General features: G+C 42.9%; 4 protein-coding genes and 3 long non-coding RNA genes across 13 annotated transcripts in view; 3 read left to right on the forward strand and 4 right to left on the reverse strand.

Moving 5' to 3' along the window:
• Positions 1 to 13,854, reverse strand: part of PRDM11 (PR/SET domain 11) — a 48,593-nt gene extending 34,739 nt beyond the window's left edge. The window contains exon 1 of one of the 2 annotated variants that reach the window (XM_081834300.1): positions 13,733 to 13,854. The gene's annotated coding sequence lies outside the window, so the exon portion shown is untranslated. The remainder of the gene's footprint in view (positions 1 to 13,732) is intronic. The other variant, XM_081834301.1, reaches the window with a different exon arrangement.
• A 64,653-nt stretch (positions 13,855 to 78,507) lies between these two features.
• LOC309327479 lies at positions 78,508 to 97,892 on the forward strand. The gene is made up of 3 exons (XR_014150550.1): positions 78,508 to 78,568; positions 93,867 to 93,966; positions 96,243 to 97,892. It is a non-coding gene; the product is annotated as an uncharacterized lncRNA (long non-coding RNA).
• Positions 97,893 to 137,915: 40,023 nt separating this feature from the next.
• LOC309327689 lies at positions 137,916 to 154,850 on the forward strand. The gene is made up of 3 exons (XR_014150626.1): positions 137,916 to 137,963; positions 150,647 to 150,754; positions 154,780 to 154,850. It is a non-coding gene; the product is annotated as an uncharacterized lncRNA (long non-coding RNA).
• On the reverse strand, positions 142,195 to 152,728 carry LOC309327658. Its single transcript, XR_014150615.1, has 3 exons — positions 152,617 to 152,728; positions 146,835 to 146,937; positions 142,195 to 142,346 (listed from the first exon to the last, which is right to left on the reverse strand). It is a non-coding gene; the product is annotated as an uncharacterized lncRNA (long non-coding RNA).
• A 4,125-nt stretch (positions 154,851 to 158,975) lies between the features above and the next one.
• Positions 158,976 to 212,839, forward strand: TP53I11 (tumor protein p53 inducible protein 11). Of its 2 annotated transcripts, none has more exons than XM_081836411.1 (7): positions 158,976 to 159,230; positions 196,279 to 196,442; positions 201,958 to 202,016; positions 204,652 to 204,700; positions 205,342 to 205,438; positions 207,688 to 207,789; positions 210,073 to 212,839. In XM_081836411.1, exons 2-7 carry the CDS (start codon positions 196,314 to 196,316, stop codon positions 210,204 to 210,206), a joined length of 570 nt encoding a protein of 189 aa, XP_081692537.1. In that variant the 5' UTR covers positions 158,976 to 159,230; positions 196,279 to 196,313; the 3' UTR covers positions 210,207 to 212,839. The 2 variants fall into 2 exon arrangements, with proteins under 2 accessions (XP_081692537.1, XP_081692538.1); XM_081836412.1 differs by lacking the exon at positions 158,976 to 159,230 and adding an exon at positions 159,332 to 159,434.
• A 3,058-nt stretch (positions 212,840 to 215,897) lies between these two features.
• Positions 215,898 to 385,777, reverse strand: TSPAN18 (tetraspanin 18). 4 transcript variants are annotated; one of them, XM_081836308.1, is made up of 11 exons: positions 384,841 to 385,162; positions 352,535 to 352,609; positions 286,215 to 286,298; positions 247,682 to 247,759; positions 241,132 to 241,224; positions 239,806 to 240,000; positions 236,053 to 236,127; positions 224,562 to 224,660; positions 222,939 to 223,118; positions 220,920 to 221,003; positions 215,898 to 219,713 (listed from the first exon to the last, which is right to left on the reverse strand). In XM_081836308.1, exons 5-11 carry the CDS (start codon positions 241,192 to 241,194, stop codon positions 219,666 to 219,668), a joined length of 744 nt encoding a protein of 247 aa, XP_081692434.1. In that variant the 5' UTR covers positions 241,195 to 241,224; positions 247,682 to 247,759; positions 286,215 to 286,298; positions 352,535 to 352,609; positions 384,841 to 385,162; the 3' UTR covers positions 215,898 to 219,665. The 4 variants fall into 4 exon arrangements, with proteins under 4 accessions (XP_081692434.1, XP_081692435.1, XP_081692436.1 ...); XM_081836309.1 differs by lacking the exon at positions 352,535 to 352,609; XM_081836310.1 differs by lacking the exons at positions 352,535 to 352,609; positions 384,841 to 385,162 and adding an exon at positions 352,376 to 352,434.
• Positions 385,778 to 497,090: 111,313 nt separating this feature from the next.
• On the reverse strand, positions 497,091 to 560,770 carry CD82 (CD82 molecule). 2 transcript variants are annotated; one of them, XM_081836234.1, is made up of 9 exons: positions 560,613 to 560,770; positions 527,938 to 528,019; positions 515,211 to 515,283; positions 513,169 to 513,293; positions 511,692 to 511,766; positions 504,374 to 504,481; positions 501,490 to 501,678; positions 500,560 to 500,643; positions 497,091 to 499,214 (listed from the first exon to the last, which is right to left on the reverse strand). In XM_081836234.1, the coding sequence occupies exons 2-9, from the start codon at positions 527,998 to 528,000 to the stop codon at positions 499,137 to 499,139; spliced, it is 795 nt and encodes a 264-aa protein (XP_081692360.1). In that variant the 5' UTR covers positions 528,001 to 528,019; positions 560,613 to 560,770; the 3' UTR covers positions 497,091 to 499,136. The 2 variants fall into 2 exon arrangements, with proteins under 2 accessions (XP_081692360.1, XP_081692361.1); XM_081836235.1 differs by lacking the exon at positions 560,613 to 560,770 and adding an exon at positions 548,640 to 548,697.
• Positions 560,771 to 576,716: the final 15,946 nt, after the last annotated feature.

Consider the following 576,716-nt stretch of genomic DNA (forward strand, 5'->3'; position numbering starts at 1 on the left):
CTTTGAAAACAGCCTATAAATGTATTAAAAAACCCTGTCCCTCATGTGCTCTTATATATCAGCGACTCGGCAGGGAGGTACAAAGAAACACAACTTTTGGTAACTCACGATGTTTTATTTTGAAAATACAAACACATGCAAGCATCACTTGAAGAGTTGAACACATATGCTTGCTTCACTTCTGAAAAGGCAACTTTGCAGAGAGACAGGGACTTACTACAATATGCACATTAAATACGCCATGCTGAAAACAGCTATGAACTCTGCCTTGTTGGTCTGCCCTTAAAAGATATAAAATATCTGCCAATTCAGCTTGTTCTTACATATCAGTCTACTTCCAATTTGAAGTTTTACCCTCAATACAATGACATCAGGATGGGAATGGAGTAAGCACAATGCAATAACACATTGGCATCAGTTTCATCTTTTGTTCAGGTACTTTTGAGATTACCTTGAGCAGCATGGGTGACACAGGAGTATGGCCCTTTCCCGTGCCGCTAGGTAATACTGGAAGGCCACAGTCATTGAAAGTTACGGTTGTAGCTCCATCCTGTTTCTATGAATGCAAACACCAGCATGAAATGGTGCAGCAATGTGGATTTGTCCCCTGCAACTGCAGCCTTCAGGTTCTAACACTACCGAGTTGCCTTCTCAAAGGAGCCACAGTGCGGCAGCTCTTGCCTGCTAATGTCAAAAAAGGGCCTCACATGCTTAATAATACTGGATTTCTAACACCATTGCAGTATAGAAACATCTCCTATTTTTAAAATGAAGGAAGCCAAGAACTCTTTTCTATAAAACACCAAAGGTAAAATATTTGCCTCCCTTCCCTCCATTGTGCTTTTTTGGTTAAGTCATTAGTAGATAAAGATCTCATAGTATAACTGATGTTTTTTTAGAGCTGGTAAATCTACATGGTTGGAGCTTCTTTTGGACAGCTTCCTTTGGACAGCTTGCACCAGCACAGGGTCATTTTGACCCACATTCCCCAGTCTAAATTCCTTCTAGCATCAAATTGGCCAAAAATAAAATTAAGTCAGTCAGATTCCCATGCTGAATTCTTGAGTGCTATTTTTCTTCTTGCTTGTTCCTTTCCATACGGCAAGAATTTAACTGAAGTGCACACATATGAAGACAAAGCAGCTCTGAAAATTATACCTATCATTCCTCTGTTTTTACAAAAAAGCAGAAAAAGGTACTGTTTAACAAAACTCTCAGCAACTCCTTCATGTCACAGGCACTTGGGAAACCCAAGTTCAAAATCCCACTAAGACATGTAGCTTACTGGGTGACCTTGAAGAAGGTCCACAGGTCAATAGTAAGAACCCAGTTTTGTGTGCAAAAGATTCAAGGTTCAAACTCTGCCATCTTACAGCATTCAGGAACACAGAGACCAAATTTGATTTTGAAATCGCATGGTACATTCTTATTCAGTATACCAGAAAGGACAATTGCCACCAGCTACCCATGGCTCACTCTGGGACACCCTGTTAAGATGGAGAGTAGGAGACCTTCACTGCTATAAGCAACTCTAACCCGCTGGATAACCTTCCTTAATGTCTGGCTGTATCCTTTACTTTGTATATGCAATGGGTGTTTCTTAGGGGGTGGGGTTATATGCAGATGTGTGCTATAAGTAGTTTTTCAAACTGAAAAAATAAAGAAACTAAAATAAGGTAGGGCTGGAAAAGACTTCTCTTGGAAATCTTGGGACAGCTGCTGCCATTCTGGACCAGATTCGGTATAAGGCAGCTCCTACATTCCTCTCTGTATCTCATAAAAGAGATACACAGCAACCCTTTGATGTAGGAAAGCAGGGAGGACAACCATGCACAATGCCCAGAGCACCTTGGAGCAAGAGTGGGAAGAAAATGCAGCAAATAGTAAATGTACAAGTGAGGAGCTTGTACAGATTCTCCAAGAAAAGGGCAGATCCTGGGAAAGTCAGCCATATATATCTACACACACACACACACACACACACACACACCTACCTTTTTGTAAAGCATCTGGGTCCCCCTCCTATGACACTCAGCAACTTGAATCAATCTTGGAATGATTTCCAGTAGCAGCCAGGAATACATCAATTGTTTGCAGAAACACATGCTAGCCATGTCACCTTTCCAGCCCAGTAGAGGCCTTCTGGCCTCTAGGACTCTCACACAGACTGAAAAGATGATAAATACTGCTCTGTAGGGAGGTCATAAGAGGCTTTTCTCTTTTCACCCTACCACCAAAAGCACGTCTGTCTTCATGTTATGGTTAATTACTTCAGACAACAATATTTGCCTGTCTGGAGTGTCCAGCACCCATTATTCACAGGGCTCAGGATTTGTTGCAGATGAGTATGACATCCAACCCACAAGAACTACCCCTAAGTCCTGTGGACAGCAGTTTATTTGAATGCTCCAAGGCAACCCAATATCAAGACATGCAAATATGTATTCACTTGCCACCTGAAATAATAAAATTCACCATTGGCAGCTCAGTTGGTTAGAGTGTGGCACTGATAATGCCAAGATTGAAGGTTTGAACAGCAGCATATTCCTGCATTGCAGCAGGTTGGACTAGATGATCCTCAGGGTCCCTTCCAAATCCAGAATGCTATGATTCTATGAAACATTTTTAAAAAGAAAAATAACTAAGGAATTCATGCTAGATGCATGAAATGCAATGCGGCAGCAGTGGAAGGAAATAGCGATATAAAGAAAAAGAAGCATTCTGTGCATGCAATAGCTTCTGGAGGGAGGGGTCTCCTCTGGCATCTTCCATTCCAAAGAGCAACGCTTCTTGCGGATACAAGCTTTGGCACAAACAATTCAAGGTAGAAAAGGCTCTTGAAACTCTTCCAAAGGACATTTCGAAACTAGTGAGAACACTGAATACAGCCACACACAAGGTTTCCATTTTAAAAAGCCAAGCCCTCTTCCTCCACCTTGCTCCCCAATGCCTCCGCCACTGCCAATTCTGGTCTTATCAGAAAACCCTGAATCTGGTGCCAGATTTTAGAGGAGAGATTGCATGAAATGTATTCAAAATAACCCTTCATTGAACTGAAGCAAAGGTAAACTATATTCCAAAAATAGCTATGCAAAGAAAAAACACCTTTTAAAAAGGTAAGCCATACATTTAGTTTACCGAGAACTTAACAGAATAGTTTATGTAACACTGAAGGTATGGTCTAATACAGGAACAAAGTCTTTTTTTAAAAAAATGATATTTATTAAGGTTTTGAATAAACACATATAAACACAAAAAACAATAAAGACATAAACAAATAAACAAACAAATCAAAAACAAGTATAAGTTCAAGCCATATTTTCTAAACCTAATTTCGCCGACCTCCTCACACCTCCCCCTTCTGTATTCTAATCTCATTTATCTTGTCAGCAAATCCATTCCCACATTTCCCATAGTTTTTATTAATTCTATTCTTTTTCCTTAATCAATGCCCCTGCAAACCACTAATTTTTAAACCCATATATTTTTAGCCTTCATTAATTTTGTAATGTTTATTAAGATAGTCTTTAAACTTCTTCCAATCTTCTTCCACTGTCTCTTTGTCCTGATCTCGGATTCTGCCAGTCATCTCTGCCAATCCCATGTATTCTGTCATCTTCATCTGCCATTCTTCCAGAGTGGGTAGATCTGGTGTCTTCCAATACTTTGCGATGAGAATCCTTGCTGCTGTAGTAGCATACATAAAAAAAGTTCTGTCCTTCTTTAGCACCACGTGGCTTACCATACCCAGTAGAAAGGCCTCTGGTTTCTTCAGGAAGGTATATTTAAATACCTTTTTCATTTCATTATATATCATTTCCCAGAAAGCCTTAATCCTTGGGCATGTCCACCAGAGGTGAAAGAATGTACCTTCATTTTCTTTACATTTCCAGCACTTATTGTCAGGCAGGTGATAAATTTTTGCAAGCTTGACTGGGGTCATGTACCACCTATAGATCATTTTCATAATATTCTCTCTCAAGGCATTACATGCCGTGAATTTCATACCGGTGGTCCACAACCTTTCCCAGTCAGCGAACATAATGTTATGACCAATATCTTGAGCCCACTTAATCATAGCTGATTTAACTGTTTCATCCTGTGTATTCCACTTCAACAGCAAGTTATACATTTTTGACAAATTCTTAGTATTGGATTCTAGCAACTCTGTTTCCAGTTTTGATTTTTCCACCTGAAAGCCAATTTTCCTGTCCAACTTATAGACCTCCAATATTTGATAATAATGAAGCCAATCTCGCACTTTCTCTTTTAGATTCTCAAAACTCTGCAATTTCCACTTATCACCCTCCTGTTCTAAAATTTCACAATATTTTGGCCATTTAGCCTCCATATTAAGTTTTTTCAAAGCTTTTGCCTCCATTGGTGACAGCCACCTTGGAGTTTTATTCTCCAGCAAGTCTTTGTATTTAATCCAGACATTATATAATGCTTTTCTGACAATATGGTTTTTAAAACCTTTATGCGCCTTAACCTTGTCATACCACAAATATGCATGCCACCCAAAGAAATTGTTAAATCCTTCCAAATCCAAAATGTCTGTATTCTCGAGAAGCAGCCAGTCCTTTAACCAGCAGAAAGCTGCTGATTCATAATAAAGTTTCAAATCCGGCAGGGCAAATCCCCCTCTTTCCTTTGCATCAGTTAAAATCTTAAATTTTATCCTGGGTTTTTTGCCCTGCCAGATAAATTTAGAAATGTCTTGCTGCCAACCCTTGAAACAGTCCATCTTGTCCACAATTTGCAAAGTTTGAAACAGAAACAACATTCTAGGCAATACATTCATCTTTATAACTGCTATTCGACCAGACAAGGAAAGCTTCAAGTTTGACCAAATTTCTAAGTCTTTTTTCACTTGTTTCCAACATTTCTCATAGTTATCTTTAAATAAGTTCATATTTTTTTTAGCTGTCATGTTGATCCCCAAATATTTTACACTCTTAACCACAGTTAAACCTGTCTCATTCTGAAACTTCTCTTTCTCAATATCTGTTAAGTTTTTCTCTAATACCTTAGTTTTTAACTTATTCAATTTAAACCCTGCCATTTGACCCAATACAGGAACAAAGTCTTTCCCGTTACAGTATCTATAAATGTATATTTTCTGGAAAGGCCTGCCAAACAGTTATGTCCTCCTCTCTCAAGCTCATTTAAAACACTGATGTCTACATTCCTGCAACTTGTCGAATTTTTGTTAATTATTCTTTTTGGTATCATATTCCTGTTTGGGCTGTCATAAATAAATTTATTACAGTACATACCTCAAGACCTAAATATTACTCAACAAAAAAGAGTAAATTGCTGCTGGAACCTAAAGGGTGTTGAATCATTTTTGCTCACCACCATTTTTCCTTACCACCACTAGGCCTTGGAGGTGTCAGAGAGAGGTAAACCAGGTGAGGTTAGCCGATGAGTCTCAAACCCTTGGTGTAGTTTTCAACCAGTGTGTCATGGCACCTTGGGGTGCCTTGAATGATGGTCAGGGGTGCCGTGGGCAACACTGGCCTCCATCCCTCTTTCCTTCCTTCCTTCCTTCCTTCCTTCCTTCCTTCCTTCCTTCCTTCCCTCCCTCCCTTCCTCTGATGCCCTCTCATGTCTCTGCCTCCCAAAGGCTTGCACAGCTGTTTGTTGCAGCAGCCCTGGCTACAAGCTCCCCAGGTGAATGGTGCCTCTGGGGCTGGCCAGGGCGTGCTGATTTGCCAGGAGCTAAGGCAGCCTCGGAGTAAGCAAGCAAGAGGGCAAAAGAGCCCAGCCCCACAGCCCTTGCTGTTGGGAATGGATGGGAAAACAGGAGGTTGGGCAGGCAGGCAGTACACTGGTCTTTCTTGTGCTTGCTGTATGCAAGGCCTGCCTGGGAGCTGAGTGCCCAGCGCCAAAGAGGAGCCTTTCAGTAATGCAGGCCCGGCGGCACTCACTGCTGCCAATGCTGCCTCCTAAGGTGAGGAAGGTGCTGGCCTCACAAGGATGGGGCATCCTCTTCCCAAGCCCCTGGGGGGGCGGTGTGAGGAGGCACCTCTCTTTGGGGAGTGAGGTGCTCCCCAGCATAAGAACTCCCAATTTCATCAACTCTTCCAGCTACTATAAAAAAGGTTTAAAGGTTAGTCAGTCTCCAATGAGGAACCAACCAGCAATGACGGTGGGGGAGCCTGATGGAAATAGATAGCTTGGTGCCCAACACATTTCTGTTCTAGATTTCCATGTGCAGCTCTATATGACCCTTAAAGTGAGTGAACAAATGTTGTTTTCTTTTCTGCTTTTCTCTTAAGCCTTTGCCAGTGCCAAGAACATGAAAGTGATGTGCACCAATCCCAAAAGTATTAATACCAGGCTTGTAAAAATAACATTGGTCGACATGAGCAAGTGCGTCAATAAAAAGGTGGGGTAACTTTGCAGACTAAGTTACGCAAGTTAATTAATTCCAGCTCATGGGTCATATTTCTGTTATCACAGACCACAGCAATCAACTGATGAACCAAACCTCACAGTTGCTTATATTTGTTTGTATGTTGCTGGTAGCTAGCAAGGACACCATGTGAGCAAACTGTGATGGGCTGTAACAAAGAGACACAGAGCATGGCTGATTTCTCTGCTTTTAAAGCCAAGCCTGCCATGTGCATCTATAGGAAGAGCAAGGGAGAGCCTCTGGAATGGGGGGAATGCTAGGCTTCAGGTTGTATATATGTGTAAATAAATCACATGTCATAAAGACATCATAGTCTCTGCTGTGCCTCATTTTTCTAGAAGGAAACAGAGACCTTGGTAAGTGCGCCTGGTACCCCTGGAATCTTCTGGGGTGGCATGTAGCACTAATAGAACATTGGTGTCTTCAGAAAGCTTTGTCAGTCTTCTTGCAGCATTCTTCTGCCTGGCTCATCTGACTGAGATGGGCAGCTTTTGCAGCTACAGGTGTTAATCCAGTTGCAAGTGCTTTGTCTAAGCTTCTTGCTTGCTTAACTGGGCACTCTACCTAAAGTCTTGCCATGCACTCAACAGGGAATCAGTGCTGATCATAAATTTCTAAGTTTAACTGAAGCTGCTGGTTTTAAACTTACAGAAGTCCTGTCTTACTCAGGTCCTGGGTTTCTGAGAATCCAAGCTATTCATAGCTGTTCAATAAGCTGAAGTGCTATGGAGACAGCAGGATAAAGAAGACTAGGTTAATTCTGCAACCATGATTACATGGGCCTTGAGGCTTGGTGCAAAACTTCCAGTCAAAATAATATTGATGCCTTTTTGCAGTATTTGGTTTAGATCTTATATGGATATACTGTTTTTCAGAATATCCCTCAACTTGTTGCCTTAGCATCATTCATGCAAAACAAAATACAGCATTTTTCCGTGTATAAGAGCCTGGAACAGCCTGGAACAGGGTGGAGAAACAAGGATCTAAGTCTCCTGCTATACTCCCCCAATTACTTTTGAAGCATTCTACATCTTGCTGTGTTCTCATTTATATCCCACACTTATTTCATGGAACTCAAATGGTCGTGAACACAGAGTTCCCACGTTAGCAATCTACCATGCAGATTGCTGGGACTGGTCAGTCCCAAACCATCAAGAAACCCCAGGGCTGCCTTTGATGCAAAATACAAGTGATTAAATCAATCAGATAAATGACAGTACTAAAAAGTACAGTGGTACCTCGGGTTACAGACGCTTCAGGTTACAGATGCTTCAGGTTACAGACTCCGCTAACCCAGAAATAGTACCTCGGGTTAAGAACTCTGCTTCAGGATGAGAACAGAAATTGTGCTCCGGCAGCGTGGCAGCAGCGGGAGGCCCCATTAGCTAAAGTGGTGCTTCAGGTTAAGAACAGTTTCAGGTTAAGAACGGACCTCCGGAATGAATTAAGTACTTAACCCAAGGTACCACTGTATGGGTGACTTTACAAAAACATATTCCAAATAGAGAATATGTTTATGGCTATTCATGCATGCATTTGCAGGCAACTTTGATCCTGACAGTTGGCTTCCACACAGGGGCCACCATCAAGCCCCTTCAGACCATGCCCTGAGGCCTTCCCATACTGAGCACTTTCAGAGGCCCTTCTTACACATCATGTTTTTTATTGCTTGGGAAAAACATTAACAATGCTTTTTTCCTGTGGAATTGAAAAACCTTGCCCCCGGATTTTTCTCATTGCACTTCCTATTTCAACGTAAGTTTTCCACAAGTTCTGAGGTCCCAAATGCATTTGAAATGCCACTGGATTAAAAAAAAAAATGGATTACATGTGAGAATTCAAAAGTTTAAATTAGTTCTAACAACTACACACACCACTTGGAGCTCCTTGGAGGAACAGTGGGATACAGCTGTAATAGCAATCACTGGATGTATTGTAGTAGCACGTTTTCCACACTTTTCATTACAATACAGGACTCTGCACCAGAAACTGCATGCTATCTCTGGTATACAGAGTTGTGTGTATATTAACCTACTACTAGCAAAACGATTTATGCTTAACACCAGCAAGTTGTTATAACTCTGTTCAAAGAAAGGTGTCACATCTGAAGCTAAAGGAGATGGTCAAATTTACTGTTTTGTCTGTCAATTTCATAAAAATGCTTCAAAACAGCCAATGCAGTAATTTATAATTATCAGATCTTGCCACCATTCTCTTCTCTTGTAATGGGGGGGGGGGTCTCTTAAGCATATGTTTAAAATGCCAAGAAAAGCAGTCAGACTGGTTTAAAACTGGCCAGATGGCAGCTCTCTTGTATATTTATTTTATAGGTAAGTACTGCATGTTGAGTGTAATACATTAAAGCTATCACTATGCTAGTGTTTTCCAGTTCAGACCTGCTCTACATCTTTTCAGAAATTGCCTGCATTGCCTTCTTACCTCATACCTATCTCAGACCTGCAGTTTAGCAAACAAGTACACCTGCCTTGCTCAGTCAGTTTCTTTTTCTGTTCTAAAGTGGTCTAGAATGGTTAATAGGCCTGGGCATCCAAAACAGTTTTGAAGTCCATATTGTTATATTGATTTGACCTGACAATATATCACAAACCAAGATGTGTGTTAGGGCTGGGTAATATATTGTCCTAAACTGGTTTGAAGTCCATATCATGATATCAGTTTCATAATTTTTGACCTGGCAATATATTGTGAATCATGCAAAAATCACAATGTGGGGGAAACTGTGAAACTACCCAATGCCTCTAACACACGGTAGCTCCATTTTTATTTCAGACATCATGATATATCGGTATATAGTGGTGTTTAGCTGGTAGTATATCATGATGAAAAACAGATATCACCCAGCCCTAAGTTAAAGACACATCTGGAGACACTATGTAATTGTTACTGAATTAAGTGGAAAAAGTAAAGTAAGCAATAGCAAAAGTGTATTTATGTCTAGGATTTAAATAGTCAACACTTCCTCTTCTCTGCTACTTTGAAACACACAGGTAAAGATATAGGACCCCTGGACAGTCAAGTCCAGTCAAAGGCGACTATGGGGTTGTGGCGCTCATCTCGCTTCAGGCTGAGGGAGCTGACGTTTGTCCACAAACAGTTTTCTGGGTCATGCGGCCAGCACAACTAAACCGCTTCTGGAGCAATGGAACACAGTGACGGAAACCAGAGCGCATGGAAACACCGTTTACCTTCCCACCACAGTGGGAAGGTATCCACTTGCACTGGTAAGCTCTTGAACTGCTAGGTTGGCAGAAGCTGGAACAGAGCAATGGGAGCTCACCCTGTCGCAGGGATTTAAACTGCCGACCTTCTGGTCAGCAAGCCCAAGAGGCTCAGTAGTCTATTGACACAGCCTCAGCAGAGACACCAGACTCTGCACAATCTGTCCCACTTGGCTTGGTGAAACTGCAGGACACATTCATGACTTGCCAGAAGCAGATCAATGGCAACTTCCCACATTTTAAGACTGCATTCTGCAACAGACACTAAGGAATATATCCAACCTAGTGCTATATGAATGTTGTCAGTGCACAGATTCCTGCTTGCACAATACAATCAGCTCGTCTCCTCCCCTACCTGCCCCCTAAATCTGTTCATGGTTCCCCCAATCCTCTGGAGATTTGGAGAGGGTACGGGGCTTGAATGAGAGAAAGAGAACTCTAGATGCAAAAGTATAAATCCTTGCTATGACAGGACACAGTAGTTGACTACTGTCACATCAGCTGTTAAGAAATGCTCATTACAAGTTTTACACCGTACACCAAGGGCTTTATCATCCACAAACTGTAACAATGTCCATTTACTAACATACCATGATCAACACTATCAAAGACCATAGAAAGATTAACAAGATTGATTGGGTACAGCTCCATTTATTAATCTCTAATCTGATTGAGATTATGGCAGTCTCAATGTCAGGCAAATGAGGCTGACCATGATGGCTATGTTCTACCTACAATTTCAGAGGAAGTGTGCCTCTGAATAGCAACTGCTAGGAGTCGCAAGTGGGAAGAGCGCTGTTGCACTCAGGTCTCTTAGGTCAGCCACTGTGAGAACAGAATATTGGTGATCCAGCAGGGCTCTCAGTATCATGCTTAGTTTAGAAGACAGATCCTCAGTGCAGGGAACTGGTGTCCAGGTGTGGATTAAGCTGCCAAGAGAGACCACTCACTCAACCACCTTCCCACCCAGAGATTATATATAGATGGAGAAGTGAGTGGGGTGGAAAATACACAACTAGGATAGAACTGCCCACCCATCCACCCCAGCTAGGAGCCAAAAAGCTCCCACTACTCAAACGCTTTATCTGGGATTTGTTCTGGGAGGGTAAACTGCACAGGATCACAACCTTATTAAAAAATGAATAAAAATCAATCACCCAAGTATTTATCACTGCAACATGAAACATGCAGATCCTGTTTCTTCTGCAACAGCCTTAACACAACATCCCTCAAAATCATCTAATAAAAAAGCATTCCATGCCAAATAGCAATTCACTTCTTCATATGCCATTGCATGTATTTTCATACTACACTACAGATGGCAAATGGTAGCATGCTTAACTATTATTTTTACTTCAAATATGAACAAACAAGCTATCAACTTAATTCTAGAATTCAACCGGAAAGTGTCAAAAACATAGCAAATATTTGTTTAGTGTTAGGATGATTTGCTTTTACTGCACAAATGTAATCTAAAAAATGATGGAGAGTATGTTTGAGCACAGAACAAAAAAATTCAATTCTGCTTGCCACGTTTTCTCTGCAAATCTGGATAAATCAAATTCCTTGACCACCAATACAGAATTAATTCTAACTTAAGCATGTATATTCCCTTTCCATATAGCTGGTAATGGCAATTCATTCACACACATATCATAGTCAGACAAGTTCATCCAACTACTTAGGGCTACATGTGTACCTGATTTTTGGATCTGTCCTTTATACAGTATTTCAACTCCTTCAGGGGCTACAGTTCTATGCACGCCCTTTTCCAGTGTGGCTTATACTCAAGTAGTCAGTCTGATGAAGATTTGTTTAAACTACAGTATAGGTCCATAAAGGAAGAATCACTCCAGCAGCATAAAGTTGACCTGGACCAATATGGATATTCTTATTATAGCCAATGAAAAGGAATCAAGCAAAGAGCCCTGCTGGATCAAACCAAATGCTTATCTGGTCCAGCGTTCTGTTCTCAGGAGAGCAAACCAGATGCATTTGAGAGGCCCAAAGCAGGACACAAGCACAATTGCCCTCTCCTGCTGTTTCTCCTTAGCAACTGGTATTCAGGGGCATGCTGTGTCTGATACTGGAGGTAGCAGTCATCTTGACTAGTAGCCATTGAGACTTATCCTTCATGATTTCACCTAATCCCATTTCAGAGCCATCACAGCCGGTAACAGACTCCACAGTTTGAGGCCCCATCTGCAGTATACATTTAAAGCACTTTAAACAGTCATGTTTCTCTCCACACACCCACAGATCCCAGGAACTGTAGTTTGTTAAGAGTCCTTTGGGAAACACCCTTTTCCTCTCATGAAGCTACAATTCCTAGAAGGCTTTAAGAACCAATCACTCTTCCCAGGGAACTCAGGAAATTGTAGCTCTGAGGGGAAACAGGTCTCCCAACAACACGGAGCACTCTCAACAAACTACAGTTCCCAGGATTCTTTGAGAGAAGACTAAACTGCTTAAAGTCCTATGCAAGTGCTTTAGATTTACAATGCAGGTGAAGCCTAATTTACATGTTGTGTGAAGAAATTCTTTCCTTTGTATGCCCTGAATCTGCAATCACTCAACTTCCCTGGATGACCCTAGGTTTTGAGAGGCTTCTCCCTACTCATTTTCACCACACAAGACATCATTTTTTTCTAACTTAGTTTTATTCATTTTCATCTTTAAACATGGTTGCATTGAGATGTATCTTTGTTTACATTACAGCATATGATATGCAACAATTATATAGTTAAAAACAAAAGCAAAACAGCAATGAACACACAGATAAACGTTTCTGAATAGATTAACAAAGTTGTGTCAAAGCATACATGCCAAAATTATTAAATCATTACAGATATGAAATGATGTCTAGTAATCATTATTCCTTAGATTGGGGACCACAAGTAATTAAGCAAAAGGTCTTTTCTAACAACAATGATCAGAATTTATAGGAATTCATATGAACCAGACATCATTTTACCCACCTCTTTTATGTTCCCCTCACCCACTTGCTTTTTTCACTAAGCTAAAAAAACCTCTGGACTTGCCCCCGTTTCTGATCATTTGTGGGGGTGGGGGAGAGAGAGATCAGTTTCTGATCATTTGTGTTGGGGAGATATATGTATAGCTGAAGAATAGGTCTGCAACATCCACCGCACCCTTCTCTAGGGGAGCAGGAAAGCACGCCAAAACGAGGACCCACGCAGTGCCGCCTGTTGGTTACTTCCTGCCCGGAAAGGCATCGTGGATGCGTCCTGCAAACCAAACGTCCATATAGCTCCCTGTCGTCCACGTACCCGCACCAAGCGCTCATAGGCACAAGTCGCGCAGCCACCTTCCCTCGGAGCCCCTTCCAGTCCCACGCGTCCGCCCGGCCCCATCCCAAAGACAGGCCTCCCAGTGCAACGCCCTCGTGACCGCGGCGCCGCTTTCTTTCCCCCCGTGCATGTTGCTGCACGGCAAGCTTAAGCTGCAGCCGGTTGCGGACCGCGCGGCCTCTCCCTCCGTTCCCTTGCACAGGGCGAAAAGAGCGGAAGGCGAGAAGACACAGACGCGACCCTCCCGCCCGCCTGCCTGGCCCCCCTCCTCCTTCCCCGCGACGGCGCTTCCAAAGTCACTCCGTTCTTTGGCGGCCCGCCCCTACGTTCCATCCCCGAACGCTCGCCGTCCTCTGCGACCGCCCATTGGGCCGCGGCCGCGTCACTCACCGGATTTAATGAAACGGGGAGGGGTGGAGGGAAAGAAAAAAGAGCGAGCGAGCGGGCAGGCAGGGAAGAGAAGGAGGCGCTGGAAGGGGAGGAAGGGAGAGGAAGGGGCCGAGCTCAGCGCTCGCCCCAACAGAGAAGGAGGAGGGGGGAGAGGGAAGCGAGGCGGCTACTTACTTACCTGCCCGCCCAGCCGCGCCCTCGGGCGAGCGTTGTGCAAAGAGGCGCCCCCCCTCCATAGTCGCCCCCTTCCTCGGCGAGCGCTCCGTCCGCGGCTCCCCCGGCCGGCGCCCGCCCGCCCGCCCGCTGCCCTCCCCTCGCTCGCTCCGCAGCCATTTTCCGTGGCCACCTTGGCTACCGAAGGGCTGACTCACCTCGTCGCTGCGGGGCCCTGGCTCGTCGTCTGGGGGCAGCCCGGCTCTGCCCGCGGCGGCCCTCCGCGGCGCCCGCTGCCTCGTCGCCGTCCCCCTCCTTCGGCGCCGGCCCGGCCAGCCCAGCCTGGCGCGCTAGTCCCAGGCGAGGACGGGTCCCCCGGGCGGGCCGGGCTTGGCGGCGGAGAAGGAGGCGGCGGCGGCGGCGGCTCCCTCCCTCCCGGCCGTGACCACCATCTTATTAGCACAGGAAATGACATGGCGAACGGAAGAGAGGGGCGTTCGGGGGCCGAGCCCGGGGACCCCCCGAACCGGGAGGAGGAGGAGGAGGAGGAGGGAAGCGACACGGGCTGGCTGGCGTCGAGGCCCGGCCTCCTCGCCGCTGCTGGGGGAGCCCTGCACACAGGCACGCCCGCCCCGAAATGCCGCCTTGCTCGCCCGCCCGCCCCCCTCGCTTCTCCTCTCCTTCGCTCGCCAGCCCGCCTGGCAGCCAAACACCCCCGCCATGCTCCTCCGATGCCTGTAGCAGCCGCAGCCGGGCGAGTCCTCCCCCGAAGCAGAGCTGCCTCCGCGGCAAATGCAACGCGAGCAGAGCAGCAACCTGCGCTCGCATTTTGTGCGGGCTTTCCCCTCTCTTCTGCTGCTGCAGCATTGCGCGCTCGCTCTTTGCAGCCCCCCTCCCCCAAAGCAGAGAAAAGTTGACGGCCGCCTGACCAGAGTTGCCTCTTTTTTGACATTGCAACAGCCCGATCCTTTGCGTGTTTCTTCGGAAGTCGCGCTACTGGGGTTCGGAAGGGACTTACTCTCCTGTAAATGCGGATAGCGTCCCATGCAAGTTTACTGGGAAGTATCTTCCCGCACCCAAATCTCGACCCACTACCCAAAAAGGATTTCCTCTACTGTAAAGGATCGCGGCCCGATCCAACGCATGTTTTCCCGGGAGTAGGAGTAAGTGAGATTAATGGGACTCGCTCTCCTGAAATACAAGGTCGCAGTTTATTCTGTTCCCATTACTGGTGGCGGTTTTTTCTCCTTTTAACCTGTCGACCTTACAATCGCAACTGTTTTGTTTGGCCTATCCCGTTTTGATTTTGATCCTATGATGACCTTTCTGAAAAGGAAAGCAAAGGAGCCTGTGGAAGCTCCCGTTATATTAGTAACGCTATGCGTAACGTGCGGCGATTTAAACACTGACGTCTCTATTCTAATAAAGCAGGTCCCGTCAAACTGGCTTTGACGTGCATGTAAGCCTGCTATCCTATACGTGCGGGAAATCCCAGTGAACCTAATAGGACTTCCAAATAAAATCCTGGAGAGCTGCTGCTAGTTAGTACTGTATATTGTAGCCAATACTAAACTACATGGACCAGCGTTATAACGTTGCCTGCTATGTGCAGGATCTTTGCTTGTTTTTAAACCAGCCTGCGGAGCTTGAACCCTGCAGTGAACTATCTGCAAAGAACTCGCCATTCTTAGCGTTTTAAGCATTTGCAGGGAGACTCCTGTTTAGTAATAAGGTTTATTTAATAGCATTTATCATATGAAAGCAAAAACATATCACTTGTGGGACTTGCAGGTGTGCCATGCCTCTTGTGCTGAAATGATCAATAGTAATTAGTTGAGAGAGCATATTGATGCCACATAGTACTGATTTATCTGAATTATCTGTTCAGTGGATTAGAAGTCATACAGGGGAAAGGGGCTGGGGGAAAACAACAACTTGAGTCTAAAGAAGACTTTTCTGGGGAAGATTTACTGAGAGCATATGAGTTGCACAGCTGAACCAGGCCAGTGGCGTAGCGTGGGGGGTGCAGGGGGGCCGGCCGCACCGGGCGCAACATCTGGGGGTTAGGGTTAGGGGGCACAAATCCATGGGTTAGGGGGCGCAAATTACTTGCCTTGCCCCGGGTGCTGACAACCCACGCTACGCCACTGAACCAGGCCACAATTCATTTGATTCTTTTGGCACAGCCTGCCATTGACCTCTGGATGCTCAGAAGCATCAGGTGAACACAGTGGACATGATCTGTTTGGCAACAATGTATCCAGTACTCAGAGGTGTATATATAACCTATTAACATATTGGACATAGAGGTTTGTTTTGGGTACTAACGGCTAATAGCTATTGAAGGTTCTACTCATGGATTTGTCATTAGAAACCCATCTAGACAAATGGCCTGTGGCAGTGAATTACACAATTTGTAACTATGCACCAGTGAATTTCCTTTTGTGTTTTGTCAATTTGCATCCCAGGGACATAGGGAGCTGCCTTCTACCAAGTCAGACAATTGGTCCATCTAGCTCAGTGTTGTCTATACTGACTGCCAGCAGCTCTCTGGAGTTTCACATAGGGGACATACCTAGCCCAAGTTGAAGATGCCAGGATTAAACCTGGCACCTTCTGTATGGAAAGCAGATGCTTGACCACTGAGCTACAACCCTTCATGATCCTATGCATTCCACATGTTGTGCAGATAGAAATACAGTAGTAGAAACTTGGACTGTGCCACTTCAGAATGCATCCCAGGTGGGTAGGCATTGTAAATTTGAATGCTACCCCCATGGGAAAAGAAAAGTAGCATATTGGGGAGAAGGCTATGGTAAATTTATCTCTTATAAACTAATTTGCACTGAGAGAGAATGATGTTTCAGTGTGTTTATTTTAAAAAAGGATTGCATTTTCTTTAAAGGACCTTTTGATGTGGCTGCAATACTAACTCCACATATTAGTCCCATTTAATTCAATAGGTCTTATTTCTGATCATTAGACATGGTTGGGATTATGCTGTCAGACTGCCACCGCAATGTATAGAGTAGATTTTAGTTTGCCGAGCTCAGTAGCACATTCCATGCTTTCCAAAGTTATAAAATCTGGTATTCTTGTTACATTGACTTTTCCAAAGCTGGAACATTTTGTTGACACAAGTTCACTGTCTCTGCTTCTGTAATGGCTCGCTGTGGCCTATGAAATGATGCCAAGGTAAAGATGTCCCTTCCCCATGGGGAAGAAAAGACTCGTTGAATAATGTGATGAGTTGTATTTATATACCAATAGATAGGATGAATTCTATAAAAGAAGATTGCCTGCTGTGTATGTGATTGATGCAACTTTGCTTGGGGAATGCTTCAGTGTGTGACTGGCACTTTCCTTTTGTAACCACCATAATTTGTGTTCATACATTGACAGGATTATTGTAATAACCTGCAGTTTCATAAGAGTATATATTTAAAGAAGATTAATAAATGAGCAAATTAGGTTAATTTGGATATGCAGAAGATATTAGAATTAAATTTAAGGAACCGCAGAAAGAGGAGGAAGGAAGTCAAGTTTTGAAATGTCAAAATGGTTGTAAAATTAATAAAATGTATAAAATTAGTGAAATGTATAAACTTGAAAAGCAGAAATAAAAATTAAATACTAATAATTTGTGTTCGTAGTGTGCCATTCCTAAAAATGCCACAGTGCCTGGTGGCACTGTTGGGTTGTTGTTTTTTTCTGTGGTGGTCAGGCAACTCTCGCCAACCATAGGCTGTCAATTACCAATTAGCTTTTACTGGTGAAATATATTACTGACTTATGGCAATTATATGACTTTATATATGGCAATTATATGACTTATGGCCCTAAAATAAGACTTGGTTGTGTTTTTTCTCCTTCAGCTTCTCTCACTCTCTCTCTGTGCACTTTCTGAAGATTTGGTCCATTTAAAGTCCATTTTGTCAATAATTAGATGCTTTAAAATGTTCAGTATTTGACCCAGCTTAAAAGTCCCAGTAGGTCTCTTAGAGACAGGCATAGAGATTAGATCACTCCCATCAACTCCAGCTAGCATAGTCCGGGGTCAGGGCAAACAAGTCCCCCATCCCTGTACTAGGAAGCTCTCCTGCTTAAGTTCCAGTGATATGAATGGTGTCTTTGCAAGGGCAAAGTGTCCATAGTTTTTAATCTTGATTTCATAACTTTGGGTGACATCCAATTAATACTTGCATTAGACCCTTTGGGCGTGATTCACCTACCAAGCAGATCACAGGTACATCCAACAATACTTGCAATGGGACTCCCCCCCCCTCTCTGTGGGCTCCCTCCAAACACAAATGCGTACCCCATGCGTCCCCCCAGAGAAAAGCACTGCTGAATTGCATCCTGTGTCTACCACTTTCCTGACATACTTTTTTAAAAGCTAGACCCTCTAATACTTTTTTCCTTACTATGACCCCAGTTTGTTTTATAAATAATTTCTGATCATCTTTAGTTCTTGATCCCATCCCCAAGCGGTTACATAAGTCTGGGTCTTGTTTTAATAATCTCAGCAAGCAATAAATAAATGATTAAAAACAACATCAAATAAATTAGCCATGCCTTGTTGAGGATCCAGTTTTTAAATATATACTTTAATTGATGCAGTGTGCACTGAATTTCGCCAGCAGTTTCCCCCGTGTGACTGTGTGCCCTCACTTGAGCCGTTTGTGATTTTGCTGCAGCACAAACAAAACAAATTATTCAAAGTCATTCTTCATTTGCTGTACGCTCCCCTTGGAACACAGATCTAAACTAGGAAAGAGAAGCCCATTAGCAAAACAAGACAGACTTGGTAAGGAGAAAACAATGTTAAAAAATGCTTTCCATAGTAATAAGCGTCAACACAATTAGATGCTTATAGCACATTCCTCTTTAGAGGAACTTGGCATGGTGTTTTCTTTAATGACACACTCTTCTGGCTAATAAAGTAGACTGGTAAATTGTATTGCTGCAAGCTACCCATGCATTGTTCGCACTTGAGACAGGTGTGAAGCCTCATGTGTGAATATAGGGTGTGGTTAGTTATTGAAGGCTGCAATCTTATACATGGGAGTAAGTGCAAAGGAACTGAATGAGGCTTTCTTCTGAGCAAAGATGATGGGATTTTAGTGCAAATTAATTTGGAACCAAGTTACCTGGAATACTGCTTTCTTCCATACGTACCTACCCAACTTTTAAGAGCCTCTTTGCAGGCTCTGCTCTAGGTGTTCCTGCCAAATGAAGTGACTTGGGTAAGCACCAGGGACAGGGCCTTTTGGGCACTGGCACCTGATTATCAAACAGGCTTTCCAGGGAAGCACCACCTTCGTGCTCTTTTCGGCACCAATTGAAGAACTTTCTCATCACCCAAACCTTTCAAGTAACCTATCTAGCCTGAGCTTCTCAGTTCCTAAATCTTTATTTTAACTTTGGGAGTGCAGCGAATGTATTTTTGGAGCTTTGGATTTTATGGTATTATGTCTTTGTAATTCAATTGTTTTCTACTTATTTATCTTAAGCTGCCCAGAAAACATTTATGTAATAAGTGGCAAGCAAATGCCATAAAATGTAAAATAAAATAAAATACACTAGCAGAGAATGAGAGCTGTTGAGAATAGCTTTTATGAAGATTTGTTGTTTTTGTAAATTTACTCTGCTTCATAGCAGATGTGGAATAAATTCTTGGTGTATCAGCCATGCATGCATCCTCTGTATGTTTTTCGAAAGAAAGTCCCATTGAGTTAAGTAAAATGCCCAAGTTAGTGTGTAAGAGATTGCAACCTTAGATACACTGCTGTGCACATTATGGCAGTTTGTGACATAGGCAGAATCCCTAAGCTTTATAAAACAGCCAAGCATACAGGAGATATTACCCACATGCCTAGCTTTGCACACCAAAATGTGTTCATTTGGTTTTCAACCTGATTTCTATCTCTCTCTCTTGTTTTAAAAAAGCTGTATTTACTAGAGTGTGTCATGGATTATTTTCACGAACCATACTTTCACATGTGTGTGTGCTAAGAATCACAGTCTCAAACAAGAGGATGAAACTATGTTCATCAGATTATACCCTGAACTGCTGGCTGCCAAGCTTGACACACACAAATCCAGTCATTGACACCCAGCAGCCCACACTGCTCCCAGCCCTCAGCCACACATGGCTTTCACATGCAGTGTGACTGTGCTCTCCCTAGCGGGAATCTTAAACTGATGGTGCCAGGCTGCTTTCTGATGTGGTATCTTCATTTTCCAAGGATAACAGAATGGGGAGGAGCAAGGACCAATATGTATGGGTTTTCTTTTCTCTGGCTGCTGTCTTGCTTATATGTATGTCTTGTTTTAAAGACTTATCTAACTGAACTGGTCTTCTGAAACTAGCATAGAAATTGGGATGGATCAAGAAATTTTGCAGAAGGAGGCAAAAGTCTGCACTGCTGCCTCCTGCTCCCTGATAGAGAACTCCAAGAGACAAATATAATGCAGGAAACTCCATTTTGCAGTTCACAGGCATTTATTTTATGTGAAAGAATGATTGATCTAATTTGTGACAAAAATAGTTTCAATGTTTGTGTACATTTGGATACTTCGTTTTTGGTGTTTTGTGTAAACTTTGATGTAAACTTTGGGATTAATGTTTGATAAGTAAACATTATAATTTAACTTTTCTGGCCTTTCTTTCTGCAAAACTATGGCATCATCACCGTTTATTTTATTGGCAACATCATTCACATTAAATAAGATTGCCAGGCTTGTTAGTCGTTCTTGTCTCATCGTTGATCTTAAATAGTTGGTTTTTTAAAATTAACTTCATTTTACTGAAGCTTCTTTCACAGGTTCTCCGAAGTCGTTGAAAGGGTTGTGTGAATTCTCAGAGCAATGCAGAAATTGGGAAATGCATCCTGTAAATAGTTTCTCTTAATTAGGTGCAACAATTCCAGTGACTTTGTGCAGTATTTCCACATTAAAATTGAGCTTGTCTTTAAATACCTAAAGCTCCAAAGTAAATTTTACAGAGTCTAAGTCATAAGAATACTTAAGAGCCAAACTGGCAGAATTACTCATTTGCATTATCTGTTGGCCATTTAAAAAGACAAAATATTCATTTAGGATTCTGGTACTCTCAATTTTGGCATTGATCTGAGTTGATATTCTATCAAAGATTATATTAATTGTTTGCTTGGAACAGACTCATATTTGAAAAAGCAGCATTGGGTTTGCTGTGTTAGTATTCCTTGGCAAGCTTAGTGGCAGTAATTTGGGTCATAGACAGTGGCACAAATGTAACATGTCTCCTATTATTATTATTATTATTATTATTATTATTATTATTATTATTTCATTTACATACCGCTTTATATTTTTAAGAAAAATCTCAAAGCGGTTTACAGCATATTAAAACATCAATAAAATAATTCAGAATCAAACATTTCTAAAGAAAGTCAAATATAGAGTATATAGTCAAAGCAACATAATTAACAGAAAACTAAAATATTATCTTAAAGATTTCAAAATAAAACATTATAAAGGAGATCAACTACAGAATACATATTTAACACAAACAAAGTTAAGGCACCTCTTTAGTAGAGCTGGTGAGTCTGCCCCCCCGCCCCCTAGGCCAGGTGGAAAGCGGCCTTTTATATGCTATAAATAAATAAATCATGATCATAATGATGGCCAAACCTGTGGGTGCATATTATTTATATCCAAATTAATAAGGGTGAATTTAATTTAATTTAATTTAATTAATATCATGGGGCATGGGCTATAAGAAAAATAGATTTTTTGTGTGGACATAAATATAAAACAGAATGCCGTTTAAGGTACGTCAGTTAGTGAGTAAAGTTAGTAAGTAAAATGAGTCTTTCAGCTTTTAGCAAGCCAGTCAGGGGCAGGCTAGCTGCTCCAGCACCCAGAGCAGCGGACGCTAGCACCATGCTGCCGTCTCAGGCAGTGTGGGGCCCTGAGCCACTGCGTCACTCCAAGGAGAGATGTGTGCTTGGGTGCACTGCAGGCCAGGCCTCACGGTAAGTGCCGCCCCCCACGGTGTGCCATGTTGTCACCCCTCAAGGATGATACCCAGGGCAGACCACATACCCCACCTCACCCTTCCTAAGCCCCTGAAGCCAATAATCTTGCTGCTCACCCTCAACATGCCGCCTGGGTGCATCTGCTTTCTCCCCAGCAAGATCTGGCATCACATATGAAAAACAAAGGAAATAAATCCTAGTTTTGGGAATATTTGTTTTTATGTTTCTTTTGTTAATGATCATAGAGTTTTTGGATGTTTCAATGGAATTGGGATGTTTTCTTGCAGGAGAACTTGTATCTTCTCTTTTTTTGTTGTGGTAGAAAACTTGGTTTACATATTTTTTAAAAAAATAAAAATTATTTTTACTTATACATGACACAAACAAGCATTGAATAAAAGGAACAAAAAACAGAAGAAAATGCAAAAACAAAATTACGAGGATGTATGCATAATAACCTAATCTGCAATCAAAAATACAAAACATTATATTCTCCCTAAAAAAGGGAAAAAGAAGAATGAAAAACAACACCAAAAGAAGGAGGAGGAGGAGGAAGAACTTGTATCTTATCAGGGTCACATAGTTACCAAAGAAATTATGTCCTATATTTTAATCCCATATGTGACTTTCTTGTCACCATCTTCTTTCCAATGATAGGCAAGTTGTTACAAAAACATATCAATGATAATTAGTTTCGCCAGCTTGGAAGCCAAATGGAAAGGAATGTACACTTGTAAGAACTTAGAGAAATCTGTATTGCAGTTACCGGTAAGCTGTGTTTGTTGTTTTATTGCTTGTTGTTTTCTCCTTTGGGAGGAAGGGCAGGATATACATTTGATAAATAATATAAATAGTCCAGCACTCTGTTTATATGACACCCAACTGTACTTTCCCATAAGAATCAGAAGAGGCTGTGTGGGCCTCGGACCGATGCCTAGATGCAGTGGTGGGTTGGATGAGGTAAAATAAGCTAAGCTTGAATCTCAGCAAGACACAGGCTTTGTGAGCAGTTCTCATGTCTGAGAAGTCAGCTGATTACCTGCCCTGGGTGGGGTTGCACTCCCCCTGAAGGAGCAGGTATGCAGCCTTGGGGTGCTCCTCAATCCAGCTTTGTCACTGTGTGCTTCAGCTGATTGGACAACTGGGGCTGTTCCTGGACTAGCTCAGCTTGACCACAGTGATTCAGGCGTTGGTAACTTCGAGACTGGACTACTGTAATGCACTCTACATAGGGCTTCATGTAGAAGCCCTATGTAGAGTGCAGAGGTCCAGAGGTCCAGCACCGAGGGCCTTCTTGGCAGTTCCCTCACTGCAAGAAGCCAAGTTATAGGCAACCAGGCAGAGGGCCTTCTTGGTAGAGGCACCCGCCCTGTGGAACAGCCCTCCCACCAGATGTCAAAGAGAAGAACAACTATCAGACTTTTAGAAGACATCTGAAGGCAGCCCTCTTTAGGGAAGCTTTTAATGTTTAATAGACCACTGTATTTTAATACTCTGTTGGAAGCCGCCCAGAGTGCCTGGGGAAACCCAGCCAGATGGGTGGGGTATAAATAATAAATTCTATTCTATTCTATTCTATTCTATTCTATTCTATTCTATTCTATTCTATTCTTCTCTCTTACTGACGATCAGCTGGAGCCCACCTCATTGGGACATTTAAACCTTCTCCTCAGATATGCAGAAGCTGTTAATGGAAAAGTAGGTCCCCTCCCCCCCATGTAAAGGACAAAGGAGGTATGAAATTCAAAAATGGGCAGCTGCTGTCCAATCAGCTATCAGGGAATGGACTGAGGACGAATGGTGGAGACTGCCTTCCTCTCCTCTTCCCCCTTCCAGAGAAGAGAAAGACAGTATAGATTTGCAACAGTGGTTTGCAGAAGGTCATGACTCAGAGATAGAAGAGGGGCATAACTGGGAGATAATGGGAGAAGAGGAGGGGGGAGAACCAGAGCCGGACAAGCTGGCTGACATGTTATCACTAGAAAGCATTCCATAACCCCTTTCTTCCAGAACCCGGCGAGCAGTGAAAGTAGGTGAGCAAAGAGCTAAGAGGCAATTGGCCTTAAGCAGCCACCATAAGGGAGGGGAGTGCTGTTTACGACTGAAAAGGGAAGGGGGGTGGAACTTACTCGAAGCAACGCCATTCTTCAAGATGCAGCATTTATAAGCCTCTCTCTGTGAATATTGAATAAAAGACTTGGTAAGAGCTCCTTGTCTGTCTATTACTAGCAGCTTGCCATGGGGGAGGATCAGATTTCCTGAAGCCTGGCATCAGCAGTTATCTGATGTGCCAGCCAACCCACCTGCCCAAACCAACCTATACTACCCTCTAGGGCAGAGCTTTCCAAACTTTTCATGTTGGTGACACTCTTCTTAGTCAATGCAACATTTTGTGACACAGTAATTCAGTTTTACCAGCAAACCAAAGGATAAACTAACCCCTTTCCAACCCCAGGAGGAGCGCGGGAAGTGTTGGTGTGACACACCTACACACTGCAGCCAATACACTAACATATCGAGAGACACAGTTTGGAAAGCTCTGCTCTAGGGGCCTCCACTCCAGGAGCCATGCAAGTATCTATGCAGCGTTCTAGCTTTCAGCATAGAGGAAAGGAGCTAACCTTTTTATGACCATGTAGCGGTACACGCTTTGGTGCCAGAGCCTCAGATTTATCCCCTTAAATTAGAGACTTAGTGCGTTTTGTGGCTAAATTTACATTTCAGTTTTATTAGTGTGTGATATTGTTATTGATTGCTATCTGTAATGACAGGTTCATCATAATTTTTGATGTTATACTGTAAACCATCCTGTGATGCTCGGATGAAGGGCAGTGTATAAATATAATAAATCATTAAAGCCGGGCTATATTAAGAGGTGCTGATGGGACATATCGCATACCATCTAGGTGGCGCACACAAACAACAAAACCAGCTTAAATAATCAAGCGTCCCATAATATGGGTAAAGGTAAAGGACCCCTGACAGTTAAGTCCAGTCGCAAATGACTCTGGGTTGCTGCACTCATCTCGCTTTACTGGCCGAGCGAGCTAGCGTACAGCTAGCATGTGGCCAGCATGGCTAAGCCGCTTCTGGCGAACCAGAGCAGCGCACGGAAACGCTGTTTACCTTCCTGCCGGAGCGGTACCTATTTATCTACTTGCACTGTTGTGCTTTCGAACTGCTAGGTTCGCAGGAGCAGGGACCAAGCAACAGGAGCTCACCCCATCACGGGGATTCAAACTGCTGACCTCCAATCGGCAAGCCCTAGTGGTTTAGACCACAGCGCCACCCGGTAGCTAGGCTTTAACATTATACAAACACATTTCTGTTTCCTTTCATAGAACAAGCACAATCAGGGATTTCTTTAGCTATGATTCCTTCATTGCAGGGGGGTTGGGCTAGGTGACCCCTGGATGCCCAAAAAACCATCAATGCAACCACAAGGTTCTTTTATGAGAAAGGAGGTCCATATATTCCCGCAGCCACCCAGGTATTTTCAGCAAAAGTTATATCACAACAGACATATGGCTCCCAGGTTTGCAATGATCAAAACACTGCCCCTTTTGAAATTCTACAAACAAGATCTGTTCTCTGCTGGGGATTCCTTCCTTCCTGAGTCTCCAAATGTAGCAGTTTCCCTGGTGGTCGGACAAAGCCCAGTTATGTCCTCGATATGAATTCAGAAGATCCACTATTGGCTAAGACTAATTTTCTTCCTGGTAGGTCTGGCATCCTTAACCTTAATAGACACATGTCAAACAAAATGGAAATCTTCACTGCAAGAGAAACTGAGAAGCCGAGGGTCTGATAACCGGGGGATATGAGAAAGTCATTAAAGATAATGGGAGGGGGTTTACTCCAGCCAGGTATTTAGCCAAAATAGAAATACCAAATTTTAGAAGAGCTTTGACCTTTGCCAGATTTAATGTCCTTCTATCAGCATCACTGCAGAGTAGATCTGAAAGCAAACCATATTCAGAGCGAACATGCCTTTGTGGTTTGAAGGAAGTTGAAGCGGCTACTCAAGCTCTACTACATTGTTATTACTACAAGGTTATACGTTTTATATTTATCACTCCAGTTATGCAGCAAACCCCAAGCAGAACTGATGATTATTACTTAAAATACTTAATAGAGGACAGGGAACTAGAGATCACCTTAAATATGACTAAATTCTGTGCTGCTGCTTTAAAATTAAGGAGACAAGCTTTGAACGAATCTAACGGCGAATCTCTTAATATGTTTTAAATTAGCAATTATGGTTTTAACATATATTTTAGCTGTTTTATGTCTGAATTATCTAGTGTGTATTAGCTTATAGAGTTTAATTTCAATCTATTTATGTTTGTATGCTCTCTGCTGTTGTATATGTTGCACTCTGGTCAGTGACTGAAATAAATCAATTCATTGGAGTCCTTTCCAACCCTGTAATCTGAAGTTAGCATGCCACTGCTATTTCAGCAAATTATTTTGATTTTTGTTACGTGGTGCACGATTGCATGTCTTTATTTATTAAGGTTAATTGCCTAAGATTGCAGAAGCTGCCACACTCTGATAGCATCGGCAGAGGCATCCCAGCAATGCAGTTCTCTGCTTAAACGAGCACCTCACTTGGCTGCAACTCAGCACGTAAAGTTCTATTCTGTCAAGAGAATCCCAAGGCAACACTTTGTTGTTTTAATATTTCTCCACCAGGGGGCATAGAAGGTCTTTGGCTTAGAAGCAAGATTCCCAACCCTGCTCCCAAACTCACTGTTTCATCAGATAATTTTCCTGTTCTTAGCAAAACTGGAATGTGGATTGCTTTATATAGCAATATTTCTGAAACAAGAAGTGTTAAAACAAATCCGATGTACACATACATGTTTATCTCAGAAAATTCCTCCTTTAAGAGGGTGCTCTTTTTAAAGAAAATGATGGGGGGGGGGGTGTTGTAAGGTAACTCTGTGCCACTGAGGTTACCTGAGCCTCAGGCAACAGCAAAGGATCCAGGAGTGTGCCCAAGCTGTGTAGCCACTCCCATCCAATCTGGGGAACGGCCTACTAACAGTGCCTCATTATCTGAATTGAGTCTCAGTTTGTTGACCGTCATATAGTCCACTTCTTTGCTAGAGCTGTGTGTCACCAGCATTTTGCTGGCAATGTACTCCAAACCTCTGGATAATGCCACTCAGTGGATTCACACAGATGCTAAATAACATAGGGGATAAAACTGAACCCTGAGGAACCCCACACAGAAGGTTCCATAGGGCCGAATAGCTCTCCTCAAGCATCACCCTCTGGAAATGACCCTCCAAGTAGGATCGGAACCACTGCAAAGTGGTGCCAACTATCCCTAACTTCGACAGCTGCTCCAGAAGGATACCATGGTGCACTGAGTATCCAGGTGGGAACAGCTGGGTGAGACCAACACCACCCTGCTCATTTACCCAGGTCTCAGTGATACAGTCTAGATCAGCCTCCTCATCCTTACTCAGATCCTGGATGAGGGAGGTCTTATTCAGAGCTGATCTGGCATTCAGCAACAGCAGCCCTAGATCTGGGGCTAGGGAATCCCCCAGGTTCAAGGAAGGGCTGGCACATGGCATGCCCCTTACCCGGCCTGCCCCACCTCCCACACCATACCTCCCCCCTACCCTGAACCATGGCGATTTGCCCTCCCCTCTCCCCAGCTCCTCTCTTCCCAGGCATACCTTTCACCACTTTATTTTTTAAAAAACACGACAACACAAAAATTTTAAACCCACAGGTTAAATTGTATGATACTGCTTCAAATGTATAGTGCAGCTGGGGCCCATTTCTACTCAGAAGGAAGTCCTATTGAATTTGGCAGCTCTGGAGAATATAGCCTAAAACCAGATTTTCTGTTTTCCCTTACTTGTTTGCTTGGCTAATAGCTATATCAATATTCTCCTAAGGACTGTTTATGGGTTTATCAACAATATTGCCTAGTCAGCATCCATAACATTTCTGGCAGCCCCCTGCAATTGCCTGCAAAGGCTTATTTGAATATTCACTAATACCAGGCATAAGGAAGAGGAAAAGGTCTCATCTTTTGAGGCTAGAGAACAAAAGGCAGTGCTGTATCAGCTGCAGCTATTTTCTCGAAGTGGATAGAAATTACCAAAACTGCCCAGTGGAAGGTTGTAAAGCTGGTTGCAAATCAAATGTTATGGGATACAGTGTTCACCATTTCCTATCTCCAAATAGCGAATGATTTTTTATTAGAAGTATTAAAGAAAGATTGATTCCATGTTCCCCAAAAATTGACTGTCCCCATTGTTCAGGTAGGAATTTGTGTCACACAGAAGTTGAGTTTGAGGCATTTCTACAGCAATGCGTATTCATCCTGATTTGCTTTTGGGGTGTTAACACACCTCCCCTTTAATCATGCATTCATCCCATACTTTTCAGTGCATTTTCCTGTCACTCTCCTAACTGCAAAAGTATTTTATTATTATTGTTATTTAAAAAAGTAGATTTGTTGTGACAGAGGGCTTTAATCAACTTTAAGTGAACACACCTACATTTCTAGAATCCACTTGAATCACTCCCATCACATGGTGACAGTCTGGAGGCATCTTGAGTCTGTTAAAAAATAATGATGATTATACTTCCACTAAAACCTACATTTTCGTGTTTTGCCCTAAACAACTTAGTCTCAGGATGCTTTAATCACCGCCTCCCCCCATATGTCCTAGGCCAATCACTGAGATTTGCCCAGACCCATTGAAACATTGTAAATTATAGAAACATGTATTCAGTAGGGTACCGAATGTCCTGAAAATTGTGCTAATTGTGTCTTGGATTTTGAACCGTTCACAAAACTATTCCACAGTGTTCCAAGGCCAGCTTTCATAATATCTGAGCATACGAAATGGTTTTGTCCATCAGCCTTGACTTTCTATCCCAAGGCCTCATATCAAAGGCATTAAATCAATAAAGACACTGGTCACGGACAGTGCCTCTGTCTTATCCAGTTGGAGCCTCAGTTTCTTGGCTCTCATCCCGTCCATCACTGAGGCAAGACAATGATGCAGCACACCCACCTGCAGATGGAAAGTAGAGCTGTGTGCTATTAGCATATTGCTGACAATGTACTCCAAAGCTCCAGAAGACCCCACTCAGAGGTTTCATGTAGATGTTAAACAGCAAGAGGGATAAAATCAAACCATGAGGAACTCCACAATGAAGGCTCCACAGCATGGTTAGGCAAACTAAGGTCCAGGGGCCAGATCCAGCCCAATTGCCTTCTAAATCCAGCCCGCAGGTGGTTCGGGAATCAGCATGTTTTTACATGAGTAGAATGTGTCCTTTTATTTATTCTGGGTTATTTGTGGGGCATAGGAATTCATTCTCCCCCCCCCAAAAAAAAAAATATTGTCCAGCCCCCCACAAGGTCTGAGGGACAGTGGACTGGCCCCCTGCTGAAAACGTTTGCTGATCCCTGATCTATACCATATTTGCTGTTGTTTTTACTTAAAATACAGTTTATGGAAGCATTAACCCAATACAAAATTGCAGCCTTCCTTAAAATCTGAATTTCATTTACCTCGTTTTACTGGTTATTAAGCAGCCAGCAACTCAGTTTAGCCTGAATATTTTGAAGTTATAAACTTCATGGTGCTCTTGCATCATTCCCCCCCCCAAAAAAATATAGTCTGCCACCCCCCACAAGGTCTGAGGGACAGTGGACTGGCCCCCTGCTGAAAAAGTTTGCTGACCCCTGCTCTATAGGGCTGAATAGCACTCACCAAGAATCACCGTGAGAAACGACCAAGTAGCACTGAAACCACAGCAAAGCAGTGCCACCCATTCCCAACTCAGACAGCCGTCCCCAAAGGATACCATGGTTGATAGAATCAAAAGCCAAGGAGAATTAACAGGGACACATTTCCCCTGCCTCTCCCCTGAGAGAGGTCATCATACAGGGTGACCAAAGCAGCTTCTGTGCCAGCATCGAGCCGAGACCTCAAATAATGAGATGGATCTAGAAAACCAGTTTCCTCCAAGAGCGCCTGGATTTGGCTTAATATAGAATGAAACAGGATAGAACTCCGTTATCTATATATATAAAAAATATTTTCAAGGGCACAAAAATACATGAATTCAGTCACTGGAAGAATAAAAATGATATTTATGTCTGTTTAGTTGCAGTATGTTATTAGTTTCTGAAATCTTGTGTGATTATCACAGTGCTAGATCTATTTCCCCAAGTAATTAGCTTCCCATTCTCTGAAAGCAAAACACAAGTCTGACCTTCAGAGTAAAACTAGCATTATCAAATTACAGCAACATCCTGGTCTTTCAACTGAAGATAAGATCACTGTTAGGCAGCTCATAGACTGAAACTAGAAAACTGAGGAAAAGCAGGCAAGAGAAAGTGATGTGATAGGCAGAAAAGGAAGGTTGCCTGGATAAATTTAGAGGAGGAGATGGAGAAAACCAGACAACAGGGATGAAAGGAAGTGTTGAATATGAAGTTGGAGGATATTATCAGTAGACTTCAATATAATCGTAATTTTTAATCAACAATTTGAGTTAATGGTAGGAGTTTCTCATGGCAACATAATACAGTGGTACCTCAGGTTAAGTACTTAATTCATTCCGGAGGTCCATTCTTAACCTGAAACTGTTCTTAATCTGAAGCACCACTTTAGCTAACGGGGCCTCCTGTTGCTGTTGTGCCGTCGGAGCACGATTTCTGTTCTCATCCTGAAGCAAAGTTCTTAACCCAAGGTAATATTTCTGGGTTAGCGGAGTCTGTAGCCTGAAGCGTATGTAACCTGAAGTGTATGTAACCTGAGGTACTACTGTATTAAAATAACTGGATAATGCAAAAAGAAAAAAGAAACAACAGTAATAGTTCCAAGTTGGATATTTGGTTTCTATTGGCTTGTGAGGAGCCAGTATGGTTAGAGCACAGAACCAGGACCCCTTTCAACCATGAAAATTACTGAGTGACCTTGGGCCAATCACTAACCCTCAGCCTCACTTACCTCCCAGCGTTTTTGTGGGGATAAAATGGGTGGAAAGTCATGGTATGCCACCCTGACTTCCTTGGAGGAAGGCTGGCATAAAAAGGCAATACATACAATTTGTAGGGATAGATATTTATTAATGAAGGAAAACACAGTGGCATTGTGTGGAGCTGAGAGACTATATCGTAGCCCCCAGCAATCACACTGAAGGAACACCGTTGTCAGAACTACAGTGGGAGATTGCATTCATTGAGATTGACCTGGTACTGTAAAAAACTACAATGGGATGTATGTGTGGTGAAATTTTAACCACAGGTGTCACTTGTGTAGCTCTTTCTGCTTGAGAAGAAAAGGGCTGAGGAGAGTTGGTGTGCTGTCCATGGTTCTAAAAGCAAAAAAACCAACCCATGCTGGATAGCCAGCAGGTGTCTAATAAGAAAAGTCATACCAGGAGAAATAAATTTTAGTATGCTGTGATCCAAACCAACTTATTCCCCACCACTGTTGGAAGTGTCTGCATTGATTTTGCTTCACGGTGGTAGCTGGTGGGAGAAACAGGCGTATAGTACATTTATTATTAGCCAAACCGGCTGCACTATGGTTTATCACAGGGGTGGTGGACTCCAGCTGTCATCATCCCTGACTATTTGCCAGGCACGCTGGGGCTGATGGGAATTGGAGTCCAACAACTCCTGAAGGGCCCTTGGTTTGTTATCCTTGGTTTATGACAGGAACAGTGTCCAACTTGAATCTCACTCCCTTACCAACAACCTCAGATTGCAGTGGGGACTATTTGTATGCAGAAATCTGCTTCTGCACCTAGTTTGCCCTTTGACAGAGTGGCAGCATGGTATCATTGGAGTCATTTCCTCCCACTGAATGAATCTTAGGACTCAGCTACATTAGTAAAAAATGTGTTATAAAAATTCAACACCAGATGGTGCTGTAGAGCAAAAAACTTTTCTATGCGAATTTACATAGCAATTTTTCTTTTGTTATAACTAATTTATGACTTATTCATAGCACACACACACACTCCCTGGTGTAGATCCACCCTTAGTATGCTTGGGTATCAATCAATCTGGATATATGCATTTGAAGTCCAAGGCAGTTGTGCCTTTTCTGCAGCCATGCAAATTTAAAGGGGGTTACCCTTTCACCTCTGATCCCATGCCAATCTCTCTTGAGGACGCTGTCAAATTAATGATGCCCAGGAAATTTTGGAGCTCGTTTTTGGGGCTGGAGACTCAACCCAGGGATAGTGACTCTTCTCATTATGAGACTATGTATGGTAAGAAGGCAATTCACCTTCAGCAGAGAGGGCTTCATTTTAACCTCCACATGCATCTATTCCCCAGGACTCTGTGACTCCTTTCCACACCACACCAAGGCAATACAAGTATATAATCAATCTAACCACATTTGTTCAACATTGCAAGGCATGCAACAAATAAAAACCTTCCATAGATTGAGAAATGGGGGGGGGGTAATTCCATGGGTTGGATTTCAAACAATACACTTGTTGGGATTTTTTAAAAAGAAGAAGAAGAAACAAGCCCAGTATCTATTTCATGAATGAATGAAGAAGGTCTTGCTAGGGATTTTTCAAGTGCTGCTGGAGATTTAACCATGCATCCTCCTTTAAGCCTGCTGAAAATGGGTCATTATGATCCTCAGCTCTTCTTCTTCTACTTTTTTTCTTTTTACAAGACATCTGTAAGTGGATACATCACACAGCAGAGCACCCTGCAGCGTTTGAGTTCAGTAGAAAGAAAAGGTTACTTACAATATTACTGACACTTTTCCCCCTGCTGCACCTAATTGCTGGGAGAGCCACCATCCAGGACAGATTCTGTTCTATTGCAAAGTCTGCCAGACCCAAGTATAACACAAGTGTAACTGGCTGAAGTTATTAACCATCGGTTTTAACCAACCACTGACAAATACTGTCTGAGGCTGACAATTGGAAGAAAGAAATCAAATACATGTGGAGATGGCAGGTGCAGTTATCTTTTCCTAAGAGAGAGGCAGCAAGTGACACATTCTTGCAATAGGCTGGGTCTTTTTTTCCATCAGAGTGGAGTGGCAGATTGGAGGAGATTGGTTCTGTTGAAATGGAAATTAATCCAGATGGGATGTGCTTCTTTCCCATGTTAATCAGAATAGTCATGTATGCGGCTCTGAGATGCTAATGAGCAAGAGAGGCTGGCTGAGATGTAGATCTTGACAGAGAGGAAAGGCCCTTCAGACCATCAATTCCCCCCCACACTTATCAACATACGCCATTTTGATGCTGTTTTATTGTCGTGAATGTATTTCTGGTTAGTTAAAAGAACTGGTAGGTTTTTATACAGTGACGGACACATTCCTTTTTTTAAAAAAAATAATTTTTATTAACAGGCCAATCACATCACATTATTCAAATCACATTGGTTCCAAATTATGCAGCCAAATTTTATTATTATTTTTTATTAACATTTTTATAACATTTTCAATTTACAGAAAAAAGAAAAAAAAGAAAGAAAAAACGATCCAACTTTCAAAATGCATTTTTACATTGTTAACTGGACTTCCCCACATCTCCCTCACCCTGCGTTCTTTGCAATAAACATGTCAGCAAATTATTACCTTATTTTGTGTCATATTTGTATCTTTCAAAATATTTTACTTCTAGATTTAAAGTACCTTTTTTCAAATATTTATGCCTTAGAATAATACATAAAATAACTTTAAATTTCACCTTTTTCTTGCTTATAACTTAATTTTCTATTTTCCCGATCTAGTTGCAGGAGCAAAAATTTCCAAATCATGCAGATTCTTAACATTCATACAACTTATAATGTTTTTGTAAATAGTCCTTAAATTTTTTCCAGTCTTCTTCCGTTGTCTCTTCTCCCAAATCTCGAATCCTGCCAGTCATTTCTGCCAATTCCATATAATCCATCAACTGCGTCTGCCACTCTTCCAGCGTGGGAAGGTCTTGTGTCTTCCAAACTTTTGCAATAAGTATTCTTGCTGCTGTGGTTGCATACATAAAAAGTGTTCTGTCCTTCTTTAACACCCTTTGGTCCACTATGCCCAGGAGGAAGGCCTCTGGTTTCTTGGGAAAGGTGTACCTAAACACCTTTTTTAACTCACTGTAAATCATTTCCCAGAAGGCCTTCACTTTTGGACACGTCCACCAAAGGTGAAAGAATGTCCCCTCAGCCTCCTTACATTTCCAACATTTATTGTCAGATCGATGGTAAATTTTTACTAGCTTGACTGGGGTCATGTACCACCTATATATCATTTTCATAATATTCTCTTTCAAGGCATTGCATGCCGTGAATCTCATTCCAGTGGTCCATAACCTTTCCCAGTCTTCAAACATAATGTTGTACCCAATATCCTGAGCCCATTTTATCATGGCTGATTTGACTATCTCATCCTGAGTGTTCCATTTAAGCAGCAAGTTATACATTCTCGAAAGTACCTTAGTCTTAGGTTCTAACAGTTCTGTCTCTAGTTTCGATTTTTCCACCTGGAATCCTGTTTTTTTGTCAGACTTAAAGACTTCTTGAATTTGAGCATAATGAAACCAATCTTGCACCCTATTCTTTAATTTTTCGAAGCTCTGCAATCTCCAGTTGTCTCCTATTTTTTCTATCATTTCCCAATATTTTGGCCATCCAACCTCCATATTGAGTCTTTTTCTAGCCTTGGCCTCCACTAGTGATAACCACCTCGGGGTTTTACTCTCTAATAAGTCTTTATATTTTGTCCAGACCGCAAATATAGCTTTTCTGACAATATGGTATTTGAACATTTTATGAACCTTTACCTTGTCGTACCACAAATATGCATGCCACCCAAAAGCATTGTCATACCCTTCCATTTTAAATTTTTGAAGGTACCCATATATTAAGCTCCACACAAGTCCAAAATTCCGGATAAGTCCAGACATCACTTATTTTACTGCATTAATTAATCAGTTCTATTCAGTTCAATCCGGATAGTCCTTTATTACTCCCCCCCCCCATCTTGTTGTAGTCACACATTCCTTTCTTTGCGATCTCTGATGATTCTCACAAGCAGACTGAAAGCTGGCATCTCTGTGTGGGTTCTCTTCAGAAGCTATATCAGCCCAGGACAGCCTCTGTTCGACACTTCGGTAAACAAAATTAATATTCGGTTTGTCCTTTATTTTTCCAGGCTAGCCAAATAAATCAAATAGATCAGGGGGCTTGTGACGGAAACATTCCAGCCATGGATCAGCCTCACCTTCAAAAAGCATGTTGTATTATGACTCAATCATAGCCAAGAATTGCACAGGCTTGCATCTGACACTAGTCATCTTTGTGAGAAGGAAACACAGCTGTATCAGTAAATGATCCACAAAGCATGGCTCCAATCTTTCACTCCTGGCCTCTTCTGCATCAGTGTCCGATTTCCCCCATAATTCTACCCTTTGCTTGATTCTTTTATACCATGACCCCTCATTCCAAAGAGAACGAATACCTCCAGGAATACCAGAGTTTTCTTTCACTCCATCAGCCTTTTAGGGTTGACCATCATTATGGACTTTAGGTGACAAGGAGATGTTACATGATTAAAGACAAAATTGTCAAGCATATAGAAGGACAAGCCTTCTTGAAGAAGAGTCAAAATGGCTTCTGCAAAAGAGCTCAGGTCACAGTGACCATTTAAAGTTCTTTGAGACATTGTGTACTTGGACTTTTAAAGAAGCTTTTGGTGAAGATGCTCATTAAAGCTCCTTACCAAATCTAGCAGTTATGGGATAAGAGGACAAGAACCGAAGAGCAGGAATAACCGGGCAGGTCCATTGTGAAATATGTAAGAAGTAGCTTTCCCCAATGATTCTTTTTTGGGACTGGTGCTTTTTATAAATGATCTGGAGCTAGTGCTAAGCAGAGAAATGACCAACTTTGCAAGAGGATACCAAATTATTCAAAGTGATAAAAACAAAAAGGGATTAAGAAAAACTTACAAAAGGATCTCTCCAAATTGAATGGATGGGCAATAAAATGGTAAATGTAAGTATGCATGAAGTGATAAATTGTGGGGCAACCTACCCCCTCAGTTTCACATATAGATTGAGCTGGTGATGAGTGACCAGGACAGAGATCTTGGCTTTGCTGTGGATAACTTAATAATAATAATAACAATTAACTAATTTAAAATGTGGCAGCTGTGAAAAGGGGAAATTCCAAAGCAGCCCACAGCGGAGGAGGTGAGAGATTGTTCCGCCTAACAAACAGAAATGCTTGCACTGAAAGAACAATTGTGTTAGTGTGATGTTCAATTCCACCTGCAGTTTAAGAGGGGAAGCAAATGAAGGGGGAACCCAATAAAGGTTTATAATATTATGTGGGATGGGGAGAAAGTGGATAGAGAGTGGCCCCCTCTGCAGAATACTAGAACCTGATGTCATCTAGTGAAGCTGGATGGTGGGGAATTCAGACAGAGAAAAAACTTCTTAATACAGTGCATAGTTAAATTATGGAGTTTGGTCAGTAGTGGTGGCATAGCTGTCAACTTTTCCCTTTTCTTGCAAGGAATCCTATTTGGAATGAGGGAATTTCCCTTAAAAAAAGGGAAAAGTTGACAGCTATGAGTGGTGGTCATCAGCTTAAAAGGAGATTAGACAAATTTGTGCAGGATACGGCTTTCAGTACCTCCTAGTCTTGATGGATACATTTGCCTCTGAGTGCCATTTGTTCTGGAGCACAAGTAGGTAGCACACTATTGCTCTCAGGTCCTGCTATGGACCTGATCCAGCAGGGCTGTTCTTATGTTTTGCTGGCCTTACCCATTTCTGTTCTCCCCAGAATGAATACCATTTCTTATTGCACTAGCTGAATTAGTCTTCAAGCTATTTGCTGGTGGAACGTTTACATTCCTGAATGCTGATCAGCCTCTTGAATACACACAGCTGTGGGGTTTATTTGAGTCATTAAGCAAAAGTAATTAAGGAGAGGCACCCCAAAAGGAATACCATAATGTGCTTCTTCTTAATGCAGCAAAAAGCTCTCATTCAAAGCATTTATTTCTATTGCCCAAAACTTCCATCAGCTACACAATTATGCACAAATTTTTGGATCTACAATTAATTAAATGAATGAATATATTTTTACCTTGCTTTTCTTCCACCATGCAACCCAATATAGCACACGTATGCTTCCTAGGTGGTCACCCATCCAGAGATTGATCAGATCCAGAACTGCTTTGCTTCAGCACGGAGGTGGCATCATGTGCCTTCAATTTCAGGGTTTTATAGAAGGGCATAGGGTTATTCCTGCATCTAGGTTTAATACTGTAGTTCTGCTCATTTGGAATACTGTCCTGAAAATGTAGGAAGCCTTACACCAGGAGTAGGGTACCATTTTGGTCCAGTGGGTCAGAACTTTATCTCCTCCCCCCCCCACCTCACATGAGTCAACTTTGGCAAGTGGGTGGGACCAACACCCACCAGTCAAACATCTCATGTTATTTGTCACCTGTCAAAATGCACTGTTTTGTGCAGCACTTCCCAGACACCTGACAACCAGCTGGTTATTGGGTGTTTGGGAAGTGTTGCTCAAGGTGCTTTGCAAGCCCTATGCTTGACACTTGGGAAGCACTGAACACAGGGCCTGAAAAGCCTTTTGTGCAGTGCTTCTGAAGCACCAGCTGGTTGTTGGGTGCTTGGGAGGGGCTTTGGGTGCACCAGCAATCTGCAATGCCTGCAAAGCCGCTTTGGCTGAGCCCCTCCCTTACCTGTCTCACATCTGACATCCTATATGACATCAGGTGTAGAAAAGCTGGGTGTGGCTTGGCTGAAATGGCTGGGCAGGGCAATTAGCCCATGGGGTGGAAGAGAAGTTACTTTGGGTGATTTCAGTCCCACAGTAACAAGCACCCTGTTTTATCGAACTATACTGTATGCGCATTCCTGTGGTATTTTAAACTTTTCCACCAAGCTATTCAATACAGTCATATTATGTTGCCTTGTGTACTAAGAAGATGGATTTCATTTACCTCACAGTTCACTTATTTTTCATCCCAGCTGAGAAGAACACGTACTTTAAGGCTCCAAAATGAGAGTGACCTTGCGCAAGATACACTGTTGTCGTGATCAGGGGGATTTGTAGACAGCTTCAGACTAAGAAAGTCAATAGCACAGTGCAATTACAAAGAGTAACGAATGGCCCAACTTTCAGAATATAAATTAAACTGAACAAATGAGAAAATAATAAGAGATTCAAACATAGAACTAGATGAGTTTTGAATTCCCAGTAATACTTTGGAGTTGGTTATGGAAAATCCAGCGTTTGTGGGCTTGGAAATTAAGGGTGGTAGACCCATTAAAACAAATGAGAATGAGTTAAGTTAGGTTCATTAATTTCACTGCGTCTACTCTCAGTAAAACTTAATTAAATATCACCCTAAATCCATTACACATTCTTACTATGTCACCCATGCACTAACAGAAAGTAATCTGCAATATTTCTATAGCTAACGATCACTGCTCAGCTCAGCTCATGCTGAGGAACAGCCACAAAACTGCTTCTGAGTTAGAAATAACAACAACAACAACAACATTTATTTATTTATTTATTTATTTATTTATTTATTCATTCATTCATTCATTCATTCATTTATTTATACCCTGCCCATCTGGCTGGGTTTCCCCAGCCACTCTGTGTGGCTCCCAACAGGAGATAAAAAATACATTAAAACAACAGTTATTAAAAACTTCCCTAAACAGGGCTGCCTTCAGATGTCTTCTAAATTTCATATAGTTGTTTATTTCTTTGACATCTGATGGGAGAACGTTCCACAGGGTGGGTGCCACTACTGAGAAGGCCCTCTGCCTGGTTCCCTGTAATCTCACTTCTTGCAGTGAGGGAGCTGCCAGAAGGCCCTCGGAGCTGGACCTCAGTGTCCGGGCTGAACAATGGGAGGTGGAGATGCTCCTTCAGGTATACTGGGCCGAGGCCGTTGGCTAGGATTCACTTAAAGAGTCCTATCAGTGCAAGCCCTACATGAAGGCTTCCACTTGTTCAATGAGGCCCGCTCTTGCCCTCCTCCAGCAACCCCAAGATGGACTCTGAAGGACTTGGGAGTGCCCTCAGAACACCATGAGGGGATTAGAGGAGGGATAGTTCATCTGGCAAGCTACACTGCTTTCTCTGACACGGCATTCACTACAGCACGACACTGCATTCCACCCATAGTTTTCCAGTTTTCTCTCTTATAAAGCGTAAAATCAAAGGGTAATTTATTTGTTATCTACAAATTGGACTATGCAGCTGACAGTAGCTCTGTGATATTTCCCCCCATCAATGTGCGAATGATTACCCAGCTCTGAAATATCTGATGTCTCTTATGTTAACTTGCAGTACTGGTTCAGCTGATAGGAATATGTCTACTGATGTTAGTGGAATTGAAAGGATGCCATCTGAGAAGTGGATTGTTGTTTATTTTTTGAGTTCCTTGCTACCATAAAAATATTCTCAAATAAATTAGCAAATTATTCTGAGGGACAGGGAAAGAATAAAGCCTACATAGTGTTGTCTAAATGATGACTTAGCAGATCACAGAAGGGATGAGATCATTTGAGGAACTTGAATCTAGCTATAAGTAATTATGATCTTAGCACTGCCTTTGTGAGGTAATTATTGAGAAGAAATACTTTCCTGTTGATCCAAATTTCTTTCTTTCTTTGCTTCACTGTGGCCAGAGGCCTTATAAGCCTACAGCAACCGGGTCTGATGGTGGGGAATAAAGACAGGAGACAAGTGTTTCATGATGTGTAGCCCCAACTTTAATTCCCCATGACCCCTTCAGTTGCTCTAATCCCCCTCCTCTGTTTTCTCCATTTGTTTTTCTTCAAATTATAATGAACTGTCCTGAACAATCAATGGTACCAGGACGGTGAGGGGCATATTCTTGTGAAGACATTTTTCCTTTTGTTATTTAATTAACTTGCACCCATCAATTAATTTGCATATGTTGTGCATAAAAATATAAGGCAGCAACATGATCAGGAGTTCTTGTCTTTGATGCTCAGCAAGAAACTCAAAAATCCCATCTCCAGACAATGCGGTGAGTTACTCTGAAATCTTATTTCTTTGTTCTCACTACTCCATAAGTTCTGGAAGCTCATGTGGAGATTTTAGGGCTGTTCAACACACACAAGGAAAAAAAGCATTTTTCTTCAAATTTACATAGTTATATACTTTTACATACCTAGGAAGCTCTCAAAAATGTAGACATCCCCACCTTAGTTTTGTGTGGCCGCTTTTTTTTACAAACAAGCAGACCACCCAAGCTTGCTATTAGATAAAGAAGACATATACTAAAACTTCAATATGTGTGAGTTGCACACTCATGGTCCATTATGTAATCTGTGGAATGACCCCAGGGAGATCAGGAAGAAGAAGAGTTTGGATTTGATATCCTGCTTTATCACTACCCAAAGGAGTCTCAAAGCGGCTAACATTCTCCTTTCCCTTCCTCCCCCACAACAAACACTCTGTGAGGTGAGTGGGGCTGAGAGACTTCACAGAAGTGTGACTGGCCCAAGGTCACCCAGCAGCTGCAGGTGGAGGAGCAGAGACGTGAACCCGGTTCCCCAGATTACGAGTCTACCACTCTTAACCACTACACCACACTGGCTCTCCACAGGAGGCCACTGAGGCTGGGGCGGACAGACAGGAGCCTACAGAGCAAACTTTCATACCATGAGGGTCTGTAGGGCCAGAGCCATGAGCACTTTCCCCTGAGCCTGATGAATCCAGTGCTTCCTACTCTACCAGCAGCACAGCAAAAACACCCGGAGGTTTTTTCCCTGCCCACTAGGGCAGAACAGAGGAGAGCCTCCTTTTCAGGCCAGAGAGACTGGCCCTGTAAGACTCTATCCCCAAGAGGATGGAGCCTGGAAGAGGGTGCCTGAAGGTAGATGCTTTAAAAGGCTCTTTGTCAAATGAACTGCTCACTTGGCGTGATCACAGAATCATACAGTTGGAAGGGACCCCAAGCGTCATCTAGTCAAACCTTCTGCAATGTAGGAATCTCAATTAAAGCAGCCACTGGCAGATGGTCATCTAACCTCTGCTTAAAAACCTCCAATGAAGATATCCTCCCGAGAGAGCTTTGCTGCCTTCAGACCTGGGATCTCAAATCCCAGTATGACTTCACTTCAGTCACTTCACTCCCATTGTCAAAAGTTTGATGAGGCAAAAAACCCAAAACAACCCCCCAACCTTAGCCACAATAACCTTTCCCATCAGTAGCTGATGGGTGACAGCCTTAAAGGAATGCCAAGACAACTTGTGATGTTTTTGCTTCTTAAGGAGAACGTAAATCCCCTGAAAGGTAGTCCAGAGGCTTTCCCAGGTGGGAAATTGATTTGAGGGCTGCTGTGTGCTCAGACTGCACAATCTATTTCATCTGGGTAGGAAACAAAGGCAGGAGATGTTGATTTCTGAATGGCAAAGAAAACTGTTACTGAGCCATCCAGACATGATTTCATATTTTCAAAGCCATTCAACCTCATGTATGTGTGAGAGAATACAGTGATGTTTCCATCTGCTCTGAAACGAACATTGACTAGCAATTTCAAGGAAAAGTGGTGGGTTTTTTTGGGGGGGGGGAATCTCAGATTGCTAGTCAAAGTAGATTGAGCCCCGCTGGGCCTGTGATTACACATCCATGCTAGCAGGGTTTTGATAGCTGCTTCACCACCTTGTGATTTCTTGCTCATTGTTCCCTCTTCTCTCTGTATTCATCAGCAGACATATTACCACCTGCTCTCCGTCAACTGTTCTCTGAGAGTCAGAGCGGGTGATCTGTGCTCCGGTGGCAGAATGAGGAAGATTGGGAAGGCATGTGGGCTGATCTCACAACAGTTTCAGCACTGTTAGGTGGAGGGGAAATAACATCAGTCTGTAAGGGGAAATGTGAGGTGCTCCCCTTCTGTTAGGCCACAGAAACTTACAACTTTTGAAACCCACCCTTATGCTAAGGTTTTCGGTGCAATGCAAATGGGGTTAGCCCATTTTATCACCAAGGTAGGTTAGACAAAGGGTAGCACAATATGATGCCCTCCAGATGTTGTTGGACTTCCACAAAGCATGGCCAATGGCCAAGGATGATAGGCGGCAAGAGTCGCTGGGTTTGCCTAAGACCACCCAGTGCACAAAGAGAAGGAGGGTACTTTTTAGCATATGTGGTGGACATTGGCAAAGCTTTCTGGGAAATGCTATATAATGAACTAAAAAAAATGTTTAAAAATATATTTGTTAAAAAAAACCCCAGAAGCCTTTTTACTAGGTATAATAGGTGAAGAGTTACCAAGGGAAGACAAAAGACTTTTTATGTATGCAACGACGGCAGCGAGAATGCTATAGCCCAGAGATGGAAGGAAGGAGAAGTACCACCAAAAGAACAATGACAGATGAAACTGATGGCCTATGCAGAGATGGCTAAACTGATGGGGAAGATCCGAAACCAGGAAGATAAAGTATTTTCTAAAGACTGGCGTAAATTTGTAAATAACTTAAAAGACCATTGTAAACCATTAAACATGGAACCCATGGAGGGAGGGAAGGAGGCCCGAAAGTTCAAAGAACCTTGTACTTTATTTTTTTTTATAATATTTTATTTGGATTTTTCAAACATGAATGCAAAAATAAAAAACAGTATAACCTATATCATAACATCTTTTCATAACATCTTTGGACTTCCTCGCGCCTCCCGCTCCCATTTGCATCATTGCCAATTCTTGCCAGCAATTTATCATCTTGTTTACACTCTTATGTCAAATTCATTTAAATATAATCTATAAATTCTCCAAAAGGTTTATAATTTTTCCTCAAATTTACTTATCATCTTAATTCTCACTAATTTAGTGGTGCACAATTATTTATGATCTAGCATCCTTTCTTAGCATTCAACCAAATTACAGTATTTTTTTAAGTAAATCTTGAATTTCTTCCAGTCTTCTTCGACTCTCTCCTCTCCCAGGTCTCGGATTCTGCCAGTCATCTCGGCTAGTAAAAGAACCTTGTACTTTAATGTTTGAAATGGTTATGTTAAAATGTATAAAATTATGAAAAAAACCAATAAAAAATTATTTTTAAAAAGACCACCCATAGCACTACATGGCTGAGTAGGAATTTGACAGTTGGGACTTTTCAGTTCACATCCAACACAGGCAGGAGTAGTGCTGAGTGTCAGTTTGCATTTCTTTGTGCAGAAAGTATTGATCTGATGTGTAGATATCTTTCCTATTCTACTTAATTCAAGAAGGCTCTGGAAGCTTCTCTGTGTGAAAGAAACAAGCAGAAAGTTTGTGATGTTTGAGTTATTCCTTCAGAGAAGCTGTGTAGAGCTGGTTTAAACTGGTTCGCTTCTATTTTTTTGGCAAGGTCATGCTGACTGTAAAAGTAAATGAGCCTGGGTTTCATCTTTCTCTTTCTATCTTTTTTCCTTGTGGTGTCCTGTACATAGTATGCTTAGTGTTAAGGTTTAGACTTATTATGAGTTATTTTAAGTTTAAATTAAGTCTGCTGCAACTGGATTTCTTAAGGACAGTGCCAATCCTGGATATATTGGATTTGTGACCATTATGCTCATTTTCCTTCAGTAGCAGTAAAGCTCTGCTGGTTGAAGTATAATGGCCTCTGATCTATTTTTTAGGAATCCTGCAACGTGTTTAAGTTGTTACTCTGCTAACTATACATTGGAGTTCTGCTCTGGATCAATATTGAGTAGGATTTCAACGACACTGTGACCTCTGCTTTCTTTCTTGCCATAAATTACTCTTCCAACCATCTCCCTGCCTCCTCTACAGTTGACATAAGAAGAAAATAGGAAACAGGAATCCTTTCCAGTTCATGCCAGGAAGGGACGATGGGTTCTACCAAGAATGGGGTTGGGGAGAGACTTCTATCAAGGTAGAGCACATAGGAAAAACCCATCTTCTGCTTTGAAGCATCCAGAGCCTAGGAAGTATTGTAATTTGCCTGTCGTGTGAGCCAAGCTCATCGCTGAATTAAGCATGTCCTTGCTTTGCTTTTTACTACTTTACAAAACCATACTTAATACTCTATGCATCCTAGAGGACAAGAGTATGCTCAGTCTTTGCCACGGCTGGTTCAGCTATGTGGCTATAATTCCCTTTGCACAAGCGTTCAAAGCTGATGCCACACTGCTTGTAACTATCAACTCTGTTGTTTCTTTTATTTGAACAACAACAACAACAGTAAATTAACAACAATTTATTTCATTTATGAATCACTTTCCCCTCTTTCCCCCTGCAACTCCCCTCTAAATCTGTCCTAGGGGTTCCACCCAACCCTCTGGAAAATATTTGGGGAAGGGGCAAGGTGCATTTGGCAGGGAGAAGGAAAGGTTCTGTTGTGCAAGAGTAAATCCTTGTGCTAACAGAACAAACTGCGGGACCAAACTGCGGGAGGCAGTGGAAGACAGGCGTGCCTGGCGTGCTCTGGTCCATGGGGTCATGAAGAGTCAGACACGACTAAACAACTAAACAACAACAACAACAGAACAAGTGAACTGGATACTGCCCATTAGATGCATACAAATTAGAAATACTTTTACAAGTTAAATCAGCCTCAGCAAAGCGACTTCTGAGCCAGAAGACTGGCAAAAGAGATACGTCTTGTCATTAAATATCAGGGGGATTATGGGTCAGGGGGAATGTTTAAGCTGTCCTCTATTCATGGCTATATGTTTAATGTAATGTGTGCAATGTAATCCCAGGGACAGTTTAATGACATGCGTCTTCTTCGCTGGCTCCCATGCCGTGTGCATGAATCATCTGTCACTCTTAAGCATTGTCATTGATCAGTCCTGGCTTACGCTCTCAGCTGCTGCCACTGGCAACCTGATGCTAGAAATGTGAGGTGATATCTTCTAATGTATCCTGAGGGGGAGACTGCTCTCTCAGAGTAATTTAAAAACCAAAGCAGCCAGCTTGCTGAGATAGTGCTCATGGCATTACGTGTTGGTGACAGTGGTGGTAAGACATCACACCACATTCCGCAAACAGCCTATTGATTGAGACCTCTGTGGGGCTTTAAATCAATGCAACATCTCAGAACACAGCAAGATCTGTTGAGTCTGTTGAGTCTGGAAACTGATGGCAACGTGAAAAATAGCTCTTCCCCCCTTCCCAGATACTCCAGCTTTTTGCAGAAGAGCCTCCTCAGCCCCTAGCCCCTGGAGTGGGGATGTTGGGAAGGGAGATAAAACATACACTTGATGGGGGAATGCAAATAAATAAATAAATTATCCAGTGGAATGGTTTGTGCTGTAACACGGATCAGCATTTTTCACTGGGAATTCAGTGGGAGTTGGTGAGGCCCTGAAGATTTGCATGTCAGGGTTAATAAGGGAGATTAAAAAGCCACCTGCAGTCAGTTGGAATGAATAATTGTAATGAGCTCCTGCCATGGATTATTTGAAGGGAGGAAAATGTGATTTCATTGTGAAGTTATATGGCACCAGAAAAATCAGCAAGTTGAGGAAGGGCCAATGCGAGGAGGGGACACAAAGTGCAATGTCTGCATCCTCTTCCTTTCTACTCTTCTTGATTTGAGACCTGAGCAGGATCCTTGAATTGGGAACCCGGTGCTCCCTACCAAGTTTTCCCATGACCCCACAGAACGATTCAGCCTTCCACATTGGCCAGGTGGGCTTATTGATAGGATTAGGCCCTAAAATGGTGGAGCAATGTGTGACTTGATGGGAAAATAGATTTAACTGCATTACGAGACATTGCAGAGAAAGGAAACTCAGTTAATGAAATGATTGCTTAGCGATGATGGCAGCTTTGCAACTGTGCAGGCAGATAATGCAAGAGCCAGGAACTGTTTCAGAACATGGAACAATTAAATGGAAGCCCCAAAGGGACTTACTCATAAACAAAGTGGCCTATGAATCAGTTGCCTTGGGGAGCACAGTGTGTTAGCTCTGAGGAGCGTGCATACCTGATATTTTGCTTCTGCTACTACTTCCAAGTCACAGGAAACACAGTCCCTGAAATATCCGTCTCCTCTGCTGCTTTCTGAAGCAACATGTCCATTGCTGTCACTTAGGGATTAGAATATGTCCCTTAGGCAGATGCTTTCAGCTTTTACACAGCTGCAGGGACTGTAGCCCGGGCCAGAAGGTGCCTTTTCCTACCAAAGACCCATATGATGTCCCTCAGAAGCGCTGCCACATTCCTCTGCATATTTAATCCCCCATGAAAGAACCATAGATGTCCCTTTAGGCATGGAAGCAAAGTGTGCATGACTGAACTTCTGCCATGCCTTAGGATACAGTACCTTACCAAGGTAACTTTTGCAACCACAGTCAGTGGGAATGTTAATGTAATTGTTTTTGTTTGTGACTGTTATTCATTTTTGTGTCATTACATTGTAATCTGTCCTGTGATTCTCATATGAAGGGCTGCACAGAAATTTAATACATAATAATGATGACGAAGATGATGTATGTTAGTGATTCACCTTACTGAGTTCTGTTGGAGGGAAAAGTTACAGTGAACTTTTGAAGTAAAGTGGAAAGTTAATTAACAAACATATGAGAACATCCTGACTTCCTAACGCCAATATTTCTAATCATTTTAAGTAGACTGTTGCTTCGTAATGAAATATCTATCCTATCATCAAAGAGGTATAGTTTAGTAGTCAGTAGTGAGTCACAGAGGTCTGGATGGACTGGAATATTCTTCAGCATTTTGCATTCAGTAAAGTGATAATTCATTCCAATGCAAGTCTTCTAAAGTTATTGTATAAGTTTTCTTTTAGAGCAAAATGAAAAAGTCAAATACAGTGGTACCTCGGGTTACATACGTTTCAGGTTACAGACTCTGCTAACCCAGAAATAGTGCTTCAGGTTAAGAACTTTGCTTCAGGATGAGAACAGAAATCATGCTCCGGCGGCTAAAGTGATACCTCAGGTTAAGAACAGTTTCAGCTTAAGAATGGACCTCCGGAATGAATTAAGTACTTAACTTGAGGTACCACTGTACAGATATTTTCCCAAGATGAGAGTAATACTTCTTTCAAGATGATAGCTCTGTGGTGCAATGGGCCAGTGTTAGCCAGAAGGTTGTTTGTTTGAGCCCATCCAGGGATAGCTATGGGCAGGATCCCTGCATTGCAGGGGTTTGGAAAAGATGACTCTTGGAATCCTATTCAACTCTACAATTCTATGATTCTATTGCAATCAATGACTTCTTGGATTCTTTTTGCTCTGCATTATATGCATTTGATGTGCTAAATAGTTCTGAATAAGCCACTCTCTGCCTGATTGCACAGATAGCATAGGCATAATAATTTACAAAATGACTTGTTCTGTATGCAACTGAAAATTTGCCACTTTTCTCTTCTTCTGCAACTTGAAAGTGCCCATTCCTTTTAAATCATCATAGGCTGTTTCTGGGGGAAAGAATAACCTTGCCCATTTTATGGCCCTCATTCTCTCATCAACTCTATATTCCATATGATGCATTCTGAATCCTTGAGGGATATGGTGCTTGGACTAGTTAACCATTTTTATTCCTCAGATATAGCTGCCCCATTACTGGGCTGCATACCGACTGATTGTAGGAAAATGACAGGTCTTCCTAAGCAGACATTGATAGCATTATCCTCCAAATATCTGTCTAATCCTCTTTGAAAACCACCCAAGTTGATAGTGATCACTGCCTCCTTTCTTTTGTCAGTGGCAAGGAACTCTGAGTCTCTGCATTATTGTTATCTCTGCTCTCTGCAAATCAGTGTGGGGCGAATTCACAAGAGGATCCACTGGGTTTTGACTTTTTAAAAAACAAAAAGCAGGATACCTGGCTCTGGTGTAGTTTCACTGGCTCCCTATGCAGAGCATGGCAGTATTGACTTCACCTATGTAGGTCTCAATACACAAAGAAGACAAAAAGTGCAGGTTGATCAAGGACTGGGCTGATAGCACAAAGGGGGCATGGACAGCTCATTCATTATGGAAAGGGGGGGTGGTGGCAGACATTTTCTGGTGTGTGTTTTTCCCCGCTCCCTGTAATGTCTGGTTTTAAAAAAACAATCCCTAAATTTAAAGGATTCCCAAGGATTCCGGTGTAGTTCCATTAGACTTTGGATACATGGTGTTTTGATGGAGCTGTTCATTCAGCACCTCTGCCTTAATAATGTCAGGAGAAAATTCTGCATGATCCAAGAAATGTTTGGTGTCTTTATTGAGAGAGAGCTCCACTCCATTGTGCTTGAAAACAGATTTGCTGAAACTTATTCATTAAATGACTTGCTATGTCATGCTACCTTTTATGATGCGATGTCAACGTATTTCAGTAGGTAAGACAACGGGAAAGAAAACAGGTTCTCAAAAATGGAAAGCAGAAAAGAAAGGACAGCCATTTGAAAATGCTACAGAAACAGACAGACCTGGCTTTCTCGTCACACTTCTTTGAAGTCTCTCAGCCCCACTCCCCTCACAGAGTGTTTGTTGTGGGGGAGGAAGGGAAAGGAGAATGTTAGCCGCTTTGAGACTCCTTAAAGGGAGTGAAAGGCGGGATATCAAATCCAAACTCTTCTTCTTCCTCTTCTTCTCAACCTGGCACCCTCCAGACGTTTTGGACTACAGTTCCCATCAGCCCCAACTAGCATGATGGGTTGAATGAAATTGTAGTCCAGAACATGTGGAGGGTGCCTAGATGGCAAATACAAACATTACTATTGTGCTGTCTACAAGAGATGGAAAAGTGTTTTATAATAAAATGAGGCACTAATACAATAGGCCTTCCACATAGCTTTCTGGAACATATACTGTTCTCTTAATCACCTGTTCCCAACAATGTCACAGTTACTCTACACAAATCCCATAATCTCTGATGATGATGATGATGATGATGATGATGATGATGATGATAATAATAATAATAATAATAATAATAATTCTTCATTTATAGCCCACCCATCTGGCTGGGTTTCCCCAGCCACTATTTACAGCGGTGGCTGGGGCTGATGGGAGATGGATTCAAACAAGATCCGGGCACACATGGGCTATCCCTGATTTAAATGCAGGTCTTCAAGTCCAAATCTTGACAATATTTGGTGGTGAGGGCCATCACTTTGGATGGGTATGATTCACTACTGGCTTATTGTGCTCTGAATACCAGTTGCTAGAAACTGCAGGAGGAATGAGTGCTCATGCGCTCATATCCAGCTTGCAGGCTTCCCATATGGATCTGGTTGACCACTGTGAGAACAGGATACTGGAGCAGATAGGCCATTGATGTGATCCAGCAGACTGCCTTAAGTTCTAAAATCGAATGAGGTCCTTATGCTCTTACAAGAGCTTGCACAAGCTTGAGAATGAATACAAAAACCTTTAGTGCACATGGACAGCTCTTGCGCACAGAACATTGGCAAATGCTCTTTCCTTTGCTCTTACGGTTCTTGGGATCTGACCCAAAATTGATATTTTGATTCGCTATAGTGTTGAGCTTGATAATGCGTCCCTTGCTTCTTTCCCTCATTCCAAGAAAGAATATTGCAAAGGGATCAGATAAAAAGCTTGAAAAAGTGCTAAGCAGGGAGCACCTGGACAACAACCTCATCTTTAAAGACTAAGTGCGTCAACTGCAAGAATCTTGTAAAATATTTATTAGCTGTATGGCCAAAGGCAGCTGGAAAGCTTTTCCTTTCTAAAGGCTTCAAAGCAGAAAGGTAAAGTTGGTGGTTATGAAGCCTTCCATTATGGGATGAGAAGCAGATCAAGGCAGCAGGGATAATTGGGAGGTGATGGTGCACACAGCCCTGGAATGAGCCACACGCTAATTACGCACAAGAGAAAAGGTAAAGGCACAGAATTCTCTCCCGCTTGGGCAAGAGATATTGGTTATAATATTGAAATGGCTGCATGGGAGAAGTTGTGGAATGGAGATTTAAAATTTGCATCATGTTATACATTGAAGGAAAACTCTATGAAAATGATAAACAGATTGTATTTATCTCGTAGTAGACTTGCAAAACTGTATAAATCAAAATCAAACTCATGCTGAAAGTGTAAAGAAAAGGAAGGCACCTTTTATCGTATGTGGTGGTCCTGTAAGAGAACAAAAGCCTTCTGGGAAATTATTTATAATGAATTGAAGAAAATGTTTTTAGTAAAAAAAACCAGAAGCTTTTCTTTCAGGGATAGTGAATATAAAGATTCCGATGGACCTTAAAAAATTGTTCTTGTATGCCACAACCACAGCCAGAATGGTCTTTGCCCAGACGTGGAAAGAAGATGCTACACCAACTAAGGAAGAGTGGCTGTTTAAATTCATGGATTATGCCAAAATGGCAAAACTGATGGGTGTAATAAGAAACAAAGGGGGGAATATTAAAGGGGGGATTTCTATGATGTGTTAGGGTACTAGATTAGTGAAGTGGGTTATATGTGGAGCTGCCTCGGAAGACAGTTTGGAAACTTCAGCTGGTGCAGAATTCAGTGCCCGGGTTGCTCACTGGGACAAGATAGTTTAAGCATATAACACCAATCCTGGTCTGACTGCACTGACTGCCAATCATTTTCTGGCCCCAATTCAAAGTGCTGGTTCTGACCTATAAAACTTTAAATGGTTCAGGTCTGCACTACCTCAAGGACCACCTCTCCCCGTATGAACTGACCCAGACCCTGAAATCTTATTCCGAGGCCCTTCTTCATGTGCCTCCTCCACGACAGGTCCAGAAGGTGGCAACATGAGTGTGGGCCTTGTCTGTGGTGGCTCCTCACTTGTGGAATGCTCTCTCCCCCGGTGCCTTCATTACATATCTTTAGGTGCCAGGCTAAAATATTCCTCTTCTCCCAGGTTTTTGTCTTTGGCCTATGGCCTTTTAAAGTGTGGGTTTCACAGAATCATAAGAGTTGGAATGGACCCCAATGGTCATCTAGTCCAACCCCCTGCAATGCAGGAATCTCAGCTAAAGCATCCATGGCAGATGGCCATCCAACCTCTTTTTAATAACCTCCAAGGAAGGTGAGTCCACCACCTCTCGTGGGAGTCTGTTCCACTGCCGAACAGCTCTTACTATCAGAAAGTTTTTCTGAATGTTTAGCCAGAATCTCCTTTCTTGCAACTTGAAGCCATTGGTTTGAGTCCTCCCCTCCAGAGCAGGTTTGTTTGTTACTATGGTATGTCTTTTGGTATCTTTATATTGTACACTGCCCTGTGATCCTTGGATGAAGGGTGGTATAAAAGGTAAAGGTACCTCTGAACATTAGGTCCAGTCGCGGACAACTCTGGGGTTGCGGCGCTCATCTTGCTCTATAGGCCGAGGGAGCCAGCGTTTGTCCGCAGACATCTTCCGGGTCATGTGGCCAGCATGACTAAGCCGCTTCTGGTGAACCAGAGCAGGGCACGGAAATGCCGTTTACCTTCCTGCTGGAGCAGTACCTATTTATCTACTTGCACTTTGATGTGCTTTCGAACTGCTAGGTAGGCAGGAGCTGGGACCGAGCAACGGGAGCTCACCCTGTTGTGATGATTCAAACCACCGACCTTCTGATCAGCAAGCCCTATGCTCTGTGGTTTAGACCACAGCGCCACCCGCGTCCCCTGAAGGGCGGTATAGAACATTAATAAATGAAAAATAAACAACCTTTTTCAGCATGAGGGGAGCATTCCCTTCTGGCCAACTCTCTGAGGGCCACATGCCCTCTAAATCATCTACCCTGACAAGCAAGCAGCTTTATCAGAATTCAAGGACAGGTTCTAGTGAGACAAAACTACTTTGGGTGGGAAGCAGAGCCACTGAGGTGTGTGGCCTGGGGAGACAGCCTAGGTCTGATACTTATACAACATCTCAGTTATCTCAGAAGCACTGTAGAAAGAAATTTACAGAGGTAGCCATTCTGCCAGAGGATCCTGCTGCTAGTTCTGTTGAGTTCTCCTTATTAAGCACTCTTATCTGCTTTTTGACAAATATATACCTTCAGGATATCACCGTCTTTCAGGCAGCACTAGTCTTCAAAGCATTTATGAGAACTATTTAGGCAGTTAAGCTTTCCTTGGGAAAGAGACGTGCTGCCTTTATGCCTTTTGAAGCAGAGGAAGTAAATTGGTAGCATGGGGCCAAAGGCTGTTTCTTGGTTCAGCATCATTCTCAGCATAAAATTCAGTTTCACAAACATGATGAGAGCCAAGGAAGTTTGTGTGGTGTATTGAGCCACCTGAACTGAAGCCCACTTACTGAGGAAGATCGGCTGAACCCACCATTCTCTTTACAGCTACGATCCTACCCAGATTTGGGAACAGAAATTAGCATGATGGTGCAAGTTTCCAAGTCAAAACCAGCCTTCTTAATTTTGGGCATAGACATTTTATAATGAAGAATGTGTGTACACTGCAGCTCCCCTTCCTTCGTCTTCTTCCTGACTTTATGCAGTACCAGGCAAAAGGGATGACATTATGAGATCACCAGCATCACATCTCTCCCCTTGAGCCATGAACAGATAGGTGGGTGTCACATCAGATAGCCAAGAGCTACTTAGCATGCAAACCTTTTCTGTTCTGCCTTTCCCACTGCTGCTGATCTGCCTTTCCCCCCAAACAGGTGAATTAATCACATTGCTCATGTCTTGTTTTCAAATAGAGGATGCTACTTGCCTCCGCAACTGTGCAAAGCAAGCTCATTACACACTTCTGATTAAGATCCAAACTCACTCTCTTTTTTCCCTGTTAATTAAGGATTATTAAACCCACTCATTTTCTCCAAAGTTTGTTTGTTTAGGTATTTATGCGCCCGTTTCTGTCCCAATAAAGGGCAGCAGAGCAGCTTACAGGAAAATACAAACCATTATACAATTAAAATCCAAAATTTAAATAAACATATGTTTAAAGCTAAGAGCAAAAGAGGATCACTAGAATCTAATCAACCAACAGAAATTGGATGTTGTCCTCATGCATGACTCCTTGATATGTACCCCAGAGGAAAGGATGTGGAAAACTCAGCTGTTTGAACCTGTGGTTGAACTGTAAGAAAAACACTGGGGCCTAATTTGAATAATAGTGTGCTTGGTATCTGGCGGGCAGGGCTTGTGTGTTATGCTCCGGAATCAGCCCCTCCCTTCAGGGTGTGTTCCGTTAAGAATGTCGGTTAAGAGGGACCAACAGCCTCTTCTTCTTTCTTGTCTCAGACTTGCTTCATGATATTGTTTTAGTTGGAGACTCTTGAGAGTCCCCTGGACTGCAAGAAGATCAAACCTATCCATTCTTAAGGAAATCAGCCCTGAGTGCTCACTGGAAGGCAGACATTATGCTATTTTGTTAGTTTTCTCTCAGTTTATTATGAAAGCTTGTTTACATTTATGAGAGCCTCTTGCTTTTCTCAGTGAAAAAGAAACTCTGCTGAAGAATGGTGGAATATCCTAAACTTGGGCGAGTGAGGGGATATTCCCAGTTTGCCAGGGCATCTCCCCAACTGCACAGAGGCACAAGGCCTTTACTGGTTGAAATGTCCTCCCCAGTAACTATTTCAGAAGGCTGTGGAAGTCCTGACTGGGCTATATTTTTGGAATGTGGCTCTTGTATTTCATTAAGGGCTCCTTTCTCTGGCCTGAGCCTTGCTAAATTGTTTCAATCTGAGCCAAGAATAAAAATGCAACAGAGAACTGATCCAGAAAACTCAGGGCCAGCCGATGAAATTTCCTGGATAAGATGATACAGCTTTGTGTCTGGTACATTCCTGAATTTGGAAACAATTGCCAACCTGAAGGCTTCTCACAGTTGATATACAAATTGCCTAGAATGCTCAAACTCCCAATACGTAAATGGAAGTATCCTTCTTCTTATGTTATCATATACAAATAACGATTTACTCTAAGGAACAATCCTGTGCTGGCCATGGATACATTTGACTAAATAAATAGAGCAGAATGGTCTATGGGTGTTTCCAAGCTAGTATTGATATTAACAACATTCACTTCAAACAGGAAGGGACATGGACACATGGAAATGGTAGTGTCCTAGTGCAGTGGTGGTGGACGCAGGGATGAATGTGTGTGGAATCATAGGAGGGAGAACAATGTGTTTGTGTGTTGGTTTCTAAGTGCTGTTGGCACATCAATAGAGCATAGTTCTCCACCTCCACCTCTATGGTGGAGGGAAAGCATGCCTGGAACAGTCAAGACCTCATCATGAGCATCTCCTCTGGAGGAGACATGGGGCCTATAGGCCAAATATGGCTCCTCCTTTAGAGGCCACGGGGTCAAGCTCCTGCAAAACAGAACACACTCAGTAGTGCTTATGGATTCCTTGGCTGCTTGTTAGCCTCTCACTTGTCCTTCCTGCTTTTTCTTTCTTTAATTAGACATATCTATAAAGAAGAGCAACACCCATATCATAGCCACCAATCCTGGTATGCCAAAAGCACATTTTCTTATACAGCCATATATTAAACAACATTTAACCCCAAACTTCTGGTTTTAATTAGCACTTGGCTTTCACACTTACCTAGTTTTGTAATGAGCCATCAATTGAATCATTAAAATGGTGCCTGCAGCTTATTGATTTTCTATGTATGCATGGTTTCTTCTCAATCCAAATCACTGTCACAGAGCTGATTCTGCTTTACTAAACTAGATGCCCAGAAGTCTAGATTGAAAAGTGACTTTTTAATTAGTTGGGCAGATCTCAAGACTTCTGTTCTTTCCATTCATAATCATTTCACACACACAAAGACACTGCTTAGTGCAGTATGCAAAGTATAAAACCAGTTTCACAAACATAAAAATATAAACACCCATAATTAATATACAATTCATGTATTTCATACAATTTATATACTGCTTGGCTCTAAAAGAAAAACAAAGAAACCCCAAAGTGGTTAAACAATCTTAATAATTTATTAATAGGATTATTTTATTGTTTAACGACTTTAAGGTTGTTGGTTTTTTTACAATAACACACAATAAAACTGATAAAAAAATACAGCACAGCAGTTTCAGAAGAATGGAAGAGAAAAGCTTTGAAAGCTTTGAATAATAAATCCTTTCCTAAATTCAGCTTTACAAAGGAACATAAATGGGATTCTAGTCCTCTGAGATCTTTCTCAGGTTAGAGCAGGGGTAGGCAACCTAAGGCCCGTGGGCCGGATGTGGCCCAATCACCTTCTCAATCCGGCCCACGGACAGTCCGGGAATCAGCGTGTTTTTACATGAGTAGAATGTGTCCTTTTATTTAAAATGCATCTCTGGGTTATTTATGGGGCATAGGAATTCATTCATTCCCCCCCCCAAAAAAAATATAGTCTGGCCCACCACATGGTCTGAGGGACGGTGGACCAGCTCACGGCTGAAAAAGGTTGCTGACCCCTGGGATAGAGTGCCTTGCCCAGCACTAGTTATTATCTTCCACATGGTCTGGTGAGCTAGAAATCTCCAGGTGAACTGTGATCTCTCAATTATGTCCTCCTTTAACTTGTGGCCAGCTTTTTGAAAGTGCCTTCTTAGACAATTTCCCACTGACTTGGCAAAAGGATTCCATTTATCTGGGCAGCGTTTGTTGCAGATAAATGTCGGTAAGGACCTCTTTGCCAGACAGAAATCAGAAACATACAGCTGCACCTGAGCTCTGCAAATGATGTTCTAAAATTGTGGAAGCAATGTTCAGCCTACACAGCGATGATCCTGGCCAGTGTATGCTGCTAAGCAAATGTTGCAGAATATACATTTTTGCTTTTAGAGTGCTTGAAAGAGAACCATCTGTAACAAAAGCCACAAGGAAGAAAATTCACCGAGTTAGTGCCCAAATATAGTAGCATCATGTGGGTATGGGCTTATCCATTACCTTTTGCCCCAGTATTTCTAGGCATAGGTCTGCCCTTTAAAGCTCTGTGTCAGAACACACACCACCCTCTCTTTTTTACCCTAGACCTTTCCCCATAAGAACCCACTTTTAAAAACTGAGGCAATTTGAAGAGCAATTCGGGTTTTCAGCTTTGTTGTTGTTGTTTAGTTGTTTAGTTGTGTCCAACTCTTTGTGACCCCATGGACCAGAGCACGCCAGGCACTTCTGTCTTCCACTGCCTCCCACAGTTTGGTCAAACTCATGTTTGTAGTTTCGAGAACACTGTCCAACCATCTCATCCTCTGTTGTCCCCTTCTCTTTGTGCCCTCCATCTTTCCCAACATCAGGGTCTTTTCCAGGGAGTCTTCTCTTCTCATGAGGCGGCCAAAGTATTGGAGCCTCAGCTTCAGAATCTGTCCTTCCGGTGAGCACTCAGGGCTGATTTCCTTAAGAATGGATCGGTTTGATCTTCTTGCAGTTCATGGGACTCTCAAGAGTCTCCTCCAGCACCAAATTCAGCTTTAAAGAACAGGTTTTCTCAGGGAGAGCTCTGGAGTGAAGAGAGAGCACTCGGACACAGATCTTTAGAGTGTGAACCATTCCCGAGACCTCCTGCTATAGGACAGGATATAAACTCAATTAATGAATGCCTAGAAAGCATGGAGGAAAGGTAAGTGTGGGGGTGTGAGAGGGCCAGAACATTCCCAGTCATATCCTGTTGAAGTAAGGGAAGAGAAACTGCATCTCAGCAGCTCATGGGGGCTGCTCACATGGGTTACTGCACAGCTGACCTATCCTGAAGAAGCAGACTAATCCTATGGCAAAACACAAATCAAAACAAACATGGGCTAATAAGATCAACAGAAAAGCTTAATAGCAAGCAAAAAGTGGTTAACTAAAAAGGGCTGGGTTCAACTATTGAGTCCTTCTTGTGCAAGGATTAGCACAACTGGGCTTTTCCTCTCTTTTCATCCCCTACCCAAAGGCTCTGGGAAGGTCAGGAGGGAATTAACTGCCTTGTAACAGAAAGTGCTTCCTCCTTTCTTACTTCGGCTCTTATTTTTAATATATCCCTGTTGGAATAACAAACTGGCGCCCACATCACCTTGCATCATCTTAGTGCCTCAATTTGTTTTTAGGAGCTTCCTGTCTCTCTCTTTATCATCAGATAGATATTATTAGCATTAGTATTATGCCTAAATAACATCATTTCTGGGGGCTTAACATCCACAGCAACAATTCACAATTAAACAAAATAAGATCACACAGTATCGCACAGTATTGTGCCCTGCATAATTATACATCTTCCTAAACAGAAACCATCAGAGTTAGCTCTTAATTAAGACAGGTGGCAACATTCTGGAAAATTGCCTCACCAATCCTGCAGCAAAGTCTCAACAATGAAAATAAGGGCGGTGATTCATATGAGATACCCTATAATGAGACTCCGAAAATATAAATAGGAAAGATTACAGTGACTAAAGGAAAATGCAATATGCATTTTCAAAATATAGGAGAACTGGGTAAGCAGATTGTGATGATTCATAACTAGCCTTTCCATATGCCAAGTAATAAATATGCAGCAGTACCCATTTTCATGCAACCCAGACACCTGTATTGAAGATGATCTTGTGTATGGTGGGAGCATTGCACTTCCTCATAATCTACATGGAGGAAATGATTCTTCCACCTGTTTGATCTTGCCCCTACTCCCTTGTAACAGACTAGAATAACAAGGTTTATAATTCTATACAATTAACTACATTCAGGAGATTAACAAAAAAGCCACAGCGGATTCTAGTCTTCCCCCACATCAAACTTGCCTTTCTCAGAACCCTCCATAAGATCACCTTCGAAGATCCAAGAACACATTGTAAGTAATAAGAGTTATTGGCATTCATTTTAGGAATTGCATCAAATTTCTTTGGCACTCAAGTAGTTGCAAAACTTTAGGCTTGTAAAACATGCTTGTAAAACCCTGGGGATGCCTGCAAAACTACCCCATTTCCTGCAGCATTCCATCATTTGGCAACTCATCCTCCCCCACTTTTGACATTTTAGTTCTGGACTAAACCACTGAGCCTCTTGTGCTTGCCAATCAGAAGGTTGACGGTTCAAATCCGTGCGACAGGGTGAGCTCCCGTTGCTCTGTCCCAGCTTCTGCCAATGTAGCAGTTCGAAAGCACACCAGTGCAAGTAGATAAATATGTACCTCTGTGGCAGGAAGGTAAACAGTGTTTCCATGCGCTCTGGCTTCCATCACGGTGTCCCATTGTACCAGAAGTGGTTTAGTCATGCTGACCACATGACCTGGAAAGCTGTCTGTGGACAAATGCCAGCTCCCTCAGCTTGAAAGCGAGATGAGTGCTGCAACCCCATACTAGCCTTTGACTGGACTTAACCATCCAGGGGTCCTTTACCTTTTTACGTGCCACCTGCACCATTCCAGTAGCAGAGCACATAAACTGTTTAATTAAAAACAAGAAAAAGCAGCAAATAGGCACTCCACCACTTGCAGTTTTTCTCTACCCTTTCCTTACATCCCTTGTATTATGTTAGAATATGAAAACAAATCAGTAATAGTGCTAGATCTACACTACTGGAGTTCTTTTATGGTTAAAAGGAACAAATGATGTCCACTATCTCTTAGGCAAAATCCGGCAGAAGGGTGATGTTCCCACATGGAGATATGCACATGAAACTGAAAGTGCCGCCCTCTGGAGCAAATCACTTTAATTGTGTCCTATCTGCTGCCTAATTGCCCTGTAAACAGAAGCAAGCATAGAATAACAAGAGGACTGCATGCATAATTATATACAATTAGCTGCATTCAGTGTTCCCTTCTCTACTTATTTCTGATGAACACTCTCTTGCAAATTGCAGGCTGAGCAACTGGGCAGGGCAAATAAAGCAGGGAGGCCAGTGCCATTCATTATGGGGACAAGAGAAGAGCATCTGAGGCAAAGGCTGAGCTCTTGGGTGTTTCATTGCGGCAGTATGAGGCACTAGGGTGGTGTTGGAATGCCGTCAGATCAAGTGCGGCACTATTATCTGTTCCATTCAAGGGATAGTTGAAAGGGAATGGAAAGCATTGGATGCAATTCAGTAGTTGTGCCAGCTGCCAGGTGGGCATTTTAAGGTCAGTTTAGAGAAAAGGCAAGGGAGATTGAAGTTTATCAAATTAGGCATGGCATGGAAAGAGTGGATAGAGAAAAGTATTTATCCATTTCTTATAACACTGGTATTCATGGACAGTCAATGAAGCTGAATGTTGGAAAATTCAGGCAGATAACAGAAAGTACTTCACAAAGTGCACAGTTGATCTATGGAACTCACCCCTCCCCCCCAGGAGGCAGGGATGGCCACCAAACCAGATGGCTTTGAAAGAGTATTAGACAAATTCATGGAAAATACATCTATCAGTGTCTGCTAGGTATGAGGGCTATGGTAACCATTTTGAGGTTTTTAACTGTCTTGGTGTTTTTTCTTATTATCAGCGGTATATAAATTTATGAAATAAATTATTGTTCCATCAGTTGCTGGGAATCACAGGAGGGGAGCGCTTTCACATGCTTGGTTTCTCACAGGCTTCTGGTTAGCCACTGAACTAAATGAGCCAGTGGCCTGATCCAGAAGGCTCTTCTTACTCTTGTTAAAAGCATGAGTATAAATGGGTATTGCACCCTCTGTTTTGTTCATTGTGAAACACAGTAACAAAAACTAGAAACAATTGCTCTTGCACACTTCATAAGATTTTTTAAAAATTATATGCACAGGTATCAAAATGCTTTGATCATTAAACCAGATATGGGCAATGTGAACAGTGCAAGACCATGCATGTATCCTATGTTTGGGGGTTGGACCAAATGACCCTTGGGGTCCCTTCCAATGCTACAGTTCTATGATTCATGTCATGAATGAACCAGTCCCCAGGGAAGGTTTGCAACCAGCTGAAGGAAGCAGCCAGGAACAGAGAGGGTTAACTGCCAGGCAGGATGAGCATCAGCTAGTGTCAACTCCCCCGCCCCTTGGAATGCGAGTTGATAAGGAAATGACTGAAAGCGAGCCAGAACCCTGCCAACCCTCTCAAAAAGTGCAAAATGCCACAAACAGAGAAGGAAGCAGTTTATCAGGCAGGAAAGAGCTAAGAGACAGCCCCTCAGAGAATGGGGAAGAGGTGGGAGCTGACCCTCTCAGTCCAAGGTCTCGGCGAATGGGAGGGCTCCAAGACCGGAAGCAAAACAAGAGGCGTCAGAAGCAAAAGTTCAGTTGCTTCTGGTCTGGTGGGAAGCAGTCTTCAGAAGGGTATCATGATTGATGAGGCTGACGGCTTGTTAGAGCTGTCCAGCGAACTCTGTTTTTGCAATAAATCTTCCTTTTTAATTAACTACGCTTGCTGTGTTATCAAGACAGGAACCGGGACTCCTGACAATTCACATCTGGCCGTCTCAGACTAGGCCATGATCGCATGGAGGGCTTTTTCATGCTGGTCTTGCTTCTTATGATAAGAGCATGCACCAGACCCCTGAAATTAAGAACATGTGTCAGCAACCAGCATGCACAGTTGCCATGCACAATGTAAACTGGCACCTAACTAGCCTTCTCTGGAACATTCTTGGTTACAAATTGTTTACTGCAACTCTCATTCATGAGTAAGATTCTCTTAGAGGAAAGACTGTGTTTTGGTCACAAGAGAGTTAAGAATAAGGGAAGGAATCTCTTCTCCTGCACACAGCTGAGTGCAAGCTGTGTGTGGGTGGGCAATGGCATAGACACTAGCAATTGTGGAATTGGAGGAGGCATATTTCTTGACGGAGGAGGTGCTGACCTCTCTCACCAAGATGCAGTCCACCCACACAAAAAAGGCTGAACCCACAGCCCTAGGGGATGTAACGGCCAGTCACTTCCTCTGCTGGAAATACAAAAAGACATGTTATTTAATCCTAATGATGCTAGGATGCATAGCCTACAAAAGTGTGTGTGTGTGTGTGTGTGTGTGTGTGTGTGTGTGTATCTCCCTCTATTAAAGAGAGAGAGAAAAAAAAACTTTACACAGCCCAACTTCAACACAAGGGGATAAAAACATCCATTTCCTGATGTTTTTAACCCTTTGTGTTGAAGTTGGGCTATGTAAACTTGCCCCCCCCCGCCCCAGTTTCTACCAGTTTCCTAGAAAAAGACTTAATACAAAAACCTGGAAACAAATAAATATTACAAGAAATTAAAATATTACAAACACAACATTCTATATTGGTTAATCAAGTAATAGAGAAGAAAATAAAAATAAACCATAAAAGTTACTAGTCTGGCAACTTAGAAAACAAACAGAGAGTGGTGAATGGAATAACTAAAAACGGATCTTATATAAGTAACCTAAAAGAAACAAGACATGAATTTGTGACTTTTTATTCTAATCTATATAAGAGAGAAAAAGAAGATCAAAAATTAATAGTGGATTATCTGGAGGGTTGTATAAGAAATTCCAAGACAAGCTAGTATTACCACTGAAAGATATCATGAATAGAGTGTTAATTTCAGGACAAATTCCAGAATCATGGAAGGCAGCATATATCACCCTAATTCCAAAAGAGGACAAAGACCAACTAAAACCAGAAAACTACTGACCAATATCACCTTTAAATTGTGATTACACATTATTTACAACTATATTAGGAAACAGGCTTAAAATGTGTTGAATGAGCTGGTCCATTTTGACCAAGCGGGATGTCTCCCTGATAGGCAACTGAAAAACAACATAAGAAACGTTATAAACATAACAGAATATCTGGAGGTGCACAACAAAAAACAGGCTGCCCTGATCTTCATGATGCAGAAAAAGCATTTGACAACACCTCCTGGTTATTTATGAAAGAAGTGTTAAAAAAATGGAACCAGGCGAGGCCTTCTTAAGAGGTATCAATGCTTTATATAAGGAACAATGGGCTAATGTTAAGGTAAACAACATCATCTCAGAAAAAAATGCATTATCATGAAAGGAACAAGACAAGGGTGCCCACTTTCTCAGCTATTATTTATCCCCACCCTAGAAACTTTATTGCAAAATATAAGGAACAAAAATAAAATTTGGGGGATAAAAATGGGCAAACAAATAAAAGCCTTAGCAGATGATACTGTCTCAACTCTGGAACAACCTTTAGAAAGTATATTGGAGCTAATAAAGGAGATAATCGAATTTGGAAAACTGGTGGGCTTCAAAATAAATAAAGAACAAAACCAAATGTTAGTCAAGATCATGAATAATCAAGCCAAAAACAAATTAGGGGAAATAACTGGCTGGAAAATAGAGAAAAAAGTACTTCAACTGAGGAGTGTGGCTATTGGTAAATAATCATAACACTCCCAGACTTGAAACTGTATTTCAAAGCTGTCTGTCTGTGCTGGAGAAAAGAGTGGATACTGCTAGAAAATACACAGTTGCTAGACTTGGAGGGCCATGATGTCAAATACGGTTGGCATGCTTGTATTTGGTATGGCAAAACTGGAATACGTAAAAGCTTTGCCAATCACGTTATTAGAAAAAACTTAATTAGGGTATGGGAAAAATACAAAAACTTATTAGAAAACCAAACACCCAGGTGTTATCCCCAACAGAAGCTGAGACAAGGGAAAAAAATTATATGAGGGATAATTGGGGTACCTATAATGAATTGTTAGACTTCTCAGAAGGAGAACCAAAAATGAAAAACATTGAAGAGATTAAAGAATATATGTCAGACTGGCTAAATTATCATTGAATCAATTCAAAATTTAAGGTTTAAAATTTAAGAAATTGGGATTTGCAGAAAAACTACCACAATTTGAAAAAGAAATATTAAGATCTAGAATAAAAAATTTATCCAAGATGTATAGAATATTACTTGATTAGGAAACAAGAATTTGTGAAATCTTCTATGATTAAACAGGCACAAGATGTGGGTCATAATATTGATTTGAACCTGTGGGAACAATTGTGGAAAATAAACTTAAAATTCACTGCTAGTTATGGACTAAAAGAGAACTACTTAAAAATGATCCACAGGTGGTACTTGACACCAAGCAAACTAGCCAAAATGTCTAGATGTAAAGATGACCCATGCCAGAAGTACAAAGAAACAACTGGCACATTTTATCACTCATGGTGGTCTTGTAGAATAATAAAATAATTTTGGGAGATGGTATATAACAAACTTCAGAACATGTTTAGAAGAACGTTTCCCAAAAACCCAGAAGCTTTCCTTCTGGGGATAATAACAGAAATCCCAAAAAATCAAATTACTCTATGGATGTACGTGACCACAGCTGCCCGAATTCTGGTAGCAGAAAAGTGGAGAACAGATGAAGTACCAACACAAGAAGAATGACATTTCTCATGGGCTGTATGAGCTCTTTAGAGGTTCTTTGCATCTGCCACAGGGAGAGGCAAGAAAGAGAGTGCACTGTGCCTTTGTGGTAAATGGGGAGCAGTGAACTTAAGATTTGAAAGACGAGAAACTGGGATAAACCAAAATGGACAGATTCAACCATCCTTACCTGGAAGAGCCATCTCTCTCTGTGCTGGTCCCAGGGGGAGGTTACCGTGGGGTGAGGTCCAGGACCTGAGTTGAGGGTCAGCAGACGGTCCTCCACGGGCGAAGCGGGGTCCAGCGTGAGGAGTAGGGCAAGGACAGGAACTCTTGAGGAACAGGACAGGGTGCTGCCCGAAACAGCTCTTCAACAACGTTGCTCCCGCAACCTGGGACCGGGCTGACTCGCCTTTATCTTCTCTGAGGCCAGGGGCGGTCCCGGCCCCCAGGAGACCCACCTCTCCTGGCCTTAAGGCGAGCACTCCTCCTGGAAGAAACCAGTTCCCTCTGCCTCTCTGCCCTGAGCCTCTGCAGCTCAGGAGAGGATGGAGGGTTAATGGACCCAGGGGAAGACTGCCCTTCCCCTGACAGGGCTGGGAGAGGCGCACCTGTAGGCACTGTGTCGTCAATCACCTCCGGAGCCAGAGAGGATTCACCTGGTGCCTGCTCCTGAGGATCCAGCACAGGTGCAGGCGCTTCAGATCCAAGGCCCTGCCCCAGTTCAGCCGGCCCTGGAGGCGGGGACTCCTGTGCAGGCTGGGATTCCTCCGGTTCAGCCTCTGAATCGGATTGCCAGGCCATCACACTCTCTCTCTCTTTCTCTCTCTCTCTCTCTCTCGCTCTCGCTCTCGCTCTCGCTCTCTCACACCCCCACACCCCCACACCCCCACCATGTCTTAACCAGGTTGGGCAGAGTCTCTTTCTCCATGAATATATGAGAAGAGGCTTTCTTCTGCTATTCATTGCTCAATGCATTCAAGCAGATACTGATTTCAAAGGTGTTAATCAGTAAAGCTTGTTTGAACTCATTGAGAAATTCAATAATCACGTTGGAACTCAGAATGCAAGACAGGGCTTGGCACAGCTAGGCAAGGAGGGAGCTGCAGCTGCTCTGGAACGTGTTGCTACAATCTAAACAGCAATTCAGAAGTTGAATTGGGTAGAGGACAAGGGTACATGAGGAAGAAGAGACAAGACAGGAGCCAGTGTCTGCAGATACACTCTGCAAACACCTCCAAAGTTGGGAACTGCCAGCCATCACAAGGAAATGTGGACAGTCTTGCACACACTTGGTCAATACCACAGCACCTGGATTGAGCCTTCTGTGTCACCTGCCTTTCTCCTAACTAGCTGGGATGGAGATGAGGGTTTGTGCTGGGTGCTGCATTAGGCTTGCCATCATCCATGGATGCTGTTGCAAGCAAGCACACAGCAATGATATTGGAAGGTCTGTTAAAGTGTCTAATGCAAGCCCTCTATAACAACCCTGAATGTTAGGCTGGAAAGGGGTGATGGGGAGGGCATATGTGGGTGCTGTTGTGGAAGTGAGGTGAGCCAGACTGACTCCAGTTAGAATTAGGCCCATATCCTTGAGGGGCCTGCACCCAATCCTAGTTGGAATGGGGGAGGGGGAAGACACCAGGAATCCTGTGTCTGAACTCCCTTCATTTTGGATTCCAATTCGCCACTAGCTGTCAGTACCTATTAGTGTTACTACCTCATTTCAGATATCCGACAAATAGATAAAGCAGAAGGATCTACGTGTGAGGAAATTAATTACCTCCTTCCTCCCAGAGGCGCATCTAGCAGCTTCATTGTACAGCTTTCACCACATGCTGAACAGTTGAGGTATTTTGTTTGATGCTTTGTGTGGAACTGCTTCTCTTGTTTTTATAATTGCATATAAAACTTTGTGGGTGTCAGGAATTTTACTTTTTGAAATATGGCAACCCTAGGCAGGTAAGACATCTCACAAATAAACAAATGCATACCATAACTATCAACATTCCTTCCATACCTTTCACTGAACATCTGGAGGCCGAGCCCAGCCGCAGACATATTTTGCCACCCCACCCCACAAAATAATATTTTATTCGTTGTTAACCCCCCTAAAAGTGCAAACATAACAAAAAGAAAGAAAGCAAAAAATCAAAACTGTAAAAAATAATGTGTCATAGCCCGAAAGGACAAAGGTACAAAGATACAGCAAAGGGATAATGCATTATTAACTCATAGAAAGATCCCCTTTATAGATAATAAAGATGTGTAAAATAAAAGTATTCTCCACCTGTGAGTTCCATCACTATTGAGAATGAAGGTTCTATAAAGTCTTAGAGGAGCCAGATATTTGTATAGAGTGATGGCACTGAGCAAGTGTGTGTCTCAATATTCATAGAAGGGTGGTGGTGGGGGAATCATGCCATATTGGGGGGGGGGGCAGACAAGTTGCTTGAGTTCTGCCCTTTAGATAATTCTAGTTTTGCCAAACTGTAGTGCACCAACAATTCAAATGCTAAGATTGAAGGTCTTCCAGGATTTCACAATACTATCCTGGGGCTATTGCTAAGAGATGAGACACTTTGACATGTTGCTACTTGAGCAGAACTGCAGGATGGCACAGCTTCAAATGCAGAAGTCAACTGGACTGGCAGTTGAGTCAACACTGCTGATGGGGTGGCATCCTCCATCACACCTGGTGGTGGCAGGCTAGCTGAAGAGACAGGAGGCAGGCCATGCATAATACCCACTGCTACATCTTTCAATACTTCACCACTCCCTTCTCGCTTCCCGGCAACGAGGCTGCATCCTGCTGCCTAATTATACAGTCGACCCTTATTATACAGTCGACCCTGGTGGAGGTAAATCTTTAACAAGGAAAATATTGTATTGTGCACGCACAATAATGTAGAATTGATTTATTTGACATGAGAACATAAGAAGAGCCAGCTGGATCAGGCCAGTGGCACATCTAATCCATCCAGCTGAAATCCAATATTGGGAAAGAGGTGGCGAGGGAACCCCTAGCTACTTTAAATGCTTCCAAATCTCCAGGGCCTGATAAGCTGCATCCAAGGGTACTAAAGAAGCTTGAGGATGTAATTTCAGAGTCTTTGTCTATTATATTTGAGAATTCTTGGAGAATAGGTGAGGCCCCTACAGACTGGAGGTGGGCAAATATCCCCATCTTCAAAAAGGGGGGAAAGGAAGATCCAGGTAACTACTGACTGGTGAGCTTGACATCGATACCAGGGAAGGTCCCAGAACAGATAATTCAACAGTCGGTCTGTGAGCACTTAGAAAAGGATGCTCTGATTACTAAGACTCAGCATGGGTTTCTCAAAAACAACCTTTTTTAAAAAAAGGAAGAAGTTACAAGCTTGGTGGATCAGGGGAATGCTGTGGACATAGTGTATCTCGATTTCAGCAAGGCTTTTGACAGTCCTCCTTTGCAATCTGGTAAAAGCTGGTAAAATATGGACTGGATGAAGAGAAGCTGGTAAAATATGGACTGGATGAGATAACTGATGGGTGACATTGTAGCTGGTTGACTGGCCGAACCCAAAGAGTGCTCGCTAACAGTTCCTCATCATCCTGGAAAAAAGTGACAGGTGGGGTGCCACATGCCAAGGTTCTGTCCTGGACTCGTTGTTGTTCAACATTTTTATAAATGGCTTGAGGGGATGCTCAACTTATTTGCAGATGACACCAAGCTGGGAGGGGTAGCCAATGCTGCAGAAAACAGAATCAGGATTCAAGATGACCTTAATGTTGGAGAACTGGACCAAAACTAACAACATAAATTTCAGTAGGGACAAATGTAAAGTTCTGCACTTAGGCAGGAAGAACCAACTGCTTGTGGAAAACCCACAAGCAAAAGCTGAGCTCAAGAGCACTCTCTCCTCCTGCAGTTTCCATGAATTTCAATGTTGTGAGTGTGCATTAATGTTCCATTGGGGATGAGGTTTAAAGTGATGGATGTGAATTTGCTTGGGAGGTAATGCTGCCACTGACGCCCTCATGAAGCTTGCACAAAAAAGTGGGAGGACAGGGTGACACCATTTGTTCTGACTGCCTAATAAAAAAGTTAAATAAAAATTATCATCTGTTTTTAGAACCATTATTAAATTTCACATTTGAATGCAGCATCATTCATAAACAAACAGATATACTGGAAGTAGCCTCAGCAGAGAAGAAAAAATTATTAATGGGCTAGATCTACTGGCTTATGAGAAAGCATTATGAGAACTACATCAATGTAATCAAGTAATTACAGTAAGTGGCGGGGGGGGGGCACAACAACCTTATATGAGCAAGAGGTGTACATGTCAAAGGCAAAGAGACAGTAGATGGGTCATAGATGGTATGGGCCAGCTCACACCAGGGAAATATTTAGGGCCAGCAACTGGGATACAGAAGTTCACACCCAAACCACTAAGGCATATGGAAACAAAAACATTTGCTGCATGAAAACTGTATATAATTCTAATTATTTCTCCAGTAGCTTGTTTAAGCTGTCAACAGATCCACTGACTTGAGTTTCTGCTGTGCCCCCAGCAGCAGATCCATTACCCACTGATTAATCTATATACTAATGCCATTGAGCCACCACAAGACATGAGTCCAAAGGGAGTTTGACCTAGATGTGGGAAATGTCACGGAGGTTTTAACACCACCAGAGATGGATTGTGGGACATTAGCACATCCAAAGGTTAAGTGGCACCCACAGAACGCAGGGCTGCTTTGCCAGCATGGAGCTGTACTGCTGAGAAAAGTTCATCTCATGAAGTGATAGCACAAGTGTAGAAGAATGCTATTAGGTGCCATAACTTGATTCTTTGGGTGCATCATTTGTCTTCTCAAAATTTATAGTAAGAGAATCAGAAATAAACGGTGCAATGCATTCCCACTGAAGTCAACAGTGCAGTATTTAATGTGCAAGCAGAAATGATGGGATTTCCCCTTCATTTCTCCTGGGCCACCCCCAAATCCAGGATCAGCCTGCCCATGAGGCAGCTGTCTCATGATGTGAGGCTCAGGACATTTGGGAAGGGGGTCAGATCCGGGCCTGTGAGGAGTGCACTGCTTGCTGCCTGCCTCTTCCTCCTCCACCCCAACGTCTTCCTCCTCCTCCACTCCCCAAATTTGATTTTTCCACTGCTAATTCCTCTCCCCTCCACTGCCACTGACTCCTCTGCTCCCCTGGCCAGCCTCCAAGAAAACCCAGTGAGACTTGGTCGAAAGGGTCAGCTTCTTTTAATTGGCCTTAGCCTCCCCCCCCCCGCCCGGCCATTGTCCTCCCTGGCCAAGGGTCAAAGGCCAACCCAAGGAGGTGGGAAGCACCCGTCCAGGTAAGCCCCCACTCGGTGCCACCCACCCCGCCCACCTGTGGGGAAGGGAGGGTGGAAATTCCCGTTTCTCATCATCATTGTTAGGTAGGAGTCATAGTCATTGGGGGAGGAGTCATAGTGATCAGCGGGGAGCAGGGAAGGTGAGAGGCAAAAACATTCTCAGTAGCAAAATGTCCTTGCCCAGCTCTGTCCAAATTTGCTTCAAAGGGTCCCCTCCAACCCCTGGAGTAGATTTTGGGGGCAGAAGTTAACAAATCTCTGTTTCCAGAGCTTTTTTCCTCATCCGGAACTCACCAGAACTCAGTTCCAGCATTTCTTAGGTGGACACCATTGCCATTCTAAGAGAATGTGGGAAGTATTCATGGTGAGTTCTGGCACCTCTTTTTCTAGAAAAATAGCACTGTCTATTCCAAGCATTCAGCACAGTGCTAGTTCAGACCTAGGCTTCGTCCACACTGGAGTTTACTGTGTGCTTGCAGCTGTTTACATTCCCATTATATATGCATCGCCCACCTGATGTTACCCTCAAACACACCAGTCTCAATGTTTCCCCCTTGTAAATTTGGCTTTACCCAATATGGGGTTAATTCAATAATCTGGGGGAGATTGGGCTTCAAACCGCTTCACTCGGGGTTGCAGACTATTTGTTTTGGTGTTTAGAGGTGGGTAGAATAATCATCCCTTTCTGCTACTCACCTTTCCATGCTCACTACCTCCTCAGTGCTGCCATTTCTTTTCAGGTGGTGCTCATAACTAATTCCAATGTGCTCCTATATATATCTTTTTGTTTTACTCCCTCAAATTTGCACAAAAACAGTGCACAACTGTTCCAGTTTTTATCTGTGGAGGGTTTTCAATGCCTGTTCATTCAGAAATATGGTAAGTTCCACCAAGTTTAATGAGGCTTACTCCCAGGCAGGAGAGCATATGATTACAGCGTAACAGCACAAGCCTATGCTGGTTTACTCAGAGGTAAGTCCCACTGTCCTCAAGAAAACCTAGTCCCTAGCAATGATGTTTAAGATCATAGCCAAAAGAAATTTGATTACCAATTTCCTACATCCTGTGGCTGAGGTTCAGCATTCAAACGTGGTTGAACCTGTTTTGAGTCAAGCAAAACCATTTGCTAATGGTATCTCAGAGCTGTAGCCTCTGTAGCTGTCTGGAGCCTGGTTTCAAACACAACAAATGCTTCATCTAGCAGAAAGGAGGCATTTGTGACCAGAAACGATTGCTGCACAGTTTTCTTTATGTTAACAAAGCCTTATCAGTTAATGGCTGGCCAAACAAAATAAGTTCAAAAATAATGGATAATATGATAAGGCATTGAGCAGAAGTAAATGGGCAATTTCCTTGGCTTGGGCTCTGCATTCCATCGCCATTCATTTTTGCTTAGAAACCCATGAACTTTGCTTTGTTCAATCCAAGGGCAGCATGAAGTGCAATGCCACCAGATCAGTGCTTTGCAAGGTTTATGTGGCCATTGCATTATGTGGCACTTCTGGCCATATTTTCTTCATTGGCACAGAGTCTTCATTAGAGTTAAAGAAATCCATCCCCAATTTTATAATGCTGCATAGATTTCCAAACATGTTTTGGGTGGGCAAACGCTCATGCTAAACACATCACTTCAATATGTATATCTTTTGTAAACTCTAATTCAGAGATGGAGGAACCCGAGAGCCAGTGTGATGTAGCTGGGAGACTGGGGTTCTAGTCCCCAGTTGACCATGAAGCTCATTTGGTGTAAAGGTAAAAGGTAAAGGACCCCTGGACAGTCAAAGGCGACTTTCGGGTTGCAGCGCTCATCTTGCTTCAGGCCGAGGGAGCCAGCGTTTGTCCACTTACAGCTTTCCAGGTCATGTGGCCAGCATGACTAAACCGCTTCTGGTGCAATGGGACACCGTGACGGAAGCCAGAGCGTACAGAAACGCCATTTACCTTTCCACTGCAGTGGTACCTATTTATCTACAGTGGTACCTCTGGTTAAGAACTTAATTCGTTTGAGAGGTCCGTTCTTAACCTGAAACTGTTCTTAACCTGAGGTACCACTTTAGCTAATGGGGCCTCCCGCTGCTGCACGATTTCTGTTCTCATCCTGAGGTAAAGTTCTTAACCCGAGGTACTACTTCTGGGTTAACGGAGTCTGTAACCTGAAGCGTTTGTAACCTAAAGCATTTGTAACCCGAGGTACCACTGTACTTGTACTGGTGTGCTTTCGAACTGCTAGGTTGGCAGGAGCTGCAGCAGAGCAAAGGGAGCTCACCCCGTTGTGCAGATTTGAACTGCCGACCTTCTGATCGGCAAGCCCAGGAGGCTCAGTGGTTTAGACCACAGCACCACCCGCCTCCTTGGCCAGTCACATTCTCTCCCCCTAACCTACATCACAGGGTTGTTGTGAGAATAAAACAGGGAGATAGAGAACCGTGTATGCCATCTCAAGCTGGTTACCTCTTCTTCCCCTGAAGTCCCAGTGATGATTGACCCCATGCTGCTTTCCTCCCTGAGCATAATAGCAGTGCACAGAGACGGGGGCATTTTTCTTAAGGATCACTGGAGGTAAGGTTTAAAGCTCTCCTCTGCCTGTGATTGCCCTTGCACTGGACTGCAGAAAAAGGTTAATCTTTAGCTAGAACTTCACTCCTTCCTATGCAATACGCACATTTCTCTGTGCACAGTTTATGGAAAGATAATCTGCATAATGGCCAGTTCTATGCACATTAACCACTCACATCTTACATAACCCCTAACATACACACACCCCTAATATCCTGCTTCATCAGCTCTCAGCTTTATAAAATGAGAATGAGAAACATGTTTATTGATAATGAGGAAGATAAACGTTGCACTAGAATCAATGTAGAAAACAGCTAACAGTGATGCATGAACAGTTTGATGCCTCATACAAAGCTACTTTTGGAAGCAGGCTGCTAAGCTAAAGCCATTTTCAAGAAATGAACACCTATATTTTAAATAAACAAGACTCTTATTCTAGGGGAATGACTAATAGGATTAGAATATGCTTTTTGTGCTTGTTTCTGGCTGAGTGATTTTGTTGGGAGGATTGTGATGGATTGGATCTCTATCAGCATGCCATTATTTTTATTGACTGAAAGGCATATGTGGGTGGGTACCGGTGCTGAATCAGCTTTCTGAGAAGACCAAGCAGCCTCTGTATTGCTGGCTGCACAACATTGCTGTGATAGGCAACAGGGAGCATACATGCCCCTTTCCTGGAACATGTGGCATGTTATCAACAAACAAGGTGGACCATTGATCTGTGTTAGTCCAGTCACTCCCTTTGTTCCTTGTTTGGTTACTGAAGTCAGTATCCGGGAACAGTCACCGTATAAGCACCACAAACATATTATCTGATACTGCAAAGTAGTATAGGGGGCAGTAGTCATGTAATGGAGCCTAGCAGGGTAAGCCCTACACAAAGACTTCTGCTTCCCCACATCTCCTCCTCCTGCTGCACAAACCCCAGAGAAGAACCCCCTGGACAGTGGTAAGAGGAGGAGAGCAGGGAATTACTCTGGCGAGCTGAAAACATTTGTTACAGGGCTGGCCCACACATCTGCCATCTGAACTCCTCATATAGCAGAATCCACAGGAGCAGCAAATCCTGATGTAGATCTTTACCCTCCCCCCAGCCCCCCATTCCTGATGTAGATTTTCACTCATTCCTTCTCTGGAGAGGAGAGAGGGCGCAATTTTGTGGTTTACCTCAAGTACTAAAGTGTCTTGGGTCGGCCCTGATTTGTCACAGCACTGTGTTGAATTCCACCCTTGGCATTTCACTTGTGATGCTTAAATAAACCTTGGCAGTTCTGTCATGGATGAATGTTCTAAATATCAAGATAAATTTAACATTTGTGCTGAGGCAATCGGGTATACTAATAGTGAACCCATTCTGCTCATGTGGATCATCACATAGACAATGCAACTTCTTCCACACACGTCAGAGAGATATCAGCAGGCTTGCAGGAAGCCCCAAATGTGCTGAAGTACAAAAGTTTAGAAAAAATACCCAGGAGGGAAGGGGAAAGCCCAAACAGCCGATGAGGAGGAGTGAACATTGAGTGTCAGGTGGAGGTTCAATGGATTATCCTGGAAAAGGGCAAGACTGGTTGGCCGGCCCCTGGAACAGATACAGTCCATTGGATGGACTCCATCTTGCAACATTTTGTTGCAGCCCCACTGGTTTAAGCTAAAACCGATTGAAGCCTAACTTCTAAATATATTGTGGAAGCCTTGTGCAACCCTGTGGCACCCGAAGGGGAGGTAGTCCTCACGTGCCCCCTTTCCTCCGCCAGTGTGTGGAAGAGGGTTTAAAGCAGACAGCTATTACTTTTCTCTCCGGTTGTCTTTCAGAGAGGCATGGAGAAGACAGAGGAGGAGAAAGAACCCTATTTGTTCTTTGCTGCGATTAGGAATTCTAAGCAGTTTCAAAATTCTAATAGGAAGCTTTCATTCTCGATCCCCAAAGGAGGTTTTCTTAAGCACCTTATGCCTCATCCTTAATAAGGGACTTCTACCATGTGCTCTCTTCCTCCATTTTATTCTCAACAGCGACCTGCAAGGGGGGAGAAATCTCTTCATGAATGGTTTTCAAGGGTCCCCCATAGCCCTTGTTTAATCATTTTTAATTTTCTAGTTTGCTGTAACAGCCTTTTAAGGACTTAAAAAGAACATTGCCTCCTCTGCCAATTTCCCCCTTTACCTTCGACGATCACTTCTATAGCTTCCCATCCCCAACCCCCGTACTTGTTGCAACAGTGTAGAAATAGTGCCCATATGTTCAGGGTTTATTTGTCCATTAGCTAACCTAGGACCAGGCAAAATGATTTGCTTACTATGTGGTTCCATCACTGAGTAGGGTGGCTAATCCAGGACAAACCGAAGACATTTTGCTGACCATTGTACACCCAGAAGCCAATCAGACCAGCAGCAGAGAAGGATTTAGGAGAGCAAAACTAGTTCAGTTGCATTGGGCTCCTCGCAGGTGCTGCAACTATTATGTAGAATGGAAGGCAAGAGATGGGGAGCACCAAATTTTGGTGTTCCACAGGGTGCTACTGAAATATGAGACCCTAAGCTCTGCCACCACTAGCCCTTAAGCTCAGGGTGGTGGTTGCCATTTTACAGAAATTGCCAATGCAGAGGGGAATCTGGAAAAGGGCCACGGCGAAGGCAAAGCTTAAAACCCCCTCCCCATGCTAGCAAAATATAAACTAGCAATTTGTGTAAAAAAAAACCTAATAATCTGGTAGTTAGGGACACAGATGTGTAGCTAATGCATAATCAAGTTTGCTCCTTCTTTCGCCACAAGCACACAACCCCAAAATGGAAAGCATCCAGTGGAAAAGGCAACAAAAAGGAGAACCATTCTCAAGATGCTGAAGAATAATGCAGCTTTTATTTATGCCCAATGCATTTCGGCCCAAACAGGCCTTTCTCAGTGGTGAGTGACGTGCACAACGTCAGCATGGTGTGTGCATGTTGCACGGCCCCAGTTCCCTCGATTACAGGGACAAGCCAGCAGAAGAGAGGGAGATGCATGGAGGGAGGAGAGGGACAGAACCAGTGCTATTTTTCTGGAAAAAGAGGTGCCGTAACTCACCATGAATACCTCCCTTGTTCTCTTAGAATGGCAATGGCGCCCACCTGAAAGGTGTCAGAACTGAGTTCCATCAAGTTCTGGCTGAAAAAAAGCCGTGGGCAGAACATTACGATATACAAGGAAAAGTCCTTGCACAGATGGAACATTTTGCTCAGTGCTACGTTGAATATAACACAATGGGTCTCCAAACCTTCTGTGGTCCTCTAAACTCCTGCGCAGGCATCATGGAGGTGAATGGATAGGGATGTCTGAAGTGCTGCAGCCTGAATCAAGAGACTTGTGAAACACAACAGTTAAATCAATGATTTGCAGCAGGGTCTATGAACTTCAGAGCAGTTCTTGTGTGGCCTGATGTGACCAGAGAAATGTTGGAATAATCTATTTTGCAAGGTGCTGGGACCTTTTAATTCAGCAGTATTATCCATCCCTAAAATGATGTGTGATTTTACACAATTCTTTGTCCAAGATATGAAGTGGAAACCTATGGTGTATCAGCCAGTCCATTCCTCTTTATCCCATCTCTTTTGATAAGCTGTGAAGACATGTTCACATCAACCTGCTTTACGTTGGCAGAAACTCAATGTAGATACTCACCAGTTTTCAAACAATCACTGGATATTTTTAGAGAATGGTCCGTGTTTTTCCAATCCTGAAAATCACAGCCAAGATCACAGCCAGTCGTCCCCTCACCCCCTTATCTTAATAAAAGCTTTCATTACAGTGAGATTAGAAGACATGCATTTCTCTTCTGTTTTTCACAGCAATTCCCAAAACAGAAATCATCATTTGTATGGAGAAGGTTGGGAAGATGGATTTTGCTTATTCCAGTTTGTAATGAAACAATTACAGTGGTACCTCGGTTTTCGAATGTAATCCATTCCGGAAGACCGTTGAAGTTCCAAAATGTTTAACAACCAAGGCGCAAAGGGCGATTTGCAAATTTAATAGAGAAAATTGAGAAAAATAACATATACACTCAACGGAAGCCATTTGACTTCCAAGGTGCGTTCAAAAACCTGTTACAGTGTTCGAAAACTGAAAGGTTTGTCAATGGAGACGTTTGAAAACTGAGGTACCACTCTACTTGATGCAAGCCAACCATGCTTGCAAATGCTCTCTTTCAGGCCTTGTAGATAATATACACAGCATATTATTACTTATTTATTACAGGGATTTATATCATTCACACTATGAATCCTTTCAAGGCAGTGACTTCAATGTATTTTTTCCAACAACAACATCTTACCAGCAGGCCGGGCAGGGATCCTTTTTCAGTCTGTGGGGAGATAGGGTGACCATTCCAGGCCACCACACATAACATCGGGCTAGTGACTTCATCCTGACCATTCCCGGGTGTCCCATGTGAAGCGTCTCAAGAACCCTGTTTCTCAGTGGTGCTGGGATGATCACCCTATCTCCCCACAGGAGACAACCCTTATGCATGGATAACTCGTGCTGCCTTGTCGCATAAGGCCTGAATTTGTCTTCATGCGGACCACCTGGCCACCCCCTCCCCACCCAAGTGAGCACACGGGAGAGAACAGCATCTTTCCTCGTTTTCTCAGCAATATCAGTAGCTGTTACAGGAGCCCCCGGAAGTGTTTCCAGCATCATTATGTGCTCTGCTGGAGCAGGATCCTCATTGCTCCCGCCAGGAAGGGGCAATCGACTCAGCGCATCAGCGTGGCACAACCGTTTTCCCGGCACATGGGTCAAGGTGTACTGGAACCCGTTCAGGAATATAGACCAACGCAACATTCTGGGGGAGAGAATTTGTGGCGTTTGTTTGTTCGGGTTGAACAACCCCAACAGTGGTTTGTGGTCCATTTCAATGGAGAAATGGCGACCGTACACATAATCATGGAACTTTTTGATTCCTCCCACAATTGCAAGCGCCTCTTTGTCAATTTGAGCATAGTTGCGCTCCGTGGGCGACAACGTACGGGAATAGAAAGAGATGGGCTTTTCCGACCCATCCGGTTCCCTATGACTCAGCACCGCCCCCAGGCCGTATTGAGAGGCATCACATGCCAGGACCAGCGGCTTCGATTCATCATAATGAGCAAGGACGCTCTTGCTACTCAGCATTCCTCGCAAGGAGTCAAAAGCCTTCTGCTGCTCCTGCCCCCATCGCCACACATTCTTTTTCTGCAACAGTCTATGTAATGGTTCAGCTACCGAAGCTTTCTGGGGTAAGAACGAATGATAAAGTTAATAAGTCCCAGGAATGACTGCAACTCCGTCTTGTTCTGTGGTCGTGGTGCCTCGATGATGGCCTTAACCTTAGCATCGGTGGGGTGGATGCCTGATGCATCAATTTTAAACCCCAAGAATTCCACAGTTGGCACCCCAAAACTGCATTTTTCCTTTTTTAGTTGCAACCCCGCCTCCTTGAACTTGAGCAACACTGCACGGACACGCGCAACCAGTTCCTGTGGGTCTTTTCCAGCAATCAAAACGTCATCAAAAAATGGCAAGACCCCCGGCAGACCTCTTAACAGGCGTTCCATGAGCCCTTGAAAAATCCCTGGGGCCACACAAACTCCAAATTGTAATCTGTTAACTCTGAACGCCCCTTTATGTGTGACAATAGTCTGTGCTTCCGCTGATTGTGGGGTTACTGGCAGCTGTTGGTAAGCTTGCGCCACGTCAATTTTGGCGAACACCTTGCCCCCAGCCAGTTTAGCCAACAGATGTGATACGACTGGAATGGGGTATGAGTTTCCCCTGAGTGCCTTATTGATAGTACATTTGTAATCAGCACAGATCCTGACTTCCCCATTTGCTTTAAGGGGCGTGACGATTGGAGTCTCCCACTTAGCGGAGTCCACGGGTGAGAGAACTCCCTGCTTGACCAATTTATCCAGCTCTGCTTCAATCTTGGGTTGCAGTGCAAATGGCACTCGCCTTGGTTTGAGTCGGATTGGGGCCACCCCAGGGTCCAATTCGAAGTCAACTGGGGGCCCTTTATAACAACCCAGTTTTCCATTAAAGAGACCAGAAAATTCTTTGCATAATGCCTCGCTCATCTCAGGGCAGGTTTGGATTGAATTAAGCCCTGATATACTCAGTCCCAGGGCGGGGAACCAGTCAGTGCCCAGGAGACTGGGGCGACTGCCCTTCGCAATCACCAGTTTCAGTACCACCTGTTTGTCCCGGAACTGTACTCTCACGGCACACATTCCCATGACATGGATGTGGTCCGCTGAGTATGACTGCAAAGTTGCCGGGAAGGGCTCCAGAGGGGGCAACTTACCCCTGGGGAAGAATGTCCTCGCGGTCTGGTCCAACACGATAGTGAATCCAGATCCGGAGTCCACCTCCATGTCGCACAGCTGACCCTCAATCTTCACCTTGACGTGTGCCTTGCCTTGCGCTGGAAACTGCACGACCCTCCCGTTGATCTCCGTTACGTAGTGGCAGTCCTTTAGAACATGGTTTGCTGTGGGCGATCTGTGATGCTCCAGTCTAGGTGCTCCTGTCGCTCCCAACGCCGCCGATCTACAGACCCTGGCGATGTGACCTGTCTTTCCGCACGTCCAGCACATAGCATCCCGGAAACGACAACTCTTCTGCTCATGGTTTCCGCCACAACCAGGGCACCTGCCTCGGTGATCTTTGTGCACTGTGCAGGCCTGACGCACTGACTCGACCCCACGGACTGGGCTCTGGCTCGGAGTAGCCTCTAGCTCGTCCATGGCATGCGCAACTTCTATCTGTGGCTTAGGGGCCCTGCGACTGGCATCAAGCTCCTCTCTTTCATAATTCTCCGTGGCAGTGGCCTCCTTCAAGGCTGAAGCAAGGGTAACCTCTTCTTTAGCCACGATGCGTCTTCTGGCTTTCTTGCTGCTCAGACCACCGACAAACCGATCCAGGAGAGTCTCTTCCAGATCTTGGAAGTCGCAGTGCTGAGCGAGCTTCCGCAGTTCAGCTAGAAATGCAGATACAGACTCCCCAGCACGCTGCTGCCTCTTATGAAACTCCATCCGCCGGGCCATCTTGGTCTCAGTAGGCGCTAAATGGCTTGTTAGGCAGGCAAGAATATCTTTGAGAGATGTCTCACTTAGCTTCGCTGGGGCAAGCAATGCCTTGGCCAGCTTGAAGGTCTCAGGCCCACAGTAGCTCAGGAATGTGGCCCTTCTTTTGCTGGCATCGGTGATCCCTTGAGCCACTGCGAAGAACTCAAAGCGTTCAACGTAGTCTTCCCACGTGTGGGGCTCTGATGGCTGGAAGGGCTCCAATACCCTTGGACTCTCCATTGTCCTGTGGGCAGGGTCGTCTTCTCAGCCGGCCAGTGAGTCTTGTTCTTAGCTACAATCCGGACTCTGAGGCAGGGCTGCGTTTAACCGCTCCTCAGCATTCCGGATCCCATCCTCGTCGCCAGTTGTTGTGACGTGGGGTTTGTGATTTCAGCTCTCTTGACATAATATGCTGGAGACAGTTCTCTAGTAACACTTCTTTATTAAAAGCAACAAGACTAAAATCTGAGGAGGGGAGAGCTACATTTATAGGGACAGGGAACAAGCTAGAAGGGATACATTTTGGAGGGAACAATATCAGGCAATCACAGTCCTGCCTTTTGGAGGCAACCAATAAGACAGAGGATCCAAATACAGCAGCTTAAATGAACCAATAGTAGCTGTACCCTCTGGAACCAAAAGGCAGTTACTTTACCCTAATTCAATTACAGACAATAATAATACAGATATAAAATCCTTTGACTCAATACACAACATCCCCCATAGGCAATATTCCAGAGAACACTTGCCAATGGTGGGCAGGACCAGAAGCAAAAGTGGGTGGAGCAATAGCTGCAGCTCTTCCCTTTCTATGGTAGGCAACATGAGGTTTCTGAAATCTGAAGCTTCTCCACCCCTGGCCCCTCTACATCCAGGTAAGCAAGAGGAATGATCAAAGCTCAAGGGAACATTCCAGCTATGCAAAAGCACTCAGGGAGCCCATAGAGCAGGACCCATGGTTTGTGTGGCCTGGGAGAGTCCTGAGAGCCAGCCAGAGAAAACATTTGGTCACAGGGGCTGAGAAAACATTTGGTCCCTGAGCCTGAGGTTCTCCACCCCTACCTCACAGGGTCGTCGTGCAACTATAATAATAGACATGTAATGCTTAGAACAACTGCAAGCTCTATATATTGCTAAGTATTATCTTACAGGCCACTGTTGTGGGCAAGGTGCACTTCTGGATTTGATAATTGGTTCTTATAAATGCTAGTGTGAGTTTACTGTGAAAGACTACTAAAGGGAAGTCAGGAAAATCTGTTCCTTCCATGATCATGCTATTTTCTTCTGTGAAAAGTCACAGTCCTTTGATCCATGCTGCTCTCTCTTTCTGAAACACAATAAATCCTTCACTTGAGATCAGACCTTTCAAACAACTTATCCACCAAGTAGCCAAGGGATTCTTAATTCATATGTGCAGCTCTTTGCAAGTCTGACCTGCTCTTTCCCTTTCCCTTAATAATGCAATATGATCACCAGCTCTCGGTGTAGTTAAGATTTCTGTACTTTGAAGTGAAAACCTTGTGTACCTTTTCAGGAGAGAGAAAAAAAGGAAAATAAAATGTAGTTATTAAAAAAGAAAAACTTTTATCTCACTCCTTGGCTGGCTATGAAGGAAACAGCTTTTGTGTGGGCTTTTGGCACTTGTTGTTGACTGATATCAGGTGCTGGACAAACCAAATAAAAATAAATGCTGCTGGGAAACTGCTGGAGATTTGGATTTCTGGTGGAGTTTGGTTCAAACAAGTCTTCTCCCTAGTTCTCTTTCCTTTCCATCCTGAGGAGGGGAAACTCCCACTAGACCTTGAATCAACAATTTGGTAGCATTTACATAGTGATCCATCCACTGGAGTTGGGAAGGATTCCGGAAACACTCTCAGATCTTGATATTTGTGCTAATTATTGTGCCATTTGAGAGTAATTACTTCTTTGTATCTGTAGGTGGACAGCTGGCCCCCTGTGCATAGCTACGCACAGCCCTTCCTGAGCTCTTCAGGGGTCCAGGCACCTGCATCCTGCTTCCGTACAGGGGCCCAGATTGCTTTGGAACATCCTGCTGAAATTCATCGCTCACTGTGATTGCCCCTTGTGTGTCCAACTAGAGTTTGTGCCAGTTGAGTGATGGCTAATTTTCCAGGATTGCTCACTGTCCTGCTAATACGCATGGACTTCAAATTGGATGGCCTTTAAGCAAGTCACAAATGACCTTCAATGAGATCATTATAGCACAAATCCTGCTGGCTTGGCCAGGGGGAGGCTGCCTTTAGTCTCCCTGGTTATGCCTGTAGACCAGCAGCATTCTGGCTTGAGTCTCAGATGTGCTAAAATGTAGGGAGGATGCATAGGCAGATGTGCAGTTTCACATACAGCGTATGGGCTATATTTAGCCTGTTCTAGCATCCAACTGAAGTCACAGTTTTCAGATTGCGCAGGAGAGTACATCATTATCCGGAGGACCCAAAAACTCCTCTTTCCACAAATCTTGACTTGCTAAAGACATACTATAAGAGCAGCTACTAGAGCTAGCAGACAAAACAGCTTAGCCTGGCTTGCTCTTACGCCTTCAGTTGCAGCTGCGTGGGGGAGCAGATATCAGCAGCTGAAACTTTTAACAGCATAAACTCCATGAGGAGTGGGATGAAAATTGTTTTATGTCATCCTTAACATGCATTCAATGCACATACAATTCTGAATCACAGAACATAATAATAATAATAATAATAATAATAATAATAATAATAATAATAATAATAATTTATTTATACCCCGCCCTCCCCAGCCAAGGCCGGGCTCAGAGCGGCTTACAAGCAATAATAAAAACAAGATGAATGATTACAACTTAAAAACAAAAATAAAATACAACATTAAAATAATGGAACATTAAAATATTAAAATGTAGCCTCATCGCAGGAGGAGAAGGAAAAGAAAAAAAAAGAGAGGGAGGGAGGGAATCAAATTGGCTCCAAGCCAAAGGCCAGGCGGAACAACTCTGTCTTACAAGCCCTGCGGAAAGAAATCAGATCCTGCAGGGCCCTGGTCTCATGAGGCAGAGCGCTCCACCAGGCTCTGGTTGAAGCCAATCTAACTTCCTTAGGGCCAGAGACCACTAGGGTGTTGTTATTTATGGACCTTGAGGCTCTCCGTGGGGCATACCGGGACATGTGCTGTAAGCTGAGCATTTGCAAGTTTTTCCAACTCTATACAAACACCCATTTCTGTACTTTGACAGTATGAAAGTGCAGTCTCATCCTATTTGTGTATTTTCATAAGTGAACACTGTGCGAATACAAAAAAGTTGTGTGATACACATTGTGTTGTGATACAAATACTAGTTTAATATTTACAGTGTATAATTAGGTCCAGCAATGCTCATGGGGCTACTTACCTTATGGACATTATTTGTCATTCAGGCCCTGCTTGTGGGTTTCCCACAGGCATCTGGGTGGCTTGTCACGGCTAAAAATTGGCCGCTGTTTCTTTAATGCTAAAAGAACTAAGTCAGCATGAGTCAGCAGCCTACAGTGACTCATGCAACCTTTCACCAAATTGTACCTGTATATATAGAGTGGTCAATGTTAGTGTTGGGTGTGGGTTGGTTGGATGGTAGAAAGCTGGTTGCATTTGGTGTGTGTAAAAGCTGTCGGTCGTGGGTGGAGAAAAAGATTTTTTAAGAATAAAAGCAGCAATACTCTGCAAGAATACTCTTTCTCAAAGACTCTTTTGTGCCAACTAAGGTCTGAGGGACCTTAGTTGGGACACAGGTGGCGCTGTGGGTTAAGCCACAGAGCCTAGGACTTGCCGATCCGAAGGTCGGCGGTTCGAATCCCCACAACGGGATGAGCTCCCGTTGCTCGGTCCCTGCTCCTGTCAACCTAGCAGTTCGAAAGCACGTCAAAGTGCAAGTAGATAAATAGGTACCGCTCCGGCGGGAAGGTAAACAGTGTTTCTGGGCGCTGCTCTGGTTCGCCAGAAGTGGCTTAGTCATGCTGGCCACATGACCTGGAAGCTGTACACCGGCTCCCTCAGCCATTAAAGCAAATTGAGCACCGCAACCCCAGAGTCGTCCATGACTGGACCTAACGGTCAGGGGTCCCTTTACCTTTTTAAGGTCTGAGGACTAGGCAAAGGAGTAAAAAGGAGGTCAGAACCTTTTCTTTTTCAAACACTGACATGGCCACTGTGAGAACAGGATGCTGGAACAGATGGGCCATTGGCCTGATCCAGCAGGGCTCTTCTTAGGTCCTTATGGATAAAAGGCAATGATAGAATTTGTGCAATCAGCCACGTTTCAGAGCCAGTGTGTTTTCCTTCTTCTCACTAAAATAGATGATCTGAACAGAGAGCTGTTTTCAAGGGATGCAGTAGAAGGATATAGACATAAAGGTCAGATCATACTGATAAGTTTCTTCACATGATTACATACCCAGGTAAATGATCAGATGGAGGGAGACAAGTGTGAGCTGGAAGCCATCTTCTCCATCACTTATTGGCAAAGAAGAAGCCAGAGAAATGTCTGCCAGAAACACTACTGTGAACTGGGCTGTACATATAAGAAGTTGCATGTGCATCCCAGCTCACAGCGGTCTCTCTCTGTGCACGTGCGTTATTTACATACACAAACATGTGGAGTAACCTGAGCATATAGCTCTAAGGGACTTACATGAGCTGGCCATGGCCAGAGTGGACAAGAGGCCTTCTCACAGGAGGACCGGAGATTAGACTGAGGATAAAAGGCAACTTGCAAGCAATGTAGCAGGTGGTTAGCCAGAGGGAGAACTCCCACTAAGAAATGCTACCAAGAGCCTCATTCAAAATGGAAATAGAATGCATGCTTCTTCCTGATGGCCTGTCTCTAGTGCAGAAAATTAAACAAACAAGCTGTGATCATCCTGAAAGCGCTTTTTTTTTTAATGAGCCACCTGTTTGCTCATTGGATGTGTGATGAGGAAAAGCTTTTTCATCTCAGCTGCCTGATCTTTTAAAGGGAAGCATCACTTCATCATCATTTTCAGAGTCCAGTTAGAGATTCAACACAATCCTTTGCCGTCCCATGCTGAGACCTACTAAGTATTTTATGCAGCTTGTGCCACTGCCCCCCCTCCCCCGAAGCGAAGTAAATATACTCTGGCTATGATTTCTTGCAAGTCAAATCCTGTTAGAGCCTGAGAGAACCACAGGAGTTTTGCAGACACAATGGCTCTTAGTAAACAGCTTTGTGTGCCACCCAAGAATTGAAATAGATTAATTCAAGGCAGATAACCAGAATTTTAATCTGTGTGAATTTTCCTACACAAAGGGGCAGTTTCTGGAATAGTGTTCACATCTTGTCAATATTTCAGAAGCAACATTCATACAGTGACTCATCATTATCATAGCATCCACAGAGCATTCAATCTTTATTATCTCATTGTCAGGTTCAAGGAGTTTCACATTCTCCAGATATTAATAAATGCTGTTTATGGATATCTGCATAATTGTTTCATGTTTTTCTTTCATCTTCACCTCTCCACTGTGGCAGTAGATTGCCCAGCGTAATAATTTTAAATCCCATCCTTTAAAACCTTCACCCAATTATTTGTTAACTCTTTTGTCTTCTTTCTCCTCCTCAGTTACAACAAATAGCCTTGACAAAGACTGACAAATATATTGTGGCATTCTTCTTCCTTGGCAATTACTCATAGCTGAGTAAAATTGTTTCCCATGAACACGGTCTTAACGTGTGTCCATAGGTGACTGTGGAGGCCAATTCTGGATTCACACATCCTTCCACAGTGGGGACATAGGTTTCCAGGTGGGAGTTGATCATGGTGAGAGTTTGCCAAACGTGCCACCTTCTTAGCTCATTTCTCCCTTGCGTCCTGAGTTTGAGCATCTTCAAAGTCCATGACAACTTTGGTCAAGGCTGTTCTCCAACTGGAGCACTCGCAGGCCAGTGTTTCCCAGTTGTCTATGTTTATACTACATTTTTTAAGATTTGCCTTGGGAGAGTCTTTAAACCTCTTTTGTTGACCACCAGCATTACGTGTGAGGAATGTGTGTGTGGTTGCTCACGAAGATAACAGCCAGGACTCCGACCTGTCTTTTACAGGTTTTACTGAGTGCAAAAACTATGTACAGTGCAGAAGTCCAAAAACCATGTCTGCCTGAATCACTAGCAGATTCCAGAAGTGATTTCTTCCAGTTTGCCCTCCAGCACAAAAGCCCAGGAAAACCCCTCTCCACCTCTTTTCCTTACGTTTAATTTGCTGGTGAAAACTATGAGATGGAAGTGGCACTTCAAATTCCTTAGGAGCGGTGTCGTGGCTCATCTCAGCCTGAGTGAGCCTTTGCATCACCCCCCCCCCCTTCTCTCTTCATCTGTTTCTCCTGAGCCCTCGCCTTCACCAGACTCTGACGAGCTACAGCTGCTCAACAAAGGGGGAGGCTGTCTGTCCATTCCTACCTCTCCCCCCTCCCTTAATGACAGTTCCCTGGCATTACACTTTCCATTTTTCAGTTCGGAATAGAGTAGTTAGTCCAGAGATAGACAATGTGGTGCTCTCCACAGCTATAATAGATTGCAGTCCCAAGCCATGGAAACGTTACATAGTGTTGCCATTTCATTAAAGGACTTACAAAAGCCTTTGATCTAATTTGCCAGAAAAATTATTGAGGATTAGTAGAAATCCCTTCACATAGTGCCCCCCCCCCAAAAAAACCCAACAACATTTGTAGGCAATTTGTATCATTTAGAGAACATAAAATAAGCTTTCCTCCGAATCCCTTTTCAGCAAAAATAATCCATGGGATGTTTGAACTGTAGGGATCCATTCAAATCCTAATATTCAAGATATGTTGCCAGCTCAGTGCAGCAAAGCAGCACCTTTGCAGAAGGATAAGAGGGTATTTGTTCAGTGACAGGCTATTCTGAAAAAAAGAATTTAGACCATGCAATGAAATAAACCTTTGCACCCTTTAAAAATAATGTTGGGCTGGATAGACCTATAGTCTTACCTGCCATCAGGGAGCTTCCAGCTCAATAGCAAACTATCAAATGGTGCCATTTTACTCTGTCTCTCTGTTGTGTAACTTGCTGCTGCTGGTAGGTAGCTGCTGCTGTTTTGGCTCTACCACACAAGCCAGGTGGCAGTGGAATATCATTGCCCCACCCTGGTCCATGTGGTGGAGCTGAACTTTCACAGCTGGGAAGACTGCTCACCATGAACCCTCAATATGCAGGGAGAGAGCCTCTCCACAGCAGAAGGTCAGCCCCAAGCCAAGGAGGGTGGCAGGGCTGGGCTCTCAGGACCAGCCTTGCACAATGGAGAATGTGTGAAGACAAAAAACCTTAGCAGGGCTTGTGTGAAACTGCAAATGATTAACTTTGGGCATTCAATCTTACTCATTTGGATTCTTCTTTGGTGATCACTCATAGCTGAGTAAGATTGTCTTCCATAAACACGGTTTTAACAATGAGTCTGTAAGTGACTATGGAGACCAATTCTGGATCCACACGTCCTTCCACAGTGGGGACATTGGTTTCCAGGTGGGAGCTGATCACGGTGTGGATTTGCCAAGCGTGCCTTCCTCCTAGAACATTTCTCCCTTGTGTCCTGAGTTTGAGTGTCTTCAAAGCCCATGACACCTTTGGTAAAGGCTGTTCTCCAACTGGAGTGCTCGCAGGCCAGTGTTTCTCAGACTCATTTGAATATTCACCCTGTGTCATTACAGCTGTAAACAAGCTTAGCCTGAGCAGATTACTCTCCTGACATCTGCTAAATTTATCTTTCATCTTCTTTTATACACCTGTTTAGTCCTTTCACTGTGATTTGATGGAAATGTTGTTAATTTGGATGTGAGTTCAAATCCCAGCTGCACTACAAATTAAGTAGCCTCAGGCAAGTTACTGTCTTTCAAACCTGTCTGCAAATCTGCTCCATGGTTTCTAGTTCTATTTTAGAGAGTCAGACCGGAAAGGACATTTTTGTTGCTTAATTTCCCCTTTGTACGTCATTAGCTGCCTCCCTCTCAGGGCTTGGAGGAAGAATGTTTTTACTCCTTCTTAGTCTGTGACTCGCTTTATTTAACAAACATTACTGCCTTACATTGTGGATGTATTACAACTTGACATCAGCTATGGACGGATGCTTCTGTGTGTGCACAGATGCCAACAGATGCTGTTGGCTTACCAGGGCAATGTAGAACACACTTGTATAAAAACAACACCCAAATCAGACACCGGGACAGTTGGAAAAGCAAGCTGTACTCCATGGCAACTGCTTAATAACAAACTCGGGTAATTGTAAACTTTTAATCAAATATAGAGAACCAGCTGCTTGAAACATTTGCACATTCAACAAACCAGTGTCCCAAATCAGCAGACACGTTACACTTTAGGTTAGCGCATGAGCAAATCTATCCACTTTTGTGGAAAGGGGGTTGCAGGCTGCCTTTCTACCATGGGTTCTTTTCTAGTCCTCAAATATGCTTCTACCATGTTGGTTGCTATTGATCTGGGGCTAAGAGATGACATTGGGTTTAAAATGATGTGTTAGTTTGATGTGCTTGGCAGGGGGTTGGACTCGATGGCCCTTGTGGTCTCTTCCAACTCTATGATTCTATGATTCTATGATTCTATGAGTTTTGTCAGGCAAGCAGATCTTAGTTTTGTAAGTCAGTGTTGGCCTTTCTCTCTGTTCTCTCATTCTCTGCTCTCGCTTTCCCCATGACAAGTCTTGATATGATAGTAACAGGAACTGCAAGGAACATTATTTGTGATCTCCAATGGGCGATATCTCTCTCATAGTTGCCTTGGCAGATTTTTCAGATTTACTTATGGAAGGCTCTGCATATGCAGCAAGATATACAACAGGCAAACAGATGGAGCAATAGAAAAAACCAAGGGAGTAAATGTTATTTTGTATGAACTGAAACATAGTTTAATAGCCAGCAAATTCCCTGGACAATGAACATTCCAAAGGGTTTGGATCAGTGGCTTGAGCTCATTCCATGCACAGGTTCCAAAGTACTCTCTCTGCACTGTTTATGCTGAGAAAGCAGGCTCCTGCACAGAGGTTTGCAGTGGGGGGAGCTATGCCCCTTTCCATTCATTATCCATGGGGTGGAATTGACTGAACAAGGTGCAGTCCTCTGCAGAAATAATACGAAGGCAGCCTGCTGTGTCACACCCTCCAACATTTCAGGAGGGCAAAGCGGGATCCCCCCCCCAACATCTCACCTGCCCAGTCTCCCCGATGTACAGTATGAAAGACAGACAGTTTTAGTCAACTTAGAGCTTTAGAGTCTGTTCACAGCAGGAATCAAAGCCAGAAATGGTATAGGGAAGAGAAACTGAGAGAAAAATCCCATGTCTGTTTTGGGTTGCTGAACTGTTGCTGGAAAATCAGGACTCTTGGGCTACACCAAGTTTTCTTTGTTTCACCAGTAAAATATGGAAGACAGGTGGGAGTCATGTGCCTTCTGCTCACCTCTGTGATACAGAACATCTACACACACTTGTCTTATGCCATTTCAGTTTCACATCACCCAAAGCTGCAAATTATAGTCTGGTGAAATGCTCAGAACTCTGTATCAGAAACCCTTAGGCTCCTTACCCTGCACAAAACTACAATTCCCACAATTCCCCAGGAATAAGCAATACCCATTACTTAGAATTGCACTTCGACATTTCAGTCCCTCTGCAGACAAAGGAGAACACAGTGTAACATGGAGGAGGACAATTATAAGTGAAAGGGGGTGGATGCCAAAGAATTTGCACCTGTCACTAATTGTCAAACTTCTGTAATTTAGCACTAATTGTTTTTGCTAATAGTTTGATGTGATTTGATTATTTGCAAGTTATGTAATTACAGCACTTATACCTCCTTTGTTTAAAATGTGGGTTTTTTTTGTAGGGGGGGTAGAGCACATGCTGATGAGCAACACAATTTGTTCCTTTGCGACAAAACTTAATCAGAAAAAACCCCTGCTAAATATAAACTGGTGGATGGTTCTTAGACAATGCCTCTGTCATTCACTGTGCCAGAAAGAGATGTATGTAGGAAAGACAGACAGTTTTAGTTAACTCAGAGCTTCAGAATCTGTTCACAGCAGGAATCAAAGCCACAAATGGTAGGGAAGAGAAACTGAGAGAAAAACCCCATGTCTGCTTTGGGTTATCCTGTGAATCTTGAATTTTGCCTATGAAAAGGTTGCCTGGCTAACTTACATTTTGCACTAGTATGTATGTTTTCACGCGTGTGCGTTAGTTAGTGTTCCTGTTTTTTCTGGGCACAATTCAAAGTTTAGCTTTTGATTTGGTGTGGGTGAATATATTTCTTTAGCTCTTGAACTTTTTCCACACCAGCAATAAAAAAAATAATGTTTGAAATCTTGAACACTGCAAAGTGATCGTACAGTCTTAATATAATCATCGTCATTGAAATTACCACAAAATAGAATGAGAGAGAGGAAGAAAGGGTGAGAAAGAAAAATGCAGATATCAATAACAAAATCAAACTATGTCAGTCTCATTGAAATTAAACAGATGCACTTTGATACATATTGTGAAAGAACTCCCAGCAGCACATGTGACCCCCCCCCCCCCCGTACATACCTTATTACCCCAGTATGCAGTAAAATGACATTTAAAGCACTATGCAGCTCAGGGCTAGGGCATCTGAAGCACCGCCTCTTCTCCAGTGAATCTGCCCACACATCAGGAAATAATAAAATAGTTAAAGAACACCTCCTCTCAGTTACAAGCTCACATTTGATGGGAAGAAGGAATTGGCACCTTCCCGTTGCTGCACCCAGATTCTGGAACTGCCTTCCCAAGGAGGCCTCTTTGCCCCCTCCTTATTGCCTTTCTGCAGTGAGCTTAAAGCTTTTCTTTGTGAAAAGATTTTTAATGCCTGACTTTACCACCCAGCCTTTGATGCTCTCTTGGGAAGCTTTATAATGGGGCTTTAATGATTCCCCTCCCCACTATCTTAACTTGTTTTTCTCTCTTGGCCTGCTGCTCTGTTTCATTATTGTGTGTATTTTTAATCTTTTTGTATGTTATGGCCCTTATTTCTGAGCGCTTCTTTATAAGGAAATAAAATAAATAAAACATTAGACTGTGCCCTTAGGAAGCATTCCAAAGTGCCTATGCTAATAGATTTGTAGCAGAAAAAGACTCCCATTCCACAGGACTGCACATTTAACTCATCCCAGAGCATTCAGGGATAGCTAACATAGACCCAAGAAATCTGCCCCATGTTCTAAAGCAAACTGACAAATTTTGCACTCTCTTGGGTCTCTCAGTTCAACCCGCTGGAATGCGGGAATCTCAACTAAAGCATCCATGACAGATGACCATCCAACCTCTGCTTGAAAACCTCCAAAAAAGGAGAGTTGACCACCTTCCAAGGAAGTCTGTTCCACTGTCAAACAGCTCTGTCAGAATGTTTTTCCTGATGTTTAGTCAGAATTTCCTTTCTTCTAGCTTGAAGCCATTGGTTTGATTTGAGTCCTACCCTCAAGAGCAGGAGAAAACAAGCTTGTTCCCTCTTCCCTTGAGATATTTGAAGATGTCTATCACATCTCCTCTGTCTCCTCTTTTGTAGATCAAACATACCCAGCTCCTTCAACTGTTCCTCATATGTTTCCAGACCCTTAATCATCTTGGTTGCCATCTTCTGCACACATTCCATCTTGTCAACATCCTACTTAAATTGTGGCACCCAGAACTGGGCACCACAGTTCAAACTGGAACATGTCCAGAGGAGGGCAACCAAAATGGTCAAAGGCCTGGAAACGATGCCTTATGAGGAACGGCTAAGGGAGCTGGGCATGTTTAGCCTGGAGAAGAGGAGGTTAAGGGGTGATATGATAGCCATGTTCAAATATATAAAAGGATGTCACATAGAGGAGGGAGAAAGGTTGTTTTCTGCTGCTCCAGAGAAGCGGACACGGAGCAATGGTTCCAAACTACAAGAAAGAAGATTCCACCTAAACATTAGGAAGAACTTCCTGACAGTAAGAGCTGTTCAACAGTGGAATTTGCTGCCAAGGAGTGTGGTGGAGTCTCCTTCTTTGGAGGTCTTTAAGCAGAGGCTTGACAACCATATGTCAGGAGTGCTCTGATGGTGTTTCCTGCTTGGCAGGGGGTTGGACTCGATGGCCCTTGTGGTCTCTTCCAACTCTATGATTCTATGATTCTAACTGGACACAGGTGTGGTCTGACCAAGGCAGAATAAAGTGGTACTATTACTGCTCTTGGACTCTAGACTTCTGTTGATGCAGCCTAGAATAACGTTAGCTTTTTTTTGGTGCTGCATCACACTGTTGACTCATGTTAAGCTTGTGGTCCACCACGTCCCCTAGATCCTTTTCACATGTACTGCTAGTAAGCCAGGTGTCCCCCATCTTATATTTATGCATCTGATTCTTCCTATCTAAGTGTATAATCATACATTCGTCCCTACTGAAATTCATTTTGTTATCTTGGGCCCAGTTCTCCAATTTGTTAAGGTCATCTTGAATCCCGATTCTGTCTTCTAATGTATGTATGCATATGTGTGTGTGTGGTGAAACAAATATTTTAGTATGTATTTCAATCTGTATTTAAATAAGATTTTTAAAAAATATGTGGATTTGTAGAAAGATGGTTAAATGGACTTACTAACAAAATTGTCGAGGACCAGAAATAGATTCATCTGTACAATCCTAGCCCCAAGTGACTTTTAAGTATTTATAGCATGTTTCTAACACTTTCAGTGGATATGATCCACGTTCATAAGTGATAGAATTTGTAGTGACTGAATAAGAACTTGGTGTAAACATTTATGGTGTTAAAACACTTGAAGCTGATGAAAGATCCTTAACTGCCATTCTGAGAAGATAGTGACATTAAAGCTTCCTCAGAGGGTTTAGATTATGTTAAACTGGAGCCGAACTTTTCCCACTGAGTTTCCAGCTTGGCTTCGGGAAGGCAGGAGACACAGACTGACTCATCATGTGCATCAGCCTCATCTGGCTGGGGAACAATGAGCACTGATGTCCTTTGGAGAAATAAACAAAGAAAAGCTGACAGGTCTCCACTGTGACAGACAAGCTAGAGATGATATCATGGGCTGCACATACACCATACATTTAAAGCACTTACGGTAATTTTCCATGACTGAAAGTTTCTTAATAAAATATAAATAATTTTTTAGAAACACATGGCTTTGCCCAAAGAATCATGGGAACTGTAGTTAGATAAGGGTGCTTGGAATTGTAAATCTGTGAGGGGCAAGCTGAGGTTCCCAGGATTCTGTGATTGTTGTTGTTGTTTAGTCGTTTAGTCGTGTCCGACTCTTCGTGACCCCATGGACCAGAGCACGCCAGGCACTTCTGTCTTCCACTGCCTCCCGCAGTTTGGTCAGACTCATGTTTGTAGCTTCGAAGACACTATCCAACCATCTCGTCCTCTGTCGTCCCCTTCTCCTTGTGCCCTCCATCTTTCCCAACATCAGGGTCTTTTCCAGGGAGTCTTCTCTTCTCATGAGGTGGCCAAAGTATTGGAGCCTCAGCTTCATGATCTGTCCTTCCAGTGAGCACTCAGGGCTGATTTCCTTCAGAATGGATAGGTTTGTTCTTCTTGCAGTCCATGGGACTCTCAAGAGTCTCCTCCAGCACCATAATTCAAAAGCATCAATTCTTCGGCGATCAGCCTTCTTTATGGTCCAGCTCTCACTTCCATACATCACTACTGGGAAAGCCATAGCTTTTACTATACGGACCTTTGTTGGCAAGGTGATGTCTCTACTTTTTAAGATGCTGTCTAGGTTGGTCATTGCTTTCCTCCCAAGAAGCAGGCGTCTCTTAATTTTGTGGCTGCTGTCACCATCTGCAGTGATCATGGAGCCCAAGAAAGTAAAATCTCTCACTGCCTCCATTTCTTCTCCTTCTATTTGCCAGGAGGTGATGGGACCAGTGGCCATGATCTTTGTTTTTTTGATGTTGAGCTTCAGACCATATTTTGCACTCTCCTCTTTCACCCTCAATAAAAGGTTCTTTAATTCCTCCTCACTTTCTGCCATCAAGGTTATGTCATCTGCATATCTGAGGTTGTTGATATTTCTTCCAGCAATCTTAATTCCGGCTAGGGATTCATCCAGCCCAGCCTTTTGCATGATGAATTCTGCATATAAGTTAAATAACCAGGGAGACAATATACTGCCTTGTTGTACGCCTTTCCCAATTTTGAACCAATCCATATCCAGTTCTAACTGTAGCTTCTTGTCCCACATAGAGATTTCTCAGGAGACAGATGAGGTGATCAGGCACTCCCATTTCTTTAAGAACTTGCCATAGTTTGCTGTGGTCGACACAGTCAAAGGCTTTTGCATAGTCAATGAAGCAGAAGTCGATGTCTTTCTGGAACTCTCTAGCTTTCTCCATAATCCAGCGCATGTTTGCAATTTGGTCTCTGGTTCCTCTGCCTCTTCTAAATCCAGCTTGCACTTCTGGGAGTTCTCGGTCCACATACTGCTTGAGCCTTCCTTGTAGAATTTTAAGCATAACCTTGCTAGCGTGTGAAATGAGTGCAATTGTGTGGTAGTTGGAGCATTCTTTAGCACTGCCCTTCTTTGGGATTGGGATTGGGATTCTGTGATACATGTATGCAGTGCAGCCTTGGTCTGGAAAGACAACAAAAGAAAGTTCCAACACACACAGTGAACGTTCAGGACGGAAAAACTGGAAGAAGTCCATGGGGTGGGAGGGGGGACAAGAGCAGGGTGGCCTCATCCCTCTTCCTCTCAGGGTCTGGCAGGGGCACTTGGCATTGGGAAGTTAGGTGAGGAATGCCTGGCTGGCTAGTACAGGTTGCATCCATACCATGGGTCTATCGTGTGCAGAGGGGGACTTGCTAAACCAACGGGGCAAGGGATCTCAGGAATTCTGGCTTATAGTACTGGCTGAAGAAATGTGCTGTCCTACCGGTTGTATTTCATCTGGCCTCTACTTCCTCAAGGTCATAACTTCGAATTCTATTCCTGTCAGAACATTTGCCAGAACCACTTTTTGTTTTGTCCTCACACTACAAATCATTCCTGTTGTTATGTCCTCCTTATTTTAGCACAAGTTTTATCATTCCTGGAAAGTGGTACACCACAGAGCCTCAGAATGAGTGAGGGAGTATGAAGGATACTGTATTTGACAAGGATGTCTAAGCAATTGTATATGCTGAGGAGGAAAAGAAATGGTGGCTTCGGAAGTGGCATCACTCTTGAGTCATGCCTTAGTTGCCAGTTCTCCTGGAAGAAACAGTTTTATTTAGCTGGGTCTTTGCTATTGATGGATTTGTTTATGTGGTTTGTTGTGCAAACTGTTTTCCCCCTGTAGTGTCCTCATTTGTTGATAGTTTGACTAGATTTTATAAAACTTTGCTAGCCACTTTGAAGACATATCAGAGGAAAAGTAGTCTAGGAATATTAATGTAAATAAATGCTCAGAATAAGGGATTGGGGGAGAAATTCAGTTTTATTTGCATTTTAATGAGAAGCTGTCAAGAAGCTTCTTGAACTGATATGCAAACCAAAACACAGTTATCATTTAAATGGGCACTTTTCTGAATCTTGCAGTGCAGTTCTCCAACAAAGCAGTGTGTACAAAATAGCACAAAAAGATGCACAATGAGGGTAATTGCTTGCAAAAATGTGTGCATTAGCCAAAGCTGTCTACAAAATTGTGTTCATTATGAGAAATTTGCATTCAAATGCTGTTGTATTTTGAGGAGTTTTTTTATTTAAAAAATGCAGGTTGCTGTAGAAATGAGGTGAACTGAATTTATGGTTGAATATGAGAAACTGAGCAGTGCTTTGCTTCTAGGGAAAAAATGGTGACTTCTAAACTCTACTGGGGGCTCTCTGTTGCTGGAGTGTGTGTTTAGCCCTGTGCTTTGGACCTAGGGATCCAGCCAATTCTTTTACTAATTACCCCACAAGGGTGACCTATATATTATCCCCACCACCACAAACCTATTGAAACAAGGAAGCTGAAGTGGTGTTGCTACATCCTAAGTTACGGATCTGGGCCAAGGTGTTCCTCCTGAGAGCACCATTCTCCTCCTCTAAACATGGATGCCTCCCCTGCCACACATATTCCTCCTCCACCACCAAATCCTACAGCTTTAAAAATATTCTATTATTTATGTTTCCTTCACAGCCTGTACCAGCTGCAGCTTCCAATTGGGAGGAAAACACAGCAAACCTTTTGAGATTGAAATGAGCTGACATAGTTCTGTGATTTGCCCAGGAAAATACAGGTGCCTGCTTCGATGATGCTAAATGAAGGCTTAAAAACAGATCTAGATAATGCTGGGCTGCAGATCGTGCTGCATGCGTGCCATGGAAAGAGGTGCTGTGATGATCTCTCTGCTCAGTACAGAGCACATGTACTAGCAAAATGCTGGTCATGATGAGGAAGACCTCTTGTGGGAGGCCTCTCAGTTTAATAGCATGTAGTTTTGACACTCAGTCTATCACGGGATTTACTTTGCTCTTTCTTTGCCCACCCTATTTTGCTCATCACCACAAGATTTGCAGTTGGTCATTAGCATGGGCAGTGAGGGAAGGGGGGTTTACACAAATTCATGGATGGTGTGTCTATGGCTTCCCAGTCATGATAGCAATATGGAGTTAATATGGTTGATAGGCATTACATACCAGCTACTAGGAAACAGCAAGAGAGGACTATTCTCTAGGGAACAAGAGGCTGAATTAGCTGGGCCTTTGGTCAGATCCAGCTAGGCTCTCTAAGTTTTTACTGATGGTTCAGTGGTTGACTAAGCAGTATTGTGGCATTTGTTAGGAGCCCCTGGTCATCTCATGGACTATTGACCCATACACTACTAATCCACTGCCACCAACCAGGTCCTCCCCACTAAATCACTTAGTCTCAGTCAGGTTCTCAAGTTAACAAAGAGTGTAATTTATTTCAGGCACAAACAAACTTTAACTGCATTCCAGACGTTGTTACTCTTTACCTTCTTAGTCTTATTTTATCCTGACTCTATCTCTTCTACCTCCCCTCACACAAGAACCCACTGCACCTACTGTCTCTCTATTTCCAACTGCCTGCCAACTGCTTTTCCAACTCCCTTTCCCAACCAACCAACCCACTAAAACCAACCAACTACCCACCAACAACCAACTCAAACCTCGGGCTAAGCCCTTTTATATACAGGTAGGCTCCGCCTCCGGCTTTCCTATTGGTTTACATATTAACCCTTTCTCTCCCCCTGTGCAGACATTTTTCAAACAAACAGGCAAACACCACAAATATATTCTAGGTTGAACACTTGTTCTTTTCAGGGCCATCTTACTGAGGTGTAGGTGGGTTCCCACGAGGCAAGACACAGTGATAACAGCAAGAACCTTTATTGAACTACATAACTGGACAACAGGGGCAAAGCAACTGCTGACATACATTCCTGGAGGCCTGGGCCACTCCCACTCCCAACGTGACTGGCTTTCTAAACTTCCAAGCTGTGAATCATAAGGCAGAGTTTAAGAGCCAGTGGCGGAGGCCCAAATCCTGAAATGTTCTGTGATTGGATATCATGTATCGAATCAGAACACAGGGGCTCAGAATCCTTAGTCCAGACACAAGCTCAGGCAAACACAGACTACTGAATACATAACACATACAACTAATTTTTATATGGAAGGGCTATTTGCCAGTTGTTTTTAATCACATCGTATCAGTTAATGGAAACTACAGGAGGGAAGATTGCTGTTGTGCACAGCTCCTGCCTGTGTGTGCACAACAGCAATTTCCCCTCCTGTGGTTTCCATCAACCACAGGAGGGGATCTGGTTGGCCTCTGGGAGAACAGGAAGCAGGAATAGATGGTTCATTGGCTGATCCACCAGGTTTTCCTTACATTTTCATATATTACATGGGAAGTACATCCACTGATGTTATAAGCAGCCTGCTAAAGCCACCTTGCAATGATTAGGCTTATGCAATTAAACACATCATGCTAGCAACTGTTTGCAACAACAATGAGGGAGAATCATGGGTGGAAAGACCTTCAGTGTAAACAGTGAGAGCAGTGTCCTACAAATATGGTGTGAGAGAAGATCACCTGGGTGCAACGCGGCCTATGCATCTAAATCTACTGGGTTTGCGATGGGGAAGATGAGGGAGCAAGAGCAGGCAGACATGTGTTTTCTTTTTGAAATGGTATCATGCCCCAGTAATCCTCAGATAATATTCCAATGCTCTTGTAAATTGAATTGAGTGTATCCATGGGAACAAGAACAGAGAGAAAAAATTAAAGCTTCCAAGACATTGCTTTGGGGTCACCTCTATTTTGACGGGGGCAACAACAAAAAGAAGCAGTGAAAATCTGAAACAAAAGGGGAGGAAAAAGAAATATATTGGATGATTCAGTGTATTCTTTTAGCAGGCAGGAGTCACAAAGGAGATGAGTGTTTGACTTTCAGTCTTTTTAAGGACTTGGAAGCTGCCTAGCAAGACATTTTTAGGCTGATGGTCTCAGGAGAAGTCATTGTTATGTTCCTTTCTCCAAAAACAGAGTTCTCTGAAATCAAAATACTGGTATCTGGGAACATGCCATGGCTTTTTGCCAGCAGCTGAAGAAGAATACCTAAAGGAGCTTCTCGACCCCCATCTTTCAGCCCGGACACTGAGATCCAGCCAGGATTTTTCCATCAGAGAAGGCATCAATTTCAATAGAAGAGACGTAAAAAATGCTGCAGAAAATAGTGTAATTATTTACACAGCATTTGTGAAGTAATAAAAAATAAAAAAATATAACAGCAAATACTGCATGTATTTTGCTTGTGTGGTTTCTGTTCCTGACCTCGGATGAACAGATGAATTGTGGGAATTTCCATTCCCTATTCTGCCTCTGGTGGAATTCTCTGGCATCCCTAGTTACAATTGCTTAAAGTTTAAACCTTTGATTGATGATGATATACCGTAAATATCTAGATTGCATTCCTGAATAGTTAACCTTGTGTTACAGAGAATACTCGCTTTCTCTTTCAGTTTCTCTCTTTCTGTTGACAAGAAAAGGTTACCATGCGCTGACTCTGACTATTGTCATTCTCCTGTGGAGAGTGAATTCACACAGACTACATGCTTATCACTCAGTGACAGCAACATCAAGTGAATCCTGGCATTATGAAATATCCACCAGAGAGCTATCAGATCATTTCCCATTTTCAATGGTTGGTACATTACACATTCAGCTGCCAGTCATCTAGTGATGATGAAGCAACAACTGATGGGCATGCATATGTCAATCAGCTCCACATTTTATTGCATAAGCATTCCTGTGTGGTTGGCATAGTTTTATTAATCCCATCTGGGGGTTTAATCTTTGACAGTTGTTCAAAGCATGTCACCATGAAAATCTGACTATAAGCTAACAACTTTCTTGTAAAGCTTTGCCTCTATGTAACAAAATACCAGAAAATGGTTGCCTTTCTTGTTGAATACCTGTGTGTGCACTCACTCGTCGGCATTTATAAACAGGGTTGCAAACTTCTTATAAGGCTACATATGATGCCATCATGAAGGCTTACTGAAGTTTGCATTGTTGACTTTAGTATCCAGGAGGAGAAAGTGAGTGGTGCATTTTTGGATAGTAACTGGAATCATGTTTTTTATTTGTTTGTTTTTTGCTGCCAAGGATGAGAGTCTGGGTTATAAGGTTTTTTGTGTTATAAAGTGGCTCAATACCACTCAGTATGAACCAGTACAGAGTAAGATGCTACCTGGGTGGGAGATAGGGAGGGAGTGGCTATGTTAATATTTGCATGTCAAACTGTATTGCCCCAGATGGAGGTGGGTGAATGAGCTGGTTGTATGTTGAACTTAATGTTGATGTGGATTGTTTTTAGACCAGATGTTTGCTTTTTGACAAATGGCTGGCTGGTGACTAACTGTTTTATGAGTATGGCAGCTGGGAATGGCTGAGAGTGAGGGTTTGTGTGTGTGAAAGTGCTAAGGAGGTGTTGGGGAGATGATACTTTGTGAAGTGAAGGCGGGTGCAGTTTCTGCCTCAGTTAGATTTGTTTGGTTTTATTTAATTGGAGTGGACCGAGTTGCCGAAACTGTAAGTGTAATGTTTTAATGTATCATATATTTTGATGTTAGCTGCCCTGAGCCCGGTCCTGGCCAGGGAGTGCGGGATATAACTAAAATTTGTTGTTGTTGTTGTTGTTGTTGCTGCTGCTGCTGTGTTTAGCCAGTAACAATGCTTCCATATGTGGAATTTTTATTGCATTTTCACATTTGATTTCTACCTCTAACTTTTTGACATTTAGGGGGATATTTTGATTTATTTATTTTTTTTTTTGTTAAAGATCCTGCTGTAAATGCGGCTCTTTATTCTATTGTTGCATTTCATTTTTGTTCATATGTAATGTCCTATTCAGACAGTTTGTGATACTGTATTTAATATTTTAAGTTATGCTGTAAACCACTTAGAGATTCTCCTCCTCTCCCAAAATAGAAAGTGCAAGAGAAATCAGCCAAATAAATGAATAATATAACACTCATCATGAATTTGCCATTCTGATAAGGGGGGGGAGCAATCCTATTATCGTCTGATCTTCTTATTCTCCTGACTGATTATCTTAAGGATTTCCACCCCTCCCCCCACTCCACAGAAAGAAAAGAAGAATATATTCCCATTCATTAATGGTAACTAAACTTCATAGCTGTTTTTTCTCTCTCTCTCCATTTAATTATTTATTCATTGAAAATCCATTGGTTTGAGTTTATTAACCATCACACTAGGTAGCCCTTGCCACTTACGTGTCTCAATGCTTTGGGAAAGGATTAAAGATGTCAGTGAGGTTCACCTAGCAGGGACCTGAAGACAAACTCTAGGAGCACATAAACTACTCACCCTCACATCGCTGAACGAGAAGGTTTACAAGCTTTGGAATTCTTGCTCTGCTTGCTCAAAATAAAAGAGGGGGGAGAATTCTGATCACGCCCCCCCCCCCGCTACCTTTCTTCCATCATCCTGCTTCATCTTCCAAAGCTGCCTTTGCTGCTGCCACCACCACGCAAAACACACACCTTTTCTCATTTGACAGTAGAGGCCACAACAGGAAAGGAAAATGGGGAAGGGGTTCTTCCCACCCTTGTCATCCTGGCTAATAGCGTGGTGAAGCATGTGTTAAGGATATGAGTTTAATATGCAATGTTTGTATGCATTGTGCTTGAAAGATTGTGTCCGTAGATAAGTTTGTATTAGGCAAGGGAGGTTAAACTCTAGGCAAATGCAGCAAGGAAAGGCTGGAGTAGGTTAATTGATGACTCATCACTGGAAACCTGCACAATTTCTGACAGCAGGAAGGTGAAAGCTGTTGAGGGAGCCAGCAGCAGTGATAGGAACTTAGCTCAGTGTTGCTGAACAAGTAAGTTGCATAGGATCTCTCGCCCTCTGGAACCAGAGAGAGGAAAGTTTGTTGAACTGTATTAAGAACTAAAAAGAAGACTAGATCCCATTGCTTGCTTGTTTAAGAGCCATGTTACCTTGTAATTTGTAGTATTTATCTGTAAGCATTTTAAGACTGCTTCCAGTAAACCTTTGAAACTCATTCTTGTGTTGGAGAGCAAATTCATTTCTACTCTGCACAAGGTCCAGATCAGGGATTCCACTTGCAACAATTCAAACAACATGAAGAACTTTACGTGCTAGATTTCTTCCAAAGGCTCTTAACATTGCAGAGAACACTTTTCTGTGTTTGTGAACTGGCTTGGGGAAGTTTGGGGAAATCCTGAGCCAATCCGAGGGAAACCAAGAGGGTTTCACTCATCTTCAATCAAATCCTACACCAGCCTCTGTTATTTGGGTCTTGCTTGCCTCAGGAAGATAGGTTCAGTCTCAAACAAAAAAATATATAGCAATTCCTTCCATTGGTTTCTTCCATAATTTCCCCCAGCATTTTCCAGAAACAGTTCCTTGTGAGGTAAGGAGGAATAAGAGAAAGTATCCAGCTTCATGACAGTAGATTTAAAATCTATTGTTGGCCATAGCCTTGTGCTGGGGTTATTAGCTCCCGTGTTCAACAACCTGGGAGCAAGGAGTGGAGCCATGCTGACATGGGAGCAAGTAGCCTGCCTCACCCTGCAACAGAGAATGTTCCTCCCCAGATGTCTACATATACAGCATTTATGGAAGTATGCGTATAGACTTACCTGAATGAGCAAGGTTCGTAAACCTCCACATATACATACCACAAATCCTACTGATGCTTGTGCAGATATCTGGGGAGAATCATGCAAGGTCTAGGGTGGGGCTACTTGACACAGCCATTGCTTCCGTGTTGTTGATGTTCAAGTAGATCTTTTATAAACTCAGATACCTGCCCTCCATACAAAATCTGTTTGTACAAGCATGGTCTAAGATGGCCTTATTGCCAACAGGACAACATGCACAGGTTGTTGCATGTCCTCAGTGTATGCTCTTCCTTAGCAAGTCATCCTGCTCTAGTTCTTTAACGCTTACATTTTGGTTCACTGGGAGGTCACCCTTTCCATCCGATTTGGTTTTGCTCACCTTGTTTTCATTTCAGTGGGCCTTTTGTCACATGTCTCAGTTGACTTACTTTGATACACAGAACATTGATTTCCTAACAAATCTGGCCTCATGCCAAGTGTTACTGCACTGCGCTCACCTATTGTGTGGAACAAGCACAGCTAAAAGAAATGGAGAATGAAGAATGGCAAACAGAACCTCATGATGCAACCAGTTGGTGATTTCATCTCCATACTGCAATTGTTGTCTGGAAGGAGAGCTTTGGTAGATTCCACTATTTTCCTTTCAACAGTCCTTGCAAGGATCCATCTCATTTCTCACCTGCTCTAGTAAACTGGACTCCCATGTTGACCATAGCAAACAGGATGGGAGGGTTGATGATGGAACCTGGGACCAAAGCAGAAACTGCACACCTGCATCTTCAGTTTGTGTTCAACCCGTTGAAACAACTTCACAGTTCCCAAGCAGTCTTGAACCCCTTGTAACTGATCTTGAAGACCTGAACCTTGGCCCCTGATCCTTGACTGGATTTATCACTGCTAACCTTTTGGCTTATATGAACACTGTTCTGCTCAATTCATTACATAGTTGTGACACTGTGCCATGGCCCCTAGTCTCGGCGTCCCGTGTGGCAGAACCAGTTGAGCTGCCCTAAATCCACCTCTGCCATCCAGACGACATTCTGCTCTTTCCACAACATTGAGTTGGTCCCATTAATATTTGCTTAGAACATTCTCTACCTTGCTTACAAGAAAGTGCGCCTGTGGTCATTTTGGGGTGCATTAAAAGCATATAAAAACAAATAAAATAGAGGCCCAGGAGATTCAAAGGCATAAAAAGTCTGATATTAGGGGTAAGGGAAAGCTTGAGCAAAAAGGTAAGCTTTTACCAGACTTGTAATGGGCCCACTGCCATTTCCCCTCAAACTTACTTGACAGTGGCAGCAGCAGAAGCAAGAGTTCATAAGGCCCTAGAACACACACCCCATAGCATGATGAAGGAACCTGTGCCAGCTCTGAGTATTATATAACATGGGGATCTCACCCTTGTTTCTTTTATGTTTTCTCATTTTATTTTTCCTGGCAGAGCACCTGGAGGATTAGGCAGAAATTTAAGATTCAGCCATTGCTTGTTTGGAGATGTAATGCTGGAAAAGGATTAATCTGTTGAATTTCTGCCTGGCACATACCTCTCAAAAAGCCTTGGAGTGATGTCAATTAAAATGCTGCATCACATCTCACCTCATCTGTTTGTTTCTTGAAAGATTGATACAAGTATGATAAAGGGAAGAGCAGAGAATAGGAAGATTTTGGCACCCTTTACAAGACAGTCACATCAGCTGTGGGAAATCTGCCAAGTGGGATAAGAGAGGAGGAGGACAAAAATCTGTCCTTGTTTGTGCAGGATACAAGATGGTACAGATTTTACTGCAGAGCACTTTAGAAAAATCTCTCTGAGGAAATGCTTCCCAGCCAAGTTAATGTACTGTTTCCAAAACAATCAAAGGAAAAGGAAGGGGTCGGTCTTAACCTGATCAAAATAAGCAACAGATTGAGAAAGCAAATAATGAAGGATTGTTATAATCAGAACTTGAAGCAAAGAGCGGATAAACTGCATTAAGCTGTGTGACGAGCTAAGAAATGCTATCTAAAAACCCCACTCGAATGATTAGAGCTGAGGCAGTGAAAGAAAGAAGTAAAATCCCTTTCGCATGGATTTCCCCCCTCCCGCAAGTGTGGGATTAAAAGTGATGATTAAAGGCTAAATTAATTAAAACTGTTCATTATAGGGAGCAACATTAATATTATTAAAGCTTAACAATCTACAGCTGCACCTGCTATTTAATGATGGGTAGGAGCTGCTCAGCAGTGGTCAATATTGTGTTCACCAGATGTTGTGGATTACAGCTGCCATCAGCCCCAACCAGCCAGGGATGGTAAGGGATGATAGGAGTTGCATTGCAGCAACACCAGCCTGTTGGCTACTCTCGATGTAAAGTTTTGAGACTAATCTGAAGAAACAGAGCACCACACAATTCTTCTAGAGTAGGCATGTCCAAAGTCTGTTCCGGGGGCCTAATTCGTCCCGCTGGTTGGTTTAATATGGCCCCTGTGGCAGTTTATTTTCTGGGGTAAAATCCCCAAAAACCCTCAACTTCAACCCTAAAAAAAGCTCAACAACTCTGGTCAGCCCTCATGGCCCTTCATTTCCTCAAATCTGGCCCTCTTTGAGAAAACTTTGGACACCACTAGAGTAACAGAGCAGAGTAATAACAAAAGCAGAACTCCTGTCAATAAAACATTACAAAGAATTCCACACCCTGGTCAGGTTAGAATCATAGAATCATAGAGTTGGAAGAGACCACAAGGGCCATCGAGTCCAACCCCCTGCCAAGCAGGAAACACCATCAGAGCACTCCTGACATATGGTTGTCAAGCCTCTGCTTAAAGACCTCCAAAGAAGGAGACTCCACCACACTCCTTGGCAGCAAATTCCACTGTCGAACAGCTCTTACTGTCAGGAAGTTCTTCCTAATGTTTAGGTGGAATCTTTTTTTCTTGTAGTTTGGAACCATTGCTCCATGTCCACTTCTCTGGAGCAGCAGAAAACAACCTTTCTCCCTCCTCTATGTGACAACCTTTTATATATTTGAACATGGCTATCATATCACCCCTTAACCTCCTCTTCTCCAGGCTAAACATGCCCAGCTCCCTTAGCCATTCCTCATAAGGCATCGTTTCCAGGCCTTTGACCATTTTGGTTGCCCTCCTCTGGACACGTTCCAGTTTGTCTGTGTCCTTCTTGAACTGTGGTGCCCAGAACTGGACACAGTACTCCAAGTGAGGTCTGACCAGAGCAGAATACAGTGGCACTATTACTTCCCTTGATCTAGATGTTATACTCCTATTGATGCAGCCCAGAATTGCATTGGCTATTTTAGCTGCCGCGTCACACTGTTGGCTCATGTCAAGTTTGTGGTCAACCAAGACTCCTAGATCCTTTTCACATGTACTGCTCTCAAGCCAGGTGTCACCCATCTTGTATTTGTGGCTCTCATTTTTTTTGCCCAAGTGCAATACTTTACATTTCTCCCTGTTAAAATTCATCTTGTTTGTTTTGGCCCAGTTCTCTAATCTGTCAAGGTCGTTTTGAAGTGTGATCCTGTCCTCTGGGGTGTTAGCCACCCCTCCCAGTTTGGTGTCATCTGCAAATTTGATCAGGATGCCCTTGAGTCCATCATCCAAGTCATTGATAAAGATGTTGAATAAGACCGGGCCCAAGACAGAACCCTGTGGCACCCCACTAGTCACTCTTCTCCAGGATGAAGAGGAACCATTGATGAGCCCCCTTTGGGTTCGGTCAGTCAGCCAGTTACAAATCCACTGAGTGGTAGCATAGTCAAGTCCACATTTTACCAGCTTCTTTACAAGAATATCATGGGGCACCTTGTCAAATGCCTTGCTGAAATCAAGGTAGGCTACATCCACTGCGTTCCCTTCATCTACCAGGGTTGTAATTCTGTCAAAAAACGAGATCAAGTTAGTCTGACATGACTTATTTTTCAGAAATCCATGCTGACTATTGGTGATCACAGTATTCCTTTCTAGGTGCTCACAGACTGTTTGCTTAATGATCTGCTCCAGAATATTCCCTGGTATTGATGTCAGACTGACTGGGCGGTAATTATTTGGGTCCTCTCTTTTCCCCTTTTTGAAAATAGGGACAACATTTGCCCTCCTCCAGTCTGCCGGGACTTCGCCTGTTCTCCAGGAATTCTCAAAGATGACTGCCAGTGGTTCTGAGATCACATCTGCCAGTTCTTTTAATACTCTTGGATGCAGTTCATCTGGCCCTGGAGACTTGAATACATCTAAACCAGTGTTTCCCAACCTTTTTTGGGCAAAGGCACACTTGTTTCATGAAAAAAATCTCGAGGCACACCACCATTAGAAAATGTTTAAAAAATTAACTCTGTGCCTATATTGACTATATATAAAGTAACTCTCTTTAATAGGAATCAAATAAACACAAAGAAAGTATTTTATAATTACTTTATTATGAAATAGTAAGTACCGTATTTTTCGTCCCATAGGACGCTCCGTCCCATAGGACGCACCTACTTTTTTGAGGGGGGAAATAAAGGAATTTTTTTTTCCTTTATTTCCCCCCAAAAAAACCAGGTCGGGGAACAGTGGGATGGCGGTGCTGCGCCTCCCCGCTGTCCCCCGAGCTTGTGGGGCTGGCCCATGTCTGCCTGGCGCGAGGGGCGCTCTGCTTCAGGGCGCCCCGCGCGTCCGGCGGCAGGCTACAGTCCGCAGCATGGGGAACCCTCTGTTTCAGGGCGCCCCATGCGCCCCCCGGGTGCGCAAGGCTTGCCAACAGGAGCGCGGAGCACGGGGCGTCCTCCGAAGGGCGCCCCGTGCTCCGCGCTGCCAGCTGCCGCCCGCAAGCCTTGCGCTCCTGGGGGGAGATCCCCCGGGTGCGCAAGGCTGGCCAACACCAGCGCAGAGCACGGGGCGTCCTCCGAAGGGTGCCCCGTGCTCCGCGCTGCCAGCTGCCGCCCGCAAGCCTTGCGCTCCCGGGGGGGAGATCCCCCGGGTGCGCAAGGCTGGCCAACACCAGCGCGGAGCACGGGGCGTCCTCCGGAGTGCGCCCCGTGCTCCGCGCTGCAGGCTGCTGCCCGCAAGCCTTGCGCTCCCGGGGGGAGATCCCCCGGTGCGCAAGACTTGCCAACACCAGCGCGGAGCACGGGGTGGCCTCCGAAGGGCGCCCCGTGCTCCGCGCTGCCAGCTGACGCCCGCAAGCCTTGCGCTCCCGGGGGGAGATCCCCCGGGTGCGCAAGGCTTGCGGACACCAGCGCGGAGCACGGGGCGTCCTCTGGAGGGCGCCCCGTGCTCCGCGCTGCAGGCTGCTGCCCGCAAGCCTTGCGCTCCCGGGGGGAGATCCCCCGGGTGCGCAAGGCTGGCCGACACCAGCGCGGAGCACGGGGCGTCCTCTGGAGGGCGCCCCGTGCTCCGCGCTGCAGGCTGCTGCCCGCAAGCCTTGCGCTCCCGGGGGGAGATCCCCCGGTGCGCAAGGCTTGCGGACACCTGCGTGGAGCACGGGGCGTCCTCCGGAGGGCACCCCGTGCTCCGCGCTGCAGGCTGCTGCCCGCAAGCCTTGCGCTCCCGGGGGGGAGGTCCCCCGGGTGCGCAAGGCTTGCGGACACCAGCGCGGAGCACGGGGCGTCCTCTGGAGGGCGCCCCGTGCTCCGCGCTGCAGGCTGCTGCCCGCAAGCCTTGCGCTCCCGGGGGGAGATCCCCCGGGTGCGCAAGGCTTGCGGACACCAGCGCGGAGCACGGGGCGATGGGATGTGGGAGGGAGCTCGCTCCCCGCCCCGCGTGTGCTCGCCGCCGCCGCCCCGCCTCTCGCCGCCCGACTCGCCCGCCTCCCTCCCACGGCACACCAGCCGACGTCCCGCGGCACACTAGTGTGCCGCGGAACACCGGTTGGGAAACACTGATCTAAACTAGCCAAGTATTCTTGTACTATCTCCTTAGTTATTCTGGGCTGTGTTTCCTCTGCTGAATCATTTGCTCCAAATTCTTCAGGTCGGGCATTGTTTTCTTTATTGGAGAAGATAGAGAGAAGACCTGTCTCCCCTTCCTCAGTTGCCCTGTCAGCTTCTGTATGTGGAATGGGGAAAGGCTGCCATCTTGACCTTCACCTCAGGCCTCAATATGTCTTAGGCCGACCCTGAGTGTGGGAAGAGAAAACAGACCTTCAAACCAAAGTGGCTCACTGGGGGCCGTGGTGCTGCTACACTACTTTCCCAACAGCCGGGTTACTGTTGCTTAATGAGAGGGAGAGGTGTGAGGTGGCAGGAAGTTTGTTGTGGTGTGGACACAGTAGCAGGACTGCCAGATTGGGTCTACTAGTATGCCTGCACCATGCCAACCTCCCTGACACCTCCCCCTCTCCATCCCAGTAAGCAACCACAACCCACCAGTCAGGAAGCGATCATAGAGGTTGCACCCAACTCAGCAAGCCACTTTTGCAGCAAGGCTCTGTTAGATACTATGCAGATTGCACGAGTGCCTGCTGGGAAAGAGGAGCATTCAATAGTTGACACACTATGTATGGAAACAGGCCTGGGTAACATCTGGATTTCCTGTCTCCATCCTTAGGTTCCTTGGCAAGTGGAAAACTGGCATTATAGTGAGTACAAAAAAAGGGGAGGCAATTATTCAGAATTAATTAAAAGAGAATAGAAGGGAGTTTATGTGAAATTGCTTTGGTGTATAACACACATAGCAGTACAGTCCTTCCCCGGAGTATCATTTGATAGTTTTGAGGCCCACGTGGCTATTAACTGGTTTACAGCACAATAAGTGCTTTTAGTTAAGTATGTTTGCCATAACAAACACTTCTGCAGTGCATAATAATAAGAATAAAAAAACAAGTTATAAACACACACGTGGCAGTTCCAGTTTTTAATTTCTTACCTACAACAGTACTGCTGAGGAAAACTTCCATGCTGAGTTTATTGAGGGAAACAGATATGCAGATTAAAAGTAAAAAAAATCAGTTGTAATTTGCCATATTTCAGCACACCCCGAAAGTTGCTGAGCGTTTTTTTAGGAAGGCCCCAAAATTGTTGGGCTTACCCCCAAAAACCCCCACAAAATTTTGATTAACTTGCCTAACATCCAAAACAAAGTGCTACCTTTTGGAATTTCCCCCTGGACATCAATTCCGCCTTTGAAATCCTGGTAATATCTGGGGAAATCTGGACGTATGGCAGCCCTACTTTAACAAAAGATAACTGCAATTCTTAGGATTTTTTCAAGGGGAGGGAGGGAAAGAGCCTCTTTGCTTCTTCAGATATTTGCTACTAATGTGAAGATATAATTATTTCTGACACCAATGGCTATATCATTACATTTTCATGTCTGGGAGCCTTTGAGCTTAACAAAAACTGTAGGCAGGGAATGTTGCTCGTTATGGAAGCACAGTTGCATACTGTTGTCATATTGTCTGGCATTCTGGGTGGTAAAATTGCAATACTTATTGGACACTGATGACACCTTAAATGAATAAGTGCTAAGGTGACACTTGTGGGAAAACAAAGACAGTCAGCAACTGCTTTAATCTTCTGCAGATAATATGGCTATCTTAATATCTGTTTCTGGTGCTATTGCTAATGTTTGTAGCGGCCCAGTTCTCATCAAGATGAAAACCTGATTTTGACTTGTAGCACATCCGAATGCAAGTGACATCTCAATGGTGGAATGATCCTCCATGCACACACACAAATCTTTTTACAGATGTTTGAAAGAAGGCAAGGCTACACCCTTCTTTCACTAGCATGCTAGAAATTCTGGATAAAGCAACTAACAGATGTAATAAAAGGTAAAGGTAAAGGACCCCTGACAGTTAAATCCAGTCGCGAATGACTCTGGGTTGCGGCGCTTATCTTGCTTTACTGGCTGAGGGAGCCGACGTTTGTCCACAGACAGTTTTTCTGGGTCATGTGGCCAGCATGACTAAGCCGCTTCTGGCGAAACCAGAGCAGCGCACAGAAACTCTGTTTACCTTCCCACTGGAGCAGTACCTACCATATTTTTCGCTCCATAAGATGCACCTGACCATAAGACGCACCTAGTTTTTAGAGAAGGAAAGGGGGAAAGCCCCATTTTGGGGGGGGGATCAGCTCACAGTTGTGCAGCTTCTTTTGCAAAGGGGAAATGCCCCTTTTTTGAGGATCAGCTCAAAGTTGTTGAACTTACTTTGCAAAGGGAAAAAACCCTGTTTTTATGGGGTTCAGCTCACAGTTCTGCAGCTTCTTTAGGAAAGGAAAGGGAGCCCTTTCTACAGTTTCCAGACAGGTAATCTAATCAGCCAGTCACATGTCGCTGGGGAAACAAACAGCCTCTGTCTGCAGAACATTTAACAATGGAGGCCTGGGCGAGGGAGCAGGGCCAGAAAGGGATCTAGTGATCGATCACACATTCACTCCATAAGACACACAGACATTTCCCTTTACTTTTTAGGAGGAAAAAAGTGCATCTTATGGAGCGAAAAATATTTATCTAATTGCACCTTGACGTGCTTTTGAACTGGTAGGTTGGCAGGAGCTGGGACCAAGCAACAGGAGCTCAATCTTTTGCGGGAATTCAAACTGCCGACCTTACGATCGGCAAGCCCTAGGCTCAGTGGTTAAGTCCACAGTGCCACCCGCATCCAAATGTAATACATAATCATAAGTAGTCAGTTGTTACAATTCCCTCTTCTGCGTAACTATTAAAGGTGCAGGGGCCTCTGTCTTCTCTTGCACACCTGGAGACCTTAATCATCATCTACTTCCAAAAGAATATTCCTGATTTTAGTGACAGCCAGGATTACTGGACCACAACTTGGTGTTCCAGCCTTTTTTCTTTCTTTTTCCAAGAGCTGTAGAGAAGTATGAAGCAACTGTGCCTCATGCCCATATCCTCGCTTGTCTTTTCTTGACCTATGGGAGTGATGGCCTTCAACCCAAACCACCAGGTTTGCTCCCAACATTTTAGGGGATCCATTAGTTCCAACAGAGGTTGGGGGAAAGTCCCTGTGGGGGCAAAGCGAGAAGGTAAGGGTTGAAAATGACACCTTGTGGGTAATCCATGTCGGGTGGCTTTCATAGCCCCGTTTCACCTTCAGTGCCCCCCCCCCCAGCTGTATAGGAACAGTCTGTGTATTTTACCTGTGTTTTGGATGCTCAGTGTGCATGCAGTCAAGGAGCACAAACTGCTCATTGTGGGCTACTCAATTTCTAGTACTGTTCCACATATAAAAAGCGGTAGAGCTCTCACATTGTATTGACTTAAAACCTTAAAGGCAAGGACAATGTGTCCCTTCTTGCAAGTCAGATAGGACCACTGTATTGCCATTGTGGAGGATGATGTTCCAAACGCTTCTATTTTGTCTCAGATGGCTCACTTAATTTACTGCCTTTTTTTAAACTTGTCCACACTTCCACGGAGCAACGTTTTAAACAAGGCTAATCTGTTCATTGACTATTTGTTCCCATAGCTTTGTGACTTACATCTTCAGGCCAAACCTTTAACTGCAAAGAAAGAAAGAAAGCGCAATCAGGTGTGTGAATGGAGCTGTCTAGTGGAAATCAATACACCGTTTAACAGCAGTTCTGCAACCACTTTGTGACTGCATCCATTTCAGAGCGAGGTCATTTAAAGAAGGAGCTGACACTTTGGTGTAGTCTCCACCCAGGCAGAAAAATCTGGGCTTCAGCTGGACCACTTCAGATCACAGATGGGGACTCATGTGATCCAATGTTCTTTCGAAGAAAGCATTTCCTTCCACACAAAAAACTAGCACATTAGGGAGGTGTTATTATGGAAAAGGTTAATGCCCATGAAAGGGGGTGCAGAATGCTAACCTAGCAGCTGGAAAGCAGCAGCTGATGAAATACAATTCACAACTTTAAAAGGGCTAAAAAGAGAGAAGATTAATCTATCCCTACCAGTGGTTTAAAACTTGTGCTTGAGAACCACAATATTCAGTTTGCAAAAGGACCAGAAACCCCTGGAAGTGTTTGATCCTTAAGAAAGTAAAGTGAATTTATGCAAAAGGTCTCCTGAAGATACTTGGTATTCTGGCTTTCAAGTTTTAAAAGTGTTTAATTGCAGAATGCCCTTTGCGAACAGATTAGATGCTCTTGTCATACGTGTTGTGCCTGCCTGCATACATCTGTCTGTGAAGTGTTTTAGACAGAATGCTAACATTTTAACAGAAAGGGATGAAGATTCCATGAAGGGGCTAAGTGACAAGCAAGCCGTCAGCCTCTGTATTTTTCCAGGTTATATGTTGAACTCTCATGGCCTTCAGGTTTTAAGCCTGCCCTATAGTTTGCAGTTTGAGCCTCTGTATTTTTCCAGGTTATATGTTGAACTCTCATGGCCTTCTGTCTCAGCAGTCTTCAGGTTTTAAGCCTGCCCTATAGTTTGCAGTTTGAGCTCTTATTAATTGTAAACAGTATTTCATCAAGTGGTGCTTTTTGGCTACTCTGTGCTATGCTATCACATTGTGAGCTCTGTTCAAACCCTTTTATACTTTGTATATTGTTTTATCAAGTCAACGATAAAGCATATCCAGAAAGGTAGCCTTGTTAGTCTCTTGCATCAAAATCAACAAAGGGTCCTGTGGAATCTTAAAGACTAACAAGCTTATGCCATAATAAATATTTAGCCTTTAAGATGTCACAAGACTCTGTTGTTTTCATTAACCATAGTTGCTCAATCCTTCAGTGTCAAATTTTGAATATATCTGCCCACATAATTATACAAGTATCTGTAAGGGTATCTCCTTCTGCAAGCCTTTGTGGAACCATCTCCCTTTCTCTAGCCCCTCCTGTAAAAACATCTCATTCTTCTTAACCAACAGCCAACATTCTCATAACCATTCCCTTGGTTCTCATAACCATTCCCTTGGTTCTAACACAGAACAATCATAGAGAGCTGGAATAGAGCCTCTCAATCACATTATGATAAGGATTTGCCATCATTTATTTATTTCCTATCTTTGATGCTGCAGCAGGAGTTATCTTAACTGGATTTTGTGCACATAATTTAAACAAAAAATGAAATCTCATGCTGCAGATGGTGTGTAAGAGAAAAGAGCACAAACAAACTGTCCTCTTGGTGCGCAGCCAGTCTCTGTAAGGAAACATTGCATGCTGTGAAAGTCTCTATTAATAATGCGGCTGCCTATGACCCAGATGCCGAGTACACTACTGTATATACCATATACAATATACAGAAGCACACCTAACCCAATGCTACATCTTCCTGATGGATTGCAATAGGAAAGGAAAGGAAATTGCTGTAACATCTCAGTTCCACCACACACGAGGATGTGCAACTTAATGTGCAGGTGTTAGCAGGAAATCTAGATGAATGACTACATCCAAAATAATGGGATTTGACCGTTTATTCAGAATCTGAGGTAAAAACACTGAGAACATCTATTTTCACCAGATGACTTTTTGCTCACCATGAAGTATGAGCTACTATCTGAAGGCTTCAAATCTAGAGGGGTTGGGTCTGTTGCAATTTTCTAGAATACCATTCACACCATTATGGTTTTCCCTGCAGTTTCATGAATCCCATTTTCCCATTCTACCTAATAAACCCAAAGTCTCTCACACACATTTCGCCAATATAAGCTCTCAAATAATTGTAAATCAGGCCATACCTTGCATTTTAAGCAGACTAGTAAATTTTCATGTCTTTGTATAATGAATCTTACTTACAAATTGAAGGTTGAACATTTCTTCCTTCTTCTTTTTTTAATTTAAAAATTGTTACTATGGCTGGATTCAGTTAAGTAGGTCTGCTAGTGGGAGCTAGTACAAAGGCTCCACTAGCACAATGGGGCCTTTCTACCCCTCTCTACCACCTGCCCCCCAAATCAAGGAGAACAGTGCATGGGGGGAAGAAAAGGGAGGTCATTTCATCAGAGAAGCAAAAACCCTTGCTCTTACAGGATGTTTGTTTCAGCATAACACTGAATTCCTCCCAGTTATTTTTACAATTTACCATTTTGCATTACTATTAATCAAAATAGAATCTCCACACAAATTTCTTCCTAATATAACTATTTCCATTAAGTATATTGCAAATTTCAACATATTGCAAACTCATTCAATGCAATTATCTATTATCATGATTCATCTTTGTCTGAATTTAATAGTGCACATCCAATTTAAGATCCCCACTATGCTCTGGACCTTATTTAACCATTTCCACCAATATATATTTTTTTATATAGCAGCCAATAAAACAGAAGTAAGATCAATTTCCTTTCTGTTTACCATAAGCACAATTTGCATGCTGCTATTATTTCTATGAAGTATATGTTTTACTACAATCAGGTTGTGGGTTGTTGCTTTTTATGTGCAGAATTAATAGTGCCCTGGTAATGGCCAGGCAGTTTCAAAAGGCTGCTTAGTTTCGTTCTCTGGGTGCATCGTGCCACAATCGTGTATTCTAAGAATGTCTCCACACTGCCACGGTTTTGTGGCAGGGGTTCAAGCAATTCTATCAGAACTTAAATGTTTGTACGTTTGTCAGGGCTGCCTCTAGGTCCCAGCTCACAGAGGACCAACGCCAGGCTGATATTATGTACAAAAGTCTTTATTGAAGTATAATTTCCATTTTAAAGCCAGAGCGTGCAACCCTACGTCTAGACTCTAGATCGGCGAAGTCCTATCTGAATCACTTCCCCTTCCGCACCAGTTTAAGATCCTAGCCCTGCTCCACCTTCTGCGCTGTTCTCTCCTCCTCTGGGTCCTCCTGCCCTCTGGGGCATTGCCCTTCCTGGACTCTTCCGACGCTGAGTCGCTTAGCTCCTCCCCCTGCCTCCGGCGTGCTTTAGGACCCGGTTCCCAATCCTCACTCTCTGCTGTCCCGCGCTCCTGTACATTTGAACTTGCCTCTCGCGCCAACCCAGTGACCTTTCTCCTAACCGTTACACTACTTCTATCACTGCTTCCCTCTTCCGGGACACTAGCAGGATCTGACCCCCCCCTCCGTTGTACGACTCTCCGAGGGAGGTGTGGTCAGCTCTGCCTCGTCTTCTCTCCCTGGTGGGGGAAGTACTGGTCCCGATGCCTGGGACCCTTCCCCCCCCCCTCTGCTCTGGTGGGGAAGCTGGTCCTGATTTCCAACTACTACTCTGGGAGTCCCTGCTCCCCCCTTGCTCCTGGGGCGTTCCCCTTGGGACCCCCCTACCCCTGGCCACTGGCGCTCCCTTCTGTGAATCTTCTGATTCGCTGGAGAGGCTCATGGAATCCCTCGGACCACTGTCTCCTCCTACACTGCCCTCGTATTCCTCCCCCTCGCTCTCCATCTCCCATCTTCCCTGTGCCTCTGCTCCTGAGCCCCTGACAACGTTGAACATGGATCAAAGGTCTCTGTTGCCCTAGCACAACACATCCAATTTCTTAAAAAACAAAACAAAAACCAGACTTCTTGCAAGTTGGAAAGTGATGGGGGTGTACTGAAAAGTGTGGGATAAATGAATGATTGACTATGAAGACATTTTAAGCATCCAACAAGCAAATAAGGATAAATGCAGGACAATGCCCATTGCCTTGTAACTGCCCCACAACCAAATCATGTAAAATGCTCAATAAAGATATAATGTAACCTCCAGGCAACTTTTGTGCAAGCAAATCAGGATGAAAGCTCAATAAACAGGTCATCTGGAAGGGCAGTAATGGGAAATTCACTCTCCAGGAATGGAGATCCTTATGTAGCCAAAGAGAATACCATTAATGCGCAAGCAAATGTGGGGTATCAGCAGACTTGAAGGGATTACAAAGTTTGCAAAAGCTCCAAAACTCTTTAGGAAAAAGAAGAGCCTAATGAGGGGAAATAGCCCAATGAGAAGTGGACACATTCAGTGGGTATAGAATGCTGGCTGCATGTTGAGGGGTGAAGAGAGAGCAGACAGAGGAGGGAAAATGCAATGGCGTATTCTGGAAGACTGTGTGGCTGACTGACTGGAAAGCAGTGCATTCCACATAACAAAATTTCCTTGCAGATCCCACTTGTGAACTGTTAAATAAAGAGCTTTGATTCAGAGGGGAGTCACAGCCAGTTTGTGGAATTGAAGAGCTCTCAATGTGACAACCAGGAAAGTGGAGGGGCTTTTACAGAAGTCTACATTCTAAAACTTGCCTTGCCATTCCATTCTGGGTGTTCAGGAAGTGGAGCGCACACACACACACGCGCGCGCACGCGCGCGCGCACACACACACACACACACACACACATTCTTCAGCCTTAAGGAAAGTTGTTGTTCTGTGTGGAGTGCTGACTTATCTCCTCTACTGTTGAAGGTTTTACATTTCACTAAAGCTTATGCCAGGATAAACTTGTTAATCTGTAAGGTGCCACAAGATTCTTTGTAGTATCTGCAAACTACTAGCACAGCTAGTCCTGTGGAAATTGGTTTCCAAGGCCCTTGAAGCCCAGAGGAACATTTTGTGCTGCCAAAAGAGAAACAAGCCATCCATTATTGCACCTCCTACTTCTGAAGATACACAAGTGCAATGGATGTGGATGTATTATTAGAAGAAATTCCACAGGAGTGCTCCATAGGTATCCAGTGCAAGGCGTGCTGTAGGCATCTTGACTTTCAGTTAGAAATAGATCATAGAAGGGACCCCAAGGCTCATCTAGTCCAACCCCCTGCAATTCAGGAATCTCAGCTAAAGCATCAATGACAGGTGGCCATCCAACCTCTGCTTAAAAACCTCCAAGGAGGGAGAGTGAACCACCTCTCTTGGTGAACAGCTCTTACTGTCAGAAAGTTTTTCTGAATGTTATGTTTCCTTTCTTGTAACTTGAAGCCATTGTCTCAAGTCCTACCCTCAAGAGCAGGAGAAAACAAGCAAGCTCCCTCTTCCATGTGACAGCTCTTGAGATATTAGAAGATGGCTATCATATCTCCTCTCACTCTCCTCTTTTCCAGGCTAAACATACCCAGCTCCTTCAACTGTTCCTCATAAGGCTTTGTTTCCAGACCCTTGATCATCTTGGTTGCCCTCCTCTGCACACATGATGATGATGAAGAGTTTAGATTCGATATCCCGCTTTATCACTATCCTAAGGAGTCTCAAAGCGGCTAACATTCTCCTTTCTCTTCCTCCCCCACAACAAACACTCTGTGAGGTGAGTGAGGCTGAGAGATTTCAAAGAAGTGTGACTAGCCCAAGGTCACCCAGCAGCTGTATGTGGAGGAGCAGGGACGCGAACCCGGTTCACCAGATTATGAGACTACTGCTCTTAACCACTACACCACACTGATGTTATTACGATGCCTAGAAGGGATCATTGCAACCACAATAGATAGACAGTATTAACTCTGATGCCAAGGGATAACTTTTCAGTTGTCTTTCACAGTGATCAGAAATTGCCCTTTCTCCGAAACTGGCCCTGTTAAACATTTTTCCAAAACAACAATGGGGATTGTTATTTAACAATGGTCACCAAGATGGTGACTGTCACAATTTCCATAGTTGCACTGTGTACTTTAAAATACATACTTTAAACTTCTGGGATAGCTTAGTTGGTAGAGCATAAAACTCTTAATCTCAGGGTTGTGGATTTGAGCCCCACATTGGACAAAAGATTCCTGCATTCCAGGGGGTTGGAGTAGATTTTCCTTGGAATCTCTTCCAACTCTACAATTCCAAGGTTCTATGATTTTGTCTGCACTGTATCTTCCAACATCCCCTGAGCTGTAGTGTTTTGTGAGAGGGAGAAAAACTTTTCCTCATCCATTTTCTCCGCACAATGCAGAGTTTTGTACTCATCTATAATGTATTCTCTTGCTGACTCTTCCTGTAAATTAAAAAGCTCCAAATGTACCCTTTCCTCATAAAGGAGCTGCTCCATCCGCCTGGTCCTTTTAGTTTCCATTTCCTGAACATTTTCCAGCTCTATAACAGCCTTTTTGAGGTGAAGCGACCAAACTGTACACAATATTCCAAGTGCAGTCACACCATTAGATTGTATAATGGCAGTATGACATTGGCAGTTATATTTTCAGTTCCCTTCCTGATTGTAGAATTTGCCTTTTTCACAGGTGCTGCACAGTGGATCTTCATCTTCATCAAGCTATTCACTGTGGCTCCAAGGTTTCATTCCTGGCCAGTCGCCCCATGAAATTAAGATTTCACCAAGGTTAAGTGAGGTATTTTATTCACAGATGCTCTTTGGCCTGCTTCCAGCTTACTGCTCTGCTTTAGAAACTCGGATATAAAACCAACTTCTTTGTGACCTGAGGTAATTCATGAGAAAGAAACAGACAGTGAAAGAAGAAAACCCAAGACAAAATTATCTCTTACAATAGTTTTTTTAAAAATCTGGTTTTAAATACCTAACAATTGTGGTGAAGCAGAAGTTGAGAATATGTACAAGTACCATTGCACACCAAAAGACATGAATCCCTTTCACAGGAGCTATTTCAGAACAAGCAGCAGCAGACGTTTACAGAGAACATTTCTCAAATTTAAAAAAGGGAAGGAGAACAACTGCATAGGTGAACCCAGCCATTTCAGACCAAGATGCAACTGTTTGAAATGGCTAAAACAGGCCACCCTAAGGGTATGATTTAGGCATGGGAGATATGGCCCCAAGTTCCAAATCCCACTTAGTCATGACATAGAATCATAGAGTTGGAAGGGACCCTGAGGATCATCTAGGGTTGCCATATTTCAGAAAGTGAAAATCTGGGCACAAAGCTTCCCCCCTCCCCAAAGTTGTTGAGGTTTCTTTTAGTTTTGAGCTATTTTCAAGGAAATTCACGTCCAACATGGGTTCCCATTGTCGATATGCAGAGGGCCAGGAGGCCAGCTGGGAAGCCCCAGCTGTGCCATCTCCTTCCATCGGTCCGTGCTCTGACATAAATCAGTGACCCGGGCTTCAAAGCCAGGGCACGCTATCAGCAGAGAGAACTATGCACACAGAATAGGCGTGAGGCTTGTGGAAGCATACTACAACTACAGATTTATTAATCATAAATCAGGACAAAGAAACATGTCGTCCGTCTCTTGTGTCGTCTCAGAGAGAATGGGGAAAAACAAAAGCTATACACAACGGAAGTTCCCAGCATACTGTGCTGGAATGTAAACAGACATGTGACACACAACAATTCCACATGTCTGTTCCTTAAGGTAGAATGGAAATCTCAACATCCATACGTCCAGAGTTCCCCCTGGACACTGGTTTCCATTGCCGGATCCCGGCTGTGTCCAGGAAATTCTGGACGTATGGCAGCCCTAAATATGCAGCTGTCCCATATGGAGATCGAGCCTGCAACCTTGGTGTTATCAGACCATGCTCTAACTAACTGAGCTATCCAGTATAAAAGCACTAATCTCAGCCTAAAAATGTCACAGGACTGGAATGAGTATAAATTAGACAACTGGGAACTGCAGCAAAATATCGCAGTGTTACCTTCACCCCTTGATAGGGGTATTTCTGTTGAGAGTTCCTTCCAGCCAACTGTGCCCTTCTCCCGAGCACTCCATTCCACCACCCCTCTTTTCCAGCATCCCCAATGATACTCAATGTTCTCTAGCTACTGAGCATGCTCACTGTCTGTTACTTAAGGTGTCTTTTTATGGTTCTGCACACCCTGGAGTTCTCACCAGCTTGCTGATATCCCCCTCTTGTTTCTATCGCCCTACATATTTATCAGCACTCACCACCTGAGTTCAATATCAGAGAAGAAGAAGAAGAAGAAGAAGAAGAAGAAGAAGAAGAAGAAGAAGAGTAGTAGTATTAGTAGTAGTTTGGATTTGATATCCAGCTTTATCACTACCCGAAGGAGTCTCAAAGTGGCTAACATTCTCCTTTCCCTTCCTCCCCCACAACAAACACTCTGTGAGGTGAGTGGGGCTGAGAGACTTCAGAGAAGTGTGAGTAGCCCAAGGTCACCCAGCAGCTGCATGTGGAGGAGCGGGGACACCAACCCCGTTCCCCAGATTACAAGTCTACCGCTCTTAACCACTACACCACACTGGCTCTCTGGTAACCTTGCCTTATTGCCTCTTGCAAGAGAAAAGCCATGTGAGTGTGAAGTGTAGATGGGTTCCCATGAGGCAGGACACAGTGATAACAGCAAGAACCTTTATTGAACTAACAAAACTGGGCGACAGGGGCAAAGCAACTGCTTATATACATTTCTGAAGGCCTGGGCCACTCCCACCCCCAACATGATTGGTTGTCTAAGCGTCCAAGCTACGAATCATGACTCAGAGTTTAAGGGCCAATGGCAGAGGCCTGAATCCTGAAATGTTCTGTGACTGGATATCATGTATCGAATCAGAACACGGGGGCTCAGAATCCTTAGTCCAGACTCAAGCTCGGGCAAACACAGACCACTGAATGCATAACAGAGTGTACAAGTAGAAACCAACCTGTTGTATAAAGGTAAAAGTTACATTTGTTGCTCTGCCCACTTTTGACTGTGGCCTCACCCACCCCTAGCATATAGCCCTCAGAATGTTGCTCAGAATACCAGTATACTGGAAGAAGCAAAGATCACCGTATTGAAGCAATGATTCTGCAACATCAACTTTGTTGGACTGGTCATGTTGTTTGGATGCCAGATTATTGTCTTCCAAAGCAACTACTCTATTCTGAACTTAAAAATGGGAAGCATAATGCTGGTGGTCAACAAAAGAGGTTTAAAGACTGTCTCAAGGCAAATCTTTAAAAATGTGGTATAAACACCAACAATTGGGAAACACTTGCCTGTGAGCGCTCCAATTGGAGAACAGCCTTTACCAAAGGTGTCATGGGCTTTGAAGAAACGCAAACTCAGGACACAAGGGAGAAACGTGCTAGGAGAAAGGCACGCTTGGCAAATCCACACCGTGATCAACTCCCACTCAGAAACCAATGTTCCCACTGTGGAAGGACGTGTGGATCCAGAACTGGCCTCCACAGTCACTTACGGACTCATTGTTAAAACCGTGTTTATGGAAGACAATCTTACTTGGCTACGAGTGATCACCAAAGAAGAAAAAGAAGAAGCTCAGAAGGAAATGTGGTGCTTGACCGGATCCCAATCCAACTGTACTATGAGATGCATCACTGGACCATGTTCTGTGCCCTTTGTGAAACTCAATCCATGTAAACAAATAAATCCTGAGCTTAAATTTGCCTCATTGTAGCATGTAAGAATATAGAGTACAGCCTGCTGGATCAGGCCCATGGCCCATCTAGTCTAGCGTCCTGTTCCCACAGGGACCAACCAGATGCCCGTGGAAAACCAGCAAGCAGGATTCAAGCAGAAAAACACTCTCCCCTCTTGTGGTTTCCAGCAATTGGTATTCAGAAGCACTGCTGCCTCCAACTTTGGAGGCAGAGCATAGCCCTCATGGGTAGTAGTCATCAATAGCCCTCTCCTCCATGAATTTGTCTGAGCCTGTGAGATGCTGGCCTTTGATTCCCCTATGCTTCTTTTTCTCATTCAGGCAAAGGAAATGTTAAAATGCTGCCTAATCAGAGCATGTCTGCCTTCCCACTCTTTGGCTTTTGTGCATGCTGCACAATCAGAAATTAAACCCTACAGTTACCTTGTAGATTTCTCTCCTGTGTGAATTACATGGATTAAATCCCTAAATGATCTGTGAGCTATCGCTTTCCCAGCCTGGCACCTTTGTCTCTGAGCATGATGTCTGACCTTTTCTAAATCATGTGCAAAAAAATGAGACTGAATGACAGCAAATGCATGGTAGATCCTGGAGAAAATGCTTCCTTTAACAAGCTAATGTTGGATGTTCAGGGACCAGAGAAGAAAAGAAACCTCTGTAATCCGTCTGACATAAATTGGATTTCAGCTTCAAAACTCAATCCCACACACATATTTTGGCTGTGTTCACTCAGAAGAAGAGGGAAGAGCAGAGATGATGGCAAGCGCTTTGTGGGCAGGTGGACAAAAATAGCACCAATTAACCATCCAGGATGAATTCTGGGGATACAAAGTTGTTACTCATTCATTATAGCCATAACAAAGGCTGTTATAAAGGTCTTTTTGCTCTCTAGATTTTTTTCTTGGGAAAGTTGAGATGAACATGAAAAGAGGGCCATTTTCTGACTAAAGTAAGGGGTTAAAGGTCTCTGCACATTTTGAGTTCTCTTCTGGGGAAGAAAAATGGAACAGATGTTTACAGATATGTTCACACCATTGAAAAATCAAGAGAAGAGTATTGAGACTGTTTTGAACATTGGAGAGAGCTGCTGTCCTACTATCAGGAATAAGTACAGATTCTTGGGTAAAAATGGACACATTGCAGAAATAAAAAGATTCTCACTTGGCCCTTACATCATCATCATCATCATTATTTGAAGTTCATATTCAGCAACATGGTTCATTTACAGATTGCTCTTCCTGGGTAGTGTAGACTATGCAGAGCATATTCTTTGAAGCTACTGATTTAAGATATGACATTTTTGCAAAAGAAAACTGTTAGCCCAGGGGCCCCTTTGACTAAAAACATTTAAATTGGAAACTTAAGTCACTCATTTTCTCAGTTTACTCTTGACCACGTGATCAGAGCCTTCTTGCTTCTCCTTTATCAGAATAATAATCAAGCAGATCAGGCAGAGTCTGTAATGATGATTAAATTTTGCAGCAGCATCTAGGAACAGTCATGCTACAAATACTTCCTCCAGGGCTCCTATGTGAATTCATTCCTCCTCAAAACTTCCCTCAGAATTATATATTATATTACAATGAAGAGAAACCCATGAAGAAAACAGCTTCTGCAGGAGCTTCCCCACATTCCTATACCATACTAATGAACTGATGTGTGCATGAAAATTCCCATGCAGTAAAGGAAGAGCGCTGTTGACTGATGCATCACCATGTATATATTAGATCAGGCTTCCTCAACCTCGGCCCTCCAAATGTTTTGAGACTACAATTCCCATCGTCCCTGACCACTGGTCCTGCTAGCTAGGGATCACGGGAGTTGCAAGCCAAAAACATCTGGAGGGCCGAGGTTGAGGAAGCCTGTATTAGATCAAGAAGAAAATCCAAAGGGCAACCATTAAACTTGCAACACACTTTAATTAACACTTAAAAAAAAAAAAGACAACTCAGCATTTGCTCCCTCCTGATAGAGCCTGCTACATATGAAGAATTGAATGCCTGAAACGTACCCATACATAACATGGAAATGTAGGAATCTGCCTTATACTGTACTGAGAAATACCACTGGTCCACCTAGCTCAGTATTGTCTGCACTACTGACAGCAGCTACCCAGGACTTCAGACAGTAATTTCTTCCAGCTCTACTCTGGACATACCAGGTAGAGCATTCTCATACAAATAATGTGCTCTATCACTGAGCCACAGCCCTTCCCCTTGTGGGGAATGTGTTGTCTCCATGCTGAAGGAATGTGTTGTCTCCATGCTGTCAGACAAAACAGGCTGTGGAGAAAACTGTTGGAGAGACAGGTTTGGAAGACCTCTTACTCTCTTGTAGCAGAGCTAAGCTCAAAGGCAATTGCTCCAAGCATGTTAAATCTTGATTAGGTTTGCATATGCCTTCTTCCAACTCTAAACAAACATTCCCCACAAAAATACTTATGCTACAATAAATCAAAGATACTTAGCTTTGCAAGTAAGTGAATGTTTTACTCACAGAGTTTTTAGATGTTACAGTAAACAAGAATCTATCATGGCAGTAAAACAAATAAAGGTTCTGTACGACTTAAAAAGAAAAGCACTTTGTTTCATTGCAAAGTAACTGAATATTACAACAAAAACTACCCAATGGAAGCTAATCTGCAGTGGTCAGTGACAGCCTATGAATGGCCTGCCACATGCAGCAGCCATCACAAGCATGCAAAGTCAAATGGATTGAGCATAAACTTGTGTCTGCCTCTGTGATCACCCCAGATGAGCTCTGGGGTCCTAGTTGGGCCTACAGCAGTGTCCCCCATTTCAAAGGTATTTTCACAGCACAATGCTGCTCTGGCTATATCTACTGCGGTTGTCATGGTTTTCCGTCCTGCTTCATAGTAGGGCTACTCTATCTGTTTGGCCTTAGTACGTTAACATTAATGCCTACCTTACAAAGTTGATGGAACATCCATGCTCCATAGGCCTTCTACAGAGATTTCCAACAGTAGTGATGTTGTTTTCATCTCCTTCATGTAGGTCACACAATGTGCATCACACTACATTTTTCTCTGTTTTACTTGGAGCTTCCTCCATTATTGCAGCAGCCAGGTGGATAATTAAAAGCATCTGAAAAGAGGAGAGCACAGATTCTACCCCTTTTCCAGACTCTTGAGAGTTTTCTGTTGTCAGAGGGAAGGGTAGCTGGCAATTGTTTATATGCCAGAACAGTGGTGGCCCGCACTGTGAGCCCCCGAGCTGAGTGATGCTCCCCCATGGTTTGTTATTTCATTAAATGCTAGTCCAAGTCTTTTTTAAAATGATAGGAAGCAAATGGCAAAGAACTAGCTGCTCAGCTTTGACTGTAATGGCAACAAAAATTGCATGCTAATTTCCCACGTCAGTCAATAAAATAATGGGAACACAATGCCAAGAGAAAATGAGCTATCAACTGAAACACTGGGATAAAACATCGTCTGCAACAGATATTTGGTTTCTAACACCCATGCTTTTAAAAGTTCCGGTTGAGCTTTTCTCTGTACACTGGGGAGATGAGATAAAACAAATGTTAAAGACCAAGTTCATGCTTTGGAGTAAGGCAGTTTAAAATTTTGCAACCTCAGATATCAAAATCCAGGCTTAGATGATAAATTTGTGGTGGTCCAAAGGACGCTCTGGAATGTGATTTGATTTCAGATAGCTAAATTCAGTTTTAAATGTAGTTTTTGGCATCCATCTGTCTCAAGAGACAATGGTGTGCACCTCCTGGGGTGAGTAAAATGGCTGCGTTAGCAGCATTGAAGTGACTGCCCTGGGGCGCAAGCCTGGGCAGTGTGTATGAAGGTCCTGGGCTGCCCCGATGACAAGACCCCCCCTCTCGGTCTCACTGATATGGTCCAAAGGATAGCAGAGCAATATGTTTGGCACCAGCTTGGCTGCAGGAGTTGCTGGAAAGAAGTGTACAAGGTGCCATCCAACTGTCTTAGGACTCCACTCTGGTTTTGTGTAGGGTTTACTCCTTAGCCTTGTCTTCTCCCAAAGGTATCCCACAATGCAGATGAGGTTTAAGATCAGAGTTTTCCTTCTCCTAGATGGGCTACCTTCCCACTTTGATGAGCCCCATCTGCCCCTCACTTCCCTCTCCAGCACGTGCACAAACCACCTTCTTGATCATTGGATCCATTATTGGTCTCGTCCACTCAGCCTGCTGGTCTTTGTACGCAGGAGAAGCCCCTAATTCACGGAGGGTTTGAGACCCTCACATGGTTTAGCTGGCCAGTCAAAGCTGTTTCCTGGGCTGCGGCTGCTTTCGCACTCTGACAGCTTTGAGGAGCCACAGGTGAGAGCTGAGTGTAGGGTGGGGACCAAAGGTGAACAAACTACCCCAGAAGGAGCATCACATCACATCCCCATACACCCCAAAATGTAGTTATTTACATTAACATATCTACATGCAATGGGTGGGATTCAGCTAGTGAGTCCGGTCAGAGCTCATCCACACTTCCTTATGGCACACTTCCAGGCATGGGTCCAGGCTTCTGGGTCCAGGTCCAAACAGGGTTTTTTGTTTTTATTTTTTGGTCTTAGTGCTTTACCTGGGAAAACCTATTTTTACTGCTGAATTATAGCAAGCAGCAAGAACTTCTGCTTGTACCATGGATCTTCCCTCCATCCAGTAACAAACATGCTTACAGGTGTAACTAAGTAAAGAAAAATGAGAGATGTAGCTGCACATTACACAAGAAACCCAATGTGCAGTTTGACCCTCCAGCTGAGCTGAGGGAATGGGTGGTCCTGCCCCACCTCTCCCACAGCAGTGGCCAGGTGCAATGGTGTTAATAAGTGAATGAGTTCTATGGGGAGGAGAAATACTTGTAAGGCTAATCATGCTACACTGCCTGCTTTCATGCCACACATATTTTCATGCTCAGTCAGATTCCCAAAGGAAAGGAGCCACTGGGGTGAAAGGAGACAAATCAAAGGATTATTAGGGGGTTGGGACACCCTTAGACTTTGTTAGCGGTGGAGCCAAGTAAATCTAGGGCTGCACACTGTTTGCTTAGCTGTCCCCTGTCTCAGAGAATGAGCAGAAGCTATATCCCAGATATATTAAAAGACTGAAAATTGGCTTGCTTTTTAAAAAAAAGGTTTTTCAAAAAATATATTTGTTCTGGATTTGTTTGCCATCGTGTTAGAAATCATGCTATGGAGAGCTTACCCTTTAGGGCTTTAAGTAAGCAATTTGCTCTACCAACCCCTTGTGCTGTGCTGTATGTCGTTTGATGGCTGAAATAATAAAGTTGAACTATTAGATGGTGGAAGGCTGGGGTGGTGGAAGGTGCTATGTCAGTTCAGCTACAGGTGGGACATTCCACTTTTGACCACATATCTATATCTCTCTATATCTATGTCTCTAACTATTTGTATCTACAAAACTAGGGTTGCCATATTTCAAGAAGTGAAAATCTGGACACAAACAAATTGTTGAACCAAAGTTGTTGAGCCTCTTTTTAGGAAAGCGACACACACACACACACACACACCACTTCCACCATTGAAATCCCATTAATGTCCAGGAAAACCTGGATGTCTGGCAACCCTATACAAAACTCAACTGAAACAGAAAATTAGCACTCTAGGGAGAAAGGTTCCAGACCACTCCTTTCCCTGATATGCCAGTTTTCATTAAGGGAGTTTTCAGTGTGCAGGATCATTCATAAATGTGATCATCTACCTGCAGTCTGAATTGGTCCAGTCTGTTATACTACCTTTGGATAGCAAAACATGATCATGTTGAATGTGCAGAGCAGGGCTTAATGCACTATCAAAATGGAGACTTGCATCTGGCCCCAGAGACCATTTCATGCACCTCTGCACTCTATCAAACTAGCTCAAGGCTCTCTTTTTTCTTGGGAATGTTGGTGCCGTTTGCAACAGCTGACCAGTGCAAAGACAGGTCTAGACAGGCTATGTTAGAGATGGAACATTCCATCCCAGGCAAAAGACAACATCCCTTAGATGAGGAATTGTCTTTCCCCAGGGATATACATAAGCATCAGTCCCGCTTTCTCAATGTGGAATCAATATCGTGGAGACACGGTGATGCCTTGCAGTCAATACTTCTGGCAACATCCTGCTTGGTGATGCAAACACCAGTGGTAATCAGCCAGAGACCACTGCCATAACTGATGCATGGAGATCACAAAGAAAGAGGCTCTTTGGGATATTTGTTTTCTTTAGCTTATGTTCGTGAGAAGGCAGTGTGGGGGTTATTTTTATTTTCTGTTTTATTTTTAGATAGACGATCATCTGTAATGTGTCAGCGTTTGTACTCCCAGGATATCTGAAAATGCCAAGGAATTATGTCTTATTTTTCTTCTTCTAAATCCATTGCCTGTGTGATTTTATTGCTATATTCACAAGGGACTCAGTGCAGAATGAAGGACAGGAATCCTACCATCCATTTTCAGAGACATTTTTATTGTTATTGCTTACTTTGCCTTATCATTTACCTTTGTTTACAATAAGCCCATTTAATAATGGGCTATTTATTGCTTTCAACATTTACTTATTTTAGCACTTTAAGCACCTGTACAATCTACAATGAATGTGGGGAATGGGGGTTCGGCTAGAGGACTGCAATTTACAGGGCCTTTTTGCCTTGTAAATTGGTGGTTCAGATCTGAGAATACAGTGTTAAAATTTACATTATGGCAAGGAATCTTTTTCCACAACCTTCAGAAATAAATTATAAGAAAGCCAATGGAATCACCAGCATGTTTAGCAGAATTGACACCAAAGATTAGAGGACTGGATCTCCCTGCAATGTCTTTATGCCTGCTGGCTGACGCCTGCCTTCATTTAAATGAACCCTGTATTCCATACAGAAAGGACTCCATTGAGGAGCAGATGGCTCCTTCATGTTGGATAGGGAGATTGCAAGCTATTTACTGTTTCACTTCTCATACGCGTCCTACCCAAACTGGGAAAAATAAAAATGTTTTTGCAGAGAACAAGACTCCAACAGGCCATTATACAAAGACTGAAACAAATATAGCCTAGACTTTCTCTCCTATCCTGCCTCCTATCCTGCCTCCTCTCCTATCCTGGATGTGGCACTGGGATTCATTAACCAGGCTCTTCATCTATAGACTGTTGCCCAAATTAATTTAGACTCATTTAGGGAGGCTGATTCATACCAGCTCAATAGAATTCAAGCACATTATGCCTATTCTGCACCAGCTACAAATGGCATTGTTATTATGATTTGCAGAGTAACTCTTTCCTGAATCATCAAACTGTTTTCAAACCTTTTTACTGGCCTCCCTACGAAGCTGCCAGCACTTACTTCTCAAATTCCAGCAATAAAATGGAAGCAACTGAGACACCAGGCAATCTTTACCCAGCTGTCTGAACAAAGCACATCAACTTACATTGCAAGGAAGATCTTAGGTTGCCAGACTGCAGCCATAGAAAGATGGGGCATTTTAAATTATTTTATTTATAAAAACCTTTCTGTGCTGTCATATCAGATGTATCAGGGTAGTGTACAGTGTTAAAACACAACCATTTAAAAATAGAAATGTTTAAGGTGAAGGTGACTGTTTAATCAAAAATTAAAATTAAACAGCTGCATAGGCTTGTTGCCATGAAAAGGTCTTCAAGGGATCCCTGAACGTCAGAAGCGAGGATGCCTGCCAAATCTCTGCTGGAAGACGGTTCCACAAGCAGAGGACTGGTGAACAGTAAATGCCCAACTTCAGGCCAACTGGGCCTCTACAATGTGGGAGACAATGAACAGCACTCATCTGGATTTTCTCAGTGATCAAGCTGGGATGGATAAGGGCAGGGCCGTCTTACCCATAGGCACTAGGGGTGCAGGGCACCGGGGCACCAGGCTCTCAAGGGCGCCAGGCAGAGAGTCTGGGGCCGAGATTTGGAATCCGGGGATTGGGAAGAGCCAACAGCCACTGCCGAGCAGAGCAGAGCCCGTCGGAGCGCCACAGCTCTTCTGCTGTGGGCGAGCAAGGCGCTGAGGCAGCTGACTGGCTCCTCCCTCCTGCGCGCCTGGGATTGGCGGGCCGTCGAGAGGCCTGCCCAGTGCATGCTGCTCACACAAGCCTCGGGCTCGACTGTTGTTGTGCTGGGCTCTGCTTGCCTCCCCCCCCCCCAGGTGCCCGGCCCTGGCCTTGCTCTGCTGCTGCTGCCACCACCTTGGGTGCTGTTGCTGTTGAGATGGCCCACCCTAGAAAAAGGTCAACAACTTTGGGGTTCCCTCCCTAAAAAAAAGTTGACAATTCTGGGCAACCTGGGGGGGGGGCCACCGGGCGGATCTTTGCACCCCAGTGCCGCATATGCTTAAGACGGCCCTGGATAAGGGCTAAGGTATCCTGGACCCAAGTTGTTCAGGGATTTGTCTATTGACAACGGAACCTTGAACCTGGCCTGGCAATCTTCTTTTCCTCCTACATCAAACCTTCAGCTCCCTCCCTTGTTGTCCAAAGGTCCAGTTGATGCTGTAGCTGGTTTCCTACTTCAAATCTCTAGGTGGAATAGTTTCAACCCTGGAGTGGCAACTGCTAGTCAGTGTAATAGTTTCAACCCTGGAGTGGTAACTGCTAGTCAGTGTAGACAATACTAAGGGCTCGTCCTCACCTTTTGCCCCACTGCTTTCCCACTGGAAAACCTGTGGGTTGCTGCTGAATCAGACCAAACTTCAACCAGGTTTTCCATAGAATGCCATTTGTTCTGAATCAGCAGTTTTTCAGGGGAAAGCTGGGGAGCAAACGCAAAACCGCTCAGACCCAAGCCTAGAAAGCACGTGACAAGCGGGAAACATGCTTCCTAGGCACGGGGCAAGTGGAAGTGTTGACAAGCCCTAAGCTAGATGGATCAGTGGTCTGAAACCTTCTAATGTTCCTTTCCCTTCCATTGAGCATCTGTCACTCAGAGTTGCCCCCCAACTGCTTTCACAGCTAAGAAAGCAAGTAACCTGTGAGGGCAATTTTAATCAGACAAACAGCAGGGAGAGAAATGGTTTAGCAGCCTCGCTACATGCTCCTCTTCCAATTTTCCTTTGCAACTGCCACTTCTGCTTTGTATTAAAAAACCAAACAACCACAATCCTGTCAGGTGAATTATACAATAGACCATCATATGTTCTGATATGGGGATTTCATGACTTGAATTCCTGTACCCACTTTATTGTACAAAAGGCGGAAGACTCTGATTTAGAATGAAGAGTCTGTTTTGGGGGTGGGGAGTAGGGGGGCAGTTAATTCTTTGCAGTTAATCTGAATCACTAGCATTGTGATGGGAAGCAATTTAAAGGGGGAGGGGATTGGACTCAAGAGCAACGAGTCAGACTTCTCCCCATGCCCCATGCCTCAAAATGGGCTCTTCTCTCACAAGTGTTTTTTGAAAAATAAAGATATGTATGCCATTCTGGTTGCTGAATTCCCATGTTACATTGAGGCCAAAATTTTCCCTCCCTCCTTGCTCCCCATGTAAGCTAAAAAGTGAGAATTTTACAGCTGCAGTATGAAGATTCCAGACTGATAATCTGGCAACACAGAGAGTTTGTGGCAAGCCTGAGCTGTTTTGCTTTTCCCCTGCCAGGTCCTTCCTCCTTTCTTGCCTGCTTTCTTTCCCTCATATCGATTATTTATGTTCCATAGAGCTGCTAGGCAAAACGTATTAATAAGGAGCTCTCATGGCAGGGGGTCAGGTTATCACTGTGGAGCCATACTGTGCCACATTATTATACTTTTTTTAAAAAAAACCTGGATGTTGTATCCCCTTATGACTCCTGCTCTATAAACAAACCAACATAGTGGACATAAATCTTTCGCTGGCATGAACAGTAAGGCACACTTGAATGAACACATTCATGTTTCTCTGCTGCATTGTTCTAGCAATAGTGATCCTACACCTCAAATTAAAGCAAATGTATTTCTAGGGAGTTTAAAGCGCAGCAGGCAAGCCCAGTGACATTAAAGGAAAACATTTAGAACACAGCAGCAGCAAAAACACTTTCTGTTGAAACTAAAAGCAGGTCAGTATCACAAGGCAGACTCTTATTTCTCTTTATTACAGTAATATTATCAGCCCGTGTAAATGCCATCCTAGGAAAACAAGAAATGGACCCATAACTTTGGCAATATTTCTTCTTTAGACCATAACCAAGAGTGACCGAGAGTTCTTCAAAAGAGGCTATGTTGGTCTGAGAGTTTTTCAAATATCCTTTCTGATCTTGATTGGTTTTCTAATGTTCTACTCCTAATGCTTTATCAGCTCTGCTGGAAGGAGACAGTCAGTGGTTTTAACTAAAATGTTATAATTAAGAACAATTTGCATGCCAGACATTAAGGAGTGTCTAAGCTACTTTTGGCTCTGCCAGGAGCATGGATATTTCTCGGTGTCAGACATAAATTAGATAAGAGAAACCTCTTCAAATGTATCATCACATGTCTGCCATGATGGTAGTAGAGTGGGGAATCTCAGTCTAAAAATACCTTTTTGTGACAATTAGCCCAGCAAGCACGTACACTTCAAAGGCACAGTCCATCCAGAGTTAAACTGTTTTAACTCTTGTGTAATTCAATGGGAGTGATAAAGCTCATGCCGATGTATTCTCCTTTGAAACCAGTGGATGGATTTGGGGGAAATGAAGTCGTGTGGAATGCTTGTGCTCAGTCCCAGCTACATAACTTTTAAATTTATAATGCTATATAGGAAATTATCTAGGGTTTAAAAAAATGTTTCTAAATAATAGATTCCAGTAGGAGTGGCTTCAGGAGGGCAGGGCACCCCCTCTGAACCTCCTTTTTTATAAAAAAAAAACCCTTTGAATAACTCTAGCCTATCAGAGTCCCTGAGAAATGGATCGAAAGTTCCACAGCATTAGAACTATGAAGCCCTTGAACCTGCTCAGGGCTATCTTTAGCATATGCTCCGCCAGGGTGAAAAGATCCATCCAGCGCCCCCTAAATTTTGTCTGGCTGCCCCAAATAGTTGTTTTTGTTTCCTGACTCATCAGGATTATTTGACGCTATGGAGTAACAGAGCGACGGATGAGAGGGGTGGGGACTTTTGCTCCATTGCTTTTCACTGCCACCGATACATTTGGCACCCTCCAGAATTTGGCGCCCGAGTGCACCACACCCTTTGCACCCACGGGTAAAGATGGCCCTGAACTTGCTGGTTTCTCTTGTGCTCTAGTGGTTCTGTTCTGGCTACATAACCATGGGCATGGGAAGACTCAAATCACAATTAGCATTCATAGAGGATGATGCTTTTTAATATCTGTATTGACAACAGACAGAAGGCAGGCTGTTTCTAAACTGCAGTGCAGGGAAAACAGCTTCAATATTGCTCCTCAGGCTGCGATTTATCAGCAGGAAACTAATAACAAATTAATGATTCTAAGAATGGTAGATATTCAGCATTCTTCAAGGATGGATCAACATAAGCTTATTTCGGCAGCAGTTGTTGTTGCTTTTTACATTATAAACCTGCCGTGTGCAACCAACTTTAGTTAGTGATGAGCGTTGCTCGTCTTCAACAATAATGGCATTCACCTGATGGCTGGTGCTGGAGACATATTGCAATGAGTCCCATCTGATGGCGTGATCATTATCTTAAAAACAATTCCTCCCCACAACATTGGACAACTATGAAATGCTTTGTCCTAGCACAATCATGCTCTGTGAGACCAGCACATTTGATTGCGTTAAGTCCTTTCCCCATGGCTAAGATCCTCCTGCAATGCTTACTCATAAGTCCCATTTATTACAGGTTCCCAGCAATGTTAATTAAAAGTTTTCCCCTTGTAGATTTGACCCATTTTATTGCTTCCTAATGAGGGAAGCCTACTGATTTCCTCTTGTAATAGCCTTTCTTAATTGCCCCAGTGACAGTTTCTAGTTCAGGCACTGGGTTATTGGTTTCTTCTTTTCTTCCATTAATAAAATGTTTTTTATTTCTCCCCGTGAATGCTGTTTAGAAATCATAATTAGTCCAGAATACAGCTGTGAAACTGTTGAAAGGCAGGCAGGAAGGAATGCAGAACAAAGAACTTTAATGGTTCCTCTAGTTCCTTTTAGGGCACAATTCAAGGTGCTAGACTTGACCTAGGCAGTTTGAAGAAGAAGAAGAAGAAGAAGAAGAAGAAGAAGAAGAAGAAGAAGAAGGGAAGAGTTTGGATTTGATATCCCACTTTATTACTACCCTAAGGAGTCTCAAAGCGGCTAACAATTTCCTTTCCCTTCCTCCCCCACAACAAACACTCTGTGAGGTGAGTGAAGCTGAGAGACTTCAGAGAAGTGTGACTAGCCCAAGGTCACCTAGCAGCTGCATGTGGAGGAGCAGGGAAGCGAACCCGGTTCACCAGATTCCAAGTCCACTGCTCTTAATCGCAACACAACGCTGGCCCAGACACTCCAATATTACCGTATTTTTCGCCCTATAGGACGCACTTTTCCCCCTCAAAAAATGAAGGGGAAATGTGTGTGCGTCCTATGGGGCGAATGCAGGCTTTCGCTGAAGCCTGGAGAGCGAGAGGGGTCGGTGCGCACAGACCCCTCTCGCTCTCCAGGCTTCGCGGACCTCTCCGCAAGCGGCGGGAGCGCTCCCGCCGCTTGCGGAGAGGTGCCTGCATGCCGAAGCCTGCGCGCGCTGAGTTCAGCGCGTCCAGGCTTCGCAGACCTCTCCGCAAACGACGGGAGCGCTCCCGCTGCTTGCGGAGAGGTGCCTGCATGCGGAAGCCTGGGCACGCTGAGCTCAGCGCGTCCAGGCTTCGTGGACCTCTCCGCAAGCAGCAGGAGCCAGCCCTGGGCTCCTACGGCTTGCAGAGAGCTGCCTGTTTGGGGACTGGGGTTGGGGGAAGCTTGGGCCTCCCCTGCCCCAGCCCCGCACCTGGGGGGGAAATAATTTTTTCCCCTTTATTTCCCCCCCCCAAAAAACTATGTGCGCCTTATGGGACGGTGCATCCTATAGGGCGAAAAATACGGTAAATAGGCTGGTTCTTCAGAGCTTCATTGGAGGCCTGGCATTGGAAGCATCCAACCTGTGAAATGACAGGGCCTTCCTTGTGGTGGTATCTCATCTTTGGGGCTCCTTCTCCACATCTGCCTGTCTTACAAATTTTCAAAGCCAGTTTAAAATATTATTGTTTACTCAGTTATTTGGGGCTTAAACTGCTTCTGTTTTTATTTATCATATGAACCACCCTAAGATCTTTGGATTGAGGGCGGTGTATAAACTTAATGAATATTTATTATTTAAGCTGACAGTTGAAGCTGAATTGTTTCTAATATACTTGGTGTTTAAATTTATTTAATTGTGTTCTTTATTGTAGATTTATATATTTTAAGCTACTTGAGAAATCTTGGTTGATAGGAAGAATATGAATATTTTAAATGCATATACACATCCTTTAAGGATGTGCTTGTTTAACCAGTGCCCTGGGGGAACTGAGTATGCTCTCCAGACTATTCTCTTCAATATGCCAATTCTGACACAAATAGCCCAATATGAAAAGGTTATCTTGGACGTAGTAGGTATAAAATTGAAACTTACCTGGGAGTAAGCTCCTCTGAATTCAATGAGACTTAATTTTGAATATTCTGGTATAAGATTGTACTGTCTGTAATTTGAACTGTTTTGTATTGTGTTTTATGCATCTTGTCATTGTTTTTTTAAGCCACTTTGAGTTTTTGTTATACAGAAAAGAGGGGTATAAGTTGTATAAATGAATAAAGCACTGGTTCATGTGGGGGCAGAAAGACCAGCACGAATAGGAGAAGAAATATCTCAGTTTCTAGAGCTGAGGCACATGGGGAGGGGGGGGAGAGACTTCTTTTCTTTTCTTTGAAAGACCAAGATATTAACCACAAGAAAGACATACCCTGTAATTATATTACAAAATATAAAAGAGTTAGAAAGTCAGCCAGGACTTAATATTTTTTAGATTATCCTTCCTTCCTGGAAGTTCTTAATTATTAATTTGCATCACCTCTCAACTGCAACCCATAGTTCCCGCAAGGAACCCATTTTAATTTCCTGCTGGTTGTCTCCTTGACTACCTGACTTCACCGTCTTTTTTTAGGGCCCCTGAGTAATATCCTTTTATGTTATTCAGACAAACAGCTGATAACATGTCCTGATGGCACTTGACACTCCCATCTGTTCTTGGACTAGTTTAAATTAACCTAATGAGCCCAATGTTGATTCCCAGAGATCCTTCTAACTCCTATAGAAGGTCATATCCTGGTTGCCAGATGGCATGTTTTAAGTTATGAAAATTGATTCTTGAAGAGAAAAGAACAGACCTTATATTGTATGGCCAGTAAAGGCTGGTCCATGAGGGTGAATGGGGCACTGCCTCACTAACTTTACCTGCCCTCAGCCCTCACCTGTCTGCCTTCTTGTTTACAACCAGTCCCAGAGGCGGGACTGCCTGCAGCTTCCTCCTCCTTGGTCTTGGTGTTGCCTTTGTTGAAACCATCAGGGAAGAGGCTTCCAATGGGCATCAGCCATCTGAAGTAGGCTGCAGCAAAAAGACAAGACGAGAAAGCCAGGGGTGGTCATGTATTGCTTTTATATCCAGTTGTCAGGGCTGTAGCCCACCCTGGTTCTGCTACAAGAGACCTACATTAGAGGTGAGAAACCTCAGGCTTCCAGACCTTTCTGTCTCATCCTCCGGACTCTCTCACCTCCAGGCCATGACCATCAGCATCCCCCTTCTGTGTTCTCCTCAAGGGCTTTGGCCAAACTGGAATGTGCTCTTGAACTGTGATCCTGCTTCTTGTTGACCAGGAAGGAGAATGCAGAGATATGTGTGTATGCAGTACCAGATTTATGTACAGTGGTACCTCGGGTTACATACGCTTCAGGTTACATATGCTTCAGGTTACAGACTCGTCTAACCCAGAAATATTACCTCGGGTTAAGAACTTTGCTTAAGGATGAGAACAGAAATCGTGCTCCGGCGGTGCAGCGGCAGCAGGAGGCCCCATTAGCTAAAGTGGTGCTTCAGGTTAAGAACAGTTTTAGGTTAAGAACGGACATCCGGAATGAATTAAGTACTCAACCCAAGGTACCACTATTTAAGTTAAACAAGCTATAGCTTAGGGCCCCACTCTCTTGGGGGCCCCCCAAAAAATCAAAGGAAAAAAACTGGATGTACATTTCCAAAATATAAGATAAAAAACCAAATAAAATAAAACCTACATACAGCAAGAATGTTTTGTGTTGCATAGGCTCCTATTGTGAGTAATGGGCCCTGCCTGCTAGCCTGCTCCCTAAAATATCACTGGTTTGCTCATTTCTATATATAGGGTGCCCATAAATTAATAAATTACTATATAGCATATATTCAACACAAAAAAACAGCGACAATTTGTTGTTCACAAAGGACATCTGGACATATAAAGGGTCCCATTACCTTCAGTGGCTTAGGACCTCATCAAACCTAAATCCGGCCCTGTGTGTATGAGTAGATAAGCTCTGGTTCCTAGAAAGTGGAGATTTACAGCTTGTAGTGAGATGAGTGCCCTTGAAGAAGAGAGATGGCAGCTGTGGATTGATGAGAAACTCCCCACATCTTGCCTGCAGGGCTAATGCCCTATAGTTCTGTTGAACAGGTATAAAAGGGGTTCAGCCTGTGTGTGTGTGTGTGTGTGTGTGTGTTAGTGTTAAACCAGCTTTCCATGTTGGTGGTTTATTGTACCTTTCCATACTTGAGTGGGAAGTAAAACTGGGGTTTGATTGATCAAGACTGGCCTCAACCATTGGTTATGTTGAGTACAGAGAATCGGCCAGCAATGAATGTTGGGTAGGTATTTCCCTCACAGCATAGTGATGTGTGTATGTGAATCCTCTGGCTTTTGTGTAATTGTAATGTAGCTAATTGCACAAAGGTAAAAAATTCACATTTGTTGCTCAGACTTCTTTTGCCTTTGGTTCTATCCATTTTTGCCTCTGAATATGCTTGGCTATTTTAATAATGCAGTTTCCTGGGGCAGATGTTTAGCTAACCAGCCTATAATTAGCAGGATCACCCCTAGATCCCCCCTTTTTTTTTTACAATTGCTGGTACATTGGGCACTTTCCAGTGCTCAGGTACAGTGGCTGATCTGAGGGACAAATTATATATTTTTGTTGGAAGATCAACAGTTTCACATTTGAGTTCTTTGAGAACTCTCAGGTGGGCACCATCTGGAGCTAGCAATTTGTCAGTTTTTATTTTGGTCTATCAGGCCTGGAACTATATGAAATTCGTTTACTTAAATGCCTCACATAAACCCTGGTGGAAATTGCCCTGGATTACATACAGAGGACAATTTCCTTCTTGTTTGGTCTGTATTTGAATTTGACCTCTGTTGGGTTCTTTTCTAGTTTCTTTTGATGCAATGTCTCTGGGGATTTCCTGCAGTTTGTGAGAGATTTTTAAATTAACTAGGGCAAATAAAACCTTTCGGCTCAGCAGAAGAGAAGCTTGTGAAACTATTAAAATTAAATTATTCCTCTCGCATATTTTTTTTTCCCTTCTGAAAATATTTTCATGGTGGCCTGTCATTGATTGTGCTTCTTTTTTTTAAAGATCTCTGACCTCATAGTCAACAATCCTATACAAAATCACCTCAGAATAAGTCTCATTGACCTCATTGGGATTTTGTTCATGAGGAGATGTGGATACAATTGTGTTGCTGTTGCTCTTCTGTGTCCTCTGTTAAAACAGAGGGGCCTATTGGAATAGTTCCTCTTGGAATTGGATTATCAAACACATTTCATTTGACAGAACATACTCAGAGACACCAAGAGGCCAGATGCAGAAAGCCCTTTATTTATCCTAATGGGACTGAAAACAAGTTTAGTAGAGTGGCAAAATATACAAGCAGCTCAACATGCTGGAAAATATGGGAGCTGGCAAAGAGAATTTTTTCATCATTAAAAAATTATAAGAGCACTAACAGAATTATTTATAACTCAGAAAGGCAGCGTGGATGATTTTTTTTTTTTTTTTAAGTCTCTTGACTGCCCATGTTTTGTGAGAGGGATTCAAGCAGATACTGGAACTTTAGGTTCGTGTAATTAAAGTGGGTTAAAGTACTCCACTGTCTTGGCAAAACAAATCCTCTTAACGGGAGGAAACAGACATTTTACAGTTAGGAAAGTGGTGAACAAACACACTGAAAAGTATGGGATGACTGAACAATTAATATGAAGTCATGCAAACACCATGCAAGCAAAGGTGGAAGAAAGCTCATTCTATTATAACCTTGCCACAAGCAAATCAGAATGGATGCTTAATAAAGTCTGGATATAGTCTAAATATAGTCTAACCTCTGCTTAAGCTTTGGGAAACCAAATCAGGATGGATGCTCAATAAGCAGGTCATCTAAAGGTGAGCTGAATCTTCACGACATTCTGTTTTGCTTGGAAAGACAAAATAGTATCAGACACAACATTTTAGCAGCTCCACCATCAGCCACCAAAAATTGATGAAGGAATTGCTAGTGTACTGCCATTTAAGAAGGATTTTGACAAGCTGGGATGTGTGCAGAGGAGGGCAACCAAGATGATCAAGGGTCTGGAAACCAAACCTTATGAGAAACAGTTGAAGGAGCTGGGTATGTTTTGCCTTGAAAAGAGGAGATGTGATAGCCATCTTCAAATATCTCAAGAGCTGTCACATGGAAGAGGGAGCATGCATGTTTTCACCTGCTCTTGAACAGCAGTCTCCAAACTTTGGGCTAAGGGAACCTAACAGCAAAAATTGACATTTATTATGTGCTAGACACATCTAGGGATGGAAGAGGAATTCAATTCTATTTTCATTTAAAGACAACCCTACCTAACGGAAACTCAGCCATCCTTTGGAATTTGCACTTCTTCAAATTTTGCAATGCAGTTCTCCAGACAAATATCAAGTACAAAAGTGCATATACAGTACATACATACATACATACATACATACACACACACACATATAAACAAAATGTGCATAAAATGCATATATTAGTAAAAAAAAAATACAAAAGTGCATTATATTATGGGAAATTGCTTTCCAAAAATGTGTACATTAGGAAAATTGCATTGAAAAATGTGTGTATTTGGAGAAAATTGCACTAAGATGCTGATGAAGTTTCACTTTTTTAAAACAAAATTTGAGAACTAAACTTAAGAATGGAAAAATAAGTATCTGAGAGAAAACAAAATTGACAGATGTATTCCTCTCTCATCACATCCCAGCAGGTAGGCTACCTTCTTCAATCATTGATGCTGTAATACTTCCTGCTCTGAGACTTGCACATCTGCTACAACATGATTAAGGGCTCATCCAGACTTCCTTTTGTGCCATGTTTTTGGGCACTGGCCACATTTTAAAGCACTGTATCTGAGTACTTTTTTTAAAAAAATATTTTGCCATAGTGCTTTCTCCCCCCCAAAACCCACTGAATTGCTGTTTGTTCCAATTCAGCATTAAAGAGTGAGATTTTGCAGGGAAATTGCCAGGTTAAAAAAAGAAAAAAAGAAAAGCACTCAAACGCAGCACTTTAAAGCATGGACTTGTGCCTAGAAAGTGAAGGGTAAATGGTAAATGTGGATTGTTTCAAGCGATTATTCTGCAGTCACCTCATTATCATGATCTAGATAAGCATAGTTCCAGTTACAGATAGGTAGCCGTGTTGGTCTGCCATAGTCAAAACAAAACAAATTCCTTCCAGTAGCACCTTAAAGACCAACTAAGTCAGTTCTTGGTATGAGTAGATAAGCATATTCAGAGTATGCTATCTATTTTGCCTACTAAACCGGCTCTGCAGATCTCCGCCCCCCTGGCATTTTCCTTCAACCATCACAAGAGAAGTGCATCATAATAAACATTCAACTATATTGCTTGGTTGACAGGTCATTCTGTACCAGGCTAAGTAATTTCCTTTGGGTTTTGAGGTATTATTTTTAGTGCCTTTTTGGATGGCAATATTCAAGTTTGTTGACAACTGCTATTTCCTGAGGTTGGAGAGGTTTTGGGTTGCTTTCTGGGTAAGTACTGTCCTCAGAAAACATTTGAGGATTCTACAAAGGGTTCTTTGAATGCTAGCAGCTACTTTTGTAGCTTGGATGTATATTAGTTGCCCAGCTATTTTGATTCAGCTATTAAACTGATGAGAGTAGAACCTTAAACTATGAAAAAGTTTAAATGAGAAGTTTTATTTCTGTTGGATTCCCCCGTTCCCAGTGGATTAAAAATGACAGCAAACTCACATTAAGCAAAGCCAAATGAAGAGGTAAAGAGGAGTGTCCTTTCTCTTAGTAAGCTCTGGGTTTCTTCTGCATCACTTGTTCCTTGCAAGGAATGTTGGCAGTTTTCTCTGAGGGGAAAATTCACTTTATAAGCTCTTTCAGGCAATCTGGTTTCCCTTGCATAATGCATCCTTTGCAAAAATAAATAAATAAATAAATTGCAGAATATGAAAAAATAACTATTCATATGGTTATCCAGGGCAGGGTAGGGAGGATATTCTAATCCAAGAAATATAACAATGATCTTAATTAATACATTACTGCCTGGCGTTCAATTCCAACTGAGCTTTTTATGCTTATTATGTTGATGATGCTCTTATGTGCAGAGAAGCATCTTAAGGCATGGGGGGGAGGGGGAAGACAGCCCATACCAATCTTCCTCTCTCGCATCAGGGTTATACATTTCTCCGTTGGCAAATTGTTTTCTATGTCTGGCTGTAGTGTGGAGAAGGAGGTGGAGGGGAGAGAGAGAGGCTAACTCCAAGGTCTGGGAAAGTGCTTGAAAGGTTGTGTTAAAAGAAATCTTCTAGGGCCTCTGGATAGCAGGGAAAAGAACAAAGTGGCCTATCAACTCGAAAATGAAAGAAGAAGCTACTATGGCAAAAAGCAGACATTGATGTGTGTGTGTATATATATATATATGATGCAGGCAAAGTGTTTACTCCAGCTGTGTTTAAAAGAAAATGTGATAAAGCAACACCATGGTGGTGTGAGCCGTCCTATGGGTCCCTGCAGACATACCATTCGGTATAGTTCCTGACAGACACTAGTAATTTTGTGAAGTCAATGCCTATATCACAGCCCCCTTACTGAAAATAAGAGAACTTTGTTCTTTCAAATTCTTTTCCAGGAGAGGCCTGGGATCTTTGCAAGTGGAGCCTGTGCTCCCAGTTCTATGATTCTATTGCCAGGAACAGCCAAATACATTTTGCTTCCTGAGGTGATGGACAAAATAGTGCCTCACCCCCAGTGCTATTTTTCTAGAAAAAGAGGTGCCAGAACTCACTATGAATGCCTCCCTTGTTCTCTCAGAATGGCAATGGTGCCCACCTGAGAGGTGCTGGAACTGAGTTCCATTGAGTTCCCACTGAAAAACAAACAGAGCCCTGCTCACCCCTTTTTAATGTACAGAAGCTGGCCAACCTAGCAACTGAATCTTGTAGGACAGTATTCTCCACCCCACCAGAGGACAACAGGCTAGTTTAGGCACCATGTATCTCTGCATGGGAACGGCCCCTAGATCTGCTGCCATAAGGGATGCAGGAGGAGGAATCCACAGAACTCGGATTTCAAAGTGGACTCACCCAGTTCATGCCTGGCAGATCAAGAACTGGACTGAGTCATGAGCCCACTGTATAGTCCACTTTAGAATCTGCAATCCTGCAGATCACACTATGAGGTGGTCAGAGGGCTAGTGTGTTTCCTCTATCCATTTAATGCACAACAACAAAATGCTTCACAAAGCTCCAGGAGTCACCCAGATGCTCACAGTCTGGAGCTGGGGACAGCTGCTGCCCCCCAAATGTCATCAGGTGCTGTCATTCCCAGGAAGGACTAGCTGTAGTCCAGCGTTTTCCAATCTTGGGTGTCCAGCTCTTTTTGGACTACAGTTTCCATCCTCCCTAACCAATGGTCCTTCTAGCTAGGGATGATGTGAGTTGTAGTCCCCAAACAGCTGGAGACCCAAGTTTGGGGAACCCTGCCCTATTTTGCTCAAAGCATGTGGCAACAAGCCACTCTAAGCTGTGAGCCGGAGGTTGATGTCTGAAGCTTGTAAAAGGGGTAGAATAGAGCACAGTGCTGGGACTGCAGAACTTGGACTACCTCAGAAGTATTGCTGTTTAATTCATTTCCATGCAGAATTTGAAGGATTTTCTCTTCAAAACCTGCATGGAAATGAGATGAGACTTACTTAGCACTGTCCCCATGTAGAATTGGGACTGTAATGGGCCCATCCATCCCTAGCTGCCACTAGGGATATACAAAAGCAGCAATTTCCATTCTGACCTACAGTATATTTACCATAATCAGCGCTGTTTCATTCCATTTCAGTTCTGCTTCTGCTAACAGTGGTTTCTTATTTGCCTTGCTGTCTCCTCTTTTGTAAATCCTGTTGTATTTTTGTCATAACCATTCTTACTGATGCACCTCAGCCCTGCAGAAAGCACGATTTAACCGACCCAGCAGCAGCTGGTGGGTGGGCTAAATCCTGCTTTGATGGCTGCATGCACGAGTTCTTCTACTCAACCCTGAAGAAAGCCATTACAATGCAAAGGAAATGTCAAAGCAATTTAAAAAACAATGCCATTATATATAATTTGCAGGATTTTATTTAAAACAACAGAAGTAACAACAATGTTGTGATGGGTATTGCTTTGACTGATTCCTGACCATAGATGAATATGCAAACCACAGCAATTTCAGCTTTTGGATTTATTTACAACAGGCTCAACCTCAGCCCTCCAGATGTTTTGAGGCTACAATTCCCATCATCCCTGACCACTAGTCCTGCTAGCTAGGGATCATAGGAGTTGTAGGCCAAAAACATCTGGAGGGCCGAAGTTGAGTGTTATGTACTGAGTTGAATAGGATCCAAAATGCAGCAGTCTGATTGGTCCTAGAACAATAGGATTCAGAATGCAGCAATCTGATTGGTCCATAGGAGCCACCCAATCCAGCTCCAGGTGGAAGTGAATCCGCAACCTGATTGGCCTACAGGAGAATCCCGGAATTAGCCAATCACGTGGGGCCCATTGTATAAATAATGTATACAAAGCAGACATTCTGGGGGAACTTCCATTCCTCCTCACCACTATGAGCGGAATAAAGAGCATGAAATCCACTCTCAACTCTGAGTATATTTCATTGAGGAAGCCTGATTTACAACATAATTCTCTGACAACCCCAGCTGCCACTGCCTCTCTTACTGCCTGAAGTGACTGTCTCAGTCTACCTAACGATCGGGTCAGCCCCATCTACTGCTGAACTACAGCTCTTCCAGGTTAGACTGGGCAAACATCTCCCATTTCAAGGCACTAACAACATGTACTCTTAGGCTACAGAAGCACTGAAAAATTTATTGGAGGAAATGCTTGATCACAGGTCCTTGGCATATGGCAACCTGGCATATTTTCTCCAAACTGTGTTGTCTTTATACTCTCAATAGTTTAACTAACTGTGAAGGACCTTGTTGTTTGACCTTTCTCAGACTGGAATGGAGAAGTGACTTAGCTGGATGCTAAGCGTCAGACTGAGAAAGAACGGGTGTTTTCATTTATTCAGTTGTAAAATCTTAGATCCTTATGAGTAATCCTTCTTTTCCTGTTTTCCAACAGATGAAGCATACACAGTTCAACTCACTGTTTAGCACTTTCCCTCCCATATTGATTCCTGTTAAACAAAATAAAATTATCCTTATTAGACTAGGGAGCGGATGAAACAGTAGGGACCTCTTGGGAGAGGACAAATGGGATTGAAGAGAGAGTATGAAAACAAAAGATGCGCATGCATCTACCAATGAGTCAGGCTGAGAAGAGCTGAGGCTGACACCCCAAAACCATGTTGGGGCAGAATAATATTTTGGGATTTCATTTGTTTGGCAACTCGTACAATTTTGGCAGACTGGTAGGCCAAGCAGGATTCAGTATCCAAAATATCTAAGTCAAATAGAGGTGACAAGAGATGAAGTTATTGGGCTAATGTATAACTTAATTTTTTTACAAGGGTGGCGCTGTGGGTAAAACCCGATCGCATGGTCGGCGGTTCGAATCCCCGCGACGGGGTGAGCTCCCGTCGTTCGGTCCCAGCTCCTGCCCACCTAGCAGTTCGAAAGCACCCTTAAGTGCAAGTAGATAAATAGGTACCACTTTATAGCAGGAAGGTAAACGGTGTTTCCGTGTGCTGCTCTGGTGCCGGTTCGCCGGAGCAGCTTCGTCACACTGGCCACGTGACCCGGACGTGTCTCTGGACAGCACTGGCTCCCGGCCTCTAGAGTGAGATGAGCGCACAACCCTAGAGTCTGTCAAGACTGGCCCGTACGGGCAGGGGTACCTTTACCTTTTAGTTCAGGTAGCATCCACTTGAGAGTAATTAGAGAACATTTGGTGTGGAATTCTTGATTTCCTAAGAAAAATAGGAAACGCATGACTCTTTACTGGAGCATTGGACCCAGAGACCCATAAGATCATAGAACCATAGATTTATAGAGTTGGAAGGGACCACTAGGATCATCTAGTTCAACCTCCTGCAACACAGGAATCTTCTGCCCAACATGGGGCTCGAATCCACAACTCTGAGATTAAGGGTCTTATGCTCTACCAATTGAGCTATACCAGAGCTTCCATATAAATACTGAAAGCTAACCAAAACCAATCTGCAACAGTCAAGGTTAACCCCAAGCAGAGTAATTTCAGTTAGGAAAGGTATGCATATTTAGGAAATGCATATTTAGGCATTTGTCTGAACATACAAGTGTTTCAAGTGTGGACAGGGATGCACACACAATCCCAATGCACAATGTCCTCATAGAATTGTAGAGTCAGAGGAGAGGGTACCCAAATGAGCATCTGGTCCAAACCCCCTGCAATCACAGCTCATGTGTGTTCTTTCCACCTGGGCTTTCCCTGATGTTTCCATGTTGCACAGGGAAATATTTCACGGGGCTTCTACTCATGTTCATTGGGAAGTGAGTAGGACCCTCCAGACAACTGGGGACCCTAATAAAGCAGGATCATGCAAACGACTCAAGTTCAAGTGAATACTTTTGGATGCCTCATGCAGACCTTCCTTATGCAATAAAAAGCTCAGGGACTAAGCATTGGGGTGGTGTGCCTGGGGACATTGGGACAGGGCTTGCATATGCACACCTGTCTCTTTCCACACCTTGAGCATTTGAATGTTCAGGCAAACACCCAAAGATGCCTTAAATTCTATCTAGAATGCTAAGAAACATGGTTCTATCAGAATTCTTATAACACTACCCTCTCTGTTTTCTTGTGGCTTCAGCTGGGGCATGTAACAGATTGCATGTGGCACACACAAGGCGTGGGCTGCAAGAAATACTGTAGGAGGGAGTTAGGGATGGAATCCTGAAGGTCAGCCAAAGGTTCTATGAATAAATGGAATTCATTGATATTGTTTGCACACCATATCAAGACAAAATAGACAAATACTTTCAAACTCAAAAAAAAAAAAAGTGTAATACATGATAGACAAAGTTTTACATGTATTCGCTCTATAAAAAATAAAACTAAATATAGAAAAAAAATACAGGTCAGTAAGTTTATGTGCTGAAAACTCATCTGAAGAAGTTAACTAGCTCCATATACCTTTTCCTAAGACTGGAAGCCTTCAAGAGGCTACCCTACAAGTCACATATCAGTTAGATTCTTCTAATTGATGTGATAAGAATTTAAGGTCTTAGATATATAATAAATGTTCATAAATGTACCAACCAAGCACATATATAGATCAGCAAAGGAAGACCGACATGAAACCATTTTTGGCTCCCAAACTGACCAAATGTTTTCTCTGCAAGGTCAAAGGAAAATGGAAAAGCCTCCCCATTGTCTTTTCCTTCACAAATCCTGTCTTAAGGGTATGTCTGTGTATGAATAGGGTGAGCCTGTGACCTGGCTCAGGAACTAAGTATTTATCATTACAAAAGACTGGCCAGACTCCCCAGGGTATCCAATCAAGTAAGCATTAACAGGTAACCTGTCAGACAAGATAAACAACACACTCAGATTTCAGATGATGTATCTGGGGGGTACAAACTTTTCAGCATTTCATTTTCAAGACAAATTACAAGTCCCTTTCATATCAATGCTGACATTTCACACCTACTAGCTGATATATAACACCTGAGGAAAGGGCAGCTCTATGAATCTGTGCTCCAGCAAGCGGTACTCTTTGCTTAAAGGTGTTTCTTCTTACATTTCCAAATGAATTCAGCATTGGCTACTGGGAATCCATGATAAAGTAATAAATTGGGGGGGGGGAGAGAGAGAAATAAACCAGAAACCCTCTGGAACCTGCCAGTGAAGGCAGATCTTTGGGAGCCTAAATTCACCCATTTGAAATATGCTGCCAGGAGACCGCATGTGGTAGACTGAATAATTAGACATAGGACCAAACTGAATGTGGCGTTAATTATGTGCAAGCATTTTACAAGCAAGTAGGCTTTGGGGTGGGGTGGGGAGGGCATTAAAGACTCCTTCTCTACCTCCTTTAAAGGTTAAGCTTCAACTCTCTCACCCCACCCACCACAGTCCTTCCGCTGGAAATCACTTGCCTGAAACTGATGTTTGCATAAGGAGGTAAGCCTGGCGTGGGCAGGGGTGGGGGGGTAGGAGGCTCCTTCCCAATACAAACAACAACTTTGTGTGGCAATTTTGGCTGGGACTCCAGTGGAAGGCAAGGATTAAACTTTAACTCATCCAGCCCCTTTGAACCTGCTGCTGTTTACACTACAAAAAAGGGCACTCTCACTGCTCACTGCAGCCTCACATTTAAGGCCACTTCTAGTTGAACTTTTTTGAGGGGAGAAATGGGAAAATAGGATGGACTTCGACAGGATTGTCCAAGATGATTGAATTTCTAATCAATCTCATTTCTTCTTCTTCACTACATTCCTGTAGTCACTTACCTGGGAAGAATGTTCTGACGACGACAACAACAAAAACAACAACATTTGTGCCCCACCCATCTGACTGGGTTGCCTCAGTCACTCTGAGCAGCTTTCAGCATATACAGAAACATAATAAACCATTTAAAACTTCCCTATACCGAGCTGTCTTCAGTATGAGCTGTTCGACAGTGGAACAGACTTCCTCAGCAGGCTGTGGACTCCTCTGCATTGGAGGTTTTTAATCCCTCTGTCATGGATGAGATTTCTGCATTGTTGGGGGTTAGACTCAATGACCCTCCGGATGCCTTTCAGCTGTAAGATTCTATGCTTCTAAGCAAGCCACAGTGAACTCAGTGGGGATTGCTTCTGAGTAGATCCGTGTAAGACTGCTCTGTAAGCACTTTGAGATGGATTCTGACAGAAGTGGACCACCAATAGGAAAATACCCAAAAGAAGATGCACCAGAAACATGACCTTTATTGGAGAAGGGCTGTAGCAAAGTGGCAGTGCATGTGGAGGGTCATAGGTTCAATCCCTGGAATCTCCAGGTCAGACTGAGAAACTTTCCTGCCTGAAAAGGTGCCACTGATCAGTGTAGACAATAAGGAGCTAGATGGACTTTCTCTGTTTTGGTGTCACATTAATAATAATAATAATAATAATAATTTATTATTTCTACCCCACCCATCTGGCTGAGTTTCCCCAGCCACTCTGGGCAGTTTTCACTATAAGCTTATAGTCCACTCTGGGCTTATAGTCTTCCTTTGGTATTGTAGCTCAGTGATAGAGCATTTGGAAGGTCCCAAGCCTTAGGAGGCTATCCTGCCCAAAACCCTGAAGAGCCACTGCCAAGCCATGTAGACAATAGTTGTACCTTGGAAGTCGAACGGAATCCGTTCTGGAAGTCTGTTTGACTTCCAAAATGTTCGAAAGCTCCTGCAGCCAAATGGAAGCCGCAGAAGTCCTGTTGGATGTTCGGCTTCCAAAAATAGTTTGCAAACCAGAAACGGTCACTTCCGGGGTTGCAGCATTTGGGAGCCAAAATGTTCAAGAACTAAGCTGTTCAAAAACCAAGGTACGACTGTACTGTACTACATGGACTTAGTCTGACTCAGTGTGATGGCCTGGGCCTCGGGCTCGGACTCAGAACCAGAGGAGTCTCAGTCTGCAATGGATCCTTTGCCTCAGGCATCATCTGAACCAAGTCTGGGGCCTGGTCCTGAAGAATTCCAGTCTGAACAGGATCCCCTGCAACAAACCCCAGCTGGGCCGAGTCAGGGGCCTGAGCCTGCCCTGGCTCCAGATGCAGGGATTACCTCGTTGCCTTCAGCTGGGCCATCACTTACAGCTGCTCCATTACCAGTTTGGTCAGGGGAGGCTGAGGCAGCCCCTGGGTCTAGTAGCCCACTGACGTCTCCCAAGCTGCAGAGACTAATGTCTGAGAGAAGGGGAGAGCTGAGTACTCGCAGGAGAAGTGCTCACCTCCGGGCGAAACAGGGAGGTGAGTCATCGGGGGATGAGGACCAGCCATTACCCTGACAAACATAAAAGGCTGTCAGACCCCGCCCCAGGTTGCGGGAGCAACATTGCTGTATGCCAGGCCTTGCCTGAGATCCTGTACCTGTCCTTGCCTGGTTTCCTGCCTTGACCCTGTCAGACTGACTCCTAGTGGAACCTATGGATTCTGGACCGGACCTGGAGCACGGTTCTCGGGTTACCCTTGGGCCCAGCACAGTAAGGCACCTCCCTATTTCCCTGTTTTATTCAGGATCACAAAAATAAGATAGCCACACTTGTGATACATTTTGTTTTCAGCTGGTAGCCAAGTCCTTCCTCATTGCTGTTTAGACCTGAAGCAGTGAGCTAGTAAAATAACTAAGTTGCAGAGCCAGCGTGGGTGTCCTATATATGTCAGCATCGTTTCACAAATACAACCTGATGTTTGACTTGTTCTGTAGCGCATTGGACTACAGCTCACCTACCAGTGACTTACACAAGTCATGCTTCTCGTGCACATCAGTGCTTCCTGTGGCAAAAGGTGTGTGTGGACAGGCAATGAAGCCCTCAAGGTGACAGCTGTACTGTCTGAGGAATAGAACAGGGCCACGTAATTAAAATGTGAACCAAAATGTTGAATGTTAAAAATAAGAGAGAGAATGGTTAGCAAGCACAATGGCATATAAATATAAAATTGCAGAGGGTTCCACACTCCCCATACATTTTCAAGACATGCAACCTGTTTGGCTACAGACAGATTTCTACATCCAAATATCACCTCATTGAAATCCCTCGGAGGTATCAGAGTGGCCACACGAACAATACCATCTGTACATCACAGTTTTAAACTTCAAGAGCATGTAGAGAAGAATTTTCAGTAATGTGTGAACAGATTCACTGCTTGGGAGGTCAGGCATTTATTGGTCAGGATAAAGTATTAACTATCTGCATGAAGCCATTATTTAAATTTGCACTGTGTTTGTTTTTGCTATTTTTAAGTACAGTGGTACCTCGGGTTACATGCGCTTCAGGTCACAGACTCGGGTTAAGAACTTTGCTTCAGGATGAGAACAGAAATAATGCTCTGGCGGCGCGGCAGCAGCAGGAGGCCCCATTAGCTAAAGCAGTGCTTCAGGTTAAGAACAGTTTCAGGTTAAGTACTGACCTCCGGAACGAATTAAGTACTTAACCTGAGGTACCACTGTAATGCGAGAATGCCTGCCTCGAGTCTCCAGGACATTGCTTTCAATTTCATTTTAAAAATCCCTAAAAACACTTAGTGGGGAAATGTCAGACATCAAGTTAGCAAGTCTAGGCAAAGATAGGGAGGTGTGCAGAAGGATTTTATATGCACCTCTGCAAATTGGGCTGGAAGGGTACATACAGTGCCTGCCTTCATATACAGAAGCAGAAAATCACTCGCTTTTTGTGGGTTGGAGAGTTGGAACCTGAGATTCTAAATTTTTTTATGACAGATGACATTTAATTTAAGCCAGACCTTAGTTCCAGTACATGTTAGTTGGAATATGAATGGATGTGTGTTAATATTTTCTGCAAACCTTCCACTTGCACCTCTGCCCTGCTCCTGTTCTAAAGTTATATTCAAAACATAGAACATTCTCTATTGCTTCCTTCTCACTGGAAAAGCTTACTATCGATTTCAGCTGGGATCATACAGCCAAGCTTGTTTTTACTGCTAGAGCAACACTTATCTGTATGATTTCTGCTTGAAATTGCTGATATTGAGCTACACGTTTTGATTCACAAGCTGGGGCAGGGCCTAGCAGCATTGTCAGCAAGTCAACATATGAGTGAGTGGCATGGTTTTCAGGGCTTCAGTCACAAGCTAGACCACACAAAGCAGACGTGTGTTTTCATAATCGCAGATTCATTGGGAGGTATGCCTGAACTGAATAAGAACACTCGAGGTCTGGCCTTACCATCTTTGTCTAGCCTTGGCTATGGCACCTAGGTTATCTGTATTATTTTAAATTAAAAGGTCAGGAATCCTATCTTCTAGGGCTGGGTGGATAGAATTGCTGGAAGAAACCACTAGCACAGGTGTCATTTCTTACACAGCTTTGGGACCCTTCATCTTTCAGTTTAGCAAAACTGTCTGTATCCGTGGAATCACAAAATGTAAATGAGCCCATTCTTTGTGGAGGGAGACTTGGAAGATATACTGTACACCAGGGCTGACCCTATCATTAGACAGAGTGAAATGGCTTCCTAGGCAGATGCTGCTGCAGCTGAAGTCCCAGACCTGTGTTCCCTAATTCAGACTGCTGCATCTTGCACTTTGCCTCAGGTGGCGAGGTGTCTGGGTTTGGCACTGGCGAGCACAAGACTGCCCTGCCTTTCCTCTCTTCCCTTAAAATCAGGGCTGTGCCGTGCAACAGGGCAAGCCATCTTGTGGAAGCATCAAGCGGGGCTGGATGTCTGGAAATGTCTGAGTACTGCAGGAAGCCCTTTTTTCTTTTTCTGACTGACACTGCTTCAAATTGCACAATCTCATTTGAGTGGTAGATCTGAACATTAGGCGGCTGAGATACTGCAGTAAAGTCTACTAATATGGGAGAAATTATAGGGTGAGACATATAAATGAGAGAGTGCAGCAGAAACACCAGTAGCTGCAGCACTGCATGCAGTTGATGTATCTGAATGCAGCCAGGGATTCCTTGAATCTGTTTAATTGGAAAACGGACACGTTGGAAAGCTACTGAGTTGTAAGATTCAGCTGTTCACCCAGGGTCTACTGAGCGGTGTTAAGAGGATTGCCGAAAGCTTTTTTTAATTACACATTGTTGTGGCCACAAATTAAAACCCACCCCCTGATTAATTAGTTAAGGGCACAACACGCAGTAACTTTAGGGATGTAGGGTTGTTCAAGGTCTGCTACCATGTCGGCGGTGTGCATGCATCAGCTCCTTTCTCTCTTTCTTGATGCAAAAGAAAACTGACAATGGCTTTTCCTTCCTGTTTGTATCCAGAGCTGACACAGAACAAAAGCCATTCTGAAAGGCAAGATCTAAGAGTCAGAATCATAGGCAACTGAAGTGGTCCAATACACTTGCATCTCCAACAGTACTGATAGATCTTGGGATTTATTTGTTTGTTAATGGCATTTTAGTAAGTTACACTAGAGAACTTGTGATCAGGGCTAGCCCACATATGAGGCAAGGTGAGGCAGTTATTAAAATGACTGGGGAAATTTTGGACAACTGTGTAGGCCTGTCAACATACTTAGGTTTCCAAGAGATTCCTGAAGCTCAAATGTGATGAATATTCCACAGCATGGGGCTGGTGACAGCGAATGCCCAACTTCTAGTGGAGGCCAGAAAGGCCTCTGCAGCACAGGGGACAACTAGCAGTTCTTCTTCGTATGATCTCACTGACAGAGCTGGGATATACTATTGTCAAAGCTTGATAAAGTATTCATGATGAAAAAGAGAGGAAATGTTTCCAATGCCTTTTCCTTCTAGCAATGAATACTAGCTTTTGCTTATCACATTTTGTTCATCTTTCACTAAGACAACGCCTCCTTTTCCTCCAAGGCACACTGACGGAAGCTTTGCAGTATGTCCAGTTTTTTAAACGTCATCAATAAATTAATCTATCAGTTAAACGCCATTGCCAGGTAATTAGCCAGCTAAAAATCTTTAATCAGTTGAATGCCCTAATCAAAAGTCACTCTGAAACCCAAGGCAATCAAGAGGCATTTGTATGGCGAACAAACAAAAAGCATCCATCTTCATCTGGGCTTCTCAGGGGCTCGAGAATAAGAAAGGAAATGGTGCCACATTAATAATTCCTTCAAGCCAATGCCTCTCCCATTTTATCACTGGAAAGGGGTGAAAAAATGCTACTATTGGGGGTGGATGATAGAAAATCCAGCTCTGGCAGAGTTGGAACAAAGAATTCCAAGGTGGAATCAGTCAAATGAGTGAAGTATTATACAAAATTCTGTGTTGCTCTCTTGCTAGCCTCTGCAGGAATCACAGAGAGACTGCATGATGTCTTCTTCATCTTTTGCACAGGTTTTTTTTAAAGGGATTAGATGAGGATTAAACACAAACAGAAAGCATGTTTGGGACTGTGGGTGCTCACTAAAAGGGCATTATCCTCACCTACAGTGGTTGTGTGTGAAGATGAATACCTATTGGGAAAGAGTTCATAACACACTGAATATATCCCATGCTGGGAAAACCTAAAAGACCTACTGCATTGATGATGCACCTATTGAGGGCAAAGTCTAGAAAAATATGCCATTCAGAAATTCTCTTTTTGATTCTGTCAGGTATGAATTCTTCCTAAGTTCTGTGAACAAAGAACGTCAGAAGTTCACTGAAGACTGCACTTCATACAAATGTTAGCCTATACAAAAGATGACAGCTCCAGTTACAAGGTGGGACGCTGAAACTCAAATATCCCTTGTTGCTTTCAGTAGTAACTCCTTGTTTAATCTTATATCCAATTCACACTCCTGATTTCCAAAACCTCAGATCTCTCTGGTCCATGCCTTGTTTATACTCTGCATCAGCTTCGCTATCCTGGTCGATGAGGATTTTCACCTGGTTTCAGGTTATACTGAAATTTAAACTGGCCGGCAGCTTGCAGTGTTACCCTTTGTAAGCTGCCCACTTTTTAATAAGTATCCCAGTGGCCTGATGTCGCAACTCCCAAGGCACACATTTGGTTGGAACTCTACTGTGTTAAGAAGGCAACTGAGAGAAGCGGCTGAAGATCTAGCTGAAATTGGGGTTGGGAAAGGCTTACAGGTTTCATTGGGGGATCCTACCTTAATACTTATAATTTAAGAATTGCCCAAATGCCTCTTTATGTTTTCCATGGAAGGGAACCAATTCCTTTGGAAAGACTGCACCACAGATGGAAACTCCCTGGGATGTGCCCTCCGTTTTTTTTAAGAGGATCCAAACCCCGAGCATTTTTGCTCCTGTAAATACAAGATAAGAAGTCGATTGTCTGCCCTGTGGAATTGAGTTGCAAAACAGTTCTTGAGGGAAGCATTGTTTGTGTTGTTTTGTTATATGCAAGAAATTAAGATACCATGCCTGTGTTGAACTGTGTGCTTCTAAATTACCCCAATTATTGTTGTTGCCATTACATTTCCAATTGTACTGAGCAGTCAGTAGGAGCAGCCATTACAGCATTCATCCAACACGACTATTGTCAAGAATTGATACACAAAGGGCTTTTTGTTTAGGTCTACCCGACTTGTTTTGTGGATGAACCTTTTGGCATATGTAAGCTGTCCGTTCTTTCACTTTTTATTCCCTTTTCATTCCATATGAAAATAAAGTCCCAACCAATACATTTTGGCACATGAGGTCACTGGCAGAGGAAGAGGAGTGCGGCGGGGAGCGCACTACCCCTGGCAGCGTGATCCCGGTGGGGTGCCATCGAGACTGCCACCCGCCTGTGCTGGGAGCCGTGCCCTCGTAGGTAGCGCGCCACACTTCCGGAATGCATGCCAGCCCTGCCCCCACCTGCTCTCCACCCCCCGGTGCCAGAGCATAAAGCTCCACCACTGCATGAGGCGGACCCCAAAATGGCACCCCCCTCCTTGCCAAGGAAGGAGAGGTGAAGGAAGATCTATCTATACAGTACAGTATGAAGAACAGGGGGCGGGGAACAAAGATCAACAACAGGATCTGCTGTCCCACAGGATCCTGCTGCCTGAGGCAGTCGCTTCACCTCGCCTCATGGATGAGCTGGCCCTGGTCCCACCATCCAGCATCTGAAGAATGTTAGCAAAGGATGTTTTCTTGCAAACTATTAGCTTCCTATTTCTCTATCTATCTATATATCTTTCTCTCATCTATCTATCACAGGTATTTGTACACAGGTTGTCTATTTTCTCTTAAAACACAAAGTACAGTACGTAAATTTTTCACAAAACTTCTCTTCTCCCTTAGACTAATATAGAAAATAGTATCTTAATATGATCTTTCATTTGAGACACAATATTTAGTATCTTCCATTTACTGCAATTCTCTCTTTCCAACTGACCGTTCCCCTATATTACTGGGAATCCCCCCAGTGCAGAGTCAAGTGTTTCCAATTATTTCTATACCAGCACCTTAGCTATTTGTCTTTTTTGTCCACTCTCCATTTTGGCCACCGACAGAAGAGTTACGACCAATTTGCTTGGTCATAATTGGCTTGGTGTCTCAGGTAAAACTTGGAGATTCCCCCATAGTTCTCTTCTTCTACCCCTCCCCCACCACATCCATGCCAGAAACTTACATTTGGAGGAAGTACAGCAAGGATAGCCAAAGTGGTACCCTACAGATATATTTGACTCCAATTCCCATCACCCTCAGCTGAGCCAAGGATGATGGGAATTGGAGTCCAAAACATCTAAAGGGCACTACACTGGCTAACCCTGACATAGAGAAAAGAGCAGCAATAGAGACAGTGGCAGAGGTCTCATCCTTAAGTTCCTTGCCTTCTCGAGAGCAACGGAGACTTCTGGATATGCTTGGAAGTGTTTGTTGTGTTGCTCTGACAGCCTTGGAGATCTGCTGTAAAAATGATAATGATAACAATTATAGTAATTTAAAAATATATTCATTTATGACACAAACATACCTGGGTTTTTATGATGTTTGAGTTTTCAGCCTTATTTTGAAATAAATAAATAAATTGAAAACATCTTATCTCTGTATTCAGGAAACATATCTTTTCCCACTTAGATGACCACTTCATGCATCTGATGATATGGATGCTGGCTCACCAAAGCTGAGGCCACAATAATTTTTTTAGTCGTGGTGATGCTGCAAGGCTCTTTCATGTTTTTGCTCCATCAGCCTGACACGGCTGCTCCTTCTTGACGGTTTTCCTATTTGCTATGTGATTAATCTCTAGGAACCTGAGTTCATTTGGAGCCTGGACATTTTTCATACCAAATGCTTTGGCATGTAAATTATTTTCAGACATGCACACATATTTTTTGAAGACATTTATAATAATGACACTTGACAGTAGGGTGGCGGGGGGACAACCTGTTAATTTCTGTGAGCCGGAAACATTTTAGATCCATCCCATTTAACAAGTCTATATTGTCTGGAGATTTTCAAATAAGGCCAAGGTTTCAAATGCAAGGAGAAGTGTATAAATAATATATATATACACCATATGTTTGATAGAAGTTTCAACAAGTGCATGAGAAGAAGGTATTATGCTCTCTCCCCCAAATGGGATTATGCAGTGGCGCTGTGGTCTAAACCACTGAGCCTAGGGCTTGCCGATCGGAAGGTTGGCGGTTCGAATCCCCACGACAGGGTGAGCTCCCGTTGTTCGGTCCCTGCTCCTGCCAACCTAGCAGTTCAAAAGCACATTAAAGTGCAAGTAGATAAATAGGTACCGCTCCGGCGGGAAGATAAATGGCATTTCTGTGCACTGCTCTGGTTTCGCCAGAATCGTCTTAGTCATGCTGGCCACGTGACGTGGAAAAACTGTTTGCGGACAAATGCCGGCTCCCTCGGCCAGTAAAGTGAGATGAGTGCCGCAACCCCAGAGTCGTTCGTGACTTAACTGTCAGGGGTCCTATACCTTTTTATGACTTTTAAACAAAAATGAGAGGGTGAATCAGATCACATTCAAAGGCAAATCACCTGCTGATGATGCTTTGTGTTACACTCCCTTCCATTCTCATGCCCATAATGCTATGTCAGTTCAAAGTTGTTAATGTTCTCACTTGGTGAGTGCTACTTTGGGGTAGAAATGTAGGGCATAGCTTGCAGGGGGGAATACTATTTTAAATGTAGATATAATACTTCACAATAATTAAAAAGGAAAATATGTCGTCCATTAGTTTTTAACAAGTTATGTAAAGTTGATTTTCCTATATTTCAACTAAACTCCTACTTCGGAAGAGAAACAAAACCTTTTTTAAAAGAATGTTCTAGTTAGTAGCCTTCTGCTCCTTTCTGAAGATGCATGTGGATGCTGCAAAACGTTTGTATGTAGGATGAGTACCAATCCCACAATAAACACGTGCCTGGAAGCACCCGGATTTGAATAACTGCAAGGTTTTTTATTTCCAAACTGGGATTCTGAGGCCATGCTTAACCTGATAATAAGCCTGGTTAAAATTAATGCACTTGCTTTGGCATGGGCGTGATGCTTCTCTGATGAAAGATTGCTTCAAAAATAATTGGAGTCCTTTGGTACAAGTGAATATTGTACTGATCTTTCATTTTTAAAAAGAAACTATTACATTTCCCCTCCCCTCTTTCTTGTTGTTGCCAAGGGTCCATTTATTATTATGTTATTTACTGGTATTTTATGTAAATAGTTTTGGAGAGCTGCCCAGACAAAAATCTGTTCAAGAAGGCCTAGAATGCATTTAAAAAGCACAGTTCTGAATTAATCTGCTGCAAGAAGTTTTTCTTCTGTCATTTTCAGACTAAGACAGACTGCAGACTTGGTTAAGTGCTGTGACATCTTCCAGAAACATTTTTTAAAATACACGCTGCCTGAAGAAAAAGTTCTGTACAACTCAAGTAAAAAGGCTCACCTGCCAAGACTGGTAAACTTCCATCCTGATAAAGAAATAACTGTTTCTATTTCTGATGTTCAGAAGTGAGTGCTGCTGCTCAAATCAATGGAACATTAGGAGGGAGAGGAGTAATGAAATGGAGTATCATCAGCCCAAGTATAGTCAAATCTCAGTTCACAATGCCTCCATTTTGGAATGTTTCGGCTCCCGAACGCTGAAAACCAGGAAGGAACTGCTCCAGTTTTCGAACGATTTTCAGATGCTGAATGTGCTATGCGGCTTCCGTTTTGAGTTTCCCTATTACATTGAGACTTCCGCTTTCAGTTTTCTGTTGTTGAACGTTTTGGAAGTTGAACGGTCTTCCGGAATGATTACATTCGACAACAGAGGTTTGACTGTACAACAATATTCTGTTGCCAATCCCACCTGCTTTTTAACGAGTTCTGCCCTTTTCTTGTTGATGGTCAAACATGTAATTTTACCATTTCTCTTTGCTTTCTTCTCTTTTTTTACTAGCGGTAGGTATTTGTAGCTTAACCACCCTTCTGAACATAGCTGGGCAGCTAAAGAGTAGCAAAAGAAGGGATGATTCTATGCCTGCAGAATAGAAGGAAGCTGGGTTTTTTATTTTGTTTTGCTTGGGGCTTCATGAAGTGCAATTGCTACTACAGCAGTACTGCTGGCTGTGTTGTCTGATGGAAATATAAGTGATGCATAAGATGGGAGACTTCAGTAAAATGACAATAGAGAAGTTCGCCTTTCAGAAAGAAATCAATGTTGCTGGATACAATTTACCAAAAATAAAGGCCCAAGTGATACATTGAACTAGTGATTTGCTGGAGGGGCACTGACTTGATTATTGAAAAGTGAGACAAATGTATTCTGCATATGCTCAGAGGCTTGAAAAGTTGCAGTCCATCTTAATGTAAGTAGAGGGTTTTATAGATACAATCCCTCAAGTGAGGTTGATGTACCGTAATTCTTCACTGAGTGGAGGAAGACGTCCAAAAGCATGCACAGGACCAAAAAACGTGACTAATAAAGGGTACCCTCACTACATTCCCACTTATGTCAAATGGCAGCAATTCTCCCTATTCTGACCTGTTATACACTATACAGTGATGTCCCTGATACTGTTTGACCTATGCCAGTGGTGGGGAACTTGGGAGATGCCAGATGCTGTCAGACCCTAGCTCGCCCCACCTCCAGCCAGCATGACCAATGGTGAGGGGCAGTGGTAGATCTAGTCCAACAGCATCAGGAGACTCATAGATTCTGCACTATGTGGTTCATCTGCTCATAGCACATTAGGTTTGTTTGACAAAGAAAAACCTTCAGTCGGTTGACCTTTAATCAATTCCTCTGGGAAAAGATTCTGATTATGCTCACGAGTTTGCCTTGTTTTATTTTTAACACTAACAAAAACATGAAAAAAAAAGAAAGCATATGTTCTTTACGTTCCTTTATTCCCCCCCCCCTTTATGTTGTTAGTGCTTTAGATACATTTCTTTGTTCATGGCTGGCTTATCTGGAATCATAAATAATCCATGATCAGAGAAGTAAAAAACAACAAAAAACCCAAACCAATTTCCATGTTAATTAAAGTCTGGGAAAGGAACAATGGGGTTGTATGTTTCTCTGGAGGTTGCCTGAATTCTGCTGGGATTTCAGATGCAATGTGCTCATCTAAATTCACCTCTTTTCATACTAACTGACACCCATCAGTCCCTTCACGTTTAAGAATTTAGAGAGATTGACCAAGAAAGAAAGAAAGAAAGAAAGAAAGAAAGAAGGAAAGAAAATATTTCCAAAGTAAGAACTATCAAGAAATAACATTTTCATGACTTTCATAGGAACAGTGAAATTGAATTCTCTGAAATCTAGTGTTACATTGTATGGGTGCTGTAAGCTAGAACTTCCCAGTTTGAAAATCTCCTTTACCGTGAACTCAATGTGCTGACATATTGGCTAACAGCAGCATTGTAATGCATGTCTACTCAGAAGTAAGCCCTATTAAGTTAAATGACACTTTACCCCAAGCAAGTGCAACCTACAATCCTATGGGAGCCAGTCCCACTGAACCCAAAGCTGCTTGCTTCAAAGTACACACACAGGATTGCATAGTAAGATGCATGCACACTTCAATTCAGTCTGCATCCAGCACTGCATTGGTTTGGGAAGCAGTGTACACACAATGTTAGCTATATATAACCCATCTCCTTTCTGTATGTGTCCTGTCATTTCTTAGGAAAGGCTGTGTTTTGATATTCCCCACCAGCCCAAACCAAAGCAGCTTTGATCCCTGTGTCTTCCGTTATGTGTCCACAACCTAAGTGTCAGTTGTGAGCCAAAACCCAAGCTTTGAACAAACAAGTGGTCTTAATTAAACCACCAGGTACAGTCCCCACTCTGAAATATGGGGGTAATAGTTATTATTTATTTAATTGGTTCATTGCCTAATAGCAGTCAATGTCTAGGTGGCTTTCAACAAGTTTAGAAGCATACAAAAAAAATTAATGCAACCTTACAGTGCGGATTTAATCATCACCGCATACACAGTGCCTTGAACACTCAAAGTGATATATAAATTCTAAGAAGTTAGGTGGGAGTCCAAAATCTGGAGGACCAAACACTCTCCACTCATTTTTTGAAATGCTCCAAGGCAGGTGTTGAGAATCTTTGGCCCTCCAGCTGTTGCTAAACTGCAACTCCCATCAGCCCTAGCAAGCATGACGGGACTTGCAGTTCAGCAACACAAGGAGGCCAAAGCATTCCCACACCTGCTCTAAGAAAAGCAGCAGCTGCTGTGCTTCCAAATTTGTCCCCTTTTCCACCCTACTCCTTTGGCGGCGAAAGGGCATTGATTCTGGAAGGAACAATAGCATTGTCCTTCGTGACTTGCAGGACTAGGATGGGGACATGGCAACTGTAGATGAGGATATTAAAAATAACAATATATTGTTGCCACATGCCCCAGACCCATCCCTGACAAAGACACCATGCCTTTAATGTATTTTTAAAAGTTGATGACCTCCAACATTATTTATTTTTCCTTCCCAAAGGTTACTTTGGGTCTTCTGGGCTGGTGGGGCATTTTTGGTGTGTGTGAATATTATGATTTTATAATCAGTGGCAGACTTTGGGCTTTAAAATCTCAGTGGCACCCTGTGTGATGCCAGAATCGGCAACCCCCTGCCTCTCACCTTCCATTGTTCATCATTGTTGTGGTGCCCCTGCAGCACCCAGTGTGGACGAACGAGTTGCGTTCCCTTAAATCTGCCTCTGTATTTATGCTTTAAAGTGTTTTTGAGTGACTGTGCTGCTAGTATAATGCATTTCATTCATGTTTGTTGTGGTTTGGCGACCTTTTTGTATTCTACTGGGGGAACTGAATTTCTCAGTCCTGTGAATCCCACGGATGCGGATTCCCCCTGTTGAGGGTCGGGATGGTTGGTTGTTGTTATTTGGTGGCACACCTGAAAAAACACCTGACTCGATGGCAAATGCACATCAGCCAGGCATTTAAGGGTACAAGTGCCCACCCATTGCACATACACAGGTGAAAAAATCCATTTGGGGTTTCTTCCACAGGTTTGACACCGCAAAATGAAATGCTGTCCGACCACAAAAGCATAGCTGTCAATTTTTCCCCTTTTTAAAGGGAAATTTCCTTATTCCGAATAGGATTCCTTGCAAGAAAAGGGAAAAGTTGACAGCTATGCACAAAAGGGACCTAATAACTCAGCTCTAAACTTAAACACCCGAAGTTTCTCCTCTCCTTGGGGTATGTTAACCCGGATTCATAAACCAACCCGTCAAAACCGCCGCCGAGGATACGCGCGCTCGTGCTGCCAAGGGACTCCGAGGGTGTGGGGGCGGGATGCTCGCGTCGTGCAACCTTTAATTCACTGTAAAAACAATACTGTAGATCCTCTCCGGTAGGCGCTTAAGTCTGCGCCCTGCGCCGCCTCTCGCTCCCTGCAGGTGTCGCTCTCCAGCTAAGCGGCAACAAAGCGGCGGGGCGAGCGGGGCGTGTGCGCGGGGGCGGGGCCGTCTTTTGCCTCGCCGCGCGACGTGTGATTGATTGAATATGGTAATACGGAGGCGGGGCTAAGGCGCCCTCCGCGGCTTGCGGGGGAAAACGCGCAGGTTGTGCAAAAGTGGCTGATTGTGCCGGCTCGCCTGTCTCTGGCGGCGGCTCCGCGAGGGACCCTCGGAGATGTGACCGCCTCCCGTAGGCCGGCTGTGCGGATTGTTACTCTTCTTTTTCTTCTTCTTCTTCGGCAGCAGCAGCAGCAGCAGCAGCTTCTCTCTGGAGCCAGCGACCTTTTCTGTGGGCGGAACATGCTTTAAAACTGTGAGTTGTTTTCGGCGCGTCGACTTTTCGCGAGGCAGGCTGCCAGCTTCCCCGCCTGGGTTTTCTCCCCTCAGAAAAGCCCTCGGTTGGCCTCGCTAGCTAAGAATAGCTGCTGGCCGAAACTGCCCCGGGGGTCGTCAGGGGTCGTGTACGGAGTCCGGGAGCAGCTGGTGTATCCCGAGGCGAAACAAACTTGCGAAGAAAGTAAGCCCGCTTGCATTCAGTGGCACCGGCGGGTGAAGAAATAGCAGTCCCTCAGGACTGTCCCGCGACTTTTTTTGCTCCCTTCTAGGTTGGGAGAGTGAATGAGGCAGCCCAGCCCGTTATTACTACTACTACTAATAATTAATTCCTCCTCACACGCCCCCGCTCCTTCCCCCAGCTTTGGTGTTGCCTTTCTGGAGTTTAGCGAAGAGCCCAAAAAATTAAAAATAAAAATCAGTGTATAGTTTGGCAGAGAAAGCCACTTCCTGTTTTTAAGGCTTGAAAGAAAGGAGGGAGGGGAGCCAGTTGTAACGGTGAACATTTCTTGACACCTCTTTGTTTTAAGAGCCTTGTGGGCTGCGTTATGAAATGCTGCAGAAATTGCTCACAAGTTTGTGGGTATTTGTTTCTTTTTACCTCATTCAACCCAGGCAATGATGCTGAATTTGATTTTTTTGTGGTGGTGCGGGGAGAGGGAGGGGGCAGACAAGGTATTTAAATATACGTGGGTGGATTTGCCACAAAAAAGGATTAAGAAAATGAAGGCGCTGGCACATAGTACCCTGAATTATTGGTTGGTATGGGTGTGAACATCTGCAAGCCACACCCCTGATTTCTCCTTATGTTACCCACATTGTGTCACCCCCCCCTCTTAAAACAAAAAGCAAACCAAAACCCACCAACACCCAAGGGGCGTTGCCCCGCCCACCCCTTCCTTCCCCTTCAATTTAAGCATTGCATGGGTGTCAACATGTCTCTGAATGCATGCATACTGTATGGCTTTGTGCTTCATGCAGCACCTTAAGGGGCATCTTCATTGTGCAAGGAACTGTATAAACAGCTAGAAGGGAAGGGAGGGGGGATTCCTTTGTCTGTTTCCTCCCTGTGCTTTTCCCCCTGAAGCAATTGTAAGAGCAACAGCAGTGCTGCACAGCCAGACCTCTCAACATGTCATCCAGCTTTCTAAAACTGAAGGGAACACACCCACCCCATTCCTTTCAGCTGGTTGTTTTTTTTTTTAAATATATCTGCTGGTTGGGTTCCTCAGAGCAGAGTATTTGAGAATTCACATCTGCTCTCTTAATAATGTTCTCTCCCTTGCCTGAGGAATGTAGCCGGCTATCTTTTGTCATTTTGCAAGATCCATTTGATTTTACTAATGCAAAGTTTCTCTTGGTGCCCTTCGCTACTGGATCTAAGGCAGGGTAGTGAACCTGAGGTCCTCCTTTTGTTGGACTCAGAACTCCCATCAGCCCCAGCCAGAATGACTAATGGGAAGAGTCGGTGAGAGTTAATAGGCCAACGAGATCTAGAGCAGTGTTTCTCAACCTTGGGTCTCCAGCTGCTGTTGGACTACAATTCTCATCATCCCTGACCATTGGTCTTGCTAGCAAGGGATGATGGGAATTGTAGTCCAAAACAGGGATGATGGAAATTGTAGTCCAAAACAGCTGGGAAACACTGAGCTAGAGCACTGCAGATTGCCCAGCTGTGCTGTAGCCTCTGTAAGTGGGGGTTGCACTAATGCTACTTATCTAGGGCTGCCATATGTCCAGAATTTTCTGAACGTAGCCGGGATTTGTGTCCGGATTTTCACTTTTTGAAATATGGCAATCCTAACTTATCACTCTCTGCCTGGCAATGTATGTACTTAATTTTAAAGTTCAGTTTGTGGACAATGGGAGTCCCTGCACATGTGAAGGAATCTAGAACCCTCCAAGCCACAGTAGTCATGCGAAAACAGCCTTCTGTACCATTAAGAGAATGAGTTGAGAAGTAGTTCAAATTTGTACTTCTATGATCTTTGCCTTTTTCTCTAACTGTTCATGACAAACATGATGGTGAAAAGTTTGTTCTGCTTTATAGGGAGGTTCTTAGAATGCTCTCACCACAGCCACTAAAAGCACTTGATGTATTCAAATTCTTAGCAGTCCTGTTGATATTGTTATTATACAATCTGCAAAAATAGGACAGATGATTGCAAAATACAAGGAATCTTTCCAGGCAGCACTAAAAGTGCTCTTTGTTTACAGTGTTTCATGACCACTTTTCAACAAATATTTTCAGAAAGTGGCTTGCCCTACCCCCCAAAAGATACAAGTATGAGATCCAGTTTGAAAGCCATATAAAAACAACGAATCCCCAGAAGCCTGGTGGAGTAATGTCTTCTACCCGTGACATTATTGGGGGGGCACACATCCCGTAACTCTGAAACAGCTACAAAAAGGTATTGTTCTTTGTTCGGGTACATAGCACACTTACCACCCCAACAGATGGAATCTAGAGCAGAGTCTTTTGGTAAAAGGCACTGTCTGGGCACATGAGACCCAGACCATAAAAACCAGCACTTTGAATTTGGTCTGTAAATGAACTAGGGACCATTGCAGATATTTCAGATCAGCTGCATCACCTACCCACAACCATCACGAGTCAGGTAGCATCTTATCCTGTATCAGTTCAGTTGTAGTTCCTAAACAGTGGGACAGTCCAGCTTTAGTCTAGCCTTCATCATCCTGGTGTTCTCCAGAAGTGGATTTGAATTGCAACTCTCATCAGACTGTCACAAGAGTGTCCTGAATGACAGCAGAGTCTATTTCTGCCTCTGCACTGTAAATGAAAAACTTGTGTTTCAAACAAAGGATATTTTATCTTAAAAGGCTCTTCTTCTGTTTAAAAAAGCACTTCTTTCTAAAATAAACTCGGAGCAACTAGCAGAATAAGTAAGTTACAGAAAACACAGTAGAACAGTTGGAAAGAAAAATCTATTTCATACATTTAAACCAAGGGCGGAACAGAACAATTTAGTATAGAGATGGAATTTTAACCCCATACTGGAGCTGTAGCAGAATAAGATCTTAGCTGCTCATATGTAGCTTTAATGAGAAGGCCAACTAAACTTCTCCTAGGAGGGATTTCCACAAGCTGGGGTGCTACAATAGAAAAGACCCACAGTTGAGCACACAATAGTAAGAGGTGTTAAAGGTGCTTTTAATGTATATGAAGAGGATGCACACATATTTCATGTTTACATATTGGAGACTGAAATGGGATGTAGAAAGCTCATTACAGACTCCATCTGAACAGTGAACACAGAACTGGATGGCTGAAATTTGTCAGTTCCTCCTCTAATATTGCCGAATAGCCATAGCCATAGAGTCATAGAACTGTAGAGTTGGAAGGAACTATGAGGGTCATCTAATCCAACAGAAGAGTATGTGCACTTTAGTGGCTTAAAACGCAGCAAGGCCATTTCTCCCTCCCTGCATCTCAAGTCACATTTGCAATTTCTATATGCACCTGATATGCATTACCTAATTTGTTTGTCCATGCTGGCAACCCCTGTCATCTGCACATGTACAACAGCTGTCTGAACTGTACACACCTCAGCTTAATGGTTGTTTGCATCTTCAAGTTGGATGAAAGCTGGTTAGAGGGGAAACACATCAGACAGGAGTATTTATCAAGAAACTACAGGATGCACATAGATTGTGGCTAACGTGTGCTCAGCTTCAAGCTGCAATGGTGGGAACACATTGGAACCAGAGTAAGCCATAATGTGTACAAACTTGAAGATTGTAAGGCTGTTCCTTGTTTATTCTGTTTTATATAAGAGATGGGGGGCCTGTGGCCATCCAGGTGGTGTTGGACTCCCATCAGCCCCAGTCAACATGGCCAGTAGTCAGAGATTATGGGAATTGCAGTCTAATGACTTTTGGAAAATCACCCCCATTTTATACTATATATCACTTTGTTAGATGCTTATTTTATTATTCAGTAGAAGAAAAAGTGAGACAGCTAACAGTGAGCCTGTTGGGGGCACAGTTCATAGCCTTCCATTTTAAAAAAGTGATGAGAAAGTGCCTTAGAAGATTATTTGATTAGCATTGCACTAGAGTTACTTGTTGAAGAATGGGCAGCACTGCATGCAGCAAATAGATAAAAGATAAGAACCTAATCAATCACAGGCCTACTCCCATTTCCTGGTAGACTGATAACTATCTATGCATCCATATCTATCTTATGATTTCTATCTTATGTGAAAGAATCATGACTGGGTGAAAATCTTAGTCTACTCTTCTGAGTCCCATCTGTGGATCTTTCCATTTGCACACCTGCCATTTTAAAACCAAAGAGAGGTGCCACGGTTTATCCAAACAAGCTGGATTTTTTCCTCAATTGGCATTGTTGCAAGATCAGTCTTGATTATTAACTTGTATTTAATTTAATTTGATAATATGCCTTAATGTAGTTAACACAGAGCCTGTTAAAAAGTGCTGTATATTGAGGAATATTACATCAAGCAGTGGACAGGAGAGACAGAGAAATGGCTTTATTTCATAAGAGCATGTGTTGTCCTGCTAGATCTTGATTGAGGGATTGGTTCAGAAATTGCTTTCAACTAGTGTCATGGACCTGACAAGAGGGAGAGAACATAGATCTGAAGATGAGTGATAGCTGATAGAAATAAACTGGACAGAGAAGGCTGATAATTTTGGCACAACCAGCAGAGTGAGTTGAATGATGGCACAGCATATGAAAAGCCTTGTTTTGAGAAAACTTTATGAGGTAAAGCCCTGTGTCTAGTTCTCACGTCATATTGTTGTAGTTTTGTGGCATTGGTGTGTGGCAGTCTTCCTTTTCCAGGATGCTGCAGTCTCCTACTTTCTTTGTGCCTTCGAAAGTCCCACCTGCCTTTTCTACCAGAGCACGTGCCATTCCATCCATTCTCTCTCACTTATTCCATAATTTCCCTGCAGTCCATCCCCAACTCAACATTATACTCTCACAAAACTAAGGTGAACTACATGATAATAGCATGGAGGTTCATTTATCAAGATATCATGATGTCAATCATGTTTTGAACTGCTACACAGAGCGTGGCTGCTGGTGAGGGCGAGTGTGACACGCCACAGCAATATTATGGCATTTGCTTGTATGAGGAGCAAGGGACCTTTTCCAGCATTTCCTCATAGGGGACCTTCTGGGGCCCACATGGTGGGCGTGGGTCAGATCAAAAGTGGGCAGGGCAAACAATGCCATTCTTGTCTCTACACAATAGACTGCATGCTAGCCATGCACAACTGAGAGGTTTCTATATACACACACACCTCTCTCTTCAGTTTAGGCAAACAAGTCATTATCACAATTCAAGGACACATTCCAGAGCAGAGCCATTTTGAGATGTGGACTACAGAATGGGCATGACTTGGGAGAGTCTCAGGGGTGTGATAGGGAGTCCTGGAAGACTGTAGGGTCTCAGGTTCCACATCCCTGATGTTCATGTCTCAAAAGGAAGCTCAACCTTCCATTGTAACAACACGTTAAAGTGCCTTTTCTTCAGGAACTTATCCCCCCCCCATTTAACATATACACAGAGTAACAAAGTTACTTGCACAAAGTTACAAAGGAAGAATGTACAGTCCATAGTCTCTTACCAACCCCACTTGCAATAAAGTCAGGTGGTGACTCTGAAGGTTAGGAGATTTCTAGGGCAACTTTCTGCACATCTGTTTCAAGGTGCTAATGCAGAATTGGATATGGAAGTGACTTCCCATCTGAACTCCAAAATAACAAGCTGTGCAGACGACTTGAAAGACCATGTTGAAGTGTTCTGTCCATGATCCTTGCAGACATGCCTGAAGAAAATGTTTCTTTTCAGTCCAGCTTCAGACCTTGAGCCAGTTTTATTTCATTAGTCAATTTTTTCACAACTGCACTTCACTATATTTTATTGTGCCAGTTTTCGCCAAAGAAGCACACTCCATGTGTTTCTAATGGTTATTCTCTGCTGCTGTGTGCTGTGTTTAAAAAATGAGCCATTTCCTTTTCTTTAAATCTTTAGAATGTTTAACATTGCAATGCAGCTTATTATACTTGCAGCATATCCACAGCTCGTAAGCAGAGCACAGCCTGAATACACAGGTGTGGGAGGGTGGGGAGGGGAGTGCTGTACAAGCATGTTGTGCTTAAGAGACTGCCAAGGAAAAATAAACTTAGCCCACAGCATGTTCTGCTTACACCATTTTAAAACAAGAGACCTTTTATCTTTTTGGTTAAATATACACCAGAACACTATGCTTGATCTACATGTTGAATCCACTATAGTTCAAAACATGCTTACTAGATTAGTTTCTTATTTATTTCAGGGGTGGGGAAGCTGTGGCCTTCCTGATACTCCTGCCAGCATGGCTGATAGTCAAGGATGATGGAAGTTGCAGTCCACTAGCATCTGGAGGTCCACAGTTAAAGATCTCCTTGCTTTCTCTTTCCTTTTCCAGAGCAAAACAAAACAAATTCCTTCCAGTAGCACCTTAAAGACCAACTAAGTCAGTTCTTGGTATGAGCTTTCGTGTGCATGCACACTTCTTCAGATACACTGAAACAGAAGTTTCCAGACCCTTCTATATAGTGAGAAGGTGGGGAGGGGTATTACTCAGAAGGGTGGTGGGAATGGGTGATTGGCAGATAGCTGTGATGAGCCTGTTGACGACTCTTAATGACTGCAATAGGTCTTACAGGAAAAAGCAAGGGGTGAAAAGGTGAAAAATGGCTTTGTCATGTATAATGAGATAAGAATCCAAGGTCTTTGTTCAGACCAGGTTTCTCCATGGTTTTGAGTTTGGTGATAAGTTGTAATTCAGCAGCTTCTCTTTCCAGTCTATTTCTGAAATTCCTTTGTAGTAAAACAGCTACTTTGAGATCTTGTATAGAATGTCCTGGGAGATTGAAATGTTCTCCTACTGGTTTCTCTGTCTTGTGATTCCTGATGTCCGATTTATGTCCGTTTATTCTTTGGCGTAAGGTCTGGCCTGTTTGTCCAATATAGAGAGCTGAAGGACACTGTTGGCATTTTATGGCATATCTGTAACTTTTCCAGAGCAGTGTAGGATAGTAATTTGAAACCCTTTGTACACATTCCCTGTTTGCAAGTTACTAAAGCCACATGCAAGCAACTCTGAATATGTATGTATGAATTGATGCTTGAATACTTGGATCCAAATATCTGTTTAGCCCCTAACTGATTTACACCCCCACCCCACCCCTACACCAGTGTCTTGCATTTCCTCTAAGGAACTCAGGATAATATGCAAGGGCAGCCCTATTGTCTCTGTAAAAGGTTGGTTAGGCTGAGAAAGTGGTGAGTGCATGACTGGTCAGCTATGAAGGACACTGGGTGACCCTGAGCTAAAATATCTCCGGTCCAACTCTGGCACTTCATTTGCCATACCACACTCAACACTCAGCTTAAAAGCACTATGGCATTCTGGTTCTCCTTATGCCTCTTCTTGTGGTATTCAAAGAATGCTTTCTGAGAAATGTGTTCTGTGATGCCTCCCGTGACGTGATGCATATAATTTCAGATGGGGGGGGGGGAGAGAATCACTAAAACTGTGTTGGTGTTCTATTTGAGGCTTAAAGGCAAATGGGAAATGTCTAGTGACGCTTGAACCATGGGAATGTTATTTTTATAAATCTCCTTTTTATTTTTTATTTTTTTACATTTATAAATACAGACCTGTAATCTGTATCTCTTGAAAACAGTTTGAAAGGTTACCAGAAGATACAAGACTGGATTTCCCAACCATTCCTTGGGAAAAAATTTTTAATGAAGAGGTTAAGGAAGCAGCACATGGCTCTTCTGTTTAAACATAACACCCATCAGAAGATGTCACATTTTAATTGAACTGGGAGAAGCTCACTGGCCCAGGACTCCCTGTAGTCCACAGACTTTGCACCACAGATTGTTGGATGCTTAGGAAAGATGAGCTCTGGATGGTCTCTGACCAGGAACAGAATTATGTATTCCAATTTCCTACAGTGGTGCTTATTTACCAGGGTCAGTTCTAGTGTTCTGGGTTTTGAGAGGCAAATTGGAGGAAGTGATTTTAAAATAGATTCACAGTTCAACCTTGAATGAAATGGCACAACACCAGTGGTAAAGTGTATTGTTTTATTTTAAAAATATGTTTACTATATGACCCACTTCCCTTTGATCTTCACCATATATTGCTTTAGGTTCTCCCATTCTTTTCATTGAATGAACTTTATGTATCTGGGGGGGGGGGTTCTTTAAAGGAATGGTTTTTTTTCTTTCCTGTGAATTTTTCATTGTTTATGTATTGCAGGTGGGGGAAACTCTGGACTGTAGTTTTAATTCTGCTCCCAGTACTCTTCCCCAGTCTACAATGCACCTCTCCCTTGACCTGACACAAAACAAGCTGGAGATATAAAATACATCATTCCGGATCTTCAGCCAATCAGGCCATTTTTCTTTTAAGGAAAGGGCTTGTGCTGTGATGTTTTTGTTGTAATTATCTGTATGTTTTAATAGAGCATACTTATTCTTTTAAACGCTTTATGGTTTTCGAATTATTGCTCCCCCCCAATGTTTTTAGCTGTTTCTGTTTTAGTTGTAAGCCATCTTGAGTCCCTGTCAGGGAAAAAGATAGGTAATAATAATAATGGCACACTGGGTGGGTAGTGGGGATTAAACCTCATCCTGCAAGACATGATTGGGAAGAAGATGGACTTCTTTCAGCTAATATGTGCTGATCTGGCTGATGAGCAGTGAGGATGCGATTTTCATTCTGTCCTAACATGTTGGAATGGAAGGGTTAACTGTTGCACGCTGTGGTGGTGGTCAGAATAACACTCTCTGGTTGAAATAGTTCTATACTGTGCCACCCAATCAGCCTTAATTCATACTCATGCTCTCACTTCATATGCTGTCAAAGAGGACAAGTACCAGTAGAGAACAATCCACAGTAGTAGTTTATCGATTTTTTAATTTAGTATTGTGAACAGGTCACCAAAGAAAGTTGTCTTAAGGTGCTCTAAATTAAGAGACAGAGATCAAGTGCAATTCCTCTCACTGCTGTCTGTTCTGTCGCTAAACCCAGTGAAGTCTTTTATCCTATTAAAAATAAAAAAGGTGCATTAAACTCTGTGACCCAGAGCAGTGGAGTGGAGGACCTCTGTGGGTACTGAGCCGTGTTTCAATGACTGTCAAGGGAACAAGGGAGTTTTCACAAGCCACACAATTTTTTCATACCGTAAAGCTGTCAAGTCCTACAAACAGAGCCTAATGACACATGGGCAGCCGAAGCATAGGAGGTCTCCAAGGAAATTTGCAGGTCTGCAGGCAGTTGTATTGGCATGTCTGCTTCTGGCAACTTTCGCCTGCAAGCTGAAACTTAAATCAATGAACCACCATAGCCCTGCGGTGTGTGCTGTGTTGCTGGAGCTGCCGTTCTGTGGCTGAATTGACATCAGCACACTTGTCACAGTTCATTTCAGTGTTTAGTCATCTTGCTTCACCCCAGTTGATCTACTTTCATTCCTCGTGCACAGCCAGCATTTCATCTCCCTACTCCATGAAGAATACTCATCCCAGTATTAATAAGGCTCCAAGTGGGTGCTAAATGTTAACACAATAACTTCCATTCAGGTATATGGAGGTGTTTAAGTTCTCATATTTAAAAAATCCAAAGTTATCAGCTCGTCATTAGTGTGAGTGCATGGAGTCTTGGTAGGTATTGAGGAGGGTTGGAGCATCCATGGCCCTCCAGATGTTGGATTCCAACTCCCATCAGCCCCAGCCAGAATGGTCAGCAGTCAGGAATGATGAGAGTTGGGAGTCCAACAACATCTGGAGGGCCACAGGTTAGCCACTTTCTGCTCTAAACCCACAATACTTATAGAAGGTTGCAAATCTGTATGCACAGTAATACAATAAAAGAGAAAATATGGTTTATATTAAAGAAATTAAAAACCTAAATCAGTATAAAAACCAGACTTTAAAAAGAGAGACATGATTTGTGTTGCTATGCTTATTGGGTTCTAAAAGGCAATAGTGCAAACCTATGCATGTCAACTCAGAAGCAAGCCTTATTGAGTTCAGTGGACTTTCTCCTAAGTAAGTGGTTATAGGATTGCAGCCTTAGGTTTGGAATAAATTCCCAATGAAGTCAATGCAAGTTACTTTCCAGTAAACATGCTTTCGATTGCGCTTGTTTTCCAAAGCTGTATTCAGGGCCAAAAGACTGTATATTAGTCTCCGTGGTGTCCAGGCATGTGTTGGTTAAGAGAACTAAAAACAAACAAACAAACAAACAAGGAAGTTTACCTTATCATAACTTTCACCTAGAGCTGAATTTGAAAATCTGAATGTCCTTGGCCCTAGAGTTGTGCCCTTCTGATAAGGAAAGCTTGGGGACATTTTATAATTAAAACTGGAGGAAACAAGCCTCGTGAAAAAGCCAGTTGGGTTGGGGCAACTTGTACTGGCAATTTGAACGAAGTGCTGCATGAATAGGTAGAATCAGGAAGGATGCAGTAGCTACTTTACGACCTCCTGGGGTAGTCAGACAGGGATTGGGAAATTGCTCTGGAACATTTACAGGAAACATGAGGTTGAGAAGTAGATGGAAACGGAAAGGAAAGACGTCTTGCTATGTAAGTGATAACTTGCATACTGCACAAAAGAATTGCCTGTTTTGTTGCCTTCTTGGTTAATCCCCCCCTTTTTTTAAAAAAAAAGGAATGCTGGTCAGCAGTGTGTTTTTTTCTTCTTCTAGAAAAATAGTGCCGGTACTCACCATGAAGTTGTTACAGTAAGTGCCACACTTTTTAACAACCACAAAAGAGGTTCCAGTACTGTGTACTCTTGAGTACCCCCCTGGAAAAAGCACTGCTGGTCAGTATTTAGAAATTATGTCCAATATAGTTTCTTCCTGTTGTTATTGTATTAAAACAGCAGTTGGATTTGTGCATTTGCACACATATACTTTCTCATGGTTTTTGTAGCATGATGGCAAAAATGTTTGCAAACTAGGAGATTTCTGGAACACTTAAAGTAATACAGCAGACAACTGTTCAGCCTCTAAAATGTGACACAGTTTAATCAAAATGGAAGTAAATTTTGCTCCTTCCAGGTAATGATGTCACAGGTACTAACCAATAGTGGCCTTCTCTTGTATCCTGTCGGTTAATCAGCTATAGAACTTCTTTAGAAGTTTGTCCTGAAGAGGGATCAGTAGAAAATCGAATGAATTAATGTCGACTAGGAAGAAGGGCAGAAGAAAAGAAAGGAGTGAATGGAATTGTTTATTAAGTTTCCAGTTAAAAGCTGCATTTGATATATTGGGGATAACAAACCATCCCTTCCCTCTGCTATGTTAAAACAAGCAAATATAAACGCATGTTGATTAAGAATATAAGCAATGCAGTTATGGGCACTACACACTTCTGTGACTAATTGCAATAATATAGTGTTGGACCTTCATCACATTTTGGAAGTAACTATGGCTTTGTTCTTTGGGTTTATACTCTTTGGAAAGAAGGACCATGTGTCAAGATTCAGGGTTGTATCCTGTGTCAATCCTACACAGAGTAGACTCATTGAAATTGAAGACAACGACTAACTTAAAGTCCATTACCTTAAATTAACTTACTATAGGATTTGGCAACCCTACTCCAAATAAATCATTCTAGAACTAGTGCCGATGACAGCTCAAGCAGTTTAGTTAGTGATAGCCAGAAGTTTGCAGCTTCCGTTTCCCAAGAAGTCTGTATATATATATTTGCAACATAAGTTGCTATGGGAGATACTTAACAACTGAAGGGCACCCAGACTTTGTCCTTGAGGTCTGATTTAGATCTTTGCCCAGTTTCTCAAGAGCTACACTATATACGGAATAAGAATTTGATGAAAATCCAAGTATCTGCCCATAGTCTGCCAAAAAGTAATTTTATCTGATTTTTTTTTAAAAAAAATTATGTGTGTGGCAGAGATGGGAAACCCTTTTCAGCTCAAGTGCTACATTTACTTGCAGACAACCTTCTCAGGACCACATGCCAATAGTGTCAGAGGTAAAAGCGAGTGGAGCAACAGGTGTGACTCTTACCTTTTGTGCAGTAAGTTGTATTCCAGCTACACAAAAGTCGTAATAGTTCCTACATGCACATCCCTATACAGGAAATCAACATGTATTGGCATAGTTTAGGGACACATTCCAGCCAGGCAAAAGCATCTGAAGACGCTGTCAGACAGCCTGGGAAGAGTCTCAAGGGCCAGTTTCACTTGGAGAGCCCCATTTGGTCCCTGAGCCTAAGTCCTTACTCCTAATGTATAGACTGGGGTGCAGACAAAGGCAGATGGTAGTAATGGAATTTGGGGCTTACAATTTCAAAAGACCTTCTGGGTGTATAGGCAGCAGAAGACTTATAAGCCATACATTGGGTCAAAAGTATAGTTTTCTGTGGGACCTGCATATCTGCCCCTGGAGTTAAGTGAATAAATATTGCTGGTGGAAATTTCCAACTTCATCAAGATGAATAAATGAAAGGTTTAAAGTTGGCAGGATTTTAAATATAAAAAAAGAACTGACAGAGCAGTAGTCAGCCAGCATGGCCAGTGGTCAAGGATGATTGCTTCAGTGCAGCAACAGGGGAGGTGGGGGACATTATGTTCGCTATCCCAGGGCTAGAGCACTTCAAAATACTTTTAAAGCTGTTTTAAAATTTTCTGGCTTCCTTCAAACTGCATTCCTTCCAGTAGAACCTTAAAGACCAACTAAGTCAGTTCTTGGTATGAGCTTTTGTGTGCATGCACACTTCTTCAGATACACAAGTGTGCATGCACACGAAAGCTCATACCAAGAACTGACTTAGTTGGTCTTTAAGGTGCTACTGGAAGGAATTTGTTTTGTTTTGACTATGGCAGACCAACACGGCTACCTATCTGTAATTCAAACTGCACTGTGTCAAATTCTTGATGCTAGCATAATTGGCATTTCCCCCTTTAGCTTTTAACATTTGGTTATTTCATGACTTCACCTGCAACAAAACACATCTCTCCTGGGTTTCTTATTTCGTTGTTTTGTTGTGAGGTAGTAGTTAGAGCAGGCAGTTGCTAACATGGTACCCTCTAGATACTTTTGGACTACAAAATCCCATGTGCCCCTGCCAGCATGGACAATGGTCAGGAATTATGGTGTTTGTAGTCCAGCAACATCTGGAGGGACTATGTTGGCTACCCTAGGGTTAGAATGTTGGACAGAGACTAAGAAGACTCGGGTCCAAATCTCTGTCAAGCCATGAATGACTATGGGTCCATCACAATCTCTCAAACTAACCTACTAACTCACAGGGTTGTTGGTGGAAGAACCCTTTACACTTCTGTGAGTTGCTCGGAAGAAAGGAGGCTTGTAAAGAGGGGGGAGGGAAGGGGGAAAAGTTTTCTAAGCTTCTCTGAAACTATATTTTTATTAAAGGGTCCAAGGTACTTCTTAAAATAGTCATTTCTAGCTCCTTTTTTAAGTTGTCATCTCCAGTTGAGTGATTATTCCCCTATCATGCTCAACTTCCAAGTCTTCCTTTTCCCAGTATTCTTTAAATGGACTTAAGACATGGAGATGCCCTTTGTATATAAACAGCATGCGTACATGTCTTCCCGTTTACTTTCTTTGACTGACAAAAATTGCCTGATGATGCAGCAACTAGGAAACTCTCTCTTTGTGAGAATGAAATCCTAAAGTGATCAACTGTGTAAACGGGGTGTGCACATAATAAAAGCAAATAAAATTAAAGTTCATTTTTTTTGAAAGGGATGCTGCATGGGTGGCATTGTGGACTCTTTGGGATCTTTCAAACTGAATAGCAGGGTGGAGGGAGAACATTTCACCTGTAAATTAAGAGTGAACATGTTCTTGCTAGCACAATGCTGACCATATTCTAGGTGTTTCTGCTCACTGTTTTACCTGTGGCGAGGCTTATTCTTTTTGTAGCACATAAATGGAATGCTGTCAAGAAGAGGTTCTCTCTGTCACATCACCTTCTAGGCATTTAGAGAGTTGATGTTATGGCTTTCTCTAATTGGTTCAATGCCTGTTAAACCTGCTCATCTCTACGTGGGGCACAAAGGTTATCTCCCACAAGGAACAATTCATTTACAGTGGTACCTCGGGTTACATACGCTTCAGGTTACATACGCTTCAGGTTACAGACTCCGCTAACCCAGAAATAGTGCTTCAGGTTAAGAACTTTGCTTCAGGATGAGAACAGAAATCGTGCTCCGGCGGCACGGCAGCAGCAGGAGGCCCCATTAGCTAAAGTGGTGCTTCAGGTTAAGAACAGTTTCAGGTTAAGTACAGACCTCCGGAACGAATTAAGTACTTAACCCGAGGTACCACTGTACATGCTTTGTATAATATAATAAATATTTTAAACATTGTTCTCCTACTACATTGTATTGTATGCAACTACAGTCTTTTGCTGATATTCTAAAACTAAAAATCTCCGTGTGGTTGATGGGGAACTGGAAATATGCCCATTGGCCTTTCATACCATGTGTTCATGAGTGGATAGGAAACATGACTGTGCAAAGGGGTGATCTCTCTCTGGGATGGGTATCTGTGGTCTCTGAAGAAAATAGTGTGGGGGCTAAATGAGTTGCTCTCAGCATGGCAAAAAGCAAGAGACTTCAGCCTCAATGTTTTGAAGTCCTTCCAAGTGATGCTGTTGTCAAATCAAAAGAGCATTGTTGCATGCCGTTTCTTCCTCATCTTTTGAATACTGGTCTAATTTTTCTGTTTTGCGTAGAAATGTTCACTTACACCATATGACCCCATTAAACACGTGCCTAGTAGTTCCTCTGAAGCAATTCCATTTCTTTCCCACTCCTTCCTAATCACCGGGAATTATGAAAAACTACTTCATCTGCCTCCCTGTCCTCCTCCTTTCCTCTGACTGTTGTCATATTTTATCTTTCACATAAATCTGTACATTCTTGCTCTTCTGGAAATCTTCATTACTTCTAATTGTATTCTTTTTCTTTCTTATGCAAGCGGGGGAATTCTACACCTAAAACTAATAATAATCTGTCTGGAATGAGCTTGTTGCCATAGAAACCAACATGATGTCATAAAGATACAGTGGCAATGGCATAGCTTTTAGGGACAAGGTGCTAATCAGCTGGGAAGTCTCAATATCATCTCTAGTTCCATATTTCAAGATGATCTCTGTGTGTCAGATGGGTGGGGTACAAGTAATAAACTGCTATTATATTATGAGAGTGAGAGAGACTTTTTCATCATTCTTGGCTAGTACAGAAAGTGTAACAGTTTTTTAAGAATCTTCAGAACATGCCAGGATTTTGCAGTCAGCCATCAGGAACACTATAAGGTTGTAAACTAGAGTAAAGGATCATGTTTGACACCACTGATTGCTCTGTCAATTACAGAGTTTGCACCTGGTAGACTCCTTTTCTCTCTATCCAACTTTGTTTTTTGCTCAGCAACTGACAGGCATTTATATATATATATACACACGCACCCCAAATCTTATATTTTTTCTTTTTCTTCTGCATGCACAAACAGATTAAGTACAAGTGAATTATGCTTAAGAGTGAAAGATCAGTCTTGTTTAACACAAAGTTCTGCAGCATAAGTTCATTAAGTTTGTTTGCTTGCTTTAGACACAGAGTCATAGCCGTAGACTGCCTGACTCTCAGTATAGGGTTGGCTCATCACAAACTGCAGATGCACAGATAAAACTTGGTCAGTATCAGCCTAGCAGATGCAGACACAATTCCCCCCCCCCTATTTCTCTGTTTTATATATTTGGATTATATAATTTGGCTCTTAAAAGTGATATATGTGACTTTTAGGAAATGCACAAACTCGGGACATAAGGTGCAAAGGTCATTTTTCTTTGACCCGTCAGAGTCCAGGTCCCTTAGCTATGTCCTGACCCTCTTTCATTCCTTGTGCCCCCCCCCCATCATTTGTCCTGGCTTCAGAAATCTCTTTTGTGTCCAGAAGACTACCGGTACACATGCATCATCTCTTCCTTCCCCCCAAAGAAACCTTGAATTGTATTCAGCACTAGTCATACTTGGAGTAGACCTATCGAAGTTACTGTACATTGTTAATTTAGATTCATTAATTTCAGTGGGTACTGTGAGTAGGACATAGTTGAATATTGCCTCTTTGGAGGCAGCAAAGTCTGCCAAATGTCAGAATAATACCTTCATTGATTCTCCTGCAAGGATAGATTTTACTTTTTTAGGATGGATTGGCTAATATAAACATGTTTGCAAGGAATTTCTCCTAATATAATTCACTTTTGTATGTTATTCTCATAGATGGTTGGAAAACAGATTAGCATCACTATGTTTCAGTTCTTACATATTTTCAGAAAGTGACAATTTGATAAATTCAGCTTTAAATGAGAACTGAATCCAATTTCTCCTGCATCCCTAGTGGCCACTTTTAAAATGCAGTGCTTTGGAGGCACCTGAGCCCACAATATTACTCAGGGAGGGGATTTGGGGAGCCCCCAATTCGACTCAAAACACCTTGTTAACTGCTCCATCCAACATGGGCATGTGAAAACCTTGACTGAAATGCCCTTATCTGAATTGTACTTTTGGAAGTACACAGTCAGTGCACAGCCTAATAATGAAGATAATGTAACAACTTAACAGTTTCCTTCTGATTTACTTTATGGGTCAATTCACCTTGTGAGTCTAAAGATGATGCCACACTCTGTACTGTTGAAGGTAATGTCTTGATATGTGCTGTATAGTAGTTTCGTTTGTTATCCACATTTAGTGGTTCTATTTATGAACAGGCTATTTTAATTTGATAGAATTCCAGATCAGGAGAATTCTGCTTTAGTGCAGAGGGTCAGATTAGATGACCTTTGGATCTTCACAGTTCTGTGATACTGAAACAGACTTCACTCCCCTTTTTAAAATTCAAGAAGGTAGCATGAGAATTCTAAACATTCACCCATCTCATCTAAAGCATATCTTGTCTATAAAGCACTTTTACTGGTCTGGATATAATGTGTTGCTGATAGGCAGAAAAAAATGCAGGTGAATTTCTGAACCAGAGGAGGAGCAGTCTTGGAGAGAAACTGGATAGGTAAATTAAGAAACATGTACCAGTACATCTGTTGGGTAAAGCATGTACAGAATACACACACATCTGAATGTGATGTCAAAGCTGCATTTCTTATTTTTTGCTTTTGCTTTTTAAGTGTTCAGCTGCCACCAACAATGCTTAGTTAGGGCAGCCTTTTAATAATAAAAAGCACTGCTGTTGTATGAGGCTATCCCCATGTGCTGTGCTTTTGTGGATCATAGTGCTTCATCATGCTGTGTGTGCGTAGTTTCTACAGATGGGAGATGGAGAGAGTGATGGTACTGCATTAGTGGAGGAGGCACAGAATTTAAATCACCCAGGCTCTTGCAGTTCAATCTTATGATGAGATCAGAGAGTGAGAAAGAGAGACTCAGAGAGTGAAATCTAAATGTAGTTTGGTATTTATATAGCAAGCATGTCTTGCTGTGACTGTAGTTTTGTTTGCTGCCAAACTCTTCTACTTTGAAACAATATGGGTGCAATTTGAGCCAAGTTCTGAAAGTTCAAATACAGCCCTAATCTGAAATGTCTCTAATACAAAATCAACCAAGACAATTTTCCCTTCCACCTATGTCACTGCCCACCTGAAACTCCCTCTCCTAGTTTACATAATCAAACAATGAAATCCTAAACCTGACCTTTGTCTCTGCTCACCAGCCACTCATGAAAGGAGGGGTTCACACTCCTCTGTTGCCCAGCAGAAGAGAACTGTTTTTGTCAGTCACCCATTACCTTCCTTTGTACAACATGATGGTTCTTCTCCCCAGGCTATTCCTGGCAAGGAAACGGATTCAGCCTGCATTTTTACACTGCTAAGCTGTCTCGCACCTGGGTGAAAACTTCATGCATTTAGTAATTTCCTACATTTACTAACTCTACTACTAGAAATTACATTGTTTGCGTGAATATGGTACCCAGGACTTTTAGTTAGGGGAATCTGTCCCCACATAACACTATATAATAAACAAGCCCATTTAAACAGTGTGATGGTTAAAACAGTTGAAAACAACAATCAAAGCAGGAAACTCAAGTCAAGAAATCTGGGAAATGCCTGTTGAAATGGGAGTGTCTTCAAGAATGCTAGTACCAATGTAAGGTAAAGGGACCGTGACCATTAAGTCCAGTTGCGGACAACTCTGGGGTTGCAGCGTTCATCTCGCTTTACTGGCCAAGGGAGCCAGCGCTTGTCCGCAGACAGCTTCCGGGTCATGTGGCCAGCATGACTAACTGCTTCTGGTGAACCAGAGCAGTGCACAGAAATGCTGTTCACCTTCCTGCCAGAGTGGTACCTATTTATCTACTTGCACTTTGATGTGCTTTCAAACTGCTAGGTTGGCAGGAGCAGGGACTGAGCAACAGGAGCTCACTCCGTCGCAGGGATTCGAACTGCTGATCTTCTGATTGGCAAGTCCTAGGCTCTGTGGTTTAGACCACAGCACCACCCGTTTCCAGTGTAGCCTCCCGTATTTCAGCAGGAAAAACATTCCACAACACTCATGCTATTTTTTGTTCTCCTCTAATTCTCCTTTGAGCCGAAATGTTAATTTATACAGCCACAGATCTATCAGGGAAATGTATGTATTTGTTGTCACCTCTTAGTGGAACGGAACTTTTGGAATGTATTTATCAATCCTGCTTTCTTTTGTAACATTTGTCTCTGATGCCTCTGAGCTGTAAGCAAGCCCAAAGTTTTCTCATAAATTTTTTCTTATTCAGTCTACAATTTGTGATTGAGCAAAGGAAACTGTGATAGCAGTATTGCTGCAGAGATTTGGATCCATCTCTATGAAGGGAGATGGTCCCGGCTTGGTGGAGACAGGCAGGCAGGTATCCATGACATGTTCAGCAGCCCAATCAATTATTCACTGGATTGCAGTGGAGCTTTGAGACTGGAAAGTGTCGTTGACTGAGCATTGGTTGCTGCAATGACAAATTGAGGCAGTCCGCTTGAAGCTAAGAACTGCCACATTATCAGAGAAGAATGGAAGGGAGCATTTTACTTAATAAATAGAACTTTATGACTGAAACTGCCAAACTAGCCAATTGCACCTGGTGCCTCTTGATATGTGTTCTGTAACAGAAAGGTATTGGTGGAACTGTTGGAAAAATCAGAGTGAGGCAAACACAGGTGTATCATTTCAATATCATAAAGTGGATTAGGGCTTGCCCACACTTCTGCTTGTCCCATGCCTAGAAGGCACAAGTCAGAGTGGTTTTCTGCTTGACCTGTGCTTTCTAGGCACAAGTCCAAGCAGTTTCCCCCTTGCCCCACTCCTTTCCCAGGGGAAACCCACTCCTTAGCTCTAAATCAAAGCAAACAATAATCTGGAAAAAAACCAGAAGTGTGGACAAGCCCTTAGCATAGGCACCAAGTCTATGTGGCTGAGGACAGCTCAGCCCCCCCCCCCATGCTGGATGAGTTGAGCCCACCCCCAATGTGTCGCACATGTGATGTCATGCCATGTGACAAGCCCCTGAAATGTCATGCGGAACTCGGCACCTCTAGCCCTTATTCTGAGTCATTTAGCCACAGGTATCTTGATGACTGAGGAGGACCTGGTCCCCTCAGGAGTGGAGGCCCCTCCCCAAGTTATTGCCTGACTTACTTTTCTTTTCAAGACATCTATCCGTTGTCATGTACACTTTGTAAAAAGTGCCTCGTATATTCTGTTTTCTGTATATACGTATATTAAATGTAGGCTGGTCATTGCTTGTAATTTTTTATCTTGTGAACTGCCCTGAGATCTTCGAATGAACGGCAGTATATATATTTTAATAATGATAACTGTTAAATTATTTCTGTAACTTTTAGCCATTTCAAGTGGGCCTCATGTGTCTGAACAGGCTCAATGAGGGGAAACTGCAGTATTGTGATGGCAGGCTCCTTCTCACTTTCCACATCTATTATTTTGCAAGTAGGAAACTCCTGTGACATTGTAATGCCCAACGTGAAGTGATGCCATCCATACAGTTAGTAACTGAATGGTGGCATGAGAATAAGCAGCAGGTATGGGATGCAGATTGGGATTGCAGTAGGAGAACAAGCATTTAAACACTCCCTGCCAGATTTCAATGGTATCAGGTTCTAATTGTTGCGAATGGTGTTGTATCTACTTTTGCCCTCCTGCATTGGGGAGGAGAAGCAGCAGACTCTCCACCCCCCATTGGATTCATTAAGCCCTGTTCAGGTGCCTAAAATGGATTTACTGTCATAGAAAGCAGAGCATCAAAGGTATGGAGGGACACATGGATTGGCAGCTTTGCATGTGAAGTGTCTTCACTGATAAACTCATAAACTGAACACAGGGCAGCAATGCAATGTGGCCACTTTAAACAGCTAATGCAGCCTTAATGCATAAACTGAAGTACAGTGTCCAGATCACAGGGAGTAATAATAGGCCCATTCAGTTCTGTGTTTATCTTTTTTTTTTTTATAAATATTTATTAAAGTTTTTAAATATAAATGCACAAATAATAAACAGTCTTACTTCTATCACAGACATAATTTCATCACTTCTTTGGACTTCCTCACGTCTCCCGCTCCCATTTACATCGTTAAAAGTTTTTTCCAAACAAATTATCAACTTGTTTACAATCTCATGTCCACTCATTCAAATATAATCTAGCACTTCTTCCAAAAAATTTTATATTTTCTTTAGTCTCACTTATCATCAAATTTCAAATCTAATTTAGTGGTGGCCAGTTTTTTATAATCTAGCATCCTTCTTAGCATTCAACCAAATTACAATGTTTTTGTAGATACTTCTTGAATTTCTCCCAGTCTTCCTCCATCTTCTCTTCTCCCAGGTTACGGATTCTGCCTGTCATCTCGGCCAGTTGCATATAGTCCATCAGTTGCATCTGCCACTCTTCCAGTGTGGGTAGATCTTGAGTTTTCCAGTTTTTTGCGATGAGTATCCTTGCTGCCGTTGTTGCATACATAAAGAATGTTCGGTCCTTCTTTAACACCTTCTGGCCGACAATACCCAGAAGGAAGGCCTCTGGTTTCTTAGTGAAGGTATACTTAAATACCTTTTTCAGCTCATTATATATCATTTCCCAGAAGACCTTCACCTTAGGGCATGTCCACCAGAGGTGAAAGAATGTTCCTTCGTTTTCTTTACATTTCCAACATTTATTATCAGACGAATGGTATATTTTGGCAAGTTTAACTGGGGTCATGTACCATCTATATATCATTTTCATTACATTTTCCTTCAGAGCATTACATGCGGTGAAGTTCAGCCCCGTGGTCCACAACCTTTCCCAGTCCTCAAACATAATGTTATGCCCAATGTCCTGTGCCCATTTTATCATAACCGATTTAACCATTTCGTCTTGTGTATTCCATTTTAACAGCAAGTTATACATTCTAGATAATACCTTAGTCTTTGGTTCTAACAATTCAGTTTCTAACTTCGATTTCTCCACCTGGAACCCTAACTTTTTATCATTTTTAAAAACTTCTTTAATCTGAGCATAATGTAACCAGTCTCGCACCTTATCCTTCATTTTCTCTAAACTCTGCAATTTCCAATTGTCTCCATCTTTTTCTAATATTTCCCAATATTTTGGCCATTTAGCCTCCATATTGGGTCTTTTTAGGGCCTTAGCCTCCAGAGTTCTGTGTTTATCAGGCTGCACCTGGAGTGCTGTGTCTTTTTCTTAGGATGCCACATTTTTAGGAGGACGCTGATTGGTTAAACTGGCACGTGTCCAGAGGAGAGTACCCAGGATGGTGAGGTGTCTGGGAGCTGAGTTGTATGGGGAATGGAAAAGCTGGGTGTGTTTAGCCAGCAGAAAAGAAGACGAAGGTGGTGGGGATATGACAGCGGTTTTTGAAATATCTCTAGAGAATACGTAGCAGGCTTGTTTTCTGTTGATCCAGAGGGCAGCTGGACTAGAACCAATGGGTAAAAATGTCAGGAAAACAGATTTCAGCTATACAACCATTTGCTAAGGGTTGTTCAACAGTGGAATGGGCTGCTTTCATGCACTGTCCTTCACTGGAGGTAATGAAGCAGAAGCTGTGATAGCATATACATTCCCCCGTAGTTGGGATAGTTGGCTCCCTCCCTCCTTCCCCCATTTTTCCTGCTATTCTCTGGTGCTTGAAACACTGTCAACAGGAACATGCCAGCCAACATGAGATACGAAACTTTCCCATGGTGCCTGATGCTGGGTGGATAAAATTCCTTGTTCCAAGGCTACTGGGGCCTGGAATGATGATGTGACAATGTTCTAGGTACTGGGGAGAAGGGGGAGATAAGCCTCCTTCCCTTCTCTACTGACCACAGCTGTATATGTACAGTGTGAGGACTCTCTAATTATGACTGGGAACTCTAAATTCATTTATAACTCTTTGGCATGGGAGGGGGGAAATTCCCCCCCCCCAAGTGATGTCCATTTTATTTCCTGCAGAAGGTCTTCCGTTACTAAAGCAGATGTCACAAAATGCATGGAAGCTATATGCACTCTGGTAAGCCTGTGCATGCCTTTTACATCCTTCGAAAGGTGAGTGGTACCTTGGGTTACATACACTTCAGGTTACATATGCTTCAGGTTACAGACTCTGCTAATCCAGAAATAGTACCTCAGGTTAAGAACTTTGCTTCAGGATAAGAACAGAAATCATGCTCTGGAGGCACGGCAGCAGCAGGAAGCCCCATTAACTAAAGTGGTGCTTCAGGTTAAGAACAGTTTCACGTTAAGAACGGACCTCCGGAACGAATTAAGTACTTAAACCGAGGTACCACTGTATAGTGGAGACTGAGCCCCGTGGCAGACCACAGGGAATGTGTGGCATGGCATGCTTAGCATGAAGCAGAAAACATAACCCATCAGATAAGTACAACAGAAATGTTTGCTCTCCCCCATGCCCTTATTTTCAAGACAGAATGCCGACGCCTTCTGTACATTTGGAAGGCTTGTCGCTTCCTTGCAGGGTGCAATTACCAGCCATGTAACAGCGTGGGTGTTGTGTTTAATTATAGCAGACACCTAGGGAGCCTAATAAAATAATTGAGATGTTTCATTTTTCCATGAAGAGAGAAACCAATTTTTATTTAAAAGCTGAGGACTCTTAATGCAGTCAGTTTTGAAACAAGTAGACTTTGAGGGACGGATGTCTGCATCGTTTCACCATCCCTGCCTGCAGCCATGGACTGTCTGCCAACCTTGTGTCCCTGGGAACCTGTCCAGTCTGGCTGCAGTCTGTGCTACCTAAGATAGTGAACGTAAGCTTGCACCTCAAGGGCACCTCCTGCCCTCATTCAAGTTTGAATAGGCAATAGAATTTCCAGCCTGACATTCTGTCTTGGCTTTGCGGAGGCTAGAAAGTCATTTGGGTTTGTTTGCTTTTTGTCATGAGGTAAACTTCCATGTTCTGAATTATGGTGCTGGAGGAGACTCTTGAGAGTCCCATGGACAGCAAGAAGATCAAACCTATCCGTTCTTAAGGAAATCAGCCCTGAGTGCTCACTGGAAGGACAGATCCTGAAGCTGAGGCTCCAATACTTTGGCTACCTCATGAGAAGAGAAGACTCCCTGGAAAAGACCGTGATGTTGGGAAAGATTGAGGGTACAAGGAGAAGGGGACGACAGAGGACGAGATGGTCGGACAGTGTTCTTGAAGCCACTAACATGAGTTTGACCAAAGTGCGGGAGGCAGTGGAAGACAGAAGTGCCTGGTGTGCTCTGGTCCATGGGGTCACGAAGAGTCAGACATGACTAAACGACTAAACAACAACAACAAACTTTCATGTCTCACGTGTTGCACATTAGGATCGACTGTCCTAAGACTACTGTCAGTAATATATTTTATTTATTTATTTTTGCATATACACTTAAAATCCTTCCATTTGGGAAAGCTAAACATAGTGTTAAAAATTACAGGTTATACCATTTATTTTAAAAAAGGAAACGGGCCATCTGCCTGAAACATGTGCTTGGTGGGGTAGTAGCCCAGTGTTTGACTTGCTGGTCAGACAAAATTGTGAAGAAACTGAGCTTACACCACAGCTTGAGAACCCACATAACTTAAAATGCTTCAGCCCCCTGCCGCCCAATGCTAGCCTTTAAATAGTGGAGCTCCGCCCCCTCCCCCCGAGGTGCATTTAGCTTATTCATTGTACAGCTTTTGCTATATACGGAAGATCCGCCTCTTTACACTAGACTTGGACCCACCTTTTTCTGCATGTATGCTGTTTTGTTCCACCTGGAAATGGTTTTTAATTCCTTTTATAAGTGTAATGATTTTATCTTTTTTATAACTGTAAATTGTTTTGTTATAGCCCACCCTGGAACAAAGGCCAGGTAAAAAATCATATAAATACTCAAAAAAAAACCTAGAATGAGAGAACTGTTTTGCATATTAGAAGAGCAGGTCTATAATGCTGGCAGGTAAGACTGTGCTTGAATGGAAGAGCAGGGAGGGAATTAAAAGAAACTCATTCTCCCCCACTTCCTGCACATGAAATGCTTCTCTGTTTCAGTAATTGTTTTCAGTGGACTGTGAAATGGACAGAAGCCTTTGACCCATTACATTAGGGCAGGAAATGTACTAACTTAGCTTTTGGGAAACTCATGTAACCAGATCAGGTTGCCTGATAACATCTTCATCACTGCTTGCATGGTCCCTGGGATCAGGAAGAAGTATTGTTCTTTTTAAAAAAGATAAAAATAGAATAAGAAGCATATTTGTATGGGAAGCAAATAGCAACTTGAAGGAGGGATTTCATTAAATTTCTTTTACACACACACCTTCCCCTGCTCCAAGAGTTGGGGGGGGGGCGGTGAATGTTTCATTCATCCCCACTGTCAATCTCTGCTGGGGTACTTTTTTGGGGGGGGGGGATGAGTTGCTCCTGTCAGCTTTCTGTGGGATTCTTTCATTTCCAGGGATGCCATTATTATGGTTCAGGCTAGATGTGCCAAGTTTGCATTGCAGATCCACACTGGGCATGCACGAGATTAATCTGCATCAGCAGGGCTCACTGGAGCAGTTGAAATACTAGGTGCAATTACTTCAAAAGGCTGAATTCTCATTCCATTCTTATTATCTTTCCATCTGGGTTTGGCTCCACTTCCTGTGACCATCAAAACACCAGAAGTCTCAGTGGAAGAGATGAATACAGAGTAATCTTCAGTTTCCCATAATATGTGGGGGAATGAAACTGCAGGACAAGTAATATCAACCCCCCACATTATACAACACTCTCTATTCTGTCTTTGCAGTGGACTTAATCTGACGCTAATCTTTTCTGAATAACTTGTCCCTGGCTGAATTTCTGTGAGTTGCATTTTTTTTTATGGGGGCCCTGTATTGGTGTTGACTTAGAAAATAATAGCTTAAACTAAAATAAAAAAACAATCCCCTTTCATAATACCATGTTATCAAAGAATAAAAGGAAGGTGTGGCAGTTTGCTTCCTTTAACTTGGGGGGGGGGAGCATGACAGTGTTGTTAATGTCTGATCAAAAAATATTCTCATGGGAGCTCTGAAACTAAAACATTAATTGGAACTCAAAGTATCTCCCATCCTGAGGCCAGGCTGTGGGTCTGAAGGGAAGCCACCTGTCAAGTATGCCTCTCTCTCTTCCATGGTGGCAATGAATCAAAAGTAGAATTTAAGGGGTGCATAACGTATCAGACATAAAAATAAAAAATAAAAAGTGTATATCAATGTTGTGTATAAAGTATGAGTTTAATAAATATAAATTTTATTAGATGTTAACTAGATAGGAAACCAGCAGCTGTCAAATATATGGCCGCTGACCCAGATTTTGTTTCTGGTAACAGTTGTCATAACTGTTTAGAAGTTGTAGGGCTTGTAGTTTGTCTCTGCTGAAGAGAATCTGAAAAGAAGAAACTAGAAACAATGGATTAGCAGCAGCTGAAAATGAAATATAGCAGCGGTGCCAGTGCCACACACACCCCTTGACGTAGTGTGCCATTAAGTGTTCGTCATCTCTGCAGTAAAGCTCCCTCCAGAGCAGGGTTTCCCAAACTTGAGTCTCTATGTGTTCTTGCACTACAAGTTCCATCACCCCTGACCACGGGTCCTGCTAGTTTAGGGATGATGGGAGTTGTAGTCTAAAAAAACCCAGATGTAAGACCCAAGTTTGGGAAACCCTGCTCTAGACTTTCAGCACAAAACAGAAGTGTAGGTTAGTTTCATCAACTTCGCAATCTTCATGTAAACCACATGTAATCAATTTGTGGCTCAGAGGCCCCATACAGCCCCCAGAGGCTTTCAGTGTACAGACTCCGTTAACCCAGAATTAGTACCTCGGGTTAAGAACTTTGCTTCAGGATGAGAATAGAAATCGTGCGCTGGGGGCGCGGCGGCAGCGGTAGGCCCCATTAGCTAAAGTGGTACCTCAGGTTAAGAACAGTTTCAGGTTAAGAACAGACCTCCAGAACGAATTAAGTTCTTAACCCGAGGTACCACTGTATCTGAGCTGCCCCATATCTCCAGTTGAGGTTTTTTATGCTTCCAAGACACTTTGAAAGTACAAGGTGCTGTTCCCTGCTCCAACACAAACATTCCATATCTACAGACCCATAGGATAGGTCAAAGCATTTACCATTATATCAAGCCATCAAAAACATAATAAAATTTACAATTCAATCCCATCAGCCGTCATATTACTGTACAGTTGAAATATTCAAATGGGCTGGAGGAAAAGAAAGATTCTCTGTCTTCTGGCACCGAGAATGCTGTCATCGGGTGAAGTTCAATGGGAAGGGTGTTCTATATACTCAGCTATTGATGAATATATTTAGGTTTTATATAAACACAGAGTGACTGACCTACACACAGGTTGTTTTTCTTGGTGGACGAACCAGGGGTGGGGCAGGAAATCTTATAGGGAATATAGGAAGCTGCCTATACTTGATCAGACCATTATTTTCTGTATTGACTGGGTGCAGTTCTTCAGCAGAAATCTACCACTCGCTAACTTACTCTTTTTAAAAAACAACTAAAGCAGCAGCTGAACAAAACAGGAAGTAACAGGCATCTTACCTGGAACCTTCATGTTTGCAAAGCACGAAGGGTCCAGATAAGAAGCCAATCAATGTTTTGGAACATTTTAAGTACTGTAGATGTTCTGGTATAACCACTGCATAGTTTGGAATGCACAAACCTTTTTTTACACTGTGCTTGTGTGACTGTAAAGCTGCTGAATTCACAGTACCTTGAGAGAATGGCTGTGTCGATGCTGAACTCTGTAGCTTTTTGCAGGTAAATAGTCACTGCAAAATAAAAAGCTTTGCCTTTTAAGTATTTGTATTTTCATGGCTCTTAATTTCTTTTTCTTTCTCTTATATCCATTGTAGAAGTCTCATGGCAGCATTGTGGCAAATCATTTTTGAATTAGCAATGGTATTCAGCAGAACAAATGATGAAGGGAAGTGGAGTCATGAGTTCAGAATCCTCTTGTCCCTTCTTCTCTGCCACCCCTGCCACAAAAATAAAACCCAAAACTAGAGAAAGATGGAACTAGCAGCTTTTGCCTTGTCTATTTTATTTATCTTTTCTAGTCTAAAGACTCCAAGGCAGATTTCAACAAACAGTAAAAATCACAAAGGTGAAAGCATCCTAAAACTAATAGTACAGTGGTACCTCGGGTTAAATACGCTTCAGGTTACAGACTCTGCTAACCCAGAAATAGTATCTCGGGTTAAGAACTTTTCTTCAGGATGAGAACAGAAATTGTGCTTCGGCGGCAGCAGGAGGCCACATTAGCTAAAGTGGTGCTTCAGGTTAAGAACAGTTTCAGGTTAAGAACGGACCTCTGGAACAAATTAAGTACTTAACCTGAGGTACCACTGTACTAACATAAAACAACAGTGCATATTGAAAATGAACACTGATCAATAGAAGCTTTGGTAAATAGAATAGCCTTGGAAACTCTTTGTATTTGAAATAGCAGAATCGAAGGACTGCAGTACAGATTTGTTTTCTGAAACAAAAATGGAAATACATTTCAAAATTGGCGTCTTAGTTAATAGTTTTGCCAAAACATTTGAACAGTTTAATTGGGGTATATGAAATATTGAAACTGTGTTTTAATGTGCCTTTTGAAGAAATTAAATAATAATGTTGCATTCAGACTGAAAGCAAAATGTGAATCCTAAAACTTAACATTGCCCTAAAGGGCCTAGGCGGGCAGTTTATGGTTCATTTGCTTAACTTGAAAAATTCATAGCAACCGGCTGCATCTCTCAGGCCAGAAATAAAAGCACCCCACCCCATCCCTGCTTTGCAGGAGAGGCCGGGTGGAATTCAGTAAGCAGAAACTGTCTCTTTTGATAGCTGCAGGCTGAAGATTTCAAGCTGTGGACACTGGACCTCTTCCTGACAACAGCCTTTGAGGAGCAGCAAAAGAAAACCCCTCCCCTGCATTTCTCATAGTCCATGGAGAACTTTCACTGGGCGGGAGAGCTTAGGAGCGGGAGGGGGAAGGGGCTGTCTCACCAAATGCCCTGCTTGGACTCACTCGGAAGTGGGGAAGATATCAAAGTTTTGGAGTCTCCAGAGTTTGGCCCAAAGTAAAGGAATACAGTGGTACCTCGGGTTAAGTATACTTAATTCGTTCCGAAGGTCTGTTCTTAACCTGAAACTGTTCTTAGCCTGAAGCACCACTTTAGCTAATGGGGCCTCCTGCTGCTGCCGCTGCGCCACCACTGCACAATTTCTGTTCTCATCCTGAAGCAAAGTTCTTAAGCCGAGGTAATTCTGGGTTAGCGGAGTCTGTAACCTGAAGCGTATGTAACCCAAGGTACCACTGTAGCTGGGTTCTTGTCTGAGTTTGTCAGTCTTTTATTTTATGTGATAGATTCTTGCAATATTTGAATGTCTTTCAGCCAAGGGTGAAACCAATCCCTACATTCACACATGTGATCTCTGTGTGCCAGAGGATTTAAATAAGAGTCAAAATCCCACAACAAGTGGAGGGGTGCTCAGGCCAGCCAAGATTTGTGTACTCCCAATTGGCTGTATTTCTGTTTGGAAGCTAATCTTGGGGGCTCCAAAGTGATTAGTTTTTTAAACTGGAAGGGTAGACTGAGGGGCTGAGGTGTCTCTCTCTCTGTATTTTTTCTTTTTACTGTATTTTATAAAATGTATACACTGCTTGATTGTTCAAAAAAACAACCACCACACAACCCTCAAAACGGGTTACAAAGAGAATAAAATAAGCAGCAAAAACAGTAGAAAACAATGATATAAAACATTTTTTAAAAATCAGCAATAAACCAAAACATGCATCAACATTTTACATGCCTAGGTCGGCTTGTCTCAAAACCTTGTTTTAACAAGATCTGGCAAGGTCTTGACTGCAGGGCTAGGCTTGGTCAGACTTGCTGTAATGGGGATTGAAGAGGAACATTCGTGATGATTTCCCAGGGTCCTGGATTGTCAGAAATACAACTCGGGAACGGGTAGTGGCTATGGGTCTCCTGGCCACCGATGATGATGATGGTGATGATATTATTTATATCCTGCCATTTCGCCAGACCAAGGCAGCTTTACACAAGTACGATTCTAAGAGGGTTGCTTTTAATTTTGTGGCAACTTAATACAGCCTGTTCCTAACACTTCTGTAACAAGAAGATGACACCACGTTAAATTTCTCTATATTTGGCTAAGCGAATTATCCAGCTATTCTCTGCAGCTGTTATTGACGTTTTCCTGTTGGGACTCTCAAGAAATCTGTTTTATGTATCTCATGGTTCAATCATGAGTCAGAATCTTTGGTGTATACGGAGCTAATATTGAGATTTGGGTCTCATAGGGCAGTCGGCATGATATTTCATCCTAGGATGATTGCAAATGTCCCATGAACGTGTTGGGGGGTGGGGTGGGGGGGTGGGAAGACAAAAAAACGCTTTGCTCCACCTAAATACATTAGTAGGCTTCTTCCTTCCGTGTCGAGTAGAGATGTGTGAGACTTCGTGAATGTCACGGGTTTCTTCAGACTTGCTCAGAGGGCATATGATTTTGCTAGATGGTTCAAAGTTTGCCTGAAGGGCATGTTTGTGGAAATAACATGTTTATCCAGAGCAGCCACCACATGGTACTTTATTCCTCCAACCTTTAATTACCATGGAGTCTGGATCTTCCACAAGATTGTGGGGGGCTGCATATCTTTGTTTTGACCCCGTGCTTGCCTTTGCATAAAACAAAGAGAAGGAATTGAAACTCTGTGAATGGCTGGTAACGATTAATATGGGGGGACCCGCTATCTAAATAAAATGAAATATTAACAGAGTAAATTGTCCGGGGGGGGGGGGGAATTATCCGGGAGAGAGCTAGATTACAAATGAAGAAGCCTGTGATTCCCAATCAGAGTTTGCTGACCACACAGCTAAAGCTGGATTCTTAACAATGTCAAGGAAGCCACAGCCATACCTTGCCTTCTCATGTCTCTGTGCTGTTGTGCTATACCATGCACTCTGTCTCCTCCCCATTCCTGCTTAGCCCAGCTTCCCAAGGTTTGGTGAAGGGTCAGTGTCTCTGTGAGTTTCACTGACATGGTCAGCATGGGAAGCAGCAGTGCCTAAGCAATGTGCTATTTGACTATTTTGGGGCATTTGCTGTTTTGGCCACTTCTCATAAGTTCCCTTTACAGTGGTACCTCAGGTTACATATGCTTCAGGTTACATACGCTTCAGGTTGCAGACTCCGCTAACCCAGAAATATTACCTCGGGTTAAACACTTTGCTTCAGGATGAGAACAGAAATCGTGCTCCGGCGGCTCGGCGGCAGCACGATTTAGCCCCATTAGCTAAAGTGGTGCTTCAGGTTAAGAACAGTTTCAGGTTAAGAACAGACCTCCAGAACGAATTAAGTTCTTAACCCGAGGTACCACTGTATCTGAGCTGCCCCATATCTCCAGTTGAGGTTTTTTATGCTTCCATAAAAATACAGGTACCACTGTATTTAAAATAGATTTTTTGGGCCACCTCTGAAGGGCAAGAAATCCTCTTAAAGGTAAGAAATCCTCCCAAGGTGGCTCACATTGTGTTACACAATGCAATTACTGTTACAATCTCCAATGAAATTAATAAAAAACCAGAAGTACACACCACCCAGGTACAAAAATTATCCAAGTAAGACCAGCTTCAGGCAAAATCATTCTAACAGCAAGCCATGAAAACAAATGAGGCTTCATGGCTTTACCGAATGCCTGCGTTGATGGGGCCTGACGGCTCTCAGCTGTTCTGCTCCAGCGACTTTAGAAAAATTCCCTACAATCTGGCGTATTCAAGAGGAATGGCAGAATCGGGTCCTGCAGCAAAATGCGTATTTCAGTGGGAGTAAGGTGAAACAAACAAACAAACAAAAAGCACAACCTTTTGGATACACATTCTGGGCACACACTCTGGACAGTCTAACAAAATGCCTTCATCTAGTCTAATCAATGATGCATTCAAATGGAAAAAAGTATTGGCATGTGAGGAAAATATATCATTCAGCATTCCTTGTTTAGAGATCAAGAGTTGGGGACCTTGAACATAAATTTACTGCTCATTAATCGGTGCTAGTGATTGAGTCAGTAGTCCCATACACAAATGTCTCATGCCGCACTCCAAGCAATTTGAACTTGTTGAATATAAATCTTGAAACTCGAAAGTGTAACGATCCAGGATATGGAATCATCACTCTTCTGGAGCAGCAGTTGAAGTTGTGAAGCAGACCTTCCCAGAGTTTTTCTCAGGGTGTGTTTGGTTCATAAATGGATGTTAAAGCAAGACTCAGAATATCTGCTCATGGCCTCCAGAGGCTTTTCTACACTAGTACTCAACTACCAAGGAAGTTGCTAGACTGAGCTTTGTTTAGCATGCCTCTTCAGTGCAAGCAACACCTGGACCTTGTATAAGTATGATGACAATATTTGTTAGTGCTGTTTTGTTGGGTCGCCAACTAGAACTCAGTTGTGGTACAGGTTTTTGTGTGTGTGCTAAATCAAGGAGTTTGCTAACTGGGTTGTATTGGGGGGGGGGATACTATTGGTCTCTTGTGCTTCATGTGGGCTTCACCTGGATGGCCACTTTGATAACAGGATGTTGAACTAGATAACCTTTGGTCTGATCCTATATGGCTCTTATTATGTGTCTCATGCTTTGATGGGGGAAAGATGGTGAAGTAGTTATGTTTAGTGCTTTTTTCTGGGGGTACGCATAGCCCTAAACATTTTGTGAATATTTGTACTTTTGTCCATTTACTGTATTTATTTTCCCCAATTTGAACTATAAAATGGTGATTTTCTTGAGTCAAAATGAGAGTACCCCTAAACATTTTTTTAAAGAAAAAAAAGCACTGGTTATAACTCTGCTGCTTGAGACACCTGTGCTTCCTTTAACATTCAACAACAACTTTAATCAGTCCCTCAAAAACTTTCCTTCCTTCCTTCCTTCCATCCCACACTTCTTGTTGCCCTTCTACCAACAGGTGGAGAGCTCTTTATTCCATCATTTATTCCCATTATTAGGAACTGACTGGAAAGGGCAAGTGCTGTGATGTTTGTTGCTGCTGTTCTCTGTATTTTTAATAGATCCTTTAAATATTGTTTTACCGTATTTTTCCCTCTATAACACGCAGATTTTTTCTCCTAAAAAGGAAGGGGAAATGTCTGTGCGTGTTATAGAGCGAATGTGTGGTCCCTGGAGCCAAAAAACCAGGCAAAAATCAAATCGCGACGCTTCAAGGAAAAGCGAAACCTGAAAAGAGGAAGCGGCTGCTTTCCTGCATTCTGCCTCAGGGTCTTACTGCCCACCCTCCTCTGTTTCGTTGCTGTGTTTGCTCAAACGGAACAAAGAGCAGGGAAAGCCCCTCCCCTCCAGGCAAGCTCCGGTGCTGCTGGGGGAGAGGGAGAGAGAGGGGGGAAGGGAGAGAGAGGGGGAGGGGGAGAGAGAGGGGAGGGAGAGAGGGGAGAGAGAGAGAGAGAGAGAGAGAGAGAGAGATGGCTGGCTGGCTGGCTTGGGTGGGGGAAAACTTTTGCCTTTCTTTCCTCCAACCGGTTAAATCCCTCTCCTGCATTCTTAGCCAGCTGCTTCTCTGCACACCGCTCTAATGTCCCTTCTTTGTTTTTCCTTCGCTCCCCACTTAAAATGTGGTTACAAAGCATAGATCCACATAGATCCTCAGGATCCTTGCATTGGGTCACCCCAAATTCACCATCAGATCACATAGCATGTCCATGGCTACAGCCTGCCCCACCAAAATCACGCACCCACTGTTGCCTGGGGCTGCAATGGTGCAAAAACGTGGTTAAAAAGCATGGATCCACAGGGATTCTCAGGATCCTTGCATTGGGTCACCCCAAATTCACCATCAGATCACATAGCATGTCCATGGCTACAGCCTGCACCAAAAAAATCACGCACCCACTGTTGCCTGGGGCTGCAATGGTGCAAAAACGTGGTTACAAAGCATGGATCCACAGGAATTCTCAGGATTTTGGCATTGGGTCACCCCAAATTCACCATCAGATCACATGTCTGTGGCCACAGCATGAAGCCCAAAAATGATACATCCACTGTTTCATTCAGAATGTTTTTTCCCTTGTTTTCCTCCTCTAAAAACAATGTGCGTGTTATGGTCAGGTGCGTGTTATAGAGCGAAAAATACGGTAATTCTGTTAGTGCTAAATTGCTTTTTAATGACTATCTTTTCTATGTTTTAACTTTTTTTTCCTGTTTGATCTGTGAGCCACCTTGAACCCCAGTTAAGAAAAAAAGGCAGCATATAAATAAATACAATAATAATTCTGAGCTGAAAGTTTAAAAAATTAGACTTTCAACTTTGCCTTTTGTATATGTTGGTGTGAAACAAGCCCAACAACTTTTTGCTCATAGTTTGTATTGTTCTATTCTATAAAAGTTTTTGCTTTTCACAGCAGGAAATGAGCCAATTCTTTGAGCACTGGCACGATACTTCTAGGTATGTTAGAGGAAGGTTGTGCTGGAAATGTTGGTATGCATCTCGGCTTGCATTGTAGGCTGACGTGTCTGCATGGGTAAGAGAGCACAGGGAGACGAACAACCAACTTTCTTAGATGCTACTTTCTGACCTAATCTGTGCTGACCTTACATCAGGTGCTGGACTGATGCTCTGAGAGTTGCTGACCTCACTTCCTACTTCCTTCCTTCCTCCTGCTCCCCTTCCCTTGGTGGGGGAGACGTTTTGGTGTGTCTCTCCTGCTGAGATGAAAAAGCAAGCAAGGCCCTTATCAGGGTGGATTTGATTTAAAGCAAATCAATTTAAATCACTAGTCAGTAACACTTGATTTAAATCACTAGTCAGTAAGACTTCATTTAAATCTTTTTTTTTACAGGAAGTCTCATTCTTGCTGGTAAAATCATAATATTTACAACCAGATGAAGGTTTCATTTTTGGAATAATAAATTTTCAGAGTAGTTTTTACAGTTATATCAAAAATTAGTGATTTGGTTATACTATTAGAAATACATAGACAGATAATTATGAAATTATTCTGAGCTTTAATAAGTTAACTGTTTATATTTGGACAACTTTTCTGCTGTACTTTATTGGAAGGAGAAAAATAATAAATTCCTTAATAACAATTTAAACAATGTATTTAACTAAAACAATGGCCATGCTGGGTTGGAATGATGGGAGTCAAAGCCCCAAAGTCTGGACTCCTACCCATTCTCTATCCCTGCTTTAGAGCATGTTAGCATTTTGGCTTTGCTTTGATACTTGGATCAGGTTCATTATACTTATGCACTTACTTCTGCTCTCTCTTTTCACTTAACAAAAATCGATAAAATAGCTATCTAAATACAATTTGTGTAGACCAAATACCAGCACTTCTGCTGTTATATAGTATGTCAAGCGTGTTTTGAGATCGTGTGAGCTATCTTTAGAAAAGGGAACTGTATATGTATTGGGCAGATTGATCTTCTTTCCATCCCATTGGCTAAATCTCTTGTTGCCCTAGTTTACTGCGCTACATCAAATTTCAAAATGCCCAAGGGGAGTCAGCCTTGTGTTAAACACTGCAAAAAGAAACCAGCAACACACATTAAACAACAACAACAACGCTTGACAGTACAATTTAAAAGAAAAAAACAGAAGGCAATGAACTCTAGAGCAGGGCTGGGGACTTTGTGGCTCTTTATGTTTTGGGGCTCCAGCTCCCATCAGTCATGGGCAGCATGGACAGAGGTAAGGGATGATGGGAGCTATAGTCCCACAACATCTGGAGGGCTACCCCTTCCTTACTCTAGAACTATTTTAATAGGAAATGGATGGGATGTTCTTTTAAGGTGTGCAGGAACTGGGTGTGTGATTTAACTTAGAAGAGCTGGTTTATTTTGCTAGAGAGGCACACATTTGTAGATGTTCCAGAGCAACGAAGTCCACTTCTAACTTGATCCCAGCACTGAAAGCCTCCCTCCCTGCCTGCCCAGGAAGGGTTTCTTAATGTTTGAGACTGTGTGTGAGAACCACAGGAGGGGAAAAAAATGTCTGAAATGAGGCTGGCTGGCTTGATGTGGCTTTTAGTGCCCTCTTGCCATAGGTGATAAGAACTCCTGCATGCTCCTGCATTCTCAAGTAGCTGTGCCTGACCACATTGTGTGGACCCCTGGGGTTTCAAGGAAGAGAAGCACTTTCAGCATACAGATTATAACTGAATCAAAAATTTGACATTTCAGAAGAAGCACTGCATGTTGAGCATGTTTACTTGAAGGCCAACTCCATAAAAATCAATAGGACATATTTTGAGAAAATAAGATTTTTGGACGAGAGCACTAACCTGAAACATATGTTGTTACTTCTCTTCCAGGAATCTAGCATATAGGGCAAAGTTTCCTCTTCCCTAAAGTGTGCTGTGTTCTTCCCTATTTTTCTTCTTCTTGCACCACCACTGTATCTTGTAGGTGTCTTGCAAATGGACTCCTGCTACCACCATCACCGCAACTCCTCCTCCTAACTTGTGCCATCTCTTTCTCTGCCTTGGCCATATGAGCACACACTAGCATGACTAAATGAAATCACATTCTTGTCTTTTTAATAGAACTAGAAATGGCTATCCTAGTATAACCGCCCCCCCCCCCTTGAATTCACGAGCCTCCCCACTTTTCTGCCAGCCGAAGCAAAGGCAGACTCATGGCTGATAACAAAGCTCTCCCACCCGCTATAATTAATGAGATAAAAGCACATAGAGCAGAAGTTTATCTGGGAGATGCTGTGAGAAGAAAGTTTATTCTGCAGCTGCCTTCAGTGAATTTCCATTCCAGCCGTGTTTGGCTTCGGAACTGGAAGAAATTGCAAACTCTCAACAATATCAACCCACAAGGTGAGGAACTGGGTAGGTTTCAGGGCTGCTTCTGCTCTGCTGCCCAGTTTTCTCAGCAGGATGATCAGTGTGGTGAACTAGTCAGAGAAGTAGGCAAGGACTGGTGTGGGGGAAACCTTGGTTTCAGTTCCTACTTTATCATGTATCTCACTGGTTGACCTTGGCCAGCCAACCTCTCTCTGTCTAGCCTGACTTACAAGAGTGTTTATAGGGTAAATTTGGGGCAGAGCCCCATTTGATGTTGTGGGCTCCTTGAAAGAAGGTGAAGTTAGCAGTGGAACAAGCGTTTAGTTTTACTGTGTGTTTTGTAAATAAGGATGCACCTATCCAACTGGCTAAGCATCTAAAGCCACAGGTTCATCCTTGACATACACAAGATAAATTGAGGAGGATCTCTAAATTTTGTAAGCATAGGACTGAATGAATGCCAATTCTTCCATGGCCGAAGAACACAGTTGGTTTGGGATGCAATACATCATTGAGTCAAATCGTTTTTGCATTAAAACCAAATGCATCTCCTCCTTGAATCTGTGGCTGGATTTGACCCTGCTTTTCTCTAACCTCTAGTATTTCTCATTTCAGCTTCTGCCCAAGCCAGCGACTACCTGTGAGTCACCATGGCAACCAAGCAACCTCCCCCTCTGATGAAGAAGCACAGCCAGACAGACCTTGTGAGCCGCCTGAAGACACGCAAGATCCTAGGGGTTGGAGGGGAGGATGATGATGGAGAAGTTCATAGGTCAAAGGTAACAAACATTTCAGTTTTCACACTGCTCTGGTTATCTGAAGGTTGGGGAGGTTGGCATTCAGCAAAGGGCTGCAATTCTGGTTACTGCCCAGCAGTGGGAAGACCTTTAACAAACTATCACCCACAATTAAGTTGGAGGTCTTTAGGATCCTTCTCAGCCCTAAGGCAAGTTATTGCTCCATGGAATGACTAATAGTTCATGCTAAAGTTAATAGCAAAGGGGGAAGAACTTTTGTTTAAGCTAAGAAATAATTGCAGCTCCTCAGGAGTATCAGCAATGATAAGGCTATATAGGAAGCCAAGCAGAGGAGAGATGAAGGAATTTGATATTCCAGACTTTTGTTCAGTTTGCCCTACAATTATTATCTTGTTCAACCTGCTTTCTAATCAATTGTACAACAGTTGTGTGTTGTACCCAACAAACAGAGCCCTTGTGTATCTCAATTAATTGCAAAATCTAGTGCGGGAGATGATAGATTCACAGCTGTGGGTTGAATTACAAGGCCTATGGGGGTGGCTAGTTAAAGCTGCAGTTCTCACCTCATTAGAGACGTGTCTTTGTAGATGTAGGAATATTCTCTGTAAAGTGTTTCTATTCCCCCCCATGAACAGAGAATTTGATTCCTACATACCTTCTGCATACACAGTCCTCATTCTACAAGTATGCGGTTGGTCACTGTAAGAAAAGAATGCAGGGTTTAGGTGGACCTTTGGCCAGTTCCATCAGGGATCTTCTTATGTTCTTTTCTTTCAGTGCTGCAGCCATACATCATCACTTCTTCTTTTTCCTGCATCTGCAAAACCAATCTTTCTCTCTGGGCATTTTCCATATATCCCAGATCAAAGCTGTGCTTCAAAATGCAGACTGTCCAAAAGCCGTTCTACAAAAAGTGTGTAATTTGTCACGGACTCAAGTTAGGAGCTTAATATATCCTCTCGAGCTATCGGAGCTCTTTTGTGTGTTGAGAGACGGTTTTTTTTTTGTTCTTTACCACTTTTTGCGCAAGCCATAACTGCAATACAGACTTGAACTGGTGTAATATTCTTTAACTTTCCCCTAGGTGCTGCAGTTCTGTGTGGGAGGCTGGAGATCTTGAGCTGAGGGCTCTCAGCAGCCTCAACAAATCACAATTCTTTGCAGCGAATCTGTGATAACTTAAAATTTATATAAAACCAATCTAAAGATGTATAGTGTAGATTTGGCTGCAGTTTCTGCTCCTGGGCACAATATTTAGGAATGCAAAAACAACTTCGGAATATGTAGGAGGTAGTGATAGCCGGTAGGGGCTCTCATTGTCTGATGACCCAGGAATAATGGGGGTGGTGTTTTTAAATCTATCCCCTGCTAGAACTAGGGATGCAGGAGAAATTCGGTTCAGTTTGCACTTAAAGGCAAATATCTAACTGAAACCTCCTGAAACATTGCACAAACCAAAGGAGGGGGTGGGATTTCCACTTGATGACTGTGGTGAAATTAACAAGAAGTTAGTGCTGGTTTGCTTCCCTCCCTTCCTTTTTATGGTGTAGGCCAGGGGTCAGCAACCTTTTTCAACTGTGGGCCGGTCCACCATCCCTCAGACCATGTGGTGGGCCGGACTATATTTTGAAGGAAAAAAATGAACGAATTCCTATGCCCCACAAATAACCCAGAGATGCATTTTAAACAAAAGCACACATTCTACTAATGTAAAAACCTGCTGATTCCCAGACCATCCGCGGGCCAGAATGAGAAGGCGATTGGGCCACATCTGGCCCCCGGGCCTTAGGTTGCCCACTCCTGGTGTAGGAGAGCCAGTGTGGTGTAGTGGTTAAGAACGGTAGTCTCGTAATCTGGGGAACCGGGTTCGCGTCTCTGCTCCTCCACATGCAGCTGCTGGGTGACCTTGGGCCAGTCACATTTCTTTGAAGTCTCTCAGCCCCACTCACCCCACAGAGTGTTTGTTGTGGGGGAGGAAGGGAAAGGAGAATGTTAGCCGCTTTGAGACTCCTTAAAGGGAGTGAAAGGCGGGATATCAAATCCAAACTCTTCTTCTTCAAACTCTTCTAGGCTTATATCGCTGGTTTGAATTCTTTCTCTTTATCCAGGACACACACACACACACACACACACACACAATCCTTGGGCAAGGCTAAATTCCTCCAGGCGCACATCTCTTTGGTCAACCATCTGGTGGGTGGGTGGAAGTTGTAGCCTAGAAAGATCTAGCACGTTGACTACTCTTAGGTTACGAATAGGATCCAAACACATCACCTGAAGTAGCAGGTGTAACTTCTTGGTAATGTAAGCAGGCTAGAGAAGAAACAAAACTGGAGAGGTATGTGCAGAAAAAATGCAGGTATTACGTCTTCCAAATTGAAGGGAGTGTGGGTGTCCTGTTTGCTAATGACTTCTAGTGCAGAGAGTTCGTACTAGAATTTTATTTATCTTTTAAGCGCTTATCCTAAGGCTGTTAGGACCTTGAAAGAAAGTTGTAAAAGAAACAAATGAGGGGGAAAATAGAAGGAAACCGTAACAGCCTAGAACTCAGCAAGTAGTTGCTGGTGTTGATTAATCATTGAACAAATGTGCTTTAACAGGACCCCAAAGGGAAAGTTCTGAGGAACTCTTGCTAGGTCTCTTCTTCTTTTTAACTTGGCTTGTTTACAAAAATAAGTAGAGCCATAACTCTTAGGGGAAACTCAAAAATACCAATTGTTTAAGGGAAAGGATAACAATGCAAACTCAGCTCTGGGGTTTTGTACAACGGTAGGAAGGCATTTGATCCTCTCTCTGTTAGTATGCTTTGTATCAGTGCTGCCAGAGGATCGGAGATAAAAGTGTATGGAATCTCCATCATATGGTTCTGCCTGGGATCTCTCTCTTCTCTATTCACAGCAGCATGTAGTTCTCTGCTTCTGCTGCAACTTTTAGTCAACTTTGCCATGTCAGGAGAGGTCTCTGGTGACTTTGGTAAGGCAGGGGATTTGAGGGCTCTTGCGCCCACGTGACTCATGCCCATTGCTCTGTGCACACTCTGCTTTTTACACACGGCTTTTTTTTATTAATGGATTGACCTTTTTGTCACTGAATCCTAGTGGTTGCTAAGCAACTTATTTATAATGACAGCTATTCTGTGACTTTTTAAGCTGTTACCTTTTAGTCGTACAGATGGTAGATAACGCAGTAACCTATTCTAAAATTGGTTCTGCCTCTTAATAAATATGTTTAAGGAGACAAGTTGTCCTGGAAGCAGTGTGTGTGTGTGTGTGTAAAATTCCTCATAAATGGATGTAGATGTCATGGCAGCTTCTGGAGAAATAATTTAGCACTTTTTGGATTTTCATGTTTTCTTGCCATTCTCTCTCTCTCTCCCCCCCCCCCCATCATGCTTTCAAATCATCTCTGAGGACTGTGAGCTTTAAAAGAAAACTAAGACCCTAACTATTAACACTCAGAACTTGCAGCTCTAAAAGTAGCTTTAGGCAAAAAGGATTGTTTTACTTCCCTAGAGCCTGGAGTTAGAGCTGTATTAAATTTGGCAAAACCCTTGACATGGCCATTTTGAACTTGCTATTGTTCTGGGGAAGTCTACCTGAGTCAACCTTGCTAAACAGTCATGCCCTAAGCTAAATGTGTCTCCAGACTACAAGTCTCCTCCTCACAAACATGAGAGTTGTAAGACTTATTGAAATTGACAGTCAACTTGGTCTGAATCCATCTCATCAGAAGTATTTGCATGCATCAGCTTGAAGAGGAAACTCAGCACCATGTCAAAGACCAGGCCTGGAGAAAACCCACGTTTTCCTCATTATACTTTAGAAATACTAATCCTTCTCTCAGCCCACCTCACCACCACAAATCAGCTGTGTCATCTTGGCCCCTCCTTGAAGTCTCAGGAGATGAACCAGAGGAAGCGATACTAAGTTTTCTCTCTCTGCTGTGCACACAACTTGACAGTTTTCATATTTCCCTTTGTGTCACTTACTGAATGCAGGAAATAACAAAGAATGGCATGTGCAAACTGTATTTCTCTCCCCAGCTGGCAATGAGAAGCTGGAGATGGGCAGGAAGCAACCAAACCTGTTTAAATTCCCTTTGTACTCATTTCCTTCTAAAACGGCCCCTTTCTTTCCTGTGACTTGTACTTCTTGTTGAGTATCTAGAGACTTTGCTGCTGTGATCCATTCTTTAGTATTGGAGTGGCTGACTTTTGGCCTTCCTAGATGTTGCTGGACTAAAATTCCCATCATTCTTCTGACCCTTCACTTTGCATGATGGAGCATCTCTACAACAGGGTAAAAAATACATCACCTTTAACTTCACTGTTCAGTTCCTTTTACTTACAAAAAAAAAAAAATATCAAAGAAGGGCTTTTGTTCTTACTTTTGCATCAAGTAAAGCTTGAATGGGACTCTTGAGAAGGTGCTGAACCTCACCTTTCCAGTTTCAGTTTCTCTCTACTGCTGGATTCAAATTTTTATTTGTTAGCCTCTATCTGTTTGTCTGTCTGTCTCTCTTTGGGAACCAAAGCTGTGTACTGTATTAGTAAAGAATCCAATTCTCCTCACTTTCTTTGGTTGTCTACAGCTTTCTGCCTTTTTTATATGGTTCATCTGAAGGAAAGCGGAACCCTGCTGCCTCAGGCCAAAGGTCTATCTATTCTAGCATTCTCTTATCACAGTGGCCAACCAGATGCCTTTTATGTTCTGGCTCTCAGGTCCTTAACCTGCACAACCCAAGCCTGCCCCAACATGCAGTGGTCAAACACATGTATTGCATGCAGACGTCATCTCCAGGTGGGGCTGGGAAAGATTCCTGGAGGGCCACTGCCAGTTAGCATAGACCAGCCTTCACCAATTGGATGTTTTAGATTAAAAACGCCCTAACCAGAGCATTGTGAAGTCAAGCAGCTAAATTGACTGATGGCCTGATTAGAAGGCAGCTTCATCTGCTTCAAACAGAAGGTATGGATGTTTGTTCCCTGCTCAGACCTAGACTTTCTAGAGTTGAAATGGTCTGCCCCTTTACTTTATAGTGGCTTTGCCTACGCTATTGCTTGGTGACTGTTCAGATCCTAAGGAGAGCTTGTAGTCTGTGCTGTGTTACCAATGCTATGCACATTTCTGGAGTCTGCAGAGGTTGCAGATGTGTGGTTTGAATCACTCACAGTGTGTGGCCTATGACCGACTATAGAAACTGCCCCCCATGTGTTCAGAGCCAGCATGGCTAATGGTCAGGAACAATGGTGGTTGTAGTCTAACAATATCTGGAGAGCCACAGGCTTCCAATCTCTGGTTTAGAATGTCAGAAAAATATTTAAGCTGCCATAATTTCACCCTGTGGTTCTTATAATCATTGCAGACTAATTCTGCAAATTGAGATCTGTAGAGCAAAGTATACATTGCACTTCATTCGCTGTAGGAAAATATGTGGGCGGTAAGTCTAGGATTCTATACCACCCCTACCCCTTCCAGACAATGTTTTTGCAGGCTGAGTCTGAGTCAGTTACCTTACTCTTTCCTTTGAATTTCAGATCAGCCAAGTCTTGGGCAATGAAATCAAGTTTGCTGTGAAGGAACCCTTAGGGCTCAGGTAAGTTTGCAGGCAGAATCTCTGTGCTCAGACTACTAGCCAAGGGCAAAATGAGCTGAAGGAAGGGCTGCAATATTGGCACTGAACTTCTGCATGTAGGCTGTTTCTTCATTGTTGTTAATGACTTTAAGAATTGCAGAGACTTGAATGGAGAATTTTTCCAACTTGGTGTGAAGTACAGTGATGCCCCGCAAGACGAATGCCTCGCTAAACGAAAAACCCGCAAGACGAAAGGGTTTTCCGATTTTTAGCGGCTTCGCAAGACGAATTTCCCTATGGGCTTGCTTCGCAAGACGAAAGCCCATAGGGAAATCTCCAGGGACAGCGGAGAAGCGCAGCGCGCCTTCTCCTCTGTTCCTGGACCTGTCCTGAAGGCTTGCGGTGGGAGGTCCGGGAACAGAGGAGAAGGCGCGCAGCGCTTCTCCTCTGTTCCCGGGGCTTGCAGTGGGAGGAGGGTTTTTCCTCCGCACCGCCAACATTCAGAACAGCATTCTGAATGTTGGCGGTGGGGAGGAAAGCCCTCCTCCCACCGCAAGCCTTCAGGACAGGTCCGGGAACAGAGGGGAAGGCGGCAGCGCTTCTCCTCTGTTCCCGGACCTGTCTTGAAGACTTGCGGTTGGAGGAAGGTTTTCCTCCCCACCGCCAACATTCAGAAGGCTGTTCTGAAGGCTGGAGGTGGGAAGAAAAGCCCTTCTCCCCCACCAGCCTTCAGAAGAGTTCCCCGCAGAAGAGTTCTCCAAGCTGCGGATAGCAGCCTGCTGCCCCTATCCGCAGCTTGGAGAGCCCTGCGGGGAAGTCCTGCAGGGCTCCCCAAGCTGCGAATGTCTGCCCCGCGCGAGGGGCGCTCTGAAGCAGAGCGCCCCTCGTGCGGGGCAGCAGCCTGCTATCCGCAGCTTGGAGAGCCCTGCAGGGAAGTCCTGCAGGGCTCCCCAAGCTGCGAATGTCTGCCCCGCGCGAGGGGCGCTCTGAAGCAGAGTGCCCCTCGTGCGGGGCAGCAGCCTGCTATCCGCAGCTTGGAGAGCCCTGCGGGGAAGTCCTGCAGGGCTCCCCAAGCTGCGAATGTCTGCCCCGCGTGAGGGGCGCTCTGAAGCAGAGCGCCCCTCGTGCGGGCAGCAGCCTGCTATCCGCAGCTTGGAGAGCCCTGTGGGGAAGTCCTGCAGGGCTCCCCAAGCTGCGAATGTCTGCCCCGCGCGAGGGGCGCTCTGCTTCAGAGCGCCCCTCGCGCCGGGCAGCAGGCTGCTATCCGCAGCCTAGGCAGCCCTGCAGGAACTCTTCTGAAGGCTGGCAGTGGGAGAAGGGCTTTTCTTCCCACCGCCAGCCTTCAGAAGGCTGTTCTGAAGGCTGGCGGTGGGGAGAAAAGTCCTTCTCCCCCCGCCAGCCCTCAGAAGAGGTCCGGGGACAGACTGTCCCCGGACCTGGTCTGAAGGCGGTCTCCCTAGGAACGCATTAATTGATTTTCAATGCATTCCTATGGGAAACCGTGCTTCGCAAGACGAAAAACTCGCAAGAAGAAAAAACTTGCGGAACGAATTAATTTCGTCTTGCGAGGCACCACTGTATATTAGGTTGTTGCATTTGGCACATATCTCCTTGCACCATGGATTTTAAAGGAAATTTCCCACCTGTGCAATTTCCAAGAGGAGCAGGCAGCTACCAGTACAAGATGCGGGAGGCAAATGCTTATGTTTCACCAAAGCAGTACTGTGTCCCTCACCTGAGTTTTTTGTGTGCCAGGTATTAACCAACTGAATAGTTCTTCACAAAGTTCACTTGGAAACTTAGGATATTGCTCTGTTTAGTGCATCTCAGTACTGGATTTTCAGTGCTGCCACAGTAACTTTTAAAGATGAATGCTTTGGCACATGGGAGAATGGCTGTAAGGAAAAGGGGTTCAAAAGAGGGAATAGAACTTCCTAGTTCTGCTTATGGGTGCAAGAGCCCTCTTACAATAAATTCTGGGCTTCTAGAGAGCAGTTTCTGGAAGAACATACTTCTTGCAATTGCAGTGATGTCCTAGCTCAGAATATTTGATGCAGATTTTAGGCATCTGTGAGCACTTTTAAAGGACACTAAATTGAGGGTCTGGGGGGAAAGTAAGCCATCTGCTTCCTGCAAGCAGAGGGACAGTTTGAGTGGTGCTTCAAGATGTGATCCATGCCTACATTTGTAGCTGTCCAAATGGAGAAGGCCTGTCTGAATAGAGCCTATAGAAACCCTAATTGTGTGTAGGTCAAAGTTGCAGAGGTGTCTTTGAAAGACTGGGAAGTTTTTGTCGATGCGCCTAGGATATTTCACACCTCCTGTTCTCATGAGCAACCCTTGTTTAAGACAAGTCCAGTCTTCCCCCCCCCCCCCGCCCCACCTCCGTTTACTTTCACAAACTTTGTTTCTAGCTTAAGTCAACAGAGATGATCTTAATTCAGGATTGGGAAACCCCTCCAGCAAGGCCGGGGATGATGGGCGTTGCCGTCAACATCATCTGGAGAGCCACAGGTCATTCCTTCCCCCCATTCCTGTCCTCATGTCTTCCCTTAGAGAAACAAAAGTGGCCACTTTGTATATAAAACTGACTGGGGGAGAATGTTGTCTTTAGACTGTTAAAAGCTTAGATGTTCCCATTTGACCTTTCTTGCAGGGTTTGGCAGTTTGTGACAGCTGTCATGTTTTCTGGGGTTGCCATCATGGTAAGTGACCTGCTCCAAGGTGGAATCTCAAGTTGAGCTGGGGTGGGAATTTGGTTCAGTTTTACATGTTGTACTTTATGGGATAACATACAAACCAAAATACAGCTTTTCTTTGATACTTGTAGTTTTCTGAATTTGATGCATGTATTGGGGAAAAGCTTGCATAAAAATGGATACATGAGTGAAAACAACATACAAAATACGTTCTGTTCAGGGAAATTGTTTGCAGAAATGTGCACATTTAGGCAAAATGCGCAATGAAATGCAGACAATTTTTTTATGAGGACATTAAAAAAATAAATGCTGAAGGGTGGAGAACTGAAATTAAGATGGGGGGAAATGAGCATCTAAAATTGACAAATTTATCCATCCTAGTCTATAAACCAGTCATACTTGGTACCCTAAAATGAGCATTTCCCTTTCTCCTCTTTATTGCTCTACACCTCATTGGCCTTTACACTTGCAATGGGTGGCTGTGCTGCTCCTCTTCCTAACCAGGGCTCCAGCTTCCATCTGCATGCATTCATTCTTTCCCTAGCCATGCATGCTCATCTCTCCCTTCAGTTGAGGACAATTTTTCTGAGTAAAGCAGGGTGAAGCACCGTAAGCTTTCTCCGTTGAAGTTTCTTTCTTTCCTGTAGGCTCTCGCCTTTCCCGAACAGCTCTACGATGCTGTCTTTGAGGAAGAGTCGGTCAACAGTAAGACACCTATCCGTCTGTATGGAGGAGCCTTACTAAGTGAGTGCATTGCTGCTTGGCTAACCGATTGCTCATCTCGTGATGATAGCTGGGTGCATGCTACAGAAATAGGGGTGGATTTCCTGGGTGGGGGTTATGCCCTGCCACTACAATACGCACAGTTCACTTCTATGGAGCAGGTGTGAAACATGGTGTGACCACAAGCTCCCCTTTGAAAAGTTAAACGGCCTGATATCTCTAAAGATATTCAGATTAACTGCTGAGATGACCAGCGACATTGGGTGAATCCACAATATTTTGTGGCTATTTTGTACCAATAGGTAGAGTTTGGTAACTACCTTATGTGGCAAATACTTCAAGAGGTGCAGGGAGCATTGGGACAGCTGGCTGTTAAGTCTTGTGGTGTGTGAAGGGGAAATCATTTTGCCCTGGTCACTACAGCAGCTGGTCACTTCAATGCTGTGGAAAAACAATGGGGTGAGAATGGTGCTCACTGCAGATTTCATAAACTTGTAGCAATTGTGCCAGTAAGCCGAGATGCGATATTATGTTGTGCGTCTTGTGGAGCTGGAATAGTCAAATGATTGGTTGTGGTGGCTTTGCTCCCAAACAATAGATACCAAAAGCTATTCTGAGATGAGCATTGGAAGAGTTTGTAAAACTGTTTCTAGATTGAACCCTCTACAGTGCAGGTGGGTGTTAACAAGCACCATTGAATGTTTCTCCATAAAACAACAAACTTTATATATCTGGAAAACTAGGTTTAGGGAGAAGCCAGCTAGTATTTCCTTATACCCCCAAAGGCACACTCCTCCACTGCAACGTGAGACAGCTGGATGCCAGCAACCAGTCAGCTAGTTTTGTAAGTTTAGGGGATCTCTCTCCCGGCCCCACCCCTGCCGGTGGAGAAGCATTACCTGTTATCTGGCTAGCTGCTTTAGGAACTATTGCAGTATCCATAGCGCCACATTCCTCTTCCTTTTTCTGGAAGATATTTTGAGACAAAGCCAGCTTGTGCTGGACACAACTACGTAAGAAGTAAGACAATGCATTCTTCTTATAATTGCAGGCTTGTGTCTGGTAGTCAGAGGCAATTCTAGTGCAGCTGGAAAACTCTTTATTGACTTATCCTGTAAGCCTGTAGCATCGCCTAGTGGTAGCAAGTGGGCATGCAGCAGTTTTGTTTTCCTCGGTGGCTACATTCACAGCACTCATGTAAAAAAGCACTATGCCACAATTTTAAACAGTCATGCTCTCCCCTTTAAAAAAAAAAGAGGATTCTAAGAGCCTCTGTTTGTTAAGGGTGCTAAGACTTCTATTTCCAGAGTGGTTTAACAGTCAATCCCCCTTCACAGGGAACTCTGGGAATTGTAGTTCTCTGATAGGAATAGGGCTCTCCTAACAGCTCTCAGAGCCCTGAATGAACTACAGCTCCCAGAATTATTTGTGGGAATCCATTACTGTTTAAAGTGGCATCCTAGTCCTTTAGATGTACAGTGTGGTACATCTCCCAGTACTGTACTTTCCCCTCTCCATACCCATCATGTCTGAGTATTTCCTCTTGCCTAGAGTTGAATGGGTAAAACACATCTGTCTTTTAATGTGTATGGAGCCAAAGAAGGGGACAGGAATAGCTAATGCAACTTGCTCTTCCTCAGCAGGTAGTGTAGGGCATTAGCTTTGCCTTGGTACTCTTTGTTTTTGAAATATACAAGCAAATTTTTGCTCCTGATGAGATACAGTGTTATCTTCCCTAGACCTTTTTGCCAGCCTGCTTTTGGTTCTTGTGCTTCTTCCATGGGTTGCAGAAAATGAAATGCTGCAGCAGGGCTAGAAATGTCCTGGTGGAAGTGGATGAACACATCTACCAGTATCATTAAGGGTGGGGAGGGATTGGCTTCCTTCCTTTGCCTTTGGTATTGCATATGTAGTGCTCCTATTGATGAGAGAAGGTCCTCTATGACAGGAGAGTACAAGAGGAAATTGTGTGTGTGTGTTTCTGTTTCTGGGTGTAAAATGCACATGATCACAACAGATGCCAGGCAAGCTTTGGAAACTTAAATCTTATTTCAAAACTTTCGTATCACTTTATGATTTGATATTGTTAGGTCATTTTTAAGAGATTTCACTATAACTTCTGTTTGATGATGATAGCAAGATTTTAAGGAGCATATTAATGTGTTTGTATCAACAGCACTTCTTAGAAGGCTATGTCTTTCTACATGTGGCTTCAGTAGATGACACCTCCACTTTCCCTCTGTAATCCCTTTCCCTCCAATCATCTTTAGGTATCTCCCTCATCATGTGGAATGCTTTGTACACAGCTGAGAAGATCATAATGCGTTGGACTCTGCTGACAGAAGCATGTTACTTTGGAGTACAGTTCTTGGGTAAATATGCCTCTTTATGGTCACAGGCACATGCTCTCCCTTTGCTTTTATCATGGAAGGGAAACTTCGATACACTGGGTGCGGTGTCATGCTGAGGTTAATCAGGCCCAAGACACACAGGCCAAATGCATACCAAGGACCCAGGCCAAATGCATACCAAGGACCCAGGTTAGAGATCCTGTAACAAGCAAAAACAGGGAACGGTGAATGCTGCTGACATGTGTCTCCTTGGATGTCTCTGTATTAAGGCTTTTCTGAACTGCAAGTCTTTTCCCCAGTTTGTTTTCTTGGACCTCTCAGCTGCATTATTTAGAAGCATTTATAAACTACTTGATATTTTAAGAATCTCTTAAACGGCGCACAATATAAAAACAAACAATATCATTAAAACAAAAATACAATGCAAAACCAATAAAACTGTGCCATGGAAGCACGCGGAAACAAAACAAATTGGGATTCACATGCTGCAAACAGTACATTTGGGGAGGGAGGGGAAAATAAGGGTGCTAAATCCAGTTTAATTGTGGAACCTGAATTTGCTGGTATGCAATTAGATTCTACTTGCCAGAGTGCAACTTGGCCCTTGAGTGCCAAGTAAAATCTTGTAGCTGCTTTGATTGCATGCCTGATTTTTTAAAGGTGAAACACGTTGAAGATATGTGTCATAGGTTGCACTCTTAAGGCTGCTGCTGCTGCTGCTGCAGGGAACCCACACCACAGAATGCCTTTCTGTGGCATCAGTAGCTCATGTGAAGTGGGATATAATAATAATAATAATTTATTATTTGTACCCCGCCCATCTGGCTGGGTTTCCCCAGCCACTCTGGGCGGCTTCCATAAAAACCAGAGATACACTAAAATATCACAGATTAAAAACTTCCCTGAACAGGGCTGCCTTAAGATGTCTTCTGAATGTCAGGTAGTTATTTATCGATTTGACATCTGATGGGAGGGCGTTCCACAAGGCGGGTGCCACTACCGAGAAGGCCCTCTGCCTGGTTCCCTGTAGCTTTGCTTCTCGTAATGAGGGAACCGCCAGAAGGCCCTCGGCGCTGGACCTCAGCGTCCGGGCAGAACGATGGGGGTGGAGACGCTCCTTCAGGTATACTGGGCCGAGGCCGTTTAGGGCTTTAAAGGTCAACACCAGCACTTTGAATTGTGCTCGGAAACGTACTGGGAGCCAATGTAGGTCTTTCAAGACCGGTGTTATGTGGTCTCGGCGGCTGCCCCCAGTCACCAGTCTAGCTGCCGCATTCTGGATTAGTTGTAGTTTCCGAGTCACCTTCAAAGGTAGCCCCACGTAGAGCGCATTGCAGTAGTCCAAGCGGGAGATAACTAGAGCATGCACCACTCTGGCGAGACAGTCCGCGGGCAGGTAGGGTCTCAGCCTGCGTACCAGGTGGAGTTGGTAGACAGCTGCCCTGGATACAGAATTGACCTGCGCCTCCATGGACAGCTGTGAGTCCAAAATGACTCCCAGGCTGCGCACCTGGTCCTTCAGGGGCACAGTTACCCCATTCAGGACCAGGGAGTCCTCCACACCAGCCCGCCCCCTGTCCCCCAAAAACAGTACTTCTGTCTTGTCAGGATTCAACCTCAATCCATTAGCCGCCATCCATCCTCCAACCGCCTCCAGGCACTCACACAGGACCTTCACCGCCTTCACTGGTTCTGATTTGAAAGAGAGGTAGAGCTGGGTATCATCTGCATATTGATGGACACCCAGTCCAAACCCCCTGATGATCTCTCCCAGCGGCTTCATATAGATGTTAAAAAGCATGGGGGAGAGGACGGAACCCTGAGGCACCCCACAAGTGAGGGCCCAGGGGTCTGAACACTCATCCCCCACCACCACTTTCTGAACACGGCCCAGGAGGAAGGAGCGAAACCACTGTATAACAGTGCCCCCAGCTCCCAGCCCCTCTAGATGTGTCATTCAGCAAGGTCTTACCTACTCCAGCAGCCGTCTCTCACCAAAAACAAGCACCCCAGCTCTGTTTCTCTGTTAAACGTAGGAAGAGCCTGCTGGATTCAGCCATCCTGCTCTCACAGCAGCCAACCTTTGGGAAGCCTGCAAGCGGGGCCTGAGGGCAGCAGCACTCAGAACCAAATAGACACTGCTTCATAGAAGCAACGAACTGCAGTGCTAACTTGCAACCAAAGCATCCATGTTCTGCCAGAGTAGGCATGAAGTGACATTTTTTGTTTTCTCAAGAGGTGTTCTAGAGGGTTTTGAAAACAGGTCTTTCTTTTCTTCCAACCTGCCTTTTCTCTCTCTTTCAGTCACCAGCATCACCCTGGTTGAGAGCGGCCGGGGGTCCACGGGAGCCACATTGCTCCTCATCAGCCGGGTCCTCTTTGTACTTATCAGCTTTTATTATTATTACCAACTTGGACGCAGACCCAAGAAAGTCTAACCTCCTGGACTGCTGAGGGCTGGTGCAGAGAAGGGCCTGTCATAATTACTGCATTCCTTTCACTCATTTTTGTGGGGCTTTTTTTCCTTTCTTTCTTTCTTTCTTTCATAAAAAAAACAACAACCAGACTTCCTTACGGCATGCATCAATGTATAAATAAATCCAGTGGTGTTGTTGCCACCACACTGGACGTGGAAGAGGAGAGTTCAAGATGACTCCATGGTGCCTATGGGAAGAGGCCAGGAAAACAGAGATAAGGCGGCAGATTCAGGGACGTGGGTGGGCAAGATCAGCTATTCGTAGCCATTCTCCTCTGTGAATCTAGGCAGTGGCACATGATCAAAATACACACTCGTGGAAACAGAGTATCATATCAAAACGACATTCAAAGGGCAAAGAAAGTGATATCAGCTCTGTGTACAGGGGACGGATTGGGAATCTTCTCTTTACAACTAGCAATCTGCTGTTGGGGCGTTTGGTAGCATTCCCTTCGGTTGAAATGTGTGCTGGGGACTTGCCATATAAAGGGCTCAAAAGGAAGTTCTATGGCCATATTTTCCTCATCTTCTAGGACCTTGGAAGTCAGAGATTCCTTAGGTAGTGATGTCCTTGCTATGAATGCAACCTATTCTTTTTTTAAAAAAAAGAGCATTTGCTGTAGTAATTTTAAGAAATGATTCCACCTGATTTTAGGAGTTCTTGTGAAAATATCAGATTTGGCTATTGCTGCCTCTTTGTTTTGTGGGGTATCTCTCCCCCCATCCTCAAACCTACCACCCCTCTTCCTGTTGGTTTATTCTGTTGGCCTTTTTAGTTCTAAATGTTACAAAAATGCCTTCAGATGATTCTGGATGGAGTCTGTTAGAAAGGAAATGGGGCAGGGGACCAATAAGGAAACCGCGAGTTCACACAATCTCTTTGTTTACAAAAAAATGGCAACACACAGTAATACACTTGAACAGAAGTGGGCAAGATGTGGCCCTCCAGATTATGTTGGAGCTTCAGCTGCAGCCAGCCTCTGCCAGCATGGCCAACCATGAGGGATAGTGTAAGCTGTAGTCCAGCCACATCTGGAAGGCCCAGGGATTAGCCACTTCTGCACTATATGGTTTAATTGCTGCCAGGCACCAGCCCTTTCAAAAGGAAAATACTATAGTTTTGTGGGAACACATTCCTAAATTGAGTAACCAAGAAAACTGCAGGAAAAGGCCGTGATAGAAAGTGGTTGCATGTACTTGCTAGACTAGTTCAATGCATATGCTGGAATGACATGTGTATTAGCCTTTCCCCCCCACTCCCCGATTGTGGTGGTCCTTCTAGCCTTCTGTGAAATAGATTAGCAGTGCAAGAGGCTGTGTACATCTGATTCCTCTGTCACTTTCCACAGAATTATACCCCAACTTAATTGCTTACTTTTACCATATTGTGAGTTTTGGATATGAGTCTGGGCCCAGAGGCATGTTTGCACATCAGTTGCCTGCTTGGTGTGAGGAAGAAGCTGCCATAGGGCTGCAAAGTCTCCTGAACTCACTGGCTGTGCTAGAGAGTGGGATCAGTGATGCTCTCTAGGTTTGATGGCCTCTGTAATGTTTGTCAGTAGTGATGGAGAACCCATCCCAAACATCTGAGGCATTCTGACAATTGGCATTTCATTCTTAACCAAAATTAAAGCAATGAATATATTTCATTGATATCTCCTGCCTCAATCTCAGTGTGAATAATGTTGGAATGACTAGTATAGTTTTGATGTTGAAGGATGTTTCTCTCAGTGTGCCAATGAATTTTTCCCAAATAGGCAAACAGACCAAAGTTTGAAATCTCTCCTTCTCTTCTCTTCCCCTCACCCCCTACCCTTGTTGGGATTTCAAATATAATTGGGAAGTGTTTACCATCCTCCTACAGACCACAGTCTTATTTATTACTTTGGGCTCTGCTCTAGCATTTTCCCATTTTTAAAGCTTTTGATAAATGCAATGAAGTTTCAAATCTCAGTCCTCCATAGATACACCTCACAGTATAGTCTTTGCATTTTGTACTCCCCTTGAACTGAGACAGGAGGAATTCTGTATTGGTTGTGGATTCAAAGGCTGTTTGTCAGGACAGGTGTGTCGAGATGAACCAGCCATTTTGAAGTGGATGCAGCAAATCTAGGACAGCTGCCTGTGTCTCCACCTTTGTGCCAGGACTGCAGTACCTACACGGGAACAGCACACACTTTACCCTTTTGAGCTGAGACAACATCCTTACACCTTCAGCAGCAAGAAGAAAATGTATTCAGAAAGTCACACAAACCCTTCATGGACTGTTGGCAACATGCATCATCTTTTGCCTGCAGTGGTCTCCCGAAGACTTTCTTTACCTTCTTTTGGCATCAAACGTCTGCATGAACTTGGACTACCATGTATGTTGCAGTTCCAGGCCGCATCAAGTGGGTCCTCGAAAACTATTTGAACTGAATATCCATGTTGATCATGCAAGTGTAGACTTTAGAATCCCAGGGTAATGGTGCCTAGTGGTCCAGCGTGAGGTTTAACTCCTCCAACCTGAGCAATTTTGTCAATGCTAGTTTTAAGTGTCACTCTCAGTTTTTTCGTCTGTATGTACACTATGTGAAACAAGTACGGTTTTCAGCAGTTGCTGCCTGGCTTTGAGCATTTTGCATCAAGGAGGGTCTGGGACTGGGGCTGGGCCTATTTTGAAGATGACTGGACTGCAGAAAGAGGAGCCTTTTCAGAGTTTCTTTCACCTGATGTCCAAAAATCATGAGTTGAGCTGGGGGAATGGGGGAAGGAGGAACCATAACTGCTTCTAAATTGCAACTTTTTTGTCTACTTTCTGGTCCCAATGTTTATACAATCGGCATTTGAAAAAAACAAAATCCTCAGTAAAGTCACATCTGCTTTCACTTTGACCAAAATTCACCTTGGGATAGTCAACAAGTCACACCGATAGTGGATACCTGGCCTTGTAGGGCTGTTACCTGAGGCATTTGTGGCTGCAACAGGCATGGGTATAAGTTTCATACAGAAGAGAAGAGGCCATTGCTCAGTAGTAGAGCACATTATTTACATGAGGCCACCATAACACAAGAGATCCCCCCCACCCCCGTGGAATCCTGTTGCTCATGCTGTTGTTTTTCATAGCACATGCTACCTTCCTCCTTCATGCATCTGGCCTTGATCTCTATTTTAGAGAAAAGCAGGCAAAGCAATTCCAGAAGTGTTAAAAAACTTTGCACACAGCAAGGCAGCTACTTTGAAGCCACTGTGACTCAGGCATGGGGTGCAAGAAGCTCCCTTAATGTACTCCCTTGAATGGTAGCAGCTCTCTCAATCTGGGATCTCCTATAAACTCCCTTTTATTAACCTTTGTATAGCTTTTGCTGCTACTAAAGTGGGTATTTTGTGGGGGCTTCTTTTAATCATTTGCAGAAATGTGGTTTCACTTGCATGGTTTCCACATATGTTCCCTGCTATTGTTCCTCTGATCAGTTGTAGCTTTAGTGCTGTTTTTAAACTTGAAAGGGCTTCTTCCCTACATGATCTCAGCCATGTGGGAATCATGTAGTGCCATGTCCCCAGCCAACAAAAGCAGGGTGGGAACATTTCCCCAGACCAGTGGTCACTGCTTTGCCCAGTACTAGTGGGGGCTCTATTACCCAGAATGACTAGCTGGGATTCCATATTCCATATTGAAGGATGATTATCCCCATGCTAATGCCATTAATGCACAGGGCATTTCTTTGTCCATTCAGATGCATATCCAGTTTATTTCATTCTACCTCAGCAATAGGGGTGTGTCCCTCTTTCCCAACCCACACCTCAACAGCTGACCCCTTAAAAAAATTCTGCACTCTTTTGCAAACAAGAGTGAGAACTAAAAAGACGTAGTTGTATGGGATCATGGTACTCGCTCTAATAATGTGGCTTTTAACCGCTGCTGCCATGCAGTATTTGAGGTGGATGCCAGTGGCATCAAACCTAAGTTGATAGCAGTGGTAGGCTGTTGTTGCTAATGTAAGACTAGCCAAGACTGGATGCACAAGACAGAGAACCAACGCAGCTGCAGCCACATACTGCTTGCATGTCGCTGCACAAGTCTCATTTCACCAGTTATCCTATACATAAAATGCACATGGTTAGTGTTCATCCTACCTTTCTCAAAATCAAACATGACTTTGTAACTGTGCACACAATTTTTTTTTAGGCATAGGTCCAAATTTACGAATGGCTTATCGGGTCTGGTGACTTCTGTTTCAGTGTATCTGAAGAAGTGTGCATGCACACGAAAGCTCATACCTAGAACTAACTTAGTTGGTCTTTAAGGTGCTACTGGAAGGAATTTTTTTATTTTGTTTTGACTATGGCAGACCAACACGGCTACCTATCTATCACAGAGCCTTCGTTATGAATCCTGGACCTGAAAATTCTTTCATCTAGGTATATATATCTGGGGGAGGGAGGGGGATTCCCAATCAAATATTATTCATCATTCACCTTGTACCTCTTAACACCCAGCATTCTGAATGTCTTCTACATAGTTACCTACAGTGCAATCCTGCGATGTATCTCAGAAATAAGCCGGATGAAGTTCAACAGGACTGATGACCAGGAGCAGATAAATAAGGAATGGTGACAGTAGCCCAGCTGCATTCCTATTACAATAGGAACAGATTAGCAAAGCAGTGTTTGCAAAGTAACAGAAGTACCTAAACTCTTTCCAAAGCTACTGAAGCCTTTGAGGTGATCTGTTCGGTGAATTTATACATCTTCCCCATTAGTCAGTCATCCCACACCTTCCAAGGCATTACCATGCCACTTGCCAAACAACAAAAAGTGTTTTTTTTTTAAAGGGGTGGATTTATTGCACCAGGGCAACAGAATTCTATAACCCACTAATTGTGCAGCCCTAAAGTTCCATTATGGACTTTATTAGTTTAGTTCGTTAGCTATTATATTTGTATACCACCCTTCAGCTGAAGATCACTGGGCTGTTTACAACATAAAAACTACAAAGAGAAAAGAGATAATAAAAGCAAAAGAAACCAATAAGCCCCCTCCTACAGACACAATTTAAAAACCACAAAAGTTAATCAGCCTTAGGCTTGGTTGAAGACAAATATTCTCACCTGCTGCCTAAAGATACATAATGAAGGTGCCAAGCAAGCCTCTTTGGGGTGAGCATTCCACAGACAGGAAGCCCCCACAAAAAAGGCCCAGTTATGTGGCACCACCCTCCAGACCTCTCATGGGGGAGGTACATGACGGGACTCCGAAGAGGATCACATCAAGTCCAGATTGGTATATCTGGGGTCCTCGAGGTATTGCGGTCCTGAGACATTTAAGGCTTTATAGGTCAAAACCAATTAGACCCAGAAACTAACCAACAACCAGTGCAGTCAGGCCAGGATCAGTGTAATATGCTCAAAGCTGCTTATCCCAGTGAGCAACCTGACTTTAATTCTTCCTGTAACATACTGCATCTAGAGTCACCCCTGAAAATAAAAAAGGCTTCCTGAAAGTCAGCAGAGGTTTGGAAAATACTTGCATTTTTCATGATTGACATAGACCCTCCTAGCTAGAACTAGTGTTCACTGTTTGGGCTTTAGGAAAAAAACCGTCACAAAGTTTTATCACTCCTGTGAGAAAGAGATAGCAGGTGTGTTTCTTTTTAATGTAAAAAGTGAAGACATTTTTGGTATCATAGTGTCTTTATTTTTGTCTTTTTATTTTCATTTTCCTAAAGAAATGCACTTGGAAACTGTGCAGAATTGCTTCGGCGTAGTGTTCTGTTTTATGTTACAAAAACCCTTTCAATATAAAAAGCATTACAATAGGGAATACAAGTTAAATTAGCTCTAGGTTTCTAATAAAAGGAACATTTAAAATAGATTTCAACATTTACTTCAAGTGGCCCATTTTCCAGGCACTTGCAACAGTGACAACAGATGGGGGCGGGGGGAACCGAGTGGATCTAGGTTCACAAAAACAGATTACAGACATAAACTTGAGAGTGAAGCTCTCTCTCTCTTTGCAAGTTCCATTTCAAAGCTTGGGAGTTGTGCAATACCTCAACTGCTCAGAGTCATTTCAGTGGGACTTGCTTGAGAGCTTTATGCTGGAGTGCGTCCCTTCCTCTGAAACAGCTAGTTGGACCCAGTCAGTGCTGGTCTCTGCTTGCACAGCACTGGGAATCCAGTGTTAGGCTTTCAATTTCTTGGAAGTTCATGTTTCAAATGTGAAGTTAATTAACTTCCAGGTACGTATTCAGCAGTTGTGTGGACTAGGGTGACTGGGTTAGTCGCCTAAATGTTTCCCTGGTACATCCTTCCTGAAGCCCGGGAAGCTTCTGTGCAGCTTAAGGAGGATGGAGTGATGCTCACAGTGACATCAGGACATCGGTTCCTCCAATTGTCCTCGCAAGCTGGCGCCTATGACCCTAAACATTCCCTGCAAAAAAAATTCACTGCACGCCACTGGTATTCAAGCTTGCAGCCTAACTAACCCCCCAACGCTAAAATGGAGGAAGTCAGTTGCAGTGGAGTTAACAGAGCTTCTTCCAAGTGTCATTAGAGATTTGGGTAAGAGAGTTCTTTTCCATAACACAGCCCAGGTAGCAAGTAAATAACCTGCAGGAGGGGGCTATGGCTGGGTTCCCCAAGAGCCACAAAATCAACCAGATAAAGGATTGTTCCTTTTAGACCATGAAGGTGCAAATATTTTTTATTTGAAGTCTTGTGTTCAAGTAAATGAACATAACATTTCCTTACCCCTCAAATGGTTCCTTCCCAGTGTTGGGGCTCATTCCCACTGACCTTTTGCCCCATGCTTTGTAGGCACAAATCTGCACTTTCAAGCTCCATGTCCCAGCACTTTTTGTTTTTCTTTGCCCTGGTTTCCCCACTCTTTATTCTGCTTCGGAACAAATGGCAATTCAGGTTTTCAGCAGATTGCTGTTTGCTCTGTTTCAGCTGTAAAGAGCAGGTTTTCACAGGGAAAGCACTAGGGGGAAATACTACTAATAATAAAGTGTTCTGACACAGAGCTTTCAAGTGCAGAGCTATGCCTAGAAAAGCAGCACAAAAGGAAGTCTGGGTGAGCCCTTGGTTGTGTTCCGCAGTTGCCACAGATGCCTACACTTTGGACAGATACTACTGAAGTACTAGTCATTTAGGTACACAGGCAGGGACCATCTCAGCAACAGTTTCCACAATGCTCTGAAGCTGTTTGTGTTATCTTTACCAAAAATGATGGCTGTACACATGACTGATTTAAAGAAACAGGGAAGATGAAGCAGGTAGATGGAAACTGAAGAAAGCAGGCAAGAGAAAACCAAATGCCAACGAGAGATAGAAAACGTCTCCTGCAGGGGAGAACACAGGCCACAGCAGCAGAACTTTTGAAAGAGGACAGTGATGTCAGGAACCTAGACTCAAGCTGCCATAAGCTCTCTGCAGGTGTACTTAAGCTCATTGACAGAGAGGGTGTGGGGTTGTGCACATTGTCACCTTCACCCCAAACATCTTTCCACAGTGAGTAAATAACTCTGGAGCAGGGATCGTAAGCATGTTCTGTTGAACATTCAGCTCTCTTGGTGATTAGGAATGCTGGAAACACACTGTTCCAGAGGGTTAGGGAGGACTGCAAAAGGTGTTCAGCAAAACATGCTCACAATCTCCTCTTCAGACCCAAGTGAGAGGTCAGGAGCAGTGGAGTCGCCCACTTGGCACTGCAACCTCTTCCTGGGTATAGCTTAAGAAGTTTTTGCCTTGTCTGCCATGACTGCCATTTAAAGTGTGGCCATGCTCACTTTAAAGGTCAGAGGAGACAAATCCTTAAAGGGTTTTTGGGTAGCTGGCGCCAGCTGGAGCAAACAGCACTGTAACATCCATTTTTTCAGTTGTGCTGCGCATTTCCCTCACTCTACAACTTGCAGAACTCAACTAAATTCAAACGAAAACCATACCTTTTATGGGAGAGATTGTCAAGGATCACACGAAGATTCAAGTCAGCATTTGAAGTCATTTGTTAGGCAGAGATTCATTATATATTTTTAAAAGCATTTTCTCATTGCTTGCCTCAAGTGGGGCAACCTCCACTGTTTCTGAGATAAATGCTCATTGATGTGCTTCCCAGTATACCTCACGAGTTGCCTTTCTCAAACTCTCACGCCATGTGGTATCACCATATCTCAGTCCTTTTGCCAGTTGCCTACTGCTGCTTCTGGGTGCCGCATATATTTCTTTGCCAGTTTGTGTCTCCATAAGCCACTTGTTCAGCATATTACTTTCACTATGGTCTTAACAACTCACCAGCATTTCTGATAGCACAGATGGGAGAGATTCAGGTCAGGGCATATGCCATTCCATTTAGGTTTTTCGTAACTCATGGGAAGTACTGAGTGAGGATTGCTCAGAACATAAGCAATGTACAAGAGTCACAAATGAAACTGTGCAAAGGACAACTGCAAAGGTTTCTCACTGCTTTCATTGCCGTTTCGGAAGATATATTTTTTTTCCACACAGCTGAAAGGCACACACTGAAACATGAAGACAACAAGCTAATCAGTTGCTACAAAAGGCCAAACTAGGCAACATAATTTGCACGTAACATGGTGGTGACAAAACATTCAAAAGCTTTAAAAACAAAACAAATAATTATTTCTCCTTAAGGGAGACAGCACCAACAATTACAGATGAGAACATTTTTTTTTTAATTAAACAATGGTGAGGGAGTCTGCTGTAGAACTGCCTTTGTCTTCCCCCCCTCACAGAATACTGAACAGAAAATCCATTATGACAAAGAAAAGGTATGCACTAAGTTTCTGATTTCATTCCATCCTCCTCCTGGACTTGAAAAGGATGCCTCTTCTGCTATTGTCCAACACAGCAGGCTCAGCTCCTCCTATATGTTTTCAGGTGAAGGAATTTATCAATTCCTCACGACACAAGAAAGCTTGAAGCATCTTGATATTTCAGGTGATAGTTTTCTGCCCATCTTGACTGAGGACTGTTGTTTAAAACTGGCCTGACCTGTGTCCGTCACAATGCTTTGGCTGAGCAGTTCCCTTTGGATGCTGAATCCTGATCCTACTTATATTTGGGGGGAGGGCATCCTTCACTTTCTCACCAATTGATGTTGCACAATCATGTTAAAGATGTGAGTCCCACGTGGCATCCAGCTTCATGGAGACCACCAGAACTCACTCCCTTCCTGTCTCGTAGGCCCCTAGTGCAACCCAGTGTGTGTGGCTTCTGGTGAATGACGGTCCTGGGAAATGACAACATAGTGCACAGCACCTCAAAGTTCCAGCCCCTGAAGTACAATCCTTTTGGTCATTCATATATTACAGTCCTTCCCCACCCCCACTTTGTTAGCCAAAAAACAAAAGTTCATCTTCTCTCTTTCTTTTCTTCAAAGCATGTAGTCGGAATATGCTCAGCTGGTCATGGAAAGCTTTCTACTGGATCCCCCGAAAGAGGCACATGGCAAAGATCATGGCAAACAGCTGAGAAGAAGTTAGAAATGAGACAAAACAGCCCATTAAAATAGAAAGACTTGACCAGACTCAGCTGTGGTCCAGCTCTCAAAGCAAGCACATCACAGCACAAAACAAGCATGAAGGGCACAAAGTCAAATATGCCCCAAAAGAGCCCCCTAACTGGGGAATTCTGAACACAACACAGATGTGTACATGTGTAACATTAAGCCAAGCTGTAGGGTTTTTTGAACTAATGTGCACTTGCTGTTTAAGTTCACCTACTCTGCTACCCTAGCTGGAAAAAGGGACAAGCTATGGAACGGTTGGCTTAGGTTTGCATCTGAAGCTGTGCATGTGATTTCCCTGCCTGCAAACGAACCATAAACAAACTAGGTTTGTTACTGACTTCCCAACCATGGTTTGTTTGGGAGAAACAGACCAAGGTAATGCTCCATAGTCTGTTTAGGAGAAACAAATCATGGAACATTAGCTTGGTTGCAATGCTAATTCAGCCCTCTATGGTTTATTTCCCAATTAGCTAATGGAGGAATGAAGTGAGATTATTCACGTTGTAAGCCGCCCAGAGTGGCTACGGAAACCCAGCCAGATGGGCGGGGTGTTGTTGTTGTTGTTGTTGTTGTTGTTGTTGTTGTTATTATGGTGTGTGTGTCAGTACATTGCTTGGTATATGGAATTTAAAGCAAACCACGGAGCTTGGCTTTAGCATTATATGCAAGCAGTCAATATCCTTTGATTGTTCTATTGAACTGTACAGCATTGGCCAATATCACTGGCTTATTTTAAAAAAATACATTTAAAAGCCCTCTTTGCTGGCAAAGTATCAAACATATGAATAATTTCAAAATTAATAATTAAATGTATCTATTTTGATTTTACAATTTCAGATAAAGAAAACCCCTTGAATTCATTTTAGATACGAATTCAGAATGAGCAAATTCGTCATTTCTGATGCATCTATTGTTTACACCTTGTCCAACAGCAGAGGGCAGTGTCTGGTTATATTTTCTCCCTTCAAATAAATTCTTCCACTTTTAAACTACTACAGATAATATACAACTAAATTAGACAGGAAGATGTGGTGGGAAGCTACAAAAAGGAAACCACATGGTTTATGGTGTTTAGCATACCAACTCAAACTGCTTTGAGGTTTAATTTACAATTAAAAGGTATGCAAATTCTATTAAAAAGTAATAATGAAACCTTCCACTATACCTCGATGGCTAATACGCCAATGGCAAGAGCTCCTGCAAGGTACACGTACGTCTCAAAGGAGTTAAGTATCACAGTGTAGCAGCCCTAGGAAGAAAGAAACTGCCATGAACCAAACTCATAGTCAAAGTGTTTCAGGGGTCATTTTTTATGATCTGGTAAGACATGAAATGACAGGTCCCTCTTCAAGCATCCCTGGAGGAAGGCGCGTCCATTAAAAGTTCATTTTGACAGCATAGCCCATAGGGACACAAAAGCTGATCAGCTAAGCATAATCCAGGAGTTACAGCAAGGCTGACAGAAATATAACTACAGAGACCCCATTTGTTCTACAGGATGCATAAAAACGTAAACAGATGAACAAACACATTGCATTGCATTGCAAAGGAAAAGAGTTCAACAAGCTGACTTAAATTTTCTTTTTCAACCCAGCTCTGGAGATGCAACTTCTTGAATTCCAGACACAGTCATTAATTAGTTTTACAATACTGAATGAGTCTAGGTCAACTAGTATGTTTTTTCTGAGGTGCCACCATCTTGACTTTTAGAAGACATCTGAAGGCGGCCTGTTTAGGGAAGTTTTTAATGTTTGATGTTTTATTGTGTTGTTAATATTCTGTTGGGAGTTGCCCAGAGTGGCTGGGGAAACCCAGCCAGATGGGGGGGTATAAATAAATTATGATGTTGTTGATGATGAAGCGGAACTGCAACATCTCCATTCTATGGCAATGAAAATCGCAAAACCTGCCACCTTTAGAAGAAGTTCACGTCATCTCTCTGGCTTGGCAAGATCTCAAGTTTTCAAACATTTTGCAAAATCTATCCCTTTTAAGGGTGCACCACCAGGGCTCTGCAGAGGTTGGGCCACCACTGTATCCACAGCCTCAGCAGCAACAGCAAAACATAGGCAGGATGGCAGGGCCTGATCCCTTTGCCAGCTCTGGGCTGGCACAGCTCTTAGCTTCAGGCCAGGCCCAACGCATGGCAGCTGTGAGACCACATCTTAAGGTCCAACTCAGCGCCACACTCTCCCTGCCCTCAGAATGTGTAGGGACTTACTGCTGGCCACCACTGGTGGAGGAAATGTCAGTGGGCGTCCTGCCCACACAGCATGTTTGGCAGCAGGCTGGTTTAACTGCCAAAGTTAAGAGAAGGGACACCTCTATTCCATCCACACACCTGCCCCACTAGACTGTGTTTGGATTGCTCTGCCTGCATCTACTCCAGCTTGCCTTGGATATAGTTTATAACATCAAATCAGGGTAGGTAAATAACAAAATTACATGCCGATAATACTGAGTCCTCAAGCCAATGGCATCACTCTTGGATCTGCAAGTTGCCACGCTGTATCAACCATTCTGGGTCCCTCAGTTTCCTGCCCATGTTTCCTCATGTTTTGGCACTTTACTCCAAAATAATCTCTTGTTCACCACACACACACCACACCTGCCCACAGGACTACTCTCTCTCCCCTTGTACATTATTACATGGACCACTTAGCCTCTTTGCTTCTGCTGAACTTGAGAAGCAGAGATTTTGACTAGATAGCACTAGAAAGAAGGGAATATTCCTTGCAACTATTGGAACAAATATGCTGCCCAAAAGAGCTGGGCAGGGCTGCCTTCACTACTTCTGCCAGTTATAAGAAACACAAAACAGGTTTCAATTCTGTATGGCAGATGGTTTGCAATTGTGAAAGCCGTCACAGATCCTTGGGTTCAACTTTCTCTCCTGTTCTATAGGCATACTGTGTGGTGTTGTGAAAGTTACCACCTCTCAATCTCAGTTCCTCATCTGAAAAATGTGGGCAACAGTAAATCACATTGAAGGATTGTGGAAAGTATCATGAAAGATCATTGAACACTTTTGTTCCACAGTGTTAATCAAAAAAGAAAGGGGCAAAGTCTACATCAATTTTGGCAAAAATAAGTTTTAAAAGGGACTTTAAGATGGGTGCTTGCACACACCATACGTACATTTTGCCCCCAATAGTTTAAAATCCCATTTCTGTGTTGCCCTTACCTGTTGGTTTTGATACATATCGTTACCCCTGAGACACTCTTCTTTGTTGACGAATGCTCCATTACGAGATTGGAGTTCCCGTCGGCAACAAGCTTCAGGAATTGCATCGTGTGGATACAGGGGACGAAGATGAGGGCCAGTTTCAAAATCTTCTGGACCATTGACACCACAGCAGCCAAACTAGCAGACAGGAAAGGTGATTAAATAGTGGATACTGTCTCTCTGCAGGACAGGAGGCATCACAGAGCCATTGAAAATAATATGAAACCTGAATGACAGAAGATGCATAGGAACCATCCATATTCAAATAGATTCAGTATGGCAGGCTGTGTGGCTTCTGCAGACATACAAACCACACACAATTCTAGATTCTCTCAAAGCTTTCCATGCTTCATTTTCCCCCTCTTCCCCCCCCCCACCCTTTTTAAAAAAGCTTGTGACTAGCCATTAGGATTGCGAAGGCAAGCTGGAAACTGTGGGTGTAACATATGGCGAAATCTTCAAAGATCAAAGTTGGCTCAGGGGAGTTTCCAGTGCTCAGTCTTTAGTGCCCTGGATAGTTATTTGCTCTTTCTCATAATTAAGCAACACAAAGTAATTCTGCAAAATAAGCATACATGTGCATGTAAAATCCACATGGTTTCTACTGCATAATTCAGCCTTTCTTGGTGCAGAATGTAGGTTGCCTAGACATAGAATATACACACATCTCAATATTGCTTTTAATACAGTGGAACAGCTTCTCTGGGAGTTTAAGACAGATAGAAAGGAAAACTACAAAGCCTGCCTTAACACAGAATGAAAGTGTTTTTCGCTGTTGTAATTAGTTTTATGGATAATGGCCAATGTGATTTATCCAGTAGAATAAGACATCCTCTCCTGCCTGCCTATCTGCCCAAATCTTCCTGTAGCTGATGCTCCATTGGCACGGCCAAATGTAATGTACAGATGTACAGAAGGACTCTTGGTTTATTTTTATTTTAAGTAATTAAATATTGTCGGTGCCTGACTGATGGGAGGATGAGATTAATATTTGACTATCTTCAGAACTAATGGACAAGCATTATGGTTAGTCTCTCCCTGTCTTCTTAATAATATAATGCTAAAATGAAAGCCATCACAACCAATTGTCACATCAGTTACAGAGAACTATTAAAGAGAACATTCACCATGATCCAGGAAGAGCAGGGGTGAGCAATCTGTTGCCTTCCATGTGTTGCTGGACTACAATTCCCATAATCCCTGACCATTAGCCATGCTGGCTGGGTCTTATGGGAGTTGAAGCCCAATGATGTCTCAAGAGCCACGTTCCTTACCCCTGAGCTAGGGCATGGAATCAGGCTTGATTGCAGACAATCCACCAGGCTGATGCAGCTGCACGTGTGTAAAAGAAACCAGAAATACCAGCCAGCTGTTTGTGAAGAAATTGGGAGTGGCGTTTTGTCTGCCATCTGTTTTCTCCCCAACAAATGGCAGGCAGTCATTACATTTTACCTCTTGGCCATTGTATCATAACCATACATATCTGTCTAGGCTTTGTAAGGCTACTTAAAGGGGACTAGTGACAATTCATTAGGGCTCAGGGTCCATCTGCAGTGATGCACTAGGCAAGCTACTACTCACTGTGATCATGACCGAGTTCCAGGTGGAAGAGAAGACGTCAGAGTCATTGTTGCCTTGATAGTGCTTCTTCAGTTCCTTTGTAAAAAACTCTCTGGTCAACTGCAACATACAGAATGAAGCAAAATGAGAAATGATTCATGCCTGCTATTCAAAGTGCAGAAATATAGTGGCTAGCGGTGCTTAGATGCTGCCAGTGCTCTGAGCACATCACAGATTAACCTTACAAGGTCGTCTAATTTTTGTGATTGAGACGGGGTGCTAATTCCACCTGGGTCCAGGATAGCCAGCATGAGAGATGCTTGCTGATAAATTGATAGGTGACCCATATCCTTTATTCTGAGCTGGGATAGAAAAGGCCATGGCATGAGGGGACTTCATATTCCCTTGAAGTTTGCTCAAGACACTCCGCCCACCTAATAATTTGAGAGAAAAGACTTCAGTTCAGTGGTGGAGCTTATGCTCTGCATGCAAAGGTCCCAGGTGAGGTTGGGAAACCCTGGAGAAATACTGTACTTTTCTCATGCACTCCCATCTCTTCCTGCAAAGCCAAGAGGGAGACATCTGTCAAGTTTTGTTTCAGTTTAAAGTAATCTCAGCTTTAGTGCTGCATTTGAACCAGGGGGCCTGGTCAAAACTGTAAATGAAGGTTCTTTAAAAGTACATCTGAACTAGACAGAAGCATACCTCCCAGCCACTCAGAAAGAGGAGAGAAAAGGGGCAAGGATGTGAACTCTATGCTTTGCTCAGGAATGCCGAGTCTCATTCATGCAGTGCTACACCATGGTTTAGCACTATGTGTGAACAACCCTAGTGTTGTCTCATTCCACTACTTCTCCAGTTTTACAGGCAGTAATTATACTTTAACACTGTACATGTTCAATGCTCATAAACTTTTGTTAATTGCATCTTCAACTGTCATGTTGAATGACAACTGCAAATAAAAACAGAAAATTAAATACCAGTTCAGGCCACTTCCCTCCTATAAAGGCTGGGAATAAACTGAGAAGAATCTCAATCAAAATGATGGCAATTTACTGAAAGCCGCTTGCTCATAAGAGTACCCTTCGTGGTCACTGCTAGAACCATCTTTCTAGATCCCTCTTAGCACTCATTCACCCGTGAAAGCCTGGACCCAAGGAGTTTTCTGTCTGTCTTGTGCCTTCTAGCCAAGGGTCCAAGCATTTTTGCCTTAGCCCTGCTACTTTCCCATGGCAAACTCAGTCTTTAGTGCTAAATCGGAACCAACGTCAATCTGCAGAAAACTCGTCTTTTCTCACTCAGCACTAAACCACAGGTTTTCATGGGGGAGAAGAAGCAGTTCAAAGTGTGGATGAGCCCTCGGTCATGCCAGAAGTATAGCAGAACAAATTTTAACCAGGTAGGTGAAAACAAACACACACACACACACACACAGAGAGCATTCTGACGCTTCATCATTTAAGCAGAATGAGCACTTAACAGTTAAGACTTAACAAGTTCTCAGTAATACAACGTGTGTTACCAACACACTGGGGGGTCATTTTACTTTTTATATTGTTTTCCCTGGAACTTTATTACTAAAATTAATGGAAATCCTGCAGACCTCACAGAAGTCACAGAGGGCTTGTTGAAGCTACACCTCCAGCAACTCCAATGTGAAGAGGCCATGTTCCCTTCGAGTGGAAATGCCTATTAGTCAGACCGGATGGAGATTCTCCCCCGGGAAATAACGCAGCACCGTCAGGGGCCTCAGGGTTAGAAGGTGCCACTCCATGTGCTCCAGCATTGTGTTTCCCTTCCCTTCTTTTGCATAATTTACCCGCCCAGGCTCCCATCCTGCGGAGACAGCCGCCCAGACTTTTTATTGATGCTTGTCTATTTCCTAAGTGCAGACTTTGAAACTAATATTACAGTTGGTAATAGTCCCAATTGGCTTCCTTTGACCAGTTCTGAAACAAAAGAGTCATTTGAATATAAAGTGAAACCTTTATTTTGACAGGCGTGATCCCAAAGGAAATGTTTGAGGTTTGTGTTTGTGATTTTTATGAGATTTGACCTAAAACAAAGCCCAGCACTGGGATTGTGCTTACTGGCCAGAAAAGAAACTCCTTCCTTTCACTAGTATAACATTTTACTTTGTTCCAAGTATCTGGACAAACGTGGGGGCGGGAGGAAGTTAATAACATAAGTCACACGGCTTATTTTCAGTGTTAAAATAAATCTATAAAACAAAGCAGTCTAAAATCAGTAGTACTGACCAAGCACTGTTTCTCTCCTTTATTAGAGGTTTGTGTTAAGCTACGAAGGTCTCTCTGTGTCCTATCCTCGCTGCATAAAAATACTTGAATTAATAGATGCAGTATTCTGTAGTGCTGCTGCTGAGTCTCATAATTACCTATGTCAGCATACAAATTTGGCACTCTTGGAATGTGTACTTTTATTATAAGCAGACCTCCCTCCAGGTTGGAATGCAAGCTGAGCTGAAGAAGAACTGCTTGGGGGCCCAGGGAGAAAATGGTATCCCCCACCCACCTCCTTAACTGCCTGCTGCTGCAGCAGGGAGAAAAACCTTCCTCCCCATCTTCTCATTCCCTCCCCCTCCCCAAACTCCCCTTTTGCTTGGGATGCTCCTACATTATAGAAGGAAGGAAGGGGGTGAGGAGAGAAGAGGAGGTGATAAAGAAAGCAGCTTCTCTCCCAACAGGTAAATTCTGAAATGACAAGAAAAAAAGAACTACTGCCAGTCCCAATATGAACTTGACCTCAGGCGCTGAAGGGCACATCTATGCCTGTAATTGTTAAACAGCAGGAAAGTTATTCAGCAGGTATTGCTACTGCTATGAAAGCTGAAATGAATTGGGAGTAGCATCGCCCTGCCATATAGCTATTATTGAGAGCTTTCTGAAAGGCAGCATTTGGCACATGATGTGGGGAAGGTCATTTCTCTCAAAAGGATCCAGACTGATCTAAGCAGAGTAGGAAGGATGGATTCTTCCACAGCTACTACAAAGCTTGTTTATCTTCTTCCACTTGAGAGCACATACACCACCTTAATATGCTGATCTTCCTAATGAGGTATTTTAGTAAGTTGTGGCAGTTATTGATGAAAAGCAGCCTCCAGCTGCTACACCATGAGCCTCACACATGACAAATAGCACCTAGCAGCAATTGTTGTAGTGCTGTCATTTGTAAGAGAACAACCTTTCACCTGTCTCTTACTATGGGACTTGCTCGTGATCTCTTTAGAAGAGAAAACATCACTTTCTGTGGTGGTGGTGAATCAACAACCACAAGTCTTCAGCCTCACCATTCATTTCATTATTTTTTTTTATAAGATATTTATTGAAATTTTCCAAAAATAATACATTGTAAAACAAAAAAAAAGAAACAACAAAAATACAGAAGTACAAAAAAGGAAAAATAAAAACAACTAAAAACACATAGAATTTTCCTTTGCTTATTTTCTTTTAACTTATTTTCCAGACCTCCTCATACCTCCCTTTCTTATATTCCAATTCAAATTATTAATTCAGCAAATCCTCACCATTAATTTTTGTTTATTTCAAAACCTTATTTTCCATATCTCTTAAAGCATTACAGCTGGAAACCACTTAATTTCTGTCCAACATCATTCTAACATTCATTAATTCATTCATTTCATTTTTAATAAGACTCAAGTTCTAAACTTCTAATAGTGGTTTTTGCTCTTTCATTTTGAAAACCACTTTGTTTTTAGCATTGTTTTAAACCTCTAAACTGTGAGCTCTTCTCAACTGTTGCTGACTCTCCCTCGCTGCTCCCCTCTCAGTTCTCTTCTCCAGCCCTCAGAGCTTTATTCAAGGGAAGGATCTTCTCCTCTAACAGCTTCAGCCATTTGAAACCGATTCCTTGCCTGTCTGCTTCACTGCTATCTGCCCTACTTCAAATCTGAGCAGATAACATCTCTCTTAAGCCTTGTTGTGGTTCTTAATTTTTTCTTTCCCCTCTGCTATTAATTATTTACCTCTAACTATATAATTTAACCCCATATAGTGCTGTGAGAGCTTTGGACACAAGATGTTGTACAAGGAAAAGTTGTGTTGCACCATAAGGCAGACAGTGAAGCGTCTATCAATTACATCTGTCTCAAGAGGGAGACGGGCTATGCAGAGCATTAAGCATAATACCACCTCACAAGCCAATAAGCTAATAAGGAAGTGCGGAGAGACTGCATCTATACTGAATGGTACAGCACTCAAAGAAATAATTTCTACACTTGCCAGGATATTTAATATCCTTTCACTCTGATCTGTTACTTCAGCACAACTAATTACCTTCAACTTTCTATCTCCATCATCATATTGTGGCTCGGCTGCCTGAAGTAACAGTAGGCCAAAACATATTACATTACCTCTTCACCACCACTCTAAATATTTATCTTAGGAAATATTTATCCACCCACTTAGTTGATTTAGCACTTGACACTGAACCAAAGGGATGGTATACATGGCACACAGCTGTGTTCAAGTGGTAATTCTGGGCCAACTGGCCACCCCCGCCCTCCAAACAAACCTTCCCACCTCACAGGTTTATGCTGGCTTTTAAGGAAGCATTGTGCACCAAGATATTGTCACTAGGTCAGGGATAGCTCATGTGGTTCCCTCCAGGTGTTGTGAACTACTACTCCTATCAACCCCAACCAGTGGCCACGCTGGCTGGAGCTGATGGGAGTTGTAGCCCACAACATCTGATGGGGAAGGGCCACAGCTTTACATGTGATAGTTTTCTGGCTCAACCCCCAGCATCTCCAAGCAGACTCCCCTGTCTGAAATCCTGGAAAGCTGCTGCCACTGAGTATAGATTCTAAACTGTAGACGATACTGAGATAGATGGACCAAGAGTCGTACTCTGTATGAGGTAGCTTCCTATGATCATATGCAACCTTCTGCAGAGTCTCTTCTCCAGGTCCCCCCTACCTGAACGCAGCCTGATATAGTACCCCATTTATAGCCAAGTAAAGACCTATATTTTGGGTGGCGCTGTGGTCTAAACCACTGAGCTTGTCGTTCGGAAGGTCGGCGGTTCGAATCCCCACAATGGGGTGAGCTCTCATTGTTTGGTTCCAGCTCCTGCCAACCGAGCGGTTCGAAAGCATGCAATGCAAGTAGATAAATAGGTACCGCTCCGTCGGGAAGGTAAATGGCGTTTCCGTGCGCCGCTCTGGTTCGCCAGAAGTGGATTAGTCATGCTGGCCATATGACCCAGAAGCTGTACGCCAGCTCCCTCGGCCAGTAAAGTGAGATGAGTGCCGCAACCCCAGAGTTGTCCCTTTACCTTTTACCTTTAAGAATAGCATGGGCAGCACATGTCCTACTTGTCCTGCTAGCATCCCTGCTAATATGGCAGACTGGGCTGGCTCAACTACAGTAGGAACACAAGGAACACTACTTGGGGCAGCAATACATTTAGGAGAGTCAGCGGAGACTATGTGATCTAAGTGGTGTGCTCCATAGTCCCTTGCAAAGTTGCAGAAGATGCTTGGGCCACAGTGCTAATATCAGAAAGACCACTAAGGGTGCCACAATAGCCATTGTAAAATGCAATGATTCTAGAATATGCTTCTCAGAATGCTCAGTGAGGCTCCCTGCAGCCATAAAGTATCACACCCACCCAGCCAAGTACAGGCATATGTTGAAAACTTTGTGAGTTGTGAGGTCACTAGGTGAGCTTGATGCAAGAAATGAATGCTGCTTGTGCCTGAAGGATAGTTTGCACAGCCACACCCATAGTCTATTCTTTTGGTTTCCCTCCCTTAATGCTGCAACATGCTCAAAAACACTGTACAATCACAGGAAAGCATATCCCCATTGTTCATAGGCACACGGAAAGAAAAACATGCACACCTGGACTGCTGATACCTAAATGTGTAGCATAACAGCTTGTGCAAGTGTGTGGTTTTCCTCTACTATGTGTGAGGTCTTCTATTTGCGCAGTCCTGAAAGAATTCAACAAATTCAGAAAACAAGAGCTGTATTGACCAGACCCCAACAGATCCCCAGGAAGTGGTCGCTATTTATAGAGCAATAGCTGTTGCCACCAAGACACAATTACGCTTTCTCCCTGCCTGTGCTACTTGAAATGGGGTATCTAAAACTCCTTACAAAGTGCAGTTCTTTCCCTTCTGTTCAATTGCAGAGAACACCAGCTGAGAAGAGAGACATTATTTCCTTCTAACCTTTGGACAGATATGACTCTTTCAGCATTGACTTTCTAAACCTTACTTCTTTGCTTATTTTAAGGTCTTCTTTTTTTAAAAAAAAAAAATAATGGTGAAAACATAGCCTCTTTGGAAAAAATTAAACCGATGTTAAATCCTTGTTAAGTCTGCTGCAAGGTTACTCTATACTTGCTCCCTCATTAATTTCTTCTGTATAAAACACACACTACAATTAGTCCTGCCAAACCAGTAAAAGGCTTTAAAAAAAAAAAAGATGATTGTTCTGCTTTCAACAGATTCATTAACGGGAGCAACCAACTGAAATACTGCAATATATTACTACAGGTAAAGATCTTGAAGATCTTTAAAGGAAAGAAAATACATTTTCCTCTAAGTCACAAAGCAAAGTACATATTGTTTAAGGAAATAAAGCCATGGAAACAGAAGTAATAACATATGTCCCTGATAGCATGGGCACCCAAACACAAGTGTCTACACATGTTATGAACAGATGCACACTTTCCAAGATCATGAGCCTAGAGACATGGTGGGTTGTATTAATAACAAGAGGGTATAAGCAATAGAATGTGAACTCTACTTTGGGGTAAAAAAGCCCCTAGGGTTCTTGTTCAGCTAAATTATTGTGCTAGCGGAAGCCAGCTCAACGATTCTCACTAGTGCAACGAGCCCCTTTCTTTCCATGTCCTCCCCAAATATACTTTGGAGGGTCAAGAGAAGCCTCAGAGCAATGCACAGCTGGAGGACAGGAGAGATTATGGACCATGAAGAGAAAACTTGCAAGATGGAACAAAGAACTGGGAATATTTGTGGGTGGGGAGTAAGTCCAAGGTTCTCAGGGCTGTTCTGAAAAACAATGGGAAGTATTGAATATTGGAAGTGGGTTCCAACTGCAAAATGAAACAAAGGTACATATCTGAGCCCTGTTGAGGATGCAACACCACAATCTTAATTTTTTGCACAAGATCAAGCTACTGGATTTCATTGTGTCCACTGTACAACATAAATAATGTGTGCAATTCAGTTCCACAGCCCATAGAAACATAGGAAGCTGCCTAACACTGAGTCAGACCAGCAACTTTTCAGGGATTCAAGCAGGAATGTCTACTTCTACCTAGAGATACCAAGGACTGAAACTGGGACTTTCTGTAGTTGCTTTACCACTGAGTCTTCCCAAATTTATGTGTTTAATCAGTCACACAAACCTGCAACAACAGCTTCCTAAATCTGCATATATTAAAAAAGCACCAAAGTGATGGTAGAAAGCTTAGTAACAATGTTACTATGTGTCATTATTATTATTAGCAATTATTTAGCCAGCACAAAGGGTGTTAAGAAAGCAATAAATTAGCAACAGGGAGCTGCAGAATTTGCAAAGTTCTTGAGAAAGAGATGGGCCAAAACTTGTATCTTGGAAGGAAAGAATCTAAGAGGGAGGCAGGGAGAGGTGATATGGGCAGAATAAAGGAACAGGAGAATGAGCTCATTGGGAACACTGTGAATCGTACAGTTGATATCAGAAAGGCCAGAGAAAAAAGAAGAGTGACTAGAATGGAAAGTTTAATACTCACACAGGCCTTTTCCCACCTGGCCTGGGAGGACGGGGTCTTGACTGACTTCAGCTACAAAAGCTGAGGTTGCTGTACAGACTCTTAGGCTAGGGTGCTGTTTGGCAGAGGCTGTTGTGGTTGGGGGTTATTGCTGCTGATTTTTTGTATCTTTATTTTAGCCCTTGTGATTTATGTGGAAATGGTTTGGCTTAGTTGTGCATTTTTTAAAAAATGTTTCATTTATTATGACTACTTTTGTTATGTTGTCGTTGTGTAATTTTTTCATGTGGTAGGCAACCTTGAGTGTGGTTTGAACTGCAGAAAGGTAGCATACTAATAAAATTATATATGCAGGTATGTATGTTTCTACATGGACAGGGAAAAATCTTACGTTTTCTTGTACCTCAAGTGAAAGGTATATGTTTCAGACACACCATTATTCAAGCTCCCACAGCGGTGAACCAAAATGCCCCATGGAAGCTTACACTGCAGCTTACTACAGAACACAATGGGCTCTTGGGGCTTGCAATGTTTTTAAAAATCTAACCACCTACTTCCTTAAACATGGGGGAATTAAAAGCAAGCCCTGTGTTTATAGAGCATTGAGTTACACTATGTCAAAGTTTCTGTCCACAGGCTCCTTTGTGTCATTCTCATTCTCACCCTATTAGTGAATACTTTGTTTTTCTGCCATTCCCACAGGTTTATTTGCTAAATGTCTCTATCCTTAGCTCTTCTATTTTAAAACAAAAAACCCAAACACACAGAAATGAGGCTGCAGATTTGTGCCAGAAAACAGCCAAATAAATACAAAGCAAAATACAAAAGCAAAGCAAAAATTTTGCAGGAAATTGAATTTGCCAAATAGAACAATGGACAAAAGCAACTGAAGTCACACCAGGACACACCAGCTAACTTTGGCTATGTAAGGTGTAAATGTGGGTTTCCTGTGTTCACAAATGCAACAAGAAAACAAGTGAAAGCAAAAAAAGGAGAAGTATCTCATGTTTGCCTATCTCGGGTTACATACGCTTCAGGTTACATACGCTTCAGGTTACACACTCCGCTAACCCAGAAATAGTGCTTCAGGTTAAGAACTTTCCTTCAGGATAAAAACAGAAATTGGGCTCTGGCGGCGTGGCGGCAGCAGGAGGCCCCATTAGCTAAAGTGGTGCTTCAGGTTAAGAACAGTTTCAGGTTAAGTATGGACCTCCAGAATGAATTAAGTACTTAACCCAAGGGACCACTGTATTGCAAGTCAACACTTACAGTAGAGTTCCTAAGGAAGTGGGTGTTCCTAGGAAGCTTTGGTCATTGCTCCAAGTCTCCCACCCCCCAACCGAGGACCCCCCCAATGTAAAAGCAAAAAACCCCAATCCCTTTGTTTAGGAATGTGTAGTTGTGGTTTTTTGTATTTTGTTTTGCATCACAGAGAATTGTGGGTAAATCTGCACTCCTGAACATGCTTGCAGTTAAAACAAAACAAATTCCTTCCAGTAGCACCTTAAAGACCAACTAAGTCAGTTCTTGGTATGAGCTTTCGTGTGCATGCACACTTCTTCAGATACACTGAAACAGAAGTTTCCAGACCCTTCTATATAGTGAGAAGGTGGGGAGGGGTATTACTCAGAAGGGTGGTGGGAATGGGTGATTGGCAGATAGCTGTGATGAGCCTGTTGATGACTCTTAACGACTGCAATAGGTCTTACAGGAAAAAGCAAGGGGTGAAAAGGTGAAAAATGGCTTTGTCATGTATAATGAGATAAGAATCCAAGGTCTTTGTTCAGACCAGGTTTCTCCATGGTTTTAAGTTTGGTGATAAGTTGTAATTCAGCAGCTTCTCTTTCCAGTCTATTTCTGAAATTCCTTTGTAGTAAAACAGCTACTTTGAGATCTTGTATAGAATGTCCTGGGAGATTGAAGTGTTCTCCTACTGGTTTCTCTGTCTTGTGATTCCTGATGTCCAATTTATGTCCGTTTATTCTTTGGCGTAAGGTCTGGCCTGTTTGTCCAATATAGAGAGCTGAAGGACACTGTTGGCATTTTATGGCATACAGAATGTTAGACGATGAGCAATTAAATAGTCCCGAGATGGTATGTGTGATGTTGTTGGGGCCAGTAATGGTGTTGTCCGGGTGTATGTGGCAGCAAAGTTGGCATCTGGGTTTATTGCAGGCTCTGGTGCCAGTGCAATAAACCCAGATGCCAACTTTGCTGCCACATACACCCGGACAACACCATTACTGGCCCCAACAACATCACACATACCATCTCGGGACTATTTAATTGCTCATCGTCTAACATTCTGTATGCCATAAAATGCCAACAGTGTCCTTCAGCTCTCTATATTGGACAAACAGGCCAGACCTTACGCCAAAGAATAAACGGACATAAATCGGACATCAGGAATCACAAGACAGAGAAACCAGTAGGAGAACACTTCAGTCTCCCAGGACATTCTATACAAGATCTCAAAGTAGCTGTTTTACTACAAAGGAATTTCAGAAATAGACTGGAAAGAGAAGCTGCTGAATTACAACTTATCACCAAACTTAAAACCATGGAGAAACCTGGTCTGAACAAAGACCTTGGATTCTTATCTCATTATACATGACAAAGCCATTTTTCACCTTTTCACCCCTTGCTTTTTCCTGTAAGACCTATTGCAGTCGTTAAGAGTCGTCAACAGGCTCATCACAGCTATCTGCCAATCACCCATTCCCACCACCCTTCTGAGTAATACCCCTCCCCACCTTCTCACTATATAGAAGGGTCTGGAAACTTCTGTTTCAGTGTATCTGAAGAAGTGTGCATGCACACGAAAGCTCATACCAAGAACTGACTTAGTTGGTCTTTAAGGTGCTACTGGAAGGAATTTGTTTTGTTTTGACTATGGCAGACCAACACGGCTACCTATCTGATGCTTGCAGTTAGATTTTGCAATTCAGCTTTAGTAAGCAGATGGTATGCACAAAAATAAGGGTTTTATGGACAATAAGTATACGTATTTTATGAGGAAAATGCATTGAAAATACATATAAGTAAAAAGCGTGTGTTTTACATAAGAAATGCATACATTTCAAATGTAATTTTTTGTGTGCATTCTTTTGAAAAACTCACACAAATAAAGATGGAATGGACTTGTGATAGGGCATCAGCTTAGTCCATCCTCTAGACAAGAGGAAAATGGCAGCCTAAATATGATAGCAGTTTTATTAAAGGAATGTTTGGTCTATCTGAGCTGATTTAAAGCTCTGTTTTCAGTACAGGTGGTACTGGACAGATAAGCATTGCACTGCAGACTTGGAAAAGCATGCATGTGACAGATTCTTCATACTGGCACAATGAAATAACTTATGATGAATTTACTTCTTTCTATCCTGCTGTGCTATGTTCTTTTAACCTCTCAAACTGTTATTAATTTTGTCTCTGATCAATGAAACTAAAGCTAATTCAATTTTAATGAGGATGATTTTTTTTTTAAAGTATGAGCCTGCATAAGCTCCTTAACTCTGGAAACCTTTGGGGGGCATGTTATCTCCTCTACACATAAACCATCTACTTGACACAAGTTTCTTTTGCTTGCATTCAACAGGTGACTGCATGATGTTCAGACCAGGAGTAATAATAGGAATATTGGTCCACTGCCATCCTAACAGATATCAACTCAGCAAGCTTATAACCTTCTAACTTGAAGTCCACCTGAACCAAAATCTGCAGAGCGCCATGCTGACATTGTAATACTTACATTTTCTCTAAAGATAAAAGCCAGGATTGCAGCTGAGAGTTCTGCCAGGAAGATTAGCAAAATAAACATGAAGAACTGAAAGAGAGAAAAAGAAAGGCAGACAAATCACTGTACATCTACAGCAAACAGCTGGGACAGAATCTCTCAAAATAATCAAAATGATAAATCAAGCTGAGTGAGGAATTTGTCCTCGCCATACAAAGGAAATCTACAGCTACACTGGAAGAAATCTTCCAAATCCATAGATCAACAAAACATCCAGGGACACGCCAGACTGCAAAACTGTAAGGCTTTACTTTACAAACCATTCTGCTGATCATATGGATTCACTGTTGAGCATACCAACTCACTTAAAATCCTCCACTCTCTGGCCTCCCTGCCAAGGCCTCCCTGCCCCCATCACTTTGACATAGATTTTCTGCCCCAGAGTCATTGGGCAAATTATTATTATTATTTATTTAATGTCTATACTGTCCTTCATCCGAGGATCACAGGGCGGTTTACAATATAAAAACACAAAAACGCACAAAACATAGCATAGTAATAAACAATAACAATAACCACACTCTCACACGGAGAAAAAGACCATCCACAGTTTCATTATCCAAATGTATGGGAGAAGACTCTTTCTCAGCCTCATTTCCCCATCTGTATCTGCAAATAATACTGTGACTTGCATACTGGAATGTTTTGAGGGTCAAACTAAACATGAAACTCATCACGTAGCTTGCCCTTGTCTAGCTGCTGGCTTGGGGAAACAGGACTGGGACTGCGGCCAGGGGGATAAGTGCATTAACCACCTGAATGAGAGGAAAGTTCCCCCTGGTGCCAGTTTGGTCCTCAGTAAAAATTAGATCAAGCAGTACTTAGTTCTCTCCCCCCCCCCTTTACCTTTGTTGCAACGTGGGTGGAGAAAGAGGGACAGATACAAAGGAATTTCTTATGGGTACACCAAGACTGATTTATACTCTTTTGTAGCCTTCCAAAATTCAAATATACACCACGGACCCCACTATTTTATCAAGCAGCAAGTGAAATGGCTTTAGGGGTATTTCACAGCAAGCTCATTTCTAAGTCTTCCAAGCAGTGTGCAGTGGTTTTTTTTGTTTTTTTAAAACACAACCTTGCAAAGATCAACTGCTAGAACAACAGCTGTGGGGGCTGTGAAGCACAACACAGCCTAACGCTTGATGCAACATATCAGATTCAACTGCAACATTTCTTATAAAAATACTGTATAACATGAAAAATAATCTCTACGCAGAAAGAAGCTTGAGAACTTCCCTTGGGATGCATGTTTCTCTCTTGTCTCTTATCCATGCTGTACGCTTGCCTTGAGTTTACACTCGAGCTAAAAGCTTTAGGCATTCATTATGTATCACTGCAAAATCTCTCTCAGGAAGCCTCTGGCTCATCTATTTTTGAAAACTTCATATGAGGACTTGGATTTTGATCAGGCCATGAAAGTAACACTTCTCCCGCAACCCCAGCTACAGTTAACAGCCACTTCATTTGAACTTCCTGAAGAAATATGAAAATCTCGGCAGGCCAATATTTCCACAAGTCACACACTAAATCGCTTTGCATAGTCAATTCTTTCCCATCACTCCCTCTTTGGAAGAAACCTCCGTTTGGGAAGTCCTTGTTCCTGGGGGGAAACTCTTACATAACTTTTTCCATCCCATTTTATAACGAATAAAATGACGTACCAAATGAAAAGTTTAGCCATTACACACACCCTCAGGTATATAGGATAACAGGCAAATTGATGGGTGGCTGGGTGGGGAACTAGGACAACAAAAATGTTGCAGCTTTCCACTTCAATCAAAGGCTTCCTTTCATTATGTATGGCATCGCTATAATGTACATTATAATGAAACCCAAATCTACTTGACCCAGATGGTGTGCACACATGCGCACATCCACACATCCACACCTTTAGGTTTTTCTTTCCACATGTACCCAAATGTGATATGGCAAACTTTGTGGGCTGCAACCACACTAGAATTTTGTGCCTTAAGGACTTCTTAGAAACTAATTGATTACTTTTTTGGAGTTCACTTGCAGTTTGAAGAAGGCTGACAAAGGGGGATTTCATACTCTTGACTCTAGGGCTGATTAAATAGTGCATGCTGATGAATATATGGGGAAAATGGGGGTGCAGATAAGGTATAAAGTTCTTATGGGAGCACTTGTGTATGCACGCTTGATGAAAATACAGGTGGTTTTATAGGGGTAAAATATAGAGAATAGGGCTATCAATGGTGACGTGCTATCAGAGATCATTGAATTGTACAATTAGAAGGCATTGGCCATCTAATTCAACCCCCTGCAATGTAGGAATATACAGGTAGCCCATATGGGACCTAGCCATAATCAGCCCCATGCTCTAACCAACTGGGCTAGATGTTATGCCCCTGAACAGAAGTGGATGGGAAGCATGAGTGAGATGTCTTGTAACTGGTTGGCCACTGTGAGAAGAGACTGCCAGAACAGACAGTCATTTGATCTGATCCAGCAGAGCTCTTTTTATGTTATTTTGTCCTAAAGTACTTACAGGAACCAGAAACTTACAGGACAAGAAACTATGATTTCCCACTATATGAATGAGTTGCAGCAAAGTTTTATATCGTGTGCTTCTTATTGTCTCCTCTTTTGTAGCTGCAATGAGGAGATCAGATGTTTCTGCATCTACTCTTAAGCAAATCACAATTCCCTACTACATCTGTACTTCGGGAACTGTAGCTTGTTAGAAGCCTTAACCATCCTATAGCACTATTCATAGCTGCAGGCTCAATTTCCCCCTCGCAAATAACATTCAATATTTGAGATTAAATGTTATTTATCAGAAGAAGAAGAAGAGTTTGGATTTGATATCCCGCCTTTCACTCCCCTTCAGGAGTCTCAAAGCGGCTAACATTCTCCTTTCCCTTCCTCCCCCACAACAAACACTCTGTGAGGTGAGTGGGGCTGAGAGACTTCAGAGAAGTGTGACTGGCCCAAGGTCACCCAGCAGCTGCATGTGGAGGAGCGAGACGCGAACCCGGTTCCCCAGATTACGAGACTACCGCTCTTAACCACTACACCACACTGTATCAGGCTACAATTGGACTCTGGAGCCCATATTCATATCTACTCAACGGGAGTTCTGCAATGTTTATTTTTTACTAGAATCCTCAAAGCTGCTCATAACGATTAAAAATGCAATTGAAACGTTTAAAACACTACACTTAAAAACAAACCAAAAGTAAAAACAAACAAACAAACAAAAATTAAGCACACTACAGATCTCTTTACCTTTTCCTGCTATTTCATCACCTTCTTCAGAGTTTTAATTTGAAATGGCTTGCACACAAAGTTAACCTAAAAGATCTACCTATGTAGGCAGCAAAATGCTACTAGCTCTCCATGCTCAAAATATCTGCATGTTCTTCTTGTACGTGTAACAGTACTAGCTTATGAACACATTAAATTCTACTCCTTGGTAGTTGTGCCAAGATAGGTGCAGTGTTTATTTTCAAGTAGTTATGATTATTACTTATAAGTGATCGCAACAAGCAATTCATTAGCTGTACAGCAGAACTTGCATGCAGGTTAGGATGAAATGCCTTTAGTTGTCAACTGTGCAAAAACTGCAGTTTGCAAACAATTGGATGTGCAAAACAATCTGTACCGGTATTACCTAATCAGCTATCCATACCACGCAGGCAGATACAAAAGAAAACCACATATGAAAGAGCTAACAATACTTACAAAGAGAAGGAGGCATTTGTTCTCACGGATGGCTCCACAGCAGCCAAGGAACCCCAGCAGGAAGAGCATTGCTCCCATTGCCAGCATGATGTATGCCCCCGTGAAGAGCAGAGGATTACTAGCCACTATCTCTCGGAATCCAGTGGGATCCACTATGACCCATATTCCAACTCCCAGTAGAGATGTACCACCCAGCTGCCAAAAAGGGAAATATTTCAGATAAAGACATTCAATTCCTTTCTAGATTCCCTCCAGTGAGTTCATCCCCAGCTAACCAACACAATAGCTGCATGACTAAGCTAGCTTTCTGCCATGCAAGCTTACTTTTTTCACAGTGTGCATTTCCTATAATTTCCCCCACCAATACTCTCTCTCTCTCTCTCTCTCTCTCTCTCTCTCTCTCTCTCTCTCTCTCTTCATTATTTGGGCTATTTATAGCAAGGAAGCACCCATTTTTGCTTTATAGCTCAGCTCTTCCTGTGTAGTTATTTCCTGTGTAGAATCCATGGAAGAAGCAACAGGACAACCTCGGGGACATCAGAGACATAGGCCCCATCTTTGCAAAGGTTTCATTCATTTTGAGATATAAAAAGGGGCTTGGCAGGGCTGCTAGATTATACCTTACCTGTATAATACATTCTTTATCCCATGTTATTAAATCTTACATAATAAGCTTCCCCTGCCCGCCAAAATGATTCACCTGTACTATACAAACCATACAGATACACAATATATTATTATTATTCTAGGTGTATTTCCAGAGGTGCGTTCTTTAACAAAAAACACAACCATCACAGGAAGCTGAACTTGAGCAATTTTCTTCATAGCATGAAACTCTTGACACCATATGACACTGGTTTATTGTTACTATTGCTACGTTGACCATTCTAATAGTGTTAGTTAGTTTGGCTTAGAAATGATCAACAAAAGGGTTAGCATGCTCTTTATGCAACTTTATGGTTGTTGGAAGAAGAAGTACTAAGACACAATGCAATTATATTCCATACTTTAATAAACTATACAGTGCCAATTTACCCAGTGATTGGATAAATGCTTGAAAATCTGGTCTAGAGATCTGTTCACAGGTCTTACTAATTGTTACAAGAACAGTATCCACTCCCCTTATCAGTGATACCAAGCCATGGGGGTGTTAAGTGTCCTGCCAGCTTATGATGAGAGGTGTTACGTATGTTTCAGATGCTGTTATATATGAAACTGAAGGGCAATTCTGTATTGAAGAAAGTCTATCACAGTATAGCCAGCACTGACCTTGTAAGCAGAGATATGAAAGAGGTGGTATGTGACAGAAAATCCAAGGATACTTACAAAAATGAAGAAATTGAAGACAAACATCAGATACTTCATGCAGCTCAAACAATCTCCTTCCATGGTTGTACAGGCTACACAATCCAATTAATCCTGCAAAACACCAACAACCCTTTAACACTCCCTTCACTTGTCAATGTAGCCTTTCTGGTATCTTTCTTTCAGGCCCCTGTGGAATTCATTACACAGAAAGTACGAATTTCATATCTCAATGAGGTAGGATAACACAGGTTAATAGGCAGTAATGATCATCTACAATTGCCATCCCATTTTCTCCCTCATGCGTCAGGACTTGGAATGAAAGGTTAATGAGAAAAGGCTAAATGACTCACCATCTTGTTCCAAAGTTAAAAACCGAAGATTCATTATTTCATGAATTATAAAGCTCTCCAGCAATCTCTAAGCACTATGCAAAGCTGCATATGTGTTGTGAAACAAATCAGATTTGTGCAGAAGAGTTAGGCTAACTTTGTCCTGACGCATGGGACACTATTCCAGTATTCTCCTTAAGTTTTCTTTGCTGAAATGTTGCTGGTTCAGTTTTTGGTTCAGTCTTAGGCACAGAACAGCAAAGAAGGAGCAATGACTTTCTGTCATGCTTCTATACCTGATTATCACCTTAAGTTTAGCATAATGTATACATGCTTTACACCCAAATACTGTGCAGGGAATGAAAACAGATTAGAATATATCTGAGGAACAACAGTAAAATTTGGAAGGTCTGGCAAGGAATAGTCAAGCATACAAGCTCACACAGATGCTACCCTGTGACCTGCAATCTAACCTCTCTCTCTCCTATTCTGATACAGTTAATTGGTTGAGGAGAAAGTTCAATCTTTAGTTACTACTGGCAGCCTCATACTTGGCATTGTTCGGGAATTCTAAGAAACTTTTTTTTTCTTTTTGCACTTGAAAGGTTCAGTTTGCCACCTTGATTCAAAATGGCATCCAATTTTATCCAAACACTTGCTCATTGATCTCAGGAACCATCATGCAAATGCATAGCCAATGGATAAATTTCCAAAATATGTAGCAGATCATAATAATGCAAGATTCTACGGTGTTATGAGAGAAGTGTGTAGATTCGTCTACAACAAATGCTGAGAAACTACCACATGTTCTTCCTCTGGCACCTAAAGTCATTCTCTGCCAACTTACAAAACACCTAGGAAGGAATAGTTGCCCACCTAAAGAACTACAATCTAAAACCTGGTTTTAATAGAAAGCTTCCTGCTCACTCCAAACAAAAAGGCACGTTAGAGTGTAACTTCCCATTTACATTCCCTGGGATGACTGATACTGGGGGAAAATTGATAACCTACCCAGGGGTAGGGGTGGAAATCCTTGCATATGCATTAGTTCAATGTACATGGAAACATTTAAAACAGCTACGGATGCAAGGAAATATTTGCCAGATTTATACCTAACAGCCATTTTCCAAAGTGTCAAAGAATGTAATAAATTCTAACTTACAACCATGTAAGATAAACTAGTGCTGTATTCCCATATTACAGATGGCAGGGGAGATGGTAAGCTTGCCTAAGGCCAGCTAATGAACAGGCAATTGAATTGACATTTGAACAAAGGACTCCCAAATTCTAACTAATAATTCTGATTCTTAACCACCACAGCACAGCAGCTTTCTGAGAGCAGCATGATAGCATCAGCAGATGATGTGGGGCTTTTTAAAACATTGTTTTATTTAAAAAGCAATTCTTTAAGACCTAAAGTGTTGTGAAATATTCCAAATGTGCAAGACCAGAAAAGTCTAGAAAGCCTGCAAATTGGAATGTAACACAATTTGATTCCATCACACTGGTGCTATGTGATCTGCACTGGTTGCCAATTAGTTTCCTGGCTCAAGTCAAGGTGCTGGTGTTAACCTTTAAAACAACTTACTGGCTTGGCACCAGGGTACCCTAATGACTTTCTTTTTCTGTATGTTCCTCTCTGCATGCTCCATCCATTATCTGAGGCCCTGCTGGGACTAGGGTTTTTTCTGTTATGGTGCCCACCCTATCAAATACCTTGTTAAGTGAAGTGAGTCAGGTGGTTCATAAAGATGTGGCTCTTTAAAAGGGTCTTTGGATGACTATCATTTCTGCTAGCTTAGTTTTGCATTTATTTTTATTGCTGTTTGGTACCATTCCATGTTCTTAGTTCTATTTTGATTTTGTGAGTGGGCTTAATTTGGGGAGTGTTCTCCTGTATATTGTTTTGCTTCTGATTTGTTAGCCATTCTTACTCTCTATGGAAAATTAGGTGGGATAGAACGGTACTCTAAAGCACACATTTGCAGCTAGGGAAACTCTTTTTCATGTGCTCATTCTATGTGAAATGAGAACCTCTACAGCAAGAAGAGGGGTCTTTACTGCAATTATCCCAAGATAATTGATAAGGCACCCAAATAAGGTTCAAATCTTTATAATTCTTGTTATTATTTTTTTAAACAAAACAAAGCTTGCCCCTTCCATGTGGTGTTCCTCGTCTTCAGCGTTATGTCTTTTTAGTTAGGAGGTTGTTATTTAAAGATAGTTTTTGCTTTTATTTCGTTGGAAGATTTGGAAAGATGGGAGATCAATTTATAAACAAAACAAAAACAAGTGTCCATTGGGCTTGGTAAAGAATGCCCAAAGCTGGAAAAGTGGCTCTCGGGCACTCCAGCTCTTTGTAACTCCCAAATTTTGCATGCTGTGATAGAAAAATACATCCGATGCTGTTAAAAGCAAATACACAAATTGTCTAAGGGGTTGCAGAGAATTTTTCACAGGCTGAGTGATAAATCCTTTCCTTTCACTCTCGTTATTTTTCCTAATCCAAAGAATTTGGAGCTGCTGTATATCAGCACCACAGCTCTTCCCAGTGTGACCATGGTAACTGATCTGCTTTAGTTATGCTTCTTGATGAAGCCTTTGGCAGGCAGTAGTGCTCACTGCATGGGAAGAAGCACAGTGGTGGGTAGGTGGCGGAAGCCGCAGGTAAACAGTTACAGCTCCACAGAGTATTTTGTTTGATGCACAGCATCTAGCTAGTTTGAAAATTAGACTTGACCCTTGTGTGTTTGTGTGCATGCATTGGGGGTTGGGGGGTAAGAAACAGAGCAGGGAGAGACCAGGGATTTTGGAAGCAGACAGGTGAACACAGCACCACAACTGCTCACAAACACAAACACCCTTTTCCCATTCCAGAAAGAATATGTCTTTGCTGGGAAGAAAGTGGCAGGGAGCCACGAATTGTGTTGCATGCTGTATGGAAAAGACAGTGATACTTCTTTGCTACACTAGAGAATTTTCTTACTGCACGCATTACTGCATTACGGAAATCCACCTCGAGTGCATGTGGAAAAACAACAAAGGGTTGTTGTTTTATGGAAAGCAAACTATTCCAACAAGATTTCTCCTTGTGTGTGAAGGCTTCAGGGACAAGGAAGAGGAATGGAGACAGATGCTACTGTATGTCTCCACTCTCACAAGCCTCAAAAGCATCCTTTGTGACTCCCAATAGAATGGGTCATCATTATAGACTTGGAGGAACAGAAGCTTTAATAAAGTGTTGAGAGAATGAAGCCGGAAGTATTTTCAAGAACCATGGGGTGAGGGGGAAAGTGAGAGAACGTTGACGTTTAGGAATGCACTGTTAAAGCCAACAGACTGAAGAGGCACCCACTACAACACTGTGAAGAGACATCCCTCATTTCTAATGCACAGGATGGAGAGCCTCTTACAAGATCATGCATTCTGCAGCATATTCTGATTCATCAAAAACAAAAAACCCATTGTAGCTTTTTAATTAATATGTACATATGTTTAGATTTAATTAAACTAATAATTAATTAATTAATTGATTGATTAATTCTTTAATAAGGCAGCTCTACCAAAATTCCTTTACCTCAGATGCTACTGGACTATAATTCCCATCATCTCCAACTATTGGCCATGCTGACTGGGGCTGATGGGAACTGTGGTTCAACAACATCTGGGGAACCAAGGTTGGGTAAAGGCTGTTTTGAATAATGTATACAGAAACTGCAGTGAATGTGGTTGTGCAAGCAATGGCTGTTAAGCAATTTTGCCACCTAGAATCCCACAAGCAGGACATGAAACCAATAGTCTTCTCCTGCTGTTGTTTCACAGCACAATCTAGTATTCAGAGGCATGCCAGTAGCCATTCATAACATCTTCTCTGAATTTGTTAAATCCTCTCTAAAGCCATCCAAGTTTGTGATTTGTGTTGATATTATTATTATTATTATTATTATTATTATTATTATTATTATTCTACTTTAACCTAAAGTCAATTTGAAATCAACCATAATCTTTATGGGACAACTTAATATGAAACGTTGGGGAGATGGAGAGCTTAGTTTGAAGCAGAACATTGTTACAGTAGGCATGAAGGAAAGCTGGTGGAAAGAAGAGAACCAAAGGGATATGGCTCTTTCTGCTGTGTAGAGTGCTATGCATGAATTATATCTGTCTGTATCTGATAAAGCGGGTTTTAGACCAATGCTTATGCCACAATAAGTAGAATTTAAGTTGCCACAAAACTCTTTTGTTGTTTTTGCTGCAGCAGATTAAATATTTCCCAGAGGTGGAACTGTGTTACTCAGACTTGTGAGGACCACTGAGATTCACTAAACCAGGAAGTTGCCTAAGGCATCCAAACTGTTTGCTGACAGAGCTATGACAGGTGGATGTTTTCCAGTTTGCCTAAAGCATCAGGCCCCCAAGAGCTGGTGCTGCTTTTTGGCTCTCAATAAGCTGCCGCAGGAGGGTCTCAGATCCACCTGGCTTTACACATGGAACAGTTCTGCAAAGAAAGATTGCAGCCAAACCTTACACTGCTATGAAATAAAAGGTAAAAATGGTCTACTGTATTTTCCCCTCATTAAACAACTATGGTATTTTGCGAAGGTTCAGTAAGCAACAGCGATACAAAGGTCCTATAGATTTACCGAAGCAGACATAGGAAGTCTTCTCCATGACAAGATGCAAAAATAATGTATACATGTTTCAAGGGGTATTTGTGCAAACCGACAATGTGCAAGGGCTGTGTACTCCTTTCTCTCTCCTTTACCCACACCCAGGCCCCTCTTAACTTTTCAAATCAGTTATTAAATCTCTGAGTTAATTGCTATAAAGCTAAGTCATCAATATGCTTTACATAGATTGATTCGAGCTAATTAGGGAGAGCATAAATGGTAAAATTGGTATTCATAGTTCAGGTCCAACTAGTCTAGTTGCTGGGCCTGAACTATGGTAATGTTTCTCACCACATGACCAGGCTCATGTGATCTCTACACCACCACTCCTTTGCCTAGGCAAAGCAAAACAGCTCTTTGCTTTAGTCCCCCCCCCACCAAAAAAAACCCTGAGGATCTATTATGTTTTCTGTACCTGTAGTTGCTGGACACTAATGAAAGTTGTGTTTTTCAGTAGAAATTAACTGAAGACTATGGCTTGATGTAACAATGGTCATTTGAATTAGACTGATTTTACACCAATTGAAGTGGGATCAAAGCATACTTTCTTGTCCCTCCCAAAGTCAGGCAGTTAATTAGGTCTTCAGGGAGATAGATGGAGGCAATTCACACATATTTTATTTGCAGAAGCATCCTGCAAACATAATCCCCAAATGTAATCAATTTCAACCCCCTTGCACCCTACCCTATTCCCATGATTCTAACTAGGCCTCTGTGGTTGTGCTTATTACATGTCATGAATGCAATACTCCAAATATTTTCTCCACTGCAGTTTAAACTTTTTGGAGAAATTGGATATTGATGGGCCAGAAACTGCCTTGAGCTCACACTGCACTAGGTGTAGGAGAAAGGGTCCCAGAAAGCAGTTTTGATCTCTGCGTCCACACTACCCAGAGCTGCTACTGAATATAAAGACCAATTTAGATATTGTTCACCCCAACTTCATACAAGAATGTTATGACTTCTATAGCAGGGGGAAAATGAAGAGGCTCCCTCTTTCAACACAGGAGCGTGACATTCCTATGAAGACTATGCAAATGCAGCACAAGGTACGATGGAAAACATTTTCCTTCTTTATCATTATATCCGTTAGGTTAAAGTGGGCCATAGGAGACATAACATGATAAAAAAAAAGTCTGATCATTTGATTCAGCAGGAAATTGTATTTCATCTACTTCACAGCAATGGTCTTTGGTACAACATTAGGAAGGTATTGCTTCACGATTAAAGTCAAGTTTGTAAAAGCCAGATAGATGTGTGTTAGAATCATGAGACCTTCACCATTTCTCAGGCTGCTAATTCTGATGGCCCTTTGAGACTAGCATTCTTGTTTGAACCAAATTAACAAATTCCACATGGGGGACGGGGGACGGGACTTTCTAACCCACCACTGGATAACATGTTGATGACAGCAAAATGCTTGGAAAGCAACACATCTGTACTGTTTTCCTCATAATGCTCCTGTAGGAATTATGGCTTTTGTGGGGATACTTGCTTAACGGGAAACAGTTCCCTTACTGTTAGGGGAGGAAATAAGAAAATACTCTTTGACAAATTCAAAACTCTCACCTATTCAGCTCTTGGAATGTTTCTTTTGACCTTTAATGTTTTATACGTCCCATGTATATTTTATTGGCCAAGCTTGTCCTATAAGAAAGAAATATTCAATTAATGCACAAGTCAATAAAACACAATCACATTAAATAAACCATTTATTAAAACACACCACCCTGATGAATACACTTAGTCTAATTGCATGCTTAATTTGGTGTACATTAGCACTAATGAAAAGCTTTTAGCACCCACTGAAGCATCCTATTCCTCATAACCCGGCTCATCAACCTTTGGGTTGGTTCACGTTCCTTCTGACATACATCCCAAGCCACATTTTGACATTTCGCAAGAACCTACCCATTTACTCGGAAATTGAAAGAGACATAAATAGCTTTACAAATACAAGTTGTAGTCTACCAGGAATTTGTGTTATGCACACACTACTAAAATGCTTGAGAGCTTCATGTATCTGAAATGGGCTGTGCCAATAAACTGTAAAACATGCTAAATATTAGAAACTCTACATAAGTAGCAAACACTATAAAACAAGCGCAATTTACCAGAAAGGAACGGAAGCTATACAAGAATAGAGACGCATATAATCATGAATGTTTTATAATAATTACATTTTCACCTTCGTTTGTCTCATCTAACCGACTATACTTACTGTAGTTTTCAACTAAATTTGCAAAACGTAAATTACTTAGGCATTGCTTGGAGTGGTTCCATTAATGACATAATCATAAAACTAATCATATACCAATTATTATTAATTTACCTTTTTACTATGTGATTGTTCTAAATCTGCACTGCTTGACTGCAAACAATCTATTAAGATAATTTAATGTCTGAAAACATCCATGTTTTTCTGTCCTAGATGCTTTATAAGCTTAAAACTATCTGGAAACCATGATTGGGTCCTATATCAGCATCTGAAAGGTTGATCTGTGGGATGGGGTGCAGGGAGGGGTAACAGAGACTGAATATTTGATGTGTCCACACTCCCTCCTTTCAAGAACACTGGCTGTGTTGGCTTGTTTTAGGTTGAATTAATTTCTTAAAATGCATTTTTGATGCTTCGTGAATAACAATTGATGTCAAAAGTCACTTCTCTGCCCGTTTTGTTCTTTTCTATAAAACCGCATACCTATCTATAGCACAAAAAATGTCGCTTCCCTCAATCCAGAGTCATTCATGCTCAATCCTCAACATGCTGCTTTCAATACAGACTGGTTTTAAATCCTGCTGCCCACAAAGGTGGGTGTAGTTCAGGGGTCGGCAACCGGAGCTGCATGTGGCTCTTTTACACCCTTGCCGCGGCTCCAGGGTGGATACTAGCGAGGGGAGGAGGCGCATTGTGCGCCCCGAGACTCCCCACTGTGGCGGGCGCTGTACTGGCTGTGATGTCGCATGGGGGCGGTGCGTGCGTTAGTCACGCACCGTCCCGACGTCACCTTCCCGCCCGCCCGCTACATTGTAAGGGGCATGTACGCTGGTCACTGCATTGAAAGGGGGCATGTACGCTGGTCACTGTTTTGAAGGGGAGTGAAGAACACACACACACAAAAAGGTAACTTGTTAATTTAACGTTTATTTCTATGAGGAGGAGTAATTCTGAGGGGTCAAACAAAGAAATAATTTTAAAAGGTCACAAAAAAGTTATTTTTATAATGATGAGTTTTGCGGCTCCCAGTTTTTTTTCCTTCGGAAACGGGTCCAAGTGGCTCTTTTTGTCTTAAAGGTTGCAGACCACTGGTGTAGTTAAACTATCCCCTTGATTAGGTTTCAACACCTTTTCCTCTTTCCACATGCCCCCAGCAAATGAAGAAGTGTGATTGTGATCTCGGTATATGCCCACCAACATTATTTGTGTGGATACAACCTGGCCACCTTCCTCATTGCCAGAACCACCTACATCTGTTTTCCTCCAATTTCACATGGACACAGTATGGTGTACAGTGGTACCTCTGGATGCGAACAGGATCCGTTCCAGAGCCCTGTTCGCATCCTGAGTGGAGTGTAACCCACGACTGCGCGTCTGCGGGTCGCGATTCCCCACTACTGCGCATGTGCGTGATGTCATTTTGAGCGCCTGCGCATGTGTACTCCGTTACTTCCAGGTCGCTGCAGAGCATAACCTGAAAACGCTCAACCTGAAGCACATTTATCCCGAGGTATGACTGTACTGTATTGCAGAATGAATCTTCAAAGAGCTTTCCTTTATGGAAGTTTCTCAGGAATCACTTTTCAGAGGCAAAAAAATACAACAGTTGTAGAAAAAGTAGTACTCAAGTCTCCATGGATTCCAGAATAAAATATTCTGCATACACAGACCCAGCATTAAGGAAAAGTGGCAACAAAACAGCCAACGTGATATTGTGAAATGCTTCTCTAAAAAGACTTTAACAACAACCCTAGAAGGAGAATATTTCCTATTCAAGAGGTAAATGCAGACTGCACAAGCTATTTATGATATAGCATTGAAGGAAGTCATGCAGATAAAATAGAAAAACAAACCTGTCCTGACTCTGGTCTTCTACAACTCCCATCAGTTGCAGTAGGGCTTGTTGAGGATTGCTAGGGCTTGTTAATGGCTTCAAGTTACAAGAAAGGAGATTCCAACTGAACAACAGGAAGAGCTTTCTGGTGGTAAGAACTGTTCAACAGTGGAACATTCCCACAAGAGGCCGTCTGTCATGGATGCTTTAGTTGAGATTACTGCAGGGGCTTGGACTAGATGACCCTTGGGGTCCCTTCCAATTCTATGATTCTAAGGAGATATTCTCAGTAAAGGAGTGACCCACCTCACTAATCTCCTTTTGTTTACATACCAGTAACTCAAGACTTTAAGTTTCATTGTTTAATTGGCTGAATCAAGTTTCATTTACTGCAACATCACAAGCACAGAAAAAGGTGCTGTTTAAAAAATAGGTTAATTTTTTCCAACAGAGATGTAACTGCTTCACATAAACCTACTATTAGGGGTATAAAGAGACTGATAGGATTCTTGTTCCTGCTGTGTGTGAGAGAGAAAGTGCCTATAATTATATCGCTACCAGTACTCAGAGGTGCATGTGGGAGTGAAAAAATGTTTTCTCTTAGCTCACAATATTTTGAAGGATTTACTGCACTTCTGAGAGGAAGAAACTTCAGTGCTGCACCAAGCAGCAGGTGCTGTGTCAGCTGAGGAGATGACAGGAATCATCTGATGATGGTGCACAAGATCAATTACTCTCTCTCTTAGGATCAAGCTGAGGAGAAACTTTTGCCAAAAGGATTGACTTCTTTTTAAACGAAGAACTATGATTTAGTCATTAAGGGGAACAAGAAAACCAAGCAAACTACTTTTCCTAATTGTCAATTCTGTTGCTTTCCTTAATTACAATCTCAAGTGGAAACACAAGATGTTGCAGGAGATGCCAAGGTGATCAGGCCTCCCTCACAACTACTAACCCCAGTGACATTCCCTCTCTTGGCTCTGAACCAGCATTTGACCTCCTCTTACTTATTCAGATTCTCTCTCAAGCTGTCTTTAAACCTAAATCCCCCAAACTACTTTTGTAATTACAGAAACAGCTATTTGGTAACAACAACAACAACAAATATTTGACCTGCAATCCAAACAACAGGTGCTGACTGGTGAGGCTTTGTAGAGCAGCAAGGTCACCTCCCTATTCGCAGCCCTGGAGCTGGCAAAGACTCTGTGCGTTATTCCATTGGCGGTGGTTGGCAGAAGGCTGACTTGGCCAGTGGATACCTGCGCAATCCAACCTCACGCCTCCCAGTCTGGTGCAGGGGAGGGGTGTTGGTTTGCTGGGTTCACTGGGTTGCAAAACCTATTTATCATGAATGCCTTTGGAAGGGTCCAAAGACAATCTTCAGCCTCCCTTGTTCACTCTTTTTAAAAATGTTGTCAGTATGTCTGACAATATAGCTACCTGCAATTTGGATCATAGCCAACTGATACCAACCAATTTAAATTGCATTTTTTTAAAAAGTGTGCATTTGAATTAACAAACACAAGTGTGAAGGAACTGAGGCTTTTGCCTGTTTCTGTGTGATGACTCTTTGGCTCTAGGTATTGGCCTTGTCTTTGAAAATGTGTCTTTCTGATGTAAAGTCTTATCAAAAGTCTTGTCCTTGCTAAGCAAGGACGTAGACAAAGTTTCATTTAATCTCTTTCAGGGGTGAAGTTGCTAAACAGGGTGAATCAAAGATCAGGGTGATGATTCTTTTTTACATTCCAAACAGCTGCCTTCTGTTCCTAGCTTGTTTCCAGTGCCTGCACTGATGGTTTCCTGCTCTCACACAAATTATCTTTTACAAATAATTTAAAATCTTAGCCTCTAGAGCAGTGGTGTGCATACAGCTCTCCACTTTCTTGCCACCAAGTAGGCCAGGTTGTGACTGTCTTTCAGAAAAAGAATCTCCCCACCCCAATGTAATTTAGAAGGCAGATTTGTTTTGAAGGGGGAGAGGAAGAGCTGGGGTGATTTGGGAAATTATACTTTGTGGGCAAGGACAGGTTCCCCTGAACCTGCAACGTACTATGTCCCTGAATGGTTCTAGGTGTTTTCAAAGGTTTTCCAATCCAGTGGAATGGACAGGGGAGTTATTTTTTGGCAATTCTCTCTGCTCCAGGCATTGCTTCCTATGCTGTTCTGAAGCATAAAATAAGAAGAATCTACTGGATTAGGCCAATGGTCTGTGTAGTCCACCATCCGATTCTCACAGTAGCCAAACATATGTCTGTGGGAAGCCTGAGCGCAACGGCCTTCTGCCCATGTGCAATTCCCAGCAACTGGTATTAAGAAGCGCACTGAGCCAACTGATACAACCCAGAGCTCTGAGAAGGTTGCTAGTTCTACATGTTATGTAGCTTTTTAATTGTAGTTTTTGTACACACATAAAGTAATTGAGCAGGAATTTTGTAGTGACTACACTACAAAATTGCTGTGACAAGACTATATCACTATGTGTAAATTCAATTAGATTCCAAAGTGAACTGTGTAACTGCAGTTGGTCCCCAAAGAACACTGGAGAAGGGACTGCATAAGGTCAGGGATCTATATACTAAATTACAGTCAATCCAACTTCTCTTTAGTTGCATTAAAATGCTAATGCTCCTGCAACAGAGGGCCCATTTGCCAGGAACAACTTATTTGGCTTGTAATGTAGAAGCCAAGGGAACTTATTGCATTGCCTGATTGTGTTTAACTGCTCAGCATAGCTTTCATTGCAAGGTCCCTAGGAGCACATTGAAACCTTAAAATACTAACCCCACCAGCTCCTTGTTAATATTAAACAACCCGCCAGCTTTGCACATGGTTCTAAGCAAAATTAGCTCTCTCCAGTTCTTCCCTCCTAGATATGCCCAGCATATTTTAACTTCAGAAGGTTCTTGTTTTGCTTCTTTCATTAGAAAAGGCAGAGTCCCAAAGGGAAGATTGCAGCACTCAAGGGCTTTTTGGTGGCTTTTTACACCCCTCCCCCAGCCCTCACACTGCCTTCCCAGAGCTGGGTAAGTAAGGCATTGGGCTTTGAGAAGGAGGCGTGAGGGCTCTGACAAGGCCCTCGAGTCCTCTCACCTCTTTCCCAAAGCCTAGTTAGTGGGTTTCATGTCAAAGTACTCTTGCGGCACACTTGGTATGAAAAGTCCAACTAAGTCCTACTCAGACACATTGAAACTATGTTGGGCATGTTAATTGATTTCAACAGGTCACCTCTGAGTAGGACTAATGTTGGATGCAACTTCTGATGTCTGTTCAAAGCAGGCAACAGTCTTCCCCAACTTTCAACTGGTCAGTTACTGCAGTAACCTTGGATTCCACAAAGCACTTGTTTCAATATTTTAATGAGCTATCTGATATGTTACAGAACATACGGACTCTGAAGGAGAGAAGAAATTGTTTTAAAGTGAAAAAACAAGCTGCAGAGCCACAAATTTATCTGCCTGAAATGCCCATTATTTATTTGTTTGTTTAATTTATGAATCGCTTCCTATGAAACCTCTCAAAGTGATTTCACTAGACAATAACAAACCATATACAAAAGAGTTTCATATAGAAAAAGATTATATAAGAAAACAATTGCATCTATGCAAACAATTCCGATTAAATTATAATGGGTTACCCATTACAACGCACCCTTAAAAACACCCAAGTCTTCCATTTAGCTTTCATGCTCTTATTCAGAACATTACCATCACGTTATTGCTTATAAAACATGGAACACAAAAAGGCATTAGCTGTTCCTCATATGGTTTATGAGATGGAATACCAGAGTCTGGAGACAAACATTGGGACAGCAATGGCCTTCATGTCCCAGTCCCACTTCTAGACTTCCCAGAACATCTAGAGGCCCACTTCTGGAAACAAGTCATTGGGCTTGGAACGCTGGACTGATGTGGCAGGGTCTTCTTATGTTTATATAAACTGATATAGCATTAAAGTCCAACATCTTTGTCATTTTATAAAAAAAACCCCAAAAACCTCTGCGGAAATGGGGCACACTATTATCCTCCCCTCAACCAGAAAAAATACAAGGCATCACTGTGTCTCTACAGTTAGCATGAGACTATTAGCGTTTATACAACTAGAACAAATCAATACAAAGTTATCCTCATATGTTTAGCTGCCTTGGCAACAACATCAGCACTCCACAGGGAAATTTTGTACGCTAACTAGTAACTGATGAGTTCTGCTCTTAATATGCTGAACATTCCTTGGAGTCATTTGTGAGGCTGTGAGTTGGAATTGCAAAAAGCAGTTTTTGCAACCCAGAAGAATTGCCAAACAAAATGTGGGAAAGCCAAAGACTCTCAAAAGTTTTTTTTCCCCTTCCGTCTTTGGAATGTGCTCCGAGTGTCCCTCTCCACTAGGAAGATGTTAATTTCTTTATGTATAGAATTATTATTAATAGCAGCTCAGTTTTCCAAACTCAAATTAATTCCAAAGATGAAAAGTGATACTCTTGCCAAGCTAACCAAACATTCTTGGCTTTGATTTTGTTGTCACTCAGAGGCCAGGGATCTGTTATGTATCTATATGGAAGACACTTTATGCTGACTAGAAATATCACATTACCATACAACTTCAAACAGTTCCTAATGTATTCCTGGAAATGCCAGAACGCTATTTCATTAATGAGAATCAGGGCCTGAATCCTAATTCTGAATTTTTGGAGGCCTGAAGTCAAAACTGATAATTAAAGATTACTCTAAAAACCCATGTATTGCTTATTGGAAAGTACTTCATAACAGCATTCCCCAGTTCATTTTCCGATGTCAGGAATTTTTAAAGTTACCCTTTCCAACGAAGTTTTTCCATTAACATCAACATAGCTACAAAGACTGGGGTGGGGGTGGGGGGTGGGATTTCTTGGACCCAGCCAATTCTTATGACTATAATAATAATAAATATAATGAAAGAGGAAATGCAAGATTCTAACTGCACAAAGACTTTTTGGACTGGAGTAGGACACAACCTGGGCCACCAACAAAAGCACTGAATGCACTGCATATAAAAATCAATAAATGTTTTCTGAAATTGGCATCACTATGGTGGATGCCAAGTAAATTAGTAATGATGGGACACTTAAAAATTAAGCGGATTTATATGCATTTGCAATTATTATCCAAAAAGCAGTAGAGATTGCCAAGAAAGATGGAGACAGTACTTTAGTATTGGGTTTGTTAATGGGTGAGCTAATACACTTTTAAATCTTTAAAACAAACAAAAATAATATTCTCCGTGCATCAAGTATTTATAAAAGGATTCTCTGTCTTTTCATTCTAGGCAGCTAATGAAGAAGGGGTCTAGAATGGCCAGGACTGTGTGTTAGGGCCTGCAGCTTATCCCAAATAATTTCAGTAGCTAGAACACGTCATCTTAACATAATAATTTTCTATTATTTATTAAATTTATATACCACCCTTCATTCAAAGATCATATGGCAGTTTACAACATAAAAATACAAAATGCATAACATAACAACAAGAAAACAGTAACACCCCCCCGACACATTTAAAAGGCCATAGATCGTTTAACAGCCAATGACATAGGCTGAAGATTTTATTGATAGTTCCAAGCATTGCTGTTTCTTTTGTCCCTTTCCTAATAAACTCCCTTTCCTTGGTTAAGACCGGAAGTTTTTCCTCTGCCTTTCCTTCCTTCAAAGGTTATTGTGGCACTCAAATACCGAGACCATGGATGAGGAACCTGTGACTCTCCAGATGTAGTTAGACTCCAATTCCCATCAACCCCAGCCAGCATGGAAAATGGTTAGGGATTATAAAGAAGGCTAATTGCCGGAGAATTGATGCTTTTGAATTATGGTGCTGGAGGAGACTCTTGAGAGTCCCATGGACTGCAAGAAGAACAAACCTATCCATTCTTAAAGAAATCAGCCCTGAGTGCTCACTGGAAGGACAGATCGTGAAGCTGAGGCTCCAATACTTTGGCCACCTCATGAGAAGAGAAGACTCCCTGGAAAAGACCCTGATGTTGGGAAAGATGGAGGGCACAAGGAGAAGGGGACGACAGAGGATGAGATGGTTGGATAGTGTTCTCGAAGCCACCAGCATGAGTTTGACCAAACTGCGGGAGGCAGTGGAAGAAAGGAGTACTTGGCGTGCTCTGGTCCATGGGGTCACAAAGAGTCGGACACAACTAAACAACTAAACAACAAAGTGCAGCAACAACGGGAGGACCACAGCTTCTGCTATCTAGACCACTGGTTCTAAGGGATACACACTAGCTCCTGTTAATTTGGCTGAGGTACTAGTTTTCTAAACCAGCTCTTCTGGACTGATAGTAGTCCACCCTCCAGTGAGAATAGAGCTGGGGACAGCAGAGGGAAGTGCCTCCCATAATACCAGAATAATTTCTCAAACATCAGTTGTTCCTAAAGGAGCAGAAATTGGGATGTGGAATCGGGTTCGGACACAAATGTACCTGAGTAGGCATGTTAACACCCTCTCAGAGGCAAGGTTAACTGAAATGCAACACAGCAACTATGAGGAGGATATAACAAGCCTGGCACAGACAGAATTTCAGTTGTAATAAATATTATTAGCTGTAATATTGCAAATTTACTGCAATGGTTATTTAGAAACAGTCCCACCACTAACTGCACAGTAATAAACAGTATAACAGTATAACAACTATGTATTTATTTTAGCGTCTAATGGATGCTAAAATCAGTGTCCAGCATGTATACATATTGCAGCTTACAGACAGAAGGTAAGAAAGTTATCATCAAAGGAATAAAACGGGGTGGCTCATTAAGCTGATTTTGCAACTGCCTTGACTGAATTTATGAAGTGGAGTGTGCAATCTAAAATTAGATGAGAGAGTATATAGCACTGGGGAAAGAAGGAATAGATACAGTTTGTGCTTCAGGGCTGATATCCTGCACTTAATTACACAGACATAAGTCCCAAGGAACTGAAGAGAACTTAATGCATACATGTCTACGGAGCTTACGTTTGGAAATGATTCAAAGTACACACTCAAATAAATTACTCATTGCCAAATGCTTGAGAAAGGATTCATAACAAGATGATTTTTTATTTTTACTATGAATATAAAAAGGGTGATAGATTTACAAATAACCCTTTGAATCATGAGGGACTGGTCACAAACAATACAGAAAGTGATCAATAGTATCTGAACAAAATGGGAGACACAATTATGGTTGTTTACATCCAAGCATGGAAGAATCAATGTCAATGTAAATAGGCCTCTTAACCTTCTCCACAATGAAAAAGGAGGTGACTGAGGTCTTAAAAAGTCAACTGAAATTGATTCTAGTCAGCTGGTATGAATTAGAAGGGTATAACTTCCAGCAGCAGCAGCAGCAGCTGCAGGATTTACTGCAGATATTCCCAGCTCTAGCCAATGTGGGAAATACCCTGATAACCATGACTGAAGTTCAGAGCTATTTTAGAAATTTTCAGTAAAAAAGAAAATGGAAGTTAATAGACAAGTCCTGTTTATCTAGATGTCATCACTGTGTAGGAGTTCTTGCATACTCCCATTACCCCAACTTAATTTCTGAAAGGAAAATTTTTTTTCCAGCTACCTATTTAGATAACAGAGGGAAACTCAGCATATATGCCCTCTGTGCCTCTCCACCCCCATCATTCAGCCTGGACACTGAGGTCCAGCGCCAAGGGTCTTCTGGCGGCATAGCTGTCAACGTTTCCTTTTTTAAAAGGGAAATTCCCTTATTCCGAATAGGATTCCTCCCAAGAAAAGGGAAAAGTTGACAGCTAGGTCTGGCGGTTCCCTCACTGTGAGAAGTAGGGTTACAGGGAACCAGGCAGAGGGCCTTCTTGGTAGTGGCACCCACCCTGTGGAACGCCCTCCCATCAAGGAAATAAACAACTATCTGACTTTTAGAAGACATCTGAAGGCAGCCCTGTTTAGAGAAGTTTTTAATGTTTGATGTTTTATCATGTTTTTAAAATTCTGTTGGGAGCTGCCCAGAGTGGCTGGGGAAACCCAGCCAGATGGGCAGGGTATTAATAATAATAATAATAATAATAATAATAATAATAATAATATGCTTTTAGAACATGCCATTTTCTGCATACACACACCCTGCTTTTCCTAATTTTGAATCTCAGTTCTTTACATTTTCCATGTGGTTTTGTTCCAGGTACTTCCACATCAACTGCAGCAGTAAAATAAGTACGAATGTTCTTTAAAAGTATTTTTTTTAATGGTCCTGAAATTAAAAGAGAGAGAGCTTATTTTGGAACGTATCCTAGTTTCTTCTGTTATTTTCACAGACACCTAATGATCAGTCTAACAGCGTCTCTTACTGAAGTTGTAATAAGCTTACAAATGAAGTTGTTCAGTGCATATTAAAAGGCAAGGGATGTTCCTATTGATTATAGCATTTGCGGGAAAATCTGTGATCATTGTTTAGTTGCTTGCACAATGGCAATTCGGATGTGCTGCTGGGAGCCCATTCAGCTGACAGGGGCTGTGGATTTTGGAGGCATCTTAGAATACCATGGTAACAAATTCGTCTCCACTTTTTGGAGCACAAAATCAACGGGGATTCTTGTTACCATCAAGCCCAGTTGAGCATAGTTCTGTGCTTCTAGGAATTAGGCAATGAAAGAGGTCTAATTAAGTTGTTCCCACAAGAGCCTTGACCACATTTATGAAGTGGAATGACAAAGCTCTAGCCTAGACCTCCATAAATCCAGTGGTGAATGTCAAAATGAACATAGGGCTCCCTTTGTTATTATCCCTCTGCAAAGCTTAGTCCTCAGGGCTCAAAGAGCCATCTGCTCTATTTGGTTTTCGTAATGTATTTTCAGCAACAGAGTGGCACTACTTAAAGAGAACAAACTGTATATATCTTCAAATGCTCAGACATATTTTCTAGGATTCTGTTTCATACTTTCAAGATTTCTGGAGGCCTTGTAAGGAGATCACTGCTATAACCCAACTTGCTAGGTGTATCTCTTTTTTAAAAATGAGTGGTGATAGTTTCAACTCTCATGAAGAGGATTCTCAGCCCATTTATTAGAACAGTATTTTTCTTTTCCACAAAATCCCCCCCCCAAAAAAATCCATCATGGAACTCCACAGAAATAGCCAAAACCCTGAAACAGTCACCATAAGATATAAAAGCCATTAAAAATAACAAAAGTAAGGAAATTATTTAGCACTTAGAGACTGCTTATCTACATTTTCTGACTCTCCAAGGCAGATCTGAGGTTCTGGGAGCAGTACAGTTAACTCTGAAATCAGCTCTGTTTCACGTCACACAAAGCCCAAATTGCTCTTTTAAAAAATCCACATCAGTTTTCAGTTCAGGCTTTGTCTGAAGCAGATGCCCACTTCTTACATATTGGAGCTAAATAAATGAGTAAATAAGAATAGTTCTCATTGGTTTTCACTAAATGTAACAATTAAGATCTGAATTAGAAGGGAAATCTGCATTGCTGATTAACTTCTGAAGACAGTCCTGCTTTCATAATCTGAAATATATAAATATATATTGAGAGAGGGAGAAGGAGAGGGGGAGAGAGAGAGAATTCTTATTCATAAGGAAAAAATAGAAAAAAATGCTTTTTTGGGTTAGGCTAAGTGGCAGGTCCATAGTTCTTGCAGAGAACAACTGCAAACTCCATTTTTTAAAAGAACGACGACGCCACAATCTTTTAAAAATGTCAATATATATTTAACCCTGAGTACTTTTAGAGCCCTTGTGCGTCTACTGACTTCTTAGAAATTTTAATATTGCTTGCTGATGGAAGAGTGCTGGCATTGGTCTGGGTTTCTTTTCATTTCTGAATGTGTTTTATGGATTTTCATAAAGTCATACAAAATGGACAACAAAGACATGTAAATGAACACATAATCCTCTCCCTGGCATTAGTTTCCCTCTGCTCCACACTGTCACATGACTGCCATGTAACTTATGTGATGAAATACAATAGGTCAGTGTCATCTTGCATCCATGAGACAATACTCCCTCTAGAATCATTGGCAGAAGCCAGCTTCCTTTAGACCTAAATTTTGTTGATGGAGCAGTTCACTCTTGAAAAATCTCTGGCAAGACTGGAGGACAATTAGTGTCGGCGAAATGAAAACATTCTTTGCTCAGCAACAATTAAAGTTCACTTGGCTGCTTGCATGTGCCTTTTGGCTTGGGACAAAAGTCTATCCTGATAGGATATTTCTTTATTTGAGCTTAAAAATGAACTCTTTAATTCGCCAATATGGTTAATTGTTTGAATGCACCTTAACTCTTCTTTACTCAGAGGGGCACAGTCAGCCCTGCAAAACGAAGAAAGAACAATCTGTTTCCCTGCCATCATCTTGTTTGATTCTGTTTCTGTAAGGATAGTGATCCAATCCTTACAAGTCTTCTCATAGAGACATGTTCCTTTAGAATAGCTCTGGTGCGGGTCTGTGTCTGTGTACACATCACCATTTACTCTGGCTCCACTGCAGCTGTTTAAAGTTGAGTGCACAGGACATTCACCAGAATCCATATGTATCCTGTATCCTGTGTGATGTGTTCCTCCTCTAACTGGCTTCCATCTGATGTGAAAACGTAAGCTGCAGTTATGCATACAGTTCAGACAGCCGTTGCACCCGCGCAGATAACAGCTTCCATGAATAGGCAAGAGGATATTTTTGCATGTACAGGGAAACAAAGCAGGTACTGCACATCAGGCAAATACACCAAAGCCCCCTCTCTAGTGTGTACAGCAAGTGAAAGTGAAAGTGGGGGGGGACAACCTCACTTTGTGTGCCGAGACCCCGCAACCACCCCCTCGTTGGAAATAACTCACACAAGGACACAGATATTAGGTTTATGTTATTGGGCAAATTTTGGCCACAACTTTATTGAAATTACAGAATGTGAGCGGTATTGGCTTAGGCATTGATTGGAGCTGACTATATCTGACTCCTGTCCATTGTGCAGGAAGTCCAGTAAGGGTAAGCCACCGGTTGGGGGAGCCCTGTCGATGCGAACCAACTCAAGCTCCCCCTGGTGTTCCCGTCGGGGTCGTGTCAAGGCCTTAGCCCCCAGCGGGGCTTCAGACTAGATCAACACCCCTGGATTCCTTTAACGGAGTACCTTTAAGCATGGAGGGGCAGGTGATGGCCACACCTCCCCTCCCCCACAAGGTCAAACAATGCCAAACCGCAGCCCTAACAAAGTTGTGACGATTGCTACGAGGTAGGCGAAAACCAAGTGGCCAGTGCCAATTTGCCAAGTGGAAAAATTCCTAGCAGGCCCCTCGGACAACCAAGGTGACCAACCTTGTCCTCTGGCTCGCTCCTCAGTTTAAAAGGCACTGGCCATGTCCCGTCCCCCCCCAGCCAGCGGATTGGCTGGCCGGGCTCTGACATAGCCGGGATCCCCCAGGCAACGAGGGACAAAGTCCACCGTCCCTGGTGGGAGTGGGTGGCCACACGGTCCACCGCAACTCCTCCCCACTGGGAAGTGGAGCGGATTTGTTCTAAGCCACTAATGTGCACATGGCCTATCACAGCAGTGTCAGAACAATCATTGCATTTAGTTGAGAAAGTTATCTGTTATGTACTATTTATTTCTTGACAGAATCTTGTTTGAACTTGCGACATATAAGCATGCAGTGTTGTTTGTAAAAACAGATTTCTCGTCTCTTCTCACTGAAGCCCCTGAACCTCCCAAAAAACCTCTTTCAGGCTTTACCCCTCTTTAGTGGGGGCTACAGTGGGGAGGGACTGTCTGAAGTTGGGCAGAGGAATCTTTCTCCACTTGGAGCTCAGCTGGTACAAGATCTCTCTGCCGAGAGAGATCTTGGTTCATCTCCCCTCTCCCACTGCAACTCTATATGACAAAGCCTGACTGTTCGGAGAGGATTACCCTCTGGGAAAATTGGAGGAATATTGGAGCTGTACAGGAAAAGGGGAGAGAAATAACTATTCTCCAGTTCTGAAGCTTTTGGAATGACCATCAGACCAGTTGTCATTTGTTTAATCTAGTATCATTTATTGACTCTACACCTGTTTATGTCAAGGAAGAATTTCTTCTTCAATCACAACAAAGATATTGTTGCATTTCCCCTTCAAAAGGAAAATGACTGACAAGGAAGAAGAAGAGGAGTTTAGTGTAATTTTGTTCAAGTAGGAAACAACTTAACCAGGGCTCTCCTTTTTTACATCCAACCGCATTGCTTTTGGAACTAAGCAGCAGCTGTGAACTTATCAAAAACCAAAACAAAAGCCTCCACTGTTTTTCATTCATTGTAACTAACCTCTGCACCTATCATCTTGAAATGCAGCAGGTTGCTTGGAGACAATCTCTATGATAGATATTATTTTCATACAAATTCTCCCCAAAATACAGTGTGAGTGGGAATAAGCAAATGCAATTTCCAATCCTCAAAAACTTTATAAAGAGTTATTTGCCCACACACTGGTCTGAAATTTGCAAGGCTTCATTCCAAGTATGCATTAAAATTTCATCAAATTCTATCAAAGTGGTTTTATATATTTTTAAAATAATTGCACAGCTCTTTCATTGATTCCCCCATGTAAATCAATCCAGAGATATACAATGCCTCAGATTTTCTGAAGCAAGCTTCTGGTTTGGATTTTAAAAAAAAAAATGTCATGTCCAAAGTGCTTTGAGTCAAATTGGCCCACTACACAAACATACACATATGTATGTGTGTCCTATATGTGTCATGTAATATAGCAACATCTTTATTACACATTTTGACGTCACCACAGCCTTAGAAACAGTGGTAACAAAAGGAGTTGCTACTATAAATGGCAAAACATAAGAAATCACAGGAGTGAAAGGCTGTGGATTTTTCACAACCATAGATTACTATAATTTTTCAAAATTCCTAATGTACACAATTTATAACCAATCACCCATTTTAGCTGAGCTGTATTGTAAAACTGGGGCACATGTCACCTGCAGGCTGCACTTTGACCATTTCTGCTTCTAAGTGCTTTTACTCACTGCAGCTGAACATGTGTAGGTGACAAAGTCAATTTTCCCTCTGTCAGTTTGATGAGCCCCAAGTGCACTGAAGAATGAAGAGATGCAATGTTTCTAAGGGGAGCATTGCAGCTGGCGAAAGTGGAGCGTGCTCTTCACTGATGCTTTGCTTAGTTACAAAAGCTTGGTCATGAGGGTGTTTTTTTTCCTATTTCTCCATCAACTCCAAGTTTGGGATCTCAAATGATAAAAACTCTCTTGACTTACTTGCTGATTCAGGCCATCCCTTCGCTTCCTACTTTTAGCAGTGCAGTCATTAATTCAACGTTGCAACACTATATTCTGTGCACTGCATCAATTCATGTAGCCTCTTTGGGGAATTCAAACAGCAACATGAAAAGACCCCTTCATGTTTTGTTCTGGGAGGAAACCATAATCTCTGCTTTAAAGCCCATATCACAATTTATAAGGTACGGTTGAGCCCACAAAGCTATGTTTCTTTAAAAATCTGATTACTTTGTTATTGATTGTTTACTGACATTTTAAAAACACAGAGGCTGCAAATATTAATATGGCAGAGGTACCATATTAAGTTAGTAGACATGCTTTAGTCCCACTGAAATAAATGGGGCTCAAGTAAGTCTGGATCCAACCCTTTCAGTGCTATAGTTTTATGGACATTAATTGTATCAACTAATACCTCAGTGAAGCCCATACCAACTCAACCACCATCATATTTAAAATACAGTTCGCTACTGAACTTACCATCTATGTTTGTTGGCTCCATGTCCAATTTAAAAATGCTTGGCAATTGGGGTCTTAAATTGCCCAGAGGTCCACCCTGGTTCAAGGGACGCAGGTGGCACTGTGGGTTAAACCACAGAGCCTAGGACTTGCCAATCAGAAGGTCGGTGGTTTGAATCCCCGTGACAGGGTGAGCTCCCGTTGCTCGGCCCCTGCTCCTGCCAACCTAGCAGTTCGAAAGCACGTCAAAGTGCAAGTAGATAAATAGGTACTGCTCCGGCAGAAAGGTAAACGGTGTTTCCGTGCGCTGCTCTGGTTCGCCAGAAGCGGCTTAGTCATGCTGGCCACATGACCCGGAAGCTGTACGCCGGCTCCCTCGGCCTATAGAGCGAGATGAGCACCGCAACACCAGAGTTGGCCACGACTGGACCTCAGGGGTCCCTTTACCTTTACCTTTACCTGTACCACCCTGGTTCAGACACTGTTCTCAACAATGTTAGTAGTAGTTGGAGCAGGGCTAAATGTCTCTCCAAGGTCCAATCCAACACACTTTCCCTCATCAGGTGAGTAATGTTTGGAAAGAGCTATAGAGGACATTACTGTGCTTTTAAAACGGTAGGTTGTATCCACTGCTAGTCCTACTCAGACTAGATCCATTGAAATTAATAGATGTGGCTAATGTAGGTCCATTGGTTTCCATGGGTCTACACTAAATAGAAGTTAGACAGCAATGAAATAATCTTCTTGTCACTCAAAGAGAAGGAAGATATGTAAGATCTTCACTTGTAAAGCACTTTTTAAAATTAAAAGTTAAACTCTTCAAAACGCTTTGCATGTTTTATATGTACTTTAACCCGGAGGAATTCTCATAGCTTGAAGAATGAAAAGACTTAGGTTTATTAAACCAGACTGGCATAATTCTGAAGATTGATCACTTTGGAACCTAAGACAGTTTCCTGTTTGAAATATTTTAAAGCCTAGCTGTGACGTTTCTCCCCCAGAGTAAGGACATTTGCCTGGGGCAAGGAAGGCTTAACCTCAGAGGAGCTGACAATATCTGCCCAAGAGGGCATTTCACATGCCCAATACCATAACAAGAATACATTTAAAACTTACAGCTTACAATTTCTTTCTGAGTTGGAAACCAGAAGTGCTAGATTGAGAGATGATTCTCATGAACTTTTTAAAAAAAATGTGTCAAAGCCACATAACAGTTTTCATGTGCGTGGATATGTATTTTAATAGATAGCATTGGGACTGTGGTTGAGCACAGCCTGGGTAATATTCTGATCATTCATTAACTTGCTTCTATGGGTATTTCCACACTTTTGGCTACAAACCCAATGGCACTCCCATGTTACTTCTGTTTGCTGAATCAAACAAGTAATCTATAGATGGCCATCCCCTCATCCTTTAATAAATATGCATAGCTATCCTGGGACAAAATTACCAGATGCAAATGGCAGAAATGAATTTTTAGCATTTGCCAATTCTGATTTCTTTAAATCCATTTCAATTTTTCGTTATAATTATAATCTATGCCTTTGGTCTTTTTATGCACCACTCAGCAATGGTTGCTTTGGTCATGTGCTACTACAGTTCTGCTCCAAAACATTACTGGGGCTCTTTTGGTTTCCTTTTATATGTGGGATGCTGGTGTCCCCAGTGATGTATTAAAATAAGTGGCAAGGATGGCAGAAAACTGAGGGTTTTTAAATAAAACTGAGTCCTATGAAGGACTCGAAAGGCTTTTGGGGGCTGCTCAGGAGTTTAAGAGGGAACTTTCCACCTCCCAGTTGAATGACAGTAAACATAACTTGCCAGTGTAATGCAAGCTGGTGGTGCTCTTGCACTCACTCAGAGATCTAGACAGCACGTATTACAGCCTGATATTACTTGGTTTGTGCCTCCTTTCAGAAACACAGCTTTCTCCCAATATGAAAGCTTAAGTGCATTAAATAAATTAAATAAATCAGGTTAGTTCTTTCCCCTCAATTAGTTCATACACAATGGGAAGACACACAAACATAACATTGGAACACACATCATTTTGCCTCTCAGATCAAAAGCAAAGACAAAAGAATTGCTCTCATTCTGCAGGGACAACACACCAGCCACCTCAGTTCTGCACAAGCTAACACAACAGATTTAGATAAACACTGCTTTTCTTTTCTTTTCATTTCATTTCAGTTAATCAAGTGTTTTTTTAAAATTTCAAAAGGGTTTCAAGAAGAGCAAATTAATCATGTTACAAACACAAAAAAACACTTTGCTCTTTCAGTGAAAGGATTGGAACAATAACATTTTCAGCATAGAGAACGTGTAAGAAAGTTGAACCCACAGCTCACAAGGTACACCAGCTCTTTTCATGAATTAAACTGACAACTGAAGTAGGCCTTGCACTGTGTATAAAGTCAAACAAAAGTCAAACAAAACAAGCAAGAAAATTACCGAATCACTGGATTTTTAAACATAGGCACTATCAGACTAACCAACTGGTGCCAGTGGTCTACAGGGAAAATCAGCAGGTGGACAGTGCCCAAGTCATTAATTCAGCAGTCTTGAACTGCAAATAGATTATGAGAAGGACTAATGCATTTGAAACACTGGTCTATAGTTATTTCTGTATCTATGAGTAACAGCTAAAATATTTATCTAGTTCAGTTTTCAATTAGCCTGGAAATACACATAGCAATATAGGTAGCAGGAAAGGGGAAAGCAAAAACCCTACCTAATCTTGCAGGACCATGTCTTGCAGATGTCAAGGAAATAAATAAATATTTGAGATTTAGAAGACATCTAAAGACAGGGAAGTATAGGGACATCTAAAGGATAGGGAAGTTTTTAATGTTTGCTGTTTTACTGTGTTTGATGTTTTGATTTGTTGCAAGCCACCCAGAGTAGTTGGGGCAACCCAATCAGTTGGGTGGTGTCTAAATGAATTTATTATTAATTATTATTATTATTATTATTATTATTATTATTTAAAAGAATAAGAATAATAGAAATATTTGTTCCTGCATAATGCAGGGCAAAATTGCAATGACAAGTGACAATAGTGTTAAGTTGCATATGCATATGCATTCTTCAAAAACTTGTGCAGGAATTGTTATACGTCTGAAATAAACTGACTCACAAAGTGTTGTTCATAGTAAGAATATTACTATAAAATTATGTGCTAATAGTAGCTAGATTAAACTGACACCATGTACATTTTGCAGGCACTGTGGATTTTAATTGGGGTCCTTCTCAATCTTCGGGGCAAAGTGGATGCTCTCAGTGCATACATATGAGTCTGACAGTATTAATAAAAGGTCAATAAAGAGTGCATTGCTTCATCTACTGTTCAAATAAAACACTGGGAGGGAATTAAGCAGCAGCAAACGTGTAGCTAATGATTTCTTAACTGGTTCTGATTCAAGAGTACAGCATGCAATCTAACAAGCAGTAAAGACGACAAAATGACATTAATAAGGGCAACTGAAATCACGTATAAAACGTTGTTTGCTCTTTGTTTCCCAAAATAACACCACTTCATGCATGTGCAACAGAACAAACTGGAGTCAAGAGTGCATGTGCAGTGGGTGATTATGTGATTACAGGGTGTCAGAGGTGATTAAGAGAAGCCACTGGCTCTTTGAACTCGAAAGTGAAAACTTGGCTGTCTCTTGTACCATTAGCATCCATTGCATCTCTCCCATTTACTCTAATTAGGGTTAAGAGGAGTTACATGCACAGCTGTCTATAATTAATGTCAATGGCCATTATGTGTGGATACTGATGGACGAATAGATGATATGTTTGCATCCTCAAGGTTAAATAGTCAGTACTTTATAAGTCTCTGTGACCTATTTCATCCCACCTGCATTGAAATCAATCTCTTACTGAGAGGCGCTCAGCTTTCCCAAGTTGAGGCCTACAATCTGAAATATACTCAGAACGTACTTCAAAATTAATACAACTTATCTCCAAATTTTTTATTTAGGGATTGGATTGCCAGCATCACACCAATATATATCCTGCATCATACCTTATTGATCTCTGCATCAACCCATATTGACATAGCTCTTAATCCATGTACATGTATGGAAATACAGAATGGCATAAAAATAAACAGCACTTTCTCCAGCACATATGAAAAGTAAGTTATTTTTCAATTAACAAACAGGGAAATAAACAAGATTACGGCAACAACTTCTATTAGCTTTATTAATGCCATTATACAACCTCCCCAGTTGATAGGCTGTTGTGTTCCCAAATCAGATTTTATTAACAAACCATTAAATCTTTGAATTTAGAGCAGCAAAATTATCTGGTTTTATCTGAACAGCAGTAATAATGTACCTTTTATTAGGCTTCTGGCTCCAGCCTTGAGTTCCACAGCAGTAGTTCATTTAAGAGCATTAACAGACAGCTTCTAGCCAGGGGTCACTTATTAGCACAAAGTCTGCTTCTCGGTTTCACTCCCCCCTCCCCCCTCCATCTCTGTGCTTTCTTATTCCATCACAAACAGAGAATTTCCATGAAGCTCTTGCAATTCTGGAGCTGAGCAGGCTTGCAAACTGGTGTAAGTTGAGAAAGTAATTCCAACGCCTCAGGGAAGAGGACAAAAGCACTGTTGTTCTCTGAATGAGATATAGGTATTATTTTGAGGAAATCTTATGATGTTGAAAACTCTTTGCCAAATATGACACAGAGCTCTTGAATATCATTCTAGTAATATTTTTGAGGGCTGGAGTTTATTAGGAAAACTGGACCCTAAATCATTCTGGGCTCAAGGGGGTAAAATAAACTGGTTATCTAGTGGTGTGGCTCTTCTTGGGACTACCAAAGTGATTTTCATCACTTGATGGCTATCATTACATGCAACTGCATCAATCTGTTACAGAAAAGCCCACGTGGCTGTTTCAGTTATGCAGTACCTTCTTCTGCAGAACACAATTCAATGCTGATATTTAAATGTTTCCAATAAAAGGACTCCGCCAACATAGTGGATCTGTCCTCACCTCAATTTTGAGTTATGCAGTACAACACCTATGTCCAGTTATTGTAAGGGCCAGGGACAACACACATATATTCTTCATGGAGGAAAAATGTTAATCCTCTGTAATAAAGCAGAGCACTTTGGAGTGGACCAATCAGGACTAGAGTTATGCTTATGGTTTCCCCACTCATCAAATTCCTCACTCCAGGTCCCATCTTAACCTCACACCCCACACCCCAAGATTCTGCATGCATGTTTGCAATGGCAGACCACACTGAAATTTTCAAGTGTAGATATACTTATTTCAATTTTGTCTACTCACACACATATTTTTCAAATATTTCAAAACCTAAGAAAATAAAATTATCAGAAGAGCCCTGCTATAGCAGACCAAAGGACCATCTAGTCCAGAATTCTGTTCTCACGACGACCAACCAAGATGCATATGGGAAGCTCAAAGTTACTAGATATTTTTGAGTATGACCTGAAAAGAACACCATGTTTTCATAACACTGAGTTATCTAGCAGAATTTTTAAGACAAGGGTGGCTAATTTGTGGCCCTGCAGATAAACTGTCTGCATCACAGGACCACTGATACATGTGCACTGGGGCAGACATCCCATGACATATGAAGAAGCAAAGATTAGCCACCTCTGTTACCTTAGCAAACATGACATTTCCAATCCAAGATTCCTATTTAGCAGTGCTTTGGGAAGTCAGTAAGATATGAAAACCATGAGCTGAAAAATTTAAAGACATCCACAACACAGCCATTTCATTGCTTGGTCAGCCAGTGAACTGTTGTGTTAATTAAGGGGGCGAACACTTTTTTACACCTCCTTACCTCCCTCCCCCCCCAAAAGGCCATTGTAGATAATTTACTGAAGTTTTGAAATGATAGGTTGCGTTCAAGCATAGTTATTCAGACACAACACTGCTAAATGCAAATAAAAGCAAAATTATCATGCTTTCACTGTATTTTTCTTAGCACCAAGCAGAAATTTTCTTTTAAATGAAATTAACAGTGCTCATCTTGCATTAGCTCAACACACAAAGAGATATGCGTCAGTACAGATTCACTATGACCCTTTCCCCTCACCTAACAATAGTCAGTCAGAAAACTGCTTCTGCTTATGAAGGACCATAACATCATTTAGTTACAGTCAATCAAGCAGAACATAAGAATTTCCTTTTACTGACCAGAGGCTAATGCTTAAGTTATGCCTCAAACCATATATTTTCATGGGTCACGTATACTAGTTTCCAGTTCATGGTGAGCTTGTTGGGTTTAAAAAACGTAAGTTGGACATAAAAGAAAGTTATATGGCCTTCTCTTTTTTGTGTGTTTTAGCAAAAAAATAAATTGTATATATGCCGAGTATTTTCCAAGGATAACTCACAAGGTTTTGTTTGGTTCAGTATCCCCTGGATCTCGGAAAAAGAAATCTAAAGCTCTTTTCTGCACTATGCTGGAGAGAGGGGTTCCTGTCAGTAGGGTTTAGAACACACACCACCCGCAGCTAGCTAGCTAGTCAAGGTGACAGCCCACTGCAATTCTTTCCTGTGTAATCCTTACACAAAAAGGGGAGTCCACCACTAGGGGAATCCTTTCCAATCTGTCAGAAATGCCAAGAGTCAATACAGATCAGAGTCTGTGCTCAGGAGTCTCTTATTGCAGCTAGAGCCTAGGATGAGGACCCAGACAGCAGGCATATAGGGAAGCTGTCAAACATGGGTGGAAGGAGATATTCATGGAGGCTACAGGAGGAAGAGGCATGCTGACAGACAAATCTTAGAACAAGCCTAGGGAGCCACACTAGCAATAGCAGAGTGCAGGCAATAGGCAGAAGCCATTGTGGAATTCTATTTAATGTGGGCAGTGTTTAGTTGCTGTCCAACCTTTTGCCTGAGACATTAGAAAAAGTGCCGCCTATGAAATTTAGGTCACAGCAGCACCATATGAACTGTTTAAATAGTTGGACAACATACGTGAACATTGCTTTTCGGTCAACTTCTATGACAGCAGCAGGGGGCTACCTCTGGACTGCACCCCTCCAGGTCCTGCCCTCTTTCCCTTGCTAGTAATGGTTTGCCTCCAATCAGCTGAACAGTGCATGTGTGTGTGAAAGAGAGCAAGAGAGAGAGATTCCACATAAGGAGACTTAATCCCCCCCCTTACCATGACCCTGCTCCACACCCAGCTGATTGACCAGAAACATTTCAGCAATGGGGAAGAGGGGGCATGCATTATAACTATTGTAAATAAGCATTTTGGTGGTGCCTGCAAGTTCTGGTGCATCTTAATTAAGATTTTGGTTATTTTTAATGTAATATTTAAGATAATGTAGTATGTTGCCCAGTGTCCCCTCCTTTCTGATTATCTCCTATGGGTCTTGAGGAGGAATGGGACATTTTAACTTTGCACTACCCATATTTAATAGCAAGGAAAGGGAAGAGGATAACTTTCCGAAAAATAATTCAGCCCTGCTTTCCAGGCAAACACTTGTGCTACAGCAGCTGTCACAAAAGAATCAGCGTGCCAGATTCCAAATGCTGGCACTCTCCTTTTCCAACCTGCCTAAATCCGATATTTCACTTTATCGTATGTTAGATAAAGCTCTTTTTAAGAAAGAAAGATCTCTGTGGGAGAGATGCTTTACTAAAACATTGTAGCAGAATATGCTCTCTTTGAAAGCATATTGGCACATACAGCCTCATTAAAGTCGAGGCAGGCGGATTGCTGACACAAATGTGATATAAAACTACAACCTGTGTGCACTAAGTGTTTTATTGACATGTGAAGAAATACTCTCTGCCCTAACAAACCTGTTATAAAAGCACATTGGTGATTTTGCTTTTGATTCTATGGTTTATTCCACAGCACATTCTCACCAACAATTAGGCAAGATCAGGGCTTCAGGGAGTGACCAGTCAAGTGGAGGACAGTTAACTTTATCACAGCCATTACCCTTCACAGAATGGATGCTATTGGAAGCCCTTTTTGTCGGTCAAGAGGACAGACTGCCCCAAAGTAAGGCTGCCCCACCCTGGAAACACTGAAGAAGGCATATCTAGCCACTATGGCAGGTGCTTTTATTCCACCCAGGTTGGACTATTGCAGTGTGATATATAAATGGGGCTGTGGCTGTCTTTTGATACTGTTTATAAACTACAGCTGGTTCAGAGAATTGCTGTCAGACTGCTAATGGGGAGCTGTTACTTAGATCACACAACTGTGTTGCTATTTAATTTGCAATGTCTTCTGGTGGGTTGGTAATCTTTAAAGCCACGTCCAAAATGCTTTCTGGTCTCCTAAGATATCTGGCAAGATTCTGCCTTGCATTATGCCATCGTCTTAAGTGGCATCATTGACCCAGCAAGGATGGTCAATGGCCAGGGATGATGGGAACCACATCACCACATCTGGAAGGCATATTGGCCACCCTTGATGAAGTGATAAAGCAATCCTCACAGTGCCCACTTGAAGAGTGTAAAGCATGGGTAGGCAAACTAAGGCCTGGGGGCCAGATCTGGCCCAATTGCCTTCTAAATCCGACCCACGGATGATCCGGGAATCAGTGTTTTTACATGAGTAGAATGTGTCCTTTCATTTAAAATGCATCTCTGAGTTATTTGTGGGGCATAGGAATTCATTCATAATTTTTTTTCCAAAATATAGTCCAGCCCCCCACAAGATATGAAGGACAGTGGACCGGCCCCCTGCTGAAAAAGTTTGCTGACCCCTGGTTCTAATGACTAAAGGAAATTCACCAAGTTACAAATCAGAGTGAGAGTGGGTGTGATACACAGTTTGCTTTTTTTTGAGGGGGGGTACACCTCATTCCCTAAACTGGGAAAGTGCTTCCTGGGCTTGTGGGATGAGGCACAAGGCTCTGTAAGATCCTGATGTCCTGCTGCCTCCTTTCCTGAGCATGTACAGAGTGCCTATCTCTTTTGCCTGCTTGGTTCTCCCTCCTCCGGCCATTTCTGGGCACTGAGTACTGGCACCTTTTTTCTAGGAAAAAAAGCACTGGATACACATATATCAGAAAACTGGTTCCCAAACTAAAATGCGAATCAATAAAAACAAAAATAATTAGCTGTGTTTTCTGAAGAGAAGGTTTATCGGGTTTTTCTCCAGTATTATCTCTCTACTGACAGTAGCTTCCATTGTGCAAAAGGAATGAGGATAAAGATCTGGCTGTGGGAATAAATTATTCCTGGTACCAGGCAACAAAGCTGCCATATTATTTCCTTAAATATGTGAAATCTTTGCTACCACAACTTCTCTAATTCAGAGTCTTACGCCCCTACAGTTAAAATACTTCATGTGATCTACAAGTTCAATATGTTAATAGTTAGTTGTTGTGTACCTACAACCTTCTTTAATTGAAATCTAAATTTGCTAAATGAGCCCATTATAAAAAAGCAAGGAAGTTTCTTCCAATGAAAGAGCCAGATAAAAATCCGTCAAAATCTGATTATTTTATGCACCGAATGGTTGCTGTCATCTCCAACTGCAAGCCCATGAAGTGGAAAGAGTGTTTTCATATCTAAGTGGAAAACATTATGCTTTAAATATTCAGCATCTCTTCCTTGCATTGTTCTGACAGTATCTCAGACTAAGGGCGATTCTCAGGCTGTGGTCTGGTGCCAGATTGACCGCACTCATGAGCAAGCTTGCTTTTCAGCAATTAGGGTGGCTGCTGGCAGCAGCAGGAGCCTCAGAAATGGCATCTGAAATAAAAGGCTTAATGCAAGGGAGACCACTGTCTGGGTTTCAAGGCAAAGAAAAGTGTTTCTCCTCACAGGAATCTTTCAAATATGGCACAGAGTAGCAAGGGCACTCATTTGTCTTGAAGAGCTGGGAGGAAGGGTGGGGGGAGAGATAATAATTGCTGAATAAAAGGAAACCCCAAGCTTACAAGCTACATCAGGTGGGTTTTATGCTCCTGCCTGCAGGTGCATTTCACTTAAATCAGCCACAGATAGTTCTTGTATACATTGCTGCAGGGGGAGGGGGTAGAGCAAGGCACACCGTATCCAAGCAACAGCTGTGCTGAATGCCTTACAAAGTATTTTCAATACCCTTTAGGATGAGCTAGGAGTAGTCTTTCTGCAGTTCTGAAGGAAGGGAGATGTTTGCAGATAGCACAAAAATAAAGTGAACCCTCCAGCGCTTCTGGAACAAACTCTGCTTTCCCAACCACAAATCACTAAAGATTCCACAGTTGTTGTTGTAGAGCATCATTTACATACATTCATATAAAATACTCGAGATGAACCTGCACAGGTGTGGTAGACAACTGGAAAGTTAGAACTTACTGAAAAAATGGGTAAATAACATTTTCCACTGGTTTTGTCATGGGTTGATTTTGGTCCCCAGCCTTCCCCTGAACCTTGAAGAAATAAACCTTTAAAAATGCAAATATATAAAGATGCTTCTTTGTAAAACAAACAAATACCACACATATATAATAACTGTGTTAACAACACACGCAAACACGCATTAAAACAAATGATTGCTTTTTCAGATTACTATGCAAAAAAGCCACTACTGCCTTATGCAGTTTTCTTTGCAGCATACAACAGCCTTCTACACATTTGCTATATTTCCTCTGCCTATAGAAACCCATTTCCATGTGCAGCTTGCTATTGCTGCATTACACTGCCCATCTTCAAAGGAACAATATTAATTCTTTAGGTGTATCTATAGAAAAATGTTGACTTCCAGGAAATTAATTACTTCTCAAAAAATGTATTGCCATAAAAAAAAAAATTCACTTGAACCGACGTCACAAATCTCTTATTTTCATTCTGTTTCAATGTAAGGCTTCATTTTGATTTTCTCAATTAAAACATATATGCACATCACTTTCTCTGTTTTGTCTTCAAAGGAAATAACCAAACTCTTCACTTTGACACATCTGAATGCAAATGTACTTTTTGGAATATTCTGTTTCATGAAATGTTTGGTACTTCTTTGAGATCCAAGTTATAAGAAGACGATCTTTGACAATTCTACATTTTTCTTGAGCTAGCTGTTCCCTTATCCATTGTTGATTAATAAAACAAGCCTGTTTATCAATTTGACAACCCATACTTACATTAAAGAGCATTTTATAGATAGCCCTGCTTTCCCAATATTTTTCTGCCTCATACTATTCACGTGCACTGGAACTTCCTTTATGTCACTAAATGATTGCCACTCATTTGCAATGGATTCACCATTGGACATACTCATTGCCAGTGTAATATGTGCACTTGAACAGTAATATGTGCACTTGAACAAATTTCATTACTTGAAAATTTGCCGGTTTCAACAACCTTTAAGGGATTATACTGGAGAAGACAGCTCTGAAGAATATAGTTGCTTCCGTCCTTCAACACAAATATAACTTAGAAGTAGTGACCTTCATACCCATTTCCCCACCATAAGGGGTTACCTGAAAGCCATCGTGCATTTTAGCATGCAGGTAAGAGGATGAGTAGAGCAACAATTTAACTGAAGTAACAATGCAGCCCACACAAAAAGCAAAACATTACTGCTGGAGTTAATGTAAAGGCAGGTCACTGTTTGAAAAACCAGGTGTCAATGTAGCCTTAGGCCTTGAAAGTAAGTAGAAATGGGAGTACAGGAAAGTCAATTTTTAACAGACTATTCAAAATAACTTCCCTTGGTTGTGTTTTTTCTAAACCATAGTTCAAGCGGTAGAGCACCTACTTTTCTGTGCAGAGTGTCCCAGATGCAATCCTTATCAATTCCAGGTTTTATTTCCTCAGTAAAAAGGATCAGATGGTAGAAAAGTTCTCTAGGGCTCATCCACACTTCTGCTTGTCACAGGCGTTCTATACATGGATCCGAGTTGGTTTTCATTTGCTCACTGCTCCCCGCAGGAAAACCCATGGTTTATAACAGAATCAGAAGAAACGCCAATCCAGTTAACAATCTGGCCATAGCATCTTGGACCTCCTGACGTTTCTGAACATCTTCCAAAGGCTGGCCCATATAGAATGCATTGCCAGTAATTCAAACAGTGGCAACTCCTGCTGAGCTCAATGGAACTTATTTCTATGTGAATGGATACAGATGGCAAAACAGCTAAAGAGTCATGCAACATCTGAGAGCATGAAAAATAATTCCTGCAATGTTCTTAAAACAACAGTGGCACTGTCTTAATTTTCAGCATAATCCACAACTCCATTGTTCTAGAATATAGATTTAAATGTATTTGGGGAGAACTCATGTGACCATTTTTTCATACAAATGGATTTCCTCATTATCCCAGTCCTAATTGCTCAACATGTGGCCACATTCAGAAAGCTGTCCCCACACAATCCCACATGGACGCATATTGAAGCACTAAGAGCAATATGCTAACACTTAGCAGCAACATGGTATGTATTTTATAGAAGAAGGAATGCAAGTGTCTCTGGTTTTGAACACGTTGGGGCATCTACAGGCTCTGTTTGAAACCCCTTCTGCGGCAGAAATTACACATGGAAATCTACATAAACCCCACTAATATACACACTTGGAATCAATTATAGATGAAAGCTATTTTTGAGTATTTCCATTATTGTTTCCTAGTGCAAAGAAATATGCATATATGTTGTGACAAATGAAAACACACACACACACTCTATTCAGGAACAAGATATAGTTAGAAATTTTTATTTTTATTTCCCAATATCTCTCCACCCCTCAAAAATTGTTAATTACTTCCGGTCTGCTGTGGAGGCAATGGTGGCACGCTCCGTGTCGTCCGAGTAAAGGACGACACAGTCCTGGCTGTTATAGGGCTCCGAGGTGAACGCCAGGGCTAGGTGACAACGGGGTTGGCTAACTATGTGCCAAGTCCTATACCTTTCCAGTCTTTGTAAACATCCAGGCAGGAAGGTTGGGGGCTCCTCTTTAGCAACACTGAAGTAACCTCCTTGGGGTGCAAGCCTGGGCAGTGTGTATGGAGATCCTGAGCTGCCCAGACGACAAGACCCCCCAGCCCTCTGCCTCACTGCTATGGTCCAAAGGAAAGCAGGTCAATACATTTGGCACCATCTTGGCTGCAGGGGTTGCCAGAAGGCAAAACATCATCCAACCATCTTAGGGACTCCATTCTGGATTTATGTAGGGATTACTCCTTAGCCTTTGTGGGTAGGATGGGGTGGCAGGGGGGAGATAATTATGTGTTCTCCTACTGCTTTGAAAATAAAGCTTCTGTTTCCAAATAATGACCTGACCCTTTGTTTTGTCTTGTCAATGTACCCTGCAGCATCTAGGGACTGCGGAGTCACTTCAAGTCAACCCTTCACCTAGGGCTAGTTACTGCATAACAATTATGAAACCAAATAGTTGAGGAAGTCAAAAGATTATCCTTTAAAAGTATGGTGTGGATCTGCCCAAAGACAGGAATACAACAGTTATGTTTTTCTGGCAGCCTATGTTCACAGAAAGCATAAGCTGATGTGTCTGGGTATATCAGCACTGGTGCATCATAGGAAAACATTTGCAAAAGCTCTCCCAAACACCCTGAAGAAGTGAAACTTACAACTCCTTGCTTGAAAACAGCATTTCTTTCCACCAACTTCTCCCTATAAATCATGATAAGCTCTCTTGTTACAAATAAGATGGAAATGGCTTATAGTATGTGTGAGTAACTACTTGCATATAACATTATATCTGCCCAGCGTTCTCGTGAGATAGTATCACCAACAGAGGGCTGCTCCTATGATAAAATGTATCAGATTAAGGATAAAGGCAAAAGAAGCAAGGTAATGAATGATATTATTAAATGAGATCTTAAAAAAAACAAAAACTTCTACAGCCTTCAAGGTTGTTATTTTATCTCATCTGGAAAGAAAATATTGCACTCCTATCCCTAGGAAACTAAAGCCATTTATAGAAAGAAGAGGGAAAATTACCAGTGACGACATTTAATAAGTACTATATAACTTGAGCCTAACGTTGTGAGTGGGAGTTGAGAGTCTCTTACTGGAAGGAAAACAGGAGGAACAAAACCAGCAGCAGTGAAACTTATAACCTTAGATTGAAAATAAATTAGACTAAAGAATCAGCAGGAATAAACCATCATGTAGCTCCATGTTTCTCTATGAGCAAAGATCTCCATCACTCTGTACATTAATTTCCCTCTAGGGGGAAAAAAAGTAAATATATAGCACTGTCAGAGGAGGAGGAAGATCTTCTCTGTAAATCAGGTATAATAAAAAAGAGTGATTACAAATCTCTAAAGGTATTCTAATGTTAAATATTTCAATCCTTTACTTTCTACAGAGGAACCAGTAATATTTACTAGCAGCTGTTCTATAAAAGGAAGATACATGGAACAGAAATGCGAAACTCGCAAGACATTTACGTACACAAATACTTAAGCTGTAGGATACGTAAGAAGGTAAGTTCTGCTGGATCAAACAAAAGGCTTATCTAGTCCAGCATTCTGTTCTCATGGCAGCTAGCCACACACATGTTGGAGGCCCAAAGCAGGACATGAGTGCAACAGCCTCTCCTGCTGTTGCTCCTCAACAATGGGTATTTTGGGACATACAAGAAGCCACGGATATTTTATCATTCGTTAATTTGTTTAATCCTCTTTTAAAAGCTTTCCAAGTTGGTGGTGATCACTGCATTTTGTGGTAGTGAATTCCATACTTTAACTACACACCGTACTTGCATTTGTCTCTCTGAAAACTCTCACCATTTAGTTTCATTTGAAGAGCCCAGGTTCTAGTATTATGAGAGAAAGGGGGAGGGACTTCTCTCTCTCTCTTTAGGACATTTAAGTTAAGAGACACATAATCTCGAAACAAACGTAGTGGTGTTTCTTGACAAAATGGGGGTGGACGGATGGAGCCTCCATTCCTCATGTATGCCTTTATTCCAGTTGCCTGAAGATAAAATTATCTTAAAATTAATAGTGTGTGCAGACAGGTTGGGTTTTGCTCCAGCTGGAACTACCACAATATCTCCCAATTAGCACAACACTTCCAAATGCCTTTGCATGAAACTTTGTGCTTTACTGAACCAGTTTATAAGAAAAATAGAGAAGACACTTGTTTATTATCTTTTTTGTGTTTTGACCAAGTCTCATGATTTATTCATCTTGGCAATGGGCTCTCTTACAATATCATTGAGCCTGTTTCTTCACCTCTTCTGACACATTCTTTCATTGCCCTACTCTATAGAGGGGGATAGAGTTCCTTGTATAGATACAAGTGCAGAAACAACATGGGTCAAACAATAGCAAAACTAAACCAAATAATAGTCTGCACAGGTCACAAATCTGAACTGAGTGAGAACACAAAGCATATATACACCAAGCAAAATAAATCAATTACTAGAACAAATGTGGCTCTAATAAACTACTATGTACATGACAAAAAGTAGTATCTCTTAAGTTCTGATTACCTGTGCTATCACTAACACTTGTATTTACCTGGTTTGGAATATAAACACCTTCAATGTAGTATTGTGAACTGAGTGCCATTTCCATGAGATGCAGCTCTCCAGCCTGGAATGTAAATTGTGTTTCTAAACATGTGTGAGCCAGCAAGGCGCTTTGGCAGACACCGTTTTCCAGTGGTCTTGAAAACTAAGTATAAATCCCAGAGATCACCCTGCTGTCTTTCTTTTGAAGCACATTGATCAAATGTTCGTGAGGCAGCCTTAGATATATTTCATATATTATGAGATTCCTGGTGTGCTTAGTTTTCTACTTCTTGTTAAGGACTGCAAGCTAGCCTTCAGTTGTAGGCACGTAAACCAGGCACACACTAAATATCAGCCTGACCCAGTGATGCCTAATTGTGATCTTCTGATAATAATGGCTTCAGATTTTCTAACTTCCATAACATTTCGCCAACTCAGCCAGTGGACCAACAACTCAGGGCAAAATAACGTACAAGGGGCTTCAAAAGTCAAGGGACTCCCTTTACTGGAGCAACACAGGTAGAAAGCACTGTGCAGCTGCTATGCTTACATTGTGTCTTGGGTTGCATCTAAGTTACAAGAAGCACCTTTGCAGCTCTTCGATCCTAGTGCTGCTTTGGCAGAAAATGCATGATGTTCTCTTGTTGTTGTTGTTTAGTCATTTAGTGATGTCTGACTCTTCGTGACCCCATGGACCAGAGCACGCCAGGCACTCCTGCCTTCCGCTGCCTCCCACAGTTTGGTCAAACTCATGTTAGTAGCTTTGAGAACACCTTGAACCTAGTCCGGTAGCAAATCAGCAAACCACTGCAGATTTAAAGAGTTAAATCTTGAATTTAAGGACTCTTTTTCTGAGAATCAATCTTCCCATATCTCAGACATAAGCCTTATTTTGATACATACAAAACCCCGCCTTTGCAGTCTCCTGCAGAATCACTAAAGTGAAAGAGCGACAGTAAACCTTAAGATGTAATTGAGACAAGCTCACCTCTCCCACTTGGGGTGTTTAAAACTCACAAAAGAACAAGACAGCAGCCTGTGCAGCAATCAAAATAAGGAATCCAATGCCTTTATTATCTCCTTTGAGCGACATCAGCTCTATAGCTTGCCCCAGGAATCTACACCTTGATGAAAGGCTGCTCTACTCTCCCCATCTGTCATTTTGTGCAAGCCTATTTTCACTTGTCAAAGTAATTTGTACAGGAGATAATCATATATAGCAGGAGTTTATTAATGATTGCATGTTGGAAACATTATCCTTTACTGATAAGCATCTTCCTAGCTGTAAACTGTAACACCTTCCTATATTTCTTTTTAAAAAGGAAGAAGAAAAAACACTACAAGAAAGGCATGCCCAGAATTTCCTTTGAACAAGCAATGATGTGGCAACAGAGGAGGCTGGCTGCGATGGACAAAGAGGAAGAAGCTCTTTGATAAAACTTGTAACCAACAGCAAAAGTGGCATGCCTATGGGCTCGCCCACACTTCCACTTGTTCAGTGCCTAGAAAGCATGCTCCGAGCACTTTTCCGCTTCTCCCAATGGTTTTAAGGCATGGGTCTAAGCGCTTTTGTCTTTGCCCTACTCTTTCCCCTGGAAAACTCGCTCCAGATTGATGTTTGCTCAAATTCACCGGTAAAGATTGGGTTTCTCCAGGGGAAAGTGGCAGGATAAACAGAAGTCTGGATGTGCCCTCCATTACTACCAGCAGCACATTCCTTTACCAGCACCACAAACATAACATTAATATATCTGGTTTCAAAATGATCTAGAGGAGGTGGTCTATGCAATGCACTTATAACTGAGTGGAAGTGGAGGTGGATTTTAGCAACAGCTGATGTCACTTCTGAATGCATCTGGGAAATGTTAAAATCACATTTCCGAAACACCCATTCTAAAAAAAAAGGGGGGGAGTGTGGTGAAAGAGAGCAGTCCTAGGTAAGTCTCCATACTCAGCCATCTGTGCTTTGCGCTCTAGGCTGGATCTAGACACATCAAAGAAGCGTTTCAGTTAAATGCGTTGCAAACTTTGTATGAGAAATCGGGTTAGCAAAAATGGAACTCCACAACACCATCTGGTGTCACAGTGTTAGAATGCATAAATAACACATATACAGTGGTACCTCGGGTTACATACGCTTCAGGTTACTATGTTCAGGTTACAGACTCCGCTAACCCAGAAATAGTGCTTCGGGTTAAGAACTTTGCTTCAGGAAGAGAACAGAAATTGTGCTCCAGCTGTGCGGCAGCAGCAGGAGGCCCCATTAGCTAAAGTGGTGCTTCAGGTTAAGAACAGTTTCAGGTTAAGAACGGACCTCCAGAACGAATTAAGTACTTAACCCGAGGTACCACTGTAAAGCACTTTTTATTTGCAAATGCAGCTGAGTCCCTAGTCTAGCCAAACCTCTCATCCAGCTACTTCTGACCATTTTATCTTAACATGCTAACCATTTCCCCCAACCTGATTTAGGAGTGTAGTTTTTTACATTGTTCCATGCTTTACAACATACAGTAGCTTGAACACAAACAGAAATCCGTCACAAACGGAACATGAGTCAGCAAAATGATGTGGCTGCAAAATAAAGGCTAATGCAATTTTCAGCTAATATGTTAATAGAACCATAGTTTCCAAGTCATGGGAATTAATATTTCCACATTATCCTGAGCCAGTGATGCCACATTTGGAGCAGCATTCAGATCTGCTTGGAAAATATTTAGAGGACCATAACAAAGATGGTTAGCTGTATGAAAAACAAGTCCAATCGAAAAAAGTTGATGGAACTGGGTATATATACCCTGGAGAAGAGGAGGATGGTATAGCCTTCTGAAATACCTGATATAATATAGAACTTAGAAAAAGGCCAATAACTGTTCACTGCTATCCAAGACACCAGGGCTAGACTTAATCTAGCTAGGGCTTAAGTTCCAGGAGGGTAGATATCAGTTGAACATTTGGAGAAACTCTCTAAGAGCAGTTGAATAATGGAACCAATAAATTAGAAGGGTGGACACTCGCTGGAGGCGTTCAAGCAAAAGATAGGCAGCTATTTACTGGGAATGCTCGAGTCCTGGGTATCCTGTATCAAGCAGGGAATTGGTCCAGATTGTGCAAGACCCCCTCCAACTCTATGATTCCACAATTGTGCTTTTTCTATATGGTGGGAACATGGGATGCTAAACATTTCTGAACTAAACACGGTGACTGTGACAGTTATAATAATAAAAGAAAAAGAATAGGTCACACCTCATGAAGTAACAGGTAAGTGTCTGGATAGAGTAGGAATTACGCACTTTGTATATGGTTTGCACAAAGCATATGTTTGTGAGGTTTGGATGAAACAGCAAACTATGGTTTGCTGAAAACACAGAACATATATTCCTATTCTCAGTGTGTAAGGAGAAAAAAGGAGGGGGAAGGTGAGAAGCAAGTTTACTAGCCTGAAGCTCACTCTCATAAGCACCAGTTTTTGATTTGGTATTCTCTCTGCATAGCCTCAGACTACACAGTTTAGGTTTAGTCTTGTATAACTAGGTAATATTTTTTTAGTGAAGGATTTCTTTACAGCTAACCATTAATAGCTGTATGCTGGGATAAAAACAAAACACACACACACCAATGAAAGGGATATTTCCCCCCACCAGATACTGCCTCAACAGCCCTCTCCATGACCACCACTTTGAATGTAAAAGTCCTTGGCCTCCATTGATTTATCTATCTCCTTTTCCGACAACCTAAGTCCTTCTCCGCCTTTCAAATTGCTTATTTCAGGCTAGACAAGCAACTGTGGTTAAAATGTCACTGAATTTAATGATTTCAACGCTGTGTTCAAACACTTCAGCAGCCCGGCTTCAAAGGAAAGGGAAGTGGCAGAAAGACGCAGGATGGGCTGATTCGTACTGGTGGAGCAAGACCCCTCATATCCAAGTAAGATGGTACAGAACGTTCAAGCAATTAGGCAGCTGGCATTGACATCAGATACCAAGCTGCACCATTTAGGAGTTTCTATCTCAAATTGTAGATTAAGATAAAGAAAGGTGGGGGTGGAGAGGACAATTTTCAGTACTTTAAAAAAAATGGCTGGCCTCCTGTGTTTGCAAGATATTTAGTTACATCTATTTAGTTTAACACTATCCACCTTCTGGTAGCAGGGTGTGGAGGTTTGGCAGAACCACATTCTGAGGGATAGTAATGCATTCATTTATTTATTTTACAAATATATAAACTGCTTCAAAGCCAAGATATTCGTACATCTTTGACTCATATGCTGGACTTTTCACCACCAGAATGGAACAATAGGCAGGCATGTTTGTGAAAAAAGATGGATCCATGCAATAACCTGGCTTATACCCATCTATTCCACCCTGTCATGTATCCTGTAGCAGACAAAGCATTCTGTCTGAGATGCCAGTGAATATTCTAGCACTCACCAATGCTGGGAACAGGGTTCAATACACATTTTGTTATTATGAAACACCCATCTTATCTTAATTTGCAATCCCTAGTGGAGATGGCAGTGTGGAATCAAATATTCTCATGATTCCAATTTCAGACTCAGCAACCTTCAGTGTGCAACTTTCAATTCATTCGAAACTGGCAGCATCCACTACTGCAGAAAATGTTGGTTGTTTCAGTATGTCAAAATGGGAAGAAGAAGAAGAAATGACACACCAGGTTACTTGGTTCATCCATCCTGCTATTTGCTGATCATCTTAACACAAGCAGGAATTTAAAAATTGATCCATACAAGATAAAAGCACAATGTCATAAAGTTGACTGTCCGAGCTTTGTACTTGCTCTTAATAGAGAACCCGAGCCATAATGCTTTCTATTATTTAGAGGTTACTCAAGCAGGCATTCACTGATATGACTTGGTTAATCTTTTCTATAGTCCCAGGAGGGTCTTATTTTCACTTATTAAAAGTTGCTAATTTTAACTCAACAAATGTATGTTTAATCTGCTGTTAAGACCCAACTCACTTTGCACATTTATCTATTGAGGTCATATAAAATTCATAAACCTATGTAAACAGTTTCCTTCCTACAGAAGGCCATAAGAAGTTTCCAATTTTTATCTAAACCCTGATTGATTAGACCTGCTTCAAAGTGCTCACTGCACAGGATGGCAACTCAAAGTAGAATGAGAAGGATCTGTTGAGGTTCTACAGACTTTTTTTTATCAGACACACAGAAGGTGTTCACTATCTGGCCAACCCTTACGTATGCTACATGCATATACGGTAACTGCCTCTTCAAGAAATATATTGTTTGCTGCCCTCTCTTCCATGGTAAGATATGTAAAGATGAAATTCACAACCACTGTGATGCAGATGTAACTATAAAATGTATGCCATATATTCAATGCAAGGGAACGAGCCAAGGTTCCAATATGTACTATGCTGTCAGCTCTCCTTCAGTGGAATATTTGGTGTCATATGTAGTTACATAAAAGGAACATTATGTCAGCTCCTAACTGTGGTTTAGAGAGGGTCAGGACCAAACAGCAATCAGGATCAGAGGGCTTGATCCATCCAAAGCTATTTTAGTATGTGCCCAACTCTCCCACATTTTCCAGTGTTATCAGTGACATTTCCAGACAAGCTCCTGGGCTCTTTACTGAACAAATCAGTAGGACATAATGGACCTTTCTAAACTTCTAAAGTTGCCTCATTTTTTCTGGCGTTAAATGCCTCTCTTGCCAAGTTCCTTTAGCATTCAACTGAAACCAGCATATGAACAGGCACAAATATTTTTTAACAATGTAGAAAAAGATGTGAAAATACTAGCTTTAAAAAGCTAGCTACCATAGATAAAAATGAAAGTGAATGGGATTTTACTCTCTGCTAAAGATAAAACTGCTCCAGCGTCTCCAGTGAGAGAACGTCAGAAAATACTCTGTTTAGTGTCTAGTGATATGGCCCTTCCTTCAGGCATTTTAAGCTGGGCTTGCATATTAAAAGGACTACAGTTTTAACACTGAACCGTCTATTTAAAATTCTATGCATAAGCATCTGTAGCTTCATGTAAACATCAAATTGAAGCATCTCTCTCTTTCGGATGAAAACAGAAGTGTTAATGTTTCCACACTGGGCGCAAATGCTATGTTTATCTACAGAGAAAGTACACAGCAGAAAACTCCAGGGAAAAACAGGGAACAAATAATGCAGCCACCTTGTGCATGTGAATGAAGACTTCTCATGTAAATGTGTCATTACCGCAGAGAGAGAGAGAAACAGTACAAATGATAAAAAGCAGTATAGATAAATGAAGCTTTACTAATTTCCCTGGAATTTTCCACATTATCTTCAACTGCACTGGATCTTCCTTTAGGATAGTCACAAAACACAATCCAGCAGCAACCCTACATTATCTGATCCATGTACCAAGGATTCGGGGTCATTCAAAGTTCACAGAGTGGTTTACAATGTGGATGTGAAGGTGTAGTACAACAAAGCAAGAACTGGAATCCTTCTCTCATCTTGTATTAGTTGCAATTGCAGAAATGCAGGCTTCAAAAAATCTGTCAGATTTATCTTATTAGAATGTGGGATATCCTTTCAAAGCAAAAGAGGCAGAAATCCCCATTGTTTCAAATAAGCCTCTGCAATGCATGGCAGAGGATACCATTAGGTGCTAGTAGTTTGTCTTGAATGGCTTTCATCTTTTTAAACAACTGTTAGAACAATGTAAAGTCCTGTGAACATATAAGAGGCAAAGCTTTTCTAGGGAAAGGCAGAGGAAGCATATTGGACAAATACAACAAGACAGTGTATCGCAATAGGAAGTACCACTCACCCTATTCCTGACTTAGAGGTGCACTGAGTCACTTCAGGGGGAAATGCAGGGTATAATTAATAAAATGAATAAATGAATAAATGGCACACACTCACTTGCCATTCCTTACCTTAGTTTTGTTTAGTGGGGGCTATCAGGCTTGAACAGGAGGATGAAACACCAGCAACCTACAGCAACATGTGCATTCAGTGACCTGTGGGGAGTAAGTAGTAAGAGAATACATTAGAATGCCCCAAAGCCAGAAGAATATTAGGTCTTCCCAGTTCAACATCTTCCTCTTCTAGTTTGCAGAGTTTACGTTAAACTATGGTTTGATTGGGACGCAGGTGGCGCTGTGGGTAAAACCTCAGTGCCTAGGACTTGCCGATCGTATGGTCGGCGGTTCAAATCCCCGCGGTGGGGTGAGCTCTCGTCTTTCGGTCCCAGCTCCTGCCCACCTAGCAGTTCGAAAGCACCCCTAAGTGCAAGTAGATAAATAGGTACCGCTTTCTAGTGGGAAGGTAAACAGTGTTTCCGTGTGCTGCGCTGGTGCTGGCTCGCCAGAGCAGCTTCGTCACGCTGGCCACGTGACCCAGAAGTGTCTGCAGACAGCGCTGGCTCCCGGCCTCTTAAGAGAGATGGGCGCACAACCCTAGAGTCGGACACGACTGGCCTGTACGGGCAGGGGTACCTTTACCTTTATGGTTTGATTAGACCAGGAAGTAACATAAAGCACAACATATAAAGGGAGAAGGAAGCGAAGAAGGAAGGAAGTGGATAGTTCTTAATCCTCCAAATCATAGTTTGGAGATTGTCTGAAAAAAGTAACAGATACAACACCAGCATGCAATTTGATGAAGCCAATGCCAGGGACCCAAGAGGGCCCACCGCTGTGAACTGAGGGAACCCTTTAAACTATTTTTGTCTGCACATCTCCCAGAAACAACCATCAACAAGAAAACTGTCCTTGGGAGGGGCTGAAAGCAGTGCTATTTTTCTAGAAAAAGAGGTGTCGGAACGGAGTTCCTAAGAGTTCCCCCAGAAGAAAAGTCCTGCCTAAAAGGACGGTTTGCTCACTCACTCTCAGCATTAGGTAGCAAGAGAAAGAGGTGAAACACTCTCCCCAGAAATATTCATTTGGTGGTGGGGGAGAGAGTGAATTTAGTGACAGTGGGCATTTTTGCTTTCCATTAAAAAGGAACAATGTGTTTTTTATATAAAAGTGTCCATAGTCTGTCACTCTTTTAACTGATGCACCACTGTAATTAAGGTCACTAATGGAACTTTCTGAATAGCAAAGGCAAGCACTCAGAGGAGAAAGTTTATGTTATGTACCATCTATTATATTCTGCCTACTATAGTAGTCAGAAGTTGTAAAAGTGAGTTTTCACAGCCTTTAATAATGGTCAATAAATCACGGCTCACTTCTCTATTTTCATGAGTTTTGTTCTGCCCATTTCCAAGAGTGTGGGTGTTATTCCTATCTTGGATTCTCCCAAGGAAAAAATTCAGGACTGGGAGTCTGGTCTACCCAGACCTTTCCTTGTTCATCTTACCTGTACTTGATTAGAATCAAGGAAGCTCCCACAGTCAGTCATTCACATCTATATTCACATGGGTGGGTGTGTAATGCCACCCTAACCCTCCACAGGGCAAAAAACTAAGTGTGTGTATAAATAATTACTGAACATGCTGTATTTTTTAAAAAAAACAACAACAACAGGTGTCATGGGTTGAAGTAGCAGAAACCAAGCCTACAGCACTCTTAGGCTTGTGACACCTAGTGTGATTCAGAATATATCCTCCAAGTTGTCATGCATCTGAACTCCAGCTATATGCTACAGATGGTTCCTGGAGGTGTCACAAAACAAAAGCAGCCATTGTCCATTTGCACCCCCTCATTCATTAACAATAACTGTTGTCCCATACTCTCCTAGATACTATTGCAGGATATATTGGGTTTTGTGGTGATCACACACAGGGCCCCCGGACGTTTGACGGTCTATTGATCCTGTGCTGCCACTGCGATTGCTTTTTCTGCTGCCACTACCCTGTATCTCACGGGGGGACACGGAGTCCAGACAGTTGTTAACATAAACAAATAATCAAGTTTATTATTAAATGCAGGAACAAGCTTATGGTTTCAGTTAATTTTTCTTGACAGTTTTTTAATCTTAGTTCCTAACAACTTCAAACTGACCACTCCCAACTACTTATCTGACTCCACCCAACAACTCCTCTCACTCTCTCACAATACAACTCGACCAACCCACTGCCTATTCCTCCCTCTTCCTTCTTCAACTCCCAAACCTCAACTCTCAACTCCCAAACCTCAACTCAACTGCCTTTCAAAACCTCCCACTCTAACTTTTATTCCCCCCTTGCATTCTCACTGGCCAGTCACATCACACCTATTTTAACCCTTTCCTTATGACCCATCCTAGGAGGCAAATGCCACATTCCTCCCCCCTTAAGAAGATTGACTCAGGAGGGATAACTTAACCTAGTTATTTTCCTGATCAATCAGCATTACATCTTATATGCAAATAAACATTTAATAGCCTGTCATTACACCATTCACATCCCACATAACATTTGTTCTGGTACAGTGGAAAAAGCAATCGCAGTGGCGGCACAGGGTCAATAGACCATCAAATGTCCGGGGGCCCCTGTGTGTGATCGCCACAGGTTTTTTTCTACAATATTCCAATCAGGATGACAACCAAACTCTTAGCACAGCATTTGTGTCTATAAATGCAGTCACATGCAAGCTCCCTGTGAAATAATCTGGATAGGGTAATTGTCATATCGTCCAAGCTGCTGAGGGCAATGGGCTGAGTACTAGGATTTTAGCTCATTTGGATCACTTACTATGTTCTTTGTCTCAGTACCTTGTTGATGAGAAGGAACATTTCTCATTCTAATATGTTTTCTAAGCACTCCTTCCCATGTGCCTCACATGCCTCCTAAAATGATATTCATAGTCATATGAACCGAGTTAGCCAGGCATAGAAGGAAAAATGAGCTTGTGTGTAGTATGGAGGAGGGAAAAGGAAGAGATTCTGGCTTTATGTATACAAAGAGACAACAATACAATGGAATGAGACTAACACTTAACTTGAGCTTCTTGTGAGTCATGAGAAGCAATAAAGAAATGTAAAAATAATGACGAACTGGTTCATTTTACATCAACCACAGTGTACGTACATCTCAGTAGATCAAATGAAGCTAAATACAGCTACAGATACAGCACTAATTCGACAGGCTCTGAGATAAGCCCACTAGGAATCATAATTTCAGCTTTGTGTGTTTTAAAATAGCAGAAGGCTTGCTGTTCAATATGTTTATTTACAGACGTAGCTTACTAGTTCTATGAAAGGTGAAGGCATACATGAGAGGTTTGACCTGACAAACTGTGTGGAACAGACAGTAGGGATGCCATTCCAGATTTCAGGGGTGAGGGGGGGAAATCAGTAGGTGACTAAAAAAATTTTTAAGTCCATGAAGCATGGTGATTGTGGGATGCCTGCCTAATATACAGACACAGTTAGTTATTTAAATTCAAGGTAGCTGATCACATATAGCTGCTTCTGAGGAATAACAACAGGTAACCTTCAGTGTTGGTGAGGGATCAGGATAAGAAGTCCTGAAGCCACTGCTGATGAGGAACACTCCAGAATGTATTTTGTATAGTTAAGTTTTTACCTTTATCGTCAGTACATTGTATTTTATTTTATTGCTATGGCTAGAGGCTGATGCAAATAAAGATGAACACTATTACCAAAAAATTGTTCAAGAGTATATTCTATCCCTAGAGAAAATGGGGGACACCCCACCCCCAATTTCTCTACTCACTAACAGGATGAAGAATTTTGAGATGCTATTTGCATACAGCTTCATCGCATACCAGTATTTGACAGGTATGCCTGTTTCACATTTGTAAAAAAAAGGCTTCGTATTTACTGAATGAAGTATTCATATTTATGGCAGTGAAGTAATTTACTTCAGCAGCTGCTCAGCTGAGACACTGCAGTCAAACCACGATTTTGCTGTCAGGAAAGTGATCACGGCTTACACGCAACGTCTCCCCTTCTACACATGTGAAACTTCCCTCCTTCACTTTCTGGTGTAGAGTAACTACAATGATCAGAAACCCACTTTAAACTAGTCTTATTCACACATTACACAGATCACAGCAGGAGCTATTTTGGAGTTACAGTGATTACTTGGAGCAGAGCTGCATTTTAGCGTAGCATTCTGCCGGTGTCCACATCACATTTTCTGAAACTGTCTGAAGAGAAAGCCCAGCATTCAGCCTCCTGATCACATGTAGAGCCAACTGCACGATCAGCAGAACTGCACAATCATGTGGAGGCTGTTACACGCAAGTAACACGTGACTAGGGCTGTGTTCCTTTTTTCCACTTTGTAGTCACACTATGATTGGAAGCAGTCATAATTTTCCTGAGTCTAATATACTGGCAAACCATCGTCACCATGAACTATGCCAGCATCTAACATTTCACAGCCTAAACATGAAGCATTTCATAAACCAGTAATTTGCATACTAGTAAACTCATATGATCCTGTTTCCATGGGGAAAATAATATTTGGGAGACATTTTCCCATTATGACCGATCCCATGATAACACACTTTTTTTAGATTTGTGGGTGAGGCTTGCTCAGAGCTTATATGATTGTATGGAGAATTTGGTGGCATTCAAGTAAAAGAAGGGGGGACCTTATGACTTTTAAAGTTAATGGTCTATGTTTGACCAGCCAGGTAAATTCCATTGGAAAGCAGCTTCTAGCACTGGGTAGACAAAACTGCGCACATAGTAAGGACAAAGGTACCACACCTTTTACACAACTAAAGCTGAAGGCATTGCAGTCTTCTTAGGAAAAGCACACGTTCTTTAAACATGTGATATAAATCTCAATAAAGTTTCCTAAGCAAAAGTCAAACACAGTTCTGTGTCCATGAAGGGAGACCTTCTTTAACAAGAGAAGAGGATTATAATTAAGTAGCTAATGAATTATCTTTTTATCAGGCTAGTAATGAGCAATAAAGGAAGTCACACACAGACTAGAAGCAGAACAATTTGCAGTGGTCAAGGATGATGGGAGATCCTGTCCAATAACATCAGGGGCAGGAAACAGATTAGCTACCCTTTCTCAATAGCCTAAAACAGAGCACTTGTGAGAATCATTCACAACAAATGGGAAGTGCTTCCATGTCATAGAGCTTAAGACAGACACAAATAAAACAATATGAAACTCTGGACAGTCTTCAGGGATGCTGATTATTTGTATCCATTTTGGTCTAACTTCAGGTCTGGTTATGATTTGGAAATGGCCTTGACCACCCTGATGGCTGACATATAAAAGAGAATATGCTGCCCTTTTTGTTCTCCTCCTGGTTTTTATGCTTTGTAGACTGCTTAGAAATCATCTTAACTTTAAGAGATATATAAATTAATAAGTGGTGGTGATAAAAGACAATGAGAGGACAGACCCTACAGGCTGCGACTCAGAGCAACAGAGAATAAGGCTTTCTTCTGAGGAAACTGGTCTAAACATATAAACTATTATTCTTATTATATTTATTTATATTCTAGCCTTTTCCCTGACAGGGACTCAAGGCAGCTTACAGCTAGATAAAGTACAACTAATCAATGCAAGGTATCAGATACCAAGACTTGATCAGTTGCCAACAGTCTACATAGTGAAAATGAAAGGAGTTCTAAACACAGCAATTAGGGAGCAATATATGTAACACAATGCCCAGCTGGGACAGAACAGGAATACTTGCCATTTCTCAGTCAATGATATACCTCCACAAACCCAAAGAGGCCTCATTCTGTCAAGAAGAGTCAGAGCATGAGCGAGTCTAAGCAATTCCTCAATAAAGATGAGCAACTCCATGAAGAATCTTCTCTTTCTCCCACTCCCCTTTCTCTGCCCAATGTTTCCTTCAGAAATTCTATTAGATATGCATCACGGTCTATATAATTAATTAGAAAGGCTCAAAAGTCCAATCACAAATTCTTTGAAAAGGGCAGATATGAAAGATTCTCATCTTCCAAGCAGAAGGCTCCCAGGAGAATTCATTTTCTTCATGTCACATCAACAAGAGTGTGTATGACAAGCACTTCCAACATTCAATGCAGTGCTTGATACACTTAATTGCAGGACATTAATGCTGACCTGACCAATTAAAACTGTGTTGTGGCTCATGTCTTCCTGAAGCAGATGTTTCATATATTACCTGCATGTTATCAATCAACACAGTTAATACTCCTACCATATGAGATAATTATTTTGCAATTACATTGAAACAAATGATATTTCTTGCAAAAGGTTCCACTAATTATCCATGCTTGCCAAAGGGTAGGGATAATGGGATATTTTTCTTCGATTGCTGCCTCTCATTAATCCTAACACCCTCCTGGCCCCAAAGATGGAATGGAGGAGGGGAGAAATTGACAGCACTTCCAGAGTGATAGAATTATGCTATCAGAAGATGCAGGTTCCATAACAGAGTCTCTGGATAATGAATGGCAAAGTTCCAAATCACTTTGCATTGCTTTTCCTTAGACCAGCATTGCTGCTGCTCCCATCCCACCCCCACCCCCGCCAGTCTAAGCTATATAAACAGCAAACACAATTTTCTCCATATAAACCTTTCATTTTTGATGAAATTTCCTTTTGCTTGTCTCGGAAGCTAAGGCTTATCATAATATTAGTATGCAATGGCTGTGGCTGTAAATTTTAATTGGCTAAACTAGTAGATTAACTAACCTTTAGCTGATTAATTGGTAGAGGCTAATTTTAATTTGAAGGACTGTGAGTTAAGATCACGCTTATTATTCTAGTGCAGGTCTAGAACTATTTAGTTCCTTTAAAAAAAAAATTTAAAAAAACTTCAGCATTTTTATATGAAAATCCAACCCATGGAAATTTGGCCTGGAAGAAATGTTTTGAGGCTATTTTGGTTCTTCTGTGCTACTGTCATGAGGAATGAGGGGGGGAATGATAGAATCATAGAATCATAGAATCATAGAGTTGGAAGAGACCACAAGTTGAAATCCTGATTTTCTAAGATGATGTACTGTAAGACTTTTAATTTTGGTGGAATGTTTCTAGTTCGCAGAAAATTCAAGCCAGGGCTGAAAGTTAATGCCTGTATTTTCCACTTGAGGGGGAATAGAATCATAGAATCATAGAGTTGGAAGAGACCACAAGGGCCATCGAGTCCAACCCCCTGCCAAGCAGGAAACACCATCAGAGCACTCCTGACATATGGTTGTCAAGCCTCTGCTTAAAGACCTCCAAAGAAGGAGACTCCACCACACTCCTTGGCAGCAAATTCCACTGTCGAACAGCTCTTACTGTCAGGAAGTTCTTCCTAATGTTTAGGTGGAATCTTTTTTCTTGTAGTTTGGAACCATTGCTCCGTGTCCGCTTCTCTGGAGCAGCAGAAAACAACCTTTCTCCCTCCTCTATGTGACATCCTTTTATATATTTGAACATGGCTATCATATCACCCCTTAACATCCTCTTCTCCAGGCTAAACATGCCCAGCTCCCTTAGCCGTTCTTCATAAGGCATCGTTTCCAGGCCTTTGACCATTTTGGTTGCCCTCCTCTGGACACGTTCCAGTTTGTCAGTGTCCTTCTTGAACTGTGGTGCCCAGAACTGGACACAGTACTCCAGGTGAGGTCTGACCAGAGCAGAATACAGTGGCACTATTACTTCCCTTGATCTAGATGCAATACTCCTATTGATGCAGCCCAGAATTGCATTGGCTTTTTTAGCTGCCGCGTCACACTGTTGGCTCATGTCAAGTTTGTGGTCAACCAAGACTCCTAGATCCTTTTCACATGTACTGCTCTCAAGCCATCTTGTATTTGTGCCTCTCATTTTTTTTGCCCAAGTGCAATACTTTACATTTCTCCCTATTAAAATTCATCTTGTTTGTTTTGGCCCAGTTCTCTAATCTGTCAAGGTCGTTTTGAAGTGTGATCCTGTCCTCTGGGGTGTTAGCCACCCCTCCCAGTTTGGTGTCATCTGCAAATTGGATCAGGATGCCCTTGAGTCCATCATCCAAGCCGTTGATAAAGATGTTGAATAAGACCGGACCCAAGACAGAACCCTGTGGCACCCCACTAGTCACTCTTCTCCAGGATGAAGAGGAACCATTGATGAGCACCCTTTGGGTTCGGTCAGTCAGCCAGTTACAAATCCACTGAGTGGTAGCATAGTCAAGTCCGCATTTTACCAGCTTCTTTACAAGAATATCATGGGGCACCTTGTCAAATGCCTTGCTGAAATCAAGGTAGGCTACATCCACTGCATTCCCTTCATCTACCAGGCTTGTAATTCTGTCAAAAAACGAGATCAGGTTAGTCTGACATGACTTATTTTTCAGAAATCCATGCTGACTATTGGTGATCACAGCATTCCTTTCTAGGTGCTCACAGACTGTTTGCTTAATGATCTGCTCCAGAATCTTCCCTGGTATTGATGTCAGACTGACTGGGCGGTAATTATTTGGGTCCTCTCTTTTCCCCTTTTTGAAAATAGGGACAACATTTGCCCTCCTCCAGTCTGCCGGGACTTCGCCTGTTCTCCAGGAATTCTCGAAGATGACTGCCAGTGGTTCTGAGATCACATCTGCCAGTTCTTTTAATACTCTTGGATGCAGCTCATCTGGCCCTGGAGACTTGAATACATCTAAACTAGCCAAGTATTCTTGTACTATCTCCTTAGTTATTCTGGGCTGTGTTTCCTCTGCTGAATCATTTGCTCCAAATTCTTCAGGTCGGGCATTGTTTTCTTTATCGGAGAAGACTGAGGCAAAGAAGGCATTGAGGAGTTCAGCCTTTTCTGTGTCCCCTGTTTGCATTACACCATCTTCTCCTCTGAGTGACCCCACTGTTTCTTTGTTCTTCCTTTTGCTACGGACATACCCATAAAAGCCTTTTTTGTTGCTTTTAACCTCTCTAGCAAGCCTGAGTTCATTCTGTGCTTTAGCTTTTCTGACTTTGTGTCTACACGTGCTGGCTATTTGTTTGAATTCCTCTTTGGTGGTTTCCCCCCTTTTCCATTTTTTGTACACATCCTTTTTTAATCTTAACTCAGTTAAAAGTTCTTTAGATAGCCACCCTGGCTTCTTTAGGCACCTTCCATGTTTCCGTCTCATTGGTATTGCCTGAAGTTGTGCTTTTACTATCTCCCTCTTAACAAACTCCCAGCCATCGTGAACTCCCTTTCCTTTTAATATTACTGTCCATGGGATCTGACCATGATATATGATATTTCTTTCCAGCTGGACATTTTTTTAAAAAAAAATCATCTCACCTGCTGAATAAACCTATGCTGATATGTGTATTTGCTCACATTCAAAACCAATTAATTGACTAACTCAATTCCAAATGATTAATCATCAGTAACAAATGGTAGATCAGTGAACAGCATAAATTGGGTGTGGGAAACCTTTATCCCTCCTGATGTTGCTGAAGTACAACTCTCATCATCTTTGGCCATTATCTTTGCTAAGGCTAATGGCAAGTGCAGTTCAGAAACATCTGGACTGCCAAAGCTTCCCCAGTCCTGCCCAAAACATTTTCTATACATCTCCTTCCTTTTTTGCTTTCATTGTCTCAGGCAAGTGCAAAGAATTCCTTCAAATCATAAGGAATAGCAAAGGAAACCTCACATTTAAGTGACGTCGCTCAATAAATTTCCAATACCCAACTGTTGTATAGTCTTAATTTTTCAATGTTCTCCACCTCTTTTTTGTTCCCACTCTCACATCTATCCTCTGTGATTATTTCAGGTTTCTAACCCTGTACAGATAAAGTATGCATTTTGATCTTGTACAACCATCTCTTCCTGACTTTGACAACACCTGCAAATTGCAATTCCAAGCTCTGTGCTTAAAAAATCTGCTGAAGCTTGTGCAAATTACAGCAATAGATTGGGTATCGAATGAAGCTACATTTGGAAAGGGCCTTAAAAACTGCAGCCACATAGTATGCCTTGTGGATCTCTGGACTGATATGTGAATACCTAAGAAGAGACAAAACAAATTCCTTCCAGTAGCACCTTAAAGACCAACTAAGTCAGTTCTTGGTATGAGCTTTCGTGTGCATGCACACTTCTTCAGATACACTGAAACAGAAGTTTCCAGACCCTTCTATATAGTGAGAAGGTGGGGAGGGGTATTACTCAGAAGGGTGGTGGGAATGGGTGATTGGCAGATAGCTGTGATGAGCCTGTTGACGACTCTTAACGACTGCAATAGGTCTTACAGGAAAAAGCAAGGGGTGAAAAGGTGACATGACAAAGCCATTTTTCACCTTTTCACCCCTTGCTTTTTCCTGTAAGACCTATTGCAGTCGTTAAGAGTCGTCAACAGGCTCATCACAGCTATCTGCCAATCACCCATTCCCACCACCCTTCTGAGTAATACCCCTCCCCACCTTCTCACTATATAGAAGGGTCTGGAAACTTCTGTTTCAGTGTATCTGAAGAAGTGTGCATGCACACGAAAGCTCATACCAAGAACTGACTTAGTTGGTCTTTAAGGTGCTACTGGAAGGAATTTGTTTTGTTTTGACTATGGCAGACCAACACGGCTACCTATCTGTACCTAAGAAGAGAGTTTACTTTAACGGAGCTGTAAATTCTACAACTTCGATAGAACAATAAGCATTTTTTCAACATCTTAGAAACCTTTACAAAAAATATCCAGCCTGCGAATTTGCTTCTTCCGTAGCTGAAAGGGCATGAAAGTGAAAAATGAACTGGTATGCAAGCAGGAGGGCTTTCTAAACTTGTGGCTCCTGACTCACTTTGTCTCAAATGCAAAGTTCAGTCCAGGGAGTATATATCCCTGATCCCCATCTCCTACGTATTACTTTTTCAGTAAACAATCTCCAGCTTTCAACCACAAGGAATATATCCCTAAAATGTAATTATTTTACTTTAAAATAAAAGAATACTAATTTTGAAAGACTTAGCAATGATATTTGAAGAAGAGCTAATCACAAGTGAGCCTACAGACATCTGTAAGCATTTCTGAAGAAGTGTTGAGAGCTGTCCTAAAATCCCCTAGAAATGAAGAGTCAAAGCTGGTGAAATTAAATTCCAATCACTTGGATGCAATCTATACACTCATGACCACAATAAACACAGCTATTGCATATTGTGTGTCTTGGCATTATCATCAAGTTCCAGGCATCTAGGACTTGGCTCACTGCCACCACAAAAGGGTTCACAGCTTCAGGCTAATGAATTTTGTGGTCAGTGCACAAAATGTGAATGCCAAGTAGAAAGGGAAACCATTTCCAAAGGCACCATGTAAGATAAATATTCCTGTTTCATTCCATGAAAAAACCTCAACTGTACCAATTTTTTTCCTATTCCATCTGCTTACATCTTAACTATGGATTCCAATGGTAGTTTCCAAATCAGATTCCCACCCCCCCAAAGAAGCTATAAAGTCCTGAGGTTTCTTGTGTGTTTTCTTACTTTTTACTTGCAATGGTAACACCACATCTCACACCAAATCTTGCTTTTGCTCACTGCATATCTATCAATTAAAACTTCTCAAGAGGCTGTTACAATTCAGACTGAATAAATCTGTTTTCCTAATTTTGCTCAAAATGCTAATTTTCAAAGCAACTATATTTTCTGCTAAAAACAATATATGTACTTAGGCTGTGGCTTTGTGAGTCCTGTGCAGCTGTTCATAACAAACAATACTTGCCTTTGCATTTGAAAACAATCCATTTTTTTCTGTTGACAATACTATTATGGCATCCATCTTTTGTCTTGTTGGGAATTTTTTGTTAAAATACTTTCAGTATCTTACATAATGATTGATGTCAATACCCTGCTTTCTCTCCACACCCTGACATTCTAAGATTCATGATGGAAGGGGGAAAACTTAACAGTGTGATCCTATAAAAGTCTGCCCCACAGTAAAACTCATTGGTTTTAATGGAGCCCACTCCTATATAAGTATGTACAGGATTACAACTTTAATTCTATTTTAATTATAGTCTAAAAGCTCAAAATCTTTTATACATATTCAGCTGATTCGCACTTCATGCTAAGCCAAACCATGTAAACCCAAGGGCAAACCTTGGCTACAGTTTGTGGTTTGCCTAGAGTGAGGCAAACCATGAGCCTGGATTTGGACAACACCCCGTGCCAAACTATGGCTCAAGCTCACAGTAGCAAAAGGACTGGAGGAGGAAAGCAGTGGTCAGAATCTCCCCTCCAAGAACCTGCAGACTTGTGATAAACCATAGTTTGATTTAGTGAACCACCTCACTGTAAAATGTAACAAAATAATCAAGAAAATACTAAGAAATCCATATATGATCAGATCATAAATGAGTTCTGTCTACTCTGAATGGCAGAAGCACTCCATGACACTCCTGTTGTACCTAGAAAAGGTGCCAGAGATTGCATGATGTATCATGGGGAGTGCCTAGAATCAATTGTGCAGCTCCAAAGGCACAGTGTGGTTCCTGACAGCACTGCTTCTGCAAGCCATGTTCTTCCAAGTGTTTGCCTCCTGCATTTGGTGATCTTCCTCTTTCCTAGAGGCATCCCCCATGTGCCACTCTTCCAGGACAGTCTGTTCTGCTCTGTCCAGAAATTCTGCATGTTCCCTAATGACTCAAAGTGTGGATAAGCCAAGGTGTTGTATTTTTCTTCCAAAAAGTCAACCAGCTTACCCATGCTGCAGGTATAGCGTTGCACATCTTCAGGCAGGGAAACAAACATGGCACCGATGTTGCTGTAGCTCCCTTGCCATTCATGTCTCCTGGTCCTATGTACATGGTGACACAGCACTCTGGGCCTCCCCCACCCCCACATGTCCCTGCTCAATGCCCCTCACAAACACCCCTGTTTACTAGCCCAGTTCATGAGCTCCTGGAGTACTACTGCTAGGAGTAGTGCAATGGACATCCCTGTTAATCTTCACTATATGAACTAGTTCATAAAGAAGCTGATGACCTCTTGCCAAAGATGGTAATAACTTAAGCCAATGGTTCCCAAACCCCTTCCTTCGCAGCCCAACTACTTGAAAATTGCTGAAGGTCTTGGTGAACAACTCAATGGTTATTCTGCCTGTTGTAGCAATAGTACTGCACTGTGCTGGGTGTGACATGATTTTTAATTGTATTTTTGCACAGACCATCTGGATGTTGGTTGTGGACCAATATTGGTCCGCAGACCACCATTAGGGAACTCCTGACTTAGACGACTATGAAGAAATTCATTTATTTATGCTGGTGAAGTTGATACAGCCAGGAGAAAAACACTGACTATGCTGATGTTTTCCTGCTTGTAGGTCTACAATTCCTGCGTAAAATGAAACACAAAATATGTTTAATGGCAAATTAAGTTAAGAAGCTTCTAATGTTATATAGTACCAAGATTCTTAAATCATTGTAAACAACAATGGACTTGCAGGACAAGAGACAAACCTGGATATACATGAAAGAGGTGGCACTTCCCATTTCAGGGGCTTAGACCTAAAGCTACTTTTGGCATGATGGTAGCTGTGCCATCAATGCTGGTACTGTTAATTTATCTGAATTGGCAGCAATTGGCTCAAAGGTCAGCACTCTGAATGTAAGGTTTTGTGTTAAACACTACGTTTGGAAGTACGCTGAAAGGAATTTTTTTCTTCACATTTTGCTAAAGTATCCTGTTCTAGACATCCTGTTGCTAAATGCCAGAAAGAATGGCAAAACACCAATTTTCCTCCAGACTGAATGTTTTTAGTTTCTCAAGGAAGAAGCTGGAGTTACTTCAAGGGGAACTGTAACCTCATTGGCTTGGATTTGTTTGGTTCATGAACTTCTTTGTTTTCATAATGATGCAGCCTTGTGAGTGATTCCTGTGCTTTGTTTTTATCCAGAAAGCTTTATATTCCCCGACTTGACTGAAATTACAAGTTTCCTGCTACACAGGGGATCTGCTCACTCGACAGATCTATCTCAGATCTGCCGAGTAAACAACATGGGTTTAATTTATGAGAGCAAGGAAAAAATGGTGGTCTGTTTCCTTTCAAGGTCCATTAGCACAATAATCTACCAATGGGGAAGATCCATTCCAGTTTCCTGTTTAAAGGATCCATCCATCCTGCGCATTGACATTTTATCTTTATATTTTTGAGATTAATTAGGTTTATATGAAGCTTGTTAGGGGGTTGGGAGAAAACCTAGACATAGTAACCGTACATAATATTTTTAAAGCAAAGTTAAGCAACAGCAACTTTTTGTTAGATCTGGCATGTAATCTTAAGTGTAATATTGCTTTCAGAGGTAACGTAATAGCCATGAAGAACCAGGCAGGAAACCTTACCCTAAATTGCTTAAAACAACCACCACCACCACCACTGATTATTTATTTCCTTCCCATGGATGACACCCTCCCCTTAACCTGTACCAACTAGTGGGGGGGGAATGTTTTGGGAAGGATGGGTTACATAGTTCTTCACAAGGATATAAGTCTGGGATAATGAAGTGAGCAAATTAGACTAATGCCTCTGGAATTGAAAGAAAGGAGAAATAATTGAAAAGGACCAGGGAGAGTCTGCAAATACTGCACTGGGAATGCAGATCTCAGTGGATTGGAAAGGGCTCTCACGTGGCCACACTAGTTAAGAGCACTCATATTACACTGTGTGCTTAGCTGCACATTTGGGATAGATTTCTCTCTTCCTGCTGGGGTCACCAATCAAAGGTGACACAGACAATGGTCATCTCCTTTGAGGTTTTATTTAAATAGAAATCTTCAGGACAGGAGAAGGACATCATCTCACAGATGACTTCCCACACTTGTAGAACAGGATTAGAAGATGCAAGGAGAAACAATTAAGCTGTTTTTCCTTCACAGCAAGAGAAATTGTCTTGAGTTTCCTTCTTTGTAACTTTTATTCTTTCCTTCACTCTGGATTTGCAACCCATCTGCAATATAATATTTAGCTGCAAACTTTCCACTGAATCCCTCTTGAAAACTTTCTTAAAAGGCTGTCTCGCCAGTCCCAAGGGTACTGTCAGAAGAACATTTTCAGACTCCCCGAAACCATGTGTTGTTTCCTTCTGAAAGTGTTCCAGCCATAGCTTATCCAGAAAAGCAAGTGTGCTGTTTAGTTTCTCAAGTAGCATTCTTACACAGATGGTAAAACTAAAGCAAAAAGAATTGCCATAATTTCATCAAGACCACAAATAATGGGCCACCATACAGGAGATGTTTAAGTTCTGAAGATCTTGCAACACATGACATCTGAATGTTTAACAAATAATCTGGTATGTTGAGTTTCTTTGCATGCTGTATCTCACAATGTACCTTCACTTTCCAAAACCAGGACAAGCAAGTGCCACTCATCCTTTAGTGAAGAGTTGAGAAAACAAACCCCAAAGTAACTTCTTGCTATCTTTCCTCCATATTCTCCCACATTTGAGGGGTGAATCCACACTCAGGACCCTTGAATATATATATTGAACGCTTAAGGATTTGCAGGTACTGTAGAGCTGACATTTAGTTCCCCTTGATCTATTCTTTAAATTGTAGCCACACACATAAAACTTGTTAGTAATGCACAAGTTATAGGGATATGCTGGAAGTAAGCTGAAAATGCTTGTACCAAGCACCTAATTCAAAACCTTAAATGACTTCAAGATTAATCTAAACTTCCTACTGTACCTCAAATATTGCTGTCTTACCAACACTCTAAGGCTCCAATCTTAGGATTCTATTTCTTCTAAATACACCAGCATTTCTTTCAGCAACACCTTTATTTTGTCCATATTGTTACCACATGTCCTTGTTTACTTGTGCATACAACTCCACACATACACTCAAGGAACACATGCTGGGACTTCTTATCCAGAGTCACAGCATGCCGCAGCAAAACATTCTGTTTTCAGGAGAAGCAATGAGAAAACAAGTGAGAGTTTACTCAATACTTGTATGGGTGTTTTATTACAAAAATAGGCAGTGTAAACACACGTTGGACAGGCAATTATTTGGTTAAAGCTATGGACATAGGAAGGAAATGGGGAAACTAGGCAAGACAGAACTCTTATTCAGCGGGTATTCTGTAAACTATGAGATTGCCCTTTGCACCAGGACTTGAATGGGTTATTTCTTAGGACTTCCATTGGCTAGGTTTAAACAAGAAGTTGTGGTTCTTTTTTCTGCAATCATCCAAGGAAACAGCTGATATGAAGGGGGAGCCCAGACACAGCTAAGTCCCTTGGTTCTCCTTGAGCCCTATATAGTATGGAACTTCAGGTTAAGGTCACGAGTTCACCTGGAGTCCTAGCCAAAATGGGAACAAAAATTAAAAGTTGGTACGGAAGGAATAGTGAAATAGATTTCGAAATGAATTCCTCTCATCCCCAGATGACTCTGCACAGTGGAAATTTGAAGATGCTGGAACAATTCTTTCTCTTAATCTAACTCCCAGTTGGCCTCTTTAAGGAAGCAAAATGAATAATGAAAACATGTAAGCTGCTTTCATTAGTAACTTTGAGCTCTCACTTCCTGCCTGATCTTTAAACATCAAAACTGAGCCCCTTTACCCCTCCCTTGTGCAGAGTGATTGGTGCTTCTGTACAACTCCCCAAAGATATAAAGGGGCACCTAATGCATTTATTACGTCATGGTCACTATCATACATTCTTTTCAAAATGTGATAATCCTCTCCACACGGTATTGAATTTCCCAGTGGGTTCTTTTGCCGTCAGGTTAATAACCTTTATATTATGTAGACAGAGAGGGAGAGATTAACAGGGATTGTACTTAATCCAAGTGTGTAGTATTCTTTCTGCTTTGGACTTTATTCCCTTGTGGATTCTTTCATTTATTTATTTTTTAAATATATTTTATTAGGATTTTTAAACATAAATGCAAAGATAAAAAACAGTATAACATATATCATAACATACTTTCTTAACATCTTTGGACTCCCTCACACCTCCCGCTCCCATTTGCATCATTGTCAATTCTTGCCCGCAATTTATCATCTTATTTACACTCTTGTGTCAGATTCATTTAATTATAATCTATTAATTCTCCAATAGGTTTATAATTTTTCCTCAAACTTACTTATCATCTTAATTCCATCTAGTTTAGTGGTGCACAATTATTTATGATCTAGCATCCTTTCTTAATCCCTTGTGGATTCTTTCAGTCTCCATTTGCTACTGGATGATTAAACCAAATTGACACAACTCTTGAAAGGTTAGAGAAATCTCTCTTCCCAAGCCATTCACTAGCATATATGTCTTGCTTTGAGACAGTGAAAGAATAGGAACCCACTAGCCAGACTCGGCCAAATGTATTCGCACAGGATTGTTTACATATTTTAATGTCTCCATTCCTTTCTGACCCATATTATCTAATATTTTAAAATATTTCATACAAAAGCCATGAATTTTAATTGTTTGTATCTGATGCTTAAAGAGTCTTCACAGAATTTGAAGCAAATTGTCTCTTTATTCATCTGCTTGTTGCATCATCAAAGCAACTATTTATTCAGATGAAAGCCAGCTCCAATTTGAGTCTGAGCCCAATTCAAAGTACTGGTTTAAACTAGTGAAGCCTTACATGGCTGAGAACCCCTATACTTAAAGAACCACATTTCCTCAAATGAACCAAGACCCTGAGATTGTCATTTGAGGCCCTGCGCTCAGAGGCAGCTCCAGAGGGCAGCAACAAGGAGAATAGGCCTTTTCTGTAGCAGCTTCCTGTCCATGGAATGCTCTTCCATGGTCTACCTGGGGCCAAATGTTGTCATATCAGTGCCAAGCAAAGATGTTTTTATTTTCCTGGCATTTGTTGGGCAGTACCAATGATTGGAAAGGGACGAAGGTGGTGCTGTGGGTTAAACAACAGAGCCTAGGACTTGCCGATCAGAAGGTCGGCGGTTCAAATCTGCGTGATGGGGTGAGCTCCCGTTGCTCGGTCCCTGCTCCTGCCAACCTAGCAGTTCAAAAGCATGTCAAAGTGCAAGTAGATAAATAGGTACCACTTCAGCGGGAAGGTAAATGGCGTTTCCGTGCGCTGCTCTGGTTCGCCAGAAGCGACTTAGTCATGCTGGCCACATGACCCGGAAGCTATACGCCGGCTCCCTCGGCCAATAAAGGAAGATGAGCACCACAACTCCAGAGTCGGTCACGACTGGGTCAGGGCTCCCTTTACCTTTTCTTTACCAATGATTGGATACTTTTCTTCTGAATGTTTTTAATATGCTTGTATATTTTTATTGTTAATTTTATTCACTTTATGTTGCTTTGAGTCTTTTGTTGTGGGAGCTGATACGTAAGTTCAATTAACCTAACCTAATCAACCACACTGGAAGATGTGATGAATGTTCATACAATGAGCCTCTCTCTGCATTGTGTCATGCATACATGACATCCCAAGAAACCAAAACTCAATGTCACGACTAGGAGACAGCAACTTAATCAGATTGCCAGGCACAACATTGTAGATATTCTGTTACTGTTTCTGTAATTTTATTTATCCGGTCCAGACCACATTAGTGTTATTTTGCAATACTGCTGTTTCTTGGTTGCCCATGAGCCACATGACGCATAGGAATAGCACCACTTCTGCCCCTTTATTCCCAGATTTTTCAGAATAATCATATGACAGCCTTTCAATTTACTGCAGTGCCTTGTGCTGCTTATTTCCATAGACTAAACTACTGTAATATGTTCTACGTGGGGCTACCCTTGAGGCTCGTTCAGAAATTGCAGTTAGGGTGGAATACTGCAGCCCAGAATTTGGCTAGAACATCTACACATTATTGTTTTACACTGGGGGAAGCACATGGGAAAACTTGCTCAGACTGCTCTGAGCTCCAGCCTTCCTGACCTGGAGGAATGGACAGATTCCCACACCTGAAATGACTGCAGCAAGAAGCAACTTTGGTAGCCACTCAGAGAATGGAAGACCCAGGCAAGCAGCTTCAATGCGCAGTTGCACATTGTACCAATGCTGGTGGGGTGGGCGGAGAAGATGCCTGCCCTTCTCCTCACCTCTTCATTCACCTGAAAACCTAGAGAGCCACTGTAGACAATACTGAGAGCGATGGACCAAGGGACCGAGTCTAATGGTATAAATTTCTTATGTGTGCTATCTTTCGTGTGTGCTCACAGACCAACTGCTGAACTATCTGTTCCAGGACATTTCCTTGTATTGCTGTAAAAAGGCACTGAATATCCCATGGAAATTACCCGTCCCATTTCTCACTGTTCATGCTTTAACTAAGTCAACAAAAACACTTCTGCGTCTGATTGAAACACTTGCACTTTCAAATGTTGGCAGCAGTGACGAACCAAATTCAGTACAGACCAAACTCAATCTAGCATGAAAATGGGGGAAGAGGCAGAGGGGGATGTGACTGAAATCCTAGACTGCTTTGGCCTAACAAGAGTATAATTCTACAAAGCAGCACCTACAAACCTGCTTTTAATCACGAACATGTGTGGGCAAAAGAGAAGCTGTACATTCGCAAAAACCACCTGCTATTATATTAACTGTTACAGACTGCTCTGCTTCAAAAAAAAACTATAGTGTGCTTTCTGAAATGACAAGAGACCTCACCGCTTTAGCTTTTTAAGCAATGCAGGAAGACGAAATGAGAATCTGATATAAAGTTGTCATGAAAACAAGGAATGGCTTAAGCAACTCTTAATATAAAAGATTGAAAGAATGGTTAAACATTCATATTCCCACCCATCTGAGCCCCACTGCCTTGCTATGTTTGCTCCTCACTCAAATAACCTAGGTTAATTTGTTTTGAGTTGCTATTTCCTATAATTTCACATACAGATCCTTTAATCTTGTTATCACATTTGCTTTCCAATACTTAGCATTTGCAAGTCTCTAGCTGCTATTATCACATGGAAAAGAAGGGATAAATTCAACATAATGAAATGGCAATCATTCTATCCTTCCTCCCTCCCTATGCTGTTCTGGGGTTTTCCTGAAGCCCCTGAGCCAATTGGGGGGGACGGCCAGGAGTGCAGGGGGGGGGGAGGAGGAGTGAAGCCCTGTTGCACTAGTGGGCTTCCATTAGCAGGAATCATTAGCTGAATCCAGCCCGTAGTGTCTCTCTATCCTTCACTACCTGACCTTTAAGGTATGTTAACAGAAAGATATCAGGATCAGGACATAATTTCCTCTTAGGAGTTTATTAACTGTTCCTAGAATCTGATTCCAGAATCTCTTGGGCCCTATCTGCACTGCACATTTAAAGCAGCATCATACCATTTTAAACAGTCAGAGCTTCTTCTCCCAATAATCCCGGGAACTGCAGTTTGTTAAGGGAGCTGAGAGTTGCTAGAAAACCCCTACTCCAAGCTAGAATTCCCAGGGTACCCCTGAGAAGAGGGGTTGTTGAAACTATATGAGAATTGTAACTTTGTGAGGGGATCAGAGGTATCGTAACAATTCTCAGAACCCTCAACAAACTAGATTTCACAGGGTTCTTTGGGAGGAAGCCATGACTGTTTAAAGTGGTATGATGCTGCTTTAAATGTATCTTATTTATGGGCTCAACAAACAAAATGTTACTTGGCCTGTTCAGCAATCTATGACATAGGCCTTGAATCAGACAAGTATTTTAGCAAATACTGACTGTTGAGCATATGAACTAACTTCAGAAAACCTACCTACTATCCACATGTAAAACAAAGCCTGTATTTTAACTCTTGCTCTACTGAAAAGAATAGGGAGAAAGAAACTCATAATGAAATCCCAGTGCCAACACATTTACAGTTCTAAACCAGAAAATATTTTCTTTTTTCACTCTCTTTATTCAAGAAGACACACCCATATCAGGGCCAAACCTTTTTAATTTGATAATTTGATAAGAAATTCCCTATTGTTTAGAGATAGTGAACTTCATAAATGTCAGGGCTGGGGATTAATTACTCAGCCATGTACCTTAACACAAGGAAGAATTATCCTCTTGAGCTCAAACTCGGCAAAAGAAGTATTTCAAAAGGTTAAGTCCCCACACATGCCACACACCTTTCTCTATGTAAGGTAAAGGTACCCCTGCCCGTACGGGCCAGTCTTGACAGGCTCTAGGGTTGTGCGTCCATCTCACTTAAGAGGCCGGGGGCCAGTGCTGTCTGCAGACACTTCTGGGTCACGTGACAATCTGCATCTGGCGAGCCAGCGCAGCACACGGAACACCATTTACCTTCCCGCTAGTAAGCGGTCCCTATTTATCTACTTGCACCCGAGGGTGCTTTCGAACTGCTAGGTTGGCAGGCGCTGGGACTTAGCAATGGGAGCGCACCCCGCCGCGGGGATTAGAACCACTGACCTGACGATCGGCAAGTCCTAGGCACTGAGGTTTTACCCACAGCGCCACCCGTGTCCCTTTCTCTATGTAGTAGCATATAATTTTACAGTTCAAAACAGCCATGATGTAGAGAGATAGAAGACAGAAATTTAAAACAGAAATTTTCCTACATTTGTTAAAGATGCGTATAGGAAAGGTCTAGTAAATAGCCCTACATGTCATACGTTTGTAAATTTAGATTAGGAACTCAGACAAGAGTATGAGACCTGTGACATGCAATGTACTCTTTTCCAGAGTTAACCTCTCAAATAATCACATCAGGTCTTTTCATTTCTGCCAAATTACCTCTTTTGTCTCTTTCACACTTCGCATTTTGCTACCTGAAAACCAGAGATCAAACTGGGGTTTACAGATAGCAGATCTTAAAACTGGCAAGAGTCTGAAGTTGTATAAAAGCTAACCAGCAGTCCCTGCTCAAGACACACATGTGAAAGTAAATGGACCTTCATAGATCATAGAACGGTAGAGTTGGAAGGGACCCCAAGGGTCAGCTAATCCAACCCCTGGCAATACAGGAATCTCAACTAAAAACAGTGGTACCTCGGGTTAAGTACTTAATTCATTCCGGAGGTGCGTTCTTAACCTGAAACTGTTCTTAACCTGAAGCTAATGGGGCCTCCTGCTGCCGCCACGCCGCCAGAACACGATTTCTGTTCTCATCCTGAAGCAAAGTTCTTAACCCGAGGTACTATTTCTGGGTTAGCGGAGTCTGTAACCTGAAGCGTATTTAACCTGAAGCATATGTAACCCGAGGTACCACTGTAATGCATGACTGTTGGCCATCCAAACCCTGCTTTAAAAACCTCCAAGGAAGGAGTCTACCTCATCTTGTGGGATCGGAGTGTGCTATTCAGCAGGGAACAGAAGAAGTCGCTAGGAATGAACACTCACAAATAAACCAGTCATTACCTTACAAGATACAGTTTTCAAACTGTATCTCCAGTTTGCACTATGGAAAGGAACGCAACATCCAGTGAGAATGGTGCAAGCTCAAAAATTGACATGCTTTCCACTGCAGTTCAATCATGCTCAAATAACAAACAAATGCCACAAGTTTTATATGCTTCCAGAGAGGATCCTCAAGAAAATCACCTGATGGTATGGAGCCTAGCTCAGATATAAGCACTAGCAGTAATTTTGTTTTCTGCAGATGTCGGCAGCAGATACAGTTCTGCCGCCCAACAGATATAAGCAGAACAACTGATCAAATTGCCCTGGTAACTAAAGAAACCCAGTTTCAAGCACTTCTTAACCTAGATTCATGCAAATCCTTGCCAGTAATTGTAACTATTATTTCAAAAAAATAAAAAGGATGGAGAAGTTGGGTTTGGAGAGAAAACAGAGTACTGTATATCTACAAAAATCTTATTTGTTGAAAGGGAGATAGTGCAGTAGGAACTGGGTCCAGAAAGCATGTGCTAAGTGATTAATAAACTCAGTTAAGCCATGTAATGAGAAAAGAAACTATTGGGTCTACTACAATCTTAACTGAGGTAAGTTCAATACAAGCTGACACTAATGCAATTGAGTTGCAACAGCCTCAAGAGAACTGGAAAGAAGCAAACATTGTCACAGAAACCAACAAGAAAAGATTTCAGAAGAATAGTTTAAGTATTATTAAGTATTATCTGCTTAAAAGAAGGCTGACATCAACCTGACCTGATTTTCCATTAGTTAAAGGGAGAAGAAAGGAAAGGAAAAGGAGTACCAAAAGGCAGAAACAAACATCACCATAAAAACCTAATACAAAACAGGGTTATTTGGGGAGGGGGAGGGGGAAACAGGTATGTTTCCTCTTTCCCATGGATCCAAACCAGATCCCTTTAACCATATATGTTACAGCAAGGAGGAAAAAGAGAAAGTTATCTTCCTCCTCCTCTGCTCCACAAACAAATCAGAATTAATATTGAATAAAGACCAGATATAATCCATGCTCCAAGTAAGCTTTGTGCAAGAAAATCGGGATGAATATTCAATAAACAAGTCATCTAGAGGGTCATTGTCATTAGTTGAATCAGGACAGCAATAAGAGAGAGAGAAACCACTGAGATTTTTTCACAAACAAGTTTTCCCAATGGAGAGAGATTAAGAAGGCAAGAAAGAACAAGAGATGAAGGTGGCTACCAATATTCATTTTATCAAGAGACAAGTATCACCACTACAAATACTCATAGTCCCATCTCAGTTCATTATGAAGCATTTGGAGCTGGGATTTCCTACACCTGTGTGGCGTGCACTTATTAGATGAAGCATCTCTTCTGTAATTAACGGAAGAACAGCCTTGCTCCTTCCCCTTACATAGAAACCTAGGAAAGGCATATATGCCCCAAGGGCAAAGCACGCATCTGTGATATGTAAATAGGGCAATCTTTACAAACGCTAATACAGCCCACCAAGGAATGCATGATGGGGCTTGTGTAGTTGTCCCAGATTGTTTGTAAGCAGCAACAAAATTAACTCCTGAACAACCATAGTTTATGAGGGTTGTATCCTTTCCTAGATGTGTTCTGTTCTCTTGTGTACAGTGGTACCTCGGGTTACGAATGCTTTGGGTTACGAACTCCACAAACCCGGAAGTAGGTCCCGGGTTGCAAACTGTGTCCCGGAATATGAACACAATTCCTCTTCCAGGGCCGCGGGAGGCCTATGTAGGGAATGTGCGCCTCGGGTTAAGAACGCTTCTGGTTAAGAATGGACTTCTGGAACGAATTAAGTTTGTAACCCGAGGTACCACTGTAGTAATCAATTCCTGTGGAGCCAGTGTGGTGTAGTGGTTAAGAGCGGTAGTCTCCTAATCTGGGGAACCGGGTTCGCGTCTCCGCTCCTCCACATGCAGCTGCTGGGTGACCTCGGGCCAGTCACACTTCTTTGAAGTCTCTCAGCCCCACTCACCTCACAGAGTGTTTGTTGTGGGGGAGGAAGGGAAAGGAGAATGTTAGCCGCTTTGAGACTCCTTAAAGGGAGTGAAAGGCGGGATATCAAATCCAAACTCTTCTTCTTCTTCTTCTTCCTGTTCATTTAAACTTTCTAGCCAAGCCAAACACACTTAATGACAGGTGGCCAGCAGATAAGGCATGGGTAGGTAAACTAAGGACCGGGGGCCAGATCCAGCCCAATCGCCTTCTAAATCTGGCCCACGGATGGTCTGGGAATCAGCATGTTTTTACATGAGTAGAATGTGTCCTTTTATTTAAAATGCATATCTGGGTTATTTGTGGAGCATAGGAAATAATTCATTCGCCGCCCCCCCCCCAAAAAAATACAGTTCGGCCTCCCACAAGGTCTGAGGGACAGTGGACTGGCCCCTGCTGAAAAAGTTTACTGACCCCTGAGATAAGCCAATAGTTGCCTTCCCACAAGATTTGACTCTTCTGGTATTATGTGCAGAATAAAGGAGATGCTGAATGGTTGTGGGGTGTATGGGGTGTTAGGGGAGAGGTAGTACCTTTGGTGGGGGACACGTCATGCTCCTTATGGGGTAGTTTGTCCACCTTTGGTCCCCGCCCTGCACTCAGTTCTCACCTGTGGCTCCTAGAAGCTTTCAGCATGTGACAATGACCACACCCCAGGAACAGCTTTGCCTGGCCAGCTAAGCCAGGTGATGGTGGCTGATGGGTATCAAACCCTCGTGAGTTAGGGACATGCCCTGCATGTGAAGACAGGCTCTGATGGACTGAGTGGACAAGAACAATAGTGGGTCCAATGGTCAAGAAGGAAGTTTCTGCATGTGCTGTAGAAGGAATCATGGAGCTGTGGAGTTGGAAAGGACCCTGACGATCATCTAGTCCAACTGCCTGCAATGCAGGAATATGCAGCTGTCCCATATGGGGACTGAACCTGAAACACTGGCATTATCAGCACCATGCTCTATCCATCTGAGCTATTTCAGAGGAAGAGAATGTTACAGCCAGTGATGAGCATGTACAGATAGATACCAGAATTGGCAGAGAAACTAAGAGAACTCCAAATACTGCAGCACATGCCTTGTATTATCTACTGAATACAGGATCATGTATTCCTAGTAAAGATTCATAAAATGACCGCTCAGAGGTTTCTGGATCCAAATATTTAAGTTCTATCAGTAAAGAATCAGAAAATATTTGAACACAGGTTCTTCAACACTTCAGATTCAATATATACAAAACTCATATGTGATATATAGAGCTGTGATTCTTTTAGCACATACTGTACCAAGGGTCATGGTCATTTGTTCAGGACATTTTGAGTAACTAGACTTCTGAAATTAAGATTATGGCTCTTGAACATAACTGTCTCCAATTTAAAAGGCCCATAGATGTTCAGCAACTGGAACAAATGACCTTCAATTACTTGGGCATATATATTTTTTGGCAAATGAAAGTTGGAGGATTCAGAGACAAAATACCTGGCACAAAGCATCTATTTCTTCCAAGCTATAATTCGCTATAATTCAGTATTCTAAAAATAAGGGTGGGAAACTAACCAAACATTTCCTGCGTGTCTTTGAAGCCTGACAGCACAACATGGTAGACAGGAGAGAGAGAACACAAGAACCTGACAAGAGCATGAGGTTTCTCAAATCACTTCATTTTACACTGACCATTGTTGCAGCTGCAATAATGAGACTAGGGTCACACCCATGCACATGGCTTACCCAAAAGAAGCCTGGGAACTGTGGTTTGTTAAGGGTAGTGGGAATATTAGCTCTGTGAGAGCTAAAACAAAGTTTGCATAAAGTTGTGTGCCTTAAATGTGTGATTTGAATGTGGCATAGAAAGAACCTCTCACTCTTGGATAGCACAAGCTTACAAGATCCTGAATATGTACAACTCTGACAGAACTGCCTACTAAACCTTGGTTACTGAAAGATAAGGCCATTTTGGAATTCATATTGATAGACATTGAATAGCAAGAATATACAAGGAGTCAAGACCCCAAATTCCACTCTTTATTTTTTTTTTCTTATTTGTGATAGAGTTGGAAGGAGTCTTTTCCTGCTGGTAAACCTTCATTTTGTAAGGGTTACTTAAAAAGAAAAAGAAAAAAAGAATCATGATCAGTTGCTACCAGTCAAAAGGAACCTCCTGAAAAACTCTAGGTTGTATTGCTGCTTGGGGCTATTTCTATGCCTTGCAGAAAATAGCCTTTCCCTCCAGCCCAGCTCTGGGTGTGAGGGGAAATAAAAGGAACTTCCTCCTCCTTTACATGTTGTGCAATGTGAAACCATGGTGAAAGAAGCTCAGTCTCAGTATCACTGGCCAAAATGGCTGAATTGCCTGCAGATTTCAAACTTATCTATTTGCTTATGACACCAACAAGCATGTGATTTTTTTATGTTTTATTTTTGCAGTGGGCATGGCCAAGAATCACTCACAGATCTTGAGCAACTAGTTCACAGCCTCTAGAGATGATATAACATAATTGGCATACTAGTTTTATGTGCGTTATTGATGCACTGTGACCCTTGTCGACCACTTTAATTGTCTACAATATATTGTAAGGCAATACTTTTTGCTGTATAATACATATACAAAATATATGAAGTGTATTATCTATCTAAAGAGTTCATAATCAAAAACCAGGTTATTTTGATGTGATGGGCAAAATTTATTGGGTTATTTTTGAAGATAATGCTATAGCCAGTGGCAAGCATGTACAGATAGATAACAGAATCAGCAGAGAAATCCAAAGGAAGACAAAAACTGCAGCACATGCCTCACATTTATCTACTTTATCCAAATTTTTCCAGAAGGCTTTGTCTAAAGCAATTTAGGATGTGAGCTGCCTGTAGGATAAACAAGATAATTTTCCCAGTTTCTTTTCACTTCTATTGGCAGTTTTTAAAAAAATCTTTAATTCACTATAAATGAACCTAGCAGCTACGTGGAGGGCACACAGAAAATACAGAAATAGTGTCAGACATATGTGTGGTGTATTGACAATAATAGCTAAATGCAGGTAATGTGATTTACCTAGAGAGAAGCAGTTTGAATGCACAAATAATTCATTACCCCCTAGAATAAAAAAGGAAGAGGATAGGAAAGCAAAAACAAAAGACCCAGCTGATTATGGTGATGATTTCTCAGCAAGAATCAATTAAAAATATAGGGATGGGAGCTTGGAAACAGCATGAGTGATAATGAGAGCAGAGCCTAATGCTACCCAGCTGCACATTCCCATTACACGCTATGGGCAAATGGACTAAACTCTTCTGATCCTAATTGGCTGAGACCAGCTCAGGGCAGTTTTGTCTCTCTAATGCTTATGTGCTGTAGAACAAAAGGCCAGACCAAGATGTATTTCTTAGCTCTGAGTTATTAATAAAGACCTGGCTGTAAGCTACATAACACATCAACTCAAAATGCAAGAACTCCAAGTGTGGGCAAGCATACTAATAACCAAACACATGTGGATGACGAAATGGGGAGAGCTGGACACCCTGTTCAAAATACGTCCATGAACACAGTTTGGCCTACTAATTTCCTGCTACCGTATTTCACACCTTCTCTTGGGAACTCAGAGCAGCAGTCACAGTTGTCTCCCATTTCTACTCAAAGCAACTCTGTGAGGTAAGGTTATTTGAAGATGTCATGAGTGACTAACCTAAGGTCAGCCTTTCTTTATGATTGAGCAGGGATCTGAACCCACCTAAGTTAATTGATACAACACACCAACCATATCTACAGGAATAACATAAGAAAACACTTACCAGATCGGGCCAAAGGCCCATAATGGAGGGCAACTCTGCCTCCCTCCTCAAAACAGCTCATGCTGTTTTGATGTCACCATTTCCTTTGGCTGGTTCTGTTACATCACCCTACATCACTCTCCACTTTGCTTGTGTCTGATGGTTCAGATACAATCTCTCCCAATAATAAGGAGGGTTCCCAAGCACTACAGAGGCACTCATCTCCAGGAAGTGACCACACAAAAATGTTTGGAGGCAGGTACAGGCTCCTGATTAGCCATGCCCATCCTAAAATAGTAAAACAAATCCATTCAAAGCTTTTACCCACTTTGGCAACTGTTATTTCTTAAGTCTTCACCCGTAGTTGTTTGCCTCTCTGTTGCTATTATGGTACACTTGCCATACACAGCCACTGAGTACACACAGCATGCAGTCAGCAACCATGTTATGCTAATCTAGGATTTTAACTCCTTTTTAGCTGGCGCAAGGACAAAGTTTGCAGTGGCTACAGCTATCCAATGAATAATTTTTAACACACAAGGCTCAGTTCTCAGGCCAACAAACCACGGTGGCTTAGCGTGGGAATGAACAATGGTGCAAACATTCCTTTCTCTTCTTGAGTACCCTGCTTTTGAGGAGATTCCCTGTTTAGATAAACCACAGTTTCCCATCATACATGAAATGAGGATCAATTTTTGTTTGCAGGAAGCACAAAAAAAAACAGTTTTTCTAACTGAACATCACAGGTGAAATGTGTTTTAATGCACCATGAAATCTCCAAAATTGGGCATTCAAGCGGAGGAGTAAAGATGAGACAGGAGTGTGGAGGCTTATGATTGATTTTTATTTAAAAACCCCTATGGGAACATTATATCAGAACCCACCCAAAATACAGAATGGGTTGTGAACTGGGTCAAGAGATACAGCTAACTACACTGAACAGTGCAGATATAGGTCAGAGCATTTGCTAAGGCCTCAGGCTTTTAATTTTCCAAACTGCTGGATTTCTGCCTGGAGTGCAGAATAACTTGCATCCCTTTAAACTGAAGGAAATTTTGTTTGTTTACTTTCTCCTGAGCAGAAAGTAGTTAAAAGACAGAAATGAACAAATGCAAAGGCCTCCTGTTTCTTCAGCTTCTGATGAAAACATGAATGTAAGCCAGTTGTAATCACAACCCTATTAGAGATATGAAAACACTACTGAATAAGGTTTCCACAAATAATATTAAAATGTGAAACAAAATCTTCCATCTTTGTAGTTCAAACAAACAATTAAACTAATTAATGTAATAAATAGTTTGACTGAGGCTTTGGGGTTGCTTTATAAACTAGCAGGGGTCACATAATGGAGCAGAATAATTTCACTTAGTATGGATATACAAATTATTATTGCAAGGCCATAAAAGAAATTTCTGTAAAGGATTAGGTCTCAAACAAATGACGTTTTTTACAAATATAACCCAGGCAGGCATGATTTTCACTGAACCGAGTCATAAGCTTTCATCTGAAAGGTCCCAACATAATAAAGACTATTCTGTTTTCAAATTTGGAACAAAAGTAACATACCGTAATATGGAAAAGGAGGGGAGGATGAATAAAGAGTGATGGATGCCCAATTCAGAATGTAGTTGTCAGAGCATGCCCACCAATGAGGCGGGGACAAAGAACCCACTTCAGATGGTGGAAGCATGAGAGGCAGCGCCCCACCCTCCCCAAAAACTCTCCTCCCTCACAGCTGAAAGGGAACTGTCCCAACAAGAAACCATGCTTTGTGGAACACCCCAACTCTGGCCAAGTTTGGTGAGAGCAGGGCATTCCATCAGCAGTGGAAGTGGTGGGGGGGTCAAGGAGACACACATTCCCATCTTGCCTCAGGCATGGGCCACCCCGGTAGTTGTTTTAAATCAGAGTAACATGTAGGGCATTTAAATTAAGAAGGATTTAAAACCAGCCCTGTTTCATATCAGTAATGACCCTGGGCCCATTTTCTTTCAGCTGTGCTCCCAACCACCCTTCCCAAAACATACTGAGGCAAGGGGAACCACAGGGAGGGTACGGTACATAGGAAATGTTGCACCTCAGACCTGAAGAACACAAGAAGAGCCCTGCTGGATTGGGCCAAAGGCCCATCTAATCCAGCATCTTACTCTCACCAGATGCCTATGGGAAACACACAAACAGGACACACGTACAACAGCACTCTCCCCACTTGTGTTCCCCAACAACTAGTATTCAGAGGTCTAACAACTCCAATACTGGAGAAAGTGCAATAGCTGTTGCTGGCCTCAGCTCCCATGAATTTGTTCAAATGCCTTCTAGAGCCATCCAGCTCAGTGACCATCACTGCATCCCGTTTTATAAAACTGAGCAGTTTTAACTACACACTCTGTGAAGAAGTAGCTCCTTTTGTCATTCCTGAATCTTTCAAAATTGAACTTCATTGGATGACCCAGGTTATAGTACTTTAAGTAAACTTTTATCTATCCACTTTCAACATGCCTTGAATAATTTTATACATCTCTATCATGCCTTGCTCACCTTTTTTTCCAAACTTAAATACCTTTTGTGACCCTTCCTAATAGGGGAGTTGCTCCAGCCACTTGTTCAGAAAAAGGAAACCAAAATGAACCTTTTCCAACTCTAATACAACATCATTTTTTGAGTTGTGGCAACCAGAACTGTACACAGTATTCCAAGTGCAGTTGCGCAACATATTTGTATAGCAGCATTATGATATAGGAAGTTTCATGTCCAATGCCTTTCTTAACAATCTCTATCATGGAATTCTCCTTTTTCACACACTAGGTAGCCATCCGCTATGACTGCCAAGCTCTTGTTCCTTTCCAGTTGCACCCAGTATAGTACCCAGAAGCATAAATGTAAAGTTAGAATGTCTTGCCCCAATGTGTGTCACATGGCCTGGACAGTGTTGCAATCATACTACCATACGGGAATGATCAGAACATCAGGAAATAATTGCAATGTGTTAAGTGGCCTGGACTTAGCTCTGCACAAGAGAGACCAAGAGGGAACAAGAGCAACTGGCTTGTGTTTAACCCACTCACACTTCTATAATGTGCAAAGTGAGTATTGCACATCTCTCCTGAAGTGAAATACATAAGGAGTAATTCATGCTTTCTCTCTCTCCAATCCTCTATCCAACCAGAAACATTTGTAGTAATATATTGCCATGAGTTTGCTTTTTTGTGTTTGTGGCAAATTGCTGAATATATGAGAATATTTATGTGTAACATATTTTTGGCCAAAAGACCAACAATTTCCTCAGCTGCTCATTTCCTTTTAAGTATTATTATTATTACTTTACATTGAACATGACAAGCTCCTCAATACTTGAAAAGATTCAGAAAATGGTTGCAGAAAACAGTATATTGCTGCTTTTAATACATTCATTTCTTCTGCTGACACACAGGAATGTTTGACAGTAGCAAATCTTGTCAAAACATTGCCTGTAACAGAACTCCTACACAAGCAGTGTTTACAAGATACCAGTAACAGTTTCATCTGAGACTGGCAGATTAACTGCTACTGAAGAATTTCTCTAATTTTGCCAATAGCCTTTCATCTTGAGCTGAAATAACTCCAGAGTATTAACATTAAAGGAAAGGGAGTTCATGATGGCTGGGAGTTTGTTAAGGGGGAGATAGTAAAAGCACAACTTCAGGCAATACCAATGAGACGGAAACATGGAAGATGCCTAAAGAAGCCAGGGTGGCTATCTAAAGAACTTTTAACTGAGTTAAGATTAAAAAAGGATGTGTACAAAAAATGGAAAAGGGGGGAAACCACCAAAGAGGAATTCAAACAAATAGCCAGCACATGTAGACACAAAGTCAGAAAAGCTAAAGCACAGAATGAACTCAGGCTTGCTAGAGAGGTTAAAAGCAACAAAAAAGGCTTTTATGGGTATGTTCGTAGCAAAAGGAAGAACAAAGAAACAGTGGGGTCACTCAGAGGAGAAGATGGTGTAATGCAAACAGGGGACACAGAAAGGGCTGAACTCCTCAATGCCATCTTTGCCTCAGTCTTCTCCGATAAAGAAAACAATGCCCAACCTGAAGAATTTGGAGCAAATGATTCAGCAGAGGAAACACAGCCCAGAATAACTAAGGAGATAGTACAAGAATACTTGGCTAGTTTAGATGTATTCAAGTCTCCAGGGCCAGATGAGCTGCATCCAAGAGTATTAAAAGAACTGGCAGATGTGATCTCAGAACCACTGGCAGTCATCTTTGAGAATTCCTGGAGAACAGGCGAAGTCCCGGCAGACTGGAGGAGGGCAAATGTTGTCCCTATTTTCAAAAAGGGGAAAAGAGAGGACCCAAATAATTACCGCCCAGTCAGTCTGACATCAATACCAGGGAAGATTCTGGAGCAGATCATTAAGCAAACAGTCTGTGAGCACCTAGAAAGGAATGCTGTGATCACCAATAGTCAGCATGGATTTCTGAAAAATAAGTCATGTCAGACTAACCTGATCTCGTTTTTTGACAGAATTACAAGCCTGGTAGATGAAGGGAACGCAGTGGATGTAGCCTACCTTGATTTCAGCAAGGCATTTGACAAGGTGCCCCATGATATTCTTGTAAAGAAGCTGGTAAAATGCGGACTTGACTATGCTACCACTCAGTGGATTTGTAACTGGCTGACTGACCGAACCCAAAGGGTGCTCATCAATGGTTCCTCTTCATCCTGGAGAAGAGTGACTAGTGGGGTGCCACAGGGTTCTGTCTTGGGCCCGGTCTTATTCAACATCTTTATCAACGACTTGGATGATGGACTCAAGGGCATCCTGATCAAATTTGCAGATGACACCAAACTGGGAGGGGTGGCTAACACCCCAGAGGACAGGATCACACTTCAAAACGACCTTGACAGATTAGAGAACTGGGCCAAAACAAACAAGATGAATTTTAATAGGGAGAAATGTAAAGTATTGCACTTGGGCAAAAAAAATGAGAGGCACAAATACAAGATGGGTGACACCTGGCTTGAGAGCAGTACATGTGAAAAGGATCTAGGAGTCTTGGTTGACCACAAACTTGACATGAGCCAACAGTGTGACGCGGCAGCTAAAAAAGCCAATGCAATTCTGGGCTGCATCAATAGGAGTATTGCATCTAGATCAAGGGAAGTAATAGTGCCACTGTATTCTGCTCTGGTCAGACCTCACCTGGAGTACTGTGTCCAGTTCTGGGCACCACAGTTCAAGAAGGACACTGACAAACTGGAACATGTCCAGAGGAGGGCAACCAAAATGGTCAAAGGCCTGGAAACGATGCCTTATGAAGAATGGCTAAGGGAGCTGGGCATGTTTAGCCTGGAGAAGAGGAGGTTAAGGGGTGATATGATAGCCATGTTCAAATATATAAAAGGATGTCACATAGAGGAGGGAGAAAGGTTGTTTTCTGCTGCTCCAGAGAAGCGGACACGGAGCAATGGTTCCAAACTACAAGAAAAAAGATTCCACCTAAACATTAGGAAGAACTTCCTGACAGTAAGAGCTGTTCGACAGTGGAATTTGCTGCCAAGGAGTGTGGTGGAGTCTCCTTCTTTGGAGGTCTTTAAGCAGAGGCTTGACAACCATATGTCAGGAGTGCTCTGATGGTGTTTCCTGCTTGGCAGGGGGTTGGACTCGATGGCCCTTGTGGTCTCTTCCAACTCTATGATTCTATGAACATACCACAAGGGCCTCTTTTACCTATCTGTCTCATCCTTTCTCACTCCCAAGCAGCTACATTTTTTGGTTAATTTGTTTTTGTGATTGTGTGGAACCCAGTTCACCTACTGATTGATTGATTGATTGACTGATTGCAGAAATGGATAAAAGTCCCCCATCCAAAGAATGACTATCATCAGTGCAGGTAATAATATTTTTTTTTATCATCTACAATACTGTCTTATTTATTTTGTAGTACAGTACATTGATTATTGCTTTCATTTTATGGGTCAATGGTCTCATTAGATAGTAAAATTCATGTTAAATTGCCATATTAGGGGTTGTTTTTAAAATTCTGGAACGTATTAATCTGTTTTGCATTACTTTCTATAGGAAAGCACACCTTGGTTTTGGAACCGACTTCTGGAAAGGTTTAAGTTTGAGAACCAAGGTACCACTGTACAAAATATCGGCCTATAGTAATTTGGAGGACAATGACTGAACCCATGAGTACTTTTCCAATGGCATCTCAATTTCTAGGAAAGCCAGAGAGGGAATTTCTGCAACATGGGAGCATCCTGGGATTGCGTGAACACAGAAGCTGCAGCATGAGATCACTCTGTTCCACATGGAATTCCTGGAATACTACCTGAGGCCCAGAAAGGTTGCTGTTTCCCTGAATCTCACTAAAGATGCATGTTTACAGGAGGAGCAAGCACTGTTCCTTCCACCAGCCCTATTCCTTTAACTGAAGAGATTCTTGCCAAGACTTTTTTTAAAAAAAATGTTCATAGTAAAAGGCACCCACTCCTTCAAGTCTTAATAGTGCCCACTAATTAAAACAAAAAGGAGCTGGGGCCATGGGATTAATAGAAATGGCTTTCTCTGTTCCAAGTATTGCCTGCTGACAGATCACCTCACTCTTGCTCTACTCCTGAACCTTAAAAAAAAAAAAAATGCTGCTTGCTTATCTTACAGTGTGGGGTTGCCATGGAAACCGCATCCCCCTGTGAGATGCTCTGTCATAACATTTCAGAACTGTACAGCTTAAAGGCACAGTATCCTCTACTCTGAAATCTTGGAGCCTGCCTCAGGTCCGTGAAGACATGCAGCAGTCAGGAAGAAAAAAAAGGAGGGGATATTTTGAAGCCATCTATTCCGCAGAAGGCTGTTGTTGCCTTCCTTGGGGGGTACTAATCCCCTTCCACCAAATGCTCAAACTGATGGACTTGGAAGAAGAAAAGTGGACAAATATACCCAAATACCACATTATAACGTAACATTTCATATCCTCTTTCATGAGAAGTGTTAGTTTCTAGGCACTGTGAGAACAAACAGGAAGAAGCAATATGTGGCCATAATTAATCATAATGGAATAGGTTTCCAATAGCCTGCTTCTTAATTAGAAGTAGGACTTCCAGGTTTTAAATCACTAAGGATCCAGACTGATGTTCTAAAGGCTTTTTGACTGACAGAATCCATCAGTTATTAATTAAAAATATGAGGCAATTAGTCTCAAGTCTTTTTCAGCAAAACATTGCCACAGCTGTGCAGCGTTTGGAAAAAAAAAACAAATCAAAGTACAACTCACCTCACATGTTGCAGGAAATTATTAGCAGCACCTGCCACGTAATAACGGCCCTAATTCTCAGAAACATATAATTCTCAATGTCTGTATACCAGGAAAACATAGCAGTCCAGAACTACCTGATAAAAATGGAGAATACTGTAGTTTCATATTTGTTTCCCCATAAAGCCTTCACAGTGATACATAGGGAGCACCTTTTGTCCACATTCACTGAAATGTGTTTTATCTCAAATGAAGTTGCATTATTTGAGCAGAATGACCAGCCTCTACTGTATCCCAAAAATGGGATGAGGACGCAGCTACTTCTTTTTAAATATATTTCAATTCAGTTATTGAAAACATATGCCTCAGCTCTATGCAGGCTGTCTCCACCACCACTGCTTTCCGAAAAGGGTTCCTGTGCCAGATGTTTGTCCTGCTGCTATCTAGTGGCAGACCTTTATGTTTGCCCAGCTCTGCAGACTTATGTCCAGGTTAGGGCATGCCCTTATTTTGGAAAGGCTTTGCTAAGGCCTGTTCTACATCCAGTCATCTTGATATTCTCCTATATGCGGGGGCACCAGGGGGCGCATTGGAAGATGGCTGACAATAACATCTCTCCGACCCACACGAGGTAATTAAGAGGCTGATATGGGAGTATGCAGCCTCCCTTTGTTGCCCCAAGGGTATGGGGAACGCTGCCTTGCCTGCTGTGTCCATAATTCACCCCAGGATTTGAAAGAATGGGGTGAGAGCACTAGGCACAAAGTCCTCGGGTGGCTCCGGCTCTCCCGGACGCTGTCTCTGATCGCGCACTGGTTTGCATCAGCTCGATATATATAATTGGAAATGAAGCAAATGCACATATTTCAAGTGAAGAACGGGAGTGAAGACTGCTAACTGAAGTGACCTCTGTGAAACGAGAGCAACGGGTTCGACTTAATGGAATACAACATGAAGAAAATACACCAGGTTCAGTATGCCGGAGTGGGACTGGATGGGGAGGGGGAAACTTTTTTTTCTTTTCTTCTATGTGATTAATCAATAACCCCTCCTCAAAAAGAGCCGTGGCATAACCGACCTAAGCAGGATGATTAAAAACTGTGTGGAAATTATTTACTACCAAAGGTTTGGCTTGTGAGATCAAGAAAAAGAACAAGGGCTTTTGATGGCGCAGCAACAAAAAGGGAGTCGCCATTTTGACAGGTCCTGTCAAAAGATTCATGATCGGGAGGAGGAAGCTTTGTTTTCATATTGGATTCCTGGTAGAACCTCCTCGAGGACTGAGAAAGAGGGGCAGACCTGTGAAAAGCTAATGAGTAGACAGCAAGAAAGTTTTTCTTTATGGAAGCGATGGAAAACGGCTGCTGTCTGAAATATGACTCTTGGACAAACAGAAAAATCCACACAGGAATACAAATTTGTTTGAACCCGCTTATGGAGACTATCAGAGGCCACAAAGACAAAGAGAAAGGAAAAATATATATGAAAACAACTAGAAGAGATGTGGAAAACAGCAAGAAAGGACTGGACAGAATTGTGAACATTATTTGGACAGATTTGTGGACTTTTAAAGCAGCAGCAACAAGAGAAATGGATCCCTTTCGGAACTTGAAATATGGGTACCCCCAACAAAAAATTAAAATTAGGCTTTGTAATTCGGTATTTATGTGATTTGATTTGATTGGTCTGTTAATATAAAATATTTTTTTTTTAAAAAAAAGAGATATTTTCCTATATGTAGTACCGCACAGCAACCACAATGAAGTAAAAACAAGCTACTTACTTATTCAAACAGCCACCTGTACAGTCATACAACCAGTTCTGTATTAAGCTCTTACTTAGCTCTTAACAACAACTCCACCACCATTTCTATGCCACTTAATAAATAAAAATCTCTAAGCGGTGTACAGAAAGCTAAGGCAACAGCAGACAACTTAAACAACAAATGCAATATAAACACTAACATATACTACACTAACATAAATGAATAATGAATATAGTAAAGTAAATGTATGTAATTCTTTCTGTCTCGACCTCCTGGCTCTGATACAGGAGACTCCACCCTTCCTGAGTTGCAACATTCAAAGAAACAGCTCACCCACAAAATGCTGCAACAAAGAATGTTTCTGGAAACTGCTGATATAACCATGGTCTCTCACTGTATGCTTGCTTTTTATGGGCAGGTAAAAAGGTGGCTGGAGCTTCCTCAGGCTGCCCACAGCTGTGTCCCATCTAGCTGCACTCTCCACACACCCAGTTCCAGGTTTGGTCCATTTCCCAGACGCAAGGATACAAAAAGGACACACACATCCCACTCACAGTCCTTTCTCTAGCCTCTGCCTGCTGCTACTCCTCATCCAGCTGCTTTATATATGCCGCCATGTGCATTAGGAACTGAACAGGAAGCCAAGCAGAGAATTAAAGCAAAATTGAGGTGGAGGTTAACCATCGTTCTCTAATTTATGTTATGTTACTGATACAGAAGGGGGGCATGGCTTCCTTCACCCTTCTACTGGTCACCAGAGGGTCCGAGGCGATGACCTCAAGGGCACCCAGCCCCACGTCGACCCCTCAGCCCCCACACCATTACACAAGCATCACACTCTACCAAGCCCCATAAATAAAGTGCCTTTCCCTTTCCTACATGGGCGAAATAAGCCCAAATTCTTATGCCTCTTTCCCACTCTATCTTTACTGTGGGTTGACCGTACGAAGCTGTATTCCCTATTCCTTTCAATGGCTGCATTCTACCCAATCAGAACCAATCAGCGAGCTCCTGCACGCCTCATTTAACCTCTTGACAAGCTGCTGACGGCTGACTCCCCTCTTGAATTTGTTATCACCTATTGGAAGTCAATTCCTGGCCATAAGTTGCTATCGAAACAAAAACTAGAGGACCTCTGCAGAGAGACCTGGCCTGCCAGTACTGCCTCCGCGAAACCAGAACTACGTTGGCCAACAGGAGGCTCTTTTAATGAAGACCGCCTGAAACACCTCAGAAAATACCTGATGGAGGAGAAGCCCCGTCGGTTAGAGTATTTGGCCGCCTTTGAAACGGTCAAAGGACTGCTCCAAACCCCGAGGGAAGCCCCATCTTATCAGCTGCCCATATTAAATCCTGGAAGGCAGCCTCTGCCCCCCCCCCCTACGAGAGACACCCCACAGACGACTCTATGGAACAAGCCCTGATCCCCTTTTACTATAGAGAACCGACACCTCCCGCCCCTAACAACAACTCGGATAGCGGCGAGGAAGCAGGGGAAGGAGGAGCACGGGGGGGGGGCAAGAACCAGAGACTTACATGATTACAAGCCAGAGCAAAGAAGAACACCACCCCAGAGGACCCTAGTCCTGCAGAAAAACCCATAGAAAAACCCATAGAAACCCCAGGGACTTCTAGCCAAACGAGTCCTACAGCAGTCCAGATGCCCCTAAGGGCCTTGCCAATTCCACCCCTTCAACCCAATGGACCCCCCAGGATGGTATACACGCACCAACCCTTTTATATGGCTGACCTAGTAACCTGGTCAAATCAAATGCCTTCCCTGAGGGACGATCCAGATAAGTGCCATCGTCAAGTCAGCGCTATTTTTTCCACTCACAAGCCCACTTGGCCAGATGTCCACGTCCTTTTGAATGCCCTCTTTAATGAAGCCAAAAAGGCGGACATTCTGGCCAAAGCTGGAGAGGCAATAGAACTCCCGGACTATCAGAGAGGACGTCCCGAAGGGTTAGAGGCTCTCTCAGCTCAATGCTTACATATTGAACCAACCTGGGACCACAATACCACCAACGGGATCTGGTGCTTAAATTTATTTAAGAAGGAAATTTTGGACGGCATAAAAGCTGCTGGACAGCGTACCGTCAATTGGACGAAGGTCCAAACAGTACTGCAAGGACCAAATGAGCACCCATCGGATTATTACACCAGGCTGATATCAGCTATCAAGACACGGGGGGGGGGGGGGAATAGACCCGGATAACTCCCAGCATGAAGTTATCGTAAAGGGCTTCTTTAAGGACCAAGCCAGCCCAGATATCAGAAAAGCCCTAAACCTCCAAATAGGATATGACGGAAAGAGTATTAGCGAAATCCTATCTATAGCCAAATCAGTTTACAATTCCCGAGATGAGAGGAAGCAAAAGGAGGCCAAGCCTAAAATTGAACAGATCTTAGCCCTGAGCATGGAACCTAGCCCCAGCCGGGGCAGAGGCTTCGGCCGAGGAAGAGGGGTCCGGGGAGGAGGACCCCCCCAATCCCTACAGGCAGTGGGGACCCACCACTGGAGGATGTTTCCACTGTCAGGAAGAGGGACACATAAAAAGGTTCTGTCCTTACCTTAGTACAACAGCCTACGGGGGACAAGAATTTAAATCTTTATATGATAAAACCAACTATTCTCCTTTCCCATCACGTACCAACATGATTCAGGGATATGGGAACCAGCCACCTACAGCCTATGCTTCGCAAGTACCCTCTGCGCCCTACAGCCCGCAAGTGCCCCCGAATTCACTACCCCAGAACTAACGACCTCAACCAGGTCCAAGGACTCAAATGCCCGCCATAAATCCACCTACTCACCCTTGGACTAACGCCACCGCTCCTCCCCTACACCCGCCAAATCAACCACCCCCTGACAATCAGGAGACATATTGACAACTAAAAGGGGATCCCAACCCAACCCAAGCCATTTGTCCCGTCGTAGCATTATCACCAGAAGACCCTGTTTGCACTATCGAGATTGACGGCCACCCCTATCAATGTTTATTAGACACAGGAGCCACATACTCCACCTTAACCGACAGCCACCTGGAACCAGGGTCCGAAACCGGAAAGGTCATGGGACTGGATGGGATACCCCGCACTTGCCGACTCTCACAACCGGCTAAAGTCACTCTCGGACCCCTACTGGCGGAACATACTTTCCTCCTAACCAGCAGTCCTATAAACCTCCTCGGCAGAGATCTGCTCTGTAAACTAAATGCCACAATAAAATGTTCCGGGGATGGCATCTACTTGTATATGCCTGAAGACTCTGTCCCCGCATTCCAGGGCATGATACAGGAAGCAAAATCAGACCGCCAGTTTCCCGAACTCCCTCCTGAACTAGAGAATAAACTACCCCCTTCATTATGGGGCACAGAATCAACCTCCGTAGGACTCTTAATATCAGCTATTCCAGTAAAGATCCTGGTCCCCTGTGCATCACCCTGTAACACCCCAGTGCTCCTCGTAAAAAAACCTTCAGCAGAGGGAGCCCCAGTCCGGTATCGCTTCGTCCAAGATCTGAGACTGGTGAATCAATTCGTAATACCCCGCCACCCAGTGGTGGGCAACCCAAACTCTTTTCTAAACGCCACCCCGGCGGGAACAACGTGGTACACCGCTGTGGACTTATGCTCTGCCTTTTTCAGTATACCCTTAGACCCCGCCAGCCAGTTCCTTTTTGTGTTCACCTGGGGACCCAGCCAAGTAACCTGGACCAGGCTGCCCCAGGGTTACGTGGAGTCACCCGCAATCTTTTCTGCGATATTACATCAAGATTTACAGGATATACACCTACCTGCTGGCTCTGCCCTCTTGCTCTATGTAGATGATTTGCTTTTATGTTCTACTAGTGAGGAGGCATGCAAATTAGACACCAAACACCTCCTTTCAGAGCTAGCACAAAAGGGACACAAGGTGTCCCCAAAAAAGTTGCAATACTGTAAACAAGAAGTAAAGTACCTCGGGCACATCCTAGGAGTGGGTACCCGAAGCCTAGCAACTGATAGAATTGAAGCTGTCACCAAAATTCCCCTCCCCAAGACAAAGCGGCAATTACGTGGCTTCCTCGGAATGGCCAGCTTCTGCCGAGCTTGGATTGCTGATTATAGTGAAATAACGAAACCTTTATCCGCTATGACTCGCCAAGACCACCCAGATACACTGGTTTGGGAGGAGGAAGCCTATAAATCTTTTGAACGTTTAAAACAAGAATTAAGATCTGCCCCCGCCTTGGGCCTGCCAGACTACCGGATTCCCTTTAATCTGTTCATCCACGAACAAATGGGGGTAGCCTCAGGCATTCTAACTCAACCCTTCCGAGATCAAGAAAGGCCAGTAGCCTATTACAGCTTACAGCTAGACAACACCGCAAAGGGAGCAGTAAGTTGCCTGAGGGCTATTTCCGCCTCTGCGATCCTCCTCGAAAAGGCTCAGGAAACAGTCTTGGGACATGAAATCAACATCCATGTTCCCCACTCTGTCTCCACCCTCCTAACCCTGAGAGGCTGTCACCACTTCTCAAACTCCCGCCTAAACCGATACAAAGCCCTTCTGCTAACTCCATCCAACGTCACCATTAAACGGGTCAGTTCCCTCAACCCAGCTACCTTGCTACCCCTTCCTGATGATGGCACCCCACACCATGACTGCGCCACAATAATCCGCCAAGCTGAGAAACCCCGAGAGGATCTAGATCACCTAAACCCGGACCTAATACTTTACACTGATGGCAGCTCTAAGGTCATCGATGGGGAAAGAAAGACCGGATATGCCGTTGTCTCTGACTTTGAAGTTTTAGAATCAAACCCAATTAACACACAGTATAGCACCCAAGCCGCGGAATTAATTGCACTCATACGCACTTGTGAAATTAGCGAAGGCAAAAGGACCACCATTTACACAGACAGCAAATACTGCTTCGGGCTGGTACACACGACCGGCCAAATCTGGCTCCAAAGGGGCTTCTTAACTGCGGCCGGCTCCCAAATTTCACATGCCGCCCTAGTGGAGAGACTGCTAACAGCTATCCACTTACCCACCGCAATAGCTGTCATCCATTGTAAGGCACACACCAAAGGAGGAATTCTCCTCCTGGGTGGAAGGATTCCCCTGCCGGAAAGCCACCGCTTCAGTAGTCGCTAGGGCCCTCCTACAGGACGTTATTCCCCGATATGGAGTGCCCCGCCGCTTGGACAGTGACAGGGGAACCCATTTCACCGCTGAAGTAGTGCAACTAGTAGCCAGGGCTCTCCAAATAAAGTGGGATCTCCATACGCCATACCATCCACAATCGTCTGGCCAAGTAGAACGTATGAACCAAGAGATAAAAATACAACTGGGAAAACTTTGCAGGCTCACAGGATTGAAATGGGTAAATGCACTCCCACTGGTCCTCCATAACATACGGAGTGCCCCAACCGGACCTTTGAAACTTTCCCCGTTTGAACTCCTATTCGGGAGACCCCCTCCCATTTACAACACCTTGTTTCCCCTCTCAGAACTCAAGGTGGGGGAAGCAGAACTCACTAACTATATTATTCAGCTCCAGACACAGCTACAGCGCCTCCACCAGTACGCGGCTATCGAAGGACAGAACCTGCCCATCGACGTCCAAGCCCACTCTTTCCATCCAGGTGACTGGATCCTGGTCAAGGTTTATCAGAAACTACCCCTCCAGCCTGCTTGGGAAGGCCCTTACCAAGTGCTTCTGACCTCACCAACCGCTGTGAAAGTAGGAGAGAAAAACGTGTGGCTACATCACACGAGGTGCAAGGCGTCACCACCACCCCAGGAGATGCAGGAGAGCATCGGAGAGGATTATACCTTCGAAACCCCACCTCCCTCAACGACCTCCTACATCGACGACGGCGAGGAACAGACCAGACCAGATCGGGGCCAGAATCAGGCTCAACAGACAGGACCAGATCGGGGCCAGAATCGGGCTCAACAGACAGGACCAGATCGGGGCCAGAATCGGGCTCAACAGACCGGACCAGTTCGGTGCCAGAATCGGGCTCAACAGACCGGACCAGATTGGGGCCAGAATCGGGCCCAACAGACCGGACCAGACGCCACTTCATCCAGCTGGACCTCCGAGATCATCCCAGACACCAACGCCATCAAATTACGCTTTAAATGACAGCTCGTTTGACAGCTCGCTTTGACAGCTCTGTAGACTGCTCTGCTCCCTACCTCCTGACAGCTCGTTTGACAGCTTGCTTTAACAGCTCCCTTCCCCGCTTCCCTGACAGCGGGTCTTGACAACTAGTTTGACAGCCCGTTTGACAGCCCATTTAAAAAAATCCATTGACGCCTGTGCTCAACACTCCGTTTCCCGGGAGACAGAGGAATAAAAGAGAGCAGAAGGAGCTGTCAGACCTCTCGGATGTCGCTGCAAATGGAGAGACCAGAGGCCGAGCCCTCTTCCCCGCCTATGGGGCAGGATCTAATCATGTGGACATTCTCCGACTCACTGACATCCTTCTCAAATTCATGCAAGAAGCAACCCAGATCACGGACTCCCTGATGTCAGAACTGTCTGAGGTAGGACAGCTGAGTTTGCAGACCAGGATTGCGACGGACTTTTTGCTGTCCAGCCAGGGAGGAACATGCGCCTTAATAGGCACAGAGTGTTGTACATATGTGACCGATCAATCCTTAAATATCACTGGACATTTAAATAACATTCATGAGCTAGCAGGGAGACTAAACGATATACAACATGAAGGGCTATCTGATGTACTTGTGGGGTTGGTTGCCCAAGCTGGGATGGCTCCGACAATTGCTCAAAGCTATATTTTTTACTGTCCTTATTGTTGTCCTTTGTATTTCTATCCTCTGTTGTGCTATACATTGCATTACTCCTTGCTGCTCTCTCCTTCGCTGCCCTGCTCAACCTACTTCTTTCCCCCTTAGAGCCTATTCCCACTCACAGGGCACCCCTACCTTCCCAGAGTACGTACAGATGAGACACTTGGGGGAAGGAGAATATGAGATTACTGAAATTTAGGGTGCGGAGAAAAGATTTGCAAGTTCTTACAGAACTTTAATGCAAATCTATCTCCGAATGGGGGACTGATACGGAAGGGGGGCATGCCTTCCTTCACCCTTCCACTGGTCACCAGAGGGTCCGAGGCGATGACCTCAAGGGCACCCAGCCCCACATCGACCCCTCAGCCCCCACACCGTTACACAAGCACCACACTCTACCTCAAGCCCCATAAATAAAGTGCCTTTCCCTTTCCTACATGGGCGAAATAAGCCCAAATTCTTATGCTTCTTTCCCGCTCTATCTTTACTATGGGTTGACCGTACGAAGCTGTATTCCCTATTCCTTTCAATGGCTGCGTTCTACCCAATCAGAACCATGCATTCGCTTTGCAGAGCTAGCTCAGCGAGCTCCTGCACGCCTCATTTAACCTCTTGATAAGCTGCTGACGGCTCCCCACTGGGAGAACAATGGAACCGAAACTTGTGAACTCATAAAAGTGTCAAATCTTGCTACAATGTATCTATTTTGTTTCCGACTTTAATCACCAATATAAAATGGACTAAAACGGACTAAAAATCCTTAGAAATTCGTTTAAAATCAACCACAACTCCGATTTCCTTGCTTTTGGTGCCGATCAGCTCAATCTCTTCAGGACTCCATGACACCTCCCCTGCCTCCATGATCCCTCAAGCGAGGTGTCACGTACTCAGGAAGACCCTAATCCGGTCAAATCGCTCTGCCAAGCCTTTCCTCCGGGCAATGCCAGGTGGCAGACTACCATTGTCTTCTCATCACCGGTACTCAGGAAGTGCTTATCTGCACATATCTCCAGCTCTGCATATTCCCCCTCCCTCCTCTATATGTTAATTCGGTGTAACCCAACCTCTCTTTAATGTATTCATGATGTAATCCAGTGTAACCCAACCTCTCTTTAATGTATTCATGATGTAACTATGATGTATTTTGCACTGTATTCTGGGACATGGAGGGAAGTTTTAAAAGTTCATGTCACCCCTTTCCCGTGGTTCAATCTCGCCTTGAACCTGTTGCACAATAAACTTGGATCTTCTGCTGCTTGCTCCTGTCTCTGGCTGAGCTCATTTTCCTCCGCAGGGACCCGCGGACTTAGTCCGACGAGCTGGGTGGCAGAGTAGCCCCGCACCCAGATTTTACCGTAACAGTTACCTTCTCTCCTAAACTACAAAAGACATGTATATAAATATTTCTGAGGACTCGTCTCTTTCTCCTCACACCCTCCTCAAATTTCTAGTTGTCCTAACTGTCCTCTACTCTGACAGCTCAAATGGCACCAGGATACTGGTGCTTTTGATCCCGTACAAGCCTGATAGGATCTCCCCAACCCCACCAAGCAATTGGCTAATAATTAGCTACTATATTCTGCAATACAACCAAACACCTTGAAAGAGATACAGAAAAATGAAACATTTCAGATGATGCGGGGTTAGGAACAGCAGGCAAACCCAGAGCTTAAGAGGCAACCACACGCCACTGACTTCAAATAAATTTAATCCCCATGGTTCCAAATTCCTACATCTCGGAACAACAAATAATCTTTAAATATCCAGGGTGTACTGAGTCTCCCAGAGATAAGTAATCATTACTCAGGCAACTCAGTGAGTAGTTAGATCAGAGGAATTTCAAGTTGAAGCTTACTGAAGTGTCACAATAGGATCTGCTTAGTGTCACATGAAATGGTGTGAACGGAGCTTTATAGCTTTCCAGCTAACATACATTCTCCTAGTACTGGAATTTAAGAGAAAAGAAATGAGTTTGTAAGCAGAATCAGAAATTAGAAGGATTGGCCAGCAGTTTGTATATTCAATCATTCCAATGTCCAAATCTAAGCTATTGGCATCCTCTGTTTGTATTAAAGGTAACTCCTCTGGGCATATTTGGCTTTCAGCATGGAAAGGAGATCTTATACAGTTTGTTTTTCACTTCTGAACTTTTCTACCCACAGGCTGAATTATATTTGTATCTGTACATGTAAAAAGAGCTGTGTGCGTTCTTCCTCATTTGGTTTCCCAAACAGCAAGCGATTTGGCATGGCCTATGGATTTAACAATAAACTGTGAATGAAAAATTGCTGGTGAATCTGTTACTTCTGCAAAAGGAGCCAATGCTTTTTATACACAGCTGAATTTGTATGAAAGAAACAAATATGCAAGACCATTGACCTTGTTTCCAATTTCTAATTTCCATTGTCAGTGAAAAGCTAAAAGGCTTGAAAAACTAGAAATGGTTTCAACAGTTAGCTGCAGGTTTATGCTAGCTATTTCAATGGCATAAAAGTGATTGTGAAAAAGTGTTCTTGGGGAGGAAATTAAGATGGTGCGGTGACTAGAGTATTTGGGTACAGGAAGTCCAGAATAAAGAATATGGCCTTGTATACTTTTCTCACCCTCACAATACCTAGACCTTCTTGAAAAGGGGGTTACGCATGAATACAGGGATGGGGGAACAGGAGCCAGCCAGCAGGATCCCACTTCTCATGGGCTATTATAACAGGTGGACAGGGCTACCTACTTGACAATAACCTGATGCCATTATTCTCCAACTATAATTTGCCATTACTGTATGCAATGTTGTATGTCATGAAACAGCTTGGTAAATACCCCCAAAGGGTAAACACCCCAAAGGGTAAACACTCATAAACCTGTTCCAGGTCTGGCCACACTAAGCCGCTTGAAGTAGATGCCAGATTGCAAAATGTAATTGAACACTCACCTGCCTACCCACCATCTCCAACCTACTAAAACTGAGAAGCACAGGGAGCTACCATCTTAAATCCTCAAAACAAAATGCCCTGTATTTTTTGAGCTCTAAGCAGGGAGTACCCAGCTACGCAGTCTCCACTGGCTGCTGCCACTCTGCCGTGAGTTTGTGGGGAGGACCGCTCCCCCTGCAAGCCCATTCTCCACCTTGGGCCTGGGGGTGGGGCCCACACTCACCACCGCCACAACTTTAAGGACACTGGTGCTGCTGCAGCAAATGTTTAAAATGTTTTTATATATTTTAAAGTGTTTTAAAAGTGTTTTTACTTTTTACTTTGTTGTACCACCATAAACGGTGGTTTTTATCCATATATTTTTATTTTGTTTTGTTTTGGGTTGGGGTGGGGTGGGGTGGGATGGTTGTTGAGTGGGGTGGGGATTGGTTTTGTTTTGGTGTAATTGTTTTTTGTTTGTTTGCTTTTATATTTTGTAAATGGAGGCGAGTATGAGGCTTGGGATTCCTACTGTGGAGGGGCGAGGGAGGTATGGTGGTGGGGGCAGATGTCATAGACGAAGGGGATCGAGATACGGATATGCTCGTACCCCTTCCAATCTGCGCCCCATCCCAAGAGACGAGGGTAGGGTGAGCAAGGATTACTCACCTCCGTCACTGGTGTTGTGCAATGCCAGGTCTATAGGCAACAAAACCGCCACCCTGCGAGATTTCTTCATCTCACAGGGGGTCAACCTGGCTTGTGTGACGGAGACCTGGGTGCGCGAAGGGGATACTGTTACCTTACGAGAGATGGCGCCCCCGGGTTTCTCCGTCCTCCACCAGTCGTGGACTGTGGGCCAGGGGGGAGGGGTGGCATTATTAATCTGGGAAGATTGTTCTTTCAGGGCTCTACCATCGCCATCGATCCCCAACATTGAATGTGTTGGCCTAGTGTGGGGCTCCGAGGTGAGCTTGGCTGTCTGGCTGGTGTACCGGCCACCGAGCGCACCAGCAGCCACCCTGTCAGGCCTGCTGGAGGCGGTGGCCAGCTGGGCCTTGGAGTTCCCTAACCTATTGGTATTGGAGTTCCCTAACCTATTGGTATGTTGATTGGTATCAACATCCATGCTGATGCCACTCCCTCCTCGCAGGCTCTGGACCTGGTGTCTTCCATGGTGACACTAGGGCTCTCCCAGTTTGTTTCGGGCCCCACACATCAAGCAGGCCACATGCTGGATTTGATCTTTGGCGTCGGTATAGATGTGATCATGTTTCCTTCGATGAAGGTGCCATGGTCTGATCACTATGCTCTGAAAGCCAGGATTGATGTTCCACACACACACCCCCTGCTTAGGAGGCGAGCCGATTTGGGCTCACCCACAGAGGCTGATGGACCCTGATAGATTCCGTCAAGCCTTGCGGGACCTTTCTCCCCCTGGCGACTCATTGACTGAGCTTGTTGAGGGCTGGAATACCCAGCTCCTGGCAGCCATCAATGAGATCGCACCTAAGCGCCCTCTGCGACCCCGCAGAAACCGGGCTCCCTGGTTTACCGAGGAGCTCCGGAAAATGAAGCGGGACCTCAGACGGCTAGAGCGAATATGGCGGGGTGCCCGTGACGGAGCTTCAAGAACATCTTATAGAGTTTTTATGAAAACCTATGAGATGGCAGTGAAGGACGCTAAGAAGTCCTACTTCTTGGCCTCCATTGCATCTGCTAGCTCTCGCCCGGCGCAATTATTTAGTATAATTCGGTCTTTAACGTCCCTCGAAGGACAGCCAAATTTAAATAACAATTTGACACACAGCTGTGAGGCATTTTGCGAGCTTTTTTGCGGAGAAGGTTCTGTTGCTCCGCCATGACCTCCCTGCCAATTTGGATACAATAAAGGAACTGGAGGCCCCTCGACTGTCCTCGGGTCCAGTATTGGACCACTTTGACTGGATATCCCCAGCCGATGTGGACAGACTACTCAGAGCTGGAAAGCCCACCACTTGTCCTCTCGACCCGTGCTCGTCCTGGCTGATTAGAGCGTGTCCAGACGAGGTGCGGGCCCCCCTGGGGGATATCATCAATTTGTCCCTTGGCACCGGGACATTCCCAGAGGAACTTAAGGAGGCAGTGGTGCGCCCGCTTTTAAAGAAAACATCATTAGATCCCTTAGATCTATCCAATTACCGCCTGGTTTCGAATCTTCCATTCCTGGGTAAGGTAATTGAGAGAGCGGTTGCTGAGCAGCTTGGTAGGTTTCTGGATGAAACATCGGCTCTGGATCCATTCCAGTCCGGCTTCCGCGCTGGTCATGGGACCGAGACGGCTCTGGTCGCCCTAACAGATGATCTCCGCAGGCAGTTGGATCGAGGCGGGTCGGGGCTGCTGATTCTTCTAGACCTGTCAGCAGCCTTCGACATGGTCGATCACGAACTCCTGGACCACCGCGTTGCCGACGTGGGGATCCAGGGCACAGTCCTTCAATGGCTGCGCTCGTTTCTCTCTGGTCGGGGACAGAGGGTGGCGCTTGGGGGGGGGAATTGTCATCCTGCCACTCCTTGGTGTGTGGAGTGCCCCAGGGTGCGATACTCTCCCCGATGCTTTTTAACATCTTTATGCGCCCCCTCGCCCAGCTTGTCCGGAGTTTTGGGCTGGGCTGCCATCAGTATGCTGATGACACCCAACTCTATCTGTTGATGGATGGCCATCCTGACTCAGCCCCAGACACACTGATCAGATGCTTGGAAGCTGTGGCTGGATGGTTTTGTGGGAGCTGGTTGAAGTTAAATCTTTCGAAGACAGAGGTCCTCTGGCTGGGACGGGACGATATGGGATTGAGGGGGCAACTCCCATCTCTTGCGGGGGTGCAATTAATGCCAGCACCGTCCGTTAAGAGTTTGGGTGTAATCTTCGATACCTCCCTCTCCATGGAGGCGCAGATTGCAGCTATAACAAAGGCGGCATTTTTTCATCTCCGCCAAGCTAAGCAGTTGGCTCCTTACTTCTCTCGCCCTGACCTAGCCACTGTGATCCACACGACGGTCACCTCCAGACTGGATTATTGTAACTCGCTCTACGTGGGGCTGCCCTTGAGACTGACCCATCTTGTCTCTCCCACTTTTCCTTTCTTCTACCACCCCCCTTTGTCTCCCTGGATGAAACCACCAGGCCTCATAAATACACATTTCCCCCTTCCTCTCATTCTTTCATTTGCAGGCTTTACAACTGTTGCATTTCCCTTCTGGATAAGAAGCAGACCTTGCAAATAAATCTTAGACACAGCGCCTCTGCGAATTATTATTTAGCAAGACTGATGGCTTCTGCTGCCACTGCAACTTGGTCATTCATCCTCTTCACTAAACAGAATGGTTCACAGCAAGATGGAAAAAAAACATTTGATGATCTCTAAATCTCTTACTGCTGTGCCCAAGGGGGTGGGGGCAGGAAAGTTTCTGGAGCCAGGAGAAACAGAGAGACACACTCTCAGATAATTCCTGACAGACGAATGTCTCACTAATGTCACATTTCTCCTCAAATACATGGAGGGACTCCCTAGTGACATTTTAGACCTGAGAAGTCTCTGATAACCCTTCGGTTCACTCACTAATAGAGTCTGGTAAATCTTTGTATAGAAGCTGGCAGAAGCAATGAAAGTATCTCCAGCCACTTGCAGACTACTAAACTTCTGCTCAGTTTTCTCACAATTGTGCTGTTAGAGCTGTGCCACTGAGAAATTTCAATGCAACTTCAAAGAATGTAGCAAACTGACTGCCCATGTGTATTCCTCTCTGTCTCTTTTATAACCACTCTGGTACTGAGTGTTAAAAGGTTACATGAATCAGAACCTGTTTCTTATAACTGTACAGGAAGAAATCAAAGATATGGACAGCTTCATATTCCATATTTTTCCTGCACTGGACTATATTCCATATTTTTCCTCCACTGGATCATTTGTGAAGCCCTGCACATGCGTTTATTTTACTAAGAGTGTGTGAAGACATATATTTTCATTTTTTTAAGAGAAGCCAGAAAGAAAGAAAACCCCATGGAATGCTGTACCTGTAAGATATCATGATTTAAATCAACCCCCTCCCTCAAATAACGGGTGAATTCTATGCTTCCATAACTTTTAAACCAGAGTACCCTAACCAGAAAGGTTGTTTTCTGCTGCTCCAGAGTACCCTAACCAAACCCTTCTAACTTTATATTTCAAGTGTTTTGGACATGACTTTTCAATGTTAGAAGTCAGGTTCATAAGGATTTGGAGGTCCTGACTCCTCTGACAGCTGAACCATCAACAAGACTGTAACCTTTCTGAGAGCTGCAACACATGAACAGCAACCTCAGATGATGACTGGATCACTTCAGATTACCAGTGGAGACAGCCCTCTCAAATGCCTGCCCATTTAAAAATTGATGCTGTATACAAATCTAGCATGCAAGGAAGAAAGCTAGAGTAGAAACTTTTCTACTTCTGCAAAAACTTTAAAAAATATATATAGTATGGATGAACAGTCAAACATCTGATTCCCCCAATGCTATCTGAAGTGGTACAAACAAGCAACAAAGAGTTCACGTGATATACTATATTGGCCCAAATATAAGCTGCACCCAAATATAAGCTGCACCTATAAAATGGGGGGGGGGGGAGAGAGAGAAAGAAAAAATACCCCAATACAATGTTGGCTATTTGCAGTTTAGCAGCACTGCAGAGAGCTTGCTGGGGAGACCATGCATTAAAAAGGGACTCAAAAATAACTTAAACAAGGTTTTAATAACAAAAACAAAAACTCCTTATACACTAAATACATCAACAACAAACCAGACCCAACCACCAACCCACCCCCCAGGGTAATGGGAGAACTAGGTGCTGCTCCTTATATACTACACCCAATTGCTGACACAGCTTGATTAACACAACTCAGCAGCACCTACTATGTTTCACAGCTGTAAGACTGGGTCTCGTTATTTGCCTTGGCCCTGGCCCTTAAAGACATACACAATTTGTGAAGCAATAATGAACCTTCACATTTTAAAGTGACCATTCAACATTTAAGCCACTCCATTCCTTGCTGCTCCTGGCTGCATACTGAGTGGGGGGGGGAGAGAGAGAGAGAGAGCTGCACTGCATGGCCGATAGCCTTTTTCCTTCCTCAGTCTCCCCTTTCCTGGCCTTGGGGGAGAGGACGGGGGACTACACGTGGGGCAGACACTGCTTCCCCGCACTCCTGGCTGCATACTATAAGGTCGTGAATATAAGCTGCACTTTAACTTTTCATGGTTGGAATTTGGGGGGAAAGTGAGGCTTATATTCAGGTCAATACAGTAGCTGATTGTGCAGGTTTTCTACTCATTCTCTAGAACACTCTCAAATTAAAAGCCGAGTGAAATAAGACAGAATTTGGGAAAAATGAAAATCCTAACACTTGCTTTCTTAAGTGTGTCACTTGACTATTTTGCTGACCCCTCCCCCCAAAAATAAATAAATTCAAGAGCAGATATGTAGGAACTGGTGAAATTTAGAAGCCCTAGTCCAGGCAACCATGCTTCTGCTGTAGGTTTGAGGAACGGATGAGATTTATTCATATTTCAATCCTGGACTTACTTAGCTGAGAGTTATCTCCATTGGACTCATTGAGATTTACTTCTGAATACACAGACAATAGACTCTAATACTATCCCCTCTGTAGTAGAGAGGTTAAATGGAAAATTAATACATAATTTTTGTAAAGCTCCATACAAAGAAAGGACTGCTGGACACTTTAAGGAAAGGTATACGTAATTTGCAAGGCAGTCAATTATTAAAATGAAATTAATGGCTATGAAAAAAATAGCTGATTTTATACTATAAAATAAAAATGCCTTTAGTAACTCAGCCTGTAGTTATTTAGCAAACCACATTAATACCTAGTCTGCACCGCAGGAAAGAGAGGCAGTCACCTTGGGAAGAGTTTGGAATCACTACAACAGCGGAAGCAAAAATGCAATTAGAAAGACTTCATTTTTAAATAGCTATTGTTAATAAAGGAGAGAGCCAGACCTTTGATACAAAAGTTGGATGAGAGAAAGAGTGAGTGCTACACTTCAGATTGATATATAATAATGTTATTTTAATATACACACATTTATAATTAAAATGTGGAAGAACATTAAGGGCTAAAACAACTGCCAAAAATACCCTTTTATAAATGCAGCCGTAAGACAACTGACTTCTGATATAGGAGGTGGAAAGTGCATTATAATAGCAACAGCTGGAAATGTTTAAATATTTCAATGGACTACTGCAGAAAGAGTGCAGTGTGGAAAATTCATCACCCTAGTATCAATTTATTATTATTATTATTTAAATTTATATGCTGCACTTCATCTGATGATCACTGGGCACTTTACAGAATAAAAATATAAAAAAATTGATGACCTCTGAAAGTGAAGAGAGAAAACACATAAATAACAGCAAAACAAATAAAGGGAAAAAAACCCAACAATCTCCTCTCACAAATACATTTAAAAACTCATAGATTGTTTAATCAGACAAAGGCCTGGTTATAGAGGAACGTTTTCACCTGGTGCCTAAAGATATGTGGAAGATGAGCCTCCTTGGAGAGAGCATTCCACAAATGGGGAGCAACTGGAAAAAAAGGTCTGCTCTCATGTTGACACCATCCAGACCTCTCATGGACAGGAAACCCGAAGAAAGGCCTCAGATGCTGACTGCATTTCAGAAACCAGGTAACACTACTTTAAAAAGATGGCATTATACACCTAAACTTATGTTCTTTGGGAACTTTTTCAGTATTACCTTGTTATATTTTACTTTTTGAAATTGGAATAAGTCTGGATACACATTTTTTTCCCTCTCTCTCTAAAAGGGGCTCCACAAAATCTAAGGTAAGCCATCCAATAGCTTTTAACTGGAGAGCATGGGGATTGATTCTGCACACATAGATCTACTCTTCTCTAGGAGGACTTTGGAAGTTATAGGGCTCTGATGGCTTTGATTTCTAGGGGTCTCGCATATCCATTTTCCTGGATGATGTTACTAAAAGTACACCCTTATTTGTATTTCTGGGAAACAATGCCTTTGTTGACGTTTGGTGTACCATGGGTCAGAGTTAATAAAAGAAAAATATTCTACAGATCCAAAGGTGTCTGGCTATGTGTCTGTTAGTTTAAGTAGGAGCAGAAGCTCAAGCTTTTCAGAAATACAAATACCTTGCATCCCTAAAATCAGGTCTAACTGCAACAGCAACCTTTGACTATGACAAGTGCAAAAGAAACATTAAAAGCAAATGTAACATCTAGCCCTTGCCAATCAGGAAGGCAAGAAGACAGAGGTGCATTTTATTCTTGCAGCAGTCTGACTGTCTAGTGAATTAATAATTATCATGAGCTTTACATCATATCTTACTGAAGAATCCTATTAAAATACATTAACAAAGCAAGCACAGCTTTTTTAAAAACAAAAAAGCCTGCTATTACTATTCTGCTTCACTTGTTTGAACAAACAGCAGTTATTTATTTGGCCAGAAACTTTTTAATATATGGGGCTTTATTTATTTATTGAGAGGAAGGATTCTAGAGCCCCTTTGGATTAGTCGTTCAGCAGAATCCCTTGCATTTTGAATTTAGGTTCATTAGCACCAGACTTATATGGCTAGAGTAAACATTTATTCAGATGAAGCCTAAACAGCTTAGCAAGAGCAGGAGCCAGGGTGCTCCCTCTTATTTATTTACAAGCTTATTCCATTGCAAATCGTGATTGCAGAAAATGCTTTCAGCCCCTGAACCAAGCTGGTTGCAAAGTTTGGTGGGCTCCAAGCTGTATAACTTGCCTGCATAACTGTAACACTGACAAGACAGATAACACTCCCCTCACACCTGTTTTTAAATACAATTATTCATTTTTTGAGGCACTGTAGTTTGATGAGGGTGCTGTAGTCTCAGAGATCCCAAGCATCCCCCCTCCTCACAGAACTACAATTATCAGGGGTTTCCATGGCAGGGGAATGAAACAAGAAAAGAGATGCCTTTCAGAAATACTGAGAGCAAAACTAGACATGGCATTTTTCGTTGCACAGCTCGAACAAACGGCTGGCTGCAGCAATTGAGCTGGATTGGGACCATAGACTTGGGGAGGACAAAGGTTCAATCCTTAGCTCAGAGCATGGTTCCAGTTGGCATCAGGCTTTTATGGGTATGTTCGTAGCAAAAGGAAGAACAAAGAAACAGTGGGGTCACTCAGAGGAGAAGATGGTGAAATGCAAACAGGGGATACAGAAAGGGCCGAACTCCTCAATGCCTTCTTTGCCTCAGTCTTCTCCGATAAAGAAAACAATGCCCGACCTGAAGAATTTGGAGCAAATGATTCAGCAGAGGAAACACAGCCCAGAATAACTAAGGAGATAGTACAAGAATACTTGGCTAGTTTAGATGCATTCAAGTCTCCAGGGCCAGATGAACTGCATCCAAGAGTATTAAAAGAACTGGCAGATGTGATCTCAGAACCACTGGCACTCATCTTTGAGAATTCCTGGAGAACAGGCGAAGTCCCGGCAGACTGGAGGAGGGCAAATGTTGTCCCTATTTTCAAAAAGGGGAAAAGAGAGGACCCAAATAATTACCGCCCAGTCAGTCTGACATCAATACCAGGGAAGATTCTGGAGCAGATCATTAAGCAAACAGTCTGTGAGACCTAGAAAGGAATACTGTGATCACCAATAGTCAGCATGGATTTCTGAAAAATAAGTCATGTCAGACTAACCTGATCTCGTTTTTTGACAGAATTACAAGCCTGGTAGATGAAGGGAACGCAGTGGATGTAGTCTACCTTGATTTCAGCAAGGCATTTGACAAGGTGCCCCATGATATTCTTGTAAAGAAGCTGGTAAAATGCGGACTTGACTATGCTACCACTCAGTGGATTTGTAACTGGCTGACTGACCGAACCCAAAGGGTGCTCATCAATGGTTCCTCTTCATCCTGGAGAAGAGTGACTAGTGGGGTGCCACAGGGTTCTGTCTTGGGCCCGGTCTTATTCAACATCTTTATCAACGGCTTGGATGATGGACTCAAGGGCATCCTGATCCAATTTGCAGATGACACCAAACTGGGAGGGGTGGCTAACACCCCAGAGGACAGGATCACACTTCAAAATGACCTTCACAGATTAGAGAACTGGGCCAAAACAAACAAGATGAATTTTAACAGGGAGAAATGTAAAGTATTGCACTTGGGCAAAAAAAATGAGAGGCACAAACACAAGATGGGTGACACCTGGCTTGAGAGCAGTACATGTGAAAAGGATCTAGGAGTCTTGGTTGACCACAAACTTGACATGAGCCAACAGTGTGACGCGGCAGCTAAAAAAGCCAATGCAATTCTGGGCTGCATCAATAGGAGTATAGCATCTAGATCAAGGGAAGTAATAGTGCCACTGTATTCTGCTCTGGTCAGACCTCACCTGGAGTACTGTGTCCAGTTCTGGGCACCACAGTTCAAGAAGGATACTGACAAACTGGAACGTGTCCAGAGGAGGGCAACCAAAATGGTCAAAGGCCTGGAAACAATGCCTTATGAGGAACGGCTAAGGGAGCTGGGCATGTTTAGCCTGGAGAAGAGGAGGTTAAGGGGTGATATGATAGCCATGTTCAAATATATAAAAGGATGTCACATAGAGGAGGGAGAAAGGTTGTTTTCTGCTGCTCCAGAGAAGCGGACACGGAGCAATGGTTCCAAACTACAAGAAAAAAGATTCCACCTAAACATTAGGAAGAACTTCCTGACAGTAAGAGCTGTTCGACAGTGGAATTTGCTGCCAAGGAGTGTGGTGGAGTCTCCTTCTTTGGAGGTCTTTAAGCAGAGGCTTGACAACCATATGTCAGGAGTGCTCTGATGGTGTTTCCTGCTTGGCAGGGGTTTGGACTCGATGGCCCTTGGGGTCTCTTCCAACTCTATGATTCTATGATTCTATGAAATAGCAAGCTGTGTTTGGGGAATGATCAGAACTGAGGCAGGAAGAAAGGATCCAAGCTTCCTGTCGCCCCCCCCCCCACATGCCCAAGTCCTATTTCATATTTTATTTTTCATTTTCACATTTTACAATTGAATCACAAATCTAAATTTACACATCCAATTAAGGTATCCAATCATCAACCCCCATCCCCCTTTCTGCAGCTACTTATATTATATCTTTCCCCACTGCATATCCAGTTCATATCTATTCACTATTTACTACTCGTCCTTTATGTTCTATTTAGGTTATTCTCACTGTTTACAATAATTCTTCAGATAGTCAATAAATTTTGCTCATTCTATATTAAAACATCTCTTTTCTTGATTTCTTAGTCTTCCTGTGACAAAAAAAAGTTTGGTCCTCAAGAGTTGAAAAAGTATGCAACAATTCAGGAGGAGACAATTATTCACATAGTCTGAGGAATGGGACACCCTTTATTTACAACCCTTCTCTTATGTTTATAAAGTCCTGTGCAGGAGGAAGGCAGTATTTTTATTTTATCAACAGGGCAGTGAAGCTGAGGAGAAGGAGCTTGTCCTAAATCAGACACTCTTCTCCGAGTTAGGCACTGAACTTACGTCTGCATATCCAAGCCAACCATGTACAGTGGTACCTCGGGTTACATACGCTTCATGTTACATACGCTTCAGGTTACATACGCTTTAGGTTACAGACTCCGCTAACCCAGAAATAGTGCTTCAGGTTAAGAACTTTGCTTCAGTATGAGAACAGAAATCGTGCTCCGGCGGCACTGCGGCAGCGGCAGGCCCCATTAGCTAAAGTGGTGCTTCAGATTAAGAACAGTTTCATGTTAAGAACGGACCTCCAGAATTAAGTACTTAACCCTAGGTATCACTGTACTCACTTAGGAACACTGATATTGAGGTCTTCATAAATCTAATCTTTCCAAAGAATGATAAACTAACTGCACTTAGTTTAGGCCTGTTCAGCTCTGTCCACTTGTTTCTGGGTCATTGCAGGAGCAGTTTCTCTGATAACTAATAAAAGCCCTCTGCAAGCAATTGCAGGAAAGCCATTCAGGCAGCATTAGTGGAAAAAACAGCCTAGATCATGGGTTCCCAAACTTCAGTCTGTAATTCAGGTGGTCTGTGGATTTGTGATTGAAGACAGGAAATGGCACATCCATTGCTTTAAATATTCATATTGATTTTTAATTAACTTTTATTGTTCCTTAAATTTTTTATATTGTGTTTTGTTGTATCTGAATTCAAATTCAACGTGCAATAAAATACAATATGTAAGAAATAAAAGCAGCAATAAAAATACAATTAAAGATCATACAGCATCTAGCACAGCACATTACAACTGCTGCAAAAGACGGGGGGGGGGGGGGAATCATTAAGTGGTCTGCCAAAACCATCAGCAGTTTTCAAGTGGTTGCAGAGGGATGGGGGGAGTTTAGGAACCACTGCCCTAGATGTACGCAGGAGAAAGCATTTACGTTTCAGGTTTTTTTGTCTAAAAGGTCTTTATCAGGAGATAAAATAATGTTAGAGAACCCACAATTCTTAAACAACTAATTTAACTAAAACCTTTGCAGGAACTCCCAACTCAGAAATAAGTGAGAGGAGCCTATTGCCTGGTGTCTAACATAAATTTGGAATGCGGGGCGGGGGGGGGGGGGAATCCTGCATCCTGCATTCCACTCCTCTACCCTTAGATCACTGCCTCAGTGTCATAATATAAATCTGTCCCTGCTACTGAAATGCTTATATGCAAAGCAAACTTAGGCACTGTCAAACAAGGTGTTTTCTGAAGTAATTTGATGGGTGAAAAAGCTCCTTCCTTCAACTTTACTTTAAACAGATGTAGTATTCCTGTGAAGCCCCTGATTGTTGGGTCTTTGAAGTCTGCAAGAATTGTCAATCATGCTACATTTCCTAGTTAAAGTATCTCCAGGGGGTGGGAGTAAAAAGCAACCACTGAGATGCTTATCTCATCCTGGTTATGTTATTTTTTAATTAAAGTAGCAACTAAAAACAAATATCCTCAGGCATTTCATCACATATACATTTATTATGGTATAAATATTGGTACTTACGTACCAGTTAGATGTAAATTATACAGAATCTTCCTTCCCCCGAACTGTGTTCAGTATACAGTCATACCTCGAGTTGAATACACTTCGAGGTGAGCGCGTTCGAGTTGCGCTCCGCGGCAACCCAGAAGTAATGGAGTGTGTTACTTCCGGGTTTCGCCGCTTGCGCATGTGCAGACGCTCAAAATGACATCACGCGCATGCGCACAAGTGGTGAAGAGTGATGCACGCGTGTGCAGACGTGCTGTTGCTGGTTACGTTTGCTTCTAGATGTGAACGGGGCTCTGGAACGGATCCTGATCGTATCTAGAGCTACCACTGTATGTGAAAGTTTAGTCATCTACAATGGCCAACTACAAAGAACAACCAAGGGTACTGGCTTCACATTACATAGGAGCCAATGCTTATAGTTTATTACTCTCCAAAGTATGAGAGGAAGCCTTGGGTTTGTTCTTGGCTTCCTCTCGACTATTTGGAGCGAAACAAACCCTAAGTCCTGGGTTGCACATAATGCTAGCTTGGGACAGGGATGAGTGGGGTGGGTGCAATTTAAGCAGCATGCACCAGCACACAGGGCTCATTCATGGCAAGCCACAGTTTACCTTACTGTGAGGTGGAAACATTAGGAAGCAGCCTTACACCATCTAACCCTAACTCAGAATTGTGTACACTAATTGGCAGTGGCTCCCCAAGGTTTTAGACAGGGGACGCTCCTAGCCCGTCTTGGAGATGCTGGGAATGGAACCTGGGAACTTCTGCATGCAAAGCAAGTCCTCTGCTAATGGGCTGCGACCCTTGTCCAACAACAGCACCACACAAGCACAACCAAGGAAGGTGGAAGCAGAGAGAGAGAAACCTCTACAAACAGTTCAGAACTTTGGAAAGAACAAGCTGTTCTTCCACCAGCAGCTCACTGGGCAGGGAAAGAGAGGTAGAAGCTGAGGGTATAGATAAGAGGGGAGAGACTTCATCAGGCAAGGCCTTCTTTCACCTGCCTTGCCCCACCCTCTAGTCCCTACTTCTCAATTTGTATTGTATTATTTTATGCACTGTGGCTTGCCATCTGTTTTATTGATTGTAGTTTAGAAATAACTTATTGTAATTGTTAAGAGGGGAATTCTGTTGAATTCTTATATGCTGATATTATTATTCTATACTATTCTATTTTTTTTTTTATTTTTTTTAAAATAATTTTTATTGGGTTTTTACATTTTATAACAACAGACACACACACAAAGACAAAGACAAACAAACACACAAATACAATTACATACCCTAAGTTTCTTTACCCACTTTCATTGACTTCCCCCCACCCCCTCCTCTTACATCCCAATTCCAAAATTAATTCAGCAAGTTCTTACCTAACCTCTTAAAGATATTCACATTGCTTTTAAAAATTAAAATCTTTTGTTTATCTGTATTCAACTATCCAATTCTCTTATAATCATTAACTTCTTTTTTTTTTTAAGGTCGATCTAACTTCCCCTTCACAAATTTTCCCTTTATTATATTAATTATAGGTCACATTGACCAAGTAAAACAAAACATAACATTTTATAATTCTATTCTCTCCCCCCCCTGCCCCGGTTTCTGTCCCTTCCTAGACAAATGTCCAGAAAACAAACAAAAAATATTTCTAGCCCGGATTCCTCACGTCCGAGGCGTCTGATTCTCTGTCAGTCCCTCTCTGCCAGCTATATTGGTAGTCCTCTTTGATGGTCCTAAGACCCCGAAGGAGTTCAGTCAGAGTCAGATCATATTTTCTTTCATTCAGAATGTTGAAGAGTGTTTGCTGCGAAAGACCATCTAGTTTTCCATACTCAAGAGAAAAGTCCCAATCATATTGCTTTGTTCCTTCTAGTTTTAGTATTCCAAGTACTCCAGGGGCTTCTCTCTTCTTCTTTCTCATCTTTCGCAGGTCTGTAATCCAGAAGTCTTCTTGCTCATACTCTAACGCTGCAGATTTCTGGTTGATATTTTCCACTTGTAGTGTCTGAACTCCTTCTTTTTTCTCTGTCAATTCCAAAGGCATCTCTTCCTGCTCAGCTGCAGAATTTTTATCGTACATCTCCTTTGTGCATTCAGCAGAGTTGTTTGTTTCAGGATTCAAGGTCATAAAAACTTTACTCAGAGCCATACTCTGCTCCTGCAGGATTCCCACGAGAAAAAACATTTTTTCTATCTCCGCCAGTAATTTTCCCTCTGCAGCCATTGTAATGTCACTAATTCCCCCTAGGGGGCTTTCAGTTATTTAGTAGTCCTTTTCCAATAATCTGTTACTTTGTTATTATCAATACTTTGTTTCCAATCGCCTCAGTCCAAATGTATCAGCTTTAATTCCAAGAGTTATTAAATAGCAAAATTCTTTACTTTGTCCGCCCGTTTGACAGCTTCTTTGACAGCTGTCAAACTCCTTTCACTTCTTCCTCCGGGACCCAAATAGGACACTCCCGGGTTTTTTGGGGGGGATACACACAAAGTTCCAAATTCCCTTTCTCTCCAGCACAAAAATCTTGTTCTATCAAATTTGTGAGAAACTTTTAAATCATCAAAACAATATTCATTCCGCCTTAATTCTCCGTTCCTTGCTTTGAAACGTCTATAAGTAGAGGGGGTGCGGACTTCCCTTTAACACATCCCCCGATCGTGCCGAATTCACAGGATAAAATTTTTAAAGTCCAAATTCCACTACTCACGGGTCCTTTGTTATCCAGTCCAAATTTTGGGAAGAAAGTCAGCGCTCTCCGGCCATGGCTTGCGGCTTCGCTCTACTGAGGTAGCGGTCTACTCTCAGCACCACGCCACTCTCCGTACCCTCTCCGCAGCCTTTAAAAAGGCTCTTCGTGGGTCGGGGAGGGCGCTTAAGGTGCCCACCGAGTCACCAAGTCCGCAGGCTTCCGCGCCTGCGGTTTCTGAGGGTCCCCGTGTCGCCGGCACGGCAAGACCCGTCCTCAGCAGAGCCGATTCCCTCCGGAGCTCGGAGGGAATCCGCCATTAGCCGTTCGCGCTAACCCGGAAGTCTATTCTATACTATTCTAATGATTATTGAATGTTACTTTATTTGATGTAGGCTGTTTATTTTAAAGCTATGTTTTATTATCACATTTTTGTATTGCATTAGATTGCTATAAGGTGTACATTCTTTGTTTCTTTACCTTGTAAACCACCTTGTATTGTAAGATAGAAAGGCGGTATACAAATTAAAAGTGATGATGATAAGAGGTTCCAAACTTTAGGAAAGGACTGTTGAACCAAAGGGAATATGTGTTTTAGAAAAATGACTAAGAACCACCTGATTTATGAAGATCTGATTATTCAACAAAAATTAACTGTATGATATCTGATTTGTTGCAGGAAAAACCATACTTCCCCTTTACCCTGCTCCACTGAAATCATATCCAGAAAGGCAATTAAGAAGTTAACAAGTTTCCTCTCATTCTCCTGTCTCTGGTCCTTTTCCCTGAGTAAAAGAACAATGAAATCTCCACACTCTGTGATAATGATAACACTTCCTGTGGTGTCAGCTATGGCTTGCTACAAACAGGATTATGATTGCAACTTAAGCAAAATGTGCCATTACATTGCTGTGGGAAGCAGAAGGGTTTTTATCAAGAGAGAAAAACGTTTTCCACAAACTAAGCACATGGGTTCACTGACTGCAACTTTTTTTTTGAAGGTTCTGCTTCAAATCGCACACTTGTTTGTCAGGTGCAATTAGTAAGAAAATAAACCTAAAGACATAGAAACACGAGAAAAACATATTTCTAGCTCCCAAATCTAATGTTCACAGAACATAATCCTAAAATTGTCTATGATTGGCCTTTGACCAAACCTGGGAAAGATGTTGGACTTCAATTCCCATCAGCCTCAGCCAGACAGGCCAATCAGCCAGTCATTTGTTATTGTTTCAGCCATGGGTCACAACAAAAAACAAAATGTGGAATAGCAATTACAGTTTAAAAAGAATATTCACAATAGCAATCATGTCTTACCCTTATTCACCATGCTACTGAGATGTCAGGAGATTGGGTGAAACTTTCAAAGCTACCAAGGCAAATCCTTTGCACTATGGCTAAGTCACACTGTTACAAGGAGCCAGCAGAAAATCAATTTTTCTTCAGTTCAGACCAACTGGAGTTTTTACCTCAAGAGGTGAATTTGAGAATTTTGTAAGCAGTACAAAAAAATGAGTAATAAGGAACATCTTGTGCAGAATCACTGCCACGAGGGCAGAGTCTGAAGTGATAAGGCATTTTCCTTACAAAAAGAAAAAAAAAAAAAAAAAGGCCTGCAGTTGGCACCTGTTGCATCTTTGGATGAATTAGGGCATTTCTAAGAGCAGGCTTAGTAATAAGCTTCAAATTCAAATTTATATTTAATCATTGTGGGTGGAGAGCAAAAACAGATCATTAGGTTATTTCTGTTTTTCTAACAAAAACGCATATATTCAGCATTGTTCTAACCCATAGATGCTACAGTCAGAATGTTCAGCCATGAAAAAGTAGTAGCCAAAAATAAGTAGTCACTTGCTAACTATTTGCTTGTTTAAGCACAATGAAATTATGAAGTAAATAGGCTTATTGCACAGGTGTAAGAAACAAAGTAGAAACTAACCCTAACTAACCCTAGTTTCTTTATGATAATAATTGTATCGTAATTGACTACCCTGTGCAGAACATCTTGCAGACGTGGGTTTGTGTGTGTGTGTGTGTGTGTGTGTGTGTGGCCTGTGCTTCCTTGCACCCCACCTGAATACTCAATAAACTGCTTTTTCTCCTCTGCAAGTGTTCTTCTTCTCTGAGACTCCAGCCACTAAGGGAAAATTGCCCCTACGTCACTGCATACTAAGTGGCTATCTTATTACTTGTGATGGCACATAAAAACAGACATTACGAACCCAAGTACTGAAAATCTGTTTGCTTGCAAGAGGGTTCAAAGAGCAAGGAAACTCCAGAGAAAAGCCATAATGCTGAGCTTCATGAACTACACTTCGGAGCCAATTTGAACCTTTTGACAACTTGACTCCAATTTGCTCCAAGAAACACAGTTTAGCTAATCTAGTAGTTGAATGTAAAAGCCCTTTGGCAGAGCAATCCTAACTCGCTGCTGCTGCCACTGAGACTCTGCAAAGCAACTGAGCCTCCAATGCATCCACAGCCGCTCAAGGCAGCCGCAGGTGGGGGGGAAGCAGATCAGGCTTCATCATTGTGCCATCTCCAGGTCAACACTAGCTGTGAGATCAGCTCAGAATCCAGCAGATCCCCGGCCGGCCCACTGGTGGCATCCCCTCTGTTGGAATGACCCATGTTATGACTTTCCACCAGATTCCACCGACAGGGATACCATCAGCAGGCCTTCCGTACATGTCCTGCAGGAGAGCTGGGCCGGCAGACACAATTGGAGGGGTGTCCCTGCCCAATCCAAACCACACACAGCCTGATGTAAGGAGGAGAGGGGCAGGTGCTGCTTTTGGGGCTGCAATCTCAAGTGAGTAGAAAAATGTTTCAGTGATTAAAGTTCTGAGATCTGGTAACCTATACATTTCCTATTTGGAAATTGATCAGGCATGTTCAGTGCGTATAATTCATAGCTGGATTTTATATTAATTTCACGGGATGGATTAGGATGCGAACAAGTCAATGCAGTGTAAGTAGTGCACATTTCCCCCCAGAAAGTGTCACCTAATCAATACCAAACAAATTAGAATTCAGCTTCCCTATTGATCCAGTAATAAATTATTATAATGAAAACCTTTCGGGAAAGAAAACATTTTTTTGACAAGTTTTAGACTTAAACTACAATACTAAGTTGAATGAAGAAAAAGATGAATTACTAGCAAGATACTCTAAAGATTCCACTACTGTTTTTCTATTGGAACAATTGGTTAATAACTATGTGACATAGCAGATGCAGCATTTGTTGATTTTTGTTGCTGCTAATAGGCTGTAGGCAAAACGGATACAACATTGTATTGTGGAGCAGAGAATTGTGGAGTATTTTCAAAATAAATTGAGGATAATTCTTGACGTACCTAGATGTTTCCATATTTATTTCTAGTGACCAGAAACTGATAAAATATCTGGCAAATCTATTATCATTAGCAGTTACTGGCTTAGGCTGCAATCCAGCATCTGCTATGTCACATAGTTATTAACCAATTGTTCCAATAGAAAACAGTAGTGGAATCTTTAGTTTGTAATGTGCACTACTTACACTGCATTGACTTGTTCGCATCCTAATCCATCCCGTGAAATTAATATAAAATCCAGCTATGAATTATACGCACTGAACATGCCTGATCAATTTCCAAATAGGAAATGTATAGGTTACCAGATCTCAGAACTTTAATCACTGAAACATTTTTCTACTCACTTGAGATTGCAGCCCCAAAAGCATGTCAGAATCACAAGTACACTACTCCTGGTGAGTGCTAACTAGGGACTCAGCTAAACTGGTAAAGAAAAAATGATTTATATGCAATATAACATTGTGCCACCAGATGGCACTATGGAATCCCGTTTTTCTCTATCTGTTTTCCCTGTTTAGATTTACAGAACGTCTAACTGAAACGCTTCTTTGATGTGTCTAGATCCAGCCTAGCTCTTCGAACAAATAAAACCGAATCCTCTAAATCATAGGTCTTTAAAGGTGGGTGGGAAGTAGGGTTTACCAGAAGGGGAGGGAGAAAGGGCGAGAAAAGGGAAAGTGGGCTGTACCAAGGACATAAAACCATGGGGGGGGGCCTAATGGGCATGTACCAAAGGAGGAACTGGGGAAAGAAGAACCTCGAACAGGCAAATGGTGAGTGTGTGTCAAAAGAGGAATCCTGGGGGAGGGCATGGAGAAGGAAAATTGAGAATATCAAGAAGATCGGGGGGGAGAAAGACATTCTGCACATGTTCAGAGGAGCCTCTTTTTCACATAGGGAGCCTTGCAAGGTTTTTTGGGCAAGGGGTTGGCAGAAAAGTAGAGGGAAGGAAGCAGTGTGGGAATATAAGTGAAAGTGATACCCTAGGTACAGATGAGGCTGAAGAAAAAGAGAAGCTGGGTGCTTCATAATGTGTGTGTGTGTGTGTGTGAAAAAGGGCTTAGCAGTTGCAATGTGGGGAAGAAGGGTGGGGCATAGAGTGGGGAAAGCCTTGGTGTGGCTTCTCTCCCCCCCCCCCCCATTTTAACAAAACTTACTCTCAAGTAAGTTCACATGACTACAACCTTAGTATCTCAGTGTGAGTTTGGAGAGAAAACTAACCGGTTTTTATTTAGTTATTAATGAAATGAATACATAAAATGGAAAGGCATCGCAAAACGAAAGAGGGACATACTTTTTGTTTTGCTTCAGAGTAGGAGAATCTGCCCACCTATAAATACCCCAAAACTACAGCATCTAACAAAGAACAACTGCTACCTAAGGGAAATGGATGTTCTGCAGATTTATTTTCTGTACACTGGATTTCAGACCTGATGAAAATGTGAAAGTTGGTCTCATGTTGTAAGTTGGGTGTCTGAGGTGGGTCTCAAGTCTGGACCAGTTGAAGACAACTGCTGTAAATTAAGATAGGCAAACCTTGTGTCCTGGTGATGACACTGGAATTGCAGTTATCTTCCTATTTCCCCCTCGATTTTTTCACACAACTAATTTCTGTGGACCAGGATTAAAAAAGAGAAAGAAACAATGTGATTAGATTTCCTTTGCTTTAATCAACAGCTCCAAATGTGCTTTTTCTTCCCAGACCAAGCTTTGCTTGGGGCACCTCTGCTTGAATCCAAATCAACTGGACATGATTTGCACTTTCCTGGTCATATTAAACAAGGAGTGGATGCTGGCAGTATAGAGACCGAGTCAGATTAACACCAGGAGCGTACTGGAAGTTGGTAGCTCTCAAATCTTAATCAAGTTGTTACTTTATTTATTTGCTAAAATAATTGTGGTAGTCCAGTTCCTCTCCTACCCTTCCTCATGGAGGAGTAATCTGTTTTGAATGGAATTAAAACACCCAGTGTCCACTAATGTCCAAGCTGCCTGTGTATTATTAGCTTTTCCTCCAAAAGTCTGACTAGTTACAGGTAGAATTATGCACACAAAAATACTTGTCTTGTACATATGATACATATAGAGCATCAATTCCTGAACGGTACTGTATTTTCTGAAGCAAAATTTTGTAAACTTTTAAAAATAATAACTTTAATCCAGGATGCTTTCCACACTAGCCCTCAGACCCTGTTGACTTAGGCACAGTCTCCAAGCCATTACCAGATGGATCAAGACCAAACTGAGAAACTTTAGAAAAACTAAAAAAGTAGAACTGAATTGTTCCGCTCATTGTGTGTGCATGCCAGACACAGATTCACACGGAACCATCTTTCTGTACTAAGGGCCATTAACAATCCCAGGAGCTACAGAAACCACCAAGCAAAAAGACTAACATCCAGGCATTCACTGCCCTGATGCAAGCATTTGTCTGCATCTGAAGATTACATTTTGTCAAGTTGAAAAATGCAATCCATTCAGATTCTGAAAGTCATCACAGGCACTACGCTCCAACAAAGTAAAGTGAACAAATATTACTGTTAAGTGCATACTAGGAACCTAGTATTGGAACCTAGGTGAATGTCATATATTAAGGAAATTAAAAGACTGCCTTAAAGATAGCAGTGTAAAGTGCTGCATTTTCGATGGCTCTGGGGTTGAAGTCCCTCAGTATCAAATTTCAATTTCTTATCGGTTTTGAAAATGTTAAACACATTCAGAGAAATGTTGCCTGCCTGCAACCCTTAAGAAGATTAGGTTATTGCCAGCCAACTATGAGAAACTTAAATCCAGTATTAATCCTAATTCCCATTGAATCAAATCTGCATTATTCAGGAAAAGCCAAGCACATATGGATTTTGACTGCACCCATATTCCACTGTATGCCATGATCCATGTCATAAATGCTAGATGCTAAACCATGTCATAAATGCTAGATGCTGTGGCTGCTAGAGCAATGCAAAGAGAGGAGAAGATGGCAACAAACTGCAGCAATCCCAGGTTTTGAGGCAGACCGAGCAGGGCAGAAGGCAAGAGAGTAAGCTTGCTTTTGTAAGAAATGAATAATGGAAGATATAAGTCATGCTTTCAGGAAAGCTGGTGAATAAAGATAAACTGTACTGTAATAACCAGCTTCTGCACTATCCCAGGATAGCTTCCCCCCCCCCCCACACACACTCCTCATCATGTGAACCTTCATACACACTGCACAGGGGAGGTCACTTAAGTGCTGCAAAAGCAATGCAGGAGGTAGCATTTACAAGTTACTGGTCTCTGCAGCCACAGCAGGCACTGCGATTCTCCAGCAGTTTGACTTCACCCCCGGAGGCACACTCCATTGTCTTTCGAGACAGACAGATGCCAACATGCATGCATATTTTTAAAAAATCTTCTGCCCACTACACTTCCATAGTTTGAATTTGATTTTTCCCCAAACCATTTGAGATGGGCAAGCCCTGCCTAACTTATAATGGCTTTGCTTGGAAACTCATACCTGGAAGTGAGAGTTCAGTGACATTATCAACTCCAAAGAGTGATTCTGTGATGGGGAAAAACCTCTTAGTTCTACAAGGCTGAGGATTTTAAATTCACACTATTCCTATGGCTCAGTGAACATACAACACCCTCATAGTTTTTTGTAGCAATCCTGAAAATTAAACCCATGGTATTCTTATTTTATGAAGTTCTAAAGCTGAAAAAGCCCAAGGCTATGAATTGCATTTAGGCCTTGCCCGCAATTTAAATTCTATAAAACCCAACACTCTGCTCGCTGGTCATCACTTCTTCAATCTCAGTGTAAACTGCATTCCCTGCTACTGCCAGTCAGTCCTTTCTGTATGAGTTATTTGTAATCTCATATAAATCCTTGGTTGTTGCTGGTGGTTTATCCAGCTCATATGTTTTTTAAAACAACAACACAAAGTTGCCCAGGTCAAATCTGGCAAAGAACAGCTCACAGCAGTGGCGGAGCCTCATGCTCCGGCACCGGGGGGTGGGCTGGCGCGCGTCCTGGGGGTGGGGCACACTGCCTGCAAGGACGTGGCACCCAGCGCGTGGGGGGGGAGCAGCAATGGCACTCTACCGGGATCGCGCTGCCGGGGGCGGTGCGCTCCCCCCCCACACTCTTCTCCCTCTGCCAGTGGCCCACAGAAAGATTGCCTGTATATTGGTATATTTGGGATGGGGTATGCCAAACCAAGCTAAGGGCAAACCGTTTTCACCAAGAGATATGGAACCAGTCAAAACTTTACACATTTTGCAGCTCTCATCCTCAAGGATGAAAGTGGCAACAAATATGAACACCACATTATTCCAAGAATCTTTGTTCCCATAGTTGTGCTTTAAATATACCCACTTGATCCCCAAGACCAAGCTTTGTATCATCTCTTTCTCCCTACCCTGGATTGCCACAAACTTTAGAGCAAAATGACACAGTATCCTTTTAATTTGTCTGAGAGTAGAACGATCAAAAGTAAGAAAACAAAGAGTGGTTGACTGGAGCAGCGGAAAAAGATTAAAGTAGCTGCTATAAAGATACTGTTCAGTGGTAAAAATAACTTTTAAAATGCTCACTGGAGGGCCCAATGGTGACTGCAACCCTCAAGCCTGCAGTTCTATGAAACAGAACATCCCACAGAGAGAAAAAAATATGTCTCAGTAGTCATGATTACATGTAAGTACAGGCAGCTCCATTGTTCCAGAATATTTCACAGAAGGGTAATGGGATGTCTGTCTCAGATATTTATTACCAGAATCTGACTGATGTTGATATCTCAAAGATGACTGAAGTACAATGTTGCCTACAAAATGCAATATAGCAAAATCTCTTTCCCCATCTCTTGTTCTAGAAACAATAGATTTCATTTCACTAGAAACAAAATAAACAAAATGGTCAATTATCTTGCATATATTAGCCAACAGAAACCATGTGGATAACACACTATCCAAAATATTGACTTAGACTATTGATATACAAAGTTTTCGATCAAATACAAAACATAAAATAAAACAACTCAAACCATCCACACGGCTATGACGTGGTAGCCAAAATCTCTTTTAAACAAACGTATCATGAAACGTATCATGTTCTCGAAGCTACAAACATGAGTTTGACCAAACTGCGGGAGGCAGTGGAAGACAGGAGTGCCTGGCGTGCTCTGGTCCATGGGGTCACGAAGAGTTGGTCACGACTAAACGACTAAACAAACAACAACAACATCACAAAGCATCTCCAAACAGCCAAGTGCATGGTAATATTTTTAAGAAAAGAGAGCAAACAGAACCTGGTTCAGAATAGCTAGCTGCCAAAAAGTTCATGGAATTGTACAAGTAATAAACATGTAGGAGAGTAAAGGTAAAGGTAAAGGGACCCCTGACCGTTAGGTCCAGTCGTGAACGACTCTGGGTTTGCGGCGCTCATCTCGCTTTACTGGCCGAGGAAGCCGGCGTACAGGTCATGTGGCCAGCATGACTAATCCGCTTCTGGCGAATCAGAGCAGCGCTTCATGCTTTTGAACTGCTGGGTTGGCAGGAGGAGGGACCGAGCAACAGGAGCTCACCCAGTCATGGGGATTCGAACCACCGACCTTCTGATCGGCAAGCCCTAGGCTCTGTGGTTTAACCCACAGCACCATCATGCTTAAGTCAGCTGTTAGCATCATTTGATATCTATCTTTGCTACTTTTAACTCTCAAAAAATCTTTTTATTATTTCAGATGATTAGGGATCAGAAGGGTGCAAATATTGCCTACTGTTAATGAAGTTGTCAATCAGAAAGTTCCACATTAGCTGTGCATTTCCCTTCAAATAATTATTTTAAGTCTCTCCAAAGGTCCAGGGCACACGTCAGCAAGGAGGGGTGTTTCTAGACAACCTATTTATTGATCATGCATCCTAATCTGTTTGCTGAGGGGTTAGTTTCATCAAAACATGTGTTATGCCACACTTTCCCATCCCTTTCCTTATCACCAAAAGTCTGAACTTTTGGAGAAGTGGGTTTGTTGTACAAGGCATTAAGCTATAATTATAGAACCTGGATTTGCCAGTATGTGACTGAATCCCATCTAAAAATAGAAACAGTCTGGAAGTGCCCAAAGTCTGCAACTCTAAAGACAGTAAAGTCCAAACTATTAACCTGTGAAATTTTAGTTCTTGGGTTTGGGGGTGCTTTTTAACAGGATAAGGAGACTGCCTTGAAGATTGTAGAAGCAGCACTTTCAGAGCAGGTGTTTATTAGGGATGTGTATTGCCCCACCCCATGCAACCTGTGGCCCTGATCCACGCTCCGCCCCCACCCCCCAAAAGTTGGTCCTGGGCCAATCCAGGACCAATCCTAATTAATTTGGAGGCAGAGATGTTTAATTAGTTTAATAAATAATAATAATAATTCAACATATTGTCCGGAGGGGAACATTACATCTCCTCCCTCTCCTCAGCTGATTTGGATGTGCGGGGGGGGGGGTCCAGTTCAGCAAAGTGAATGTGGATTGCATCCTAAAAGTGGATAATAATAATAAAATTACTTTCAAAGCAAATAAAACTGTTATTTTAAAATGCATTAGTTCTATGCCTTCCACATGTATATAATATTAGGTGTCCATATTGCTCCAGATGCACTTCAGCCTCCTCTTCACATGCAAAGTATTGCAGAATTTATGTAAAAGTATTGTAAATCAATGGAAAATTTGGTCATGGTGTCTTGGAAGCTCACAAAACCAATACGCTGGTGCCCTGGAACACGCCAAAGCAGCTACAACCAGAATAATGGCATGACATGAGAATAGACAAGGCAGCATCAGTGTGACAGGTAGGCAACCACATTCAATTCATTAAAAAACCACCCACCCATTTTCACTGACTTTGTAGCTCATGAAAACAGCAGCAGAAACCTTCCAAATATGACTAATGCCATGATGTGTACAAGGGAACCACTATCTCCCCAACAGTCCACCATTAAATTAGTTGTTTACAAAACACTGAACATATTAAGAAATAAAAAGTGTCTGTTGAAGGTTAAGGCAGTAGACCATTAGCATTTTGATAGCTTTCCACAACACATAAAAGAAGTAAGTCTTTAAAATTCATTGCCCTAAGATTAATCCTCCTCTTACAGCATTTCCTTCTCAGCTTGAGGCAGCTATCAAGCTTTCTATTCCTTAATACCTTTATAAGCACACATAATGCTCCAGGGGGCTGCTATGGCTGGAAGTCTCATAACCCTTGTGTGCAAAGTTCCAGAAAAAGGTGTCTCCTTTTAGAGCAAAAACACTTGCCACATGTGTCTTTATCAACAGCTTGATCATCTATAGAAATTCATGAACCCCATAATGTCTGTTATTGACTTGAAGGGAAAGTTGCAGTATTACTATGCAGCCAGCATATTTGTCTGGGGAAATAAACAACAGCCTTAGAAATCAGACTGCAAAAAAATACAGAAGATAACAATTAGAGAACATTCTGGTAGTTCCTGTGCCTGGTGCATGCTTTAAAACAGTTTCAGCTATAGTCTTGGGCCATATTCAATTGAGCATTCTTCCAAGTAAACATGCATGCATATCATTGGGCTGCACATATTTATTCTTCTGACAAGACAACTTAGGATAATTCAACCACCTTGGCCAAAGCCCTCAAAAGCTGATGAGCTGCTGCCATTCAGTGTAGGAATTACTGAGCTAGATGGCCCAATGATCTGACACAATAGAAGGCATCTCCCTATGTTCCTTGATGGAAACAGAGAAGTAAGATGCATAATGTTATGAGAAATGAACATGCTCCTTCTTACCGGCTTTCTGTCCAGGAATACTTACATTCAGTACAGTAATTCATACTTCTCCCATGCATGCCACTTGCTTATGGCTAACATCTCTTCATACCAGTCTAAAGCTGATATTCTGAGATGCCACATTAGTGTTTGCAAACCCCATATTTACCACATTCCAAAAACCAAATCTGCAGGGTGGTCAGTTCTTTTAACTAAGCATACAACTTAACATCACACAAATTTATTGAAAAAATTCATCCCTTACACTGCTAGGTATACACCCCTCTTTTATCACTCGTAACTAGTTCACAGCACTACATCCAGCACCTGGGAAATTATGTGTACCACTGGCCCGCTCAGCTCCCATAGCCCTCAAAGTACCCCTGGGAGCGCAGCTCCCAAAACAGCTTTCAGCAAATTAAAGTTCAAGACTGGCTGATTAAAGAACACTGCATCATAGCACCTCTGTCAAGCAGTGTCTTGACTAAGTAAGCAAGCATATTACAACAAATAGAGGACTAAGTTTTCCATCATTCGGTCAGAAAATACATTTACAGTTAAGTTTGAGTGTATTCCCCTAGTCCCGTAAGGAAAGGCAGATAGGAATGGATGTTCAAAAGCCGTCAACCATGACTGAAAGGGTCAGATGATCTCTGGTTCCTGTCTGCCCCACACATTGCTAAGGTTCTAACTGAAGAACCCTCCTGTCAGTATGATACCAAGTCAACTCCAGATAATTGTCCTTGCCTATGACTCTGAGGGAGGCACTCCTTTAGGTAGCAGCCAGAATGCAAAGGGGGGGGGGTGGAATTACACAGTTTTAGGGAAGGGTTAGTTACAGGCATGTGTATACAGAAACACACTTGACTCTTCACACAGGCTTTTGATTTTTGTTAGAGAATATTCAATCTTCCTTATCTGCATACTGTACTGCCTTTTCACTTCAATAAAGAAAAATCTGACCTAGTCAGCCATTAAAGGCTTAGTATATCAGTGGTTAGAGTGTGGTGCTGATAATGCCAAGGTTGCAGGTTTGATCCCTGTATGGGACAGCTGCATATTTCTGCATTGCAGGGGGTTGGTTCTATGATTCTATTTTCCCTCTTACATATTGGGAAGCAGATTAAGGCTCCTGGCATGCATGGGAGTCCTTACCCTCTCTGTGGTTACTTCTCCTTACAGCTTACACCTTATGGAGGTGTAGCCACAATGAAATGCAAGCTGAAGGATGGGATCCACTACACATTGCTCCCATTACCCTTCTGCTGTCCCACATGCTCCCAAGAGTTAAGCTTCCTGCTTTGCAAGTACTGTAAAGCTATGAGCTCCACCCAGTTTTCAGACTGGCCACCTTAGTGGCCGGCCGATCGGAAGGTCAGCAGTTTGAATCCCCGCAACAGGGTGAGGTCCCGTTGCTCTGTCCCTGCTCCTGCCAGCCAAGCAGTTCAAAAGCATAGCAAAGTGCAAGTAGATAAATAGGTACCACTCTGGCGGGAAGGTAAACGGTGTTTCCGTGTGCTGCTCTGGTTTCGATAGAAGCGGCTTAGTCATGCTGGCCACATGACCCGGAAAAACTATCTGCGGACAAACATCGGCTCCCTCAGCCAGTAAAGCAAGATGAGCACCGCAAGCTCAGAGTTGTTCACAACTGGACTTAACTGTCAGGGGTCCTTTAACCTTTACCTTTAACTTCTGTACAATGCAAGCCTATCAACATGGCCAACAGAGGATGAGAAAAGCTGCACCATCTCTGAGAACTGGACTTCACCTAATAGAAGAGGCAAAGAGATTTGGAAGCAAGCACAAAACTCATGCAGCACATCTGTGGCACAGCCAACAATGTAGCTTTCCTTAAGGGACTTGATGTATCTTTTCTATTTCGTTGCAACACCTGGCTCTTTCCCTGATGTTCAAAAAAAGGCTGCAGTTCACCTTCATTCAGTGAGCAGTGCAGATCCTGCTTGGGGGCTGAGCATCACAGTCACTTCTGGGACTTTGTTGTTGTTTTTTAGCTGGCTCAGTCTGACTACTGGAGGGGATGAAGTACCGTATTTTTCCTTCTATAACACGCAGATTTTTTCTCCTAAAAAGGAAGGGGAAATGTCTGTGCGTGTTATTGAGCGAATGTGTGGTCCTTGGAGCCAAATAGTGCAAGGGGAGGCAAAAAAAAGCAGGCAAAAATCAAACCGCGAGTCTCCTAGAAGGGAAACTTGAAAAGAGGAAGCGGCTGCTTTCCAGCATTCTGCCTCAGGGTCTTACTGCCCACCCACCTCTGTTTCCTTGCTGTGTTTGCTCAAACGGAACAAAGAGCAGGGAAAGCCCCTCCCCTCCAGGCAAGCAGAGGGGAAAGCTGAAAACATGCAGAAGGGAGAGAGAGAGAGAGAGCGCGCGAGCTGGCTGGCTTGGGTGGGTAGGTGAGGGAAAGCTTTTGCCTTCCTTTCCTCCCTACCCCTCTTCTGCATTCTTAGCCAGCTGCTTCTCTGCACACCCCTCTCCTGCTCCTTGTCCCTTCTGTGTTTTTCCTTCCCTCCCCACTTAAAATGTGGTTAAAAAGCATGGATCCACATGGATCCTCAGGATCTTTGCATTGGGTCAGCCCAAATTCACCATCAGATCACATAGCATGTCCATGGCTACAGCCTGCCCCCCAAAAATCACGCACCCACTGTTGCCTGGGGCTGCAATGGTGCAAAAACGTGGTTACAAAGCATGGATCTACATGGATCCTCAGGATCTTTGCATTCAGTCACCCCAAATTCACCATCAGATCACATAGCATGTCCATGGTTACAGCCTGCCCCCCCAAAATCACGCACCCACTGTTGCCTGAGGCTGCAATGGTGCAAAAACGTGGTTACAAAACATGGATCCACATGGATCCTCAGGATCTTTGCATTGGGTCAGCCCAAATTCACCATCAGAGCACATAGCATGTCCATGGCTACAGCCTGCCCCCCCAAAATCACGCACCCACTGTTGCCTGGGGCTGCAATGGTGCAAAAACGTGGTTACAAAACATGGATCCACATGGATCCTCAGGATCTTTGCATTGGGTCAGCCCAAATTCACCATCAGAGCACATAGCATGTCCATGGCTACAGCCTGCCCCCAAAAAATCACGCACCCACTGTTGCCTGGGGCTGCAATGGTGCAAAAACGTGGTTACAAAGCATGGATCCACAGGGATTCTCAGGATTTTTGCATTGGGTCACCCCAAATTCACCATCAGATCACATGTCTGTGGCCACAGCATGAAGCACAAAAATGATACATCCACTGTTTCATTCAGAATGTTTTTTCCCTTGTTTTCCTCCTCTAAAAACGATGTGCGTGTTATGGTCAGGTGCGTGTTATAGAGCGAAAAATACGGTAATCATCAGAGTATTCAGTCAGCAGCCAAGCTTCCCGCCTAGTGTGTCACTACATTCAATAATTTTGAAGCATTTGTAACAGTGCACAAAAATTAGAAGTCAGGCTGGGATTCGTTCAGATGCCTCCTTTACCCTCTGCACATTCTATCAAGAAAGTAAGTCACCATGGATGAAGAAAAACAAATGGTCCCATAAACTGACAATTTCTAATTAAGGGGGCACTACATCACAGGTCATAAATCTTCCAAAACATTGACTCCAATGATGGGGTTCTCTTCTAGAGGTAGGACATGACAGCTTCCAATCCCTAATCAGACATTTGCCTAGCCATACTGTGCCATTTCATTACTTCCAGCCATGCTTTGATTTACGTCCAGGGGTTTATACCTAGCAACAAAGGCTGCTAATAAATTGAATCCTCTTTGAAATGCATTTAGAGAGTTATTGGATGAGCCAGAAAATTACTGTATCATCAGCTTACAATTGATGCATCTGTTTCACCACCTCCTTACTAAGCAATTCAAAGTCTAGACAGATTCTACTTTTACTACAAGTCATAATTCTGAACTGTAAAGAGAGAGAGAGAGAGAGAGAGAGAGAGAGAGAGAGAGAGAGAGATGCTCGAGTCAGGAAGACAGATAAGAGTAGAAAATGAACAGTTTCTTTAGGGGAACCCAGGAAAGTTAGTGGGATACATGGGGCTTCCAGGCAATCTCCTATCCAGACATGCTCCACACTTAGCATCAACAATGCATAAACATCATGGGCTCTCAGACTGTTAGGCCTTAGAAGAAAAACATGACAACAATATGCTGCATAAGCCCAAATGACATAAAATGGAATAGTCCCCCTTTAAAGCATAGAGACAGCTCAGTGAAGCATACAGCCAGGACTGGCTTCAGGTTTCTGGGGGCCCTTGGGCACAGGGTATCAGTGAACACTCCCTACATCAGTTATACTGACTATAGGAAGAGAACTGGGTTTAGCTAATACCTGTTGCTTGAGCCACTGAACTGAGAATTTGCAGGACCAATAACCTAAAGTTAAATGGGTGGTTTATGGGTATAGAAAACAAACCTTCAGAATTCTGCTTTTCGTCCTATGCTTGCCAGACACCTTTGCCACATGAGCAAACAAGAGTCTGGTGTGGCAGAGAGCACCAGCCAATATATGCTGTTCATATTCACAATCTGTCAAATATTTGTGGGAGGGGTGGGTCCACAGGGCCTGTTTTTTGCATACATGCTTGTTCCATGAAGCAAAGAAGGCAATAGTGGCATTAGCTGAAGCTTTAAAATGTGGATTTGTGAACTATGTACTGAAATCAGGACAAGAAAAATAGAAAAATATAATGATGACAAAACCTCTGAAAACAAAAGCAAACTATATTTTATATATACTTTGCTACGGAGAAACTGGAATTGCTATTACTTAACTCAATTACATAGCAACAGCTTGAAATACTTTGTCTTTAAAAGGACTGTTTTGTTTTAGCCCCTATAATCTGCAATTTGAAACCACCAGGCATATTTTTGTTCATCGTTCCAAAAAGGGGTGTGTGGAATTTTGATCCAAGCACAGCTCAAGTAAAGGCCCAGTGTGCACAGTACAGCTTCGGGTTTATTACAAACTATATGCGAAAGAATCCATCTGAGCCAACTAAAATGTTCAGAATTGACCACAGCAATGGCTGCCATTTAAACCAGAGGTTGGGATGAATGATCCCATGAATCATTAAAACAATTTAATGACTCTCAGGGTTACCCTGAGATGTAGGGTAAGGCCTATTCAGTTAAACATACTGCTTGAGCAAAACCATCTATTGGAAAACAAAGAGTTAATTCTTTCCTTCCAGTCTTATATAAATTGGAGGGGGTGCATTGGAAAGAAACTACACAATTAAATTTAACCCAATAATCATAATAAACAAACAGATCTCATTTTTATCCTGCTGCTACAAAAAAGCAAGCTGCATTGTAAAATCAGGAGTCCCAAAAGAGTACAGTGCTATAACCAAACTAAACTATGCCTCAACTTTTTTCCCCACATCACAAACACAAGCCTTATCCAGTTCCAAGAACTAATTTCCCACTTTCATTTTACAGACCCCTAGCCAATTTCTGTGGTCTAGACACAAACATCATCAGTTGTCAGATGAATTTTCCTGGGCTGCTTAAGTGATTCTTCTAAGCAGCAGCCATAAAAGCAAATGAGAAGAGACAGTCTACAGGCTTGCCTTTCCTGTCCATACCCAAACATGCCCCACCCCATTAGGTTCTGAAGGCACATTCTTCCTCCCCTATCAACATCAGCTGGTATAGAACATTTCCTAAGGCCCCTTTTTCCAACCTAGTTGTTGTCATTGATCTTTTTGCAGCTGCACATGCCTTCAAACCCTGACTTTCCTCACTACTACTTCAAGATGAACTCTCCCGTTCTCTTTGGATTCAAAACCCTGCTTAGCCTTTCATACTGAAGAAATATTGTTAGGGTGGATCTGGGTGTTGCAGATCCATATGGTGGATGCATCTGAACAGCAAGTCAGTTGTCAATGAAGAGTGTTCAGGTAACAAAGCCAGCCTTGCTCTGTCCCAATAATCCTACATGATAATGAGTGTACAACAAGTTTGTTTGTGCTATGTGGCCAGTCACCAAAGGTAATGAGCTATCTGTGTGAATTCAGCTGTTGAGCAGAGACTAAATGTGGCTGCAATGTAAGGCTATATGTGTATGTGTACACACAGAGACACATACCATGCAGCATATTTAAAGAAAAAGACTTGAAAACTATGTCAACCTGGTACTTGGACTCAGAACAAAGCACTGATAATAGACGGAATCTTACACAGGTAAAGAAACTAAGTGGCACTGATATTCCTGGACTTTAGGTGGGAAATGAGTGCTTCCCACACACAGAAAACTGGCACATCAAGCAGCAGGATTCTAGAGAAGTCCTCTCCTTTACATGCTACTTTTCTAACAAACATCAGTCTCCAAAAATATTACAATTACACTTGCCCCTATGAGTGTGGTACCATTCTATGGGAAGCATGAGTGAAAATCCTTTCTTATTTGAAGCTGTAGGGGTGAGTGGAGATAACCCCATCAGTTTTGTGATGATCCTCATATCCTCCTCAGTGCCAAAGCTAGGATGAAAGCCAGAGGGTTGAAAGAATGCTCACTGTCTCTCTTTTCTGCAGGAGAAAGGAGCAAAGGATCCTGTAGCTATTGATTCCCTCTGTTGAGCAGCAGCCAAAGTACATGCTCCCCACCTTTCTGAAGGAAAGAGCAGCAGTGGGGAGGGTACTCCTGTAGCTACTACTTTGTGGTGGGGTTCTGAACTCCACTGCACATCTGCAGTGGAAGCTTGGCTACTCCCCTCCTGCAGGAAATGTTGGGAAGATTCCTTTGTTGTGGGGCAGAGATGCTTGCCTCCATCCAGCCCACAGCAGGGAGGAACCAAGACTAGCCAAAAACTGCAGACTCCTATTGAAGTGTACTGGCAGCAAATAAAGCAGTTTCTTCACCTCTGGCAAGATCAGGATCGCTCAACTCAGCTCAGCTCTCTCTCTCTCCTCTTAAATGAAGATAAGGAAATCAAATAAACAATACTAGGGTTGTAACCTCTACTGGTGAGGTTCTGTAGAAAACCTAATGAGAATCAGCATTGTAGGTTAAACATTCTGAAGTGCCTTATTCACATTTCTCACTCTGTATTCATTCATTCATTCATTCATTATTTTTAAAAAGTATTTCTAAACCACTTAATATTTAAAAATATTTAAGTGCTATACAAAAACACAACATCAATATAATAAAAGTATCATAAAAACAGATATACAACATAAAATACAATGTTGTTCAAACAGATGGGGGTTGCTGCAAAGAGGATATGCACAACGTTGATGTACATTCCCAGCATCCGTGGACGTGGAGCTTTAACATGTGGAGCAGAAGATCCATGTAATAAGCATTGCCATATACTATAATGCCCATGAGGAATCAAAAATATACACATTTTGCAAGCTATTTCCTCCAGTATAATGTGTTTTATAGCTATTTTTTACCAATATATGCACTTTTACTCACTTTCCCCTAGTATGCATTGTTTGGCTGAATCATAAAAACTGGAAAAGCATGAACATCAAAGGGTAGCTGTCTTTCAATTTTAACATTGTTTGGGGAAGTGCAAATTTGGCCAAACTGAATGTCTCCCTTATCCCTAAACAGAAACCTTTTTTTACATGAGGGTCTTAACTGTGAGATCAGTCCAAAGCCTAGAAGCATTATCTCAAGAAAACAAACAAATTTTGATTATATAATCAAAGCGTCTCACAACAACAAATAAAAAATATGCTCCAGATTAATGTGATAGTTCAATTCACTTCTTGCCTGTTTATTTATAAACTGGGTTATATGGAAGGGTGGGGGGATACGTATGGTGGGGGTCACATTGTGCTCCTTCTGGGGTAGTTTGTCCATCTTTGGTCCCCACCCTGCACTCACCTGTGGCTCCTAGAAACTGTCAGATTGTGACAGTAGCCATACCCTGGGAAATGACTTTAACTGGCTAGCCGATGGGTCTCAAACCTTTGATGAGTTACGGACTTCCCCTGCATGCAAAGACAGGCTCTAGCAGATTGAGTGGACCAGATCGATAGTGGGTCCGACAGCAGTTCTGAATGTGTTGTAGCCCTCTAGCTCTGCTTTCCTTTGGACCATATTAGGGAGGCCAAGAGGGGGGTCTTGTCATCTGGGCAGCCCAGGACCTCAGGCCTGCACTCCAGGGAGGTCACTTTGGTGCTGCTAAGCAACAGTTATACTTCACCCCCAGAGGCGCACTCCATTGTCTCTTGAATGCCAAACAACAACATACCTCGGGTTACATATGCTTCAGATTACAGACTCCGCTAACTCAGAAATAGCACCTCGGGTTAAGAACTTTGCTTCAGGATGAGAACAGAAATTGTGCTCCGGCGGCGTGGTAGCAGCAGGAGGCCCCATTAGCTAAAGTGGTGCTACAGGTTAAGAACAGTTTCAGGTTAAGAACGGACCTCTGAAACGAATTAAATACTTAACCCGAGGTACCACTGTATTTATAAGCTAGTTCACTGAAGTCCATGTGATCTATGAGCAAAATGCTGCTGCAAAATAAGAGAATATCTAAGTTTGTTCTACAGTCTGACTTGTTCACTTCAGCAGAATACATTATTGGCCAGGAAGTAGAAAGCGGCAGCATTCCCCTCTGCACCACTTAAAAGAAGCAGAACTTGCAACTCTTTGCAAGAGCAACTAAAAAGGAACAAACACAGGGGACTAGCCCACCGGGAGCTTAAGCGAACAATATATCTCCTTAGTGTGAGACATGCACTCTATGCTAAGACATTTTCAAAACACCACTAAAAAGAATCCTTGTAAATTTTCTAAGACTGTAAAAAAAAAAAAGTAATGACACAGGTCTTCCCCGGGCCTTCCTATTTTTGCTGCTTCTTAACAGAATACTTAACATTGTTCAAATGCGCTGAGTACGGTATTGCTCATATAACATGATGGGAACAGATAGTATCTTTTCTGGCTAGAGGTCTAGAAATTTGGTTTAGGAGGAGGACAGCTTTTGCCTGTAATCATGACTGAACCTGAAGACAGTGTTGACCAAGAATTATAACCTTATATATTACATGTATACTAATGTATCATTTTCTTATAATAGCAATGGCACCCACCTGAGAGGTCCGACAAGTTCCAGCTGAAAAAAGGGCCTGGATTTAAGTCTATGATAAGACAAATATAGGTGCTTTAAAGCGGATTGTAGCACAGTGCAATTAAGAGCTGGAGGGGGTTGGAGAAAAGAAATTTGGATTTAAGCTGTAGGTGGAGGGACAATGCTTTGTATGTCAGATCTGTCCATGAACAATATGTCTACCTGTTGAGAAACAATAAACCCATTTATCAGAGGCCAGGTGTACTCAGTCCTCAGTGCTGCTCAGTCACCAGATCTACCAAAAATGGTAGTTCTCTGATGCTAATTATGCTCATTTGGTTATTAATAAATAATGAAATGTAAATGAAGTGTTACTCCTCAGGGAACATTCCTGCAGATGCCCACAGCTGGACCACGGAATGAAAGAACTTCTGATAATGCATGATTGAAGTGAGGAAAAATGTGGCTATAAGGCAGGTTGTAAAAACCAAAACAATCCTGCAACAAAACCTAGGTTAGTAAAAAAATAAGGACTGTGAAGTAATTTAGAATAGCATCAACTGGGCCAAACCAGAAATTAACCAGTATTTACCTACAGATGAAATGTTAGAAAAAGGTTCTTAGAAAGAAGTTATTTCTGCTGCATCCCCCCCTTTCATCCTTCCCAGTACACCATGTTTCCCAAAGAGAAGAAGCCTTGAAAGTTTATAATCCTTTCCTCACCACAGTGAGGAAAACTTTTAATCCTCTCAGACTCAGACAAACTGATGCTTCTCAATCTCCTGAGACGACATCACTCACAACTGGCATGCCCTGTCATACAACTTGAAAGCAGAAGTATCATATTGAATTGGCAAAGCATTCTGTAGTACACTTACAGCCATGATCTGCCTAGAAAAAAATTATCTAGGCTGCTAACTTGGAATATTATTAGAATGATGTTTTAAATGTTCATGAAACAAAATTCAATATGCTAGTGCCCATTTTAAAAAAACATCCAAAAATGCTGTGGAACATTAATTAATTTTGATCGTGTAATTTAAACAATAATTCTTCAACCAGGTCTTTAGCGGATTAACAAGTTATAACCCTTTTATAAACATGCTTGTGGCAGGAGGAGAGTTTATTGGTTTGTACAGGGGGAAGGGGGAGTTGTTCTTGTTTTTATTATGTATTTTGTGTTTTTATATTGTATTTGTTGTGAACCACCTTGAGATATACGGAAGAAGGGCAGTGTACCCATATAAATAAATAAATAAATAAATAAAACTGCATCCCTTTCTCACAAAAAATGCTAATAGGCATACTCGCAACCAGTTTCTGAAGCAATTGTAACCATGCTTCCAGGGCTGCAAGGCCTGATGTCATAAACACCTACACTTCAGACTCCACTGGCTTTGAAGGCATACCTACGGTGTATATAAATCCTGCTAGGCAACCCAGCTGGATAGGACAAGCTTTTACACCTAGATGAAAAGATATCTGCCTTAGTTGTTAACTTTGTGTTGCTTTTTTAAATCCATGCTCAGTTGTTCTAGTACCGTTTTAAAAATTATTTTAGCTGTTTTTAAGGATACGCATGTAAATCAACAACAACTCAGATGAGAGGTTGTGCTCCACAGGTCTACATGACTCTGGTTTTATATCAATCAGACTTGCATACAATATTAATAATATAATAATTTATTATTTGTACCCCGCCCATCTGGCTGGGTTTCCCCAGCCACTCTGGGTGGCTTCCACAGAGACCAAAAATACACTGAAATGTCACACATTAAAAGCTTCCCTGAACAGGGCTGCCTTAAGATGTCTTCTGAATGTCAGGTAGTTGTTTATCGCTTTGACATCTGATGGGAGGGCATTCCACAGGGCGGGCACCACTACCGAGAAGGCCCTCTGCCTTGTTCCCTGTAGCTTTGCTTCTCATAATGAGGGAACCGCCAGAAGGCCCTCGACACTGGATCTCAGCGTCTGGGCAGAATGATGGGGGTGGAGACGCTCCTTCAGGTATACTGGACCAAGGCCATTTAAGGCTTTAAAGGTCAACACCAACACTTTGAACTGTGCTTGGAAACGTACTGGGAGCCAATGTAGGTCCTTCAAGACTGGTGTTATGTGGTCTCGGCGGCAGCCCCCAGTCACCAGTCTAGCTGCCGCATTCTGGATTAGTTGTAGTTTCCGGGTCACCTTCAAAGGTAGCCCCATGTAGAGCGCATTGCAGTAGTCCAAGCGGGAGATAACTAGAGCATGCACCACTCTGGCGAGACAGTCCGCGAGCAGGTAGGGTCTCAGCCTGCATACCAGGTGGAGTTGGTAGACAGCTGCCCTGGATACAGAATTGACCTGCGCCTCCATGGACAGCTGTGAGTCCAAAATGACTCCCAGGCTGCGCACCTGGTCCTTCAGGGACACAGTTACCCCATTCAGGACCAGGGAGTCCTCCACACCAGCCCGCCCCCTGTCCCCCAAAAACAGTACTTCTGTCTTGTCAGGATTCAACCTCAATCCATTAGCCGCCATCCATCCTCCAACCGCCTCCAGGCACTCACACAGGACCTTCACCGCCTTCACTGTTTCTGATTTGAAAGAGAGGTAGAGCTGGGTATCATCTGCATATTGATGGACACCCAGTCCAAGCCCCCTGATGATCTCTCCCAGCGGCTTCATATAGATGTTAAAAAGCATGGGGGAGAGGACAGAACCCTGAGCCACCCCACAAGTGAGGGCCCAGGGGTCTGAACACTCATCCCCCACCACCACTTTCTGAACACGGCCCAGGAGGAAGGAGCGAAACCACTGTATAACAGTGCCCCCAGCTCCCAGCCCCTCTAGACGGTCCAGAAGGATGTTATGGTCGATGGTATCAAACGCCGCTGAGAGATCCAGCAGAACTAGGAAACAGCTCTCACCTTTGTCCCTAGCCCGCTGGAGATCATCAACCAGTGCGACCAAGGCAGTTTCAGTCCCATGATGAGGCCTGAATCCCGACTGGAAGGGATCCAAATGGTCCGCTTCTTCCAGGCGTGCCTGGAGTTGTTCAGCAACCACTCGCTCAGTCACCTTGCCCAAGAATGGAAGATTTGAGAAGAACTTTACGCCTTCACTATGCTGTTCTTTTCTTTTCTTTTTCTTTTGCTTGTTTAACATTTGCTGGTCATCTGTTAGTAAGGAATTAGCAAGCAGGAGTCCTTCCCACCCCCATTTGCCAGTTACCTCAGCTGCCTCAGAATAGGACCAAAAGAGGGGGATCCAGGCCATGCCCTACTAGACTCAGGATCTGCATCTTGACAATATTCTAGCCACATAGGTTCTAGTAAGAGTGGGGGGAAATAACAGCGCACAATTCCCCTGGTTCCTGTTGGTGTGAAAACATGCATGTTGGAATTAAAGTATTTATCCTGTACTTGCTAATCTGAAATGGTCCCATGGGAGGAGCTATCACATGAAGCAATCAATATATTTTTAAGGGAAGCATTTTTTTTTTTTACCTTTTAAAAAAGTATTTCTATCTACACTGATTTCTTTAAAAGCAAAGAAGGCTGTGCATTAAAATAAATAAATTAAGGAACATAGGTGGCAGCCTCCAAGCCTTCTTGTCTTCCAGGAAAGCCCAACAAAGGATTTTGTAGGGTTTTCGGGAAAGGCAAGCATCTGGACTTGTAGAAAGCATGCTCACAAACACACCTTAGCTTCCTTGAAAGGGAAGCGAAGCACAACCTTGCACCCCACCAACGAAAATTTCACAAAGAAATTGTCTCCCCTTTGATAACGCAAATTATATTCTCAGTAACTGATTAAAATAAAGTGGGAGAAAGTTTCAGGAGAGCACTAATAATAAGGACTGCTGGACTCCTGCAGTAAGCAGGGGGAAGAGCCAAGTAAATGGAACATGAGAGGGGTGTTCTTGGGCAGGGGTAGGCAACCTAAGGCCCGTGGGCCGGATGTGGCCCAATCACTGCCTCAGTCCGGTCCATGGACAGTCCGGGAATCAGCGTGTTTTTACATGAGTAGAATGTGTCCTTTTATTTAAAATACAACTCTGGGTTATTTGTGGGGCCTGCCTGGTGTTTTTACATGAGTAGAATGTGTACTTTTATTTAAAATACAACTCTGGGTTATTTGTGGGGCCTGCCTGGTGTTTTTACATGAGTAGAATGTGTACTTTTATTTAAAATGCATCTCTGGGTTATTTGTGGGGCATAGGAATTCATCATTCCCCCCCGCCAAAGAAAATATATAGTCTGGCCCACCACATGGTCTGAGGCTGAAAAAGGTTGCTGACCTCTGTTCTTGGGTGAGATGAAGCATGCTGGGCAGAGGGGAAAGCATACTGAGGCACAAAAGAGCAAAACAATTAGCTTTATGAGGTTATTGGTCCATGAACCACGCCCTGTAAATAGCTGTGCTATTGAACTGTGGTGTGCTCCTTCCTTTTTTAGCTAATATACTACATTTAGGCTGTGGATCCTCATGCATCCAAAGCCTGTGCTGTTGCCCGAGGCCATATCAGCATATGCATTTCTTAGTTCTTATGTTTACAATTTTGGTCTGGGCTACAAGTCTTGTCTTTGTCACATTATCACATTGTCAAGTTGTCTTTGTCACATTATGTTCATTTAGGGTTAAAGTTGTTGAACTTTTTTTGGCAAAGTTGTCGAGTTGTTGCAAAATTTCCTCCCAAAATCGAAGTTTTTGAGCTACAGTCAAATCTCAACTCCCAAATGCCAAAAACCCCAAAGTAAGTGTTCCAGTTTTCAAATGTTTTGTGGAACTCAAATGGCTTCCAAGGCGCGTTTCTCTCCCCACCACCCCAATTGAAATTGCCAACAGCCCCTTGATTTTTGGTTTTGGAAGTCGAACAGCCTTCCGGAACGAATTACATTTGAAAACCGAGGTTCCACTGTTTTTAAAGGAAATTCGCCATAAAAATAACACTTTCGACATGGGTTTGCATACACCTGGGTTTTCCTGGATATTTTCACCGATTTTTTGAAATACCACCTGAACGCTATTTTCGACTGACAACTTCTGGATATGTCAGTCTGGACTTATGGCAGCCCTAGTTTATTGCTGGCTGGGCACGCAAAATGAGAGTTTTGTTTTAATTTCCTCTGCTGGGATTTGACTCTCCCCCTTTCTCATTATCCTGGTAAACTATCGGAGGGCGGGTCACAGGCGTTCCCCCTGTGACAGCTCAACTGCAATTCCCATTGTTGCTTAGCCTACTGTCTTCCTTTACTCTTTCCTGACAAAAAACACTTCTCATCAGAGGATCATTGCCCTCCAGGTAGAACAGGAAGCCTTTTCTTGGGTTTTACTCCAAACATGCCTTCTCCCTAGTGAGCTGCAGAGCTGGCTGAGCATCAGGTTGGACTATCAGCCCTTCCTTCCCTGTGTGTCTGCTTATCAAAGCAGGCAGTGTGTGTTTGTATTACAAAGGGATTTGAATCCCACCTGCAGGGATCACTGGAATGCATCAGTGACTGGGGCAAACGTGGGTGAAGATTGTGTCTATTGGCTGTGTTGCGTGTGTTTGGGGCAGCATGGAGGGGATTGGATGAACTTGGAATGTATTTCTCTATTACCCTTCCATACTCCCAGTCCCTTCCATGCATCACGTGTGTGTGTGTGTGTGTGTGTGTGTGTGTGTGCCACCAATACATTCTTATGTACAATATTTTCTCCAGCTGTTGTGGATGCTGGGCTAATGTCCACCAGCGTCACTATACTCTGTGCGGTTTAAAGTGGAATTGTTTTCCTTTCAACTTTGCAGCTGGAAGTGCATAAGATCCCAGCTACACTGTGCCAAATTAGCAGATTGCTGATATAACAGCAGGATTGTCCAGAAATGTATATGCAATTATTTTCTACATATCTGTGTTATATGTTACTCTACGCTTTCAAAAACCCACCAAATCTGTTTGATTACAAGAGCTGTGGGACAGAAGAAACATGTGAGTGTGTGCTCACATTACAGGAAATGAAGCCTCTCTGAATTCACTTTCAACTATCTTAACAAATGATGGTCTGCTACTAGACTAAAGTGCCACAGTCACCCATTTCTTTTGACAATGGGAACCATCTGCAGCAATTTAAGATAAGGAATCTACCTAAGAATGACATCTCAATTTTGCTTGAACATTAAAAGTGACTTTCTAAAGAGGGGCAATCCTCCAAGCTGGCTTTAGTTTAGAAACTGATTTGTAAGTCAGTACAGTGTTATTATGAGGGAAAGATCTAAGAGAAAAAGTAGACTGTACTTTTTTGAAACAAGAAACAAATGACCTCTAGTTTAACGAATAATGCTTTTAGATAACCATTTGGCATGGGCAAATTGTCTATGCTACTCAAAGCACTCCCCAAGCATATTTCCCTTGCTCCAGAATTGTTGTGCAATTGTAGCTAATGCAGAGTGATTTTAACAACACTGATATACCATTTCTCAACCTATATTCCCAAAGTACTTTACATTAAAATTTTGTGTAATGAAATGAGCAAAAACTATAAAAGCTTAATAATTTGCAGGAGCAAATAAGCATCACTTGTCAGTGGTTGAAGAGCCTAGCTCACTAAATTGCCTAATAATAATAATAATAATAATAATAATAATAATAAACCCTTCTCTGAAAGAAAACAAATGAGATAAGTTTTATTCCATGCTGCAATCATTTTGTATCTTTAAAATTTTGTGTCTGGAGACAGTTGCCAACTCATTAATAAAGAAACTCAAAGGAAAAAAGGAAACCAGAGGCTCCCCTCTCTGCTGCCCGCTGCCCACACCAAATAAAATCTTTTTCTCAGTTCTGAACCTCAGATCAATGCAGCTGGGTAATTCCACAATTCTGATGACAACATCTTCTCTTGGAGCGTGCCTGACTCCAAAGCGAATTAAAATTAAAAATCCAACTAACAGGAGAACCTCTGCTTCTTAATGGTGGCGTAGGAGGGTTTTCGCCAGGCAAAGTGCTTTTACACTCAGCGCCTCCCTGCCCTCTACATTTCATGCCAGAGCAAGAGCCAGGTACTGAAATGGACTGCAGGTGAAGTCCTTACCTCCCTTCACTGGGAGGAATTTCCAATAATGATTTACCCTCTATCATTCTTCGATGCCCGCGATGTCATGGGAGCTGCCTCCATTAAGGCAGATATGAACTGGAAACCTCAAATCACACTGTTCTGGCCCTATGTAAAGTTCCTCACTAGCCTATTTTTCTTTTTGAACCTGTTAATTCAAATGCCCCCTTCAATTCATTTCCCCTCTTATGTCTAGATCATCTTCCCATTAAGCCTTCCAGCGCTCAGTGTCCCTGACTGCCTTGCTGCAGTTTTCCTGTTTATAGAACATACAGCACCTCTTATCTGCAAGAGATTTTTCAAGAACGTAATGACCTGTCATGTTATTCTTTTTAAAAAACAGAAACTGTACAGTTTATCAACATTCCATTGCTGATTCCTTCACTTTACTATGGACTAAGAAGTGCACATCACAGCAGCACAGCTAATGCCAAGGGACAGAAGATACACTGGAAATGTTATTTTAGTTTGAAGCCAGTTTTTAGCCAATAATATACACTGTAGACTCATTTAAACCCACATGAAAGGCTTGGTTGTTTTTTTAAAAAAATGTTATGAAGCCCCATGTAGCTAAATAAGGCAAAGTGCAAAAAGCTGAAGTAACTTGCTTGCTATCATAAATCCTAACACATGGCAGAGTCAAAAATACATGAAACCAGGGCTTTGACGATTTCTGCAGCATGTCCATTTTGCACTAGAATGTACATGTGGGCCCTGCAACAAAATATTGCATAGGGCTCCTGTTCAGGATTTCAGCCAGCCAGCCATGCCTTCTTCAGAGCTATACCATTCATTCCCTGTTCCGCCCATTACTGTTTTCCCCACCCCTCACTCAGCAGCATTCCATGGCTATGAACATGCTCAGTCCTCACTTGACTTTAGGTGGGTTCATTCACACACACCCAGGGTGTTTTCTCTGAGGAATTTGCATACTTCTGTAAACTTTGGAGTTCCCCCAAGCATGCAGAAACCTCCCTATCTTGTGTCTGTGTGCTGCCATTTTGACTAAATAAGCAGCGGCACTCATGCCTGAATATTGGAAATAAAGGCAGTGGTCTGCAGTTGAAGTGGCATAATGCCCAGTTTTAAGCAGGGCAGTTTTGATCCTATTGCCATACGCAACATTTTATAGTCCTGGTTTATCTGCAGAATTTAAAACTGTCCTCCTCACACTCACACACCCTTGTATCTTCTTACAGTTATTGTGGACTTGCTTTTTATGAAAGGGTTTTGATGTATGACAGTTAAGTGCCAAAAGAATTTTAGAAGTGAATAGTAAAGATGCTGCACTGCCAGAATGTATCTACATAATATTATTATTGTGGAAAATATACTAAGCTTACAGAATGGCAACATGCCAGTTCCTGAAATGTGACTCTCTCAGGGCATCTCAGTTTAAGCTGTAACATATGTGTTCTGTGGCAAAGAACAGAAATTAAAATGTGCTATTGGCTTCATGGCCAATGTACATACTGGTTGTCTTCCTTAGATGAAGATTATCAGCTCCGTCTTGTTATTCTTAAGTGGCTGAGACCTTTTGGCAAAATGTACTCAGAGGCTGAGTGCTAACAGATTACCACCTATAAATTCAGCAGGATTAGTGCATGTTCAAATAGATCTAGCTGGGTTAGCTCCAGACCTCTTTGATGCCATTAAAAAGTAAAAAAAAAAAAAATGCTTAACACGTTTCAGATAAAACATCAACTTTAAAAAGAATACAGTGGTACCTCAGTTCTCAAACATAATCTGTTCCTTTCGACTTCTGCAACGTTCAAAAACCGAGGCGCTAAAGGCTGGCTACAAGTTCAATTGGTAAAAAAACAAACCAACAAACAAAACCTGATGGAAAGACTTGGAAAACTGAAAAATCTTAATGTTGCAGGAATCAAAGTGACTCCACAAAATGCTATTTATACAATGTAAGAATATTACAACAGATGAATTAGTATCATATAATTGAAGGCAGTACATGCCATCCAAAATCACCAAGTACGGCAACACGTGTTTGTGGTTGAGTGCCCAACCAGGTGTCATCTCTTTCTAGCAGACCTTGCTTTATTGTTGATCAAACTCTGGTATGTGTCTAGGGACATTGCCTGGGATATTGGGAGAGATAGCCCCAGAAATGGGAAGGTTTGTCACTACCGACATCAAGAGACACAATGATACAAAATTGCAGCAACAACACGCTCATGTAACTCTCCAACTGATACAATTTTGAGATGTGTACCTACAGACTGCTCAGGAGGCATGTGCTATGGCTTTAAGTTATGTTGTTGCCACAGTTGTTTCAGGTAATTCATAACGCTTAATTACTGGTGATGAAGTCAACAACCTATAATTATTGCACTGTTATGCTTTATACAACTGTTACAGTGGTGTTGAATGTTAATGGCACAATATGTTGCTTTATGTTTTTAAGAACTTGCAAGGTCAATTAGCCCTCAGATACCATTCTTGTACATTTATTATTATTATTATTATTATTATTATTATTATTATTATTATTAACCCTGGTTACTTCTTTGCAACTTCACTGTTTTACTGAAAAGGTTTCATTTCCCTTTTTTTATCTGCCAATTGTGTTAATGTGTCATGCTTAATGCCATCCAGCAGGTATTTTATTTTTATGGCTTTGTTGGGGTGCATTTACCCCCTAAACTGGACTGATATATTCTTCTATTGATCAATTTTTCTACTGATGGATAGTTAAACCTCTAATTGCAATCCTTTCTATGGAGGAGAACCAGCAGTCCTCTGTCAACCATGACTGTCCGATGTGGCTCTGCCAGTTTTCCTACAACAGGTTGAGAGAAGGCAGGACTAGAGAAAATTAAATAAAATAGACAAATCTGATTATTTATCTGAAGTAAAATGGATATTCTTGGTAGAGAGATCTTTATTTGATAGAAATCTGTTAGCTATTTATCAGCTTAAACTCATTATCTGCACATATGGTCTTCGAACTGTGTGTGTATGTGTTTTTAAATTGGGCAAGTATTTGCTGGTGAAATGTCATCCATCCAAGTGCCAGTAACTGGGAGGAGAGGAAAGGCGGGTAGAGCATGTTCTTTTTTCATATTAAGTGAAATGCTACCACAATGAAAGCCATACTAGGTTTCACCATTAAAGAATCTAGTATCACACAACAAGGCAATGTGAATGCTTAAATATTAAGCTGATGAGAGAAGGAAAGGAAGACATTCATTGATAGAAATAGCCATAAAAAGGTAAAGGACCCCTGACAGTTAAGTCCAGTCGCAAACGACTCTGGGGTTGCGGCGCTCATCTCGCTTTACTGGCCGAGGGAGCCGACGTTTGTCCACAGACAGTTTTTCCGGGTCATGTGGCCAGCATGACTAAGCTGCTTCTGGTGAAACCAGAACAGCACACAGAAACACTGTTTACCTTCCTGCCAGAGCAGTACCTATTTATCTACTTGCACTTTGACGTGCTTTTGAACTGCTAGGTTGGTAGGAGCTGGGACTGAGCAACAGGAGCTCACCCCGTCGCGGGGATTTGAAATAGCCATACAACGTGCTATTTCATTTTTTCATCCTGTTGTTCCAGCAGGAGACATACAGCAGATAACTTAACACACATGGGATTGGCTTTTGGCTCTACATGCGCATCTACATGCATAGTGTGGAAACTGCTAATCTTATATGCAGCCACATTCATATCCTAAAATGAACTCAAATCTAGGAAGTTCCAAAACCTCACCACAGATGCAATTCATGCATAAATAATGTAAATATTCAGCATTTAATAGGCATGGAGAGGTGCAAGTTTCACATCCACAATACCTGATAAAATCATCTCAAGAATGATCAAAACACAGATACTGCACAGCTTACTGATGTACTTAAAAGCATAGAGTGACTTCACTTCCCACAAATCCAATATACATCCTGGGGAAAAACATGGACACACTTGGTAAGTTGAACCAAGCTAATTTTGGCAGGACTAAGGACCCAGAAGCTTTCTGAGGAATAGCTATGATGGAAAACCAGACAGCCAGTTTTTTTCTGATGCATGAAAAACTGTAAATTGGCAGGCTTGAATGGCAGAACTAAGCTACAAAAATACATAACCCAACTATCATCATCTGTTTACTAGGACCAGTTCCATGGAATAAGCCTATTTTAAATCTTCTCAGCTATGTACTCACCCCTTATAGTAGCTAAGCAAAGGGGGGGGGCACACCTTATTGATCTAATACAATTACAATTCAGCAGGGGAGACTAAACAGAAGGTTTGTTGCAGGATGTTAAAATGTAACAACCCAAACTGTCTAATGAAGTGGCCCAAAAGAAAACAAGTGAACTAAAGTAACAGAGGCAGATGTTGCTCTTGTTTTCAGCTGCTTCACTCCTTTCCATACATACCTTTTCAGTTGCTTAAAATGGAGGTAAAGCAAAGTGTATTAAATCATGTTTTCAATTAAACATATACAGATATAGAACTTGGCAGGAAGTTTAGGACTGATCAGCAGTTTCATAAGCATGCCTCAATTATTCCCCCCCACCATCTCTTCTCCGTAGCCCAAAAACTGTAACACTAAGCAACAAGCCAAACATGATATCATCCTGGGATAAAGACGTTGTAAGAGAGGCAGAGAAAAACAGGAGGGTCTTAGAACCAGCCCTTGTATGCTCTTTAAAAAGTTACATTTTACTCGTGGCATTTAAAAATACAATAATGACAAAATGAGTGGGACATAGGAGGTCTTCAGCTGCCATATTTGAATTTATACCCTTAACTGAAACATTTTAATTCCCTCCCAATGACCTTTCTCCAGATTATTTTGGTGCCCCCCCCCCCCAATCTATAATTGTTGTGAGCTATGTTCTGTTTAAAATTCTTCCCTCAAATGGAGCAATATGCTTATGCCATGCTTTACAGAGAATTGTCACTCCAAACATGGCATGATGATATGACTCATGAGGTTTGAATGCCTCACCTGAAATTCAGGAATATCATACATCACTGCATCAGTCGATATATGGAATGATATTGGCTGTATAGAGCCAAGTGACCTTGTAACAAACCAAAGACTCTTATTACCCTGCTACTTTGCAGAATCCTCCTCTTCTGCCCACAGACACCCTCAAAGCAATCCCCCAAGCAAACTGACATATAGCCACTGCATGTGAGAGTGTGCGAATATACCAAGAGATGTTTCCTCCTGTTCTAGTTCCTTCATTGTGTATCACCTAGTATCAATTGAAGAGGCTCATGCAAGTGGAGGACTGGTGCCCACTGGGGTTGGTGGAATGATGGGCAGTGAAGCTAATGGCAGGAAAACTCGGTGGTAATAAAAGGCAGATCAAGAAACTGGATGCATTTCCCATTCACACCTCTTTCTTAGGTGGCCAGAAGGACATGTCACACCTGCAACTCCCTTCATCCTTTACTACCGACTACACTGTGTGAGGCACACAGGAGTTGGGTGTTGGACAGCATCTGGAGGACCACAGGTTCACCACCCCCTTTACCAAATGCAGTAGCACTCCATTATTTATCCACATCCTGTGTCCTTCATTAAATCTGTTAGAAATGCCAGAAATCATTTGACAATAAATTATTCCCCCTCAAGTGGAAAATACAGGCATTAACATTCAGCCCTGGCTTGAATTTTCTGCGAACTAGAAACATTCCACCAAAATTAAAAGTCTTACAGTACATCATCTTAGAAAATCAGGATTTCTCCTCCCCCTCACCCATTTCATTTCTGTTAAATAGCTGTTTCATTTTATAGTAATTGTGCTGTTCAGTACACAAATCACCCATTTCATTTCTATTAAATAGCTTTTCTATTTTCAAGTAATTCTGTTGCATAGTACATCAGCAATGTACAACATAAACAACACTTTAGCTGCAATAAATACTAAAATATTAACTGCCTTCTAGGGACCATCAAAATTTTGAATAATCATCAAGGACGCACAAGCACTCTGAGGAAATCCAAGGAGAAAGTAGATCTTTACAGCAAAATGTACAGTTTCCAGCAGAAAGATTTGAAAGTTATTATTTATAGCAATGCAAGCTTGCTTTCATCCATAGGGACACAATCCAATCCCTCCACTTTGCACTGCTCTGGGGTGTGTGTAGCAGGCTTGGACTGAGCTGTGATGTTTCTCTACCCAGCCCTATTGCCCTCTGTTGACACTGAGCTCCCCCTTCTGCCCACCAAAGAGGAGGGAGAAAGTGATGCTGTCAGCTGCTCTCCACAGGTAGCAACCAGCAATAAGCCCTGAAAAAATAGTGTGGAGAGGGGCCAAGCCACCCCAGGATCTGTCAGATCCCAAGCCAATCCCACAACCATCATGTGACTATCTTGGGACCAATTAGGACCTGATTACTGCAACAACTCTATATGAATGAGCTGTGGGCTTTTATGCTCCTCTGCCCTCTGCTCATTTGCACACTTAATCAAGATCAGTAGCTTTTACCAGAGCTTTGCATAACATCTAAATTTTTTGGGGGGGCTGTCGTTTCTTTAAAGCAGGGGTGGAAAACCTGCAGCTCAAGAACCACAAGTGGTCCTTGTGCGAACTTCATAGGAGGGAGAAAAAGAGAATGGGAGGAGAAAACCAGGAAGGACGGAAGCCATGATGCCTGGAGCAATGGAAGGTGGGGGGGGGAACCCCCAGCAACCGATGAGTTTGGTACTGTGATAAGAGTGAACTGCCCTTCCTCTGGCAGGCAGCTGGATGAGGAAGAAGGGAGGGAGGGAGAAGAAAGGGAGGGAGGGAAGGGTGGATGGCCTTGCCATTTTTGGTTCTGCCCCCACTTGCCACTGGCCTCTGACAGATTATACCCAAGGGAATGCAATCTGTGAAAGAAAAAATATGAATGATTTGCCCACTCCTAGTTTATAAAGTATACATTAAATTATAGTTAGCAAGAACAAGCCAAGATCAAACCATGGTTTCATGCTTGTTCTCACTAATTAGAATTTCAAAAAAATAACAATTCTCCACATCTGGACTTTACACATGACTGTAGTTACTTTAGAATTAGAAAATGAAGCTTACAGTCTCCTCTGATGCACAAAAGAGAGGTGGGGGACAGTGTAAAAGCCCAGTGTTTGCCAAAGCTCATTTATAGTGGGAACCCATGATTTCCCATTTTGTCTAGACTGGGCAGCTGCAAACAGGATGTGAAACCCTAGTTTTACATAGGTTTCCAAACTAAGGTTTACATATAGTTAAGGATTACATCTGCATCAAGCAAACCATAGTTAAGACAGTTTTTCTCTCCAGCTTCTCTGCTTGCAAGGTGTGAAGTAGATTTCGCCCTATATGTCCCTACTGAGGGAATGGTTAAACTCTGCATGCAAAACCATAGTTTCATCTGTAGTTATAGCAACATCAACTATAGTTAGCATTAATCATTATTAAGTGCTGTGTGTGCACAGGATTGATAAGTTTATAAATATGCAGGAAGGCATTTAAAAGTCATCTAAGTCTGTATCAATGCCCATTCATTTCAAAGCCATTTGCCATATGATGAAACATGTTCAGTCTAGCAAGAAAATAATGTATTATAAAGCAGAATCACATATTAATACGTTTCCATAAGTTGTCAAGTGAGAAATACCATCAGATGGCAAAGTACCCTAGAACTGACAACCTCCCAGAGAGATGTCAGTCCAACATAGCTTTTAAAAATCTCTAAGGATGGAAAATGAACATCTTTCCCAAAGTACAATGTTTCAATAATTCTGCAACCATTACCTAGTAGCACATAACAGTGATGCCCTTCCTGGACTGTACCACTTGGAAAGATTAAAAGGTGTCAGTACTCTCCTATTTTAATTTTAAACAATCTTCCTCATACATTGGAAGCTATTCCGCAAGGGAGAAAGCTAGGCTAACTTCCTTTTCTCCAGCATTCCAACCTTGGCATGTGTACAGTCTCTTTTTCATATATGGGATCATTCAAACTTATAGACACCTGCAGCCCGAAGTGGTTCAGCCAAACCTGTTTCTTCATAATTGAATAAGCTCTCAGGCAAGATATACAATACACACACACACCCCCCAAGGAAGAAACTGCTCAAGTCTTATAATGGATTTTTCCAGATGTTTAACCTTTGCCTGTTCCTCTAACCTCAGTGGCAGGTGCCAAGAATAATAGTTTCAGAATATTGCGATATCATGACAAATGCAGTGACATACAGTGGAATCAGAACAGATTCCAAGAGTTAAAAGGAGAACAATCAATATGCTAAAAGAAAGAGGAAATGTTTTGTGAACTACAGCTGATAATAAAAATTCCAGCTTTAAACAAATGTATCGCACTGGAATAACATTTTTCTAAAATAAGGCAGTGTCAGCTGGATACTTTGCTAAAACAATGGTTTGGTTGCTGCACAGATCAGTTTTCTTTTTAGTTATTTCTTGCATATTAGCAAAAGATAAACAACACATTTGATACATGACTTGTATCAGATATTTAGGCAACTGAGCAGCCTGGATCATTGGACATTTTCCAAGTTACAGTGTGGCCAGAACTAAGAGTAGGAATATTTATTAACAAAGGGTTCAAAATCCTCCTGGTAAATCTATAAGAAAACTCTGCATACAGCTACTTCTCTTGCAAAATAAGAAAGCAATGCAAAGTGAGATGAGACAGGCAATCACCCACTGAGATAGTCGTCTTGAGGAAATGTTTTACTATGATCTGCAAGTTTAGTTTGGCTTGGATTACCTAAAACCTTTCAGCACAAACCTTTTCTGTTATCATCAAACACAGGGACAGAAAGCTAACTGGAAAGAAGGCACGTACACCTGAATTGGGGGGGGGCGAAGCAGAGAGAGACACCCAGCATGGTCCAGTAATTCAACATCCCAAAAAGCTTCCCTTCTATGCAAAAGGACAAGGAATAGAGTATTCTGTTGCTTCCCCCCACCCCCAACACTCACTGTCTGGGAAGGAGGACAGTAGCACATTTCTCACCTGTTTCCACTTCCCACCTAGCACAGGTTGTAAACATCCTCCTGATTCTGTTGGGATGGATGGGATGGAACGAACTGTACAGCCCGCTCCACCCCTTTTTTAAAAATAAATAAATAACAGGACTAAAGAAGGTACAAGGAAGACCAGCATGAGTTCAAGATGGATGAACACCCTCATGATGGACATAAGCAAAAAAGAAGGGAGCGCTGAAAGGAGCAGAAGCTGTCCCCCCCAAAGCAGGACTTAGGAGGGCACAGCACCAAACTTCACATCTGGGGAAGTTTCGCAAGAGATGCGCTGCATCCAGGGACACTGAAGGGAGCTGAATCAAGGAAGCAGGAGGAAGCAGCCCTTGGGGGAGAGCAGCAGTGCAGGGCATTTGAAGGGGGAAGAGGGGTTCTTCAATAAAGGGACCCCAAGTGAGGGGAAAGCACCCCAGTATTTAGAGGGTGCCCAAAGCCTCAGAGCCAGGACTACAGCACCCCCAGTGACCAGAATGCTATGGTCCACTGGCGAAGGGGGACCCTGTGTAGATGTGTCTGTGTGTGGAGTTGAAGATGTTTCATGGAGAAGGAATCCGCATCCTAACGCTTGGGAACCCTGAAAGAGCCAAAACCCCGAGTGAGTGCGTCGAGTGAGTGTTTAAGACTAGCTGAGGCGAACAGGAGCACCCAAACCACCATTTGGGGGTGAGCAATAAAGCTACCGGAACTCTATGGGCATGTAAATGAGGGCTTCTTCAACCCCCTCAGGGGCGGCGTAAGACCCAGAGCTGGAGAGGAGGCTGAATGGCGGGGCAGCAGCAGCTGAGGCAAAACCGGCCCTGCCGCCGTGTGGAGGCTTCTAAAGGGGGCGCTTTCGGCACGCGGCTTGGCGGGGCGAGAAGGGGGGGGGGGAGCGAATCGCGGCCGCCGCCGCCACGCGGAGCCGAGGCGCTCGAGGCGGGGCCAAGCGGGAGTCCCGGGCTTACCCTCGGAGCAGCGGGAGGCAGCCCAGGCGCGCTGGCTCGCCTTCCTCGGCGTCGGCAGCTTCTTCAGAGCAGCTGAGGTAACTTTCCCAGGAGCCGAGAGACCGGCGGCAGCGCCAGCGCCAGCGCCTCTTCGCAGGCGGCGCCCAAGTTGCAGCCCGAGCTTCCCCGGCGCTCGGCAGTGCGGCGAGCTGGGACGCTGCAGCCGCCGCCCGGCGCTCCCTCGCTGCGTGTGCCGAGATCCCTTTGCCCGCCGCAGCCGGGAGAGCTGGAGTCGCCAGCTCCAGCCAGCCGCGGCTCCACCTCCCAGCCCCTGCCCCCTCCCTATCTCCCCCTCCCCTGCCGCCATCCCTTTCCCTCCCAGCCGCCGTGCCTGCCCTTCCTCGCGCTGCATTGTTCCCTCGCTGTGCAGAGGAGCAGGCGCGTCTCTCGGCTCTGCCGGCACACGCGCCTCCTGCCCTGGGTTCTTGCATATCCTCGGACCCCTTCTCTCGCCCTCTGTTTGGCTTTGCCCGGCCCCGATCACGGGCAACCAGTTGCTCGACCTCCCGGAGAGCTTGGTGAAGTTCCCTGCTCTTGACTTCGGCTGCCTCCCGCCCTCGGAAAACTTTTAGCTCTCCTTCCAGGTCTATGAAGCGGCAGTTGGGAAGAAGGGGAAAGAGGGGATTGGAAACACCGAGCAGGGGGACACCTTGTTGGAGGTACACTGTAGTATCCCAGAGGACGCTTTAGAGGTTCCTCAACATGCCATTGAAGCAATAATAGTGCCTTAGTGGTGGATTTTGACGAGATCCTCCACACACATCATTCCACTTTGTTTGTTGTTCTGCGATGCTTCCCCAACCTTGCTGCATTATTGCATTCAGGAAGGGCACTTTTGCACTGTAGTGCAACAAAAGTAGGACAAGTTGCCCTACCCACAAAAAAATGCCATTTGGGTGCCCATTTGGGTGCCATTTGGGTGCCCATTCATGATAGTGCTCATGCTGGTTGTTGGCACCCGTCTGTCTTGGGAGACAATGGAGGCGTGCGCCTTTGGGGCTGAAGTCAAACTGATGGATAGTTACAGCACCTGCTGTGGCTGTAGAGACTGATGGGGGTGAGAAATGTTTTGTTGCAGTTGGGCAAATGAAGGCATCCAGGTGCATTGTGGTCTTCTGCCTGCTCTCCTCTCACTGGTCATTTTCCCTCTGGTCACTACTGTGGATACACAACCTGACTGTCTCCATACTCTGTGGTTGTCAGCAAGGAATTCCCATGTAATGGTTGATGTTGCCAGCCTTCGTTTCACATTTGATGACATCCTTGTAAAGCAGAGTTGGCCTGGTGCCTGTAGAGCACGTCTTTGGGGACCCTTGTCCTCTCCCATTCTGTGACATGACCAAGTCAGTGTAGATGTTGCTGAGACAGGAGTGCAAACATGCTGGGAATGAGGTTTCAATATTGCTTGTGCCTGCCAACATTTCAATCAGTGTACATCCTGTAGCTTCCCACTGGGACCCTTTTTATACCGCAATTGTTCTGCGGTTGTTGGGGTTTTTTGTCTGATTTTTGTTGCGCTGTAGCACAAGAGTGACCCTCCAGATGGTCACAATCTGGTAACATCAGAGAAATATTGTGAAACAACTGTTAAAGTGGAATTATGTGTGGATGCTTTCAGGTGAAATCTACCAAGAATGTACTATTATGCATCAATAAGATGTTGCAGAATACACCCACAAAAGACACTAGGCTGGTGAGACCCAAAAGTCCACTTCAAAATTGTCTATTTTTAGTATTTTGATATACTGGCAACTTTGGCTGACACATTTGAAGTGAATTTGGCACTACAGATCCCTTCCCTCTTCCCAAACAACATAATTTTTGCAGTCAACAAAATGTCAGGAGAAATGCATTTGAAAGTGTGAGGTGATAGTAACATCATATAACTTCCATGCAGATCGGAACAGATGCTCAATAAACAGTGACATTGTGTAACCTTTGTGCAAATTTTGCCAGCACACCCAGGAGTGAAGACACATGCGACAAAATTATGGTAGAAAGGTCACAACTTTATTAACTACAACTTGAATACGGATCTACAGGGAAATAAAACCTTCAAGCAAGCAACCAAACAATTGATAATACTAGATGGGTAAAGCCCTCTTGCTTCTTAATCTGAGCAACACAATCCTGGCTTGATGACCGGTATCCCTTGGCAGAATGATGCGAAGCCTCCATTGCCTACTCACCATGAAGATGAGTGGAAAAGGTACCCATTGATCCACTCTCCCCCCTCTCTGCTTAGTATTCAACTGGTTGAGCTCCCCAAACCCAAGAACATCAAACCAAGCCATCCACCTGAGCTGTCCAGCAATAGGAGTCACTCGGCCAGATAACCCCCACTGGTGGTACCTCAGAGTGCTTATCAAAGGTAGTAAAGGTGTTTTAACTGGTTAACCACATTAAATGCCGAGTTGTGACAAAAACAGTGAAGGAGAAAGTTGGACCACCAAATTTAAATTTTGCTACCAAAAACTGAGAAGTGCATCTAAGACATTAGCTAAAATGAAGTCCAAGGTTGCATGACCAAGTATCCAGGTTAGCGGGTCTTTTGTCTGTGGAAAAGTACCAAGCTGACATTAGAAAATGACATCTTATTGTTTTAAAAATAAGAAAAAGGAAGTGACAGTGACATGTAAGGAAAGAGGAACATAGGCTACTATACTTGAGAAACTCTATTTACTCTCAAGATCTACATAGAGCACACAAGAATGTTCTAATGTTGTGGTTTTTGACCGGAACATCTAGATTTCTGGACCTCAGCTGTTTTGGGTTGGCATGAAAAGGGAAGTAGCATAATTTTGAAGATATAAGCAAGATCAGGTGAATACATAACCAGAATGAGCTCATGCTGGGAAAGGCTACTAGAATGCTGTGGTGTAAGTCAAAGTCATGTGCAGAAACGGGGTAATCAGAGAGCTGGTGTGGTTCTGCATTTGAGGTGGACCATCTTATATGGAATCCAAGGGTCAAGAACTGTATAAAATGGAGCTTGTGGGCAGGCGTTATTCTTTTGGACCTGCACCACCAACACTGTGTGCTATGAGTTGGAGAATATGGGATCCTGGGCTGACAGATCACCATCTCTACTATGTAAGAAATGTTTCTTGTTTCTTCTTTATATGCTTGTATGATTGCATTCTTTTAATACTTGTGCAAAGTTGTGTGCATTTATCTTTCAACTGTAATAAAACCTGTTCCAATCATAATCCTATTTGTTCTGACGGCACTGTAAGTTCATCAACTGACCAAGCTCCAAGGAATAGTAAAGAGGTGACAGAGAATATTCCTGGGATCTTCCTGATCAAACTCTGGTAGCTAATGAAAGATTCCTAAAGCTAAATTCCTGCACAAGGAATCTGCCCAACCAGCCCGTGCCTCCTGTTCCCATCTTCCAGAAGTCAGCTCCTGGATTTGTGGGGCAGTATGTTGCCCCCTGAATCACCTCATGACCTCAAACCTAGGTCAGGAAAATCACCTGGACATTCTCTACCAGGAGGGACAATCAGGAATATATTGCCATATAATAAGGATTTCCTACAGAACAATGCAGTTAAGAGATACTCTATGGGGCACTGTGGGATTTTGTTCAAGAGAAGGGCTTGTTGATTGAAAGAACTGCATGTTCTGCAATGATCTGAGCAGGGAAAGCAGCTGAGTATAGACCTCTTTCGCTGCAAAGTTTTACAGGCAGCACCATCTGCATTAGACACTATTGCAGGGAAAGCCAAAAGAACCACATGGTGAGAATCAAGAGACTGCAAGAGTAATAAGGGGCAGAGGGCAACTTAAAATTTAGGTTCAAATTAGGTTCACTTGACAGGCATGGGCAGTGCAACTCCGCACTACCCTTACTTGTGCAAATTCGATCTGGCATCCAGATGCAACCAAAACGAGAAGAGACTTGGGGGGGGGGGGAGTATTAGCCCAAGCTCATTCATCATATAACTTCACCCACCCACCCTCATGAAGCTTTCATACATTGAGTTTCCAGATTCTTCCTGCTGTGGGGTGTATTATTTAGTACTTTGCTTACAGGAATGTGCAATATCATTTGGCTTCCCATAAAAATCTGTGTGTATTATCAATCACTATGCCAAGCAGTGTGGGAGGAAAGAAACCAAAGGTGCTGGGAACAGGGCTACAAGTTCCAGATCAGTCAATGTGCACAAATTGCTATAGCTGACAGCAGTTTTAAGGCTGGAAGAGATTATTGAGGCTGTATAGCACTAGCAGGAAATTCTATGAAGTTTCAACACTTTGCCGCCGCCCCCCAATCAGCATACCTCTTTCGTCACTGCTTGTGCTGATTGCATGCAACATCTCAAACTCAAAGCTGGTCCAGTTCTCCAAGGTAGATGGCATAGATGGAACCAGGCAGTGCTCGTTCATTGTACAAGGATGCAAAGGGACATCCATTACAATGGTATGGTTGTAAGATCCCCTTTTCTTAGATACAGTGATGGCACTAGGGAATTGGCATCTGCTAAGATCTACACCCCAGTAGGGGTCCATTTGCCAGTTTCTTCAGCCCCTGCCCCTATTGTTGTTTCTTGCCTGTTCACCTGCAGTGAGAGAAGTAAGAAGAAGGAGCAGTAGCCCCTGCGAGCTTTTTCTCCCCCTCTGGGTAATTATTATTGTTTAGCACAGGGCAACTCCCATGGTCGTGAACAGTAAAAAGGTAAAGGTAAAGGTACCCCTGACGGTTAGGTCCAGTCGCGGACGACTCTGGGGTTGTGGTGCTCATCTCGCTCTATAGGCCGAGGGAGCCGGTGTTTGTCTGCAGACAGCTTCCAGGTCATGTGGCCAGTATGACTAAGCCGCTTCTAGCAAGCCAGAGCAACGCACGGAAATGTCGTTTACCGCTGGAGCAGTACCTATTTATCTACTTGCACTTGACATGCTTTTGAACTGCTAGGTGGGCAGGAGCTGGGACCGAACAATGGGAGCTCACCCCGTCACTGGGATTCGAACTGCCGACCTTCTGATCGGCAAGTCCTAGGCTCTGTGGTTTAGACCACAAAGCCACCCGTGTCCATTGAACAGTAGCCTCCCATAACTACTTCCCAGAAACTACTTTCCTAGGGGTAGGATCGGAGCCACTGAAATGCATTGCCCCCAACCCTACCTCCCTGAAACACTCCAGAAGAATACTGTGATCAACCGTATCAAAAGTTGCAAAGAGATACAGTAGATTGGGCCCATAAAGGAGAGGCATGCATGGTGAGGAGGTCAGTGCAGTCATAGAGAGGGACCCACTGAGAGCATCTTGTCATGGGCTTCCCCCGAGAACCAGCCCTGCATGGAACCTGCAGACTCAGAATGCCTCAACTTTGTTCTTCAATAACCCTTCCTACCCATACTAAGTTGCTCCCCAAAAGTTTTTGTGGCACTTTAATAATCCAAAAAGATTGAGAGTCTTAAGTTCCTAGCATTGGTAGCAATTTATTTTGACAGTAGGTGTTGGGGAAAAGTTATAGATAAGGTGGTATTAGGGCTTAGCATGATTTATTATAGAAATGTATTAAATTGCTGAGATGTAGGGTGAGGTTCTGTTTTCCGATGCATGAATACATCCAGTTTTTAACATTTCTACCCAAAACACAATACTGGCTAATACAGCATCACAGTCAAATAAAGTCACATTGAGCTCAGTGAAGTTTTACTGAGTACAGTTTACCATATGTTATCTCCCCCTGATTACAGATTCATAAAAAATCAACATAATTGTCTTATGTTTTCAGGATAAACATACACAGATGACACTTATGTGAATATTTAATGCTTGTACCACACAGAAATCAGGTGCTCCTATTTTATATAGCTAGTTTCTACACTGGGTCCATAGCACAAAATGCCAGTGACTGAATTTCTAGAACAATGAACAGACATTTCAGGGCAGTCTGCATTTTGGCTCCTGAGGCAAACCATGAAATGGTGGGAAACCCCACCCAGGGAAGAAGAGGGGACTTTACACTGAGCAACCTACAACAGTCTAGTCAGAAGTAGGCCTGAATTACACCAATGTCTTCTATAGCTGTACCATTGATACTTTTCCCTGGGCAAATTATTACAATCAATGTAAGTACTGTAGGTTCTTTCCCCTTCCTCCAAGTACCTTAAGTTTCTCTAGGAAAGAAGTCCTATCGCCCAGAACAGTGGTGCCCAAACTTTTTTCAAAGAGGGCCAGATTTGATGAAGTGAAGGGCTTTTTTTAGAGTTGAAGTTGTTGAGCTTTTAGGATTTTACCCCAGGAAATTAACTGCTACAGGGTCGGATTAAACCAACCGGTGGGCCAGATTAGGCCCTCAAAATGGACTTTGGACATGCCTGGTCTAGAACCACCTCCACAGGATGGGAGCAGACCCTCCCACACCAGAGGAGAGTGTATTGTTCTCTAAAAGCGAACGAGTCTCGCAGGTGAGTGCATTACATCTTATATTTAAAAGCTTGGCAGTGGAGCATGAAAATGATTGGGGCATTCTTGTCACTTCCATCCAGTTCTGATCATCTTGCCTGATTCCTGAGCTCCTGAATCATGACTCCTGTACTTTATATCTGCTGCTAAGCCTGTACCATTTATTGGCCTGAATAAATACTCTTTCTTATTTACAAGTAACAACCTATGTCTACATGTGTGTTGGGCATGAGCTCCAGCCCAGGAGCTCTCCAGAAACCCACCAGCTCGTCCCTAGTTGGAGTGCCTTCTGCAAGAAACTCACCCATTGCTTGGTCTCACATTGGGATTAATTCCTTCCTATGGAGTGCCTCCTCTCCCTGCCCTAAGAGCCAGTGCTTCTCCTCCTCCTGGTTGCTCTTCTTTTCTTGGTTTGGCCCAATCTGTTTTCCTCTGTCTTTCCTCCTTTCTGGCCTCCATTTCTTTTATCTGCCCCTTTCCTCATTTACACCCAGCTGCTAAGTTGCCTTCCATTGGGCTTATCAGGCCAGAGTCTTGATAGGTGAATAAGGCTGCCACTGCTGCATTGGGATTTTCCAACAGGGCATGTTTGGCTGCAGAGAGATCCCATTCATTCTGTAACAAATAGGGGTGGGGAACCTGTGGCTGTCCAGACATTGCTGGACTCCAACTCCCTTCAGACCCAGCCAGCATGGCCAATAGAAGAAGAAGAAGAAGAAGAAGAAGAAGAAGAAGAAGAAGAAGAAGAAGAAGAAGAAGAAGAAGGGGAGGAGGAGGAGGAGGAGGAGGTGGAGGAGGAGGAGAAGTTTGGATTTGATATCCCACTTTATCACTACCCGAAGGAGTCTCAAAGCGGCTAACATTCTCCTTTCCCTTCCTCCCCCACAACAAACACTCTGTGAGGTGAGTGGGGCTGAGAGACTTCACAGAAGTGTGACTAGCCCAAGGTCACCCAGCAGCTGCATGTGGAGGAGCGGAGACGTGAACCCGGTTCCCCAGATTACGAGTCCACCAATAGCCAGGGATGGTAGGAGTCCAACAGCACCTGATGGTAGGAGTCCAACAGCACCTGATGGTAGGAGTCCAACAGCACTCCTACCTGATGGTAGGAGTCCAACAGCACCTGATGGGCCACAGGTTAGTTTTAGAAGACAAAGTGAAACAATGAAGACAGCAGCTAAAGATACAAATGGTTTTGTTCAGCTCCCTACAAATCTAAAAGTATGAAAAACTGCGATCTCTCTCCAAGGATTTGAGAGAAATTCTATTTTATCATTTATATATTTTTCTTTCTTTCTTTGCAATTACAAATTCTGTGCCTTTACTTATTTATAAAAATAATTTACCACTATAAAGAGAGATGCTCCATAGTGCTAATTTTTTCCATCACAAATCACTCATGTCCTCCTCTTCACGATTTTTGAAAGCCCATTGAATTCTCAGTTCTACAACCACTACTTTCCTTTCTGTTTATATGATATTCTGATTACATGAATAATCACTGCCCATTAATTAATTAATCCCTCCTCAGGAAAAAAGCATGAGTAAATTAGATGATAAATGTAATTGTTCATTTCTGGTGGCTCTCTTAGGGAGGCATTTTGCTATGTGAATATGATGTACTATATTTCCAACCCCCCCCCCCCTTTCTGGCCTCTTCTTATTTTGTGGCCACTGCTTACAGTGCTTCCCCCTTCCACCATTCCCCATATTGTTAAATTCATCTTCCCTGCCCTTTTTATTTCCCTCTGCTATTTTCACTCATGTCTTTTCTAAAGAGACCAAGTATCAAGTGACCTGACAGCAGAGAGTAGTTTGGCTCCAGTTCCTTTCCACACATTTGCAGTTAACACAGTCCAGTGCCTGGGCAGATTGGCAGAAAGAAACACCCCGGGTGCTGCTGTTTGCTGGAACCTAAATGCTTGATTTTTCCAGAAATATGTGTGATCCAGGACCAATCTGTGTTCTTTGGAAACCAACTATGTTAACATTATGCTTACATCTATGCTGCAATTTTCATGAAGCGCCTAGATATGCCTCCTTCAAAACTGAACCCAGTGTTTCAAAGGCGAGTCCTTTAAATTGCGAATCTAAACTCACATTAAAGCAACACTTAAGTGACCTAATTTTCAAAGTGCCAGCAGCCCTGTCTGTAGCTGAGCTGATTAGTAATCTACACAGTTTATCCAGATCCTGGCAGAGAGATCAGAGACTCCGGGAAATAAGAGTGAAGTGTGCCTGATATACAAGTTGCAGGGAGGCTGTTAAAAACTTCATTCTATTACATTTGTAATTAAACCTTGATGCCACCCTCCTCTTGCTCTGTTTTCCCAGGTTCAGCTGGAGAGAATCTGAGACTAAATTGCTCATAGCTATATGTGTATGTTGAATCTCATAAGTCTCACATTAACTTCTTTCTAATACTGTTTTATCTGAGCTTAAGTTAGCCGTAGTGATTCCTCAGGTGCACTTTTTGTGCTCTCAACCTTGTTCTCATCATTCCTTAATACAGAGTTAATACGAAACAAAATATAAAATACTGCCTTCCTTGCCTGGGGCTGGAATGCAACTGGCTAGGTCAGAGGCAGAATCAGCACCTGGTGAGCTCAATGCAGAGGGACCATCAGGGCAGGACTTCTAGGGTCCACTCAGCAGAATGAGCTGGAGAACCCCCAAACACAACAGGACCAGCTTACCATGTTTTGCAGTAAGTAAAGTAAGACTCTAAAGAGGAAGACTCTCGTGAAACTGTTACGTCCAAGCTCTAAAATTTCCTAACTTCATCACTAGATTGGCAGCAATACAATTGTTGCCAGGCTGCTTCTGAATTTTGTAAAACCTTGATGCTGATTACTTGCCAGAATGGAGCTGTACATGTTGGACCAGTAAAATAATGGATGGTTTGTGGGATCTATGAGAGGCAGTCAAGTACAACATTCCTTGTAATGCTAGAGAAGACATGTGAGGGAACGTTTGGTCCAGCCAGTCGAAACTTCCTGTTCCTCCTGGCTGGAGCATCCTTCCTGTTGCATGTGATAGAAGGTGGGTTTGACCTAACCTGTCCAGGTAACAAAAGGATGAGTCACACAGCACACCCCTCTCTTTAACTTTCTTCTTCGTTTGACCAGCTTCTAGCTAGGACTGCTCTGCTAGCTCTCAGCTTGCAGAAGCACTGGGATTATTCCCCCATATGGGGTAGATCCACATGTACATATTCGTAACCAAGTCTGCCTTCAGGAATCCAACTGTGAACTGATGTGAGTAAACTTCTTTTATTGACTTTGAATAAGATTGTCACGTCTTTATTCTTTTAAGAGGGATTCAAGGGAATTTACAATTCAATCTGAGACAGATTGAATTGTATAATAGTGAGAGGCTTACACGAGCCTGCAACCAGCTATCTCCTGTGCATATAAAAGGGGGAATGTAACTCTGCTACATAAAGGAACTTGCTAGCGCAAGTTAGGAAGGATATTAATAAACAATATATCCTCTCCTGCTACCCTAAACATTCCCACATGGTTGACAATCCTAGCTTTTAGGGCTGGCTCTGGGAGCTCTTCGAATGCAATCCTATACTGGAGTTACATCCACAGAGTGGTAATAGGATTTGGCAGTCCCATTGACAGCCGCAGTGCCCACCCCCCCTTGATGTTAACGTGTTGCTGCTACTTCACCAAACATAGGTTGGTGGGCTGAGGTAGACATTCCAGAGTAATGTTTGTTATTCTTATGCCAGTTTTAATTTTCTTGTTTTCCTCTTCACCACCTGGTCTCCAATCCTGTTATAATGCAAGTAGAAGATTGCTCTGTTAAGCTAGTATTATTGCAGGAAGGAATTATCTCAGATGGTGCTGCATGCCATTCCATTTCTTTCCAGTAGCTAAAATTGCTCCCATGTGTCTAAACATATTTAGGAAGCTGCTTTATACTGAATCAGACCATTAGTCTACACCAGAGCTTTCCAAACTGTGTGTCGTGACATGTTAGTGTGTCAGCTGCAGTGTGTGTAGGTGTGTCACGCAGACACTCCCTGTGCTCCTCCCGGGGCTGGAAAGGGGTTAGTTTAACCTCTGTCTTGCTAGTAAAACTGAATTACTGTGTCACGAAATGATGCGTGTCTAAAGAGTGTGTCACCAACATGAAAAGTTTGGAAAGCTCTGGTCTACATTGACTGGCAGTGGCTCTCACCCAGCCCTCCCTAGAGATGACAGGAATCAAACCTGGGATGTTCTGCATGCAAATCAAATCCTCTACCACTGAGCCTCTTCCTGCATGTGTGAAGACCTTCTCTACCAGGAGGTAAACATGCTGGTTAAAAGCTAAATTTATAGTTATGGACTAGATTCTGCAGCAACTATTTTTGAAGATCCAGTGCTAAAAGCACGGCATATCAGCAACATACGGTAATAAAGATAGCTATATGTGTTTCTATATCTTCATGAAATAATCTTGCCCCTAGTTTTTCCTTTTCCTTCCTTTTGAAGTTAGGAACTAGTGAGATGAAAGCATCTGACAAAGAAACGGATGTCCCAGAAACAAAGAGAGAACATTTGAGACTTAAGCAAAGGAAACAATGTAGCATTACAAGAGTGGCATAACAATTAATCTCTAGAAATTTCTGAAGCACTTTATCGTTCACTGTGCAGACCAAAGTAACAAATTGGGATTGATTTATAATAAAATGTATGTCCCACCCTTCTCTGCAAAGTCAACATGAGGCAGTTTACAACAGCGAAAATAAAATGGCACAACAATAAAAAGTATAAACAACACCACAAGGAGATAATAAAATCAGTACAGAGCTGCAGAAACCATTTTTATCTATATTAATACTATAATGAAAATGAATACATCTATACAAAGAAACAGCAGATTAGGCATGAGTGAATCCTGAAAATTATCCTGAGCTTTTTCATATACAGTCGTACCTTGGTTGACGAATGCCTTGCGACTCGAACGTTTTCGCTCCCGAACACTGCAAACCAAGAGATGAGTGTTCCAGTTTGCAAACGTTCTTTGGAACCCAAATGTCCAATGTGGCTTCTGCAACTTCTGATTGAGTGCAAGAAGCTCCTGTAGCCAATCGGAAGTCATGCCTTGGTTTTTGAAAGTCGAACAGACTTCCGGAACGGATTCCATTCAAGAACCAAGGTACGACTGTAAACAATGTTATCTCCTCTGCTCCTGTTCACTCCATCCAAAGCAGAAAGATACACAGCTGCTTTATCATCTGCCTGACCATCAGGTCTTGATCCTGAAACCCAGGAAACAGTCTGCATCTCATATAGGCTGAGCTTAAAAAGAATACAGTGGTACCTCGCAAGACGAAATTAATTTGTTCTGTGAGTTTTTTCGTCTTGCAATTTTTTTTCGTCTTGTGAAGCACGGATTTTGGAAAAGCTTCAAAAATCACCAAAGTCTTCAAAAACCTCAAAAAAGGCTACCACACCGCGTGCTATGAGTTGCTCCTCGAAGTCAAGTCGCAACTGCACCCCCTGAATGCACGGTTTCAAGAAAAAGGAAACAAACTTGCAAAACAAAGGAAACAAACTTGCAAGACGTTTCCATCTTGCAAAGCAAGCCCATAGGGAAATCCGTCTTGTGAAGCAACTCAAAAAACGAAAAACTCTTTCGTCTTGCGAGTTTTTCGTCTTACGAGGCATTCGTCTTGCGAGGTACCACTGTAATAGATTTTCATTCAGTTAGAAGCCTATCCCTTGTTTTTCCCTGACTTTAACAGTAGTTTCTGTGTTTCCTCACTAGAAAATTGCTAAATAATTATACTACAGGCTGACCCAGTTGGTTTTATTAATGAGAAGCGGAAAAAGAGTGTAAAATTTAGAAAAACAAATGATTGACTCTGCAGCTTCCTTTCTGACCTACTTTTAATATGTGCATGCTCCTGTTCAAGGGGAATTCAAATTGTCTAAATTAAAATGACAAGACCCATCCTGGAGCAGCCCTAGACGGCTCATGTGTCACCTGCACATGCATCAGGACTCAGAGGTGCCAACTTGAATAAAATATCTTGGGGGAGGCCAGGTAAGCCCTGCCCCACATAATCGATCACATGACACAGCACACACACACTTTTTGAATGGCAATGCCCATCAACTTGGGGGGGCAGGCCCCTCAAATTTTTATGGGGGGGGGGCTGAAGGGACCTCAGCCCCTACGAGTTGACTACCATGCATCAGGTATACTTCATCCCACCTCTTTTCAAGATCTAAAATCTTCAAGTATAGAGAAATGGCGACCATCCATCTCTGGTGATGTAGACCAGTCAGTATCTACAAGTCCTAGTAAAGATTGCAAAAAGGTGGAGTTTATGAAAAGGCAACCATGCAAGCCAATTCACATTCCCATTAACAATGCTGATTCAGATTAACAGTTGCTTGTTTTTGCTTTGGACTGGGCTGTGCACAAATTAGTATATTTTTCCAGTACTTACAGGATACTTGAAGGTAACATGTACTGTTTAATTGCATACTTAAGTGTAAATTTTCATGCAGCTATTCCTGTAAACATAGATTTATGAATGATTGTGTGTACATATGACACAGATTGGAAACAGAGTAATCTATCCCATCCTGAGTCCTATGAACCAAGATCCATAGGATGCCATGTAAAGTGACCAGAGGGGCTCCAGATTCCAGTAGTGGCTGGTACAGAAGCAAAGGTGAGGTTTTGCTACTCTCCACTTGCTGGAGCGTGGTGAGGGGTGAGGCTGGGGGAGCTCAGCATTGTGCAAGTTCATAATGGCAAGACTGGTGGATTGGCTCCAATGCACTGCACTGCACTGAGCACTGTTCAGCTCACCACTCTCCCTCCAGAAAGCTCCAGCAACAACTGTGTTTGGAAGCCAGGAAAGCAGTGGCACTCCCCCTTCATCACTCCATCAGCAGCTACTACCTAATCCCATATACAGCAAGGTTATGTGTGCTCCTGCTGTAACACAGCTGAGTTATTAAACCTATAAATATTCACGAAGTCAAGATGACTATGGAAGGACTAGGATAAGGACCACTAGGGATGTCAACTTCTCATCCGCAATGTAGTGCCATTGCTATAAGACCATTTCCTTTTTCATATTCTGGTATTATGCTTTGCATCAATCCCATAAAAGGACAACAAAATATCCCATTGTTGCTGACTTTTAAAGCATTAGAGTAACTTCTACCCCATTTAGTAAAAAGAAGCAGCTTATCTTTTAAATCTACCTCTCATTCAAAAGCTTCAAACCAAATTGCATTTTGTTAGACACTTTCAAGTTCCCCCCCACAGCTGTTTGTGACAGTAAATGACATTAAATAAAAGCTCAAAGCACTCTGTTACCCACAGGGAAAATGAGAGCTGCTGTGGTGAAAAAAGCTGTTGAAAAACTTCAGGTCTCATCATAAAAGCACCGAGATTCTCCCCCAGCCATTTATGTCAACATGGCCATTTGTGCTGATGTTGGTCCCAGTCCCTAGACGCTTGCTAAGAAATAGGGAGCCTTCCAGTGGGAAGCCTAATAGCATAAGAAAAGCCCAGCCGGATCAGGCCAACAGCCTACCTAGCTCAAGTAAATCGTTAAGGGATGTGTGAGATATAGCTTTATGTAATGAGAGGGGTGTGATCATGGAAAAGCATCTGAAGGGGATTCTTAAATGAAAGTGAGGGGATACTGCTTTAAATGTATAATGCAGGTGGTGCCCAAGGCTGGCTAGGCCTGCCACTGATACCAGGGGAGGAAGGTTGGCAAACAACATGCCCAGTTATTGAGTCATGCCCACCCTGCCTGGTGATTTGTTTTCCTTGTGGTTTGGACCTAAACCCAAACCCAAACCCTGGAAATAATCGCTGGCATGTAGTCCTGGATGACTGTTCTGATTTGCCCCATTTCCTACTGGCCAGTCATCCCTTGACATCTGTCATGCCTATTTTGCAGTGTTTGAGTTGATATGAAGAATGAGAGAGCAGCAGCTTTTCTGTGGTAGAGTATGGTTCTTTCCTGGGTCCTGAAATAACTGAGTATACACTTCTTAAAGGGTTCATGACAGGAAAATTCAGGGGACCGTACATCAGTTTTGGTATCTGGAAAACCATAGCTCTGGGGATCTTGTCACCGCCTTTGATGTGTTTCATTCCCACTATTGCCAGGTTGCTATGGTTACTTTTAACCTTCATGTGGAAATCAGAGCAACCCTCTTTGCTCCTGTAGTTTCAAGACTCACAGAACACCATGGGTGGCAGCCAACTTGAATGGAAGCATCAGTAGGAGGCCTCAAGCCAACCACAGACAGATTTACAAAAAAACCCACACTATATGAACTGCATCCTTCCTTGTGTCTGTTGGAGGTAGCACTATTTTGTTCATTTGCCTTGTCTCGTTTACATTCTGTGTGCTTATAAACAGTGGTACAGATGAGATACTGACATAGACAAAAGCATATTCTTTGTTCAGTGCATTTTTATGCCACTTTTCATATGTTGTAAGATGCTCTGGTTTACAAAAAGAAAAATACCCAGCAACAAGAATATAAAATCAACAACAAGCATCTCTAAAAGCCTTAGGCGATGGATGAGCCATACATCAGGGCCAGTGCACATGATTTGCATGCAGAAAGTTCCTGGTTCAATCCCTAGCATCTCAAAGGACAGCAGGGAACCAACCCTATCCAACATCTAGGGAGCTGTTGAAAGTCATCATAAACAGTATTGAGCAAGACAGACATGGCCCAGCTTAGAATAAGGCAACTTCCCATGTAATCTATGGAAGCCAAAAGAATAAAACAGTGAAGCCCCTCTTTTGTTGTTGGTATTTGTCTGTCTCTAGAGACAATGGAGTGTGCCTAAGGGGGTGAAGTCTAACCACTGTGTTAGCAGAATTGAAGTGACTCACCCCCCAGGGTGCAAGCCTATGCAGTGTGTATGGAGGTCCTGGGTTACTCAGACAAAAACACCCCCCTCTTGGCCTCACTGATATGGTCCAAAGGAAAGCAGAGCAATACGTTTGGCACCAGCTTGGCTGCAGGAGTTGCCAGAAGGAGACATACCTTCAACTGTCTTACGGACTCCACTCTAGATCTGTGTACGGTATACTCCTTACCAACTCTTAAGTTTACTGCTTAAGCCACTCTGAGTGTTTCACAAACTGGCAATCAAGATTCTCATGGGATGCTGCCATAAGCCTGTCAGAAAACAGAATAGCCGCACTGGAAATTTGCAACTTGAGCTAACCTGCATCAGAGAAGAATATTAAGAACTGCCTTGCTGGATCAAACTCAGTTCTAGCTAATCCCACATTCTATTTCCTAAAGCAGTCAGGCACTTGTCACGGGACATTCACAAATAGGAATAGCATTTGTCATTTTAAGATGGGTTTGAAGGACACATGATGCTTCCAGGTTGTCACTATTTTGCAGGATAAATTAAACTGCACACCAAAACTTCAGGTCAGCACAGTTAAAGTGGATAAACAAATCCACTTTTTAAAAAAACCAAAACTTTCAAGGCTTAGAAAGTGATGGGGAAATGCATTCATATGTGTGGGGTGACCAACTGATTAGCAGGAAGACCACACCACATGGAAATCAGGATGAATGTAGGACCAAAGCTTATTGGCGTACAACCATCTTTTGGTGTACAGCCTGATCTTTTCCTAGAGAGATCTCATTGTGTAACAGTGAGGGACATAACCATGGAGGAAATGAACTCTTCATCATCACACTGCACCCAAGTGCATCAGGCCAAGGAGAAGCTTTCCTCGTTGCTTTGAGCCAGTGAAAATTGCAGCCTCTATCTGAGGGCTCACTGAAGAGGTTTCACCCTTCATTGGTCAGTAAAAGCAGAGTCGTCTGTGCAACGAGGCCTACAGAGAAAGGAGGGAGGCAAGCTATTAAGAGTGAAGCCTAATGGCCCCTTGAGAGAAGAAGCAGCAGGGTAGGAAGGAGGAAGGAATAGCAAGAAGAATTTGAAATAAAATTTCACATATATATGTGTGTGTGGTTTTGTGTGCATAAATATAATCTTCAATTGAATTTTAATTACACACAGGGGACAACACAACATATAATACAAAATATTACTGACCGCTTTTTTACACAAGATTAACTTTGTGAAATATATCTATATTTCCTCTCCCAAGTTTCTGAAATGCTCTGCCCCAGGCAGTCAGAAGAATGGGCATGGCATATAGAATGAGTTAGGAAGAAGCTTTTAAGCAGTAGGCAGGCCACCAACCCAGAGCTAGGTTCGAAGACAAATCTTCCTCAGCATTTCTCAATAAATAATTCACTTTTATCAGCAGTGCTCAGCGACAAATCCACATCTGCCTGTAGACTCGAACTGATGGACCTTAAATTAATACATCGACAAAATAAAAATTAGTTGACAGTCTTACTCATATCTGAAAGCAAGCAACAGATTGCAGGCTCTCCGAGATGTTTGGGTAAGTCTCTGTTTTGTGTGTGTACATTTTTGTCTTTGTGACTATTGCTCTACTTGTGCGGTTGTAGTCTGGAATTTCTCCCAGTTGTGCAAATGATGTTTTGCCTTTTGACAGCATGCAGCAAGAATGTTCCAGGAATCCAGGGTGGAGATAGTGTTGGTGGGTGGGTGGGTGGGTGGGTGGGAGGGAGGGAGGGAGGGAGGCACTGCAGCAAAGATGTGCTCGAGTCAAAAGATCATGATGGTCCAAATGGATGTAGCAGAAAAGAAGCAAAAGACATCCAGAGCTTGGTGAACACAAAAGATCTCCATTTCATTTGGGTTCCCCAGCAATCACCACCACCATCCTATTTCTTTATTCATTGCCTTATACCACAAAGGACTCAGAGAGGCATACAACAATACAGAGAAGTATAATATAAAAAATAAGTGCGCTGGAATGTAATAAAAAGTGATCATACACTTGACCTGTGAGGTCAACACCCTTAACAAACTACAGTTGCCAGGCTTCTTTGGGAGAAGTCATGACTGTTAAAGTGGTAGAAGAGTGCTTTAAATATATGGTGTGGATGTGACCAGAAGCAGTGGATGCCTTTTGTGGGCATGGAAACTTTGCCACAGACCACCATTCAGGGACTGTGCTACCAATGCCTCCCATAAACAGAGGTATCTAATGGGCTCACAACAATCGGGGGATGACATCCCAGTTCATGTTCTCTATTGCTACACCCACAATATGTAAGAAAATGAAAAAGTTATCGCATTCCATCTGCCTCAGTGTCATAGTAAACAATGAACTGGTACTGCCAGTCCCAGAGAATCCCCACAGGTAGATCTGAATCTGAATCACCTTATGCAGATGATTTGACTGAAGGAAAATACATATTTTCAACTGTTGAAGTAATTGATATTTTTATTGACAACTTCCTTTGGAAATAAGAAGGATATTGATAAGCTAGAACATGTACAGAGTAGGGCGATCAAGATGATCAAGGATCTGGGAACCAAGCCTTAGGAGGAACAGTTGAGGAAGTTGGGTATATTTAGCCTGGTAAAGAGGAGAATGAGAGGAGATATGATAGCCATCTTCAAATATCTTAAGGGCTGTCATGTGGAAGATGGAGCAAGCTCGTTTTCTCCTGCTCTGGAGAGTAGGACCTCAACCAACGGGTTCAAGTTACAAGAAAGGAGATTCCAATTAAACATCAGGAAGAACTTTCTGATGGTAAGAGCAGGTTGATAGTGGAACATTCTACGTCGGGAGCTTAGGGACTCTCCTTCCTTTGATGTTTTTAAAAAGAGGTTGGATGGCCATCTGTCATGGATGCTTTAATTGAGATTTCTGCATTGCAGGGAGTTGGACAAGGTAGCCCTCAGGGTCCCTTCCAACTCTACAATTCTGGAATTCCAGGAATTCTGAAGAACCCAATAATTGTCAAATGCAATTGTCAAATACACATGGCATAGTGCATTGTTAAGCTATGAAATTCACTTCCACACAAGGTAGTGATGACCACCAAGATGGATGGCTTAAAAAAGGATTAGACAATTTCATGGAAGATGGGGCTATCAATGGCTACTAGCCACAATGGCTAGGCTGTGCCTCCACTGTTGGAGGCAAGGTCTCCACATGTAGGAAAAGACATCTGCTTGGCCACTGTGAGAACAAGTTGCTGAATCAGATGGGCCATTGGCCTGATCCAACAGGCTCTTCTTGTGTTCTTGTGATTTTGGAGCTGTGATGCTGAGCATAATGTCTGCAGCGGGGAGCTTTCTCTGTTCATGGAGGAGCAGCTTGGTGAAATGTGCAGCCCCCAGTCCCCATTCAACATGCTTACTCTCTATATACAAGTAACCTATAAAGAGGACCCCTGTCTAGGAAACTTCAGGAAGGCCAGAATAGGTGGGGAAAGAAGAGAATGGGTTAGAGAGAACAGCACCCACCCTCCCCACTTTTACAAAATATTTTGGTTTGCCATTGAAATATTGTATGCATTAAAAGCAAACGGAGAGAGAAGAGAGAGGGGTCTATCTGGACAGCTCATTCAGTATACATATAATTCAATATACTGTATAACATGGGAGGGGTGCCAGGTTTGCACATGACACAGTAGCAGGAAGGCTATACACACTGTGTGCTCCCTTTGAGGCAGAAGACAACAAGGATTAGCATTGTGGACTTCTGAGATCTCCCTCAAACCCTTTCTACTTGCTTTTGAAAAATTAAGAAAATAAGTGGCCAGAGAATCTGTCGTTGAACTAACTCCAGCATCACTGATGCCAGATACAGATGGACCCTTATTCTGCACAGATGCTCTGTGAATAACACGGCAGAGACTATCAGGGACGGTACCAGTATAGAAGGCGAGGCTGATGTATTTCTGATCTCCTGTGAAATTATAACACACCTTTAGTAATATCCTGTATTTTGTGTTGAAAAGTGTCACGTTTTGAAGTATTGCTTTTGAAAAACCATCCCCATCTGACTTTACAATGGCTGCGACTGCAATTCTGTAATCCTCAAAATGCAGTGGGTTACTGCTTCCCGGGATTTCCTTTGCAAGACAAAAATCTATCACATCAAGAGAGTCTTTAGCCCCTGCATGGCAGCCCAATTGCTCCAAGTCTTGTTGATACCATATGGCATTCTATCCCAACCAGCATGCGTCCATAACAAAACAAATTCCTTCCAGTAGCACCTTAAAGACCAACTAAGTCAGTTCTTGGTATGAGCTTTCGTGTGCAGACCAACACGGCTACCTATCTGTAAATGCGTCCATAAGTCATTCTTGCACAAAGAGCAGAAGCGACCTGTGAAAAATTGGGCCCGCTTTGGAGGGATCTGCCTTACTCTTCAGTGCTGCCCATAAAGATGACCTAATTTAAGGAATGACAGCCAACTTCTGATGCAGTCAATTGTCACTTGCATACATGGCACCCTGCTTCTCTATTTCTATTTCTCTCTTTTTCAAACTGCAAGGGCCAATGTGAGATATCTCCAGCCAGCTTCATGAGGGCAGGGAGAGGGGGCTAATTTTGCCATATTCAGTCCCAGACCCTGTCAAAGCAATCATGTCTTTCCATTATGGAGAAGCAATTAGGGACTCCCTGTGATTCCTCACACTGCTTCTCTCCTATAGGACAAGGTGTCAAGCTTGCTTTATGTTGTCTATGTAGGGGAAGCTGGCCTTGCCTGAAGCTAGTCAGGATATTTAAAAGAGAGGGGGGGGTGTTTTTTACTGGGACAGATAAAACATCCTCCCTCAGAAGCACGTGGCAGTGCTGCTGATTTTGCCCTTCAAATTAGCCTGCGTCAATTTCCAGCAGACAAATGAAAGGATTTCTCTATTGATCCCCCCCCCCCACACACACAATGAATGAGTATAGCTTTTGCTCCCATGCCCAGTATTCATCTTGCCACTATGGTGTCTAGGCTGTTGTGTCTCTCGTCTGTGTTAATGTTTTGCATTGTTCGTTTAAAAGCATATGAGCTGCCTTGTTGCAAGAGGCCAAGGACTAGGAAGTTCCATAATGACTCACAAGTAGGGCATGATAGAGATTGTTTGTCCTCAGAGTTTGGTAACTGGTTACACTGAACAATCAGCTCCTTCTAGGTACCTAAACTGGGGTATTGGCCATCCAGATATCACTGGACTACAAATTCTCAGCATCCCTGACCTCTGGGCATGCTAGCTGAGGCCAATAGGAGTTGGAATCCAATAGAACTTGGAGGGCCACAAGTTTCCTATCCCTGATCTAAACTTTTCCTCCCTTCCTTCCTTTTAAAAGCATTGATTATATCAGAAAACATAGCATTTTGTCCAGGGATGGGGCTGGTCCAAGACATTTTGCAGAAAATTACTAGACCCCGCAGTTGAACACTAGGCCCTATCTGCATTTTACATTTAAAGTAGTATCATATCACTTTAAATACTCCTAGCCTCCTTCAATGAGAACTGTAGTTTGTTAAGGGAGAGTTGATATGAGATCCCTAACCTCCTCAGAGAGCTACAATTTTCAGAGTGATTGAATAGTCAACCCCTCTTCCCAAGAAACACTGAGAATATTTACAAGGCTGCTGGTGCAATCTCTAATCAAGTAGTCCACTTACACATACCCAATTTGCATCTCAGTATTTGTATCTCATCCTCACCCGCCTTCCAAAAACAGCACATTTATAAATATCCTGCAACAACGTGTTTGCTGTTCCTTCTCAAGCCACTTTCACCAACCTGGTGCCCTCTGGATGTTTGGACCACAGTTTCCATTAGCCCCTTGAGCTGATGGGAGCCACACTCCAAAACATCCAAAGGGCACCAGGTTGACATTAAGTTTTAAACCCTTTAAGAAATGTACAGGGATTACCTGTGAATCACAAGCTTTCCTACTTTTCACTATGTCACTGTGCCAAGAATTCAACTCGCATGACACAAAGCGGGAGGGGGGAGGGAGAAGAATGAAAAAGTGATACCCTTTCGCTCACAGCAGAAAGTTAGACTGTCCAGGTTACTGGATGTTTACATTCTCGATACGGCTGCCTGCTTAGTTCATTCCTGCAACATCTGGTAAACCAAAAGGTCATTATGCCACCTGCCGACCTGGGCTGACATGCAGCCTTGCACAAACACAAATGGAAGAAATTAGAGAGATGATGGAGCTGGGAATTGAAGCAGAACCCCCTCAGGGCCACTGCATTAATCCTTCCAGCTAAGCAGAAGAAGAAACCTGAAGTCCCAGAGACCTGGTTGCTGCAGACTCTAGTACTATGTTCAATACAAACAATGATCTGTGATTCATTGCTTCCTCTTAGCTAATATGTCACTGCCTTTATGGGAATGGGGGCTCCTGGGGAAGAGAGGATATTTCATACACCAGTCAACAGCTCAGACACGGCAGGAACAAATTCTCTTTCCAACCGCTTTATCATGAAGACTGCCTGCCAAGTTAGCACCAGTCTTTTGCGGACACTTACTTCTGTGGGCGTGTCACCATTTTAGCTCGCTCTGCTTCCCAACCTGCAAACAGGAACCAATGGGAGGCCAGCATGGGAAGCATAGTTTCTAAGGCTTCAGGAGTGATGCTGCTGTGGGTTTCCCCCCATTCCTACTCAGGGAAGTAACTTCCATTAGCTGAAGGTCCTAAGAGGAGACAGTAAGTAGGTCAAGCAAACACAGGAAGACAAGGGCAAACTCTCAGTCCTGATATCTCCTGATAGCGATCCCCAGCTGTTTCCACTTTTTCTTAGCTGAGGTCACTATACATTTCAGGAGCAATTGCCAAAGCAGTGTGTGGAGAACTCTTCAGTTTAAACAATCAGTGAGAATCAGGAATCAGCGAGGTCCCAGGAAATTAATGGACTTGGTTGCTCGCATAGACTAAGATGAAAAGGATGCCAATGATTCACTTCACCTTTAGTACTGCACCTAGTGTAGTTATGCTCAGATTAGTCTTCATTAGCTTCCTGAATAAGAGTCAATGTGTATTTTCATATCCTTCCAAGACAGTGTGCCACCCAATAAGGCAGATGATCGAGTTCCTGCTTAAATATTGTAGCAGTGCTATGAGAGGCCCTTTTCTATGGGCTGGTGTTATGTTTATGAGTCCTCAGTTTTTAGGATGCAGTTCAATGGAAAGACCCATGCAGCTGGCCTCATCCATGCAGTTGCAGGCCTTCAGCCCCATGGAAAGACTTCCAGCAGCATGTTGTATAGGGATGTGGGAAGAAAGTCAATTCAGTTTGCATTTAATTTACACTTTCTGGAAAAAAATCCACAAACTGAAGCAGTCATCCTTCAAAATGTTCACACCTCTGAATTTTGCAATGCAATTCTACAGCCAAGCGATGGGTAAAAATAATGCATATACAAAAGCGTGCATTAAAATGCATATATTGGGGTAAATAATAGTCACAAAAATAGGGACAAATTGCTTTGAAAAAAATGTGTATATTATACAAAAATGCATGTAAAATATGCATATCAGGAGAAAGCACCAAAATGCGGATGAATTTTAATAAGAACATTTTTTAAAAAATGCAAGTCGCAAACTGATGTGAAAATGTGGCAAATGAATTTAAGAGTGGTGAAAAAATCAGAAACAGAGAGAAAGCAGAAGGGACAGATTGCTTTTATGCTTGAATAATCTGCCATTCTGTTGCAGAGCCACCCAGCAAATTAAAGTGTGCTTAGGACTGCAGTCTATCACTATTCCCTTGTGCTTTCCTTATATCCGTGCCAGTATTTATCAGTATTAGTCAGTTTTTATCAGTATTTATCAGTTATGTAGTGTGATGGGATTTGACAGGAAGCATAAATCATCCTTTTCTGAATTGTGTTAGCATTTTCAGGGGCTGGATCACAACAAGCAGGGGCAATCAATGTAGGGCTGAAATGTGAGTTGCTAATTAATGCACTAATCATTATTCATATATATGTGATTTTTAAAATCTAAATTTTAAAGTCAGCTCTCTCCCCGTAAAGAGTGCTGATGACATTATGATGATAAACAATTTAGGCAATGTGTTTAAAAGGAAAGAAAGCTGTCTAGCTCCCCACCCCCACCCCCCAGGATCTGCACTGGGACTGGTGCTAATTAACATGTTTATTAAGGATTTTGAGTCAGAAGTACACAGTGAGGCAGTCAAGTTTTCAGAAGCCACCAAAACAATTCAGGGTGATAAAATCCCAAGAGGACTGTGAACAGCTTAATGAAGATCTCCTCTTAACTGTGTAGCAGAATGTCAGGTGGTATCTCAGCACCCCTTAATGCCTTATTCACAAGAAAAGGCATTCCACTTAACTATTAAAGGTGCAGGAGTCCTGTATACTCTTCCCTCTGGGTAACATAATAGTAAGAAGGGAAGATTGTCAGTTTTGATTTCTCCCACTTCCTCATTTTTCCAATCTTTTAAGTTCAGTTCTCCACATTTCTACATTCCTTTTGCAATTTTTAAAATAATTAAAAAAAATCATGAAAATTCACCAGCATTTTAGGGAGGTTCACCTTTAAATATGAATTTAGTTGATTTTTTTTCTCCATCTCTAATAGTAAGTCAAGAGAAGATGTCACATAGTAATTCAGCACCCTCAATATTACACACTGTTCTGGCCAAACCTCCAGAGATCATCTAAAGCAGTGTTTCCCAACCTTGGGCCTCCAGCTGTTTTTGGACTACAACTCCCATCATCCCTAGCTAGCAAGACCAGTGGTCAGGGATGATGGGAATTGTAGTTCAAAAACAGCTGGAGGCCCAAGGTTGGGAAACACTGATCTAAAGAGAAGGAGTACACTTGATGATGAGGTGGAAGATTTCAGAGAAAAATTCCCAGGGATTTTGTTAACCTTCCCCCCTCAATAAGTGTGTAATAACAATCAGGTTCTAAAAGGAAAATTAAAAATGGAACAATGGTCAGGAAGGAAGAAGGATCTGAGGTATTGTTCACCTTTCTCCCACCCTGAGGTAAATGCACATTGTAGCTTCTGCACTCCAGGATACAGATTGCTTACTGGAAATATCTGTGAGGAGCATAACTTTTTCTCTTTGTGAGCTCAGGGTAGCCTACATGGTTCCCTTCTCTCCCTGTGCATTTTATCCCCACTACAGTTTTATTTTTATTTACTGAAGTATTCAGAATCTTCACTTTCATACAAGTATAACAAGGCAATATACAACATACAAGATTATAATAAAATCAGTAAAAGTATCAGTAAGAACAACAATAAAATATTGGTTAGAAAGGAAAAAAATCATAGTGCAAAGACCCATCTAAACAATACCATTCAGGGGGGCCACAAGGGGGCGCATTGGAAGATGGCCGACAATACCATCTCTCCGACCCACACGGGGTAATTAAGAGGCTGTTATGGGAGTAGGCAGCCTCCCTTGTTGCCCCAAGGAAATGGGGAACACTGCCCTTGCCTGCTGTGCCCATAAATCACCCCCTAATTCAAAAGAAGGGGGTGAGGGCCCTAGGCAGAATGCCCCCGTGTGGACCTCGGCTCTCCTGGACGCTGTCTCTGATCGTGCACTAGTTGCAGCATTTTGGAATAATTAATTACAAAAGAAGCAAATGCACATATTTCAAGTGAAGAAGGGGAGTGAAGTCTGCTAATTTAAGTGACCTCTGCGAAAGAAGACGACGGGTTGGAGAAACAGGAATATTTTACGATGAAGATACACCAAAGGCTGGGTATGTTGACAACGGGACTGAATGGGGGGGGGAACCTTTTTTACTTTCCTTCTATGTGATTTACAAGAAACCCTCCTCATTAGAATCGTCGGTTGAACTGACCCAAGCAGGATGATTAAGGTCTGTGTGGAGATAAACTTTAACCAAAAGTATGCTTTATGGAGATTGAGAAGCAATAAGAGCTTTTGGAATGGCGCAGCAATTAATTCGGAGTCACCATCTTGCCAAAGGATTTATAGCCGAGAGAAGGAACGGACTTGTTTTCAGACTGCATTCCTGATGAATCTCCTCAGAGGTTTTGAGAAAGGAGGCAGATTGGTGAAGACTAATGACACTAAGACTGTTTTGATGTATGGAAGTGATGTTACATGGAAAACGTCTGGATATGGCTACTGGATAAAAAATAATAATATCCACGCAGGATTACAAACTGTCTAACCAGCTTGTGGAGACTATCAGGGGTCACAAAGAGAAAGGAAAAATATATGAAAATAACAACAAGAGATGTGGAAAAACAAGAAGAAAGGACTGGGTAGTACTGTGAACATCATAAGGTTAGATTTGTGGACATTAAAACAGCAGTAAGAAGCAAGAAGTTGATTGGATCCCCTTCAGAACTTGAAATATGAGTACCCCCAACAAAAATCTAAAATTCGGCTGTGTAATTTGGAATTTATGTAATTTGGTTTGATTTGATGTGATTAGTCGGTTAATAGAAAATTATTCTTAAATAAATAAATAAATACAGTGGTGCCTCGCAAGACGAAAAGAATCTGTTCCGTGATTCTCTTCGTCTAGCGGTTTTTTCGTCTTGCAAAGCAAGCCCATTGACGGCTTAGCGGATTAGCACTATTAGCGGTTTAGCGGCTTTTAGCGGCTTATCGGCTTAGCGGATAAGCGGATAAGCAGCTTAGCGGCTTAGAAAAAGGGGGGGGAGGAAAAACCCCCGCAGGAACTCACAAGACATTTTCGTCTTGCGAAGCAAGCCCATAGGAAATTCGTTTTGCGAAGTACCTCCAAAACGGAAAACTCTTTCGTCTAGTGAGTTTTCCGTCTTGCGAGGCATTCGTCTTGCGGGGCACCACTGTAAATAAACAATACCATTCAATCCTGAGCTGATCCAATGGCAGCCTCTACCCGAATGTTGAAATCATCTACAATTCTTGTCCAGAATCTCTCTTGCCTACCTAAAAGTCATTTCCTGGTGTAAATGGAACAAGTTTTGTCAAGGAGAGCAAGTAAGTGGATTGTAACATGGCCGGATTATAGAAATATACAACTCTTCATTCACTGGCAAGTGCAATAGAGCGCTTGCATAAAATCCTGCTGGTTTGCAACAAGCAAACAGATCACTGTAGAAGATAACAGACATGTGTTTTACTGCTCTTGCCAAAGGTAAAGCAGAATAGCAACACATGCCTAGTTTGCTTAGGTGGTTATATGTCACCTATCTGAAAGGGGATCTAAAATGTAGATAGTTCTAGTTGTCAGTAAAGAGTTTGGGGGGTAGTAGGTGGTTTCCCCCCCCCCAACAATGAGGGGGGAACTCAAGTGAACCCATCAAGAGGGAAGCAGAAAGACACCAGTCTAGGAGGTGGACCCATTGCTTCCATGCACCATTCTTTCTGAGTGATGCCTTCTGTCTCTGATCTCTGATTTTCTCCACTTCACTTGGATGGAAGAGCTGCTTCATTTTGTATCCTCCCCTTTCCCATCACAGCAAAGAAAGAGCTTCAAGTGGTTAATAATAGCTAGTGATGCTGGTGCCTCCTTGACAAGAGAAATCTCAAAATGGCTTTAATCAGGCTTGAATAAACCACTTCAAGTATTCCCCAATCACTTCACAGCTATGTTCACTGCAATGTTAGGAAGGTAGCTAGACTTGTTCCAGTCCCAGTCTGAGATGATGATTAATTAACAACCTCACAATAATGCACTTAATCGATGAAACAAAGGGTCCCATACGCAAAACATGAGTTGCAGTTGAGTTGGAGTCCCTTCTCATATGTACGTATCCTTTTCTGTATTTTTGCTATTTATAGGATTGTCAGGATGCAGGTAACAGACAAATAATACAATGGGTTACATTTAAGGGTGGCATTGTGCTAGCTGAAAGTTGTGCACGGCAAGGATACTGACTTTGTCATAACCCCTTTCTATTGTAGCCCTCCACACCATATCCTAAACTGTTCTAGATGGTCCCCTAACTCTCAGAAGCTGTTGTGGGAGCTACAGTAGGTAGGGTAGATTGGTGAAAATCAGGTGTTTCACCTTGAATGAGCAGCCTATCTTTGTACTAGCATAAAACTAATGTTTGATCGGGGTGGACTTTGGTAATATGCTGTCCTGAGTGAGAGAAAAATCTCCCCACCACCACCACAATATTTCTTATTTTCACCACAATTCCTTTTGGTACAATTGCTTTTTAATGGATATTTTATTATTATTATCATTATTATTATTATCCCCGTTGCTGTGGTACCCTGTGCTGTGGGACTGCCTGCACAGCCCTAAATCCAGTGCTGTTTGGATAGCACTCGAAAATGTTTCCTGGTGCAGTCATTCTGTATCTAGAACGATGGTCCATTCATTTGCACCTAGCCTCTCAAAGCATGACAAAACATACACAGGGTGAACCAAAATTGTAATCAGAATTAAAATGTTGGGTTTTGACAAGCAGCAACTTTTCATTCAGAGAGCTCACACATTTCAGAAAAGGGGATAGTTGTTTTTCTTGGTGCTTAACACAGAGATAGTGAAAGTTAGAGACTTAAATGGGACTCTTCAAGCTTATAGATCTTGAAAGTCCTTGAAAAAAAAGTTGGAAGGGACAGAAAGGTATTTCCCCTCGCCTTCCATCTCTTGTGCTTTAAGGAAAGCAATCAGAGGGAAGATCTCCAGTGAGTTCAATTTGTGCAGCTTTGGATGGAACGAATATAATAATCTTTAAGTAATAGTGATGCAGTTTAAAGAAATGCGCTGTGGGAGCTGTGGCCCAAAACATCTGGAGGGCACCAGGTTGGGGGCAGGTGGTGCAGATGAACTGGCTTGCTGGAAATCTGGTAAAGCAAAAGAACTTCAATTAATTCAAAAGAAGATGAAAATAGGATGCCTGGCAAATGTATGCATAGCAGGATGTTAGAATTGTTACCATATGAATACGTCAAATAATTCTTCAGGATCCACTTAGGGGTCTGTGGTGGACAGAAGCTGTGATCCAAAAAAGGAGGTGAACATTTCCATGGGGATCCACATTGTGTGACTCAAAGAATTCCTATTAATCTTGGCTAGCCATTCTTTTCTTTTGAAACACATTTAGAAGATACAGAAATTCCAAGTAGGTCAATTATACAATGTGTAAATTAAAACAAGGACCCTTTGTATTTTTCAACCTTCCATTAAACTTTGTGAGAATTTCTTTCCTAAAAGAGTTTTCTATGCCAATATTTGATTAATTTTTTTATCCACAAAATAAGTCATTGCAATTATCACTGCCCTGCAGTGTCTTGACAATGGCCTTCAATTTTCACATTATCAGTATATTCTTCCACTTCTGGCTTTATTATTATTATTTTTAAAGTCTTATTTCAAGTCTTACTTCTTTTTTTCCAAGATGCAGTCTTGCTCCAGTTAATAATTTACCAGCAAGTATCACCTGCTTCCTTTCCCCTGCCAGGTTTTTCAAAATATTCAACACAACTACCTGTACACGTGTCCTGTCCTAGAACAGCCTGGGGCATTTCATTTCCAGCATATGGGCTCCATTCAGGTGTCTTCATAGGGGTGGTGTTAATATCAGCTCCTGGTTGAGTTTACCACAACAGGGACTTCTTCTTTTGGATCACTACCACAGGAGCAATTATGCTTCTTCCCCCTTTTGTACTTCCATTTAAAGCCCTTGATTTTTAGACAGCACTAATCCAACACAATTGCAACTGTGCTGGGGGCCATCTGCTCTGGCAACCTCAGAAAGATGTTCTTATTTTTCATTCATTTTGTTCTGCACCTGTTTCCCCCCAACCCCAATATATCAAGAAGATCCATAATCTCTGGAAGTTTCCAAATGCTGCTGCTCATACTAGTGCCCAGATAATGAACAAACAGCATGTTAAAATCAGCAAGAAGGAGGCACATAGATCAAAGTAAACAGTTCCTTAAAGTACAGACATTAAAAACCTATTTGAGGAGAAGAGTGAATGAAGGTACAATGCTGGAAACGACAGTGTGTTGGACATGGAGAAGGGTGTGTGAACAAGTGTGTGTAAGAGACACAAAAGAGAAACTATGAACTGCAAGACAATCAAATGAATGCCTGATTTAACCACACTCCAGTCAGTTTGGGCAGAGAAACATGCTTAACAAATTCAACCCTGAACAGCGGGGGGTGGGGGGGATATACCAATCAGAGTGAAAGTACTTTCAAACCATGCTTGCTGCTTCTAAAACAATGTTGTTATGTACAACTCAATTCTCCGGGTTGTGAGGCTCCAGCACTTCCTTGGGTTTGGGTTTCCTTGGAATGAGGTTACTGGAGATCTGCCGTTTTGTGATATTTGGTGTATTTACACATTGTGGTGTAGTCCTGGGGGTAGGGTGTGATGAAAGCCCCCTGATCCATGGCTTCCACACTCAATTCTCACCCCAAAGTCAATGTGATGTGAAGATCAGCAAGAACAGCAAAATTATTACATAATATTTGGAAGCACATAAGCCCACCAGAGGGTTTGTTGATCAAGGGATGAAAAGGTAAGTCAAATGCTTCTTCACTCTTGGAAACAGCCAGGGGTGCCAACTTGAATAAAATATTGCGGGAGAGATAAGCCCTGCCCCACATAATCGATCACATGACACGGTGCACACACACTATTTGACTGGTAATGTCCATCAACTTGGGAGGTGGCCCCCTCAAATGGGAGGGGAGAACCTCAGCCCCTAGAAATTGGCTCCTATGGAAACATCTCCCCCCCCCCATGGTTTCTCAGTAAGATCTAGCTCACTTTTCTTCATGTAATGGTCCCACCACAGTGGATCCAAAAGAGTCTACCATAAGCATACTACCCAGTGAACTTTGTCCATAACAAAGAAACCATCTCCATAACTATATCCTGTGAACTATCTCCATAACAAAGGAAGAATACTTGATCACCTTGCCAAGACCATCAAGGTAATCTCCAGCAGTCCTACTGCTTACAGGGCTGAAAGGGGCCACAATCTCATCCAGCTCAACCCCTAATAATATTACATTGTCCTTCACGCTTGAGCTGTGACTTTCAGTATTGTACTCGCCTGCCGACTCAAACAGCATAGAAGGCCTGGCAAGGAAAAAGGTGTTTTTAGGTTTAAATGACTTTAAACATTTTGCTTCCCACAGGATCTTTCTACACTGCAAAGTGATATCAGTGTTATATAAGTTTAAAAGCATTTACATCTTGTTTTGTTTTAACTTGAAGGAACTGGGAGAAGTCGCACATTGGTAGTGTAGTCAAAGAGCCAGACTTTGGAGAAAGGAGACTTTTATACCCTGAAGTGCCTGCTCCTATTTGATGGCCTGGTGTATAGAAGAGTTAATTCTGTGCTTACGTGAATGTGTATCTCCCCAGTCCCCAAGCCGGTGCTTGTCAGCAAATCAAAAATCAGAAGAAACCCTCTCAGCCTCCACCTTTTCTTATGTATTTAGACTTTGAGCCCTCAGGGTGAAAACAAGGGGCTGCGTACACAGCATACATTTAAAACACATTTACAGCACATTACTCTCTCCAAAGAATCCTTGGAACTTTCATTTGCTAAGGGTGCTGGGAATTATAACTACATTTCCCAGAACTCTATGGAGTAAGCCATATGCTTTAAATGTATGTTGTGCATGCAGCTATGTTTTACTTGTTATAAAGCAAAGAACTATCCCAAAACATTTTGTTGCCCAGGGCAGAACAAAAAATGCTCGTGTTGCTGTCAGCTGCATAGTACTCAATGCTACTGAGAAAGTTATTTTGGCACCCGAGGCAGAAAGTCCCACATATGTATCTTCCTGAGTCTGAGAATCCAATCACAATAAATTTTACAAACTAACAATTCTTGTGTTTTCCCATGTCAACCCAAACACAGCTGCCTGAGGCAGTCACCCCACTTTGCCTAATGGTAGGGCTGGTCCATTAGGTAAAACAAACAATAATATACTTTAGAAATCATAAATAAATAAATAAATCCCTTGAGATGCTGCAAAAGTCTCCTCCTAACCATTTGAAGAGCACAAGTAAATCAACATATTACCTCAAAAAAATCTGAAGCACACAAAGGATTGGAGGTCCGGAGCTGAAAAAAGGGAACTTTGGAAAAGTCAGTGGCTTTAAGATTCAGAGTGCTTCCAGCTGTTCTGCTTAAGGAGCATTTGTCCTGATTTGTTTGCAGGGACGCTAGATGATACTTTCCAGTGGATTTCCCCATCTCTTTCCTTATCACAGAGTCCAAATTTGGGGGGAAGCAGGTTCATTGCATAAGAGTATCAAGCAAAATTTAATTGTGCAAGGTAAATTTGCCAGTATTTGCATTGTTCAAATTTGCCATTGAACCCCCCCCCCCCAAAAAAAGAAAAACCAATGCAGGTCTGGAAGTGCCCCTGCTCTTTCTCAGTTGACCTATTCTTTTTTTAAAAAAAATATTTTTATTGGTTTTACAGAATAAGAAAAAGAAAAAAGATAAAGTACAAAAGTTTCATAATTCATATTTCTTTTACAAAATCTTTTGGACTTCCCCACATCTTCCCGAATCTGCATTATTTATAATACCAACTTCAGCATTTTGTTATCTTATTTCATCACTTATTGTATCTTTCATTTTGTCATGTTACCCATTTCAACATATTTATAACCCAATGTTCATAATACCAAATCTTCAACTATTTATTATCTTATTTCATTACTTATTGTATCTTTCAATTCATCATGTTACCAAGATCGAAATTATTATAACCCTAATCTTATGTATTTTAATTAAAACATAATGCAATAAAAATTTTTCTTAATTCCACCTCTAACTTCTTGTACCTTAGTTTTCATTTCACCTAATTGCAATTGCTGGGGCTAGTATTTCCTAAAAAGTGCATTTTCTTAACATTCATACAACTTGTAATGTTTTTGCAAATAGTCCTTGAATTTTTTCCAGTCCTCTTCCATTGTTTCTTCTCCCAAGTCTCGGATTCTGCCAGTCATTTCAGCCAGTTCCATATAGTCCATCAACTGCGTCTGCCATTCCTCCAGTGTGGGTAAATCTTGTGTCTTCCAACACTTTGCGATGAGAATTCTTGCTGCTGTTGTAGCATACATAAAAAAAGTTCTATCCTTCTTTAACACATTCTGGTCTACAATGCCCAGAAGGAAGGCCTCCGGTTTCTTGGGTAAGGTATATCTAAGTACCTTTTTTAACTCATTATAGATCATTTCCCAAAAGGCCTTCACTTTCGGACATGTCCACCAGAGGTGAAAGAATGTCCCTTCCGCCTCTTTGCACTTCCAACACTTATTATCAGACAGGTGGTATATCTTAGCAAGCTTGACTGGGGTCATGTACCACCGGTATATCATTTTCATAATATTTTCTTTCAAGGCACTGCATGCCGTGAATTTCATTCCGGTGTTCCATAACCTTTCCCAGTCATCAAACATAATGTTATGTCCAATATCCTGTGCCCACTTTATCATGGCGGATTTGACTATCTCATCCTGTGTATTCCATTTAAGCAGCAAGTTATACATTCTTGAGAGTAATTTGTCTTTAGGTTCTAACAATTCTGTCTCTAATTTCGATTTTTCCACCTGGAACCCAACCTTTTTGTCTGTTTTAAAAATTTCCCGAATTTGAGCATAATGCAACCAGTCTCGCACCTTGTTTTTTACACTTTCAAAACTCTGCAACTTCCAATTGTCACCAACTTTTTCAATTAGTTCCCAATATTTTGGCCAGTAGGCCTCCATGTTAAGTCTCTTACGTGCCTTGGCCTCCGCCGGTGAAAGCCACCTTGGTGTTTTACTCTCCAATAAGTCTTTGTATTTTGTCCAGACCATGAAAATTGCTCTTCTAACAATATGGTTTTTGAACATTTTGTGAACTTTAACCTTGTCATACCACAAATACGCATGCCACCCAAAAGCGTTATCAAACCCTTCCAGATCTAGGACATCAGTGTTCTCTAACAAGAACCAATCTTTCATCCAGCAGAAGGCTGTAGATTCATAATATAACCTCAAGTCTGGCAGGGCAAATCCCCCCCTTTCTTTCGCATCTGTTAATATTTTAAACTTAATTCGGGGCTTTTTGCCCTGCCAAACAAACTTAGAAATATCCTTCTGCCACTTTCCAAAACATTCCACTTTGTCCACGATCTGCAGGGTCTGAAACAAAAATAACATTTTCGGCAAACATTCATCTTTATAGCTGCTATTCGGCCTAACAAGGAAAGTTTTAGTCTTGTCCAAGTTTCCAAATCCCTTTTAATTTCTGACCAACATTTCTCATAGTTATCCTTAAACAAATTCAAGTTTTTAGAAGTCAGATACACCCCTAGGTATTTCACCTTTTTAACCACATTTAATCCTGTCTCTTTCAAAAACTCATCTGCTTCTGTAGATGTTAAATTCTTTACTAGAACCTTAGTTTTTTGCTTATTCAACTTAAATCCCGCCACCCGACCATAATCAGAGATTAAATCTAAAACTCTTTTTGTGCTAGGGACTGGCTCCTGTAATGTTAATACCAAGTCATCTGCAAATGCTTTCAATTTATATTGTTTCACTCCGACCTCAATACCCCGAACTGACCGGTCCTTTCTAATCATGTTCAGAAGCACCTCCAGGACCGAAATAAACAATAATGGGGATAGGGGGCATCCCTGTCGTGTCCCTTTTTCAATATTAAATTCCTCCGTCACCACATTGTTTACTATCAATTTAGCTTTTTGTTCTGAATATATTGCTTCTATACCATTTTCAAACCCCCGTCCCACTCCCATCCCTTCCAAATTTTTCTTCATGAACATCCAAGAAATGTTGTCAAAGGCTTTCTCCGCGTCAATAAAAATTAACACCGCTCTAGTGTTAATATTTGTTTGTAAGAGTTCCAAAATGTCGATAATGTTTCTTGTGTTGTCAAACAAATGCCTACCCGGGAGAAAGCCTGCTTGATCTTTATGGATCACTTCATTCAATACTTTTTTAAATCTACTAGCCAAAATATCTGCAAAAGTTTTGTAATCCACATTTAGGAGTGAGATGGGACGGTAGTTCTTAAGTTGAGTCTTTTCAGTTTCTGTTTTGGGAATCAATGTGATGAAAGCTTCTTTCCACGTTTCTGGTGCCTTCTTACCCTCCATGATCTGGTTGCATACCTCCATCAAGGGTTGTATCAAATAGTCCTTCAAAACCTTATAATATTTGGAGGTAAGTCCATCAGGGCCTGGAGATTTGCCTAGTTGGAGGTTCTGTATGGCACTCTCAATTTCCTGCTGTGAAATTTTAACATTCAGGGTTGTTCTCATTTCCTGGGAAATTTTTTGTAATCCGTTAGTTTTAATAAATTGATCCATCTCGGATTCTTTCTGCGGCCCTTGTGCGTAAAGATCTTTGAAATATCTCTGGAAACATTTTCTGATTTCTTCAGGTTTCTGAACCATTCTCCCTTCAATCTCTAGATTTGTAACTGTATTTAGTTTTTGTCTTTTTTTCAACTGCCATGCTAGCAGTTTCCCACACTTGTTAGCTGATTCGAAAGATCTTTGTCTCATTTGTTTAATTTTCCACTCCACTTCTTGATTTATCAGTTTCATGTATTGGGCTTGGAAAAATTTCACTTCTCTCAGCACTTCCTTAGACTTGGGCCTAGATCTTAATTTTCTTTCTCCTTCACTTATTCTCTCCAGTATCTTCTGCTTCTTTTCATTCCAGAGTCTTTTCTTTACAGTGTTTTGTTGTATTAGAAACCCTCTCATAACCGCTTTACTTGCATCCCAGATTGTTCTTTTTTCCACCGTAGTGTTTAGATTTATCTCAAAATAATCTTTTAAAGTTTTTTGGGCCTTCTTCACAATCTCCTGATCTCTAAATAAGGTGTCATTCATTTTCCATCGGAAGGATCCGGTTATGTTTAGTCTCAATTCCATTTTCAAAGCATTGTGGTCGGAGCAAGTTTTTGGGCAAATTTCCACTTTTCTAGTTTTAGGTGCCAGTCCTTTAGTTGTCCATATTTGGTCGATTCGTGTCCATGACAGATGAGCTTCAGAAAAGAAAGTTCCTTCTTTTCCTAAGGGGTTCTTGACTCTCCATATATCGATCAGATCCATATTGTCCGTCATTTCAAAAAAAGTTTTAGGTAGTCTGCCATCTTTTGTTATATTTGCACTTTGCGACTTATCCATGTTTACAGAAACGACCCCGTTCATGTCTCCCAGCATAATGATGTTGTTATAGTCTAAATAGTCCAGTAAAGTCTCATGCAGCTTCTTAAAAAATTCCGATTTTCCATCATTTGGTGCATAGATTCCTAATATCAGAAATTTTTCTCCGTGTGTGTGGATTTCGATAGCCAAAATTCTGCCTTGTTCATCTTTAAATAGAAATTTCGGTGACAGGTTCTCCTTTGCATATATCACCACTCCTCTTTTCTTAACTCTGTCCGAAGAAATAAATTCTTGGCCTAGCCTTTTATTAATTAGCACTTTCCGATGGAGCCTTGTCACATGTGTTTCTTGCAGGCAAATAATGTCCAATTGTTCTTTCTTCAAAATATGAAATACCTTCCTTCTTTTTTCTGGGGAATTTCCACCATTTATATTCCAACTAAGAAGTTGCAGAGACATCCTGAATCAATTTGTAGGCCTTACAATGGGGTGTTTAGGATTCCCCCGTTCCCGGCGGTGGTAAAGATGGTCCAGCTCCAGGCTGTTTAGTTTCTGGTAATGGAGGTGGCCAAGACGCAACTGCTCCTTTCTGGAGGTCTTCCCCGTGGTCGTGAAGAAACTTCTGCTGGTCCTCTGGTGTTCTAATTCTTACTTTCCTTCCTTTATAACTGAATGATAGTCCTTGCGGGAACTCCCACCTGTAAGGGATTGTGTTGTTTCTCAGCAACTTTGCCAGTTCTATGTATGAGGCTCTAAGATCCAATAACAATTTAGGTATATCTCTATAAATTTCAGCCTTTTTGCCTTCTATCTCTAAAGATTTTTTGAAATGTAGGCCTAGTATCTTGTCTCTTTCTTCTCTTGATCTCAAAATAACCAAACAGTCTCTGGCCTTGTCTTTCTTCACCGATCTGCCCAGTCTAAATGCAGTCACAATTTTAAAGTCTTTATCTTCTTCTATTCCCCAGAATTTGGAGAATAAAAGTGTCAAGAATCCTTCCAAGTTGCCTTCCTCCAATTCTGGGACAGCTCTCAGCCTAAGGTTATTTTCCTTGTTTCTCAATTCAACCATCGACAGGTAGGCCTGCTGTTCCCCTACCTGTCTTTGCAGGGGCTTGATTTCACCTTTAATCTCATCAACTTTTTTACTTGCTTGCTCCGCTTTTTGATAAGCTTCCACAGCTAATTTATGATTTTCAGCTGTTGCTCCTTGTAAATTCTCAATTGCCTGAGTATGCTGAGAGACCTTTTCAGATAGTGCACTAATAGAGGATGTTGCTTGGTCTATTTTTAGTGATTGATTGTCCACTTTTTGATTTAAAATTGCTAATTGTTCTAAAATTTGTTTCAAAACTGTGTCAGATCCTCCTGTTGCCATGTCCTCTACAGCAGACTGTTCGGCTTCCACCTCCTGTGCTATCAGGACGGTTGGAACAGATGATCTACGGTGGTGAGCTAAGGTTGTTTGGACGAGTTGCACAGGCTTCCTTTCTTTTTCTTTTTCTCTTTCTCTAGCTTTTGCTGCTCTTGTTTTCCCTGTGCCACTCATTCCACACCTGCCTCTTGTTCAAGGTCAAGTTATCCTTTATTCCATGAGAAAGCAAGTCCAGAGTACAAACAACTAAACCACAGAAATTCCAAACAAAATATATTTCCCAGGCCTCTGTAACTCCACAATCCTCTAGGGGGAGTATCTTAAAATTTCAAGGAAGGAAAGAATTTTTCCGCCATTTAAAGTTTCTGTGATCTCTTTTTTAGTTTGTAATTCCAAGACAAAAGAAAGGTTCGCAGAGTCCTCTACTTTTTAAACTAAAGCCACAAGGTAGCCAGAGAGGTATCTGCAACAGTATTTTAAACATTGAAGTCTCAATATATGTAGCAACTTAAAGTCTTGTTACAGTAGTCCGCAGTTTGACAGCTCAATTACGCACTGACAGCCCGACGACTTGCGTTCTTAAAACAAAGTTCCAAATACAAGTCCCGTAAGCTTAGATAAAATCTCTCTTTGTCTTTTAAATAAGAAGACTGCAAATTCTGTAAATGCACAATAGTTCCACTTTATAAAGTTCCCTTAAACGCCTCAGCGCTCCTCAATGTCTATGCTTTGTTCTTGTAAGCAGTGTCGGGAGACGGACTTCCTTTTACTCGTCTCCCGTTTTCAAACCAGAAAAGAAAAAAAAAAATTAAGTCCAAATTGTGGTTCACTTTACTCACGGGTATGTTACTTGCCAAATTGATGTTCACAGGAAGAAAGGTCGGCGCTCATCAGCAGCAGCCGCGCGGCTTCGCCTCCCGCAGAAAGAGCGATGAACTCACAGCGCCGCTCCCCCTTTCGCGCTCCGGAGCCCCTTATGGGGTCCCTTCGTCGCTTCTGGGGGGGTTCCTGGCGCCCGCCGAGTCCCACGGCCACGGGCTCCCTCTGCCCGTGGTTTTTCCTAACGGGTCGCCGCTATGCCGCAGCGAGCGACCCTTTTCTGCGGAGCCCCTCTTCAGAGGATGAAGAGGACCGCCATCGCTGTTTCGCGCCGCCTCCGGAAGTCCCTCAGTTGACCTATTCTAAAGTAAAAGACACTCAGAAGCAAATTTGATTAGTTAAAGTAAGGGTTAAGGAAATCCACGAGGCAGCCTAAAACAGCCAAACTCTGTGCAAAGCATACCAGCCAAAGTCACCATCTGCTGCTCCAGAGAGTGGAGGTGTACAACCATAGAGCTTCCTAGGCGCAAAGCCATTGCAAGTATTTGTCCAAATTCAAAAGCGAACACCTGCCAGAGAGAATAAATTAGGGAGCTGCCTTGCATTTAGCTGATTTTTATATCTGACTGCCTGGGCTGCTAATAATAAAAATGGATTTTAGCTAAACAGCATGACCAACATCTAGTGCATTTCAACCGCCCTCGCTGGTATATAAATTGAAACAACAACAAAGTTTAGTGTTTAAGGGCAAAAGACTCAAGCGGTGTGGCTATCCTGTGGTCCTTCAGATACAACTCATATCAACCCTGACCATTGGCCATGCTGGCTAGGGCTGGTGAGAGCTGGAGTCCAACAGTATCTGGAGGGACACAGATTAGCAACTAGGGTGGCTTCTTAATTCCGGGCATCATTCAGAACAGTTCCCCATTTAACAGAGTTGTATGTACTGCTCTGGTGGATTTAGGTTTGAGGCTACACATAATGAACCTAACGAACACAAGGAACCATGAAAGCCACAGTGTCTTAGGAAAACAGTCTTCAACAACAAATTTTGAGAAACTAATTTCCGATGGAGGACACCCTGTGAGAGATAAAGCCCTCACCTCCCCAGTGATTCTCTGTAATTGCTATATTTAGAATAAGCTGGAATTGAAAGGAGAATCATTATCCCCAAATATTTACAGCACAGGATGAGTCTTAATGACTGTTTTGATTGCTCCAGAATTACAGGGCTGATTCTGCTGTATTTACTCCATCACTCTAAGACAATATCAATAATATGAACAATAGACCTGCTGATTTTTCTTCTTGTTCAACACTTGCCCAGTAATCCAGACTATCTTTTTGTCTGTGCAATGGTTTCTGGAAAACAGGTTGGAGCCGTGCCAAGACCAGGTGAACAATACTGTCTGAAGGAGGATTACAAGATATGAAAAGTTATGATGCATTTGTGACTATCTCTGGCAGTTGACTGAACTGAACTGGAGGGAGGGAGGTACTACTTTAAACCTCAGTTTAAAAATTGATGATCCATCACTGTGAATACAGACATAGTCCATGCCAACTCTAGCTTAAACGTGGAATTAACTGGACATCTGAGAACAATATAGGCACTTAAATAGCCACTAGCCTGGTCACCTCTGATAAGGAAGAATTACCCCCAAGAAAGCAAGGCTGCATTCAGATAGCCCTTAATTCCACTTTCCCAGCATTTCCTGTTTCATGTTTTCTGTGATCTTTCACACAATATAAAAGGCACTTCCAGAAACCTAGTGGAAGTTTAATGTCCATGTTCATTGCTTCCAGAAGAATTCTATTTACAACCCTGCTAACCTAGCGCTGTGGGTAAAACCACAGTGCCTAGGACTTGCCGATCAGAAGGTCGGCGGTTCGAATCCCCGCGGCGGGGTGAGCTCCCATCTTTCGGTCCCAGCTCCTGCCCACCTAGCAGTTCGAAAGCACCCTTAAAAGTGCAAGTAGATAAATAGGTACCGCTTTATAGCAGGAAGGTAAACGGCGTTCCATGTGTGGTGCTGGTGCTGGCTCGCCAGAGCAGCAATGTCACACTGGCCATGTGACCCGGAAGTGTCTGCGGACGGCGCCGGCTCCCGGCCTCTAGAGTTAGATGAGCGCACAACCCTAGAGTCTGTCAAGACTGGCCCATACGGGCAGGGGTACCTTTACCTTTACCTTTAACCTAGAAAACTGTGGTAAGAAATTTGGAGTGGCATCCTGGCATGCAGTTATTTCCCACCATTTTCGCAGTGGAATCATTGGGGAAGAGAAGAGTGCGCACACACACACAAAAGGGTGGTGGGATGGTCCTTTGTTGTGTCACACACTGCCCACTTGGTGTGAATGAAATTTGGCATGACATGGCGGCATATTGAAGAAATTGCCACCTTCCCATAATGCAACAGGTAATGAAGTGTGAAAGGAATGTTAGAAACTGGGACAGCAGTGCCACCATTATAACCAGGAAAACTAACCCCCACATCTGAAGGTACCTCAATTTTGGGGCAGAGTTGAGCTTTCATTTTTCAACTTCTGGCAGCTAATTCAACACAAGTTTTTTTAAACACAGGTGTATGTTAGTAACGAAAGCATTCTTATGGACCAGCAAATGTGGGGCCTTCATAACAAGCTGGTGCTAGAGGAGAAGAACTGTAGCTCAGTGACAGAGCATCTCCTTTGCATGCAGAAGATTCCAGGTTCAATCCCCAGCATCTCCAGGTAGAGAGAGATACACCTGTCTGAAATCCTGGAGAATTGCTGCCAATCATTGCAGACAATAGTGAACTATTAACATTGAGAACATTAAAGCACAGCAACATAGGCAATTAAAGCATCTTTCAGCCCATGAAGAACTTCTTGTTACTAAGGGCTCTTCTTTGTCCTCCCCCCCCCCCCAGATTTTAATTTTTGAGCTTTGATTACAACCTAGTGTTTATCTGGCATCATTTAAAGGGAAATATGTTATTACTCTTGGACAATGTAGGATGTTATTGCACTTTCCAAGTGAGTGGGGAAGAAGCCCTGATTCACGGTGGAACTATCCCAATTTCTACATTACTGTTATATGATTTTTGGTGTGGGGTTTTTGGGGGGGAAGCTGACTTATACCAAATCTGATGACTAGGTCCTTATTGTTGACACTGAGTGGCAGAAGCTTTCCAGGGCTTCAGACAGTTCTCCTTCCCAGCCCTACCTGGAGACACCAGGGATTGAGCCTGGGATATTTTGTGTGCCAAGTACATGTCCCATGACTGAGTGCATGACCCAGGACTAAGAGGCCCAGGAATGGAAGGCAGAGTCCTTTTGGCATGTCTTGGCAGCTCAGGAACTGACTGTTGGAGCTAAGGACCCTGGTTCAAGAGCTGACACCCTTCTGGCTGCGTACTAGGCTTGAAAGTATATGAGGAGCAATGTGTGGTGAGCCCTCAGAAGCCAGGATACTCAATGGGAAAGGATGTGGCTTCACAACCATGTGTAACTCCTTGCCTAGAGCAGACAGACTTCAGCATAATAATAATAAATAATAATTTATTATTTATACCCCACCTATCTGGCTGGGTTTCCTCAGCCACTCTGGGCAGCTCCCAACAGAGTATTAAAAACATGGTAAAACATCAAACATTAAAAACTTCCCTAAACAGGGCTGCCTTCAGATGTCTTCTGAAAGTCAGATACTTGTTTATTTCCTTTACATATGATGGAAGGGTGTTCCACAGGGCAGGCACCACTACCAAGAAGACCCTCTGCCTGGTTCCCTGCAACCTCACTTCTTGCAGTGAAGGAACCGCCAGGCCTCGGTGCTGGACCTCAGTGTCCAGGCAGAACAATGGGGGTGGAGACGCTCCTTCATAAACTGACAGAACTTCCTCAGCACAAAATTCCATTTTAAAGCACACACAGGCCTTGCCACCCCACTCTTGGGGCACAATAAGCTACAGGGCCCAATGGGGTGGAAGAAAAGAGTCTGTCAGATGGAGATCTGGCATAGATGTGGCATGTGTGCACACGGGCCATTTTACTGTTTTGCTTACACGGTGAAATTCAGTCTAAACACAGCAGCTGGTTCAGATTGAGAACAGTCTGAGGAGTTTGCGGCTTCTCTTATTTCTTTAGCTAGTTAAAAGCTTTTCTTGCTCACCCCTTTTACCTCTCCTCCTCCTCCTGTTGTTTTTTTTTAACATGGAAGTTTATCTTCTGCAGTGTTGCTTTCTCTTAAATTATACAGTGCGTTACTCCATAGGTTGAGGGGAAATAGGCTGCCTTTAAATGTAACTATGCTAATGCAGAAAGACTGAAAGGCCTCTGTGACTATGGGAGTTGTTCAAATTTGAGGCGTTCTGCCACATGCATGTCATTGCACATTTAGCTTCATCCAGAGAGCAACTGTTAATAAAATATAACATAAAGATTAAGAACTAGGACAAAACTTGTAGCCATTCCTCCCTTTGCAGCATCAGCATCAATAAATGCTACACCAAATGCTTTCCACTTTCTCCACTCACATACAGGTGTGCTGGGGAAGGGATGCAGCTTGATGGTAGAGCAAATGTTTTCATTGCTAATGGCCCCATTCTCAATTCCTGACATATCCAGGTAGACCTGGACCCTTCTAGTCCTACTGTGAAGTCAGGGTTGTCATTGTAAACCAGAGCTAGCCAACACGGTGCTATACAGAAGTTGTTCGACTGCAACTCCCATCAGCCCCAGCCAGCATAGCCAGTGGTTAAGGCTTTTGGGAATCACAGTCTAACATCATCTGGATGCCACAGACAATGCTGAACTATGTGGACACATGTCCTGATTCCATATAAGGAATCACTTATGTAAGGATGCAAAAGGAGGGCGACCAAGATGATCAAAGGTCTGGAAACCAAGCCTTATGAGGAACGGTTGAAGGTGTTGGGTATGTTTAGAGGAGACTGAGAGGAGATATGAGAGCCATCTTCTAATATCTAAAGGGCTGTCACGTGAGAGATGAAACAAGCTCATTTTTTCCTGCTCTGGAAGGTAGGACCCAAACTGATGCATTCAAGTTACAAGAAAGGAGATTCCAACAAAACATCAGGAAGAACTTTCTGACAGTAAGAGCTGCTCAACCGTGGAACAGACTCCCTCGGAAGGTGCTGGACTCTCCTTCCTCTGAGGTTTTGATGCAGGGGTTGGATGGCCATCTGTCATGGATGCTTTAGCTCAGATTCCTGCATTGCAGGGGGTTGGAAAAGATGACCCTCAGGGTCCCGTCCAACTCTACAGTTCTATGATTCTGTAAGTATCCCACTGCTTGGTCTTCAAAGGGCTAAGCCTTTGTGGGCATTTTATGTAAATGCTCACAAAGGATTGAGACCTTGTGAGCATTCGCTTGGTGTGCTCACTGTGCATGGAGTGGGCAGGAGGAGGAAAGGTGATCATTCCATTTGGCAAGCTGAAATGCTTGCATGGACAGTATGTTTGCCATAGCTCTATGCTGTATTCCTCCCTTTATCTTAAGAGTACAACACAATGCTAAAACAACAGAGCAGGTTGAAGACAATAAATCACGCAATGTCAGCAACATCAGAATTAAGGGTTAAAGGTTTTTTTAAAAGGTCAGAGTAAATAAAAAGACCTCTGTCCAGAGCCTAAAGATCATTGCATTTGGTGGTTGTTGACGCCCATTACCTAATCTCTGGTGACAGGGGGCACCCAGGAAAAGGCCTGAGATCTTGATCTATTAGGCAGATTTATGTTGAAGTAGGAGTCCTTCAGACACCCATGCTCCAAGCCATATAGGGCTTTGGGGTTAAAGGCAGCAGGGGGGCACTTTTCAGCTCCCCCAACACTCTGGATACTGTCAGAGCAAATCATGTTGCACAATGTGCATGGCAGGTGTCTCGAATGAGAACCAATTCATGTCTCGTGCAAGCAAGCCTGGAACAGCCTTAAGGCAGGAGGCACATGCAGTGAGGAATTCTGCCTGCTGGCTGGTCAGTGCTGATAAAATCTGAAATGAAAAGACCTTAAGATTCAACTCTGCTCATAGGAATTCCTTGCTCTCACAACAATGCCTTGGGATCACATAAAATGTGCTATTAATAGACATTTACCTTCTATGGTCTCTGAGGCTGCTTCCTCCCATTCTTCTAGTGTTTAAAGTCAAGGCAGCAAAGCCCTGGTTCAAGAAAGTCTCTCTCACTCCCACATTTGTTGCTATCTTTCCTCCCACGGAAACCTCTGTGTGTTTCTGTGATTGCTGAAATGTTTAAAAAGGCTAAACAAATGGAGACATGCACACAATGGGAGTGCAACGGACCAACCTCCTTCAGAGAATTGAGAGTCTGATTGCATGGGAGACAGAGAGGCCAAAGACAGGGTTGCCTAGTCCTTGACTCGAGATGGATGGTGTTTAGACCTTCAATCAAAACATGAAACAAGATGCCAATCACTGTTCCTCAAGCTGTTTCCTTTCTTGATTTTTTGCTCCTGTCTGCTGCCGGGTTGCCCCAGTTGATGACACTGAGTGGGGGGCAGTGCAACACTGCTTGTTCTCCTTGACATCTCTGTGGCTTTTGATACTGTTGACCACAGTATACTTCTGGAGCAGCTCAGGGGGGTGGGGATTTGTTGCCTTGTACTTCAGTGGTTCTGCTTCTACCTCCAGGATCATTTTCAGAAAGCAGTTACTGGGGGCACTGTTTGGCACCATGGGAGCTGTCCTGTGGTATTCCACAGGTTTCCATCTTGCTTCCCATGCTATTTAACATCTACCTGAAGTCACTAGGAGTTGTCATCAAGAAACTTAGAGCAAGGTGACAACAATATGCTGATAACACCCAGTTCTATCTCCCTGTTTCATCTTAACACTTGAAGTGCCCCTGGAAGGAGCAGGCCCACAGCTTGGGGGTACTTCTGGGTCCAACAGTAGGCTCAGGTGGCCTTGGTGACCAGGAGTGCCTATTTCCAGCCATGGATCCTCAGCTGTGGCTCATGTTGGATGAGATGGCGAGGTAAGTGTACCCCACGCTCTAGTAATTTCCAGACTTCATTATTCCAATGCACTTGGGGGTGTTCTTGATTAGACTCAGAAACTTCAACTGGTTCAAAATTCAGCAGCCAGATTCAGCAGCTGAGGTTCCATTTAGAACTCATATAACCCTCATTTGAAAATGGATAAACTGGTTCACTTCCAGACCTGTTCATTTCTGACAGTACAGCTTAGAGAACACAGGGGCTGAATGGACATATGGAAGATCAGGGTGAGATTACCTGAGACTGCATCCTGCAGCTGCACAATTCTAAAAGCTCCATCAACTTCAAAGGAATAAACTCTCAGGTAAACGTGTATAGGGTTGTAGTCTTAAGAGTGTCCTAGACAGAATCTTAAAAAGCAGAGACATCACCTTGTTGACAAAGGTCCGTATAGTAAAAGCTATGGTTTTCCTAGTAGTGATGTATGGAAGTGAGAGTTGGACCATAAAGAAGGCTGATCACCAAAGAATTGATGCTTTTGAATTATGGTGCTGGAGGAGACTCTTGAGAGTCCCATGCACTGCAAGAAGATCACACCTATCCATTCTGAAGGAAATCAGCCCTGAGTGCTCACTGGAAGGACAGATCCTGAAGCTGAGGCTCCAATACTTTGGCCACCTCATGAGAAGAGAAGACTCCCTAGAAAAGACCCTGATGTTGGGAAAGATTGAGGGCACAAGGAGAAGGGGATGACAGAGGACGAGATGGTTGGACAGTGTTCACGAAGCTACCAGCATGAGTTTGACTAAACTGCGGGAGGCAGTTGAAGACAGGAGTGCCTGGCGTGCTCTGGTCCATGGGGTCATGAAGAGTTGGACACAACTAAATGACTAAACAACAACAACAACTTAAGAGTGTGGGCAGTGTCTTCAAACAAGGAGCTGATAATTCTAGGTAAAATGTGTGTTCCTGTCTTTATGTTTATTTACACTAAAAATTGACTGTTTTAAGTTCTGGGTTTAATGCCACGCCTGGAATATTTAACTTTTACAATAGTATTTTCTGTTCCACATGGGGGATTTCATGACCCCAAAACCCAGTCCTTCGGTCAACATCCAGAGTGTTTGCCCTTTCTGTGAATCTGGATCAACACCCTCCTTTGTGTGTCTTTTGGAAGTAGGCTGTTGCCTGTGAAGGGTCACATCACAGGAAAACAGCTAGTCTCTGAAATGCTAAAATACTTATTGTCTTCTGCCTCTTGTTAGTCACAGTGAAAAATCTCATTTCTCCGACTTTAAATGACTTTTGTTCTGCTTCTTGGATTACAAGCATACAACCTCAGCAAATGTACTTATAAGGCCAAGTGCAGCAAGCTTGCTTCAGCACGGGGGGGGGGGGGGGAGGGAGGGGGGGACCAGAGGAAGCACCCCCCTGCACAAGAGAAGCTTATAGAAGCATGCCAAATGGAACAACAAATTTCTCGGTGTGTCCTTTTTGCTGAGAGATACCCATTCCTAGTGCTGAGTGGCAGATGGCCAAGTTTGTCTCTCTTTAAACATCTTCGGTGTAAGACTGTATGCTCGAGATCACTTAATGGTGATTGATTATCCTTTCACACACATCTTATCCCTCCCTCTGCCCCTTTCCTCACATTCAGGAGTGGTCAAAGGCTGAGTCTGATCTTCTTTCTAATATGTGGGGTGACAGTGGAAGCAGAAGCGGTTGTTGGTGGTTATGGTGGATTCACGTGGGTACACAAAAGTGGGGGTGTTTGTATATGGCAAAAATACGTCTTTCTACCTGCCCTGGCCCATTTTCCACTTTTGAGGGCCCATTCCATTTTTTCCAGAATGATTGGATTCCCCCAAGTTGTTTGGTTTTGTCTCCCCAACCCCACATTTTAAAACAACTTGCAGCCAAACTTGTGAATATCCAGGCTTGCATCTAATGAACAAATTATCTACATGTGATAATATAGCACAACTTTACTGCTGAAATTACGGGGAAAGTGTGTGTTTATGCTGCAAAAGATAAAGCACAAGACAGGCCTCCAACAAAGCTTTATTGAAGATGAAAGCTGTGTCCAGAGTGAGGCTTGGAATTGTTCACCCAGAAAGAGCTCCCCTTTGTCCTTAATTTCAGTTCCATTAATTATGTTACAGCTTCCCTATTTTACTATAATTGGGAGGGAAGCACCAGAAGCATACAGACAATTAAGGTTAAGTTGCAAGTAAATGGAAAGCAAGTGCTTAGAGAAGTGAAAATACATTTTCTCAGCGTTCAGCACAGCCATACTGCTAATATATATATATTAGTCCCTTTCTCTTTTTCTTCCATTTAGGTGCATAATGATATCAAAGAGTAGCAAAAATCAGTTGGTGTGCCCAAAGGCGAGCATATGCTGATGGCGGTGAGCAACTGTGTTCTACTACATTAGCAAAGTTAATAAACGGGAACCAAACTGATTTGAAAATGTCCTTTGTCTGCCCACAGGCCACCCTTAATTGTTGTGTTAATTTTTCCAAAAGAAGGAGCGACCTGCCATACTCTCTGACACCACAGATCTAACATCACCCCATGAAAACCCTTCTAAGTGCAAGCCATAATGGTTCCTGCTACTGCCAATCAGTCATCTGGCAATTTTTGTGTTTCAGTTCTACATCTAAACCTACCTACAGTATGTACTAACTGTGAGGAGAGTTGAACCCATTGCTTGGTGATGCAGCTAACATTCTCAAACACCTTTTTAAAAAGGAAAGGAAAGGAAAGGAAAGGAAAGGAAAGGAAAGGAAAGGAAAGGAAAGGAAAGGAAGATATCATACAATACCGTCCTTTAGCAGTGCTTCCGTGGAGGTTTACAAAGTCATGATAAAATAGTAATAATCAATAGTGACATGTTCAAATACAAATACATTTAAACCCCTGGGAAAATAAACCTCTCTTTGCCTGGTAATGATGGTATGATAAATGATAGTAATGTTGGTGCCTAGTGACCCTGTCTGAGAAATGAATTCCATAACTGGGGTGCCACACCAATTTATATAAAGGGGTCACCAACTGGGGTCACCAACTACTTTATATAAAGTATCAGTGACCCCCTGGAATACAGCCTGTGAAAACAATCTCTGTGCATGGACAGATGCACATGTTCCTTTAGGTATATAAATAGTCTTGGAGCCTCTACATTCAGAGATGGAGGAGCACATATTAGAGGCAAATTGGGGAGAGGGCCAAGGCCAACCCTGCCAATAGGTAGAGTATAGCAGCTACCTGCACATCAGCAGGCTCAGGATACCACAAAAGGGCAGCAAATATTTATTGCTATATTGTTACACCCAGGGAGAGGTGCTTGTGAGATTTTATGTCTCAGATACCAAATTAATTTAGCATTATGCACCTTGATCTCAGGGTGATAGCATCATTTTCTATTGTGCTCAGGCAGCAAAATGTATTGAGCTAGCTTTGGGAAGAGCGGGGCTACTGTCTTTACACACTGCTTGTGCAATTTCTGGCTAGCCACTGTTAGTATAAGAACTAGATTATACTCTGGGCGGCTTCCAACTGAATATTAAAAACAATACAGCATTAGACATTAAAAACTTCCCTAAAGAGGGCTGCCTTCAGTTGTCTTTTAAAAGTAAAATAGTTGTTTATTGCCTTGACATCTGCTGGGAGGGTGTTCCACAGGGCAGGTGCCACTACCGAGAAGGCCCTCTGCCCCTTTAGGTCTGTTGTTTAAGGAACATATAAAACCAAATTTCCAAAATCCAAATCATACACACTGAGCATGTACGATAGCAAAGGTCTAAAAATTAATGATAAATCTCTACACCGGAACTCACTCAGGCTTCAGTATGGGAAATGCAAAATAGAGGAAGAAAAAAGTCAGGTTTGATGGCTTCCATGCATGATTACCAAGAGCCTGTAATCACGGATAGCCCCAACAAAGCAGCTGGTGACAAGACACTCATCTTAACAGACCCACTAGCATAACTTCGCATTAAATGCATAGGCGAAGCCAGATGAATATTCTCTCTTTACGTCCATCTCTCAGCAAATCAGGGGAAAGCTGAAGAAGTTTGCTATTTTCCTCCATAAATATCCCAATCACCATGCTCCAAGCAGCGTTACAAGCATTACAGAAATGATTGCCATGAACGGAGATTCATCAGCGATGGCACCTTTCCAGCAAACAGTTATCAACCCAGTGCTGCTTCACACAGCTCATTACACCATCCCCAGATGCCGAGGAAGGGGGGCAGAGGGGAGGGGAGGAGGAGATGGCTAGCACATCAGGAAACTCACAAAGGAATATGCTTACTATGCGGAGGAAACATCCCCTTCTCTGGGAGGACAGAACACCTTTGTCTATTGCCTGCCATTATTGTCCACTAAGTCTGATTCTAACCAAGCCTCACATCCCACTCTGGGTGCATCCCTTTAATTCATCGCTATTTGGGAAGGCCAAAGGGTGGTAGCAATGGCAAGGCTCGTTGAAGGGGTCAAGGGTGTTTTGCAGTGTTATTTGGGTACACGCTACCTGCTTCCTAATCGGTCTTATAGTTTTCCTGTATGAAAGGGACTGGAGTCAATGTGGTCCAGTACATTTGTTCCCATTTAAGAAGAGAAGAAGAAGAAGAAGAAGAGTTTGGATTTGATATCCCGCCTTTCACTCCCCTTTAGGAGTCTCAAAGCGGCTAACATTCTCCTTTCCCTTCCTCCCCCACAACAAACACTCTGTGAGGTGAGTGGGGCTGAGAGACTTCAGAGAAGCGTGACTGGCCCAAGGTCACCCAGCAGCTGCATGTGAAGGAGCGGAGACGCGAACCCAGTTCCCCAGATTATGAGACTACCGCTCTTAACCACTACACCACACTGGCTTTACACTGGCTCTGGCTTTAAGAGATTTGGAGCACTGTTGCTGCTGCTGCTGTCATTCTTCCAGCTGGGATGCCAGGCCAATTCCAACTTCACAGACGCTCAAGTACAAAAAGCAACATGTGCCTCGCATCAAATCTGGAGGGTGCAGTGTGTGTCCCATTAAAATGTTTGTAAGGGGATATCCGATCCTTTACAGGTCACTGCTGCTGCTGAGCCCTTTAAAAGAAGCGCACTGCCAGATTTTTCACATGGGCGCCTTTCAGATATTTTATAGAGATATCTGCACCACGGTGCAAAGTGTAATGTGGAAACTGGCCCTGGTCCCCTCTTCCTAAGAGAAAACAAGGATGAACCAAGTGTGCCAATATACCCATACTTCGGAAAGTGTTTGTTACAGCAGAACGTTTTCCATATCCAAGCCCTCCTTTAACCCAAACATGCATTTGGGGACCCATTTCTTGCTGTGCATTTGTAGGATGGCAGTGCTGCTATCGTGGCCCATCAGTTGCCAACTTGGTCCTGGGTGCTGACCCATCGGTGAGGAGCAATGCATTACAGGGTAAAGGGTTCTAGATTTGTTCAGCTGCCATTCATTTTTCATCCTGAGAAGCAGGAGAAGGGTGAAACTTTTTAACACCTGAGCAAGTCGGGATAGTGCTGCAGCAGTATTCAGTATATGTTTATTGGAGTCATTTACATCTCACATTTTAATTCAGGGAATTTACAAGGCAGATTCTACCAAGGTAAACAGCTAACATCTCATGATCACCACAACACAGTGCAACATCAATGAATAAACAAAGACTAAAACAAACTAAAAGTGCAATTCTAATGCATGTCTAATCAGAGTACATCTTACCATGCTCCTTGGGACTCAACCACACTTCCTCTTGTCTCATGCCTAGAAAGCATGGGTCCAAACGGTTTTCCACTTGCCCTGTTGCTTTCCCCAGAAAAACTCACTATTTACGCTGAAACAGCACAAACATGCTGATTCAGCAGTAAATAGATGTGTGCTCTGATTTAGCGGTAAAAAGCAGGTTTTCCCAGGGGGAAGCGGCAAGACAAGCGGAAGTGTGGGCAAGCCCAAAGTCACAGGTAAGTGTATTCAGAATTGTACACCAAGGCTGCTCAGTAACTAAACGAAACAGGGGACCCAGCTACATTAGTTTTTGTTTGTTTTTTAAGTGTTTTAAATGCTTTATAACACTGTGACACCAGATGTCGCTGTAGAGTTCTGTCTTTTGGCAATGTCATTTCCCGTTATGAGGTTTACAACGCGTTTCCCTGAAACTTTTTTTGAATGTGTCTAGATCCAGCCAGAGACAAGCCATGTGCTACCAGCCCCCTCACTGCTCCTCCCTGCCACCGACGCCGTGCCTCTCTTACCTGTGTCATGAGGTACCAGCAGCAGTGAAGCAGTGCTGCCCCCTGTACTGGCATCCAAAAAGATCTTGCCAGAATCTTGTGAGAACTTGTTCATTCTGCAAGATCTCGTGAGATTTCAGTGAGATCTTGCTGGAAACTGCTGCTGCTTCATGACTGGCGGTGGAGCTCGCGAGGCTGGTGCTGCCTCTTAGGCTTCTACCCGGTGGGCTGAACCTGATTGCACAAATGACATCAGATGTGGAAGGGAGGTGGACATGGCTTGGGGAAAACATCCTCACAAGCCAAATTAGGACCTCTTCCAGTCCGAATTAAGCTCCCAGAATGGGGCCTCCAGCTATTTGTTGGACTACAGCTCCTATCATCCCTAGCTAGCATGACCAGTGGTTAGGGATGGTGGGAATTGTGGTCTGGAGACTGGAGACTCAAGTTTGGGAAGCCCTGGTATACATTGCTTGTGCACTCGGGTCCATGGCTTTTGCTGAAGCCTTGCCTTTCCATTGCCTACTGCAAGCGCAATTAAAACGGTGGCTCCACATAACAAATAGCATTGGGATGTATTCCCTCCTAGGCAAGATCCTACTATGCATTTACTCAAAAGTAAATCTCATTTGTCCATGGAGTTTTCTTGGCAGGGATACTGGAGTGGCTTGCCGGTACCTGCTCCAGGTGGATCACCTAGACAGCATCTTAAAAAGCAGAGACATCACCTTGCCAACAAAGGTCCATATAGTTAAAGCCATGGTTTTCCCTGTAGTGATGTATGGAAGTGAGAGCTGGACCATAAAGAAGGCTGGTTGCTGAAAAATTGATGCTTTTGAATTATGGTGCTGGAGGAGACTCTTGAGAGTCCCATGGACTGTAAGAAGATCAAACGTATCCATTCTGAAGGAAATCAGCCCTGAGTGCTCACTGGAAGGACAGATCGTGAAGCTGAGGCTCCAATACTTTGGCCACCTCATGAGAAGAGAAGACTCCCTGGAAAAGACCCTGATGTTGGGAAAGATGGAGGGCACAAGGAGAAGGGGACGACAGAGGACGAGATGGTTGGCCAGTGTTCTCGAAGCCACTAACATGAGTTTGACCAAACTGTGGGAGGCAGTGGAAGACAGGAGTGCCTGGTGTGCTCTGGTCCATGGGGTAACGAAGAGTCGGACACGACTAAACAACAACAACAACAAATCTCATTTAACAGAGGTTCTGCTTCCTACAATGGTCCCCATAATTAGTATTTTCCTGCTCCCTTTTAAAGTGGCTTCTGCCATTTTAATTAGTTTTTTGCTGCTGACTTGTGAGCCAACGACATATTGGAATTGGCTCTTAATTAATCAGTTCCTTTTTCCTGAATGGTCATAGTGGACTTTAATTACTGGTTTCCTCTTTGTAGCTGGAGCAATTGCTCATTAAATTTTGCAACTTATTTACAATCACAACAAGGCCTCACTTGTACTAGAACCACAGTTCCTTTTTAACTTAAAAAAAAGTTATCACAACCCAGGACTGGCAGAGTAAAGGGAGGTGTTCAGAAAACACAGTGATAAGCAGTTGGGCAGGGACTTGAGTCCAGGCTTCTCGGAAAAACTGAGCGAACAAAGGATAGCAATCCTAAACCAGCACCAAACAAGTAAAGAAAGGATTGATTTCTCTCACTATAAAATGCATTTTTTTTATTTTCTGGATCATTATTGTTATTAGTTTTCACTCCAAATTATTCCCTGAACCCTTTAATTACTTCAATGGTCTTGAATACGAGCTCTTTGAGAAAAGAAACATGTGTTTTTGTGGCAATTGCGGATACTCCTGCTGAGCCTATTAGGGCAGGGTAGGAGATAAATAAATAAGAGAATGGTGAAGAGGAACAAATGGCACGGTGGTGTGATGGGTTTTTGTTTTATCTGTAGTCATACAGAACTCCAGGAGAAAGTGACAAGAAAATACGTAATGACATCAAGGTTACTGAGCAGGGCAACAGACATTCATTCCTTATGAGTAAAGATGGACAAATCTGTCAATTCCAATTTCACTCACTTTCTCATTTTGTCCATCGTTTGTTCAGCACGTCATGTTTCCATGTCAATATGCATCAGAGAAAAATACCTCATGAAAATCCATGAGCATTTTAGTGCACATTTCTCCTAGTATACACATTTTGGCATTCCATTTTACCTAATATATGTACAGTCTGTTTGTACTACTGCCTTCTGGCAGGAGATACAGAAACATCAAGTCAAGGACAAACAGACTGAAAAATAGTTTCTACCCAAGAGCTGTGGCCTTCTTAAATGCTGTAACTCGATAGTGTGACCTGGGAGTTTGATGGGTGTGGGTGTGGGTGTGGCTGGAATGTGGTTTGTTTGGTTGTTGTTGTTGTTTTGCTTTTGTTGTTTTTAAGGGATGGCATCCAATTTCGTTGCACTTGTGCAATGTTGCACTTGTGTAATGACAATAAAGAATCTATCTATAAAGAATCTATCTTTTTGCTTGCGGTTTTCTCTAACGTAATGTTTTTGGCTGCAGGATTGCAACACAGAGCATTAAAATACTGTGGTTTAGTTCCTATATTGTTTCAGAAACTGCAAATTATGTAGCTTGGCATTATATGGAAACAAAGCCCCCAAACCCAGCCACTTAAGAACAAGGAATATGGATAAAATTCACTGCAGTGTAATAAACAAATAAAAACTGCATTTGGGCTGGCTTGTTTCAACTTCAAAAGCCACAATCCAGTGTAGTTTGGTATGCTTAAATCTGAGGCTGATGGGTGTTTTAGTTCCCCTTTGTCGAGAAGTTTTTAATGTTCGACATTTTATTATGTTTTTATATGTGTTGGGCCGGTTATAAACTATTATTATTATTATTATTAGTCCAAAAGAATTGGAAGACATAAGGATAGGAAGGCCAATCTATTGATTTCAACAGGTTTGTGTGTGTCTCTGTCCTGGATTGCAGACCAATGCATCTTTCACTTTTGTCATATCCTGGAATAAAGAGAATTGAAACAAATCTTAGTAGATCCAAGTTTAACGTGAGTCAACAGTGTGAGGCAGCAGCAAAGAAAGCTAATGCTATTCTAAGCTGCGCCAACAGAAGAATGGTGTCCAGTCAAGAGAAGTAATAGTAGCACTCTATTCTGCCTTGGTCAGATTACCAAAATGTATTTTGTACTGTTCTGGGCACCACAATTTAAGAAGGATATTGACAAGTTGGAATGAGTGCAGAAGAGGGCATCCAAGATGATCCAGGGTCTGGAAACCAAGCCTTATGAGGAACAGTTGAGAGAATGGGGTTTGTTTAACCTAGTAAAAAGGAAGCTGAGAGGAGATATGATCACCTTCCTCAAATATCTAAAGCGCTGTTACATGGAAGATGGAGCAAGCTTGTTTTCTCCTGCTCTGGAGCGTAGGACCCAAACCAATGGATTCAAGTTACAAGAAAGGAGATTCTGACTAAACATCAGGAAGAACACTGTTAGACAGTGGAACGGTCTCCCTCAGAAGGTTGTGGACTCTCCTTTCTTGTGGTTTTTAAGCAGGGGTTGGATAGCCATGTGTCCTGTACGATCTAGTTACGCTGCAGAGAGTTGGGACTAGATAAAACTAGGGCTCCCTTTAACTCTACAATTCTATGATTCTATGAATAATTAAAAGCTTCTGGAGATTACCAAATGCACTCACTAGCAGGCCACACAATTTGGTTCTGTAATCAAAAGCAAATCCTGTTGAATGAACCACAAACCTTGCCTCTCAAAACCACAACCCAGTATTTCAAGCCACAGCCTGATAGATCACTTCTGCTTTCTGTTGCCTTATTCTCATCTCTTCCTTGATTGTGACTGAGAGAATGCGGATGATATGAACTGACCTTCTCTGGCCTTCACAGCATTTCAGCAGGAAGGAATACGTAAAATACGAGGCAGAGAGATGGGAGGGGAAGGAAACTTCTGCCACTGCAGTAGGATATTCTTCTAGAGGTAGAGAGAACATGTAGATTTCTGGCTGAAAACAGTAACCTCTTTGTCCAAATTGTTCCTGACAGATGGTCAACCAGCTCTGCTTATACTGTACAATATCAGAAAGGAATGAGTTCTGCAAAATGCTTCCTCCTAATGCTTCACCTACCTAGCCCTTGTGTAACAAGGATTTTAAAGGGACTGAATACTACTAGGTCAGGGAAATGTTTTTCCCTACAGTAGAAAGCTGTACAGCCTAGTTACAAAAGGGGAATCTACATGTAACTACACATTTGAATATGGGTATGTCTTGTGTGGTTCACACAATTGGTGTAAGGTGTTCCAGGTGTCGGGGGACAGCTATTATGAAAACCTTCAGCTCATGCACGTAAGTCAGGCAGCGTATTGGCTAGAGCTCAGTGCACTCTGGACAATATAAAAATCTGATGGTTGTGTGCATTGGCTTTATGCCTCATCGCTTGAGACGTAACACTGGGAGGTGGCACATGTGTTTCGATTAGCATCTTCTGATGTGCCGTTTGCTTATTGTGGTCAATGTTTTATTTGTACAATGATCATAAAGTGTGACTAATGTTTATGCTTAATAGGCAGCAACTTTATGGGAAACACATGCCATGCCTGTATCTGAATTACAGGAGTGTGGAAGAACAGACTATTCTGATTCAAAGACATGAGCAGAGGCCAAGAGTACATGGCGATAATGCCAAATGGTGGCAATGCTGCATATTCATTCCTCTTCTACACAGCTGAGTCCATGGTCATGTAATCTGGAAGAAGAATGGCCAAGAGGTTGAGATACCTCTGGATCCTTTCAATTTCGGCAAATCTGGGTCTCCTTTCAAATTAACTTTGCGGTGAAACATCTCCATGCCTCCTCAGTAGTACGAGTGAATCATGCAATCATAGAATTGTAGGGCTGGAAGAGATTTTAAGGGTCATCTCGTCCAACCCCCTGCTTGGCATCTAAAGTGGAAGGGTAATGATCAAGCAGGAAAGACCTACATGATTAATTCTGCTCTCATGGTTGCTTGATTGAGAATCACTGTTTTGGCCTGCTTCTCCCTCTGGACCCATTTATAGCACCATATACAAACATAGATTTGTACTGAGCTTTTAATGTATTTCTATAAGCAACTTCCCAGCTGTTTTCCATCTTCTTTAATGGTCACTTAGTGGCCATTGACTGTCATGTTTATGACGACAAACCTGAGATACAAATTTCACTGGAGCATGATTAGGGCAGACTATGATACTAGGATAAAATAAGCTAATTTGCTAGTTTCACACACACACACACAAAATCATGTATACATTTCAGGTATCCCCTGCTGCATTCTGTCCAGCTTGAAATAAGATAGCTTCTCCTGGCTTATTCCAGCATATCCCTTGCATATGCCTTCTAGGTCCACCAACATCTCCAGCATCTCCCAGCCCACTTTAGGTGCATGGTGCAAGGCTCCACCTCCAACCTACATTGATTCATCTACTGCATTCACCCTCCTTCTCTACAGACCCTCTTGGGTGTTAAGATCATCAGAAGGAGCCCTTTTGGTAGTTTCACCACTCTCATAAATTCAGGAGGTGGTAGCCTAGCAGAGGGCATCCTCTATGGAGCCCCTAAGCTGTGGAATTCCTGCTCCACAGAGGCGAGTCTGGTACCTACACTGGGTGGTCTTTATAGGGTGCTGAATCTACATCTTGTTACTCTATGCTCTTGATTGGAATCTGTTTCAACTGCTCTTAATCTTTTGTTTTTTTAATTGTAACCTGCCCTGGTACCTCATACTGAAGAAATCTGTTTATTAAAAATACATTAAAATAATAATAATAATAATAATAATAATAATAATAATAATAATAGGTTGACATGTGGAGACTCTGTTCAAGCAGCCTAATGAGTTATATATGTCATGTAGCAGAGTCTGTTATATTGACCTCCTGCCTACATTAATTCTACCCTGAACAAAAGCCTGAAAAAACTGTTCTGCCGTGATATCGACATATGTTTGGAATATTCCAAACTAATTGCTACACCAATTACTACACCAAAAGCTAGAGCTGTAATGGCTTCATCACATCTCCACCACATCAGAACTGTCCCTGGAGGTAATGTCATGCAGGTGGGATTTGCTTACTGTAAGATTTCTCCACCCATTTGCCCCCACTGACGATTTCACCGAGGACTGCCGTGGTTGCTTACAAAGGCATTCAGGCAGAGTGGGTGGTAAAGAGTAAGTGTGGTCTTCAGACTCTTGGTGTTTCTATATGACAGCTATAAATAATTTCCTTGGCTCTGTTTATTTCAATACTATGTTTAAGCAATTAGAGGAGAAAAGTGGAAACTGGAAATGAAGCTGGAAAGGTGAAGGTAATTTGAAAAACACAAGTCGCCTAGAAAAGCATTTAAATCAGTCAGGGATGAAGACACATTGAGTGGTACACATAACGGGAAGGAGGATCATGAGCTCAGACCTCTTTAATTCCAATTAAAACAATAGGATGGGGATGGGAGGGAAGGAAGGAAGAGAAAAGGAGATCCAGGCCAGCATCAGCTCCATTTGCTGATAAAAAAGGCAGGGAGAAAGAGAGCTGGCTGTGAAGACAGGCAGGCTAGGTGAGAAAAACAGGCAGGATAGCTAGCGTTCTAAGGTAATTGGCTTGGCAAGCATGCAGAAGAGGAGCTATTATGCCATTAAATAAAAAGAGACTAGGCAGGATTTTGTTTACAAAAAGCAATGGAACAAAACATTGCACTTGGCACCGAGAGCAGCTGAAAAAAGGTGGATCTGGGAGAGAGGGCTTGTGCCCCAGCTGCATTAACCATTGCCGAGAAAGCAAAGAGAGAGCACCACAATGGGCTTTATTAAACCTGCCTCATGTGCCAATTTTATTTCACGGACATATTCTATCTTAAGAGAAATGAGGGGCGTAGGGAGGATGGTTGACTCATTAGATCAAGGGACAGAAAAATAGATGCTGGGCAGCACAATCTGTTAAGGTCACTGAATATACCATAGACAGCTTGTGCTGCAACAGCTTTGCCATATTGTGTGGTTCTCTGAGGTTCACAGTAGCTATTGGCTAACAGGTTTTTGTTTGACTCTGATCTTCCAGAGATTGAGTACAGTTTCCTGGTGGGTTTCATTGCAAAGCATTTCAACAGCAAGGGTCCTGTCGTCACAATGCTCTTGCTGAACACATTCCAAGTGAATTTCACCCAGTAAAACTCTCATACCCTACTGAGGTGTCTTTGATAATTCTATCAGTTTCAAAGAAGAAGTACAGCTGAAGGGAAGAGATACCTAGTATTGGATCAAAAAGGCCATAAAATACCAGTGAGATTTCACACTTTCATGTATTTGGGGAGAGGAAAATACGTAGAGAGACGAGAAAGTTCCTTTGATGATGGGTTGCACTGATAATAGACCATCTGGGATCACTTTGTGGACAGGTGGTAAGGGAGACCAATGTTGACCTTGCTTAAGGCTCTTTGATCTCTCAGCCCATCCAACAATGATAGATTAGCTAAGGGACCAAAGTGTAGAGGCCAGAGGTCACCAATTAACCTAAAAATATTGAAGTGATATTTGGCAAATGACTGAGATGTTTAAAGGTACACAGTACAACTGAACTAGTTTGGATTTGTATACCAAGTTCTGAAATTTTCAGCTCTGGACAAGTATATTTCTGTAACTCTCTGGAAAAAGTTATTGTTCTTTAATTCTACTGTAAGAAGGCAGATTTTCTAGTAGTAGGAGGTGACCTCATGCCATTTCTTTTTGAACCTTATAGGGAAGCAGCAGGACAGCAAAAAAATGGGTGTTGTTATTTCAGGCAGAGGCCTTAAATTGTAAGGTGATTGTTGTGTATTGAGTCAAAGGATTTTATATCTGTATTTTTATTGTCTGTAATTGCATTAGGGTAAAGTAACTGCCTTTTGGTTCCAGAGGCTACAGCTACTATTGGTTCATTTAAGCTGCTGTATTTGGATCCTCTGTCTTATTGGTTGCCTCCAAAAGGCAGGACTGTGATTGCCTGGTATTGTTCCCTCCAAAATGTATCCCTTTTAGCTAGTTCCCTGTCCCTATAAATGTAGCTCTCCCCTCCTCAGGTTTCAGTCTTGTTGCTTTGAATAAAGAAGTGTTACTAGAGAACTGTCTCCAGCATATTATGTCAAGAGAGCTGAAATCACAAACCCCACGTCACAACAGTGATCTCTTTTTCTTATGCGTAACTCAATAATATGGTTGTTGGACTAGCTCCATTGTGTAATAAAGTTGTACTATTTTGTCTTAATAGAGAGAAATATTGATGGTGGTGGTGGTGGTGGTGGTGGTGACATCCTGCCCATCTGACAACCAATCTTAACTTGTAATATTACTTTATATTAACATAATTAAGAATTTATGCACCTGACTTTAATACAGGTCTAAGTTTTGGCTGATCTAGTCACAGAGAAATGCCTGCTCAAATTATCACAGTTTCTAGCACCTGTCAGGTAAATACAGACATACATATATATTGCACGAGAAAGTAGTTCATCATGGTTGCAGTGACAAAGAGTGTGAGACCAAACTATGCCTTTGAAGTCTAGGTGGTTGTTCCTCACTTGACAGAATCTTTGGACCAAACAGACACTGCATTAAATGCATGCATGTGTTTAACAAACCTGGCTTTTGTGTTTTAAATAGTAGCCAAGCTGGGGGAGGGGAAAAAAATCAGAAGTGGAACTTGAATGTGTGGGGAAAGTAGCTTCAACCCTTTCCTTAAAAACCTTTTCTTTAAACCGGATCAGGCCCCATTGCCTTCTAAATCCAGCCCGCAGAAGGTCCAGGAATCAGCATGTTTTTACATGAGTAGAATGTGTCCTTTTATTTAAAATGCATCTCTGGGTTATTTGTGAGGCCTGCCTGGTGTTTTACATGAGTAGAATGTGTGCCTTTATTTAAAATGCATTTCAGGGTTATTTGTGGGGTATAGGAATTCGTTCATTTTTTTTCTTCCCAAAATATAGTCTGGCCCCCCAGAAGGTCTGAAGGACAGTGGACCGGCCCCCTGCTGAAAAAGTTTGCTGACCCCTGTTTAAACAATTAATTAATTAATTCTCCAGTCCATATAAAGATTTCCCCCAGCTGCTAATGGCACCAATGGAATCCTCTCTCATAGCAGCTTCAAGGGGTTATCTCCATCAGGGCAGTGGCATGGGGGAAAGAGGTAAAGCCCCCCTCCTAGCATTCTCTAGGAAGTAATTTGGGGCCATTCTTATACTCAGTCAGGAAGACAGAGACTCAAGTGATGGATAGATATCCTACCAGCTAGAGGAGAAGTCTATTTCTGAGGAGGATTGTTATTTAGTGAGAGAACAGAGGGCTTCTCACTGTTCGAAGGACTATGTATGGGTTTTGAATTAAGGGCATGCAAGGTTGTGGGTAGGGATGTGCAGTGGTTCCCAATTAGCTAAGAAGAACAGACCCCGTTTTTCAAAAGCCAAGAAATATCTCTGTGGTGATTTTGTTATGGGAACTGTGCCACCAGATCCTCCAACATGTCCCAGCGCAAAACCGGGATGTGCATCTCCTGTGTCACACTCCCACAGAGTAATGTGACCTGTGCAAGAGCACGGTGGCCCAAAATGCACAATTTTGGGTGCCATGATATTGTGCATCTTTGGGTACTGTGATCTCACATGAGAGCACAGCCCCACAAAGCAGGATGTCCCAGATGTTGATGGGTATGCCTCAGCCCCCCTGGGTGGATTATGTGGACCCCCTAGGAACCACTGTGATAGAGTAAAACACTATCTCCATTTATCATGGGTTTGGATTAAGATTCTTTAGCTTTCATTTTCCTATGCACTGATGTGTTAATCTGTTCATCAACAAACAGCCTCTTGTTCTCAGTCTACAAAAGCGAGTAACCCTGCCTTGAATTCTTTTTAAATATAACGCTTCTAATCCGGACATGGCAACCCCTACTTTTGCCTTCAAATAGTCCATTTCTCTGCCACCTAGAAAGTCTGCATTTTGACATTAGACATCACCCCACAATCTTTTCAGACAGCTATCAAAATCTCATTTCTCAAATGCTGTAATTTTCAGAACTCTGTATCCAGGATGAATTGTTCAGACTGGCACTGCAGCAAGAAACCGGGTGTTTTACAAGCCAATATAGCACATTCGGAGAACATATATTCAATATTAAGTATACATTTAGCAATAAACTTGCCTATTAAGTAGATTAAATTGAAGAGTACAGTATGAACTCTTTTGCTCCTGCCCTTTTGCTCCTGCCTCTACAGTTTCTTGAAGAGGTTGCTAGCCATAGTTTTCTTTTGCTTTCCCCCTCTAACTGCACAGAAAGGTATAAATTGATTTGGAATCCAATAATAATAATAATAATAATAATAATAATAATAATAATAATAATAATTTGCCTGTGTCATGTGATCATAGGCTAATAAACACTCCATAGATTTCCAATCAAGTAGGCAGAACTAATTGGTTCCTCTTGTGGGACCATCTGCACAGGCTACCTTGTCTTCTTAACAATAATTCAGAAGCATCTCCCATCCCCCAGTGTATAGTACTGGGATCTTCTCTTCTAATGCCACTGGTGAAGAATAACTCCAATCCACAGTCACAAAATACAGGAGGAGGAGGTGGCTGCTTTTAACTGTGACTAAGTTCTGGGTGGGGAAGGCAGAACATTAGAAAGTGTTTGTTGAGAACTAGAAAATAAGTACAGTAGTACCTTGGTTCTGAAACGTAATCCGTTCCAGAAGTCCGTTCCAAAACCAAAGTTTTCCATAACCAAGGCATGCTTTCCCATAGAAAGTAATGCAAAATGGATTAATCCATTCCAGACTTTTAAAAACAACCCCTAAAACAGCAATTTAACATGAATTTTACTATCTAACGAGATAAAATGAAAGCAATGAATAATGTACTGCAGTCACACAATCAATCAATCAGTCAGTAGCTGAACTGCGTTCCACACAGTCACAAAAAAAAAAGAGCTGCAAAAACAAAAACGCAAAATAAATAGCAAAAACAGCCAGACCCCAGCGTAACACAGAAAATGGAAGTGTGGCACTCAAATAAGAAGCGCAACAATCAAATCTTCAGCATAACACTCAAAACGGAAGTGTGGCACTCAAATTGGAAGCATTACACTCAAAACAGAAGTGTGGAACTCAAAGCAGAAGCATAACACTGAAAACGGAGCACGTTTGACTTCCAAAAAAAGTTCGCAAACTGGAACACTTACTTCCCGGTTTGCAGTGTTTGGGTTCCAAGTTGTTTGAGTACCAAAGTGTTTGAGAACCAAGGTACCACTGTAGTTTTTGAGTAGTCTCCATCAATTCAGGTTTACAGCTAGTTTTTAAGATCCTTTAATGGTCACTTACTATTTTTGCATTACTTTTATAATAAATTAAAACAAACAATTATAAGCATCTATGGAGTACCAGGGCAGACTTGAACATTGTCAGGGAAGGAAAGTTCAAGAGAAATCCAGCACCTAGGATCTTGAATGGCTCCTAATGGAACATAGCTGAGACTCCAACTTTACCCCATTTCCACTTGCCTCAGCCAAGACTTGCACTTTTATGCACTCAGCACTTTTATGCTGAGAAAGCATAAAGCCTTAATAATGAATAACTCTGTGTCTTCCTTACTCAACGCTGAAGAGATCCACAGTACTTTATAAATTTTCAATTGCAGCTGATTCCGATCCCACTGGGAGTGCCACTGCAGCCAGCATCTTGATCAGCTGTAATGAAGTCATAGCAATAATGCAATTTCAATTAGCCATGTACATCATAACATGCGCATGTGGGCGACAGGAGGCAAGAACAGTGGCAGTTATTGGACTCTTGTCTCTGTTCTGCAATTGTAGAAACTTTCTTTTATTGGGGGATTCGGTGCTATTCGAGCCCTAATAATTTCAGAAGTAGACAGGTGACTGGAGGTGACTGGAGGAGAAAACAACTTGGTGGAGGACAGAGAGTAGACCCAGACAAAGAAGGTGAAGAAAGAAGACCAGGGAGAAGAGTCGGTGGTGGAAGATTGGAGGAAATTTAAAGACTATTTACAGAAACACTGTAAAATTAATATCTGTTAGAAGGATGTTGGAACAATATTATATGATTTTAGCAGGAAGGATATAAAGGATTTGGGAATAACTGACTGTTAATTGGTGAAAGGAAGAAAAGTAAAGCTACATTATATTAAGACAATTTACAGGACAAAAATTTTAAAAGAGGGAAAGGATTTGCTGAAATAGATAATAGACCTAGAATACAAAAAAGGGAGGTGTGAGGAGGTCAAGGAAATACGCTAATGAAAGAATGGTAATGAGGAGATCTGATGCATTTTCTTTTTTGCGTTTTTGTTTTTGTTTAATGGGTTCTATTTCTCTGTTTTTCCCCCCTCTTTGTTATATTGTGGTGTGTTGTTTTGTTTTTGTTTAATGTGGTATGTTTATTTTTTCTTTCTGTAATTGTTGAAACTTTAATAAATCTTATTTAAAAAAGAAGAAGAAAGAAGATGAAGAGGTGAGTCCCCATCAAGTACCAGCTAGAGGGCTGACTCTGTTGACACTTTAGGATGGGGTGGAGAACCTCTCTCTGTCTGAGGGTCACCTTCCCTTCTGATCCACATGTCAGTGGTGGGTGAGGACAGAGGAAAAAGTGAGCAGACCACTGAACCAAATGTTACATTTGTACTGTAGGCTAGTTCCTACACACACCACTCTACCCTCCATGCGGAACATCAAGAGGCATTATTGAAGTTGAAGGACACATTTCAGCTAGGCAAAAGCTCACAGGGAGGATGGCTGGTGAGATGTGTGGCCTGGGGACAGTGCTGAGGGCCAGACAAAAGGCCTGGAGGAGCAACAGTCAGCTTTTGGGGCTGGAAGCTCCCCACCATGGCTTTAGGATATAGATGCCCCCAGATAGACAATAAGCAGTCATCTCTCTGCAGGATAAATTCTCCAGTCTTGGGACACAAACAAGTGTGTGTAAATTTGTGCCGGCGCTAGATTTCCAATGCTGAATTGAACTCAAATGCCAGGATCCCATTGTATATAACCCCCTGTAAAATTCATTATGCAGAAACATCACTGCTGTTCCTGACTTGGCTGTAGAATGTGATCTGTTGACATGGCTTACAGACCCCGGGGATTTTACTCTAGTGAGCAGCTCTCAGTTGTTGGCTTTCTACCAGCATGAATCAAGCTGCACCTGAGCAGAACTTGTCCTCTTCCCACCCTCGCTGATTTCCTGCTGGAGTTCTCCCTGTCATTCAGCTTGATACAGTTTTCTTCCTTTATGGCTATCTGTCAAGATTCCCCTCTCAGGCATTCTATGCTCATCCAAGTGGAACATAGTCTTGAATCATATTCAGATGAAGAACTCCAGTGCTGCCATGCTCTATCAGTGCACTTGACAAGTGCTTTTGGATACAGTTGTGGTTCATACACTTTATGGTGTGACAATGCAACTGAGAGAGCTAAATCATGTCGATCACATTAAGGAGGCTATGGAAATAATATTTTCCACCTAGACATTGTGCATGCGCACATTCTGCATTGACTTGCATGCCTAACAAATGTGCGTAATTTTCAAATACACCTACTAGATATGGCAAGCAGAACTTTTCACAGGAAAACATTCCCCTGGATTTATCCAAGACCCACGGGAGCCTCTGAAATAACTTATGTAAAAATGAAGGCAGGGCTGGTTGATTATCCAGTTTTGAAGTGTATTATATTATTGTTCCAACAATCATTTCATTTTTTTATTATTCCAAGTTATGTTTACAGTAATAATGTTAAATACCATGTTACAGAAATAGGGTGGAGCATGCTAAATTAATCATTATGCCAGTTAAAGAAACTATGGTTTACTGAAATGAGGAAGAGTGCTGGTTTATGATACTCAAATTGTGCCTGCCCCTCTATGACATCCTCCTTTATCACAAACACACACATATACAGTGGAACCTTGGTTTTTGAGCATCTCAGAAGCCAAATGTTTCGATTTTCAAATGCCAAAAACCCAGAAGTAATTGCTTCCATTTTCAAACACGCCTCGGAATTCGAATGGCTTCCGCTGCATGTTTTTCAATTTTCACCATTGAAATTGAAATTCTCCCTTTGTGCCTCAGCTGTCGAACGTTTCGGAAGTTGTACCGTCTTCCAGAATGGATTACATTTGACAACCAAGATACCACTGTATATCAAAGCTTTTCATTTTGTAGCCTTTTCTCATAGGGAAGTCTCTCCAGCCCATGATCATTTTAGTTGCCCTTTTCTGAACCTTCAGTAACAAGCATCATGCTTCCTAATGGTTGTTAGTATGGTGAACAAAGAGAAGGGAGGCATTTTACATCAATATGGTTCATAGAATTTCTGACAAAAACTGATTAATATGAGAAATTAAGTACTATTCTTAGTGTCAATTTATTAAACTATTCAGAGTTCAGGTCCCAACCTTGGAAAATTCTGGCTCTCACTGAACCAGTTTTTCCTCCATGCTTTCACTTAGCATGTATGTGCTGTGCTTATTACCTTTCTATATAATTTTAGAGCAATATGCTAAATATATATATTTGAATGGAAATTACTACATCCTCTGCTGAGACTTAATATAGATTGGTGAGACATTTGGTTAAAATGCAGAAGAAAACATTTCATGAATACACATAATAAAACCCATGAATACCCATAATAATAATCGTGGGGAGGGGGAAGAGTGGTCCAATTCAGATCTAGCAATCCGACACAAGTACCGCAGGAGCATGGAAGTGCCATAGGGCTTGCAGCCTAGCATCATTCATGGGGAGACACTAGCCGTCTTAACTGAGATATGAATAAACCTTTCGTCCACACATGTAAGGCATTTCACTTCTTCCACTGGCAACAATCAACGCAGGAAGTCTCTAAGTATAGTTCCCCATCACATCCTGTCTGGGAAAATAGGGTGAGGAATTCAACACATTAAGGTGATCATTCCATCAGGGCAAGCATTTGAGCTTGCCAGATGGCATGATCCCCCCACTTGCTGTTCTGGGAGTACTCCTGATGAGGCACCTAACCATAAGCCTGCATTTTTATCAAAGCTTCTATATATTTCAATCAAGGCTTGTATTTAAAAATGAGCTTAAAAAAAAAGGATTTTCAAATGTTTCATGCCAGGCAAAAGACCAGCTGCCTAAAAGAACCTTGGCAAGATGTTTTTCCTCCTAAGACAAGAAGGGCCCCATTGATTTATAGTAGAAAAACAATTCTCAAAGTCATAAAAAGGGAGAATTACATATGCTGCCCCAAGGCTGAGAAAACACCATTAGGAATGGGGAAGATAATACCAATGTGCCTCCCAGTAAAATGAGCCAGATCTTCTTTCTAAGGTTAAAAGGCCAGGAGCAATGGGGAGAAACATTTAGCTGGAAAGAGAACATTTTTGGGGGAAGTCTTTTTCTAAAGCTGTTTCTTAAACTAAGAGAGTTAAAAAAGGTTAAAATGTGTTAAATGTTGGAAAGGCAACTGGCTTGGCAGAAGAAGCAGCTTCTTCCTATTTTATTTTTAGGCTGGAGAGGAGGGGGAAAGGGGGAGGTGCAAACTGAAGAGGCTTCTTTTAAAAGCTGTGTTTTATTGAGTTCCTTCCTTTTCACTTTGAGAAGCTTTATTCTTTTAAGAGGCTACCTATGATAAATGTATGAAATATATTAGCTTAAATATATTGGCTTAAATGTAATTATGCAAAGGATTTAAGGAATGCTAGATTCTTATTTCATATGGTTGTAAGAGTTGTATTTATCCTGAAATTAAGTCAGCCACCAGCCCCCCCCCCCCTGCCAGACAGAAGACGCCATCCGGGCAGTCTTGATATATAGTTGTCAGGCATTTTGTTTAGAAACATTAAATGAAGGAAATCTTTCAATGTTGATGTGAAACTCAAGATCCTTGACATCTGTTGAACATAAAATGTAAGATTAAACCATTTGTTTTAGAAGGCAATAGGGCAAGAAGGGCAAGAGGTGAGCTGGTAATTAAGATTCCATGTAAGATATATTATTACTTATTTGTCATTTATATATAGCTCTTTGTCTCCCATATAAGGGCAAGGAAATGGGTGTATCTTTTGTGGGTGTATCTTTTGTGATTGGTTCTAGCAAACAGCCAATAGGAATTACAACCAGGCTGATTGGACAGAGGCAGCCACAGGAGGAGCAAAGGGGGCTGGATTAAGGGAATATAAGTGCTGGCCAGAATGGCAGGAGGGCAGGCCAGAGCTTGGTAACCACGTACCACTGAGCCTCTTATTTATTTGTCTGACAAATAAATTACTATTTTAATTTCTCTATTGCTGCGTTGAATATTTCATTCCAGCTAAGCGTTAACCACAAGCAGGGTGCTACATTTTATGGTGCCCTGTGACTCGGATAAGTGGTCTGCTGGAACGCAGCCCCTTCGCCCTACTGGGCAGGGTACAAGAGAGAGGACAACTGCTTACCCAAAGCGCGCACTGGTAATTTTTTCCAGGGGGAACGCAGAAGACTCGTCTGTCTGATACCCTGCTCACTGGCGGCGACGGACCGGGGGAAACAGGGAACCAACCAAGGGTAAGTGCACAAAGGGATTTTTGGCCCTCCAATTAATTGGGAGGAAGAGAAGTCTTGATCAAACTTCTGCGTCTCAGTAAGGGGAAACTGAGTACGCTAGGTGGTTGGGTACATCAGATGGTGATCTGGTGTAGGGAAAGGGAAGGATTGGGAGGTAGAGTGTGGTGAAGTATCCAGCGCATTGTATGTGTGAGAAAGTACAGAGCAATCTGTAGCTGACCCGAGTGTGGAGTGGGCAGTACTTCGGTTCCTAGTAAGGCGACTTCACTAGGCAAGGAAACCCACGAAGCGCGTCTGTGAGTGACTGAGTGGATACTTCACAGGGCCATACAATGGGAGTTGGGGGTTCAAAGGGGGAAAATACACCTCTTGAGTGTATGTTAAATAAATTTAAGAAAGCCTTCTCAGGGGCATATGGAGTCAAAATGATGCCAGAGCGCTTGAGAACGTTATGTGAACTAGAATGGCCAAAACAAATTACTGGATTGCCATCCCAGGGAACCTTTGATATAAATTTAGTAAGCAAACTTTGGACTGATATCGCCAAAGAAACTGGAGGGTGCCCAGAACAATTTCCATATATAGATTCCTGGCTGAGCACATTAAATAAAAATCCTCCATGGATAAGGGAATGCAAAGTCAAACGATGCAAATTATTGGCTGTAAAAGCCGAAGCTAGGAAAGGAATCTTGCCAAATAAACTCAAACCCATTTTTGAGGGGCCAGAGGAAGAGGTGCTTTCACCTCCACCCTATGCTCCACATCGAAGGGAGCTTAATCCAAACACTCCACCAGTTGTAACCCCAAGGCAAGAAACTGGAATGAATAATGGGAGTGGAGTCACAGAGCTTGATTCCTTGATAGATTATGATAAATATCTCCAGGAGGCATTGGAGTTCTATAATAAAGCCCAAGCAGAAGTGGTTATTCCACCTGTGACTCCTAATAGACCTCCATCTACAGTCTCCTTTAGTGGAACAACTGATTGCCCACCCCAAACCCCTGTACATCCAAGTCCCAGAGAAATGTTACAGAAGTTACAGGGAGACCTTGCTCGGTCAGCAAGCAATACAGCCAGGCGTATAAAGCTGCTAAAAGAACGCCTTGCGACAGATACCATCCCCTATGATTTGAGGCCCCTAGAGCAAAGTGAAGAGAAAGATCACGTAGTAGCCCCTCTTAGAAGAGTATTTGATGCACTTGAGGAGCCTGCACTGGTTAATGGGCAACCCGGACCACGGCCACCTCGAACTTCGACCCTGCAATATATTCCATTCACAACTACAGATCTGATGAATTGGAAAACACACACCCCATCTTTTGCAGAAAAACCTCAGGCTATGATGGACTTGGTGACTTCAATAGTAAATACTCATAGCCCTACTTGGACAGATTGTCGCCAGCTCCTAAATACTCTGTTCACCACTGAGGAAAGGAGAGACATAATTGAAAAGGCACAGATATATTTGCGTGAGCAGGCCAGAGCGGGAAATATTTATAATATTGACCGTCATCTCCAAGATAACTTTCCCTTGGAAGATCCTAATTGGGATCCAAACAATGCAATTCACCTGGCCAGACTTACCACCTACCGCCAGACACTTGTGCAAGGTATCCGCAGGGCATGCCAGAAGCCCACTAATATGTCTAAAGTTTCAGAAGTAGAACAAAAACCAAATGAGAGTCCGGGAGACTTTTTAGAGAGGCTGCAAGAAGCCTATCGTATATGGACTCCTTTTGACCCTGAAGCCCCTGAAAACAGCAGAATGATTACTGCTACATTTGTGGCCCAGTGCGCTTCTGACATTCGTAAGAAAATTCAGAAATCAGAAGGATGGGAAGGGATGCTGATGAGCCAAATTATGGCCATTGCACGCCGAGTTTATCGGAATAGGGATGAGGCTGAGAAACAAGAGAAGAAGAAGTGGCAGAAGGAAAAGATGGTAATGCTAGCCACAGCAGTGAAGCAAGACCACCGCCCCTTAAATGGAGGGCGAGGGCGAGGAAGGAATCCACCACTGGGAAGGAATCAATGTGCAAATTGCAAGAAGGAGGGTCATTGGAAGCGGGAGTGTCCTGAACCCCTGAGGTTGGAAGAAGTGCGCCCAGGCCCAGGCCCAGGCCCAGGCTCCGGCCCAAGAAACCAGGGACGGGGACGGGGAATGATCCGAGATGGAAGATATCAGAGACCAGGACAGGGACGGAGTAGAGACAATTTCATTGGACTGGCAGAAGAGGATTTTACCCAAGACTAGGAACGACCGGACTCCATAAAGTTAGGCTTCCAGGAGCCCACGGTCACGATTCAATTAGGGAGCCATTTAATAGATTTTATGATTGATACTGGGGCTGAATACTCGGTACTCCCAGAACTATTGCAGAAAAAGGCATCTAAAAGTGTAGTCATTAAAAGTGCTACTGGACAGTCAGCCAAGAGGTCTTTCCTCCAACCTTTGGAATGCCAGATTGGGGGACATCGTTTAACCCATCAGTTTTTGTATATACCTGAGTGTCCAATACCTCTCTTAGGTAGAGATATGCTGTCCAAATTGCAGGCCCAAATCACTTTCACTCCTCGAGGTCCAGAAATGAAACTGCCATCAAAAGCAGCAGGAATAATTACCCTCTCAGTACCTAAGGAACAATCATGGCGCCTAATGTCAGCCTTGCAAGTCCAACCCACATTGGATACAGAATTAAACAAGCTCCTCCGAACTCTACAGGTGCCACCAGGAGTATGGGCTGAAAATAGCCCACCAGGAATGGCTAAGAATATAGCTCCAATTGTAGTAACCCTAAAACCTATGGCTACCCCTGTATCTGTAAAGCAATATCCCTTACCCCGGCGAGCAGCGGAGGGCATCCAGAAACATTTGGACCGCCTATTAAAATATGGTCTGCTTAAGCCTTGCCAATCAGAATGGAACACACCCCTTTTGCCTGTTCGAAAACCTGGGACAGATGAATATAGGCCAGTGCAGGACTTGAGGCTCGTAAACCAGGCTATCGAGACCTTGCACCCAAATGTACCAAACCCATATACCTTGCTGAGTTTGATCCCACCAGAAGCAACATTTTTTACTGTATTGGACTTGAAAGATGCATTCTTCTGTTGCCGGCTGGCACCACAGAGCCAACCTATATTTGCCTTCCAGTGGGAAGACCCTTTGACAGGAACAAAAGGCCAGCTAACCTGGACAAGATTGCCCCAAGGATTCAAAAATTCCCCAACTTTATTTGGCACTGCCTTGGCGAGGGATCTAACAAGTTACCCCTCAATACCGGGAGAAAAGGTGGTTCTGCAATATGTGGATGATCTTATACTAGCTGCAAAGGATTTTGATACCTGTAAAGAAGGGACAGAGGAACTGCTCCACTTGCTCTGGGAAGCTGGCTACCGAGTTTCCCAGAAAAAGGCACAGTTATGTTTAGAAAAGGTCAAATATTTGGGCTTTGACATCTCACACCAACAACGAGCATTGAGACCAGAGAGGAAAGAAGCTATTTGCCTTATCAAGGAACCTACCACAAGAAAACAACTTAGGGGATTCCTGGGAACAGCAGGGTTTTGTAGACTATGGATACCTGATTTCAGCAGTCTGGCCAAGCCCTTACATGAAAGCACTCGAGGTGCAGAAAAGGACCCATTCGTATGGGGACCTGAGCAGAAACAAGCCTTTTTAGTTATCAAACAGCGACTTATGGAGGCACCAGCCCTTGGATTGCCTAATTCGGAAAAACCCTTTCAGCTGTATGTACATGAACAGAATGGGATTGCAGCGGCAGTCCTGACCCAGAGATTAGGAAGTTGGAACCGTCCAGTAGCTTATTTGTCTAAACAATTGGACTCAGTAGCAAAAGGATGGCCTCCATGCCTAAGGGCAGTAGCGGCCACTGCAAGCCTTGTCAAAGAAGCTGATAAATTTACCTTTGGCCAGACGATGTATGTGAATGTACCTCATGCTGTTCTGACACTCATGGAATATAAGGGTAGTTATTGGCTAACGAACCCAAGGATGGCTAGATACCAAGGCCTATTGTGTGAAAATCCCAGGATTCATCTACGAGTAGTGAATATGCTCAATCCAGCGACTTTGCTGCCCCTACCAGAGGTAGATGATGAGGAATCACATGATTGTCTCCAAATAATGGATGAAGTTTATTCCAGTAGACCTGATCTGAAAGATGAACCATTAAAAAATCCAGATGTTGTATATTATACTGATGGTAGCAGTTACCTGCATGAAGGTGCCAGACGAGCAGGATATGCTGTGGTCACCAATGAGGAAGTTGTGGAAGCTGAAGCTTTGCCTGCTGGCACCTCAGCACAAAAGGCTGAACTTATAGGTTTAACTAGAGCTCTGCAATTGGCAGCCGGATGTAAGGCAAACATCTATACTGATTCAAAATATGCCTTCTTAACCCTGCATGCACATGGAGCTCTATGGAAAGAAAGAGGTCTAATCGGAGCCCACGGGAAGGCTTTGAAATATGGACCTGAAGTAGAAATCCTGTTAGAAGCAGTATGGGCTCCAGAACAGATTGCTGTAATGCACTGCAAAGGTCATGGACGAGGAAGGGATCCAATAACCAGAGGAAATCATGCTGCTGACAAAGCAGCCCGAGAGGCAGCCCAAAAGCCTGTGGGAGGATTTATAGCAGCCCTCATACCAGAGGTAGTTCCAGAAGAAGTTAAACCTCACTATACCCCAGAAGAGAGGAAGTGGGCTGAACAGGAAGGAGCGGTTGTGAGGGACGGTTGGATGATCCTGCCGGACAATAGGATTTATGTACCTCATCATCTAGCAGGCACAATTGTAAGAAATTATCATGAATCTACTCACCTTGGCGGTACTGCAACTAGAGAGAGTCTCAGTCGGAAGTTGTATATTATTAATCTATCACAATTAGCAACTTGCATTTCACAGAAATGTGTTCTTTGTGCTAAAAACAATCCCAGGCAGGGACCGGTACAACCTCCTGGAATTCAGCATGTGGGATACGTCCCCATGGAAAGCCTAATTGTGGACTTCACAGAGCTGGTCCCTTCTAAGGGATTCAAGTATCTCCTTGTGTTTGTAGATACTCTTACCGGATGGGTTGAAGCTTTTCCCACCCGAACTGAAAAGGCACGAGAGGTAACTAAAAGACTCCTCACTGAATTGATCCCAAGGTTTGGATTACCTAGATGCATTGGAAGTGATAATGGGCCAGCGTTCATTGATCAAGTAGTACAAGATGTATGTCGAGTCCTACAAGTAAAATGGAGACTGCATACAGCATATAGGCCTCAGAGTTCAGGGAAAACTGAAAGAATGAATCGGACTCTGAAAACCCAATTGGCAAAATTAACCCAGGAAACGGGATTGGGATGGGTAGATGTGTTACCCATAACACTGTTTCGTGTTCGGTGTGCACCCACAAAAAGACTTAAGTTGTCACCTTTTGAGCTCCTGTATGGGAGACCGCCCTCCTTTGTTCAGGATATTCCAGCTGACCTTAAACAAATAGGAGACCATGTGACACAGGAACAAGTGCAATCTCTCTCCCGTGTTTTTGTTTCTCTTAACAGGTGGGCCCTCGAGCGCACGCCGTGCAGCATTGCCGAGCCGATTCATCAGTTCCAGGCTGGCGATAGCGTATGGGTGAAAGAGTGGAAACGCGATCCACTTGCACCTAAGTGGCGTGGACCTTACACCGTCTTGCTCTCTACTCCAACAGCGGTGAAGGTAGCTGAGGTGACCCCCTGGATTCATCACTCTCGTTTGAAGAAGTCTGAAGGCAGTTGGACGTGCAAAGGTGACCCCTCTAATCCTTTAAAACTAACTCTCTCCAAAAACCCCTGTATCTAGCCCTACCGGGAACGGGCTAGGTCACGGGCAACATTTGACGACCGGCCTGCTGCAGCCACAACCTGGAAGCTGGCTGACCTGCGCACGCCTGAAGCTTGAGGAGCGTCTGAACCAGCGACTGTGAACGGAAAGATTCTCTAATACAATTGATTGACTGCCCCCCCCTTGTGGAACAATTATCAGAGATATTACTCATTGGGGATCCTCGGGATATATGTTTTGGTCTTGGTGGTTCCCCATTTCTGTCACTGGGGGAATTATATTGGGGCTAATAATTATTTGCTATCACAATAAGGTAATCTTTTGTGGAAGGAATGCATATACTAGACATCAACATGATTTTATTAATCCTGATCCCTTGGGAAGGGGAAGGGTCCTTGAATCTGACCAAATTGGCTAAATATGGATTCAGCCATGACCACAATATGTGGGTAGGTTTAGCTGAAATGGTAGCTAATGTTGCAAATAGGACCAATTGCCTTGTTTGCTCTCTTGGGCCAGATGATTCAGAGGGAGGTATGCCGTTATTACCGATACCATTAGATGCTATTGGTATGGTAAGCGAAATGCCACACCAAACTGAAATACAGAATTTCCCCGGATGGAACTCAACTAAACCATTACGAGTTATACCTGTACAAGGGGAATTCTGTGTACATAAATCATCAGATGCAGCTGATTCTCCCATGATAGGCTCTTCTCATTGTCACTATACTTGGGATTATAAGAAGAATAGTCATACCTGGGCACACGGTACTACCTATCGAACTCGGAATGCCTTGCCCTGTGCACCTCCTTTTATTCATGCATGGAAAGTGGTGTGGAACATAACTGTGACAGAAGAAGGCAATCTAACATACTGCACTGTGAACTCTCTACCCCTTTTGGTATTTCGCCTTCTGTATTCCCCGTACCAAAAACCTCAGACCCGATGGTTGTGGTGGATATGTGGAGAATGGGCATACAAGAAACTCCCTTCCAAATGGAGTGGGACTTGTTTCTTGGGTTGGGTATTACCACCAATGTGGATTATGCCCACTAGTTCGGCCAGGCGAACACGAAGGAATGCTGATATTTCTCATATAGCAGGAGGAAGTACCCAAAGTTGGAGCGGTACTGATGATTGGCCGCCAGAGCGCATTATAGCCTATTATGATCCTGCCTCCTGGAATCCTGGTGAGCTCATACAAGGGGCACGGGATCCTATTTATAATCTAAACAGAATAATTCGATTGCAAGCAGTAGTGGAACTTGTAACCAATGCAACGGCCCAGAGTTTGAGACTTATTGCACAACAGTTGGATGAAAGTAGAGCCGCCATTTTGCAGCTGAAAATGGGAATGGATTATGTACTTGCCAGGCAGGGAGGCCTATGTGGAGTCTTGAACTTGACAGGGAATGCCTGTTGCTTTAACATTTCTGATAATGGTGAGGCAATCCGTGTGTTGGCCACAAAGATGGAGAATATAGCACATGTCCCAGTACAAACATGGGAAGGATGGGATATGGGATGGCTCACCAATTGGTTACCTAATGTCACAGGACTCAAAGGGATACTATTGTCTTGCTTGTTTTTCTTGACAGTAGTAGTATTGGTTTTATGTATGATGCCATGTATCATTTCATGTTTTAGAAGTACAATTAGCAAGATGGTTTCAAATGAAACTCTACCTCATATCATGGCCCTATACAGAGCTTTACCTCAGGAATATGATGAAGGTCAAGCTATCAAGGACACTTGGGATGAAGGTCCTTGAGCTTGAAAGGGGGGAATGAGGCACCTAACCATAAGCCTGCATTTTTATCAAAGCTTCTATATATTTCAATCAAGGCTTGTATTTAAAAATGAGCTTAAAAAAAAAGGATTTTCAAATGTTTCATGCCAGGCAAAAGACCAGCTGCCTAAAAGAACCTTGGCAAGATGTTTTTCCTCCTAAGACAAGAAGGGCCCCATTGATTTATAGTAGAAAAACAATTCTCAAAGTCATAAAAAGGGAGAATTACATATGCTGCCCCAAGGCTGAGAAAACACCATTAGGAATGGGGAAGATAATACCAATGTGCCTCCCAGTAAAATGAGCCAGATCTTCTTTCTAAGGTTAAAAGGCCAGGAGCAATGGGGAGAAACATTTAGCTGGAAAGAGAACATTTTTGGGGGAAGTCTTTTTCTAAAGCTGTTTCTTAAACTAAGAGAGTTAAAAAAGGTTAAAATGTGTTAAATGTTGGAAAGGCAACTGGCTTGGCAGAAGAAGCAGCTTCTTCCTATTTTATTTTTAGGCTGGAGAGGAGGGGGAAAGGGGGAGGTGCAAACTGAAGAGGCTTCTTTTAAAAGCTGTGTTTTATTGAGTTCCTTCCTTTTCACTTTGAGAAGCTTTATTCTTTTAAGAGGCTACCTATGATAAATGTATGAAATATATTAGCTTAAATATATTGGCTTAAATGTAATTATGCAAAGGATTTAAGGAATGCTAGATTCTTATTTCATATGGTTGTAAGAGTTGTATTTATCCTGAAATTAAGTCAGCCACCAGCCCCCCCCCCTGCCAGACAGAAGACGCCATCCGGGCAGTCTTGATATATAGTTGTCAGGCATTTTGTTTAGAAACATTAAATGAAGGAAATCTTTCAATGTTGATGTGAAACTCAAGATCCTTGACATCTGTTGAACATAAAATGTAAGATTAAACCATTTGTTTTAGAAGGCAATAGGGCAAGAAGGGCAAGAGGTGAGCTGGTAATTAAGATTCCATGTAAGATATATTATTACTTATTTGTCATTTATATATAGCTCTTTGTCTCCCATATAAGGGCAAGGAAATGGGTGTATCTTTTGTGGGTGTATCTTTTGTGATTGGTTCTAGCAAACAGCCAATAGGAATTACAACCAGGCTGATTGGACAGAGGCAGCCACAGGAGGAGCAAAGGGGGCTGGATTAAGGGAATATAAGTGCTGGCCAGAATGGCAGGAGGGCAGGCCAGAGCTTGGTAACCACGTACCACTGAGCCTCTTATTTATTTGTCTGACAAATAAATTACTATTTTAATTTCTCTATTGCTGCGTTGAATATTTCATTCCAGCTAAGCGTTAACCACAAGCAGGGTGCTACACTGACCCAAGTGAATTGAGGGGGACATAGGGGAGGTGGAGAAGCCCTATTGCAGAAGTCCTTGTGCAGTGCAGGGCTTCCACAGGGCTCATTCGTTGACTCCTGCTCCCAGTTATCAGCTTCAGAAGAAGCCAGGATATGAAATCAACCTCACCCAGTAGTTTAATATCCTGGCTTGTTCCGAAGCTGGTAACCATTTGAATAAAATGGGGGAACTATGGTTTCTTGATTGCTAATGATATGAAGTGAGGAGCAAAGGGGCTGGGGCTGGGGATGCCCAGTCATATTTCAGCTTATTAAGATATGATTATTTCAAGCAGGTCACTGTTTGAGCAAAGGCTGCTGGCATCACGTAGGGCTTGTTCGCATGGTTGTTGTGATTAGTACAGTTGCAGGGCTCAAAATAACGTCCACAATTGTGTGAACAAATTGCAGTAGTCCCAGAGTTCTCACAAATAGAGTATTTGGAGAAAGATGCTGCTGAGCAATGGGATTTATGTGGTGCAGAATCAATAGTCCTCATGAACAGGACAGAGAGCACAGGCAAAGCTGCCTTTCTGTCAGGCTCTGCAAGCAACATATTGCAAAAGGAAGACAGCATGCATGTGCCTGACACAAAATTCCTCTAGCTCCAAACCTCTCCGAGTCTAACCTCAAACATTTTGTGGGCTATTAATTTAACCCCCACCCCCAGGTCCCACCCAATTAACCTCAAGGCTCAATGAGGACTGAGGTTGTCACCTCATTTCCGAAGCTGCTTGTGGAGAAAAACAGCTGGATATATCCAGCTGGTCTTAAAAATGAAGGAAAAGGCCAATTAAAAGGAAACCTGCAGAGGTTTTCTTTAAAAAATAAGTGTTGGGGAGGGAGAAAAGTAAACAAGAGACGAGAAAGAAAGAGGTTAACAGCAAAAGGAAAAGAGTCTTTTGGAGGAAGTGTCTTTAAATAAATGTTTGTTTTATGGGAGTTAGAGTAAGCAAACTTGGCAAGGATGAGGCTGTCTGTTGGAGAGTGAAGTGGGGAAAGCCACTTGAGAACTGAATCAAGGAAAAATGGCAGGGCCTGCACTGGCTGTGGCCACATATGGGACATGCCAAGGTTTGTGGCAGCCTGTCCAAGTACAGCCACTAACTCTTTCTGCTCTGTCTTGGAGCTTTCTGTAGACTTTATATACACCAGCCAACACACATTTAGGAAAATATGTTTTACAGTTAGAACAAAGATAGGGGCAATGGGTGTGAAGCATTTGCAAGGTAGGATTGGTTGATAGGACTAGCTCTCCCTGCCCCTCCACAAGTTCTTCAATTCAAATGCATTTTGGAGGGGGGGATTGTGAGGGAAGAAAAAGTTAAAAGCATCCCTCTCTGCCTGCTGGTCCCTCTTGCAAATGAGACCCTGCACTAGTATTACAAGGGCAACATGGGGTTAGGCTCCCCAGTGTTTCTTTATGAATGTGCCGTTCCACCCTGTAACGCTCAAATTTCAACTCATGAAGGTAAAATGGGCTTGTGCTAGTTGTAGGCATGTGCGAATGTTGTTAATGTGAAACAAAAAGCCACAGAGAACCATGTTTTAAATGGAAATAATTAGCCAATATAGGTTTTACATTTGAAATACATATGCTGACCTACCACACCGAGTCTTCTGAGAGCATCAAATGCTGTAGTATTTCTGAAGCTATGCGAGTGTGTGGGCCAGATAAAATTACCTCAGAGTGCAGGCAGATTCATGTGGACACAGTCAGATATGCTGCTGCCAGACCATTTAGGGCTTTTAATAATCAATACCTTGACTTCGGGCTGGAAACAAAGCGGGAACTAGTGTAACTGATGTAATTTCTGGATGACATGATTAGGGATGGAGGAATCTGTCAATTTAAGTTTATCTACATTTATCATTTTTCCAATCTTCATTTCATCATGATTCCACATGAGTTTGTGATTTTTTTGAGGTGGTGGGGTCCTCATGAAAATTTGCCAGCATTTTAATACCTGTTTTCCCCAACATCCACATTTTCGCAGGCAATTTTGCATAATGTAGTGATTTCTGTAAGCGATTCTCCCTAATATAATGCATTTTTAATGTTAGATGCCACTTTCACTAAAATGCACATATTTACAATATATATGCATTTAAAAAAAAAAATAGATCACAATTTTTGGAGAAGAGCAAATTTCAAAGGACAGTTGGATTTGGGTTCACATATGTTTTAGACACTGTGACTTAAGTAGGTTCACATTAAAATACTCAGGCTTTTGCTCCTCAGAGCTGGAGGAGGGGCCCCACCCATTTTCCGTCAGTCTCAGAGCCTTTGCTTTCTTAATGGCCCGTTACTTTCCCTTTTGTTCTCTTAATGGCCCATCTCCAGGTGAGCTCCTGAGCACAGGAAGCTGGGTCCAGGAATTAGGAGTCTGGTTTAACTCCCCAAGCCTTGATTAAATTCTAACACTTACTAGACCCATGAATTTAAGGGGGTCTGGCACCTCCAAACTCATATTAATCTGAATCCACTGATTTCAGACACTGGTTCAGGACCTACACAGAATTCCTGAAATCAGTGGAAGTAGAACACCCTAAAATTTGAGAGAAATTTTCCTACCAGTTTCTCATAAATGCTTTAAAAAAGCATAGGGGATAAGACAGAATTATAGAATTCCCTAAACCAAATGCCATGGGGCCCAACAGCAGTTCCCCAAAACTAGACTCCCTTTAGGGAAAGAGACATTTCCTCTTCCAAAGACACAATGGCTGCATTCTCTGCTCCAAACAGTCATTCAGACATATCTTCAATATAACAGACCCTTTCCTCCACATAAATATTGTCTGTGGAAAATAATAGGTATTTTGTTGGTATGCATTTTTGATGCTTCTAACTTCCTCCAGAAGAAGAAGAAGAAGAAGAAGAAGAAGAAGAAGAAGAAGAAGAGGAGGAGGAGGAAGAAGAAACAACAACTTTGTCAGGTCATGTCCAGATAAAGTTTGACAGAAGGAACTATCTTTGAATTTCCTTAAACATTTTCTTTCCTGGCAGCTGATAACTCGGCGTGCTCAGCAAGTATTTACCCCCTAAGTGGATAAAAATATTCTGGAATTACCGAACTGGATATCACAGTTATAATAAAGTGGAAATGATCCCTTTGGGTGAGGCAGGCCAGCTGTGTCATTACCAGGCCTGGGCGGAACCCTCAGAGAGACCATTATACCATCAGCTGAGCAATTAAAAGGTCTCTAACTGCACCCGCCGTAATCACAACGCTAAACTGGGCCTGGTCTTCCTAAGAGTCTGAGTTGTAATCTCGACAAACTGCTCTGTGAACAAATGCCTGACCACATTTGACAAAGGGAAGTCGCTATCCATGCATCGTTTTACAGTTTCAGTTCCTATCTTATGCAAGCAAGGGGTCCGCTGAATGACAGCAAGTAAATGGCGATGGCTGTAAAGTCCCACAATTTTAAAAATAGAATTGATAATATTAGGTTCTTTAGTATATGCTTAGTATATTCTTTAAAAGATGACATAATACAGTCAAAACAATGCTTATCAATATGCCAAGTTTCTAGAAAGGCTTCCGAGGATATAACAAACTAAAACAGGGACACCTGGAAACTTGTCTCCAAGAACAAACAAATTCAGTGCACATTGGCACAGTTGATCCAAGCAAACACTGTGGCACCTATTATAAAGTCATTTCCCCTCTTTGCTGACCTTCCAAGTGTGTCTCTTTAATGATCAAGGAAGTAGGTCCTTATCCTGCTGTTTGCTGCAACCATTCCTGCCCTGGGACAAAATGGGAGCTGCCTGCCCTTGAATGCTCCTCTGAGTCTTGATCCATTACTAGTACCTTTGCTGTTGTTGCAACAGAACAGAACTCCATAAGGTAACATTTCTTGAGATACAGCATAATATCATTAGGCTTTCCTGGATGCAGCTTGCTCATCTAGCTCGCTGTAAGATGCCTGCTTATTTAATGAGGTGTTCATGGTGAGTTCCAGCACCTCTTTTTCTAGAAAACAGCACTGGCAGTATCTACCTATTTTCACTGAGCAAATGTTGGCCTGCTGGCCAATACAGCCATGGGGAAAGTGGTGCCCCATTGAGATTTTGATTCAAGAATCACCAAGTGGCTCTAAGCAAGTCACATACAGGCAACTCCCAATTTATGTTCCAAGGCATCACACATTTAAGTGAAATCATGTATATTTGAAACAGATGTTTAAGATAATATTTGTAAACACAAAAAAAAACCTAGCAGCTTTTCTTTTAGGAATTATGGGATCAGAGTTACCTAAACCATATAGAAATTTATTTCTGTATGCAACTACTGCCACAAGAATGCCATTCGCCCCAAAATGGAAAGAAGTAGTAGTCCCGACAAAAGAAGAATGGCTACAGAAATCAATGGACTATGCAGAAATGGCAAAACTTACTGGAAAAATAAGAAATCAAGACAACAAACTTTTTATTAAGGAGTGGAAATCGTTTATTGAATATTCACAAACAAATTGTAAGCAAATTAAGACATTAGCAGAATTATTGTAAAAACTTGCAGTTTCCAATAGATAAGGAAAATAATAAATAGAGTTATTTTGGATATGCAGAAGAAAAAGGAAAAGAGGGTAAATTCATGGAACCACTGAAATACGAGGAGGGAAGTCGAGGTTTGATATGTGAGAATTGTTTAAATTTTATTTTGTTGATATATTTGTTATAAATGAAAATTATAAATAAACTTATAATAAAAATTCATTTCTGTGCATCTTTGCTTATTGGAGGAAATCAATAGAAGCATTTTTAATGCGACTCTCCAAATGTTGGAGAGCCAAGTTTCAATAAGAGAAGCAATTTTCTTTGTATTAAAGCTGTAATCTAAGCAACTAGGCTCCTGTTTTTCTCATTGTAGTAACAAACTGCTAACCACCATAAACCAGATATTAGGGGTACTACCTGTTAAACAACTACAAGACATAAAAGGAAGGTGCTCATTAATTTTGGATCATATGTACTTCCAGCATATGTAGCAGCATCCCCAAGGTGTAGAATACTTCCTATAGATACTGAGGAAAAAAATCATTTTTGTCTTCCCCTTTCCTCTGTTTTCTCACGTATAAAGTAGGGGGTTCACAGGCAGTGCTGAATTAGGTTTGTCTTTGTCTTCTGTTGTAATGGAACAATTAAAGCTCTAGGAACCTGTGGAGGGACCACCTGGGCTCATGCTTGTCCAGTTAAGGAAACATCCCTTTCGATGAGCGTCAGATGTTTAAAACCAAACACAGTACGAAAAAGAATGGTACCAGACACTCTACGTTAACTCCATATCTGATCATTTTGATTTTAGTGTAGGACCACTCTTATACCTTGTCTTGCTTTTATTTTGACTATCTGCTGCATCTGGTATAATAGAGAGCCATGATGCAAGCCTGTTGCCTGTCTATTGATATTGAGCTACGGGTATAGGGAGGACTCTTTGATTAAGGTTTACAAGGTTTCAGGGCATGTTCTGAAGTTTGGGAGTTTTAGCTTCCTTCCTGGGGTTAAACTCAGAGAAGCCAGGGAGCAAGCCATTTTCTAAAGGGCCTACCTTCTGGGTTCTCCTAATTCTATTGCTAATCCAAGGCATGTTCTTCCTACATGTTCATCCAGTATCGGTGTTGAATTCATCCCCCCCCTCTCTTTTTCTGTAGGGGAATGCAACTGAGAGGCAGACACTAATGCATCTATTAAAAATATCCATAAGAAAAACACAAGAAAGAGGGAAATAATCCACACATGAAATCACTTTTAAAAGCCTTGAGATCCCCTGAGTCCAAAAGGGCATCACCCTTAAGCTCTCAGCCAGGCTATGTTGCCTGAAACTCAGGGTCTGAGACTTAGGTGACTGGAAAGCTCTGGGTACAAAAGATGCAATTCTTTGTGGAACTGTGCCCATCTGCTTCTGGGTTTGGCCCCAAGTGTGCCACTTTATTACATTGGGAAATGTGGGTAGAAACATGTTGCACTGAAGTGCTGCTGAAATGTACTCATCTCGTAATGAAAAACAGACATGTACCACATACCCTCCAACATGTTGAGTGCCCCAAACCGGGATGTGCATGTTTCTGTCCATGCTCCCATGCAAATCACACAACCTGTGCAAAATCACTTTTTTTCAGGGCCATGCTCTCACAGTGCCCCAAAACACACATTTGGGGGTACTATGTGAGATCATGGCCTCAAAACGCACTTTTGGGGGCCAAGATCTCAACACAAAAGCATGTGATATCACAGCACCCCAAATGACAGCTGTGCTCTCATGGGATAATACAGCTTGTCCCATTTTCCCCCAGGACACCTGCTGAGTATGGTACAAACTTTGTGTCCCTCTGTTTTGTTTTGTTTTGTTTTGTTTTGTTTTGTTTTGTTTTGTTTTGACCAAGATAGGACATTGAAAAATCCCCAATACTTGGGAGGGAAGAGAGGAGAAAATCATAGCATGGACAAAGCCTGGAGAGTGCCTTTTTTGGCAGAAGCCAACCTCCTGCTTTGAACTATACAACTCTCTTCCAGTGCATCCGCTGTTAAGGGAAACATAAGCCCTATGAGCCTGCACCACAGCAGTAACCTAATTGTCTCTCCGTATTACCGGGGCAATAGCTTTCCCTTGCATGTATTTGTGCCATCATCTCCCCAGCTCATCTACAAACACTGCTTTCCTTCCTCCCCAGCTGGTGTTCTGGTTCCCTCCTGCCATGCAATATGGCAGCATTGTGGTAGCTTACATTTTGGAATTGCTCTGTTTGCCTTGGCATGGAGGAGGCTGCTGCTATGCAAGCAGGGGGAGGGGAAAGGGAGCTGCTGATTCACCGCAGCTGTTTAAACAACCCATTCACCTCTGCTGCCTCCTTTTCCTTCCGAAAGACCAGCTCAGCCATTCAAGGCCAGGCTGCTGCTTGCGTTCCCTGCATCTCAGTACAGCAGCATCAGCTATAGCAAATTCTTTGGCAGTCTCTTTCCAGCCAATATCCTTCTTATCGCAAAGCATCTGTTGCAAGCATTGTAGAGTTCAGGGATAGCAGAAGCCCTCTTTTGTCTTTCAGCACCAAGCTGAAGGACCACCGGGCCAGACTAGAACCTTGAACCTTTTCAGAGGTTCCTATCTATCAGGTGGTCCAATGAAACCCATCTGCTAACAGAGAATGCACACAAACAAGCTGAAAAAGGCCAAGAAGCTTATAAAATCTCTGTCTGCCAACACAGAAAAATCTGCCCAGCCTTCCTGGTGCTCTCACTTGACCACTTAGAGATGCTAAAACCCTCTGTTAGTTCCAAGCTTTTTGTTTACTTGTCCAACTCCATCTTCTTCTCACTCCCATTGGTCTCTTGCAAAGTTTTAACATTTGTAACACAGAATTTCTAACTGTAGGTTCAGCTTTAATCTGTGGCATGCAGTTAAAAACATGGATTACTGGATTCCCCAGGGTCCTACTAGATGCAAATGCTATACACATAGGTGCATTTTAAGTCACCGCTACACCGTATCTGTTTCCATCAGAACCTTTGTCAATTTACTTAACAGAAACCTATGTGGTTTCCTACGGCTGCACTGGCATGATACATTTGTCCAAGAACATGCTTTATAGCAGCATCTCATGAACAAATACACAGCTACTGTGGTAAACCACAACAGCCCAATCTAAAACCACAGGAATGGTTCATGGGCCGTAAATATGTTGTCACACCTACAATTACAGGTGAGGAGAAAAATGTGCCACCCATTAGATGGCTTATCCAAGGATATAAACTATTAAAACTTATATTCCAGGGAGATCTTAAAACAGGAAAGACACTGCTCAGAGGGGATGCATTAGCTGGTCTCCTGGGATTGATCACATTATGCAAAGGACATCACCGATTTTGTTGCCTTCCTTTAAGTGATGCTTTGGCAGAGTCTGGTCTTTCTATCCTGGGAGAAAAAGAAGGGAAAAAGCGATAGCACTTTTGTCTCCACTATCAATAATGGAAAGGCGGCTTGATTGCCAAGGGTTCACTTCTGAACTTGCAAACTCTGACCCTGAGCCAAGTCCCCTGGCAAGGGATACCAGAGAGTTTACAGCTCAGATGATAATGCAGACAAAACATATATATTATCTATATGGCCATGCTACTTAAAAGCACTTCGTGGTGTTCAGAAATTCCGTCTTTCAGACTAAACCTGGGAAACCAAGTTCTGTCCATTTGCAGCAGAAGCTGCCTGTACATTTGACTAGCTGCTGTGATGCAAAAAGTACATCCTTCTCCCAAGTACTGGAGCAAGTCTTTTAAAATTGATTTTCTGTGTTGTTTTAACCTAAGGGGATGATACACTGTTGAAAGAGTAAATATCCAAACAGTGCATAGCATTTGTTTAAAAGCTGGACACTCTACCTAAAACATAAGCAAGATATGTCGCATAAATTCCAGAGCTGATGCAATGAAGTTCATCTGTCCAATGCACTGGGAGAGCAGGGAAAAAAGCTAGGTTCATACTGCAAGAACACACCGTGGTGTGTCTTCTTTAAAGATATTCACCCTACATGAAAGTGATGTGAGAAGGAAGCCTAAAGCACTATGGGCGCAGTCTTGAAGATTATGAAGCCTGTTGGAATCCCAGACAGGAATAGTTGAATAGCACAAGCATGAAAATGTGTTTCAATGTTAACCCTAGAAATCCACTTGTCAGGAGAAAAGAAAACCTTGCTAAACCACGCCCCCTTATTCCTCTCCACCCTAAAGAGTCATCTCCAAACTTTTTGCAGCTTCAGAAGTACTTCAGTGTCTGACATATTGCACCCTATCCTGCTGTGCAATGCTGTTCTGTGCTGCTGTCTTCTTATTCTCACATGGGCTGCTTTTGTGGTTTTAATTTTTTAAATTGTACTTGTTGTAGCTGTCATATTTTTTGTAACATATTTAGAGAAGGGCAAACTAAAAAGTACAACCAACCAATCACTATCACACAGACTGAGCCATAAACCTCCTTACCCAAGACTTAAGATGGTACAGTACATTTATTGGGACACTTCAGCTACAAACAATGACTGAAGTGGACTAGCTTAGATGTTCAGAACATAAATCCAAAAGCCAGCAATAAATAAGGAATGCTCTATGACCAGGCTGATAGTAACCCTGCTCTCTCATGTGCTCTTTAGAAAGGGCAGAGCAGCAATTGTGATATGTTCTTGTGTTGTTTTGAGTCACTTTTATGAAAATAGCAAATAATAATAATAATAATATAGTACAAGTGTTCTTTCTCCACAGCAGTTCCATAGATTAGGGCAGGAGTCACCAACTCACAGTTCATGGGTGCATAGGATCCCACAGAGGTCTTCCCCGGCACCCACAGGGTCTCTCCCCCCACCCAATTCATTCTATTACAGCCAATAGAAGAGGTGGTGTGCACTTGGTTGTGGTGTGTGTGTGGTGCCCATTACAGTTTCTCACTGGCCTGGAAAGACTGGCAACCTGTTGGATTCCTGTCTCTGCACGTGTAGCCACACTACCTGTGTTATAAAATACCTACCTTTCATGCACAGAGAAATTGTATTGTTTAAAACAGCCTCAGGTTAATTGGATTACAAACTGTGCACTGTTGCAAGAATCAGATTATTAAATGCCATTCTTCCTCCCCCCGCCCCCCAAAAACAACGAAATGCAAAATGTTTCAGCTAGAAACAGCAAAATTACCTGAACTTTCTAAGCATCTTGGTGGGCTTGTCGAAACAAGAATGCTTTTTTTTTTTTGCATGCGTCAAAAAAGAGTACAGTGAAGGCACCTGCTTGATCTCAGTGGTATTCTTCAGCCAATGTGCAGTTGCACTCAACTGTGTAGTACATCAGCTAATCCAGTGAGAAAGCTACAGTAGAGGAGGTCAAAAAGCATGTAGAGTCTGAAGTAAGCATTTATGGCTCTTATTTTCATCACCTTCACTTGATAAAAGAGACACAGGGGAAGGCATATTTGTAGAGTCATGGCTGGTAATTGTAAAAGGAGCTGCTGGCTTCTTTCCGTTAGAGGAAACACATCAGGCTTACAAGACAGGCAAGAATTATCAGCACAGGCCAAAAGCCCAACCTACGCCCCTAGAATCAATGCATCCCCTGTGAATCTCCAGTTTGGGAAAACCTGGCTTCATTCCCTTAATCCTGACATGGAGAGGGAAAGTGAGCTGGAAGCAGAGATCTTCTGCACAGGAAAGAGACCAGCAGCTGCTGGGCCTGGACGACATACACTCATATGACAGAACCAGGAAGCTATGTGTCCATAAACAGGAAGCCAGGACCACACATCACTGAAATGTTATTGGGTCCTTTCCGGGTGACTTAAAGAAAGGCCATTGTTTTTCATTCCGAAAATGAATAGTGTGGGCAACATTTTCCAGCCTGAGGATTACATTTATCAGGAGGTACCTGCTGGAAGATTCATGCCACTGGTGGGCAGGCGCATAAGCATGAAGACATGGAGCGATGGATGAGCCTCTTGCCCTTGTGCAGTAGGCTACTTTCCAGTCAGAGACACCAGCTTGGGAGGGCGATTGGGTGGGGAGGTCAACATTTCTTGGTTGAAATCAAGATGTCAAGAGGAGCTAGCCAGAAGTGGAGCCAAACTTGGTGGCTGCATGGCTCAGTGGCCAGCTGCTCCTCTTCCCCCTCTTGGCGCCAACACCGGCAGGAGGCTGGTTCGACCTTCCTTCCCCTCCATGGCAGGAGGAGAAGGAGCCGGCTGCTGGAGGCAGGCCGCATTTGGCTCTGCACCTTGGCTCCATGCTTTTGGGGCATTGGGAGGCACCCCTACCCCAAAAATATGGGGGGACAAAAGGGCTGGCCCCAGGAGCTTCTACACACACAGAGAGAGAGAAAGAGAGAGAGAGAGAGAGAGAGAGAGAGAGTCAGTCTAAGGTTTCCCACCTCTGCAGTAGTGGGTGTTCCCTGCTTGGGATCAGTGACTCTCTCAAAGGAGCATGCTTTTCAAAACTGAAGCACTTATGGAATGGGATTTTCTCTGGCAAAACTGGGAAACATACGCAGGAACACACACATGTTAGAAAGTGTGTTTTTAAAACTTTAAAATGCCTATTTTCAATTAACAGTTCAAAATTAGGAATTGATGTTTGTTAAACCTCCTGCACTTCTTGTAACTAGGGAATTTTGAGGGGGAATTTTGATTTTGTTCACCTTTTTATCAGAAGCTACATAAGTCACAGTTCCCGAACTAATGCACAAATGGAATATATAGCTATCCTTCGAAATCCACTCTTCTCCAAATCTCAAAATGCCAAAGAATTTGTGCCACCCAGACGATGTGTACATATTAAGGAACAGGATGCTTAAAAATACAATTGTTGGTGAAAAATAAGATACAAATATGTTATCACATATGAGAAAATGCTTGCGTAAATGTATATATTAGTTAAAACTGCCTACAAAAATGTGTTTATTTACACTAAAATGTTCTTGGGTGTTTTCTTTAAAGAATAACTGCTGCAAAAATGTGTAGAGCTGAATGTAAGATTGGAAAAACAAGAAACTGTAACATGGACAGTAGCATGGACAGATTTGCCCACCCCTATTTGAATATTGGGCTTTGGGGAGCAAGTCAATATATTATTAAAAACTAAAACAGGCTCTAAAAAGTGAGAGGAAAGTTTATGCTTCCTCTCACTGATAACTCAGGCTTCCTCCCACATTTGTTAAATGGAAAGGGTGTCCTTTTGACTTTTCAGCTTAGGTGCAAAAACCACAGAGGCTTGTGCACGGCCTTTGAACGAAGAAGTGAAGGAGGATGTATTTGGCTCCACATGGATTTAAACTGGCTAAGATATGTGATCCTTAGTTTCCATTATCACACAGACACTTTGTTTAAATGCATTCATTTGAACCTCTCTCAGCTAGCACAGACTTCACTTGTGGTTTTGCACATTGGTTTTGAGGAACTCTTGTCAACAAGACCATTTCTCCTAACCGCACGTCTGTGGTTTTTGTTTGCTGATAGCACTTCTTACAAACAGCAGATCCTCCCGGGCAGAAAGGCAGCCCCAAATGGACGCTCAACCAGAAATGTTATCCCAAGTGCAACTAAGTTTACATTAAGCTTTGGCAGGATGGAAACTTGATGTCTGCAGAGGTTGGGCCAGGGGCTTATTTTGTTGAGTTAATGCAACCCAGCATTACCTTTGGTGAAAGACAAAGCTCAGCATATGAAGAAGAAATCCTGTCCCCCCCCCCAATTCCCTATTATCTGCCTCTCTGGAATAGCATTGCTTGGGATACTTTGCATCCTTAAGACACTATTAGTAATTTAAACCAGAGTGGATAAATAAATAAATAGCATCTGCTTGTTTTGTTTTTAAATTGTTTTGGATTTAAAAGTTATTCATTCATTTATTTTGAGTGATAAATGTTATGGCCGATATCCAACTAAACAGTTCCATTAGCACAAGGTCCCTACATGACCTCTCAATATGTTCATGACCAGCAAATTTCTAGGGGGTGCAGGGAGGAGGTGGCGAAATTCCATTGCACAGCTTAAAAGACCTTGCTTTAGCAGCACTGTTTAGTTAGATGCCACCTCATTTTTCTCTTTAAAATAACTGGCCTAATTTTAATCTTTTGGATATTAGCACATTAGCCCTACAGTTAATTTCTACACCGAGGCAATGCTTCTAAGAGACATTGCAGCCAATGAGGTTTTTCTATGTAAATGAAGAACCAGTCTGAATACTTACACTTGCATTCAAAATGTATAAAGTGCAACAAAGTGATGCAAACAAGGCTTGGTTTTAGGAATGAAACAACAGTGGAACCAATACCCTGTTTAGTTGTGAATAAACAAGTTTTAGTGGTCAGATTTGTATCATTGACTAGGAAATATTTGCAGTAGCATCCACGGGAAACTAGATTTAAATCAGAGTTTTAAAAATCAGTGTTTTCCCTTGCTGATTTCATGCCCTGTCTGAAACACAAACATAACTTTATTGAATAAAGTTATAGTCATTTGCCCTTGCTTGCAGCTCCCTATTCTGTTCTTTTTTAATTGTACCCCCCCCCCATGTTTGTAGAAATGTCTTTCTCCTAAAGTGATAGATATACTTCCTAGAACATTCCTTTATATACATGCTGACTTACAAGCAAGTAAGATAAGTTCAGTGTGTACACCAGCCTTAATTCAGATAATCTTATACTAATAGTGAACTCATTATCTGTCTATGAATCATAATATAGGCAAAAGGGTATCATACATACACAAGAGGAAGATAACAGCAAGCTTGGAGAAGCCCAAAAGTTTGTAGAAGCACAAAATATGAACGGCAGAACGCAGACTGAGCATGCTCAATGGTAGCAAATACTGGCTGTAATATGGTCATAGCTGTCAAGGTTTCCCTTTTTTAAAGGGAAATTCCCTTATTCCGAATAGGATTCCTCACAAGAAAAGGGAAAAGTTGACAGCTATGAATATGGTATTGAGAAGAACCATGGAAAGAAAGGGGAGGGGGATTGAATAGGGCTTCCTATGAAAGGGCGTGACCGGCTGGAACCCTGGAAAGAAGCAGTCTAGCCTGCATCCCACTTGTTATGGACTGTTTTCCTAGAATAAATCAGTTTCTCAATTTCTTCAGCTCAGGGAGCAGTCATATAGGGTGTTCATCATGCAAATAAATGCTTCCATTCAGAAGCAGTGTCTTCAATGGGTTTCTGACATCAGCATCCCCATAGAGAATGCTGCTACCCATCCCCTCGCAGAACATGCCTTACAGCAGGGGCAGGGGATGCTTCCAGGACATCAGATCTTAGCATGATGTTTGTCCGCACTAGTGGGCATGACAAAGGCATGTGGCGAAGATGAATACAAGCCTGGATTCATTTCAATATTCCTGTACTGCAGCAAGATCTGCTTCCAAAGCCCCGTTGAGGTGCCATACACCCTGGCCAAATGTTCTGCCTCCTTTCCAGAAAGCGGAAGAAGCAGGAGGGGGAAGTCAGAGGACAACAATATGATCACAGCATCCTGTGGGTGCCCTGTAAAAGGTGGGTGAACAAAGCATGGGAATTCTACAACAAATGGGGTAGCCGTCACCAAGCACTCTTTCACACCCCACTTGGTTGGCCACATCTGCTGAATGAAAGGCAGAAGCAATTATCCAGATTGTCACTTTGGCAGCCATACAGCCATGAAATATAAGCACTGAAAGCAAGTCATCAACGGAGCCACAAAATTCTATTATGTTTGTTCCCACTGAAGGGAGGGGGAAAGAGATTGGTGTGAAACCTGGGCCTCTACTTTAAGGGATCTGAGGATTAGGCTGCTAAGGGTAATGGGGACTCAAAGATGTTTAGACTTCCTCCGGCTCCTGCATTCCTCCCCCCCCCCTCCTGGTTCTCTAACTGTTGCTGAGAGTATACTGACAACAGGCTAACTGTCAGCTTCTCCTCTTTCCTTCTAATCTCCAAAGTTTAAACATAGGAAATGGTTTACTAATTATCTAATTAGCTACTTACGCCTTGTGCCACTTCTCTTTCTTCTGCCTGACTCTCCTGGGGGGTTTTTTTAATCAGATAAACATACAGACACCTTAGATGGGGGACACTGTGGCCCTCCAGATGTTGGATTCCAACTTCCATCAGCTGCAGCCTGAATGGCCAGTGGTCAGGAATGATGGGAGCTGTAGTCAAACATCAGGAGACCCACAAAAGTTCCCTACTGTTACCCTAGAAGAAGCAGAAGGCAGGGCCTGAGCTAGAAAAATGCAGAATTTGAACATGACAGGGACAGATGGACAGAGAGTGGGTGGTACCGATACCAGATGATCTCAAGTTTTTTGTATTTTTTTAAGGGAGCTACCTTATTCTGGACTATGATTTCTCCATGAAACATATTTTTCATCAACAACGATCTTGCCTCTTTTTAGATTTTTTTTTTAGTGTGCCCTATGAAAGGAAAGCCATATCGCAGTACTTAATTCCCTTTTTAATGGTGCTGACAGGACCACTATACCTTTAACAGGAGCACAACCAGCGAAAAAAAATTAGCTGGCAACATTTTTCTAGAATGTAGATGAAATTATTGGGGCTGGGGGAGTTTTATCTAATAGATTGCTGCCTGCCTCTTATGCAAGTACAATGGCAAAGGAACACTGCAATCAATCAATCAATCAATCAATGGTGAGAGGAATGTATTGTCCACTAAGCTCTCTGAGGTGGAATATTTCCTCATTTAGTTACAGCAGGGTTGAGAAACTCATGGCCTTAGTCTTAATTCATCATGTGGATGGGGAGAACTCTGAGAGAAAGATCCTGAATCAAATGGAACAATGAAGCCTGGAAGCCACCTTATAGTGAGTCAGACCATTGGTCCATCTGCCTCAGTATTGGCTACGCTGATTGGCAGTGGCTCTCCAAGAGTTTGACCAGGGCTCTCTCCTACCCCTAACTGTAGATGACAGAGGTTAGACCTGGGGCAATCTACATGCAAAGTAGCTCTACCATTGAGCTATGGTCCTTCTGTAGGCCATCTTCAAGCCAACAATTTGGACCTGTGGCATGAGCAACTTGCCCCTCCCTCTTCCTCTGGCTGCCCTCTGTGTGAGGAGGAAAAGAAGTATAAGAGGGAGCCAGAAAGAGAAAGGAGAGGTTGCAGGAAGAGAGAAGGGGGTGATCCCACCCAATGGCTTTGGCCCCCTATATATTACCTCCAAGGGAATTTGGCCCTCGACGGGGGGGGGGGGGGTATCCACTTTGGATATAGATTCTGTTGTCAGGGTTCCGGTCACTTACCAAAGAGTTCCTGAGAGTCTGAAGTGCTTTTATTTGACAATCTCCTCCATTAAGATTTTAACCCCGTAAATTATGGGCTAACCAGCCATTATGTTGGACAGAACAAGCAGGACATCAAGAAGCTTTGTGACATTAAATATATTCTAGGTCTCCAGCCACATTGTTTTCTTTAAATTATCAGACACAGAAATGGAAAACATGTTACTAGTGCATTAATAGCGATTTAAAAACTGCTATTACCCAGCAGAGCCATTTCAGTTTGTAGAGCAGGGATGGCAAAAAAAGGCAGAAACACAGACCACTATGCTTTGTTTCTCTGTTTGCTTTTTTGAAAAAAATAGCAATGCACTTATCAAACAGCATTCTAGAAAAAACAAAGGAAAATGGGATGTGGATTTTTGTCTTTTCCACAGCTTGAATTTTGTAAAAAGATACACTTTAAATTTTAGGAAGGTGGAAAAGATCTCTGGCTTATGTTTGACAAAGTCATTGCGTTTATAGAAGTACTTCTACTTGTGTAATGAACTACCTCCCTCCTTCTCCTACCACCCTGCACCCCCTCCCCAGGGGCTCCCCTAATCCTCACACAGGGAGAAAGGGTGGAAAGGTTACATTGCACAACCAGAGGTCCATGTATGAATGGAATGGCATAGCTGGATACAAGCCTCTGTTTGTTGAGGAGAGCAGTTCCATCTCCTTCACACAAAAATACCAAGAAAGTATAAATACTGTACAATGATGTGAGAAGGCGAGGTCCTTGTTACCAATCCTCAAGTGTTAGAGAAGGAAATATGAATAATTGTAATTGAAGCTGTCTTGTTTTTGCTTCTCTTCCATAGTGAAAGACACTTTCCTCTCAAGTCATTGCCTTTGGTTCATTTTGCCTTAATAACAGTAATAATAATAATAATAATAATAATAATAATAATAATAATAATACATTTATATACCACTTATGTGCCAGAATGGCTTCTAAGCAATTTACAAGTGTAAAACAAATGGCAAAATCCATATACAATTAAAACACACAATAAAACAATTCTCTCAAAATAGTTAAAAAACTTCCATAATTAGAATTTACAATAAAACAAGGCAATTAAAAAGATAGATAAAACTTTATTCACATTAGCCAATGGCCATAGCAACAGTAAAACATTACAATATAAGCAGAAAAGGAAATTTGAAGGCAATTAAAAAACCACAACATCCCCATTGGCAATCCCTGGCCTAGTCACCCTAGAGAGATGCCCTTCCTCAGCAGATATTTCTCACAATTAAGTAAAAAATACTGCAACACAACAATTTACCGCCATATTTATGTGAGCACCTGGTGCCCTTTGGCTGTCCTGCTCACAGCTGCGCTTTTTTGCCCTGAGCACCATTCAGTCCCATCTTCATTCCCATAACCTTGGCTGTCCACGTCCAGGCCTCACACTTTGCGCTAACAGAGTTAACTATTATTTTCTGGTAGCGCTTCCATGTAGAAACCCCAGCAGGCAAAGCTTTCTTTGGTTTTTGGAATGGAAAAAGTAATGTGGAGAAAAAAGAGGGAAGGTTACTGAGGGGAAAACCCTTTGGGTGTGCTTAGGGTCTGCCTGCATGCATATGCATCAATCGATGGCCAGCAGGTTCCTTACAATACCTCTTGCTACCCCCACTGCCAGCTGCCTCTACCCCACCCCCCAAACTACTATGGAATCTGCCTTTCCAGAAGATAATCCATCATGCAAGCCACAAGGCAGGAACAACTATGGGGAGGGGCAGTGGTGTTTACCTGGCCTCCTGACACTGTGCCTTACCATAAGGAGTGGGGGAAACAGGTCAGCGCTGTTTAGATGCTCCAGCAGGAGCACCATATTGGCTCTCCCAGTGCCTGGCTTCCCAGTGCCTGCTTGCCTCTTCCCGCCACAGTGATGCCAGCAAGGCTGCTGCTCCCAATCGGCTGCTCCTGCCACAAGTCTTTATTTTTCCATTGTTTTTATTTATTATATTTGTATACCGCCCTACATCCAAAGATCTGGCGGCTGTTCATGGCATAAAAAAGATAAAACACAAAACACATAATGAAAACAAGAACAAAACAAGCCAATAACCTCTTCACAAACTCATTTAAAAGGATACAGGAGGTTGAAGAGGAACATTTTTTGCCTGGCACCTGTAGAGATGTATATAGATGCTAGGAGAGGATATAGTTATTCAGTGGTTTTTTTCTGGGGGGACACGGGGATACACATACCCCTAAACATTTTGTGAATCTTTGTACTTTTGTCCATTTACTGTATTTATTTTTCCCAATTTGAACTATAAAATGGTGGTTTTCTTGAGTCAAAATGAGAGTACCCCTAAACATTCTTTTAGAAAAAAGCACTGTATTTATTAGATTTTATCCTTCCTTCCTTCCCTTTGTGATTTCAGCAGAGTGCCATCCCTCTGCAGCTTAAAAGGGAAGCTTAGATAGGCTAGTTTTAGCCTTTTAGTTCAACTAATCCAGGGTGCTTTAAGTCAGACTGGATTCTCCTTGTATTTCCCTCCTTAAAACAATAATCACACAAACAGTCTTGTAAAAGGTAAAAATAACATTTACTCACTCAGACTACTTGTTGAAGACAGCAGCTTTTTTCCGGCAATGCAGTTACAAAGACCTAGTTTAAAATGGTGCCTGAGCATTGGAGCTCAAATGTGCAGGTGTTCTCAAAATTGCTGGAAGGAGGGCAAAGGGCAAAGAGGAAGTGACCAGCAAGGTGAGGAAATTAGATATGGTTACACCCTCGTTTGCGTGTCAAGGTCCCCAAGCCACCCTTAAATAAACACAATTCACACAGAATTTTTGTTTAAGGTTTTTGGCATAATTTTGGCCACAACTTTATTAAAATACAAAATATGAGTGGTTGCTTAGGCATTGGTTGCGACTATCTGTCCCTGCCCAGGGACAGAACTGACATCCGCAAGCCTGCAAAGGTTAGACAGGGAAAACATTTTGGGGAGAGAATGGAGCTGAGTACCAGGCCCTCACCTCTCCCCAAATGCACCCAGGGGCTCTTGCGTGGCCCTAGACCCCTTGACAGGGGTGCGGACAAAAGCATGGTGAGCACCTGGATTCCTTTAATGGAATACCCTTGCAGCAGCAGCATTGGAGAAGAAGAGTTTGGATTTGATATCCCGCTTTATCACTACCCTCTCAAAGCGGCTAACATTCTCCTTTCCCTTCCTCCCCCACAACAAACACTCTGAGGTGAGTGTGGCTGAGGGACTTCAGAGAAGTGTGACTAGCTCAAGGTTACCTAGCAGCTGCATGTGGAGGAGCGGAGATGCGAACCCGGTTCCCCAAATTACGAGACTACCGCTCTTAACCACTACAACCAATTCATGAAAAACCAATGCCTAACCACAAACCTTACAAGTTGTGACGATTTGCTACGCAGTAGGCAAAAACCAAATGGCAACAGCCAATCAGCCAAATGGACAAAATTCCTACCAGGGCCCTGCCCCAAAAGCAGACGACCCCATGACAGGCATAGCGAGGTCAGCATGAACAACCCAAATATAGGGAGTGTGGGCGGGTGATCCGATGCGCACAGCGAAAAGAGGAAGTTCAACACTGCGCGAAGGGAATGTAAAGCTTCTAGGCTGTCAATCAAAATTAGCAACATTAAAATCACCCCAACAACATAGAGGATCCCAATCACATTTGTGGCCATCTAAACTTACCCGCCCAGCAACAGTGGAATGACTTGTTAGACCCCACAACACATGCTCTCCATGAAGGAGAACATACCCTCTCACACAGTCCTCTCTAGCAAACTTACAGGAAAACTCTGTGTACTTCAGCTCCCATCATGGACTTATCTAGCAAACATGCATTGTTGGTTTGATTGCACTGTAAATTTCCCACAGCACCTTAAGGCGAGCCCTTTATTCATTCATTCATTCCCCACCCATCTGGCTGGGTTTCTCCAGCCATTCTGAGCGGCTCCCAACTGAATACTAAAAATAAAATCAAACATTAAAAACTTCCCTACCTGGGGAGAGCATTCAACAGTTGTATGGAGCAGCTGGAGAAGTGGGCCTTTAGAACACTCTAGATAAACTAAGGCCCCAAGGAGCTTCAAATAAATATTTCTTGTAAAACATTTCCCAGGTAATTGCCTTGGGTTTACGCCTCAAAAATTAGCAGTATTTCTACCTCCCGTGCTAGAAAGGTGCTTAATCTGACCTCTTGTGGCCTAGCATGGTTCAAATAACAGCTGTTTTCAGTAATTGCAGTAGAGATGGATGTTGTATGAATTCAAGGCTGTTCTTGTTGGGAGAGGTTTCAAACTGTACAGCTGTCCTTGTGGTTCTTGATTTTCAGGTGTGGCAAGATAAAGCACTAGCTTTCGGGGGGGGGGGACTAAACAGATACATTTCTGTACTTTAGAAATCATAATGGCAAGGGGCACAATACACATAGCAGTCTGGTATAATTACTTGGAGTTAAGGTTGCAATCTTGGCATCTTTATATGGGAAAAGGAGCTGTAGCTCAGTGGAAGTGGGTCAGTTGGCATTTGCTATGGTTGCAAAATGACCCAGGTTCAGCCTCTGGCATCCCTATGTATGGTCTGGAATGACTCCTGTTTGAAACCCCAGAAAGCCACTGTATGTCAGTACTGAAGTTCGTGCATAAGCCATAGTTTTTGTGGCTTACTAGGAGCGCACCAATCTGAGCCAAATTGCTCTTCCCTGATAGCATGCAGGACCAAGCCAGTAATCCCTAGTTTAGCATTGTGTCCGAACCGGAGATCGTGGTTTGTTTTGCTCAAATAAACCATAATCAGTAAGCCAAGAACAAACCTTGTCTGCAGATTGTAGTTATTTGAGTGAAGCAAACCATTATCCCCACTTTGGACGTAAACCAGGCATTATTGATTTTTCCTTCTTCTTCTGCATGCTAGCAGAGGGGAGGAAAGTGGTCCAGAATGGTGCATTCACAGTCAGCCTTGGGGGCCTGTTTTAGCAAACTGGATAAACCATGGAAAGGTTAACCCTTACCTCACAAGTTGCAAATGCCAAAACTGCTCCTCCCTCATTGTAATTAGACTTTAAAGTCTAATTCTGTACAGACTCTGCACCTGAGCCCTCAACTGCAGCCTGCCACAAAGACATCGAGGAAGGCAGGTCAAACTCATGCTGGTAGCTTCGAGAACACTATCCAACCATCTCGTCCTCTGTCGTCCCCTTCTCCTTGTGCCCTCAATCTTTCCCAACATCAGGGTCTTTTCCAGGGAGTCTTCTCTTCTCATGAGGTGGCCAAAGTATTGGAGCCTCAGCTTCACGATCTGTCCTTCCAGTGAGCGCTCAGGGCTGATTTCCTTCAGAATGGAGAGATTTGATCTTCTTGCAGTCCATGGGACTCTCAAGAGTCTCCTCCAGCACCATAATTCAAAAGCATCACTTTTTCGGCGATCAGCCTTCTTTATGGTCCAGTTCTCACTTCCATACATCACTACTGGGAAAACCATAGCTTTTATATACGGACCTTTGTTGGCAAGGTGAAGGGGAGAGGGCTATCAATGGCCAATAGCCATTATGGTTATCCTCTGCCTCCACAGTTGGAGACAGCAATGCTTCTCAATACAGTGGTACCTTGGAAGTTGAACAAAATCCATTCCAGAAGTCCGTTTGACTTCCAAAACATTTTGAAACCAAGGTGCGGCTTCTGATTGGCTGCAGGAAGATCCTACAGCCAATTGGAAGCCTCAGAAGCCGTGTCAGACGCTCAGGTTCCAAAGAACATTCGCAAACAGGAACACTCACTGCTGGGTTTGCGGCATTCGGGAGCCAAAATGTTCAAGTTGCAAGGCATTCGTCAACTAAGGTACGACTGTACCAATTGCAGGAATCCTGCTTGTGGGTTTTTCACAGGCATCTGGCTTGCCACTGTGAGAGCAGGATGCTTGACTAGAAAAGCAATTGGCCTGATCCAGCAGGCTCTTCTTAGGTTCGTATCACTGTGAGTGTGAAAGTTCTGGTTGGATCGGTTCCTCCCTTTCCATTTTCTGTACGGTGGTACAGTGGTTCTCAAACTTAATCCATTTCGGAAGTCTGTTCCCAAACCTAAGCGTTCCAAAACCAAGGAGTGCTTTCCCATAGAAAGTAATGTAAAACGGATTAATCCGTTCCAGACAATTCGAGAACTAAGCTGTTAGAAAACCGAGGTACCACTGTACTTGCCTCGCTGTCTTTGCTGGGCTGCTCTTTTGCTTTTGTTTGGAGCCACTCACCTGCTTCTCTGTCAGCAAATCTGGTAAACCAGCCTGCTTGCCAGGTTTGAACAAAGGCTTCATTTCATGCTGCTTGTGTGCAGTTATTATTCCCACTCTGCACACCTGGGAAAGGAGAACTTTTGACATGTAACATTAGGCCAGTTGTAAAGAGACCTCGGTGGGTGGGGAGTAGCAAACTGGGACGATAATGAACCCACCATTTCGGTTAAATGAGAAGCAAAGCCTAAACTGTACAAGAGGGGGAAAGTTGTTGCTAGAGGAAACCTGCACAGTCTAGGGAGAAGAATCAAAAGCAGCTCCAGGGAAGGGGGCGGGGGAATCCAAACCAATGAACAGGGAGCAAAGACAGCCAAGTCTGAACTGCCATCATCTGCCAGTTGGAATAGCACTCAGCAGCAGCGGGGCTTCTACTTTTAACAGCTGTGTGGCAAGCAGAAATTCAACATGTAAGGTTTGCCCATGAGATGAGATGGCAAGAAAAGCTTCGCTCCTTGAAGTGATGACAAGCTGTAGAAGCTCTGCAAGGAAAACAGTGGCATAGACAGGCCAAACTGTACTACGCTGAAGTTGCATGGCAACACAGTGATGTGAAAACCCAGTTCATTTCAATGCAGCTGGACCAAATGGAAAGGGCATCAGGGCTAATCAGCATTATAAATGACATTTTAGTATGGTTTTCTAAAGCAAGGATGAGGGATCTGTGGTCCTCCAGATGTCGTTGAACTCCAGTTCCCATCAGCCCAAGCAAGTGTGGCATATGGTCAAGGATTGTAGAGGTTGTAGTACATAGGGCCACAGGTTCCCCATCTCTGCTCAAAGGCAACAGTCCCCTCAGCTTGGCTGAGGCATTTCTTTTTATGCAACTAGGTGGAAATGCAATTAAAAACATGGCTCTAAGCTGTGCTTTCATGTGGCCCATAACAATCCTGCAATGCCCAACCCTAGGGGCTGGTTTCTAAGTAAGTTTGTACTGAAATAAATCCCATGCTGCTCCACAGGGTTTAGGCCAAACTAGATGCAATTACCAGGGACATTTTAAATGTACTGAAAATAACAGTCAAGGGAGATAATGTCAGGAGCTGGGTTAACCCCTTCTTCCTTTACCATAGCCCTGACAAAAAGCCCCCCTTGAAGCTGCATTGCCAAGTGGCTTCCTGCCTAATGCAAATAGCAGCTTCAGCAGAAGGGGAGGCAATCAGGACCAAAGCAAGGGCAGAAGAATTAATCTCTCCCTTGGGGGAGAAAAAAAATCCCTTTGGGGTTCAAGTACAGAGGCTCATACCAATTTTTCAATTGGTCAGCATTTCTCTGTAGTGGTGCATGCTCTGTGGAGCCTCCCCTCCCATCGTATGTCAAACAGATAAACAACCACACAGCTTTCTGAAGGCGTCTGAAGGCCTCCCTGTATTGGGAAGTTTTTAATGTCTGTTTTTTTCTGTGTTCTTAAATATGTTGGAAGCCACTCAGAGTGGCTGGGAAAACCCAGTTAGATGGGCAGGTTATAAGTAATATGTTGTTGTTGTTGTTGCTATTTTTCTAGAAAAAGAAGTGCTGGAACTCACCATGAACGCCTCCCTTGTTCTCTTATAATGGCAATGGCGCCCATCTGAGAGGTACCAGAGTAATAATAATAATAATAATAATAATAATAATAATAATAATAATTTTACATAAATGCATTACTGGACAAAGTCAGAAAGCAAGAGCTTTCCATTAGGACACATTCTATAGAAGCAAAACAGACATCACCTTGGTTGTTTTATCACCTGTTAAACCACCTTCAGTCACTCCATTGCCCTACCATCTCTCATCCAACCACAGTCCTTGAAACGCAGCTTGCTCAATCCATTTCATATGAGAGCCCTCTTTGTACCTTATATGGAGTTGTTTTTCACTTTAACATTCAGCTGTTAGCTTTCCCTTTGGCTGGTTCTCATCAGTTTTGTGCTCGTGCCTCACTCCCGCCTCACTGATAATGAGCTTAACGAAAATTCAACACCAGCCTCCTTCCCATCCATCTCTGCTCCAACGCTGCCCGCTGTCCCACTTGCTCCTACTATCTTCATTCAAAATATGCAGAAGTTAAATCACATCCACACAATTAGAGCAATGTGAAGAGAAGTATTTTATAAAGTGCATTGAGGATTGCTGCCTTCAATCAGCAAAGGCTTCTCCATCGTCTGCTTGTCCCAGAGACTGGCCCTTTAATTAGTTATTTCCTGAAAAAGTTCTTTCTGGGAAATAGTTCAGGAAATGACTATTTAAAAAAAATTTGGTAGACTGCAAAAGCAAGAGCTATTTTAAACCACTCTGAAAGGGGAAGAACTTTGTCAAACATGGCTCTTTAAGTCCCATCAGGGGAAAAGGCAGGGTATAAATGAATTATTATTATTATTATTATTATTATTAAATTGTTTCCTGCACTCATTCTGGGCACCAGCATTATTGAAATTAGCCCTTCTTTCTTTCTGAAACAAAAAGAGGAATAGTTGTACATTGCTGCAAAACAGATTTAAAATATGTTGGTACGCTCACAATTTAGTGTAAACATGAAGGGAGATGTATTTATTTAAAAGCAAAATTCCATGGTGGCATGGATTGTGTAGCAGATCTCAATGTGGGTGGCAGAACAAGGAAAAGCAGGGCAAGCAATGCAGCAAGGCATTGCCAATGCCATTTCCAGGCACCCCAAAGGCAACTCCCCTGTCCATTTCATCAAAGGTCTATTGACAGCCAGTAGTGAACACTAGGGCTGATGTTACTGTATTCAGAGTCAGGAAAATTACCACAAACCAGGTCTAAAACAGCAGCAGCAGCTGAATTCCCCATAATATCCAGTCTTCAAAAATCTCACTTGCCATGCTTGCCATGGCGACTGTGGCATTGGCCTTTGGTGAACAGAAGAAGCAGTCAGCCTTCTTCCTCACTGAGAAGCTACAGAGATAAGCAGAGATCTGCCCAGGAACTTCATAGGGATGCCTGCTTCCTCTTGATCTGCAAAATTGGGAAGAAAGGTGAAATATACTCGGAGTTGAGTGTGGATTTCATGCTCTTTATTCAGCTCATAGTAGTGAGGAATGAAAGTTCCCCCAAAATATCTTCTTTATATACATTATTTACACAATGGGCCGCACGTGATTGGCTAATTCTGGGATTCTCCTGTAGGCCAATCAGGTTGCGGATTCACTTCCACCTGGAGCTGGATTAGGTGGCTCCTGCGGACCAATCATACATGCATTGTTCTAGGACCAATCAGACTGCTGCCTATGCAGCTGCCGAACCACCTTGGCCTTTTGTTATGTACAGAGTTGAATAGGATCCAAAAGGCCAAGGTGGTTCGGCAGCTGCATAGCTAAGAAACCTGGAAAGAGTCAAATTGGCAAATACACACCATGACCACCAGCCACCCGTTTCCTGCTCCAGAACGGAATCAAATGTCTATTTTAAAATCTTTAATTTGTGGACATACAAAGGAGGAAACCACTCCAGACATAGGGAGGGATGTGACAGAAAGCACAAGGAAGAGAGTAATACAGATCAGGAAACAGGACAGGAATCTTCACCCACCATGCAAGCCAAAACAGCAATATTTTTGGATTTATTTATTTTAAAGTGTAGCAACTGAAAAGGCTCCTGGAGTGGTTGGTAGGTAGGTAGGTAGGTAGGTAGGTAGATGATAGATAGATAGATAGATAGATAATAGATAGATATAGATGATAGATAGATAGATAGATAGATAGATAGATGATAGATAGATAGATAGATAGATAGATAGATAGATAGATATAGATAGATAGTGTTAAGTTGTGGGTTGACATAGCAGACGACACAGCGATTTCTCCAAGTAGCTCTTTATTTCGTAAGCTGGAATAGAACTGACTGCAAACAGCTCAGCCGGCCTGCTTTTATAGGCAGCCGGCTGTCAACATTGTAGCAACAACAGCCCAGAGTTCCCGCCTAAAATAACTGACGTGGACCTGAGTGAAAACTATCTACAGACCTGAGTGAAAACTATATACAGTATCCCCCTGCTGGCCCAGGGTGAAACTTCACTACATAACAGATAGATAGATAAGTAGGTAGGTAGATACCAAGGCTGCCCCTGATTTGATCTCAGGCTCATCATCTAAAGGACATGACACAAAGGGGGAAAGGGATAGGAAGAAAGGAAGGAAAGCGTAGGTGAAGCAAACTCAAGAACCTTTCTTAAAAGTTACAGTGTTCTTCTACAAGGAGCACTGGGAGAGAAATAGTTCAGGGAGAGGAGGAGCCAGAAGGAGATGCTCTCTCAGCAGAGCAGATGAGGTGGAGTTAAGGCGAGAGGAACTCATAACCAGCCAGAAAAACAAATAATCTGCTGATGCTCGGTATCTCCAAAGGTCATAGGACAGCTTTACAGAGTTACTGACCTGTGATTCTTCCTGTCCTTGGAAGCCACCCTTGTTTCAGACGGATGTCAGCATTTTCAAGCTCCGTGGCAACTTGCTAAATCTTTCCCATCCAACAGGGAAATGTAGGAACTAGTAAGCACTAGAAATTAGCAACTCAGTTCATAACTCCTTCCTTGCCTCCTCTCCCACTGTTAGGGTCGCCACTTTTTTTTATCAGCCTGTGCTCCTGAGTTTCAAACACCACAAATTAAGTGGGTGAAGCTTTTCCCTTTGAGTTGAACTTTATGCCAAGTTTTAGCTACTTAATTTCTGTAAAAGGCTTAGGAGCAGCAGGCAGGGTTGTTCTTGTTATGCACCTGCCAAGGCCCATCACTCAGTGGGAGAGCCCATTGAGGTAAATAACCCCTGGATGGTTAATTTCAGTCAACGGCGACTATGGGGTGCAGCACTCATCTTGCTTCAGGCTGAGAGAACCAGTGTATGCCCACACGAGGGTACAGGTCTGGATCAGGGCCGCATACTGGCAATTTTTAAAAGAAAAAGCCTACACTCAAGGATCTCCAGAGAACCCCATTTTCTCAGGTTGTTGGTTGCATTGTCTTACAGCATATAGATCCTGCTAAGAGGACATTGCGTTACACAAACAGGTGATAAGTGCAAAGCTATTATTAGCACTGGAAGTCGGTTTTAACATATGGAACTGCTGCAGTTACTTCTTCTCCTCTTCCTTTAAAGAAAAATAAAGGCATCTCCAGCTTAACACTACATAGTATCTGATCTCGCTCTGAAATCTGCACATTCGCATGTTATGTTTTGCTCATGGTCCCCTCAAGAAATGAAAGCGCTGTAGGGAGTGGAGCCTTTGTGTCAAGAGATTGGGGACACCTACTGGCAAAAGCTGAGATGCGCAACAGACAAACAGGAAGGGGAGAAGGAAGGATCAGAGGCTGGAGGTAATGATGCTGATGACTGAAGGCCCCCCCCTCGCTTGCTGTGGTCTTCAGCTTTTCTCCCTTTCCTGTTTTGTCTGTTCTCTGGGCTTTCTTCAGCTGCTGTTTCCTTCCCCAGGATGCATGTGGGTTCCTACCAGAGCATATTAGGGAGTCTCTCCAGGATATAACCTCACTATCGCTGTTGTTGTTGCCAGGAGTCCGTCTGCCTGCTGGATGTTGCATTCTTGCCAGCATCCTTCTCTTTGCTTTCCATCCAGCTTGGTTGCCTTAGAGGAATGGCTCTAAGGGGTAGCAGGTGCTCCTCCAAAATATGCCTTGATGCTTTGCTTCCTTTCCCAGCTTCCAGTCACAGTATATTTGTATTTTGTAATTTCCAGTGGTGTGGCCATGTTAGTCTGTTACAGAAAAACCAATAGATTAGGGAAGGCCAGCAAACAGGCTGTCGTTGCTGCTGCAACATTATTTATATGGGCGGGTGAACTATTTGATACCTCAGGCAGCAAAATGTCTTGGTTCAGCCCTGAACACTGCTCTTCCTTGCCATCCCTTTGCTTCCCTTGTTTTTCCAGAGTCGCTGTTCATTGCCTAAACAATTTCCAGAGCAGGGGTGGAGCACCCACAGGATGTTGTTGGACTCCGACTCCCATCAAGTTCATCCAGCATGGTCAATAGTTGGGGCTGTTGGGAGTTGTAGTCCAGCAAGGCTCCCTACTCCTGTTCTGGAGCATTAAATTCTGACTTCAAATCCTCTGTGCTTCCAGCTGTTAAGTTTCACATATGCAGTTCCACTGAGGATCTCTTGTTTTCAGCTGGGTCTGAATAATAGTTGGAGAGATGTGATTCCTAAGCACATCAGTAGAACCAACACTCACTCTGAAAACCTTCCCTCTGGCTGAAGGTGTTTTGCAACAGCTTTCAGAAGAGTCTTGAAAGAACCAGAACATGCGATTCAGTTTCTTTCTGTTCTACAGAGCTGTGATTTGTATCTCAAATAATTGTTTGCAGCACTTGATAGCACCCTTATGAATAGAATTACACCTATCCCCCATAATTCTGCTTTTAGCTTGAGCTGAAAGTCAGAGGAAGGGATTATAGTGAGAGTAGCCAGACCAGAACCCACTGGGTGTGGACAACTAGAAAATCCCCATTCTTTAGCCTGTGAGTGAAATTTAAAGGAAAAATCTGTAGTAAAGGGCTGTATTTGGAGTTTTCCCAACACAGACTAATAATAATAATCAGCACTGGTTTGGCTGTGCCTGAGCTGAAATAATTTAGTAATTCTGTGCCTGGGAAACATTTTTTTAAAAAAACGTTCTGTGGTGTTAATGTTGCATTGGAGATGGAACTAAGTTGGGAGGAAGAAATGGGATTTGGCACACACTCCTGTTCCTCAAGCAGTTCTCATTATCTGAAGTTCTCTGAAGCGAGTAAATTCCTGAAGCTCCGTTTCTCACTGTTAACTATACAAAGAGTCATCTTGATCCTCTGGGAGAAGAAACGGAACTAAGAAGTCACATTTTAGAACTGAAACCCAGGGGATAAATGCATGCCACACACTGATATGAATAACGGTTCCTGCAGGCGACTTATTTATCGTGATCTGCTTGCACAAAGTTTATGCAGAGGTTAGATTGCCCCTGGTCTTTATTGAGCAACTGTTCTGATTTGTTTGTGGGACGGTTATATGACTTCTGCTTAACCATTTGTTCATTCCACATTTTTCAACGCATTTTCATGTTGTCACTTTCCTAACCATTTCTTTCTAAATGTGGATGCGTTGTGCTAAGGTGGCAGATGCTTTAATTCACTTTAATTGCCGGACTTAAATTTCCTATGATGCACTGAAACCCTCCCACAAAGTACTGGCAGTCTGTAAATGCTCTAAGTGAGCCCTAACTCTTTGTTGTTTCTCATTTTAAAATCCACTGTAGATGTTTGGGAGCAGAATTTAGAGCAGGGAAGTAGTGGGGGAAAGAAGGAGTGCTTAACCCCTTTGTGCATTTCATTTTGTTGCTCTAAATTCCTTCCTCCAGTGTGGCTTTTCATTTTAAAAACATGCTTTTCTGTGTAAGTGAAACTTGCTCCTTTAAGTAGATGACATAACCAAAAAGTGACAACAAAAGAATTTTAAAGCTGTCTCAAAACACAGAAAACATCATACACTTCAGCACTTGAGATGCTGTTGTAAAATTGTTTTATTTCTGGTCGGGCTGCATTGCCCTTTACACCTTCGGAAGCTGAAGTTCAACAGGTTCAGTTTTCAGCATCATGCAGTGGAACAGCCCTGTTTCTCTCTCTATTGGGGATGGTGTGTTGCAGGACAGTGAAGAAAACAGACTGAATCCCAATTTGTTTAAAATATGTGGGTTGGTGCCTTTCCCCATATACCCCTGCAAGAGTATTAAGAATAGCAGAACTCAATTTAAGATTGGAAAAATGAGAAACTGAAATGGGTAGATTTGCCCATCTCCACAGCACATCTTTCTTCTCTCTCCCACCCAACCTCTACCAAGACATCTTAACAAAAGCTGCTTGGCAGCTTCCCATTTAAAAGCCAAGGATCAGGTGTCAGGATATATCCTATGGCCTCATGTTGTTTGGGTTAGAGCTGGTGAGCAGCTGGCTCTTTGGGCAGCAAGGATGAATTCAAGAAGAGCCATTAAGTTCATAAACCTTTGAGTAAGAGGATGTGATGACATGGGGAACTCAAGGACCATAGAAGCTGGCTGGAGTTCCAGATGGAGATTAGGTTGCCTCTTGATGAGCAGCAAGGAAATGCCCCACCTCCCATGCCACCCAAATAAGTCTCTGAAAGCACTCTGGAATGGAAAAAGAAGCAGTGCAGCACAATCCGAGAACCTGAGCAATCAGGATAGAATGGACAATGTCCAGAGCTGGGCCTCTCTTCTCTCAAAGCAACTTCCTGAAAGAGTTTTGGAAATGTCATCTTCTTTCTGGGGCTTCCGGAAGTCTTAAACTTCAAGAAAACACTGACTACCCAAAGACTTAATTGTCAAACTTTCCCCTTTTGATGGAAATGGACAACAATAAAATGCCACGAGACATTTTACACAAGAGCGGTAGAAACACACACACACACAAAATTCCAGGCACAAATTAATTATTTTATTATTATTTATAATTTATTGAATTTATATACCGCCCTATACCCAAAGGTCTCAGGGTGGTTCACAGAATTAAGTGCATCTGGTCTCCAGTGTGGTCTGGACAGGAAATATTTTGATTCATTTCCATCCTAATCCTTAAATAGGGGGCAATTCTCCATTGTTCACACACAATGCTAAGATAAACCATGGCTTAGCACCAATGAACAAACCTGCCATTCCAAGATGGCAGCCGCTTGGCCCCACCCTGCTCTTTTTGCTGCTGTGCTTTGCTGAACTAAACCATGGTTTGGCTCAGGGAGTCATCCAAACCTGGGCTCGTGGTTTAGCTCTTCCAGACAAACCTTAAGCTGTAAACCATAGGACAACTGTTGGTTACAACTTGTGGCTTATCTGGAGAGAGCTAGACCACACGCCTGTATCTAAACATGCTAAGCCAAATCATGGTTTAGCTCAGTGAAACTTGGCAGCAAAATGACCCGGGAGAAGCAAAGTGGCCAAAATCTCCTCTTTGTGTGCCCACAAATTTAATCATTCATGCTAAGCCATGGTTTGACTTAGCATGGCATGTGAACTGAACTAATGTCAAACACTGTGGTAACCTAAGCCTCTTCACTCAGAGGGCTTCGTACCACTACAATAATGTATGTTAGAAAATAGGAAGAGCCGTGGGCTAGATTACACCAAGAGTTCACTTAACCCAGTATACCTCTTCCAGTGATGGCTATATAATAATAATTTATTATTTATACCCCACCCATCTGGCTGGGTTTCCCCAGCCACTCTGGGCAGCTCCCAACAGACTATTAAAAACATGATAAAACATAAAACATTAAAAACTTCCCTAAACAGGGCTGCCTTCAGATGTCTTCTAAAAGCCAGATAGTTGTTTATTTCTTTGACATCTGAAGGGCACCACTACTGAGAAGGCCCTCTATCGGGTTCCCGGTACCTTCACTTTTCACAGTGAGGGAACCACCAGAAGGCCCTCGGAGGAGGACCTCAGTGTCCCGGCAGAACGATGGGGGTGGAGACGCTCCTTCAGTTATACTGGGCCGAGGTTGTTTAGGGCTTTCAAGGTCAGCACCAACACTTTGAATTGTGCTCAGAAACATGCTGGGAACCAATGCAGATCTAGCCAGATACCTCCATGAAGGCAAGACGCCTCTTCAAGTTTCTAGAATTAAATTGCATGTACGTATTTAATTCATCCAAGGAGCTCAAGGCAGCATACAACATCCTCTCACCTCCCTATTTATCTTCACAACAATCTTGTGAGGTGAATTAAGCTGAGAGTCTGTGATTGGCCCAAAGTCACCTGGTGCACTTCTTGCTGTCCAGAGTATACTGCCTCTAAACATGATGGTTCTATTTAGTGATTGTGTCCATTCAGAAACCTTTCCTTCTGAATATCACTGGCACAGCTTCTGGGAGTATCTGGCAATGTCATGTCCTCTACAACAATGGAAGGCTTACTGCTATTACCATGCATCCTGAGGCCTGTTTTCTGAGGTGGCTAGCAAAGACGTACCTCCAACATTTCTCTGATGAAAATAGGGACGTCCCACCATACCCTCCAACATTTCTCCAATGAAAATGGGGACGTCCTAAGGGAAAGCGGGAAATTTCAGGATCAAATTAGAAACTGGGATGGCTATTGTAAATCTGGGACTGTCCCTAGAAAATAGGGACACACATTTACTGAATGTTACAAGGGTATGAGGAGACAAGTTAGATTTACTTTTGAATAGTCACTCCTTGTTAACCATCCAAGTGTCTGGCTAACAAATTAATTGTTCAAAGCGCAACTCCTAAAACTGAGGCATACGTTGCTTAGGGGAATATTTTTAAAGAGCTGGGAAATTGGAAACACTTATTTCCTGCTGATATATAGCCATACAGACTCTGTGGTTATTGGCTCTCTGCCCCCTAAGCAAACACCCATTTGTCAGAATCTGGATGAAAATCAGTGCGGATAAGAGTGTAATCCTGCACATTAAACACATAGGCTCAGCCTAGTTTAGGGGAACTGCAAGTCCCATCAGCCCCAGCTACCAAGGCTAGTAGTTAGGGCTGATGGGAGTTGGAGTTCGGCAACATCCGTGAAGAGACATGGTTGCTCCTTCCTTAGTTTTAAGTTGAAAATATGGAATGAAGTTGGGTCTTTATAATTTCAAAACAAATGAAAGCCTTCTTGTTTAGGCAGACTATTGACTCGCTGTGATAAATACTTCACTGTCAGGTACCTGATGTTGGTTTTCATTTGTTTGTTTTACCTGTGTATTTTTAATTGCCTCTTCTTTTATTAATTGTGCTTTTGTTTTATATTTTAGGGTGTCAAGAGACAATACTGAGTTAGATACACCAGCTGTCTGACTAAGACAGCTTTCCTTTTTAACTTTTCCTACATTTCCCTGGGAGTTGCATGCCTTCCCCACCTTTTTTAAAAAAGCAATCATGTACTGTTTGTTGAAAGATGCAAACGAGCACACACACCACCCTTGCAAGACCAGAAAGCTCATCCACAACTGCCAAACCATCACATGGGAACTTTGGCTCACACTAAGCTAGAAGATGTTGGCCAGACCTTCTGGGGGAATAGGCTGTGGCTTCTGCGCAGGATAGCTGATAGTCCTTGCTCTTTATAAAGACCGTACTTGACCTTCATGCTAAAACGATTGCAGGCACAAAGCAAGGCAACTTTAGCCCATTTACATCCAGACTTTAGTAAATGCAGAGGAGAGGGAAGAGAGAAAAGGTTTCTGGAGAGATGATCCCACCCAGGCTGAAATTCAACAACCCACTTTGGCTGGAGACACTACATTACAGAACAAGGCCATGGCCAATATAGTCACACTGAGGCCAGTGGAGCCAAGGCCATAAACACCTTTTGTTTTTAAAATGATCGTACCAAAACTCCTAGGGAAAAAAGTCTCCTGCTTTTTCTTCAAACCACCCTGAATTTTATGGCATGCGCAACACAGCCCTCCTCCTCCTCCTGACTCTGGAGCCATAATGGGATATTATGTCATCTGTAGACACTGTGACCAAGGCTGAACCCACTCAATCATCTGGATGCATTTATTCTACACGATTAGGCTTGCTCTGAAATAAATCAGGAATCTGAAATCACAATGCGCTTCCATAATGACTCAGGCCATTAAAGAACCATTTATCATGCCGATTTCAAAATGTGAGGGAATGCATCCGTCCTGAGGAATGAGAACGTTATCTGCTCTGTGTTCAAACGAGACCACCACCCTGGGATTTGTGTGTGCTTTATGCGCAGAACATTTGTCAAATGCACTTCAGCCCATCTCAGATCATAGATAGGAAACTGTTGAGTGCAGTCAGGGCTTATTTGTCTTCACTGAGGATCAAGGCTGCATGTTTGACAATATATTACACTTCTTTTTTAGATTTACCCCTTACAACGTCTGCCCCCCCAAATTGCTGATGGCCCACGCTTTCCTGTTTCCTCTCAACCTTTTTCAATCGCAAAGTAACAGTTTCACAACAAACAAAGAAAAGTTAATGAGTTGACTGTTAATTAAAGCCTGCAATAGGAAATGAGTTATTAGGGGGCATTTCTTTAGTAATGACCTACCTTTGCTAAATAAAAGCACACACAGGATTAGTAATGACAAACAGGAAGGTTCTAAAAGACACAGTAGCCCTCCATAGTGTTTTGCCCTCCACACTACACAGGCTGGTATTGCAATTGCATTTAAACAGGGGAGAAAGTAACCAGCAATAAGGTCCTAGGGGTGGAAAGAGAGAGAAGAAAGACAACACAGAATTTTATGGAGATTTGGACAGAGACTTCAAAAGGTGAGAGAACGATGAATGGTGATTTCCAAAGTAATAGCCACTGTGGAAGCAACTTTAGAATTCTTTGTTGTCATGTCCTTAAGAAGCAAACTACACTAAAATGTGAATGTCAGTTCTCCAATTTTTTATTTTTTTTTAAACCCCTCAAGAGCAAACTTGCTGTAGGAGAAAGGAGTGGAGAAGTGCGGAGGGAATGAGGTTCTCAACTATTTTTGCCTATTGCTATGCCCCCTCCTAGTAATTAAAAAAAGGAGGAGAAAGAGGACATGCATAAGCCCTTAATCGTCCATGTTTGTCCTAACATGGATCTATAGCATTAGCTAATCACAGACTACAACTTTCAAACAGCGTCATCTAGTCACACACAAAATTGGGTTTACTTAAGAGGACATCTCAACTCCTTTGTCGCGCACCGTTATGCACCATTAAAATCTTGCACTTTTCCATATTCAGTTTGGGTGTTTACCCTCTTTGTCTAAACTGACACTGTTCAGGTATTAGCTGTAAGGTCTAGCGCCCTCCTCTGCTCCCCAAGAACAATTACAGTACAGAAGCGGTACCTGAGGAGCAGGAAATATCCCATTTCTGGACTCTTTAACTCCTAGAAAGGCTTATTTACTAAGTAAGTGCCCGCGGCACTTAAGAATTCAGTGGGGAGTGTGTAAAGAACACCAGCAATTCTTAGGAAAAGGCAGAGAAAGTACACCAATTGATAGTCTAAACTAGGATAGTCTAAACTAAACACAAGTTAACATGCATCCAAGTGAACAAATTCCATGCCAAGAACAAGACAATTGAGGAAGGGCTGCTGTCTTATACATTACTATATTTTCATACAGCACCAGCACCCCCTAGTGGATAGGAAATGGTATTATTAAACACATGCTAAAGATTACTGGTTGACAGTTACGTAGGAGTAAGGTGACCAGACTGCTCATGCTTATTATCCAAGGATTTTGGTAACAAGCATTTCCACCATTATCAAATGCAATCCTATGTCTTGTGCCGTTTGAATTATTAGCGTTCTGCAATTCCTATCAAGCCCGTTGTTCAAAAATTTACTTAACACAGTGGTACCTCGGGTTAAGTACTTAATTTGTTCTGGAGGTCCGTTCTTAACCTAAAACTGTTCTTAACCTGAAGCACCACTTTAGCTAATGGGGCCTCCTGCTGCCACTGTGCCGCCAGAGCACGATTTCTATTCTCATCCTGAAGCAAAGTTCTTAACCTGAAGCACTATTTCTGGGTTAGCGGAGTCTGTAACCTGAAGCGCATGTAACCTGAGGTACCACTGTATATGAACTACACACACACACTCACGAGTTCTGTTAGTGAAATTAAAACTAATCAGCATAAGCAATGTTGACACTCGCTATTCTACAATACAGATCCCCGTTCTTCTCTTAGCACCCTAAACATATTTAAGGCCACTTCAATAGTATTTTACACAAAGACAAGACACTTTTTTTTTAAGCAAATCTTTTTATTACTGAAATACCCACCCATTACTTGTTTAAATCTGTACATGCATTTCTTCCATTTGGAAGAGGTTTCTAAAAACAAAAGGAGAAATCCAGAAGGGGCTCAGCTTTCCTTCCGCTCGGCGCTGAATCCGAGAGAAGAACCATAGCATAAACAGCTTATCAATCGAAGCGGCTTATCAATCGAAGCACAAGAGGTGAATATAAAACCTAGCTTTACAATCAATTCCAAAAAAAAAAAGGAAAAAAGGAAAGGAAAGACCAGGCTGGAGGTGAGAAGAGCAAAAACAATCACTCCCAGGGAAATCCCTTTTGCAAGCTTTGTTTGCTTTTAAATGAGGAAGAGACTCAACATGGGGCAGGCAGATTCCTTGATGGTGCTCTTCCTGCACTCAACTCTACCCTCAAAACAAAACAAATTATTAATAGCTTTTTCTTGGATTTGTCACCACCAGTCATTATTTAAGAACTAGGAGCAAATGTTTTCTGGGGTGCATGGAGATATGCGAGGCTCTTCTCAGGTTTGGGACTTGTACTTTAGACCACCTCAAGCCTGTTAAAAAATCTCCACACAGGGCAATCGTTCATGCCTTCTTGTAGACTCTCCCCTCCACAAGTCTTCCTGTGTTGTGCTAGGATGCGCCCTGCTGGCCTGTGCATTCAAGGAGATTAAGAACTCTCAGCATATATAAAAAAAAGAGGAAATCCTTTGTCCAAATTTGAAAGTTTACATTAAGTGCCATCTTAGTGCTAAAATGGAAGCCTTCCATGCAACAGTCAGTGAGTGTCGTGTGGCTCAGGAGCAATCACTTAACCTGGATGAGACTACCACCTGCCCCTCTTTTTTCCACAGGCCTTACCGGAGTTCTGCTGTCCCCAAAGCAAGGGATTCCCCTCATGGGATTGTATTGCCCTCCCTGCTCTCAGTCCTGGAGCAGAATCTAGCATGGCTGTTGGGTGCAAAACATATTTCCCAGTGAAACACCGAGACAGAGGCTCCCTGCTGCAACGAGTCTCTGAATTAAAGATGGCACCCAAACAGAGATTTAGTTTAACAGGAAGGAGTCGCTACACAAGCTAAGGGTCAGAGCAAATGCTCCCCCGCCACCACTGGTATGAAAAAGCCATCAATCCTAGATATTCTTTTACCACAACACATTATTACGCATCGCCTCTAAAAAAAGTTGGCAACCAAAGAACATATTCCAGTGAGCCTGCGCAGACTCACGTATGCTATAGGGTGTGGTCTCTAAAGTGCCTCCAAGCTAACCAGATTCAGAAAGGAGGAAGAGTGTGGCAGAGAAGATAAGGTTTGTTTTGTTTTGTACAAAAATCAAATCTCCCAAGTCAACACCCCTGTAACTACTAGCTGGTGACATCATAAGCCTGGGCCTGGGCCACTCCTCCATCAGACTGAAGTCACTGAAGATGGTGCAGTAAGTGAAAAGGGAACGTTTCTTGTGGGGGGGAGAACTATAGCAGAACTATGCAAAACTATTCAAGAGACACAATTCAACAGATCTGAGGAAGCGAGTTTAAGGAAGGCCAGGGTGTCAGGTTAGAGAAAGGATCATCCTTTCTACTGCATGTATTTCTTTAGGAGAGACCCCCAAGCCACCGACAACAGCTAAAGCCCCCAAAAGTTCTTCCTAGTGGAAATTAATACACAAAGCAATGGTAGCAGACAGCTGCAAAAGAAAAAGGAGCATTTTACGCTTAGTCACAACGGGGCAGAAGTGGATAAAAACAAAGAAGAGGCTGTCTAGCGTGCTGCTAGCAGTAAAGGTGCAGGGCATCACACGAGCGGAGGAAGACTTTAAAATGGCCAGCTTCGTAGAAGAACAGTCAAGAGACAGGAGGGGCTGCCCAAGCCCCTGATCCCTCAAAGAATTCATAGCCGCGGTGCAGCCTAATTGATCCATAGCAATGCTGGATGCCACAGGAGGAATGGTAAGTGATGAAGACAGTCTGGGTACGAGGGAGGAAATGCCCCGTTAGCTCCGGGACAGCTCTTGAGGCCAGCAGTCTCAGTACTTGGGCACTTTGGTGTAGTCTTCAGTGTGTATGTTCTTGCAGAGGCAGATCGAGAGAATCATCCCCAGGAGCTACAAAGAGTAAGCAAAAAATGAAGCTGGTCAAAGAGACAGTAGGTTGCAAGCACCCTAGGGTTGAGGGATCCCTGTGCTAATTCCCATTTCCCCGCCCTGTGAGGTAGGTTTGGCTGAAAGAGGCAGCTGCTGGCCAGAGGAGTTTCATGGCTGAGTGGGGATTTCAACCCTGGCCCATCTACAGACCAGTCCAATACTGCAATCACTGCACCACACCAGACATTGTTTTATCTTTTGTTTGTTGCCTCGGCCCACTTTCAGGAGGAAAGACAGGCTATTCATTTAATGAATAAGATAAAAATAATCGGTAGTCCCCCCGCTCTTTATTCATTAAAAAACACGCTTTTATTGTTAAGCTGAGCACTGCAATAAAGTGAAACTGGGCAAGAAAGCCTCTTAGCATTGCAGGTTCAGTTCATAAGTAGCAGATGTCAGGCTTCAGGGAATCAGTTTTCTCCCCCATGGCAGTAGATAAGCAGAACAAAGGAAAAGGAGTCTTCTTACAGGTTACAAATTTTAATAATCACAGTAAGAGAACAAAGAACACATCTACTAATAATGGCGGTGCTCCCAATTAAGGAGCCCACCCCCTTCTGTCCCTATTAATCTACGTCACTTCTACGTTTTGTAATCTGAGCTTTCACCCTCTGAGCTTTCTGTTCTGCCACTTTCTGGGCTCTTCTCGACTTTGGGGTGGTGGTGAAGGAATGCTGTCCAGAGACTGTGAATCTGTTCACTCTCTCCTTCTCAGTGCTTCTCCTAGCTGTTCTCCATCCAGTATTTCCCAGCTTCTGCCTTCTGAACTATGTCCCTCTGCAAACCACTGTTCCAAATCTATACTGTCCTCCTGCTCCTGGGAAGATTCAGGAGCAGGGGGAGGGGGAGGCTCCCACCATTCCTCCTCAGTGCAGCCCTCCTCAGCACAGTGCCTGACAGCAGATTCCATTAATTAGGCAAGGCTAGATTTTTTACATCTAACTGCAGTGCTGGCTGTTTTGGCAAGACCCCTGTATGAGAGAAAACAAAGGCAAAGAAAGCAACGCAATCTTAAAAGTGTTAACTTCCAGCAAGTGTTTTGGGTAAGAAATGGGAAAGGAGTTGTCAGCACGAGACAATTACAGTCCAGACTCTGCACACACTTACGCTGCTCTGAGATGGTGAAGCATCTACAACTCAGAAGCCACCACAACTGCATAGCACTGTAAGTAATGATGGAACCAGATGAGCAATGTTGGTGTGTGGAGCTCACACACTTTGTGTCCCTTGCTTCTAAGTACAAGATCCATCCGTCCAGGAGGCATTCTATTAAACAGTGTGTGTGTGTCGGGGGGAGGAATCTTACCTCAATGACAGCAACCCCTGCACAGACTCCAAGAATGATGCCAAGATTCTCCTGTAGCCAATTCTGCACACCTTCCCTACAGCCCTGGGGGTAAACAAAAGGAGAAGAAAAATGACTTGCCAAGCATTTAATGCCATGCAAAAGGATCCTCACTGCCCCTCCCCACTTATTGGCAAGGTGGGGTTTGTTCAGATAGGAGCATGGGAAAAGGCTTTATACCCATCTTCATATTATCTACTCTGATTGGTGGCAACTCTTCAGTGTCTCAGGAAGAGGTGTTTTTCCTTTAAAGGGGGGGGGGGGTGATTTCTAGATTCTGTCCCAGACATTGTGTTAAATTAGGTCCATACAGAAAACAGCAATATCTTAGTAGAAGAAGCAACATAGCCTGTACCTTGTTGGCATCTTCCAGCCTACCATCTTTTTTTAAGGTCAGGAAAACTCATGCAGGGATAGATACACTTTCTTGGCCAAGGGCCACATTCACCCTTGATAAATCCGCTGGAAGCCTCATGCCAGGGGTTGGACTGGCCAAACCTGGGTGTGGCCACCCTGGACACCCACATGAAAACATACAGAGGCACACACACCCCTCCCTTCCTCAGCTGATCTGCATGGATCAGTTGGGGGAGAGGGGCTATTGCATGCTCTCCACTCAAATGATCAATCTGACAACAGGGGAGGCAGCAATCTGCAACTGCCTCTTCAACTGGGCACCGTGCTCTGCCCATTCCAGTGTTGCACCTACTTTAAAAAATCTTTCTTTTTCCCCCCTTTCTGGTGCTGCTGCCAAATTGGTCAGGTGTTGGGTGGCCAGGAAAAAATTGCTTGAGTTGGCAGATCAGGCCCCTAAAATGAGGCTTAGCTACACCTGCCCTTATACAACCTCCTGCAATGGGATTAAGATTGTCCATTGTCAGACACACTCACCTGCTTTCTAACAGGCCAGTCCTCAACCGTTGTGGTGTTGGAAACAGTACCCAAAGAGCAGAAGCCTGTTTCTGGGAGGGAGTTGGTCGAGTCATTGCCGCAAGAGCAAGGGTAGGATGTCTGGTTTCCGTCCTGGAGGAAAGTGTTGTTTTTCCAATTTTCCGGTGCAGCCCAGCCACAGCAAGACAGCTGCCATTGAAGAAAGAAATCACTGTATCTTAAAGGTAGGGGAGGAATTCGATTCCGTCCACACGGAAGCCAAATCTATGAAATTCAAACTCTAAAACAATCTGAGAAGCAAAACACAGCCACCTTCAAAATTCACACTGCATTTTGTTATGTGGTTCTCCAGCCGAACAATGTTTACATAAATGCATATAGGAAACAGTACACATAAAAAGGAATATATTGGTAAAAATAACATATACATAAATGTGTGCATTGGTCTGGAACAAAAGGAGAAAAGCACACTAAAATACTGAAGAATTTTCATGAGGATTTTTTAAAAATATTGCAAATTGCTGCAGAAATTTAATTTAATGAATTTAAGATTGTAAAAATGAGAAACAGACACAAGCTTAATAAACCCACGTTGTCTTCTGCAACCTCTCGCACATCAGTTCATAGAACATTGCAATCCCAGAAATAATTCTGCTCTCGCGCCTCTGGATCCAACCCAGAGTACTGAATTTTCAGAGTGCTAGTAATTTAAAGATAAGACAATAGCTCAGCTCCATTCATACATGCCGCCTCAAACCAGTAACTTAGCCAAAGAATGCCAAGTGTTAAAACAGCAAGTCACCAGAAGATGGCGCTTGTCACCTACTCTCTCCTCACCACCAACAAATTAAACAAGCCCAGCTGTGGAGAAGGGGGAGGAAGGTATTAAAAGCAAACTACAGACAAATCTTAGTTCAGCTTTCCCCAACCCTCCAAATGTGTTGGACTGCAACTCCTCTCAGCCCTGGCCAGCATGTTTGGGGAAGGCTGTCTTAGCCCACAGCCTATTGGCGGGGTGGGGAACCTTTGGCCTTTAAAGGTCAGATTAGTCTCAAGATAAATATCTGAGTCCATCTGTCCCAAATATTTGATTGGAGGTCTTGATTCAGCCAGATTTATTGTGGGGCGGCAGCAGCAAGAGAAAGACATTTCTGGTGCAACCAATGGTTTGCCCGAGCAAGGAAACAAATCCTAGTATCCTAGGGAAAAAGAAAGCCGAAGGAGCAAAGCCCTTTCACAATGGCCAAGCCGTGATTTGTTGCCTATGTCTGAGCTGGGACTTAAATCTGCAGAGCCAAATGGGGCTCTGAATGTTTAGTTACAGTGGAGGGCGTGTGTGCGTGTGTATGTGTATATACATGTGTGTGTGTGTGTGTGTGTGTGTGTGTGTGTGTGTATAATGCAACATGGAAAACAGTTGTGCTGTTTGTTATTATGATTATGTGCATGAAGTTTCAGAGCCAGTATATTACTGGACACCTAGATTTAACAGAAGAGAGCCACAAGTTCAAAAACTTTTGCTCAGTTTTTCATATTCTTGCCCCATTCTTTGTATAAGAGACCAAAGGCTCACTTGTACCTCAATGAGCATGGAAGCACTTACCCAAGAGTGAAGGCTGTAGGGTGAGCAGAAAGGAGGCAACCTCTATGTGAACCTAGCTGTTTGTTCCAATGCAATGCTTATATAAAGCCTTAAGAACTTTAGCCTACTGACCTGTCTGCCACAATGCTCCAAGCCAGGCTGGCACAACTTGTGACCTACCAGGCCTGCCAAGTGCAGTTCACTAACCAAGTATGATAACCCAAACGCATCCTGTTTTTCTTTTTTGCTGTTTCCCACCAGCCAGGCATTGTGTTCTGCCTGCCAGGGCCTGAAAGCACCCAGAGAGGTACCAAACATCTGGCAGATCTTACAATGCATGGCTGGCGAGCCAATTTCAGCCTGGCAAGTCCCGAGTTGTGCAAGCCTGATGTATGCAAAGCGTTTGCCAAGAAACACACACACACACACACACACACACACACACACAGGCACACACCAGATGGAAGTCAGAAGGGTTTCGGCCTTCTTGTCCCCAAAGCAAGAGGTTTAGCTATTTATATAATATTTGGAAGGGGGGAAAAGTGTTTCAAGATTCCTGAAAGGATTTGCTTTAAAATAACACACACACACACACACACACACATACACACACACTTGTACCTCCACTGCATCTAGAAATATTCCTTGGAATTAAATCACATACCAGGAAAGTTCTGTCTTCAGCAATACACACACACACACCCTTGATTCACATGTGTGTCACTTAATATTGATCTGGGGACAACACACGCCAGTCAGCTGGAGGCATAGGACCACCACTGAGCTGAGAGAGGCGCAGATTGCTGCCATCATTTGCAAACCCAAGGTGGCTCAAAGCGTGTCATTATGAGTATGCAAACCATGGCAGTCACAAATTCAATAGTCATAGCTTCATGCAATCACAAGTTTCTGAGGCTGGAAGCTCAGTGGCATGTGGTCCAAAGCTTGCTTGTTCATTGTGTGAGGCAACACTTGATTTGTTCAACAAACCACGGTTAAAATCAGGGCTTTTTTTCAGCTTAAACTCACTGGAACTCAGTTCCGGCACCTCTCAGGTGGGCGCCATTGCCATTATAAGAGAACGAGGGAGGCGTTCATGGTGAATTCCTGCACCTCTTTTTCTAGAAAAATAGGACTGGTTAAAATAAACCATGGTTTCGTGTTCCGTGCAAACACCTTTCTCTCCCTCACCCACCCCCAAGCCCATGTAAAATAACTCCTGAGTGAAGTGGCTCTTGCTTGCGTACTGAATATTAGCCAACCTTTCCCCCTTGTCTGATCAACTCTTACATGACCGCTCACCTGCAACTGGACATAGTCCCACGCATTCTCAAGGGTCCTATTCTTGTCGTCATAGGGATTGTAATTCTGAATGAGGTTGCCAGCAATCATATCCAGTTCTTTCCTGAGCTGGTGAATAAAAAAAGGGGGGTGTTAAGTATTGATCACTCACTCTTTGTCCGACAGATTTCAAAAAGTCATTTAGCCCATGTTGAACACATGCAGGTTACCATACAGTATTAAAGGTAAAGGACCCCTGGACAGTTACGTCCAGTCAAAGGCAACTATGGGGTTGTGGCGCTCATCTCGTTTTCAGGCTGAAGGAGCCAGTGTTTGTTCACAGGACACCGTGACAGAAGACAGAGTGCATGGAAATGCCGTTTACCTTCCTGCCACAGTGGTACCTATTTATCTACTCGCACTGGTGTGCTTTCAAACTTCTAGGTTGGCAGGAGCTGGGACAGAGCAACGGGAGCTCACCCAGTCGCACAGATCTGAACCGCCAACCTTCCGATTGACAAGCCCAAGAGGCTCAGTGGTTTAGACCACAGCGCCACCTGCGTCCCTCATACAGTATTAGGCTCAGCTAAAAGGCACAACCAATTTATAAAATTGCAACCATTCTAAACATGTAGTGAAGAGATATATATATATATATATATATATATATATATATATATATCAGTCCAGAAGTTCATAAGAAGCAAGGGTGTATGGACTGGCTAAGTCCCTAGATCATCTCCTCTTCAGACAAATCATCATTTTCTGAAGGGCTGGGTGGGCACCATAGTGGGTCAAGCACCTACAAACATCCTCCCCCTCCCCCTCCTGCTTCCTTTCCTGAGGGAAGGCTCTGTGGAGAGAGAGTGGTCAGTTGCGTGCCTCAGCTTGAAAACATCTTATACATCTTCTGCTCAACTCTCATTTTTTGTACTCCGCCTCTCACCCCCCCCCCCCACTCCTGGGGCTTCCCCACCCTTGGTTTATGCCATAAGAATCATAGCTAAAGGAGACCAGTTCAGGTCAGGATCCTCCCAGAGGATGTTAACTCAAAATTAGCGTATTAGTGGTGGGAATGTGAGGAGATTCAACCATTCTGAAGCTGGGTTTTTTCAATGAGAGCAGCTAATGTGCCTCCATAGCCCTTCTTTCTTTAGAGAACGATGTCAATTTTCCTGCAACTTACGAAAACCTAATGCTTACGTTACTATTGTCAGCCAAACTGGCAATAGCCCGATACAAGAAATAATCAAAACTTCCTATGTGGGAGGCATGATTTACTAATATATGGAATATTGCTTTATCTGAACGCCTGGTCAGGCAAAAATGTGTAGTCTGGAGCAAAGCCAAATGAGACAGTTTTGACGCACACTGGTACCCATGTTTTTATTATATAAATAGGGAGAGTCATAGAAGTACCCCTCCCACGACTCACTCCTCATTGCAGTTGGGCTATATAAATTCATCTTAAAAATGTGGCCATATGTAACTGCATCTCTTTATTTTGTTTTTACATTGAATATGCTCTGTGTATGGTTTTGTTGTTGTTTGTATGGTTTTGTGTAAGTTTATACATATTTCTTTAAGTCAATAAAAATAGATGATGATGGTAGATAGATAGATGATAGATAGATATAGATGATCAATAGATGTGTATTAGTGAACATCCAGATCTGCAAATGAAGCAAATTCCCTCTGATGGCAATGCAACTGGGTCACAGGTTTCTTCCCCCCCAGATCTGATTACTGTGCCCGCCTAGGCCAGTAAAGCGAGAGATCTCTCTGACTGCAGCTTACACCAGTTCATGAGCTCACTTAAGCGGGATGGCCCAGTTACTGTGCTTAACCACACTGCCAGCCTGTCCCTGTCAAACTATTTTAAATAAAGCTCCTCTTCCGAATTCTGCAAGCACAAAGTACCCAGCACTCGACTGCACAAGCTCGAGAGTGTCACGCTGGGGACAAAGCTGGCACTTGAAGCATTTGTAATGGGCTTTCAGAACTAGGTCAAATTTCCACAGGGCAGCCAGTCAAATAGATCTCCATATGGCAGCCCCACTCAGCCCCAATGAAGCTCACACTCTCCTCAGACATACAACCGAGCAAGGCTGTTCTCAGTGGTGGCTGCATACAGACTGCCTCCGAGCAAAGCCGCTCCGAAGGAGGCTGCATCTGCTCATATATTCCTCCTGGCCATGCAGTCAGATGGAAGAGAATCATACAATCACTCCCAGCTGACGTCTGGCCCTCTGTTACTCAGTTTACATGGCCAAGCTCTCTGCCTCTCGCCCCAACTCCTCCCAGGGAGGAAAGGAGGGATGAGCAGCAAAGCAACTTGACCTGGTTCCTGCCGCTAATGCAATTGGTCCTGGCTACCTTTGTCCTCAGTCATAGATGGCACGAAGGCAAGGAGCCTGTGGGTTTTCGTTGTCCCTCCCCTCTGCTGTGTTAAAAAGAGAAGACCGCTTTTACAGGCTACAGACTCAAAATGTGGAAAACCGAAAAGGCCCGAGTTTCATGATTGTCAGTGGCAAGTGATGCTTTCCCACCCAAATGATGTGGGCATGATGCACTGTACCCTTTGCCTAGGTGTGGGCTCACCAGATCTTAGCCCCAGAATCAGCTTTTAGTGTCATGTGTGAATGAGATTAGAAATGCATGGATTAGTTTAATGTCCATGTATGTGTATTATGCCTTTTCCTTGTCATGCAACTACAGTCTGGAGCTCCCCATCCCTTCTCCAAAAGCCATTCCTGGTTAAGTAGATGACATGACTTCCTCTCCAAAGAAGAACAGGCCACAAAGGAATTCAATGTCTTCCCCCCAATTCCCCCAAATAACACACACACACACACACACACACACACACACACACACACACTCCAAGCACATCTTTTGCACTAGTTGCTTCTGTGTGTGATAGAGTACAAAACATTTATTTAAAAAAAGAAAATAACATTCCTCTCTTGTTAAAAATAGCCTGGATATTAAATCAGATTATTAGAATGTTGAGCCCACACTTAAATCTGTTAAAAAAATGAATCCACAGCCACCTAACAAAGCACAAGGACGTTCCACCTGAACAATGGCTTGGTGTGTTGCATCACTGAGCTTCATGTCCACAAGTTCCCCTCTTCCCTCCATTTGCATATTTGCAATTTCCCCGGGGACAAGATGTCACAGCAAGAAATGTGCATGACATCTCAGGGGTTTTTTGTGTGTCTCCCTCAGCAGGATACTTTTCAGAGGATAGCTTTGAAAGAGTGAAGGGCCACAAGTGTGGATCTGTGTGGGATGTGGAGCAAAGAAATGAGACGCGAGGGAGCAAAAACCAAAAAGGGGAGGAAAGCACAAACCTAATCCCGAGAGCAGAGCGGGAACACCTGACTGGTCCAATGGCACAAAGAACACAGTCACGCTAACGGTGTATATTCTAACCCTAAAAAGGGTACCTGCTTGTCACAGGAGGGTGATCTCAGTCAAGAATATACAGGAAGGGACAGCAACCGAGAGAAACTCTAGTACAGAGTTTCTACAGGATACTGCCAACAGCTGGAGGTTTTGGAAGAAGTAGTCAGCCAGCTTTTCTTTGGCCTGTTTGTGTCACTGAATCATTGGGGAGGACTCCTGAGGCACGAGCCCAGCGAGTGTCAAGTAGGTGAAGCACAAGCTCACATCCCGAGCTATGTATGGTACAGGCGTCTGGGTTACTGTCTGGCAGCCCCAGTTATGAGATCAGACAGGAACAATGAAATGTTTCACAATTTCCCCTTGATGAGAGTTTGCATACATACCATGGAAAAGCAAGAGAGGTCAAAAGTTTCCATTTAATACTACCTCACTGACTACAAGTCAAATTCCAGAAACAGAGGCTCTTCCACACCCAGTTTCTGCCTGAGTGGGCTCCCAATAATTTCCATATAGTGCACATTAAATGCAGACATGCATTTTAAAATCACGCCTTGCTTGGCCCAAAGTAAATGAGAGTTGAGGGGAAAGTATATTTGAGAAGAGGCAAGGCAAAGGCAGGGCTGGTCTAAGACATTTTGCTACCTGAGGCAAAGATGGCACCCTGTCCCCATTCCATTGACAGAAGCCAGTTGTATGGACTGAGAGTCGCACTTCAACATAGGCGGTGAGACAGCATCCTCCAATGCACCTGAGGACAATGGGCCAACCTAAGATGTGCAGACCATGTGGTACACCCAGTTCAGTTCTGTCCTTCTTGCCCCTATAATCTGCCTCAGTCAGTCTAATGGGGTAGCCAACATGGCGTCCTCAGACACTGCTGTACTCCAACTCCCATCATCCCCGGCCATGGCTCATGTTTGCTGGAGCTAATAGGAACTGAAGTCTAGCATCATCTGGACTGAAAGTGAGATCATGAGAGCATCCTTGCTGGATGAGGCAAAAGGCCCATGTTGTTCAACCTTCTCATATCACACTGTGACTAACCAGATGCCTATGAGAAGCCTGGAAGAAGGACCCAAGTGCAACAGGAATTCCTGACAGGAGCAGTGTGTACTGGGTAGGTCTGGTTTACTTCCAGATAACCTGTTTATTGAGCCCATAAGACCTTGCTTCAAGCAATTATCCTCCCCAACACTTGCCAGGGCATTTTCTTGCCACTTTCCTTCCAGCAAAAAGTCTGAGGAGAGAAAGAGCGCTTGATGCACAAGAGCTCCAAATCCACTTTCAGTCGCAAAACCTGAATTTGCTGTTATGCAACTGAATCCCACCTGCAAAATTGCACAGGTAGTTTCACGGCCCCAGGACACATATGAAAGATAAAATTTAACCAAAAGAAAGTTGTCCTTTACACAGAATGAAACACTCAGCTATGCAACATTGTGACTCAGACCACTGGATGAGAGAGGGAGAAGACAGTGGCCTGCCAGCTTTGCCTCCTGGCAGCCAGATTCTAGCTGGAAGTAGGCCCACCTTTATCAAACAACATGATGGAGACTGGTGTGCCAGACTCTTCCTGCCAAGAAGACTTCTGTGATGTTTCCAAAGATGCCTCCCCACCATTATGAAGCAGAAGAAAAATGAGGCTTCGGGACCAACCTCTGTTGCTAGAGCAACCCTGCAGCAACTTCTCCACACAGAGGCCTCCATCTTTATAATGTGGAGGAAAATATGACAAGCCAAACCCAAAACATCTACAGCATCAAAGGGAGAAAAATATCTCAGAAAACCAGACTTTGAGGGAACAAAAAAAAACCTCAATCAAAGACTGGTAGCAGCAGAAGAGTTCTGGAGAAAAAAATTGCTGGAGCTTCATGGAATAGCATGCCTGAAGAAGGAAGGAGGTGGCTATTGCAATCTTTATACATTATACCTAGCCAGGGGTCTTTTTCTTTGGCATCAGGGAAAATATCTCTTGCAGACTTTTTCTCTTAGCGCAACAGCAAACTCAGCTGAAGTGAAAGAGGTTGCAGGAGAAGAGATCCTGAATATTGTTGTTGAGCTTGTTATGCAGTTTTAACTGGCTATTTTACAATGTAAAACAGCCAGTTAAAAGCACAGAACAGGTTCAACCACTGCAGGAGATCATTAAAAGGTCACAGAAGAGACATTTTTAAAAAATTCCATACGAACAGAAAAGGCTTTACTCCATCCGGTTTGACACTAACTATAGGAAGGGGCTCAAGCATGTCAATTTGGCAATTATGTAAAGCCAAATTTTACATAATTTTTACCACCCTGCTTCAGACCCACACTATACAAAGGAAATGTCCCAATTCTCATACCAAGGATGGCAAAGAGCCCACTTTCTCTTTCACTCACACACCACCACCCAGAAAAGTTCTAGTCCACATGCTGCATTCATATAATCAGTATTGGCCTATTCTGCATTGGTTCCAAAGCTAAAACAGAGCTGGTCCTTTTGGTAAACTATATACTAGAATTACATCTTTGTCTCAAAATACAGCTCAGAAATAAACACAGCTGCAGGTGTGAAGTGGCAGCCTATCCACATACCAGAATGAAATAAATAATGCCATGTCTGGGCAACCCTACCCTTTCAGAATTTTATTACGGTTATTTATTAAATTTATTTACCGTTCCTATAATCTGAAGATCTCAGGGCAGTTCACAGTATTAAAAACACAAAATAGTTAAGAATTTAGCTTTTGAAGGCCACCAGTGGTAGCTCTAGGACACTAAAATAGCAACGAAACAAGGAGTGGGGTGTGCCATGCATGACAGCTGGCAAATAGGGACTGTTCCAGGTTTATAGACACAGTTGGAACACATGCACCTAAGAGGAAGCACTCAAGCGGGGAAGTGGTTAAAGTAACTTTCTCCCAGCTGCTATTTCATTTTTAACTAGGCTATGGACCAGGAACTTGTGGCCCTCCAGATGTTGCTGGATTATCACTAACATAAACTCTGACCATCGGCCATGCTGTCTGGAGCAGATGGGAGTTTGTATTCAATCACCAGCACAGGATCAGAGCTCCTCTACCCCCAAATTAAATCATGCCAGTTTTATTTACATTGATTCTCACCCAGATTCTAAAAAAATGTGCCACCACTTCTGAGGCAGGAGGCTACTACTGAGCACCAAGTCTGCACGGCATAATGTGTCAGCAGGGAATAAGGGTTTAGAATTTCCCAGCCTTCTAAAAAAACACCCCAAAGTAGACTGCACCCCAGTTTTAGGAGTTGCCCTTTGAGCAATTAATTTAATTTCTAGACTCTTCACAACCAAATTATGTTAACAGCGAAAAGCAAATTCAACACAAACCATCCTATACCCCTGAAATATGCAATAAATGCTATGGGTTGTATCCAGTGCTGACTTGCACACTCTCCTCCAGTTCCCCAGATCTGCCCCCGGGGAGGAAGAAAGGTGAAGTCCATGGTGCTAGCAGAAGTCCACTAGTGAAGCATTTTATTCTGCCTTCTGTGTTCATTTGGCATAAACCATCTGCTTTTGTACATAGAATCATAGAATTGCAGAGGACCATCCAGTCCAACCCACTGCGATGCAGGAACATTAAGCTGTCCCATATGGGGATGAAACCTGCAATGTTGGTGTTATCAGCACCATGCTCTAACCAACTGAGCTATCCAGGCGTATGTTTTGTTTAGCTCAACCTCATGACATTGTATGTGTGGGAATACAAAAATCAAGAGAAATCTTTTGAAAGGAAATGTGACCTCAGGGGCATTTGCCCAAGGACTAGCTCTTAAATCTACAAGAGCTAGATTTAAGAATTTTTCCAGAGAGGAATGGCAAAGCTAAGTTCTGCATCAGAAACCAGGAGCAGATGGTGAAAGGACAGTTGCCATGGAAGAAAGCAGGTGGGAGAGGAAAAGAGTCACTTACTCTATCCCGCTGGAGGTAGATGAGCACGCCAGCAGCTATCTGGGCTATGAGGATCAACAACAGGCAGGTGAAGTACTGAAAAAAAGAAATAGCACAACATTACTTGGTGTTTGGCATGGCCATTGCTATAGACAGCAACCTCAGGAAAAGCTCTTCAGGGGACAGCCTATGGAACAGAGTCGGGCCTAAGAAGAATGAGTTTTTGAAATAGCCTGTTTTCTTTTTAGCAGTGCATAAAGTTATTTCCCATGCAACACAGCCAATAAAAACATTTTCCCCCATTTTTGCCTACTCTTCAAGTGCAATAAGCTCATACATTGGCTCCTTCCAGGTGTTCCAACAAGAACTTGGCCCAGGTGTACACAGGGTAGTTGCCCAAGTTGGAAGAAGTTCAAGAGTCTCCCCCTACCTGCCTGGTACTCATTGTCGCATAGCTCACTTTTCACAATGCATAAAAGGAAGATAGTTCAGTTGCCGGGCTGAGTACAGCATACAAAGGGCAACAGATGTTGAGACAACTTTGGGGGCTCACAGCATCCCAGAAGATTCAGAAAGGTCTCATGTAACACTTGAATTTCATGATACATATGAGAATCAAAAATAAATGGTAGAATTCAACAATACACTATTACAGAAACTTCATTTGTCTAAGCCCTGTTCTGGGGTCTCTCCCGTCCCCCACTTCCAGAGCCAACTGAGGGGCATGGGAGGGGGGCAGAATCACAGTAGGAGAAGGGGGAAGCCCCACTGCACAGCGAAAGTCCTTGCACAGAGCTTCCACTGACAAGGCTTCTTGGGTTAATCCCACCCATAATTTTCCTCACCTACAGGGGAGAAAAGCTCCCATAATGGCAAGTGCAAACTGAAACCTGGGGTGATACATAATATTTATACACACATATGTACACACAAAAAATATTTCAAATCCATGCATCTCTCTCTCTCTCTCACTCACACACACACACACACACACACACTCCAATATTCAAAAACCTGGTCACACCTATTTTTTACCTATTAGCAACCCAATATCATTCCATCTTCATATGTCCTGATTTAGATTAATTATAGGTTACTGATTTATTTTTAAAAGAAACCACCACCTTATCCAACAAAATAGCAACATGATAATCAACTGAAGGAGCTAGCAATCACTATTCCTTGTCTGAAAAGGGCTTTGCATGGACATCAAAGAAACATAACAGGCATCAGGTTGGGTTTTCCCTGGGAAAGCATTATATCACCAGGACAGGACAGCCAAAGAGACTAAAGTTGCTACCTGCTTAACTTTGGAGGCCCTTCTCTAGATGCCTCAGTTTTCTGTGAAGCCAGGAATGTCTCGCTTAGAATTCCGAAGTACTGTACTCCTCTATCAACTGTAGTCGATATTCCTGCATGCCTTGGTCTCTAGTTCAACTGCAGCCCTCAGGCAGTACCAGCAAATCACTTAAAGTAGCATTTATCTCTTTTCACTCACCAGACCCAAGAGACAGCGGATCTCATTGACTGCTCCAATGCAGCCCAGGAACCCCATCAACATGGTCACAGCACCGACTCCAATGAGAATGTACGCCCCAATCTTCAGCGACGACGATGAGGTCTCTGTGGAAACCAGAAGAGAAATGGACACAAAGTGAAGGAGGATTCTTTCAACGTTGGTTAGCTCCAGAAAAACAAGACTGCTCAGAGCCACATGCGCTTCAGAGAGCTAAGAACTTCAGGCCTAGATAATCAAAGGCCATGTGAAGGTTGCTTGTGATGGAGGGATCCACAAATAGGCAGTCAGAATTGAAGTGGGGTGATGAAGGAGAGAAGGCTGCATAATAGGAACTGATGACTAGGCAAGCAAGAGGCACACAAAAGAAGACTCTGGGGGTAGAGTCTTTGCTCTACCCCCAGAGTCTAGTTAGCTGCTCCCAAAAGGCTCCTCTGAGACAACTGCTAAGTTGCAAGGTAGAATTGGTCTTTGAAGGATGCACATCTTCTAATGTGCAGCCACCAAACCCCAGTTATCCCCCTCTAACCCAGTTCAGCAAACACCCTTAAAAAGGTAAGGAAAGGGAACTGCTTCCTTGCCAAATAGTAGTGCTGGTGGCATTCATATTAGCTGACTGGGTGGGGTGTGAGAGAGTTTGCATGTTGCATCTTACTGTGGGATCACAAGACACTTCCACTGATGGTTATGCAAAACTTCTCACATGGGGCAGCGGCAACTAACTCATTTGATGGACCCAACCTGGCTGCCTTTCCAAATGTACAGGGCAGGGGTTGTCAATGGTGTGCCCTTCAGATGTTGCCGGACTCCAATTCCAATCAGCCCCAGTCAGCGTGGCCACTGGCCAGGGACGCTGGAAGCTGTAGTCCAAAAAACACCTAGAGGGCTCCACCTTGGTGAATGCTGGTATAGATAGGCACTGAGACAAAGCCTTGGAAAAAAAGAGACTGTAGCAGAAAGGCACAGCCTGGGCTCAGTTTACAGCCTGCAGCACGTCTTGGATTTTGGAGGAAAGCTCCTCAAACCTTGTTGGCAAAAGGCTCACAGTTTATATTCCCTCTTGTGCCATCTTTTTCCTCGTTTCTGGGAAAAAAGCCAGATAAGCACAAGGGGGGGGGGGAGGCCTCTCTGGCAATGGATTGGAATGCCCTGCTGTGTAAAGTTCCTTCCCAGACTTTGTTAAGGTTACCAAAGCAAAAATAAAAAAATTAAAGGGGGGGGGGGGAAATGAGAAAAGGGAGGGGAAAGGGCTTCATCTGGGATCTCAAGGAAGGAAGCAGAAAAAATACTGCATACATGCAGTGAGATTACAAGCAAGAAAGGAACAGGGCTGGGGCAGGAAAGGAGCCCGTATACAGAACACTTCAAGTCCTTGGCAAGCAAAATCAGTCCATAGGCTCAGTGTGGGCAAAACTCCTTTTGAGCTGCTCAGTTCATGCAGCTATTAGTTTTGGTTCTAGACCACAGGGAGAAAACTAGGTCACAAGGCAAAGCCTCAACTGATTCTGCAGTCTAAAAATGGCTGCAAGCATTTGTTTTAAAAAAGGGGGGGGGGGACTTGGTTTAAAACACACTTTTCAGCATAGCCCTTTCTTGTTATTTCTCCCTTGTGAGTAACACTGCAGCACTGACCCAGATAAATAACATGGAAAGTGGAAATAGCATGCACAACTGCACAGGGAGTGTGTTTTTTTAAGGAAATGCATTAGCTTGGCAGTTCCCCTTTACCAAATCTGTCCCTTAGACTTTTGCTGAGGTGAACCAAAGTTACCAAGCCTTGGAGAACTTTAAGGCTAATGCTTTCTGTCTGACCTGACATAGCCTTCCAAGAAAGAAAAGGCTGATTAGCAATAGAAAGCTCTTCTAAATCTAGCAGGAAGCCACCTTTGCTTTGGACTACGATCTGAAGGGGGCCTGCTGTTCAGATGGGCTTCCCTTTATAATTTAGTAAGCACAACATGGTGTTCTCTCTTGACAGATAAACACCCAAGGAACAAATGCAAAGATAAGAAAAGCAGTCTTACGCAAAACTGAAATGAAGCTATTCTTGTCAACCAAAATCCATATTCCGAAGCCCAGGATCACAGCACCCAAGATCTGGAAAACAAGTTTTGGTTACTGAAAAAAGATTGTACAAAAGGTGTATTTCTTATGCTACTTTTACACTAGAAGAATCTTCAAAAGCACTTTATGCAATAGCACAAGTTCCCTCTAGTACAAACCTATTTTTTTGAAAGTGTCACATTGATGCTTCTATGAGCAAGGTACAAAGATAAAATCCATCCCAACTGCCCCTAGTATTTAAGCTAACACTTCTATTTTTCTGGGTATTTCCTCCTATCCATTAATGAAATACTATCTACCTCCAACTTACAGTAGTTTCCAGCTAGATATACAGTGGTGCCCCGCAAGACGAATGCCTCGCAAGACGGAAAACTCGCTAGACGAAAGAGTTTTCCACTTTGGAGGTGCTTCGCAAAACGAATTTCCTATGGGCTTGCTTCGCAAGACGAAATTGTCTTGCGAGTTCCTGCGGGGGTTTTTTCCTCCCCCCCCCCTTTTTCTAAGCTGCTAAGCCACTTACAGGGAACCAGGCAGAGGGCCTTCTCGGTAGTGGCGCCCGCCCTGTGGAATGCCCTCGCATCAGATGTCAAAGCGATAAACAACTACCTGACATTCAGAAGACATCTGAAGGCAGCCCTGTTCAGGGAAGTTTTTAATTTGTGACATTTTAGTGTATTTTTCATCTTTGTTGGAAGCCGCCCAGAGTGGCTGGGGAAACCCAGCCAGATGGGCGGGGTACAAATAATAAATTATTATTATTATTATTATTATTATTACTTATCCGCTTATCCGCTAAGCCGATAAGCCGCTAAAAGCCTCTAAAAACCGCTAAACTGCTAATAGCGCTAAGCCGCTAAGCCGTCAATGGGCTTGCTTCGCAAGACGAAAAAACCGCTAGACGAAGAGACTCGCGGAACGGATTCTTTTCATCTTGCGAGGCACCACTGTAAGTAATTCAGGAGCCTTGAGCTACCTGAAGCTGTCAATCAAACTAAAGCAGTGGTGGGTAATCTGTGGCTCTCCAGATGTTGATGGGCTCATCATCTGTCACCACTGGTCATGCTGGCTGGGGCTGGTAGGAATTGGAGTCCAACATCTGTGTAGCCAGGTCCCCCAGCATCAAACAGCAGTTCTTTTAAGTCCCCCATTTCTAAACAGTGCTAAGAGTCCTGCCAGCACACGGCAGATTCGCTCCAAGTGTATATGTTAGGCATGAGTTGTCTAGAACAAAGAATGGTCTACTTAAAGCATAGCACCAAGCATCTTTGCTACAGTTAATTTAGAACAAAAAGCAAGTTATCTGTATTATATCGCCTGGTTTGTTTGTTTTTATTTTGCTTTGTGATAACAAGTCAAGCAAAGTGGAAAGACAAAAGAGCTAAACTAAGCAGTCTTCAAAACACTGCTTCAATGGTTTTTATTTATTTCATAAAATTCATAAAAGCTATCTAAAAAAGGATGGCTTGAAAGCTAGCAACCTGGACATCATTCCCACTGAAGTGGTTAACCTGCCTAAGGTTTATTGCTTCAAACTGACTGTGGGGTCTGACAAGATTGAATGTTTTTCCATACCAAAAAATAAACTAAAATCACTCCACATAGAGAGCTAAATGTCAGGGAGAAGGCTAGGCTAAAACACAGTTGGAGAGGAGCACTTAATCATGCAGGCCTCCACATGAAGTATGAAGCAGTAGGTCCCAGTCTGACTTGCCAGAGACAGCAGCTTCTAAAAAGGCAGAATAATTGGAAGGTAGCTTGCCATACCACTCAGGTTAAGGTGTATTATAACATCTATTTCTGCTGCTAACATGCCACCAAGACCCCTGTTAGGATGCCTGTAGCGAAGAGCACAATAGGACCAGTGTGTCTTGGCATAAGCAGAAAGAATACAAGGAAACAGCTGAATAAGGGCTTGTATCAGACCTTTTTCTTTTTTTTACGTATGATCACACTTCAATAAAGAAACAGGAAGCCTGTTTTGCTGTGCATCCTCCTGTGATAAACACGCAGGCTAAAAATTTGCCTACAAACCAGAATTAAGTGAAGCCACGAGTCGTGCAACAGTCATATGGCAGCAAAACCTAAGGCACAGAGCCATCAGTTGGCAAGCGAGCTGCAAACACGTCCCAGTCCAACAGTGTTCCGTCAGTGGGAGCCAACTGGCAGCCCTCATCCTCGGATGAGAATGGGACAATAATCTCAGGGCCATAATGCAGATTTGATCTAGCAAATCACAAAGCCAACCTGGGGCAAGGAGGATAGGTCTAGAAAATCTCTGCAGGCACCTCTGCCAAGGCTGAATTCAAATGATCAGGGCAGGGACTTGCCTTTCCCCAAGTTCTACAACAAGGAGTAGGAAACCTCAGGCCCAGGGGGCAAATGCACCCCTTCAAGACCCTCTATTTGGCCCTCAAGACTCTTATTTATTGTCTTTATAGCCCACCTTTTTCTTCAAGGCTAGCCTGAGAGGCAGTGACTGGCCCAAGGTCACTCAGTTGCATGGCCAAGTAAGGATTCAAAAGCTGGTCTCCCAGATCCTAGTCCCAAACTCTAGCCACTACACCACACTGACTGGCTAGCCAGGCTATATTCCCACTCTGCTACCTCCAGACCACATCTCTTACCAGCCCTGCTTTTGCCCTGGCTGGAAGTACTTTTGCCTGGCTGGAATACCTCTTGCTTGCCTGGGTGGAGGACAGAGAGGGGTGGCTGGAGAAACGAGTCAGCAGTACAGAGATAAAATTTTCGTTGGTTGCTCTGCTCAGGTCGGACTCTGGCCCTGCGCAACATTGGCATGTGGGTCCCAGAAGGTTAAAGGTAAAGGGACCCCTGACCATTAGGTCCAGTCGTGACCGACTCTGGGGTTGCGGCACTCATCTTGCTTTATTGGCCGAGGGAGCTGGCGTACAGCTTCCGGGTCATGTGGCCAGCATGACTAAGCTGCTTCTGGCGAACCAGAGCAGCGCACGGAAACACCATTTACCTTCCCGCCGGAGCGGTACCTATTTATCTACTTGCACTTTGACGTGCTTTCAAACTGCTAGGTTGGCAGGAGCAGAGACTGAGCAATGGGAGCTCACCCCGTCATGGGGATTCGAACCGCCGACCTTCCGATCGGCAAGTCCTAGGCTTTGTGGTTTAACCCACAGCACCACAGGAAATACGGAGTGGAAAAGGTCCCCCGCCCACTGATCTGCAACTAGAACGTCCAGATATTTTTATTATGCAATGAAACTTTCACAGACGGGACTTCTGTGTGTTACAAGTTGCTTCCCACCTGGTCAGCAGTAAAAGAAAACAAGCGCATGCCAAACACTTTATACTTAACAATTAAGTGAGACTTTCATGGCACACTTGAATATAAATAGCTCCTATAGTAAACACTGAAGAACAAAATAATCTAACAGTACACAGCATGCAGACCTATTTGCTGGCTAGAGGCCAGTAATTCAAAACCTCCTCCAGAACTTTAGAGTGTTTTGAGAATAATCTGGTACACAGGATGTTTATTATACCCGCTTATGTGAAACAGACTGTATTCTGTCAGGGCCTCGCATCAGTCATGAAAGGATCATTAACATTGTCAGCAGAAATGCGGAATTTTCTCCCACTGCCTCCATGTTGTTGCTACAAAGTACAGAAAGCCAGACAAACTGGAAAAGTGATGGTTCCATTCAAAGAACTGCCAATATAGTTCACCTGCCTCTGAGGGAGCTGTGGAGAAGATGCAGTCTCTGTGAAGTTAACACTGGAGCTCAACAGTGACAAGGCGGCATTGGCAAAATGGGCTCCCCTTGCTACAGTAGACACAGGGAGAAGCCTAGGGATAAAACCAACCTGCTCATACTTAAAATTTAGTTCTCTTTGCTTTCCGTCCTGTAGTATCTTAGCTCTGGCAAGTGAATTATGACCACCAGGTAGCAGCTGTTTACATAGTGAATAGTTTTCTGTGGAGCAGATCTCCATGCAGTGCAAGCTCCTTCTAGGAAAAAACTTATTCCAAAGGGAGAGCTTGTGCCAGCACTGGTAAAAACAGAAAGCTTATTAGGGAACCATGTGGGCATCCTATTACAAAAGCCACCAAGTTTTATACTAGTGAGAATAGCCTAACCATTTATGCCTGCCATTTATGCACAGGTTGAACTTTAGTTTCCCAAAGGTTCAGATGCCATGGAACTGCAGAAAAAGCAGCTCTTTCCCCTGAGGCAAAAGGTAGTGGAAACAAAGGAGGGTTAGAGGAGTCTTGAAGAACAGATGCTTCCTGTCACCTGTGGCCTTGCCAGAAGAAGTCCAGAAAAGTCTCTACTGGGAGAGAATTCCAACCATCTACCCCTCTGAGCGCCATTTGCTTCAGCCAGCCATCTCCCTTGAGAGACTTTCCACTTCTTTCTGTGCAAAATGTGGGAAAATACTTTGCCGCTCAGATCTGGATTTATTCAAGCCAAGCAGCTTGGATCCGCCTCCTGTCAGCTCAGAGCCATCTCATCAGGGCTCCAAGAACATAACTTGGCTTTACAGGCTGCAGAGCGGGAAGAGGAGGGGGATGTGGAAAGCCTGGAATCGGAGGAAGAGTGAAAATATCCACTTTGCTGAATGCTGTGGCAACAGGGAGGCGAGCAGGGTTACTGCAGGGCAAAGCTATTCCACAGCCCATTGTAGATGCATAGATTCGCTTTCGCCGCCGCCACTCAGATTAAGTTCCCTTTAGTGCCTCTCGCCCTTTGTCTTCTTCCCTGAAAAAGTTGCTATAGAGACAGTTAACCTGCACTCTTGACAGGGCCAGATCAAGTCACCTGAAGTCTCAAATCTAGGCTAATTCACACTTTATGCAGCAAGTATGTTTGCTGCACACCGACACACATCAAAAACACTGCAAAACATGGCACAAATATATTTATCTGCATAGTTCTATTATCATGAGATGTGTGTATCGCCTGCTCTCTCCAAAGAAGCACAGTTTAATGTGGACAATTATTGGATAATTGTCCATTCACCCTCTTCAACTACATTCGGGGAAGAAGCTGCAATTCAGATGAGGTCTGGCCACTGCCAACCTTCATGTCCTGCCTGGATGGTATTCCACCAAGGAATGCCATTCATGGGACTCCCCCTCCCCCTCTACCATGCACACCCCACACCTAAATCTACTTCAGAGGGTTGTGGAAACCCCCAAAAGAAACATAAAAGTCATGCGGGGTGAGGAGGGGAAGCCTTGCTTTGCAGGTGGAACGCATTCTGCTTGCACAAGGAACTGCAGTGGTGCCCCGCAAGACGAATGCCTTGCAAGACGAAAAACTCGCTAGACGAAAGAGTTTTCCGTTTTTTGAGGTGCTTCGCAAGACGAATTTCCCTATGGGCTTGCTTCACAAGACGAAACGTCTTGCGAGTTCTTGTGAGTTTTTTTCCTTTTTCTAAGCCGCTAAGCCACTAATAGCCGTGCTTCGCAAGACGAAAAAACCGCAAGACGAAGAGACTCGCGGAACGAATTAATTTCGTCTTGCGAGGCACCACTGTGCTTTGAATACAACCGCTTGCTTCCCCAGGAAGACACTTGGAATGAAACATGGTACACATGATTTCCCCCGCCCCTGCCCCCTTTGCTAGTGGATGCCATTGAAGCACAGAAGGAAGGGGGAAATAAGAAACTCTATTTAGCACCACCAAAATAGTTTAACGGATTGCACACAGACCAGGCAGTGGCCCAGAAACCCCAGAAACTTGTGGCAACATAGCTTCAAATACCTTAGTATTCGTACTGGAATGTCTTCCATCCCTGGGAGCCAACCAACATCCCACCTCAAATACCAGCTGCAAGTACTCCAGTAATGCTAGAAGAATTCAAGTGCCCAAGCATGCAGATAAAGCCACTTCCTTTCCGCTGCTTGTATCCCATTTCAGAAAGGGCAGAAACAGTCTTTAACATCAAGAGGTCAATAATTACAAATACTCTCTGAGCCAACAGAAATAGAACTGTAAAGCTGGAAGGGACCACGAAGGTTATCCACTTCAACTCCATGCAATGCAGGAATCTTTTTGCCCAAGGTGGGGCTCAAACCCACAACCCTGAGATTAAGAGTCTCATACTCTACCAACTGAGCCATCATTTCTGACAGTCAAAAATGGATGGAACACTGTCTCTTGTAGACCCAGTATGAAGTGCTACTGCTATGGAATATGTATGAAGTGTATGTATGAAGTATGAAGTGATGCTGCTATGGAATAACAGACAGCATATTGCACCCTGTAGTTCCAGCTCTGCTATCCAATTCACCCCCACTCACTCCCCCAACAAATTCTGAAGATGAAGCCGGACTAGAATTCAATGAGTTCTGCATCTTTAACTGTGTGTTTAAAGACTTAGCCCCACCTCACTGTAGAACTAGATCTTAAAAGAATCTTCCTCCGCATGCTAAAACCATCCACGACCTTTGGTCCCTGGCAGCCTAAACTGGAAAGCCGATTGCTCGATGGAAACGAAGCATGCAGCTGGGGGGTGGGGGCTAGCAGAGAGAGCAAATTGAAAACCAGTTCCAGATGTGCCATCTGGGCAAGCCTTCCTGCTTGCAGTTTCTACATGGCACATGGTGAAAGAGTGGCAGAGGGAGGGGAACTCAGATTCACAACTGTTTGAGAAAGCAAGAACCTTAGTGATGATTTAAACACAACCTGGGTGTGCGGGACATCCCAGAGCGTCTAACAAGGGTATTGCAGTTTGTATCACTGACATTGCTTTAGATGCCAGGGAAAACATGCGCATGTCTCTTGTGCACAGGTTTCACATGGATTCAGCACTCGCATCTTGAGGCACTCTCCACACATGTCAGAATGAGAGTCTCTCTGCTGCTGCTTTCTTTTTTAGGATCTGAAGTCACCCTAAAGTGGTAGAAGCACCAAGCTAACACACAGCTTAATCTTCAGGTGAAACACAGAGTGATGGGTTCTTACATTTGGCTGGGAGGGGTGGCTGCCCAAGAATACACCATAACTGTCCAGGAAAGATATTTTGTCTGGTGTAATCTACTTCTCTTTTTAACCCTAGAGGAAAGAAAATAAGGAACGAAGAAGGTCTCATGGATGAAAGAAAAAGGGTCTGTTCTACAACACTCCAAGTCTAAGGGTGGAGCATGCAAGTGTGAAGAAGAAGAGTTTGGATTTGATATCCCATTTTATCACTACCCTAAGGAGTCTCAAAGCGGCTAACATTCTCCTTTCCCTTCCTCCCCCACAACAAACACTCTGTGAGGTGAGTGGGGCTGAGAGACTTCAAAGAAGTGGTACTAGCCCAAGGTCATCCAGCAGCTGCATGTGGAGGAGCGGAGACGTAAACCCGGTTCACCAGATTACAAGACTACCGCTCTTAACCACTACACCACACTGGCTCTCCTAATTGTGTGGAGGCTTCTCCTAATTTTGGTTCAAGAAATAAGGACTGTATCTCATCGATAGTGGTGCTCCTAAACAAAACTTCAGAAGACCAAACAAGTTAAGCCAGGAGCAACTCCTGTGCTCTAACCCAGATAAGGCAGCAGTGAACATGAGGCTTTTAAGAGAAGCTCATGTAGAAATGTATACCCTACACCCCATTGTCTTCTCGCTGGACCAGGTGCCTTCAAATATGGTTCACTGGCGCTGATCCATTCAGAGGGAGGTGGAGGATTCCAGTTAGCAACTACATTTATACCTCCACCAGAGTAAAAGACTCAGCAGATGCTCCAGATGCAAAAGAGAACTAGAGCAGTTGTTTTCCAAAAGACACCAGGTGTTAAACGTTGCAGATAAAAGCTGGAGAATAAGAGCACCATCTGTACAAAGGGAAGAGTCTTTTTGAGTTCAAAACCCCAGTTCCTTTCAACACAGCATTTCCTCAGAGTTGAAACATTTCCAAATACAGCTCACCAAGTCACCAGTCAGTTTACAAATAGGAAGTGCCCAAGAAGAAACTTGTGAAAGTTCACTGTCAGTCTGGAATTAACTTTAGATTGGGAGACTGTGTCCTTTGAATATATTGCACAACATTAAATGCATTCTCCCATTGAAGCAGATCACTTTTGGGGTTCTTTGAATGTCAAATCGTTAAAACATTGCTGCAAGATGCAGTATGCACGGGAGTAAAGAGAAACTATAAGGGACTTGGTATTTTGATCACCACAGAAATTAAAAACACAAGGATTTGGCATCTTACAGCTGCCAATTAAATTGCTACAATTGGCAATCATGTCTTAACAGAACTGCCAGGTATGGATGTTTCTGCATTAATTTGCAATTTTTAAAAAGGATATGGATTAAAGCTTAGAAATATTTCTCCCAAAATATGCATTTCAAAAAAACATCATTTGATACATTTTGAGTCAAAAACTGCCAGAATATTCAGGATGTGCAAACTCTGATGATTAACCAAGTTCCAATCGGCACATCAGTCTGGAAGATGTGAATCATATCAGTTTATTATTGAAATTTACAAGTAATTTGAGTTCTTCAAGCCTCTTGACTTCCAGGTAGTAAGCTTCTGAAAGTAACAAGTATGATGAATTATCAGGGGCCAGTATCTGCTATTATTAATTCTTGAGATGTTACAAAGATCAGATGCTTCATATATATAAAAAAGATAAATAATAAACAAGACACCAGAAAAAGGAATGGAAGGGGGAAATGGGAGGTGTCCATATTAATTGCAATATGTGTTGCAAAGTAAGTTTGATACACTAAAAATAGATACGGTTTAGCTCAATGAGAAGAATCAGTTATTCAGATGAGGCCCTTGTCAAAGTTGATTTCCTTGACCTTGGCTATGCATATTCTTCAAATGTTATTGAACACAATACAGACTTCTTTCCCAACCAATTCATTTACCCACAGAATTGTATAAACCATCCAATAACCAAGATCAAAAGGTGGAGTGGCCTCAGATACAACACTGTCATGAAGCAGTATTGAATATTGACAAAAGACAGGGAATGAAGCCAGGAGAAAGTTCAGCTGAACATTTCGACATTAACACCCTGCTGAGAGAATGGCTGTTCTAGGGGGAAAGAATAAAAGGGAAAAAAATGTGAAGGAAAAAAAGAGGTAAAAATCAAGAATTATGCTGAAGTGTGGGAGCAGGAGGGGGAAAAACATTAGTCGCAAAGATAATCTATCATTTCATCTGTGATATATGAGGGAAAGGTTTTACGGTAGATAGAACCATTAGTGATTTGTTTAATGCATAAGACTTATCTTTGAATACTGCAAGAATTAGGTTACCAAGGACAAATCCTACTCCCATCCCCCACTAATCTACGCGATCAGGAATTTGGTTTATAAGAGCAGAAGGGATGGAAACCAGTAAGTTTCGAAAAATATATTGATCTAGCGGCAATTGAGTAAAGTTCCATTTTCTAAAAACATATGTAGGGTCCTCTGTAGAAAGAGAGGAAGTTGAGAGTGCCCAATGACTGGCCTTTTTTCTTTTTTTTCTTCTTTTTTTGCACTAACAACAACAACAAAAAAGCTGGAATATCTATGTACCCAACATCCCTCTATTTCTTTGAACATGGTCACTAAACAGATTTTCTGTAAAATTCTGTACTGAAAGGATTACACACCTAGGTGGGTTAACAGAAAATGGCTTAAAATACTGTTTCAGTGGTGTAAGTTGAAGCCCGGGTATTCGATGCATGCTTAGTGGTCATGTAGTGAGATTAAGTAGTTTTGAGCCTTAGTGAAAAAAGTTATTCAAGGTGCAGTAAGAGGAAAAATAGTCTTTCAGAGTCTACAATACATGAGTTCCATAGAAATTACAAACTAACATTTTTTATGTCTAGCAGCTGTGAGAATACTTGCAGCAAAAACTTGGTACTCCTCACAAACTCTGAGTTATTAGCAATTAATAAAATACCCTCCCCCCCAAGATTACACAAGTGATCTGTACTCAGGAAGATCATGTGCATTTCAATCCTTCATGGTAGTTTTGGGATATATTTTGCTTCGGGGGGTAATGTTATAAGGACAGTTCTTGTCTTGGTAGGGGCTACAGCTAGCTACTAATACTACTATTGGGAGCAGGTGGCACTGTGGTCTAAACCACTGAACCTCTTGGGTTTGCCAATTGGAAGGTCAGCAGTTTGTATCTGTGTAATGGGGTGAGCTCCTGTTGCTCTGTCCCAGCTTCTGCCAACCTAGCAGTTCGAAAGCACAACAGTGCAAGTAGATAAATAGGTACCACTGTGGCGGGAAAGTGAGTTTCCGTGTGCTCTGGCTTCCGTCATGATGTTTTGTTGCGCCAGAAGCGGTTTAGTCATCCTGGCCACATGACCCAGGAAGCTGTCTGTGGACAAACGCTGGCTCCCTCAGCCTAAAAGCGAGATGAGCGCTGCAACCCCATAGTCGCCTTTTTTTCTGTATAGTTTTGTATACAGAACTACTGTATACAACTGATACGCCCTAAGGGTGGCATTACATATCTAGCAAACACTGCTCTGGGAACCTAGGCTGCTCCTTCTGCACTGCAAGGAGTGTTTGCATGCACACCCTATGATAACCAGTGGAGAAGACTCCCTCCTCTAATTGCTTTTTTCTCATCTGGGTTCCCAAGTATATGTGCCACATCAAATCGAGAGACATTACCTAACTGGCTGCAGGAAAAATTAGTGGGTGGGGCAAAAGCCCACTAACAACTGCTCCCCTCCTGCTAGCCAGGAGAGATGCAGCAGCCCACATTTCCAGGCCCACGTTAACTAACAGATGTCTAACTTAATAGTTTCCATTACAAAATTTTGGGTTTCAATAGAGACTGTGTGTGTGTGTGTGTGTGTGTGTGAGAGAGAGAGAGAGAGAGAGAGAGAGAGAGAGAGATTTAGAATTTTCCATCCATGTTCCCCTGGTATTCTGGAACCCCAAAGTACCCCTTACCATGTTATTCCTCCTTTGTAAATTTAACCTGTTCGTAAAGGATTATAGTTTATGAAGCGTAGCCCAAGTGAGACTGTTCAGCCAATCTTTTGTTGAATCAACTTAAGTGTTTCTACACTCTGTGTATCATGAAACAAGCAGGAAATGAAAAATGTGCCTGTTTGCCCAGGAGATTTTTATCCAGCTTTATCTAGCTCACTACTAGATTTTTCCCATGATTGTGTACAGCAGTATTATAATTTAAGTTAGTGTAATGGGCAAACTTTATTTTAAACACAGGATGAATTTGTTGGGCTTTAATCTAAAATCAGCTGTGTATACAGTCATTTATGCAGATAAGGACAAAAAACGAGCTCCCGTTCTCTGCTAAATATAAGATTATAAAGGTGTTGTAAGTTTGTCTTAGATGTCCATCTGACACCAGATATACTCTTAGCAGAAAGGAAGGAAGGAAGGAATCAATATGTTTAATGAGAGAACTGTACCAGGGCTTTGCTGATCCTGAAAACAGGTTAGCACAGGCTGACTGCAAAGCTTGTTCTTTAAGTCTGTACTTCTCTGCTAGAAGTAACTGAGTCTCAGTGTCATCAGCCCAGTATAGTGGAACACTCTGGCCATAGAGATTCAGCAGGCACCTTCTGCTTCAACTAATAAATGCCTACTGAAAACACTTCTATTCTATCAGGCTTATTAAGAATACATCTTTCCATAAAAGCCATCTGATTTAAACTTTTTTTATATGGTTTCCATTGCACAGTTTTATGTGCAGTTGTTGCAAACCACTTTGATATTTTCTTTATGAATTCATGGTATATAAAGATTGTCATAAATAAAATAAAATAAATAAAATTGCTGCTCCTCTTGGCACTAATCTGTTGCATCCTGCAAATAGAAACACATTGACTCACAGGAAAAAATCCATTCAGCAGTGCACTGATTATAACCACACATGTTGTGGCTGGATGTCAAACTGCAATTATTGCAGAGAACAGCCAAGGACTTGATTAAAAATTGGCTAGCCGGTAATTTGGCTCAGCTTGTCTCAAATAGGGAGCACACAATACCCAAAAGCACTTAATGGAATCACACTATACAATTAGTTGCATTTCCCCAGCCTCTCACTGTTTCTTCTTTTTTAGCATTTGCTAGTACTATACAGGCAAACAGGTCAAGACAGACTTTAATTACATCCAAGGAGGGTTAAATAATTAAATGAGTAGTTTCTCCAGGTGCCCAAGACTCCGATTTTAATAAAGCCAAGAACCTTTGCAGGAGTGTCAGGAAAGTTTAGTCATCCAACAGGCATCTTGATCATAGGTACCACTTAGCTGGTCCAATCGGGGCATTTCTATAGTTTGCAAAGTCTTTTTGGTACGAAACTGTGCACACACAGTTATTTGGGTTGAGCACTGCTGCAGAAAGAAGCACCCCATCCCACTATACAGTGGGCTCTGAGTTTGTTCAGATTTCAGCTGAAAACCAATGTCTTCCTCTACGCCTTTGGTAGAAATGGAGATACTGAGCTACCACCTGGTACTGTTGTGGGAAGCAGATTAAGTGATTCAGATTCAATATGGTTTTGATGCAAGAAAGGGTTGTGATCTTAGAAATAGAATTAACTTATGACAATCGAGTTTGGGAGATCTTTGGAGAGAGGTAGAACAGTCTTTATAAAAAGGGTTCTTGTTATATTCTTTCTCCAATATTAGATGCCAGTTCTGCTGTTAGAATATAGTTGCTCCTGCCCGCACTCAACTTAAAAAACAGATCCCCCAGATTCTGAATCCAAATACTTACAAAGAAAAGGAGGTTGAAGAGGAAAAGGAAGTACTTTGTGACTTTCAGGCAGCCAGACCCCATCTTCTCTTTTTTATAGAACCTGGGTGGAAAACAGACAGCCATATGAGCATATATCCTTTACAGCATCACAACTTGACTGTGGTCTGGAAATTTTAAGAAATATTTTACCAGAATCTCCCCTCCCACACCACCCCCTCAGAAAGCAAAGCATTTCAACAGAATACTTCTCTGACTAGCTGTTTCCTTAGCAGGGGAGAATACGGGGGGGGGGGGTTCAGGCAGAACTCAGTTCCAGCACATCTTAAGTGTGTGCCATTGCCATTTTAAGAGAACAAGTGAAGCGTTCATTGTGAGTTCTGGAACCTCTTTTTCGAGAAAAACCACACTGGGGAAATATATATGTATAGCTTTGTCTTATTAACTGTTTTTGCCACTTCCAGTCTGTAGTTCACCAAACTAGCCCCATCCATCAAAGGAACCACTTTCCATTTGGTTGGTTGGCTACTGAAAGAACAAAATGTTGGTCAAAAGGAGCCTTTGGCCTGGAGCACCAGGGCTCTTCTGATCTTTTCAGTGAAGCACCATCTGCACATCAGGTAGAGATATTTCAAAGCCAGTTCAGAAACCTCCTTATATTGGAGACACCGGAGATTAAGGATGCTTCCACATGAGGCATTTACTGTGGACTGTTTGGAACCCCATGCTCTGTTCACTATTTTTTTCCAGGACATTGGCAGGACACCATCGCAAAATCACCTTCCTCCCATATTTTCTCCCTTTACTTTCAGTTTCTTTTCAGAACTCAGAAAAAAAAACTTCACTCACACACAAACACACAGCTGTGCAATCTTCTCACGCGTAGATCAGTCATAGCGAAGCAACCCCACAGATTTTCAGGTGGACAGCATTTTCTGTATTGGTCATTCTAGCCATTTCCTTTATCTATGGTCTGTCATTCTTGTATAGGAGTGAACTCACAGTTTAACCTTTTCCCTTCTAGGTGGCATTGCCTTTCAGCCAGTTTCTGTCGCCTAAATTGCAGTCACCAGCAAGGTCCTTAATCTTGGGACTGCAGCAGCAGGGAGTCCTTAATCCCTTTCTCCCTCAGATAATGGCCTAAATGAAGACATCTTTTCTCTCAACATTAAGTCCTAGAGAAAGGGGCAGTGCCCCTTTAGGTACAAGACCCATTTTAGGTACAAGGCTTATCTGCTTGTGGCAGATAAGCACCAGCCATGTGCCTCTATGCTAGCCACATCTGGAAGCCACCAATATTGGGTCTCATATATGGTCCTTCATGTAGCGTGCGCGCACACACACACACTACTGTTTACATGATCCCATAGAAGAAATAGCAGTGGCAGCCTCAAGAAAACTATATTTGACAGCAATCACAAGCTAGTCAGCCTTTTGCTCACCATTAAACATGGGTGTATGAAACATAGGCACAGCCAGGGAGGAGGAGGCAGCTGCCCCCCCCATGAAGTAAAAGAATATAAATACTTAACTAACTGACCAATCATGTCAGTCCTGCGCCCGCCCGCCCCACCAGTCCGATGCTATGAAACAGCAGATATTTCACTTGGAGTTACATCTCTGGTGGCTAAAAGCTTCTGAATGACAATATCACCCAAGATTCTTTACCAGAGTTACCCATATTTACCAGAGGGGAATTGGGAATTCTGCAGAAATCCAATGTAGAAGCCACTGTCTAGTTTAACACGGGGAGCTAATTCTAAATATGCAAACTATGTGTGCACATTTTAATAAGACAAGAGATATTTAAATACCAGGTGTGCAATCCAAAAGGGAACATTTATAGTGCTGCAAAGACAGAAAAGGCTTGGAAATGTTCCACTTTGGACAGAAGTCCAAGAAAAGAATTCTTCTTTGCTCTGTTCTGGCCTGCTGTACTTTGCCATCACCAATATAAGCAGATATGTCTGGGCATGAGTATGCAGAAGGAGAAAGCTTTTTAGGAAATGGCAGAATTGATATTCATATTGGTGAACATATTGCAGTATCTTATGTCAATACTTTCAGGTAGGAACAAGACTTGGTGGGTAGGGGGAGCCAAAGAGATATTGTGTGCTTGCCTCACCTATCCTAGTGGAGACTTTCACTTTCCTCAAGGAGTTGTTGCCTCCTCCAATACAGGAAGCAAGGTGACAATTCTCATAAAAACTAGTGTCGAATAAATAGCATTTGACAACATCCTTAATGATCTTATCTCACAATGCAACAGGAAATAGGTTGGACAGACTTAAGAGCTGCCTGCAGAAGATCAGCTCAGAGCTTCCTCACAGTGGGATTGCATTCGGCAAAGGGCAGCAGAACAGAGCAAGTTATTCTGTTTCCAGTCTAAAGCCTGCTTTTAATCTTATTAGGATATTTAGGTCAGTACTGAGATCAGGGTGGAAGTGGAGCATCATTCTAAACGGATAGCTCTCTCCAACCAGCAGCAGTTCTCAAAAATTTGTCAGCTCTGTGGGGGAGAAGAGATGCTGCTTCCTTTGGAAAACTGATGTTAGAAAATGGATGTTTAGTTCTGAAACTGTGAGAAGTGTGTGCCCGTTCTTCCATCATGTCCCAAGCGGAAGCCCCAGGACCTCACAAGCCTGCTGAGAGTCACCCTTAACTAAGTAGGATATTAAGAAGCTGACTTCAGCACTTGGGAACAAAGAAAGCTACCTTAGACCTCAGTCAAACTATATGTCCATCTAGCCCAATATTATCTGCTCTTTATGGGTGGCAGATATCTTTCCACAACCACCTCCTACCAAAACCTTTTTAACCAAGGGTGCACCAGAGCAGCCTTTCTCAACCTGTGGGTCCCCAGATGTTGTTGGACCACAACTCCCATCATTCCTAGCTAGCAAGGCCAGAGCTCAGGGATGATGGGAGTTGTAGTCCAACAACATCTGGGGACCCACAGGTTGAGAACCGCTGCACCAGAGGATCTGACCTGGACTGTACTACTGAGCTGCAGAATCTATCAAGAGAGTCTCTTTAAAAGTAGAAGGGTCATCCATCAAAAGCAACATGGAAGTCAGTTCAAGACTGCCCCAGGTGCACTTGCTGGAAGCCATTATTAGGAAAATACCTCCACTGTGGAGTAGGGGTGGAAGGCAGGACTCTTGGCTTGCTGACAAAGGTAGTCCCATATCAGATCAATATGGTGTACTTCACAACACTGAAAGCACCCTTTCGTTGTTCAAGCACATGCCTAAACAGCACTATTCTCGATTGTATGCCCATGACTGTGTGGCATGGTTAACAAAAAAAACCCCTGCATTTATTTGTATGTTACACATATGGATGCCACCAAACAGAAGCTATTCCAGCAGACTGCAGCAGAGGGAGATATGGGAAGGAAGGCCATTCCATTGGTTCTGCTGAAACAACAGATAGATTTGGCTCATCTTCCCTCTGAACGGTTGCCAATCTACCTGGCTTGCCTTTCCCCCTCTTCCCTCCTCACCCCTTTTTTCCTTGTGTGATTGTTTCATTTTCATTGATCATCTGTTAAGCCCACTCCGGTTGCCTTTTGGCTAAAGGATGGGGCAAAAAGGCTTTAAATAAATAAATAAAAGTTACGCGCGATAAGCATACAAATACAAAATTCAATTTACACTGATGAGCTGCAGATATTCAGAGAGCATGCTTTTCTTCCTATGAGAAATTGCCAGAGTGGGAAAGGCATGAGGGCCATCCTCAGAACTGGCATTCAGATCAGAGCAAACGTAGTTGATCAGTTTTTCCCTTCAGGAACCTTTTTGTAGCGAACACAAGGATTAGAGCTAGATCTTTGGGGCCAAGCTCACAGACAGTTACAAGTGGTAACTCCAGATATCTTCTACACTTTGAGAATGGTCCTTTCTTCAAGTGTTTACCCACCTTCACCCTATTCCTTTTCTAAACAGAAAAGAAGGTTTTCCTACAGCACCCCAATGCTAAGATGTAGCTACTGAGCATTCTTTTCTTGTCGAGGGGATATAGTCATCAAATTAAAATATACACTGTCACATTTAAGAGAGAGGAGGAAGATATAGGAGAGATATACATGCAGAACATCCTCTTGGTTTATAAAGAAAACAGGCTTCCCGTTGTTGTTTTTTAAATCTAAGAACAAAAAGAGTCTATTCACAAGGTTTCAAACACATTATTAGAGCTGGGTGAAATTTCCCTGCAATCATTGAACAAAGATCAGTTATTCCATGTCCATATAGGCAGTGATGTGCAGAAAACTTTCCACAGAAAAATGTGCAAGGTCCATTTAGGGGAGAAGATTTGAGAGAGCAGCATACATCCAAAATCCTAGGGGGCTACAGGAAGCTACTTTATGCTAAGTCAGACCAATGGTGAGGATTGCCTACAGCAACTTTTGCCAACCTAAAGCCCTCCAGATGCTTTGAATGGCCACTCCCACCATCAGCACCCCCCCCCACATCATGCTTGATGGGGGTTGGGGGGGTGTTCCAAAACATCTGAAGGGCACCAGGTTAGAGAAGGCTAGTCTACAGTGACTGGCAGTGGCTCTCCAGGGTTAGAGGCAGAGGGCATTCCTAGCGCTACCTGGAAAGATCAGGGATTGAACCCAGTACCCTTTGCATGCAAAGCAGATGCTCAGCCCTTTTGTCCATTGTCAGAGTTGAAGCAATAAGCAAAAATGTAGCAAACCAAAAGTAAGTAGTACAGTTAGATTGGGAGGGGGAGAGAAGAACTACAGTAATAAAATTTCATCTATCAGTTTAAAGATTGGGATTTCATTTCAGCTAACCAGCATTGCCTTTGTATGCCCACAATTCTTCTAACTGGAAGCAGCACCAAAGATATTTCACCTGGAAAGGCAGAGCATCAGCTAAGGATTTTCCCTCTCCTAATCAAACTTGGCAGAAGGAGGAAGGAGCCATTGTGTCTGTGCAGCCTACTGGCAATCAATTAAAAACAATTGACAGGTTTGAAGCAGATGAATAAAGCTTTGATCTCAGATCAGTTAAGAATATATTTTTTTTAGCCTTGTGAATTCTGATAGGTACAGATAAGTTCTTGGAGTAGTCAGTCAGCCTGCCTTGCCAGTACAGGTATTTTCTAATTGCCGGCATTTCAAAAAGCACATATTCTTTCATCCAAGAAGTTAAATAAGAGAGGAAAGAAGCGCAACTTGGGTAAGTTATTTTTCCTAGCAAGGCTGGTACGTAGTGCAACCAAGGGAGTGCTATTTATAAAAGCAAGATTACTTGAGGTTCCTGACTTGAACCTGTTTTAACAGACATGTTTATTGTATATTTTAATTATGGATTTCGTAGAATTGTAGAGTTGGGAGTATTTTTCAAATGATGTGATGAAATTGTTTTGCTGTGTGTTTTAACTATGTGCAGCTATGTTTTTATAATCGGTTTTATACTTGTAAACTGCTCAGAAGGCGTTTTGGCAAGTCAGTTGTAGAGATATAAATAAATAAGGAATCTTGATAAACTAAGCAGACTTTGCCGGCCCCAGATTCCAGAATCCACCATGCAGAAGCAGAAAGGAAGATGACAACAGACTACTTTGCCTGGAACAGTGAAAAGGTCATTTAAAGAATTCTAACTTTAGGCTTCTCTTAACAAGGTCTCCGGAGAGAAGGATTATTGAAAGCAGTGAACCTAACCACTGGAAATTCACAAAAGCAAGCAAGGTCTTAGGTCAGTGGTTTTCAATCAGCGTGCCATGGCACCCTGGGGTGCCTTGAATTATGGTCAAGGGTGCCGCAGGCAACACTGGTCTCTGTCCCTCTTTCCTTCCCTCGCTCCTCTGCTGCCTTCTCCCATCTCTGCCTCCCAAAGGCTTGCACAGCTGTTTGTTGCAGCAGCCCTGGCTACAAGCTCCCCAGGCAAATGGTGCCTCTGGGGCTGGCCAAGGGGTGCTGGTTGCCAGGAGCTGAGGTGGCCTCAGAGTAAGCAAGCAAGTGAGCGAGGGAGCCCAGCTAGCCAGTCCGCCAGCCTCTGATGTTGGGAATGCACGAACAAGTGGGAGGCTGGGCAGGCCGGCCGGCAGGTGCCTTTCTTGTGCTTGCTGTGTGCTAGGCCTGCCTGAGTGCTGAAGGGAAGCCTTTACATCATGCAGGCTTAACAGCACCTGCTGCTGCCACTGCTGCCTCCCAAGGTAAGGTGCTGGCCTCACATTCACCTTTGGCCAGTCTCCATTGGGCCACTAAGGCTGCAGGCATCCTCTTCCGAGGCCCCTGTGGGGCAGTGTGAGGAGGCCCCTCTCTTCAGGGCAGCTCAGAGACCAGGGGCAGCAGCAGTGGCTACCGGAGGACTCCCAAGGAGAAGGGAGAGGAGAGGAGGCTGAGGGAATACGCTACAAGGGAGGGAGTTTGAAAAAGGCACTGCAGGCAAGGGGAGACATAACTGGGCTCCTGAGCCCCACAGGGGTGCCACAGAAAGAATGTAGTTGGTCAAGGGAGACGTGGACTCAAAAAGGTTGAAAACTTCTGTCTTAGGCCTTCCTAAACAGTGGTCTTCTTGTTAAGGGCAGCAGGAGGAAAACTTGTGACTCATTTAGTATAGTTCTGTAATGTGACCCCAAGTAGTCATTCAGCAGAGCCCTGTAACATGAGCTTAAGTAGCCTTCCCTTTGGCCGAAAGATACCTGAATAAAGGCTGGTATGCCACATTCCACTATCCTACTTCTTCCCCAAGCCCCCAAAAAACCTATACAAGGAAAGAGCTGTAAAAAGATACTATGAGAAAGAAAAAGAAGGCTGTGAGGAAATTCACTGCTTCTCTTCTCACTGGGAAAAAGGATGATGTGTGATTTTCAAAAGCCTCTTCTGACTCTCCTCCTTACAAACCACCTCTGGGGAAACCTATTAAACAAAGCCACAACAAGCTCCAATCAGTATTCCCATCTTCTGTTTGCAACCCCCAACTCCTTCAACACACACAAATAGAAAAGCTCAACTTTTGAGCTTCACATACACACCCTGTTTTGCAAGAACTGCCACACATGGTATATCACTAGGGTTCAGTTCACTTTCATGAGCATAAACCTCACGCTAATAGAGTTAAAGGCCTGAAGGAGTCAGCACTTCCATGACCAACACGCATGACCTCTAGTCTACAGCTGATAAGTTGTGCTATGCTAAGAATGAAGCTTCTGCTAGTAGAATGGTTGTTATATGAGTGGCTGGCACCAATGGGTATCACCCTAAATTTATAGAAATCATCCAAAAAAATCTACCCTGTCCCATATAGAATTTTACCTGTTTTTAGTTATTATTCATTTTGGTATTTATTTGATTTGATTCAAATGAGGTACAGGTGTAGGCCTGAGTCTCAACCTTCACAGCTTGTCACCCCTGATTAGATATTCTGGCCTAGTCAGACAATACACAACATTATTTTAGGAAGCCGGCATAAAACGACTACAATAACAGAGAATGCAGCATGTGATGCCATTCTGAGGTTCAAGTCTAACAGCATTTACTGCATTCCTGTTGGCATTCCTCAGAGACTTGGGTGGTTCAAGGTATATTCACCCAAACGTAGCTATAATTTCAAAAGTGCCCATAGTGACACAGAGCTTCTTCACCTTGTAGCACTGCTGTGCCCGCACTGGGTCTGACAGTGGCAAAATGAGTCAAGAGCAACGCACAGGTTTGTACGGGCTTATTGCCAAGATCTAGTAGCAGAAATAGTATCCTTTGAAAACAGACTTCCGGCCTCCTTCCTTTGCTGAAATGGAGAACAACTTCAAACTGGATCAGAGACATGGTTATAGAACTGCCCCTGCTGGAGCCACATTAGTTTACTGTGAGCATGTAGCATTGCTGGGGCGGGGGGGGAAGGGGCAGGCTGACCAACATGATAACCATCCATTGCTCATCTCTTCCCTGTGTCTCCTGCTTCTTCCATGCACCACAAGCACCCAGTCTTACCCTATGCTTGTTTTTGCACAGAACTTCCACCTGATTCAACGGAACGTCTCCCATGTGACAATACAGACAACAACAGCCTTTCTTGTTCATCATTGCTAATACCTCATGCTTTGTCAAGCAGCAAGAGGAAGAAAACATGGGTTGTGCCTTCCCTGCTCCACTGCTCAGAATTTGTGGCTCTCTTTGCTTTCTTGCAGGTTTGCCATTTTCTGGGCTGGAGCTACTCTCAAAGAGTGACTAATGTCTGCATGCACAGTTACAGAAGGTTAGTCAGGTGGGAGGTAGGTAAGAAGAAGGCAAAGGAAAATCTCCAACAGCTGCTTCCTGCTTTCTATACAGTACTAGAAAATGTCACAAAGGCTGATGTATGGTCCCAGCATTATGCACCTGGTGATGGAGCCATGAGAATTTACCTGCCATGTAAACAAATTGAACAGTCTCTCAAGTGCCCTCTCATTCACTGCCCTCTTTCTCTCAGGCCAACACAGGCACAGTTTTGTGGGTACACTTCATCATAACAAGGGGTGGCCAATATGGTGGCCAACCCACAGGCTTTGAGGCCAGAGACATTAGGAGCTGATGGATAATCCCCATTGAGATCTCTGCCTCACATCCACCTTGTAAAAGCCTAAGGAAAGCCATGCTAGATCAGCTAGAGGCCTATCTAGCCCAGCATTCTGTTCTCACAGTAGCCAACTAGACACACTGTGTCCAACTAAATACCTATTTGAGTGCAATAGCATTCTCCTGCTCATGATCCCCAGCAACAACTGTTCAATAGATGTATGTGGAATGACCACAGAATGCCTTTCTCATTCCAACAGAGCAAGTTCCATATGTTTTAAGAAATGGAGCAAGTCTTGTTCCTGGGTTAAACGGATTAAATGAGGTGAAAACCACTGGAGGTTCCCCCATTGAGGTAGGAAGCCAATACAGATTTGTTCAGTCATGTGTCCTATTATAGTCAACCAGTGTTAGAAACTCAGATATTTGATCTAATCTAATTGCCAAATGGCACCTCAAACCTGGGTCATGGTTGCCAAAATGGAATGCCTAGATGCCTTTTTTTGCAATGGAGGTTGTTGTTTGTTTCATTTCTATACCACTTTATATTTAAAAAAAACAAATCTTAAAGTGGTTTACAACACATTAAAACATCAAATGAAACAACCCAGAATTAAACAAATCCAAGCTTCAAAGAAAATACTTCAGATCCTTCTCTAGATGACACTTTACTTTCCACAATCACCTACCTGGCACCCAGAGATCTCCACGTGGTCTCAACTGGATCCACACCAGTTGCAAAACGTGTCTGGTGCCTGACAAATTTCTAACACTGTTCAGCCAACCAATAGAAATGTTGAGTCAAATCAACAGGTCAGATAAGACAGCAATCTACGTTTGGGTGTGTTTTTAAAAGCTTATAAAAACTGCAGTGCCATTTTAGATGAGACATCCCAACCACCTTCTCTCACCTACATAGGAGGGGGTGCCTCTAAGGCAGGGGTGCCCAACCTGCACCCCTTGGCCTAATTTCATGCAGATAGCAAGGAACAGATTGTGGAAAGTGGGTGGCAGAAAGAGAGGAGGGAGCCCCCTCCACCTGTTGCTCAGGCTCTAGCAAAATACCCCTGAGCAAATACAACTCTTGATAACCCTGATCTAACTTGCCAGTGGCAACGTATGCATACTTCATCTAAGAACTGCAAGTTTAGGCTGATTGTCCAAGTCATGGGTAGGCAAACTAAGGCCCAGGGGCCAGATCCGGCCCAATCACCTTTTAAATCCAGCCCGCGGGCGGTCTGGGAATCAGCATGTTTTTACATGAGTAGAATGTGTCCTTTTATTTAAAATGCATCTCTGGGTTACTTATGCGGCATAGGAATTTGTTCATATTCCCCCCCTCCAAAAAAAAATATATAGTCCAGCCACCCACAAGGTCTGAGGGACAGTGGACCAACCCCCTGCTGACCCCTGGCCAAGTGATAATGGCATCAATAAAGGCTTGCCGTCCCATCCACACTTTGCTTGGGAGCAGGTGCCATTTGCATTCATGGAAGCTTACTCCCAGGAAACAGGCATTAGAGATTGTACTGTAAATTGATCCTACACTAGGGAGCTATTTGATTTTGAGTAAGCTAGAGATAAAGAGCAAGCAGCACGGGTGAAGATGAAGGGGATCAATAAGAAGCAGCTAATGGCGCTGAGGCATATTAAGTGACTTAGCACTGCTATTTCACCTCCAAGTGCTGCAACAGGAAGCCATTTTTTTCAGAGAACTACTGTAGAGAAAGCACCAGAGGGAGAGGTATGCTGCTCTGTTTCATAAGCATGCTACACCTTCCTATTACCTGCAGGGAGCAAATGAGCAGTGGCAGAATTAATGACCCTTTTGTTTACTAACAGCAGTCAGCACATTCCCTAGAGGCCATCTTCCGTGAAGACTCCAGCTAGCGATCAGGTTAAGTTTGTCACCTATACTCAACTGGGTGTGCAGGGTCAACGTTAACATTATCTAAGGGCGATGGATTTATGCAGCTGCAGCACGTTGCTGTTTTGTAATTAAAAGTGTGCCCTGACACGGTTATTTCATCACCTACCAACCCAAGAGCACAACAAGGCCTAGCTTGCGAAGTTAGCTGCAAAGCAGAACTGTAAGGCTACAAAGACTGAGGCAGCTCTTGACAATTATGAAGCAGGAGACTTTTCTAATAAGAATGTAAATCTTCTCTAGGAGAGCTTTTTTACTAACCTACTGGGGCAATAGGTTTTAGTTTCTAAAATCAGAATTTCCTGCCAGCACTAATGATACATAGAAGAAAAGGTAAAAGACCAGCCCAAGCGGTTAATCCTGGGATTATTTCAGATTGCAGCTGCTGCAGGGTGTCTCATTTGTTATTTATCCAATAGCCTTACACAAAAACTTATTTTGTCATCTCACTGCATAACTCAGGCCCTTTTCAGGGATTATTCACCCAGTTTACCTCTCTTGGTGAAACCAACTTGGGATAGCTTTGACCTTCCCCTGTCACAGCGGATCACCAGTAAACCTCTTGTTTCACACATATTCTTCATGCAGCCCTAGGGCTGCATAAATCCAAAGTGATTTAACTGTGTGAACTGGCTGTCAGAATGCTGTTATTACAGACTAGCTTCACTACCTAGTAAAACATGTTTGTTAAATTTAACAAGTATTGTATTTACAAATTGCCACTCACCAGAGCCTAACAGACTCTACTTTGCAACCTTTTCACGCACTAGTAAAGTCAGACTTGAGGTAAATTGAATCGGTTACACAACTGCTTTGGCATACAGCAATTTTGCAAGGTGCTTTTTTTTCCTTTTTTTTTTTTTTTTTTTGCTTCTTTTTGTCTCTGAATTAAGAACAAAAGATGTGGAAGTGTCAAAATACAGCTAGCAGTTTAAGAGGAACATTCACCAACTAGTTCAGTGTGATTGGGGATTCAAGACTGGAAACTATGTTTTAACATCTCAAAAAACTGTCACTTCCAAATAGTCATTAATGAACATGGTTTTTTTAGTGCAAAGGAAGCACATTTCTGAAAAGATACAGCCCAACAGAAGTGTCATATAGATTCAAAGATTTGTTCCTATCACATCTATTTTGGCACTGCAGTTTAGGTCCCTTAAATGTTGCCTTTATGGGTTATTACAAGTCTGTTCTCCTGTTCGGACTGGAGGGCAAAGTGCCACGTGGTCTACTCATTTCAGCAGCAATTCTTTCAGAAAGTTTCATCATGAGAAGGGCCAGCATAAATTTATACAGATCTCAGTTTACATGCATAAAAGCAATACTACTGAAGTCATCTTGGTGGAATTGGTTTCAATATAGAATGCGGGGGGGGGGGAGCAATGATTTCATAGCATGCTATCTGCCGTCAATCACAGAACACCAGGGCAGCTCAGTCTCCAATGGGGAAAAGGAAGTCAGCGCCACGCAGAGACAAATGTCTTCTTGTTCAACCCAGCCTGCTCCTTACGAAGTTATGTACAAGCGCGCTTGAGATATCCTGCTGAAGACTGAAATCCACCCACACTCAAAAAACCTGTTATCCCCTAACACTGCATGCTAGCAAGTCACCTGGTTACACATATGCAGAGCAAATAAAAAGACATTCCAGAGCCATTAGTCTTGAACAACAGATGCCACAACCTTCTTTCCATTGAACCAGGGATAGCCAAATAGCACAGATCCCAAAGGACCTCTATCTGGTCCCCAGTGTCCCTACCAAATTTCAAATGAGGCATCTTAAAGCATTGCTCTGTTTCACTTGGTATCAAAGCAGTGATTCTTCATGTGTACTTTAGCTACTGTACATTAGCACCACACATAATCAGTCATGGTTTCCAACCACCCAAGAATTCTGGGAGCTGTAGTTTGCTAATGGGAGTACCATTAGCAAACTACCATGCTAATGGTACTGGGAGTACCATTAGCAAACTAATGGTACTGGGAGTTGTTAGAGGATCTTTATTCTCATTCCTGAACTACAATTCCCAGAGTTCCCTAAGAAGAGGGGTTGATTGCTAAGTCACCCTGGGAATTGGAGCTGTGGGAGGATAGGTGTCTCCTAACAACTCTGAGAGCCCTTAAATTACATTTTCAAGAATTATTTGGGGGAAAGCCATGACTGAAGTGGTATCATAGTGCTTAAAATGTATAGTGTGAATGTGTGTTCTCATACTTTCTGCTCATTCTCATCATTCTGGCAAAGAAAGACAACAGACTGCCAATTTTGGGGAAGGCAATATCACTCTGCAACTCATCTACCCCTATGGTATATTGGGTTATAACAAGGTGGTGCCAGCTTCACTATATTAAAATAGACCATGTGAAAGAGAGGCAGACACAGCAGAATTCTCCAGAATAGAGTAGAGTGAATATATATAATTGAGGAGAAAAGAGGCAGGCTAGAATAAAAAGTGGGGGGAGATTTTGATATATGGTAGCTTGACTGATGACAGTCACTTTTCCTAGAGGCAGATTTGCAAGCCCAGTGGAACAGAGTCAAATAAGCCATAAGAATCTAGAAATGCAAGCCCCATGCTTTCTTCTCTACAGAAAATGTCAGACCACAACACAAGCCACAAAGTTATCTATGCTATATTCTCTAGGAGATTTGATTCACCTATAATAAATATTGCAGGCATTTTTCATTGTTAAAATGCTTTGAGATGTCTTTATGAGAAGAGATTATAAACCAATGGACAATACGGTATAAAAGCCAAATCAGAGCAGCCTTTCCTAGATTTGCTCCTGGCTTCTCCAGTTATTCCTTCTTTAAAACTAAAAAAAGGGACATCTGGCATCCTTAACAGTACACAATGTGCTTCTGCCGCCAGTTCAGTGTTCAAGGCTCCAGAGCGTCTCCACATGACACAAATTGTACTGTAAAGTTTAAAGCTGCACATTAAATGCCAGCCCTGTTAGTTGCTCAATGTGGTTATAGTATTTGCACATACTCTGGCGTCCTGTCACTGAAATAGACAAACCGCAACACAAACCTCTAGAGGTGCTACTGCAGAAGACAGGGGTTTAAGTCCAACCAAGGACAGAAGTAAAGGAGACTTTCTATCCTGCACAGCCTAGGTAATTCAGTCTACATAATTCAGCAAGTTAACTTCATGGCTTGAGAGGACATGAGACCAGTGCAGGACTGTTAGTTTAAAGTAAAAAAAAGGTAAAGGACCCCTGGACGGTTAAGTCCAGTCAAAGGCGACCATGGGGTTGTGCAGCTCATCTTGTTTTCAGGCCGAGGGAGCCAAAGTTCATCCACAGACAGCTTTCCGGATCATGTGGCCAGCATGACTAAACCGCTTCTGGCACAATGGAACACCGTGACAGAAACCAGAGTGCATGGAAATGCTGTTTACCTTCGCGCCGCAACGGTACCTATTTATCTACTTCTACTGGCATGCTTTCAAACTGCTAGGTTGGCAGAAGCTGGGACAGAGCAACAGGAGCTCACCTTGTCATGGGGATTCAATCCACCAACCTTCTGAATGGCAAGCCCAAGAGGCTCAGTGGTTTAGATCACAGTGCCACCAGTGTCCCTTGTTAGTTTAAAACATCTGCTAAAGGCTTAGATGTGGTCAGAGCATTCGACTTTTGGAAATAACTAATTTGTTCTATCCATTGCTTATTGCTTCTGTCCAACTACCCTCTGCTGCTCTCCATCCTAACCTCAACCCATTTTTCCAGTTTCTTACTGCCATACATGGAATAATCCAACTTCTGGCCTAAAGTCTTCATATTTGGAAAATCTGTGTAAATTATGCCTACCATAGTTATTCTGAAGACAAAATGTTCTCTTGGCTGAAAGCTATACAAATTCTGACTATATAGCAAGTTTCAATTCTTTTAATCAAAATGAGGACATGGCAAGTCAAATTGTTTAGGAAGTTTTCTTCAGCAGAGACTGTTTCAAGATAAAAGACTTTGCAGGTTCGTACTATGCCTGGGATTAAGGGCAGAAACTGTGCACATTTCCCAGGTAGGTAGCTGATTCTACTGGAATTAAGTAGAGCAACATGAGGACATTAGTCATTTACAGACCTGCCAAGCCTCACACTGAGGCCTGCCACTTACTATTTGCATCACTCCACCCTCCCCACCCTCCCCATTCTCCACGCTGTGATCAAAAAGCCATGAGAAAGCTAATTCATCACTTTGACCAGAAGAGTCCGTGCAGAAGGAGTTCTGGCAAGGCTGCTACAAGCCACGTTAGGGGCAGGGGGAGAACACACACATGGGATAAGTTCCACAGGAATTTGGCATCTGAAGAACAGGGAAAGAGAACTGGATTCGTTTCAGGGGGGGAGGGGGGAGAAAACACAAGAGGAGATTCCGAAGTCTCCAGACTTTCACATTGCACATTTGGCAGTCTGTTTCAGCAACTGATAAGTCTGGAAATAGGTTAACCAGAAACAAAGGCCAGCTGGGTGGCCTCTTTCAGTTGCTGAGTTGTCTTTACATTCCAAGCTCACATCGTGGAAAAGATGTATGCAAACTTAGAACATCATGGAGAACACACAAAATCCACGGGACTCCAGGTAGTAGCTGGCCTTTATGAGAAACTTGAAGATGCAAGCCACTATTCAAGGGCTCACTCAAAACCTTTACATCCTCTGCCCCATTACCTTGAACTGGTCCCTGGCTTAGTCAACAAGAGAGCTCTATGAGGATCTGGATTTCTCAGCTCCTTTTGCAGTTTGTCTCAAAATAAGCAAAAATGGGTAACAGGTCAAAGCCTCTGCTGGAGAGAGCAAGAGTCTAATTGCACGGAAGTTCAAGAGTCCATAATCTGCTTTCTTCTGCTCCACCATTCATAGTCAAGTGGCACAGAGGTGCCTTCAGTATTATCCCTTATTTGGAGCTCCAAACTATAAAATAGGAAGAGCACTTGAGTCCTACAAGGGAAGAGCTGCCATCCAGTAGATGGCAAAGGGAAAGCATGGAATGCCTGGAGACTGCCTGGAGAAATAGAGTTTCCATCCTCTAGCTCAAACTTTTTCAACCTTGGGTTCCTATTTGTTGTAGGATTACAACACCCATCATTCCTAGTGATGATGGGAGTTGTAGTTCAAGAACATCTGGAGATGTTGAGAAAAGCTGATCTAGCTCAAGTTGCAGAAGGAAAAGGTTTGTGCTTAGGAAAACAAAAAGAATGCATTGATGATACCAATTTGAAAGTGTCTGGAGAAATGAAACACTGAACCTGTGCTCTGTGGCAGGGCAGTGTGAAGCAGAGAAGGGTCTTCAATGCAATCTTTGACTATGTAGTCAGCAGGAATGGATAAGGTTATGTTTTTATTTATTTTATTTAAACAATTTACCGTATTTTTCGCCCCATAGGACACACTGCCCTATAGGACGCACCTAGTTTTTTTGGGGGGGGGATAAAGAAAAAAAAATATTTCCCCCCAGGCATGGGGCTGACGCGGGGGAAGCCTGAGCTTCCCCCAACCCCAGCCCCCAGAACAGCCTGCTATCCGCAAGCCTAGGGAGCCGCGCCGGTCTCCCCAGGCTTGTGGACAGCTGTGCGAAGTCCAGGCGCGCTCTTCAGCGCGCCCGAGGCTTCGGAGTGCAGGCAGCTCTGCGCGACCCTCCGGAGGCTGGCGCGGCTTGGTGCGAAAAGCCTGTATTCGCCCCATAGGACCACCCACATTTCCCCTTCATTTTTTGGAGGGGAAAAAGTGCGTCCTATAGGGCGAAAAATACGGTATATAATGCTTAATTAAGATGCATCTCAAAGTGGTTTACAAGGATATGTACTCTCTAGGAAACAAAAACATACAGGGTTTATTCCAAATCAGATTAACCACCCTAACTCTGTAAAAAAAAACAACGGGATCTTTACACGATAACATTTAATCTCTATGAACATAAGAGGATGACCAACATGCATTGTAAGGCAACAGAGTCACATCTTAAGTGATCCTCTGCTACACAACAGGAATTTCAAGCATATGTGACTTGCTTATTACCTGCTTGACAGGTCCTGCACCACCATTCCTTAAAGACCTAACAGCCCTGCTGAATCAAGCCAAATGCCCATGGGTCCAGCATCCTGTTCTCACAATGGCCAGCCAGATTCCTATGAGAAGCCTGCAAGCAGAATTTCAGTGCAACAGCACTCTTCCCACTTGTGATTGCCAGTAACCGGCAATCAAAAGCATAGGGGCTCTGACAATAGGGGCACAACACAGCCATCTTCACTAGTAGTCATTGACATCCTCATCCTCCATGAATCTATCTGGTCTTCTTTAAAACCATCTAAGTTGGTGGCTCTCACTACTACTTGTGTAAACAAAATCCATCATTTAACTAAGTACTCTGTGAAATACTGCATTTTGTCTGTTCTGAACCTTCCAATATTCAGCTTTATTGGACAGACCCAAGTTCTGGTATTACAATGGGGGGGGGGACTTTCCCCTGACCACATCTTATGGGCCTTTTCCCTAATCCAAAAAGCACCATACAGTGGTGCCCCGCAAGACGAATGCCTCGCAAGACGGAAAACCCGCTAGACGAAAGGGTTTTCCGTTTTGGAGGCGCTTCGCAAAACGAATTTCCCTATGGGCTTGCTTCGCAAGATGAAATGTCTTGCGAGTTCCTGCGGGTTCCCCCCCCCCCTTTTCCTAAGCTGCTAAGCCGCTTATCAGCTGATCCGCTGATAAGCCGCTTATCAGCTGATCCGCTAAAAGCCGCTAAACCGCTAATCTGTCAATGGGCTTGCTTCGCAAGACGAAAAAACCGCTACAGTGGTGCCTCGCAAGACGAAATTAATCCGTTCCGTGAGGCTCTTCGTATAGCGGTTTTTTCGTCTTGTGAGGCGTTCGTCTTGTGGGGCACCACTGTATACGAAGAGCCTCACGGAACGGATTAATTTTGTCTTGCGAGGCACCACTGTATGTGGTAACCTTTCCTCATAGGGAACTTGCTCCTACCCCGTGATCATTCTGGTTCCCCCATGTTGACCACTTTCCAGCTCTACAATAACCTTTTGATGGCAGTGCAACCAGTGCTGTACACAGCATTCCTAGTGTGGCCTCACTACAGGTTTGAATAGTGATCCAAAGGGGATGGGCAAGGTTAATATTGCACCTGAATTAATCACCGGGATTTCTGCATCAAAGGGACTGCCTAAATCTATGCAGTTGTGTTAACTACACAACTTTAGAAACCTCTGTCTTTAGAGACTCTTGCAATCTGCACTAAGAAATTTTCCCTTTTTGTTGAAGAAAGAAACATATATCCACAGGAAGCATGGGGCCCAAATCAGAAGCCCCTTTCCCCAAATTTATACATCATTTGCCAGAGACTTCAGAATTTGCTGTGCATAAATTACTATCAAGAGACTGCAATCAAGCATGGAATTAAAGCACATAAGATTGTTTGACACAGAGGGTGCAATCAAATTCTGCCCCTACATTGATAGAGGGGCTTTTTAACTAGCAGAAGCATCCACTAACAGGAGACAAGGGGATGCAATTTTTGCCAATTTCCCCTCATCACAGCAGACCCTGAATCAGCTCCAGAAAGTTGGGGGTTTCGTTTCACATGACAACCTTCCACTTCCACTAGTGGGGCACCTCTGCTGGATCAATGATCTGCCTGTGAATGCAAGGGCACTAATTGGATCACACCTGGAAGGTTTCTGCAAAAAGCTTCAGGAAGATGTAGCTACTGCAAGAAAATGTAACAAGCCATGAAGGAGCATGAACAGCTATTTATTTGGAAATGCTTTCTACAGTCCACCCTTTAGGATCAGCCCAAGATGTTTTGCCATTATGGTGGCAGTATAATAAAGTCATTCTGCTAAATGGCTGGGTATCAGCAAGCAAACTGAAAATTAAACTATGTTTAATTTGACTATTCTCACACCATATTCATCTCTCCCCAAACATAGCTCTCGTAGGCCCTGCATCCTTGATTTGTCCCAGTGTAGCTCTGATATTAAGCTGCCTAGCTGTGAGATTCCCCAGGAGCCTTATATAAAGGGAAAGCATATTAAGTGTAGCAAGTAATCCAATTTACCTTGTGATAAGACAGACCTATAAGCAATTTTTCAGGCAGAAAGCAGCCGGAGTCAAACTCCTGAACACCACATTCAATGTTTGCACTGCCTTGTCACTTTTTGGCTTTCACCCAAAGTTAAAAATACAACTCCCGCTGTCCCTAGTGTCAGCAGAGACAGGGCCAAAGCTGTTGCTCCACAGGGCTTGAGTGATGCATTCACCTTTGCCAATGTTTGCTCTAGGACACAAACCTTAATGGCTTACCTAGAGGGTTTGCTGCTGCCATTTAACATACCATAAGGGGACGGCTTTCTTGTAAACACTACTGAAAACACACATTAAAAGGGCAGTTAACTACCCCCTGCACATGAACAGAAAGTCACTGCAGAAAACTCAACAGGCTTGCCCTTGTTAATTTTTATAAACATTTGGTTTCCTAACATGTATTAAGACTTAAAACAAAGGAAACAAGGAAAGGAGTTAAAATGAGTCTTCACGAGTCTTCTTTGCCTTTGAGCATTTTGTGAGCACTGAGACCTGATCTCATAAAGGACCACAAACATGAACACTTTAGGTCCAATACTGACGGCGCAATCTGCACTAACACTGCTAAAATCTGCCGCAGCACAGAGTTTGCCTTCCCTTACTCCTGATTTATCCATAGCATCATTTTAAAAGCTAAAGGGGATGGAAAGGAAACTGAGGCAAAGCTCACATATTTGACATTCAAAGTTCTTCTATTTCTAGAGATATATTTTTTTTTGCCTTCAATCCTCTTTCACACTAGTTTCTCTGAGTACACAAACTTTCCCCCTCCAGGAATTACCGTTTTGCCGTGTGAATAGCTGGAGCCCTTTGACTCCCCCTCCCCCCTCCCCGTCATGCACGAATTAACAGCCACCTCAACTCCAGGCTGCATCCTGCACTATTGTTACGAAGGCAGAAGCTGCTTTTGTGATCCCCAAAGGACAGAGGCTTGCTTTCAGAGGGCTGGATCTGCCTGTACAGGGTCTTGGCATTTCCTAGCTGCTGTTCCTTTGTTCTTCACCCACTCTGCCTCACACCACAATTGTTCTCAGCAACTCCAATTCTTCTCTGCTTCTCAGATTCCCAGAGTTTCCATTCAAGGCCTGTTTCTCAGGGTCTTAATGGCAATAGCAGAACCAGGAAAGAAGAAGGGCGCAGAGCTGCAAAACACCACAGCTTGCATCTTAAGTGGGGTGGGGCGGGTGGGGGTGGGCGCTCATTCTGCAGCCTGCCGTCGAGTTCTGCGCCAGCACCGCTTCCAGGAACAGCGCTAGAAATGACAGGCGAAAAATGCAACCCAAGATCCCGGCCAAGAGGAACATTATTATTACTACAAAAAAAAAAAAGACATTTCTTTTATTCAATGCCTGAAGAAAAAGGGAAGGCTTTCTAGCAGGATTTGAATGAGACCATTAACAGAAGGGAATTCTCAAAAGCAAGATTGTTGCCATTTGCAAAGATCCTACTCTCCCAATCTTGCACATTCTAGGATATTAGCCAGAAGGATGGGCCGGGTTGTTTGAAGAGTGCAATGCTACTTCCTAAAAGCTCAAGCTGTAAACTTTAGGACAAATATAATCCCTTCTCCCTTTTAATGAAAGCTGTTATTGACATTGTCTGAAAGGGGAAGAGAGGCTACTTGCCAAGGATTAAGTTGTCCTTCTAGACATCATGGAATCCTCTTTACTTATCCCTATCTAGGATGGTGTCTCAGTACAGTAAGGAAAAGGAAAAACCCCTTGGACTGAGCCAAGTGGAAAAGGCAGCCAGGGAGCGATTTACGAAGAAACACAGCCTTTTGAAAGGCATTGAGACAGATTCCACAATTCCACTTAAAATGCTTTTGAGGCTCTCCCCCACTGTTGGTGCACATGCCAAAGAGAGAGAGGGAGATGCAGGTTTAAATGCAGATTAAATTCCTGTGCATTGGATTTTTTTAATCCACCGGATGGCCATGCCAAAAGAGGGATTTACAACCCCCTTTCAGTCTTTCTGGATTTGCAATGCCTGCAAACAACACTGAAGAGCATTTTCAGTGCTCTACTCTGTTTACTCCCCTTTGCCCTGCATGTAAGTGTACTTTGGAGCAGGAGGGGTTGAATGGAGAGAAGAAACATGGCCAGTTTCACCAATAATGGGAAAACTAGGAGTCGCTTTGAAAAGAGTATGTCACTGCATAAGGACTGGTGTGTGCGTAGACACTAACCTGATCCACTTCACTGAAGAGCCGAGTGGGAGAGATGAAGAAGGAAACTGTAGAAGAGCTAGCTAGGATACCTGTGGATAAGATAAAGGTTGGTTATTTATTTATTTATTTATTTATTTATTTGGTTGATAAGATAAAGGTTGGTTATTTATTTATTTATTTATTTATTTATTTATTTATTTATTTATTTATTATTAAATTTCTATACCACCCTTTAACTGAGGATCACAGGGCAGCAATATAAAAACATAAAAATACATCACCTAGTTTTGGTTTGTTTAATATTCTGCCCTATACCCGGAGGTCTCAGGGTGGCTCACAGAATTAATGGTTTAAAAATATATATGCAATATATATGCATGTGCTATTTCAGCCCAGCTTCCATTTTCAATTTTGATCATCAGCACAACAGAGTGGGCAGTGCTTTGTGTAGGAAAACATGCATGTTAAAAATTGGCTTGAAGCGTGTTGCTAGCTGTTAATCAGGACTGATTCAACATCCAGAAAAGGAGAGCTTGCTCCTTCAACCCAACTCAGAAGCTTCTGGCAAGGCATATACTGTAAAGCTTTAGAGTTGAATGTCAATACGTCCTCCAACCTCAGTAAGAGGTTCACAACAAACTTTAGATCCAGTTCAAGAGGGGTCAGGGAAGAATTACCTTTTTGCCAAAGGGCAGGGTACAATAACATCAACAAACTCTCAATAAGATATTCAGTGCACAAGTACAAGGGAAAGTTAAGGGCTGGGCTCATCATTTTACCCACACCCAGAGAATTGCCTGCCAGATTTATAATTACTTAGGTCGAAGGGATCATTCACGGGCTCTAGAGATAGATGTAAGACTACAGGCATTCAGGTGCATTTATGGTTAGATGAACAAGCAAAGAAGTCTCGGAGAATATGCTTCTTCCATGGATGCACAAAAGTCCATCTATCCATACCCCTTATAAGTGTCTTGAACATCCCAACAACCCACACAGAAAGCAAGACACTCCAGAAGTCACACTTAGAATGGGAACCTCATCACAAAGTCCCCCAGTGCCAGTCTCAGAGCATTTGTTGCCAACAAATGACAGGCACTGCTAACTTTGGTTCTGGGACGTTACAGACTAGAAAGTGGTAAGTTAGGTATCTTCGTATTTATTCCTTTGTTAAATTTGCATCATGTTCTTCTGTCAAATGTTCCTCACTGGACAAGTTCCATTTTTAACCCGTGTATTCTTATTCCCTTAACTTCATTAAAGCTATTTCATATCCACAGCAGTTGACTTCTCCCTGCTTAAGTTCACACACTGAACCATAAAGAAGGCTGATCGCTGAAGAATTGATGCTTTTGAATTATGGTGCTGGAGGAGACTCTTGAGAGTCCCATGGACTGCAAGAAGATCAAACATATCCATTCTTAAGGAAATTAGCCCTAAGTGCTCACTGGAAGGACAGATCCTGAAGCTGGGGCGCCAATACTTTGGCCACCTCATGAGAAGAGAAGACTCCCTGGAAAAGACCCTGATGTTGGGAAAGAGAAGGGGACAACAGAGGACGAGATGGTTGGACAGTGTTCTTGAAGCTACAAACATGAGTCTGACCAAACTGCGGGAGGCAGTGGAAGACAGGAGTGCCTGGCGTGCAATGGTCCATGGGGTCACGAAGAGTCGGACATGACTAAACGACTAAACAACAAAGTTCACACACAGAGAGACCCCCACGTACAGTGGTACCTCAGATGTCAAACGGAATCTGTTCTGGAAGTCCGTTCGACTTCCAAAACATTTGGAAACCAAGGCGCGGCTTCCGATTGGCTGCAGGAAGCTCCTGCAGGAAGCTCCTGCAGCCAATCAGAAGTTGTGTCTGACGTTCAGGTTCCAAAGAACATTTGCAAACTGGAACACTCACTTCCAGATTTGTGGCGATCGGGAGCCAAAACATTTGAGTCGCAAGGTATTCATCAACCAAGGTACAAGGTACTTTGTAGTTTACCAGCTTTTAGTCGGCTTATGAGAATCATCAGAGATCGCAAGGAAAGGAATACGATAACAACAAGATGAAGAAAATATACAAAGAACTATCTGGTTTGGACTGTATAGAACTGATTAATGAATGCAGTAAAATAAGTGAAGGCTGGAAATAGCCGGAATTTTGGACTCGTGTGGAGCTTGATATATGGGTACTCCCCAAAAATTTAAAAATTTGGCTGTATAATTTGGAACCAATGTGATTTGAATAATATGATGTGATTGGCCTGTCAATAAAAAATTATTATTTTTTTTAAAAAGGTACTTTGTAGTTTAGAGTTCCATCCATCATACAGTGTAGCAGAGGACCAACAGCGTGGCAGGGATAGCATCACCCAGGGTGCTGTGGTCAGGTGGGAGGATTAATGAGAGCAATTGTTACAGGCAACACGTCTATAGCCCAATCCTATTTACTTACTAACAGCATTTACTGCGTTTCTGCCAGGGCATTCTAGGCAGTTTACTATTTAAACTCAACCAAAGCAAGTAAGCACACAAGGCAAAACAGAACACACTCCAGGTGAGTGCTGGTCTCCTCAGAAGCAGGCTGCATAAGCTCCCTGGCCCAGGAACGTGTGATACTTAACTGCAGCTATGAGCAAACTGAACTTTCTAATTGTTCAAAAACAGAGGAAAGAAATAATTTGGCCATAGAGTGACCGGCGCACACCTTTACTATCATGGTAACTGGCCAGGAGAAACAGTATCATGGTGGGCGCTTTGTCTCGCTGTGGGTGGCTAACCTGCAGCATTCCAGATGTAAGAGGCCAACTCCCATCCACACTGGCCACTAGCCATGCTGTATGGGGCTGCAGGGAGCTTTGGGACACAACCCTGATCATACTACATGCAGCTGAACCTAACCCTTTTCAGCCAGCATGTTCGGTTCAGTCAAACGAAGTGGTCTGAGTGAAGACTGGGACAAGAACATGCAATTTGAGCAGGCTTGCATTAGGAGATGTAGGTATGAAATGGGCCCTATTAAAGATAGCAAGCTACTAGCTAGCCGGATATAGCAGTTTTATAACATTCCAAGTGTTTAATTAAACGCAGGCAAAGGTTACCTTGAACAGCAGTAATATAAGAGCATTGTGCAACACATTTGTTGTTAAAGCAGCATGTTGTAATACCAATGAAAGTATATTCACAGCTGCATCAATTTTCACCCATGATATATCTTTTTTTCCAGAGTAAGACTGGGACTTTGGAGAGCACAAAAAAATACCACCTCTGTGTAGCTGTCCGTGTTTTGTATTTTTAAACAGCTGAAGTTAATAAATGTCCCTTTTTAGCTTTCAGCTTTGGTAATGCTATACATCCAATCAGTTCTTCAGATTTTGCTACAGGATATCATCAATGCAAATAAATTGCCTTTACTAGGAATTTGTGGGTGGGGAAGGAACACTTTGGTATTCAAGTCAATGCTCCTAGCCCTTGCCACTGAGCAATGGGGGACACACCAAAACAAGACAGGAGATATAAACTCAATTGCAGTGGTTCATTGCAAAAACATACTCCAAAACAGCACAATATAGAATACTACACACACCCACATGCAACACTATACAATAATGCTGTATATTGAATATATGGTATATATACAATACGTATAACATTATAGCACACGTGTGTGTGTGTGTGTGTGTGTGTGTGTGTGTGTGTAGCAAAACGGCTTCCCAGAAATTATCCATTCCATTTTTAGGGAGCAAAATTGGAGAGGGAGAGGCATATCTTCCAAATAGTCTCTGGGGTGGGGTGGGGCTCTGTGGTGTGTGGAATTCTCCAACAGATTTGGGGTGGCAGGGGAAAAAAGACAAATTCTCAGAAATTCTTACAAACTATTTAGCTTAATTTAAAAATTGAATAAAAATACATTGTTAATTCATACTGGTGAATGCAGGAAGCAAACGGCTAAAGCAAAGAATGGAAGGCATAGGGGACATTGCATTCTTCAGCAGTTTGAAAGAAGCCCAAAAGAAAACCCACATGCTAAATAGTGCAGGAGGAAAATCTCTCCCTCCCTGTTTCTGCCCCCCTGCTCACTCTCAGAGAGCTCCCCTCTGCTAATGATCTACACAACTTAGTTTAGGCAGAAGGAGGTTTCCTGTGCTGGCCAATTCTTTTTCCAGCATTTTCCCTTTTCCAGCCTTCTCCCACCCCCATCTTCTGCACCCCACTCCTCTGTTTTGGAGGAGAGGGGTGCAAAATATGGAATTTAATAATTATAGTGGTGACCCTACCTTGAGACATCTGAGTTGTCTCACAATGTTGTCTGACTTAAGTGTCTCTGCTAAAATCAACATTAGCAACATAGCTCACTACAGTTCCTCACTGCTGCTGCTTTAACTCTCATTTGGAAAATATTTACAAGCTAGCCAAAAGATCTGGGAGTTATTAGACAATTAGCGGAGGCTAAAATGGTTCCTTACTGTTCCCCTGCAGGGGAAGAGGGAAGTTTTGCGCAGCCAACTGTCTTTCACACATGCATCTTTTAATTATTGCCATATGAAGCTCCCTTCCCTGCATGCAGCAAGTGCTGAAGCTTTCCATAACAGGACTTTAACACTATTTTGCCCACAGCCCCAACTATCATACTAGTAATTATGGACAAAGAAAACAACCCAAGATTCCTAAATGAGCACATGCAGATTATGCACAGGTGTTTCTCATCATCCATGGGCAAATCCTTCATCTGTTGATGTGTCTCTCGTGATCTATTGCATTCTTCTCTTTAAAACTTATTCAGTAGGTGCTTTGGGCTTAAGTTAGCATTGCTGAATTCTGAAGTAATCCAAGTTGCTTAGACAAGTTCTTAACACAGCTCTGAACACTTGTACAGTGGTACCTCAGGTTACATATGCTTCAGGTTACAGACTCCGCTAACCCAGAAATAGTGCTTCAGGTTAAGAACTTTGCTTCAGGATGAGAATAGAAATTGCACAGCAGCGGCGCAGCAGCAGCAGGAGGCCCCATTAGCTAAAGTGGTGCTTCAGGTTAAGAACAGTTTCAGGTTAAGAACGGCCCTCCGGAACGAATTAAGTACTTAACCCGAGGTACCACTGTACCTGTACCCGAGGTACCATTTAAGTTCTATAGCCACAAAACTCAAAAATTTTGCAGGTGGGAAGTGGACAGACTTCTGAATTCACTTCGCCTTCCCATGAGTGGTTAGGCTTAAGGCTAGAACAAGGAAGAGATGGGTATGGAAGGGCTTGGAGATGTTAAATCTCAGAATACAGGCCCAGATAGCACACTCCCGTGTAAACGTATTTCAGCCAGCATGGTAACCAAAACATCTGAAAGACACAAATCCCACCATCCCTGACTAGTAGCCATGCTGGGTGGTACTGGTGAGAGTTAAGAGTCCAAAACATGTGGAGGGCACCAGGTTGATGGGAAGGTTTAGGACCAGCCAGTGCAAGTTCTTGTAAACAAATGGTGAGATCAGGACACTGTTCCTGCAGACTTCAACACCTTTCCACATTGCCTTGTAGGCACATGTGAATGGGGCATGCCATAGGAGCCAACTCCATGGGGCCAAGGTCACTTTGGCCCCAATAAAATATTTGAGGGGTCCTCAAAACTAGTGGGCATTGCCATTCAAATGGCATGTGTGTGCTGTGTCATGTGACCAATTATGTGGGGTGGGGCTTACCTGGCCACCCAACAATATTTTATTCAAGTTGGCACCCCCGGGGCATGCTATGATATATCTCATCTCCTTCCTTGCTCCTTTGTTACATGCTAATTCTGGCTCTGCAAAAGCTGAATGATAATTCCGCAACTTCAACCATTTGCAGTTTACATGGTGTTTCAAATAAGGGTTGAGTTTTCTTGAAGCATATTATAGGAATGGCTACAGCCAACCACAAGACTGCTAAGCTGTTTTACAAAATGTTTATAGGAGACTACAAGCAGGCATTAAACAGTCATACATGCAAGCAGTCCTCAGTTTACTCCCCAGCAGCTCCTGTTGAAAACAGGCCAGGAAGCAAGTGATAGGAATGACACCAGCCTGAAGAACTACTGCAAGCCAAGGCTTTAAACTCAATGGGAAAGGGCTGTAGCTCAGTGGCAGAGCACACGCCATGTGCGCCGAAGGAGCTGGGATTAAGCCTTGACATTTCCAGGTAGGGTTGGAAACACCCCCTTTCTGAAAACTTAGAGAGCCACTGCTAGTCCATGTAGGCAGTTCTGGGGCTGATGGAAGTTGTAGTCCAACAACATCTGGAAGGCTGGGAAAGGCTGACTCAAAGTATGATTTATTATTATTGAAATAAGACAGGATCCAAATTAATTCTTTGTGTGTAAGCAAGAAGACTGGTCCCTGCTCCAAGCTGGTCACAATTTACCTTTAAACAGGTGGTATGCAAAGAAAGGGGCAAGTGCTTAGAAATCATCTTTAGATATGGAGGGTCTTTGCATCTCTAGGGATAAGGCCCAAGGGATTAAGCAAAAGCTTCTTCCAGATCTACACAACAACCACCTTGCTCAAAATAAAATGTCCCCACCCCTTGTCAATCCAACAGTTAAGCCAGAGAACTGCATACACAGGAAATGTTTATAGATTTTATTAGGTACGGCCTTGGCTGGCCTTCAGAGGGCTCAGCACACAATAGTCAGGGGAATAGCCAAAGTCAGCTTGAGCTCTGACCCTAAAGGGGCCGAGATGATCTCTCGCTTCATTCCCAGGATAGTTTTTCCATGTAGTGGAAGTTAGACCTTTACCATCCTTGAAACACAGGAATGGGAGAGGCAAAGAACACACACAGTTTGAGGAAACATTTAACTATTCTTCTGTGGAACGCTGCTTATGCAATGCAGGCAAACCTTCCCCAGCCTGATGTCCTCTAGATGCTTTGAACTTCAATCAGTCCAAGCTAGCATGGACAATGGAAAAACTGGTGGAACTTTTAGTACAACATCAAGGGCTCCATGCTGGGGAAAGAGGCATGAGCAGTTTTTCCCCCCACTGACAAGGTCCAGTTGGGCATCATAATCTAATAGTGAACTGCACAACAGTCCTGTGGTTCTTCACTTGTCACCTCCTACAGTACAAATCTTTTTTTTTTTTAACCAGCTTACCCCAGCTGGTAAAAGATGAGAGAATTCTCGTTCTATTTAAAGGAACACCTACTGGAAGAGAATGAACATTAAGCAGAACCTCTCTGTCATGGTACTTTACCGGTTCTTTTCCAGGATCCCTTGCCTGGAGGAAGGGACAGGGCACGCTAAAGAAGGTAAAGATGATATAATAAGGTCCATGAATCTTTCAACAACACATAGGGAGGAATTGAGGCCACAGGCAGCAGCCTTGCTCACTCTTGGAATCAGAATGCCAATCACTGTGCTGAATCAACCAAGAAGGATGCCAGGAGTTCAGCTGGGACTTTGAAGCTTTGTAAAGACCTAATACTTGGCAGCAGTTAGGACCTATGCCAAATCTACCAAGGACTTGTTCACACAATTTCTCATACAGGTAATTTAGCTCACCATTGTTCATAAGCAATGTTGTGAGATATCAAACCCTTTTGAGGTATGCAGACCCCCCCACCCTAGATTTCCTTACACACAATAGGCATAAAGGTAAAGTACACAGTAGATGAATATAAAAACTTTCCAGAATCTCTCAGCTACCTTCATGTTAATGTGAGCTCTTGAAGTTAGGCAGTTTATTATTCCCTCCCTTCTCTGGTCAAGTGTACATCACAGACAAATCTGTGCCTGCATAGAGATCCAGGCTGCTGCAATGGGGGGAAGCAGAACTGGAGAGAACTCGTTTTCCATTTGATAGCATACAGCACTGCAGAAGTGCTAAGGATCTCTTTACTCAAAAACAGATGGGCTTAAACAAACTGCAGATTAAGTCACTTGGGATCTCTCTTGCATTTGGACACTGGATCAGTTTGAGGCTACATTTAATATCAGTAAAGACACTGCAGCGTTATTTTTCACTTTTGTGCTACTTCTGTTTTTTTGTGTGTGGGTTTTTTTTTTTAATGCAGCAGCTTTGGAGTTCAAAATGCTGCAGAGTGCAGCTCCAATTCCTCCATTTAGGAGTAATATATTCTGCTGTAACAGAATGAAGCAATTTAAGCACTGTGTATGTGTGTCCAGTTTAGGTACACTGTATTCAGTGCAGATGTCTGGAGCTCCTCCTCAGTAAGATTACAGCAGATACTATAACTTTTATTTGACACATGCATTGCAGGAAACACATTTCCATTTATTTCAGTGCAAACTGAAAATATTGACACTAGTATGCACAGGAGTGTGGGATATTTCCAAAATAACTGGGTATCTCAATAGGAATGCTTGAGTAAAATAGGAGTGCTTATTTATGTAGTACCCCTCTCCCTAATGCAGAGTCCTGCATGCCATCAAAAACCAGGAGCCTATGCAGGCCACCTGAAACAGCAGGTTCACCAGGCAGCATCTAGTAACAGCTTCTGTGGTCTGGAAGTCTTCCATGTGCTTTTATAGTACAGTTCTGCCTTGCGTGATGTACATGCAGCAGTTACTTTCCTTGGAAGCATCCAGCACTGGCCAGTGCCCAAGTCTGTCCATAAAACAGCCCAGCCAGCCATTAGTTCCTGAAGTTTCCACTTCAGCTTTATGCTTCCGTGGCACGCTGGACCTCTCAGCCAAGAAGCACCCAAGACTACAAGAGCAACCATACGAGAGGCAGAGAAGATTCATCATCATTCAGTTCAAGCCACCACTACATTCATAGGAGATAATTCAGTCCCTGGCACCAGAGCATAGCAAGTAAAAAACATATGGAGATTTGAGTACAGCCACAAATGAAAGGCATGGGTTCACTGGAAGAGAAAGATAAAACCTGGTATGTACCAGGGCTGGGGAAATTAAAAAAACCAAAAACACATGATCCCGCATATTAGGAGAATGTATGTAACTGAGCAAGGAAGTAAGATGTTCAGTGGACTCCAAGGGACCTGAACTGAAGAAGAGGAGCCCTGCCGGATCAGGCCAAAGGCCCATCTAGTCCAGCATCCTTTGACCAGCCAGATGCCTTTAGGAAACTTAGTTTATATGGAGATGTTTCCTCTCATACAAGAGACAGACTTCCATGCCCAAGTTTTCTTATCACATTCATGCCCCATCAAGACTGCTGTATTCCTCAAGCAGAGAGCAGGATGGGATGAGGCATACTGAACTTCAGAAATTTCCTTGTGCAAGCAACCACCCTATATTATTAACCATTATTCAAAAAATCAGTCTTCTTGAAGGAAAAATCATTTGCCATCCCAAATCCACGTGAAGCACTTATAGAACAGGGGCAGGATCCAAGGAACATTTTCTGGTTGTCTCCCCACTGCTATGTAGGCCAAATGTGACAGGTGGCAGGGTTGCGCACCTGTCAATCACCTGACATCATTATGACATCAGGTGATGCTGCACTTTGAAGCCCCAATTGTTAGGGCTTCCAAGGCTGTTTGAAAGCATTTTGCGGTTTGTGATGGGCTTTCAGACACCCACGCAGCCCCTGCTCCTGTTTCAGCCTCTGGGGTTTTTGTTTTTTTTTTTTAATTCCTTTTGGATGGACCAGCTGTTTGCAGGAGGAGTCCCATGCACAGTCGGTCCTTCCAAAATGCAACCGCTTCCAAAATGCAACCGCTTTCTTTGGCTGTGTGTGCCAAGCTGGGTCCTATGTAAGCTGCTCCTTTCGACTCCTGGTTTTGGAAGTTGAAAGGGGCCGCTTCAAAGAGGAGCACAGAGAGGGAGAAGCAGTCTCCATTCAAGGAAAACTGCTTCCTCCTCCTTCAGCAAGGCACACTCCTCCTGGCCATCAGCTGAAGGGGAAGCAAGAGCATTCCTTGCCCCAACAAAGGAACAATTGGGAGCCCATTTCAAGCTACCCACTGAAGCCCTGCCATTATCAGGCAGGGCAAGATTAGCCCATAGTCCAGAGATTCCCCAGCCCTGCCCGAGAATTTCCTCAAGTATGCCAGTACCACCGTGTCCCAGTTCCCAAGCTACAGCACACATGGTACCATCTCAGAAGGAACTGGAAGGGTGATGTCTGCAAATCATGCTTAAACATCCAACCAACAGGTCAATTACTTTGGCCAGATCCATCCATAGCACAGTCACTTTGACATCCTCCACTGTAGAACACAATAAGTCAAAATCACATCCTGGCAGCAGAGGGGCTCAGCTCTCCCCTTCTCCGATAAAATGGCAACACAGCAGAGCCGACATGCCCAGAATACAGCTCTGTGCTAAAGACTTGGCAGCGCATTGGAATGCAACAGCTGCAGTCGACACCAGAAAGGCTTCTCAACAGTTCACCTCTATTTACAATACACGTTTCTGATTACACTCCGAGAAACCCCAAGTTCCTTGGGTGAGTCATGCCTGCACACACATCCCTCCAAACACAAATGGCGCGCGCACACACACATACACACACCCCAAGCTAAGCACAACTGCCACAGGAGCTTGCTCTCAAGGGAGCCTATAGATGACCAAGGTATCGTTTTACAGATAACACAATCCATCACTGTGTCCACCCAACACCAGCAGGTCTGTCCATCTTAAGTGCCACATGCTGGCAGCCATTGCAAAAGGGGTGCTCTAACTGCTTCCAAGACAGTCTGAGTTGTCAACTTTTGCTCTCCAGCCTCTATCAATGAATCCCCAAAGTGACTATTTTTGAGATCACTTCCCTTGCAAAAAAAAAAAAAGCCAACTCAAAAATTTCCATGAAGCCAGCTGTCACCCCAGTCATGCTCCATGCCCACAGCTAGTTCTTTCACTCTGAGGTCTAAGGACACCACCACTTCATGCTCCTGCCTGACACACAGCTGCGTCACTGCTGCTCGCATCTCACATCAAGCTGGTGTCTTTTCATTCATCTCAGGAGTATGGCCATATATTGAACTTCTGCCTTCTAGCTAAAACACAACATTTGGGGGTATGCCATGCGGCAAGAGGTGCTTTCTAACAGCTGGACATGCCACCTTCTCAATCTTCTAGATTAACAGGGCAATTTCAGCCAGAATGCGACTCGGATCAAGAAAGGGGCTGTAGGACTGAAAAGAAACTCAGCCTGGCTTCATGTGGGCGGGGGGACTCTGAACTTTGATTCCAGATAGGTGCTGGCTGCTCTGAAACCAGCTGGCTTTAGACAAAAAAAACAGCCTTGAAGTGGAAAGTCCCTTTCACTCTCAAGGGAAACATTTCCCAGCACTGCCTCGGTGAAAGGAGGAAGTCTTCACCTATTGAACTTCTACCTGCCGTTCAAAGGAGCAGGAACTCTGCCGGAAATCAGTAGCAAATCTACCCACACCCCCAGAGCTTTCCCCTCCCACTGCTTTATGCCCCCAGCAAACCTACCACTGCCAACAGGAAATGGAACAGAAAAGATTAATCATTAGCGTAGAATTAAGGGGAGGAAGGCAAAGGAGACTTGGGGGGAAAAAATGAAGCGATCGTAGAGGCGGACGACTCCTGTTTTAATATTACTTCTCAAAGCTGGCTCTCCGCTGTGACGACGTGGCCCCTCTTCCCGCCCCCCGAATCAATAGCGCCAGCCTTATCCTCAGGTGCCCACACAAAGCGGATCAACCCTTAATAACACCTCGACGCGGGAAGGAACCCCATCACGTGGGAACCCCAGAGGGGCGATCAACCCAGTGGGATCGCCGTGTCCAAAAACTAATATTTCGAGAGGACGGTGGCGGGGGGAGGGAAGGGAATAACACTAAGGAGAAGTATTCCCAACAAGCAAAAGATCCGGAAGAGGGGGAAAGCCGTTTCCTCGACCTAATAATGGAGGGAAAGGAGCAACGACCCTCCCCCGCCTCGCTCCTCAATGTAGCGCGTTAGATACCCTCCGCAGAGCACCCCCCCCCCCCGCACGCGCGCACACCACTCTCACAGACTCCTGCAATCTGGTCGTAAAGAACCGGCAGGCAGGAACCGAATCCCGATTACCTGCAACAGGAGACGCACAAGAAGCGACGCGTAGCGCCTGCCCAGCCTCGCGTGCCGCGGAAAATGCAAGGCGATGTGGCTTCGGCGAGACCTGGCTTCTCTTCTCCGCCCCAGCTGCTTCCAGTCCTCCTGATCAGGAGGAGTCAGCGGCGGCGGCGGCGGCGGCGGCAACGGCCAACCCCCTGGGGCAGCCCAGAGACGCCTCGCACACTTAACCCTCTGCTCGCCCGAGGGAAGCAGGCAGAAGCAGCAGCACCGCCCATCCTGCGAGGAAGGGAATTCTCCTCTCACCTTGGGCTTCCCGGGCCTTCTGCAAGCTCCTGTGGCAGCAAGGCTGGGGAGTTGGGGGGTGGGCTGGCTGGCTGGCTGAGGACTGAGAGCAGCATGCCAGCCGCACTGGCTCAGGCTGCCCAATTGCCTTTGCACAGGGAAGGCTGCCAAGTGCACCTCTCCGGGAATGTGCTTCTGCAGCCTCGGTGAGAGCGAGGCTGGAGGGGCCTGCGCGGAGCTTTGAGAGCAAGGGTGGCGCCGTGCAGAGGAGCCAGGCTCCCCGATTCCTGCCGCAGGGTTGCCAAGTGCACCTTTCTGGGAAAGTGCTGACTAGTCAGAGCTGAGCACAAGGAGGGTGAGAACAAAGGAGCGCATAATAAGCACGCGGAAGGAAAGTCAGGATCTAGTATCGGGGTGTTCCTCAAGACACAGGGCGATTACATTACCTGCAAGCTTGCTTGTCGCAGAAGGTGGAAAGCAAGCAGCACAAAGAAGCCTCGGGGCAAGCTCAGGCAGGGAGCACGAGATGCGGGAAGCGAGGAGAACTCCCCACACGCACAGGCAGGAAAGAAAATGAGTGGGCGAGGGACAGTGGAGACCAGCGGAGGCAGCAGTGGAAAAAGCCCAAATCACCCACATCTCCGCGTCAACGGAAAGGAAAATAAGCGAGGAAAGCCAAGGGGCACCCAAGACACATCGGAAGGAACTCCCCCCCCCAAAAAAAACACCCCAGTCCATCTGCAGCAGAATTTAGGGGTGGGCGATCAGCAAATCAGAAAGTGACAGAGAGACACACACACACCCCAGCCCCTGCAGCACCCAACCCACAAAGAAACAGCGTCGTGTGAGAATTGGAGCGCATCAAACATCAGTCCTCTTCAAGGAGAAGTGCAAAGTCAGCGCCGAAGGCAGGAAACCAACAGCAAGCTTTCCGCAGAAACGAAAAGCAAAATTAAGCAAAGTAAAGAGACAACGAATCCTCAAACAGCAGCAGTGGAACGTGTTCAAACAAACAAACAAACCCATATTGGGGATGATCTGTGCATTTGGGATCGGCATGTGAGCAACCTCTGGGTGGAATCTGGCCCTCAGTGGGCTGTGAGAAAAAAGAAAGATCATTTACCGGTATCACCTCACATTCAGTGGCAAGGCCTCCACTCCCACAAAGTTCTTAGAATGAACACCCCTCAGACTCCAAAATGAATCCAAATTTTGGTGTGTTCCCCACCCCCCACCCCAACAAGGTTTGCCAACGTTGCTGGGACACATAAAGGTAAAGGTAAAGGGACCCCTGACCATTAGGTCCAGTCGTGACCGACTCTGGGGTTGCGGCGCTCATCTCGCTTTATTTAACCAAGGTTTCTTCTTGGTTTAATCCTGGTTGCCAATTAGTTTTTGTACCCAATTCAATAGTGCTGCTGTTGACCTATAAGGCCTCACATGGCTCAGGACCTCAGTAACTTAAGGACCACCTCCCCACATAAGAACCAAACTGGATCCTGTGATCAGGCCCCTCTTTGTGTCTCCACTCCCTGAGAGGCTTGGAGGGACAATACAGTGGTACCTCAGGTTACATACACTTCAGCTTACAGACGCTTCAGGTTACAGACTCTGCCAACCCAGAAATAGTACCTCGGGTTAAGAACTTTGCTTCAGGATGAGAACAGAAATAGCATGATGGCGGCGCGGCGGCAGCAGGAGGCCCCATTAGCTAAAGTGGTGCTTCAGGTTAAGAACAGTTTCGGGTTAAGAATGGACCTCCGGAACAAATAAAGTTCTTAATCCAAGGTACCACTGTACGAGAATGGGCCTTTTATGTGGTGGCTCCCTGCTTGTGTAATGCTGTCCCCAGAGAGGCTTGCCTGCCACCATCATTACATATCTTTAGGTGCCAGGCAAAAACATTCCTCGTTATCCAGGCCTTAAGCCATTAAATAATCTATGGCCTGTTAAATGTGATTATTTTATAATAATGCTGACTATTATTGTGCTCTGTATTGCATTTATTAATATTATGCTCCATAAACTATGTTCTTAATGTTGTACCCTGCCCTGGGAACTTTGGATAAAGAGCTGTACAGGCAACTCCGCACTTGCATGGGGTCAGGACTGCTGACACGTGCACAGTTTTGGGTGCTGGAAGGGGGTGGTGGCAGAACAGAAGGGACATAAACATATCCTGTTGATGCGTGCAGTGGCTGGGAGCAGAATCTCCCCTGCACACCCCCAAAATCTGCCCTATAGAGGATTGGGGGAGGACAATTTGGAGCAGATTTGGGGGGCACCCAGGGAGAGGAAGGAAAAGCTCCCATTGCATGAACAGTACTCTGCTCATGCAGCACTGGATACAACCCATGTTCTCCAAGCTTCTTTCTCTCAAAGGATGGCTTTGCAGTACCTGTGGGAGTATTCTTAGTTTCCTCTAGGCATAAACAAGTTGCGTGTTCCAGCTCTAAAGCTTGATGTGCAAAGCACATTCCTCAGATTGAGGGTAATTTGGCTTGGAAGAAATATGTTGGAATTGAATGTTTGTTTGTTGAAGAGCAAAACCTGTATGTCTAAATGTTTCTGCACACCTGGCCATGGTAACCTCTTTTAACAAGTGCTATTTTTCTAGAAAATGAGGTACTGTAACTCACTATGAACATTATGAACTCTTTCTCTTTGAATGGTGAGCTCCAGCTGAAAAAATGCCCTGAATATAACTGTCATTAATTGAGTGTTTATTATAATAATTAAATGCTTGGGTTTGTAAGATTACTTAATTATTTTCTTCACTTCCTGTTGTGTTCACCGTATTAGTGTGCCTACTAATAAACAGAGGGAAACTGCTAAAATGGGCTAGTTTTTCTGCTTCATCTGGGGACTCTTTGCTACCCTTCTTCTAATAAGAGCTAGGGATCTACCTCATTTACTCCAGAATTGTTCCAGTATTTTTAAGGCTGCGATCCTACGCATACTTATCAGGGGGTATGCTCCATTGAAATCAATAGAAATAAATTTGAATAAAAAATCATGGGATCAGATTGCAAGATTACAATTCCTACCTGAGAGTTTAACTCCACTATAGAACTTGCCTCTGAGCAGATTTAATTAAGCCTTACCCTCTGCTGGAGTAAAAATGATTTGGCTATTGCAGCCAAACAGAAACTTGGTACAATCCAGCAATGCTTAAGTGTTTTTAAATCCCATGCAATATAAGAGAAGTTAATGTGTGCATAACTTTCTCCTTTGATATAACTGGGGTTATTATTAGGACATCAATTGCTTATTAAAATTTATAACAGGAATGCTAATAATACGTGTCTGGGATGTCTCATAAAAAGATCGAGGAAACAGTTGAGTTAAACCAGTTGTTTGGAGAGGATATAAAGCCAAACTTGATGTTTTTGCCAAATTCAAACCCAAATCTTTATTTTCCATCTTCCCTCCTTATTTGGCTGTAATACTTATATTCCATTTCCTGCTTTAAAGCCATTGTTAAGTTTTGCCTCTTGGTCTTCTCTCACTCCAAAACTGCTTAATACTTGTGGTGTTAAGGCATTGGCCCTTGAATCTCTTATTCCAAAGTAGGCTTATTTACCTGAAAGGAATTACTACAGAGTAAATGATAAGGAATCTGACTGGTCTCTTCCAGAGATCGTTTTCACTGAGAGGGACAATAAAGACAGAATCCTGTACACACTTACTGGGTAAGAAGAGGATCTGCTGAAGACTAATAGAACTTTACTTCCCAAATAAACACAAACAAGATAGGGATACATACAATGTAACTCTCCAGACATCATTTTAAACTATTCCAAGGCCTACTGGTGGGTCCCAGCCCACTCAGAAAGTCTGGCTTAGAGAGATGCAACTTCCTGTAAGGCTTTTTGCCTTTGTATCCATGAGCACGGCTGGTCCAATACATTTTGGCACTTGAAGCAAACCACAAAACGACAGAAGAAGCGGGTGAGTGAAGATCTACCACAAAAAAAGATCTACATTGGGAACTACTGAAGATCCTGACACCTGAGGTGATCGCCTCACCTTATCTGATGGGTGGGCTTCATGGGAGTAGCCAGAGAGGTGGGCGTGGGGCAGCTGCCCCCTCCCCAATCAAGTAAATAAATAAAAAATACTTAACTAAAAGTGGAAATCATAGAAAGATTTTAACAGGTTTTTCTGTCCAAAGAAAGTAATCTAAAACAATTGTTGAGACATTTTATATCTGCTAGACAAGAGCCAGACAGAGAATGATGACAGGTGGGTGTCCTGCTGCTGCTGCGCCGCCCCCCGCCCCTCAGATCCTGGCTACACCCATGGTGGGCTGGCCCTGTCCATGAGGCAATCTGTATCCAGAATGTCTGGGCCCTCTCTGGACTATGAGTACAGTACTGGGGAAAAGTAGTGACCTTTATAGTTGGGAGAATCTGCCCTGAACTGTGCAGACTGGCGGAGGAAGATAGACTGAAGACACTGATCATCTGTTTGGTAAAGTTTTCCCCTGCCTCCTTTAAATCTCCTACCTGTGGCACTTTGAAACGCTGCAATCCAGAAAACGGGTTTACGTCCTCACTTGAACTTGTGAGAATTCCCTTAAGGTGAACGTTCAGAACATGTCAGGATTAATAACAACGTCGCCTTTTAACATGAAAGACAAAGATTTCGCAGAATGGAAACCTTCCCCTTGTAAACAAACGTGCTTGGCATTGGTGTGGTAGTAATAAAAAGTGCTTGGTGTTTAATGTATGTGGGATTTGTCCTTTGCTGAGGCTTGTAGTTAAATATTTGCATAAAATATTTTAAGCCTTCAAATGCATTTCATATTTGATTTTCACCACACATTTTGCATTAAATATACAGAGCCAACTGGATGTGTGGTAAATTTTTGGGTGTAAACTAGTGCATTAATACTTGCCGCAGAAATTTCAAAAGCCTTAGGACATGTACATTGAATATAATTTTGGCTCTCTCTCTCATTTGGGGGATGGGGTGGGATATTTTGATGTCCTAACTCCTGTTACCACTTGCAAACATCTATTTACTATCATAACCTTCATGTTTGTACAGAGCCATACAGAGTCCTGAGACCACATAATGAAGGCAGGCTATGAATGCATATAAATAGAATCTCCCCCTAAGGTTTGAATATAAAAAATATGTGTGCATGAAGAACTCCTGCATTCTTTGTTTGATACTAGGGTTGTCAACTGATCAGAAAAAAAGGCCTGGCCTGCTCTTTTGATTCTAATTGCAGTTTGATATGGTGCTGTGGTCTAAACCACAAAGCCTAGGGCTTGCCATCCAGAAGGTCGGCGGTTCAACTCCCTGCAACATCGTGAGCTCCCGTTGCTTGGTCCCTGCTTCTGCTAACCTAGCAGTTCAAAAGCACGTCAAAGTGCAAGTAGATAAATAGGTACCACTCCGGCAGGAAGGTAAACGGCATTTCCGTGCACTGGTCTGGTTTGCCAGAAGCAGCTTAGTCATGCTGGCCACATGACCTGGAAGCTGTCTGCGGACAAATGCCGGCTCCCTTGGCCAGTAAAGCGAGATGAGTGCTGCAACCCTAGAGTCGTCTGCGACTGGACCTAATGGTCAGGGGTACCTTTACCTTTACTTTATACAGAAATTAGAAGATTAAGCATCTAACAGCATTGAGATTACCATGACACCTGTTAATGTCTGCCCATCAGGCTACTCTTAGACACAGCTACAGAAGTTGGTTTTAAACATTGGCCACCCTACTTTTAAAGCTTGCAGGAATCAAGTGCCCTTGTATGAGAGCCTGTGGAAAACCCTGATGTAGGCTGAGAGCTCCCCCTTGAGTGTCTTGTGATTTTGCACCCTTGTGGTGAACCCAGAATACCAGATACTGTAACCAAATATATTCACCTTCATCTTCATTTGACATTCTGTTTTAATCCCCTTTCCCCCAATAACACCTCTGGTGAAAACATTTCTTTTATAAGGCAAGTCTGAAAACATTAATGAGGTGGGAGCAGCCTCTTGATTGATCTTTTAGACCATTTACATCCAAGACTGAGCTCTTCTTGTCATTGGCCCAAGCACTGATCTAGCTCTATAAAGAGGCTGACTTTTAATTGTCTCAGTTTCCTAAATATGTGTGGCTCCCTGGAAACTATCCAACCAGGTGACCAAAGGTTTAATTTCTTTTTAGACTGATATACTGCCTTTCCACATTCCTGAACATAATCCACAGAAATGACAAAGTGCATAACAAAATTGCATTACCTATAACAATTCAAAATATAGCTGCAAACAAATATAACAGTTTATCAATATGGAAGATAATTAAAAACAAAGATGCTCTTTCTCTCCAAACCTTTCTTCTGTGTGAAACTCTGCATCTCTGCATGTGCTCTGAAATTTGAGCGTCTGTTCAAGCAGGCAAAAAGAAATTTTGCTGAATGACATATACATATACATATGCATATATATATATATATATATATATATATATATATGCAAGACTGTTTGTGTTGTGTTAGAGTTGCCTTCCCATTTCCTTCCTTTCCCCCCAACTAAAATTCTACATGCTTCAATATTTGGATTCGCTGATTTTAAAAGGCTTTTCTCTTATTTTTTCTCTCTGAAATCTTCCCCACATGCCATGTGATTGTTAAGCTATGCTTTCTATTCTCAGTTCTGTAAGATCTGACATCCTTTAGCCTTCAGTCAAGTAAATCTAAAGCACCCTCTTCCCACCCCCACCCCTTCATTAGTCCTAGAGCTGGGCTTAAGGGAAGGGCCCTTTTCAGTTCAGCTTAGAACCGCCATCCTTTACTCAGGCAGCCTAGACACTCCAAGGGGCACCCAAATGAAGACAAACATTATAAACATTATTTACAAGAACAAAACTTGCTCACTTTCATTCTATGTGAGGTGAGATCATTGGAAATGGATAGTAATGAATGTTGTGGTGGGGAGAGGCAGCAATAATAAAAGCCTTAAATGGCTCAGGACCACAATATCTGAATCTCTTCTCATATGAACTGGTCCCTGAGATTCACTTCTGTGGCCCTCCTTCATGTGCCTCCTCCTCGAGAGGTCTGGAGGGTGGCAACACGAGAACGGGCCTTCTCTGCACCGGCTCCCTGTCTGGAGAATGCTCTCCGCAGGGAAGTTTGCCGGGCGCCTTCATTATACACCTTTAGGCGCCAGGCAGAAACGTTCCTTTTTAACCAGGCCTTTGGGTGATTTGATTGACATCCTATGCCCTCTTAAAATATGGCTCTTTTCAAAGGGGGGCGGGGCGGTTACGGGTATTATTGTGTTGTTTTTATTCTGATTATATATGTTGTGATCTTTTCTGTGAACCGCCCTGAGACCTCTGGGTATAGGGCAGTACAGTGGTACCTCGGGTTACAGACACTTCAGGTTACAGACTCTGCTAACCCAGAAATAGTACCTCGGGTTAAGAACTTTGCTTCAGGATGAGAACAGAAATCGTGCAGCAGCGGTGCGGCACCAGCGGGAGACCCTATTCGCTAAAGTGGTACCCCAGGTTAAGAACAGTTTCAGGTTAAGAACGGACCTCCAGAATGAATTAAGTTCTTAACCCGAGGTACCACTGTATATAAACTCAATTAACAGCAGCAGCAGCAGCAGCAGCAGCAGCAGCAGCAAAAACAATGTGTAAAGTCTGGTGGGTAGTAACTGCACAAAGATTTCAGAAACTGGGTAGCAAGCAGGAGATACAGCCACAGTTACTCCTGTTCTCAGTATACATCAACAGCTCAAAAATGGCTACTAGCCCTGATGCTATTGTTCTGCCTCCACTGTCAAACGCAGTGTGCCTCTGAACACCAGTCGCTGGGAAATGCAGGTGGGCAGAGTGTTATTGCACTCATGTTCTTCTTGCAGGTTTTCCACAGGTACCTGGTTGGCCACTCTAAAAACAGGATGCTGGACTAGATGGGGCATTGGGCTGATTCAGAAGGCTCATATTACATTCTTATGTACTTGTGTGGCGAAAGCATTTTGCAGCAAAGCAAAGCCCAACCGACACAGAGTATTAGATACAAACATTATTCCTAGTAAACTTACAATGTTCACAGTCCTGTGTGCATATGAGCTCGATTTGGGTCTTGCCTTTCTTTCAGTTCAATATGGACAAATTAAGATTTATAATAATTGAACATGGACCCCAACAAGGTGAATATGCTGATTTTTCAGAATCTGCATCAGAGGACTGTTGCAATTTTTCTGGTAACTGGTTTTTAAATACGCTTCTGAATGGCAAATATGTTGACCAAAACTGGATGCTATATTCAAAAAAATTCTAAGTCATTCTTTTGCTTTCCTTGTAAATTTGCGACAAACATCTCTGAAGCATATACAAATATTCGCAGTAAATCAAAGGGTTTCAATGACTGGAAGAAGCATTTCAGTCAAATTAATGATCATGAAAATGTATCAGACCACCAATATATTTTTTTATAAATGGAAGAACTTGGAAAAGGAAAAGGAAAAGTGTTGGACTTATTTATGATTCCTTACAAAAGGCAATTCAGATAGAAAAGGAGAACTGGCTGCACATTCTGAAGGTTATTTTGGACATTATTCTGCTCTTAAAGGCTATAGAGATTTTTAGCGGTCCTAATGCAGGATTCTTTTAAATCTCATTGTACTGATTAGTCATTACGATAGTGAAGTTAAACACTATTTGTTAAATTATAAAAGGTGGGGTGTAAACTATATGCCACATAAAGTATGAAATGAATGTCTTGAATTATTGGGGAAAATGTTTGTGGTGAGCTGAATTCTAGGATTAAAAAAAAGTAATTTCCCATTGCTATTTCATTATACTCCAGACATTTCTCACCACAAACAAATGCATCAGATTATGTCCCTGTTGATACTAGAAACATTTTGACTGATGAAAGTTTTGCAGAGTTCATTGAAACAATACAGAAAACAGGCAGCGGTTTAGCGGACAAAATCACATATTAAAACAGGATGACATCAATATTAAAAATGCCAGAGGCCAAGGATATGAGAATGGGCAAATATGTCTGCCGTGTACAAAGGCATTCAAGAACTTATATTAAAACAAAAAAGCTTCACTCATGCTTATCATTTTATTACAATCGTTGTTCCTTTTCTGCATCCTAAAATACAGGGTTAGTTGAGGGGTATGTGCATTTCACATTGTTTGTCCTAGGTGCCAAGATGCCTAGATGAGCCCTGATGATCACAATTCTCGTTGGAAGAACCCTTGAAAACTGGTGGGGGGAGTTCCTCTTCTGATCTGTCACAGAGCACCATGTTAGAAACCTGTGAAGACATGCCCTTAAACTAGGGAACATTGAAGTTGGTGTCAGGACCTGCCAGCGCTAGAGCTGGGAGACTTCAGTCTATTAGAACTTCATCATCTTCTGGGTAGTATCTTCAGGTTTTGGAGTGGCTCCACCTATCTAGGCTATCCATTGGCTGGGACCTTGTTATAATTATTATTATTATTATTATTATTATTATTATTATTATTATTATTATTTATTTATTTATACCCTGCCCATCTGACTAGGTTTCCCCAGCCACTCTGGGCGGCTTCCAGCAGAATATTAAAATACAATGATTCATCCAGTATTAAAAGCTTCCCTAAACAGATGTCTTCAGATGCCTTCAGATGTCTTCTAAAAGTTATTTCTTTGACATCTGGTGGGAGGGCATTCCACAGGGCGGGCGCCACTACCAAGTAGGCCCTCTGCCTGGTTCCCTGTAACCACTTCTCATAGTGAGGTAACCACCAGAAGGCCCTCGGCGCTGGATCTCAGTGTCCGAGTCGAAGGATGGGGGTGGAGACGCTCCTTCAGGTATACTGGAACAAGGCCATTTAGGGCTTTAAAGGTCAACACCAACACTTTGAATTGTGCCCAGAAACGTACTGGGAGCCAATGTAGGTCTTTCAGGACCAGTGTTATGTGGTCTCGTTCCTAGCTTTGGTGTGTCTCTGTGTCTCCTTTAAAAGCTGCCTGTAATGAGCCTTGGTGGCAGGACTGACAGAGGCTGACAAGAGATGCAAATATTAATATTAATTCAGTAGCCGTCTCTGGCCTTCAAAATCACTATTTATTACTGGTGAAATTTTCCCCTCCTGTATTATATGGTATTTTACAGTAATGTATTGTGATTTACAGCTAGGAATGGGAGAGATTTTAATTTCATACTTAATTCACACTTGAGCAATACAAAAACTAAAATACAGTTTTCCTTCAAAATTCACTCTTCTCTGAATTTTGTAATGCAGTCTCCAACCAACGTGTACATTTTGAGGAGAGTGTGAATGAAAAAGCAGATTAGTGGAAATAAAATAGAAAAAATGCCTTACACTAGGGAAGATTGCTTGTAAAAATATGCATAGTAGGCCAAATTTTAAATGTGCATTTTAAGAGGGAAGCACTAAAATGCTGATGAATTTTTGTGCAGACTTTTTTTAAAGGAAACAGATGCAAAAATGTGTGGATTGGAAAAATAAGAGATACCAAAATTGACAGATTTTCCTGTCTACAGTGCAACAGATTTATTTGCATGCCAACAATTTCAGCTATTGGCTGGACTTCCACCCCTGACTCCAGTGATGCAAATTAAGAAGGAAGGCTCTATGCATCCCTGATTGTACACTGCTGGAGACAGTCAGTATGCAAGTGTGGAGAATATGATTCAATGTGGCACCAAGCTTGCTGAGGTGAAGTGGATATAATGTGAAGAGAGTGTGAACAAAGAGCTAAATATTCATCAGAGAATCTGCTAGACAGAGCTGCCAGGTTGTCTCTTCTTGTTACAAACTTTACGATATATTAAGTTATTCTTACATTCTTGCACGTGGGATGATGAATTTGTAGTTCCAAAAATGCAATGTAAGCTTTCCCATCGCACCACTGCAATAATGGGAGAAACTGCACACGAGCCTATCCATTTCTTAAAGATGTAGAAACCTTTTTAGGATATTGACTAGCAAATCAACAAACGCACAGCTAAGCATTTTGTGTCTAGCATTGTTTGACATTATGGCCTTATCACTAGATATCAAAAACCATGCTGCAATGAGATAATGTTTCAAAACATCCCAAGATAGCCACAGTTCTGGGAATCAAGTTGTTTTCTTTGTTTGTTTGTTTTTATAATAATATTTATTAGAAATTTCCAATTACAACAAAATAAAAAGAACAAAACATCCCAGTTTAAAATCTTATTTTCAATAACATCTTTCCAGGACTTCCCCTCCCCTCCCCCTCTTATATTCCAATTCTTAGAAATAAATTCAGCAAGTTCTTATCCCAGATTTTGAACTTATTATCATTACCCCAATTTTAAAAATATTTTCCCATCCCCTAAAATCGACCTGTTCCCTTCCACGCGTTCCCCCTTTTAATATACAATACAAATTAAAATAATCAAATATAATTCATTAAGATAAAATTATAAAATATAATTAAGATAATCAAATATAATTTTACGCCCTTTGGATTCCAAATTTCCCTCCCCCCCTTCCCGGTTGCATTCCCAATGTTCATCAACGTCTGATGTCTTCCTGGAGCTCCCACATCTATCTAGGCCATAGTCCTTTACCAGTCATCTTTAATTTCGAATGTCCAATCTTGGAAGGAGTCTATCTCAAAAAGGCCCATTTCTTCCATCCAGATTTTTATATTTAGGAGTAAAAACTCCAATTTTATTTCTTTAGACCTTTCAAATCTGGATGTCCCAAATGTTCCCACTTCCAACTTCATCCAATTCTTGTTGTTCTTGTTGTTCTTGTTGATCTCTCTCCTCCTTTTTTCTTTTTCTTTTTCCCCCTGCTCTCCTGCACAAATGTTCTAATTCCAAAAACTTCTAATTCCTCTGCAGAGGCTCTGTTATTCAGGAACAAAACATTATGCCAAGTCCCTTCCATTCTTCAATAGATAAATCTATTGTCTCCTTTAGTGTGTAGACCTCTGTAGACAAAATAGTGTTCCATTTCTGCAGTTTCCCAGGAGATAAAAAGTTCTATTCAAATTCCAAGCCAACAATACTTGTAATATCCCTCAGCTCCTCTAGATGGATTGCAATAACTCAGTTCCCTTCCAGATCACGGCCACCAGTCAAAATAACTTGTTATTCCTTGTTTTAAACAATTTATATCCAATTTATAGCAAATGTAACCGGCAAAGTCCTCGTAACAAAGTTCTCATTTTTGTTCTTCCGCTTTGACAGCTCTTTGACAGCTATCAAAACCTCTCTTTCTCTTCTCCTGGCGCTCTCACAAATCGCTCCCAGGATTCCGGGGGGGGGGGTTGCTTTTTAATTCAATTCCACTTTTCTCCTCCAGCTCAGTCTTATAATTTTCCATCGCGAAGTTAGTAACTTTGTCAAAATAGGGTTGTGCTCGATCTTAGTTGTCAAATCCTTTACTTTAACTCCTCTACGACGGGGGGGGGGGGCTGACTTCCTTTTTGCGCCTCCCCCGCTCGCTCCGAATTTTTTTAAAAAATTATCCCCCTTTTTAGTCCAGGTTCCAATTACTCACGGGTTATTCTTTTAAGTCCAAATTTTCAATAGAAGAAGTCAGCGCTCTCCGTCGAATGGCATGCGGCTTCGCTCGGCAGGGGAAGCGGAGGACTCAAAGCACCACCACCCCCCCGTCACCCGTTCCGCAGCCTTTAAAAAGGCTCCTTCGCGGGTCGGGGGGGCGCAAAAGGTGCCAGCCGAGTCACCATGTCCATGGGTTTCAGCGCCCATGGTTTTTGAGGGTCCCCGCGTCGCCGGCGCGGTAGGACCCAGCCCCTGCCGAGCAGGCTCCCTCCAGAGCTCGGAGGGAGTCCGCCATTCGGCGATGGCGCCAACCCGGAAGTCCCCAAGTTGTTTTCTTTGGCTTAGCTAACCATCACTAAGTATTTTATGTATGGCTTGCATTCCAAAAGCTGTCAAGGTTTCTGCGTTAAAACTGTATAAGTATGAAATCCGCATTTTATTTCATGAGTCTCCTTTAAAATTATAAGTCTTGGTCTATGATTTTGTGTGTGTGTGTGTGCATATGTGTACACACACACATACACATTTTTATATAAGGGGAAAGGAGGGGCTAATTAGGGAATTAAGGCGGAAAATTGATAATTTGGTTCTAGGCTACAAAGTTGTGCAGTTATTTGAACAAAAAGAAAGCTGAACTAAGAAGGAGACTGTGAACTATGAGGGCAGATATTAAAATTTGTTTAGAGCTGCTTAGCAGACTAAACGTAGAGGGAGAGAAAATTAGTGGTATAGGAGAATCAAGACCATGATTTAAAAATGGGTAGAAAGAACAGATAGTGTAGAGCAAGTGCGACCTCTGGATATCAGTGGCGGAGGAAAGTGTGTGTGTGGGCTGCCCCGGGTGTCATCACTGAGGGGGGTGACAAAATGACAAAAATATGAGGAGTTGTTTTTTTTAAAAAAATGGCCTCACGAAACGTTTTAGTTCAGTCAACAAATGTAACAAAACGCAGCTGGCACTGGGCGCCACATTGCCTGCAGCGTGCCCTAGTCTCTCCTGGGAGTGACGTGGTGGCCTGGGCGCCTGCAGGCTCCGCGCTGCAGTCATAGGATTGTTGTCTTTCACATGACAGTATGTGTTTTGACTCCACAGAGTGGGAGGTGACGGAGACAGGATGTTTGTGTTGCTGTGTTCCGTGGAGTGGGACTATTGTCCTTTGTCCTTTTCTCTTTGCTGTCTGATGCTAGAGAGAGGGGGAGCTGTGTTGCAGTGCTCCGTGTGTGTTTATATGTAAATAAAGTAGATTAGCCAAAATGCTGAGTTGCTGAGGTCTGTCATGCAAGGTGCGCAAACTCTGCGGATCCCTAAGTGTGCCGATGTCTGTTGGCATCGGTCGCTGTGATGTTCGGGCTGAAGAAAGTTTATGAAGCTCCCAAACGATCAACCAGGAGGGACAGAAAATGCCAGTTGGGCATGTGTCTCTGCTAGGGTCCTACTCAAGTGTAGGCTGAACTCCTGACAGGGTTTGTGTCTGCCCACCACCTCTCCCTCAGCTGCCCTACAGCTGAGGGGGAGGCGGCGAAGAGGCTCCATGCTGCACCTCCCCCATGGGTGGCTTGACCTGCCCCTGGCTGCAGGACATGTGTGCCGCACCTGGCACCCGAGCGGCTAGCTACGCCGCTGCCGGGTATAGGGCAGTATATAAATTCAATTAATAAATAAAATAAACATAAGAAAAGCCCATTGGATCAGGCAATAAGGGTCTGTCTGAACCCGGAACAGACTCCCATGAGAGGTGGTGGACTCTCCTTCCTTGGAGGTTTTTAAACAGAGGTTGGATTGGTGCTTTAGCTGAGATTCCTGCATTGCAGGGGGTTGGACTAGATGACCCTTGGGTCCCTTCCAGCTCTAGGATTCTATTATTCTATCCCAGCTCAATCACTGCGATCAAGCTCAGGAGCACCATTGGTCGCGTTCTGAGTCGGCGAGGATCATTTGACAGCAACAGGAAGCCGAGCCTTACATAAACTTTTATAAGTAAATCAATAAACACCAATAAAATACACAGCCCACCTCTAGTCCAGAATCCTGTTCTCACAATGGCCAGCTGGATGCCAGTTCTATGATTCTATGATGGTGGAAGCAGAACAAGTGATGGTAACGAAGAAAACAAGGCAAGGGAGAGTAGAAGCGGCAGCAGAGAATGCTGGCTGCTGAAATTGTCTGGAAGCTATGGAAATGTGTGTATTTTATTAAGAGGATATATAGCCCACCCTTCATCTCAGTGGATCCCAGTGAGGGGCACAGGATGAACTTGTGTTTGTGCCACAACATAAATGAAAAGCGTGTTTTGTGCTCTTTCAAGTTAGTAAACATATGCCACCTTCTGGTCATATCTAAACCTGCATGCATGTTAAGCTGAACATCATAGAGCCATAGAGTTGTAGAGTTGGAAGGGATCCTGAGGGTCATCCAGTCCAACCCCCTGCAATGCAGGAATATTTTTGCCCAGTGTGGGGCTTGAACCCCTGACCCTGAAATTAAGCGTCTGATGATGCTCTACTGACTGAGCTCTGGAGATTAGGTTAGGAGAAAGTACTAATAATCATTTCTCTAAGTAGCCAAATAACTGCATATTGCAGTCCCATGCTGAAATTTTTATATTTCCTCTCATTTCCTCTCATATATCTAAATATAACAATATTTCAGTGTCTTATGGATCTCTAACACCGCAAGCCAAATTGTCCAGGGCACAAAGTCTGAGGCTTCCCTATCAGTTTTGATCCCTGGCTGTGTTGTTGTTCATTACGTTATCATCTTTAAATGAAATCTGTGCTGTCGTTGGGGGGGAAACCTGGCAGATAAAATAAAATCAATAGGTGTAATCTACCAAATGGCCAGCTGGTGTCAGCCTTTAGTCTCGGATTTTATTTTAAATTGATGGCTTCTAGTGAAGACAGCTGGCTGGATGAAAACTAAATAATTTTGTTACTGTATTAAGATAACCCTCTAAGTTTTATAATAATTCATCTTGCTCTGAGTCTAATTGTGGGATATTCTTACGAAGATGAGAATGAACTTCAAATTTATAACCACCACCACCACAACAAGAAACTTCAGGCCAAGACCATCACAAAATGTACGGTATATTTTACTGCAGTGGTAGTGGACCATCAACATGGACAGCACTTTATGGAGTGAAGCTCTTGCCACACAACTGAGGGAAAGTATGGGAGAATGGTAGAGTTTCAGTAGGAGCTGAGAACTGAGGATTTGAGGCTAAGGATTCACAGAAGAGGTGGACTTGGGAAGATATGAAGGAAGAAATTTGGAATAGCACAGGTGCTTTTGGAGGGCATTCTGTACATAAGTGG

The sequence above is a fragment of the Podarcis erhardii genome (genome assembly GCF_964252035.2).
Source record: "Podarcis erhardii genome assembly, chromosome: 1".
NCBI lineage: Eukaryota > Metazoa > Chordata > Lepidosauria > Squamata > Lacertidae > Podarcis > Podarcis erhardii.

Coding starts and splice junctions, on each gene's coding strand:
- TP53I11 (XM_081836411.1), top strand. CDS start 196,314: ATGGCAACCAAGCAACCTCCCCCTCTGATGAAGAAGCACAGCCAGACA. Junction 202,017..204,651: donor AAGGAACCCTTAGGGCTCAG/GTAAGTTTGCAG, acceptor CCTTTCTTGCAG/GGTTTGGCAGTTTGTGACAG. Junction 205,439..207,687: donor GTATGGAGGAGCCTTACTAA/GTGAGTGCATTG, acceptor AATCATCTTTAG/GTATCTCCCTCATCATGTGG.
- TSPAN18 (XM_081836311.1), bottom strand. CDS start 241,194: ATGGAAGGAGATTGTTTGAGCTGCATGAAGTATCTGATGTTTGTCTTC. Junction 236,128..239,805: donor ACAAATGCCTCCTTCTCTTT/GTAAGTATTGTT, acceptor TCTCTCTTTCAG/TTCTTCATGTTTATTTTGCT. Junction 221,004..222,938: donor ATATGTATCAAAACCAACAG/GTAAGGGCAACA, acceptor CTTTCTTCCTAG/GGCTGCTACACTGTGATACT.
- CD82 (XM_081836234.1), bottom strand. CDS start 528,000: ATGGGGTCTGGCTGCCTGAAAGTCACAAAGTACTTCCTTTTCCTCTTC. Junction 515,284..527,937: donor TCTTCAACCTCCTTTTCTTT/GTAAGTATTTGG, acceptor CTTGTTTTCCAG/ATCTTGGGTGCTGTGATCCT. Junction 504,482..511,691: donor TCTACCTCCAGCGGGATAGA/GTAAGTGACTCT, acceptor TTTATTCACCAG/CTCAGGAAAGAACTGGATAT.